Source organism: Heteronotia binoei, chromosome 7, assembly GCF_032191835.1.
Source record: "Heteronotia binoei isolate CCM8104 ecotype False Entrance Well chromosome 7, APGP_CSIRO_Hbin_v1, whole genome shotgun sequence".
Taxonomy (NCBI): Eukaryota; Metazoa; Chordata; class Lepidosauria; order Squamata; family Gekkonidae; genus Heteronotia; species Heteronotia binoei.
Window position 1 is genome coordinate 88,664,290 of NC_083229.1, and position 465,011 is coordinate 89,129,300.

Below are 465,011 nucleotides of genomic sequence, written 5' to 3' on the forward strand. Positions count from 1 at the left end.
AAGTGTAAGGCTGCCGTCTCAGGGAATTCAAGCTTGGACAGTACATAGGGAGGAAAATTTGGCTATTTACATTACCCATGTGCCTTTACAGCTCATTGAGCAGAGGGAACCTTTTAGGAGGGCTGAAAAGCACCAGCCTTTTGCCAGTTTAAAAGAATGCAGACACTGGAGTACTGATGCAGAACACTCAATTGCACATTCACAGAAGGAATTCCTGTCAACTTATCAATACCTCCCTAGAGGAAAGCATCTGTGTGGCAAAGAAGAGACATGGAGTCAAATCCCTCTGGGAGAAAATGTTGGCAAGAATGCAGAGCTCCTGTTTTTGTCCAGCAACAGACTAACCAGCAGCAAAACAAAAGAGAGAGACCCAAGTTGAATCCATATATCACATATTCAGAGTCAGTCCTTTAACTACATGGCCAACTGGGCAGACAGCTAATAGAGTAGGGCACTGGGGATCCTTCAAACACCCTGGCATCAAAACCACCCATGTAGCAGGGCTGGAGAAAGGGCACACTGGAAATGCATAGGTCTACCATAATGACAGTCCTCAATTCAAGCCCTTCATAGAAAGGAGTCTCAAAAACAGCTGAGACTTCGTGGTGATGGTAACGGAAAGTACTGTCAAGTCACAACCAATTTATCATAACCCATAGGGGTTTCAAGGCAAAAAATGTTCAGAGATGGTTTGTCATTGCCTGCCTTTTCATAGCAACCCTGGACTTCCTTGGTGGTCTCTATTCAAACACCAACCAGGGCCATCCCTGCTTAGTTTCCAGGGTCTTATGAGAGCAGGCTAGTCTGGATCATAATCACTTGGGATGACCTCATCATGCAGACTGGCTGCCCTACATGCCAATAATTCTGGTTAATACTGATGATGCATAACCCATTGCTACAGACCCCTTGGAAGTGTCACAAGGAATACATGGCCACAACATCTTCTGACTGAATAGTAAAAGCCTGGAAACGCCTTTCCCACTAATTTTTAAAGATCTAGTTCGGAGTCTAGTTTGTAGGATGACAGACTTACATGGCCCACTAATTTCCTGCAAGGTGAATTTCCATGAAATAAAACCATGGAATAGATCACAGCTCTGAGCTGATGCTTTTATGTTGTGTATAGGCAGTTTCACCTAAAAACAGCTCCAGAATAGCCACAGATAACTTGGGCAGGAACCATATGGTGACTGTGCCTGATTACTTTGGCTGCAAGATGTGGTATATAGTGGCAGAATTACAGTGGGGAGCAGATATATGTCTGTGACAGACAGAGACTACTGTGCTCTCTATAGGCAGCCATAATTATCCTTAAAATCACACTTTTTATATACCTGTGCCATGAGACAGGATATCTAATATAGGTCATCTCACTTTTAAAAGGATCAATAATAACTTTCCTAAGTTTTATAGACGTTGCAAAACCATAGGATGCATTCATACACACTAAATAACGCACTTTGCAATGGAATATTTACTAAGAATGGCAAAATCCACTTGAAAACAGTTGCTATGTGAAAGCACCCATAGATAGCTAGAAAGGAGGGTTTTTTAAAACCCATAACACATATTTAAGAATTGATATGGGATCCACTGTAGCTTACATTGTTCTCTTCTCCTTCATTTTCTCCTCACAACCCTGAGAGGTAAGTTAGGCTGAGAGTGTCATCAACTTAGCTGCTATGGCAGAGCAGGGATTCAGACCTGGGTCTCCCAGATTCTACTCTGACATTCTAACCACTACACCTTGCCTGCTGACATTCTTTTTTCACAACAACTCATAAATAATAACGCATTCTGATAATGAACTACTATATTCTTAAGAAATGTGTATGCTGCCACATTAAAAGCACAAAGAACATATTGTTAAAACCATCTGCTTAAGAGGAGCTACCCTGAGCAATGTAATATGTCATAACATGCTGTGTTTCCTAAGGGAACTATAATCAACAATTATGGGAGAAACTTCACATTGCCACATGTTGAGGAGTGTTAGGTAGAAGGCTGAGGCACAAAGAGAGTTGTGTGCTCGTAACACATACATTTGTAGTGAAATACCCCTTGCCAACTGTATTTGGGGTAGAAATGAACCCTATAGATAAATTGAAATTAAGACCACTTTCACAAGGAGGAAGGGTTTCGATTTGATAAGCACTGGAAGAACTTCTGGGACATACTGAACCTGTACAAAAGAGGTGGGCTTCACTTGAACCAAAAGGGAACCTGACTGCTGGTGATTAATATCAAAAAGGCAGCAGAGCTGCTTTTAAAATATATGTATATATTTATTTTACACACACACAATAACTGACACAGCAAAACAGAACAAACTATCTGATAACATCATATCAAATATTTTTAAAATGCCATTATATTATGGTTATGTTCCAACCAAAAGAGACACAAAAAATAAATCCAACAAGAGACAAAAATAGTTAAGAGGGGAAGAGGGAAGGGAGGGTGATGTGCTTTCATCAAGTTGGTTATAATTTTACGTAATTTTAAAATGATTCCATTTCTGAAAAATAGTATTGTCTGACATAACTATTAAATGACTAAGTCAAATTTCCAGGTAAGTCTCCATCCAATTAGAAACAATTTTCAAATTAGCTATATTTTGGAAATTGGTTTAAATGATTTATAACACTATTCCAAATTATCTTAAAATTTACTTTCTTTTTTGTTTCCTGGATTAATTTAATTGTATTGCTAGTTTTTCAAATGCTGCTATATTTCTTAATTTAATACACCACCTATCTAAGGAAATCCCTTTAGCAATTTTCCAACATTCTAACTGCAACTAAAATAAAATTGATAAGTGTTTTTGTTTACATTGAGAATTGTTTTTCAAAAATTTGCTACGACTGCACAAGACCACAGCATATGGATAAATGTCCCTAATTCCCCACAACCTCTCCAGCAATTTTTATATTTATTTTCATTAAGTGGGCTATCCTAACTGAAGACACTTTAATGCATATTCTTGTTAAACACTTGAAGATTCAAAAAGAAATCACTGAAATATTTAAGAACATAAGAACATAAGAGAAGCCATGTTGGATCAGGCCAACGGCCCATCAAGTCCAACACTCCGTGTCACACAGTGGCAAAAAATTTTATATACACACATACACTGTGGCTAATAGCCACTGATGGACCTGTGCTCCATATTTTTATCTAAACCCCTCTTGAAAATGGCAGCCACAAGTATAGCCACCTTCAAGAGGGGTTTAGATAAAAATATGGAGCACAGGTCCATCAGTGGCTATTAGCCACAGTGTATGTGTGTATATAAAAATTTTTGCCACTGTGTGACACAGAGTGTTGGACTTGATGGGCCGTTGGCCTGATCCAACATGGCTTCTCTTATGTTCTTATGTTCTTAAATATTTGTTTCCAGTTCTTATCATTAAATTTAGTGTTCAGTTCTATTTCCCAATTCTTTTTAATCATCTGCACCAGAGTTTGACCCTGATTTAATATTGTCCTATACATTTTAATGATTAATTTCCCCTCCTCCTTTCAAATTAACTCTTTGCATTCAGTTAATGACCTTTCTACTTGAACTTTAGTTTCCTTCTTTTGGAGAAAACTTAAAATTTGATGTTTCAACAGCTATTTTGTCCTTTCAGGAATCGTTCCTTCAGTCCAGAATTGACTACTATTATTTGAGAATGTCATTTTGCATCCATCAAGGTTATTATATAATTTATGAATGTAATTTAACTATATTTTAACTGTCTTTTATAGTAATGATTGTATTTTATTGTAATCATGGTATATACCATGTCCTGTGAGCCGCCCTGAGCCTGCCTTGGCGGGGGAGGGCGGGATATAAAAATAATTTTTATTATTATTATTATTATTATTATTATTATTATTTGATTGAGAAAAGAATCTCTACCTCTGGAATCATGCTTTTTTACGGAAACAAGTTTTGGATGATACAGAATGGGAATCAATGGAGAAATCCCTGGGTATAATACCTTTTTCCATTTCCTTGATACCAAAATAGGGTCATGGAGTGTTAATGAGTTCAGCTTTAATCGTAGATATAATAAAAGCTGAATGTGTTGGCTTGAGCCTCAGTTTTTATTGGAGGTTGTGGCTACCGCAGGAATGGCCTTGCACTCTGTCACCACTCCCCCCTTTTATTGGGTAGCCTTGCTGTGACCCACCTACTGCTGGCCCTATCAGGCCAAAATCCCATCAGAAGGCTGAAGATCTTTGAAGGAGGAAGTTCTCTGCTGAGAGGTTCTCCTGGAGCTTACTGATTACTACTGCCTCTCCTCAGGGCCTGTTGTAAGAAGTCTGGGACAGTCCATCTCCTCCCCCGCCCCCAACACACACACAAACAACACTGCTACAAAGCAAACAGTGAAGCAAACAGTACACTGTGAGAGACCTACTCAGGCCCAGGAATGTTAACAGTCTTACCTCAGAGACAGTCAACTCTTCTCTGTGTCCTCTCTGTTAGCCAGCCTTAGAAAAGGCTGCAGAGCTACTGTGGCCTCACAAAAGGCCTACCAGCACATGCAGACTCCAAATGCCACACAAGTAGCCAGAGAGGCAAGGCCCCGCTTATTTTCCCTCTGGGAAATGCTAGCCAGAAGCTGTTGCTAGGCAACGCAGGCTGCTTTTCTCAGTAAAGGGTGAAGCCTCAGGCAAATAGAATCGCATTCAGTCCACAGTTACTTTCTCCAGGATGGGGAGAGAAATCTGTTGTCTGGAATTCAGTTCTGATCCCAGGAGATCTTCAGGCTCCACCTGGAGATTGGCTACACTCTGATGACTTGATGCCACCTAGCTGGCATTATTTAATTAGGCCCAGCTGCTTGCTCCTGCTCAGCAGCAGTCCCTCTCTGATAGCCAATGTGAATTAGCAGTTGCCAACTCCAGGTTGGAAAATTCCTGGAGATTTGGTGGGTGAGGCCTGGAAATGGTGAGTTTGAGAAAAGATGGGACCTCAGACAGGTACCATGGCATAGAATCTACTCTCAAAATTAGCCATTTCTGCCTGGAGAACCATTGTTGCCAATCTCCAGGTAAGGAGTGTGTCATTATACCCTGCTGAGGTTGCTTGCTTCCTGATTTTGTCCCCATTATGGGGGAAGACTGTACTTTTACTAGGTAGGTGCTATAGGGAGGGGGGAGAAAATGGAAAACTGAAATCAGATAAAATCCCCTACAGAAAATACCTGCCTTGAGGTGCATACAGCCATGCCAGGCCAAAAAAACAAAATATGCTACAAGCTCACACTGATGCTAACCACCACAAGGCTGAATATGACAGGAAAAGGTGGCAACAATGCACTGCAAACAAAAAAATATGTGCTTCAGTGTCTATGTGACCATTGTCATGCCCCCCCCTGCACACACACCCACACCCATTATTCTTCCTTCTCCGCATTCTGGACCTGTTTCAGGGATTTTAGCCACCACAGACATGGGGACACACACACACATATGTGGAGGGGGGATGGAAAGCCAGTGTCTGTTTCAGCTGCAGGATGGGTGGGAAGACAGAAAGGGTGAGGAGGAGTGTTCCCTCTAAGCTGAGTTAGCATGAGGTAGCTCACATATTTTTAACCTCCAGCTCACACCTTTTTGTCTTAGCTCAGGAAAAATGGCCTCAGAGCACACTAATTTATGCAGTAGCTCACCACTTTAGTGCCAGTAGCTTACAAAGTAGATTTTTTGCTCACAAGACTGCAGCTTAGAGGGAACATTGGTGAGGAGGTAAGTGAAAGCCAATGTTGGGGGGAGGGCCTCACAGCGGGGTTTGCCAGACCCAGGTTTTTGCTGTGGAAGCTGACTGGGTAATTTTAGACCAGTCACAGACTTTCAGCCTAACCTAATTTACAAGGTTGTGCAGATCAAAGTGAGAAGAGGAGAATGATGTAGCTGCTTTGGTCTCTCCTCGCCCCCAACCAATGTGAAGAAAGATTCCTTTTCCTATGTAGAAGCTGCAGGGAGGAGAAAGGCCATGGAAAGCTGAAAGAGGGACAGATAAATATAAAGACAAACCATACTACATATTTTAAATTGTATGAACTGTTGAAATGTTTTAATGATTTTATTGTACTTGCATTTTAACACTCTTGTTATTTTAACTGTTGTTAGCTGCCCTGAGCCCATCAGGGGAGGGCAGGATATAAATGCAATAAAATAAAAGAGAAGGAGACGTTAGGAAATTCCTGGAGATTTAAGGGGTGGAGGCTGAGGACAGATGAGATACAATGCCATTTCCTCCTGAGGAATTACAGTTGTCAATCTCCAGGTGAAGGCTGGAGATCATTCAGAATTACAACTGTTCTCCAAATGACAGTCGTCAGTGCCCTTTCGGGTGTGGGAGGGAAGTGCATGCCTTCACTTGGGAGGTGGAAGACAGCAAGTGTGGGGGGCATTCACCCAGAGCCTTTTTCTACAGCCCGTTGTATTTTCTTCACAATGGGCCCTATTACTAGTCTTTTATAAACGGCATCATCTAGTAAGTGAAATCCCCCCATCTCTTTAAAATTAAATCTCTCTATCTCTAACCATCCTTAGAAAGGGACAAAGAGGGGAATAAATGACACAGTTAATATGCATCATAATAAAGATAAAGATGAATACTTCACCCTTCTCAAATAAAATGATACCTTAGAAGTGTTGTGGTTGAAGCAAGCTGGACATCTCTGGGGCCAGGGACCATCAGGAGGTGTTGACAACCTCTATATCTCACCAGGTCTTGAGAGTTGCTCAGGACCAAGTTCAAGTTCACTCTCCCTCTGATTGGCTCTGTGACCAACTGTTCCAGTGCACAGTCAGGGCACCAGCCCATCCTGGAACAACAATCATGATGGATTCCTCAAAGCAAGGCTGAGCTGGGCTACCACTGATATGATGGCTGCCAAGTGATCACCAAGCTGTCCAGACTTTGCAGTTGCCAAAAGCTATTGTTAGAAAATTGCTTCTTAAACATGGACCATTGTCAGGATACCCAATTTATGCATCCAATATCTTCTGGTATCAACGGAATAGTAAAGCAGTCCATGATAATTGCTAGAGTTAATAACATAAGAAGAGCCCTGCTGGATCAGACCAATGGTCCATCTAGAACAGCACCCTGTCTTACACAGTGGCCAACCAATTTTTCTGGATAGCCAACAACAGAGCATAAAGGTCGAGGCCTTCCCCTGATGTTGCTTCCTGGCTCTGTGATTCAGAGGCTTAGTGCCTCTGAACATGAAGTTTTCTAAGTCAGCATGGCCTATAGTCATTGAGAGACTTATCCTCCATTAATCTATTTAATCCCCTTTTAAAATGTTTATTCCTGTGGCTATCACTACATCCTCTGGCAGCAAACTCCACATTTTAATCACTCTCTGCATAAAGTAGTATTTCCTTTTGTCCATCCTGAATCTACTACCCATCAGTCTCATACAATACTCTCGAGTTCTAGTATTTTGGGAAAGGGAGAAGAATGTCTCTTTGTCAACTCTCTCCACCCCATGCATAATTTTATAAACCTCTATGATGTACCCCCGTAATCTCTTTTCTAAACTGAAAAATCCCAGACTCTTCAGCCTTTCATCATAGGTTAGGTGCTCCAGCCACCTAATCATCTTAGTTGCCCTCCTTTACACTTTTTCCAGCTCTGCAATGTGATAGGTTACATATATGGGTAGTAGATCAGTTATCTCATATTTGAGTTCCTTAAGAACTCTCAGATGTATGGCATCAGGACCTGAAGACTTATCAATTTTTAATTTCCTCCATCACCTTATAATTCTTGACATATATTAGGCATTTTTATTTGTTGCTGCTGTCATGGAGAATGGGGATACATGTTCCTAGCTGTGTGTGCCAGTGATGGGCATAGCTGACATGAGGGACAGAAGCACTAGAAATACAAATTAAGCCAATGGAGAACAGCTAGATATTGTCCTAGTTACACTGCCTATTTGATTCATTGACTGGACATGTCTTGAAGCTGATGGTGCTGTGCTGAGAAAGTAAGTAGTACCTGCTGCTCAGTCAACCAATATCAAGCATAGAATACCTTTAACAATCACACTTGATTGATTTTCCTGGCTCATGTATTTAAACAGAGAAGTCCTCTGTAATTTTGTCATGTGCATACCGGAACTATCTGCCTAGAGAAATTAAATTCTTATGGGTACGACTAATGGACTTTCAGACAATTTCCTGGCTGAAAAAATGGCTTTGTGTCTGACAGAATACTGCCTTCTAAAAAACATAACATTTTCTGAAACCGCTAAATTGATAGCCTGATTAATTATTCAAGCAGCAAACTAATTCTGGCTATAAATTAATGATAGCCCAACTGTCCCTTCACTGACTGCATTCAGCACCTCAGTAAAAAGGCATTTAAGGCTTGAATATTAACCAGGTAGCACACAGGTCATTGTTATTAACAGGTGGTAATCGAATGGCTGGCCAATTAAGAGTCTATAAAGAGGATACTTGTGATTTTAATTGCCTTGAGAATTAATTCCCTCAGACAATGAAGATGCAATCATGTGGATGGCTCATCTGTTCTTGCACACTTTGTTGGATTGTTATTATGTTATCGTGTACTGATGTTTGGCAATTTGTTCTGAATTCACACCCTATTTATTTTTATAAAACATTTCTGTATGCTTTCATTTAAAGGTCTCAGAAACCAACCTAAAAATCAAAGATCATAGGAAAAAAATAGGGATGGGCATAAACTGGGAAAATGCAGCTCATATTGGTTTGTGATATGTGCAGTCAGGACCGGATCGGGGGGGGGGGGGACAGAGGGGGCACTTGCCCTGGGTGCCGACTGAGGGGGGCGCCAAATTGGGTATGGAGTCTATTGTATTCTAAGGGACCATAAAATAGAATGACCCATAAGGGGGCATCATTTTTTTAATTTTGCCCCCCCTCAAAAACATGTAGATCCAGTCCTGTGTGCAGTTGAACCACTGACCTTCAGAAACTTTTTGAAACTAGATAAACCAGCTCATTTTGTTAGATTTGTGACATAGTGCTAAAGTCATCACACTCCAGCCGGCTCTCCTACCTGCCCTTCATGCTTGGTGAGGATGGGGTTTATGGGGTCTGAGTTATCCCCCCCAAAATAAGATGCCCCTAGAAAAGTGCTTTCTGATGCAGGTTCAGAAGAATCAGGAGTGTATAGAACAGATCCTGAGCAAACTAGAGGCACTAAACTTGCAGCAGATTTCCAGATGACTCTCCTCTACCTGCCCTCCAAGTTTACTGCTGATTGGATTTATGAAGCTTGAGTTATGCCCCAAAAAGAAGGTGCCTCATCCTCCATTGTTATCAACCTAATTAATAACATTGTCATCAACTGCTGATCCGTTGTTCTCAATCATTGTTATCAATGGAGGAAAAAAAACAGCAAAAAGAAAAGAAAGAAAAAAGGAAGGGCAGTAGAAGATCCGCAGAACATAATCAAAGTCTCTGAGAATATCTGCAGTAGAAACTGAAGGTGGTGAGAGGGACCCTTATTGCTAGTCCAGCAAAACCAGTGCCATTGTGGCAGTACAAACCCAACAGGACTGACATCAAGCCAGGAAAGTCCTTTTAGGGGAAATGTCGGGCACAGGCTCAAAAGTGTATAGAATGGACCACCTGCAAGCTACTAAACACACAGGGACCACCTGCAAGCTACCAAACACACAAGGACCGCCTGCAAGCTATCAAACACATAGGGTGTCTCACCCTGACACCCACTCCTCTACAGCCTTTCCAGGTTGGGAGTGGATTACAGACACACACACCCCCAAAGTCTCTTCAGTGCTTTCTCTGGAAAATATAGCTACAGTTACAGGAGTCTATAGAACAGCTCATAAACAAATTCACATGAAAACTTCACTGGGGCAGACCTCCCCCCCCCCCCAACAACCAGATACTGGAAGCAAGGGCAGATTCTGAAGGACAGAATTCTGAAGGACAGAAAGGCAGACATGACAAGACTTCCAACAAGGGCTCCCCACAACAGCTTGGCAGACATCCCAGTCCCACCTGTCAAGCAAGGGGAGTATGCCCTGTGCTCATAACAATCACAGTCTCTTTCAGGGCTGAAACAATCCATGGTGAATTCTTCTACTCTGCAGAGAAAAAGAAACACCTGTTGGGCTGGCTGGGTCACCTACAATTCTCCAAAGGCATATTTGGAAAGACAGAAAGGCAGACACAATAAGACTTCTGACAGAGGCTCCCCAAAGTAATCCCATGACAGATTGGTGGATTCCCCAGCCCCACAAACCAGGGGAAATCAGAAATTTCCATTTAAAGTGTTTAGTGATGCAAATGGTCTTGCATAATAAAGGAAGACCGATTACAGTTTCTTGCCAAACCAAGTGTTTGTGGACTGAAGTGCTGACATATGTTCATGCACTGAAATAATGCATGAGGACTATTTCAAATATGGTCCTAAGTAACAGTTGTGCCTCTAGGGTTGCTTCAATATTGGATGTTAAGAATGGTTCTAAAATCTCTCCAAGTTGGGGCAGATTACATTTCTGGGATCCCAGTTACAAACTCCCCCACCCCAAAGGTCGCTCATATTTATACCGTTCCACCCCTCAAAAGTGTGAACACTTCTGTGTGCTATGAGGGTGAAAATGAGTGTGAAGGGTACTCATCATGTGGATGGGGAGAAGTTCTCCACCCTTTGCATACCACAGACCCTCATCCCAGGGCACTAAACTGGAGCCTGGCCCTAGCAGGGCACCACCAGGGACCTCAAAACCTCCTTGGGCTCTCCAAAGAGGCAAAAGAATTGTTAGCATTGCCCAGAGACACCATCAGTTGCTCAACTGAACTCTTTACAAAACTTCAAAACAGTGTGGGGGGGGGGATTTTCCAGCCTTGGAAATACCAATAGGAGCTCTCCAAAGTTTAACAGGCACTATTAGTTGCCAATAACAGAATTTCATTCTGCTCAGTGGAATCAAAAAGCTATATATATGCTCTGCTCAGCTCCACATCCTCTCATCTGTTGATGAAGAGCGCATAATGTGAAAAGTACCCATGTTGTGGCCTAGGACTCTAACTCATCCCTATTAGATGAAAGGTCTGAAGACACGCAAGACATGGAGGCTTGGCTTCAAGCTATGAAGCAACCACTTCCTAGAAATTCCTCCAGAAAACTAGGAGGAGACTCACAGGACAAAGACATCCCCATTCTCTGCCCTTAGGGAGGTAGTCCTGCCTGTTGTTCTGACAAGTCTTCCTTAGCACCATCTGCAGGAAGCACTCCACAATCACTATGCCAAGTCTCACAGCCAGGGCCAGTGCGTGAGAGTAGGCCAAGTAGGCGGCTGCCTCGGGCGCCACATGGCCTGGGGGTGCCATAAGGCACCCACTCTCCCTGCGCCTGGCACCTTCCGGCACTCCCCGCACTCAAAGACCCTCCTTGCGGCCACTGTTGCCTTCCGCTGCCTTCTCAGCACCTGGAGAAGTTTCCTGCAGCTGCCGCCTCCTCGCTGCCCTGTGCCTCCCTCCCAGGACCTGAAGACGCTTTCCGTGGCCACCTCTGCTTTCCACTGCCTCCCCACGACCACTGCCCTGCACCTCCCTCCCAGCACACGAAGAAGATTCCTGCAACTGGCGCTGCCTTCCACTAACTTCCCGCCGCGACTCTCAGCCCGACCCTCCTCTGCTCCAAAGGGAGCCGGCAGACTGAGAGCTCACGTGTAGCATGGGCGCCCCCTCTGCTTTCTGCTTCCCCAGGAAGCTGAGAGCTCTGGGAGCGCATATTGGTGTCTCTGCTCTCCTCCTCGGACTGAGTCTGGCTTCTCTCGCAAGGAGACACACTTCCCCCCCCACCTGGCTGCTCTCACCCTTAAGGTGAAAGCAGCCAGTGGGTCGTCTGAGGCGCCGGGTGCCTGCAGCTCAATTGCAACAGAGGGCAAAGCACCACCCCGCTCTCCTCCCCGGCAGCTCACCAAGGCACTCTCATTGAGAAAAAGAAACAAAGCAGGAGTAAAATTGCACCTTTAATACCAAGTTTTATTTAGAACATAAGCTTTCATGTGCTTAAAAACACACTTCTTCAGACGAGGGGATCAGGTATAGAAAAAGAAAGCAAAGGAAGCTGAGGGAGAGAGGCAGAGCCTGCCCCTTCCTCCCCTGCCGCCCCCCTCTGCCTTGACAAAGGAGCAGGGATAAATCCAGTCGGGGCAGGGAAGGGGTCAGCACCAGCCCGAGCATGCTTGTTGCAATCCCCAATGCTTCTTTCTCAAAAGGGGAGGGCAGGGCTGGCTTGCCTTCCTTTCGCATCTCCTGAGTCACTCAGTCCTCAACCCCCTTCTCCTTTCCTCTTGCAAACCGATCACCTTCATTGTATCCCCCCCCCCACTCCTGCTAATATCCTTGATTTTTTCCTTTAAAAAAAAAAGTAGTCGCTCTCTACAGTCTCTTGTCCCCCAGGCAAAGCTGAGCCCCCCCCCCCAATGTTTTTATTTTCTTTATTTTTCTTTCCTCTCTCTTCGGTCTTGCAAGTGTTCCCTGCTTGCCATTGGTTGGACAGGTGGCATTAAAAAGTTGTCTGGCAGACACTTTTGATGCAAAACCCAGCCGAGGAGAGGGGGGAGAAAAAAATGCTCCATTGGGCACCATGGGAGGGCTGGGGTTTAGTTGTGTTAGTTCCGGTTGCCACAGCCACATATCCTCTCCTCCATCACCATGCCAAAGACTGTGTACAAGCAGGGGAGCACCCCACCTGACCCAGGAGAGGAGAGGGGAGAAGGTCCCCCTAACCCTGGATGGCATGGAAATGTGCACTTGTCAAAATTTGTAAAGCCAAGTGCCCAATTTCCAGGGTTGAAAAAAGAAAGACAGACAAACTTTTGGCCATGTATGCCAAACTTCACGTTTCACTACAAAGGCTGCAGTGTCTGTACTAGGGTTGCCAGGCCACCAGCAGGGGATGGGGAGATAAGTTTACTAGATCCAGAAGCTTCTGGAGATTAGGGCTTGAGCCTGGAGATGACATGGAGCTTTAGTGTGGTGCAATGCCATTGAGTCCACCTTCCAAAAGCATCCATTTTCTCCAGGGGAACTGATCTCTGTAGTCTGGAAATGAGTTGCAACTCCAGGGGTGTGGTCACACGCCACTTTAGTTCCGTCTCACCTTTGTTTCCCATTCGGATCTTTTGAACACGTCAAGACATTCACATCTGTCTTGCGCACGCAAAGCAGTAGCACCCTAACTTGTGCCACCTCGATCTCGCCGAAAATTGACCCCGGAGAAAGTCCGACCCTTTTTCCTAGAAGCGGGACATGTTTGACTTATTTCTCTCTGAATGGTTCAGGCACGAAAGCGTCATCGTTGATTCTGGACATGCGCAGTACGCATGCTGCCTTTTTTTTAAAAAAAGAAAGCGAAAGCCATGCGCATGACCAGAGCAATGTTTGCAGATATCTTCTCGTAGCCGTTTGGCATATTGCCGGAACTTTTTTTCCCCGCCTTTGACTCAGCATTTGAAATCACGTGTCCTAACAGTTGGGCACCAAAAGAAGATGTCGAACATGGCGGGAGTGTGCAAACTCTCATGGAGAAGAGAGGAGACACTCGACCTTCTGGCCTTGCGGGGGAAAAGCAGAGTCCAGTGTGCCCTTCACCAATCCCACAGGAACATAGACATCTACTATGAGATTGCTAAGGGCTTGGCAGCTCGAGGGCATCGCCGAACAGCCCAGGAATGCCGCACCAAGACTAAGGCTTTAAGAGCTGAGTACAAGAAAGTGGTGGTCTGGAATTCAAAATCTGGTAAAGATAGGAAGACATGCCCATTGTACGAGGAGTTGGATGCTATACTTCACGGGGATGTGGACATTCGCCCAGCAAGAGTGACACAGAGTACGAAAAGGAGGCCCAGTAATTCTGCAAATGAGCCAATATTCAAATCTCCGGAAAGCATTTTGCTATTTTCTGAGGAACAAGAACCCTCAATCGGGTCTCACACTCAGAATGGACAAATAGGTGAGAGAGTGAAAGCAACGGGCAAATGTCCACCCAGGGGACGTGTGTCACTTTCCTGGAGGGTGAATGCGATGCCAACACTTCTCTGGGCACTTGTTGTGATGTGGTTTTTCGAACCTGAAGACCACTTTATCATAATGGGGTTTCCCCCCCATTAGGACAATATAAACCTGCTCCCTTATGTCTTGTGTAAGATTACTCAAACAAATGACAAGGATTAATGCCAATCAATGCTAATTGTTCAAAAGGTGTGCGAGGGGACTCCCAGGGTGGCCCGGCTGAGGCAGATCTCCAGGACAGCGACCAAACCGAGGTGGGCCTTTTCTCGGTGTCAGGTAAGATGCTGTGTTGATGTCTCCTTTCTGCAATTTTTGCCCACAATGCCTGCATTCACCATATCAGCCATGCTGTGTTTCCATCAATTAGTTGAGGTAGTCCCTTTTGCAAGCACCATTCATTCTTGACTCCATGGTTAATGTTCCTTTCACAATGATTTGACAGCATACTTTTTACTGGGTGATTTATCATCACCTTCCCCATCCATCTGCACCTTCCCCCCAGCAAGCTGGGTACTCGATTAACCGACCTCAGAAGGATGGAAGGCTGAGTCAACCTCGAGCCAGCTACCTGAAAACCCAGCTTCCACCAGGGATCGAACTTGACTCATGAGCAGAGGACTCAGACTGCAGTGCTGCAGCTTAACCACTCTGCACCATGGGGCTCCTGTTTCCATCAATCACTTTACCATTGACTGAATGGGGGCATCACAAGGAAGTGCGGTTGGTAATCATGCACATGGCTATAATTCTGGGTGCTAACCCCACCAAATATTTTCCTTAACAGATATGACGATCACGCTGGAAATTGTGCAGTTGGAAGGTGGTGACGGCTCGGATACTGGTGAGACAGCACACACTTGTGAGTGTGATGCTATGTACCTGGTTGGGTTGGACCAGTGCTGAGAGGCCTCAAAACTCTTCGCGCTAGGAACATGCACTCTTGGCATTGGTTTTGTTTTGATTTTATAACAAATGACAACTGCCCATCTCTTGCTTGAAATTTTCAATATTTCTCCACTCAGGTGATGGAATGGAGACCCAATGGAGATGATGGTGCAGTGGAGGGATCAGTGATGCGTGAATGTGTGATGCTGCAATGTATTGTAGACTCCCATGTGTTCCCCTTCATCCAACCAGACCAGGTTTACTGTGGATGCAAGACGACCATGTCAGCGACATGGATGCATCATTGATTGACCACCGGGATTAACCACACCTCCTCTCATCTTTCTCCAGGGCTGGGCACGGGTGATGATGCTGAGCAGGTTTCTGAGGAGGATCAAGAAAGTGGGAACCAGAGAGATCCAGATAGTGAGTGCATTGTCATTTTGCAATTTTGGCTTTCTGTGGACAGTGTATGCTGCTTTGTTTACAGTGCTTTTGGGAGAAAATGTGAAAAAAACCATAGATTCATAGAGTTTGAAGGGGCCTCTAGGGTCATCTAGTCCAACCCCCTGCACAATGCAGGGAACCCACAAACACCTCCCCCTAAATTCACAGGATCCGCATTGCTGTCAGAAGGCCATCCAGCCTCTGTTTAAAAACCTCCAAGGAAGGAGAGCCCACCACCTCCCGAGGAAGCCTGTTCCACTGAGGAACTGCTGTTACAGTCAGGAAGTTCTTCCTAATGTTGAGCCGGAAACTCCTTTGATTTAATATCAACCCATTGGTTCTGGTCCGACCCTCTGGGGCTACAGAGGACAATGCCGCACCATCCTCTAAATGACAGCCTTTCAAGTACTTGAAGATGGTGATCATATCACCTCTCAGCCACTTCTTCTCCAGGCTGAACATGCCCAGCTCCTTCAAGCTTTCCTCATAGGACTTGGCCTCTAGACCCCTCACCATCTTCGTCGCCCCACTCTGGATCCGTTCCAGCTTGTCTATGTCCTTCTTAAAATGTGGTGCCCAAAAGTGAACACAATACTCCAGGTGCGGTCTTACCAGAGCAGAGTAGAGCTACACCATCATTTCACTTGATCTAGACACTATTCTTCTGTTGATACAGCCCCAAATTGCATTTGCCTTTTTAGGCACCGCATCACACTGCTGACTCATGTTCAGCGTATGATCTACTAAGACCCCTAGATCCTTTTCTCACATACTACCGCTAAGACAAGTCTCCCCCATCCTATAACCATGTATTGGATTTTTCCTACCTAAATGCAGAACTTTACATTTATCCCTGTTAAAATTCATTTTATTGGTTTTAGCCCATTTTCCACCCTGTCAAACATGTCTGTTTTTCATCCTGTCCAGCCTTGTCTGTTTAAAAAATCAAGGAGGGAGGGGGGAATTGAGGAAGGAGGGTAGGGAAGAAGGATGGAAGAGAGGGATGGGGGGAAGGGTTAGTTGGTTCAGATGGGGGGCAAGAGATGGGGAGAGAGCGAAGTCGCATTCCTTTAACAAGCCTCAGGGAGAACAGGCCATGCCAAGGTACTCATATATACCAATGCCTTGAAGAAACCAGACCATGGTTTCATTGGGGATTCCAAGGCCACGTTCAAGTAGGTGAAGGTCCAACATTGTCCTCATCACATCCATCCAAATTATACTTATAAGGGTAGGTTTGGACCCTCACATGAAACCCCACCCATTTCGATGTGGACCAATGCTTAATGTTTTTGCAGACAATTGGCGGGGACAATGTGGGCAGACAATCCCCCTCCATTGAGATTGCTACACTGGCCAGGAGTGGAGCATTCACTCTGCAGGTGAGCCACCCCCTGAATCAACTCATCTAGGAACTCTCGCTCTCCTTTCAGAAATTCCACCTGGAGCAATAATGGCAGAGCTGACGCCGAGATCACAGCTAGCACTCATCAAGGCATGGAAGAAACGTGTCTCTGCACTACAGAAGGTGGGCGAGCTTTTGGCCAAGCACGCCACAAGGGAAAACAAATCCATGATGGCCTCTGCGAGAGAAGAGCACCAAGAATTCATGGAAGAGTTAAGAGCTTCCAGGGAGGAAGGGTGGGCCTCAAGAGATGATATTCGCAGCTTCATGCAGGCTGCGGCGACAACCCTGGGAGATATTTCAAGGTGTCTGCTGTCATTGGTGGAGGTCATGGGCATTGCCGCCTAGATTTCACCAATGACAGCAGCTGTGATCGTGAGGGTGCAAGACATGATTCTTCCAGGCATGGCCCTTTAGGGAGGAGATCAGGGATGGTCTCCACAACGGATGCTGTGGTGGACTCGAGAAGGCAAAGATCTAAGTGTGCTCCAAAAGGGAAAACTCTACTCCACCAAGGATTAGGGAGGTGCGTTCCTGATGTCATGGCTGGCCACACATGCCGCTTTCTGGCACCCCCTGTTTAAGAAACTATGTTTTGGATTCCGTGTCCATCAAACCTGCATGGTCTGTTTAAGGCCAATTGAAGCTAAAATGATCCATCAAGGCATTACATTTTTCAGTGATCCCTGATGTTAAGCTTATGTTGGTGGTTTCTTTTGGTTCTGCATGTGGAGATCAACCTCTCTCTCAAGGTGCCAGCCCAAAGCTCCCAGTGAGAGTGTCAAAAGTTCTACCAACTAGCTGTTAAATTCTCAGTTTATACTATTTCTCTGTTTTTCTCCACCTGTTCTGACGGCGCAGTGTGGCTTGGGCATGCATGATGTCTACTGATGGCAAACGCCCCACCCTGTACCATTTCATTTTGCATATTGCTTGTCCCATTGCTAGATGCTTTTGTTCTAGCTTCCTGTCATTCCGATTGCATTCCACACAACAAATGCACAATCCCAATTTACAAATAAAACTTCTGGACAAGAAAATCTTATTGATTTTTATTTAGGAATAGCTTACAATTTTTGTGGTCCACTTTTGGAATGAGAGAAAGGTATTTATCCTGACATGCCAATCATTCCCCTCCACATTGCCACAGAACTTAAACATAAATATGTGAAAATCAAGGGCAATCATCCAAAAACATCACGAACACCTGCCCCTTTGGTCAAATTTCCAAAACAAGTAATTGTCAAAGCAATTCAAAACGAGACAAATAATGCATCTGGAGGAGTTGGGAACTCACATGGCTGGGTCCAGGTAGGCCACATGATGACCACCAATGCTCCCTGCAATTTCTGTGTCTGTCCCCATGGTTGTGGATGGCGTTTGCCCATCCCCCACCCCCATCTCCCCCACTTCAACAGCATCAGCATCCCTACCCCACCCTTCTCTCCCTCCTCCTCCCTCTCCTTCTCCTCCTCACCCCCATCCCTCTCCTTCTCTCCACTCTCCAAACTATCCTCCAGCCTCTGTAGTCTCAGGGTTTCATTCATCTGATGCTCGACGTCCCTCTGATGAAGTCGCTGCATGACTCTCTAAATAAATAAAATTGAGGTGGTAATCATGACGCCTAGCTGCAAAGTCAAGCAAACAGAAAGAGGGGGCGATCATAATTTGTGGTTGAGTTTTGGTACACTATACAGGGCCCAGTGTGAAAAATGTTACAAACATTGCAAAATTGATTTGCAGTCCCTCATGACAGCACACACTTTGAGCAGTGAAGCTCGATGGTGTTGAGGGTGCCTTAGCCGTGCTTCTGCCATGGGATCCTGGGAACGGCACACAGTAAGCTCCGGGTCTTTTGAATAACTACCCTGGGGAGCAGGAGGGAGGAATCCTCTCCTAATAAGGATGAAAGAGGCATTGCTCTGTGGCTCCTGTGTAAAAGATGAAACCTTGCAAAGTGACCCGCTTTGGAGAAGGAAGCAAGAGGGGGAAGGAAGCAGTCATCTGCTTCCTTCCCCCTCTTGCTTCCTTCTCCAAATGACAGTCGTCATTTCAATGGTGGGCCTCAAGATTCTGTAAGGGAGTTCAGGAACTGGTGCTCAGTATTGAATTTTTTTTTAAAGTTGGGTAAGAATTGACCAAGCTATCACCCCGAGGCAGTGCATGAAAGGCCTAGATGTCAACATCCAGCAGTTACTGACCACAGGTTTTATTGAGGAAATGCTTCGTGGTAACTAGGTTGGAGACAGTTAGCATATTACCAGTGCTGTCCATCTCAGCCCTCCAAAGCTCCAGTCTCTCCAGGCGCCCTATGATGTTGTCCAGCACTATCACCTCAACTGATGTCATTTTCTGATCAGGAGCCACTTCATGTCCTTAAAGGAGAGGGTTCACAGTAAGCTGGGCTACGGTTATTGCTTATGCATCAAAACGTTCTGAAGCTCAATGCAATGCCACTGAGCCTTTAGTCTCCCAAATGCTCATTCCACGATACATCTGGCCTTGTTATGGATAGCATTGAATCTTGCCTCTTCAGAACTCAGCTGCCCAGTGTATGGGGTAATAAGCCACCTGTGCATGGGGTATGCCGCATCGCCGAGTATGAGGAGCGGAACCTGGACACCTTGTATAGTTAGAGTTGGATTACCAGGCACCCATTCTCTTGCGTCCTTCAAGTCAATCAAGTTGGAACAACAGAGAATGTGGGCATCATGGCATTTTCCGCTATGACCTCTATGACGACATCTGTAAAGCGACCCGTGTGGTCAACTGTCCCCTGCAGTAGGATGGAGAAGTAGTGTTTTTGATTTATATATTCATCTGCTTGGCCCACCGGTGCACGTATAGCCACGTGACATTCGTCGACAACACCCACACACTGTGGAAATCCAAGGGCTGAAAAACCACACATGATCTACAGGATAAGAACAAGGAGAGTTAGTGCTGTATCAAAAAGTTCACGATCAGCAGTCCATTTTGCAGAACTTCCACATTATGCACCACACAGGATCCGCATTTTCTACCTCAGATTGGCATCATGAAAATACAGTATGAAGTTTTGATCTAGCTGGGTCTCAAATGGTTAATTTGCGGTCCTGGGGAGCATGATGTAGCAGTGGGACCTCAGGTTTTCTACTCTCTAAGTCATGATCATGTCCTATCTACCCTCTCATGTGGTCCTAGGAATACTGAGCATGGTAGGAGCTCCTGCTCCATGGCTAGGCACACTTCAACAACTATGCCAACGATGGTGGAGCGAGCCAGTCCAAATTGGTTGCCAAGTAGTCTGTAGCATATACCGTTTGCCATCCACCAAACAGCAAGAGCCACATGCTCCTCCACAGACACGGGTTCTCGCATGGTAATTGACTATCTCTCCAGACATGGCCTCAGAGTGGTGACCAGCCAGTTGAAGGTATCTCTGTCCGGAAAAAGAAAAATTCGATGAGAAATGAGAAAGAATTGTTTTAATGCATTGAATGGCTCAGGCATTTTCCGGAGCTGGAATTGAGATCCTAAATCCTAGACGGCACTGGAATGCACAGGAAGAGAGGTAAGTGGAAAGCTGGCCATCCACATACGATGATGGTGAATTCTTGTATACTTGACCAGGTCACAGCCAAGCAAATGTCCATCATGATGCCCACACAATCATCTTGCTATTTTAAGTAAAGATTATGTGCCATCACCAATTGGATCTCAAAGCCCTCTTTTCTAGAATGGAAGTTCTGGTGGAGTAAGGTATAATTTATACAGGTTGGGCATATGGCAGAAGAGTAACGGGTGGCGTTAAAGGCGGAGAAAGTGGTCTGGAGTCACCATTGCAGGCTGAGAGGGGTAAGATCTCCAGGGGGAGAGTGGGGTTACACTGGAGGCGATTTTGGAGTGCGGAGAACCCAAATGGTCATGCACACTTTGATCCTGGGGAGGGCTATCTCTCTCAAAGCCTCATCCATCATCCAGGTGCACTAAGCAGCACCCAGTCTGGTAATACCTTCCCATGATGTCACGCTTAGAAGGCAAGCAAAGCGAAAGGCTGTTCCTTATCTTAAGGTGGCTTGTTGGGTTGGGCCAGGCCATCTGTGTACCCATTTAAGATTAGGCAGCAGAGATATAAACTTTATAAAGGACGCAGACAAATACTCTTTAATATATGTATTAGAAAATTTAAAACATGCTTATAACGTTAGCACTCGGTCCTAAAGGTGCCTTCTTTGCACTTTTCCCATGGGATCCAGGGAACTTGGCAAAGGAAGCTTTGGTTTTTTCCTTCCTTCCCCAGGGGATTGAGGAAGGCCTCAGCCAATAGAAGGAAAAAAGCCTTGGCTCAGTAGATCCACTCTGTGATTGTTGCTTCACACACTGCATATGCACGAAACCATGAGAGAAACCCCACCTCGCATTGTAAACATCTCGAATGTTTGTGTGCTTATCCAAGGAACTGACTGTCAAATTCGAGAGAAATAAGTAATGTGCAATGAAATCAACTCAAAAACAATCGCTCACCTGGACATTCAAAAGTTCTCTATCCATTGCTCGTTCTTCCATATATGAGCCGCAAAAACCCTCCACCATTCCGTGGACCGAGGGTAACTCCACCATCTCCTGTGTTGCCCCTCTGCCGCCAGATGACCGATCCTCTCAGTGTTCAGGGCATTGTGCAATATGCGCAACCGGAGCCTCCTTCCACGGGCAGCCAGGCGTTGACAGTAAATCGCGTTCCTCCTCCTTCTGCCCTGCATCTCCAACTCATGGTATATGATCACTGCCATGCAAGTAGATAATAGGGCCACAACATCCCTAATTAGCCCATAAACTGCAGATGCTATTTCTACGTCCATGGTCTCCACTGCTCAGACAGATTACAAAAATGTGGGAATGGAGAAGCGGAATTGAAATGGCAATCTTGATGGATCAAGGACATCAAAGGCGAGGGAATACCAATCCGCAAACAGAAAGTGGGCTGACAAGTGCGCAAGACGGCTTGGTGAAGCAACACTACGCAGGATCTATCTGCGAGCAAATTCAGCCATTCGAGCTGTGCGCATGCTCCAAATGAAACCCCACATCAGAAGGCTCAGTCTGATGTGTCAGTTGCTGGTTCCAGGTGATACTGAGTTGGTTTAGCTTCTTCGCTTCTGTGCATGACCGATAAAAACTCTGCAATAGCACTCAAAGTCTGGTCACTCAATGATGATACAACACGGAGCAAAGTCACTTTCACGGAGGCTCGTGTGATCATGCCAGAGCCGAATCGGTATTCTTCGGGACAAATTTCAACGTGCTGAGGCCGCTTTAACTGTTACGTGTGACTGCGCCCCAGGGGTCCCGAGATCTCACCTGGAGGCTGACATCCCTAGCTCTGCTGTATCTGTGCAAGCCAACCAGCTGTTCTGTATTTTTGCTTCTTTGGCAGTCACTTCTGCAGTATTCTCTGTTGCCTAAGGTACCAGCCATTCTTCTTTTTTTGGCTGTCACTGAATTTAATTAACTCAGTAATGCACTTTTTACTGGATGTATTCTACTGTCACAGTTAGTGTTCTCTAACTGTGAAATCTAGTGGATGTGATGTATTACAATATTTATATATATAAATATTTGGTCTTTATTTGTATAATCCCAGTTTTTTGCACTGTTCATTGTACATATTATGCTGTCTTGGCTGATTGGATTTTATCATCAGCGCAAGGTTTAAAATGGAATCTTGAACATTTTAATGTGCTTTCTTTCATGTTAATATCAGAATGCTTAGTTTATATTTTCACCCTCATGAGCTTTGGAGACAAGATTTTTGTTTTCTTTCCGACTGTACTCTTTGCATTCTCCTTATGTGTGATGTGTTTTCATTATGTAGACCAGAGATTCTCAAACTTAGTTGCATTGATCTTAAAAAAAAAAGCTGTGTACCCAGATCTCTGTGCCTGTGTGTTTTGTTGGACTCTTCTGTTCCTAAGAGAGTATACTGGAAATGAGTTGAAAGGCAGTGTGGTCATACTGGTTACATTGCATTCTTGTTGGCACTGAGAGCAGGGCCCTCTCCCCCTATGCATTCGTACACACCACTGTTCCCTCTAAGCGGCCGAGCCTTGTGAGCAAAAACTCTACTCTGTGAGCAACTGGCATTAAAGCTGTGAGCTACTGCATAAATTAGTGTGCTCTAGGGTCATCCTTTCTGAGCTAAGACAAAAATGTGTGAGCTGGAGGCTAAAAATCTGTAAACGAGCTTACACTAACTCAGTTTAGAGGGAACACTTATTAGTACCTCCATGTACACTGTTCAAGTTAAACATCTGTATCCTGTTCTTCAAAGATCTTGAAGCCTGAGTGGAGTGAAAGAGCGGGCTGGTGGTGCCAAATGTTTGTAGATCTTGAGACTACTGGCCTGTTTTGGGGTCTGAAGGCAGCTCTGATTTTGTGTAAGGATTGAAACTTCATCATAAAATTGTTTTCTGTGATCAAATATTTATTTATTAAATAGAGCTCTGTGTGTGGTTTGTGACTGATTTATTTACTGTGGCAGCTGTCTTTTGGGGCTTGGATTTGCTGCAATCCATGTTTGTAGATCTGGAAATGAAAAGAAATAGAATGAAAAGTTTATCTCTGAGATAACACTCACAGAGGTCTGAGAGGAGCAGAGCAGCTCTGATAGCTGAGACAGCTGGAGAAGTTGCTGAGAATTTCTAAGTTTTGAAAGACTTAATTCCAAGGTTTGGGGGGCTGCCTAAAATTCTGAGTTGTGATAGCTGGGGAACTGCTTTTTGTTTGCTCTTTGTTTGGTTGAGTGGGCTAAAGGTGAAAGAGATTGAGAGTGATTGCTGCTAATTGCTTAGGAGTGCCTCTGCTCCACCCTCTTTGCATTTTAAGCTGCACCTTGCCAAAGGGCTCTTGGCCTGTGGCTCTTTGCCTAGGGGCTCCCTAAGGACCAGGAACCCAGATGCCTGATTTCCTTGTTCTCCCAATAAGGTAAGTTGACCCTCCAGAAGGGGAGCCACTTAAACAAACAACATTTAAAGAGGACTGTATGTATATATATATATATATATATATATATATATATATATATATATACACACACACACACACATATATATTGAAGATAGAATGCCAGCAGGAGGTTGGGGGCTTTCCAGTGTTTTGCACTGAGTGTCACATGTACGACTGTCTGCCCAAAGGACAGAAGTCTTGGGTGTGTGCTCAATGCAAGGAGCTCCTGGTCCTCAGGGAACGAGTTCATACCCTTGAGGCCGAGGTGACTGCCCTGGAGAAGCAGAGACGGTCAGTTTGGCATTTGGGGAAGACTCTCAGGGGCGTATTAGATGAGCCCCGCTCTGAACATAGCAGCCCCGTTGCTGCCAGAGAGCGTGAGGGTCGAGAGGGAACAGGGCACCGTGCTGAGGATAAGGGGAATGCGCCCTCAGAAGGGACCTCTTCTTCGGTTGGTGAGCGGGAATCCTTTCGCACCAAGGAACCATCCCTGGGCAGGGGAAGAGGGGGGGGTTTGGTAGTTGGTGATTCGATCCTTAGGCAAGTAGACAGCTGGGTGGTGAAACCGCGTACTGACCGTATGGTGACTTGCCTGCCTGGTGCGAAGGTAGTGGACATTACACGTGTAGTAGATAGGCTGATAGACAGTGCTGGGGAGGAGCCTGTGGTCGTGGTGCATGTTGGCACCAACGATGTGGGGAAATGCAGACGTGAGGTTCTGGAGAAAAAAATTTAGGCTGCTAGGCAGGAGACTTAAGGCCAGGACCTCCAAGGTAGCCTTCTCAGAAGTGCTACCTGTTCCACACGCAGGACAGGAGAGACAGGCGCAAACTAGAAGTCTCAATGTGTGGATGAGATGATGGTGTAAGGAGGAAGGATTTAAGTTTGTTAGGCACTGGGATGCTTTCTGGAACAAGTGGGAGCTGTACAAAAGAGACGGTCTCCACTTGTCCCCGGATGGAACCAGGCTGCTGGCGCTTAAAATCAAAAAGGTGGCAGAGCAGTTTTTAAACTAAATCTTGGGGGAAAGCCAACAGGAGATGAAATGTCTCTGGTTCAGGAGGACTCGTCTCAAAGTGATGAAGGGTTTGCTGCTATTTTTCTACCAGGTAACGGATCAGAGTTGTCCACTGTGATGGTGACAAACAGTATGGACTGTCTGCCAGAGTTTCAAGGCGGCAGGAGGAAGGTGGCGGGCCTAGCTTGCCTGGGAAATTATAGATGTTTGTATGCAAATGCTAGAAGTGTTCGAAGTAAAATTGGTGAATTGGAATGTTTAGTGTTGGGAAAAAACACAGACATTGTGGGAATTTCAGAAACTTGGTGGAATGAGGAGAATCAGTGGGACACGGTGATTCCTGGATATAAGTTATATCAAAAGGATAGGGAGGGAAGGGTTGGAGGTGGGGTGGCTCTGTATGTTAGAGAGGATATACGGTCCAGTAAGACTGAGGTCAGAGAATTAGATTCCCTTTTAGAAATGCTTTGGGTTGAAATAGAGGGCCCAAAAGGAAATTTAACTATGGGAGTTTGTTATCGCCCACCAAATCAAAAGAGAGAGGACGATTATAATATGATAGAAGGCTTAAAGATAGAGGCTAAACGTAAAAACTGTGTCGTAATAGGTGATTTTAACTACCCACAGATTGATTGGGTCAATATGTGTTTGAGAGAAAGAGATTGAGTTTCTTGATGCTCTCAATGACTGTGCTATGGAGCAGATGGTCTCAGAACCTACCAGGGGTGGGACGATCCTGGATTTGGTCCTAAGTAATGCCAAGACTTGGTGAGAGATGGACAGGATTTTTAGGAACAGATTTTGAGTCCAGTGGCACCTTTAGACCAACAAAAGTTTATTCAAGGGATGAGCTTTCCTGTGCATGTACTTATTCAGATTTTTTTCCCCTTCTCTCTTCTTTACAGACTTCTTAGTAGCAATTTACCCTCTTGTCAACCCTGGCCCCTCATTAATTGTTCCTTTGTCCCTTTTCTTTCTTTAGGCTGTTTCCACTTTTTAGTGCAAAGCCTTTCAGTGCTTAGCATTTAGAGGAACTTAGAGAGCTGGTCTTAGCTTACTTTAACAGGAAAGGAAGACAGGCTATTTTTCTTGCTATGTTACCATTTGCTGTTTCTCTTTATGGTTGTTTTCCATGGTCTGTGTCATATTTGTCTTTCTTCATGTATTATGCTTTGTCTATGTGTTTATTTGATTTGCTTAGTGATTATATTGTGCCTAATGTAAACCATTTTAATTTGCTTAAGTCAAGTTATTAAGTCGGTGTATGTTCTTCGCTGGCCAGTATTCTATTGCTGAGGATAAATTAGGACTCAGAATTTCAGGCAGAATAATTCCCTCCACTTCCACATGACATCATCATGTTGGGGATGCAGTGCGGGGCTGCTTGGGGGCAGGGTTTCCCCCACTTGCTAGCTAGCCGGCAGTAGGGAAAAGCCCCCCAAAGCAAGGGATCCCCTGCTTGTACCTAGGATCTGGCAACCCTACCATGTGGGTGAGGCTGTGGACAGGCTCTTTTCCATAAGTGTTATTGCAGCAGATGGCTTCCCACCTCCCTACCATGTGAAGGTATAAAAAGGACAGAAGAGTGGGGAGGTTTTATACCCAACTTTTCTCTACCTTAAGGAGTCTCAGAGCGGCTTACAATTACATTCCTTTTCCCTCCCCACAACAGGAACTTTATTAGATATGTGGGGCTGAGAGAGTTCTGAGAGAACTCTCAAGTTACCCAGGTTATCCAGTGGGCTTCAGGTGGAGGAATGGAGAATCAAACTTCTGGAGAACCACTCTTAACCACTTCACCATGCTGGATCCCTATGCTGTGGAAGGATATGTTCAACCAGTGATCTCCCCATGGCACTGGGGGTGGCATCCTTCCCTTAATCTCATCTGGAGATCAGTTGTCATCCTAGGAGATCTACAGACCTCACCTGGAAGTTGGCAACTGAAATAAAATGGGTTCAGCCAGCTCTGAATCAACCAAGAACACTTTAGAAGAAACGATCACAGAGCAACACAGGCAAAACTGCAACTATATATACTCTGGTGATGGTTAACCATGCCCCCCTTGCAGGCAACAGTTACTCCTTTTGGCTCACCCCAGAATCCTTCATTTGCATTTCTTTGTTACAAGTTGTTACATGTCTAGCATCCTGATTGGCCAGTTCTTCCAGGCTTCAGTATCCTGGTTTGCAAGAAGTGCTTGTCTCAAGTTCAGGCAACAAGAACCCGGTGAGATGCAATACATAACACCAACCCTACTTGGAGTTGGGTGTGTGTGGAATCATATAATACACAGAAGAATAACTTCAGTCCAATCATTTTCTGACTAAAAATATTTGTTCATTGATTAGCAATTGTAGGAGAAGTTGCCAGCAGCGAGACATCAGCAAGTTCTAATTTCACCCTTTAACCTGTAGTTTTATACACAGACGGACAAATAGATATACACTACACAGCTTGTTGGTCTTCTAATAAAAGTTTTGAAATCTAATTGGTTATATTAATTAAACATGATGGAATCATATGCACATATCATTGACATTTCAGTGAACAGCAAACATACTGATTACTGCTCAGTCACATTTAGTCTTACTTAAAACCAAAAGGAAATAATATTTCATATAGCAACCCACTAACAGAACAGAACATCTCCACCGTTAGCATCACTTTCTGCTTCACATCATATGTCCTCCCTTACCTGAAATCCTTCTCCAGTTTCCATTTGCACCGCAAAAGCCGCGGGACTTTGCGGCTCTTCCGGGTGCTCCGCAGCAATTGGTGCGAAATCCGCGCAGATCCTGCGCAGTGAAGAGGGACGTCGCTGCCAATTAAGGTCAGTGCGAAAACGCCCATAGAATTAAAAAGCTGGAAGGGGTCTAAAGATCATCGAGTTCAACCCCCAGCACCATACAGCATGGCCTAAAGCATCCCTGACAAATAATCATCTAACCAAGGAGGGAAAACCCACAACATCCGTGGGCAACTGATTCACCACTGAACTCCTGTTATTGTTTAAAGGTTTTTCCTAATAGTCCACCAATATCCCCCAGCCATAATTTAAATCAATTATTACAATTCCTGTCTTCCACTTCCAACTGAAATAGAGCCCTACTCTCCTAATTAACAGCCCTTCAAATACTCTATAAGAGTAATCATATCCTACCTCAACCTCCTCTTCTCCCAATTTGTGCAGCCTTTCTTCATAAGGCTTAGGCCGATTCTGCATTGATGTTTAAGCCAGAGTTTCTGTGGACTGAAGCCGGACTGAAGCTGGCTTATGTAGCTCTGGAGTAAATCTGTGCAATCCAGACAGGTGGGGGAGAAAATGAAAACCAAGGCTGCATTCTGCACTGTATCCACAAGGTGGCGCCATTGCTCTCATTGTAACATCTGATTTGCCTGCAAGTTGGCACCAAGAAAAAAAATGTTCTGGCCCATGTAGCCCTCCCTCCAGAGGTCAGAGAGCTGATGCACAACACACTACTGTGCACCGTGGGATCCCCTCACTCGTGAGCCTTCATCGCAAAAAGAGTCCTGAGCAAAGTGGGAATTTTCCTATGCAGCCCTTGACTGCATTACTGCATAAGGGAACCATATAGTGTGTGCAAGTAGACGAACCATGTTGCTGAGATGGACTGCTTTCCCAATTAGTCCTTGATCGTCGATTTGCTTTCTGGTCATGGCTAGGGTCGCTCGGGTACGGCTCTCTTGTGAAATTGGCTCCTACCCGCTGTCCCAGCCAGCTGCATTTTTTTTATCATTTGCGTTTTTACACTGCACATGCTCCAACATCAGGCATGGGAGCAGGGGATGATGAGAAATGGAGTTATTGTGCAGGCACAAGTCTTGCTTTCCTTTCAGTCTATCTTTTACCAAAACTGTTAGTGGGGGTGGGGCTACTAATGACCGCCGCCTGGCCAGGCATTACCCATCTCTCTCTCTCCCCCCATTCCCCCTTCACGAAGTGCTCTTATTTTAATTGAGGCAGGAGAAAGTTCCTCTCCCTTCCACCTTCACAAGAAGATTACCAAGGCGTGTTGAGGGACGAGCCGCAACACGTCTCGTAATATATTTCCAAGATATATTTCCACGTGTATTCCGACAAGAGACTAGGCGGGCACCTCCCCCTTCAGTCAAACAGAACAAGAGACAAGGGCCCCTCCACCTTCAGAGACTATAGAAAGGCCACTCCCCCTTCCAGCAAACAGAAAAGGAGGCTAGGGCCCATCCCCCTTCAAGCAAACAGAGGGCGTGTTGAGGGACGAGCCTTTTAGTGAGTGACAGGTCACGTTTATTATGGATTGCTCTATTTTTCACTGCATTAAGGGGGAGTCCCCCCCTCCCAGCCAGGGAGGGACTCCAGGTCGGCTTTTACCCAGACCCTTCAGGGACACTGCATGATGAACAAATATGTCAGTCACCTTCACATCGGTTGTGCTGAAGAAAGTAGCCTTTGGCCCAGTACTATTAGCTTAGCTGTTCAAACCTTAAATTAGGAGGTGCACCCAGGTTAATACTTGGCCCTTAAATAAAACATATATCTAGCCTACTGAGATCGACTGTGGGCTTTTGTGAGCAAGAGGGGGGATGATTAGCATTTCTTCCTGATGGAGGAGGAGCACGAGTGCTGAGCATTTGCAATACTTTAGCCAGCTCTATTTAGGCTAGTCTTTAGGCACTCCATACAAGCTCAGAGGCTATACCACTGTAAAATTCATAGAGCTGAGGCAATGAATATTTTCTGATTTTATAAGTGGCAGAGAAAGATGAGCTTGGGAGTTTCAAAGATTTACATTCAGCCAATTTGAAAGTTGAAATGGTCATTTCCTAACCATTTGCCCTGAATGTTTTGAATTAACAAAACCTTTTTCAACCTCTTTTTCTCAGGTTCTTGATTCTGCCATTTTAAAGGGTTAAAATAAAGATATTACATCAAACTCCCTTCACCCTGCAGAAAAAACTAAAGGCTGGAAACCTTGCTGGGATTCCAGGGGATCTCCAGCTCTTGGCTGGAGGACTGCCCTTGTCTAATGTTATTTCTCTTTTTCTGTATTTACTTGAGGGAAAAGATGCCTCTGTTACCTGTTAACCTTACAAAACAAGGTTTCTCTATTCTAGGAGACATTCAGGTTTTAAAGTTAGATTTCCCTTGGGGGGAGGGGAGGCTCACAGACAAAACCTGCTCATGTGGGAATGCCATTCTCTGAAGTTCCCCAGAATTATGGCTTTCAAGTTCCCCAAATGGGATGAGCTAAGGACAGAACATTTCTGGGGAAAAGGACTGGGGCTTCCTCATGTGGGAGTGCTTGAGCTAGTACTTGCTAAAAGGACTGCCTTATGCCATGAGTGTGGAACTCTGCATAGGCTCAGAGACCATTCTTCCTTCATGATTCTTGGGTAGCAGAACTGAGAAACGGATTGCCTTCTCAATTTCATTTCAAGCGCACAGACTGCCTAAATCTTTGTCCCTCGGATGGTGCCCCAAGGAAAAAAATGCATCTTCACCTGAAAGCCAAGTAGCTTTTCGCCTAGGTGTCAATTTGGCCATCCATTGATATGTTTAACAGCTCTCCCAGCAGGAGATTTCCTCTCTTTTAGCCTCCCCCTCCCCCTCGGCCCATTGTTGCCTGGTAGTCCGATCAGGATGTCACATAGGACCGACCAATGAGGATTGCTGGAGAAAACGCCACCTGGGGGACGGTCCAAGAACCCTCCTTCCCTGGGGAGGGAGCCGCACAATTTTAGTGCCATGGCTGAAAACCCTTGGCTGGGTGTGACACCGGTGGGAAAAGAAAAGACCCTTTTTTGCCAGAGACCCCCGAGGGAGAGCTGCTGCCAGGCCAGGGTTCCCTCTAAGCTGAGTTAGTATGAGCTAGCTCACAGTATTTTAGCTTCCGGCTCACACACTTTTGTCTTAGCTCAAGAAGGATGGACTTGAGCAAACTTTTATGCAGCGGCTCGCAAAACTCCACAGCTTAGAGGGAGCCTCGGGCCTGTCTGCATATCAAGCTACCTCTTATAAAAGGCATATTCATAGCTTTTTTATTAATTGAATGGAATGCTAATGTGCTTGAATAACCATGGTGATGAAAGCACACCTCACCTTCAACCACCCACAAGGAAGAATAACTATGCCATGTTTCAGAATTTCAAAGGAACAGGAAATCTTTATTCCAAGTAGAAAAAAAGGGATGACATTGTTGATGCTATAGGAAATCTATGATAATACGGAATTCTAAAGGAGGTTTGCCATTGACTTTATTCTTTGCAATGGAGCGTGGTGACTAGAACACTGAATTCACACAGATTCATCCTCTCCCTTGCCTGCACAAGAACGCCTTGGTTGATCTGCAGTTATCTCTTGCACAGAAACCTCGGGAATTCTGCCTATGGAGGGAGATTTCTCTTGAGAGGAAGGGGGGTGAGGGTAGGAAGGGGGTGGAGGAAGGAGAGGCATTCCCTTTTTGCTTCTTTTTTTTTTCTTCTTCTGCTCTCAGGATTCCTGTTCCTACGTAAATCACATCACTCAATTAACCTACCCAATGAGGGGGCAGAGTGTCACACCAATGGAAAATTGGGGTGTCATATGTGTAATATCCAATCAGAGACCATTCGCATCATAGATCCATCCCCCAACATAGGCATTTTAATGACACTGGCCAAATGACTTTATGGCCTTGTTTTCCCAAAACTGGTTCCTTTGAAGCTCCCCAAAAGTGATAGATTTCTCACTTAGTGTCAAGTGGTCAGGGGACCACAGGCTGACTTTGATGGCCTTAGCAGTTAATTGCTAATAATGAAGGCAGCTAAGAATAAATAATGAAGGCAGCTAAGAAGAGTATTCCCCCCCCCTCCACTGTAGGATTTTGAACATCCTGAGGCTGTCTTCCAGAGCACAGCCACCGTCTTCTGCATTCCCATCCTCAGAAACGATTTGCCTCCAGTCTTATCCGCTGTGAATTGTAAAGAGAGAAAGCACAATGACATATTTTTCTGCATTGATTTCTAAAGTTTTACAAATCATCAGAAATATCTATATATGCATATATTTAGGCATATGTGCATATATATCTAAGAAGAAACAGAATTTTTTTTAGGAGTCTTTTTTTTAAAAAAATGCCAATATCCAGGGCAAACCTGGAGATCTCCAGCCGAGACCTGGAGACATGCAAATGAAGTCTGGATTTTTTGTGTTTAATGATAGCAGCCAATGAAAGTATTCAAAACTCAAAAGAGAAAAACCAAAAAAACTCTGACCATTTCCTTTTTGCAAACGATTGGCTATAAGTGAAACTTTAGGATGCCAGCTCCAGCCTGGAGGTTTCAAATATTTGAAGACTGCATTGGAAAACCATAACACATGGTTTCTTATTTTTCTTTAAGCCCTTTTCCCCAAAGAGACATGGTATTTAAGGTCCAGGCATAAGATATAATTTTGGAAGTAATCTCCAGGTTCCAACTGGAGACTGGCAACCTTACAAGGGCAGCCATGTTTTTTTCCCCCCTTTTCAGAAATCCCACATGTTCTCCCCCCCCCTTTTTTTTCTCTACAGTCTCTCCCTGGCATGCCTAGCAGGAACTACAGGCAGCTGCCACATCTACCCACTAACAACTCTGCTCTGCACTTGCACGCCAGCCCTGCAAGGCAGACCAGGTACAAATAGCACGTTTGTGCAATGAGAACAGAGAAACAGTCCAAAAAAGCCTTAATGCCAACACAGGGGTGGCAAACAAACAAACAGCATTACTTTGAAAACCCCAGCCAGACTTTTTTTTTACAAAACTTCCCCCACAGAAAAACTTATTAAAACAAAGAACCAGTGACCACATGGTCAGCACAGAGATCCCTTAGACAAAAAGGCAAAGAACTACAAAGAGTTTTTTTCTTCCTCTCTCCCGTCAGTACAGAAAAAAACTAGGGGGGGAAGTCAGTGATTTTTGAATAGGAATCTAGTACTGTGGAAGGGAAGTCAGTGATTTTTGAATAGATTTTTGAATGGAAGTCAGAGATTTTTGAATAGATTTTTTGAATGGGAGTCAGTGATTTTTGAATAAGAATCTAATACTGTGGAGTGTAAGCCAGTGAGATTATTGAATAGATTTTTGAATGGATCCAATGAGTTTTGAACAGAATCTAGGATTTTTGAAAGGAAATTCTTTTTAACCCGTTTGAACAGAATTTTTTTAAATGCCTTCCCTTTTAAATTAAGATAATAAAAAACAGTTTTTTTCTCTGCAAACAGCCAAAAGTTATTTTTTATTCACCCTTGCTGGAAATTGGAAACTGCAAGCAGAATTTTTTTTAAGCCTCTCATATGCTGCTACAGATTGCACAGCCAGCCAGGCAATGGCTGATCCCAGCTTCCCTCTCCCCCCCCCTCCTTTGCATGACGAATATACTTACAAAAAAACCGCGTGTTTTGAAATTCTTATATGCCCGTGTCCTTTTTTTCTGCTCCATGCAGGGAAAGCAAATCCTTTGTTCAATAAGGAAATAAGGAAAAACAGACTGCTTTTTCTCTCTAGATCACAAAAAATCACAGAGAGAGAACTTTTTTCTCTCCCCCCCCAAAAAAAGTGCAGGAAAACCAGTAGTGTCTTTTCTCTCCCGTGCCGCGAGTACCAGCAGGTTGGAGAACTTTTGAAACAATGATGAGGAACTTTTCACAGCTCTCAGCAGAAGGAATGACGAAATGCGCGTCACATTGTAGCTGACCAATGATGATTGCTGCAGGAAGCGCCACCTGCTGGTGGTAATGAAGAAAAGCTACAGAAAGAATAAAAGCGGCTGAAAAACCTCTAAAATACAGGTCTTGAAAAGGAAGCATCAACACCGCGGTTAAAGCAGCTTCACTCCTTTTCCAGGATTTCAAGTGTGGATCGTACCGGAAACTCTGGAGCAAGACAGTCTTGAGGCCAGTTTTCAGTGTGGATTGAACCATCTGAGAGGGTGGTATTACTGGGTCTTTTGCCCAGTGCAGAATCGGCCTTAGTCTGCAAACCCCTGATCATCTTCATTCTCTTCTGTACCTACTCTAAAGTTCCTTTGTCCTTCCTATAAACCCCCCCCCCAGAACTGGAAGCAGTAGTCAAAATGGGGTCTGACCAGTGCAGAACAAGTAGTACAATGTTGCTATGTTCATGCTTCCCTCCCCCAGCTTCATGGGAGGGGACTGCAGACTGCACAGCATTGCTCTGTCAGAGTGCATGCAGCTTGCAGGCTGTATGTGGTTCATAAATGTGAATCAGTATATGGTTTCATTCCAGGCCACAGGAGACCAGTTGGACTCAGTGTTCATTTAGTAAGGTTCTGGAATTTGAACTTTGCTTTGCTTACTAATTACTAGTGACTGAATGGTATGTGTTTGATTGATTACTAGTGCATCTGAGTGGGACAGCAATTTTGGCAAACTCCAGAAGCCAAAACACTGTTGCCCCCCAAGCACCAAGAATACCTATTTGCTAAAAGTATTAGTGAGTGTATAGAAAGGATGAAAATATGCAGTACCAAGCATGCAATAATGATATTAATAATTCAGCTTAGCTACAAAATTCAAAATGTTAAATGTTAAATATAAATGTATACCAACAGAAGAAAGTTTTATAGTATTTTATAAACAATGACCCATAAATATTTCAATGTAATGAAGGGGGCATTGGGGAGAAATATGTTCTACTTTATATATTTTGTTATATATTATCACCTTTTGAGATATATATACATATACATATACATACATACATACATACATATATATACATATATACATACATATATATATAATGTAATCATTTTTCTTTTAATCTCATTTTATTTTGTTTCCAAAAAATATAAATATTTAAAAATAAATATAGGAGCCCCTACACTGACTGAGTGTAGATAACATCTAATTGTGCCTCTGTAGTAGGGTTGCCAGTGTTGGAAAATGTCTGGAGACTTTGGGGGTGAAGCGAGGAGAGGCTGGAGTTTGGGGAGGGGAGTGGCCTCAGCATGGTACAATGTTATAGAGTTCACCCTTCAAAGCAGCTGTTTTCTCCAAGGGATAATTAAAGCCAAAAATCACTGGCATAGCAATAACACTTTACACAGTGAGTGTATATCCAGACTACATTTATCAAAATACTTGTGTAGCAATAATCGTCATTAGTAACTTGTTAACCACTCATAGTACTTAGTTCAACAAATATACATAATACATGATTAAACCAACGGAGCTGGAAAAAAAGTTCCATTCACTCCCCCACACTGCCTGCTGTAAAAAGATTTTAAAAAATACAGTTCCTTAGAGGCAGATGCCTTCCTGCTGTCCCAACTTGTGCTCAAGCTTGTATTCAGCAACTTGGGTGGAGTTCAAATTTCCAGCTATTCTTTGAGAGAGTAAGGGACCGCCAGCCCAGGGTTCTTTATGGTTTCTGTCCTTCGTCAGCCTTTTATTCTCAATATTTTATCCTAGAGCTATTTGTTACATAAACAAATTATATCAGATTGATAAAAATTAACCATGCTTATAATATACACAATTTATGTGGCAATGCACACTCACCCTCAGTACCACATTTAACAACTTGGATCAACGCATGTTAATTGCTCTTTCTGTTTCTGGCTCTCGCCATTTCACTGCCCTTGTCTCACTGATAAGTGAAAGGCATTCTGATTCTTAAATCAGATTCTTTACCCTCTCAGTTTCTCACTATTTCCCCACCGTTCACAAAAATGCTGACAAATCCATATTCAAATTCATGCCCTTTGGTGCAAGTGTCTGGAGCCTATCTATCCAATAACATTCTTGTTGAAGAAGGACCTTATCTATGTCCTTACTGGTGAATGGTTTAGTTTGATATCTATATAGAACAAAAAAATCTCAGGTTTTTAGGTGGATATCCACTTTCCCTCATATGCTGGTACTTATCCAGGGGAGCTGATCTCTACCAGCTGGAGATCAGTTGTAAAAGTGGGAGATCTCCAGGCCCCACCTGGAGGCTGGCAACCCTACTCTGTAGTTTTGCTTTATCCTTGACAATGTGCTTCCAGTGTCCAGCTCTGCCTGTTCTTCTGTGATGGTTACTTTCTTAGGTAGCCTAACACCTTCCTTTGCTTGCCCTGAAAACTGGAATTGTAATTGGCTCTGTACCTTGCCTCACATTACTAAAGCTTGTCAAGGAATGATCCTTTGGGTGAGAGATATAATCCTTGAGAATTGCATCCCAGTTGAAAAGAGAACTTACATCTGGAAATGTATTTTGCATTTAATGACCTCTAAAACAGAGATGCTTTTGCCTACCTGCCTGAAATTTTGCAAGCAGGATTCTATGGGAAAGGGGTATCATCTGTACTAATGTCATTCCTATTGGAAAGAAAACAAAAATTTCCTTTTGAAACCCACAGCAATTTTAACAAAAGTTTTAAAAACGGATCCATAAAAACAGACCCAGGCAAGGGCTGCAATAAATAAAACAATCTGAATCAAAAAAAGCATTTTGCACACACCCCTATGTACAAATGCTATGTCATAGTGAAATAGCACCGCTGGTACAAACAACATGCTCAGATAATTTTTCTGCAACTGTTTTTGTAGATGAGACTTCCACCTGGGATGTAAACTTTGCCTGCAACATTTTTTTTGTACAAGTGCATGATGATGATGGTAAATGTTATCATCAAAACCATAAATGAATGAAAACTAATAGCTAATTGAATGGTAAAAAAAAGCATAAATGAAAATGAAATTTGTCATTCACTCTCACCAAAGTCAATTTAAACCCCTATTCTGAAACTTGCGAGAGACCCTTTTATTTCAGAAAATTAAAGCTAAGTTGCATGTATTGTACAGAGGAAAGCCAAAGTTGTTTAAGAAGTGCCAGCTACAACTGGTTCTTTTGGCTTCTATTTTTGTGCCTGAAGTCTGATTCTAACACACATGTACACTTTGTTACTGTTCACTTGGCATGTAGTGGTTGAATATCAATACTGAACTGACACTACTGAGAGGGACTATTTAAGAGAGATTGATGTGGTCATTCAGTCTGTGACAGCTGTGACACAAGCAAGTTATCAGTCATGGTGATAAGACTGCTGGTGTGAACCAGCCCATAGTGTGAGATACACAAACTTCATTCCAAACAAGTCAAGTCACAAACCAATTAAGATAGACTGCTTTGATTTAAAACTTGAGCTGATTTGTATCCTTAGTTTGTAAACCAAAACAACATTGCATGGAAAAACTGTGCCACTAATTCAAACCACTAATATGAAACTGCTTTCCTGAGCTGAAAAGTCCATTCACTGAAAAATGGGCAGATTGCCAAATAGACAACTCAGTAGCAAATGCTTTTTGGGGGGAGCTTCAGTTCTTACATATCATAAATAGTTTTTATTAGCTCTGGAAAAGGGTTATTTAGTTATAAAAGTTCAGGTTCAGTTCAAATGAATAAGGACTAGTAATATTTTTAGGGAAGGGCAAGGATTATGTAAACAACTGTGACTAAATTCCCAGGAATTGTAACAAGCAGAAAGAACAAATAGACAATTCTTTGTTAGTTACAGAAGCTATTTGAAAGCGAAACCTCTATTGCTTCACTAAGCAAACACTGTGTGTTTTAATAGTTCATAGAATAACGTCTGGAAAGGACATCAAAGCTTCTCAACAGTAATCTATGAAAATACATGGGGACAAAGGACCTTATTATTTTTTAAATGAAGGTGGGAAATATTTGAATGATGGATTATATGACCTCATTGGCGATGACTGCAAAACACTTTTCTTGCCATTTACTTTGGCTTTATTTCTCCTCATGTTCATCACTGATTTAGTGGGACAGCTTGTTTTGATGACCTTTTCTTCCTCAGTGTTGGGAGTACGTTGCTCATGAATCATGGCTTGGACCCAAAGCAGGGCCAGTGGAGTAAGGGTAGCAGAGAGGGTCTTCCCCACCTATCCTTCCGCAGGCCACTGAAATTCTGCCCAGGATCAAGGAACCCTCTACAACCACACAGGAGCAAAGTGGGTGACACCATGTTTCTGTCCACAAAGAACTTACCGTTGCATCAGCTTACAAATATGTGGGGCCTTTTAAAATCAAAAGGGTGATAAACAAAGTGACTGTGAAATTAGAACTGCCTAAAATGTTTAGTAAAATTCACCCTGTTTTCCATTCCAGTTTACTTTGCCGGGACCGTGGGGTAACAAAATGGCACCCCTGGCCAGAGGCACTGGAACCAATCCAAGTGGGGGATCAGAACCATTACGAAGTGGGAGAGATCCTGGATGCTAAGATGAAGCGGGGGGTGCTGTATTATTTGGTTAGATGGAAGTATTTCCCACCCTCACATGTTGCATGGATAGTTGAAACAGACGTAAAAGCTCCACTGTTAATCAAACAATTTTACAAACAATTTCCCCCAAAACCCCGAGGACCCGGCTGAGGGGAGCAGTATGTCAAGCTCTTGCATATATCTTTCCCTTAGAAGCTGAATTGTGGTATTTACTACTTAATAGCCAGGGCCATCTGGCTAGGGGATGTTTAGATTCTCAGGGAAAGCTGTTGTGTCTCACGAGTGTGAGAATGAATGCTCTAATAACTTCAAACGTCCTTATCTCTTTGATATGCAGTTCTTCCTCTTTTGTTGTTTATTGTAGTAACATTTGACCCTTAAGGTAGACGTGCCAGCCACGAACGGCTGTGAACCCCCGTTATATATCTCTGTATGTGCTTTGGTTCTTCAGTTTTTTCAGTTACCTGTCCTAGGTCTTAATAAATGAATCTATTTGAAATAAACAAAAGATGTCATTATTGGGACTATTGGAGCTAGCAACAATGATCTTCCTTTCTTTCACCTATGGAAGTGCCAGGCCACTGGTATCACTGCCATGGCACTGACGGAAGAACACCTTTGGATCCAAGCCTATGTAAACTTTTCTTTTTTTACAATTAATTCATACTGGTCTGTTTTACATTATTTTCCACATTTTTCTTGGTATAGTATGTGAAGAAATATGAAGAAGTTTGGGCTGGGGTCTCAAGTTGCATCTTAATCTCCCTTTTGGACCTGGCTTTCTGTACCACTACAGTTTTGTAATTGCACACATTCCAAATGAAGCGTCTAATTTGTAATTAGAGTGGCGAGTTCCAGAATGTTTTGTAATTTTGCAGAAGATGCTGAGGTTGCCAACCTCCAAGTAGGGGCTGGCAAACTCCCAAATGACAGGAGCCATTTCTCTTGAAGAAAATGGCTACCTTGAAAGGTGGACCATATGGCATTATATCCACTATATGGCATTATAGTATGTATGCACTCTCCAGAACCACCCTCAACTGGCTCCACCCCCAGATCTCCAGAAATTTTCCAACATGGGTTGGCAACCCTATCTGGAGCACATCCCTCAGATCTCATGGGAATCTGTTTGAAGCAAAATACCTTATAAGTCTGAGTCTTAGATTATTATTTCATATATATTGTGAATATAAAACACTGAATTTTATTGCAAAATACCTTGTTTAAAGGAAACAGGAAACAATACATTATGTTACTAACGCAACAGAAGCAGCCATGAACTCACTAGGGAATAAATCTCTCCAAATTCATTATACGTGTACTGTTAGACTTACTATCACATGGTACATTTTCCAGTAAGAATGTCCTGATTTAATTAAGAATGTTATAATAAAGAATAGAATGAATATGTAATTGTGAGGCCGAAATTCCATGCCAGCTGCAAATGAGCCCATCAAAGTCAAGGTTTGTTATCTATAGAAAGAGTTTCATTTTGCCCTTTCTAAGGCCAACAGTGCCACCTTTTGTTACCAAGAGCCGAGCACATTTTCAGCTTGCCTTTCAAAACACAGCACTGTAATTTAGCTTTATGAGCCACATCAGATAAAGTGCTTCCTTTTGCTTCAGAAAATTTTCTACTGCTTCCCTTTTCTAATTATGTTTTGTTTCTAGTTGTTCGCAACAATCTTTCTAAATACTTGGAAATGCCTTTTTAAAAATAAAAACAGAAAATTTACACAAGATGTATTATTTTTATTTTATTTATTTAAACAATTTATTCTTTCTTTCCATCCAATCTGAATCCACAAGGCAATAAACATAAAAAACATTCAAACAATTAAACAGTTAAATTATGTAAAACATGTAAATAAAGAATGCTAGATGAAGGGCCAATAACCATTGTTGAGAGTATGCCAGGTTTACTAAAACTGAGACACAGACAAATCTTCCTGGGGAGGGAGTTCCAAAGTTTTGGTGCCACAATTGAGAGGGTCCTATCTTGGGTTGTCATCTGTCTAACTTCAAATAGCAGGGACAATTGAGGCAGAATTTCCAAAAATGATCAGATTGAGTGAGTAGGTTCATCTGGTAGAAGGCAGTCCTAAAGATATGTTGGTTTGAGGCCATATAGGGCTTTAAAGGTCAATACCAGTCTCTTGCATTCAGCTCAAAAACAAATTGGAAGCCAAGACTGGACTGATATGGTTCCTATGACACACTCTAGTCAACATTCTGCTTACAGAATCCTGTACCAACTGTAGCTTCCAGACAGTCTTCAAGGGCAGCCCCATGTAGAGTGTATTGCAATAATCTAATCTAGGTGTTACCCAGGCATGTGACATAGCACCAAGATCTTTTCTGCCCAGGAAGGGCTGCAGTTGGTCACCAGCTGAAGCTGCTGAAAGGCACCCATCTTTGCCATCAGTTTATCCAACAGGAGACCCAGGCCCAGAAACACCCCCAAGTTATGAACTGCTCCTTTAGGTGAAATGCAACTCCATTCAGAGCAGGGGATAACCCATTTCCCAGATCAGACCTGCTCCCTACCAGTAGTATCTCCATCCTGTTTCAAGCAAGTGACTGATCTTCATTTCTGCAAAACAGTGACTGAGCACATGACTTCAATACACTTCCATGCATTCCTGGATATTGCAAAAAGTTTTAGCTAAGCCAGTCCAACTCCCAACGTGAGCATAAAGACCATTTTGGTAACCTTTGTGGACCATCATCATTACCCTTAATGCAGTTTCTAATTATTGCACTAGAACTCTTTTAAAGCACTTGACACAGTTGGCCATCTTGCACAGTTGGACTGTCTTCAAAATCTAACAGAGATATTTGAAGACTAAATGGCTTCTCATCTTCTGGGAAATGGTCTGTGCCTATCCCTCTGGATCCCAACTTAAGAGATGATTCATACAAATTGTTGTTGCATTATTCATTCTCCATGCTGCAGAAACAGTATTTATTACTGGGAAATACATGATTACTTCCCAATTCCAATTAGCCATGGGGAGGTATTGTGATTAAAATTTCCACTTGGAGAGCAAATTCAGGATGGTGTGAACTGACTTGAAATTTTGCCTTTTTTTCTGAGATCCTCAAGAGCTGGGAAGGATTTACTTTGAAGCAAAAAAAAATGGATCATGCAAGTGAGGTGAGCTCTACCTTACTTCGCTGATTCATTCCACATTTTTCTCCCAGCCAAGCTCCAATGCTGGAAGTTGACCAGTCTTGAGAAATATGCTGAAAACACCAAAGAAAATCTTCACCCACCATTGAAGTTTTGTTCCAGTTTCATATCTAAACGGAAATGTTATCATCTAAGCAGAACACTTTCCATATTTTCCACAACTTTGCTGTGATGTTTCTTAAACCTGTCTTCTGTTTTATTGTAACTTATTTTTGAGTTTTATTGCAAAATAAAGACAACTTATCAGACTTCTGAGGTTGGAACATGGTGAGCTGACCTGTTTCTCTCAGGAGGAGCAGACCGGAATCTTTGTTTTGGGCATAAAAGGCATTCTAACACCTGCTGCCTACATTTTCCAGTAAAGGAATCTGTCTAAGACATGCTTGATAATTTTGAGGGGACTTACTTTGGCTGACGAGAGATCCCAGGAGGGTTTTTTTTCAGCTTTGAAGAATCCCCGATGAAGAATTGCATTCCATCGGCTAAAAAGAATCTTCGGAGTCATTAAATTGACATAAACTCATCAAGATTCCAGCTTTCTATGGACTATAATAATATCTGAAGGCAAAGTGGACAGTATAAGCAAGAATAGACTTTGTTAAGGTAAAAGATTCTTATCTATCACTCTGGGACTAAAATAAGACTGTTAAAAGAAAAGATTTAAGATCTAGAACTATTTGTAAAAGTATAAAATCAAGGAGAAGTGGAAAGGGGTGAAAGTGGAATTTTTGGAGCTAAGAGTAAGCAGAAAAGTGCAGAAAAATATTTGCTGTTTTAAATTCCTGTGGCTTTGGGAAAAAAACCCAGCCATAACATAGCTGCAGACTCTTACCACAAAACAGGAAGTGACTTTTTTTCAACTATCATGGGATCTACAACCATCAAGAATGAGACTTCATGGCCAGGAAGTAAGTGCTGAGAGAAGAGAAATCTTCAAGTATCCGGGTCTTTTCTAGAGCCAGAAACCATAGAGAAATGTTGGTGGCCATTACAGAAAGGTCAAAGGTTTTACATAAAATAAACTGGAATTGGACTTTAAAAATATTCAAAACTAATACAAATCATCCCCAAAAGGTGAAACAGTTTGAACTATTTGCTTGAAAATAAATAATAAGCCCTAGTGGGAAAAGGAAAACTTTTTTTAAAAAAGAGGCTTGGAAATATCGTGGCTGCCATTTTGGAAAAAATTAGGAACTTTAAAAATTAATATCTGGACCTAGGAAGCTCAGAGGATGGCGATTTTGGGCTTGTTGAAAAGGGCATGCTTTAATCTATTGAATGCAACTATCAGATTGTGGTTTGGTGAGATCAACTTAAGAACCCATTATAGGCAATGGGAGGAGAGTGATGTCTGATTAGAAGCCGGGACCAAGAGTTACATGTCTAAGCGCAGCCTCGCTGGGAGAAGGAAAAATGGCTAAACAAGTTCAAGAACAACTGGATGCTATGGAGGCAAGATTGGTGAAGGTAATAAAGGATTTAATAACTGGAAATGAGAAGAAACTAACTAAAGAAATAAATTCCAGTGCTGAGGAAGTCAAGAGAGAGATTAAAAAAGAGATCGATGATCTCAGAAAAGAGTCTCAAGCAACAGCTAAAAAGACAGAGGAGATAGAAGTTAAAATTAAGGATCAAGATGCTACTATTAAGAAGATGCAGGACAAAGCAATACTACAAGACTATAAGCTGATGGAGAATATGATTCGTCTAAGGGGAGTGCCTGAAAAATACCAAGAGGATCTAAAAAAGTACATTGCTACAATTATGGCTGAATTTATGAGAGATGACCCTGAGGTGATGGGACGTTTGTGTGATTATGTATACAGGGTCAACTCAGAATTTGCTAGAAAGTGCAAGCTACCAAAGGATGTGGTAGTAAAATTTACTACAAGAGACATGGTGGGAAGGATCTTAAGTCAACAATTTGAAAACCCAATGAAAAATACCAAGAGGATCTAAAAAAGTACATTGCTACAATTATGCCTGAATTTATGAGAGATGACCCTGAGGTGATGGGACATTTGTGTGATTATGTATACAGGGTCAACTCAGAATTTGCTAGAAAGTGCAAGCTACCAAGGGATGTGGTAGTAAAATTTACTACAAGAGACATGGTGGGAAGGATCTTAAGTCAACAATTTGAAAACCCAATGGTTGTGGAGGAAAGCAGAGTACGGATAATGAAGGAGCTGCCAAGGAAGGTTATAAGTGACAGAAGACAATTCAAGAAATTGACAGACAAGTTAAGAGAGAAGGGAATAAGATACAGATGGATCTTACCTGAAGGTCTTAGCTTTGAGTATAAAAGAGTGAGAAAGACAATAGTAGATACTCAAGGCATGGAGGAATTTTTTGCGGACAATAAAGATTTTGGGGATACAGTATAATTGAAGAACCATTATGGATTACAAATTAATTTCTTGGAATGCAAATGGACTTAATTCACCACAAAAAAGGAAAGCAACTTTCCATTGGATAAAAAACAGAAATGTAATATAGTTTGTCTACAAGAAGTACATATTAAACAATTGGATTACAAATTTCTATGGAATAAATCTCTTGGGGAAGAATTTTTTTCATTAGCTAAAGAAAAAAGGAGTGGTTTTCTATATTAAAAAAGAATTGGAGACAAAATTGATTTTTAAAGACAATGAAGGTAGATATGTTGCAGTGGAGGTGTTTATGAATGAGAAAAAGACGTTGTTATTGGGATTATATGCCCCTAATGGGACGAAAAACGCTTTTTAAAAAGACATTATGCAACAACTAGACCAAGTGACTTATGGTCAAGTAATGTTAATGGGAGACTTCAATGGAACCATTAAAAACTCCTTGGACAGATCTGGAAACAAAAAGAACAAAGATGGCAAGCTGCTAAAGTTGTTTTTTGAATTAATAAAGCAAGAAAGTCTGGAAGATATATGGAGAAAGTTTAATCCTAATATGCGTGACTATACTTTTTTTTCAGCAAGGCATAACTCCTTCTCAAGAATTGATATCGTATGGTCCACGAAGGATTTGGGACATTGCTAACAAAATAGAGATTCTTCCAAAAATAGGTGCGAACCACAATCCATTAATGTGGTTAGCAAAAGAAAGGAAAAAGTTGAGAAGATGGAGGCTAAATGAAGATTTATTGCAAAAAGATGAAACAGTGAAATCTCTTGAAAAAGAAACTAAAGCTTTTTTCCAAATGAATGAAAATCAAGATGTTAAAATCCAGACCGTATGGGACAAGTACAAAGCTGTTATGAGAGGAATACTAATTACATTGAACAATAAAGATAAAAGAGCTAAAGAAAAACAATTGATGTACTTATAAAAAGAAATAGGTAAAAAGGAAAATGAACTGAAAAAAAAGTCCGGGGGGGGGGAAATAATGTGGGAGATTACAATTTTGCAGAACCAATTGAGACATTTATTGAACAAAGAGGTGGAGTGAAATTTTAAAAGACTACAGCAAAAATTATTTGAAGGCGCTAATAAGCCGGGGAAATATTTGGCTTGGCAATTGAAGAAAAAAAGGGAGAAAAAGTTCATAAATAGAATTTTTTCAGAGGGTAAAGAAATTGTAGACCAAGCCGGAATTAAAAGGGAGTTTTACAAATTCTACGCTAAATTATTTAAAGGTCAACAAGTAAATAAAGAGAAAATAGAAGCTTACCTGCATACAATAAAAGTGAAACCCCTAAAAGAAAACATGGAAAAAACTTTGAATGAACCAATTGAAAAAGCAGAAATAGAAGCAGCAATTTGTTCAATTAAATTAGGAAAAGCTCCGGGGCCTGATGGCTTTTCAGCAAAATTTTATAAAGTTCTGGCAGAAGTATTAGTGCCTAAACTTCAAAAATTGATGAACAGTATTAGGCAAGATGGGAAGATGCCAAATACATGGAAAGAAGCAGTTATTTCATTGATACCAAAAGAGGAAAGAGATGTCACAAATGTCAAAAATTATAGACCGATTTCACTACTGAATAATGACTATAAAATATTTGCTAGAATTCTACCGGAAAGGCTCAAAAAGCATTTGAACATTTCTATTCAAGAGGAACAAGCCGGTTTTCTCCCCAGAAGGCAAATAAGAGACAATATCAGAACAGTAATAGACAATGTAGAATATTATGAAAAACATTCAGAAAAGGAGATGGCTTTATTTTTTGCTGATGCAGAAAAAGCTTTTGATAATCTCATCTGGGACTTTATGTTTGCAATGATGGAAAAAATGAAACTAGGAGATGATTTTATAAGGATGATTAAGGCAATATATACAGAACAACAAGCCAAACTTTGTACGAATGCTGACTTGACTGAACAAATGATAATTAGCAAAGGCACAAGACAAGGTTGCCCTCTATCTCCGTTGCTATTTATAATTACCCTAGAGGTCTTGTTGACTCAAACTGATGAGGATAAAGAAATAGTGGGATTGAAGTTGAAAGGTTTTTCCTATAAATATAGGGCCTTTGCGGATGATATGATGTTTATTAATGAAAACCCATTACAAGTGACACCTTTCTTGTTAAAAAAAATTAAAGAGTATGGAGAATTGGCGGGTTTTTATATTAAAAAAGAAAAATCAAAAATCCTTAGTAAGAATCTGTCACTAAGCAAACAGAAAGAACTACAAAATGCTACTAGATGCAAAGTTACCTCAAAAGTAAAATATTTAGGTGTGGAGTTTACAATAAGAAATATTGATTTATATAAGAATAATTATGAAAAGCTTTGGCATAAAATTGAAGAGGATATGTTAAAGTGGAATGAATTGAATTTATCCATGCTGGGGAGGATATCTGCAATTAAAATGAATGTTCTACCAAGAATTATGTTTTTCTTTCAAACTATTCCAATAGTGAAAGATAAGAAACAATTTAATCTTTGGCAAGGAAAGATTTCAGAATTTGTATGGGCGGGCAAAAAACCAAGAATTAAAATGAAAATTCTGATGGATGTGAAAGAAAGAGGTGGCTTCCAATTACCTGACTTAAGGTTATACCATGATGCAGTTTGTTTGGTATGGATTAAGAACTGGATAACTTTGCTTAACAGGAAATTATTGGCATTAGAAGGCCATGCAAATATTTTTGGTTGGCATGCGTATATGTATTATGGGAAGGAGAAGATGGATGGATTTTTCTCACACCATTATATAAGGAGGAACTTGTTGAATACTTGGAAAAAATATAGTAAATATGGTGATGAGAGAAAACCACTTTGGATTGTGCCAACAGAAGTTATAAAGTTGTCTTCAAGTCCACAGGAAGGAAAATGTGTATCATATAAACAACTGCTAAAGATTCGTGGAGGCAAAGTAGAAATGAAATCGGCTGAAGAGTTGCAGGATAAGTTTAACTGGTTTCAATTGCAACAAATTAAAAGCTTGGTAGAGAAGGATATCAGGAGTACAGGTATAAGACATGAACAAACAGAAATGGAAAAAATGCTGTTGGGTGAAAATGAAAAACTGATTTCAAGTATTTATAAGCTGTTACTGAAATGATCTACAGAAGAGGAGGTGGTGAAACCTTAAATGATTAAATGGGCAATAAACTTTAATAAGGAAATACAAATGGAGACATGGGAACACCTATGGAAGAATATGAAAATATCGAAGAGAAAATATAAAAGAGAACTGTTTTAAAATGCTGTATAGGTGGTATATGACACCTAAAAAAATAGCAAAAATGAACAATCAAGCTTCAGACAGGTGCTGGAAATGTAAAAAACATGAAGGTTCCTTCTACCATATGTGGTGGACTTGTGAAAAGGCGAAACAATTTTGGCTTATGATTCAACAAGAGATTTTGAAAATCTTGGGATATAATATTAAGAGAACACCAGATGTTTTTTTAGTGGGATTACAAATGGAAAGCTTTCCGAAGCGAGATAGGACATTGTTGTGGTATTTGCTTTCAGCTGCAAGAACATTGTATGCACAAATGTGGAAGCAAGACAAAATACCTGAAAAATGGGACTGGGTCTTAAAAGTACTAAACTGGAGTGAAATGGATAAATTTACCAGAATCTTAAAAGATTGTAATTTGGAGAAATTCAAAGAAGATTGGGAGAAGTTTAAAAACTATGATACAATGGAAAGTGAAGAGACATTTAGTGGTTTTTGATAACATTAACTGAACTTTTAAAGAGAAAAGAATAGTGATTATTGATATTTGATTTAATATGTAAGTTAGATGAATAAGAATTAAGTAGAGGATAAAGCACAGTAACCATATTTGAGTTAAGATAATGGTAATTTTTAGTGAAGAGTCTATAATTGTGAATTTTACCTTTAGAATGTTTTTAATATGTTTTAAATACCGGTGGTGGTCATCAATTAGAGGTGGGGGGGGGAGGAAAATTTGTAATGTATTGGCTGATTATCTTTGGGTTTTAATAGAACTATATTTTTCAATACATTGCAAAAATAATAAAATTTGGTTTACAAAAAAAAAGACAATTTATCTGTCTTTTGGGACAGATAAGAGGCAAAACAGCATTGTACACTGTATAGATGGAAAGGTGTGCATTTTGCAGGTGCCACTTACACCATTTTCCTTGCCCCCTGAGGCTGCAGCCCCCCCCCCCCACACACACACACGCACAATACACACCTGTGGAAGACTTTTTGTGTATGGAAAATACCATCAAGTCACAGTTACCTTATGGTGACCCTGTAGGGTTTTTGAGGCAAGAGACTAACAGAGGTGTTTGCCATTGCTGTCTTCTGCATTCCTTTCTGGTCTCCTTGCCATCCAGGTTTTTTTAAAAAAAACAGAAATTGACATATCACTTCAGCAGTAAGCTACAGCAATATGTCAATTTCTGGTTTTAAACTATAATGATACACAAATTTCACATTCTTTTCAGGGCTGTGGCAAAGGAAGTGCATGGAAAACTACTATGTGGGTATGCCATTTCCTTTATAAAAGCCTTTGCAGTTGAAGTTGCAATGGAAGGAACACAGAACCATTGCCATGTGGATACAGCACAGGCCGGGGACTGGTACCGGTCAGTGGCCTGCTAGCAAGTGGGCCACAGAGTGAGGCAGAAGTGCTGCACTGCCCCTGCCTGCTCAGGACCCAGGCAGATGAAAGAGACAGCACAGCCTCGCTCCGAGGCAGGGAGGCAGCCTCCAAGCAAGGCCACACCACCTCTTTTGTCTGCCCGGTTCCAGGCTGGCAGAAGGGGCAGTGCTGCTGCGATCTTAGCCTACCTCTTATTTATAGACCCCTGCTGATCAGATGATCGGCAGGGGCCTTTAAATGGAAGGGGGAGGCAGATCGGCCTTCTGCCACCTGGCCACCTAGTGGGAAGGCTGCAGAAACAGCCCATCTCCCCCCATTTAAAGACCCTCATGGGGGGCAGGGACAGGGCACGGGCAGGGGGGCAGCCTGGGACAGCAAAACTCCCAGCACCACCCCCACCCCCCACACTGGTCCCTGGAAAAATTGTCTTTCACAAAACTGGTCCCTGGTGCCAAAAAGGTTGGGAGCCACTGGCCCAGGTTATAGCAAGGAGCAGGCCTCAGATTCCCTGAACCTTCCTGAGAGTTCCACCTCCTCTTTCTGAGAGTTCCACCTCCTTGTCCATTGAATAGTATGTGCAGCTGTATAACAATCCCTGGATGAGCTCCACCACCTGTTTTTCTACAAAATGACCCCTGGCAAGGAGAAAGGTTAAGTGCCCCTGACCCATATACTCTCCAGTTTTCTTTTAAAATAGACCTCCCAGCCTCTAGGTAAGCAGATGGTTTACCTGGCTACCATAGCCTGGTAGGAGGTAACTGTACTGGTGAAAAGACATCCCTGCTTTGTGTTTTGTCTCAACTGCAAATGTTGAGAGATCACAAATTTGTTTTCTCTGATATGCAGAGACTGATCCTTCCTCTCCACATTTTTTTTTTAATTCAGTCCTTCCTCCAAGCATTCAGGGCAGTTAATGGACAAGAACATGGCAAATTAAGATCCGTCAAAGTACAGATAATACTGACCTTGACAGACTGATGTTCTGACTCTGAATAAAGCAGCTTTATGTGTTCAGGATCATTGTGATTTTTTTGTGAGGGTTTTGTGTTCTCCACTTCTTGTGGCAGCCATTTTGTGTTTACCTCTGACTCCTGTAGCAGACATTCTATGTTGGCATTCACCACCTTCTGTCAAAATTTCAAAGGTGCCCACAGGCTCAAAAAGTTTGGAGACCCCTGCTCCAAATATATAGTTTACAGGCAGAATTAACTCTATCGTCTCCTCATGAGAATTTGTGCTGAATCATAGAATCAGATATGGAAGGTACCTCCAGGGTCATTTGGTCCAAGCTCCTGGACAATGCAGGAAATTGACAAAGACCTCTCCACCCCCTACTCCTACACACACATCCAGTTATCCCTGCTTCTTGCCCAGGAGATGGCAAAAAAATTGAAACCCTCCAGGATTCCTGGTCAAACTGTCCTGGAGAAAATTGCTTCTTGACCCCAAAGTGGTGATCAGCATTTCCTTGGGCATGTAAAAAAGGGCCACAAGAACTAAGCATTAATGTAACCCTTCCTGCTCTCCCTCTCATGAATTGCCTACGTTCACATAATCAGTATTGCTGTTAGCCATCTAGCCTCTTTCTGAAAACCTCAAAAGAAGGAGAGCCCACCACCTCCTGAGAAAGCTGTCCTACTGAATAAGAGGTAGGGTTTTTTTCAAAATGGTAACAACATTTAATAACAGTAGTTTGCTAAATTATGTAAGTTTATCATGAAGGCCTGATGGAGTAGACAGTAGAGGTCACTATAAACCTTCTTTTCTATGTACTGTGTAAACATTTCATTACATCATTCATTCAAATATATTTCTGAGTGAAAATTGTCCAGTGATGTGTGCTCTCCAGCTACAGATATTAAAGGCATTGTGTTCTGAGACCTTGAGTGAACTCATATTACATTGTTTGATTAAGGAGCTTTATGAATGATTAGAAGAGGTACTGCATTAACTAAATCAAGTCTTCTCTATAAGAGGACTAATATAATCCAAACACATTGCCAACGTTTTCTTAATTTCTGTCATGAACTCCAACATAACTGCTTGAGGGGAAGATTCTCCCCTCTCCCCATTTTCTCACTGGAATTTAGTCAATGAGACTGTCTGGGCATTACCTTTCATATTATATATTAAAAGTGACTGTAATTGTTGGTTCTTGTTTTGACTTGTCCTATCATTTTAGTTAAGTTTACTTCTGCGTTGCTCTGACTCAACCACGCTGGCAGATCAGTGAGGAGACCCTGTAGCCATTACAGGCACAAGGCATTTTAGATAACTAGGGAATGTATCCAGTTAGCTAGTAACTAACTTTGTGGCTAGTAACTGGACTTTGTGGATTTTGTATGAGTCCTTTTCACCCTCCAAGTTAGATCTGTCCTTATTCCAGGGACCACTCCAAGAACTGCCTGGTGGGTCTGGGGGAAGGAGCACTGTGATGGGAAATTGGAAAAATGTAAGTGACTTCTACAAGGGAAATCTTACTTTGAGTGTGTCTGTTCCAACACCAGTGATTTTTGATAGAATGGGCCTGCCTGATCCAATCATGCCCACAGGATGCCTTTCATTTTGCCCATCCTGCTTCATTCCATCCAACCACACACATCCTCATGTTTCTTTCACTAACTGCCACTGCTTGATATTTTTCATCAAAACTCCTCCCTATATTGGCAATTAGACTGTTTCATTTACAATTATAATGAGCTGAGGAATACAACAAACTATTTGGACCCCTACACTTGATGAACTCTAAGCAGCAGTGCATGGGCCAAAATTCTTGTAGAGACCTGTGCTAGTTGCATGAACGCCAGCAAAGTATCAAGGTGCTGCCTAGCTGCTCTTCCATTCTGCAGACCCCAGTTCGTTCAACATGGAATCAGTGTTTAAGGATTCTCTTGCTGGGCAAAATAATGATTATCTCCTCCAGCAACCCAAGCCTACTTTGTGGGTTTCCAATATGACAATACTCATCATCACAACTAGGAAACTTCAGTATCAAGCCTTCTCTGGTTTCTGTTGGTTCTGTTCTGTGCACCCTGCCTGTAGGATAGGTGGTATACACCAATCAAGGTGGCATCATGGTTTTGCCTGATGTATGATGTTCTGCCCACTGATGGTACCTGGCAGCAATCTTCTTCTTTCTCAAAGCATCTCTTTCCCTGATAACTAGTCTTGGCTTTCCTCTACCCCAGTATAACACGTTTCAGAAGAACCTTGGATGCATTAGGAATGACTGCCTCCATCATAGAAGGATGCTTGACTCACGACCCAATATTTTGCAATTAGCTAATGTATCCCAGGGCAGTCATTCTGTGGTTGGCTCTACACCCAAGGCAGCCATGTTTTTATGGTTCCCTCCAGGCCCGTAGCCACAAGGGGGTCCCGGGGGGGGACATAGCCCCTCCACCCAACCCCCCTTTCTCCTGTATGGCCCTTCCTTTCCCCGCAGCTCATTCCTCCATTTTCACTGCTGCTGCTCCTCCCAGGCTCTTCCCACCTCCAAGAGCATGAGAGCAGGCAAGCTGGGGCCGGGCAGCTGGCTGGAAAAAGGAGCCAAGCCTCCATGGTCCCCCCCCCACCCAAAATTTTATGCTCTGGGCCCCTCCACCCAAAAATTTCTGGCTACGGGGCTGGTCCCCTCCCCTCAAAATATTTTGAAATGCCCGCAGGATTAAGAAGATTGTGGACTCTGGCATATGTTTTCCTTGACTACACATTATATACCTCTTGTACTGTGTCATAACTGGGTGCAGAGTTAGCTGAAAGATTATTCGCCATAGCAGCTGTGGAAGACAAAGGGGAGCCAGTTAAATGGAAATAAGTACACCATTTTTTATATTTCATTGATTTTAATAGCATTCCAGCATTGCTTAATTTCCTCTGGAATGTGCACATCAATTGTTTTAGCACTCCAGTTGCTGTATAATCAATTAAATATCTGGTAATTCAAGTGCAGAGTAGTAAGCAGTCCAAGCTCTCTGCTTACAACCTGAGTTCAATCCCAGTGGAAGCTGGGTTCAGGTAGCCGGCCCATGGTTGACTCAGCCTTCCATCCTTCCGAGGTCGGTAAAATGAGTGCCCAGCTTGCTGGGGGTGAAATGTAAATGACTGAGGAAGGCAATGGCAAACCATCCCATAAACGGTCTGCCATGAAAACGTTGTGAAAGCAATGTCACTCCAGAGTTGAAAACAACTGGTGTTTCAAAGGGGATTTCCTTTACCTTTAATTCACTTACAAAATATTTAGTTGGAAGTAAGTACCATTCAAGCCAAAGGAACTCCTGATAAAGTGTGCTTTGGATGGCATTCCAAACCAGATAGAAGAATATAAATTACACTTATACATTAGTATCATTACATTTCTTTACTGGAAAAAACTCAGAAAAAATGTACGGGAAGAACTGGGCATTGGTTCCCAATAAAATAAGATATAATTAGCATGGGAAACATGTTGACTTTAGTGTTGTGTTTAGATGTAAATTTAGTCATGAGAAGAAATAATGAACAGAAAAAGACAAAGCAATATGTGAAGGCATATGTGATCCTCCAAGCAATGGCTATAAGCACCAAGGTGCCCACCAGTGTGCTTCCTGGAGCTCACTTACTTTTTCTCAAACCATTTCTTTCTCAGAGCAAAGAGTCATTCTTAGCTTTCTTCTGCATTATTTGAGCAGAAAATACTCCAAGACAGTATGCAAAATATCACCTCTTTGGAAACAGCTGCCTTCATCTCAATTGTTAAGAAGATGAAGATTTAATTTAATTTAATTTTTAGATTTATATCCCATCCTATCCCACAAGGGGGCTCAGGGCAGCTTACAACAATAAAACAACAGAGTTAAAATAATATCTTAAAAATAGACATTACGAAACAGGAGCAGCACAGTAAACAATCTTATAGACATAAGCAGCAAACAGCATGTGGCCGATGGCTAACAGGAGGATGCTTGGTTTGGAACCTCTTAATTTTGTGGAATCTTCCAATCTTTGGGGTTGGACTAGATCATGGCAGCCATTTTATGACTGGACCCAAACCCTCCCATAGAAGAGCCCAATGCCTACTGTCAAAATTCCAAAAGTTCCCTCAGGTTCCACAAGATCAGGGATCCCTGACATATATCGAAGTTTAAATCAATGCAATTTTCAATTTGTTGCTATTTGTGTTAACAGAATTTGATTAGAACAGGATTAGATATCCTGTTTCTGTTTAACTACAATCAGTGGCGTTGACATGGGTCATATTTTATTAAATGCTATGTTGTGACTTCTGAAAAGCTTGTACTGTTTGTTATGATTATTTGGACATTATTTTAAGCTTCCTCTTTCTTACATAATAAATAATTTTGTGCTTCTTATTGCATAAAGACCAATATTATGCCAATTATTATAGATTTCCGGCACTTTTGTTTTTCTGCCATTAGCTCTTTCCTTATTTAATTGCAGCTTTCGAACTCTTGACCTTCATATGGCCTAATATCATTACCACCTAGTACATTCCCATGAAACTATATCTGGGCAAATGCTCAATTTGCATGTGATATATTACTACCTTTCTGCCTTATCTATATAACTATAGTTTTTAGGCTGTGTGACTGAAAAATTTTGAAACAGTATCTTCAAGGGAATACATAATAGGATTTTTGAAACATTCTCAGGCATACCACTTCCAGAGAATGCTACATTGTTACTTTCAGTTTAGACCTTTGTTTGCATTGTAAACAATAACATGAAGAATAGCTTTAAATATTATAATTGAAACATACAGGTGGGAATGTTATTCTTTTAAGTGCTGTGCGGATTTGACATTTGCATGAAGTGTTCTACTAAATGTAAATATTTTGCTTAATAAAAATTCTGACAGGAATACTCATGAGGAAAATCCATCTCAAAGTGGTTTATTTGTAAACTAGAACCTCTTGGGAGTAAATCCAGACTAGAGAATCTGGGTTTCTACCAAACAGCAGCAGAGTGTGATTTGCAGAGTGGCTCCAAGTTCTAACTGACCCTGTCCATGGGCCTGTGCCCGCACCACTAAAGCATCTGTCCCTTGCCCCCTCTGACTGGATATTCTAGCTGCCATCACTGTTTATCAGAGGTATGGCAGTTGGATTCCCCACCACTGCTTCTTGCTGTCCTTTGCACATGTATTCATCCCTCTGCTCTCTGTTGGAAGAGGAGGGAGAATCATATGGGCTGAGGTTCAGTGGGGGATTGCTTAGCATGCAGAAGGTCCCAGGTTCAATTCCCTCAGCATTTCTAGTTAAAAGGATGTGAAAGACCACTACCAGAGACACAGGAGAGCCATCACCAGTCTGAATAAATAATATTGACCTTGTTGAACTTGTGGTCTGATTCAGTATAAGGCAGCTTCCTTTTTTTTTTCATGTGAAAAGCCACAAGAAAGGGAAAGACACAAAAAGCACACCCAAGAGTAGAGTGCACACAACCTCCAAAGAGACCATGGGGCAAGACACAGCAGGTTTGGGGCGGGGTCAATGACAGGCCCTCACAGAGGCTCAGCAGTTATCTTACTTATGATGCTGGCCTTGGAGATTTGCAGTTCAGGAAGTACAAGCAGAAGAAATTGCAATCCCCTCCCTCCAGCTGGATTTCCAATCATGTGTTCATTGTATAATTTGCTATACTTGCTATTAAACTGGTTGATTCTAGATATTTTCAGCACAAAAAGACTTATAATTTGGGAATGATTATATGGTGTGGCTATAAACAGGAAACTGGTTTGTTGGCCATGGACAGCAATGGAGTATAACATAGTTTAGACAAGGACATTTTGTGCCCTATTACCTATTAAAGGGGTCTTGAAGGAAGTGGCCCAGTGAACGAATGCTAGGTAAATTATAAAGGTTCTCTTCCAGTTAGAGCTGCGTGCAACTAGTCTAACACAACTACCAGCTGGAATTGCATTTCCTTGTCTGCATCAAAAGAGTTGTTTAAACAGTTCAGTGGGGGCAGGATGAGTATCAGTTATGGATGCCAGAAGCTTATTTCCAACCCAAGATCTCCCTTGGATTGGAGTGAAAGCCTAGAGGAATGGATTGTGTATCAGTGCTTCAGAAATAAAGGCCAAACATGGGAGAATGTGCAGCAAAGGAAAGGATGACCTTCAAACCATATGTCAGTCTTTCCTTCATGTTTCCATATAACAGAAAATTATAAAGAAGAGCAAAAGGGCCTGTTCCAGATTCTGTATTTGTACTTGAAACATACACAGGGTCACAACTGGCAACGAGCCTTGCAGAGGCAGAACAGTGAGCTACAAATACAAAGCACATGAAAGTAAGAGAAGTACCCCTGCAACAGCTACACCTCTGAACAACACACCATGACAACAAAGAGTGCCCTTGTCAGTTTTCAGGCTATGTCATGGCATACAGTGAGATGCAGTGTCAAAGGTGGCCCATAAAACAAATTGTAAATATCTGGCATGGCAGCTGCTGGTTCCTTAAGCTCCAGCTGTTAAGCATGATATGGTGCAAAGGCTTGTTTTGCCAGGTCTCCCCCCCCCCCCCCCTTATTCCCATGCAGGCTAGATTAGCCCTTGAGAGCATGGCATCCAAGGCCAAAAAGAAACCACTGACTGCAGCACAGCAGTTGGTTGGGATCGCAGGGGCGTGGGGGGAGGGGGGTTAGACACAAGAAAAAAATATCTACCAGGAAAGGCAAAGGAGCATTGTAAGAAAGATCATAGGTGGGGCAATACACGGGATAAGAAAACGTAAAGTAGTTCGCATGAGGACAGGCTTAAAAGGGCAAGACCTGCGTGCGAAAAGGGGGGAAAAGGCGGAAAAGACAGGCAAGTACCTGCGCGTGCCACCACCAGGCCGGGGGGTTAAAGAGGGGAGGCGGTGCGGGCGGGCGCGCGACACTCAACGTGGGCTAGCTAACCAGCTAGCTGCCTGCGAGGGGAATCCTCCTTGACTGAGCAAGGGGACCGGGACTGCGGCTGCGTGCGAGATCGTGTGTGGATGTGTATGCCCACACACACACACACAAGCACACGCTCTGGCCTCGCTTTCTCACAAGCCGCCTGCGAGCGCCCGAGCTGCGCGGAGGGCTCGCGCCGGGGTATTTACGGTAAGGTGGACCCGGCAGGGCTGTGTCAGGTGATCGAGGCGAGGAGCGGCTCTGGTCTGGTTGCTGCCGCCACCGCCTGTCCGGAGGAGAGGGAGGAAAATGCAAGATGGCCCAGCAGCAGCGGAGGTGGCAGCGGCAGCAGCAGCGGGGCGCTGAGGAGGGGCTGCCCGGCGCGCCCTCCGCGGCCCTGACGCGCGGCGGGGACCGCGGGGAGCGTTGAGTGCCTTCCTCCTCCTCCTCCTCCCGCTTCCCCTGCCCCTCTCCCCCGCCAGCCCAGTCGCGCGCCCGGCTCGCTCTCTCGCTGGCTCGTCCCCCGCAGGGCAGGCACTGGCAGCGGCAGCAGCGATGGGGCTCTGCTACAGCTTACGCCCGCGGCTCTTCGGCGACCCCGGCGCAGCGGCGGCGGCGGCAGCAGGAGGAGGCGGCGGCGGGGGCTCCATCTCCAGCACCACCGCCGCCACCACCACCTCGGAGACGGAGCAACAGCCTTCGCCCAGCACCGAGTCCCTGGCTCGGCCGCCACAGCCGGCAGCCCAGGCCGGAGGAGGAAGAGGAAGAAGCGCGGGCAGCAGAGGCAGCGGCGGCAGCGGGGAACCTGAAGGCACCGGCGGGAAGCCGCGCCTGGGGGAGGCGGACGGGCCGCTGCTGCTCCTGCAGAACGGCGGGGGGAACGGGGCGGCTCCCGCGGAGCAGCAGCACCAGGGGTCGCAGGTGCCCCCTCAGGCCAAGGCCGCCTCGGGCACGGCAGCCGCCAAGCCCCAGTCCCTGGCGCTGCAACGACACTGGGAGAAGCAGCGCCTGGAGGAGCGCGAGGCGGAGAAGGAGGCGCGCAAAGTCAGCAAGAGCATCGACCGGGCGCTCAAGCAGCAGAAGCGCGAATACAAGCAGACGCACCGCCTCCTGCTGCTGGGTACGTACCACACCGCCCTGCCGCGCCCGGCACACAGGTGGCGCTGCCTGCCTGCCTGCCTGCCTCGGTCTCGCCGGGCGGGACCACATGACAGGCCGGGGGTGGAGGGGGGAGGAGAGCTGACCGCTGGAGGCGGGGGGGGGGGGGGGATGGAGAAGCAGAGGGCCGCTCGGCTTCTTGGCCTCTCCCGCTGCATCTTTCTGACGCCTTTCCCTCCATCAAACTGCAGGGCCAGTTTTTCGCGGCCCTGTTTGCTTCTGCCTCTCCAGTTTCTTCCTTTGCCTTGCTTTAAAAAAAAAAAATTCTCTTCATGTCCCTAATTCCCTCTCTTTCAAATAATCTGGGCTCATCCAACCAGCAAAAAAGAATGTTTATTTCCCCTCCTCCGTTTCTGATCATGTTTTCTCTGTGTGAGTGTGCCTGCCTAGTGTAGTGTAGGACGGCATAGCTCTGTATAGCTGGCCAGAAATTGTACTTGTATTGGTATTTCAAGCATGTTAGAAGGAATGGTGGTTAATAAAGAGGAGATTTTTGTAGCTGCTATCTGTTGATAAAGATCTTTTGCTGCTGTTCCCAGCTGCTAATACCCTGGTGGGAAGAGGTGGCATGATTTGGTGACTCATAAGTGAACCAATGGGGATGCAAGACAATAATGGACTTGGTAATTACAGAAAGATTAAGAGTTGATGGACATCGCAAATAATTGTTAATCTTAACATTTATAGTAGTTTCTCATGGATATACTGATTTATATAATTGGGGGGGGGGACACTGGAAGGGATGCAGTCTTCAGTGTCTTCGTACCTTATTGTTCTTTTTCATATCCGGAGATTGCATTCAGAGCTGGATCATCCATGTTGTCATGTGTTAGAGCAGGAAAGATTGACAGATACCAGGGTGGACCATGTGTTTTGTAAAACTTACTCAGGTAACTTGAGTAAAACCTCCCAGGTCTGCATAATATAGACACTACAAATCTTCTGGGGCTACCCAAGTATGTGACCTGAACAAATATTTCTTCCTGAATCTACTGTATTGTAACTAAACCTTAAGTAGTGGACAAGGCCTGTCTTAAACCTGTACAAATAATTTCTTAGCTATTCCATTTCAAACCATGGTATCAGAGAAAGCTGTACAAAAGGTGAGCTGTTTTTTCCTTAAGGAGTCATGATTTGTTGATCCTTTTAAATTGATATTTATTAGTTCTCTCTGGGAGCTTAATTATAACTGCTGTGTTTACAGTATGAAAACTGTAGGGATTATTAACTAAGATATCTGATTTCCCTGAAGATATAACTTGCAATGTATATTGTTTGCTCTTTAAGTGATGAGCTGGATAGTTACATGTTACCAGGTATGGTGAGAAATATCTTCTTTATTATGTTGCTTAAGAATAGTTACTTTGAATGCCAAAATGGAGTCCAGACAGCCAGCTACTTTCTTTTATCCATTTTTACACACAAGCCTCATACATAACAAAAAGGAAATAGACGAGTTCAAAATATTTTGATTTGTTAAGGTGCCAAGCAGTGCCAGAACAGTATCAGTTCTAAAAATAAACCATATCTCAGTAATTTTCTAGAGTTTACAGTACACTATGTATTAGCTGGTAATTAGAAAAATCCTTCTTCAAATGGTAGTAGTTATTTAAAAATGATATTCTGTATCTAGTTGGATAGATGAAAGCTAGACAAATTAGAAATAGAGATGGCTTTCGTTGTTGCTTTGGAAAGCATTTGTGAGGGTGGTGTAGTTGAGTGTGCTGGCCTGGGGTGGGAAATGTTGGGATAGTTCACTGAGGCCTGATTTGAATGGGAATAACTGAAGGTGGGAAAGGGGCTGATATATTATGTGCCTTTTCACACTTACCGGTGGAAACCGGAAGGGAGTCAGTATTGTGCCGCCTTGCAGTAATCTGAGACAGGGATGGAAGTTTTCAGACACATGTTTTTTTCCCCGGTAGGGTTCCATGATTGAAGCAAGCCATTTCACACTGTTCCGCTTTTATCTCGCTTCCACCAGTGCCAGCCGTTTTCGCCTGCCAGCGCGCGATCTCCGGCTTGGGGGGGGGGGGAAACGTCAGGCAAAGATCGCTATAGTGCTATAGTGACATATCACAACAACATCACCATAGAGATGGCTAGGCTCCATTGAGATAAGTTACCAAGTTTCAGCGGTGGCGATCTCTGGCATCTTAATGGAACCCAGGCATCCCTATGGTGATGCTGTTGTGATACACTATAGCGATCTTAGCCCAACATTTCCCCCCCCCCCCCAAATAAAGCCGGAGATTGTGCACCGGCAGGCAAAAAAGGGCGCGAAAACTGCTCCCGGATTAGATACTGGACATTTCACTCAGCGCCCCATACCGATTTCAACCTGGAAGGAGGGGTTGAAAACTGGAAGAAGCTGCTCTTTGTTAGTAACGACTCAGGCATGCCTCACTACCGGGACAGCCGCGGGACTGTGTGAAAAGGTGACAGTATTCCGGTAGCAGCCAGTTACTAAGTCGAATCTGTCTGAAATGCCAGCAGAAACCCGTTAATGTTCAGTAACTGACCAGCTTCCATACTGGAATACTTAGGCTGTGTGAAAAAGTTCTATATGATGTTTCTCTTCTGACTCTTGTTCTTGCTAGCCCCTCCCTTCTGTGAATGAATATTCTTTTCTGTCAGTTGGAAGTAACTGCTGCCTTTTACCACGAAGAATGTGTTTCTCTCTCAGATTAATATCTCCTTCACTATAAATAGTTAATAAACAATGTTCATTGTTGTTAAAGCAAATACTTATGCCAAGTAAAATGATTTTATACTGGACTCATCTGTAAACTCTGCTACAGAAGAAGAGGTGGAATATCCTGCACCGGGTGAGTGAAGGGATATTGCCCCATAAGGAGTATTAGTTGGCACATTTAAAGATATATATATCCATAACAGAAAAGAGATGGCAAGAAAGATAGAGGAAGGAAAGAAGCAAATTTAGGATATTGCTAGAACACCAGTGTGGGGAAAACACTAGGGGGAGAGTTCAGGTAGTACACTGGTGTAGATGATCTAACTTGCAAGGTTTCTGTTTTCATGTTCACTGCCTGGTATGAAAATGATAAGCCTAAGCAAAAAGTGGACGACAGTATGGTAGCTCTTAAATTTCCTGTCAAACTGTGTCCTTGTACTCACTCTCTGTTATCATCTGGGCGTAATTAGATTAGAGACCTGCTTCCTAGGGCATTACAGTAATATGCAGCCTCCTAGTGCCTGATAACATGTGTGTTTGATATGGAAAATTGCTTGTGATAAGATGATGTGCTTAGTTGCACATTGTTATTTTGGCTGCTTAGCAGTGGCGGACTGGTCAGGGTGTCAGCTTGCCCGATGGCAAGTGGGCTCCTGATGAAGTGGGCCCCCTTAAACATTAGGCAATATGTTAAAAATGTTAATGTCCTTTTAGTAGCTTGAAAATATAATAGACATTCCAATATTATTACTGTAATGCAACTAAAATTTACAGTAGATAATATTTACATTTAATACCTACTGCATACTGCCAGTAAAATGTACAATATATGTACACTGTAATTACTAAAAACACATATTCATTTATTTTGCAAAGGTTTTAATTGTACCTTTTTCCACAGATTTTTTTTTTGAAAATGTTATTTATTTCTTATAAAAATCAAATGATACCCTTATAGTTGTGGGTGGGCCCCCTTTGTCTCCTGGCAACCAACATTTTTAGACCCAGTCCGCCACTGCTGCTTAGAATGATATTTGGGGGATGTTGCCTAGTGGTAGACTGGAATAGCTAGGATGCAGGGCCAGCCAGAGGATTTCTGGTGATGTGTGATCTGTGATTTTTGTGCCTCCCCCTTCAGCATGTTTCTGTGATATATAAAGGAATTATTTTAAATTATTTAATGGGAAAAAATTTCCTTATGTGATGTTGCAATTCAAAGGACTTTTTCTTGGGAATAAGGCCAGGCCCATAGCTACAGTGGGGGCCCTCAAGGTCTAGCCTCTGACTTCCTGCCATGACCCCTGAACTTCCCATCCAGCCCTGGCCCCCCACTTCCTATCACGGAGGAAGGAAGACCAGAGGGGTGGCGAAGGTGGAGTGAGGAAGCCTGCAGTGCTCAGTGGGTGGCTGGGCCAGCCCCCAAACTTGCCTTCACTTGTCAGCAGGTGGGAGGAGTCATTTGGCAGGGCCCCAGAATCAACAGAACCACCAGAGCTGCTGAGCAGGATTATAGTCTGGCACTTTTAACACTAGAGAAATCTGAGCAGCCTGTATGCAGGTTTGCAGCTGAGGGGAGGGGAAGGAGAGAGAGTCCAATGGCAGCTTCAAGACCAGGGCTTTTTTTGTATCAGGAACTCCTTTGCATATTAGGCCACACACCTCTGATGTAGCCAGTTCTCCTGGAGCTTACAGTAGGCCCTGTAATAAGAGCCCTGTAAGCTCTTGGAGGATTGGCTACATCAGCGGTGTATGACCTAGTATGCAAGGAGTTCCCGCTATAAAAAAACCCTGTTCAAGACCAACGTTTTACTCCAGGTATAAACTTTTGCATGCAAGCACACTTCTTTGGGGGGACAGAGGATCTGTGCATGACAAGCACAGTGTACACTGAGGAAATTATTTTTGGCTTATTCTGAAAAGTTGTTTTAAAAAAGTTTGGATTTCCCTGTTCCTATCTGGTTTTATTTTCTTTCAAAAATACCCTGATTAGGCATTAGAACACTTAGATTGGTCCCTGCAGAGTGGAGTGATTTCAGATGCCAAATAATAGGACACTCACAAAAGCCTATTTATTGGCATAAATCAGATTATAACCGATAACAGGACACATTGGTAATGGGACAGGAAAACTGGGTCTCAATTCAGTCCAGGATGATGCATTGTCGTGATCTTCATTTTCAATTGCAATTCAGCAGTCTCTCTTTCTAATCTCCCTTTGAAATTCTTTTGTAAGAGCATTGCTACTATTAGGTCAACAACTGTATGTTGTGGTTTCTAATGTCAGACTTAAGTCAGTTTATTCTTTGCATCCTCTTGGACCCTTTGAATCCTCCTGGATGGAATTGAAACCTAGGTTTCCTGTCTCATTACCAACACTAGTATCTCCATACCTGCTATCCCTCTGCATGTCACACCCACTCCAATCAAGCCTATTATTATCATTCACCTGCTATTGCCATCTGAAATCATATATATATATATATATATATATATATATATATATATATGATTTCAGATGGCAATAGCAGGTGAATACCATATATATATGGTACCTCGTATTACATTTTATGGCACGCCTGGCCCAGCAAAGTAATATTTATGTCAGATCAAACCCTCATAACAAATGAGTTTGACACCTCTGACTTAACTCCTTCTGTGCTGCCTGCCCAGAATTTGCTACCATTTGGGAAGCACAAAGGTAAGGGCAGCTACAGAGGCCAGGCTGTGCTGAGAAAGGCATGTTGTGTAAAACATTTAGAAGACTTTAGAATATATGATGGTCACGTTTTAAAATGTAGAATACAAACTGGTGGTCATATTTTTACAGTCCAAGTTTGTCATTATGATTGTAATTGTATAAGACTGGGTAAGCAGACCATGAAGTATTTATGTAGTTTACTGTTTACAGTTACTTACCTAATTCACTAATGACTTGCCCTTTAATATATAGCTGGTAATTAATTTATTGTTCTGAATTATATTGCATCCCTTCATTGGGTGCCTTTGTAAACACTTCTGCCAGAGCTGTATCTTGTAAAATTTTAATTAACCTTTTCCATGCAGGGAGCCACCTTCTAAAGGAAAACTGACAGTTCCCTTACAAAGATGCATTTCAATGTATTATAACTCATGGATAATAATATATTTTATCTCCTCAAATACTTTCGTTTTCATAAAACAATTTGGTTATAAAATGTTGATTAAAAAACTTTTCATGTATTTACTAAGTTTCACGTAACACACTATTGTTTATAAAAAGGCATGTGCAGATTTTAATTTCATTTCAACATTTATTACAATCAAATATAAGCCAAGCAGTTTACCAGCATGGTTTACGTACAAATGTAAAATTAATATACAAGGATTAAAATTCATAACCTTACAGGCATAACTGATTAGGAATAAAAAGTTATTAAAAGGTTTGGAATTTTTTATGGCCAAATTTGGCCATTTTAGAGGTGGTCTTGTTAGATCGGTCACCTAGAAGGAGATACATATAAAATTTATCAGATCTTCCTGAGAACTTGGATACAATAGGTGTGAGATGTCCTTGTTCAGTGTCCTTGTAAAATAGACAGTAAAGTAACATGTGTTCCAGTGTTTCGACTGTGTTCATCTGGCAGGAACACAGACATTTGGGAGTAGGGATTGTATAAATATCTCCCTTCAGTAGTGCTAAGGGAAGATGATTAAAGCAGGCCAAGGTGAAACTCTCTGGTGTTTGGGAAATTCTAGAGTGTAAAGATAGTTTGCTGGCTTGAAATTTTGGCTATGATTTCCTACCACTGGATAGAGGTGTGCCTGAGCTCTATCATCTCCAGGACCCAAGGTGGCATTGCTGAGGGGCGGAAGCTAAGAAGTTGCCATTTATTCTCAACCACATCCACCCAACCTGAGCGATAGCTGTCTGAAAGAATTAAGGGGATTAATCCAGACAGGTTAAGTTTTAGCTTGAGCGAGAAATATATTACTTTGTATGAACTGCAGGCTTCAAGTGACACCTGCCCTGATTCTATTCTAAGAATTGTATTCAGTGTGCAACAAAAAACACCAGACGTAATCCTATGGAATTTAGACTGGACTGCTTCGAAGAGATACATGTACAGATTTAAAAACTTTAAAATGCTAAGTTAAAATGAAGAAGATATATTCAAGTGATGTTGATACCATATGAATATCACTGTTTTTGAGGGATTTTTTTTTTTCAGCGGGGCTTCTGATTAAGAGTCAAGTACTTCGGTTACATTGACTCAAAGTCATAGCAGTATCATAAAATTGCAACACAAGCAGTTACATTGCCAGGGATTTCAGTTACAATTTTTAATGGATTCTCCTTTTTAAGAGAGACATTAGGAAAATTATTCTCACATATGGAATTGAAGAATTTGCTCAAATCTAGAGCTGAGCTGAAAGAATCAGTTCAGCTTAGTGACTAGTGTTCTGACCAAAAATAAAAATAATTAAGAGATAAAATGTTGAGAGTGCTATTAAAAACTCACAAGAAAACAAAATTGCTTTTCAACAGTAACAAAAGTGAAGACTGCACTTGGCTCTTCTTGAAGTAAGTTTTCTACATAATTACTTCGCATACTTAAACAATATACATCTATGCAACTAGATCAGATGATACATGTGCTCTAAAATGTTCTTTCCTTTATTAAACTATTCACAGCAACACATTCAAACATTGATCTTTTATCATGCTAAACTGATGATAAAGTGGAACATGTTAACATGTTCCATATTAAACTGACATAGCAATAAAAAATAGCGAACATCCAAGCCAGTGATGATGCCTTGCAAACACTAGCAGTGCTTTACAAATACAAAAATATCTGCTTTATAAGAGCTGTTCTCTCAAAAGCAGTTCTCAGAGCTGTTCTCTCAGCCCCACCTACTTCACAGGGTGTCTGTTGTTGGGAGGAGAAGGGAAAGGAGATTGCAAACTGCTCTGGGACTCTTGAGTGAATGGCAGGATATAAATCCAATCCAATCTCTTTCTTCTTCACTTGATCTCTTGGCTCTTCCACAGGTATCTGGCCTACTTAAATGGGAAGTTGGGCTGAAGCATGAGCCTCTGCTTAAACTGAAGGGTTCTTGCCTGTGGCTTGCAGCCTGGGGTGGCCAGACCGTCCCGGGCACCCGGGAATGTCCCGGTTCTGGCCCCCTATTCCCGCCTCCCAGGCTGGCTATACCGGGACCATTAGAGGTCCCGGTTTAGCCAGCCCCGGAGGCGGTGGGCGCGCACCGGCGGGGAAGGCGGCGAGTGAGGGAGGGAGCATCCCTGCGCGTGCGCAGGGCCGCTCCCTCCCTCACTCGCCGCCTTCCCCGCCCGCGCGCGGGGCCCGGCGGCGGCGGAGGCCGGGGAGGCAGCGGAGAGGCTGGTGCTGGTCGCTGGAGGCCCTCCAGAGACTCTGGAGGGCCTCCAGTGACCAGCGCCGACCAGCCGAGGCCGCGGAGAGGCCGGCGCTGGTCCCTGGAGGCCCTCCAGAGACTCTGGAGGGCCTCCAGCGACCAGCGCCTGTTGGAGCAAGAATCTACATAAACCCAGTCTGACAGCTACAGTATGACAGCTGGTGATCTAGCTGCCAGGCTAGGTCACAGTGACCTGATCAGCAGACCGGCTTGAGCCGGCAGAAGCCAAGTGATGCAATCTGCTGAGTCAGCACGGCCAGGATTGGCTGCTTGGACTATATATGATCTGTGTGTGCATCACACAGGTCTCTCCCTGTGAGATGGTGGTTAGGCGAAGCACTTTGTCCGTGGAGGTGATATTGTATAGACTGCACAAGAGAGCACTTGTCGTGTATATATGTTAATACACCTTTTGGCACTAGTTGCACGCGTCTGCCTGATTTTCTTTCCTGAAGCCCTGTGTCGGGCAAGTCATCTCCCTCACTCTGCTACTCCCGCTCCGACAGGGTTATGGGCCCAGGGCGGTTCCGCTGCGCGGAGGAGAGAGTTGAGAGTTGAGCTGACTGTGAGTTTGGAAAGAGCCGGAGGCGAGGAACGCCGGTGAAGGACACAGAAGCACCACCGTTCTCTGTTTGAGAGCCAGAGGGACGTCGGCAGCCAGCCGTGAGGAGGAGTCGGCACGATGGCTCAGCAACAGCTTGGAGTAGCCGTTGAGAAGCTCACCTCAGCCAACTACGCGGTGTGGAGCCTGAGAATGCAACACTACCTCAAGCGTGAAGGGCAATGGCTGTTCGTGAGTAACCCCCCTGCTGACTTATCTCCTGCCGAGACTGTGTTATCGGATAAGGCACTGGCCAACATAGTGCTATCTATAGGAGATGACCAGCTGGTTTATGTGCGAGGGAAGGACACTCCCAAGGCTGCCTGGGACGCGTTGAGTGCGGTGCATGTTAGCACCACTGCTGGTTCCCTCATGGCCTTGACAAGGAGGATGTTCCGCACCGTTATGCCGGCTGGAGGGTGTGTGAAAGATCACATCAAACGGCTAACGGACTGTTTCGTTGAGCTGGAGGCAAGAGGCAAGACTGTAGCTCCAGACGACAGAGTGTACATTTTGCTGTCGTCGTTGCCACCTGAGTACACTCCCCTGATAACTTCTCTGGAGACGGTGGACGTAGCGACCCTGACCATGGAATACGTCTGTGCCCACCTGCTTGACTTCCAAGAGAGAATTGCGGCCGTGAGCTGTCCGGGGGTGTCGGCCGGGCAGCGTGCTGTTATCGGTGTGTCCGGGAAGACAGCCAAGAATGAGCCAGCTTCTGCTGCTGGCAGGCGTCCGAAGGTGGAGGAAGTGGAGCCGACTGCGTTTGCAGTCCGTCGCTGCTATGGATGCGGGTCGTCGCAGCACCTGCTCCGAGCTTGCCCTGAGAGGGAGAAGAGGCGGGGGCGTGTGCGGCGAGAGCGGAGGACCGCCAGCCCGTGTGAGGAAGCAACCCGGCTGGTCACGTCTGCAGTAGAGAGCACAGGGTCTGCTTGGATTTTAGACTCCGGGGCAACGAGCCATCTCTGCTGCGAGAAGGAGTTGTTGAAAAACGTTGACAGTCCTGAGCATAAGTATGTGAGATTGGCTGATGGGACCACTGCCAATTCTGTTTGCTCAGGCAATGTGGAATTTCCTGCACTGAAATGTATGTTGCAAAATGTGTTGTATGTACCCTCACTGCAGTCTAACCTGTTGAGTGTTAGCACACTGTTTGACCAGGGATACCAGGTGAGATTTGAGAAAACCTGCTGCAAAATCCTGGGAGGTGGGGGAAAGTTGCTTGTGACAGGAAAGAGGGAAGGTAAACTGTATGTGGTCCAGAGTGATTGTGCCCAGGTGGCTCAGGTGTCGAATGAGCCTGTGCACAATAATTGTATACATTTGCTCCATAGGAGACTTGGGCACTGCGGATTTAGGGCGTTAAAGAAAACCCTGGAGCTCGTGCCTAGTTTGAAAGTAAATCCTTGCAAATGTTACTTGGATTGCCAGGTCTGCAAGAAGACCAAAAGCAAGGCGTGTGCTGTTGCTAAAGAAAGCTCAAGGGAAAGCACACGAGCCCTGGAACTAGTCCATTTAGACGTTATTGGCCCATTGCCAAAGAGTCTGTCGGGGAGGAGATACTGCTTGGTGGCCACCGACGACCACACGAGGTACGCGTGGGTTTTCACCATGGTGCATAAGTCTGAGGTGTATAAGACATTCACCAAGTGGGTCAAAGCAGTGGAGAGACAATTAGGGGTTAATCTCCTAGCTGTACAAACCGACAGAGGGGGGGAATTCTTATCTAACCAGATGAAACGTTGGCTGGAGAACAAGGGCATCGCCCACCGTCTGACGAACCCGGCAACGCCCCGAGAAAATGGGCATGGGGCTGTATTGCAGAATGTGATGTATTGCATGTTAGAGGATGCACAACTGCCAATGACCTATTGGGCAGAAACCATACATGCAGCTGTTTTTTTGCAAAATAGGGTTTGGTGTAATACTGTGAAAAATGTGCCTTACAGGTTACTGTTGAACAAGACCCCAGATTTGAGTTCTTTAAAAGTCTTTGGGTCACGGGCTCGGGTTGGCATCCACTCCACGAGTAGCGGGGAGGGGGATGTCCGGGCAGAGAGCCTAATTTTTCTGGGCTACAAGCCAAGGGCCAGGTGTTATCGTTTCTGCAATAGCAAAAGCAAGATAACACTTAGTAAGAGTGCCCAGTTCAATGAAGAAAGCAGCTGGCCAAGGTTGCACTCCTTGCAGAAACAATTTGTCCTGCTGCCAAGTAGCGATAACGATGTTGGAGCGCAGCCCAGAACTCCAGCCCAGGAGGTGGCACCCAGTGGGGCTGGAGAAGGTGAGCCGAATGCTGGCACAGAGCCTGACGAGCAGAGTCAGGAGGCAGAGCCTCAAATGCAGGAACTGGAGGTAAAGTGTGAGAGTCAGGAGGTTCAACACCCAATTACAGGGGCAGAGCAACCAGCCCAGGAGGTGGGAACAGAGCAACCCGAAGAAGACAAAGCTGGTCCAAGCACAGGGCCACGGGTGTCTGCCAGGTCCACCAAAGGCCAACGTCCCGCTAGGTACAAGTGTCCCTATGTCACTCTGACTGTCAATCCAGACCCACCCGGATTTGAGGAAATATTAAAAGAAAAGGCTAAGAAATGGAAAGCCTGGGTGGCAGAGTGCGAGGCAAGGGAGAAGGAGGCTGAAGCCAAGCGTCTGAAAGAGCTGGCTGAACAGGAACACGATGATGTGTTTTACAATCATGATGAGTTCCTGAACGAATTCCGGAAAGGGTTCCGAGCTACGTAAATATGAACTGTAATGTTGCTGGTGGACATGTATGTAAACTGTGTAAAGTGTTTTGGTGCACTGGGTTTAAATAGATTAGGAGGTGTGTTGGAGCAAGAATCTACATAAACCCAGTCTGACAGCTACAGTATGACAGCTGGTGATCTAGCTGCCAGGCTAGGTCACAGTGACCTGATCAGCAGACCGGCTTGAGCCGGCAGAAGCCAAGTGATGCAATCTGCTGAGTCAGCACGGCCAGGATTGGCTGCTTGGACTATATATGATCTGTGTGTGCATCACACAGGTCTCTCCCTGTGAGATGGTGGTTAGGCGAAGCACTTTGTCCGTGGAGGTGATATTGTATAGACTGCACAAGAGAGCACTTGTCGTGTATATATGTTAATACACCTTTTGGCACTAGTTGCACGCGTCTGCCTGATTTTCTTTCCTGAAGCCCTGTGTCGGGCAAGTCATCTCCCTCACTCTGCTACTCCCGCTCCGACAGCGCCGACCAGCCGAGGCCGCGGAGAGGCCGGCGCTGGTCCCTGGAGGCCCTCCAGAGACCAGCGGAGGCCCTCCCCAGCCTCTGCAGCCGCCGCCAGCCCCGCCAGCAGCACCAGCCGCCGAGGGAAGAGGCCACCACCCGCCCTGGATGAAGGTAAGCAGGGAGGGAGGGGGCCGAAAGCGGGGGGGTGGCTGGCGGGAGGGGGCGGCCTTCCTTCCTTCCTTCCTTCCCTCCCTCCTTCCCTCCCTCCCTCCTCCCTTCCTTCCCTCTCTCCCTCCCTCCCTCCTCCCTTCCTTCCCTCTCTCCCTCCCTCCCTCCTCCCTTCCTTTCTTCCTTCCCTCCCTCTTTCCCTCCTTCCTTCCTTCCCTCCTTCCTTCCCTCCCTCCCTCCTTCCTTTCTTCCTTCCCTCCTTCCCTCCCTCCTCCCTTCCTTCCCTCCTTCCCTCCCTCCTCCCTTCCTTCCCTCCCTCCCTCCTCCCTTCCTTCCCTCCCTCCCTCCTTCCTTCCTTCCTTCCCTCCCTCCCTCCTTTCTTCATTCCTTCCCTCCTTCCTTCCTTCCTCCTTCCTTCCTTCCCTCCCTCCCTCCTTCCCTCCCTCCCTCCCTCCCTCCTTCCCTCCCTCCTCCCTTCCTTCCTTCCCTCCTTCCCTCCCTCCTCCCTTCCTTCCCTCCCTCCCTCCTCCCTCCTTCCCTCCCTCCCTCCTCCCTCCTTCCCTACCTCCCTCCCTTCCCTCCCTCCCTCCTCCCTCCTTCCCTCCCTCCCTCCTCCCTCCTTCCCTACCTCCCTCCTCCCCTACCTCCCTCCTCCCTCCCTCCCTTCCTTCCCTCCCTCCCTCCCTCCCTTCCTTCCTTCCTTCCTTCCTTCCTTCCTTCCTTCCTTCCTTCCTTCCTTCCTTCCTTCCTTCCTTCCCTCCCTCCCTCCCTCCTTCCTTCCTTTCTTCCTTCCCTCCCTCCCTCCTTCCTTTCTTCCTTCCTTCCTTCCCTCCCTCCCTCCCTCCTTCCTTCCTTCCTTCCTTCCTTCCCTCCCTCCCTCCCTCCCTCCTTCCTTCCTTCCTTTCTTCCTTCCCTCCCTCCCTCCTTCCTTTCTTCCTTCCTTCCTTCCCTCCCTCCCTCCCTCCTTCCTTTCTTCCTTCCTTCCTTCCCTCCCTCCCTCCTTCCTTCCTTTCTTCCTTCCTTCCCTCCCTCCTTCCCTCCTTCCTTCCTTCCTTCCCTCCCTCCCTCCTTCCCTCCTTCCCTCCCTCCCTCCCTCCCTCCTCCCTTCCTTCCTTCCTTCCTTCCTTCCTTCCTTCCTTCCTTCCTTCCTTCCTTCCTTCCTTCCTTCCCTCCCTCCCTTCCCTCCCTCCCTCCTTCCCTCCCTCCTTCCTTCCTTCCTTCCTTCCTTCCTTCCTTCCTTCCGTGGCTCTCAAATATCCGATGTTCATGTCTTGCGGCTCTCAAACATCTGACCTTTATTCTGTGTTGCTCTTTTGTTAAGCAACTCTGGCCACCCCTGGAGTAGACAATACTGACTTGGGTGGACCCAAGCACTGATTCAGTGTAAGGGAGCTTTGTGTTTGTGTCTTCTGGTGCAATTTTGTTCTCAAATCCTGTATTTACTTCATCAGTATATGGGATAAGGCACTTTCTCAACTGTGCTGCATAATGCAGCCTATTTATTTTGTCCTGTTTGCTCTGTTGGCTCTATCTGCGCCACCTTCATCACTTTCGGGGTGTGGATCCCCCAGTGGGGTGGTCTCCCGACTCCCTCCGCCGGCTGTTTCTGATAGCCCTGCGCCCCCTCTTTCATTTGATATGTGTCCCGTGCGGGTGCCACCCTCCCACCGGGAGATGCCGCAAAATGAGCCCCCTTGAGGCTTATGGCGGCAGGGCTCGGGGGAAGCGAGCTAGACTGCTGTTCTTTTGAGGGGTTATAGAGTGTTTCGAGCCCGTCCCTCTGGCATCGATCCCATCATTGTGGGGCCCAGGGGGCCGGCGCAGTGGCACGCTGAAGCAGCCTGTCGGTCACTTCCGGGTTCCTGTCCTGCATCTCGACCTGTGTTATTAGTGACAGGCTGCTTCGGCGTGCCGCTGCGCCGGCCCCCTGGGTCCCACAACGATGGGAGCCAGCTGCAAACCTTCTTGGGCAGGAAAGATCTTGCCATTGGTGCATGGCCAAGTAACATCTCAATTAGATTATTACATTGTGCTCCATGTGGGGCTGCCCTTGAAAACTGCCTAGAAGCTACAGTTGATACAGAGTGCTGTGGCCAGTGCCCAGCAGACATCCCCTTCCTGCTTTCTGATAATTCTGAAGCAGGGGGAGGGCCTCCAAACTGAGAGATCCTCTGCCCCCACCTAGGGATTGGCAACCATATCTATTGATTAAATCAAGAACTGGTTTGTGGACTTTGCAACATTTTGGAGTAATATGGAATGCTCTGAATACAATTATTTTTGTGTGGTGCCATGTATGGTCTACTCTCACTATACTTGTGTTTCTTTATATTGTGGCTTGATTATGGTAGATTGTAGATTAATTTTTAAATGAATACTATTACTGGTTTATTTGTTTATTCTTAAGCAATCTAGGTAGAACAGGATAAAATAAAATATTCTTACAGGATCAGTAAGTAAATGTATACAACTTCAGTGAAAATATTTACTTATGTCTTTCTTTAAATTCAGTTCTTTTCAGAGCATAGCCATGTTGGTCTGCAGTAGAACAGAGCAGCATTTGAGAGTCAATGCTCCCTTCATCAGATCTGCTGTCTCAGGATCAGATAAAGTCCAACTATTGCCCTAAGCACAACCCCACCATGGCGCCCCTCTGTACTAAAACTTGCCTCATTTATATGAAAAATCAGTAAAATAATAACAAAATAAAAAGCTTAAGGCTCTGTTACACAAATCAGCTGATGAGTTAAATGCTAGCCAGACCCAGACAACTATGTTTACACTCAATGGAAGCAAAACACTCACACCATGAGATGGAAACAGATGTGATATCTGACAACACCTTCAAACCAAACTTTTAAACTTTAGTCACTCACCATGCCAAAGAAATTTAAAAAAAAATGCAGATTAAAGTGGAACATGGTGTCCCAGATTGCGTCTGCAACCTCTCACCCAGTACAATTGTTTAGTATAATTCGATCATTAACAATTTTACCGCAAAGTAAACCAAACATTAGAGAATTGGAAACTGGCTGTGAGGCTTTTGCGAGTTTTTTCGCAGATAAGGTCTCGTCGCTCCGACACGACCTCCCCGCCATAATTGATACAGTGAAAGAACTTGAGGCACTGAGTGTGTCTTCTGGTCCAATTCTAGATTCCTTCAATCCAGTCGATAGGATCCTTTTCGCTGTACACCCTACGATCTGTGCCAGTCCTGGCTTATAAAAGCTAGCCAGGCGTTGTTATGTGAGCCACTACAGGGTATTGTCAACAGATCCCTGGTAGAAGGGATCTTTCCCACACCTCTTAAAGAGGTGGTGGTCCGTCGCCTCTTGAAAAAACCATCTGCAGATCCAGCTGTATTGGTGAACTATCAGCTGGTATCAAACCTTCCCTCCCTTTTGGGGTAACGTTATAGAGCGGGTGGTGGTAACTCAGCTACAGGGATTCCTAGATGACACTTCTGCACTGGATCCATTCCAGTCCGGCTTTCGACCAGGTCACGAGATGGAGATGGTTCTGGTCGCCCTCATAGATGACCTCATGCAACATCTGGATTGGGGCGGCTCAGCGGTGCTGTTATTATTAGATCTGTCAGCCGCATTTGATATGGTTGACCATCAGCTACTGACGCCTTGCCTACGTGGGGATTCAGGGGTCTGCCTTACAGTGGTTGACCTCTTTTCTCCAAGATCGGGGACAAAGGGTGGTGATAGGGGAGGAATCATCCCGAAGGCACCCACTTAATGTGGTGTGCCACAGGGTGCGGTTCTGTCCCCGATATTATTTAACATCTATATGCGCCCCCTTGCCCAGATTGTCAGGAGGTATAGGCTGGGATGTCACCAATATGCAGACGACACCCAGCTCTATCTATGGATGGGTGGTCAGTCCGACTGTACCCTGGAAAATCTGGACTTGGCTCTTCAAGCCGTAGCATCTTGGCTCAGGCTGAGTCGGTTGAAGCTGAATCCGACAAAGACGGAGGATCTTTATCTGAACTGGGGTGGTCCAGGAAGGGAGATCTCTCTGCCAGCTCTTGACGGGGTATCACTAATACCGGCCCCTAAGGCTTAGGTGTGCTCCTGGAGCCCTCTCTTACAATGGAGACCCAAGTAGAAGCCACTACTAGATCTGCCTTTTTTCATCTTCGGTGGGTGCAGCAGTTGGCCCCTTTCCTGGAGCGCAACAACTTAGCAATGGTGAGCCATGCTACGGTCACCTCAAGAATAGATCACTATAATGCTCTCTACATGGGGCTACCCTTGGCGCTGACCCGGAAACTACAGCTAGTGCAAAACGCTGCGGCGCAGCTGTTAATGGGGCTCCCCCGGTGGGAGCACATTAGGCCAGTGCTGAGAGAGCTGCACTGGCTACTTATTGTGTTCCAAGTCCATTTCAAGGTGTTGGTATTGACCTTTAAAGCCCTCTATGGTCAGAGGCCTGTCTGTCTATGGGACCGCCTGTCTCCACACGTTCCCCGGAGAGCACTACGTTCAGGGACAAAAAATCTATTGTCCATCCCTGGACCAAAGGAGGCTAGGTTGCGGCTGACGCAAGCTAGGGCCTTCTCGGTAGCAGCACCAGAATTATGGAATGCTCTCCCGGAGGCCATAAGGGCCCTGCGGGATCTCTTTACTTTCCGCAGGGCCTGTAAGACCAAACTGTTTGGACAGGCCTTTGAGATCTAACAGGGAGAGCTGCCACCCTACATCATTATAGAGTACCATGATCACCACTTATATTATATTGTAGTGATACAGCACCATGAAATGAAATGTTTTTAAATAATTTTAAACTGTAGCTTTTTTATTGCTTAATTTGTAAAAATGAATGTTGTTAGCCGCCCTGAGTTCGCTTGCGGAGAGGGCAGGATAGAAATAAAGTAATAAATAAATAAATAAATAAATAAATAAGGATTACAGCAAATTCAGCTAAAGTTGAGACTGGCAGTGAAAGAGTTGCGGGCATGATATCTAGGGGGGGGGGACTCTGTGGTGCCCCCTTCCTTTGGTGTCATAAGCACTTGCTTATTTTGCTTAATGGTTAATCCAGGGTTGTACTGTCTGATAAAGGAAGCTTTGACTCTTGAAAGCTCACACCCTGTGAAATCTTGTTGGCCTATGAAGTACTTCTGGTCTCCTATCTCACTTTAAATTCTGTATATTGCTTATTCCTGCTATTTCAACTTTTTAACACCTCCAGCACTTCTTCATTCCTTTGATGTAACTAACATTCTAATTCATTCTTCTCCCCCCCGTTCATTTTGTTTCTCATTCACCTCCCCCCCCATGAGCTCTGTTGCTAATCTTCATTCCTGAGTTTCTGTTCTAATCTCTGCTGCTCATTTCCGCCTGCCATTTTCACCATCTTTCCTCCCATTCCTCATGCTTGTTTCCTCTTGTTTCTTCTGTTCACTGTAAAAGCTTCTCATCCTTTGTGGCATAAAGCTATTAATGATCTTCCTCTTCTTCACATCTTCTTTTTGCCTATTCTCCCAATTCTTTTCATATTGCTCATGTTACAAAGCCCTTCTATCTGTTCAGCTGCCCTTCTTTGCCCGTCATTAATTTTCTTGTAACATTGTATTCAGTAATTGTTTTGAGCACCCTACCATTTTTTAAGTAGCATGATGATGGTGGTACAAAAAATCTGCTTAAATGCACTGTATACGAAGTGTTTCAGTGAAGTCATCATTCTTACAGTGTGCATATTAAATCAAGTTTGCTTGTTTAGGGTTTGTGTTATTGGGTTCATCCTGATGGTGGCAGCAAATGTTAATAGAAGCAACTTCAGCTTCTCAGGATTACACCCGTACTCACCTCTTGGGAAATTTTATAACATAATCCTATGCACAATTATGCTGTGAAGTAAATTGTGTCAAGTTCAGTGGGGCCTGCTTCCTAGTAATTTCATTTAGGATTACAACTTTAAATGTTTTTAAATATATCCTTTAATTTCAAAGAGAGACAAGTGTTAAACAATCTTTTGAGATTCTAGGTTACTATCTGATACTTGGCTTTGTACTCTAGGTTATAGAAAAAGTACATAATCTTAGAATTTGAATCCTGGAAAAAAACTATATGTGCTTTGAGGTTGTATTCATGGGACTCTTGAGTGCCAGCGAAACATACATTTAACTACAGAAAACTGAACAAATTCAGATCTCAGGAATATATGTACTTTCAATATAAGAACAATGAGAACAAGCCTATTACAATACCAACTACATTTTTTTTTTAGACCTTGGCTCAACAGAAGTATGTTATACAGCCTAAGGGTCTGTTGCCTTTCACACTGGAAGTAGTGGGTGGAAATAGACAATCAGACCTTCTTGCGGATGTCCATTGTGAACTGGTTATATTTTAAAATACTCTAAATAACTCTTGCCTCTTAATTTTGTCTTGGAATTTGTGTGGATAGTATTTATATTGTTCTGACAAAGAATTCTAGCAGTGTTTTTAAAAAAGTGATATAACAAACAATCCTAAGGAGGTCTGCTGAAAGTCCTACTCAGGATATGGACCACTCACTGCAAATGAGCATGTTTTGAGGGAAGGGATTCTGCTGACCCGAACAATTACTGTGAGAGCTTATGAGAATTCTTTCCAGCTTTGCTAACTGACACACATTAATCAGTTTTGGCAACAACTCTTATTTCATGTTAGTAAACCATGTATCTGAAAGTCTCCATTATTTTGTGAATTCATTTCTCTAGGACATTTTAAACATTATGCATATCACACTAGAAAATATGTTAGTTCTGCTGTTTATTGTCAGAAAATGCATATCCTAATGTCATTTTAGTCCAAATAGGAGATTATATGGGCATGTGGGATAAAAATAATAAATCATGGCTAAGTAAGGCAATGGCAAACCACCCTGAAAAAAGTCTGCTGTGAAAACGTCGTGATGCGACGTCACCCCAGAGTCAGAAACGACTGGTGCTTGCACAGGGGACTAACTTTACTTTTTAAAGTATTTCAGTGTAAAATTAAAGGATTTCCTTTTCAATTCTGGTAGAAGATTGAGCAATTGAAGGGTAATTCCACAGATACTCATTTTTAAAATCTTTTTTTAGAAACTTAATTTGAAAATAGAAATGGATCAGAATTATGTGATTGCCATGGAAATTCTTTGTATCAATTTTGGTTCTGCACATAGACTTTTAATGTCATAGTTCTTCACTGTGGTTCTTATTATCTTCAAGCCGTTATAGGTCATTTTGTAGCTTTGATGGGAAACATGTACTTTACTAACTTTAAATAATTTGCAAGAATATGGAGAAAAAAGTATTTCTGCCTTTACCTATAATTAGTATAGCCTGCAACATCTTATGGGAACATCCTTTTCCTGTTTCCTTTACCACAGCCTGAGATTTAAAGAAAGGTGATGCAATACTTTCCATCCAATCCTGGTGTTTCAGTTTTATTTTAAGGGTCTTTTCCCAGAAATGTTGAGATGTTATAATAATCGCTTTTAAGCATATCTTACCTTTCCAGACCTGGGACCCATCTTTAATGCCCAGATGGCAGTAGGGTTGCCAAGTCCAATTCAAGAAATATCTGAGGACTTTTTTTGGGGGGGAGCCAGGAGACTTTGGGGGTGGAGCCAGGAGACATTGGGGGCAGAGCCAGGAACAAGGGTGTGACAAGCATAATTGAACTCCAAGGGAGTTCTGGCCATCACATTTAAAGGGACAGCACACCTTTTTAAATGTCTTCCTTCCATAGGAAATAATGAAGGATAGGGGCACCTTCTTTTGGGGCTCATAGATTGGACCAATCGTTTTTCAAGCCAGAAAATTGCATTTCAGCAGCATCTGCTCACTATGCAGATACAAAACTACTATAAGTGGTGTTTGTTTTGAATTGGAAGGCAATTAATTATCTATTGTGTTCAATTTGACACAAAAGCAGGCTTTGTAAGTTAGTTTGGGGTTTTTTTGGAAAAAAAATGTGTGATTGCTGCTAAAAAATTAACATTCTGGGCATACAGTGGCTTAACTTGAAGGGGTTTCATTTTTTATTTTGGTTTTCATGATATAGAAGATCAAAATCAGAGAATAAGGTATGCCATAAAGTTGAATGCTGTGGTCCTTAGAGAAAAACTTAGAGCATTCAAAGATGTAGATATGATGAGTGTCACAGGGAAAAAGAACTTTTTGAGGCCATCCAGAATGGATGTATTAGAACTGAGGATACATAATTGGTTAGCAAAAATGGAAGTCACTGATTAGAGAAGATGATATTTCCTGGGTTTTTCTTCAGGAGAAACGTTTTTTCCCTTCTATGTATGGGTTCGCTAGGAAGCTCATTAGAGTGCATCTGCATTTTGGAACAAGAAACGGTGTGTTTACTTCAGTCATTACAGTAATATCAGCAATATTGTTGAGCAAGGCATGTAGCCTTCTAACTTTACAGATTTGCCTGAGGCAGACTGCCATTCAGACTTTAAAGACCTTTTCAAGGATGCTGGAAAGGGATCTAATGGAGAGGAAACAGAAAGGGAAACTTATGCTGCCTCTGAAGCCCTGAAGCCTGAGGTAGCACTTTACTGAAGAGACTTTCAAAATATTCAGGAGGGAAATGGATTTCCTATATAAGACTATATGTACCTCAGATGGTTTTGCCTTAGTCCTCTTTGAGTAACTTGGACTCTGGATCAGATGCCTCCGAACAGGGAACTTATTTGGAAGGGAAAACCTCTTGAGACTCCTTCAGAGAGTCATAGAAAGGACCCTTATATGGTGATCTGTGTGACTGACTGTTCACTTGTATGGTCTTCTGAAACGTCCCTGGAGCATGTGCAATCATTGAAGGATGAGAACATGGAGGAGATGTGGTGTCTAATTATTTTTGTATTGGGACCTTGTCATGTGGAGTGAATGGTACTTCTAAGGTAACACTCTTACATTCCATCTTAAGATAAGCTCTTTCTGTGTTGTAAGGAAATGCCCCTAATTTCCAGAACATTGTAGTCACCTGTCTGGGTGCCAGAGTGCCTGGAGACAGAGCTCTCACACATCTGACAGAAGGACGTAGGTTTGCATACCAGAATGGAAAGGACTTGTGACTACTAACAGCCACACTGCTACAGCAGCGCTTCGTGTTCCGGGAAGAGTGCCAGCAACACCATCTCTATCTTGGAGCAGAAGAAAAGCACGCTGTTAGGAGCTATCCAGACCAAGTGGTTTTCAGCCTTAACCATAGAATCCACTTTGGGAGGCTAACACCAGCTATTTTCCAGCAGTACCAAGACTCCATTTCAGGACAGCGGGAGGCACACATACGCAACAGATGTGAGCCACCCATGGAACCATCAAGCTTATCCAGGCGTGGATCCTGCCAGACCACCCAAGCCTTTGTCCAGTGAAACCCAAGACAAAGACTGGTGCCAAGAAGACTAAAGAAGAGGAAGACCATCTTCTGCCAGAGCCAAGTTCTTTGTGTAAACCGGGTGTTACCTAGGCAATGATTTGGCTTTTTATTGATACCCTTTTAGATAAATGTAATAGTCTTAAGCATCTCCCCGCCCAGTAATCTCTCCTATTCTTCTCCCCAACTGTCATTTTGGAGCCTCACCCTGGTCCATTGCAACCTGAAAGTTCAACCAGGTATCCCTGGACCAAGCTTGTTCATTGATCAGCCATGGGCACCCAATTAGGGGCCACCAATTAACTTGCTATTGGCTACTGCAGAAGTCCAGCCCTTATGGTCACTGCAGAGCCTTCCCTTTCTCCTCCCTTGTACCTCCCAGCCCCTGAGGGTCCAAGGTAGTCTATTTAACCTCTGACCCAGCTCCCCACATGTGTGAATCTAGCAGTACCCTATCTCCTCTGTCTAGATCCATCCCCAATTCTTGGCCAGTTGAGGGTCCCATTTCCCCCGTCCTCTATCATTGCCATTGGAGCCTTCTTGAAGACTACGATCGGTAATTGTCACCCTGTTTGTCTACCCATGTGTTGTCTCTCTATATATCTCTATTTTTCTTAGGACTGTATGAATGATTTTATGAGTATTTTATCTTGTATGCAAGCCTATATTTTTATGGAATAAATTGTAATTGTTTTACTTAATTAGAGTCCCTAATATTTTTAAGCATTAATTTCTGGATGTGGAATCCTGTATACACAGGTAAAAGATCCTGATTAAGCCAGGTGCCCACCTGACAATTCCCCATCCTTGTTTTGAGGGCATTTTGGCTTACAGTGTCAGAAATCTGGATTTGCCCAACTGAAAGAGGACTCTGATCATGTAGCTTTTGAATCTGTTTTGCCTCAAAGCACTGAAATATAGAAGACTGCAGATGCCTTGTCAGGCTCAAATGAGAGTCCATGGGTTTAACCCCCCCCCCCTTGGGATCTTTCTCTTATGAGCCTCACTAATGAAACCCCCAAAAGATCTCACTTTCTTGAAGCTGCTGACACAGATGTATGGATTCTACAAAGAGGTGCAAATTTGCAGCTGCATTGTGGAGAGAAAAGATGGGGAAACTGCCATACTTAATTCTCATCCATCTTCCACCTTCCTGAGAAGAAGAATCTTAAGTGCAAAGCTGGAATGGAACTAGAAGAAGAAGAAGAAGATGATATTGGATTTATATCCCGCCCTCCACTCCGAAGAGTCTCAGAGCGGCTCACAATCTCCTTTACCTTCCTCCCCCACAACAGACACCCTGTGAGGTGGGTGGGGCTGGAGAGGGCTCTCACAGCAGCTGCCCTTTCAAGGACAACCTCTGCCAGAGCTATGGCTGACCCAAGGCCATGCCAGCAGGTGCAAGTGGAGGAGTGGGGAATCAAACCCGGTTCTCCCAGATAAGAGTCCGCACACTTAACCACTACACCAAACTGGCTCTCCATGGTCCTTACTATCAGACCTATGGTCCTTACTATCAGACCTCTGATTCACAGGAGCACAGCTTCTGAACCTTTCTGTGGGTTCCCCCTCCTCCTCCCCACCTTGTCCAGTGAATAGTAGGTGCAGCTGCATAACAATCCCAGGATGAGCTCCACCACCTATTTTTATACAAAGCAACCCCTGCTTATTATCATATGGCAGTTGCTGCTGCAAACTCCAGTCTATTCATTAACTAGGTATATGAGAAAGGAGGCACATAAAAACAGGGAAGAAATCAAGAACTCAGTAAATTATATGACTATCTAGACAGAAGACATGGATGTGTGCTCAATGCAACAAGCTCCTGGTTCTCAGGGAATGAGTTTGCACCCTTGAGACCAAGGTGGCTGACCTGGAGAAGCAGACACAGCCAGGCACACAGATAAAACTCTTGGGGACTTGTTAGATGTGTCCCATTCTGAGAATAACCACCCTGCTGCTGTTAAGGAGCATGAGGGTCAAGGGGAAACAGGGCACTGTGCTAATGAAAAAGGGAATGTTCCCTCAGAAGGGATTCCTTCTTCAGTTGATGAATAGGTATCCTTTCACACTAAGGAACCATCCCTGGATAGGTCTCTTGGTAGTTGGTGATTTGATCCTTAGGTGTGGATAGATGGGTTGCAAACCTGCTTACTGACAACATGGTAACTTGTTTGCCTGGTGCAAAGGTAGTGGACATTACATGTGGTCTAGATAGGCTGGTAGATAGTGTTGGGGAGGAGCCAGTGGTTGTGATACATATTGGCACCAATGACATGAGGAAATGTAGTTTTGTGGTCCTAGAGGAAAAATTTAGTCTGCTAGGCAGGAAACTCAAGGCCAGGACCTCTAGGATAGTCGTTTCAGAAGTGCTGCCTGTTCAATGCACAAGACCAGCTAAAAGAAAGGTAAAGATAGAGCACAAGTCATTTGCAACTCTGGGTTGACATTGCATCATGACGTTTTCATGGCAGACTTTTTATAAAGTGGTTCACCATTGCCTTCCCCAGTCATCTACACTTTCTCCCCAGCAAGCAACCTCGGAAGGATGGAAGGCTGAGTCAGCTACATGAACCCAGCTACCTGAGCCGGCTATCTGAACCCAGCTTCTGCTGGGGTTGAACTCAGGTTGTGAGCAGAGAGCTTGGAGTGCAGTACCGCAGTTTTACCAGTTTGTGCCATGGAGCTACTACAAGGCCAGCTAGGTAGCCATAAATTAGGAGTCTTAACACATGAGTGAGACAATGATGTAGGGAGGAAGGGTTTACCTTTGTTAAGCACTGGGATGCTTTTTGGGAGAAGCAGGACCTGCACCAAAGCGATGGCTTCCACTTGTCTTGAGAAGGATCCAGGGTGCTGGTGCTTAATTTCAAAAAGGTGGCAGAGCAGTTTTTAAACGAAATCTTGTGGGAAAGCCTCTAGTTCAGGATGGCTCATCTCTAAGCGATGAAGGAGTTACTGTTACTGTTCTAGAGGGAAATGGATTAGGACTGGCCACTGAGAAGGTGACAAACAATATTGACTTCCTGACAAGGTCTACTGGCCACGGGAGAAAGACTACAAGCCTAACATGTCTGGGAAATTATAGATGTTTAAATACAAATGTTAGAAGTGTCTAAGGTAAAATGGGGTGAGCTGGAATGCTTAGTGTCAGAGGAGGACATAGACATTTTGGGCATTTGAGAAACCTAGTGGGATGAGGATAATCAGTGGGATACAATGATTCCTGGATATAAAATATACTGGAAGGACAGGGAGGAAAGGGTTGGAGGTGGGGTGACTTTGTATATCAGAGAAGGTATGCAATCCAGTAAGATTGAGAATGTAAAATAAATAGATTAATTTACAGAAACTCCATGTATGGAAATAGTGTGCCAAAAAGGAAGCGTCAAATAGTCCTGGTCCAGTCCTGGGTCAAAACTCATTGTTTAAGAGTTGTAGAACACAAAATTACAAAAGCCTGTGATGATGTGACTACTCACACATCAGTCTGGTTGTCTGCCACCAGCCCTTTAGACTATCCCAACGATTAGAAGCCAAACGGCATGCTTCCAACTTTTCTGGAACTAAACAAGAAAGTTGATCCTGCAATGTAGGCTTGCAGAATGAGTTTATCACAAAAGCAAATTACTATAGTTGGTGTTCAGCCTGTCTAGGCTCTGGATTTAGACTGAGGTAAGTTGAAGGCAAATAACCACAAAAATAAATTAAAAGATATTTTAAGAAGGTGCAAGAATATTTCAGAAGTGACAAGAACTGTGAGTCTAAAACAATAAAGCTAGAAATTCAAGTGCTAACTAAATAATATGTTGGTTCTGAACTAGGGATGAGCATGAACCAGGAAAATGGTTGTTTGTGTTGGTTAATGGTTTGCTTGATTCCCTGAACCAGTGGTTCATGTTGGTTCGTGGTTCATTTGCTTTCCTGACCCAGTTCATGGTTCATTTTGTTGGGGAGGTGGTAGAACATGTGAGTTAGAGGTGCTAAATTCACAGGACGTCTTCAGCAGACTCTCCTCCACCAGCCTTCCAAGTTTGGTGACAATTGGATTGGGATCTGCAAGTTATAGCCCCTTGAAAGCAGGTGCCCCCAGGAATGCTCAGTTCTAGCTTCAGGTTTCTTTCCTGAAACTATGGGAACAAACACCTTCCCAGCTGGGAGAGCTGTTTAAAAAATTGTCCTGTCATGGGAGGGGAAAAGGAGTCTCTCAAAGCCTCCCCTAAATCAGCCACACAGCAAACACAACTGAACTAACTCTTCTCTCTTTGTACTGCAAAGTGAAAGCAGCTGAGCTGCCAACCAAACTATGGACAGCTGCTTTGGGTGTTTCGAGGCCTCTCCACAAGTCCACCTCCAGCATTGCCTAGGAATTGACTGAATCGGCACCAGGCTGTCTGGAGAACAAACTGCAAAATGAAGCACCATAGGGAAAATGCAGATTGTTTTTTGATTCAGGAATGATGCGACCAAACGAACTGGTTAAAAAAAACCATGAACTGCTCAGGTTCCTGCTCAAACTGTGGTTCATTTCTCAGTTTGTGCCCGTCTCTATTCCAAACATCAGATTTTCCACTTTCAGTAGAAGGTTATGATAATTCAAAGTGTCTCTCTCTCTCTCCAGAGTGAGCACAGCCAGGAGCTGTCTAGCTCTCACAAGCAACATTTAAAATGGCTACTGTGAGTGAAATTATAACTGCATTTCAAGATCTCTCTAGCTGGTTGTTATTCTGTTAAATATGTTGTTTTGATATGTTTGGGTCCCTGTTCCAGAGCCTGAGGAAGCAAGTAATGTGTGAAACAACTGATCCAGCTAGTGGCCCCATTGCCAAAGTGGTGTGGCCAAATTGCAAGGGACAACCAAGTCATTTGATCCACAGGAGTCTGTACAAAGTGAGAGTGTCTCTAAATGAACCTTTAATCTCCTGGTGGATATGTAGATTCTTCTGAGACTGTGTCTCTATTTGAAAGCTTTTTACCCTCTATGCAGGGGTCACCATTCAAGTCAAGCCTTGTTCGCACCATCAGTCATTGTGATGTTTAATGTTTGAAATGTTTTTAAACTTTTGTATTTACACTATTTTGATATAAAATACACACAGTAGGTTTGAAAATCTTTATTGAAGTAGTTTGCCTGTAATTTTTGACTACAGGCCATTTGGCGTTTGGCACAGTCCCATGATTTACAGCATAGCTTTTTGGATGGTCATTTCTCCTCCCTTTCCCATCAGTAGAAAAGCTGGTTCAGTCCAATCCCATGATGCTCTGGTTTGATTCAAGATGATGTTGCTCAGTGCCACTGGCTCCATTGGCCTTAGAAGTGCCTGGAGAGGAGATCAATTACGTATTGCCACATGGGGGGAGGGGGGCTGTGGAGGTAATAATGGAGACCTTCTCACTATAGGGGAAAGCAATACTGTTATGTGAAGTAAGCACCTCAGAGGTTTTGGGGTTTTTTCTACTTTAGATGGATTTTCTGAAATACTAGATAGTTCTTGCTTACTTACTCCTACAATGTTGTGTAAAGACTTTTAGTGTACTGCAGTTTGCTTGCATCATTTTACATATCATGATGGATGCAGTTCCTTTCATAGAATGAAGGGACTTCATTTAATCAAATCTTATTATGCTGCAGACTATAAATCTATTCTATTATCAATTGGCTGGGGAAATAATCTGTGAAAATACTGAATATCTATTGAATGTTGTTGCTGTGTTAACTCCCAAGCACAGAGCGGCTAAGGCAGCAAGGCATTAATTTTCATGTTGTTCCTTGCTTCCTCTATCTTCCCTCTGCTTCAACTGGAATGAAGTTCTTTCTCTGTTAAATTTTATCGTTAATGCAGGCAAAAATGATATACACTGGTGTATTATTTATCCTACTTGTATCTCCTATGAAAACTAGAAAGACTTGTGGTGATGGAATAACATCAGTCCATATAGGACTCAGCTGCTGTTGGTCAATAACAAAACCACAGAGGATTCAGCATTTCCTAGAGAGGGTTGCTTTCTCCATGAATGAAAAGTTTCATAGCCTCAAGGTGCTGCTGGATCATAGCCTGAAGTTGGAGGGTCCTACATGGCACATAACACTATTTGTCATCTTCAGAGCCAGTTTGGTGTGGTGGTTAAGTGTGCGGACTCTTATCTGGGAGAACCGGGTTTGATTCCCCACTCCTCCACTTGCAGCTGCTGGGATGGCCTTGGGTCAGCCATAGCTCTGGCAGAGGTTGTCCTTGAAAGTGCAGCTGTTGTGAGAGTCCTCTCAGCCCCACCCACTTCACAGGGTGTCTGTTGTGGGGGAGGAAGATAAAGGAGATTGTGAGTCGCTCTGAGATTCGGAGTGGAGGGTGGGATATAAACCCAATATCATCATCATCTGATACATCCACTGTGACTCTTCTTTGAAAAGCATGATTTGGCTGCCATGAAACACAGATTATAATAAATTAGTTTATAGCAGGGGTGGCCAAACTTGCTTAACATAAGAGCTACATAGAATAAATTTCAGATGTTTGAGAGCAGGCAGTCAGGAAGGAAGAATTGAACTAAAGTTGGAAAGAAAGCAAATAGATGAGGGGGAGGTGGAAAGAAAGCAACTTTAAGTTTAAATGTATTCTCCAAACTGCTGGCTGGCTTGGCAAGCCACACAATATGTGTGAAAGAGCCACATATGGCTCCCAAGCTGCAGTTGGCCACCCCTGGCTTATAGGAATGTATTTTATATAAGGCTAACTTTGAAAAGTAATCAGAAACTTCAGATGATCCAAATGCAGTGACCAGGTTATTGCTGAATTCTGTGTACAGAGATCATGTCACCTCTGTGCTGAAAGATGTGCATAGGCTGCCTGTCTGTTTCTTGGCACAGTTCAAACTGCTACTTTGGGGCTAGGACAATTGAAGGACTACCAAATTCCATACTGTCCAACATGCCAGGTATGATTCTCTCCCCAAGCCCCGTTGTCCATGACATTGTTTGCAAAGATGAGGCATATGGTGACCAGAGACAAGGCTTTTTCAGTTGTGGTGCCCACCTTTAGAATGCCCTCCCCCCAGTGATGTTTGCCTGGTGCCCACTTTTTGGCCCGAGTGCAAAGCACTTTCTATTTTCTAGCCGGTCTGGAATTCTATTGATGAATTCTTGTTAATTGTTTTCCTGGTGTGCTTCTGCTTTGAAAACTATTTTAGAATATTAGCTTAGGTTTCTACTGAATGCCCCCCCCCCCATTTTTATGCTCTTGGTATGTTTGTGTGACGTACTATAATTGATAGTTCTTATGCTGTCTAGTTTTTACTTTATGAACTATCTTGATCAATTCTCTGGAGGCATGGTGCATATGTTTTCTAAATAACTAATAAACAATTAGCACAGAGTATTTCTAAAAGCAAAGGAGTTGGCAGAGCAATATCAGTTGGTCTCCTCAGAATTCTGGAGCTCAGTTGCTTGTATAGGTCATGATAGGTATCACTGGAGCCAGCAAAGACTGATCTCCTTCCAGTGAGAAGAATACAGTGCTTTCAAAATATGGAAGTGTATATATAAGATCTGGAGGTGCCATATATAAGCACACAATCTGGATTTCTTTTTGAGATTGTAGCCATAAATAAAGATTGACACCCAAATATTTATCTCCAACACTATCTGTTTATTGGTGTAAAACATTTCTTTGCTATTTTCCCAGACTCAAGGCAGCCTACAGGGGAGGGACAGTGGCTCAGTGGTAGAGCATCTGCTTGGGAAGCAGAAGGTCCCAGGTTCAATCCCCGGCATCTCCAAAAAAGGCTCCAGGCAAATAGGTGTGAAAACCTCAGCTTGAGACCCTGGAGAGCCGCTGCCAGTCTGAGAAGACAAGACTGACTTTGATGGACCGAGGGTCTGATTCAGTTTAAGTCAGCTTCATATGTTCATATGTACAAAAATCTAATAATACAATGCCTAAAAATAAAATCAACAATTAAAGCAGTGTTAACAATAAATTACAGATCCTATAGCATTTGCAGCCAGCTCCTTTTCACACCAGCAGAGGGCAATCTTCCTCTTCTTTAGTTAATGTAGTGTTTCTTAATGGCAAAAAGGAACTATAGACAATGGAATTTAATTTCAAATTGAAGTCTGTGTTTTACTTCTGTTACCCTTATCTTTACAACACAACATCAGCAGGAGCCCAATACCTTTTCATAAGCTATGCAGTTGCCATACTGCATCCTAAGTTGGAGCATGCATGAAGTGTGCATGTGGTTGTTCTTTCCTCCCGGTATTTTGTCGTCCTTTCGCTTTTGTCTTCATCCTGCTCTGTGGCAATTGCAGCATCCTATTAATATCTTTCTTTTTCCTTCCCTGTCACTGGAATCTCACAGTTCCCTAATTATTTAGGCACCCACTTCAAGGAACCTTTATTATGCACAACAGTTGCATTTCAGCATGCCAGACATTTCTGGTACACAAATAAAATGATGCTGTTCTTCTATCCTTGTGTTTGCAAATCCAGCTCCAAGGGAAGGGACCGAGGTGGGCACCCAGGACAAAAGTACTACTACCCTACTAAATTGGATCTAGTCTAATTTACAGTTTCAGTTGAAATCACATACACACCATTTTTCAGAAAGAATGGAATAAAATTGGCCACACCTTTATTGATTACAGCTGTAGTAAGCCTTGGTGCAGCATGGAGTAAGGATGCTGCTCATCGATAGATCTGTCCACCAGTAGTTGATCCGCTAGTTACCTTTGGGTGGCAGGTTTTGAATCAACTAGGGCAGAAGTCCAGAGGTGTTCTCCTCTGCCACCTGAGCATGAGGGTAATCCCCAGACATGCCACTAGGCTGGGCATATCAGTTGCTCCTCATGCCTAGATCCCTTATGGAGATCCCCACATTCAGGAAATGGGCATGCAGGCCATTTCTCCTGAGAGTGGATCCAACCCCATGTTAATACTACCACAAGAGCCAGACCTCAGACTGCCAGTTCCCACCAAAGCTCCTACAGCTGTAGCCAAGTGTCTAGGCTATCCCTAATACCATGCAGCCAGATATCCATATCCCAGTCATATAAATGAACCCCATCAGGGTGAAACAGGGCTACTAGATGTGTTGCAACGTCAGGATGTTGAATCCAGTTGCTCCCCATAACATCAATGATCCTCCCCAGCCTCTTGGTCAACTTCCACCTTGCCAATTCTATCTTGTCCACAGAGAGAGCCCCATGCCAGCTTCATTGCTGCAGCCAGTCTGGCCAGTAAAAAACCACCACAGCCAGGAGTTCATCCCTTAATTCCTGAAAGTCTTCCATGTCCTGTGCTCCAGTCAATGCCAGAGTGGGTCCCCAAATTGTGCTCACCAAGTTGTATAACCAGGGCATTGGGTGGCCCATGGTTGACCAAATGAGACAGCATCATGGGGAGGAGGTCATTCCACTTTATCTCTTGCTCATCCAACCAAGTGACTTCCACCTTATCCTGTAGGCCAAGGTCCCTTCCCCAACTAGATGTGGTAACATAAACACTCACCCAATTCACAATGCTGTGTCCGCAGATCCAGGCTGACCAGTGCCATCCCCCTGAAACTGAAGGAGTCAATGGTAAAGAGCCAATGTTACACTGCCAGAGCAGGATGCAGCTTCACGTAAATCTTGTAAGCTTCTGAACACCACCTCCCAACCACGCAAATGCTCACAGGTCTCATGCTGAGGGAGCATGGAGGTAGCTTGGCACCCTAAATAGCCACTGGGTGCCCCTGCTTCTCCAAGCACTCCAGAACCAGCTAATGGGGCAATCTGTCACAAGTTTGTAGCTTAGTCATTGTGCTACATGGGTGGCAGCCTTCTCTGTTGCCCTTCCCCATTATCATTCTTCAGATAGCAAGACTGAATAGGCATGTTGTGTTTCCAGACATCCGATCTGAAGCATTCAAAGTATAATAAATGGGTAAAAATATTGCACATATTCTATTCAAGCTGAGCAAGGGCACAAAGAAAAGATGAAAACACTCTCCCCCCCCCCTTCTCCAGGTATTTCTAAAAGTTTAAATTGGGTCAGGCCTGTTTTAATTGGGTTTGTGCTTTTTAAAGCTCATAATTACCTTTGTTCTTATGATTCTGTGGTTGTGTCTTTTCTCCTTTGTTCCTACCATATGGACAAGATGGAATCTGCAACTAAAAGCTTAATGATTTGTGCTCATCTAAAGACAAAGAGTAAATTTAGCTTCTTCCTCATGTCCCAAGTTTAAATAACCTATGTCTTTCTCCCTCCCTTCTTTGGGATGATCTATTTATCCCATCCCAAAGAAAGAATTTTCCTTCTATAATTTTAGTATTTCCAGCTTTATGGCTCTAGGTGTGACTTACTAGCAGGGGGTGAGGTAGTAGGCCATTGTTGGTGGCTCACAACAATCCAAAGGGAAGTCACTCACAGACATGGTAGGAAGGTTAGACTACCTGTCATGTGTTCCACATAAGGCTGCATTGAAAAAGCAGTCTGGAGATGACATAATGAAGATGCTTCTGCTCCAAGAAGCTTGTACTGTTGAGAGCAGTTGAGAGTTAGTCTGGCAAAGAGGGGTGGGGAGAGACAGAAGGACAAGTGGAGATTGGCCTGCCCAAGTCCCTGACACCAGAAATGGGCTCACAGATGATCTGTAAATCCTGGCATCTCTTACCAGTTCTTGGTTTCTACACTGTTGCTATTTCCCCTGCACCTCACTAGAGATCCAGCTACAGTCCCAGCCTACTTCACAGCTTCCAAATGCCAACAAAGTCTCACTATGCTATTAGCTCACTTACAGAGTTGCCAACCGCCAGGGAGAAAAATGTCCTGTCCCTTTAGTAGAGAATGAATAGGCTATTTACCAGGTGATGTTATTTGCGTCCATTCCATGAAAAACTTTAAGCGCCCATTTAAAAAAGTAAAGGTAGTCACCTGTGCAAGCACTAGTCATTTCCGACTCTGGGGTGATGTTGCATCACGACGTTTTCACGGCAGACTTTTTAAGGGGTAGTTTGCCATTGCCTTTCCCACCAGCAAGCTGGATAGTCATTTTACCGACCTCGGAAGGATGGAAGGCTGCGTCAACTTTGAGCCAACTACCTGAACCAGCTTCTGCTGGGATCGAACTCAGGTCACGAATTCATTCTTTAAAGCCTCTATTAAAGGGACAGGGCATTTTTTCTCCTTGGCAGTTGGTATTGATTACTGGAAATATGAGGATGGAGAAGTTGAATTCAGAATTCTTCGGTTGTTCTCAGAACAGGAAACAGCTCCTAAGCCATGCTATTTATTTATTTTTATTTATTAAAACACACACACCCTTCTCACAGTTCAAGAAGCCTACTTGGATGCTAGTGAATAAAACTAGGGATAGGCATGAACCTCATCACAAACCTAATTCATCATGAAAATTGCCTAGTTTGTGGTTTGTGAGCCAAGGGTTGTACAATTGTGCCTGCAGTAAATCTCCCATGGTTTCTCCATGGTTCTTATAGAGGTTTGTTTAGTTCATGTCAGCAGTTCATGTGGCAGACACTGGTGACGATCAGTTAATTGTCAAAGCAATGGGGGTGGATTTCTGCAGTCCTTCTGATGCCCTGGAAACACCAATAGTGGCCCTCCAAACATCAAACAAAAGTGGCCATTGTGGGACCTGGTGGCCTGGAGGAAAGTGTGAAAGAGCCCAGGTCAGGGATGGAAGGAGATGAGAGAGAGGCAGAGGAGTCCATGCTGGTGCTGGCAGTGCAGAAGATAGAGAAGGTGGAGATCTGAGACCTGGGGAAGAAAGGGGAAGAAGATATTGGATTTATATCCTGCCCTGTATTGTGAATCTCAGTCTTAGAGCAGTCACAATCTCCTTTACCTCCCACGCCCCCCACAACGGAAACCCTGTGAGGTAGGTGGGGCTGAGAGAGCTCTTATAGCAGCTGCTCTTTCAAGGACAACTCCCACAAGAGCTATGGCAGACCTAAGGCCATTCCAGCAGCTGCAAGTGGAGGAGTGGGGAATCAAACCCGGTTCTCCTGGATAAGAGTCTGCGCACTTAATCACTACACCAGACTGGCTCTCCAAGGTGATCTCCCTTTCAAAAAAGTAGCAGGAGCTTCAGAAAACTGGCCCATGGGTCAATCAGAAAGAGGTCTGCAGATGAGGCCAGGCCAAAAAAGGGGACCCCAGGAGGACCAGAAGTCAAGGATTGCAGGGTTGGAAGTGGGGGGGGGGTATCTCTGTTTGGTAGAAGAAGAAAGTCTGCTGGAGACTTGCTGCAAGTTTGGCATCTCTAGCCCACAGTTCTACTGCATCACAAACCTCACAAAATGAACTGGTTCAGTAAACTGGAAAGTTCATGAAGGTTCATGATTCGTGAGACTCCACAAGCTGGGATGAACTTCTGTTTCCTAGTTCATGCCCATCCAAAATAAAACTCAGTCACATTAACTCTTTCCTCACAAAATAAATGAAGAAGAAAACCTATTACTCCAAGCCTACCAAATGCCTTCACAGACATCTCATTTCTGCTTCATGCCATGCAACAGGAGTGGCCAACAGTAGCTCTCCAGATGTTTTTTGCCTACAACTCTCATCAGCCCCAACCATTGGCCATGCTGGCTAGGGCTGATGAGAGTTGCAGGCAAAAAACATCTGTAGGGCTACCGTTGGCCACCCCTGACATACAAGTTACTTGGAGCAAACCTTTTCCCCTCCCCCACTCTCATGTTTAGTTAGGTTTCTGTCTTCCTGCATACACCACCCAGCATACCTTGAGTGTTCATGCACAAAGGTCTAAACTCCAACAAAGTGCCTGGAAGAGCCAGGACTGAACTGAGACATAGTTTTTCTCTCTCATTACCAGTGCTGATTTCTCTACACCAGTATCCCTCTGTATATCACACCTAACCCAATCACACCTGATATTGTCATTCACCTTCTAATATCATTCTGCATCTGAAATCACCCCACTTAGAGGATGGATGGATTCACATTCTAGCTGTATCTGAAGAAGTGAGCAGTGACTTAGAAAAGCTCATACTCTGCCACAAATTTTGTTAGTCTTTAAGGTGCTACTGGACTCTTGCTCTTTTCAGCTTGAAGAACCAGTTCATCCATCCTGTTTCTCTTCACTGAATTACCACAGAAATGAATTGTGTTTGATGAATTTTACAAGTAGAAAGAGCCTGTTTCAACTACTATTCTGTGAATGTGTATTTGCCATGACAGTTGGGATAAATGACATTAAAATATGTATCTTAGGAGCCAAGACACTGCTTCTGATTCTGGAACAGAACTAAATGTTAGCCTCTTTTTATAAAGAATTTGAGATTTATTGTTTTTAGAGCAATTTATTCTATGATTGCCACTGAAAAACACCCTCTACGAGGCCATAATAAGTCAGCCATCTGTGTGACCAGGCTGTGTGGGGAGCCTCTGAGTGATGACATGCTGTCCTTTTTTCCACAGCTTCAGCTTGTCACTTGGTGGGAGCTGACAGATGTTTGTCTGTCCTTTTAAAATTGCCCTATGAGAATTTCTTTAGAAGCGGTAACTTTTGAAAGAAGCCAGAGTAGGTGGGGTGGTTAGAGGGTCAGGATAGGATCTGTGAGACCTAGGTTCCAATTCGTACTTAGCCATGATTCAAATTCAGTAGTATTTTAGAGACCAACAACATTCTTGGGCTACTTTTGAGACTCAAAGCTCCCTTCACCAGTTATCTGCTGCTCTTATGCCTTCTGTCTGAAATGACAGAAGCTCGTTGGTGACCTTGGGCCAATCAACCTAGCCTACCTTTACAGGGTTGTTGCAAAGATAAAATGATGTAAACAGCTTTGGGTCCCTCCCTATTGAGAAGAAAGGCAGGATATAAATGAAGTAAAATCAATTTAAAAAATGTTCTCCATTTCCTTCCAAAGACCTGGTATAAATGACGGGACTGAGTTTTTCACCTTAAGAGTATGTTTGGAATCTACACAATTTAAATGCTGTTGTGGTGGATCAGAGCATAGGTGTAAACTACGGAGAGGCTCACAGGGCTCGAGCCCCTCTGGATTTTTTGGCTGGGGCTGGATCCCCTCTGGGCAACCAATAGAGGACTTGGGGGCTAGGGGGCTCAGGCCTCCCCCAGGCAACCAGTGCCAGGCATAGTGACAAACTCTTTTGAGAGTATGAAAATGTTTTCCAATCCCTTTTAGATTTTCAAGAAGGAAAGATAATGATCTTGAAAGGCAGAAAAAGTCTTCCCGGACCCCAGGCAAAATAGACACAAATCTGACATCAAGGTTTTTCTGTGTTGCCTTTTACTGTCAAATTTGTGACCATTAGATTATCCTATGCACATAATATGCATGTTTGCAGATCTTAACGTGACTATTCATTCTAAAAGTGAATTTCAAACAGGACACAGCAAGAGACTGCTGAGACACTACCAGAACCACTGGCCAACTCCCACCTTCTCCTGGGTTTTGCCTAGCCCAGGGGCATTGTTAGAGGGAATTCCTGCTAAATTTCTGGGAGGCTTCTTCCTAAATCCCCCATGGCCCCATCTCCATAGGTAGTGATAATGGAGGCCCCTCCCTGTGATGTAATTGGATCCCACTTCTTTTAGGGACCTATTTAGGGAGAGCCAGTTTGGTGTAGTGGTTAAGTGTGCGGACTCTTATCTGGCAGAACCGGGTTTGATTCCCCACTCTTCCACTTGCACCTGCTGAGATGGCCTTGGGTCAGCCATAGCTCTGGCAGAGGTTGTCCTTGAAAGGGCAGCTGCTGTGAGAGCCCTCTCCAGCCCCACCCACCTCACAGGGTGTCTGTTGTGGGGGAGGAAGGTAAAGGGGATTGTGAGCCGCTCTGAGACTCTTCGGAGTGGAGGGCGGGATATAAATCCAATATCTTCTTCTTCTTCTTCTGTTATAGCAATGCCTCTGGCTAAGTCCCAGCCCCCTCTGGGAAACTGGACGCCCCTGGATCAGAGTAGAAAACTAGGAACATGGTAATTGCTGGCAGCACTGACCTGATTTCACAGGCTAGCCTGATCTCATCAGATCTCAGAAGCTACACAATGTTAAGATTGTGACACAGAGGCAGGCAACGGCAAACCACTTTCCAATGTCTCTTGCCTTGAAAACCCCACGGAGTTGCTGCAGCTTAGCAGCAACATCAACAAATGCTGGCAGTGTGGACTGAGAGTCTGGTATCATTAATGGGTACAAGGTTCATTTGGTAATTGCAGTTGTACACATGGCTACACAGTCTGTACCTTTAAGTCAGTTTTCTGACACCCCCCCCCCCAATCTATTTGCTTAGACAGAATGCTTCAATTTACTGCCACAGGAGGTGGTGGTGGCTACAAGCATAGACAGCTTCAAGAGGGGATTGGATAAACATATGAAGCAGAGGTCCATCAGTGGCTATTAGCCACAGTGTATTGTTGGAACTCTCTGTCTGGGGCAGAGATGTTCTGTATTCTTGGTGCCTGAGGGCAACAGTGGGAGGACTTCTAGTGTCCTGGCCCCACTGATGGACCTCCTGATGGCACCTGGGTTTTTTTGCCCACTGTGTTGGACTGGATGGGCCACCTGCCTGATCCAACATGCCTTATGTTCTTGTGTTCTGTAGGTTTTACATATGATGAAATCATGTACCCTAAATTAGTAAGCACTATGTTAATTCTGAATTTGCATAGCTGATCATGTACAGTGGTCTTCCAGGATTCTATTAGTAAACATTTTATTATTATTTTTTGTCTTACTTTGTGCCAAGCATTTTTAAAAATTTTACAGCACTTGTAGCCAATGTGAAATAGATAAAATACTCCCTCCTCTCTTTAGAAGGTTTCTTTTTTTGTTCCAAATTAAGCAGTTTTTCATTGCGTAGGTTTTTATACTTATACCTCTAGTACTTCTAAAGGTGGGAGAACATGACTATGTGAAGCAGATGCCACTGCTGTTCAGTTGCCTGGTAACAGGTACTTGGTTACACAATGGCTGTCACAGATTCTCTCTTTCATATTTAAAGCATGTCACCTCTGGTATGTAAAATTTGCAAATATAGTTAACATTGTCCTAACACTGAATGCAGGTCTATAATTGTTTTCCTGCAAGGGCTTTGCTCTTTGGCTGCTTAGGTTGAATGGAATTGTAAATGGAAGTGGTTTAGGAATAGCTGATATCGTAGCAGCATTGAAATTAAGTGAGAGCGTGTACCTGATTAGTGAATAGATGGTACAACAGTGTGAATCCATGTAAGCCACTCTAAGCTTTCCAAGAAAAAGTGGAATGTGAGCATGCTTAATAAAATCAAGTATGTATGTCAAGTGCTGTTAAGTTGCGGCCAACTTATAGTGACCCCAGCAATGGGTTTTCAAGTGTCCTGGCCCCAAGTGAAAAGCAGAGGTGGTTTGTCATTGCCTTCTTCTGCAGAGTCTTCTTTAGTGGTTTTTCTTCCAAGTACCAACCCTGTGTAGCTTCTGAAAGCTGACAAGATTGGACTATACCATGCTGCCTTCCCTCCCAGTAAAATAAAGTACAAGCAACCACAATATTTATTGTTTCATATAGATAGTATGAGGAGACTAGCTATGTCAGTCTGCAGTAGACAAGATAGATTCAAGTCCCATAGCACCTTAGAGGCTCAACGAGATTTTTGAGGTATGAGGTTTGAAGATTCAATGCATTATGTTCTCCATCAGGTATCTGATGAAGGGAACTTCTACTCTTGAAAGCTTATATCCCAAAAATCTTGTTGGTCTCTAAGCAACATAATTCCATATGGGTTTTTTATTTATACAAGTCTATAAAGCTCACTTTTTACATTGTCCAAAGACAAATTTGACTGAGCCACTATATTTATTGATGTCTATAAAGGGTTTGATTAGGGTTATAAAACATTTAACATTTAAGCAATTTATAGATAAGGATTTGTTGTTGATTTTTATATTGCTGTGAACATTTAAGGCTTTGAAAACTGGTAAAGGGTTTCCTGTGCAATTCAGGGTTACCCGTGCCTGTGGAATGTGTGTTTTGTGTTGTTGCCTGGACTGTAAATAATCTGTGCACAATATTAACGCATTTGTTTTTATTAATTCTAATCAGTATCAGAGCTGATAATCTACAATAATAAAAGGATATGTGTGTTTGTTTATAGCAGATATAACATAAAGCTAGGCATTTCAAAATCAGCCACCAGCTTCTGAATGGTCATAGAAGTTGCAGGGACAAAATGAAGAGAATCCTAAAATCCAACTGGATTTTTATACCCTTTGAAAGTACAAGAATTAGCACAACATATATTGAAGTGAAAAATGGGTAAATCCATTGTATGTTTGCAAAATCTGAATCCACCAACACTATAGCATGGAGCTAGATAGTTGGAATGTTATCAAAATTACAACAGTCTATGTAGTCCATCAAGAGGTATTTATATAAAGAATTCCTGTAATTCCTACAGAATTTCTATTTCAGTTTCCTGCTCAATTGTATTTTGTAGTGAGTATCAATAAAGGTGAAGGATTGCTATTAAAAACAGTTAGCCTCAATGTGCAAAACTCTTGCCTTGCACATGGGCGGCTTTTGGTAGGATGCTTAACAATTACAGACAAAGAAAACCATTTAGTTTGGCTCCTAATGATGTGGCACTGTAGTATATGAGGAAGACATGACCATAAATTATTATTTTGTGCTTTTGTTTCAGTAACTAATTTGTTAATTTATATTTCTGATTTAGTTAGTTGTTATTAGTTCATATAATAATTTGTTATATATGCACAGATGTAAACCTGCTGAATATAATTATTACATAAATTAATATATTATTAATGAAACCAAAGTGATATATGAAATTATTTATACCAAGCTATAGAACATATGTTTACATTTCTTAATAAAGCTAGCTAAAATCCAAATGCTGTATGTTTTTAAATTCTGATGTTCTTTTTTTTAATACTCAAAATTTTTTATTTTCAAATACCACCATACACAAAGCAAAATACATTACAGTAACACATAAGTAATTACTTGTATGTAAACCATTTTGGGAGAAGAGAGAAAAAAGAAGGAAAAAACCGCTCACACACACACACTCACAATTCACTCAGCCCAATCTTGAAGCCTTTTTAATATAATATGAAATTCAGGTATTTTTTGGCATTTTGCTCTTCTTTGTCGAGTTGGCATTTACAAAGTCCAGAAACGGATACCATTTCTCAACAAATTTTTCCCCTATCTTGGGATTGTCACTAAAAAGAAGTTGGGAAGCAATCTTATCCTGTATTACAATGTCCCATATCTTTTGGAACCACAGGGTAGTTGATGGGATTTTTGCAACTTTCCAAAATCTTGCCAGAAGAATTTTTCCTGCCAAAAGCAGCAGGGAGATTAGTTCCGATTTTAATTTAGAGAAATTACTGTTCAGCCAATAATTGAGAAGAATAGATTCCGGGGTGCGAGGAATGGTTTCTTTGACAATGGTTTCGATTTTATTTATTAAGGTATTCTAAAATGCTTTGATTTTTTGGCAGGTCCGCCAACAATGAATAAAGGTACCTGTTTTACCACATCCTTTCCAGCAGAGGCAGTTAGAACTCTGCTGCGTGTGACTTAGAGAGAGTGGGGTTAGGTACCAACGAGAAGATAATCTGTATTGTTGTAATTTAAAATTAGTGCACTTAGACCTACAAAGTGGCGAAGTCCAAATTGTAATCCATTGTTCATCTGACATTTGTATAGAGCAATCTTTACCCCAAGCATTTTGTTGTGATGTAATTTGTGTCCAATTTTTCTGGTTTAATAAAGAATATAGTTTTGAAATTATCCCTCTCATGTTTGTGTTTTCCTTATGTATTAATTTTTCAAAAGCATTTAGTTGATTTGTGGTCGGCATAACTGGGATCACTTTTTTTAGTGCATCATGAAGTTGATAATAATCATACCAAGGGATATTAATTTTAAATTTAGATTCCAGTTAACTATGAGTATATAATTGCCCTTTTGAACTAACATCAGAAATCCTAATAATTGTTTGCTGTGACCAGATTCTAAAATTACTTGTAGGAATTCCTGTAGGGAACCAGGGCTGACCTAGAAATGTCATTACTGGAATAGAGGGCTGAACCACAAAGGATCTATACTTATCCCAAATTTCTAAAGTACAACGTAAAAATGGATTGGTTAGCAATACTTTTTTCCTATCTGTCCCATTGTTCCATAAGAATTCATTAAGACATACAGGAAAAATGCTTGCTGATTCGATTTGGATCCAGGGTAATTGATAATTCTTTCTGGCATATAACAAAATATTCCGAAGTTGGGCCGCCACATAATATTTCTCTAAAATTGGTGCACCCAATCCACCCCTAGCTATTGGCTTAGATAATACCTAATATGAATTCCTTGGTTTTTTATTCTGCCATAAAAATAATGACATACTTTTTTGCCGAGCCTTCATATCATTTCGCAGGATAGGTATAGAAAGATTTTAAAATAAAAAAAGAAATTTAGGTAAAACAAAAGTTTTCAACAAGTCAATTCTTTCCAACAAATTGAGCTGAAGTTTAGACCAAATGGTCAGATTAGTTTTTGTTTTTATGAATAGTTGTTTAAAATCTGTTTCAAATTGTTTAGATAGTGTTAAAGGGATGTGAATACCTAAGTTGTCACCATGTTTTAGTGACCCATTTGAATGGAAAGGAATGCAAGATCTGTTGGTAGACATCTGGAGGAACATTTATCGGAAAAATTTCCGATTTGGACATGTTTATTGTAAATCCTGAATATTTTCTAAACATAGAATTCATTAGTTTGGCTAGAGAATTTAGGGGATTACTTAAATAAAAAAACGGTGTCATCCGCAAATAGGCTGATCTTATGAGAACTACCATGCACCATTATTGCTTCAATTTCTGGGTCTGAACGTACTATATGTGCTAAAGGTTCTAGTGAAAGAGCAAATAAAATTGGGGATAGGGGACAACCTTGGCGAGTACCCCTTGACAAATATATCTCCTCTGATCTATAATTATTGTTTATTTGTGTTTTGGGGGTTTTGTAAATGGCTGCTATGGAATTCAAAAAGTTTGGGCCAAAACCCATATAATTCAAAACAGCTTTTAGATAATTAATTTCTAACATATCGAACGCTTTCTCAGCGTCTAAAGAAAAAATTAACGATGTTACTTGAGATGTTTTGCCATACTGAATTAAGTTAAGGGTTCTCCTAATGCTGTCAGACATAGTGTGACCAGGTATGAATCCTTCCTGATCTGTGTGTACATAAGAACTAATAATTTTATTTAATCTACGGGCCAAAACTGTTGAAAATGTTTTGAAATCGTGATTTAAAATTGAGATTGGTCTATATGATTTAGGGTTTTGTTTGTCCTTACCTTCCGTATATATTACAATCATTTTAGAGTCTTTCCATGAATCAGGAAAGACGCCTTTTTCCATTGCCAAATTACAAGTTTTTGTAAGAGGATTCAACAAACTAGAGCTAAAATTTTTATAGAATTCAATGGGAAATCCATCTTTCCCCGTTGCTTTGTTGTTTTTAATTGAAGCTATGCCTCTATGATTTCTGATTCCAAAATAAGCCTGTCCATAAACTCAGTGTCGTCTTTAGACAGTTTCCTGTCAAATGTAGCATTTCTTAGATACTCTTTAAAGTCCAAGTCACTTTCTATGGATGATTTATATAAAGAGGAGTAGTACTCCTGAAAGACTTTAATAATTTCCTGTGGTGTGATTTGTATAGTGCCTTGGGATGAGTGTATGGAGTGAATCAAAGAGTTTGCATAATTTTGTTAAAGTCTGAATTTTAAAAGCCTAAGCGATTTCGTAGTCCTAGAGACATGCTTCAGATATAATAACTTTTTTTGTATGTCTGAGGTTTCAATTAATTCTAACTTGTTTCTCCCTATTGAAAGCTTTTTTAAGGTTTTCCCCCCCATATTTCATGTCTTTTCTCTAATTCAGCAATTTTAGTTTTTTGTTCCATTACTGCTTTGCATCTATTTTTATGACATGCTGCAACTATTGAAATAAGGTTTCCTCTGAGTACTGCTTTAAATGCATCCCAGACCATATGCTGAGATACACCACAGTCGCTATTATGTAGGAAATAATCCTGTATCTGTTTTTTTATGTCCTCACAAATACTATCTTTGGATAAGAGTAACTTATTTAAAGACCAGGTTGGGCCTTTGTTGTCTGATTCTTGAATTGTCAGTTCTCCAGTTATCCATGAATGGTCAGAGATCGTTCTGGAGCCAATGTTGGCACTGTGAACATATTTTAAAAGAGCTGGGGAGGTTAAAATATAATCAGTTCTGGAGTAGAAATTATGAACATGTGAAAAATAAGTATAATCCCGTGCTCCCTGGTTTAACATCCTCCATATGTCTACCAAATTAAAGGATTGCAAAAGATTATTTAGACCTGTCTTTTTGGAGGTGTAGGATTTTACCTCTTTACGGTTTGACTTGTCAAAAACTGGATCAACTATGTAGTTGAGGTCTCCACCTATGATGCTCTCCCCTTGCCTGAATTCCATCAGATCAGAAAAGGTTTCATTCAGAAATTGTAATTGGCCACTGTTTGGGGTATAAATAGAAGCAATTGTTAGTGGATTGCCATTTAGGATGCCTTTAACAAAAACAAATCCTCTTCTAGGATCTGATTTTATGTCTTGAGAAATAAAAGATGTGGTTTTGGAAATCAGGATTGCCACACCTCTTGCCTTAGAGGAACCTGTGGCCTGAAAGACTTGATTGAACCATTTAGAACGTACAAAAGAAGACGTTCACTTCTTAACATGGGTCTCTTGAAGACAGACCACATGTGGACGTTCTTTTGCCAAAAAATTGGAAATTCGTGCACGTTTAATAGGGTTTTTGGAACCCTTGCAGTTCCAAGTAAGAATTTTTAAATTTTTAGACATTATAAAATCAGAGATTAAATTTTTGTAGACTTTAGAAAGAAATTTTTTGAGGGGTCAAGACTAGGCTGAGTCAAAATAAAAGTTACAAACTAATCAATCACCCAAACACTCAAAAATACAGACAATAAAATAATAAAAAACCCTATAAAAATAAACCTCGGATAAGCAAACTTGCTTACTACCCTAACTTGGGTATAGTTTCAGGGCTTCCTTTATACAAGGAGGCTAGGGAAAATACCCTTAGGCTTCCTTTTACAGAAACTTCTACACTCTTCTTGAGAGGGTGAATACTACAAACCAAACAAAACAAGTTCTTATCCCTCCTCCTTCCCCATTATAGCTGCTTATTAACAAACTCCATCTTATACTTAAAGCTTATTGATAATTAACACATTATAGAACAATTGCCCTTAACATTTCACAATACTTTCACAACTTAGTTCCAACGTTTAGTTTTGATGTCATATCCAAAAACTGTCAAAAATCTTTTAAGTCTATAGGTTATTATATCACAACTCTAAAACAACACTATATATTGTGTTAATAAGTACAACATAAACTTTTCTTAAAACTAAGTAATAACTGTCTCTCCACTAATTAGAACAAAAAGTTTAAGGAATGGCAGCTATCCTTTTCTGCTGTTCTCATGTATATACTTAAGACTCTCAGTTAGGGAATTTCAGTAATTTTTATCCATTCAAATATTGTTGATATCTCCTTGAGTGATAGCCTATGACAAATATACAATTAATAAATTTATGTTGCTGATTACAAAAGTCATCAGTGCATCTCAGTGTTAAATGTCAAAATCCTAAAGTTAATTTACTAATTAATAAAGATTTCACTAATATCAACTTATTTTTAGCCAAGGATTAGCGGTCACTACCTAGCAAATCACCAATATTTCATGAAGTTCAATAAATTTTGATTTGATATTAAACAATAAATAATATATTCTAAAATTTAAAATCAAGAGTGAAATTAATTGATGTATACATTAGTTTTGATTGCCTTATTATAAAATTCATTTATAGTCATAAGTCTATAAGTAATATATTTATCCTCCCTTCCAATAGAGTTCTATAGTAACAGGCTTGGTACCTGAGACTTAAAGGAAAGACAGGAGACTTAGAGTTCCAACCAAATATAAACTGTAGTTAACCTTCTATTCCCCCCCCCCTTTTAATATTAAAACCACCTAATAGATATTAAACAATGAATGTAACCCTTAGAAACTTTATGTTGTTAACATAGTAAATAGTCATGCTTCAGGTAACATTAGCGTATTTAAACTATTAAGTTTCTATGAGACTTCTTATTCAACAGGGGTTCGGTGGAAACAGCTTCCGCAGCTCCTCCTCTTTCGGCGCTAGCTTCAAAGCGAGAGCATCCACTAGAGCTATTCCTGTTTGCGCATCGTGGGCTTTGTACAGGACACCATTTTTATATAGCAAAATGTCAGAGGCCGGGCTCCATCTGAAGCGCACATAGCTTGCATGTAGCTTATTTGTTATAATCTTCAATTTTTTTTCTTTTTTCAAGCGTTTCAGGAGAAAGGTCAAGCAGAATTAAAATCCGTTTTCCCTTATATGTTAGATCATCTCCTTGCCTTGCTTTCTGAAGAATCAGATCTTTTATTCTCGAGTTGGAGAACTGAACTAAAATATCCTCGGGAAATTGCGATGTGCTGACGCTATGGGCCCATTCGTTGCACTCTAACCATGTTTGTCGCCATACTGCCTGGCAATGTAAGCTTTGTTTGAAGCTAATCTGCAATAAATAATAATAAGTCACCTCTGTCTTCCGCCCCCTCTTCAAAACCACGGAGCTTCAAATTTAATGCCCTCCATTTGTTTTCCAGGATTAGTAATCTGTCTTGCATTTTATTTTCAGTTTCTTTAATATTGATGATTTCCCCTTTAAGGGCCAGCCCCAACTCTGCCGATCTTTCTGCTATTTTAGCTGTGGTGGCAAGGTCTTCAAACAGTTCTTTAACCTGCTCTTTTACTGGCCTGATATGTTCTTCAATGGAGTCATTAAAAATATTTGTGGATGTCCAGGCATAAAAGATCTAAGAACATAATAAGAACATAAGAGAAGCCATGTTGGATCAGGCCAACAGCCCATCAAGTCCAACACTCTGTGTCACACAGTGGCAAAAACTTTTATATACACACATACACTGTGGCTAATAGCCACTGATGGACCTGTGCTCCATATTTTTATCTAAACCCTTCTTGAAGGTGGCTATACTTGTGGCCGCCACCACCTCCTGTGGCAGTGAATTCTAAGTCTTTGTGGCTAATTGGGCCATCCTTCTCTTGAGAGGGAGTAGCTGGAGTATTGGGTTGAGAAGTAACAGGGCTGGGCGCCATGTTGAAGGCAATCAGGGAGCACGAATTCGGGCCACCAACCTTTGTCAAACACTCTGGCAAGAAATAGGCTGGAACAGGAGCTTTTCTTTTTGGAATCTGCTTCTTTTTCTGTCGAGCAGATTTTCCCTTCGTCTTGGATGACATCGGAGTCTGTGGTCTATGTATGTGTATTAACTGGGGAAGGAGGCTATCAGAGCTTTCTTATTTTGCGTCCGCCATTTTCCCACGAATCTCCGCCCCCCCCCTCCATTCTGATGTTCTAGTGGATTTCTTTTAAGAATATTTTTTGTAAAACAAAATGGAAGTATTGAAGGAGAAAAATATGACCAAATACTGCTTTTAGAGTTAGCTTGTGCAGTGCATGGAACAGAGACCTTATTAAATAAATTGGAAGTACAGCAAGCTATGAGGTTGGTGAGCAAAGTGAGCAGAGGCTGGCCTCTAGTATGTAAGAATATGCATGTGTGCTAGATTGTGAGCTTATTAATGTTTCAACTATCAGAAGTTTTGATAGTTTAAACAGTGGCTTTATTAAATAAAGTACATGTTTCTGCTTTTAAAAATGCCCAGAGTTAGTCTTTAGATTTTTAAAAGACAAATACTTGATTATTGATAATATTGTAATAGACATGCAACATTTCAGACAATTATATTTCAGGGAGAATGGATAGTATCTTGATAACATTTCAGAAAATGGAATTTATTTTGTTAGGGAGATATCACACAGTGTACATATATTTAAATCAGTAATATTAGAATAATATGACAATGTGTCTACACTGATCTCATAAGTATCATTATTTTATTTACTTATTTTATTCACCACCTGCCTTTCTTGCTGAGACTTAAAAGCAAGTTACAAAATATAGAAAACAATTTGATCACACAGCATAAGACATCCAATAGATAATGTGACAGAATTATGATAACAGAATTGGGAAACAGTGCAGAAGAAAAATGGTCTGGGGCATGACATATGCTATAATGCAGAAGGTGTGTTACAAGCGAGAAGAGAATGCAGTACAAGCAAGGTGATAAATACAAATAAATATTACAATGGATGACAATACTTTTCTTATCAAAGCTGGGTCCTGAGCAATTCCATTATAGCATTCTTCCCCCGAAAATGCCTTCCTGAACATTTTGCACACTTGGCTAAATGTCAGAAGCATGAGGCCCTTCCTGACCTTCTGAGGCAGGCTGTTCCACAAGGAGGGGAGCAACCACTGAGCATGCATATGAACAGGCAGTTGCCTGTCTTTCCCATTTGCAGGATGGCACCTTCAAACATGGTCACAATAATATGTGGATCCAAGGCCATTAAGGAAGCCCAATGCCAAGAACGTGGCAAGCTTTCAGCATGCTCATCTGGAGCTATTCATTTTGAAAATGTAATGTGTTCAACTTTTAAGAATCAGTTTTGCTAAGGAATGGACATATTGGAATCTACAAGCATATGATGAATATTTCACATTACTTAACTGTATTTGCATCCTTAATTGTTATTTCAGTTACTTAAGGCTTTCAGTTTGGTGCCAGTTTTATGATATCCTTCTGCTACCTGGACATAGAATGTTGTTTTTCTAGCTCTGTGTTAGTCTGTTAATCATAGACTCATAGGAGTATAAAGGATCTGGTCAAGTGACTGACCCCTTATTAGCATAGAGAATTCAGGCCACAGTAAATTATAAACAAAAGAATAAGGATGAACCCATGAAATTATGTATCTTGTCACTTGCTATAAAAACATTGCTGTTTAAGAGAACATGGCAGCTGATATATTTCAACTTTCCCCTTTCTATTTCTCTGGAATTTTTATCTAGCTCAGATATAGGGTATATAAGACTTGTAGCAACTTACCTGATATCTCACTGTTGTGGAAAATAAGAGGGGTGCCACTTTTCTTGGAGAGGGGAAGCCCAAAACAGACCAAATAAAAAACTTAGGTTTTTATACCTCTTCTTTCTCTACCTAAGGAGTCTCAAAGTGGCGTACAATCACCTTCCTTTCCTTTCTACAAGCATCTTGTAAGGCTGGTAGGGTTGAGAAAGTTCTGAGAGAACTGTGATTGGCCAAAGGTCACCAGAAGGCTTCTTGTGGGAGGAGGAGATTGGATTTATATCATGCCTTTCACTCAAAATCTCAGAAAAGCTTACAATCTCTTTCCCTTCCTCTCCCCACAACAGACACCCTGTGAGTAGTGTTTCCTCTAAGCTGAGTTAGCATGAGCTAGCTCACAGATTTTTAGCCTCCAGCTCTCACATTTTTGTCTTAGCTCAGGAAAAATGGCGTCAGAGCACAATAATCTATGCAGTCGCTCATATCTTCAATGCCGGTAACTCACACCTTTAATACCAGTAGCTCACAAAGTAGAATTTTTGTTCACAAGACTATGCAGCTTAGAGGGAACATTGCCTGTGAGGTAGGTGGAGCTGAGAGAGCTCTTTTGAGAACTTCTCTGAAGAGAACAGCTCTTTCAAGAACTGTGACCGACCCAAGGTCATTCAGCAGGTGCATGAGGAAGAATGGAGAATCAAACCTAATTCTCCAAATTAGAACCTGACAGTCTTGACCATTGTACCGTACTGTCTGGATTCAGACTCACAACCAATTAAGCAGATATATGTTGGCATCAGACATGAATACGTTTGCTGTGCTGCTGCATTCCCCTCTCTCCTCCTCCTGCATAGATTTTGATTGAATACTTCACAGCTTGATCTGTTGTGATGACTGAATACAGATAGTTGAACAAATCAGAGTTCGTTTTCTACATAAGTTGTGTTACTATATATGCTCAGGAAGACAAAGGGCCTTAGACCTGTGTGCAAATGAATGAAGCCAAAATGGCCCATATTGATTATGGGAAAGCTTTGTACTGCCTTTTCCGACCCCTGTGATGAAGGAGCTGTTGACTTAGGTATTATACCAAACTTGAAGAGATCTCACATACACAACACCCTAACCAAGGGAATGCTGAACAAAGAAATGAGGCTGTAAAGCAAGTTCAGAACAAGGTCTGAGACCTGTGATATAGTGACATTTGTGAAAGCTTTATAGAGTGGAAGTCATAAGAACATTAGTCACACAGATATTAGCACCAAATACAAGAATGCCCACATTAAGATGCAAATATTCCATATGTATACACATCTTGTACCATGTGTGTCACTCACAAAGGAGGTGTAAGAGGCCAAAGGAGTAAAAGGAGAAAAAGAGACACTCAGTTTCCTATCCACACATTCTAAAAAAAATGATCAGAAATCCCAAACACCTGGAAAGCCAATAATCCAAAGGGAAAGATTGGAGGAGAAGGCAAAAGTCACACGGAATTAAGTTGGGTGTCTTAAGTAAGGGTGGCCAACCTCCAGATGGGGTCTGGAGACCTCCCACAACTGATCTCCAGATGACAGGGATCAGTTCTCCTGAAGAAAATGATGGCTTTGGAGCATGGTCTCTGGCAGTATACTGCTCCATAAACTCTGCCCTCCCTTGGCTCTACCCCCCAAATTCACAGGCATTTCTCAACCTCGATTTGGCAACCCTACACCTTTGAAAAAAAACAAAAAAACGCCCTGGATTTGCACTAGATCATGTGTACTTGGGGGCATATTCTGGCTATAGCTTTAGAACTAGAAACTGAATTATATCCAATAGATTCCTTTTCCCCAAGCATGGTGTAACGTAGGAGATGCATGTTGAAAGTGCCTGTCCTGGAAACATTCCCTAATATGGAAATGAGAGGGAAAATATTTGCTTGGCTACCTTATACAGATGTAGGATATGAAGTTCTCAGCTGTCAGAGTCATGTGTGGAGAACCCTCCCAGCTAGTGCTAAAGTGTGATTACGATTTGTTAAAACGTGTGAATGCAATAGGAGCATATTGTGTCAAGACTCCTTAATTAATTGTAACATCTTTTTTAATAGACTGAAAGTGTTTTTGTTTTTGAGACTTCCATTATTTTCTAGTGAAAGTAAATGGGAGTAGGGTGGGATTGTGTCAGATCCTGCCACTTCTCTGCTGACTTTGCTGAGGGCATGGCCTGAAACTCCTTTTTTAGGGCCTCAAATGACTGACAGAGAACGGTTGGTCTTGGAACCAAAATAGAGGAGAAAGAGACAGGCCAACAATAATAGGAGCTTGATGGCAACCATTGGAATTCTGAATCCCAGCATGTGTGGGAAACAAACAAGCTGCATTTCTGCCCAGTATTGAGAAGTAATTAGAGTTTGCATGACATGTGAATGCAACCATATTTGTGGTCCACCGCTTTAACTTAATTTAAAATGTAATTTAAATTATCATGAAAGAAAGTCAAATTAAGTACCATATTTTCCGGCGTATAAGACGACTGGGCGTATAAGACGACCCCCCCAACATTTCCACTCAAAATATAGAGTTTGTTATATACTTGCCGTATAAGACTACCCCCTCTTCCACACACCTTCCACACACCAAATAAAAGGTAAAAGAACATCCGCCCTGCCCCTGCATCTCCCTGTGACCAGCACTAGTGCGCAAGTGTGAGCTCTGCATAGACAAAGGGCGGGCCGGAGCGCCGCTGCTTCCCGCTGAGCAGAACGGGCCAGTCACACCGAAAAGGCTGGCACCCCTGTCTCGCTGCTGATGCTCGCCGCAGCCACGCTGATGACCCGCCGCGGCCGCGCTGGATACTACGCGATACTGGACGGTACGTAGAATGAGGTGGGTGGGCATCGGGAGGCCACTATGGGCACCAGGCAAGCATCGGAAGGCCACTATGGGCAGCTATGTCTATCCCAACTGAAGTGCACCCGGCGTATAAGACGACCCCCCCCCACACACACACACACACACTTGGAGGAATGTTTTTCAGGGCAAAAAAGTAGTCTTATACGCCAGCAAATACGGTAATTGGATTCAGGGTGGTTTTTTTTACACTAGTAGATACTTTCTAAATAAAAGCACACAAACGTATTACTATAACATTAAAACATATTGATTTAAAACTGAATAGTCTATACAGTTTTACAGGGTACACAATATGTTTCTTAAATATCTAACTTAATATATTTATATTTTTAATAAGTAAAAAATACATTGCTTACTGTTTGGTATCTTAGTGCTCATAAATCAGATAAAGTCTGTTCTAGTATATAACGGCCATCACAGATTTTCATAGACATATTAACTAGAATTGACTGTTGCAGATGCTACTTGTTTCCAGCATTCTTTTGTGCTTAGGTCTAGGGGTCATTTTGTAAAAAAAATAGGTGGTGGAGCTCATCCAGGAATTGTTATGCAGCTGCATCCACTATTCAATGGACAATGTGGGAAGGAGGAGGTGAAACTCCCAGGAAGGTTGAGGAGCTGCGCTCCTGTGAGCTCCCATTGAATCCGAGGCCTGCTTAGGTCCATTTAAGTCCTTGAGGTGCAATTACCCTGCACCATTCCATCTAAACCTAAAGCAAGAGCTGGTAGTGGTTACTGAGAACATCAGTGTTCTCCATGAGATGAGGCATGTTTTTCAGGGCAAAAAAGTAGTCTTATACGCCAGCAAATACGGTAATTGGATTCCACGTTCTTTGACTGATCTTTATAGTTGTACCAAGCCAAATACGAAGGTCAGGTTCAGGTAAGAGCCAGACATAAAATAGGTATTAAAGTAAATTACCCTGTAGGTCAGTGAACAGCTGTGGTGATTTGCTAGTCCCTGAATGATTGAAGATTGGCAAAGATATTTTCCCATAATTCTTTTTAGAAAGACAAACTATATTGTTATAGTATATTAATAGTACATGCTATTAATGATAACATTAAATCTTTTTTTTAAAGACAACCAAAAGCTACCTTCCCAACAGAATTGTATGCAAAGTATTGTGACTTATTGGTAGACCTGCTAATAAAAGACCATGGTTCATTCTTAACAAACAATTCCTAAAACTTGGAGGGAGGGAGGGGGAGAGAAAGAGCAGAATTTATATTACTGAGCAGGTGGGGGGGGTACTTAACTCTAGAAAGACTCAAACATGTTTCTCATTCTTTTTCTGGCAAATGTGTGAGGAACGGTGACAGCAGTAGACTCTCCTGAAGAAATCATTTCTGTTCAAGAATACCGTTCTGAATAAACAATATCTAGATATGCAGTAACAATGGAGACTTTTAGAATGTTGTTCAGCTACTTTGACACCCTAGCTATACTTAAATCTTGTAGGTATAAATTATTATTTTCAGTGTCTAAAACACAAATAAGTCTCTAAGAAGGAATCAGTTGCAGTCAGAAACAGCTTCTCATTAGAATCTAGGAAGTGATATTAGTAATAATTTTACATTTAATATTTAGCTTGGAAGGATGGTATTTATCTTTTTCAATCACTTTTCTAAAGATAACAAAATGATAAACTGGTACCATCATTCCATTTAATTTCAAATGTAAAGTTATCTTCAGATAGAGACTACAAAACTAGCCATTTTATTGGTGCATTTCATATGATGCTTTATGTAATGTAAAGATATTTGAAAAGATGTTGAAACCTCAGAATGTATAGTTCTTTGCTCTCCAGTCATTTCTTTATGTTCTCTACTTCTCTACTTCCATTCCAAAAGACTAGTCAATATGTAATTTTAATTCCTTACTTTGTTCTGGTTTTGTTTTGTTTCTCTATGTCACTTTTAAAATTCATCTTTCCTTTGCTGAGACATTATATGTTTATGATACTATCTGTTGGTTGTTGTTTTTTGCCATCGAGTCACAGCTGATTTAAGGCAAACCCCATGAGGTTTTCAAAGCTAGAGACAGTCAGAAGTGGTTTGCTATTGCCTGTCTCCACATCATGACCCTGGTATTCCTCAGTGGTCTTCCATCCACATACTAGCCAGGACCGGTCCTGAGGTCAGGCTGGCCTGAGCTATCCAAGTCAGGGGTAACTACTATGTAACTATGATATATTGGAGATCAGAATTCCTGTTTTTCTTTAAAGATGTGTTTAGAAACTTTGGTTCTTGTTCCTGGATGCATCAAGAAAAGTAAATATCCAAGTGTGACATTTCTACATGGAGATGCTCATATAATCACTTTTAAGATGTAATATTTTGCACTGTCTGTGAGTGCATAATATGTAATAACTGGCTGTTTGCTTCATTACCACTTAATGTTCTTATTATGCAGTACCTTTCTAAAACTTTAACCTATTGTGTTTTCATCACAATTGAATGCAAAAAGGTATTTATATTCTTCAGTGAACTGATTCACTCACATTCAGCTACAAAACACTGAAATGCCTTCTATATTGCTTACTTGGAATATTCCTAAATGTTTAATTAAGTAAGAGGGCTCTGCATTGGTTTTCTTAATCTTTTTCAAGAGAATTTATGTTTGTTTTCTTCAACTGAAGATTCTTATTAGAATAGCAATATCGTGTGGTGGGAAAGGAGTTTTGTATGCAGCACTAGGCTTTATTCTCAAGGATGAAGTCCTGGTACTACCCCCCTCCCCCATAAAGACTTGTCAAATTTCTCTCTCCTTTTCTTTTTTGCTATTCGGCATGTTGACTCAGAAAGAAAGTCCTCAGACAATTTGTTTGTTGTGCTTGGATCATCACGGGGTCTATTAGATCATCTAATTGAAAAGAAACTACTTTGTTATCCTGGAGCCTCTCCAGTAATTGTTTGTGCCAGAGCCAAAGGCCCTCCGTTCCTGTAATGCAGGTCTACCGCATGACTGTAGTTGTAAACTGGCTTTTCTGAATATATTCCTTATAGTCTGTATAATGTATATTGCTTGTAGGTGATTGTACTTCTCTTGGCTAGTCTTACATACTGAAACATTACACCACATCCCCATATTATAAAAAGAAAGAAAATGACTTTCTTTCACCCAGGGTGGGGGGATTTGTTTTGGAATCAAATATTGATGTCCCATACTAGGAAAATAATTTTAATAATGGTCATATTTTTATTCTACTTGTCTTTGGAAGGTTATTTTCTTCTATTAATTTGGTGTAGGAGTGTTCACCCTGATAAAAGATAGTTGCTTTCTTTGTTAATATTCTTATTCTTTTTCAAAAAATCCAGTTGAGTTTTATAATTGGACTGGTCTTAATTTCTTGATGAAACATACAGCTGTCCTGATATTCAGTGAGTTAAGCTGGAGTTGGCTAACTACAGTAGGATTCCTGTCTGACCCTTATATGTTAGTAGCTATTCCTGCCTCAGCTTCTTATTGTGAAATCTAGCATGTCCAGGTTGGATACTGCTACCTCAGGCAGCTCTAGCTGCCTCTAACAGGTCTCTGAAGAAGTGGCATAAATGTTTTAAATAAAGAAATACAATATTTGAGCACTTCCCATTGCATACTAAATATACAGTTTATAGCATACAGCCAAGCTTTAATTAGCCCTCTACTTAAATGGGAACCACTTCTATGTAAGCGTAAGGTTGTTGCCAGTCTTTGCCTATTATAACTACAGTTGGACCAGGGTACAGGACTTTGTCTTAGCCAACTTGGAAAGATCAGTCTGTATGACATATCTACTATCTAATCTTAGTGGGAGCCAGTTTGGTGTAATGGTTCAGTGCATGGACTCTTATCTGGGAGAACTCAGTTTGATTCCCCACTCCTCCACTTGCACTTGTTGGAATGGCCTTGGGTTAGCCATAGCTCTGGCAGAGGTTGTCCTTGATAGGGCAGCTGCTGTGAGAGCCCTCTCAGCCACACCCACCTCACAGGGTGTTGTGGGGGGAGAAGATACAGGAGATTGTAAACCACTCTGAGTCTCTGATTCTTAAATAGGAACACACACGGCCCGGCCCAACAAGGTCTCATTTATGTCAGATCTGGCCCTCATAAAAAATGACTTTGACATCCCTGGTGTATTGGTTAAGTGCACAGACTCTTATTTGGGAGAACTGGGTTTGATTCTCCACTCCTCCACATACAGCTGCTGGAATGGCCTTGGGTCAGCCATAGCTCTCGCAGAGTTTGTCCTTGATAGGGCAGCTTCTGTGAGAGTCCTCTCAGCCCAACCTACCTCACAGGGTGTTTGTTGTGGAGGAGAAAGATAAAGGAGATTGTGAGCCGCTCTAAGACTCTGAGATTCAGAGTGGAGGGTGGAATATAAATCCAATGCTGTCTTCTTCTTCTTTAAAAGAAATTAGTGTTGTTGTTTTTTTCTTTCAGAAGGGCATTTACCTTTAGACTTTACATCTCCCCCTCAATAGTTTTGGCTGGCTAGAACCACAGTTTCATATGAGGAATGTTTCTGTATCTTGGTTTTGCTTAAATATCTTACTTTATTTCCATGTATTAAGGAAGTTCTTTGTCAGAATTAGTAGTCTGATAGCCAACAGTTAAAACTTCTACAGGCAAATAAAACCTGAACCCTAGTGGCACTTTAAAAATCTGGGAGAAGTTGATGCAGGAGCAGATGGTTTCTTCATATAATTACTATTTTTCAGAACTAACTCTTTAAAATTTATGTAATATTTTAATAATTGTATTATATGTGCTGTCACGTTTGTCGTGACAATACAATTGGTGGGCTGTGATGAACCAAATTGTTAATGTATTATTTACCTTCTAGCCCCACCCTGTAAAACTAAAACTGTCTTTTTCAGTGGCGTATGTAAGTCATGCTTAATCAATGTGTTGGGCTTTAAAAGATGCTACAGAACTGTTAGTGTGTTGCAGTAGCACACTGCAGCCAGAAATCCACAAGTCTACTTTTCTTAATACTCCCTTATATTTATTGGTCCATTTAGTTCAACAGGAAATGTTCCAATGTAATGTTTTGTCTCAGTGTTCTGTTTTTCATGCAAGGAAAGAAAACACATGTTCATATTGTGCTGACTATAAATCATCAACTACAAAATTATTTAAAGGTTCTTGTTTCATTGCTTGTTTTTGTAATATTGATCAGATTTCATTCCTTTCACAATCAAGACATATTTTTAACAAAACCATGAACGCTTAAGAAAACTAACCACAGGGTTATTACTGCATTATTAACATTTGAAAACAATACTAAAGTAAGAGGGTAAGAAGTAGAATAAGTATCAAGGCTTAAGGATAGAAGGAACTGCCAGAATAAGGAGAGGGAGGGAGAGAGGGAGATTGGAGACAGGAGTAAATGCAATGTTGGAAAAACTACTCTGGAACAGAAAAGAGGGTGAAAAGAGTAGGAGAGTTTATATTAGGAAATAGAAAAATAGGAGTCTTAAGAGGAGCAGATGGGGGAAAATATGGGTTCAATTTATCACTTTTAGAATCCTGCACAACAACATTCATAGTTCAGACATTTTGCTTCTGTACATGTTGATCATTGGCTGGGTGCAGATGGGTGGCTTGGGGTGGCAGCCTCCCATCCTGGAAGTAAGCCAGCCAAGAGAAAGCGCCCCCCAGGCAGTCAGAAAGCACATGCCCTGCTGTTGAGAAAAGGTCAGGCCGCATGCACCTGGGAGGTGCAGTCAGACTGCTCAAGTGCATGACAGAGGCTTCCCAGATGCTCCTCAGCTGTTCAGATGGCTGGGAAAGGCAGCAGGGAAGCACTTGGGGGAATTGCTACCACTTAGAAAGTGGTAGATGTTAGAAGTGGCAGGAAAATGGGTAAGAATGAGGCAAGGGCGGGAGCATTACTTGATATGGGCGGGAGTAGGACAGGACCCAGATGTGCACATTTGAACATGCCTTTTTGGTGTGGATGTGGGGCGTTCCTGAGGCGGCTTAAACTGGCCATCTGGAGTCAGCCATTCATTCATCTCTTAGGTATAGAATCTGATCTGACTGTTGAGAGAGATCTTTAAAAAAAAATGATGTAATTAAAATGTAATAGACTAATCATACTTTTTCCCAAAGAAAAATTCAGACTGATTTCCAGAAACTTTCTAATTACACAAGAATTTTTAGGAAGATGCTACAATTTATTTTGGAATGTTGTTTACTTAAATATGGAGCATTTGCATGCTCATGCATTTTACAGTCATGTAGTGATGTTCTTTTCCTTTATGTAACAGTGTGATTTGATAAGAAAACAAATACAATGACTCTAAGAATTTTTCAATATTTTTTTTCTTGCCTATGTAGCTTACACAGGATGCAAAAAGTGCATGCAATTATTGCTTAATTGAGGAGAAACTAGAGCCTGGTATGTATGGTAGTGACTGCTTTAGCTGTGTTTTATTGTTACTTGTGTTCTCTTAGATTATGGGTCTCAGTCTTTGCCATACCAAGTATAACAAAGGAAGATTATTATTTGAATTTATAAATTACAAATAAAACCTTCTATAGTAAAAACCAGAGCTGTACAGCAGTGATATTAAGTGGCTTGGGAGCCACATGAGGCTCGACATGTCACCTGTGGATCTTCTGCACACTGTTCTCCAAAGCGGCACATAACCAGGGGGGCGGGTTGTAGAAGAAGCCCAGCAGACACTCATTTGCATATTAAGCCACACCTCCTGATGACACCATTGTTTCACACAAGGCTTTTTGTAGAAAAGGAACTCATTTGCATATTAGGCCACACCCTTGTCACCAAGCCATCCAGAACTGTGTTCCTGTGCATTCCTGCTCAAAATAAGGCCCTGCATGTAACCCATGTTTCAGGAGAGTGTGCAAAGCCTGCATAGCTTGTCTTTCCCATCCCAAACACTGCCACTGCAAGGACTATAGCAGGGGTGGCCAACAGTAGCTCTCCAGATGTTTTTGCCTACAACTTCCATCGGCCCCAGCCATTGGCCATGCTGGCTGCGGCTGATGGGAGTTGTAGGCAAAAAACATCTGGAGAGCTACTGTTGGCGACCTCTGGACTACAGGATGAGTTAGCTGCCAGATAGATACCAGTGATAGAAGGGTCCTCTCTATTAAATTTCATCCTTCTTTGTAGCTTTTGTACTGTCATCCCAGCACCTAGGTGGCTATTGAGAAGAGAGTATGCTGGTTGCAGCAAAGAGAGTAGAAACTACCACTACCACAACAGTTCCCAGTAAAAGAGCAAGTTGGCTACAGTGAAGTGCTTTTTCCATGACTCAGTGTCTTGCTTGAGCTGCTAGGTGTATATGGTGGAGTTGCAACCAGGACATTCTGTAGTAATGGGTATGTTTGGTTGATGGACAATTGCAAAATGATCATTTTATCAGAGAGATAAATTGTCATTAAGATCCACATATTTACAAACCAATATCTAATTATAGCTTGGAATCTAAATTCCCATTTCTTGACATCTCTGATTTTTTTAACTCTTATCTGGAAGGGGAAAAGCTAGTGCAAAACAAGCACTTCTTAATACACATGAATGAGGTATGGCTAAATTGACAGAAAAAGATTACTTGATTTTCAAAGCATTTGTAAGTCATAGTATTTATCTACATAAAACAGGAGTCTGTTAGTACTCTAGAGAACCACAAAATTTATCCAAATGTTAACTTTTCAGAAATTTAGAGCTCCTGGCCTCCAGAATCATCTAGTCCAACTCCTGCATAATACAGGAAATTCACAAATACCTCCTTCCATCCCCAGTGACCCCTGCTCCATGCCCAGAAGATGGCAGAACACCTCCAGGATCCCTGACCAAACTGGCCTGGAGAAAATTGCTTCCTGACCCCAAAGTGGCAATCAGCATTTCCCTGGGTGTGTAAGAAGGGGCCACAAGAACGAAGTACTGATACAGAGAAAGAAGCAGGAGAAAATTTCATCCCCCTGCACACAGCCAAATGCCTATCTAGCTGCTTTGCTTTTAACAGAAACCTAGCGCAACCACGTTTAAAATAGCCTTTGTCTTTCACTCATCCAAAACTTGATTCATGTCTATTTAAGAATTAATTTTCCATTTTTCACATATAAGCATCAACTGTGGGAGAATGGCTTGTTTATTTAGCCTCCCTCCCCATTTCTGGAAAAGAAGCAAAGCTATTTGCATAACTCATTTGCATATGTTACACACCCATGGCATCATTAGAAGGTGTACTAAATTATATCAGTTTGGCATCTACCTTAAAATGCTTCTTGAATTATAATTGTTATAATAAAACCTTACTCCCATCATACTTTTTAATTACTTTTTAATTACTGGAGAGCCAGTTTGGTGTAGTGGTTAAGTGTGCGGACTCTTATCTGGGAGAACCGGGTTTGATTCCCCGCTCCTCCACTTGCACCTGCTAGCATGACATTGGGTCAGTCATAGCTCTGGCAGAGGTTTTCCTTGAAAGGGCAGCTGCTGTGAGAGCCCTCTCTAGTCCCACCCACCTCACAGGATGTCTGTTGTGGGGGAGGAAGGTAAAGGAGATTGTGAGCCTCTCTGAGACTCTTCGGAGTGGAGGGCGGGATATAAATCCAATATCATCTTCTTCTTTATCCTATGTGGACACAGTGGCATGATGAAGATTTCCATCTGTCTGCTTTATATGTTTGGGTTATTTTTTCTCTCTTTTTTGTGAGGAAAACTATGAGAAAGTTTGTTGAATTTTAAGAGTTCAGCAAAATTCTCACGTTTGGGTTGGACCATGGAGCCCAGAAGCAAGGGGTAAGAAAGAAAGAACACAATAAAATGTAGAGATTCTGGAGCTCTGTTCCCATGAGCCCCTGCCCAAAATGAGACTTGGTTGAAGTGCTGCTTCCAGTAATAAATAATTTTCTTCTCTACCAGCCAGGACCGGCGCATGGGAGTTGGCCAAGTAGGTGGCGGCCTGGAGCGCCAGGAGGCTCCCCCTCTTTTCATGCACCACTTGAGCCTGCTGTATTCCCAACTTCGCTGAGGCTGCCCGAGCCTCAGTGAGCCGGGGGCGTGGCAGCGAGCGCACTCCAAGAACGCCCACTGTGTCCTGACCTTGCCGAGACTGCCTGAGCCCTGTGATGTTGGAGGGTTGTGGCAATGAGCATGATCAGAGCCTGGCTCTGAGCGTGCCTACTACCATGAAGGCGCAGCGCAACCTGCCCCATGCCTGGCCCTCTCCCGTTTCAGAGGGAGCCAGGAAGCGGTCTTTCCCGCTCCCTTTGAAGCAGGAAAGGGCCAGGCACAGGGCTTTGTGCCCCAATGATGTCACTTCTGGTGATGCCATCGGGCCACACACACTAATATACACCTTGGGGGGCAGGGGGTGGGGGCAGCCTGGGGCACTAGAAACCCTAACACTGGGCCTGCTACCAGCAGTGCCTCTCTATAGTTGTTACCACCTTCTCCAAAGTTGCAGCCTTCCCCACTCTTGCTCCCCAGCTGAGAGGTAGCTAGCCTCCTTCTTCCAGCTTGTTTCCACCTCCCAAAAAGAAATCTTGCAGTTTGCAAAGTGAAAGCATTTTAGACTCCTCCAAACTGCCTCCATGCTATTGCAACTTCACCAGCAAAGGTTTTACTTTCGCAGGGAGAATCAGCATTTTCTGGCTGTAGGCAGTGCAACCTCCAGGAAAAAAGCTTCCTATCTCTCTCACCAATCAACGACACATACTGAACCTCCCCCAAACCAGGAGCTCTCCAAATATTATTCCAATTGCACAGAATTCAGCAGGTACAAAGTGAACAGGGAAGTTGCACTGCCAAAGGGCAAGAAACATATTAAGAGGAATGCTCTCTCTCCTCCACTCCCCCCTGCCAGACACTGGAGAATTCTGATATTGTGTTAGAATGAATATTACTGAAATGCAATGTGTAGCTTGACCTGACTAACTCCATTTTGAGCATTTGCTACTAACCCTGAAACATAGACCTTGCATATCAAAGTAGAGACAGAAATGTTACTAACCCCTGCTGTGAATTCCTATTCATAGTACTAACAAAAGCAACGACTCTTTGAAGATAGCATGCCTCAAGGAGAGCCAGCAGGGCTCCTCCGGTTAGAAAAGGAACCACAAGAGACAAGGGGAAGGGAAGGTGTTACATGTATCCTAGAAGTGTGAGGATGTAGTATTGTTTAGAAATCTTTTGATGTTTACTGTTTAAAGCATTGCTTTTCCCACCAACTGGCATCAGTTCCAATGCTCCTTTGTCCAGAACCTTGAGATATCAAATAAACGTCTTAGCATTGCAACAAATGGAAGTCCATTTACTTTGAACCTCCATCGTCTGACAACCCCCTCTCTATTTGCATCAGTAAAGCCTCCTAAACACCACTGAAAACTTCCTAGTCCACTTGGTTGGAGCTCTCAACTCTTTTTTGCAAAATGCATCAGGAAGGGGGGGGGTTAAAATGGAAGCCTCTCTCAAAAAGCAGAATCAAACTTGATATCTTTGGTGGCCTTTTTAATAAAGAAACCCACCCATCAGAAGAAGGGAGAGAAGGAGGGAAGGAGAAAAAGTGTGCTTGCACACAAAAGCTTATACCTGGAATAAACATTGTTGATCTTGAAACTGTTTTTTCTCTCTTTCCTTCCCTCCAAGAAGAGTAGCTCCTGAGAAGGAAGCAGAAGCAGTTTGTGTATGTGTGTCTGTGAGCTGAGAGAGAAAGAGAGACAAAGGCTTGTCCCACATGCAGCAGGAAGCAGCCACAGAGCTGTGAGTGAGAGAGAGAAGGGAAGGAGAAGGGGGAGGGAGGCAAGAAGCTAGGAGCCAACGAGGGAGCTGAGCCGGGGGGGGGGGGGGGAGCCAGTTAGGTGCAGCTGCTGTGCCTGCCCTCAAAAAGAAGCAGGAAGACAGAGGTGCTAGGGGAGCTGGATTTAAGCCCTGTGCAGGCTGGATGCAGCCCATGGGCCACACATTTAACACCCCTGCACTAGAGAGTCACTAAGAATTTGTACGTATTTATGCTGAAATAAATGTTCTAAAGGGCTGCTGGATTCCTGTTTTATTTTGCTGTTGTAGACTAATGTGCCCACCCAGCTGTAATTATTTATGTTTTTAAACATAGATAAATAATTCTAAAATACTGCTGAAGATTTTCTGGAATTCCTTCCTGATAGACTCAACCCCCTCAGTAGGGAATCAACTTACCCTACCTTCCTACCAAATTTCTTTTGAAAATGTTTTCATCATCACAATTTCTGGTTACTTGTTTCGAGGCCTTGAATTTAGCAGGAGCTCACAGGAGCACAGCTCCTGAACCTCTAGACAGGTCTGCATGTAATGGGGAGTTCTCTCCCCACGGCACACAGATCTCAGGGCATATGCAAATGTGGTATGCTACTGAGCTCCTGCACCTTTTTTTCTACAAAATGACTCCTGCTTGTTTCTCCATACTTTTTGAGATGGCTCTTGCAACCAGAGCAAAAGTTATATTTTGTGATACAGAGAGGATTAGAATGTTTTCCCCATGTAGCAATATTTTTATTCCAACTCCTTCCCTAGTCAACATGGATACTTGGAAACAACCTTTATAAATTCTTGTTGGTTGTGAGAAGAATTATGCTAAGATTTTATTTTTCCTTTCCCTCTTGATGGAATAAAAATATAGTTTCTTCTACCATTGTCCTTACATTATAGGTTTCTCTAGATGACTTACAGAACTGCACACTGCCACAGTGCAACATTACATATACAGATTATCACGACATGGTTGACAATATGTATGAGTAATCTTTTTCAAGGAAAAAATCTACATACAGCAAGAATCAGTGTTATAATTTCTATTTATGTGGGTGAGTGGAGAGAGCAAAGGAGAAACTGCAGTGGCTGAGAATCACAGACAACTCCCCCCCCCTTGATATTTATAATGATTGCCATGAAGATCTTTTTAAAATGCAGTAGGTTTAATTGCCTTTTCATGAACTGACAAACATTTTAATTATGTTATTGTATATATGCACAAACTGTTAATATAACTTAGCTTAAATGTCAATATGTATTAATTCTTTTAAGGAAGTTTGAGAGAAGGATGAAAAAGTTGCATATGTGAGAAGGAAAAAATAGGAAATGTACCAGATGTAAAGTAGAAAAGGCCTGTATCTGATTTGACAGGGAAGTATAGCTCCGCTAATGAAAAATTGATTGGAATGCTAATGCAATTATGTTTCTGAGCACTGGATAGTGTATATTTCTATTCTATGAACCAGCAGTATTGCTGGATGAAATTGTTTTGTGGACAGAGGTTCATGATTATGCTTTAGAAATACAAAGATAATCTTTTTGGTGGATTGTATTCATTGAATGATATTTTAATTGAGCACTTAGAGTGTTTTAAAGCATTCTTAAAACGAAAATTTAAAAATGTCTTAGCAAGTGGTACAGTCTGGAATCTCTGATCAAACGTTTGTAATGTATGTTTCTTTTTTGTTTGTGTTTTGAATTTTTTTACTTTTATAGTGTTAGAAATATGCATATGTACTTGAACATTTCAAATAATAATTTTAAACTTGTTCTGTTGTGTTTTATAATCTTAACAAAGTAACCCTAATGCACTATAGCTTGTAAGAAAAGCTAACTCCCTGTTTTTGTCCTTTTTGGAAGCCATTATTCAAATTACATTAAGAGACTTATTAAGAAGTTGTATTGCTGGTTTCTGTTGGGGAGAAATAAGGTGAGCAGCGGAATGCAAAACAGAAAGGCTGGAAAACAAATAATCAACTAAAGGGACATTTTAAAAATCCTGGCAGGATAAAGGAAAGACTGAATCAAAGTAAGGCATAATCAACATAAAGAAAAATCACTCTTTGGTAATACTGATATCAGAAAGCAAGACTTAGCCAGTAATGAAATCTGAGAAAAAACATAGAGAGTGAGCAAAAATCATGTCAAGATCTTTAGCTTGAAGAAATAGTAACATTACTAAAATGGAAAGATCAAGAAAGGAAGAATGCTGAGCAAAAATATTAAATTCTGTATTTGAAAGGTTTTGCTTTCAGACATTAAGAAGATAGCAATGACGAAACTGGAGCCAGTTGAATAAAGATCTAGGTTTAACATTTGCAGGTACCTTTGGCGCAGAGTGTTAAAGCTGCAGTATTGCAGTTCTAAGCTCTGCTCACAACCTGAGTTTGATCCCCAGTGGAAGCTGGGTTTTCAGGTAGCTGGCTCGAGGTTGACTCAGCCTTCCATCCTTCTGAGGTCGGTAAAATGAGTACCCAGCTTGCTGGGGAGAAAGCACAGATGACTAGGGAAGGCAATGGCAAACGACCCCGTAAAAAGTCTGCTGTGAAAACAACGTCACCCCAGAGTTAGAAACGACTGGTGCTTGCACAGGGGACCTTTGCTTTCCTTTGCAGATATCTTAAAACTTGTGCTTGGTCAGAGGTATAAGTCTTAGGTCATATCCTCTTGGCTGTTAGCTCTCAGTCCATGCCTTGCAGCCATTGGTCTTGTGTGAGCTGTGTCTGTGGAACAAGCATTAGCTTGGGACACCATTAAGAGAGGAAGGTGGAAATTTTCCATTGTGTAGAATGTTGGATCATAAGAATGTGTGTTGTTATTCATTTGAAAAATTGAGTAAAAAGGGTTGGAGAAGAGCTTTTTATATTTTAAATACTTGTATTAGTACCTCTCAACAAAAGGTCATGGCCTGTAATAATCAAATAAAAACCTGTAATAATAAAATCCCATATCAAAACTACAGCTAGCTAAAAAGAAAAGAACAAAAATTAGATGAAAAATTAACAACTGAAAAGAGATTCTGAGGAAAAATGAACAGAAATATATGCTTGCTTAGCAGAAACAACAGAAGAAAAAGAAATGAGCACAAATTTATTGTGAAGAAAAAAACATAGTTGAGACTTCAGTGTCTTATGTTCAGCAGTCCAAATACAGAAACAAAAATAATGCAATGAAAAGTCTGGCCAGGATAATGATTAGGAAGCAGACAAGAAGGAACAAGTAAAGGAGGAAGGAAATCTTTTGTAGAAAGAATTGATGAACAGTGGTGCCATCTCAATAGGAAATGATGCAAAAGGAACAGAAGAAAGTACAGGGAATAATTTAGAGTAAAAGCAATCAAGAATACAAAAACTGATAAAAGGTTTAGACTGCAGTCTTAAGAACATGTTCCTGGGTTAAGCCCCATTCAATAAAATGATAGTTTTGAGTAGACATGCTCAGAATTGCTGTATAGAAAGACAAAAAGACAAAGTGGGATTCAGAAAAAAAGGGTAGAAAAGTAAGGAGACTGGAAAAGGGGAAACAATAAAATCAAGCACATGTTATTATCAGATTCCCAAACATGTCCTACAAAGTAGCAGAAGCATGAAAGAAGTCCAGCAAATTCAAGAAGAGCAAGTAAAAATATTGTTCCTCCAAGGAATCAGATTGGTCAGTGTTGCTATTTAAAATTATCTAGATTAAAAACCGGGAAAATACTAATTCAAGGAAAGCCAAAGTGCTAAATCAGATAATACAGTAGCCAAGGGATGGTATATCATCAAAGAAGTATATTAATAGGACAAAGTAAACACATAACACAATACTTGCAAAGTAACTGTAAAATGCCTTGATATCAATGAATCAAAAAGTGGGACAGCAATCTTGAAAATAAATAATACTCAAAAGCAAACAAAAGGAAAACAAAAAGATCACACACAGCCTAACCAGTCAAATGGGGCTAATTGAAAAATGATAGCTATAGTGAGTAGATACAAGAGTAACAGAACAAAATGTGGAAAACCAGGTCTCCATCAAAACGAAACAGGGGAGGGGGGGGGGAACAGTTGAAATTAACAAGTAATGAAGAATGATAGTTTTATTTACAGCTAAGCTGCAGTTCAAACGGTGTAAGAAAACAGAAATAGGTTTCTGGATACTAAAATTACATCGTATATGTACTGGGAACTGAATATACCAAAATTTCTATTCAGAGAAACATTACCTTCTGGTACAATGAAACTTTCTGGCTGAGGAGCCACATGTGACTCTTGAGGGTAGCCTTGGCCATCTCACTCTCACCTGTGTTGCAGGCCTCAAACAAAAGAGAAAACAAGAAGACACCAAAGGATACCCACAGGCTTCCCACTGCAGCAGGCTGCCATGAACCAGTCAGCTGTGCTAGCTGAGTCTGTCTACAAACTGCTCATCATGGCCCAGCTTGAGCAGTGAGAAACCTGAGTGCCTTTTACTCCCATCTCTGCATTCTTGCGGATAGAAGGGCCTGGCGTAATGTGGTCCATGGGGTCGCAAAGAGTCAGACTTGACTGTGTGACTGAACAACAACAAAGAAGCAGAGTCAGTTACAGCAGCTGGAAAGTGACGGCTGGAAGTTGGAGAGAATTACTTGTGGGATGGAGCGGGTTAGTTTAATAGGACAGAGGGATACAGACTAGAGTACAGGGGATTTTTTTTTTTAATTTAATCCCCTTGAACTGTCTAGGTAACTGAGCGTAAAGTACTACTGAATTACAGCAGATTTGGTTGTTTGTAGCAGTAGATCCAATATAATAAAGCTGCTTAAGTCCTCCAGGAGAATAAGGTTGCCAGCCTCCAGATGGAGCTTGGAGTTCTTCCAAAATAGCAATTGATGTCCAGAGACCCATTCCGCTGGATAAAATGGCAGCAGCGTTAAGGAGGAGACTCTAGTATATGTTATCATCCCTGCTAAGCTCCTTCTGCAAATTCTGTCCTTCCCAGGCTCCACCCTGAAATCTCCAGGAATTTCCCAAGCTGGAGTTGGCAACCCCACAGGAGGAGGTTTCTTGCATGTACAGTTTTTACAGCTTCAGTCCATTATCTCATGTTACCTGTTCCAGTTCAAGTTGGATCAAATAATAGTTTCTTTTGTTATCCTTTAAAGAAAATCCATCTTGTCTCTCTGAAGTTTGCCTCAAACCTGAGTTATCAGTGACACGCTTGGGTGAGTGTTGTGTCCAAGCCAGTTTTTATCCCAGAAAAACATTTACACTGGTATCCTAGGTGGAGAACAAGAAAAGGAAAAACCTGGGGTGGCCTGATGAGGTGAAGTTCTTAAAGCACTCCCACCAGGAACATCGCAGTGATTTACTCATAAAGTATGAATCATTAGGAAAATTTATGGGGAAAATGGGAGATGGTTTTTAGGTTATACTATTTTTGGGTTACCTTGAAATTGGATCTTGTCTAACGTACCTGTTTGCCAATATCATCTGATTTAAATAGCAGTGACATCTGACTCCCTGCACACTAGGTCAAAGCTGTGGCAGTGCACAAGATAATTGTTGGCACTGGACATTGCTGACTTGTTTAAGGCATTTTGGCTTTGTTCCATTATGAGACCCTTTTGGCATAACTGGCTGTGATATACCTGAAGTTATTTTGTTTGGTTATTGGAAAGATGAAGTAAATATCTCTGATTTTGTATTAGTGGTGGAATTGTTTACTGGTACTAAAATGTGTACTGCCTTTATTTGGGAAAAGGCCCTTTCTTCTTCAGTAGTGTAGATCAGAAAGAGTTAGGTTAATTGCATTTATATCCAAATATACTTTAGAAGATCAGAAGAAAATGAATCAGCTGATAAGAAGGATTGATTTTATTTATTGATTATTGTAATACTAGATGTCAGTAAAATATTAAACCTTTTGTTTTCTTTGATTTAATGAAGAATTGCAGGGGATTACAGAGAATGCAATAATTATTTCTGAAGACTAAAAGGCTGTGATATTGCTATCTTTCATTTATATTTTGCTTCTTTTTTATTTTTAGAATAAATATTTATTTACTTCATTTATTCCCTGCCTTTCCCCTTATGAGGACCCAAAGTGGCTTACATCATTCTCTTCTCTTCTCTGTTTCATCCATGCAACAACCATGTAAGGTAGTTTTAGGCTGAGAGTATGTGACTGGCCCAAGGTCACCCAGCAAACTTACATGGAAAAGTGGGGATCTGAACCTGACTCTTCCCGATCCTTACCCTAACTACTACCCGTATTGGCTCTTCAACAATAACAAAAAGCAGGGGACAAGATATGATAAAGTGTAATTAATATGAGGCATAGCATTGATAGTTTAATGTGGGTCCTTCCACTGCCAAATATATAGAATGCACCATCAGTCACAGCCAGGCCTAGCCATTGTATCATGTCACTGGTTTTTTGGCAGCTGGGGTCAGCCTGCATAACAGACAGACCAAATGATAATGATAGATTTCCAAATGAAACAGGAAACTAAGTGGTCTTACTCTACTACTATCTGTACGTACTTTCTCATACTCTGCATCCAAACCCCACCAGGAACTTTAAAGCCATCTCTGACTAGAGTTGCCAGCTTCCAGGTGGGACTTGGGGTCCCCAGGAATTATAGTTCATCTCCAAACTAGAGAGATCAGTTCCCTTGGAAAAAATGGATGCTATGGAGGGTGGACTATGGGAATGTACCCCACTGAGGTTGCTGTCCTCCGCATGCTCCATTCCCAAGTTTCTAGGAGTTTCCCAACCTGGATCTGGCAACTCTATCCTCCCATCCCCGACCTAATGAAGTTGTTAGGTGTGGCTGCTGGCATCTTCTTCCATGGGTGTAAATTTGGAATTTCCCAAAGGGGCAATGCCCCTGCAAGGCTATCAGCCAGGAAGCACAAGATGGACCCACTGGATTCTTCTTCCTGTCCTATCTGTGAGCACACCGGATAGGATCAGAACAGAGATGGCACTCTGTTTTTCTCTTTTGGCCTCTTCTGGCCATTTTCTCCCTTGATTTTTGTAGGCAGAATTGCCTTAGTGAACTAATTAATTGTGTATCTTTTATAGTGTAGCAACCTTCATAGTCCAGAGTGTTATAAAACAAATATCCCACATGCTTCTTCTCCTGGTCAAGGTATCAGGAATGAATCTACCAAGAAAAGGTTGTACAAACCTGTATCAAATCTATTGGCTGTAGGAGTAGTTTTACCAGGACCTGATTAACCATTAAGCCAGCAATGGCTGTTGTCCTATTGACTGCCATAGTGCCCATCAATTAATTTCCAGGTATCCATTTGTTTCTCTGACAGAGCATCTCTTCCTCAAAGCAAATAGTCAATCCTTACTTTCTCCTACTTAATTGGAGCAGGAGATTCTTCAGAAGAACCCAGGAAAAATAAACTTTGTGTCTGCAGGAAGCAGCCATTCAAAAATCATTTTCTCCACTATAGGAGGATTCTTGGTATGAAATCTACCCACATTCTGTGATTTGCCCTCGCACTCACATGACCTCTATTTTGTGGCTGCACCACTCAACATCCTCAAAATCCCCAAATTTACAAGCTTCATAAACTAAAGAAAATGTTTAGCAATAGTTCAAATCAATGTTGAAGATGCCATCAGGAAAGAGGAACTTATTTCCATACTTGGTGGACTTGTCACTGTTTGTATAAATAGGGAGTTGCCCAAAAAGACCACCACAACCACGTTTAACTTTAAAAGGGGTAAATTCTCTGAGATGAGGAGGCATGTGAGGAGGAAACTGAAAGGAAAGGTAAATACGGTCAAAACCTTGGGGAAGCTTGGAGACTATTTAAAACTATAATCCTAGAAGCTCAGATAAAATACATACCACAAGTTAGGAAAGGCACAAACAGGTATAAGAAGAGGCCAGCATGGTTAACAAACAAAGTAATGGAAGCTGTAAAAGGTAAGAAGGACTCCTTTAAGCGGTGGAAAAACAGTCCAAGTGAGATTAATAAAAGGGAACACAGGCTGTGGCAAATCAAATGCAAGACTGTGATCAGGCAGGCAAAAAGGGACTATGAGGAGCATATTGCAAAAAGCATAAAGACCAACAATAAAAATTTCTTCAAATATATTAGAAGTAGGAAACCAGCCGGGGAAGCAGTGGGGCCCTTGGATGACCATGGGGTAAAAGGATTACTGAAGGAGGATAGGGAAATGGCTAAGAAGCTGAATGCATTTTTTGCCTCCGTCTTCACCGTGGAAGATGAGAAGTGTTTGCCCGCCCCAGACCCGATAGATGTTGTTTACCTTGACTTCCAGAAAGCTTTTGATCAAGTTCCTCATCAAAGGCTCCTTAGAAAGCTTGAGAATCATGGAGTAAAAGGACAGGTCCTCTTGTGGATCAAAAACTGGCTGAGTAATAGGAAGCAGAGTGAGTATAAATGGGCAATCTTTGCAGTGGAGGACGGTAAGCATTGGGGTGCCGTAGGGCTCGGTACTGTGTCCCATGCTCTTTAACTTGTTCATAAATGATTTAGAGTTGGGAGTGAGCAGTGAAGTGGCCAAATTTGCAGATGACACTAAATTGTTCAGGGTGGTGAGAACCAGAGAGGATTGTGAGGAACTCCAGAGGGATCTGTTGAGGCTGGGTGAGTGGGCGTCAACGTGGCAGATGCGGTTCAATGTGGCCAAGTGCAAAGTAATGCACATTGGGGCCAAGACTCCCAACTACAAATACAAGTTGATGAGGTGTGAACTGACAGAGACTGACCAAGAGAGAGATCTTGGGGTCATGGTAGATAACTCACTGAAAATGTCAAGACAGTGTGCGTTTGCAATAAAAAAGGCCAACGCCATGCTGGGAATTATTAGGAAGGGAATTAAAAACAAATCAGCCAGTATCATAATGCCCCTGTATAAATCGATGGTGCGGTCTCATTTGGAGTACTGTGTGCAGTTCTGGTCACCGCACCTCAAAAAGGATATTATGGCATTGGAGAAAGTCCAGAAAAGGGCAACTTGAATGATTAAAGGGCTGGAACACTTTCCCTATGAAGAAAGGTTGAAACTCTTAGGGCTCTTTAGCTTGAAGAAACGTCGACTGCGGGGTGACATGATAGAGGTTTACAAGATAATGCATGGGATGGAGAAAGTAGAGAAAGAAGTACTTTTCTCCCTTTTTCACAATACAAGAACTTGTGGGCATTCGATGAAATTGCTGAGCAGACAGGTTAAAACGGATAAAAGGAAGTACTTCTTCACCCAAAGGGTGATTAACATGTGAAATTCACTGCCACAGGAGGTGGTGGCGGCCACAAGCATAGCCACCTTCAAGAGGGGGTTAGATAAAAATATGGAGCAGAGGTCCATCAGTGGCTATTAGCCACAATGTGTGTGTGTGTATATATATATATATATTTATTTATTTATTTGGCCGCTGTGTGACACAGAATGTTGGATTGGATGGGCCATTGGCCTGATCTAATGTGGCTTCTCTTATGTTCTTATGTCCCAATATAAAACAATTTTGATGCAAGATATTGAGCAAAATCTTAACTTGTGAGGTGAAATGTGCACTATTGTTAGTGTTATTAGACCAAATAAAGAAGCCATTAGAAAAGAAATATGGATATCTTATGAAGAAATTTAATTGTGGCTATAAAGATGTTAGTGACAGTTTATTGGAAATAGTCCAGTACTTCACTAATAGACACTTCCTGTGTTAGCTAAGCAAAGTTTGCGTCCTGTGGCACCTTTAAGACCAATGAAACTTTATTCAAGGTATAAGCTTATATATGCATGCACACTTCTTCAAATTAATGCTGGCTAATTATGGCAATTGATAAGTACCGATTCTGCAGTTGCTGTTGCTCTGCCCCTGGGCTTCTGCTTTCGTTAGATCAAGGGATTTCCCCACTACCAGATGCCCGGGGGGGGGGGGGGGGTGGAATCAGTTAAGGTTTGATTTTACAAACAAATGAGAGGGGGAAAGAAACATGAACAGTCACTCTTTTTGCAAAGATAGCTTTTATTCTTAAATTATTGAAATCAAGTTAAACCATAGGAGGTGATGAAACTTGCTGTCCTAAAATGAGGGGAGGAGGAGATGATTTTCATATACATTGGCATCAGGGCTTTTTTGTATTAAATGCCCAGCAGGAAGATATTTGCATATTAGGCCACACCCCTTGATGCCAAGCCAGCCGGAACTGCGTTCCTATACATTCCTGCTCAAAAAAAACTCTGATTGGCATTACTTAAGCTATGGATGTTTGCTTTTGGGGGGGGGGGGTTAATGGAAAGCTATTTTTTAATGGGAAGCTATTTGAGAGAGAGAGAGAGAGGTGTTGTATTCTAAAGGTTTACACTACAACAAGAAAAAACAAGGGGTAGGGACCTCTGAGTTAAGTCGTAGGGACCCTTTTTTATGCCCTTAGTTTCTCAGCACAGCCATTAAGCTCATTGGGTGGCCTTGCACAGTTAGCCATCTATTTTGCCCTATAACAGGGATGGCCAAACTTTCTTAACATAAGAGCCACATAGAATAAACATCAGATGTTTGAGAGCCTCAAGACAGGCAGGCAGGCAAATAAATGGGGGAAGGCGAGAGAGGTGGAAAGAAAGCAACTTTAACTTTAAACACATTCTCCAAGCTGCCAACTGGCTTGGCTTGGAGAAGTGATTTCAAGAGTCAGATTTCTTCTCCAATCCAGCCAACTGGGTGGTAGGGACTTCAAGAGCCACACAATATATGTGAAAGTGCCACATGTTACTCCCGAGTGCAGTTTGGTCACCTCTGCCATATAAAATGGCTGTGAGGATTATGGGAGAGACATATTCATGTGTCCCACTCTCAGCTTCTTGGAGGAATGCAATAAATAAAGTTATTTTCTTTTAATTGGATGGGGGAAACAGACTCTAAAAGGCATTTTGAAGTATAAGTTGTTAAAATGCTCTTTAGTAGTATATTTTTGAGGCCTAATACAACAGAGTGTGTATATCAAGCTTGGCTAGTTTAGACCTTATCAGTTCTTTTAGGACTCATTGGAGACAGAAATACACTCAGTTGAGAAAAATTGTAGCAATATATTCATGAACTGTGTTTCTTCCAGTTGATATTTTAGTTAACTGGCATAAATTTGTCTTTATTCGATAAAGATATTTTCAATTTTATTTAAAATTGGTCCAAGGCTTAGATGCACTGCTTCCTTAGGTTTGGTCCAGCCCTCCCTCTCTCCTCTGCCTTCTTCTGGGAACCTACAAAAAAGTGCAACAGAAGACATCCACCTCCCATCCCCTGTCACTGGGATCCAGTTAGCACAAATATATGTATCTGCATGAACAGAAATGACACCTGTTGCAATGGCTGTAGTAATTGGCAGTAGTATACCATGTGAAGTAACATACTGTTTTGTACATGATCAGAGAGTCTGTGGTTGTGTGTAGAGCTGAGCATCACAATTTCTGTACAAAGTGTGGTTTCTACTCTGTTCATAAATTGCTTGAAGTGAAGAGTGTGCTGCCTCACCAGCTCCAGCTCCGGTTGCCAGCTCTGAATTCCTGGGAATTTGAGGGCAGAGTTCATGGAGGGGATGGGAGGGGAAGGATCTCAGCAGGGATGTGATGCTTTCCTCTGAAGCTTCTGTTTTCTTTCAGGGGAACTGATCTTTGTAGTCTCCAGATCAGTTGAAATGCCAGGGGAACTCCAGACCGCATCTGATGCTGGATTCCTTAGTTCCAGCGGTGGATATATTTTTGATGATGTAAAATTGTTCTTGTTCAGGCAAGAGGTCTGAGTAGAGGTCAGAGGTGAGAGGAGAGCACAGGATGATGCACATTCAAAAGCAGTGAAGGTGCATGTTCCAGTCCTGGTTATGAGACTATCTAATGGTAAATTTGCTTGCTCTTTGACTATAAATGTCTTGGTTTAGAGCTAAACGCTGCTCAGAGATAAACACTACATTACAGGGAATTTTTGTGTAGCAGATTAATTATTCTTCAATAATCTGGGTCAGCCAGTTTGTGAAGTCTGTGGGTTCCTCGCCTCATGGACTTTATATCCTTTACTGACTTCCCTACCTTTTTTCCCTCAGTGGGGAACCAAAGAGGCATACATCGTTGGCCCTTCATCCCTTTTAACCTCACAGCAACCCTGTGAGGTAGGCTACGCTGTGTTGACTGGCTCATAATCACTCAGCCCGCTTCCATGGCGGACTGGGGATTTGAACCCAGTCTAGCACTCTAACCACTATACCATGCTGCCTTTCCAATGTGCTGAGAAGCTGGAAATGGTGGTTAATAATATGTGTCTTATTTGCCAATATTTGAAGTGTAATTTAGGATGCTTTGAAATCTGTTGGGATCCATATGCTGTTTTGGATTATTCTGGTCTTCCTCACTAACAGAGTATGGGTGGGAATGGTCTGTTTAAGGATGAGAGAGGATACAGTGAGCACCTATAGCACAATCCATTTTTCTGCAGGGACTTTTTAAAAAACAACCTATGGGGGCTAAAAAATGGGTGGTGAGTTGGATTTGGCTGGATTTGTTCTTTCTGCTCTGTGCATTAGACTTCAGATACCAAATTTATAATTTAGGAAGAACTATACCTGCAGTTCTTTGTATGTTAGAATTATTTTTAAAAATAAGTGGGCATATGTGCAGACTTAGTTCCCTCTTCTGTATTCCAGGGCTTCTAATTAGGAAATTTTTGTGTAAATTCGGGAATTAGGCGAGTCTACAGAATCCAAGTAAATCCAGTTCTCCCCCTCCCTCTGCAGCGTTTGTAGTTCGACTGTTTCCTGGTCTCGCAGAAAGAGGCAGTGCTGAGTTAGAAAGACAAAAATAGACCTTTACAGAGAAATATAGGGATTGTAAATGTGTGTGTGTGTGCGCGTGTGCGCGCGCGCGCGCGTGGTAGTGGCGAAGGGAAGGCAGCGTTCGACTGGTTTCCAGGAGGAGCCCTTCTCGCTTTTCACTGTGCGTTAGGGCATTTTGTACAGATTTTTGTTCTGTTTATACACTTACCTCTTCCGGAAGCTCTTTGCATCTCTACGGGAGAAAAAAACAACAACAATTGTGATCAGAAAACGACCAGAGACCATTTTATTTGATCGGGGAAGAAAGAGGAGCGATACAACACGGGGATATAAATATCAACTGTTTTGTGGTTGTTGTTTTTTGAGAGCGGGGATTGTACATAAACAGTGCACTCTGATATCTACTCTGAGTGACAGCAATGGGGTGTTTGGGCAACAGCAAAACGGAGGATCAGCGTATTGATGAGAAAGCACAGCGAGAAGCCAACAAAAAAATAGAGAAGCAGTTGCAGAAAGAGAGATTGGCTTATAAAGCCACACACCGTTTGCTTCTGCTGGGTAAGGAAGGAGGGCTTTTGGGGGGGGAGGATGAGAGTGCAGTGGTGCAATTCAGTTTCCCATGGCCGGCATATGATAGAGGAGCTGTTGGGTGCAATAGAATATGATATGGTAGGAATGCTGATCTCTTTTACTGAGCAGCGCCTGTATAATGCAGAGATTGTCCGGGAGATGTGTATGACTGTTTCTGTCCTCCCCGTTTTCCTGCTCCCCCAAATGTGTCCATCACACTTTTTTTCTCTTCTTTTTTTCAGGGGCTGGTGAGTCAGGGAAAAGCACTATTGTCAAGCAGATGAGGATCTTGCATGTAAATGGATTTAATTCAGAGTAAGAATTGTTGATGCTTCCAGTGTTTTTTAATTCGTACATTTAATTCACATTTACACAAACCGGAGATTTTATTTTAGCCTTTTTACATGTAGTTCATTTGTGATTTACTGCCACCATCATCACCACCTCCAGCTGTAAACAATTGGAATTAATAAATATCAAAGGAAATGTTCAATTTATATTCTCCCCTTCCTAAGCTGTTCCTTCTACTGTATTTTTACACTGTTGCTGCTGCAGTGCTTAATAGGCCCTTGTGTAGCTACAACATGGCGACTACTTCTTATAACAGCAAATAACTAAATGCTATCTATGTATGTAAAATTAAAGATACCTGTCAGTTCATGCACAAATTGGAAGCACTTGATTGGTGAAGAAGTACCAGGACAAAAATCCATTCTGTTCATAAACTGTATTATTTATCTTAGAATCAATTAAACAGTATGTTAATTCTTACAGCTGTTTGTGGATGGATATGCTGAAATATTTGGAATTAAATTCAGTTTGCAATATAAGTGGACAGATACCAGGTAGTCTTCCTTTCCCTACCAAACCTTTAAACATAAACTGGTGACATGTGTCATTTGAAAGAAATAAAAATAATTTATTTTAGTTAAACTTTTGTTCTATTGTGAAATGGAAGGATAAAAATGGTGGTAGTGTTTTGGGGTTTTAACAGTAGAAGAACACTCAAGGTTTTTTTTAATTGTTGTTTCAATGCAGAGAAAAGAAACAGAAAATTTTGGATATTCGGAAAAATGTTAAAGATGCAATTGTGGTAAGAACATATATATTTGTTGATCTTAAATTGTGTATGTTTAATGATTAGAATTGTTGCATGCAGAGAAGATCTTATTTTTTCTGATGACAGGGTCATTTTCAGTGATCCTGTGTTTAGCCATTTTAATAAATCGTGTCCTTGTATGTGTTTTCTTTTCCTAGACTATAGTTTCAGCAATGAGCACCTTAATACCTCCTGTTCCGTTGGCCAATCAAGAAAATCAATTCAGAGCAGATTACATTAAGAGTATAGCCCCACTTTCTGACTTTGACTACACCCAGGTAAGATTTCAAAGTCTTCTCTCCCCCTATTTCTCCTGTTCCATCACAACACAATTTAAAAAAGCATAGAGGTATATTATCATATTGAATTGTACTCTTCTTATAGAGCAGAATTTTTGTGTTTTGGAATATATTTACAGCATTATATAATGAAAGCTATCAAGAATCCTGTGGAATTTAGTTTTGTGGAATAACAAATCTGTTAAAATTAGTTGCTGTGGGATATTGATAAAAAACAGTGTGAATAAAAAATGTGATATATACAGTCTCAAGATTATTGGTCCATTTTCTTGAAGATTGCATTTTCATGGTTTAAGTGATGATCAGGTATAGCATTTTTTAACATCCTTTATATTTAGACATTTCATGGCTTCTACTCTTGTGCATATGCATTATTGTTTTATTTTGAGAATGGCTAGAAGAGAAAATAGTGTTACTCATTTGTGACTAAATTAAAGAAAAATGCATGATCAGGTGAATTTGGAGATCTGCATTGGATTACTATGATATTAAATGTTAACTTTTCTGTCTGTAAGCCAAAATAGAATTTTGGCATATCTTTTGTTATTGCAAAGTGACTATGTTAACTAGTTTGCAGTTGCTGACAAAACCTGACAGGTGTTCCCCCCCTCCTGTCAATCTGTTTTAAAGATTGACTGTGGAGCATCTTCTGCATTACACTGTTGGGGAAAAGTGTTGAAAAACAAACTTTTGTTTTTTTCATATCTAATACTTTGATAAATCTTCAAATGTGACTGTTCAAGGATACATTAGAAAAACAGCTTAAATAGCTGTTCAGAAAAATTGTATCTGAACTCTCTTTCTCTCTATGTGTACATAGTTTGAGTGGTTCCTCCATTGACAAAATGATGACCTGATCCTTAAAATGGAATACAATATGAACTATATCATTTTCAGTTATGTCAGTATTATTGTACAGACATGGAAGATGGTATCCATGGGTTTCTTTGGTTTTAGTTTTATCCCTCTGGAAACCAGAACTAAAATCCATTTTCACAATGTTGTTCTTGTGGGGCATTCACAACAATATTCTTGTATGGCAAAGAATTTGTGTGAAATTGTCCATATAAAACTCAAAACTGGGACTCGTCTGAAAGTAGCAGAACTGATACAAGCGTGGAAATCAGGGTTCATATTGCAAAATTAATTATTGTGGATTTGGCATCTCTTTTAAAAGAGTAAAGGTTTGGAATGGGTCATATTCCTTGGAATTACTTTACAATATAGTTCAATGCAGAGTTACTTTGTTATAAGGGCACAGAAACCAGTGGAGTTAAACTGGAGTTACTCTGTTCAGAGTTGCAATGTTGTTTGGGTATGTTTATGTGAAATAAGTTTGTAAAATATAGTTGTACATACAAAGTCATCCTTAATTAAAACAAAAGCCAGTCAGTATTTTGGCTGCAGTGTCCTGTGGTGTTAGGCATTGAAGGCAGCTTCATTTGGTTGTAGCTCTGCACACAACTGCAGTATTGGGTTTCCTTTGTGGAGCTAGTGCTTTCTTTAGTTACAGTATGTTACAGTGTTTTAGTTGCTCTTTAAAAGGTTTATCTTGAGCACCAAAGTTAACTTCAGTGGTCAGGATGCAAAAGCACATTGCAACCAGTTGCATTAACCAAAAGAAACTTGAAAATTCATTGCTAAATAGCAGTCCTTAACTCCACATAGGAAAACCATCTACTGTGCATGTGCAAATCTTTGGACATGTTGGAACTCTAAAGGTTTTGATTCTGGTAGGTTGGTAGAAAGATGGTGCTGGCCAGCTTTATAAGGAAGAGATTATTTTTACTGTCAGTGTCATTTGTGTTGGCTATTGACACAATGATTTTTTTTTAAAAAAAAAATACATTATGAGGTACATAAGATGTTCCGTTCCATGCTCAATTAAATTTCAGTAATTTACATGTGGTGAGCTAAGTGACATATAAGCCTTCTGAAATGAGCAGGTGGATCTTGAGATAATTACATTAGTGCAGGGGTGTCAAACTCCTTTATTATTTGGGATGAATCTGACATAAATGGGACCTTGTTGGGCCAGGCCATATGAATACCTATTTAAGATTAGGTAGCAGAGATATAAACTTTATAAAGGACACAAACACAATTAGCGATTTAAAAAAAATAAAAATAAAACATGCTTAAAAGATTAGCACTCATTGATCTTAAAGGTGCTTTCTTTGTATTTCTCCAATGGGATCCAGGGAACTGGACAAAGGAAGCTCTGGCTCTTTCCTTCCTTCCCCAGGGGACCAGGAAGACTGGAGCCTCAGCCAACATAAGGAAGAAAGGCTTGGCTCAGTAGCTCTGCTGTGGAATTGAGAGAACCTGGCAAAACAAGCTCTGCCTCCCCCCTTCCTCCCCAAGGGAGGAGCCTCAGCCATTGGAGAAAATAGAGCTTTTTCTCTGTAGCTGCTGTGCAGTTGAACAAGCCTTGTGAAGTAAGCTGTTATGCAGAAGGAAGCAAGAGAGAGGGAGAAGGAAACAGATGACAGCCAGTTGCTCGGGGACCTGATAGGAGTCCTCCAGGGACCTGATTCAGCCTCCGGGCTGCATATTTGATACCCCTGCATTAGTGTTCCCAAATTTCATTCTATTAACTCTAAGCAATGGTTGTCTGTTTCTGACTTGGAATGAAGTCAGTTGTGGTTCAAAGGGGATGAATGTTTCAAAAATTATACCAAGTCTAAATTGCAGTAGGTAGTGTTTACATGCTTTCAGTTTGTCATATTTTTGTAATTTATCAGTTTTCAGAATGATTTTAAATAAACTGTATTTATAGAGCATTGTGAATTGCAGGTACAGCATCCAGATGTGCAAGGTTATGATAAGAAACAATAAGGCCATCAGTTTCTTCCTCCCCATACATGGGGATGCATGCAGGCAGCTTGACAGCACATTGAGGGAAATGGGAGGTTTGTTTGTGCCTCCTATTCATTCATAACTCTGCATGCCTTTTCTTTAGTTAATAGGTTTAGAACTGGCTTAATTATTTAAAGCACATACACAACTATGACCAGAATTCTGTGAATTGAACTCAGATGTATTTATTTACACTTAATACTGCAACCATTGTCATGAATATGTTCCCTGGTTTTTGATATTGTTAAAGTAAACCTCATATCTTTTCCTATCCTAAAATTTCACAAAAGGAAATTTCATTATAGTAATTCTGGCATCAATAATTAAGTTATATTTATTATTGTTGGATATTAGAATATATAGTTAACCACTTCTTTTGTGTTCATGGCTTGGTACATTGTACTTAAGTTTTCACAAATGGTTCCAAGTATGTATTCCTAATTGAATATTTCATATTGTAATGTTGCCCTGACCTGTATGGCCCAGATTGCATCATCTCAGAGGCTAAGCAGGATCAGCCCTGGTTAGTACCTAGATAGATCACCAAGAAAAGTCCAGGGTTGCTGCACAGAGGCAGGCATCTGGCAGAAGGATCTGTTTGTCTGTTGCCTTGAAAACCCTACAGGGTCACCATGTCATCTGTATTGACATCACTTTCCACAACCAATGTTGCCTTCTTTTATATTTTACGAAAGTTTGTGAAGATATTATCTGAAATGTATGGTAATTTCAGTAGCTATATTTTTAAAAATCCTTGGAATTTACACAATTTGCAGAATTATTGTACCTCAGTTTTTCCTTTGTTAAAAGTCTGGAGATATATTTGCATATTAGTATTACATATTATATTTTAGACAGAATAGAAAACTCTGTAGGTTAGGTCTTAGTGTGTTTAAGGACAGCGTTTACAGAAAGACTGATAATAGAAGTAGGAACACTGCTGTTTAAATGGGACTTTGGGGACAGAGTGGTGATTGACATTTTTTAAGTTAAGAGGAATTGACTTGTGCCATTTTTAATCCTGTATTGATGGTTGTTTTGCCCTTTGTGAGCACAGTGAACATATTAAGGACATATTTTGCTAGTAGCTGTGGACAAACATAATGTCTCTTATATAAGTTTCTCCTTGTTAAAGATGGTAAATTGCCATGTTGTTTTGAGCTTCTTCTAGAAACATATTCTAAAAATTTAAAGATAACAAGTAGCCTGTAGATCCTTAACAGAATTATTTGCAATCTGTATATGTATGTACAGCAGCTATTAGGAATGTGAGCTATTTTTAAGAGTTCGTTACCTTTTAGTCAGTTGTTCAACAGGAAATTAAATGATCATCATATAAAATAGAAATGTTGATGGTATAAACTATAGCAAGTTAAATATCCTTAAATCACAATTTAGAGTTAACGTGGCATAGTGGTTAGAGTGGCAGACTTGGATCTGAGAGACCCAGATTCAACTCTCTATTTGCCATGGAAGTATGCTGGGTGATATTGGGCCAGTCATATGACTCTCAGCCTAATTTACATCATTCTCCTCTTCCCCTTTCATCTTCACAATAATTCTGTGATGTAAGCCACCTTGGGCGCACATTGGGAAGAAAGGTGTGATATATGTGAGGTAAAATGAATAAATCTGATTCCTATCTAGATTTGAGTGCAGCTAGGCATCTGGCATGAATGAAATTTGGCATGTTTAACTGTATAGTATAAGACTGTTAGCCTGAGTGCACATTATAATTTTACCATTTCTAGGGATGGCTCATTCCTGTTGATTTTCCAGAAAAAGAAAGATACCTGTGGGGGGGATTTCAATGGAGACTGGCTACAGGGCAGTGTGGACCAGAATCTAGGTAGAAAAGTATATCTTCTCCCATGCTACCAGGAATGGTTGGAGTGACATTAAATGTAGGAAAACATAACTTGTGAATGGTGGCAAAGCACATTAACTGAGATGGGGAAAAGATTCCCAGGTGGTATTTAAGGTAATTTGTGATGCACATGTGATTTCAGCCATAAAGATCAATCTAGTGAGAAGCAGTATACTCACAAAGACAGGTTTCTATGTATGGATTATACTTTCTGCAATCCCTACTGCATAGGAGAAAATTCTATTGCATGATTTCTATTCTGGTCTCGTGTTTAGTTTGAGAGCTGCTATGTACACTACTGCCCGTGGAAGTCTACCATGTTATCTTGTTAACTTCGGAGGGTGAAGGAAATTCAGTGACCATCTTTCTCCTCCACTGTTCATTTCTTTTGACAGTGAAAGAGGAAAGATATTAAAACATTAGGTCTGTAGATCTTGGATTAGGCTCCTGAGTTGGTTTTTTAAAAAAGTTTTTAACATACTGTTTGGGTAGGGTTTTTAAGTTATGAAAACGTACTAATTTTGGAGCATCAACCAAAAGAAAATTTTCCTTTTATTAGATGTTTCATGACTGGATGCAAAAATTGTTTCAAAATGCTTGTTCATTGTAGCAGCATTTTCTTCCCTCCCTCCGTTTAACATAGCATTTTCGGTGGTATTAATGCTTCTGTTGCATGATTGTGATGGGATGTCAAACCAGTTGTTTATTCACAGAGTTCTTTTTTTAAAGTAAAGATTTTTTGTTTATATGACAAATTAAGAGATCAATAAGGAGTAGGTCATCACAAACAGTATGCAATATATTGTAAAATAATATAAAATAACTAGAGTAGAATAAATATAAGAAACAAAAGATTAGTAGGAGAAAAAAAATACAGATCTTCTGCCCCCCTTTCCTGCAGCAATAATCACAGCACTCAAAGGAACCTTTTCCCTTCATGTATATTTGTAGACAAGCACCCTGTGTGCTCAGCAAGCTGATGGTCCATCTAATAAGTGGGAAGAAGAAAAAGAAGTTTCCATTTCCCTATCGCCCAGTCAGTACTCTGCTTGGGAATGCATTGATCATGCTCATGGTTCTTAGATATAATCTAATTAAACTGAGAACTAGTAAAGTGTAATGGCTAAGAGTTTTATGCAGGATCTTGTCAGCTGAAGCCTTTCGTCAGCCTTAAACCCATTTATATGGGTTTAGGAAAGCACTATCTCTAATCCTCAACTCATCCAATAGCAGTCTAGGTATAGGTAGTACCGTCCTGCTACTCGAGGCTGTTGTCAGGGTTACTGAATCAGAAATAACATACAAAGAACTTTGAATACTCAAAAAGTACTAATGAGCACAAGAGAAGACAGATGACTTTCTGCATATCAAATACTGCAGCCTAATAACAAATTGATCACAATCTTATATAGACCTATACTTTATGATTAGACTAAACAAATTCAGTTATATTAAAACCCATTCATGTACACAAAAGTTTTTATCTTGATATTTATAACTTTTCTCTGATGGTGGCTCATAGTGGATCATGACATTATTCTCGTCTCCATTTTATCCTCACAACAGCAGTCATTTGAGGTGGATTAGCCTGAAAGAAAGTGACTGGCCCAAGATTGACTATCAAGAGTCTTGGCATAGTAGGAATTTGAAAGTTCTTCTCCCAGGTCTTAGTCTGGGACTCTGACCACTGTACCATGCTGGCAGAAGGGGCCTGTTTAGGTTTATATGCCATACTTCTTATTCTCACACTTAAAATGAATTAAGGCAAGCTTCCAGAAAATAATAAATAATTGGTTTGTAATATGAATGTAAGCAGAATTAGGTCTGAGATGTGTGAATGGCCATTATGATTTCAGAACATTTTCCTGGTGTTAATCTCTGATTGACATTCTAAGGTCTGCAGGCACATACAATTAGAACTTTTCAGTCTGCTTCCTTCTACATGTTTTAATGAATACTTGAAAAATAACTTAAATTTCTATTTGGTATGCTCGACCCAGCATATATAATGGAACAGTCACCATACTGAATGACTGTAACATTACGTTATTATTTATCACTGTTATTTAAAATGTTTGTCACCTTACTACCTAATTTATGGTCACCAAGGTGGTAAATGTTGGTAAATAATCAAAACTACATTTTAAATGCACACATACACATATGTAACTTTTTAAAATAGATAAACGAGATAAACCCAGACAGAGAGGATAGCCAAAGAGAATTACAGAGGGAACACCAAACCAAAGAAAAAGTCATCCAAAAACTATTATGTTTGTAAAGACGTGTCTGTATAAAAGACAGTGCAACAGGAGATCAAAAGACCTGTATGCACAAATATCACTTGCAGATTTTGAACTTTGCAATTTTCTTTTATTTTTCCCAAAGATGAACAGAAAATTAAGGTGGAAGCTGAGTAAATATCTGAAAAAGTACAACTTCTGTCATTGCTTGCTTGACTCTGTCATTGCTTTCTTGACCAATAATATTGGCTTTGTGTTCCTCCAACAGTAGTTTAGTAACAAACTAGGATCCCTTAAATACTTAATTAAGGGATCTTAATAATCTTAATGGGTGTATTTAAATAGAACAGCTTAGAAGATCATAGCGTGAGAATGAAATTGGATTTCGGGAAGTACATTTATACTCATTGCCATTCAAAATACTTATATCTGCTGGTATTTTTATTTTCTTGTCACATTTATGGCATTCTAATTTGGCACAGTTAAAGAAACGTAATATGAATAAGACACATGTGTGTAAGGATTATTTCATTTATTTTTAAAATTAATATTAATAACTCCATGGTTTGAAGGTGAATATAACCATTTTCTCAGTGCTTTTTTGTAGAAAAAGCCTAGCAGGAGCTCATTTGCATATTAGGCGACACCACCTGGCCTGGGAGCCACCTCGTCAGGCCAGCCAGAGCCCTGGCCAGCTCAGGTGGAACTTCACTCCTATGCGATCTAGCAGAACACCTCCCCCCATATTTTCTGTAGTGTAAGTCCACCCATGACTATTTTACTTATATGTTTACAAAGAAGTTCTTTTAGAAAGAAATACTTCAAATTAGTGATTGACAGCATTTGGAAGATGCTGTGGCATAAAATGTAATTATAAATACGTTTTTCTTTCAAGATTTCAAAAATACATTGGCAGATTTCTGGGACATACTCATATAAAGCTGGATATAGGTATTTTAAATAAATATACATACATGACAACAGATTTTTAGAAAAGTGTCCAAGACAAGTAGCATTTGGAATGCCAACAAAAGAAATATGCAGGATGGAGGCCTCAGTGACTACAGTGGCAGCAGTAGATGCCTAATTGACAAGCTTAATTCAGTTTCAGTTGAAGTGGAACTGATATTCACCAGTGTAATGTGTTCACTTCATCAGTGCAGTTTTGTCGATACCTTTCTTCAAGAGGGTGAGGCACCTGGCAGCTTCATGTTGTGACTGTCCTTTCTCATAAAATCAGTGCTGATGCCAGTATTCTGATCAACGAATCCATCCTGGAATACATTTGAGGAACAGTTAGTTGTTTCACCACTTCAGGAGTAGCCAGATTGGACATGTATACAGCTAGGGGTCAACAACTTTCAAGTGTGGCCGAAAATGTTACCAGAATTACAACTGATCTTCAGACAACAGCAATCATTTTTACTGAAAGAACTGGCTTCTTGAGAAGACACAGTCTATGACATCAACCTTTTGCTGAACTAGGAGGGAAGGGGTTTAAAGTTTACTTGCCGTGTCAGCTCCTCTCAATTTGACAAGTGAAATTCTCCATTATATCTCATGGGGATGGTCTCCATAGGGTAAAATGGAGCTGAATATATTCAGGTTTCCCGAATACTAACCTAAATACCAGTACAATATCAATGCTGGTATTTGGGAGTCCTAAATATCTTTGGATCCCAAAGATCCAAATTTAAATAATACATTTTTTTTCTTGCACACCCCTAAGTGACACCATAGCGCTTCAATAGCCCTGAGTGTTCTTCTATTTCTGGATAATAATTCCAGGTTAGTCTCTTGCAGAAAATTGATGGAAGTCAGGTGGCACCTTAAAAGACTAACAAAATTTCTTACAATATAAGCTTTCGTCAAACAAACTCAGCTCATCAGCGACATATGATCAAGAGGGCTCTGATTCACAAAAGCTTTTGTTGGTGTACATTGTTAGTCTTTTAGGTGCCACTAGACTTCTGTAATTTTGGTGGAAGTAATAAGAATACCATGGAGAGTTAGTTAGTACATAGTTAATGCATATTTGTACACAGATTTTTCAGGAAGTGGATGAGATGGGAGCAGGGAGGCAAGATCAGGAGAGCTACATCTCTGTCTGTGCAGTCCCACACAAAGTTAGATTCTTCTGCATCATTTGACTGCAGTGGGTTTAGAAGGGTGAAACTCTGCTTAGAATTGCACTATACATCTCACCTATCTGCCTTTTTCTCATCTGTTGTGCTTGAAACATTTGCCTAAGGAAAGGAGGAGAAAATACACTCATGTGGTTGTTGCTAGGTAGCATGCTAGCACATTCTCATACTCATGTTCTGATCTTGGCATAGTCTCAGACCTCTTGACTGTGCCTTCTATAGGCTAAGTCTATTTGAGAGCCCCAAAATATGCTTTCTTGGTGGGTGCACTTCTGTGGAACCTGTTTTTAAACATAACAAAACCCCAGCCTGAATATCATTAGATGATGTCTGGGGACAAGCAACCGTGTAAGTTAATGTTTATTTCTGTAAATTGCCTTATTGCTGTTTCCTGTGCTGCATCTTCAAAACTAAAAGGCAAAATCTTACAGTTGTTGTGTGAATATATAAATATAAGAATAGAAATCAAAAATTTGAGAATTTGACAAATAGGGTCTCACAACAAATTTTTAAATGGCTAAATGATGATGATAATGGATTTATATGCCGCCCTCCACTCCGAAGAGTCTCAGAGCGGCTCACAATCTCCTTTACCTTCCTCCCCCACAATAGACACCCTGTGAGGTGGGTGGGGCTGAGAGGGCTCTCACAGCAGCTGCCCTTTCAAGGACAACCTCTGCCAGAGCTACGGCTGACCCAAGGCCATGCTAGCAGGTGCAAGTGGAGGAGTGGGGAATCAAACCCGGTTCTCCCAGATAAGAGTCTGCACTCTTAACCACTACACCAGACTATATATATTTTTTACAATGAGTTGTGCAACAGTGTGCTTTGGGAAGCATAACTGATAAAATATTTTGTCAGCAAAGGCAAATTTCATGTTGTGTGCAAAGATGTACAGCAGACCCTCAATGGCTGTCTGAGATGAGGCTGTCCTCTGCTAGAAATAATGTTGTTTTGTTAGTGGCACTTGTGCTATGAGACTCCCACCCCAGGGAAATGTACCAGGCCTGCACCACTGGGTTCTGTAGAAGGTCAGTGGTGCAATCCTGTGGACTTACTCCAGTCTAGGTCAATTTAAATTAATATATATTGGAGTAACTCTGCATAGGAATTACTCCAATCTGTTATTCTGTTGACCTTTTGAAATCTGAGGCTGCTTTAGTATATGAAACAATAGTGATGTTGTTTTGCGGTTTTATAATCTGTTTTTAAATAAATTGTTTTATATATTGGACATTTTTAATATTTGTGTTGTGAGCTAGTTTGAGGGCGTGATGGAAAAGCAGCATATACATTTAAATATAAATATTATAAGCAATGGGTAGGGGAAGGATTGTATACTCTGTGTCCATAATGCTTATCTGCTCTAAATTGGTTCCTTCTTGAAAGGGCTGCTGAGGTTTTGCATGTGTTTTCTTATAATACACTATTCTGTCTTGAAACTCAACCTGATATTATCAGTCTGTCCCTAGAGATGGGGATCTTTCCAGAGGGTTTAAAAGTGGCCATGGTCATTCCACTCTTGAAAAGAACAACTTTGAACCCTTCCAATTACTGCCCAGTTTTGAATTTATCATTTCTGGGCAAGGTAATTGAGAGGGTGGTTGCTGAGAAAGTCCAGTGTTTCCTTGGTGACACATTGGCACCGGATCCATTCCAGTCTGGCTTCCACTGTGGTCACAGGATGGAGATGGCTCTGGTCACCCTCACAGATAAGTTCTGTAGATAGCTGGATCAAGGTGGGTCAGCACTGCTGCTAATATTAGATCTTTCATCAGCATTTGATATAATTGATCATGATCTTTTGACCCATCGCCTTGCCAACATAGGAGTTTGTGGGGTTGTCCTGAAGTGGTTCTCCTCATTTCTCCATGATTGGGGACAGAAGGTGGCAGTGGGTGAAAGGATGTACTCTAGGCACCCCTTGGTTTGTGGTGTGACTCAGGGAGCCATCCTGTCCCTGATATTATTTAACATCTATAACATTTAACACCCTTGGTAAGTTGGTGTTGAGTTTTCAGGTTGGGTTGTCATCAGTATAGCTTTATCTGTTGCTGGGTGGCCAGCCAGACAACTGCTTAATCTGGCTAAGGGTCTGGAGGCCACAGTGGCTTTATATAATAAATAAATAATTGGACTTTATGTCTGTTAAGATAGTATGATCTCTGAAAACAATTCCTGTAATTAAAAGTAAGCTAATAGGTTCCTCTGGAGTGAGTGGCTACAAGTTTTTCCATACTAATATAGAAATGTGGGTCAATTCTGTTTAAAACTTGGGTTATTCCTGGGCTTCCAAGCAATAGGGCAATGTTTGGAATCCCCAAGATTTTCATTAATACTGTCTGGCTACAATCAGAGTAGTGCAGATTTTTTTTTAGAGTTATATCGTTACAAGATTTCTGTACCTTACAAAACTGATTTCAGTATTAAATTCCTAATGGAAGAACGAAGTAGGAGTCAAGTAGCACCTTTAAGACCAATAAAGTTTTATTCAGAATGTAAGCTTTCGTATGCGTGCATACTTCTTCAGATGAGGGAATGGGGTCATCTGAAGAAGTATGCATGCTTACAAAAGCTTACATTCTGAATAAAACTTCATTGGTGCTACTTGACTCCTACTTTATTCTACTGCTTCAGACCATCATGGCTGCCCACCTGGATCTATTCCTAAAGGAAAATCTCCTTGGTGAGCTATTCAGCTATTTCAGAAATTTGTGGATTTCAGAAATAAATGGATTAAAAATGGTTAAGTTATAGCATTTTAAATATTGTGACTGCAGGAGTTTAGGGTCTTGCCAGAATGGCTTGGATCCTGCCTAGAATTTCTGTAAGTGCAAAGGTACAATTCTTGCCTATTCCTCTCTCCCATGGGAAACTTCTGATTCTACCACCCAAGCTATTTCTGGGGGTTTCCCTATCTCCTAGGCAGTGATACTGGATGCTGGCAGTATCCAAGCCATTATTTTGGAAGTTTAAAATAATTTCAGATATGCCACTGGTATGTTTCTTTCACTGGTTTAGTGAAAGTCCACTCTCATCTACCATGAGTTCTGTATATGAAGAAAGGCAACTAAAAAATACCATTGCTCAGTAAATTGCAAAGTTGCCATTTTAGTAAATGATTAGAAAGATGTTGCTACTATATATACAACACAGGTAATTTGAATGGGGGCAGTGAGCTGGCAGCTACATGAGAGAACTTGCATGCAGCTTAAAATAGCAGAGTATTTCATTCTCCACCTGTATCATCAGAGCATGGTGTGCGTGTGCACATGCAGGGAATCAGGAAGAGATGGAGCAGCATCCAGATGGCAGCAGTTTATCTTGAGCCATTGTGGGCCTGGTAACTAGTGGCATTCATCTCCAGAGCATAGTGTCCCCCAACTAAGGAGGATTCCTTGAGTGAAACAGTCTGTGGAAATTCATTGTGCAAATAAGCCCTCTGAACTAGTTCCAAACTATCTGACCTAGCTGAAATTTTTCATCCCATTGAGATCCTCCTTGGGCAACTTCTACATTATTTTTTAAACCAGGAAAATACATATGTGTAGATGCACAAGCCAACTGGACACAAGTGCTTAAATTAGCAAGAATATCTGCTATTTACCCTGCCAAGGGAGGTAAATAAAATCTCTCATTGGTTGAATGGGGACCTGTTTGATTTGCTTCTGTTCTTGATTACCATGGATGTTTATTTCCCTGGGTATAATATCCTCTGCATCAGGTTTGAGTTCTCTTCAGTGCATTTATCAAGTCTTGGCTCCATGTAGAACCTGTCTTTAGGAATATGCATTTATTACCTAATAATGCAACAACAAAGTTAAAAACTCTCTGTTCCATTCATTTGAATAATGAAAACAAATGGAAATTAAAATAAATGAATGAATGGCCTTCATTGTTACTGGAGGTCATCAGATGACAGGCTCTCTTCCTTCTTTTCTTCTCTTTGATCCCCCACACTTGCTGTTATATGGCAGTTGTTGCTGTACTAGCTTGTGGTAGCAGGCAGACGGCTAATTAGAAAATGGGAAAGTAATTGCTCCATCCCCTCATTTGGAGCCTTGGGATTCCCTTGAGATAGGGAGCCTTATGATAAGGCAGCAGGCACCCTGTGGACTACATTTGCAAAAGCACACAACACACAACATTTGGAACACTGTTAAAGGAGATTGGAGGGGGAGATTATTTTCCCTGTCAGGATAAGCTGCCATGTGCCTCATTATAGTTGCCAACCTCCATGAGGGGCCTTGAGTTCTCCTGGGATTACAACTCCAAAGGACAGTTCCCATGGAGGAAATGGCTTTAGATTGTTTTAATCATTTTATAGGTTTAATATGCTCTTTTGAGTGATTGTTGTAGTATCTATATATATATATACTGGCTGTGTGCCTTTGATAAAATCTGATCTGAAGGAAATGGCAGCTGCCCCATATAAATCACCCACTGCATAGTAAATGTTGGAAAGGAGGAAGGAGGTGAAGATGCCATTTCTTTGGAAAACAATGAAAACCATCCTAATTCTGATTATGTATTGTTGCATATTAATTTTTTAAAATAAAAAGCTGTAATAAAAAGAATATAATAATGAAAATAACAAGAACTAATGAAAAAGTAGAATTTTTTTAAAAAAACAAACAAACCCAACCCCACTTTTACTAACATACTGTTTTCTCCAAAGCAAATGAGCGCAAGTAGGGGACAGGAAAGGACTCTGTGCTGAGCTGGATGACCTTATGGTATCCTCGGCTTCAGTGTTGCTCCAGCATTGCCTAATCTGTGCATGAAATGAACTGGGGCTGAAAAACCAAGAAGCACTCAATGTCCATGTTGACTACATGATACAGAAGTGTGTGTTTGTATGTGTTATCTGTCCTCAAGTCACTTCCAGCTTACAGTGACGTAAATTATTGACCTGTAAAATGTCCTATCATTAAATTAACAGCCTTGTTCAGGTCTTATGTTTTCTTTTTAATTGGTCATGCTGGGCCTTCCTCTTTTCCAACTGCCTTCAACTTTACATAGCATTATTGTCTTTTCCAGCGGGTCTTGTCTTCTCATCAGTTTTCAACTGTAATGCTTTTTATGCATGGAAAATTTTTAACAGCCTTATAGAAAGCTTTTTTAAAATTCAGTCAAGGTTATAGATTATAGAAAAGGGCTCATATTATGGCTGAGTCCTGCTTACTGCCAGTGTACTTTCACTGTGCTGTAGTGCATTCAGCAGCACCAAACTTGTTAGGAAATAGCTGTAGATCACTCCACATAACAACCTTAAATATAAACCACAAATTGGTTTGGAAAAGGTTTATTTTTTATAGATGGGGATAAATTATTTTTATGTTGTTTATGCTAGCAGTTTAAAATTTGTTTAACATAGGTTTAGTGGTATAATGCTCATTGTCAGCAGTGATTTGTGTTTTGTTTTTTTCTGTGTAGGAAAAATCTAGATTATTGTAAAACAGAAGTAATATGAGCTGGAGTTAGGAACAGGCTGTACCAGCTCTGCACCACAAATCTATGTTGTATAAATGAAAAAATAGGAATGAGGGTTATTTTTTTTCTTTGTGGTCTACAGAAACTTTTTAGGGAGTTTAAAGCATGAAACAACGTTGAGAGACTGTTGGTTACAGTCTATTTAGCATTCTGTTTATTGTTATCATGGAAATTATAGTAATATGCACAGTTGTACCTTGATCTCTTTTTTGATATTTTTGAAGTGTTGTCATGGAGACTTACCGCAACAAAAATGCATCTTTCGTGTTTAAGTAATAAGGAGCTTGTGTACTCTGGTGAGTACCTTCTGATGAGGGTTGGGTTTGCACCAGAATGCCATGGGTCAGAATTGAAACAAACACATTAGAAATAGTTTGGACACTACAGGATAATGCCGGCAGGTTTAACTTTTTACGTTTTCATGAAAAGCCTTCCTTTCCTCGGACTAACCACTTGAAAGTCCACATTTTTCCCCAGCCTGGAAGATATTTATTTCTTTATGTAGGTATCTATATTCTGCTTTTCTGTTTACTGTTTAAGCTGAACTTCCATCCTGAAAAATGAATTTGGTTTTATGTGTGTTTTGTGTTGCAACATACATCGTTTACTTCATTTATACTCTCCCTTCCTCCCTAGTAGAGACCCAAAGTAGCTTATATAATTCTCCTCTCTTCCCTTTTATCACAACAACTCTGTGAGGTAGTTATCTTTATAACAACACTGTGAGGTGAGGCTGAGTATGTGACTGACTCAAGGACATCCAGCATGTTTCCATGGCAGAGTGGGGACTTGACCTTGTCTCTCTCAGATTCTTTCAAGCTGGATAGCCCAGACTGACCTAGTCTTGTCAGATCTTGGAAGTTAAGCTGGGTCACCACAGGCTAGTATTTGGATGGAAGACCACTGAGGAATACCAGGGTCATGATGCAGAGGCAGGCAATGACAAACCACCTCTGAACATGTCTTGCCTTGAAAACCCAACAAGGTCACCATAAGTCACCTGTGACAATGGAACTTTCTACCACCCCCTTCAGATCCTAGTCCAGTGCTCTGGCCATTATATTACACTGGCAATGAAAGTCAATATTGGTATGTATGTAGTTCTCCTCACCAACCAACCATTCCTTCCAATAGGATTCCTAGCCCACAGGCCTAATTAATAAAAGAGTTTCTTTGAACTGGAGAAAGAAGAATTCTCTGAGCTTTTCTAACACTAAAGGAATCTTGTTTGTATTTTCTTAAAGTCACTACAGCTGTGATTTTCACTGCCCAAATCCGTAATTTTGATTAGTTAACTTTTAAAACTGTCTGAAATAATCTGCACAAACTATACAAGTCAAATAACTTTTTCACTGTTTAGCAAAGTGCAGTACATTTATGGAGAGATCCTCAACTGCCTTTCCCATCTTATTCAAATTATTACTTTTTATAACAGTTCCTCAGTAGACAGATACAGTAGAAGCTATTAAAAGGTAAAGGTAGTCCCCTGTGCAAGCACCAGTCGTTTTCAACTCTGGGGTGACATTTTCACGCTTTCACAACGTTTTCATGGCAGACTTTTTATGGGGTGGTTTGCCATTGCCTTCCCCAGTCATCTACACTTTCCCCCCAGCAAGCTGGGTACTCAGTTTACCGACCTCGGAAGGATGGAAGGCTGAGTCAACCTCGAGCCAGCTACCTGAACCAGCTTCTGCTGGAATCAAACTCAGGTCGTGAGCAGAGGGCTCCGACTGCAGTACTGCAGGAATCGAACTCAGGTCGTGAGCAGAGGGCTCCGACTGCAGTACTGCAGCTTTACCACTACGCCACGGGGCTCTTCTATAAGCTACTAGCTGCCATAATTATTTGCCAATTTAGTTAATAATAGTTTTATGAAAAGTATAAAGCCAGAAAGGTTTAAATATCTCTGTGTGTAAATTAAGCAACTATATTCAATAACCCCCTGGAAAAGATCTTTTACGATTCTGCAAGGCCTGTGAGGCAGAGATGTTCCAGCAGGCTTTTGATAAAGGCTGTTGATAGAGGACGGGGGCAGTTGGTATCTATCCTTTTTGTCCACCACCCTCCAGGAGTGCCCCCCCCCCGTATGTTCCAGCATGCTGATAATGACTATAATTAGCAAAATGCCATTGGGGGGTGAAATTTTTACTGCCATTGTTTTATTGTATTAAATTAAGTACTGTTTTATTTTTTCTATGTATTTTTATCTGAGGTACATAGCCCAGAGCCCAGCCTTGGCCAGGATGGGGCAATAAATTAAATCAAATAGATGATTATGATGATGATGATATAATTGCATACTATTTTTGGATCTATTTTTGTGTTTTAAAACATTGCTCAGTTTCCTTGATGCACAAAAGAGGGCCACATCAATATAAAAGAAATATTGACTCAGGGATCCAAACAGCCTTATTACGTGGGAACACTTTTAAGAGAAGGTTGCATTATGGATCCCCTGATGAAGCTGCTCAGAAAATGAGTAGGGATCCTTGAGTGAAGTAAAATTTCTTTTCCCACTGTACTTTTCTTCTCTTCCTTGATTCAGTTTCCTAAAGCCACTTCCTGAGCTAAAGAAAACTGTCCCAAATACCACATGTTTGTTTGTGCTCTTTTCACAAATAATCTATTTTCTCCCAGCTGGAGCAGGGTGTCCTGGAATGGTTAGCTGTTCTCATCCAGTTCTGGATGAGAACAACTAACCAGGGTCAACAACAACACAACAATATTCTCTAAACCCCTGGAAAAGAGGAGTAGCCTTCAGTCCTGGTCTTGCCTCAGCATTATACCAGGTCTGCTTGCATCTCCTTGCCAGGCTACTGGCCACCAGTGGCCTTTATATCACAGGGTGCCAGTTGTTAGCTCTAATATATTTTCTTCTCTTTTTTATCTTCTCCCTCTGCCCCAACTCCCTAGCCAAGGTTACGAGTGAGCACTCTTCCATCATGTATACTTGGCATATCTGGTGCCCAGAGGTGGCCAGCATTGATGGAGCACATATGGAATTCTGGCTCTGTTTTTGCAGTGCCTGGAAGGCTGGTGAGAAAGTTTCTGACTGGCACCAGGAGCCCATGCAGCACACATGGCTGTTCACCAACCTTCACCAGTGTGACAAGATTTTTCTCGTCTTTCTTAGGCAATAGGAAGTGGCTGCTAAATCCAAAGAAACCCAGGGCATGGCCATTGGTAATGTCCCTCCAGGCCCCACCCTTTCTCCAGTGGGCATGGAGGGAGATGGCAAAGGTCATCCCAAAGAGTGTGGGAGAAAAGGCCACACTGCTCCAGAAAGAGCAGTTATCCTCCTTTGGATCCAGCCATCCATTCTGCTCTAAGAGGCACAGACACAGAAGTAGACACCAAAGCATCAGGGAACCATTGCAGCAGGGGAAGTAAACCAGGGGAATGCCCCAGGGGAAGTAACCCAGAAAAACCCAGTCAAGACTATACTGGAGGGCCAGGATAACTCAGGCCCAGCTCAGGGCTCCTTTTGGGGACGTTTACTGTCCATTCTGCTAAACTCCACAGGAATCCTTGCTCCAGAGTAGTAGAAAAATAGAGTTGGAAGGGATCCCAAGGACTTGGGACTTGGTCTCTAAACCCCTTCACCAGCTTTGTTGCCCTTCTCTGGACACATTCCAGCTTATCACCATCCTTCTTAAACTGTGGTACCTGAAACTGAACAGAGTAATCCAAGTGAAGTCTAACAAGAGCAAAGCCAGTGTTCCCTCTAAGCTGAGTTAGTGTGACGTAGCTCATAGATTTTTAGTCTCCAACTCACATATTTTTGTCTTAGCTCAGGAAGGATGACCCCAGAGCACAATAATTTATGCAGTAGCTCACAACTTTAATGCCAGTAGCTCACAAAGTAGAATTTTTGCTCACAGGTCTCTGCAGCTTAGAGGAAACTTTGAAAGTGATATTATTACTTCACATGATCTGGATGCTGCATTTCTGTATGCAGCTCAAAATCACATTTGCCTTTTTAGCTACTGTATCACACTGATGACTCACTCATGTTCAGTGTATAGCCTACTAAGACCCCTAGATCATTTTCTCTACTACTACAAGTCTCTCCCATCCTATAATGATGCATTTGATTTTTCCAACCTAAATGCAGAACTTTATATTTATCTCTGTTGAAATTCATTTTGTTAGTTTTAGCACAGTTTTCAGGCCTGTCAAGATCATCCTGTATCTTGATTCTGTCTATTACATCACTATTGGCTCCTGGCTTCATCCAGTTATGACCAAGTTAGAAAAGTACACAATTGAACCATTTCACAAGTGAACTGTTACTATAGGAAAGTGTATCTGGCCATGGCTGCAAAGTATCAAGAATGAGACCTCAGATTAATATATTTTCCTTTGATCACAGAAAATAACTATTAAAATTGCCATCTTGGTCAATTTATAAGAAGTGATGGTTGTATTTTAATGCTAGATGTCAGTGCTAACCATAGTTTGTCAATTCAGTCATTAGAATATACTGTAGAAGGACAGAACAAAAACATGAGAGAAGAATAACAGTGAAGGCATGAAAATGCTGGCAGTTGCCAAACAGTGGCTTAGCAGTGTTGTTAGGACAATACTGAACCACTGACTAAATTCAAGCGCAGTTAATTAATCAAAGATGAATAAGCCTGGGATTTCCTTTGGTTCATGTACTATCTCTTCCACTTTCCTCCGGTCCTTACACATAGTCAGATCTTGAGGGGGTTTGTGAAAATTGATAGATTGCCATTAACATAAGAATTAGCAAGCTATTATTTGTGCTTGTCCTGTAAACCATATAGGCAAGTTATGATTTGTGCTTGTTCTATAAACCATGATTAACTTCCAGTGAGAAATCCTAGTTTGAAGGGAAGTGCAAACCAGAGTTTGCTAAGTTGCATTTTTTTGTGAAAGTGGAAATCTCTAATTGCATATTAAATAGGGGAGTGTGGACCAGATTCATTGAGACAGCAACAAAATATGGTTTGCCATTACAGATGAACTGAGCCACTGGTTTGGTAAAGACATAATGTATAAAAATAGCTTGTGAAACGAGAATTCAGCTTACAATCACTCAAATCTTAGTATGCCTCAACAAATTCTTGTGATGCCAAGATTAACAAGGATGTCTGCATCCAGACATAATTCAGAGCCACAGATAAGACTAACTTTGCTTAATTAACCAGAGCATGAGAGCATGGAGGCAGACTGTGCTATCCCTACTGCAGTCCTTTCTAACCAGGAGCCAGATGGAGGGCTGCTTAAGGGGTTGGCAATACAAGCAAGTCTGCACCAGAACTGCGACCTGGCCCTGCAGGACAGTTCTCAGATTGGAGTGAATGACAACTGTACACTGACTACCGAGCCCAGCTCAACTTTGATTCACTGGTCCCCCATATGGAAGCACAAGTTAAATCCCCATGTCGTGATGTTGGAACCTACCCATCCTCCCACAATACTGATTATACTTCACTATCCTCAATAGAGCTCCAAATCATCTCCAATTCTGATGATTTATTACATCTACCCGCAGAGGCTCCTCTCCCAATAACGATATTCAAAAACTCCACAAAAAATAGCAGTGTATTTCTTGACCAGAGGAGAGTTCTGGATAAGATATCGGAGTCCAACTGACTATTCAAAGGTTTCCAAGAACCAGCCCTAAAAATTTTATCCTGGAATATTGCAGGTTGGAAGAAAAAGGTGGCTAGCACAGATTTTCGGACTTTCCTCAAACAATTTGATATTATATTATGCCAGGAAACTTGTGCTCAGAGTGAAATACAATTTGAAGGTTATAAGTCCTATTCCACGCCAGCAATTAAGCTTAAGCAAATGAGCCGCTGTAGAGCAGGCCTGTATTGTTTAATTTCTTACCAGATTAAAGCAGAAACTACCTTTCTGCCCCTTTGCTCTTCACTGGCCCAGGCGCTTTTGCTTAAACTATCAGCCCTAACATTAATAATGGTTAATGTATATTTACCCCCTTGTCTAAACAGAAGAGACCTTTCAGCACAATGGAACAGTTTTAGCATGTATATTGAGAACCTGGAGCAGGAGTACCCCTCTGCCGAATTTATAATTATGGGTGATTTTAACGCTAGAATAGATAAAAGATAATTACGTGTTATGTAAATCCTTGGGTCTTGATCTGCACGACTCCCTCTCCGAATTCCTGATTTTTTCAAGGAACTCTGAAGACCCCCATGTTAATGCAGCGGGAGTATTCCTGGCAAATTTTTGTATCCCCTCTAAAAGATCTATATTAAATGGGTCTATGCAACATGACTTGCTGGGGGAGTACACATTTAGTTACAGTAGTGTTGTCGATTATGTTATTGTTTCTACCAAATGGAAAAAACTTATTGTGGACTTTTTAGTAGGTGATAGCTTGGACAGTGACTATTTTCCATTGATTACCTTACTAAAACTTGAGGCTGTTAGCCATTCATCTCTGGGTCCTGTCGATATGCCTGCCCCTCCAAGAGTCAGATGGACAGAGACAGTTCGAGAAAGCATTAACCTGTTGCTCCAAACAAATAAATTAATGGAATTAAATCAGAACTGGCTGAAGCTGCAGATCCTCCTGAGGCCCTTCAAATTTATAGCAATATAACTTCTGCTATAATTACCTTTTATAAACAGCAATTGACTGCTAAATCCAGTCCCCTTGTTCAGAAGACAGACCCATGGTATGATAAGGAATGCCAAAAACTGAAATGCCAACTGCGTGCAGTATATCGCACTTATCGTAACAGCCTCACTGCTAATATCCCCCTAATATCAGTACTTCGAACTGAAAAATAAGCTTAAGGATACAGTGGCTCATAAGAAAAGACAATTATCTATTAAGAACTGGGATTTACTTATTAGTGCCTCTATTGCCTCTAACAGTAAGCTTTTCCGGTCATTAGTTTCTGGTGCTTCTGATGCGAAGAGCCACTGTTCTAGACATTCCATTCCTGCCGAGGTCTGGATAGACCATTTCCATCATTTATTTTTTAACCCTCTGACCATTGTATCTGATAAGCAAGAACAAATCCCCCCTGATCTACCTGAATGGTCCTCTGTTAGGCCTAATGAGATTAATAATCTAATCAATCATTTGAAGGCAGGGAAGGGCCCAGGCCCAGATGGACTCCCACCAGAATTAATTACAAACAATTCTGACTGGTGGGCTTCCTCTCTGGCGACTCTCTTCACAGTGATCGATAAAACAGGGACCGTGCCTGAATCATGGACAAATTCCATAGTTGTTCCAATTTATAAGAAGGGTGACCCACAAGCACCAGAGAACTATCGCCCAATTACGTAGTCTGCTTGACATAGCAGGCAAATTATATGCAAGACACTTCTTGGGAAAACTCACTTCTGAGTTGAAAACTCACTTCTGAGACACCACTTGGGAAAACTCACTTCTGAGTTGAAAACTCACTTCTGAGACACCACTTGGGAAAACTGAATGAAAGAGCAAAATCTCCCAAGTAGGGAACAGATCGGATTTTGTCCCAGCAAGTCTACAATGGACCACTGTATAATTCTTAACCATCTGATAGAGAAATACAGCGGCAGAGGGGTAAGAAGGCTGTTTGCGGCCTTCCTTGATTTAAAAGGGGCATTTGACTCTATTCCAAGGGATCTTCTCTGGAACAAATTGGACATCATGGGTCTGGATAAACGGCTACTTTTTTTTATTCGTAAAATGTATTCCCTTAATAGCTGTCAAGTGCGATATAACGACCCAGGTGCATTAACTTCAAAGATAATTTCCAACTGGGGAGTCAAACAAGGCTGTATTCTAGCCCCCTATTTGTTTAATTTATTCCTGAATGATCTGGCCCCCTCTCTAAATGCTAGTGATGGTCACTCCTCTAAACTTGGGCCATCCGTTATCCCTTTATTGCTGTACACTGATGATGTAGTTGTGCTGTCACACTCGCAGAAGGGCCTCAAGGGCCTGTTACTCGCTTTTACTTCATACTGCGAGACAAATTTCCTGTCCATAAACTATATAAAAGCCAAAATTTTAGTATTTTCAAAGTCCTGGAAACCACAAAGCTGGTGCCTCAAGGGAAATAATATTGAACAGGTGAAATCTTTCAAATACTTGGGAGTCTTTTTCCAATATAATCATAACTGGACAGTACAGTGCAAGCAAGCAGTCATCTCAACAAGGTGTAGTTCGTCTGCAGTGGTTAGCTTTTTTTACAAGAACAGCAGCCAATTTGTCCCAGCTGCTATTTGTGCTTTTAATGCTAAAACAGTTTCTCAGTCGTTATATAGGATCCCCGTTTGGGTTTGCAAATTTCCAACTTGAGCAGATTCAGGCAGCATTTTTATGCCGTATTTTAGGAGTCCCCAACTGTGTCAGCTATGCTACAATGTGCCTAGAGACTGGAACGCATTTGATGGAGACCAGGGCATGGCTACTAACTATAAAGTTTTGGCTATGCCTACAGTTTAGGGCAGACCCTGCTAGTTATATCCATATGATGCTAGCAGATTCCTTCGTTTCCACTGAGTCAGATCCAGAGAAAATAATTTCCATAGGTGTACCTCTGGACAACCTCTGTATGCTAAGTGAAATGCAGACATTCAGAATCCTGAAACAGAGGATCTTAGATATTGAGAAACAGTCCCTTTGTTCTTCTGGACTTAAAACTTGTTCCCCTTTAGCATTTGGTATCTTCCCAGATCATGGGCTGCCCGCTGCCTACCTTTCCCAGATTACTTCACCCCATTTAGGTCACTCTTTTATGTTAGCAAGACTCAGTGTTCTACCCTCAGCGGTATTGTCTGGGAGGTTTGCCAACATCCCTTATCAGAATATAGTCTGTCCATGTAATGGAAGGCTCCTTGAAACTGTTGCCCGTGTCTTACTTCATTGTGATTTTTATGGGGAAGTGCAGGACTGTATAATCAAACCTATTCTGTCTAATTTTTATGGATTTCCTGATGCGAAGTTAGTTTTTTTTTCTATCTGACCAATGTTCCCATATCACAAGCCTGGTTGCAAAGTACCTTTTGGCTGCCATAACAATCAGAGAGCAAAAGACTAGCTCCCCTTCTTGATGTTTGACTGGTTTTTATAGCTGAAACTCCCATGTAAATTTGCTATGCTGTACTTTTTATTTCTATGCCAATAAAGGTATTTGGAATTGGAATTGGAATTAACCAGATTCTGGTTTCACAGGCCCTAGCTAACCATCACTAGTAGAGTAGTCTGCATTCATGCCATCATACTAAACCATTTGTTGTTCAGTCGCACAGTCAAGTCCGACTCTTTGCGACCCCATGGACAAAGTCACGCCAGGCCCTCCTGTCTTCCACCATCCTCCGAAGTCTGCTCAAATTCGTGTTTGTTGCATCAGTAACGCTGTCCAGCCATCTCGTCTTTTGCTGTCCCCTTCTTCTTTAGCCTTCTGTCTTTCCCAGCATCAGGGTCTTCTCCAGTGAGTGCTCCCTTCTCATTTGGTGGCCAAAGTATTCGAGCTTCAGCTTCAGCATCTGACCTTCCAGGGAACAGTCTGGGTTGATTTTCCTTAGGACTGACTGATTTGATCTTCTTGCAGTCCAAGGGACTCTCGAGATTCTTCTCCAGCACCACATCTCAAAAGCATCTATTCTTCTGCACCCGGCCTTCCTTATAGTCCAGTTCTCACAGCCATACATTACTACTGGAAATACCATTGCTTTGACTATACGGACTTTTGTTGGCAGGCTGATATCTCTACTTTTTATTATACTGCCCAGGTTCACCATAGCTGTCCTCCCAAGGAGCAAACGTCTTTTAATTTCATGGCTACAGTCACCATCTGCAGTGATCTTGGATCCCAGAAATGTGAAGTCTGTCACTGCTTCCATGTCTTCCCCTTCTCTTTGCCAAGGTGTGATGGGGCCAGATGCCATTATCTTAGTTTTTTTGATGTTGAGTTTCAAGCCTACTTTTGTGCTCTCCTCTTTCACCCTCAACAAGAGGTTCTTTAGGTCCTCATCACTTTCTGCCATTAGAGTAGTGTCATCTGCATATCTGAAGTTGTTGATATTTTCCCCGGCAATCTTAATTCCAGCTTCTGCTTCATCCAGGCCAGCATTCCGCATGATGTACTCTGCGTATAAATTAAATAAGCATGGTGACAATATACATCCTTGTCGAACTTTTTTTCCTATTCTAAACCAATCAGTTGTTCCATATCCCATTCTGACCGTTGCTTCTTGATCCTTATACAGGTTTCTCAGGAGACATGTGAGGTGGTCTGGTACTCCCATCTCTTTAAGGATTTGCCACAGTTTGTGATCCACACAATCAAAAGCTTTAGCATAGTCAATGGAACAGAAATAGACGATTTTCTGATACTCCCATGCTTTCTCCATAATCCAGCGAATGTTGGCAATTTGATCTCTAGTTCCTCTACTTCAGCACTATAGCTTGAACTTCTGGTAGTTCCCAATCTACATACTGCTGAAGCCTCGCTTGTAGGATCTTTAACATGACCTTGCTGGCGTTTGAAATGAGTGCAATGGTGCGATAGTTTGAACATTCCTTGGCATTACCCTTCTTTGAGATTGGAATATAAACTGACCTTTTCCAATCCTGTGGCAACTGTTGCGTTTTCCAAATTTGTTGACATAATGTGTGCATCACTTGAACAGCATCATCTTTTAGGACTAGCTCAACTGGGATATCGTCATCTCCGCTCTCTTTGTTGTTAGTAATGCTTTCTAAGGCCCATTTGACTTCATATTCCAGGATGTCTGGCTCAAGGTCGATTTTGATGTCATGGTTGTCAAGGACATTAAGATCCTTCTTGTATAATTCTTCTGTGTATTCTTGCCACCTCTTCCTGATCTTGTCTGCTTTTGTTAGGTCCCTACCGTTTTTGTCCTTTATCATGGCCATCTTTGCACAAAACATACTCTTGATTTCTCCAGTTTTCTTGAAAAGATCTCTTGTCCGTCCCATTCTGTTATTTTCCTCTATTGCTTTACATTGTTCCTTCAGGTAGGCCTCCTTATCTCTCCTTGCTGTTCTCTGAAAATCTGCATTCCGTTGGGTGAATTTTTCCTTTTCACCTTTGCCTTTGCCTTTTCTTCTTTTCGCAGCTATTTTTAAAGACTCATCAGACAGCCACTTTGCTTTCTTGCATTTCTTTTTTTTTTTTTTTGGAATGGTGCTGATTGCTGCCTTCTGTACAATGTCATGAACCTCTGTCCATAGTTCTTCCAGCATTCTGTCTATCAACTCCAGTTCCTTAAACCTATTCTTCACCTCCACTGTATAATCATAAGGATGTGGTCAAGGTCAAACCTGAATGGCCTAATGGCTTCCCCAGTTTTCTTCAGTTTAAGCCTGAATTTTGCAATGAGTACCTCATGATCTGAGCCGCAGTCAGCTCCAGGTCTTGTTTTTGCTGACTGTAAGAAGCTTCTCCATCTTTGACTGCAGAGTATATAATCAATCTGATTTCTGTGTTGCACATCAAGTGATGTCCATGTGTAGAGTCGCCTTTTAGGTTGTTGGAAGAGGGTGATTGCTATGACCAGTTTGTTCTCTTGACAAAATTCTCTTAGCCTTTGCCCAGCTTCATTTTGTTCTCCAAGGCCAAACTTGTCAGTTGTTCCAGTTACTTTTTGGCATTCCAGTCCCCTACTTTGGCATTCCAGTCCCCTATGATGAGGAGGACATCTTTTTTTGGTGTTGATTCTAGAAGGTGTTGTAGATCTTCATAGAACTGGTCCACTTCAGCCTCTTCTGCATCAGTGGTTGGGGCATAGGCTTGGATTACTGTGATATTGAATGGTTTGCCTTGGATACAGACCGAGATCATTCTATCATTTTTGAGATTGTATCCCATTCCTGCCTTCCTCACTCTCTTGTTAACTATAAAGGGCACACCTTTATAACTAAACCATAATTAATACCTAATCATAGTTAATACCCTGACATGGATAGCCCAGGCTAGCCTGATCTCATCAGATTTCAGAAGCTAAGCAGGGTTGACCCTGGATAGCAAATGGATGGGAGACCTCCAAGGAGTACCAGGGTCATTATGTGGAGGCAGCAATGGCAAACCACCTCTGAACGTCTCTTGCCCTGAAAACTCTCACCATGCCAACTGTGGCTTTCCACCACCACCAATCATAGTCAATAACTAAAGTATTATCTGAATTGAGAAACAGCATTCTTTCTGGAATTTCTTAATAGTTCTTGTACAGTTAGAATCTCAGTGTTGATCAGCCATTAAAATATTTAGTAGAAAAATAAGTAACAGAGGAAAAAATGGTATTGGTCTTAGCATAGGGCACTGAAAGCCTTCGTTTTTCTTGAAAAAGATATTAGTATCATCAACCCAGATATTAGTATTGTGCTGATTCAAAGCTAATTGATTAGGAATCTGATTATAAATGAAGAAACCAAATGAATTTTCTTGCATAAATGTTGAAACCAGTAGTAATATAACCAAAAATGTAATTGGCATGTGTGTGTGTGTGTGTTTGTGTTGTGATATTTTTAAGAGTGTAGATTTTAATTTGAGTTTTACTAGTCCTCCTGGTAAGCAACCAGATTTCAAAATTATAGTTTTTCTTTGAGCCAACAATGGCATTATGGAGCAGTAATAGTATTAATCAGTGTGCTGTTGCCCTCTGTAATCTGCTCTGGAATAGTTTTCATAATTTTTATTAGGTTTCCATATTTTTTTTCCATTTCTATGAACAGACTAAAATAGATTAAATCAGGTACAGGATCAAATCAAGAAAACAGAAGTCATGTTCCTGTACAAGCAATTGTAACTTTTTCAAGGAGATAATTTTAATAATATTGATTTTTCTTCCAAATAGTCAGGCCTCAGATTCGGTGGGAGCTCACAGGAGCACAGCTCCTGAACCTTTCTGAGAGTTCCTCCTCCTCCTTTTGAGAGTTCCACCTTCTTGTCCATTGAATAGTATTGCAGCTGCATAACAATCCCTGGATGAGCTCCACCATCTGTTTTTCTACAAAATGACCCCTGCAAATAGTTATCAGTTTCTATCTATGTAGATATAGTTCTATTAAAAGTCCTGGTTTGTTATGATTCTCTAAGATGCAGTGTGAAATTATGTGCTTTGTTACTAGCGTGCAAAGTTGCTGTGGAATAGTTTGCCCTTTTCTGTTGTAACTGTTTGTGTGTGATTGTACAGCTGTTTTGCAAAACTGTTACTGTATATGGTTGTTGCTCTATAGTTTGTTGTTGCAGAGCAACTGTTCTTGTCAACAACTTGTTCTAGGGATAACCCACCCAGGAGTATTGTGCTTGGCTTTCTTCCTCCTATGCCCTTGGCTCCGTGTCACAGTAACATAGCCAGGACCCTTCCACCTTAATCCCAGTGTAACAGCTGGAGAGTATCATTCTCTGGCAAATGGGTATTGCTGGGGAAACAGTACTAGCTGCTAATATATTTACATGGGCATCTCAGAGAACCCGGCTAAATTGACTTCCAGCCATCCTACACATGTTTCTGAATTGTAGCACCTTAATTAATAACTCATAATGGCTAACTGTTTTATCTAATTTTTAACTTAATTTATAAATGTAATTTAACTGTATTTTAATCTGTTTTATTGTACTGATTGTATTTTATTGAAATCATGGTTATACCATGTCCTGTGAGCCGCCCTGAGCCTGCCTTTGGCAGGAGAGGGCGGGATACAAAAATAAATTTATTATTATTATTAGAACAGCATGTCATTGTGCTGTTAAAGCTAAACAAGATTGAGCATACTGAAGGCCTGGATTGCAGACTGTGTATGCGGTTCTAAACTTCTGGAAGGAACAGCGATATATAAATGTAATAAATAATGAGTGTTTTAGTTGTATAAGAAGGTGATTCAAGGATAGATAAGCATGAGTACAGACCAGGAACTGTAGCCTTCATGACATTGAAGTGCCATTTTTATTGCCATGGTGGGATTTTGAAGCAACTAGAAACACTGGATCCAATAAGCTAATGATTCACATACACAGTTCATTGTTGGACCCAGTTTTAAAGGGAATGCAGAGGGATAACTCCTCTGTAATACAGCTGATTCACATTAAAACAGTTTTAAAGTTCATTTTAGTTTTGTCATTTATGAATATGCTGTTTTCTCAGATTTAAGATGCAGTCATTTGAGTGCACTGACCAGACTTACAGCTGAATATTGAGCTGGGGCATCGGTATTCTGAAAGCCATATTATGAAAGAGCAACCAAAAGCCAAGGGAAACTGGGGAACTGGTGAATATGCCGGTTTACACCTTTCTACAAGGTTCACTGGTTTAGGGCTCCTTTGAATGCCTCAGTGGGACACTGAAACTAAAAGTGTCTTATCAGCTTTGACTGATGCGCCAGCTGCATTTCTTCCTTGAATTTTGCCACTATTGTGCATCCTTTTTGCATCATTTTTATGCAATTGTCAGTTGGTTCATAATACCACAGCTGGTAGATTAAAATCTATTGTGTAATTAAATGGAGTTTATAACAAAATATTACAAGACACCCACTGGAGAGCTACTGTTTGACAGCTAAATTCAAGGAGCTAGTTTTTAGCCTTTGGTTCCCAGGTCTCTGATAAGCTAAAGAAGCACCTGCTCCTACATTAAACTACCCCCTATAGTAAGATCTTAGTCTAACCCAGATCACAAGGTAAAATGTTATGAAGGTAAAATGGAGGGGGGAAGAATGTTGTAAGTACATTTGTGTATCCATCGAGGAGAATAAATATTTGTACCAGGAAGAAAATAGTATGTTACTAACTCCTGCCTGGGCATTTACAAAGTGGTAAGGAATCACCAAGCTCAGTCTTGTGGTGGTGCACTTGTTACTGTAGCAGTTATGAAGAAACTATACAGAAGGGACTTCTATTGTACTGCCTCTCTCTCTCTCTCTCTCTCAAGCATGGATTGGTTTTAGCAATCTGCTTATTTTGGTATTCTGAGCGTTAGCATCTTTACTGATTGTCTGCTATGACTGAGATACTGAAAAGTATGCATGGCATGGAAGCAACAAACATACCAGTTTTTAAAACCACGTTGTATTCTGAGAAATCCCCCGTATTGTAAAAATGTGCACTAAAAATGACGTCTGATTTAATTTTTTTCACCAATTTAAAGATAGCATAAATGCATGAAGTCCTTCTCCTATTCTTGGACTATTTTCATATTTTGCATATAAAAGGTTACTGTCATATGCCTTTCTTTATTGTGCCTCATTTAACATTTCATTAGACAAGATAACAGATTTCCCCATAGAGAAGTTTGTTATTCAAAACAAGCTCTTCAGGGAAGGAAGTTCACATCGGTTAGTAACTGTTCCTGTGGATACCAAAGAACTTTGTACAGTACACAATACATTACATTACATCTCATTTAGAAACTTCTGCTGTAGCAAAGTTTATGAGACTTGGTCAGAACTGAATCAAAATATATCTTCTAAGTCTGAATGCTGGCAAAATTTAATTGCATTTTATGGGTTCCTGATATAGGTGGTTGTAGATTTGAGTTCATAGTGAGGAAGAAAAGAATAATGAGTAGGGGAGTCCTTGCATTTTTGTACAGCATTTGACTTTGGAAGAATCTTTGAGACCCTTTTTACGACATTTGAGTTCTACAACCCAGCTGTGACTGGATCCAGGAATCAAAAACCTTTTTCTGAATTCAGTAGTATGTAATCAAAGCCATGGATTATTTCCCCTAGTTCAGTCCTATAAATATATAGATTTTAACCAAGCACTCTACAGTGTCACCAGGGTTCAGCCAAGATATTCTTTCAAAATGCTGCTCTCACTACAAAAGGCTGCTGTTTTAGCAGAAAGAGGCTCTTTCCTCATGTCTGCTTTAGCATCAAAGCAGAAGTTTGTGGCAGGTGCGGGAGGGAACAAATGCCATCTACCATGAATTCTTGCATAAACTACAATCCTGAGACTGTGCTGCAAATGTTGATGTACTGTTTGGACTAAGAGAGATCAACACAATCCCATGTGACTAGAAGATATTAGGTATGCTGCAGCAGTGTATCTGACTTAGTAGTTTATATAAACTCAGTTTATATAAACATTTCTTTAGTGTGATAGTGGAGTGGACCCCTAACTTATGTGCAGACATGCACATTCTTCTGCCCCATTCTTCCTAGAGCTCAGAAGATGTAGAAAAAGTTTGAAGGAAGGAAAAACTGAAGACTTGGTGGTTTCATTTTGGAAAAATAGTTAAGTAGGGACATGATAGAGGTTTATGAAAGTATGTGTGCTATTGAGAAATGCACAGAGGTTTTTGGTTGTGGTGGAAAGTACAGTCAAGTCACAGCCAGTTTAAGGTGACCCTGTAGTTTTCAAGGCAAGAGACTTCTGAGGTGGTTTATTGTTACCTTCCTCTGCTTTGTGAGCCTGAACTTCCTTAGTAGTCTCCCTTTCAAATACTAACCAGGGCCAACCCTGCTTAGCTTCTGAGATCAGGCAAGCTTGGGCTATGCCCCTCTACCAAAATATGAGAACTATGGAGTTGCCCAGTGAAGAAGAAGATACTACTTCACATGATGCAAAATCTGGAAAGTACCTGTTGGCCTTTATTCTCTGGAAGGCAGATGCTTTATGCATTTGTCATTGAAGCCTATAATAAATTACCACTAATTACAATGCACCATCCTAAAAGTCAAAATAAAATTTCCCCTTGTATTGCTGGCTGCAAATGAGCAGTTACATTTGATGTGTGAGCATTTCAAATAAATAATAATGGTTTTAATAGAAAATGTTAGTTGTTTAGAAGAGATTGTCACACATTGAAACAAGACTTCTGTAGAATTAAAAAAAGTGATAGAAATGGTAATGAAAAGGGTAAATAGATGGGGTACCCTAGGTACCAGATATCAGCAATGATGAGTGACAGATTTAAGAAAATAGGGATCAAATAAGAAACTTCTGAATCAAACCAGAAGTATATAGGCAGTATGAAAGCCATACTTTCTCAATCATGATAGTAAATATAAGTATTACATAGTAGCATAGTAACTAGGATTAGAATTTTTTATTGTTTTTATCTGTATTGTTGAGCTGTTTTAATATATGTATTATTCCATTGATGTACATCACCCAGTGCCTGGCTTGGGCCAGGATTGGGCAGTTCAATAAGTTGTCATTGTCATCATCATCATCATCATCATATGCATTTAGGAAAGTGCTGCATACTTTTGGTGGTATTCATTCATGTACATCTTATGTTTATATTGTTTGATTATAAAGTTCTCAAAGCATCTTACAATTTTAGTATCCATATAGTCTGTCTGCTACAAAAGCTATTAAAAAGTGAAACATTTTCTACATTAGCTTAGAATTTTTCAGAAACAATCATATGCGTGACTGAAGGAGGATTTTTTTTTAATTTAAAATATATTTTTTTACTTTTCTGGACAGTTATCTCAAAATATTTTGCAATACTAATTGAGAAATATTGCAACCAAAATTTTAAAAGTCTATAAATCACCAGACTGCATACAGGAACTGTCGTAGGGACCTGAAGGACACTTCTGTTTCGTCACTAGTCTTAACAAATAGGGCTAGGAATCCAAATCAAGGTTTCAAAATTGCTTCTGAAAGAAAAATATTCCTTGGAAAATGTAAGCATAAATCCACCTTCTTGTTTCCACCCTCTTAAATCATTTGACACTCATCTTTCTTACTTAAGACACCATCAGAAATTGTTGCCTAGGTGATACCATTCTTTCTAAGAATAGGTCTCATAAAATAATACTGAAAATATGAAAAGAATAATTTTAAAATCATTGCCATTTCTGAAAGTTATGTTGTGCAGACAAAATGCAAGAACTTTTAAAATTAGTTTAACATTTTAATAAATACTAATTGTTTTATTCCTCACCCACAATTTGTATAACAACCAACAACAACCAAGGAATACAATTGGAATTTAAAGAAGTTTGAGTAAAGGTGTCACTGGACTCAAACTTTGTCCTGCTGCTTCAGACCAACATGACTGCACACTTGAATCGAACTAGAATTTAAAACAGAGATCTGTAAATGCCCCCCTTTGCCTCTGGAGGAGGTAACTTTGTTACGTTCACTGAAAAGGAGTAGGTGCAGGTGTAAGATTTTTTCCCCACTGAAATATATTCATTGAGGGTCAATCAACATGCTTAAGTGTGATGCATGGTGGAAAAGTGATAAGGCAACTCTTTATGTGAACAGACTGAAGCACAAAAAACTAATCAGGCGCTAGGGTTCCTGACCTCCGCATGGACATCTCCCAGAATTACAACTAATCTCCAGATGGCAGAGTTCAATTCCCCTGGAGAAAATAGCCACTTTGGAGGGTAAACTCAGTGACTTTATACCCCACTGAAGTCATTCCCTCCCCAAACTATGCCTTTCCTAGACTCCTTTCCCAAACCTCTCGGACTTTCCCAACCCAGAGTTGGCAGCTTTTATGTTCCTTTGTGTGATACTTTTCTTCATGTGTGGTATTGTACAATAGGTGTAAGGGAAAGGGTCTCCTCTTCCAACATTTAATTGGAGCTCCTTTCCAGTGAATGTATTATAATGTCCTTAAGATTTCCAGTAACTAGAATTCAAATATACTAGAGAATAAGAAAGATATTTCAGGTATATGAGCTTACTGAAGACTTGGCACCATTTTTCAACTTCTGTTTCATAGTATAGTCATATAATGGTACCTGTTTTTTCACTGAGCACAACTTCCAGACAATCTGCATTATCTCCCTATTAGTATTTCAAAAATCAAAGAACCTTTTTCTTCCAATCTGAGTACCTTGCGCTTGGTTTTGGTGCCATCATGGTGCTAGGAGAAGGAAATTTCAATTTGTTTTTAGCTGTACTCTTCTCCCTCAACATGTTGATGGCATTGTTTGAGCTCCTGTAGAACAGATTACCGTATTTGACAGTTCCATCTACATAGTCCCTCTCCAGCTTGCACTCCTCTTCTGCACCTTTCGATTCTAAGGGATATGTGCCAAAGGAAGTGGGAGTGAGGAGAATGGATATAATTCTTTGTTGAACATTAAAATGTGTTCTGTTGATGTTCTCGTTATACATATGAGAAAATGGTAATATAATGTAGTGCTCCCTTTTGTAATAAATTTAGTATCAAGAAAAAGAAAATACATATACACATATAAATGAATAACAGAATGTTTTTCCAGTGGTAGTTCTTTACAATATGTATTCCAATTAGTACATACGTTCAATTTGCTACTTCATCCTGAGGTTTATGTTCCTAGAGTGCAATCCTAAAGAGATTTACACCCTTCATAGCTTATAGTGACATAATGATTCCAACATTTAAAATTATTTATATTATATATCTTAATAAATTTTGTTGGAGTCAAATATGTCTATAGTGGGGGGGGGGGTTGTTACTATTGTTACCAACTTTCTGTACTGCTTAGATGTGGTAAAAATTCTCTTAATTTAGTGTCCCTAAAAAACTTTAATCCAGCCACTGTTTTGATTTTGTAATGCAATCCTGTGCTTGTTTATCGAAAAGCAAGTCCCACTGAGTTCTTTTGACTATAATAAGAAAATTAAGCACGTGCTTAACTCTCATCTATTGAAAACAATAAATAATACAGTGCATAACTTTGGCAAAGGTAGCCTTCTTCTTCTTCCCTTCCAGGTGGCTGGCACTAGAAACCAGATGGCACTAGAAACTAGATGGTTGTGACTCATGACATAATTGCACAAAATCTCTTTTAAAAAAAAGTTAAAAACTTTTTAAAATCTCCCTTGCCATTTGTTTGTTTTGTTTTCAGACTTCAGATTTTTCTGAGGATTGGGAGTGGGGGTGACCAAGTATAGAAAAACCCAGGGCTTTTTTGGTAGAAAAAGCCCAGCAGGAACTCATTTGCATTTTAGGCCACACCCACTGCTTGTCATCATTGTTTCACGTGGGACTTTTTGTGGGAAAAGCCCAGCAGGAATTCATTTACATATTAGGCTACACCCTTTGACCCTAAGCAAGCTGGAACTGCGTTCCTGCTCAAAAAAAGTCCTGGAAAAACCTGCTCTGGTTATAAATGGTCCACATTCTGAGGCTGTGTTCAGAATTAGGCTTTTTAAAAGATCAATTAAATTATTCCCTGTCATTGTGTCCCCAATTGAGTATAATGTGTGGTTGGGAAGCAGCACAGCTTCCCACAGTAAGAAGGTTGATTGCTGACATAGGTTCAAATTTTATTCCGTGGAATTGTGGCCTAGTGAGACCTACATTGATAAAAGGTGTTTGTTGGTGATGTATGGTCAAGGTTTGGAATTATGTGGTATTTCATATCAACTTCCCAGTTCTGTTTTCTTTTGTTTGAATACTGGATCAATTGTTAAAATTATATACAATAGACAAAGTAATAATAATTATTATTACATTTACGTCCCTTTCAGAAATGATACTCAAATCAATCCATTCTTTCTCAAGTAATATATTAACCCATTTATCTATATTTAATACTGTGTTAATATCTGCTGGTAGAAAACATTTGGAGAAAAAAACTCCCGCATAGAAGTGGAATTCCAAAAAAGAAACACTGGGAAATACTGCTTACTACTTAGCCTGCAAATTTATCACAAAAGGTTATAAAATGTCAAAAAAAATTACAGTTCATCACAAACATACACAATAAGGATTCATAAATCAGAATGTGCTTGCATTACATGTGAAGATGTAATGGTCCTTTAAGAACCTCTTCTGAGTAATAGGAAGCAGAGAGTGAGTATAAATGGGCAGTCTTCGCAGTGGAGGACGGTAAGCAGTGGGGTGTCGCAGGGCTCGGTACTGGGTCCCATGCTCTTTAACTTGTTCATAAATGATTTAGAGTTTGGAGTGAGCAGTGAAGTGGCCAAGTTTGCAGATGACACAAAATTGTTTATTTATTTATTTGATTTATATCCCACCCTACCCCACCGAAGCAGGCTCAGGGCGGCTTACAATACAGAGACTCTAACAATAGAATTCAAATTTTAAATATAATAGCAATTGACATAATTAAGAAATTTATTTTATTTTATTTGATTTGTTCAGGGTGGTGAGAACTAGAGAGGATTGTGAGGAACTCCAAAGGGATCTGTTGAGGCTGGGTGAGTGGGCGTCAACATGGCAGATGCGGTTCAATGTGGCCAAGTGCAAAGTAATGCACACTGGGGCCAAGAATCCCAGCTACAAATACAAGTTGATGGGGTGTGAACTGGCAGAGACTGACCAAGAGAAAGATCTTGGGGTCGTGGTAGATAACTCACTGAAAATGTCAAGACAGTGTGCGTTTGCAATAAAAAAGGCCAACGCCATGCTGGGAATTATTAGGAAAGGAATTGAAAACAAATCAGCCAGTATCATAATGCCCCTGTATAAATCAATGGTGCGGTCTCATTTGGAGTACTGTGTGCAGTTCTGGTCGCCGCACCTCAAAAAGGATATTATAGCATTGGAGAAAGTCCAGAAAAGGGCAACTAAAATGTTTAAAAGGCTGGAACACTTTCCCTATAAAGAAAGGTTGAAACGCTTGGGGCTCTTTAGCTTGGAGAAACATCGACTGCGGGGGTGACATGATAGAGCTTTACAAGATAATGCATGGGATGGAGAAAGTAGAGAAAGAGGTACTTTTCTCCCTTTCTCACAATACAAGAACTTGTGGACATTCGATGAAATTGCTGAGCAGACAGGTTAAAATGGATAAAAGGAAGTACTTCTTCACCCAAAGGGTGATTAACATGTGGAATTCACTGCCGCAAGTGGTGGTGGCGGCCACAAGCATAGCCACCTTCAAGAGGGGTTTAGATAAAAATGTGGAGCAGAGGTCCATCAGTGGCTATTAGCCACAGCATGTGTGTGTGTGTGTGTGTGTGTGTATATATATATATATATATATATATATATATATATATATATATATATATATATATATATAATTTTTTTTGCCACTGTGTGACACAGAGTGTTGGACTGGATGGGCCTGATCTAACATGGCTTCTCTTATGTTCTTATGTTTATACAAAGAATGAGCTTGTGCCTTGTATGGAATTGACCAGGAAGGATTGGTTCCACTTTAAGCCACAAGTCTTGAGAACGACAACAAAATGTATCACACCGGTTTTACATGGACTGGCTTTATATGAATGGACTTTTCTTTTCACACATCAATGCCACATTGGAGGACTGACTTGTGATATTTGCTTTAAGGATTCTGGAAAATTCTTTGTGGCACCATTAAGAAATGTTAGTGTGAGCAAGTTTTGTAAAAGTCATTCTGCGGACTCCCTTGTATGTTTTTTGTGCCTGCGAGCACATTCTGATTTATGAGTCCTTATTGTGGATGTTTGTGATGAACTGTTGACTTCTTTTATAACCTTTTGTGATAAATTTTCTGGCTAAGTAGTAAGCAGCATTTCCCAGCGTTTCTTTTTTGGTGGAAAACAATGCCTAGGTAAAATGTTGGCTATTGAACTGGTGGGGTGGGTGCTAATTTATTACCTGCAGATGTTTCCTGCATCTTTTCAAGTGAAATAGAAGTAAGCTTTAAATATCCATGTTGTGAGCTCTTCTTCATTCATGGTGCTTTGAATCCAGTCCTCTCTTTTGAGTTCTGCATTCAAGCTAAATTGTGAAATGCAGAGCTACAGGAAGTGGTGATGGCCACAGTCTTCAGTTTCTTGTAAGATGACAAATTAATGGAAGGCAGGTTTATCAATATACATTAGCCAGGGAATCTTCCTGTTCAGATGCAGTGAACCCCCAAATATTAGTGGCTGAAACCAGTAGGAATGCGCTGTTACCTCCATGTCCTGCTTGTAAGCTTCTCAGAAGCATTTGCCAAGCCACTGCTGGAAACAGTTCTGCATAGCTTTTTTTGGATTATTTTGAGCAAGTTCAAAGAGTCACAGAAGAGTGAATATGAGAGTCACAGTTCAAGCAGGTGCCTGTAGGATGGTGAGAATGGTATACAGTGTACCTGTATAGTATACCTGTGGATGGATCCGTACTTACATGAGGAGACGGGATCTTCACAGCACAGGGACTGTAGTGAGATGAGGGAACTGGCAGAAATCAACCTATAAACTCTTCTATGAGTTTATGGGAGTAGAATTCTTTCATTGCTATCATCTCTTTCTCCAGTTTCCTGAAAAATCTCCTTCACAATCTCTGCCCTGTTCTCTGATGTCTGGATTCAATTTATATCTAGGGTTTTCCTTGAAGTTTTATCACAGCAGTATTCTAAGGAGTAAACAAATGTGTCTAACTGAAACTGCTTCCTCTTTTTTGGCATTAAAAGCTGTTTTGCTGAAAATTCAAAGGAAGCTATTTCTGTATATGAAGTTGTTGTACTATACACAAGAAGTTTCTTTAAATTACAATCCTTGTGTTGCTTTATGAATGTATGAATTACAGTTCACTGTTTTGGTGGGGATGGGGATAGTGTTCAAAAGCACAAAAAGTTATGTACAAAAAGATTTGATTGATGAAATTCTGGGTGCCTTAATGAATGCCTGCCTCACCTTTTGTAGCCAATATATGCACACAACTATATATAGCAGCTTTGAACTAATGCCTAATTTTTGTATCATTTTCATTATCCTGTTAATTTACTACTATGTAAAATATTTTATGTTCTAATGGAATAGTTATAAATACCACTAGACAATAAATATTTATGTTCTTGGACTGAGTAATGGCATGTCAGTATTTATAGTCATTTTTTTTACTAATGTTCAGAAGCCAGAATAGTATGGAAGTAGTCATATTGTCCTAAAGTGCTGGTGAGTTTATGTGTTTGTGTGTATGATAACCTTCACATAATGTAACTATTCTAACAATGACTATTGATTTGGATAATAATTTGTTGTTCACAATAACGGGTATTTTTATGTCTAGGGTTGTCAATTTGCACCTGAGAAATTCCTGGGAATTTGGGCATGGATTTCACCTAGAATCTCTGGTACACCATAGAGTTTGCCCTCTGAAGCTGCCATTTTATCCAGAGAATCTCTGTGCTCTGAAAATCAGTTGTAATTCCAGAACTCCAGCTTCTACCTGGAGCTTGTCAAACCTAGTTCTATCACTACAGTGCCTGCATGCAAACCTTGCCACATACTGACATTATTTGTAAAAATTAAGGTAATAACTAGGCTTGCCAGCCTCCAAGTGGGGCCTGGAGATCTCCCGCTTTTACAGGTGATCTACAGCAGGCAGCAATCAGCTCCCCTGGAGAAAATTTATATAAACACACAAAAAAACCCGTGGAAAAATAATGAACAGTATTAAAGATAAATTAGAAATTTATTGTGAAATTTCTAATGTTTTGTACCTTGCTAAGTGACATGTTGTGAAAAGTGTTTTTGAGTAATTAATATTGATAAATTTATCTTTAATACTGTTCATTATTTTTCCACGGTTTTCTTGTTTGCTTATATAAATTGATCCGTACTGCGGTACTCTAGGTTTTGCCCCCCTGGAGAAAATGGCTGCTTTGAACAGTGACTCTGTGGCATTGTACCATGCTGAGGCCCCTTCCCTCCCCAAACTCGCCCTCTCCCAGATCCATCCCTTAAGTATTCTGGTATTTTCCAACACAGACCGGGCAACCCTAGTAATAACTGCAGTATAACTCACAGTTATGTGCACTTAATTCTGTCTATTCAGAATCTCAGTAATCAGAGCTGTATGTTTTGCAGCTGAACACGATGATTTAGAGCTTAATAAAAACACAAAAATGGCAAATGCATACTTTATATCAGGGACTGGGTAGTTTGCTTTTTTAAAAACAAATGTATATCGGGGGAAGCTTTGTCCCATTTTTTAAAATGGAAGTATTGCAACCTGTATAAATTATGCACATTTAAAAAAAAAAGATATGTGTATATAATTTTGCATAATGTCCACTGCTATATCTTATAACAACCAAGTAGGGGCCATGCAGGCTATAAAAGTGTTAGCCCCAACCACTGGGAATTCTGCTCAGTTTCTGTCCAGCTTCTGAATGTTTCTAGGCATTACGTGTAGAACATACTTTCAATTCAGCATTTATATAAATATGTTTAAATATAAAATAAAGATACTTCATGTGTGTAAATTTATTCACTCCATGGTTTATTTACCATGAAAAAACATGTGAACAAAGGGACCCAATAGATGTTGTTTACCTTGACAAAGAAAGCCTTTGGTAAAGTTCCTCATCAAAGGCTCCTGAGTAAGCTCAATAGTCACGGGGTGAAAAGACAAGTCCTTTTGTGGATCAAAAATTAGCTAATTAATAATAGGATACAGAGTGAGTATAAATGGACAGTTTTCACAGTGGAGAGTGGTAAGCAGTGAGTTGCCATGGAGCTCAGTACTGTCCAATGTTTTTAACTTATTCTTTAATGATTTGGAGTTGGGAGTAAGCAGTGAAGTGGGTAAGTTTGCAGATGACACTAAATTGTTCAGGGTGGTAAGAACCAGAGAGGATTGTGAGGCACTTCAGAGGGATCTGTTGAGGCTGTGAGAGCGCGGGCATCAACATGGCAAATGAGGTTCAACGTGGCCAAGTGCAAAGTAATGCACATTGGGGCTAAAAATCCTAACTATAAATACAAGTTGATGGAGTGTGAACTGGTGGAAACTGACCAAGAGAGAGATATTGGGGTCATGGTAGATAACTCACTGAAAATATTGAGACAGTGTGCAACTGCAATAAAAAAAGGCCAATGCAATGCTGGGGATTATTAGGAAGGGAATTGAAAACAAATCTGCCAATCATAATGCCCCTGTATAAATTGATGGTGTGGCCTCATTTGGAGTACAGTGTACAATCCTGGTCACCACACCTCAAAGAAGATAATATAGCATTGGGAAAAGTGCACAAAAGGGCAACTAGAATGACTAAAGCTGGGATGTCAAACATGTGGCCCAGGGGCTGAATCAGGTCCCCAGAGGGCTCCTATCAGGCCCCCAAGCAACTGGTTGTCATCTGCTTTCTTCTCCCTCTCTCTTGCTTCCTTCTGCATCACAGTTTGCTTTGCCAGGCTTGTTCCTTGGAGATGAAGGGGGAGAAATAGCTTGCTTCAAAGAAAGTTCTGGCTCTTTCCTTCCTTCCCCAGGGGACCAGGAGGGGGAAGAGCCTCAGCCAATAGAAGGAAGAGAGGCTTGGCTCCGTAGCTCTGCTGTACAATTGAGATAGCCTGGATTGCACATGAGAGGTGTTTTATTTTAAGGTTTTAAAAAATCTTTGTGTTTTTCTATGTCCTTTATAAAGTTCATATCTCTGCTATCTGGCATTACATTTTGTGACACACATGACCCGGCCCAGCAAGATTTATGTCAGATCTGGCCCTCATAAGAAATTAGTTCAACACCCCTGGATTAAAGGGTTAGAACACTTTCTCTATGAATAAAGGTTAAAACACTTGGGGCTCTTTAGCTTGGAGAAATGCTGACTGAGGGATGACATGGTAGAGGTTTATAAGATTATGCATGGGATAGAGAAGGAAGAGAAAAAAGTACTTTTCTCCCTTTCTCACAATACAAGAACTCATGGACATTCAATTAAATTGGTGAGCTATCGGGTTAGAACGGATAAAAAAAAGTACTTCTTCACCCAAAGGGTGATTAACACATGGAATTCACTGCCACAGGAGGTGGTGGCAGCTACAAGCATAGCTTCAAGAGGGAATTGGATAAACATATGGAGCAGAAGTTCGTGGCTATTAGCCACAGGGTATTGATGGGACTCTGTCTGGGGCAGTGATGCTCTGTATTCTTGGTGCTTTGGAGGGAGGCAACAGTGGGAGGGCTTTTAGTGTCTTGGCTTCGCTGATGGACCTTCTGATGGCACCTGGTTTTTTTGGCCACTATGTGACACAGAGTGTTGGACTGGGGCCATTGGCCTGATCCAACATAGCTTCTCTTATGTTCTTACTGCCACAATGGCTTCCTGTCACTGAGCCTGATATCAGAGGTCTGGTAAGTCTCCTGGTGGGGATTTGATTCCCCCCAGAATTGTTGAAGCTCTTTCCTGATTAGTGGTCTCCCATTTTTGCTAAGTTATTCACACAGGTAAATTCAACAGATGTTTTCACCTTGGGGTGGAAACTGATTATTGTATTTCCAGTGTTCAAAAGTGGGAGTAAAGCAGACTCTCAGATCTGTCATCCAATAAATTTGCTGGACATAGCTGCCAAACTGTATAGCAAATACTTTCTGCTACATAAGTTGGAGGATTGGGAAGCTTCCACCCATGTTATCCACCCAGAGCAAGCAGGTTTCAGAAAAGGGCAATGTACCATCAATCACTGTCAAACTCTTGTATCAACTGGCTTCTTTAAAGTGCAAAGGGCCTTATTGAATCCTTGTGTGTGGCCTTTGTAGATTTGGCAGCTGCCTTTGACTCAGTTGATAGAGAATATCTTTGGGTATGAAGTTGGCTGGCACAAATAAGTTCCTTCTACAGGAACTTCATATTAAGAACTCTGCAAAAATTAGGGTGGGTACCTCAGTTTCCTTAATAGAGGAAATTGCAGTGGCTGGGAGGAGCAGGATACATTGATGTGCACACGGCTGGTGATCTGAGACTCTGTGAAGACCATTGGTAAGAGATGTCGGGTCTGGGGATTCCAGTTCTCCTGGGGAGGGGAAAGTACAGCAATGAGAGCAGGCAAAGTTGGAATGGAAGAGACTGAGACACAAGAGGGCTCGCTCCCCTTCCAGCCTGTGTCCCATCCCAAGGATAGCAGGTAGAGGGGCCAAGTGGAAACACTCGCCTCCGTCCCTGGTATTGTGCAATGCCAGGTCCATAAATAATAAAACCTCAGTCCTGCAGGATTTTTTTTATCAGGCAGGACATGGACCTGGCTTGCGTGACGGAGACCTGGGTGCAGGACAGGGAGACAGCTGCTCTCTCCCAAGTAGCCCCGCCTGGGTTCTCCGTTCTTCACCAGGCTCAGACTAGCAAGCAGGGGGTGGCCTTTTTCATACGGGAGGATTGCTCCTTCAGGGCACTTCCACCGCCAAAGATCGTGGGCATAGAGTGTGCTGGCCCGATGTAGGATGTGGGGTAGAATTTGGCAATCTGGTTGGTGTACCGTCCGTCTAACGCACCGGCCAGCGCCCTACCGTCCCTGATGGAGGCTGTAGCAGGCTGGACATTGGAGCATCCTCAATTTACAGTCCTGGGTGACTTCAATGTTCATGCCGAGGACGCGGCTTCCACTTGGGCGACGGACCTAGTGCTTTCCATGGCAGCACTGGGACTCTTCCAATATATATTACAGCACCTATGCATCAGGCCGGACACACATTAGACCTGATCTTTGCGGCGGGAATTGTAGTGGATCAGATTTCTGCCAAGGCAGTGCCACGGTCTGACCACCATATTATTTATTTATTTATTTATTACTTTACATTTATATCCCGCCCTCTCCGCAAGCGGACTCAGGGCGGCTTACAACATCATAAAAACAATCAATTCCATAAAACATAAAAAACCATAATTCACTTATCAGTTTAAAACTATTTGCGCTGTCTCAGTCCAGTCTGGCGGTATTGGGTTCTGACTATGATCGCCAGCTTCTGTAGGATGTCCGGTGGCAGCCCATTTTCAGTCAACCAGAAAAGCCTGTTTAAACAGTTCGGTCTTACAGGCCCTGCGGAACGCCGACAAATCCCGCAGGGCCCTTATAGCTTCTGGGAGGGTGTTCCAAAGTTCTGGTGCTGCCACCGAGAAAGCCCTGGATCTTGTTGCGCATAGCTTGGCTTCTTTTGGGCCAGGGGCAGACAGCAGATTTTTTGTCCCTGATCGCAGTGCTCTCTGGGGGATATATGGGGAAAGGCGGTCCCGTAGATAGGCAGGTCCCTGACCATAAAGGGCTTTAAAGGTTAGTACCAACACCTTGAAGTGAACTCGGAACACAACAGGCAACCAGTGCAGCTCTCTCAGCACTGGCTGAATGTGCTCCCGTCGTGGTAGCCCCATTAACAGCCGTGCCGCAGCGTTCTGCACTAGTTGTAGTCTCCGGGTTAGCGTCAGGGGTAGCCCCATGTAGAGAGCATTACAGTGATCTATTCTTGAGGTGACCGTAGCATGGATTACCGTCGCTAGGTCGCTGCGCTCCAGGTAAGGGGCCAGCTGCCGTGCTTGCCGGAGATGGAAAAAGGCAGATCTAACGGTGGCTGCCACCTGAGCCTCCATGCCCTGAGGGCTCGTATGGATATCCCACCCCTACCCCGTTTAAGTGGTGAGCAAGTTTTAGCTCACCCACGAAGACAGATGGACCCTTTGTGGCTTCAAATGGCTTTGCGGGATCCCTGGCCCTCTGGTGACTCGCTGGATGAGCTGGTAGAGATCTGGAATAACCAGCTCTCTACAGCCATCAATGAGATCACCCGCCGACGTCCTCTTCATCCTTGTTCACAATCCACTCCATGGTATACCCTGGAGCTGCGATCAATGAAACGGCGATTAAGATCACTAGAGAGACAATGGCGACGCACTCGTAACGAAGCTACGAGAACATTGTATAGGTCATTTATGCGGACCTATGAGATGGCAGTCCGGGCCACAAAGAAGACTTACTTTTCATCCTGGATTGCGTCTGCAACTTCGCGCCCAGCAGTTGTTTAGTGTAATTCAGTTTCTAACAACTTTACCGCAAGGTAAACCAAACATTAGAGAATTGGAAATTGGCTGTGAGGCTTTTGCAAGTTTTTTCGCAGATAAGGTCTCATCGCTCTGACGTGACCTTCCTGCCATAATTGATACAGTGAAAGAACTTGGGGCACCAAGCGTGTCTTCTGATCCAATTCTAGATTCCTTCAATCCACTCAGCCTGGAGGAGGTCGACCGGATCCTTTTTGCTGTATGCCCTACGACCTGTGGGTTGGACCCGTGCCCGTCCTGGCTTATAAAAGCTAGCCAGGCATTGCTACGTGAGCCACTACAAGGTATTGTCAACAGATCGCTGGTAGAAGGGATCTTTCCCACACCTCTTAAAGAGGCTGTGGTCTGTCCCCTCTTGAAAAAACCATCTGCAGATCCGGCCATATTGGCGAACTATCGGCCGGTATCAAACCTGCCCTTTTTGGGTAAGGTTATAGAGTGGGAGATGGCAACTCAGCTACAGGGATTCCTGGATGACATTTCCGCACTGGATCCATTCCAGTCCGGCTTTTGACCAGGTCACAGGACGGAGACGGTTCTAGTTGCTCTCATAGATGTCCTCATGTGACATCTGGATCAGGGCGGCTCAGCAGTGCTGTTATTATTAGATCTGTCAGCCGCCTTTGATACGGTTGACCATCAGCTGTTGACTAGCCATCTTGCCGACATGAGGATTCAGGGGTTCACCTTACAGTGGCTGACCTCCTTTCTCCAAGATCAGGGACAAAGGGTGGAGGTAGGGGAGGAATCATCCCAAAGGCACCCACTTATATGTGGTGTGCCACAGGGAGCGGTTCTGTCCCTGATGTTATTTAACATCTATATGCGCCCCCTTGCCCAGATAGTCAGGAGGTATGGGCTGGGATGTCACCAATATGCAGACGACACCCAGCTCTATCTATTGATGGGTGGCCAGTCCGGCTGTACCCCGGAAAATCTAGACCTGGCTCTACAAGCCGTAGCATCTTGGCTTAGGCTGAGTTGGCTGAAGCTGAATCCGACGAAGACAGAGGTTCTCTACCTGAGCCGGGGTGGTCCAGGGGGGGAGATCCTTCTGCAGGCTCTTGATGGGGTGTCCCTAATACCGGCCTCGAAGGTCAAGAGCTTGGACGTGCTCCTTGAGTCCTCTCTTATAATGGAGGCCCAGATAGCAGCCACTATCAGATTCGCCTTTTTCATCTTCGGCAGGTGCGGCAGTTGGCCTCTTTCCTGGAGCATGACAACTTAACAATGGTGATCCATGCTACGGTCACCTCAAGAATAGATCACTGTAATGCTCTGTACATGGAGCTACCTTTGACGCTGACTTGGAAACTACAGCTAGTGCAGAACGCTGTGGCGCGGCTGTTAATGGGGCTCCCTCAATGGGAGCACATTTGGCCAGTTCTGAAAGAGCTGCACTGGCTACCTATTGTGTTCCAAGTCCGTTTCAAGGTGTTGGTATTGACCTTTAAAGCTCTTTATGGCCAGGGGCCTGTCTATCTGCGGGACCACCTGTCTCCACATATTCCCCAGAGAGCACTGCGTTCAGGGACAAAAAATCTATTGTCCATCCCTGGACCAAAGGAGGCTAGGTTGCATTCGACGCAAGCTAGGGCCTTCTCGGTGGCAGCACCAGAATTGTAGAATGCTCTCCTGGAGGCCATAAGGGCCCTGCGGGATCTCTCCACTTTCCTCAGGGCCTGTAAGACTGAATTGTTTCAACAGGCCTTTGATATCTAACCAGGCGAGAGCTGCTACCCGACATTATATAGAGTACTAGGTAATCACTGTCTGAAAAGAAGAATTCGCCTATATTGTATATGGTATATTGTAGCAATACAGCACCATTAAATGGTTTTTTTTAGAAAATTAAAAAATTGTAATTATATTTTATTGGTTTTTAACTTGTGGAAATGAATGTTGTTATCCACCCTCAGTCCGCTTGCGGAGAGGGTGGGATAGAAATTTAATGTAATAAATAAATAAATAAACAATTTTCAGAGGGATAGAATAAGGGTGTATATTGCCCCCCTTGTTCTGTAATTGCTATCCAGATGCTATCTTTGCTTTTTTCTCCATAGTTTGTGTCTCCTTCTCTATATCAGTATTCAAATGCTGATGACATGATTCTGATCTTCCTTACATGCATAGGTCTTAGAAGGTTGATGCACAAATTAAGTGATTTCTGTAAAGGAGAGGCCTTAAGCATCGGTTATGTCAAGACCAAAGTGATAGTCTTTAGGAAAAGGCATCGTAAGTTTAAGTGGACCATAAACAGAATCCCCATAGATCAATGCAGCACCTTCAGATATCTATGTGGGACCTTCAGTTAAACTTTATCCTGGAAAGTTCACTTGGCAGTTATAAAATCTACCATTTTAAGATCAATAGGTGATATTCTGAAATTTTATTACACACAAGGAGGTTTTCTAATAGATCCAGCATTGAAACCATATCAAAGCAAGGCTGTTCCCCCAACTCCTATATGGTGTAGAGGTTTGGGATTGGAAAGGTTGTCTGATCATTAAATTGGAAGCCATCCAAAATATTTTTAAGAAGAATTCTAGTTCTACCTAGGGGTACCCCTGCAGCTTTGATACAAACAGAACTCAGTTTGCCCTCAATTAGGGTCAGCATATGTGTAGCCCTAATAAGACTTCAAAGAAAGCAAATCAATAACACCACCAATTTACTTCGTGGGTAGTGTTATGAAATGATGTTGCAAAATGATGCTGCTTAGATAGCATGCTACAATAACATCCTCCATTGTTACCTCATATCAGATGACACTCAGAGTGTCCCCATAGCTGGTTCCAGTATTTGTGACTGGAGATTTAAATGTTGTATTGCAACAGATAGGCGGTCAGTTTACCAGTACAGATTCTCCCAGTGGTTCAAACTGATTAAAAGGGACCATGTTAGAGTCTCTTATCTGGTTAATACCTCCCCCCCCCATAAACTCAGAATAGCCTTTTCTTCAATTCATTTCAAACCACACCAATGGCTTTGCTAGCTGGATGTTACTCCCATAAACCACTAGCTTCATGTCTTTGCATTTCAGGAGCTTCAATTCCATAGGACCTATCACACTATATTTGATTCTGTCCTCTTTATATAGAGCCCAGAAGTTCTCACATCACTTTTAATGGGCTTAAATTTTCCTTCAGACTCAAAAGAAGCTGCTTTTTCTTCTTTCAAATGCTGATTCATTGTTTTGCTATATAGAGTGTTACTCTTTGCTTTAGCAGCCAAGAAAATACAGGCTAGAGCTGCATCCAATGAGGGCAATGCTTTTATTTGATTAGTTCTTTATGGTTAGATTGTTTCAGTGCTGATGTTTGTAATTATGTTATATGTGTCAGATTGTAACAGTCTTTGGCTGCAGATAATAAACTTTATTGTATCATGTAAAATGCTATCAAGTCACAGTCCACTTTTGGCCAACCCAGCATGGAGCTTTCAAGGCAAATGAGAAGCAGAGATGGTGCCATGGTTTTCCTCTCCAGAGTCTTCATTGGTGGTCTCCCTTCCAAGTAGCAACCCTGCATAGCTTCTTAGATCTGATGAAATCAGGTTATACCAAGGTACTTTCCCTCCCCAAGAGACTTTTAAAAAGTGAATAGATTGGAATATTTGTCAGAATATATACAGCCATTGCTATTCTTGTATGGGCTTGCCGGCTCCCAATATCAAGTGCCAGAAGTCAGGCTAAGCAAGGTTGTTCAGTCCAAGGTCAGGTATCTTAAGTGTTCTCTAGAGATCTTTCATTACCTTAACAATTTATGAAAGACAGCGCTAATAGTTTTAAAATTGATAAGTAAATTATGGTTTTATATGTTTATTGAATTGATTGTTTTTATGATGTTGTAAGCCGCCCTGAGTCCGCTTGCGGAGAGGGCGGGATATAAATGTAAAGTAATAAATAAAATAAAATAATAAATAAATAAATAAATAAATAAATAAATAAATAAATAGCTCTTTTGAGCCAGATGCATGGTCAAAAAATGGTTGCCTGCCCCCCAGCTCAGAGATCTGTTCAGCTCAGCATCCCAAGGAAAATAAGATATTGATAGATATTGGATTTATATCCCGTCCTATACTCTGAATCTCAGAGCGGTCACAATCTCCTTTACCCCCCCCCCCACTCACAACAGACACCCTGTAAGGTAGGTGGGGCTGGGGCTAAGAAAGCTCTTACAGCAGCTGCGCTTTCAAGGACAACAGCTATGAAGCTATGGCTGACCCAAGACCATTCCAGCAGGTGCAAGTGGTGGAGTGGGGAATCAAACCCAGTTCTCCCAGATAAGAATCCACGCACTTAACCACTACACCAAATTGACTTCCCCTTGCAAGGCAGTTTTAACAAATCTGTGTCTCCTCCCTCTTGACCTCAATCTACCCAAGCCAGGGTTTCTTTTCCTATTGTCTCCGAACAGTCACTTCTCTCTAGATTTTGACACCTCCAACTCTGTATTCCCTACCAGAAGATAGGGGGAGATGATTGACCATTCTAAATTTGTTCACATCTGTATGAAGGTGAGTTGATGTGCCAGAGATTCTCATCTGACTGTAGAGGGGGAAAGCTGAAATGCACAGGGCAGGCTTTGCTACATGCCAGTTCTCCTGGGACAATGCATTTCTCTACAAGAAGAAAATATACATGTATCAAAATGGTTTTCATTAAGAAATGACTGTATGCAGTGTTGCAGAAATACCAGATGAAACTCAGTTTGCTTTGCAGCACATACACATTGGAATTGCAGGCAGCTCATTTATAGTTATACAAAACACTTGCACCCTAGGAAACATTTTTAGAAATTATGCTGGAGGAAGCTGTAGTTACTATTTTGGTTATAATGGAAAACACATTAGCTTTGAAGCACAAAAAAGTTGATGAAATAATAATGGGTTGAATCTAAAGTTATCTTTCACTACTGGGGGAGAGCAGAGTCAGGGGAGAAAATTTTGCCAGTTATCTCTCCCCTTGTAGATCTTCACAGGTAATCCTGGAGAGTCCCCTGACTACCAGGAGCATTATTTATTTGTACAGTTTAGTGTTGGAAACATTATACCTGAGATAAGTGTTTGATACAGGGAGTTTCCATATTAAAACAGGATACAGTTTTGAGGCCACCTGACTACTTAAAAGTCCATCCTGACTTTGCTTTGGGATTGGCCTCCAAAGCAACTTTGGGTCAGAAAAAAAATAATGGAAAAGAAAATAAAACATTTCCACATATTTTTGCAAACTTCAGATTCTATTCATCTTAATAACTTTAAGGACTGGTTGATGCAGTTTTCTTTCTGCAGTGTGGTAGTAACAAAATACATTTGAATATGTGGGAACGAACATGGAAGACTTCATGTATGGACTATATATGCAGCAGTTGGGTTGCCACATAAAATTGCTTCTGTGCAGTTGGGCTTCCTCACAACAGCAGAAATGTTTTGCAAACATCCCACATGGGTTAGCTAAATTAGGTGTTAAGTTCATAGGAAGGACTCTGCTGGTCTAAGAAACCCACATAAAATGGCTTATAGTCTTGCCAACCCAAGTAAGTAGATTCAAACCAGTTCTATTGCCAAGAGTCCCACATGCAAAAGATAGTAGGGAACATGAAACTGTAGGAGTGTTTGGATCAGTCCTATGATGCTTTACTGATTCAGTACACGTGATGTTTATTTTTCCTGCAAGTACATTCTGAAAATAAATAAAAGTATCAAGAGTATTAAAAAGGTTTATATAGACTGTAATAAAATATTGTAGTTGCTTTTCTAAGAGCTCCCAGTGGCAGTTAATTTAAACTAAGCTATAATTTGCATGCTGATAGAATCTTAGAGGGCCCTCCCTGTGTCTAACACTACTGTGTATTTACACATGCACTCACACAGTTCTAGGAAACAAGTAGCACAGATTCTTGTGAGAATCAGTTTTTGTATTCAATTACTATCAAAAACAATATGTGCTTACTGTGTCCCAGTTATCCTTTTTCATTTAGTAATATTGCTCCTTTACTATTTAAAGGAGATCTATGCATCAATTAGTTACTGAAGTGTTGGATAAACAAGGGTGAAATCCAAGTTTAAATTCTCAGTGTTCTGTATGGTGAAATGGTCAGCAGCATTCTACTCTGCTACATCCTGTTTTGCCAAGGATAGTGGATACCCAGGCAGGACATTTCACTGGCACCTGCCTACCAATTCTTCCTTTCTTCTGTCACCACTCAGAGCTTTACTTTAAATAGCACCTCTGAATATGTAGTATCAGCTTTACTAAAGCATATAGTGAAGACCCAGTTTAGAAACAAATCATTCCTGCCATATTCTTAGTAAGTGGGTAATAGGTGTGAGGGCTTAACAAGATACTGTAAACCAACATCACTTTTTAAAAAGCATTGTAAATTACCCAAAATATATCACTATTATAAACTGTTTTAGCAACACAAGCAATACGATTAGTTCAAAGTTAACATACCATATCCCTCTTTGTCAGCTACCCAGTTGTTTAGATAGCAGCTAGAGGTCTGGGTTTTAAACTGGTAACTGTCACCTATTATGTCTTGTTCAGTCTTTAGCTGTAAAACTCTGCATCTTGCTAATTCCCTAGACTTCATCACTCTCTTATCTTCAATCTTATCTGATACACTCCTCAACTTCTGTTTCTCCTCCCTACATTTCTAAAAAGGGTCTTTCCAGGGCTACCAATTCCACAAGTCATATACAAGCTTTTTCTTAACCAACAAGGCTCTGAATTAGAACTACTATGAATGAGACTTAGTGCTTATCCTAAATATATCTAGGAAAATATATCTAGAAAAAAATCTAAAATATATCCAGTACCAAAGTCATTTCCTCACAACTTCTGAAGCATAGTGGCCCTTTATCTCTCAGGCTAGAATGGCTCACAGTGTAGTGAGCTCTGGAGAGTGACTGTGGCACTCTCAGATGTATTCTTGCTAACTGCTTGTCTGTAGAACAAAATAGGAGTCAAGTTGTACCTTTAAGACCAACTTAGTTTTATTTAGAATGTAAACTTTCGTGTGCTCTCTAAGCACACTTCATCAGATGAGAAATCTGGTACAGGATTTCTCATCTGATGAAGTGTGCTTAGAAAGCACACAAAAAGCTTACATTCTAAATAAAACTAAGTTGGCCTTAAAGGTGCAACTTGACTCCTATTTTGTTCTACTACTTCAGACCAACACGGCTGACTACTTGGATCTATCTGCTTTGTCTGTAGTTCAGTCACAGGGTCCTTCTTATGAAAGAGCAGCTAATGTTAACAATCCCACAATATATGTGTTTCTTGTTCATTGCTAGAATTGTTAAGAGTACAGGTTTTTACCTAAAATTTTATTTGAGGTTTATGGCCTGTGTGAATAAATATGCATTATCTGTTGTCCTTGTGCTTTTTCTTTTAGCCATGATAAAAGTAAGCATACAGCAAGTTAGGGGATTCTTGTCGAGTACTGCCACTAGTAATATTCTTAGATAACTGTGATTCCCATCTAGCTGAAGTGGAGTCATAATCACAGATATGTTGACATACATAGTGCCTTATAGTTTCTGCTAAGTGCCTCTTGAGCTAGGGTTGTCAGCCTCCAGGTGGGGGTCTGGAGATCTGCTCTGCAATCAAAGCCAGTTCTCCCAGATAAGAGTCCTCACACTTAACCACTACACCAAACAAGGCACTATATATGTCAGCATGTCTGTGATTATGACTGAATTGTTCAACCAGATGGGAATCACAGTTACCTTCTCCAGGGGTCCCTAACCTCGGGCCATGTTGCAATACCAGTCTGTGGCCTGTTAGCAACCAGGCCACACAGGCATGGTGCACTCTACTTCCAAGGTCACAGACTCAGGAAGCTGAGAGCAGCGGGACAGCACACTGGTGTGTGCTCTCCTCCAAGCCCAGCTTCCCAAGGAGAGGGAGGCAGATCAGCTGCTTCTCCCACCTCACAAGGAGGTGGCAGAAGCAGCCCCAATCTCCCCCCCCCTATTTAAAGACCCCCATGAGGGGCAGGGGTTGGCAAAAACCCCAACATCACCACCCCTCCCCAGTCTGTGGAAAAATTGTCTTCCATGAAACCAGTCCCTGGTGCCAAAAAGGTTGGAAACCACTGACCTTCACAATTGCTTTGCAGTTCGCTGGTATTGTCAACAGCAGTCTTTTGCCAGAAGGTTCAACCCATGATCAAGACAGCCAAATGCTATTCAATTAAGATACTTTGCATTTACTGTTTGCCATCGGTAATAAAGGCCTGCACCTGTCACTTAATAAATTGGCCATGTATTCACCTGTATGATAAGATTTAGAAATTACTCTCAGGGACTTTGGCTTAGGTGTTGCAACATATATTCTGTAGACAATTTCCATATATATCAGTCCATCCATCTGACATCAGAGTCATTGATTCTTTTTGATCAATTCTTAAAATAACCATTGTTTGAAGTCTGTTATATCCCCTATCTTAGAGATAATACAGTAAGCCATAATGTGAGTGTCACTTATATAATGGGTGAATTAATTTATAATTTATTCCCCAGTATTGATTTTCAGTTATGGATAGAAATATGCTATTTGCAAATACAGCTTTTGCTGGTGTCTTATCTCCTTTTTCTTGATCTTTTGCCATTTTGTTCTTAAAGCCTGTAAAAACCTTTGACTGCTTAGAACAACTATTTGTGGTAGACTGCATATCTGTGATACTGATCTGGAAAACAGAGATCCTGCTGCTGCTTCTTCCCGTATTTTTCTATTTGCTATTTCCCATGAGTTACCAAGTTCCTGCAATAAAGGAGGAAAAATAATTTTATTTTAGCTTGTTCGGTCCTTTCCGTGACTGAGAGAAGGAGAAAAAGCAGGGTGTTCGTGCCCCTCCTCCAAAAGAACCCTGCTGCTCAGCTGCTGCTGGTTCCCTGAACCTGCAGAGCCAAAGGAGAGCATTGTCTGACCTCTTGTCATCAGACTAGTTCTGCTGTGTTGAGATCATTCTCTATTGCATAATTAAAAAAAAATACATTGTTGTAAGCCACTTTGAGTGAATAGTGCAAGCAGAAAAAGAAATACAAATATTTCAAGTAAATCATAGTCCAAAGTTGACCTTAGCAACTTTTAAAATTATATTTAGTAGTCTTAAAATAATATAAATGCAAGTCCAGAGGCTGGTGATTAACATTTTTGCTTGTTTGCCTATATAGGATTCCTGAATTCGACATTTATCAGATGGTATGGGTCTGTCAGGTTGTTGTATGAATGTTATTGTACCACTATATATGGCACAGTATGATTTGTACTGTTTCAGAATTGTTTCTGCATGGTGTTAAATGTTCCTTTATTCTTGTTGCATTGTTGACACAATCTTTCTTGACTGCATTTTTTACATCTACCACTTTTCCCCCTTTCTTCAGTGACTTCACTGCAATGATGTCACCAATTGAATTTTCCCCCTGTAACTGTAGAGCAGTGAAATGCTAACATCTTGCAAACACTTCTAACTTTCGTAGTGCAAGAAAAGACAGAGACATTAGAGGAGAGTTAACTAAAAGTGAAACAAGATTTAATCACAGTTTTGGTTTGTTTTCACTCCTAGTCTGAGATAACAGTTTTAGCTTTGATTTTTATTTGTCCTGCAGAGCCAGTTAGGAGAATTCATAATTTCTTTGGAGGGTGGGAGTCCAATTTAGATTGTATTATATTTGTACTTTTTTGCTTCTCCCCTCCCCCCCTCAATAAAACATGCTTTTACTCAGTCAATTTCTAATCACCTGAAAAAAAATTACATCTTTGAAACTGCCAAGTTTATATACTATTGTACTGGCAATGTTATCTATTCACTGTAATTAATTTAAGGTAATGATTAGTCTTTAGAAATATGAACTTGTCCACGCCACATCTCTGCAGCAGCATAGTGGCTTAGTCACTAGCCTAAGCCATTCAGAAACAAGCTGTAGAATAGCGCTGCAAGGCATATACTTCAACATATTTTCTTCTTTTCATTATTACATTTTTATCCCACACCTTCTTGAGGAGCTCAGGGTGTAGTTTATGGCTGTGCATGGTAGTTAGGGTACACAATAGTTATGTATCTGCTGCCCCACAGTAACTCTCATTTATTATTATAAAATTTGGTTGCCAGCCATGAAATTACGCAAAAGAATTACATGAATTCATAGAGAGTAGATCTGACAGTGGCTATTAGAAATGGTTGAAAATTGTTCAGGGGCCATATACCCATTATTATGAAGTGCTGGGACAAATAGTAAGGTCTGGCTATGAACATCATGCACTGCTGGTGAACTTCTGGTATCTGGCCAGCTAATGGTAGAGACAGAATTCTTGATTAGACAGACCTTTGGTTGACACAACAAAGTAATCCTTGGCTGTGATCACACACACTAAATAATGCACTTTCAATCCGCTATCAGTGCACTTTCTGACTGGATTTTACTGTGTGAACTGTCAAAATCCAATTTGAAAATGCATTGAAAGTGGATTGAAAGTGCATTATTTAGTGTGTGTGATTGCAGCCCTTGTATGGTTATGGAAACAAACATAAATCAATGTGCCATCAGGAGGTCCACCAGTGGAGCCAGGACACTAGATGCCCTCCCACTGTTGCCTCCCCAAGCACAAAGCATACAGAGCCCCAGACAGAGAGTTCCATCTATTCCCTGTGGCTAATAGCCACTGATGGACTACATAAGAACATAACAGAAGCCATGTTAGATCAGGCCAATGGCCCATCCAGTCCAACACTCTGTGTCACACAGTGGCAAAATATATATATACATACACACACACACACACACACACTGTGGCTAATAGCCACTGATGGACCTCTGCTCCATATTTTTATCTAAACCCCTCTTGAAGGTGGCTATGCTTGTGGCCGCCACCACCTCCTGTGGCAGCGAATTCCACATGTTAATCACCCTTTGGGTGAAGAAGTACTTCCTTTTATCCGTTTTAACCTGTCTGCTCAGCAATTTCATCGAATGCCCACGAGTTCTTGTATTGTGAGAAAGGGAGAAAAGTACTTCTTTCTCTACTTTCTCCATCCCATACATTATCTTGTAAACCTCTATCATGTCACCCCGCAGTCGACGTTTCTCCAAGCTAAAGAGTCCCAAACGTTTCAACCTTTCTTCATAGGGAAAGTGTTCCAGCCCTTTAATCATCCAGTCCAACACTCTGTGTCAGCAATTTCATTGAATGTTCACAAGTTCTTGTATTGTGAGAAAGGGAGAAAAGTACTTCTTTCTCTAACCTTATCTATTCCATGCATAATCTTGTAAACCTCTACCATGTCACCCGTCAGTCAACGTTTCTCCAAGCTAAAGAGCCCCTAGCTATCACCTCCTACTCAATCCCTTTAACTGGAGATGCTGAGGACTGAACCTGGAATCGTCTGCAAGCAAAGTAGATGCTGTACCACAGCCCCTCACCAACAGGCAGCTGTTTACCCTGCCTGTTTACCCTGTCCATCAGTGGCTATTAACTACAGCATATTGTTAGAACTCTCTTCTGGGACAGTGATGCTCTGTATTCTTGGTGTTTGGGGGGGGGGGGGCAACAGTGAGAGGACTTCTAGTGTCCTGGCCCCACTGATGGACCTCCTGATGGCATCTGCTTTTCTTGACCACTATGTGACACAGAGTGTTGGACTGGATGGCCCATTGGCCTGATTCGCCATGGCTTCTCTAATGTTCTTAATCTTGCTCTTCTATTACACAGCAACACAACCACCCACCAGAAGCATGAATTACTTAAATTTCTGTCATTGTGTATTGTCTTATACAGTGCGGTTTGTTTTGTACAGTGCAAGAATATATAATAATGTTGTTTAGGTAATAAATTAATCCACTGAGATAAAGTGGGGGTGTTTTTAAAAGCTGGAAAAAAATCACAATACAATTTGCTAGCTGGAAGAAGGTCATATAAGAACATAAAGTGATTCTGTTTGCAGGCTTATTGAACCACAAGTAAGTTAAGTGTTGGTTTCTGAAGGTGTATCAGGTATAATTTGTTTCATCAGACACTTACAATAGCATGATATGGAGGTATTCTGCTAGGAGTTGATTACGTCATGCTGGTCTCTTGGACTTACATAAATATATCCTGGAGGGAATACTGTTTGCTAATTCTCCATGCTAATGGGTGATTGATTAAACTGGGTTCATAGTACAATACAAGCTATTTTTTAAAGAAAGAATGAGTTAGACACAAATCAACCAGAAGAGGAATATCGTTGGATATACCTTAGAAAAGGGCTGCTCCTGTCAGTGATGATAGCTTTCTCTAATTAGCAAGTTAATTGCATGATTATTGCACACTTAGAAATTATAGCAGAAAAAATGCCCTGCTGGGGCTGTAGGTGATCTTCTCCCCAAGAGTCTCTCTTAATTGTGTACACTAAAGCAGGTGTACAAGGAGACTCTGAGCATCATGTTAAGCAGGTCCCTTGGCTGCCAACTTGGCTATTCCTAAATGAATTTTAATGAGTGTTATGCTTTAGGTTGTGTGCTAATGAAGCTTTTGTTGTAAATTATATTGAAAAACTGAGAGAGAGAGATTGATACCCTGTCCTGGGCTGAGATTTATTTATATATTATAACCTTCTCTGTCTTTGTTGGTTGTTCAATAGATAGGACAGTAAGGTGCTCTGTACCTGTCACAAAATAAGCTGAACAAACCTGTTCACACAGCATTGAGAGCTGCCGATGTCAGAGCCATAAGGGACACTTCCTGACTCCTAAACAAAAGCCTGATTATCTTGGGACTAGGGTTGTTTGTTTGAAAAATAGGAGTGGATATTTGTCTTTAGTTATGTTTAACCTTGTAAAATATTTAGAAAGATCAAAACATGCAAGGCAGACATGACAAGGGATATGGCAAATGAAATCCAAACTTATGGTTTACTGCTGACATTAGGATATTTTAAATATTACCTGATAAGAATAGCTGTGGAGAGATATACCCTGTTCACATTTAAGGTCCATGTTCTATCAGTTAAATTTTGCGAGAGAACCTATAGGATCTCACAGGAGATGCCTGTTTTCTTGGGATATAAGTTCCATAATACAATTTGTCTTCCAGCACTTTGGCTCCATCTCCATTTATATTGCTTTCAGATTCACCCAATTAGCCTTTGATTCGTGTACACTAAACATGCCAAATGCTTTAGTTACTTTTTCATAGTTGATCAGTTTTTCAAGGCTCCTGAACAAATAGTGATATGAAGTAGATTTGCAGATATACATAGCTTTGTACCAGCGGGCCTCTTTTAATTATAGCTTCAGGTGGGGAACTGTGTTGGTCTGAAACAGCAGAACGTTTGAGTCCAGTGGCACCTTGAAGACCAACAAAGTTTTATTCAAGGTATAAGCTTTTTGTGTGCACACACACTTTCAGATAAATTGAAATGGAAGTTACCAGTCCATACATATAGGTGAGCAGCAAATTAACATACAACATAGGATGTTTATTAACAGATCCAACAACCAAACTGGAATAACAAGATTTGTTTACATGGTCAACATTTGGGTTTAATTCCAGGAGGAAACATAGCAAAGAAAATAAATATATCAAAATCAGAGATCGTTGGGTAAATGAGCCTTTCTTAAATGTGGAATGCTGAGAATAATTAGCTAATTATTCTCTGTTATCATGCTCCATCCATCTTGTCTCAATAGTGTAGGCTACAGTACAGCATCTCTTCTCTGTTCCCTGACCACTCTTTTGTCCCCAGACATTCCAATCTATCATTCCAAGTAATATTACATTCTGCTATTCATTACATTACAATCTACTATTCCAAATAAGAAATTAAAATAAAGAGGATGTATAGCCCTTCTGAGGGATTGGTGAGAACGCAGATGTAAGGACAGAATGACATTAGCATATGTAGTGAGATAATAAACCAATATCCCTGTTAAATTCTAGGAGTTCCATTGTTCTAAGTGTTGTAATAACTCGTAACTCAGCAGTTTCCCTTTCTAGTCCATTTCTGAAGTTCCTTTGTAGTACAAAAGCTACTGAGATCACCCACTGAATATCCTAGAAGGCTTATGTGTTTTCCTGCAGGTTTCTCAGTCTTGTGATTCTTGATGTCAGATTCTGTTAATTTATCCTTTGGCATAGGGTTTGACCTGTTTGCCCTATGTAGAGAACCAAAGGGCATTGTTGGCATTTAATGGCATCTGCAATATTAGAAGATGAGCAAGTGAATGAGCCTGAGATGGTGTAGTTGATGTTGTTAGGCAAGTAATTGCATTGTCTGAGTGTACGTGGCAGCAAAGTTGGCATCTAGGTTTATTGCAAGCTCTGGTACCAGTGTCCATGTTCAAATTGTATTAATTTAGGTGAGAAGTTGTTTAAGATTGGGGGCCCATCTGTGTTCAAGAAAGTACGGTACTTATGAAAGAGATCTGTCATTATTCAGTAGAGGTTGTAAGTCACTGATGATGCACTGAACTGTTTTGAGTTGAGAGCTGTATGAGACTACTAGTGGTTTTCTGTTATAGTCTCTTTGGGGCCTGTTTTGTAACAGGTTTTCTCTGGGTATTGTTCTGACTTTGTTAAACTGTTTCTTGCCGTCATCAGGTGGATATTTTAGCTTCAAAAAGGTTTGTTGTACATCTCACGGTTGAGAATATCTGTGTGTTGATTAGAAAAGATATGGTTGTAGCGTAGAGTCTATTGTAGACAATAGATTGGTTATGTTTAGGAAGAAGAGTTGGATACCCCTCCCTTCACTCAGCATCTCAGAGTGGCTTAAAATCTCCTTCCCTTCCTCTTCCCACAGCAAACACCCTGTGAAGTAGGTGGGACTGAGAGATCTCTGAGAGGACTGCTCTTGAAAGAACAGCTAGATGCATGTAGATATGTTTGTCAATCAGTAGATTTCCGATATAAGGTGGTGGCTGTGCATATGTCATGCATTTGTATAGTGGTGTCCAGAAAATGTATTTCTCACATAGTTTGGTTCATTGTCAAGTTGATGGTGGGGTGAAATTTGTTGAATGCCTATGAATTATAATTAGTTTAGTTTATTTGATTTATATCCCGCCCTCTCCGCCAAAGCAGGCTCAAGGCGGCTCCCAACATAATAGAATAAAAATGTAAAAACAGTTAGATTAAACATTAAAATAAACAATTTAAATCAGTTACTCTCTGCTACACAAATAGTGTACAAACATCCCTGTGCAATTCTTAGCATACATAATGCATATTTCCCAGTCTTAGGCAGGAATAAGAAAATGGTCCAAAAACAAAAGAATTGCCCAAGGTGAAAATAGACCATGGAAGGCTGCAAATTGACTAATTAAAAAGTCCAACACATTTTCAGCCCCATTGATAAAATGTTTGTGACTGAAGAGTCCAAAATTACCAAAACCCCTCAATTTTGACTGTTGACTCATGTTCAGCGTATGATCAACTAAGACCCCTAGATCCTTTTCGCACATACTACAGCTAAGACAAGTCTTCCCCATCCGATAACCATGCATTGGATTTTTCCTACCTAAATGCAGAACTTTACATTTATCCCTGTTAAAATTCATTTTATTGGTTTTAGCCCAGTTTTCCATCCTGTCAAGATCATCCTGTATCCTGTTTCTGCCTTCTTCTGTGTTTGCAACCCCTCCAAATTTAGTATCATCTGCAAATTTAATAAGCATTTCCTCTATTCCAAATCATTTATAAAGATGTTGAACAAAACAGGTCCCAGGACAGATCTCTGAGGCACTCCACCTGTCACTCCTCTCCAAAAGGATGAGGAACCATTCACAAGCACTCTTCTTTTTTTGTTAAAACAAGTTTATTTGGTAACATATGGTAACAAATTATATTTCTTGCATCATTAATAACTTCTTTTATCTATCCCATATATTACTTTCTACCCACCCCTCCCCCCATTACTTGACCCTCACCAGTGTTATTTACTTAAAGTACTAGTGTTTAAAGGTACCCTTAACTAATAAAAACAAAAATTAATATTTTTTCTAAGACTTAATCATTATCAAAAATTGTCCAATGTCCTTTTATTTTCCACTCTTCTTCTACATATCTTCTGAACTTTTTCCACTCCATCTTAAAAACTTCTAAATCATAGTCTCTTAAAATTCTTGTTAATTTGTCCATTTCACTCCATGTCATAACTTTTACAATCTAATCCCATTTCTCTGATATTTTTTCTTGCTTCCACAACTGCGCATATAATGTCCTAGCAGCTGAAAACAAGTATCAAATTATAGTTATATCTTCTTTTGGCAGTCTCTTCATCCTCAGGTACTCCTCTCAGACATATCTGGGTTTCCATCAGTTTGCAGTCATGAATTGCCACCTTTTCTTGCATTTTTAGCAAGGTGGAATCATGTACTTTCACTCTCTCTTCCACCTCTTGCACTTTCTTTGATATTACCACAGTAACATCATTTCTGAGATCTTCTGTATCTTTCCTTAGCTCTTCAATGTCTTTTCTAATTTCTTTTTTAGAAGCAGTTATCATGTCTCTCACCCCTTTCATCATCCTGGCTTCCATTGCTTCTAATTGCTCTTGCATTTTCTCCATTGAGGCAGTCCTTGCACGGGTTAACATGCTCTTGCATTTAAAAAAACACCAAAAATTTTGACCTCTCCAAAATAAATTTAAACTATCAGGTTTGATAGAGTAAGGCTTGCCCTTTTCAATAAGCCTAATTTTGCCGTCCTCAGAGCCTCCTGGGCTCAGATATTAATTTTTAAAGTTTTTATTTCTTCCAAAATGGCGGTCACGACTTTCTGCTTCCCTTTAAAAAAAATTCCCTTCAAAAGGCTTCTAAAATAATTATCAGCGATAATGTCCAATAGTATTTACCTTATAATTGTCACCTCTGTCAGCTTCACCAATTTTTAATGTCCCAAACACTTTAAAAACTTTGTTTAAATTTTGACCTAGCAATGGCCACCAATGTTTTTCTATGATATTATAGTCCTAGAGTAGGCTAGTTGCTTCAATGATTTCCCTTTTCCATCTGACACTTCCTGCTTTTCTTGCCACCAAATCCTGTTTTCACTGGTAAAAAGATCTCGCGATGTTTGACATATTTCCTGTGTTGACTGTGAGAGCTGCAAATCTGTGACAATGGGGCTTTTTCACCAAAACCGCAAGTTGACAAAACAATAAATTCCTTTCCACTTTTTAGCACTGTCCTTTAAATTTACAAAGTTCAAATTTCACTCCTTCTCCCCTTCTTCCAAGCTTTCTGAATCTTTGTTTCCCACCTTCTGATTTTAGTTTGTTTAACTTTAAATAGTCCCGGAATGAAGATAGTCATCAGTACCTTTTTCTGCAGTTATCCAAATCCAACACCGGTCTTGTATAGCTTTAGATGTTTAGCAGTCTCAAAGAAGGTTAGGATCCTGTCAAGCTTATGTCAAATAAATGACTCTGGAAACTTCTGCAGATGATGAATATGCAACTCGTCTCCAGAGACCCCTCAAAACCTCAAAGGAGGCCCCCCGTGGGACTCCCTTTTAGCCAAGGTAAATTTCCTCAGAGTTTCCTGTGCATAACTTGGACTGATCTCTGACTGAGAAAAGTAGGCAGTAGGCATTAAATTGCCCTCCACTACCCCAAACAGAAGCCCCAACCTGCTCCCCTTCTGAGAAGCAATTCAGCGCGACATTTTCCAACCCTGGAAGTCCCGTTCACAAGCACTCTTTGGGTGCGATCTGTCAACCAGTTACAGATCCACCTAACGGTAACAGATCCAAACCACATTTTACCAACTTGTCAACAAGGATAGTATGTGGAACCTTATCAAAAGCCTTACTAAAATCAAGATAAACGATGTCTACAGCATTCCCCTGATCCAGCAAGGTAGTCACTTTCTCAAAAAAGAGATCAGGTTGGTCTGACATGACTTGTTCTTGAGAAAACTATGCTGGCTCTTAGTAATCACATCCATTCTTTCTAAATGTTCCAAGACCAACTGTTTGATGATTTGTTCTAAAACTTTTCCAGGTATAGACGTCAAGCTGACGGGTCAGTAGTTACCCGTATCGTCTTTTTTCCCCTTCTTGAAGATGGGGACAACATTCGCCCGCCTCCGATGTTCTGGCACCTCTCCTGTTCTCAAAGAATTTTCAAAAATAATAGCCAGAGGCTCAGAAATTACAGCCACAAGCTCTTTTAGAACCCTTGGATGCAATTCATCTGGCCCTGAGGACTTAGTTTCGTTTAAAGAAACTAGGTGTTTATGTACTGCCCCTATGCTGATCCTGGGTTGGAACGTCATACCCTCCTTATATGTTCTGTTTTTGCCATGCTGAGCACCGTTCCCCTCAGAAGAGAAGACGAAGGAAAAATACGAATTGATCAGTTCCGCCCTCTCTTCATTACCTGTTATAATTTCACTTTCTTGCCCTCGCAATGGGCCTACCATGTTCTTGCTCTTTTTCTTACTCTGAACATAAGAAAAGAACCCTTATTTGTTGTTTTTAACATCTTTGGCCAGCCTAAGCTCATACTGAGCTTTATCTTTTTCTCTACAAGCACTGGTGATTTGTTTATATTCATCCTTGGTTATAAGACCCTCCTTCCAATTCCTAAAGGAGTCTTTTTTTATTTCTCAAGTCTTTAGAGAGCTGTTTATGGAGCCACCTCGGCTTCTTTAGGTTTTTTTCATTTTTTCTTCTCATAGGAATCATCTGTGATTGTGCTTTCAGTATTTGCTTTTAAGAAACTCCCACCCTTCCTGAACCCCCTTCTTTCTAAGAATTTCTGGCCATTTTACCCAGCATAGCTCTAAGTTTATCGAAGTTTGCCTTTCTGAAGTCCAGCCTATAAGTCTGACTACGTATAGCTTTTCCCTTCCCTAAGACTGTAAATTCCAAAATCATGTTGTCACTACTGCCCAGGGTGCCCACTATTTCCACTTCTTCAATCAGTTCTTCCTTGTTGGTGAGAATCATATCCAAGATAGCAGATCCCCTTGTTTCCTTCTTCACTTTCTGTAAAAGGAAGTTGTCAACAAGACAAGTCAGGAATCTATTTGACTTTTCGTTTTTAGCAGAGTTGGACTTCCAGCAGATGTCCGGGTAATTGAAATCTCCCATGATCACTGTATCCCTTCTCTTGGAGAACTTTGCAATCTGGAAAGTTGGATCCATTAACACTTGAGGCAGTCATAATCACTCTCTTGTTAACTGGAGACCAGAGATAAAATGTAGCCATTTTTTCACAATTGCTAAAGCTTTATAAAATAAGCCAAGAAGAACCTATAAAGCTGGTTTGAAGCCTTCAAGGAAGAGTCCTCTCAAGAAGTATCAAGACTATCATCAGTTATGGAATACCAAAGCAGACCGAGGAAATGATAGGGGACCATAGAGTTTAGAATCAGTAATGGACAGTCAGTTTAGACTTAAGGCACAGTTAGATTTTATGAGCATTTGGCACAGTAAATTCAGTGTGCTTAAGACCTACACATGCAGTAGACATGCTGCAAGTCTCTTGAACATAAATTAGGCAACCAGAGAATGGCTTTTTCATCAGTGACACTTTGCCAGTAGAATGAGCTTCCCCTTGAGGCTTGCCTTGGCACCCGCTGCTAAGTCCGAGGCTAAAATGTATCATTTTATTTAGGCTTTTTTTTTTTTGTTAAGGATCAGTATTTCAAATCATTTTGCAGTCTGCTCTAACATGTTTTTATGACGCTACAAATGAAGGACCTGCAAGAACCTATAGGTGTGAATTTCATTTTTCCCCTTTCCCAATATTCCTTCTTTCTCTTCCCTAAGAGATCCCATAGCCTCTTCTCCTTTTCCTACTTTGCAGGCTGGTTTTGTGTGTGAAACAAAATGCTGGACCATTCGTCTGATCAAACAGACTCTTTCTATGTTCCTATACTTCCATCCTTCCCACTCACTAGCTAGTCTGCTTCTGATCTTCATCTTTCCTTCCTTCCCTTGGCAGCCTCTGTTCAGCCAACTTGCAAGATACTGGCTACCAGTCCAGTTGTGGAGTGGTGAATCTACAGGACATGTGGGAAGCACCTCACTTCCCCTTTATTCCCCCTGTTTTATCTTTCCTCCTGCAATCTTCAGCATCTTCCCACTTCCTTCTCTCCTTTCTACCCAGCAACCTACCTTTTATGTGCCACCTCATCTTCAGCTATATTTATTATTTATGTACTTCATTTATACTATTTTTTCCACAATGGGGACCCAAGCAGCTTACATCATTCTCTCCTGCATTTTACCCTCGGTTCCTTTGGATAATTTAGACTTTGGACCTCCAAATAAAGCTGCCTCCTGTACAGAAGGCTGGCAATATGGTTCATTAGTTAAAAATGATTGTACCCTGTTTCTCCCAACCTGCAACAGTATCTCCCAAGCACCTTATGTGCAAATACATATGGATAATATATTTTAAAAATTGAGAACTTAATTTTTCTAACGATCTATTCCAGTTACTTTCCCAGTGCTGGCAACCTCTCTCAAGGTTTCTAAAGACTTCTAGGAAAGCTGTCTTCATTTTGTACATCTCTCAGACAGATGAAACCCTGAAGAATCTAAAATAAATGTGTTCCACTGCCAGCTACCTGGGAGTCTCAGATCAACATTTCCAGGCCTCAAAGCAATAATGGCAGACTACAGGTATTCTCTTGATCATCTCGCATCATAGAGAGTAACATTCTGATTGCTGGTCTTGCAAAATGATATCCCTCAGGGGTAAAAAGAAATCCTTCTCTGCGTCATCCAAAGACTCCCAGTGTGCCTTGAAGCAGGTGCTCTGATTCTCATCCAGGTGGAACCATTATACCTTTATTGTTGATGGCAGATTTACTAAAAGCCTGAATATTAATGAAGTGCTTATTTCTAATGGAGCTGTTTATCTCTAGGGAGGAATGGTCAAATGACAGCATTTTACTTTGTTTCTTACCTACTTGATTATCTTAACAAATCTGCAAACCTGCATTAGATTTACCAGCCTTGTATATTTAGTAGTATTATTTTATGTCATACATTGTCTGGTATGAAATCCCATGGGGAAGATAATTTCTTGCACAAAACTGCTAAAAAAATTTATTCCCATACACGTCTTCTCCTTTTATTTTTTATTCTTTCAAAACCACAGTTTCCCCCATCATTTTGTTTATAACTAGCTTTATTTATACCCACCTGTGGTGATCCAGAGCAGCTTATTGTTCTTCTCTCCTCCATTTCATCCTCACAACTCTGGGAGGCAGATGAGAGTGTGTGACTGGCCTGAAGATACCCATCAGGCTTCCATAGCAGAATTGGAATTTGAACCTGGATCTCCCAGATCCTAGTCTGACACTTTGACTTCCACATCACACAGACTCTGACAGAAGCATATTAATGTAATCATATATATATATATCAGTGCAGTAAAATTACAATTTAATTCATATTCAAATGATATGATTTAAACTTCCAAAATTGGAAATTGGAAGGAAATATTGCCATATCTGTTCTTCAGTGGAACTTGTTACTGTTTCCAAAGCTGATTATAAGCAGTTTTAAGCATCTGGAAGTCAATTATCTCAACTTGCTGTCATTTGAAATGTTCTTCCCTGTTGTCATTTTCTATATGAAGAGTCTAGAGGAAGAAGTTGCTTTGAGGGGCAAACCACCTTTTGTGCAGATTAAATTATTTTGAGGTCTTGTTTGACATTCCGATTGAGAGTTATTTTATAATTTCCTATTATCTGAGAAGATGTGCTTCCTGACCAGAGAGTAAGCTGAACTTGCCTTCTATGAGATCAGAGAGTAAACTGCCCATGCTTTCTTTGAAAACAAAACAAAGTCTTCATTAGTACTCCAGTGCTAAGCTGCTGTTCTCAAGATCTCCCAAATGGATTTTGTCTGTAATTTTTCTGATCCAAGTTGGCGTATTTCTAATGCTGCTCACAGCTTAAGGTATGTTAAGCTGTGCTTAAATGTTATGGTGTGCTTAAGAAGTGTTCAGAAGAGTTCTGTAGATCTTCATTTTAAGATACTTGTAAGACAGGCAGTGACTTTTGCTCTGAACGTATTAATTTTCAAGGATAAGGGCAACTTGATTAGAATACCCGTTTAGGTCCAGTGAGTGGTAAATGCTTCATTAAAGGAGGGGGTAGTACCATCTGCCTTGAAGGAGGCAGTCATGAACCCTGAAGAAGTCTTCTCTGGATAGATATAATTTGGAAGCAAGAGCTAGATTCAAGTCCAGTAGCACCTTAGAGGCCAGCAAGATTTTGGGGTATAAACTTTCAAAAATCAAAGCTCCCTTAATCATATACAAAAGAATATTTTTACTCTAAAAAGCTTCTACCCTGAAAATCTTGTTGGTCTCTAAGGTGCTATTGGATTTCAATCTAGCTCTTCTAACTGCAGACCAACACAGCTGACATTTTCTAGAAGCAAGTATCTTGTAGGGAAGGGGACAAGCGACTCAAGTGAGTTGTAGCTTTGCAGGTCTAACATTAGTTGATGTAATTAATCTGGACTCCTATCAGTCCAGCTTCTGGTTGGCTTTTGGAATTGAAACTACCACAGTATCACTGAGCAAGTGTGATTCTGTTGATTATCGTAGACCTTTTGATTGCTTTTGATCCTTCAGGCATGGTATTTTTCTTGATGGCATTTCTGATAGTGGGGATTGAGCCTGCACCCACACATTCAGTGTTGCACTTGATGAGGGCCTAGGCAGTGTACTTGATCATGGCTGAGGAGGGCACAATACCAAGTCCTGAAATTCCATGTATTCACTGTCCAGTTCACACATATGTCCATCAGTCTTGAGCTAAAGGGCAGGAGGATGGCAGTACTCATCCAAGAGTTGCTTTTCTTTTGGACACTCCTCACTCCAAAGGTCTCTGGTGTTGACTATGTTGGTCTGGTGTGAGACACTGAGGAGAGCTTGGCTGTCTGGCTGGTGTACCGATTGCTTAGTACACCATCAGACAGCCTACCAAACTCGCTAGAGGTGATGGCGGGCTGGGCCTTGTAGTTCCCAAGACTTAAAGTCCTTGGGGACTTCAATGTCCATAAGAACATAAGAGAAGCCATGTTGGATCAGGCCAATGGCCCATCCAGTCCAACACTCTGTGTCACACAGTGGCCAAAAAAATTATATAAAATGGATAAAAGGAAGTACTTCACCCAAAGGGTGATTAACATGTGGAATTCACTGCCACAGGAGGTGGTGGTGGCTACAAGCATAGACAGCTTCAAGAGGGGGTTAGATAAAAATATGGAGCAGAGGTCCATGTGGCTATTAGCCACAGTGTGTGTGTGTGTGTGTGTGTGTGTGTGAGATCTCACACACACACACACACACACACACACACTGTGGCTAATAGCCACATGGACCTCTGCTCCATATTTTTATCTAACCCCCTCTTGAAGCTGTCTATGCTTGTAGCCACCACCACCTCCTGTGGCAGTGAATTCCACATGTTAATCACCCTTTGGGTGAAGTACTTCCTTTTATCCATTTTAACCTGACTGCTCAGCAATTTCATCGAATGCCCACGAGTTCTTGTATTGTGAAAAAGGGAGAAAAGTACTTCTTTCTCTACTTTCTCCATCCCATGCATTATCTTGTAAACCTCTATCATGTCACCCCACAGTCGACGTTTCTCCAAGCTAAAGAGCCCCAAGCGTTTTAACCTTTCTTCATAGGGAAAGTGTTCCAGCCCTTTAATCATTCTAGTTGCCCTTTTCTGCACTTTTTCCAGTGCTATAATATCCTTTTTGAGGTGCGGTGACCAGAATTGCACACAGTATTCCAAATGAGACCGCACCATCGATTTATACAGGGGCATTATGATACTGGCTGATTTGTTTTCAATTCCCTTCCTAATCATTCCCAGCATGGCATTGGCCTTTTTTATTGCAATCGCACACTGTCTTGACATTTTCAGTGAGTTATCTACCACGACCCCAAGATCTCTCTCTTGGTCAGTCTCTGCCAGTTCACACCCCATCAACTTGTATTTGTAATTGGGATTCTTGGCCCCAATGTGCATTACTTTGCACTTGGCCACATTGAACCGCATCTGCCACATTGACGCCCACTCACCCAGCCTCAACAGATCCCTTTGGAGTTCCTCACAATCCTCTCTGGTTCTCACCACCCTGAACAATTTAGTGTCATCTGCAAACTTGGCCACTTCACTGCTCACTTCCAACCAAATCATTTATGAACAAATTAAAGAGCATGGGACCCAGTACTGAGCCCTGCGGCACTCCACTGCTTACCATCCTCCACTGCGAAGACTGCCCATTTATACTCACTCTCTGCTTCCTATTAATTAGCCAGTTTTTGATCCACAAGAGGACCTGTCCTTTTACTCCATGACTCTCAAGCTTTCTAAGGAGCCTTTGATGAGGAACTTTATCAAAAGCTTTCTGGAAGTCAAGGTAAACAACATCTATTGGGTCTCTTTTTTCCACATGTTTGTTCACCCCCTCAAAGAACTGTAACAGGTTAGTGAGGCAAGATCTTCCCTTACAGAACCCATGCTGAGTCTTCCTCAATAACTCGTGTTCATCAATGTGCCTACTCATTCAGTCCCTGATAATGGTTTTTACCAACTTTCCTGGTATTGAAGTCAGACTGACTGGCCTGTAATTTCCCAGATCTCCTCTGGAACCCTTTTTAAAGATGGGGTGACATTTGCTACCTTCCAGTCCTCAGGAACGGAGGCAGATTTCAATGAAAGATTACATATTTTTGTCAGGAGATCCACAAGTTTAACTTTGAGTTCTTTCAGAACTCTTGGATGTATGCTGTCACGACTCGAGCCTCGGGTAGGAGACGGCTGCTGGCGTCCCGGCAGTCAGCCAGAACTCTTGCAGCCGGCTGAGGTTTTCAGGGAGCAGCACAGGCGTTATCTTAAACAGTCCAATTAGTCAAAACCATAAATCAGTCCGAGCCAAGGGATGAGACAGAGAGCGTAAACACAGGAATGCCGAGGGTCGGGTAGCCAGAGAGAGCAAAGCCGAATGAAGTCAAATTACCAAAGCAAGTCCACAGAGCAAAGTCACAGTCCAGAGTTCCGAGGTCCAAGGTTCAAGCCGGGTCAGAAATATGCGGGTTCTCACAGGAGTCAAGAGGGTGCAGAGCGTGGTCACGTCCCAGGAGGATCGTTCGTTGCCAGCACAGTTTGCCAAAGGGCCGGGATTGCAGATATACTGTGCTGGCTTGTTAACCCATTAGTATGCCGGGCTTAGATCTCTTCTCCCCCGCATGCGTGCTTCACTCCTTCTGTTTCTAATCTCCTGCCGTCTCCTTTCACGGAGCCGGCTAACAGGTGGTGGAGATTCAGGAGGGGATGAGCTGGGGCCCGGCGTGGCCTGATCAGTTCCAGGTGGCTCCTGCTGCCGGCTTGCCTCCTCAGGACTTACGTCCAGGGCTGTTAGAGGCGCCTGCTCTGAGCTAGCAGGTGCTGGGTCAGGGGCAGGCATGACATATGCCATCTGGACCTGGTGACTTATTAGTTTTTAATTCGTCTATCAGTTGTAGGACCTCCTCTCTTTTCTCCTCAATCTGACTCAGGTCTTTCAACACCCCTTCCAAAATTAGTGGTTCTGGAGCGGGCAAACACTTCTCGTCTTCCACAGTGAAGACGGAGGCAAAAAATGCATTCAGCTTCTCAGCCATTTCCCTATCCTCCTTCAGTAATCCTTTTACCCCTTGGTCTTCCATGCTGATGCCATTGCCTCCAGACAGGCTACAGACCTTGTGTCCTCCATGGTAATGCTGGGACTCTCCCAGATTGTCAAGTCTCATACATTAAGCAGACCACACACTGGATTTGATCTTTGGCATGGAGATAAATATAGATCTGATTGCCATCAATAGGGTGCAATGGTCAGATCATTATACCCTGAAGGTCAGGCTGGGTGCTCCAATCCCTCCCTGTCTTAAGCAGTGAGCTGATTTATGCTCACCCATGGAGCATAAATATCTGTGGGATCCAATATCTCATTGACTCATTGGACATGCTGATAAGAGAACTGGAATACCCATCTCTCTGAAGCCATTGATAAAACACCCTCCAATGCCAGTTTGATGTAGTGGTTAAGTGTGCGGATTCTTATCTGAGAGAACCAGATTTGATTCCCCATTTCTTCACATGCACCTGCTAATGTGACCTTGGATCAGCCACATTCTGTCAGAATTGTTCTGCTCTTTCAGTCCCACCTACCTCACAGGGTGACTGTTGTGGGAAGGGGAAGAGAAAGTGGATTGTAAGCCACTCTAAGATTCCTTCAGGTAGTGAAGGGCAGGGTATAAATCTAATCTTTTCTCTTTGTTACCACCTCAGACTAGCCCTATAGTGTACCTTGGAGCTTAGGGGGATGAAACGGGAACTTAGACAGCTAGTGCAAACTTGACAGCGGTCTCATGATGAAGCCACAAGAACATCCCATTGCTTATGAAAACCTATGATATGACAGTGAAGGCTGCTAAGAGGAAATTCTTTGCAGCCTCCATCACATCCATTAGCTCTCCCTCAGCACAATTGTTTAGGACACTCGCCTTCATGGACAATCTCCACAGGCTTCTGGATTGAAATGGGTCAGTGCTGCTGTTACTGTTAGATCTGACAGCAGTGTTCAACATGATCAGTCATGAACTGTTGCCTCCCCACCTCACCAGCATAGGAGTTTGTGGAGTGGCCATGAAGTGGCTTACCTCATTTCTTTGACTTCTCTCACGGTCTTTGACTTCTCTCATGGAGAGAACCCAAAAATTATTTATTTATTTTCTTTCTTTCTTTCTTTCTTTCTTTCTTTCTTTCTTTCTTTCTTTCTTTCTTTCTTTCCTTATTTATTTACTTAATTACTTACTTTCAATTTATATCCCACCCATTCCAGATGGACTCAGGGTGGCTAGCAATCTGACCATTCACTGTGAGGCTTTTGTGAACTTTTTTGTGTATAAGATCTTGTCACTCCACCATGACCTACCCGCCAATATTGATACAATATGTGAACTGGAGGCTGTTTGGCCATTGTCACATTCTCAGGGTGTAGGCAGGCAGGAGTCCAAAGCCAGTCCAAGGTCAAAGTCCAGGAAGTCAAGCAGGAGCCAAGTCACCAATGCAGAATCACAAACCGGAATCAGAAGTCAATGTCCAAAAGCCAAAAGGTCAGGATGCCAAGGAAATCAAGCAAGTCAGGATCAGGAATCAGGAAGGAGTGTGGATGCAAGCCAGATAATAGACTTGTTGCTTCCACAAGGTTACCAGGTCCTAGGTGGGAGCTATATGGGAGTCTCAATCAGCTTGCTTCCTGGGTGTCAGTGACTCTGCTAGAACTCAGGGCTGAGAGATCTGAAGCATCAGCGTGCCTCATGTCTTCACTCTGAAAGTTCTTTCCACAGCCTGCTTTGAACTCTTGAGATGGGAGGAGGAGCTCTTGGAGGAGATTGATTGTCAACAGCTGACACTGGTGCCTGGAGAGTTATTGATGGGCTAGCTGCTGTTTGTTCAGCTGAAGAACTGGCTGGCAACTCTTCCAGATCTGTTAACTCTTCCAGCTCCTCCTCATCAGGGCTCATGACAGCCATCTTTGGATTCAATATTTGACAACTTCAGCCTACTCTCTCAGGCTGCCGTTGGCAGGATTCTGGATGCTGTAAAGCTGACCACCTGCCTCCTAGACTTGAGTCTCTCATGGCTGGTGAAACACAGTGGTGATGGATTACAGGGCCCCCTAGTGGGCATTATTAACCTGTCTTTTAGAACAGGGGTCTTTCCAGGGGGTGGATTAAAAGAGGCTGTGGTAATCTGCTTTTAAAGAAACCATCTTTGGATCCATTCAGATCCTGCCAATTACTGCCCAGTCACTAACCTTTCATTTCTGGGCAAGGTAATTGAGAGAGCATAGGAGGAACAGCTCCAGAATTTCCTGGAAGACATGTCAGTCCTGGATCCATTCCTGTCCAGTTTCTGCCCTGGCCATGGGACAGAGACAATGCTGGTTGCTCTCATGGATGATCTCCACAGGCAGCTGGATTGAGACCAGTCAGTGCTGCTGTTATGGTTAAATCTGACATCAGTGTTCAACATGGTCAATCATGATCTGTTGACCCACCACCCCAACAACATAGGAGTTCATGTGGAAGAGTCTGGAAGTGGTTTACCTCATTTCTCCAGGGTCAGAGGATGGTGCTAGAAGAGAGAGTGTCTCCTTAATACCCCTTAATGTGTGAGGTCCCTCAGGGGGCTGTCATCGCCTCAATGCTGTTTAACATCTATATGTGCACCCTCATCCTGCTGGAGCAGAGTTTCAGGCTGGGTTGTCATCAGTATGTAGATGACACCCAGCTGTATCTGTTGATGGATGGATGAACAGATGCCTCCCCATCTATTTTGGCTGAAGGGCTGGAGTCTGTGGTTGGATGGCTGAAGCAGAGCTGGCTGAAACTGAATCCATGAAAGATGGAGGTTATGTGGCTATGAGTAGGGGTTGGAGTTTCGGTTTACAGCTCTTGATGGTGTACCTTGAACACTGGTGCCAAGTACCAGGAGCCTGGGTGTGCTTCTGGATGTCTCCTTATCGATGGAGGCCCAGTTCACAAATATTACCAAACTGGTGTTTTTCCAGCTGTGCCAGATCAGTCAACTGGCCCCTACCTGTCTCACTTTGACCTAGCCACAGTAATCTATGCAACAGTCATCTCCAGACTAGACTACTGTAATTTGCTGTGTGCAGGACTTCCCTTGAGACTGACCCAGAAATCACAACAGCTGGTCCAGAACCAGTGGCCCAGGTCCTTGCTGTATCCCACTGACAGTGCACATTCAGCTGGTGTTTTGCCAACTGCACTGGCCCCAAATTGAGAGAAGAACCTCCTGGTGATCCCTAGCCCAAAAGATATCCGGCTGTCCTCAACTGCAGCCAGGACCTTTTGGGGTCTGCACTGGCCTGGTGGAACTCTCTGCCTAATGACATCCAGGCCCTGTGGGACTTAGTGCAATTCCAAAGGGGCTGTGAGACAGAAATAGTCCTCCAGGCCTACAACTGAGTACCATAATGGTTGCCATTGAGCCTGGCCTCATCTAGCTCTGCTCTCCTCTATGGGGAAAGTGTCCTTAAAACACCATTCTGAAATAGTTTTATTACTGTTCTCATTAGCGGTCTTAATTTGATTTATGGTTGATTCATAAATGTGTTTATTGATATTATGTACATTGCCCTGTGTGTCCTTTGCACAGCGGAGGGTTGTCTAAAAAGCAAATAAATAAAATAAATAAGATATCTGTCCTATTATATAGGGAAAATTTTCCTTTACTATTTCAGTATAACATAACACTAAATGCTATCAAATGTATGGCTGCACATTGCTTTCAGCACACACATACACTTTATTTGAGCCTTGCAAATTGGTTGCTAAAACCAGCAAGCATTTCTGATAGCCAGCCTTTCCACACAGGTCATCAGAACCTTAAATGAGAGGCGAGATTCTGTCAGTTGACAAAAACTTCCTGCCTCATTGCCTGGAGGTAATTTTTACTTGCCACAAGGGAATAGCTGCTTTATAAAGCATATTAATATAATCCCAGTAATTTCATTTTCATGTCTAAGACAAAAATCTTGGTTCATTATTAATTTTTCAGTCATTAAAAAAAGTTTGCCCTAACAATGAATAAATGTAATTTGAGTAGTGTAATCACCTTCTGGTACAAGATCTTGGAGTTTATAAATTGTAAAGTAAATACATGGTACTTGCCAACCGTCTGTGACTTTTTACAGAGCTTTGTTGTTTTGATTTATTTTCTGCTCAACATAATAAAACACATCCGATCATTAGTCCCTTAGTAAATGATCAGAAAACACACTGAAATATAACTACTGTGGAAAAACCTTTAAGTAAGCTTGTTTTTAAATGATTTAAGGATTGCAACCTCAGATACTTTTTTCCCAGCTTTATGAAGTAAAGAAGTCTTTCTTTTGACTTGAAGTATAGGATGAAATTTAGACTGATAAAGTAATTTTGTAAGATGGTTTTCTTTAGGCCAGTGCGCTGGCAACATTTTCTATACCTGAGATCTATGAAACTGTAAATAATCATGATCAAGCAGTTTATTTTCACGGAATCTCATTCGAAAGTAGGAATTCCTTCACAATGCATGGCTTAAGTCTGCAACAGAATTCTCTTTCAAGCTTCACTGCTGAGCAGCTTGCTTCAGAGTAGTCCTATTAATATTATTGAAATTATTCTACAGTGGGTTATTTGAAATTTTGACATAATTCCTTGTGTTGTGACTTTTATATATATATTCTTTAGAATATGGCTTCTGAATATCCAAACTTACTTTCTGTAGGCATTCCTGTAATGCTTTGCAAGATTCTTTGATGCTGCCATGGCAAAAAGCAGGAACTGTGTGGTACAGGAAGACATGTGGGCGTCTCTGGTTCTTGTGATTTGTTAAGTCTCACCTATTATGCTAGCAGCATCGGTCACCCCATCTGCAGCACAAATGGCTTGTGAGGGTAGGGGGTAATGTGCTAAAGATAGTGCTGCGCATTCCACAGCATCTAATGTAGCCCTAGACTCTTAAAAGCAGCTGGTAACTTTGTGCTTAAGAGTGGATTCTGATAAACTGCTGACATGAAGCTACCGAGAAATGACTACAACATGTGTTCACACAATATTGCCAAGATGTTCTGTTTGTGGTCCAATAAAAATCCAGTTTACCGAAGTATTTTGTTTTCATCTGGGGGGGGGGATTTATTTTACATGAGAGGGGAAAAGCTGACTTGCAGAAGTCAGGCATGCTCTAGCAAGTAAGACCAAATAAATGTCCTCCAAGAATTCTGCTGGCGTAAAATGTGATGTAGTGGTTAACTGTGTGGACTCTTAAATGAGAGAACTGGTTTGATTCCCCACTCCTCCACTTGCAGCTGCTGGAATGGCCTTGGGTTAGCCATAGCTCTGGCAGAGGTTCTCCTTGAAAGGGCAGCTGCTGTGAGAGCCCTCTCAGCCCAACCCACCTCACAGGGTGTCTGGGGGGGGAGAATATATAGGAGATTGTAAGCCGCTCTGAGTCTCTAATTCAGAGAGAAGGGTGGGGTATAAATCTGCAATTCTTCTTCTTCTCTTACTAATAAAAAGTATTCCAGCATTCTGAGCCATGTTCCAGTTACATTCTGCTCTTCTTTGGTTTATTTCATTTATTTTTAAAAAGTTTTTTATTGTTGGCTTTATATTTTTGTTTAGAATCTTTTGCTGTTGCTTTGATGAAAAGTTAGGTCTCATTCCTCCAAGCAGTTGATATTTAAACAAAAAAACCCTCAGCATTTATGCGCATAGTTTCTTATTTTCTTATACTATGAAACAGGCAGTCAACGTAATTTTAGAGCTGAAGGTAATGAAATTCTTGAGTCCTGATGTAATGAGTAATATGTGAAAAGAAAATTTTCTTAATAAAAAAACCTTCACTTTTTTTGCCAAGAACCTGTTAACGTTAAAGTTAACATCCCACCTTCTCCTAAGACCTGTGTATGACTCAGGCTGAAGTTACATTTTAAATGAGAACTGTGATAGACAGCACCTATAATTACAGCCATTTTTTATCTGGCTGTTTGAACTGTCAAGCTTCTTACTGAGTGCATAAAGTACCAGAACTTGTACAGGCAGTTTATACATACATTAAATTAATCTCTCACAGCTTCTTGGTTCTCTATTTAATGCTGAAATATGCAATTCAGAAACATTTCTAAAGAATTTTGGAAAGATGTGGGCCAGGAAGAGGAATTGATGTGTTCTTTTACATTTAGTTTGGCTTTATTTGTATGATCTTCATATTTATGATGTAATCTCCTGTGCTTGCTAGTTTGAATTTGTGAACTATCACATAGTACCATATATTAACTACCATGGGTAGGACCTTTTAATCATTTGAATTCAGTGCTCATCAACAGAAGTGAGCTTCTGGAGAGCCAGTTTGACGTAGTGCAGGGGTGGCCAATGGTAACTCTCCAGATGTGTTTTGCCTACAACTCCCATCAGCCCCAGCCATTGACCATGCTGGCTGGGGCTGATGGGAATTGTAGGCAAAAAAACATCTGGAGAGCTACCGTTGGCCAGCCCTGGCTAGTGGTTAAGTGTAGTTAAGTGTGCAGACTCTTATCTGGGAGAACCGCATTTGATTCCCCACTCCTCCACTTGCACCTGCTGGAATGGCCCTGGGTCAGTCATAGCTCTGGCAGAGGTAGTCCTTGAAAGGGCAGCTGCTGTGAGAGTCCTCTCAGCCCCACCCACCTCACAGGGTTTCTGTTGTGGGAGAGGAAGATAAAGGAGATTGTGAACCACTCTGAGATTTGGAGTGGAGGGCGGGATATAAATCCAATATCATCTTCTTCTTTCTTGATTCGTAGCATATCAACTGTTATATGAATTAGCTCTTTAGATATAGTTAAAATGTCACACTTGAGTTGTTACCTCCTAGAGGGTAATGCACATGCACTTCCCTGTTCCTGGTTTGAAGATCCTATACACAGGTGCATACTTCAGGCAATGTTTCAGAAATAGGAGAGTGTGTGTGAGAAAGAGAGAATTCTAATTTAACTAAAGGGAAGGTCACAGTTATACAAACCCAGAACTGCAATAAAAAGCAGTTGAATAATTTCTGCTTGAAGCAGTTACTTAAACTGGATGTGTCCATTCATGACTAATCCAGGTGAAACCAGCCTGTGAATGTGTGTGCGGTGTCCACCACAGAGAAAGGAAAGAGGGAGCAGTGGGGGAAAGGAGGTATCAGAGAGTAGAGGGGAACAGACTGACTGGACAGGCTAAAGAAGAAAGGATCAGGATTGGAGCAGAAGAAGGGGGGACAGATGGATATGTGGCATGAGAAATGGAATGGAGAAAATTCAGTTGTGGAGCCAGATGTGGCTACAAGAAAGAAGAAGGGATGATGATATCTGGGTTTGGTCAAAAGCAAATGGAAAATGGAAAGGAGGGTGCATGGCTTGTGGAGAGTGGGATCTCAGTAACAGGGCTCCAACTCAGAGCAAGTAGAAGAGCTGAGGAGGAAAAAGTGAAAGAACCAAGCTAAAGATATGGGGGGAGAGATAGCGAAAGGGAAGGAGATTCATATGTGTTGATTGATACTAAAGATGACTACTGTCATGAGTTGTGGTGATGGAGGATCAGACCTGGTGTGAAACTGAACAGAATTTTGGGCTCAAGAGGAGTCCCTTTATGCCCTTTTCTATCAATGGTGTCAGAAAGGTTTTCTTGTTACTTGAGTACCTGTAATAGGACAGGAGATGATATTATCATGCTGACTGAAGATTTGATTAATTTATCAGGCAATTTGTATTATTTCAGTGGTCCTTGAGTAGAGATGAATATCAGGTTATTGTCTCACAGGCACCAGTCATCTGGGTGTGAGGACAGACAATGAGATCATAAAACCAGCCCTTAATGAAGGGCTATGGTAGTTTCTCACGGAAGCCTGACTGTCCCAGATTGGGCCAGCTCAAAAAGAGCTGTCCCGAAGCCTCCACACGCTTCCCAGTGAAGTGCCTGCATCCCGTCTGCCAGGCGGTGGGGTGCCTCCAGATGCAGAGGCACTTCAGAAGACAGACCTCTCTTTCTTCCCACAACGTTAAGTGCTCAAGTGCTCCCAACAGTTTTTAAGAAATACAAGGTTTGCACAGTTTTTAAGGTGGAAAAAAGTCGGAAGCGGTTTGGGGCAGCTTGGCACTTTCACACAGTCAAGTCGCCTCGCATCCACCCTGCCACTTGCAGATGCCAACTGGGCGACTGGCTGTCAGCTCAGAAATTTGCTTCCACTTCGGAAGTGGTAGCTTTTTGAGCCAACCTGCGAGGACAGAAGATGGGATGGGAGGCAGATGTTTGTGTGTGGAAGGATTTTATGCATTGATTTCAGAGCCGTCTCTGAGAACGGCCCAAAGTGCCAATCTGTAATCACCCTTAGACTGATTTCACAATACGTTTGTTCTGGGTGGAGAGCCCTTTTGCTACCGGGGTTTCTCTCCGTTTTTGCACAAGTTGCCCTGGAGCTGTGAGCTGCCGTGCTGCTATTCCGCAGCAAATGGAAACAGCTTATCAGAGGATCTCGCTTGCTGCAGAATAGCAACGCGCAACTTGCAACCCTGGGGCAACTTGTGTGAAAATGAAGAGAAGCCCCAGTAGCAAAAGGGCACTCCACCCGGAACAAGCATAGTGCAAAATCAGTGTTAGTGTCTCTAATGATTCTCTTAATTCAAGATGGAGTCTGCCTACACCTTTGGCTTCACAGACTTCAGGAGTAAACAGGTTCTAATGGTAACAATGATTTCTCTATTGAAAAATCAAAGGGAATTTTAAGTGCCTTTAGATGAAAATTTCACCCTGCATAAAATCAAAACCCTTCAAGTCTTCACTTTGAAATGGCTTTGTCTTGGAGCACTTGATGAATTTACTCCAAACCATTTGAATTTGATATCCTGTTCTAAATTAAGAAATAAAAAGGTTTGCACATTCTCAGGTGCTGCTAAGACAAGCTAAATGGATAAAAAACATGTTTTGCAATAATTAAATATTGAAATAAGGTGAGTCTTAATTGAGACAAGTTAAAACGCTGTTGGACAAGTGTTTAATTGCTTTAGGCAGAAAGTATGCCAGGCTGCCTTCTATAATAATTTTCCATGGGTTTTTTGAAACTATTGAATTGTAGAGTCTGAGAAATATTGATAATCATGTTAGATTTCTTTTTTGATAGAATGCTGAAAGAATGTATGAGAGGAAAGTAAAATGTTTGTAAGCTCCCATGACTGTTTAAGATATAACTTTACTGGCACAGACACCCAAAATACTAGCTACCCCCCTTCAGTAAGTGTTTTATGGGGTCTGAGTAATCATCTAATATTTTATTCAAATTAATACATTATTAAATTAATACTTTATTAAATTTCCAATTTTCAGGAATTCTTTGAACATGCAAAAAAGCTCTGGGACGACGAAGGAGTAAAAGCGTGCTTCGAGAGGTCAAATGAATACCAGTTGATTGATTGTGCACAATAGTAAGTGCTGCTTCTGAATGATTAAACAGAATAATGTACTTTCAGAATGCTGAGGAACTCTGCATCATTTAACCATCTAAATTTGTCAATTGAGGTTAGTGGAAAATTGCAGAAGGATTTGGGAGTTTGGGTTGGGAAGGAGTAACATCTCTGTGGCTGTTTTCTTTTATCTACCACACACCATTTCTGCAGCTCCCACACATCACCTGACTGACAGTAACTCTGCCTGTTTCTTTCCCTTCTTCCCTTCCAGTTACTCCTCCCCCAGCCTGTGTCCTCATCCTCTGAGATATAAGTGCAGTTTTGCCACAGCAGCCCGCACCAGGCCTTTGACAGTGTTCTCCTCTGGTACTCACATCCTAATGGCTAAAGGGGACTTCTAAAGCATCTCAGTGGCCTGGGGTCTCCAAGAACCTAAGGAGAAAATAGCTAGACTAGAATTAGAGCTATGACAATAAAGTGACAGTTTGCATAAGCTCTTCAGTGGTTTCTTGCTCCTGAGTAGATTAGATAAATACTCCTGCTGATGCAACACATCTCAGAATTGCTCAAAGAACCTTTTACCTTTGCTATTGGAATGGTGAATACAGAGTCTGGAATTTTACTAGAGGGTAACAAAAATTAGTTGGGCAGAGCATATTGCATATATGTGGAATCTAGCTCCCCCCCCCCTTTTTACAGGAGGATTTTAAAACTACTTGAAAACTTTTGCAAAGTTTTGTGATGCTAGCTTCCAAAAGTATTACATTTAGTTGGCATTCAGTATAGTAAATCCAAAGACTGGATTTATTATACTGACTTAGCATCCAAAGACAGGATTTTTGTTTGTTTGTTTGCAGTTATGGATACCATATTCAAACATTTTCAAAATGATAGCTAAAAACATTTTTTACCTCAAAACTGTCACTTTCCATAATACTAAAGGTTCAACGCACTAGTTGGGCACATTCTTTACAAAACAGGTCAGAAGTCCAAAACTAACAACATTTATTTCAGCATGAGCATTCATGAGTCAGCTCACTTTTGTCTCATGAATGTTTGTGATGGAATAGATGTTGTTAGTCTTTAAGGTGCCAGTGGACTTCTGTTTCATTTTACCACAATGGGCTACAATGGCTACCCCTCTTGAGCATTTTTTAGAACCAGCTTTAAAGTATTTGGTTGACTCTAATTCTGCTCAAGAAAAGCATACTTGTTAATTTTTTAGTACATTTTATCCTGCGCTTCCTTCAAGGAGTTCAAGGTGGCTTTGTTTATATCCTGCCTTTTTTTCTAAATCCCCCCATCTCTTAAAATGCTGCTCTTGAGGAATGAGAATACTAAGAAACATTATAAGATACAATGAGGGTGGGATTTGCTGTGGAATGAGGAATCAGTAGAAATTGCATACATACATACTTAGCAACATAGCAAGGTCTCCTTCCTATACAACCCATTGAGGTATGTCCCTCACTTTTTCTGATGGTCATAACTTTCAGGAGCATCTTGTTGGGAAACTCAGGGAATTGCAGGAAGAAAGGGAAGGCAGCAAAAATCTCTTCTGTGAACTGGATCAAACCTGACTTTATTTAGCTTTAAAAACATGAAACAAGCATGCAGTCAAAGATAGCCACTTTTAAATCCCTATATTTAAATGGGTGAGGATCATACACATGCTTGAACTCCCTGACAGAAATCAGAGGGATTAAAATGTGCTTAATTTTGTTTGAGTTTGATCATGCCAGTGCTAAAACAAGCTTAATTTACATTATCCCCTCTGTGTAAATAATTGTCAGTTTTAATTAAAGGCAGTAGAATAAATGGCAAACAAGTGTGTATATGTAGTAAGTGGTGTCAAGTTGCTTGAAACTGATGGCACCTCTATGAATTAATGACCTCCAGAACGTCCTGCAGTTAACAGCCTTGCTCAGGTATTGCAGACCAGAATACATGGCTTCTTTGACTGAGTCAATCCATCTCATGTTGGATCTTCCTCTTTTCTTCCTGTCTTCAATTTTTCCTAGCATTATTGTCTTTTCTAATAAATCCTGTCTTCTTGCGATATGACCAGCGGTCATTTTGTAGAAAAATAGGTGGTGGAGCTCATCCAGGGATCGTTATGTAGCTGCACATACTATTAAATGGACAAGGAGGTGGAACTCTCAGAAGGAGAAGGTGGAACTCTCAGAAAGGTGCAGGAGCTGTGCTCCTGTGAGCTCCCACTGAATCTGAGGCCTGAATATGATCAAAGTATAGTCACTTCAGTTTCGTCATGTTTAGCTTCCAGGAGAATTCAAGCTGACCTGATCTAGAATCCATAGAATAAAGTTAGAGTCCACTTATCTGTCTTTTTGGCAATCCATGCTGTCTGTAAAATGCTCCTCCCAACACCACATTTCAAATGAATCCTTACAGTTAGGATCTTTTATAGGCCTTCATGGCTGCCATTTCCAGCATCCTTCTGATTTCTTGGTTGCAGTCTCCCTTTTGGTTGATGATGAAGCCAAAGGATAGAAAATCCTTAACAGTTTCCATTTCTTAAGTGTCAGACTTAAAGTTCTGAAATTCCCCAGCAGTTATTACTTTTGTCTTTTTGATGTTCAGCTGTAATCCTGCTTTGACACTTTCTGCTTTAACCTTCATCAGTAGTCATTACAAGTATTTACCATTTTCTGCCAGCAATGTAGTGTCATCTGCATATCTCACATGGTTAATGTTCTTCTAACAGCTTTTTCACTCCACCATCATCATAGTCTAATCCAATTTTCTTTATGATACGTTCTGCATATAAATTGAAGAGACAGTGACATAAAATACATCCCTTTTACCAACTGGGAACCATTCTGTTTCTCCATATTCTGTCTTAATAGTAGCCTCTTGTATTGATTGCACATCAGAACTATCAGATGTTGTGGTACACTCATTTCTTTTAACACCAACCATAAATTTTCTCATAAGATCCAGTAACTAATGTAAAATAGCAATATAATCTCTAGTGCCTCTTCATTTCTGAATTCAATTTTTCCTTTGACATGTCTTGTTTCTTATATTTGTCTGATGTCTTTGTCTGTTTCATATATGTTAATAGTCTTTGCTATAAGATTTTGATATCTCCAGCCACTTTTATGTTAATACTGTACAATGGTCTTTAAATGGCAGAAGTTAAACAATAACAAAGGTTTGCATGAGTATCAAGTTCAGGTTTTTTTTCCTTTTTGCTTTCAGATCAGAATTTTGTTGAAATAAGAGTCATGTTAGTATATAATAAAGGATTTATGATAAATGGAAAAAAATTGTGACCAGGCAGGATATTTCACTTTGTTATGTGTGCTCTAGTTAAATCTTTGGCAAAACATTGACACATTTTTCCTTGTAACTAAAACACTTATGCAGTTCGCTTATACTGAACATTGGAAAAAGAATTTCATGCCAAAAGAAAGTATTTTTATTTTTATACACACACTCACACATGAAGTAAAAAACAGTTCACAAACCATATTTGTCTGTATTTTACAGGAAAGGATTGGGGGTTTGTATACAGTGGGAATCTGTACTATATTTTAGGTATATGAGGGCAATGTATGTAATACATATATGCACAATTCCACAGGGATAGCTATGTTAATCTCTGTAGCCAAAACAACAAAGAGTCTTGTAGCTTTGAAGATTAATTAAGTCTTTAATTGTGGCTGAACTACTGTCAGCCAGAACTCCGTTGTTTGCATCTTTTGAAATGTTGCATTCAATTGCTGCATAAACACAAGCACACAGAAACAGAAGGAATGGAGAGAAAGAAGTTATCCTAGGACATCAGTATGTTACAGGACAGGACAGACCTCAGATAAAAATAAATGTGATACAAAAGAGCAGGTATACATGCATGTGTGCTTGTGTCAGAAAATAACAGCAAGAGCGAGAATAACAAAATGTATGAATGAATTGTTGATAAGGTTGGGTGATTTTGAATGACACACATACACTTGTAATGAGGGGCTGTTACTTTCTGTGAGCAGGATTATGTACACAAATTATCTCTTCTCATACGTGTTTACTCTACATCTTGTGCATTGTAATGTAATTCACCCATGTTACACTATGTTAATCTGGGCCGTCTGGTCTCTCTGAAATAACTTCCAGCTATTTATTGCCCTGCTTCTGTTTCTAGATGTGAGCATGTGTATCCATCAGCTAAACATAACCTTTCCTTTCCCTGTGACTTAATAGCTTACAAGCCATACGTCAAAGTATTTTAAAATATGCAGCTGCATAGATAAATATGGCTAAATCACTTGCGCACTTTTTTATCCTGTTTTATAGTAAAATCTTTAATTTCTATTGTTCAGAAATGATCTGTAGGCAGTCAATCCAGGGAGTAATATACTGATTGCTGTTTGGGTCTGGACTCGCACCCCACCCCCCCGTCTGCAACAAAGAAGCTGTGGCAGTGTTGAGCCCAACAAAAGCTGGAGCAATGCAACTTGACTTGGCTCTCAGCTGAGCACAGCCTGATGCGGCTGAGTCCAAGTCGCCACAGCCCTGCCAACCCTGCAACATCACCTCCTGGGGTCCCACAGAGACAGCCCTGAATCCAAGAATGGGGCTGGCAGCCAGGAGCCCCAAGGAAAGAGTCAGGCTTGTGAGGCAGGTCAGGCCCACTGCACGGTGGAGATACCTGGAAGGAAACGAGGAGGGGGAAGTCTGGCCTCTTAGCCCTTGCCTGCACAACCCTCTGGTATAGCTGCAGGCCAAAGACAGGAGTCCCCGATGCGTGGCCACTCCCCATCTACAGCTAAACTCTGTTGCACTTGCAGGAAGGTGGGATGGGGTGGACCAAGGCCATAAATGGCCCTTTCCCCTTGCCCAGTGGGATGCCTGGGAAACGAGAGAGATGGGGACAGGAACTACTGAGGGATCAGGGTGGAAGGAGGCAGGGAAGTATAAGAGGGATGAGTCATGCAGAAGCCCCAAAGGAAGCAAGACTAGAGACTGCTTGTAACCCAGGGAGAAAGAGAGAAAGGCAGCCCTGGCAGGAGGAACGAGCAGAGGTGAAGTAACCTTGCAGTAACCTTGAAGTAACCTTCATTCTGAGGCTTCAGTAGCCCCTTGGTTCTTCCTCAGTATAGCAGAGGATGGGAGGCTGTGGGAAGCAGTTCCAGAGTGAATCATAATGGGGGCAGCTAAAAAGGATACGGGCAGTTGAGTCAACTTGATCCTTACAGTAAATGCAAAACTATTTTTCATGGGGGATTCTACTAAAATGGCCCCTCATCTCAACAGGGAAGGCAACACCTTGCATATAAGTAGCATGAAAGAGTGATGATATTTTGAAACTGTTAAATTAAAAAAAATTAGACAGTTCAAACATTTTCTGATAACATAAGTAGAAGTAAATAGGGGAGCATTTCCAATCAGTTTTGAATTTTAGCATAGCCCAATCTTTTTTAAGTAAATATTTTTGTACAGTTAACACAGGGTGTTTTTTTTTTTAGTGAATCTCTAGGATTTAATATTGGAAGCTTTGAAATAATTGGGCTAAGCCAAGTTCCCAGCCAGGAATCAGCTGTTACTAGTTGCGGTAAGGTGTAGAATCATAGAATCATAGAGTTGAGCATTATATTAATTATAGAATCATAGGTTGAGCATTATATTAATTATAGAATCAAAGGTAGGGCATTATATTAATAGAGTGGTAGTCTGAGTGCTGATGATGCTGCACTCGTCTCCCACTCGGTATCAGCTCTGCAGCATATGACGTCCTGCTTTGCAGAGGCTGCCAAGCTATTCGGCCTAGAAGTTAGTCTGAAGAAGACAGAAGTTCTCCACCAGCCTGCACCCCAGGAAGATTATCACCCTCCCTGCATCACTGTGGGTGAATCAGTTCTGAAGACAGTCCAGCAGTTCAGCTACCTGGGGTGCATCATCTCCTCAGATGCCAAGATCGACAAGGAGATTGACAGCAGGCTGGCAAAGGCAAACCGTGCATTTGGCCGACTGCACAAAAGAGTGTGGAGCAACAAGCATCTGAAAAAAGGCACAAAGATCAATGTTTACAAAGCGGTTGTGATGACAACCCTCATCTACGGCTCCGAATCGTGGGTTTTATACTGTCATCACCTGCGACTCCTCGAGCGCTTTCATCAGCGCTGCCTTCGCACCATCCTCAACATCCACTGGAGTGACTTTGTGACCAACACTGAAGTCCTCAAGCGGGCGGAGGTTACCAGCATCGAGGCACTGCTGCTGAAGACGCAGCTGCGCTGGGCAGGGCATATTTCTAGGATGGAAAACCACCGCCTTCCCAAGATTGCCCTGTATGGCGAACTCTCCACCGGCCATCGAAATAGAGGGGCACCAAAGAAGAGGTACAAGGACTCCTTGAAGAAATCCCTTGGCACCTGTCGCATCAACCATCACCAGTGGTCTGACCTAGCCTCAGATCGCAAAGCATGGAGGCACACCATCCACCAGGCTGTCTCTTCCTTTGAGAACGCACGCATAGCTGGTCTTGAGGACAAAAGGAGATTGAGGAAGAATCGCACTGCTACAGCACCAACCCTAAATCAGACTTTTCCCTGCAGCCACTGTGGCCGGACCTGCCTGTCCCGCATTGGTCTTGTCAGCCACCAGCGAGCCTGCAGCAGACGTGGACTATTGCACCCTTCTTAAATCTTCGTTCGCGAAGCCAAGCCGAGAGTCTGAATTAATAGCTTGGTACCATGTTATTGTTGATATTTGAGGGAGTCCCAAGTTCTAGTCACTTTGCAGCCAAGGATACACTGGGAAGAAGAGAGAGGCTCTTAAGAAAGAAAAGTTTCTGGAGCTTATCAAGAGAATATGGTAGTCCATTGACCCAAATTGGTCAGTATAGAGCAATTTGGGAACAATTATGGCTTTGTATAACTTTGATAAAAGCAGAATAAATTGGCCACCTTTAGTATAGAAGAATTTCTTGAGAATGGCTAGTGTCTGGAGTGAAGAAAGGGCAAGAGAGGTCTTTCTACAAACCTGAAAATGGCCCCAGATATGCATAAAAATGTGAAATAAAAAAATTGGGCAGTTTTTAAAAAGTAAAAATGATAAAAAGAACACCTGTAGTTTTAAGCAACAGATTCTCTCAGTGGCTTTTACTATGCAACCTTAGCATTCCAAGGCTTCATTCTGTCAGTAAAGGGAAGGTGGAGAGGCACCTTGGGGCCAGGCTTAGCTAGGATTGCCAGCTCCAGGTTGGGAAATTCCTGGAGATTTTGTGGTGGAGTCTGAGGTGGGTAGAGTTTGGGGAGGGGAGAAGCCTCAGCTGAATATAACACCACAGAATCAGCTCTCCAAAGCAGTCATTTTCTGCAAGGAGCCCAAGCTCTGGCATCTGGAGTTCATTGTAGCTCTAGGAGATCTCCCGTTCCATCCTGGAGATCAGCAACTCTAGGCCTGGGAGGAAACTCTGAATTACTTGATACCACCTGACTTGCATGGCTTAAATAAGCCTGGCTTCTTGCTACTGCTCAACAGCAACCACATTATGAAAGCCACTGTGGTGTAGCAGAGTTTCAGGGACACAGGTTTGAATGCTCATTGTGTTATAGAAGCTGGTTGGGTGATTTTGGACACGATCATATATTTTCAGCTTAACCTACCACCATGTGCAGTCTGGGACCATCATATCTGCAGACTGTCTCTCCTGTTATCTTTCCCAAGGAGCTGTGTATTCTTCTGATCAACATCTACTGGAGATTCCCGTGGATTTTCAGCTCTGGCTCTAGCCTGATGGAATAGCCTTCCAACTGAGCTCAGGCCTCTGTAGGATTTACAACCATTCCACAGGGCCTGTAAAACAGAGCTGTTCTGCCAGGCCTTTGGTTGAGGCAGCGAACACTGCATTAGACCAGCCCTGCCCACCCATGCTATTCACCTGTGCTATGCACAGGCACCTTCGGTATACTGATTGGTGGGAAAGCTTTGCTACTTATTAAAAATCAGTAGATTTAGTGCATATACAAGGGCAAAACTTTTCTGAGAGCACTTTAATTGCATTGTTGCCATCTTGTGGTTTATGTATAAAAATGAATTTTAATCTTTCATCATATTATGTTTTAATTTTTAAATTATTATACTTACATGTCGTGAGCCTCCCTGAGCCTGTCTGCAGGGTAGAGTGGGATTAGGCTTCCCAACCCTCCCGCCCTGGCGGGGGACCCCAGGATTTCCAGCCTCTTCCCCCGCTCCCCAAAAAAACAGAAGTGGGGGGAGGGGGAAACTGCGCCAAGGAGCATGGCAAGCCACCCCATCTCGGAGCGGGCGACGCCGCTGCATGGCTGCCGCCTCTTCTCCGCTTCGCCATAGCTGCTCCTCCGAGATGGGCTTAGGCTGAGCCCATCTCGAAGGAGCAGCTAAAATGAAGCGGAGAAAAGGCGGCAGCAGCGCAGTGGCTACGGTGAAGCGGAGAAGAGCCCCCCCCCCCCGCATGCACTTGGCAGGCGCATCCACTCCCTCCCTGGGCTGCAGAAAGGCTGTTGTGCCAGACTTTGAATTCAGATTTTTAGAGAGCAGGGGATTAGGCTGCTAATCCAGGGGGGGGGTTGGGAAGCCTAGTCTGCATGAAAATTAATGCTAGTGATATAGATCTTCACTGCAAGAAATATTTTTGACATTTAACTTTTTCAAGCAGTGTTCTTTGTTCTAAGATGTAAATAGTTAGAAATTTCCTTGAAAATACGGTTTTCCAAATATTATAGTGTGACCATAGGGTGGGAGCTAAGTTTTGTGGGTTTTGTTTGGCAATCTAATATTATGACTCTACCTAGGGATGTGCATCTGGAGCCCACTTTTGTATACGTGTGTATAGGGTTATATGTAGATAAAGTGCAATGGACTATGGTTTGAACATTAGAGATACTGTTGATCAGAAAAGCTACAATAATAATAGTATTAAGGGAAGTCATTAATACTGTCTGAATTAGTGTAAGACAATTGGTAATGTTAGAATTAGCTGCCCTTCCCTAAATAACATGTACCTTTTTTAGAAGCAGTAATGTTTCTAGAATGTTAGTGGTGGTATTCTCATTCTTAAGAAGTTAGAATGCTTATAATGCTGTCATACAGTAGTTCACTGATAGTTCCCGATAATTCATTGCTCTTTGTAGACCATTCATTTCCTCCCTCCCCCCTTCCACAAGAGAACCATTTCATCTCTGTAATATGAGAGGTGTAGCTAAGGCAAGCTGTAGCTATTTTTAAACTTCATCAGTACTGTAGAAAAGAAAACCAGCCAATTGTTATATGTTGGGTAGTATCAAGGGAGTGTCCCTGCATTGTGGTGTAAACAAAGACAGTTGGCACTGGACATGAGGTTAAGTTATACAAAAAGTAAAAAGGAAATGGATCGTTTATAAAATGTATTTAATTTGACTGTTAATAATGCTTCCTGGAAATGAACAGAAGGTTTTTATTATTCTGCTGTTATAGCCAATCATACAGTGATGGAGTCACTTTATTTTTAAAGTGTTTTTTTTTTTTTGCTACAGTTCTACAGAACTGTACACTGAATATTCATTTCACAAACCATATAAGCAAAGGGAAATAATGCCTTACGGGAGGGTAGATGATTGGCCTTTGTGACTAAAATTACATTGTTTACATTTAAAGACAATAAAAAATACTGTTGAATTGTACCAGACTTTGTTTGTTAACATTCAGATTAACAGATAACAAGTGCTATAGTTATAGCATATATTTTGACAAGAAAGTAATGAAGTTTCAATTTGGGATATGTAGAATTAGCACCTGATGCTAGACGTTTACATTATTACTAATTTTAAGTCAATAAACAACTAACATTTATATTAAGACATTATCCTAAGCTTCTGTTCCAGGAGGTAGGTAAAATTTATTGTATGTGACGAAATATTATCATGGTATAACAAAAACAGCAGCCTAAGCAATGATAAATAAAACAACAATGAAGCAAAATAAAGCTGAGACAGATGTTAAAATTTCTAGAGCCAAAACACAAATTGCAGCACATTAAATGTTATGCAACAATTTAACACAGATTTTCATGATTGCCAATACATACAGAGACATCATATAGCTAACAGAAATTATAGAATTTAAGAATTGGTTATCACCTGATGGGCCTTCTAGGAAAAGGTTTCAGAGAATGTTATCCCAAAGTACTTGAAACTACTACACTGATCTATTGCGATATTTTCTTTCTGCCCCCTGAATTTATGAGACTTTTGTTCAGAAACCATCTTCTTAGTCATGGAGTAGTTGGCGCATAGTGTTGCTTCTTTACAGAAATTGCTAAACCTGTGCAACATCCTTATGTGGCAAGTAGGACACAGTAGAACTATGTCATCATCAGCATGCAGAAGAATAGTTACTTTTGGTTGATCACATGAGGGTGGAAAGAGCTCTGGACCTGATAATCTCACCACTGTATTTTGAGATTTAGCTTAAAAAGCAACATTCAGAAAACCCCCTGAGAATTGGAATTTCGTCAGTTAGGGATCCAGCCACTCTTATTTTAGCTGATAAATTGCTGTCGAATTCATGCATCAAGGAGAAGAATGGATTTATACCCCACACTTCACTCGGCGTCTCAGAGCAGTCCCCTCCCCACAACATACACCCTATGAAGTAGGTGGGGCTGAGAGAGTTCTCAGAGAACTTCTCTTGAGATAACAGCTGTGCTGAGAACTTGTGGCTGACTCAAGGTCACAGCAGCAGCTGCATGTGGAGGAGTGGGAAATCAAGCCCTGTTCTCCCAGGTAAGAGTCTGTGCACTTAACCACTACACCAAACTGGTTCTCAAAATAATAACCATATGTTTATAATGCCAGCTTTGACCAGAAGTAGTTCCTGTCCACTCAGTCATACACAGCTTTTAGGTCTCCAGATGTTAGTAGGGCCCCTTATACAATTTGAAGCAGCATGATCAAGTGTACTTATCTGAAGTCTACTTGCTCTGAGCAGATGACATGGTTGGAGGTTTTCCAGTCCTCCAGTTTACCAAGGAGATATTCACTGTACATTTTGGAAGCTGTGTCCAGCAGGCTAACCAGGCAACAGATATTGTGGACCTGCTTGTAACCATTTTAAACTATTGAGTTTCCACCCTATGGGGGGAAATGCTGCTGTGTTGATATGAGTAAACAGGTTGGCCAAGACTGGAGTCCACTAACCAGGGAATTATTAAATAGTTCTTGAGGAATCATGTCCTCCATAGCACCTTGCCAGAAGAAAGGGAGTTAAACAGACCTTTGATACCAGGAGCTGATTTCAGGGGGCCGCTGGAGCTGTGCTAATATATTGGCAAAGCCCGTATAACATAGCTTGCTGGTGTAACATTATACCTTATGGCATTATATTTGTATTAGTGCATCTTGCAGTGATGAGATGTTACCTGCCCTCTGAATTCACAGTTTGGGAAAGGAGATGGTTGATTTACATTCTGTTGATGCTCAAAGGTTAGCATAAAACACTTAAGGTGTTTTGCTGCAATTGCCATTACCACTCCTTTCTTCTCACTCCTTTCTCCTCTCCTCTAATGCCCCTGCCCAGCAACCAGGAGACATAAACCATACATGCTCTTTATAGGGTTCCTCACCTCACACAAATTACTTCATGTCATGAGATACTCATCACCATTTCTGTTTCCCTAGCTACAAATAGACAGAAATGGTGTCTGAACTTTTGCAGGAGTCTGGGAACTGCCATGCCTGGCTTGCCATGTTGCTTTTAAGAGATGTGGAGGAACAAGAACATTCTATAGCAGCTTGTGGTGGTGGCAAGCAGTGAAGCATTTGTATTTCTGTTGAGGTTGCAAAATAAGGTTAGAAAGCTCCTTTTTATTGTCTAGCAACTTGGGACTTTGGGCTAGCTGTGCTTCCCCCCAGTAGAAAAAGGGCTGTTCTTATAATATGTATTAAAGCCTTAGAACTGTGCAGACAATTATGTAAAGAAACATTAATTACAATGATACTTGTATTCTCCTGTCTGTATATCTATTTCTCAGGCCTGAGCAGATCTGTGGATATCTAATTCCTGTACATGGGGATGGTCAGGGCTTTTTTTGAGCCAGAACACACAGGAACGCAATTCCACCTGGCTTGGTGGCAGGGGGTGTGGCCTAATATGCAAATGAGTTCCTGCTGGGCTTTTTTTTAAAAAAAGCCTTGGGATGGTGTATATCAGCCAATAGCTATGTACCATGATTTTACTTTTACTTGATAAGATGTTGCTTTATCATGTAAAGACACATCTTGGATTGCTCCTCCATATAAAAATTACCTGTGGACAAATAACAAAATGCAAGGAAGAGGGCTAAGCTACAGCCTTTCTCCCTCAAATGCAGTTTCAATTTACAGAGAAATCTTGTGTGAAGAAGCATTCCATCCTGGGAGCTCCTGTGTATAACCTGGAATAGTACAGCCCAGACGTAGGTACTACCTCAAATGCCTTTTAGAACAAATACTTAGGTTTCTGAAATTGTTAAGATAGTTGCTACTGTAAGGTAGAACATTTTTGGCAGTGACTTAATATTTTAATAAATAAACCAGGCTGGTGCCTAGATAATATTTAGAGTTCTGATATCCAATAGTAGGCCCCATTCAAACAACCTTTTATAATATGTTTTTTCAGCCAGTTGCTAACGGATTTTTGTTTCATTTCAGACACAGCCATTTTAGTTCCCAGATGCTAACAAATTTTATTTACCTTTTCATATAGATCTGCTTGCATCCTGTTGGCAAAGTGGGGCTGAGCCATTTTTAATGAAAATTGCTTTCTTCAGTTTTCATATCTTCTTTGTGCTTTTAAATTATTGTCGTGTGCTGTTTAAAATGTCTCCAGTGCTCCTAAAAGTGTCAGTTTCCCCCCACCCCTTTGCACACCATGTTTTTCCTTGTACGCAATAGCATTAAACCAAAATAGCAGTTCAGTGTTGTAATGGGACCATTGAGATTATGCCTATTTGGGCGTAGCGCTACAGTACCCAACTTAGAATATTAAAGAATGCAAGAAAGAACACACCATGAAAAGGGATTGTGTGTGTGGTGGGGGGGGATTGGAAATGGCACTGTTTGAAATGGCCAGAATGCATCAGAGCACTTTAGAGATGGCTCATAAATGGATTGAAATATGTTGTATGAAACCTCTGTCCCCATATTGCTTTACTCAAAATCGGACCAACAATGGATAACATTCAGTTTAGAATTGTAATGTGAAAGGGGCCAGTATTTTTGTGTAATATCTTGAGGTGAAAAAAAAAATCCTGTTCTGCAGAAATTTTTTATTGGTCTTTTAATTAAAAAACAGGGTTTCAGTAATACTGTGTAATATTTAAAATGTATGATTGCTCTTAATGACTTAAGTTCTCTAGTTTTGAAGTTAAAACATTTCTTTTATCTCTTTATTTGTGCCTGCATCCTTCCCCCCCCCCCCTCAAGTTTTTCTTTAGGCAATTTCCTGATTCCTATGTGTGCTTCAGTGGAATAGTGGCAGTTATCAGAGCATGCCTTCTCTGTTTTCATTTATCGTACACCGTAAGAGGTTGAGGGCATACAATTCGTAGTCTCATTTAACATCTTATTAATTTTATTTACTTTGAAAATCATATGTCTGGTTCTCCTGGATTAGTTAGGAAATGTTTTTGTATTTTAAATCCTGGAAAAAATTTTGTGGCAGTTAAGAAGATAAGAGCTCTGCCTGATCAGACCAGTAATCCATCTAGTCCTGTGTCCTGTTTCACATAGTTGCCAACCAGTTGCCCTGAGGTCCGACAAACAGAGCAATTACATTCTTGCTGCTCCCAATATTAGCTGCTCTTTCTAGAATTTGTTTCTTTGCATTTTCAGGATTCATCTCTTGTTCATATGTGGTCTCTCTCACACACATAGGGTTGCCAATCCCCAGGTGGGGGCAGGGGATCCCCCAGTTTGGAGACCCTCCCCCTGCTTCAGGGTCATCAGAAAGTGGGGGGAGGGGAGGGAAATGTCTGCTGGGAACTCTGTCATTCCCTATGGAGATTTATTCCCATAGAAAATCATGGAGAATTGCTTTGCGGGTATCTGGGGCCCTGGGGGGGCTGTTATTTGGCGTAGAGGCGCCAAATTTTCAGTTTAGCATCTATTGCCTCTCCCCAAAATACCCCCCCAAGTTTCAAAAAGATTGAACCAGGGGGTCCAATTCTATGAGCCCCAAAAGAAGGTGCCCCTATCCTTCATTATTTCCTATGGAAGGAAGGAATTGAAAAGGTGTGTCGTCCCTTTAAATGTGATGGCCAGAACTCCCTTTGGAGTTCAATTATGCTTGTCACAGCCTTGATCTTGGCTCCACCCCTAATGTATCCTGGCTCCACCCCCAAAGTCTCCCGTCTTCTTGAATTGGACTTGGCAACCCTACACACACATGATTAAGCAAAGCAGAAATCTGATTAAGAAACTGTGTTGCTGGGTTTTTTTCCTCTGCTCTTTTTTCACACAACCTTGTCAAATCTGCAGATCTTCAGTGCAGACTTTCCCATCTGTAAAGTACCTGAAAAATTGCTGGTATGAAATTTTAACACATTAATATATATTACATTTTGCTATAAATGAATGTTGTATGGTCACTGAACAAAGTTTGTTATCTAAGTTTTGTCTTCGATAAATTGGCTGATACTATTGCTATTGTGGAAAAATCTAAAATGTATCCACTATGAGATAAATGGTTGCCTTTCTTGAATTATACATTGGGCAAAGAGTTTGTATCTGGTTGGAAAGTACACCTAGATAATAATGTGTTATCACTTCTGGCGTTTCATTAATTGTCATTTTTGGAATGCTAATTGTTCTGATTTAAATTTAATTTAAATGTGATAACCTTATAATTGTTTATTTAATTTTAATAAATTCTTCGAACTGGAAAAAAAAACAACTAAGGTTGTTAACTAAAGTACCATCAGTACTCATTCTGAAATGGAGTCCTCAACCTTTTCCAACAGAGAACAGAAATTTTTGTCTACATGATTAGATACCTAGCCAATAATGTAATGGCTAGAATATCATTAGGATCCAGGTGACCTGAGCTTAGGGTTGCCAGGCCTGACTCAGGAAATATTTGGGGATTTGGGAGTGGAGCCAGGAAAAAGGTTGTGACAAGCACAGCTGACTTCCAAAGGCCATCACAATTAAAGGGACCATGCGTCTTTTAATTCCATCCCTTCATTGGAAATAATGGAGGATAGGGGCACCTTTTGGTGCTCATAGAATTAGACCCCCTAGTCCAATCTTTTTAAAACTTAGTACGGGTTTTGAGAAGAGGCACCAGATTCTGTGCTGACAATTTGACGCCTCTACCTAAAAAAAACAGAGCCCCCAATACCCACAGATCAGTTTGTCATTATACCCTATGAGGACCAGTCTGCAAAGGGTATAATGGAGTGCCCAGCAGACATTCAACCTGTAGGCACAACTTTCTGATAACCCTGAAGTGGGGGGGAGGGCCTCCAAAGCAGGGGATCCCCTGCCCCCAACTAGGGGTTAGCAAACAATGAATGTCATATCCCATGGAACAGTAACAAACAATAGGTTACAAATATACCATCATGATTTATACAAAGTGAACAAGTAGGTATTCCACACAAGTCTCTATAAGCACCCACAATACTTATATCAGATACAGTTCCAATCTCTAATTCGAGTAGGATAAACTTTACATGATATCATTCTCACAGACCCAATTCCAGTGAAGTGATTTAAAGTGGCAAAATAGTTCCTTAATAAGTTGCAATGGTTCGGCAGCTAAGTAAGACAATATAACGTGCCAAAATTATTTTCAAATGAGTTGAGGTGTATAGAATAACCAAATTTTGAAGAAAAGTTCTTGTGCAAATAGCTTTATAGTCCATTCCAAAACTTGGTTGGACTCGGATGGAGCCCAGCTAATAGAATTGCACTGTTTCTAACATCCCTTTGTCAAAGAGGGGTTCAGGAAGTCTTGCAGCTTTTTGTAACTTGTTCAAAACTTACAAACACTATACAGAATGCAGATTCATTATTTAAAATATTAAGTGAGAAAAAACCAAACTCATCATATTCAACAACCATTTTAGCAACACAACATTCACAAGCACAGTACCGTAGAGCTTATTGCTTCAAATGGCGCATCACATCACTATTTAACAATTGCAGACTCATTTGATTAGTTACAGCCATTGAAAAACTTAAGGAGATACTGATAGGTCGAAAATTTTGGATAGTCATAAATAAGGTTTTCAAAAAGCAGGAATAGTCAATGGCATTTTTCCAATCCTGTGGCACCAGAGATTTTAAATAAATCTCTTCTCTAAGAAGAATTTTGCTGAATATCATGAATGCCATTCCGCTGTCCTGTATATTTGAAAAAACACCACAGATTTCATATCATCAATTGAATGATTGAAAATATAATGAGAGACAAGAGGTGCATCTGAAATTTTATGCTTAATGTGGGATCGGTTCTCCAAGACCCTGATCTTGACCAGTCTTCTTGTACTTCCAATATACAGTTTTGGACATGAACATAAAATTGCATAGGTTACATTATGGGATTTACAGTTGGTGATGGTCCGTAAAGGTACAGTGAAGTCTAAATCTGGTAGTTCAAATACTTTTGTTTCAATAGGCAAAGGGCATATAAGACAACCATCACAGTGATAGAGTCCTACAGTCTGCACAAGAGGACGCTGGACTCTTGCTGTGTCTGAATGTACTGATGCTGGGCTTTTATTATGTCTGAATGTAGGGGAAGAGAGATAGAAAGAGAGAACAGAGTCCCCTGGCAGTTTCAATAACATTTTATTTCCAGTATAAGTTTTTATGTGCAAGCACACTTCTTTGGAGGGAGGGAGGATTCTTCTGACAAGTATAATTTACATTGAGGAAATTATTTTGGCTTATTCCAAAAAGTATTGTCATTCACCTGCTACTGCCATTCATCATCTGAAATCACTTTTATAAAAGTTATAACTGTGGTATCTCATGCATGGCCTGGCTCTACAATGTGCCCTGCATGATCAGAAAAACTCCAGCCTTTACTAGTGTTATATTGTACTGTTTATATGTTTTGGGATGGTACACAGTAGTCAGTGACTCTTTGATTGAGGGGGGCCTACCATTTTGCATTCTAAACCATTGCCTACCAGCTATATGTAGTTCTGCTCATTATACCTGATTCTTCGTCTGAAGAAGTGAGCATGCACCTGAAAGCTTACATTCTGAATAAAACTTTGTTGGTCTTAAAGGTGCTACTTGACTCCTTCTTTGTACTCTTATTTTATCCCTTCTGTGAGATTGGACGGGAAGACAGTTGCCTTGTCCTGCTTTTTAAAATATGCACCTCACTTCTGAGAGCTGGAAGGCTAGAAGATTTCAGTGCTGAAGAGTGTCCTTGTTAATATTTTCTTTTGAGTGATGTGCTCACAGGATTAATTGTTGAGAAGCTTAATATGATTGAGAGGGAATAAATAAGTCACCAGCCTTCATCTGGAAAGTTGGGTAGCTCCCTCTTGTTATACTAGAAATGTAACCCTGTTTCTAGCCGAGAAGAGGTGCTATCTCTGATGTGACTGCTACCCCCTGCTATCAGTTAATAATAGTAATGTACAGATAAGCTAAATAAATAAATAGGCCCTTCATTATGTATTACACATTTAATATCTGTAAACATTTTTCAAATAAATTTTCCAAAGTCATCTGCCTGAATCTGTACAAACCCTCATTAAGATGATGGCATATGAAAATACTAAAATAATATTTCCATTCAGTGATATTATTTATCATCTATATTGGGCTTTTTTGATAGAAAAAGCACAGCAGAATCTTATTTGCATATTAGGCCACACCCCCTGGTACCAAGCCAGCTGGAATTGCATTCTTGTGTGATCCTGCTCAAAAAAAAACCCTGCATCTATATATTATTTGTAAGCTATCATGATTTTTTTCTAATCATTCCCCAAAAGTACACAAGAATTGTTTTCCTTTATGAAATACTGAGAAAAGTGAAGATATTCCTCACATTAATTTTATTCCTCCCCCCCCCCCATTTCTGTATTGGCTATGTTGCATAGATTTCCATATAATTTGGGCATTTTACTGATAAGGTGCCATAGTGCTATTTCTTCACTGCAGGCAATCTTACCAAAAGCAAATGAACCAGGAATATTACATCATTCTATCCCCTCTCCTTAAATTTGTTTTTGTAATTTACTCAGAAAGTCCTTAAGCATGTCTCTTTTCATGTGCATTTAATTATATTTTGGCAAGATTTTAATATCTGGTTTGGGATGTGTAATTTATTTGCTATGAACAGATAAACCTATTTTATATAAAATTACCCTTAACATCTGTGAATTCTTGGAAGAGTACAGGGCATAAATAAGTATTCCTGTTTAGTACCCAGAATTAAAGCATAGTGCATACTTTATTTATGGTTGCCAATTCCTTGTTGAGAAATTCCTGGAGATCTGGGGATACAGCCTGGGAAGGGGGAGGGAGCTCAGCAGGGATGTGATGTCATAGAGTCTACCCTCCAAAGCTGCCATTTTCTTCAGGGGAGCTGATATATATAGACTTGAGATCAATTGGAATTCTGAGTGAGTTCCATGACTCATCTGGAGGCCGGCAAACCTTTCATACAGACACACTTCTGTTTACTTACATTCACCTTAAGGCAACTAGTGTAGCAAACATAAAAGAACCATGCATTCATTTTGCACCTGCAAATACCCTTTTCAAATGTATGTTAAAAATTAAAGGAGAATGAATAGCTAATTCTAACATGTTGAAGGAATGGTGGGTGGCTTTGGTAATTCTCCAGTGGAAAGGAGGGAAGGGAGTTTTTACGCACACAAAATTAAGCAAGTGATTTATCTTAGTGGGGGTTTTTAACTCAATCATAAAATGGCAATCTAAAGTAATGAAATTTCACTGAGCTCTATGACTTTTCTTTGTTTTTCCAACACGATCACTTCAAAGATAAAAACAGATTTTGAAGAGTGGTTTTTAAAAGAAAAGAAAAATATGCCTGCAGATTTTAATAGTTCAGTTATGTTGATATTAAACAACAGTAGGCTAAATCTGTGGATTGAAGGTTGCTATGGAAACAAATGCTGTCAGTCGTGGGTCTGTTGAGGAAGAGTAAAAAAAGAGCACAAAGCCAGATAACCTGTTGCAGAAAAACAGATTATTAGTTACCAAGGTTCGTTGTTAACCAAATCATATAACTGCCTATAGATGACATTGGAAAATTGTTCGTTAACAACACTACAGACCTGTTTTATGGAAATAAATGTATATGAGTACTTTGAACAGTGAAAATGTTAGAACAAAGCAGTACACAAGTTGTACCTTTAAGACCAACTGAGGTTTATTCAGAGTGTATGCTTTCGTATGCTCTTAAGCAGACTTCATCAGACAAAACTGGAATGGCAAGCCATCTTTAAATAGAGATAAAGTGGGCATTGAGTTGGTATGTAGAGTCATGGGAATGTTTTTAGCAGATTAAAAGAATCACAAATTGGGGTCTGTGTTTGTATGTTCGGTATTGTTAACTGGGCTGTAACGGCAGTGGAGGTTCTTGTTCTTGTTGTATTTTGTTACCTTGTTTAGTAGATCTCAGGGCTTTTTTGTAGCAGGAACTCCTTTACATATTAGGCCACACCACCCTGATGTAGCCAATCCTCCTGGAGCTTACAGTAGGCCCTGTACTAAGAGCCCTGTAAGCTCTTAGAGGATTGGCTACATCAGAGGTGTGTGACCTAGTATGCAAAGGAGTTTCTGCTACAAAAAATGCCCTGGTAGACCTTTGTTTTTTAATTTAGCAACAAGTAATTCATCCTTTATGCTAAATCTGTTTCTTGCCACTATGTAAGGCTGAACTGAGATAAGTCAGAGATGGTACTGATGAGTAGTTAATAGGATCTCAACAAAAGCTGTTATTGGTAGAATATCTTTCCATCAGGTACCCAGCTTTGCTGCCTCACAAATAAGTCATAGGTTTGGCCAGAACTGCCTTCTACTAGTGGCATCCAGTTCTCAGAGTATAAACTTGAAAGATCAGAATTTGGTCACAATCCATGTTTTTATAGCTTTAAGATATGACTTTTGATGAAGTCTTCATGCAACTCTTCTAGGTTATATTCTGAAAGCTACCTACATTTGGTGCAGAATACTGCTTCCAGCATTCTAGATAGAGGACAATGGATACACATTCAAACTGTTTTGTAGCAGCTCCTCTGTTCTCCAAGTCAATTTCTGCACCTAGTTCATAGTTCCATTTTTGATTGTGAAAGTCCTTCAAGGTCTAGGACCTGAATACCCGAAAACATTATTTCTTCCTTTTTTGACACCAACCCTTAATATGAGCCTGTGGTGGAGCCCTTGTTCAGTCTTATCAGTAACAATGGGGCTAGACATTATGATGACAGGATCCTGGCCAGGTCCTGCCAGTTACCTATAAAGCAGAGGAGTGGTGTGAAACTTGGACAGGCAGGAAAAAGAAACTCCACCTTGGCCATGCTCATCCACTCCAAATGTTTTTACATCCATTTTTTATGCCAAGAGACTCAGTTTTTGGTTTATGGATTTACTTCTGATCATAAAACAAAGTAACTCTCTAGATGAAAAATGACTTTTTAAAAAATGTTTTGAGATAGAAAGCAAAGATTAAGTGAAGGCTTCTGCCCAAGCTATACTTTGGTCACTCGGTGACTTTATTCAGTGGCACACTGTATCTAGTTAGTTAGTTGATTTATATTCCCTCTCCCCGCCAAAGCAGACTCAGGGCAGCTCACAAACACAATGGAATAACAATAAAAACAGTTAAATTATACATTAAAATAAACAGTTTAAAACAGTTTAAATAATTTGGTTCTAATTCCATGTGATTTAGGATGGTATTCAGTGTTCTTAAGCATCCGATTGGATCTGATATCGTGGTGGTGGTCATCAGTCAGTTAAAGGCTAGTTGAAATAATACTGTCTTGCAAGCCTTGCAGAACTGGGCAAGGTCCCACAAGGCTCTGACCTCAGACAGTTGGTTCCACCAATGGAGGGCAGAGATGGAGAAGGCTCTTTCTCCAGTTGTTTTCAGTCTTGCCTCCCTTGCCCAGGGATCAATAATAGATGTTGTGTTCCTAAGTACTACCTGGGGAACAAGTGGGGAGAGACAGTCCCTAAGGTAGGCAGGTCCTTGGCCATATAGGGCTTTAAAGGTAATAAGCAGCACCTTGTAGCGAATCTGGTATACCACTGGCAGCCAGTGCAGCATCTGCAGTCCAGGCTGTATGTGCTCCCAAATGGAGAGCCCCAGTAGCAGCCTGGCTGCAGCATTCTGCACCAGCTGCAGTTTCCAGATTTGGAACAGGGGCAGCCCCATGTAGAGGGCATTACAGTAGTCCAATCTCGAGGTGACCATAGCATGGATCGCAGTTGCCAGGTTGCTGTGCTCGAGGAAGGGAACCAATTCTGTACCCGCCTAAGATGGTAAAAGGTGGATTTGGCATTGGCTGCTATCTGGGCCTCCATTGTCAGGGAAGGCTCCAGTAGCACCCCCAAGCTTCTGACCCTAGGCGCCATTATAAGTGGCGCTCTATCAAAAATTGTAAGTGGCGCTCTGTCAAAAGTTGGTAGGGGAATTTCCCTGCCAGGACCACTGCAACTCAGGCAAAGGAACTCTTTCTTCGTTGGGTTCAGCTTCAGATGACTCAGCCTGAGCCATCTTGCTGTGGCTTGTAATGCCAGGTCCAGATTTTCTGGGACACAGTCAGACTGGCTGTCCATCAGTAGATGGAGCTGGATCTAATTGGCTGTTAGGTAGGTTAGAATAGGTAGAGCTCTTTTTTTTTTTTGTAGCAGGAACTCCTTTGCATACTAGGTCACACACCCCTGATGTAGCCAATCCTCTTAAGAACTTACAGGACACAGTACAGGGCCTACTGTAAGCTCTAGGAGGATAAGAAAATGTCTTCTTCATTGTTGTCCCAAGGATCTGGGATATTCTGCCTGGAGAGGTGCAGTCTCTTCCTTCTTGTCTTTCTGAGAGCATTATAGGATCCACATGTTCTAACAGACTTTTGATAGAAGCTACAGATTTTGCTGACATTTTATAACCAATTAGTTGCTGCTTAGTTTGTTTGCTGCCCTATTATATTGTTATAAATTGTATTTTTGGAGTGGTTTCTTTATTATTTGATAGATCTGTTTTTATTCCAATTCCAAATAAGGAGTGGGAAGGATATAAATCATTTAGTAAGTAATTTATATAACTAAAGAAATACACATTTATTTATGCCTGAGCATGATGCTTTTGAATGATCCATATGTAGCTGGTATCTAGGAAACATTTTATGATGCTTTTGACAAACAAACAAAGATAAGAAACTGGTATATAAAAATCAGGATACAGTGATGTCATGGTTTGACTGTACTTATATTATTGCATTTTTCAGTATGTTTTATTTCTACTTATGGTGGCCATTTAACTGAAATAAACAACATTAAGAGGCACCACTTGTACACTTCCAGTACTAAAGAACAGTCTCTTATGAATAAGTTTTGAAATTATCTTATGTGAATTGCCTTATAGTTCTCATATACCAGTGGATTATGCTCTTGGAGAATATTAAACAGAATCATAAATATAAGGCAGTTGTCCTCCACCATCAACCCCTTTTTTCCCTGGCACATCTGACTTATTTTTTTATTATTGTGCATTATTAATTATTCTGGCCAAAACTGAGAGATGGAATTTGAACTCTGTTTAAAGCAAACTGAGGCCCGTAAATGCAAAGTTTAAGCCTAATCACATCACATAGAATGCTGGTGATCGCTGTTCGAAAATTCAAAGCCACCTATATTGTACTGATGCAGCACCACAGAATGATTTTTAAAAATTGAAATATGTAAATTATGGTTTTATATGTTTTATTGGTTTAAGGGCGGGATATAAGTCGAACGTAATAAAATAATAAATAAATGTTTTAGGGTTTGTAGAATCTTTCAGGATCAAGTGCCGTGTTCTACTGGAGAAAGTTTTCCTTCCAGACGTTTCGTTCTCAGCTGCGGAGAACATCCTCAGTGGCAATGCACAGCAGCCAAGAAGGTCTGAGCGCCTGCTCCGGCTGCAACGCCACTGAGGATGTTCTCCGCAGCTGAGAACAAAACGTCTGGAAGGAAAACTTTCTCCAGTAGAACACGGCACTTGATCCCAAAAGACTCTACAAACCCTAATGATGTTACCAGCCATGAAAACCTGAATTCTTAAATAAATGTTTATTTCAGAATTTTTTTCCTAGGAGTATGCCATTCTCCCTCTGAGGCAGAGGCCATCTCTGTGAGTTATTCCCATCCATCCTTCAGGGAGGCAGGAAATACTTTTTTCTACTTCCTGCTGGCGCCTTCAGAACGACCCGCCCTTCAGTTCTTTTCCTGCCTCTACAGGAAGAGCAGCTTAGATCAGACCTTGCCTTTATTTATCTCTTAAACTCTAGATTTTTCTTACATATTTTCCCTCAAAACTACCTTTATATACTTCCTTCACTGTTCTGCTTTATATTCTAACTCATTTTGGTGAAGACTAACAAATAAAATCTGCTGCATTCTCCCTCACAGGAGAATGTTCCTCCGTGTTCTGTGTTTCCTTTCTATATCTTACAACTTTTCTCTTCTGCCTCCTTCCCCCTCTCTCTTCAGAAGCCTACAGAGGATCGATACTTTTTTGCACTTTTGAAGTGCTCCTGCATAATATTTTTTCTCTCACCAAATGGTGGAGGCAGAACACTCAGAGCATTTTCTGACTGACAAGGAGTCAGAGGCATCTGCAGCTGTGATTGCTGCATAGCTTTTAGGCGGGGCCAACATGCCTTCGTGGCTTGTTCGTGCCATCCATCTCGACGGAACCCAGCAGTCAGCGACACTGGAGGCCAAATGACAGGCCAAGAAGTGCCATCTACTTTCAGGTGGGGCCAACATGCCTTCGTGGCTTGTTTGTGCTGTCCATCTCAACAGAGCCCAGCAGTCAGCGGCAGCAGCAGTCAAATGACAGGCCAAGAAGTGCTGCTTGCTGGTAGAGCATGCCAGTCCTTCAGGGCTGTCAGTAGCTGGTGGCGGCCATTTTGGAGGCTCAGAGTCTGCATCTACTCCATTCCCTCCACATCATCTGGCCCTGGCAATGGCTGACAGTGACAGAGGTGCCTGTTCAGCATACCAGACGGAGCAGGGTCCTCACAGAGCCACCTTCCTCAGTGGTAAAGTACCCAATTCTGGGAATTTCTTTATTCTACATTGGGGTGATGTGAACCTTCTGCAGAAACATGCAAGAGGGGGTGGCTTCTTTCTGCCCTGATGGCACTTATTTCACAGGGCTCTGATCAACCTCCTCAAACTCTCAGCCTCTCTGCCCTGGGCCACTAAGGCACTCTTGTAGGCTGTTACCCATACAAAGAGATGGAGAAGCCCTGGAGCAGAACCTAGGTTCTCTGACTCTGTGCCTGACAACTGGCAGGAGTGGAAATCCCTATCAAAGAGGAGGAGGAGGAAGAAATCCAGGTGGCATTCTTAACAAAGGCTATAGCAGCCCTTGCATTTCATGCTTACCTTCCACATGCATAGGAGCTTAAGGCTTCTTGTTAGAAAGATTATGGCCACGGGTACTAATGAGTTTTCCCTTTCATACTGTGGCTGAATATTTGAATGTCACCTCAGGGTGGAATGGGGCATACCTGACTCAAATGGGCAGTTTCCACATTTGTTTAAATGCTTTATGCTCTTTCTAATTATGCTGATGAGTTATTACAGGTCTCCTCAGTTGACGGCCCGTGGCAGCTTCCACTACAGCCTCCATCGCATCCAGAGCAACAATTGTCTGGGTCTGCAAGGTTACTCAGGTTTTGTCAGAGAACAACCACTGCCTCCTTGAAGGCACTAGCAGGAGGCTGAAGGCTGCCTTCTTTCTTGCTGATGCCACCTTAGACAGCTTAATGTTCATTTCTAAGGCCATGACTTCCACCGCTGTGGCTAGGAGGTTGAGTGCTTGGCTTGTAGGCATGCTTCCCAAATCTATGGTATCTGCCTGTCCATTCCAGAGTGATAGTCTCCTTGGTGACTGCCTTGGTAGATTTCTGGTGAAGACACATGACTAGAAACACACTGTGTCTCTACATCTGTCGTTTTGATAGATGAGGAAATCACTCCTTTTGTGCCTAGCATTCCTTGTTCAGGTTTTGGTCTGTGCCTTCTCCCCAAAAGGCAATGTGAGTCCAATCCCATGCAAGCATGGCTGCATGTCCCTTCCAATGGGAGTCAGGTTTTCGACCTTCCCTCTGGTCTGGAGGTATTCTCAAGAAGACTTGTGGACCCTAGATGTCATTGTTCATGACTACACCTTAAAATCCACAATCTCCCATTGGAACGACTCATTCAGTCTCTGGTGTCCAAGGTCTGCATCCAAAGAAAAATCACTGAATAGGCCATACAACATTTTGTCACGTTTGGGTTATGCAGCCCATTCCCCATCCAGAGTAGGATTGGGGAGTATATTCCATTTATTTATTCACAGTTTCTGAGAGGAATACCAATTGGAGGGCCAGTTTGGATCTCAAGTTTCTCAACAAGTTTGTCAAGCTTCGGGGCTTGCTCAGGGAATCTTTGAGGTCTGTAACAGAGGCCCTTCAACCCCAGGTATTTTTTTACTTCAGTAGTCCTGACTGATGTCTACTTACACATCCCCATTAATCCTGCTCACAGAATATTTCTCAGATTTGCAGTGAAGGGCCAATGTTCCCAATGCTGGACACTTCCTTTTGGACTTTCCAAGGCTCCCAGGGCATGTACCAAGATCCTGGTAAACCCTGTAGTCCACCTCAGGCACCAGGGGATTTATGTCCATCCATAATTGGACTCCCTTCTTATCAGGTCCAGCAGCCTCTCCAAATACATTTGGGGCACCTAGTCCACTCTCCGCTCACAGGAACATGGTTTTATTGTAAACCAGTCAAAGAGTTCCCTTTAACTGTCTCAACTGGAAACCATCATTGACACATCCTGCAGTTCCCTTTTCCTCCCACTGGAAAAGGCGCAAGATCCAGGCTGCTGTAATCCTGGTAATCCAGGACAATTTCTTCAATTTTTATAATTTTTATTGGTTTTAACTACAAAAAGATAAAGCAGTGCAAAAGATACATAAAAGAGGGACAGGGACATTTACAGAATGGGAAAAGCAGAAACAGAAAAAAGTATAAATATATCAATTATAATTCTATCTCCAAATAGACTACCCAGATCATTCTACCTGCAAGTTTAAAGATCTCCATATATTTTACCATCCTTTCTTTCACTACAGAAAATTTTTAATAAACTAATACTAGCAATATGAATATACACAATTCTTCTTGAACACAAATAAGTATATAAAGTTAAGAAAGAAAAATTTCAAAACCATCTCAGCACCAATTTTACCTGATTTAGGTTAACCCTATTATAAGCACAAATTAAATCATTGGTTTAACAAAATCCTTATTAAAATAATCACATAGAAATCATATCTTTAACAAATTACAAAAAAATACCACTTAATATTTTGTCTATCTCAGTCTGAACAGGTTCTTCAAAGAGGCATGTTAGAAACAAATCTACCAGATTACAAAGCAATTGTACTATCTACCTTTTCAGCAATTAATCCAAATCTTACATCAATATGAGCATTTTCACCAATTAAACATACTAAGAATAAACCTGCTATTAAAAAAAAGAAAAAATGTGTTGTCTCACTCTTTAGCATTAATCCAAATTAACTATATATATAATTAAAGTTTTAACAACTCCCTTCCTTCTTTAGGATCTCCCTGTTCTTTTAAAATCACATATCTATTCATAATTAATAACTGCACGTTTGTTTACCGCCAAAAAAGAAAGAAAAATCAGATTTCAGGAATCCTTCCAAAAATGTAAACACTTTTAGATTTAAATGTGACCCAAACATCACACTTTGCCTTTTAAAACCGCATGTCACTTCCTAGTGAAAGTTCCATATCCAGCCATCCACAAGAACGAGAAAAGTTCAAAATCCTTCTTCCTAAAAGCTTTCCACATCTTAATTTGCAGGTCAGGATGTACCTTTTCTCTTCCCAGTGTAGCCTGCCCCGTCGACAATAAGAGGAAGAATTCAACGCCATTTTTCCCTCTCCTCATAACTTCACTGAGTCTTAATTTCCGGTCTTGTTTTGCTGCTGCGACATAGGGATCCATCTTGGTTTTCTTTTGTTGGTTTCGGAGCATAACACTTTCTCTTTCGCTTTCCACAGACGTCGGCAGAATCTTTTTAGCACTCAACTCTTGTAGATTTTCAATTTTGCTAGCTTTCAGTATAAGAATACCCATTTGCTTTTTAATAAACTGCATTAATAAGCCAAGTTCCTGTCTCAGAGAAGTGATATTGTATAAAAAATCTTTTTTATAAGATGTTTCGCTAGGCAGTGCATTTTTTTTCTGACAGCAAACTCAGTCTCTTAATCTAAGTTGAAACATAGCTTCAGGGTCCTGTTAAATCCACATTCCACAACAGCTCCAGCTGAGATTTCAAATGTTATCATTTCAAATACAGACAGGCGACAGAGACAGATCTCTCTAAAATTATCTCCTTTATGTGCAGATCATATTGCAGCCTAATGATAGTGTCTTTTGCATATGTCCAATAATAATAATCCGGGTCGATTTTAGTATTTGTATTCAATCCAATTTAAATAGTTAACAATACTTAAGATTGCTCACAGACTTTTCGAGGCCTCACTTCTCTTCCTTTGAGCTAGCCTCTCATTGTTACGTAGAACGACCCATTAGCCAGCGGTATTGAAAAGTCACTTATTTGTCAAGTAGAATTGCCACATTAGGAGTAGAAAGACCTACATCAAAGGTGTACTGAGAAAAGCGGAAGAAAGAGAGCAGTCGGGCATTCACTTTTTCTGCTGGTATGCCTGCTTTCATGCCTGCGGAGCCTCGGGATATGCAGGAGGCACAAGGGCAGCCGCTGCTGAACCCCTAGCTCCCTGCAAAAGTCCCATGCTGAAGAAAAAAAACCCTCCAAGGCCTATCTATGGGGGCATCACTTCCATGACACCCCTCCAACAGCCAGAATCAGAGGCACAGCAGGAGAACGATCTGCGGATACCTCTGAAGGCAAGATGACGGAGCCTGGAAGTCAATCCAGGACAATTTCTTATCCCTATTGTTTCTGGACAAACTCATGTGTCTGCTGATCTCCTGCTTAGACACAGTCCGGTGGGCCAGGCTTCATTCCAGACCACTGCAGCATTCCCTTTGTTCCTACCAGTTGTCCATCATGGGAAAAACGATTTTTCATCTCTGGATTCCTGTATCCATCAGATCCAGTCTCCTCTGGCAGGTGAAGGTCAGCAGTCTTTGACAGGGCGAGGTATTCTACACTCAGGTCTATAGGGAGTTCTTCACAGCTGCAAACTCTCAACATTGGGGAGCTATCCTGAACAAGGTTCTGCTACAGGGTCAGTGGACTCTTGAAGCACAGTCTTCCCATCAACTTCTAGAACTCAGGGTTATCCAGCTGGCTCTGAATTACTTCAGATTGGATCCAGCCCATCAGCCTGTCTTTATCCGGATGGATACCATCGCTACCAAGGCATATCTGTACTAGCAAGGGGCTCTCAGTCATCTCAGCTCCACAGAGTGGATTTGAGGATCTGGGCCTGGGAAGAGAGGAATCTCCCATCAGAGTGGAGTACATCAGGGGGGTGGACAGCATGTGGCTGGACTGGCAGAGGGGAATGGTCCTTCCATCCCAAGATCTTCAACCTCATTCACCAACACCTAAACCAGTCTTTTCCTAAACCAGTTTGTGTCAAGCACAAATCATCAGCTTCCTCACTTCTTTCACTGCATGAAGGTGGAGGTGATCAACGTTCTCACGTCTTCCTGCCCCAGGACTCTTCTTTGCTTCCCTCTGCTTCTACTCATTCCTAAGACCATTTGCAGGATATGGGAACAGGCGGCCAAGGTCATACTGGTGGCCTGTCATAGGGCTCGACATCCTTGGCTCTTGGCGATTACAGAGATCTGCTCTCCTCTCTTTATTCCAGTCTCTCCAGACATGCTTAATCAGAGCCTGATCTGGTGCCCCCAGCAAGACTGGCTTTGTTTTCCCCCCGGAGATTGAGTGCAAAACACTCTTCTGGTTACTCTTCTGGAGTAACAGGCACTATTCAAGAGCCAATCACATTCACAACACTATCTGGACAGCTATTGTGAGATGGTGCAAACAAAACCAGGTTGAACTGTTGGCACCCTTCACTGTTTTTCTGTGTTAGTTTTTCTCCAGGATGGTCTGACATTAGGTCTAAAGTCCTCCACTATCCACAGTCAGATTGCTGCCCTTACCACAGTGCTTCCTGTTTATGGAGGATACAAGCTGCCAAAACATCCTGTCCTGTGTTTTCCTGCAAAATGCTGTGCTCTAGACACCTCCTCCAGTATACCGCTATCCTGTTTGGAGGTTACGGTATCATCTACCCTTGCAAAGTCTCCCTTTGAGCCTTTCAGGGAAGTTGGTCTGTAGTGGGTACTCAAGATGACTCTCTTTTTAATTGTTGTAACCTCAGCTCACAGAGTCTCAGAGATTAGTGCCTTATCTGTAAAATCAAGCCTTTCATCCTTCACACAGATAAGGTAGAGCTCAGGGCTGATCCAACATTTTTTTTTGCCAAAAGTTTATTTGAATTTTCATAGATCACAAGAGATCTATCTTCCCACATTTTGCCTACAGTCCAAGCATCCCAAAGAATTTGTGTGGCATACCACAGAGTACTTAATATTTACATTTCAAGGACAGACTCCATCAGGAAAACAGACAGCTGCTTCAGCAACATATCACCCTCCAGGACTGGAGGTTGAATGTCCAAGACTTCCATTAGCTTAGTTCTCAAGGCTTGTGATATGCAGCCTACAAGGCTTCTAGACTGGAGACACCTACCAGAATTATGGCATATTCCTTGTGTAGTTCATCCACCAACGCAGCCCTGCTTAATATATCATTTGCAGAAGAAGCTTGTAAAGCTACTGCATGTTTTTCCATTTCCACTTTTGTCATTACAAGCTGAATTATTTGAAAAAAGAGTTTTGCAGCACACCGCAATAACAGCCAATGATGATGACCCACCCATCTAAGGGACACTGCTCTGGGAGGTCCCACAGAGATGGCCTCCACCTAAGAGAGAGAATGACCATTGCTACTTACCATGAAGGGTCCTTCTCCTCTGAGATCAGGAGGCCATCTCGGCCCTCCCATCATCATGGACATTACTGTTTCTGTGTGCTGTTCTCTTCTTTTTGCCTCTCTACCCTGTATCTCACTGGGTACTTTTGTGTCGCCATTAATGCTCTTGTTTAGTACGTTTTCTTTAACAGAATTAGAGTATTACTTGAATTATGGTTACTGCTTTCGGAGTCCCAGAACTGAAGGGCGGGTCATTCCAAAGGCGCCAACAGGAAGTAGAAAAAAGTATTTCTGCCTCCCTGAAGGATGGATGGGAATAACTCACAGAGATGGCCTCCTGACCTTAGAGGAGAAGGACCCTTCATGGTAAGTACCAATGGTCATTTTTTGTATAACAAAAACTTAAATGTTATCAGATATCTAACAGCAACCTCCTCATCTTATTCTCCTCATTTATATCAGATTCTTTCCTGAACTGCACCAGTAAGCTTTTAATGGTCATCAGTTTGTAACTAGACGCTCTAGTGACTATAACAAAATCCGCACTATATTAACACGTAGTGTAATACAAATGAGTACAAGCATCTAGAAAGAGTCTGTGAAGGATAGCTTCTGTTGTTCCGTGGGTTACTGCCTCTTTAACACTTGTAAATGTCCAAACTTGTTCCCAACTTCTGAGGTATAGTCCTTCAAACTCATCTTGCTAGACAATGTATCATTCATAAGTTATGTATATTTCGGTGAGTCTTTTCTACTAATATTAACATTGATACACCAGAAGCTGTTGTTCCTGTAACTAGACACTAGCAGATACTCAGTTTTAATAAAACTTACTGTAAGAAAGAGTGGGAGGAGAAGAAGGGATGGATGAGGCAGCTGAGGAAAGAAATCAGGACAACAAAGGATAGCAATTGCAGGGAACACACTTTTCTATTGAAATTGTTGGGACTTGGAAGTGTTTTAACTTGACTATATCATTTCAAGAATTCTTTCCAACTTACTTCAGTTCTAGTTTCTCCCACTGAATTTGTAGATTGGCTGCCTTGTGGTTTTGGTCTAAGATAATTTGCAGTTGTGACATTGTTGTTCCATAACTGAAGGGTTTGGACAGCTCCCTTTAGTTTTCCAGATGCTCTTGTCTGCTCTTAGCAAGTAGAGTATTCCTTCATAAGAACATAAGAGAAGCCATGTTGGATCAGGCCAGTGGCCCATCAAATCCAACACTCTGTGTCACACGGTGGCCAAAAAATTGATATATATATATATATATATATATATATATATATATATATATATATACACACACACACACACACACACACACATATATACACACTGTGGCTAATAGCCACTGATGGACCTCTGCTCCATATTTTTATCTAACCCCCTCTTGAAGCTGTCTATGCTTGTAGCTGCCACCACCTCCTGTGGCAATGAATTCCACATGTTAATCACCCTTCGGGTGAAGAAGTACCTCCTTTTATCCGTTCTAACCCAACTGCTCAGCAATTTCATTGAATGCCCACGTGTTCTTGTATTGTGAGAAAGGGAGAAAAGTACTTCTTTTACTGCCTTCTCCATCCCATTCATAATCTTGTAAACCTCTATCATGTCACCCCACAGTCGACGTTTCTCCAAGCTAAAGAGCCCAAGCGTTTTAACCTTTCTTCATAGGGAAAGTGTTCCAAACCTTTAATCATTCTAGTTGCCCTTTTCTGCACTTTTTCCATTGCTATGGTATCCTTTTTGAGGTGCAGTGACCAGAATTGCACACAGTATTCCAAATGAGACCGCACCATCGATTTATACAGGGGCATTATGATACTGGCTGATTTGTTTTCAGTTCCCTTCCTAATAATTCCCAGCATGGCGTTGGCCTTTTTTATTGCAATCGCACACTGTCTTGACATTTTCAGTGAGTTATCTACCACTACCCCAAGATCTCTCTCTTGGTCAGTCTCTGCCAGTTCACACCCCATCAACTTGTATTTGTAACTGGGATTCTTGGCCCCAATGTGCATAACTTTGCACTTGGCCACATTGAACCTCATCTGCCCCGTTGACGCCCACTCACCCAGCCTCAACAGATCCCTTTGGAGTTCCTCACAATCCTCTCTGGTTCTCACCACCCTGAACAATTTAGTGTCATCTGCAAACAGCCACTTCACTGCTTACTCTCAACTCCAAATCATTTAAGAACAAGTTAAAGAGCATGGGACCCAGTACTGAGCCCTGCGGCACTCCACTGCTTACCGTCCTCCACTGCGAAGACTGCCCATTTATACTCACTCTCTGCTTCCTATTAATTAGCCAGTTTTTGATCCACAAGAGGACCTGTCCTTTTACTCCATGACTCTCAAGCTTACTAAGGAGCTTTTGAAGAGGAACTTTATCAAAAGCTTTCTGGAAGCTCATTCCTTTTTTGAATGTGTTCTTGTATCCAGCTGAAGAATTCTGAAACACACTAAAATTTACTAATCATATTGTACCTTCCACCAGACATAGTTTATACATAATGATATATAGCCACTGTAAATGTGCATAGTTTTACAGCAAAAGATGAAATAGAGGTCAGGGCGCTTGAAAGCTAGTTGAGAGAGAGCATGTGGAAGGAAAATACAATAAGACATTCATGGAAGAAAATGGCCACAGCTTTATTAGGCACAAACCAAGAAGTACTGGTGCAGCATGGGGATGGGTCCAGCATCAGACAACTCACCTGTTGCCCAATGAATCCATCCCCCCCAAGCCCACTTGCTGGGGCGAGGGTAAACCATGGGGTTGCAATTCCAGTGGAGGCTACATGGGTACTGGCTGCTGCATGATTCCCCTCGCCTCCTGGTAGTAAGAATCAGATGATAGCTCCCAGTTTGGGCATGCCACATGATGGATCCACCCCTAAGATCCTTTAAGGGAGTCCCCACCCAGAGGAAGTGGACACACAGGCCAAGCCTTGGCAAAATGGATCCATCCCAATGCCCAAACTGCAGGAGTTGTGACCAATTACAGAACACAGAATAATACAAACTATCCTGTAAAAGAAATGAGGGAAGGTGGGTGGAAGACCAAAGAGCAAGCAGATGAAGTACCTAACAGCAGCCATTTAAATAGCTGCGGGGAAAGCCCAACATGGCACACACATCACCACTTCTCCTCAGACTGTCCTAGCGCATAGGTTGGCTGATATTGACTCAGGTGGCTGGCCAGCAGAACACTGCAGGGCATGGACGAACCAACTCTTGCAACATCCATGTGGCTGCCACAGCCAGCAAACCTCCTTCCTTGGCTCATCTCCAGGCCAGGGCTACAAAATCAGCCTCTGGTTAGTCAGGTCTGTGTCTTCCCAGTGCTCTCTCATTCCCCAGCCTTATGCCAAGAAAAGTAAACAGGCTGCTATCTTAGCCACAGTTGAGCAGGTGGGGGAGGGAGCCTGGCTTTTCCTCCAGTCACGGAGGTCACCAGGAACAGGGAGCAGGTTTAGATTCCAAATACACATTTCTACTTTCCCCCATAGAACTGAACATAGCTGCCCAGAAATAAAGTGCTGCGCTTGGGGACATCACTGTGGGGGGCTTGCCACCAGCTCTGAATGAATTAACTCCTAGGCACAAGGTTTGGAATATTGTGGAGTTGTAACATTAAAAAAACTATTAGGGATTGGGGGAAGGGCGTTCATGAAGAGACCTGGGAACTGGGCATTAATCACATTCAAGTTCTGACTCTCACAGCGTGTCTTCATTTGCCATTTTTCCATCATGAAATTCACAGGAGTGTACATTGAGTTCTCGATACAGTCCAGTCCCAAATAAATATTTGCTGACAGGCAGCTCCAGGTGACTTAAGAAGTGAGCTTGAGCCATTTTGCCAAGGAAGACTCCCGAATTCACGAGCAAACCCAACCTTTCCAGGGTTTCCAGGATTTTCCGGGTATTTGTCTGAAGGACCATCACATAACAACTTTGCTGAAGCTATGCAGGTCTGACTTTGCTCATTGCCTAAATGAGATATTTCCTGAGAACTGTGGGAGGTACAAGTGTATAGTTATTTCTCTTAACATGGCAAAAAGTCTTTGGGTCCCTTCCAACTGAATGTTTTTCTGATTATTTATATTTAAATTATAGAAAGAGATTTTACAGGAGAGGGCTTGTTTGTTTGTTTTGTAAATATAGAAAGCATTGCTTGAATGTGATAGCCATTAATAAACTGCTAAGCATAAGTTACTGTTCATGGGCTTGTATATAGCTTAGATTATTTTAAAAATAATGTACTAAATTTTTAGTTAAACATCATTATTTATATTTAAGCAATCATTGTGGAAGTCTGTTTTCTGAAGACTAGCTACACAAATAAATTCTCTGGGACAGTGTTGAAAGTGAATTATCTACCATCCAGTTAAAGTTTGTTGGATTATAAGATCAAGCATTCAAATCTTTAAGTATAGCTGCCTAATTATCGGGACAATAAATACTACAAGCAAATAAGACAGGCAAGGAATTCTATTCAGAATACATCCACTCCCACCTACCCCACTCCAAATATGTTCCCACTCCCACAGGTGATCAGTATTTCACCTTTGACAATACACTTCACAATTCTGGCAACATCAGCATAATCATATCAGTAAGTATGTAGCTTTCTGCTGCACCTGCAATTTCTTGTATTTTGGTCTTCAAAAGTAAATAGCATTGATTAGAAGATAGAATAAATTACTCTCTCCAAAGATGAGATGGAGGGGATAAACTGATGGTTGGGACCAGCTACAAAAGCATATGACCCAGATACTACACAATTACAATGGTCAGGGCCAGCTACTGGGAGCATGTAACCGTGATACTACCGCAATTACACTGACTACTGAGCTACTCCGAAGCCTAATTCAAGATGTTGGTTTTGTTCTTTAAAGCCCCACATGGCTTAGGACTGTGGTATCTGAAGGACTGTCTTCTCCCAAGTGTTCTTGCTCCTGAATTAAGATCACAGGGAGAGGACCTCTTGACTGTCCCTCCAATCAAAGACGTTTATCTGGTGGGCACACAAGACAGGGCCTTTTCAGAAGCAGCCCCATAATTATGGAACAAACTCCCCCGGGAGTTGTGTGCCTGGTCCTGTCACTTTCAATATTTGGAGGCATTTTGTTAAGTCTACTAGCAGTCCTGAGTTGTGATTTTAAATTTATTTTTATGTTTTAAATTTATTTTATTTTCCATTAATGAAAATTTTCATTGATGGAATTTGCCTTTCTCCTCCCACTGAGATTTCCCGAATGATCCTTTGTCCTTCAAGAGTAGCATTTTGGGGGAGCTCAGTGTCCTGTGGGGGGAGGCAGAAATGTTCCATTCTGATGATGAAAGTCCCTTCAATTAACATAAATTTTTCTCTGGATTCAACCCCAAAGCAATTTTATTTTATACAAATCTGTGCTCCCTTTATGTTAAAGAAATAATTATAGATTTACTTGTATTTTATATACAATGTTTTGAATGATTTATAAAATGTTGACTCATGTACAGTGGAGACACCATTAAATAGTTCCTTGTTTTGTGCTTTGATCCACTAACATTGCACAGCTACCACAAAATATTCTTCTCTTACTCTGTAGTACAAAATGGCCTTTTTTCTTCGTCTCTCCCTTCCTTTTTTGTATTTAGAAACGATGTGTGCTGACATCAGAAAACAGAATTCCATGTGAACAGTGCTACTGCAGATTCAGATTTTAACCTCAATACCGTGGGAATCTCTCTGTATAAATGACAGATCTCCCAATATAAATCTTAACCAGTTGTTTGTATTAAGACTGGGATTAATGATTTGACTCACAAACCAAAAATATTTGTTTGACTAAAATGTACTTCGTATACTAAATATAGCCAGAAAACAGACTCTCCCCCCCCCCCAAAAAAGCCACACCACTGTTGACATTAAAGAAAAAAAACATTCAGTAAAGAACAGCAAGTAGTTTTGAAAATTATTATATTAAAAGAGGGCAGAGTTTACAAAAACTGCCTGGATTATTTCTTGCATATATTCATTAACTTTTAAAGTGCATTCTTATGTTATTTCTTGCATATATTCATTAACTTTTAAAGTGCATTCTTATGTTACAGTTTACATGAACAAAGTCCCAGGTTCAGATCTTGAATAAAACATAGTTGGTCTTCAAGGTGCCATTGGATTCAAACATTGTTTGACACTTTCCTATGTTAGTCATTTTAGTATTAGAGAACAGTGTAGGTTCCAAAAACCGAAAGGATGTAAATGCAAAAATAATACAACATGTAGTGCTGCACTAAGCAGGTCTACTCAGAATCCTCTTCAGGCCTTTTCAGTCAGACTTACTGCAAAGAAACTGTTCATAAGATTGCACTGATAGTGGGCAAGTTCAAATTTTGGTTGCTTTGAATAAAAGATATTACCCAGGGTTTTTTCTCCCTGCTACGTCTTTTAGATTGAAGCTGTTCTTCATAGATATATTGTATATGCTTTGAATGTGCTTATCTAACAGCTAGTGAAATGCTTGCTAGGTAGTAGATGTTTGCAGGGCTTTTTTTGTAGCAGGAACTCCTTTACATATTAGGCTACAAACCCCTGATGTAGCCTGTCCTCCAGGAGCTTACAGAGCTCTTATTACATGGACTACTGTAAACTCCAGGAGAATTGGTTAAATCAAGGTTGTGTGGCCTAATATGCAAAGGAGTTCCTGCTACATAAAAATCCTGGATGTTTGTATGGAGTAGCTGTGCTTGCTTGGGGAGGGACGGTGGCTCAGTGGTAGAGCATCTGCTTGGGAAGCAGAAGGTCCCAGGTTCAATCCCTGGCATCTCCAAAAAAGGGTCCAGGCAAATAGGGTCCAGGTGTGAAAAACCTCAGCTTGAGACCCTGGAGAGCCGCTGCCAGTCTGAGAAGACAATACTGACTTTGATGGACCCAGGGTCTGATTCAGCAGAAGGCAGCTTCATATGTTCATATGTTTGTAATCCATATATCCAATTTAATTCTAGACCTTGCTTCCAGGTCTGTTGAGCATGGCAGTTTTAATCAGTTAGGGTGACTTATGCTGGCTGGTATACATGTAAGACCTGAGGATGGTCTTTGGTATAACAGCCATTGATGTCTGTGATGAACAGAGCCAACTCTGCCCATTTTTATATATCTGCCAATCCCCTTTGTTCCCTGTTGGCCTGGAGAGAAAGTTAGAAATGACTTCAGAACCTTCAGAGAAGGGAAGAGATAAGTTTGCCAATCCTCAGGTCGCAGCGGGGGTTCTTCCGCTTTCCCAGGCTCCTTCCCAGCCCCGCCCCCACAGCCACCATGTGACTTTCCACCTCCAGAGGCTTCAGTACCCGATTGGAAAGGCTTCCTCTTGGGATGGTGCGTCTGTGTTACTTTGAAGAAGTTGGCAGCAACTCGTGAGTAGAGATGCCAATCCCTCACTTCAGAGTCGCCAGAAACGGTGGGGGGGGGAGGAAATGTGGAGATCGATTCTCATAGGGCAGGGGTGGCCAGTGGTAGCTCTCCAGATGTTTTTTGCCTACAACTCCCATCAGCCCCAGCCAGCATGGCCAATGGCTGGGGCTGATGGGAGTTGTAGGCAAAAAACCTGTCATAGGGTATGATGGGGAATTGATCTGGAGGTGCCCCTATCCTTCTTTATTTTCTATGGAAGGAAGACATTTTAAAAGGTGTGCTGTCCCTTTAAATGTGATGGCCAGAACTCCCTTGGAGTTCAATTATGCTTGTCACACCTTTGCTCCTGGCTTCGCCCCCAATGTCTCCTGGCTCCACCCCCAAAGTCTCCTGGCTACACCCGCAAAGTCCCCAGCTATTTCTTCAGTTGGATTTGGCAACCCTAGGAAGAGGGAAATGGAGCTATTTAGTTAATGTTTGAGTCACAGGATAGAAATCTTGCTATTTCCAGACACTTCAGGTGGACATGAGCTGTTTAGAGTGGTGGCCTGATGTGGCCAGCACTGCTATGGATCTCATACATGGTTTTTCTGGGTAACTAGAAAGCTATGAAGCAAGCTGAGTTCTGTGGTTTTAAGAGACTCTAGTGGTCATTTGAATGGTTAAAAAAACCTCAGGGGAATTTGGCAGTTACTGGAGTTCACTCTTTCTGATAATGTTGGCGTGTATATATTCTATTAAGGCTAAATTTATATAAAGTTTGTCCTTGACATCCCCAGTTTATTTTCCTCTCACCATACAGCACATATTTGTGTTCAATCTCTGTTCTCCTTGGTAAGAGGAAATGGTTTTAAACCAAATTTTACCAAGGCAGGGGAGAGGGTACATCAGGAACACCAATGCAATGTTCCTCAGGAATGGCTATTTATAAATAGTGCCAAGTACTGGCAGGCCAGTAACAAAATATTTCGTTGGCCTTTTTCACAGCTGTGCTTGGTGGTGTGAAGGGGAAATGTGGTGTGGGAAGTAGTCCTCTGGCGTTCTTCAAGTACATCATGCCATTTTGAGGACAGTGGTACTGGAATGACAGGGAGTTGGTTTTCCTGCCAAAAATATTTTGTTACTTTCCTGCCACCCCAATTTACCACAACCCCAAAGGAATTTATGGCTCCTTGAAACAATGGAAGGTCTAGTTATTGTCCTCTGCTGTTCCTGGAAGGACAGGACATTTGGAAAACGGTGTTTTCTGCTGCCTTATCCTCCAGATTGCCAGTGGCATATCTCATGCCCAAGGATTTCAGGAACAGACAGAGACAGACATTTTCACTGGAGATATATTTGACTGAATAGCATTTCTAAACCAGATGTTGGTGAAGAAGAAGAAAAAGATATTGGATTTATATCCTGCCCTCCACTCCAAAGAGTCTCAGAGCGGCTCACAATCTCCTTTACCTTCCTCCCCCACAACAGACACCCTGTGAGGTGGGTGGGGCTGGACAACCTCTGCCAGAGCTATGACTTACCCAGGGCCGTTCCAGCATCTGCAAGTGGAAGAGTGGGAAATCAAACCTGGTTCTCCCAGATAAGAGTCCACACACTTAACCACTACACCCAACTGGCTCTCCAAACTGGTGGCGGCGTTTGATCAAAAATATTTTCCTGTTTTAAGCTGACTGTTGTTATGCCCTGCCATCAGAATGCCTCAACGTGATCACCTGATGCTATCTCAGCACATATATGACACACACTTTGTTCAGGCAGCAAAGAGAAACACACAGGAGCTAAAACTGGCTCTTCTTGAGGCAAGAATCATTCTTTCTTCAGCTTTGCCTCATTAACAACTGCAGCTAGAATGTCAAAACAGACTCTGAAAACTTATTGCCAAAGGAAATATGTATAAAGAGATCCTGTCGTAATGAAGAATTCCCAATTTGTGACCTCAGCATAGCCCATATTTAAACACAATAAAAATCAGTCTATTAGATCTATTGTAAAGGGAAAATATTAGGTGTTTTCCACTTGGGGACAGGCTTATGTAGCTTCCCTGTGGAAGCTGCAGATGCCAACACAGAAAAGCAGCAATGGGTCTACTACCACATGACAGGTTTCCATGCTCCAGTTTCCTGGCAATGGCCACCCTGTTTCCCACACACCAGGGCTTTTTCAGGTGCTTTTTTAACATCAGAAATTGAATAGTCCAATATCAATATAACTTTAAAACAATCTGTTCTGTATCAAGTGGTCTGCTTTTATGTCGTTGTTGTTTTAAAAATAGTATCTAGCCACTTTTCTTGTGGAGATATACTTTCTACTTCTGCTTTTTTTATGTGGGGGAAACTTGTATATATGCTCATAATTAGTTTTAATCAAAAGGTTCCATAAGATTTGTAGAGCAAGTCTGTAGAATCCTTAGAAGAATAACAATAATCCAAGCAAAACATTGGGAGATGTTTTTATTGTTAAGATTAAAAGTAGAAGTTACAGTGTTTTAGAGCAAGATATCTTAGCAAATCTATTAACTGACAGTCTGGAAGTCATTTTGAACTTAACAGATTTATGATTATACAAAATAAAATTGGGAATATTGTTCCTGTTGGAAGCTTTCATGCCACAATATATTTATAGTAGTGATACATTTGAGGTGTTTGAAGTTTGTGCCCTGTAAGTGTAACATGAGCTACTAATCTTAACATTAATATAGTTAGGTTATAGAAGTGTGTTAACCTTACCAGGCAGAAAAATTGAAGTGTAACGAGTGTAGTTGGCTTTGTGTCAGTTACCCACTGGTGTTGTAGGTTAGCTCACTTCATTTAGTTGATGCTGCCCTCTGCAGGCTGCTTTATTGATTTATATTGGAAAGGCATTTGTTACTTGTAAAACCAGAACAAAGTTTGAGCCCAGTGGTATCTTTAAGACCTACAAAGTTTTACTTAAAGTAGAAGCGATGCACAAAGTATGTTCAAGTACACTTCTTCAGATACAAACAATGGAATAGAATCTCCTGAAGTTCTACTTACAGGAAAAGAGAGTGTGGGGACAGCCATTAGGGAAGGCCAAGATGAATAAGTTGAGCTGAAATAGGATCAGGCAGCCAGTAAGATCAATGAATAACAGCAAATTAGTACATAAATACAAGAGCTAACAAAGAGATGTAAGAACAAAGCTAGAGTCCAGCAGCACCCTCAAGCCAAACCAAGCTCAACCCTGGGTGCATGTAAGAGCAAAGATTCAGCATATGCATACTTCTTCACATACATTGAAACAGATTTCCTCAAATATTACATACAGGTAGGGGGGTTAGTTGTCAGGAAGAGCTAATTAGAGTCAAAATGCATAAGCAACTAAGCCATTAATACAGCTGAGATTGGAATAACAATATGGTAGGACATGTAAATAGCAGCAAATTGCCATGCAGATAATGAGTTAACAGATGTGAGAACTAAGTTTGAGTCCAGTGGTACTTCTAAGACCAACAAAGTTTAATTTCTGGGTATAAGTAAGAACTGAGTGACTTAGCATGAGATAAGAAGCTGGTATCTCTGTTGAGACCTGAGGGTTCCATTGTCCTAAGTGTTGTAATAACTTGTAACACAGGAGTCTCCTGTTCCAGTCTGTGTTTGAAATTCCTTTGCCATAAAACAGCTACGTTGAGCCTGGTCTTCCATTTAGTGCCCTGGGAGATTGAAATGTTTTCCTAAATGTTTCTCAGGTTTTTTTATTTTTGATGTCAGATTTGTGTCCATTTATCCTTTGGTGTAGGGTTTGACCAGTTTGCCCTATGCAGAAAACTAAAGGGCATTGTTGGCATTTAATGGCATATACAATATTAGAAGATGAGCAGGTAAATGAGCCTAAGATCTTGTTAGGTCCAGTGATTATGTTTTCTGGGTATATATGACAGCAAAGTTAGCATCTGGGTTTATTGCAAGCTCTGGTGCCAGTGTCCATATTCAAATTAGATGTTGTATTATTGTGGGTGAAGAGTTGCTTGAGATTGGGGGCGCTTTCTGTTCATAAGAAAAGGTTTGCCCTCCAGTACTTGTGAAAGAGAACTCATCCTGTAGAGGTTGTAAGTTACTGATGGTGCATTGAACTGTTTTAAGTTGAGAGTTGTATGTGACCACTAGATACACATGACCACTAAAACCAGATACATTTTAAATGCACAAGCTGCTGATGACTGAATGCTTCAAGGATGTAACCAAAAGATTTGTTAGACTCCTGAATCTCTTGTGTTTATATTCTCTCTAGACCAGGGGTGTCAAACATGCAGCCCAGGGGCCTAATCTAGTCCCCAGAGGGCTCCTATCAGGCCCCTGAGCAACTGGCTCTTGTCTGCTTCCTTCTCCTTCTCTCTTCCTTCAGTATTGCTGCTTGCTTTACCAGGCTTGCTCAATCGCACAGGAACTACAGAGCAATCTCTATTTTCTCCATTGGCTGAGGCTCCTCCCCTTCTGGTCTCCTGGAGAAGGAGGAAAGAGTCAGAGCTTCCTTTGCCCAGTTCCCTGGATCCCATGGGAGAAATACAAAGAAAGCACCTTTAAGACCAACAAATGCTAATGTTTTAAGCATGTTTTATTTTAAGTTTTTTAAAAAATCTTTGTGTTTGTCTGTGTTTTTTATATAGTTTATGTCACTGCAACCTAATATTAAATAGGTACATACATGGCCTGGCCCAACACGGCCCAGCCTGACAAGGTCTCATTTATGTCAGATTCAGTACTCATAACAAATGAGTTTGACACCCTTGCTCTAGACATCTATTAATAGTCATACAGTGTCCATATTCAAATATTCAAATACAGTATGGTATTTAAAAGAGAAACTCTTTTAAATACCATACTGAGTGCAATTGCAAAAGGGAAAATAGTGCCTGAAATTACTGATTAGAAAAGGGCAAAAAGGCAGAGGATGAAAGATTTTTAAAAGGTTGAGAACAACTGCCAGAGAAGTATTGAAGCAAGGGATGTCTGCAAACTGCAGAGCAGCAATTGGAGGATTTACTATAATCAGCTGGGAACAAACCTAAAATATTCTTAAGAATACACTGTGAAGTAAGAAAAACTTGTATCTCCAATAATTTCTAAAACTATTGTTTTGTTAAGTGTTTAAGTAAGATTTCTTTGATGGGGGAAAAACCCCTTGGCTGATTACAGACCGGCACTTTGGGTCATCTCAGAGATGCCTCTGAAGTCGACCCAAAAAAACTGTCCAGATGGCAACATCTGCCGCCCGCCCCTGTCCTGCACTTACCCCATCCTCGAGGACGCTCCAACCGTCTCAAAAAGCCACCACTTGGAAAGTGGTCCCTTTTCGCTGGGGCAGCTCCAAGGAAGTGCCTGGCCGTCTGGAAGGCTGGAGGGCGCCTTATGAGCACCCGGGGAGCTGCAAGCGAGATGCATGAGCATTCCAGACACTCCCCAGCTGCCCAAGGCCTGCGCCTTCTTCTAGCACAGTCCAGAAGCTCTGGGGCGCTCGTCTTCCAGCCAGCTTTCTTTGGGGCGGCTGCAAGCCATCCCAAACCAGCCGTCTGGTTTCAGCCTCTGAAATGTAAACTGAAAGCAGGATCCAACACAGCTTTTGAATTCACATCAAATCGTGAATGTGTGTCTCAGAATTTCCAGGACTGGAGGATTTCACATAATTGGCGATTCTTCTGGGGTTTTTTTAATTAAGCTGATTCTTCACCCATAATGAAGAAATTTCCCATATTATTTATGAGACCTTAGTGCAATCTTATTTTTTGAGCTCTCTTCCTACATAAGACAAAATTTAGAGATCGCTTGTCAAAGAAAGTGTCAGCTGAGTTTCCTAGGCAACTTGCTAAAGATACCTATATATCTAAAGATAGACATAATAGGTATAATAATGTCAGTATCTGAAGAATATTTTCCATCTTAAGTCTTTATTTTTATAACCAATATGAGATATTTAGGATAGATTCAGAAAATGCATGTATCTATTGCACTTTTTTGTTATTTGTGGCAATTTCTTGCAATTTGTTCATACAGAACAAAACGGTCAGTGAAAAATATGATGAAGGAAATGAGTTCTCTGCAAATGGGCAAGATTTTTAATACACTCCTATGCATAATTATGCCAGTCTAAGGCCTTGTCTTTCCAACAAAATGAGGTAGTAGAAATCTGGGGTAGTAGTGAGTGAGGAAAGTTACATGTTAATACTTTTCCATGAAGAACTTCTATAAATAAATAAATTAGAACAGGTTACTAGGCTAGCCTTCTAAGTGTTGTGTTGGTTTACTGGGAGGCGGGATTGTTGAAAAATATAATTCCTCAGCAGCAATCTGAAGTGGTACTGTCAATTCAGTTATTGTAGCACTCTGCCACCTGATTCTGCTGCATGAATAGTCCAGACCTAAGCCTGCTGGCTTCAGTTGGCAGACTTGAGTAACTCTGCTTATCATCGCACTGCCAGAGTTTTCATCCATTCTACAGTTCTCAGCTATTTGGTTTTTAAAATCCTATTGTTGACTGTTGTATTCTAGACAAATCAAATTTGTTATCTTCTGGAAAATAAGTTTGTTAGGAATTCCATTAATCAGTTTGGTGTCATATGCTTTCTTTTATGATTGTCAGTGTTAATAATACTGTTTTGATTTTATGCCTAAGTAAATGAAAGCAGAAAGAAGAGTGTCTCATATGCAAAGTACAAATCTGCAACTCTGATTGCAAGCAAAAGTATATCATAGGTGAATCCTAAATTCCCAGAGTATATATTTAGAAGAGATTTGTAGCTGGTCACTTAGCCTTTAGAAATTTACCAGATGTTTGGAGTATTGGAGCTCTGAGCCAGTGTATTAGACATGATAGTCAATGACCACTTAGGGCCAAACAAGATGAGACTGAGAGTTCTGTATATTAGAGCTTTCTGTATATTAGAGCTTTCAGACATTGTGTTGCTGCTGTTGTTAAAATAACAGGCACATGGGACCTCATTTCATATTGGGTAATGGGGAGAGAAACTTTTAGACTGATTTCTCACTAGTGTTGCTCCTTTCCCAGGCTTCTGTTTTTCCTGGGCACAAGCGATCAATTTCCCACGAGTTGCTCTGCAGGTGCATTTTGATGCCCAGCTCCCTCCAGTTCCCCTCATGGCTTTGTGATGCTGTCTTTTAAGGATTAAGAACCAGCAAGGGGAACTGGAGGGAGCCCTATATCAAAATGCGCCCGCTGAGCAACTGGTGGGAAATCAATTGCTTGCGCCCAGAGGAAAAGACGCCTGGAGAGTGGAGCAATTCTAATGAGAAATCGGTATAAGCCTCCTCTTTCACCATTTTCCTGATCTGCAGCAGAATGGACTTTTTGTGCTGCTGAAGAATTCCTTTTCTACACTCAGCTGCAAGCAGAACTGAAATAAGGTGTTCTACATAGCACTTAATATAACACTATATTCCCATTAAAACTTGGGCAACACTTGCCCCCAAAGTTAGGGTCCTGCTTCTCCAGGTAACTATCTCTTTAAGCTTGCTTTCCAGCTATTTATGCTGCTCTTTGCTTAATTAATTATGTCCTGTTCACATGTGGTGCCACTGCCCTGGCTTTCCTAAATGGGTTTTCAAAATATTCTCTTTTCTCCAGGGAGAAACTTTAATTATTGCATTTCTTCTCTCTGTAGCAAATGTGATTGTTCATTACATTATGTCATGAATATTATCATGCAATTATGAAATTACAAATCATGAAAAAAATTAATCCAAGATAAATATACTCATTAAAACCTTCCTTCACTCCCATCTTTCCAGGAATACCTTCAGGTGTGCTGCTGGATTACACAGAGTGAACAGTAAATGATTAAACAGCACAGAGAACTGGAAGCAGCTTCAAAACAAGCACTGAGAATTTAAAGGAATGCTGTGGGGAGGGGAGGAGGCTTTAATTACTGCTTTTTTTCTTGACTGCAAAATATACTCATTAATATTTGTTTTGTTTCCATCAACCTTTTGTGTGATTATGATGGCTGTGTATGTGTTAAGTGCAGACAAGTTGCTTCTGACTTATGGTCACCCTATGAATTAATGTCTTCCAGAATGTCCATTGTTAACAGCCTTGCTCAAGTCTTGCACACTGAAGGCCATGGCCTGCTTTATACAGTCAATCCTTCTCATGCTGAGTCTTCCTCTTTCCCTGCTTCCTTCAACTTTTCTTAGTGTTATTGTCTTTTCCAGTGACTTGAGTGACTCTGTTAGGACTCAGAGTTTAGCCTCTTGACAGAGTCTAGATCCTTCATTGTATAGCTCTCAGCTTCTCTGACACACACAAACGCCCTCATCACATTAAGGTGTGGGTCCAAGAGGAGGTTATGATGAATTTTAAATGAATAATCAAGTTTGCTACAGAGGTAACAAAAGCAAGTAAATCCCCCTTCAAGAAAGAATCCAAGAGACGAAGTAAGTAAAGAATGGAGAGATTTTAAAAAAGAGGTAGTAACACAGAATTAAAGAGACAGTAGATCTTGGACACCTCTGTAAGGTTGTCATGCCACAAACAGATGGATAAGGCTGCAATTATACATGACATGGGGAAAAAATCAGGTTTGGAAAATATGGGAAAATAACATGGGGATCCCATTCTAAAAGCAACTAGAAGAAATCATGGCAATTCCAGAGTAAACAGTTGTATGGAACCAGCCCACATCTTGTTTTAAAGGCATGTATGGTGAGGAATAGATTTTCTTGTTGTCAATAATGTCACATGCATTATCCCCTTGGTTTCCATTACATTCACACCATGATGTCCAATGAGAGCACAATAGTTCCACTAGCATGGGAAAGATGTACATTTTACCAGTAACAGTATTGTACACAAACAGAAATACCTCTTTGAGAGGATGACTTTAAATCTCGCAGCTCAGCAACAACTGCCCATGTTATACTGTAAACTAATGCTCCAGAAAGGCCCAGGCATTCCTTCCTACTTGCTGCCTATTAGTTTTTAAAAACATTGTAGACTTCACCCAACATCTTTCTTCCTGGGAGCCAATCTGTCTAGTTGCAATGACACCAGGTTTTGTTCATCCAGGTAGTCTGAATCAGGGCTAATCCTGCCAGATTTACAATTTCCCTAGAAAAACACTCAGGATTCGGCTTCTTTACTTTACACTTGTACTGTAATCTGTCCTTTGCCTGTAGCTATCTTCTGAAAATTAAACTATTGGTGGATTTGTGGGATTCCTAAATGTAGAACTAAAGCATGGAAGGATGCCTTGCCCCAGGTGTGTAATCCCAACATTGTGAATGAATTGACTTTTACATGGAAGTTTTTGCTTGTCTGAAAGTGATGGCCCTTGTAGTGCAGCAAGAACTGGATAAATGGTGCTCTCTGGACAGAAAATACCATTAGAACAGAGGGATATAAGAGAAGCCAAGTTGGATCAGGCCAATGCCCCATCCAGTCCAACGCTCTGTGTTTTGTCCATTTGTCCATTTTGACTGATAATTTGAAGCTGCTTCTAAGATGATAGATGGTTAATGTGGGAAGTTCAGGACTTGATGAAAGTCTACCGTTAGATCTTCCATGTCTAACAGTTATGTTTTCTTTCAGTTTTCTAGAAAGAATAGACAGTGTCAGCTTGCCAGATTATACACCCACAGATCAGGTGAGTAAAAGAGGGAATGGTTTGGAATGAACTATAAGTCAATTTTAACAATATTTCAAATGCCATTTAAATTTATTTATTTATTTAGAAAATATATAAGCCCATCTTTTGTCTGACCAAGTCAGGACCCAAGGTGGATAAATAAAAAAATAAAACAGATTTTAAAACATTTAAAACCAAGCTTGCAAAACACTCTGTGTTAACCTGTTTCCAGTAGGAAAATGTGCCAGACAAGTAAGGTATTAGTTCATAATACAGGGATTGCAAATACTGCATGGTGGTAGCTACAAGGCAGCTAGTGTATCCTCAGGCAGAGTCAAACTTCTTCTCAAAATGAAGTTGTATGTTTTCTCTAATCATGTGACTGAGCTGTCATCCCAGCTGCAAATTTCAGACCTGTACAGAAGATGGGCAACAACTTTACTTTGAAAGAGTTTCCAGGCAGGTTCTGTCACAGCAAACAGCAATAGGGGGGGAAACCCAACCTGAGAATTAAGTCAGGAATCTATAAGGTTGAGCAGCTAAAACACAGAACAAAATAATCTATTTATTGCAATGAGCATAGTAACTACAATTTAAACACAATGTTCATATTGTAGATAAAAACAAAGAGGTAATAGATGTCACATCACATATATTAAGGCATTACATACAACAACAAATATGTCACAAAAGATTGGTTATGCATGCAATAACTGTAGACCACTAATGTTTCAGTCCTGAGGGCCGCCTACAGTGGTCTAAATAATAATATCACACTAAAAGTATAACATTTCTGTTCCAGGCAAGGCAAGCTGCTTATCCCAAGAATAAAAAATACACATGTAAGGATATTATCAAAACGTAGTATACAAACTGACCAAAAGGAAGATTTTTTTTACAGAAAAAATTAATAAAAAACAGCTGATACTCACAATGAAATAGTGCAGCTCCAAATAATAGTTACATTTATTGAGGAGCTCACACTCATCAGAGATGATAACTTTGTACAACCATTTTGTGAAAGAGATAGATGGCATCACATCAATGTGTAATTAAGCTGTAGTATTATAGCTTAATTATATAGTATTATAGCTTAAAGCCAGAAGTAATCTTTTAAAAAAATCCACCAAAATTTGCACAGACTTACTCTTGTCTGTTACTCTGTTCATAGTTTGTGCCCATGTGTCACCCAAAAGTGAAGTGAATCAAAGGGACATCCTAGGAGACCTAATATAGATGATGGGGGGGGAGGTTTAAAAATAATACAACCTCACTGATGAATTTGAAAACCATCTGAAAATTTTAGAAGGGAGGGGTAAAAGAGGAGGGGGGAAAGAGAAAAAAAAATGCAAAACATTGTCATCAATGAAACATACAGGGCGTATCATGGATCAATAGATATACAACCAGTCAATATCTTCATTCAATCCATGCAGTGATAAAGTTTCCAAAGTGAAAATCCGGAAAGTCTCTTTTTTCTTCAGCTGTTCATGAAGCTGGTGTGAAGGAACCAAGACTTGTTCTGCTTCCCAGAAATACCTAGTGGTTAGAGTTTCAGACTAGGATCTGGGAGATCTAGGTTCAGATCCCCACTCTATCATGGAATCTTGCTGGATGACCTTGGGCCAGTCGCACACTCTTGACCTAACCTTCCTCACAGGATTTTTGTGAAAATAAAATGGAAGAGAATGGTGTAAGCTGCTTTGGATTCCCACTGTGGAGAAATACAGGGTATAAATGCAGAAAATAAATAATAATTATAGTTCCAAATGGGAGGACAGATAAAATGTAGGGTGGTTGGTTGGAACGAGAGATGGAAGCCAGGAAAAGTGAGGAGTTGGGGGTTGCCAGGAAGAGGGAAATAAGGGGGAATGAGATGCCCTTCATAAGTCCTTGTGGGTTTCCCACAATGCAGCTGGGCCCAGCCCATTCGCCAGCACTGTGCAACCTGGCCAGGCTTTTCCCAGGGAGAGGCTGCCATGGTTAGAGAAGAAAAAAATACTAAATACATGGGCTCAGTTAAAGGTAGGTTGGCTGGTGGTTGTGAAGGAGAGAAACAAGCAGGAAACAGGTTAACAAAGGTTTTCAGGGAAGGGAAAGAAGAAATACTGGAGAAGGAGAAAATAAGAGGCCCTTGCAGGTCCCCCCACTTGTCTGATTCTGTTTCTTGTTCTCAGGACCTCTTGAGATGCAGGGTTCTGACATCAGGGATTTTTGAAACAAGATTTCAAGTAGATAAAGTAAACTTTCAGTAAGTACACCATTAATTATGTATCATTTTTCAATTGCTAGTAATGCGAAGACAACAAAATAATTATTTACGTCTAAATTAATGCTTATTGTTTGATAAATAGTTCTGCCAAATGGTCCTTGATCTTTCCATAATTTCATATGAAGAAAACTTAGAAGAAAAACTGTTTCATAACACCTAATTCAAATGGCACACTGAAATTCAGGTTTTGCAATTTTAGATTCTCTTCCCACTAAACTAATAGTTACTACAAATGGAATTTTAATCCGCATGTAGGGTATTTAATTGGCTTTGTAGGGTATTGTTATTGCTAAATATTACTAATCTGGCTGCAGTAAATTTGTCCCTAATAAACTATTTTAAAACTTCTATCCTTTTGATGTGGTGGGTTAGGAACATTCTACCCACAAACTTAAGAATCAACTATACATTAAAGTAATTGTATTTGAACTGTATTTACAGAGCTGTGAATAATTTCTTAACTGTGTGTAACGATCCCTCTGTTCTGTGAACTGCTATAGAGGTGGAGTCCTGGGTTTTCTCTCAGTGGGTTTACCTGGCCCACTTTAACTTGTACAGCTAATCCAGCTGGTATACATATGTGTAAATTTGCACACACTCCCAGCCAGAAATTGTTCTTTTTGGTAATTGAGCTCTTTTCTCCCTTTCCCACTTGTCCAACTGCCTATTAATATCTCAGGAACGTAGCCCCAAAGAACTGAACTTTTCTATATTTTGCAGCCAGTGTAGGAATGTGGAAATTCTTGCAGAGAGCCCTAAGGGAATGTCTCTTTTCCTTTCTTGCAATTTTTACTTCCATTTCCTTTGGAACTGCAAAAGAAGTACAACATAGCATGAAAAGTGTGACTTTCCTTACACATGCTAAAAGATACCCTCTGGCTTTTCAACAGCATGTTTGATGTCGGTGGTCAGAGGGATGAAAGAAGAAAATGGATCCAATGTTTTAATGGTGAGTACTATTTTCACATTTCATGTTCATTCTGAGACTGGGTTTCTTTTTCAAATGCTTACCTGGCTGATGTTTTACACTGAGCTGAGTAAGCTACAGAATACCTTTTATTAAGACCAAACAAAATAATATAGTGCAGGTTTTTTACATCTACAGAAGTCTTCATCAGGCTGCATGTTAAACAAAAAGGGAGGGGGAAGAAGACCTCTTGTCTCCATCCTGAATAGAATGCTCAACTACCTTCACCATGGCTAGTATCATGTTGCAATATTGGCCTTCTCAGAAGAAAAAGCACATAATGGATACCATTAAGAAAACAAAAAACTAGTTGTCGATCAACCATCTAATGCCACACAGGTCCCTTAAAAAAGCTTAGAACAGAGGGAAAATGTAGTATTTACAATTAACAATACTGTCCAGCAGGGGTGGAATTCTAGCAGGAGCTCCTTTGCATATTAGGCTACACACCCCTGATGTAGCCAATCCTCCGAGAGCTTAGAAAAAAGAGCCTTGTAAGCTCTTGGAGGATGGGCTACATCATGGGAGTATGGCCTAATATGCAAAGGAGCTCCTGCTAGAATTCCACCCCTACTGGACAGTAATTTTAGTTGGGCACCCCAATACAAAGTCAATAGAAGCCAAATTTGAGGCAATATTACCTAGTTAGTGTTCTCAAGTTCCTTTTCCTCCATTTGGCTGAATTCAGGTATTTTCAAAGTAGACAAAGGACATAGGAAGCCACATTGACCTATAGTAACAAAAACAAAAGCCAATTAATACCCACGTTTATTAAGCTTAAGGAATTTTTACCATTTTCTTTATATAGTCTAGACAGTGTTTGTAATTACCTATATAAAACCTGTTTGGTTATCCATCATCATTCTTACTTGTGCAAAAAAAAAAAAAAAAGAAAGAAATCTTTCCTGAATTAATTTTTTCCCTTTATTCTGCCTGTTGCACTTTCTCCCTCAGATGTTACAGCTATTATCTTTGTCGTGGCCTGTAGCAGCTACAACATGGTCATAAGGGAAGACAATAACACAAACAGACTACGGGAGTCTTTGGACCTTTTCAAAAGTATTTGGAACAACAGGTAAAATGTTGGTGCAGATAGCAGATCTGTATTCATAGGATCACCCTGGTATAGTACTTAGAGTGGCCAACTAGGATTTGGGAGACCATGTTCTAATCCCTACTCTGCCAATGAAAGCCTGCTGGGTGACTGTCTGAGGCTGCCACCCCACCCTTCACTCAACAAGCCAGGCGGCCCCAGACTTGGCAACAGTCCCAGGACTGGCTCCTGCCTGACAGCCTCACCAGGGCTCTGGGGAAAGAGCGAGGGGCAGCCAAGGGATCTGGGAAGGCTGAGCAGCCCCAATCTGAGCCAGCTGCCATGGCAAGGCACTTCCGGGAGCAGATGGGTACTGGCAGGCAAGAGGCAGAGACAGCAGCAACCAACAGGGAATCTGGCAAGGCCAGGCAGGCCTGATGAAAGCTTACCACCAATACTCCCTCTAAGCTGTGGAGTCTCGTGAGCAAAAATTCTACTTTGTTAACTACTGGCATTAAAGTTGTGAGTTACTGCATAAATTAGCTTGCTTTGGGACCATTTTTTCTTGAGCTAAGACAAAAATGTGTGATCCAGAGGATAAAAAACGGTGAGCTATCTCACACAAACTCAGCTTATAGGGAACACTGCTTGCCACCATGGCAAAGTGCTGCTAGGAGTGGTATAGGGAACAGGCAAACAGAAACTTCTCAGAAACAAGAGGCTCGCCCACTGTGGCCTCTCGGGCTCCATTTCCACTGGACCAGAAGCATGAGAGCAGGGAATGCAGAGGAGGCTGAGCCTGTCCTGTAATGAGGAAGCACAGGGAGGAGCCAGCTGGACCCAGGTGTAGCATGGTAGAGAGCTGACAGGTGGTTGGAGAAGGGGCAAGGTTTATGAGGGAGGCTGGGAGCTTAAAAGAGGGTTCTGAGGAACAGGCTGGGAGAAATTGGGCTGGAGGCTTGAGCAGACAGGGAGGCTTCCAAATCAGGAGCAGGAGAGGTTGGATGACTTGGAACACCTTCCTGCCTCATTTCTGAGGTCTGTGAAGTGTTCCAACAACAGGCTACGTGACAAAGCAGTAGACAAGGGCACCTTTAAGACCAACTAAGTTTTATTCAGAATGTAAACTTTCATATGTGCTTAAGCAGACTTCATCATGCTTAAGAGCGTACAAAAGTTTACATTCTGAATAAAACTTAGTTGGTCTTAAAGGTGCACTTGTCTACTGCTTTGTTCTATTGCTTCAGACCAACACGGCTGCCTACTGGGATCTGGCTATGTGACAGTGGAAGGAAGCATCTTTGGAGGGGCAACCTCGCAACGTTACAGTGACCTTCGGCTAGCCACACACTCTAAGCCTAACCTACTTCATATGATTGTTGTAAGGATGAAATGCAGGAAGAAAGTACAATTCAAGCTGCTTGGGGTCATCCACTGGGGACAAATGTGGGATATAAATGAATAAACAAATAAATAAAACATCTATTCACATGGTGAGAACAATAATAGGCTTTAGCACTTTGTGGGGGGGCGGAGTTATGGAAAGCCTTTAGTAAATCACATTCAATTGCACTTAGAGATTATCCAACATATATGGATAATGTGTTTTTGGTATTGAATCCTATAAAAGGGCTTATGTGGATTATTGATAGATTCATAGAAGATAACTGTATTAACAGCCATAAACCCAAATAGCTTTAGAGCCAGTATCAGTATCTAATTCTAATCATGGTTTACCTATGGATACTTAAATTCAGAGATTGGGACCATGCACAGACAATATTGATCTTTCTACAAACCTGAGAAATGCCCCAGGTTTGCAGAAAAATCTGAAATGCTAAAAAAAAAAAAAAATCATAAGGACCCCCTTCCCAGCACTTATGGCTTTAAGAAACAGCTGTCCTCAGTGGCTTTTGCTAAGTAACCATGACAGTATTTAAGCTTTGGTTTCTGTCAATAAAAGGCAAAGGAACAAAGAGGGATTTTTTCCAGGGCTGTTTGGGCTTTTGACAGAGGATGCTTGGGGCCATGCTCAACAGCAGCCAGCAGGAAATTTGCTACCATCCAATTTACATGACTCACCGAGGCCCAGCTGCTTGTTATTGTTCAACAGCAGCCACCCCACAAAAGCCAGTGTTATGTGGTGGTTAGAGTTTTACACTACAATCTGGGAGATCCAGGTTTGAATCTCACTCTGCTGTGAAAGCTTATCAGGTACAATTGGTCAGTCATATATTCTCAGCCTAACCTACCTCACAGGATTGCTGTGAGGATAAAATGGAGGAGAGGAGAGTAATGTAAACTGCTTTGGAACCCCATTTGTAGAAAAGCAGGATACAAATTAAGTATATAAATAATGAATATATCTGACGATGGGGGGCAGATAAAAGTTTGTTGGTTAGTAGGGGGAAAATATATATAAGGAAATAACAAAGGAAGCAGTGAAGAATGAGGCTATGTGATGGGGGAAAGTGTGGGGATGGGTACAGGGGGAAGTGAGGTGCTCCCCACAAATCCTTTCAGGTTCCTCACTTAACAATTGGGCCAGAGCTTTCCTGGGGAGTCACAACCAGTGGGAGTGAAAGAGGGAAAGCTGAAAACAGGAGGGCAAATACAGGAGGTTAGTTGATGGGACAGGAGAGAAAGAAATAGGAAAATGAGAGATGCTATAGAGACTGTCAAGGAAAGGAAAGAGGAAATACCGGTGGAGGGGAAAATGAGATGCTCCCTGCAAGTCTTTGTGGATGTCCCACTTGTAGCTTTGGTTACACAATACCAAAAAAATGGTGTGATTCCGTAAGTCAGTTCTTTCATTTGTGTGAAATGGTACTGAAATTTTGTTTGGTTTTTGCAGGTGGTTACGGACAATATCTATCATTTTGTTTCTGAACAAACAAGATATGCTGGCTGAAAAGGTCTTGGCAGGGAAATCTAAAATTGAAGATTATTTTCCAGAATTTACACGTTACACTGTACCTGAAGATGGTGAGATTTTTAACCATAGCATGATTCAAATAGCTATCATTCTTGCTGCTCTTTATTGCCTCTATACTGTATGCAGATTTCTAAAATACATTTTAAACTTCATCACATGCAAATGAAAGCAAAGAGCACATGTATCAGCTCAAAACAGAAATTCATTTTTGAAAGATCTATTCATATACTCGGTTGTGAAAACTTGCAGCCAAAAAGTAACTGGTTAGTTCAACTCAATTTTCATTCCTTACCATGAGTTGATTCTCGGCCATCATTGTGTCATTAGGAGCTGCCAGCTCAGCTTGGAAATTTGCTCTTTCAGTGGGTTCCTCCTTTCTACTCTGCCTTTTATTTAAAGGAAATATAGCAAAAATGATTCACCAGTTTTATCTTATACCACAGAGGTTATCTAAAATGTATGGTTCTTCATCAAACATCTGTGGATATTGCAAAACTCCTAACATAGGTTTTATACACTTATGGTAGAAATGTGTCTATGCAAAAAATATTTTGGGAAATGATAGTAGATGAACTATGGCAAGGCTTAGGCTCTGATGTTCTATTTAGCCACTGAATTATGTTACCTAAGCTATATCAAGTGGTAGTTTAAATTTATTAACAACAGCTAGAATTAGTTTTCCCAGATTTTGGGGGGAAAGGAACTTTCCCAATATACTGATCTGGGTTTTACAAAATTAATAAGCTTCCTTAAATGTTTAAGGTCACTACTTTACAACATAAGAAAGAAAGGTTGATTCACTTCTGGAAACCTTCATTAAACAAATGGAAGAACAAAGTTAACTAGTGTTTGCCATTGCCTTCCCCAGTCATCTACACTTTTCCCCCCAGCAAGCTGGGTACTCATTTTACTGAACTCGGAAGGATGGAAGGCTGAGTCAACCTGGAGCCAGTTACCTGAACCCAGCTTCCACCGGGATTGAACTCAGGTCGTGAGCAGGGAGCTCAGACTGCAGTACTGCAGCTTTACCACTCTGCACCACGGGGCTCTTGTCCTCAGTTAGATAGATGGTTTATTCTCCAACAATGTTGATAAATGTGCATTTCTCTTATGTGTGATATGTAAGATCTCTATATCTGCATACTTTTTCTAAATTAAGCAGAAGGAATGCCAGCTCATAATGCTGAAGTGACAATGAAAACTATACCTAACCAACTTTCCCTCTCAGTGTCTAGTTCTAGCAACCTGATGACACTGGCTCCTTCACTGACAATCCACATTTTTCAACCCTCCTACCATGAACTCTCCTGTCTGTAGCACAAGTCCTTCTTGGGTCTTTCTTTAGTTTTCTGAATTGGAAGGAAAGGTGCCTCCATTCCCTTCTGTTGTGCAGAGGAAATCTGCAATATCTACAGCTTTCTCACTATGCCCTGTGCAACTCATACTGTTTCCAAAGGTTCCCCAACCCTTAGAGACAGCTTTTTGGGTGATAACAGGGGGGGTGCAGAAGTCAAGAAGAGGAGGGAAAGATCAGTTCCATGAGCAAAGCTTTCAGTTCTTTGGATGAAATCCTATGTCTCCTCGAGTTTCTACTTTTCAGACTACTTGTCTGTCTCTTTAAAGAACTTCAGTTACTTGACCAGGGTTCTTCCAATTACCTTGCCAACAGGGAACTGTCCCTCTTCCTCTGGGCAACAACCCTCCAGCAAAAGCCGTGCATGGAGTACTAACACCTGGAGAATTCTTTGACCCCTTTCAGCTCTTCTCTGCCCAAATGGAACTTAATACAGCCAGACTAGAAAAGGGAAGGCTGTATCAGCATCAGGCAGTAATGGGTGGATCTTCATTGTGGTCATCTGTGCAGTCCCACACATGGGTCTTGCCTTCGGCAGCGGATCCATACCTCAGAGACTCAAATAGCTCACTCGGAGTGTCTTTTTTGGTGCAACTTCCATTTTGCTCTGGGGAACAGGCATCAGCTACACATGCCTGGAACGACTGGAAGACACCCCTCCCACTCAGTTTCTTCCTAACCGCTGCCTGGACAACACCTACCTTGCTGCGTTCCCTCTCCTTGGCTTGTGTTCCTTCTCCTTTGTTCATTCTGGTATAGTATTTTCCTTGTTTTTGTCCCTCTACAGTGTGTCTTTTCTTCATCTTTCTTCGTCCCCTAGAAGGAAAAAAAAAAAGAAGTCCTGTTACTGTGCTTTCTTCCCCCCCCCTCTTTTCCCCCCTCCCTTGTCCGGAGCATATGGAAGGGAAAACAACTTTTAAAAAGTGCCAGAGGTGCAGGACTAAAATCCCCACGATTGACGGACATTCCCACTGCCTGTTTTATTTGAGTGAAGCCCATCGAGTCGAATCCTGCCTTCACTGTGCCAGCTTCGGGAAATAGGTGCGAAAAAACCAAGCAGCACTGCTACAGATTTCTCCTCGAGAAATCCCTCTGGGCAATATCTGCATCGACCTCTCCACCGCCTCCCCCAGAAAGAGCAGGAGATTCGGCTGTGTCGGCCGCTATTCAGTCTCTGAGAAAGCATAAGCCCGACAAGGGAGCTTCCCACCACTCTGAGGCCGTACATAAGTCCTCTAAAAAATCTGGACACCACTCCGAGTCGTCAGCTTCAGACCCAAAAAAGCACGGGAATCATCCACTTCGACAGTCCAACCAACTCCAGCCTCCAAACCATCAGCAACCATCTCAACTCTGTCATCCAAATTGGCTCCGACAACATCTACAACGAAGGACTCCTACAATGACCATCTCGAAGATTACTCTGATGGCGACTGTTACCCTATTGCCTTTGACCTCAACTTCGACCCTGTCTTCGAACCCGTCTCAAATATCGGCTTTGACTCTTTCAACACAGCTATTCCTTCCACCTGAGCTCTCGGCTCCGACCAACGTCATCACCGACATGCCACATATCCTATCCACTGCCCCAATGGATATCATTCCTGTACCCTTCAGATCACCCTCGGTTCACAGCACTGTTCCTATGGACATTCTAGAACCCAAACCACAGGTCCGACAAGGGAGCTTCCCACCACTCTGAGGCCGTACATAAGTCCTCTAAAAAATCTGGACACCACTCCGAGTCGTCAGCTTCAGCTCCCAAAAAAGCACGGGAATCGTCCACTTCGACAGTCCAACCAACTCCAGCCTCCAAACCTTCAGCAACCATCTCAACTCTGTCATCCAAATTGGCTCCGACAACATCTACAACGAAGTCGACTCCTACAACGACCGTCTCGAAGATGACTCTGATGGCGACTGTTACCCTATTGCCTTTGACCTCAACTTCGACCCTGTCTTCGAACCCGTCTCAAATATCGGCTTCGACTCTTTCAACACAGCTATTCCTTCCACCTGAGCTCTCGGCTCCGACCGACGTCATCACCGACATGCCACATATCCCATCCACTGCCCTGATGGATATCATTCCTATACCCTTCAGATCACCCTCGGTTCACAGCACTGTTCCTATGGACATTCTAGAACCCAAACCACAGGTCCGACCTCGTAACCTTAATCGTTCTGAGGCTTTCACAGACATCGGAGTTTCTCCCCTGTACAGAGAGTTTACTACACAGGTCTCCTCTCAACACTGCAGACTTGAACATGATGTGCCCCACTCCCGCTCACCGTATGATAGAGAATAGTATAGAGACCGTAGAGAGTACCATCACCACGGCCGATGGGGCGATTATTCCTCAGCATCTCGATCACCATCCCTCTGATCCCATAGGACCCGCACATGGTATTTGTGATCGCCCTCAGACAATGGATACAGACGACCTCAATATCGTGAGCTTTACGGTCAGATCTGTGACTTCGATTCAATGTATTACCGAACCTGAGATTTCGAACCCGTCCTCCACTGAACCCGAAACGTCAAAACTGTACCTCCTCAAATCCAAGAACAACAGTCTTTCCCACAGGATCTCTATCCACCGCAGCGTCAGCCCATAGGTCCTACCACTACATCCACGGTTTCCACTGCAGCCGCATTGCTGTCCAGACCCCCTCGTCAGGCCTCACTGCCACAAACTCACCCAACACCAGAGGCACACCCTTCCAGTCGTCATACGCCCCCTCGGAATCCAGATGTCTCAGACTCGGATGAGGCTCAGTCTTCATGCTCCGACTTGGATCAACCTCTCTCACCGGGCTCACACACCACTAAACCAAGCCATCTGTCTCCTTCAGATGGCTATCTCAACTTGGTCACAACCATGGAGGAGGCCCTGAATGTCACGCTCCCATCCAACTCTCCGAAGATATTGGATGTGGTACATGACCTGGTACAGTCCGACTTCCCAGCAGGGTCACTTCTCCCCATGCTGCCTGTGCACCTTGAAGGTCTGAGAGAAGCTTGGGATAAGCCTGCCTCTGTGCCACCAACTTCAAAACGTTTCAACTCCCTATACAGGGTTCATGCTCCAGAGTCAAAGTTCATTACGTCCCACCCAGTTCAATAATCATCCGCTCAGCCTCAAAGGCTAAACCTTCCAGACATCCTATCCCTCCCGATCGCAAGGGCAGAAAACTAGACACTGTGGCACGCAAGATCTACTCCCTGGCTGCCACCAACTCCAGGATAAACAACTACCTTGCCTATTTCTTGGCATACACCTACAACCTAGTCAACCAGTTCACACCATTGATCCAGGCCCTTCCTGATGCCTCCCAGCAAGTGGCCTCAAACCTTGTGGCTGAGCTTTCAAGAGTCAGCAAGCAGCAGATAAGCTCCATCCGGCAAGCAGCATCCTACTCTTTAGAGTAATGGCCTCCTCTGTCGCCCTGAGACGCCACGCTTGGCTCCAGTCAATGAACTTGCAGCCTGACATTAAGCAGAAAATTGAGGGCCTCCCCTTTGATGGCCAGGGCTTGTTCCACGCACCTACTGATGAGGTGCTCACTTCTGTGGATGATGGTCGGAAGCGGGCTAAGCGTTTAGGTGTCACCCAACCAGTCACACAAGCCAGCTGACCCACAACCTGGAGACCCTCCTACCCGAAGTGGCAGCGTTCTCCAAAACAACAGGAGTACTGGAAGAGAAGGGCCCCCCCAGTCCAAGCAGCCTTTTCATCCAAAGTCTCAAACCCAACCATCAAACAATCCGACACCTCCTTCCAAGCATTCTCTTTGACTCGCCCCCCCATCCTACCGAATATATATCCCAATCTACAGGACTGCACCCCTTTCTAAGAATGTGGCAAAACATCACCAAGGACTCCTGGGTGCTTACTATAATGCGAATCAGCTACGCCATAGAGTTCACTTTGCTTCCCCGCCACCACCACTTCGTCACCACCTCTGCATCTCCTCAGCTACATCAGGAGATTCAAGAACTTCTCCTCAAGGGTGTGATCGAGCCTGTCCCACCTCACCATCAAGGGACGGGTTTCTACTCACGGTACTTCCTAGTCCCGAAACGGGATGGAGGCAAGCGCCCTATTTTGGACCTGAGAAGATTAAACAAATGAATAACCTACAAAAAATTCAGAATGATCTCCATCCAGTCGATCCTCCCCCTAATTCCCAAGGGCACGTGGATGGCTTCCCTGGATCTTCAGGATGCCTACTTCCACCTAACCATCAGGCCTCAGCATCGATGTTTCCTGCACTTCACCATAAGTCACCAGCATTTCCAATATCGAGCCCTTCCTTTCGGCTTATCAACAGCTCCACGAGTATTCTCAAAATGCATGGCAGTGGTGGCAGCGGCTCTTCACCTCACAACATCTCCGTTTTCCCATACGTAGACAATTGGCTCATAATCACCGCATCCCCTCACCAACTAGAGAAAAATCTGCACACCACTCATGCCCTGCTGGACGCTCTAGGGCTCTGCGTGAACCTCGCCAAGTCCCACCTTACTTCTATGCAGGACATTCAATTTATAGGCACTCGCCTGTGTATGAGCCCCCACCTGGTTTTCCTCCTGCAGGATCGCGCTCTGACAATCCAGTCCCTTGCGACATCACTCTTACACAATCCAACTCAGCCTACATCCATATTTCAGCACCTTCTAGGCCTCATGGCCACAACCACCTCTGTACTTCGCTTCGTGAGGCTTCGAATGCGACCACTTCAACTCTGATTTGTACGCGCTTTTCATCCTCACGTACAATCACAATCCACCATGCTGACTGCACTCCAAGGAGTCCTCCAATCCCTCCTGTGGTGGACCAATCTGCTACAAGGGACACCCTTCGTACTACCGTCTCCCTCAGCAGTGGTGACGACGGACGCCTCAATCCTCCACTCCTGCAACTCACAGCATGGAGGATCCACCCTTAAACCTGCCACCCGAGGTTGAGCTTGTTATCTTAAACTCAAGAAAACCCTCAACTAGACATTCTTATTCCTTCAAATGGAAGCGGTACTGTACCTATGCAAAGTCCCTCCAGCTTGGCCCTAAGACTGCACCACTTTCAATGGTCCTACAGTACCTGTTATCCTTGCAGGCCTCTGGCCTCAGCTACTCTTCCCTAAAGGTCCATATGTCGGCTATATCTGCCTTCCATGTGCCCATCGAGGGCCAAACTGTCTTCTCACACCATCTATCGAAATCCTTTCTTAAGGGGATGCTTCATCTGCACCCCCCAGTGAAACCTCTTATACCAACATGGAGTCTATCGTTGGTTCTCTCCCAACTGATGAGGCCACCTTTCGAGCCTTTAGCATCTGCAGCCTTGCATCTTGTCTCGTGGAAGACCGCTCTCCTCATTGCACTCACATCGGGCAAACGAGCCAGCGATCTCAACGCCTTCCGCTCCGATCTGCCTTACACGGTTTTCCACAACAACAAGGTGGTCCTTCGGGTAGACCCAACGTTCCTACCCAAAGTAGTGTCCACCTTCCATCTCTCAGGCTCTACCTCATTACTAACATTTTTTCCTGACCCCAAGGACTCAGGCCAAAGGGCACTGCACACGCTGGACGTTAAGCGAGCCCTAGTGTTCCACCTCTTTCGCACGTAGTCTTTCCACAAGGACCTTAACCTATTCATGGCCTACAGCAACCCACATAAGAGGTCTAGAATATCTACTCAGAGACTATCCAATGCCATTTGCCTGTGTTACGAGACTGCGAAACAACCCTTACCTGAAGATCTTGGAGCTCACTCTACTAGAGCCATCTCGACTTCGTCAGCATTCCTTGAGGGCGTCCCCCTGGAGGACATCTGCGATACTGCATCCTGGTCCTCCCTGTCTACGTTTGTCTCCCACTAAGCCTTGGACGTTCGTGCTAGGTGAAACGCCTCCTTTGGCCAAGCTGCCCTCAAATCCATCTTCCTCAGGTGAGTGCCTGCTGAAACTGTGAGTATGCAAATGTGCCAGCACCCACCACCTTTCTTTTCAGCTTACTAATCTCCCATGTGTGGGACTGCACAGAGACCACGATGAAGATAAACAGGTTGATGATCTTCGAGTGGTCATCTGTGCAGTCACACACACACACCCAGCCTTCCCCTCTGCTGGCTCCTTCCGGTCACATGCTTTTTACTTTGCCAGTAGCGACAGGAAGAAACTGAGTGGGAGGGGCGTCTTCCGGTCGTTCCAAGCATTCATATCCGATGCCTGCTCCCCAGAGCAAAACGGAAATCACACCAAAAAAGATGCTCTGAGCAAGCTATTGCAGTCTCTGAGGTGTGGATCCATTGCCAAAGGCAAGACCCATGTGTGGGACTGCACAGATGACCACTCGAAGATTATCACTTACAGGTAAACAACCTGTTTTTCACGTATCTGGCTCCAGCATAATGTCCAGAGCCAAGAGACAGTAAACCTTCTGTTAGGGGAAAGAAGCAAAAGCCACCAACATCTGAGGGGTCCTCAGTTTTGAAACTGATGGGGTTGGCGATGTTAGCGATACCTGCCACTTCAGCAACAGTAGACCCAGTGAGAAGAACTCCCCAGTATCCTCTCCATTTGCAGCATTCGGTGTGCCAGTAGCTTCTTCAGTCTACTTCAGTAATAAGCTCCTTCTTTCTCCCAAATTTTGAACGCAGAAGAGGGGTGAGCTATACTCATGGCCAGCCTCTGATTTAGTCCTCTTTTACCTTAACACCTTCCTTCAAGTTTCTCTTTCTCAGTCTAATACCTACTCCATCAGCCTCTTGACTTTTGGGCTCCTGGTCCCTTAGCTTTGCTAATTCTCATTATCTTTTCCCAGCCCTCCATCATCTGTGTAAAATTTTGATCCTAATCCATTTTGATAAATTTCCTTTCCCCTACAGAAGCTGGACTGCAAGCTGTTTTCTCCTCTGGAGCAAGTGAACATTCCATGCAGCTCCACCAGCTAACCTGAGAGCAAATTCTGTGTCTCTCCTTAAATATTGAAGTGTTGCAGCAATAAGTGTTGCCACGTGAAATAGCCGCCACATGGCAAAATAACCATTGGAACATTGTGATACATGCATATTTCAAAAACAGCACTGTAAAACTGTAGAAACTGATATGCCTGAAGACCCCGTTGTAAAGTATATTGTTGTTCTGGAAGCTCCAACTAAAAACATGCAAATGCAGTTAGCTAGTATAGGCCTTGCAGTCCAGGAATATCAGCCATGAGTTTTCCATAGATGGAAGTTAATAAATGGTCTTTGGTCTGTCCTCTACTCCCTTTTGGTCTAGTCATGCTCTCTTTTTCTTAGTAATAGTCTGATCTTATTTATTTCACGTTCATAACAGCAACACCAGATGCAGGAGAAGATCCCAAAGTTACTAGAGCAAAGTTTTTCATCCGGGATGAATTTTTAGTAAGTAACTTTTTTAACATTTTGAGAAACCGTTATTATTCTCTTTAAGGTTGGTTGATGATAACATTAAACATTACAAAGCAGCAGCAGCATGAAAAAAGTAGCCTCTTCAGCCTACCTCAGCCTAACTGAAAAATAATTAGCTATTTTTGTCCCTAAATTGTAAAATTCAGCAAAAAGCCTACCAAATCACCGGCCAATCTAAATCACAAAGTCTCCTGTTTGGTGCTTCTTTCCATTTTAAGTGAGACTGTCTTGACTTTAGCATCTGACCCATCTATGTGGCAACTGGCTGATGGGTAATAAGTATTACATTGTTGTTTACAAAACATGAACCTTGCCTTTCTGTCCTTATCAGGGCCACCAAGGCAGCTAAGCAGATGCAAGAGGCATTCCACTATGTTTAGTTCTCCGTTTCTTCCTTTCATCTCTGAGAGTTGGTCTGCTATTTTGCAAAGTTGTGCTCTCGTTTTTGTAACTGGCCCCTAGAACTTGCAGTAGTTGTTCTTAAATATTCATGAGTTTATGTGTGTGTATTTTTGCTTTACAGAGAATAAGCACTGCAACTGGAGATGGAAAGCATTACTGCTACCCACATTTTACATGTGCAGTGGACACAGAAAACATCCGCAGAGTGTTCAACGACTGTAGAGACATCATTCAGAGAATGCATCTTCGCCAGTATGAACTGTTGTAACTGAGGATACCATAGAGCCTGTGGTTTTAAGCAGCTTCTTTCTTTCTAAACTTCCTAACAAAAAGTTGAGGAAGTTGCAGTCTAGATATGTCTGCAGCCTCAGTTTGTTTACTTCGGTTAGCCTTTTGGCTAGTTTGCCACATCCCCCCACACACACCTTGTTTATACCCTTCCAGACAATATAATGTGCTTAATTTTGATATGCCACTACTTTGTCATTCCACTATGCCAGTTGGCTACCTCTGTTTCATTAAGGTTTGGTTGCATTTGGGGTGGGGGTTTCTTTAATTGGACACAACCTGCTTATTTTTTCCCTAGCAGGTTTGCTAGTTCAAGCTGGTATCTGCTAGTTGATTGATACCATGACATACCTATAGTGTGCGCAGGTCCCTTTTTCAACATGACACTTGAAGAGTACTTGATGGATATAGGGGGAGGGGGTGGAATAATTTGCACTTTTTATCAGGATTATGGAGGATGTATACATGCATGATGTAGCAGCACCACAATATTTATAACAGTCAGTTTTTAACACAACTGAGCTGCAGGTCCACTGACCTCTTCTAAGCCATTATTGGCACAGGAGATAGAATAGAAAATGAGACACAGGAAAGATAAGTTGGGGAAGGTTTGGAGTAAGAGTCTCTACGCACCTCAGGCATTTGAATTTAGAGCTACTTTTTCAGCCTATTGCATCTAGGCAGAAAATCCACCACCTTCATTTATGTTGTTTGTTCTGTCCAAAAATGATCCAACTAGTTTAGATCATTTTTGGACAACAGTCTTCTCCCTATATATAATATATATACATATATATATACATATTATTTTTGTTTTACTGCTGGTTTATTATATTGTACAGACTGTAAAGTGTAATATTATTTTGTACAATTTTATTGAAGAAAAATACTTGTAGAAGATCTTTGTGCCTTGATTATGGCTGTACCTGTAAATTGAGCTAAGATGTAAGTATGTTTTTGATTGCGCTGTACAGCTTGATGTCAACTTTACCTGCAGCAGTGGCTGGAGGTAAGAAACTACTCTGTAGAGTTTAGGGGGGTTTTCTGGTTTATATAAAATGCTCTTTAGTATAAAAAATTATAAATTATGCAAATTTTAGTCATTACCTTTCCAAGTAAGTTATCGCCACCAGATGTTGCAGCAACATGCCTTTCTCTCAGTCTCAGCTTTAAAACACTGAAATTGATTCAAGTGTCCAAATTGCAACCTGGTGTTCTCATGGGAACCAAGGGTTTTGTTTTTACTTTTAGAAAAGTATGTTGGGTAATTCTTTGGTCATTCAGAGATGTTTCACAATTGCAGAGGCAGATTGTGAATGTATAAAAGCACCATTAGATAAAGGCTCTTATATCTTTGTTGCAACAGCTGCTTTCATTCTGCTAGCAAATTGCAAGAAAGAAGAGAAGCTGTAACCCTTGTGTCTGGCCTAAGAGAATTACAAGATGACGTTTTTATTTCTCTTAATAAAGAGACCTTAGAAAATGGTTTATTTTAAATATTGTAGAATCACAATGTGTGAATATTTCTCAAACTTGAATAATTTATGCAAATGACATTCACATAAGTTGTGGTACAGTACAATATAAAAGCAAGAATTGCTGTAGCAATAAGGCATGTCCTCCTCTAAATATAACATTGCTTTATATTTTATACATAGGTGTTATGTCAGAGTACATACTTTCCTGTGTCCAAGATAACCTGTACAAAAGTTTAAAATTTATGGTTGCAATAACAAATTTAGAAGCGTTAGCCTACTTAACTTTGTAGATGATTTAATCATTTAGATTATATTCATCCTTTAACTTTAAAGGCAAATTATTATTGGAAATATTTTCAACCACACAACCTGAACAAATGTTTATAAGAATAGCATGTGTTATTTACATAAGCCAAGTCCTTCCCCTCTACCACCCTGAAAATTGGACAGACAAGTTGTGGTTGTAAATCTGAAGAGGAATTTGTAATCTTTCTAGGTACTGTATTTTCTAAAACCCTTCAGCGTTTTCGTCTCACTCTGAAAAACTGCTAGTTGGATATATTCAGTGATGTTTCATTAGGATAACTGTGCATGCTCCCAGAACATTTGAAAGAAATTCTTATTTTGAAGGGTCAGAGATACCACTGTTACAGAAATGAACGTGTTTCTGTATTTCCTACTGAAGACAAAGAAAAAATGTGAACTATTGCCTGCTAAAAGTGGGAGAATGTAATTCAAAACAGTCATGAGGGGGAGCTCTGCTTACAATGCCACTTCCTCCCTTCCTAAATTCCAAAACATGGACTACATCCAAAGGACCATGAATTCAGGATGTAACTGTCAGCAGTGGTTGTACAATGTCGCGCTGATGCACCCATACCGTAAGCACTTGGAACTCATGCAAAACTCAGCTTCAAGATTGAGTTGAGCACTAAATGTTGCTGCTAAAGTTTGTCCTCTTAACATCTTGTGCCTAAGTGCACTATTTGGAAATGCCATTGATCTCTGTGGGACTTCCTTTTGCTTCAGAATGTTTAGAATCAGGGCAGATGTGCTTAGGATCTCCCCATGACCAATTGTTTAGAATCCTACCTGAAGTACATAATGTATAAATTCTATATGAACCATGCTGGGTTAGAAACACGCCTACTAACATCCTGTCATGAGGAAGACTTCTAGACAAACCTTTGACATAAGTCAATGGGATGTGCACAGACTACATATAGCTACTGAGATAGCTCAAAAGGCTTATCCTCACTTTTCTGCCTGGTTTGCTGTTAAGTCTGCAAGCCAACTAGTCAGGGGTTTTGAATTGTAAAGTAGACAACACTCAAATGCCATCTAAAACTACATCAAATATAAGCAAGGTGACACATCTGAGGCCAGTAAGTTACTCCTCCCAAACAAGAGACTTTTGTTTGTAACATCTTACTGTAAAATAACTCTACATCTTGTATTGCTGACATCAAGGAAAAGAAGTACCACAGTAGATGGTCATGCAGCAATAACACTTTAGAATTGTTTCCAGTTAGAAAGGCTAAGCCTCTAGCAGTATAGGATGCTCTAGTACAGACACAAAAGGAGGCTTGTAGACTTATAGTGTACAGTTACAAACTTTTAATATACATGTTTGATACAAAAAAAAACTTTAGCAAGGAAAAACGACTCATTTGATTGTAGAATACAATATTTTTGTACAGCATGAAGCATTCAGTTAATTTAATCCTGTAGAAAAAAAAGTCATATCAACTGTATAGGACTTCCTGTGTGTAAAGGCAACCCTGCCTCTGGGCTAGCAATTCAAGTACGCATTTGCTGGCATGAATGTAGTCTGATGGACTGTTCTTTAGCTTTGGTGTGCCAGTGACCGATTACAAATGTCCAGCTCTTCATACTGCTTTATGCTTAGTGATTAAACGCTGAATAAATGGGAAAGGAAAGACGTAGAGAGTCTGAAAGTGAGCTAGTATGAGGAGCACAAGCACAGCTCCTGCTGCACAGTAGATAGCAACAACTGTGTTCTCAAATGGAAGGAAGCACTTGGAGAGGGAGAAGTCTGTTGATGTCATGCTGCCCTGAGAAAGAAAACAACCACCATTTATAGGTTGGCAAGCTGGATTTTTTTTTTCCTTAATGGCAGGATAGGTCAGTTCCTTGCTTAGCGCCAGGGCTTTCAACTGTCTATCAGATAAAATTCTAATTCATTTTTAAATTGCTTATGTTAAGTTATTCTACTGTTAAGCACTGAACTGCTCTGGGCCAATTTTGTGCCATCTGAAAGCACTTGAGTCCTCACTATGAACACAGTAGAAGCAGCTATTTGGCTGGGCAGGCTCTACAAAATAATGTGGACTACCCCAAGCCACATAATGGCTACTGGCCACAATTTAATATACACTTCAATTACCATTGAAATCAATGGACTTAGTATACTATGTTATGTAGGGAAGACCCAGTGTTTGAGAGCAGGACAGGAGACTTCATGTAGCACTGCAAGGGCAGGGAGATAAGCTTTACAGGTAATATAAGCCAGTAGTCAAATATTATCCATACTTCAGAGTGCAGGAAGTAGAACATTCTGAAGTAAGTGGGATGCTTTGGTAAGCAGCCACTCTGAACAGAAGGAAAAGATTCCATGTTTTACAAGCGGAACTGTTTAGTATCATGTTAACTTGCTTAGGTGTGAAAGAACTGTATGTAGGAACTAAGAAACAGATATCTGTAACTGCTTTGCCTTTTTCCATGCACAGAAGGCTGAAAAAGTAAATGTAGTTTAGGACTTGGTTTTTGAAAATAGAAGTAAAAGTGTTTTACAACTGGGGAATGGTTTGTGCTCCAGGTTAATCTACTGAAAGCTGTAATCTAGTATACCCAAAGTTTAAAAAAAACAACTTGTATCACAATTATTAATTAGGTTCATCTGAACAGAATTTTGCTGCCCTATGAGATAGTTTGCACTTTTGAATGATGAAAGAGCCATGCAGAAAGATGGTAGTATTGTGAATAAATCAGCCAAGCAAAAACAAGTCTTAATACTGTTTGTTGCAGACTACTGATGATTGTTGCAGTCAAATTGTTTACACAGCACCCTCTTTATAGAAACGTACTAAATATTGCTTGTATTTATAAATGGTTGTAAAACGTAGGGAAAAAATACTTTGCACTATACAAGCTGGATAGCTCCCCAGGTATGTGCTTCATAAAGTGGGTGCTTTGTATTCTGAGTTAAGTGTACTTCTGGAGGGAATGGGGAGGAGGCTGTTTTGTTTTGCTTTTCTACAGGTAGCATCAGTCTGAGAAAATAGCTGATTGCTATGTTGATTTATATTATGAAAAATTATCTGACAAAATAAAAGCAATTTAAATTTACCATTATGAAACTAGGATTGTTTCTGTTCCTCCAGCTGAATGACGGAACACTGATTTCTGGAATTTTTCCATTATGCAACACTTCACAGGCACTGTGGGTGTGTCCACTCAGAATCAGCCGGGGCTGAAACCACCATAATAACTGCATTAAGGAAGAGATAATGGGACTTCCTTGAATTATCTGATTTTTAAAAAAACAGACAAGCATTACCACATGGCTTGATATTTTTATGTGAATTTTGGAGCCAAATATTTTAATGTGTCCTCTGTTCATTGAGGGGATAACCCAGCATTTCTGCATAGGGTAGGGAACCATAGCCATTCCTAAGCATAAGTTACTTTTTATAAACAGTAGACTCATAAATATCCTAAATAACCACCATAGCCCATATACCTTACCACAAGTATGACAACTCTCTCCAGGACATATAAGACAAGGACCCTGTATTTGGATGGCACACAAATTCATGAAGTGTTCCTTTTTTTCTGACAGCCAGTTTGATCTGGTGGTTAAGAGCAGCAGACTTTAATCTGGAGAACTGAGTTTGATTCCCCACTCCTCTACATGCAGCCAGCTGGGTGACCTTCAGTCAGTCACAGTTCTCTCAGAGTTCTCTCAGCCCCATCTACCTCACAGGGGGAAAGGTGTAGGGAAAGGAAGGGAAGGTGATTATAAGCTACTCCAAGACTCCTTTAGGTATTGAAGAACCAGCTCTTCTAGATAGGCCAGTGCCCAGTACCTACCATGGACCCAGCAGTTAGCATGTACCTACATGTTCCACAAAGTTATTGTAGTCCATGTACTCAACCCCCTTCCCTGCTCCTCCTCAGTCCCTGGAGCACACATCACAGTTGGGGATGAGTCATGCTTTGAGATTCCTCCCCCCCCTCCAGCTCCTGCACACCTTATCTAGACACAACAGCATCATTCCACTTGTATCCCCTACATAACCTGAACAGGAACACCCTGAGAATTATTATTTACTTCATCTGTATTCTGCCTTTCTTCCAATGAGGACCCAAGTGGTATACATCATTTCCCTGCCTCCATTTTATTCTCACAACCACCATGAGGTAAATATAGCTGAAAGTGTGACTGGCCCAAGGTCACCCAGCAAGCTTTCACCGCAGTTGAGATTCGAATCTGGGCCCCCTAGATCCTATTCTGATACTCTAGCCACTACACCAGACTTGTTAAATGTAGAGAGTGGTTAATGGTGGAAATACCATACTAGATGGAATGATCTAAAAGGCATGCGTGTATTATACCTGCAGGCTGAATAAGATAAAACTCAAATATGTGCATCTACTCTCTCTGATCCTCAGTGTGCTTGGCTACATGCAAAGCGTCTATGTGCCCTCTGCTTAAAAGGAATATAACTCTAGCCTTATTCATAACATATAAGAATGATATTAACTATAGAACTAAAAGCAGTGTATTTAAGTGTTCCTGCTGTCAATGCTTCACTACATTACTTGTTGCCTTTTAAGAGAATTTAAATAGTTTTCCCAGTATGTGAATGCATAGGGTTAAAAAATCAAACTAGTAATCCTGCCCACACCACCATCCAGATGAAATCAAAATGTCAGGAGATGCGATCAAAGATCCTGACTTGCCTTGTATAAAATGCTATTGAAGTTGTACTCATCTACAGGATCAAAATAATGAGAGCCTACTAGTGTTTCATTTGTCAAGGATCATTTGTACATCTCTTCCTATAAACTAAAAATATGGATAGCAAGAATGGACGTAAAGTTCCATTAAAAACAAAACTGATGAAGTTAACATACCTTTTGAGCAGCTTCCATAGAAAGCACATCATACTTCTCTGTAAAAGGGTCATTCCTTTTATCCAGAGGAGCAGCATCATCGCCTGTACATTGAGAGTCACTTATTCTATAAAGAGGATAATGCTGAAAGGGATTCAGAGCAAAAACCAAGGCATTAATCCACTAACAAAGCATTCAGTGAGTCTTATAAAGCTGAAACACATTATGATCTCAAACACACCTGTAATAGTATTGGGGATGAAGATGGAAGTTTGTCCACATTGCTGCACTTCTTTTGGTACTGACTTTGTTCCTGTCAACAACAAAATCAAGTGAGATTTTGTACATACCTTAAATTGCTTTATAGTGGAGGAAATGGAAGAGATTTCATTATTGTTTTTCAATCAGAAAATTAGATTATAACATTGCCCAGATATCTAGGGAATTATAAGAGGACAGAAGCTCCCTCTGTGAGGATGCATCTACCAAACACAAGGAACTTAGGTTTGTGGCAAACCATGCATCGATTCAGAGACACGGAGGGAATGGCTGATGGAGCTATAAGGGATGAAATGATAACACATACCCAAAAGTGCAAGAAAACGGGACAGATACAAAGTGAGCAAAAATAAAAGCAATTTACAAGCACGATTTTTCACACATTCACCACAAAGGCTTGCACATTCATTTTAACAAAGAAAGCAGCTTCCCACATTAAAAGAGCTGCTTGATTCCACTAATGTGAAGGGGGATACTTCAGAGACAGGAACTTTGGCTGCACACTGAAGCGATTCAGCTTCAGAGTTACAAAAACAATGTTAGCAGGAAAAGGTACAAACTTGTCCCATAGTTAAGAGATGCTTTACATTGTCAGGGCTTCTTAATGAGGAGTGTCTCTTACCTGCAACGAGGAGTGTCTCTTACCTGCAACGAGCAGTTCAGTCTGTGAGAGAGCTCTGCAAGCTTTGCCTCTGCCGTCCTGCAGATTTTGCAGCCATCTCCTTCCATTGCAACACTGTTCACCAGGACAAAGCTGAGAGTAATTGGGGGGGGGGGATCACAGATTACATTTTACACCCAATATATTTGTCATACGGGCACAGGGCTTTTATCAGATTCAAAACAAGGCAAAAGTGCTGGGTCCAGTCCAGGCTCTTTGATGCTAAAGAAAACCAAATTCATTCCCCTTTTGAAAAGCAGCTTCCCCATGGAGTTTCTCCATATAGGCAACACTCAAATAATGATTGTTATATGGTGTGTGAAAGTACTTGTCTATTCTTTAATAAGGTTTAGTCAATAAAATTGAAATGGTAGCCCTCTCAATAAAATATCATTGTTTACCTCATGCACACGACACAACATAGTATATACCAAGGGTGTGAAACATGCAGCCCACAGGCCAGAACAAGCCCCCGCAGGGCTTTTATGCGGCCCGTGAGTAAGTGGCTATCTCTTGCTTTCTCTGGAGCTGTGTTACTGTGCTGCAAGCTTTGCCAAGCTGCCTGTATAAAATGCAGCAGAAATAGCAAGCCAAGCCCAGCTTCCCTCTGTCAGCTGAGGCTCCTCCCCACTGAGGAAGAAGGGAGGTGGTGGGAGGGAAAGAGTGTCAGAGCTTCCTTAGGCTGTCTGAATTGCAGGGGGGGGGGGTGGAACAGCAAGCCCAGCTCAGCTTCTGTTGGAAAGTGCCCCAGAGCTTGCTTTGCCAGGCTACCTGAATTGCAGGGGAGAACTAGCAAGCCCAGCCCAGCTTCAATGGGGAAAAGCCCAGAGCTTGCTTTGAAAGGCTGCCTGAATTGCAAGCCCAGCTTCACTGGGAAAGAGCCCCAGAACTTCCTTTGCAAGACTGCATAAAGCATCTGGGAGAAATAAGCCACGCTCAGCTTCCGTGGATGGCTGAAGCTCCTCCCTGCTAAGGAGGAAAGGAGATGGAGGGAGGTGAAGTACCCCAGAGCTTCCTTTGCCAGACTGTCTGAATTGCAGGGGAGAAACAGCAAGCCCAGCCCAGCTTCCCTTGAAAACAGCCCCAGAGCTTGCTTTGCAAGGCTGCTTGAATCATGCGGGAGAAATAGCAAGCCCTGCCCAGCTTCCCAAAGCTTCCTTTGGAAGGCTACCTATTTGCACTGGAGAAATAGCAAGCCCAGCCCAGCCTCCCTCGTTGGCTGAAGCTCCTCTCCCCTGAGGAAGAAAGAAGGTGGAAGGAGGGAAAGAGCCTCAAAGCTGCTTTTCCCAGACTGCCTGAATCACACTGGAGAGATAGAAAGCACCTTTAAAACCAACCAAGTTTTATTCAAGGTATGAGCATTTGCTTGCTTTGCTATTCTGTGTGTGTGCACTTTTTTGTTGTTGTTGCACTTGTTATGAGACAGCTCTCCTGGGTGCAACTGGGTTCACCTCTGTCCAATCTCCTCTTTTTCACTGTATTGAATTCAGTGTATTCATGGCCTCATGATCCAGCGTTTTTCAGTAGGAAAGCAACATGAACTAGATGAGGAATAGCAACAAGCCAGTGAGTGTGTGTCCAGACCAAGTTCACCCAGTACATTTCCTTTGTAGACTTCTGTCTGCATTTCCTTGTAAATTCTGAACCTAGACTTCCCAGATAGTAGGCTGATACTGAGCACTATACATTGCTGTCACTCTAATCTTGCACTGCTTCGTAGGAGTTACAGTTATTTTTCTGGGCAGACTATAGTAGACCAACACATAGCCCTCAGTCTGTGCCAGGATACCTTCACGTGTTCTTGACCAGCACACAAAGCAACTTATGTTAGGGTCAGGGCACTGACTAAAAGATTTCTGCAATGACTAGCAATAAACCAAAAGTAGGTTTACAGCTTACAGAAACACACCTAAACATCATACTCAAGATTGCTACAGCACAGACATTTTGATGCAGCAATTCAGAGCAAGAGGTGTCAGTTAAATAAAAAAGTGCTAATGTTTTAAGTATGTTAGGGTTAGTATGTTTTAAAAGTATGTTAGGGTTAAGTATGTTTTAAAAAATAATACCTTTGTGTTTGTGTCCTTTATAAAGTTTATATCTCTGCTACATTTTATGACACATGCGGCCCGGCCTCATGTATGTCAGAGTCGGCCCTCATAACAAATGAGTTCAACACCCCTGGTATATACAGTATTATATTATAGTGTTTTCATTTATATAAATTTGCATGGCTTAAAACACTGTGGAGCTTTAAAATGCAGTTTATCTATTCAACAAGGAACAGAACTAGAGAACATCATACAGGGCATACAGCACCTCTAGTAGAAGCCATACAAAGAATCCTCGGGATCATAACCACTGTCTACATGTTTATAAATACAAGTGGGTAGGAAACAAGTAAAGTGCAACTATCTGAAGAGCTTAAGCACCGCAGAATACAGAGAACATTCTTCTACCTAGTTCATCCTGATAACCCTTAAACACAAAGAGGCATACTGACAATTTTAACAGGCTATTTGTTGGGGTTCCTCAGAGCATATCCAAAACTCAGAGTTCAGAATACAAAAGGCTGCATGTTTGCAGTTTCAAATGGGAAAAATGACATAGGAGGAAACAGTTAAATCCTACCTAAATTCTGCAGACCTAAAATTAGGGACCCTACTGGGCTGCTATTTATAAAGAAATAATCCTTGAGAACTCTGAACATTGAACTCCCGACATCCTTCCACGTTTTATTCTTCATCCCACTGTATTTAGTAGAACTTATTCCCACATACATGAGTACACACATATAACCCAAGCCTGACTATTTATTTATTTAATTCAATTTGTATCCTGCCCTCCCCGCTGAGGCAGGCTCAGGGCAGCTCACACGGTCATGCATATGCATGAATATAAATATACAATAAAACATTAAAACAGTAGAAACAATTTAAACATAAAAATTGACATACTTATACTTTATTTGATTTATATCCCGCCCTCCCTGCCGAGGCAGGCTCAGGGCGGCTCACAGCATAAAACCACAACAATTAAAATCCATACAGTATTATAAAATTTCACATTCAATAATTAAAACAGTCCAAAAATGATTTGGTACTAGCCTCTTTGATGTTGTATAATTTCAATGGCAACAGTATTTCTTCAATTTCCCTACAGTACAGGCTCAGTGTCAGTTAAAAGCCAACCAAAAGAAAGTGGTCTTGCAGGTCCTGCAAAACTGGGCAAGGTCCCGCACGGCCCTCACCTCCTCTGGCAGTTGGTTCCACCAGTAGGGGGCTGCTATCAAGAAGGCTCTCTCTCTAGTGGTCGTTAGTTTGGCCTCCCTCGGCCCAGGGATTGCTAATAGATTTTGAAATCCAGATCTAAGTACCCTCTGGGGAACATGTGAGGAGAAACGGTCCCTAAGGTAAGCAGGTTCTAGGCCATATAGGGCTTTAAGGGTGATAACCAGCACCTTGTAGCAAATCCCGTCTACTATTGGCAGCCAGTGCAGTTCCCACAGTCCCGGCTGTATGTGCTCCCACCTGGGAAGCCCCAATAGCAGCCTGGCCGCTGCATTCTGCACTAGCTGTAGTTTCCAGATTCCAGATGGGGCAACCCCAAGTAGAGGGCATTACAGTAGTCCAATCTCAAGGTGACCGTTGCATGGATCACTGTTGCCAGGTTGTTGAGCTCAAGGAAGGGGACCAACTGCCTCACCCACCTAAGATGGAAAAATGTGGATTTAGCAGTGGCTGCTATCTGGGCCTCCATTATCAAGGCAGGCTCCAGCAGCACCCCCAAGCTTCTGACCTTGTGCGCCATTGTCAGTGGTGCACCGTCAAATGCTGGTAAGGGGATTTCCCTGCCCAGACGACCGCAACTCAGGCAAAGGACTTTTGTCTTTGTTGGATTCAGCTTCAATCGACTCAGTCTAAGCCATCCAGCCATGGCTTGCAATGCCAGGTCCAGATTTTCTGGGACAGAGCTAGGCCAGCCGTCCATCAGCAGATAGAGCTGGGTGTCATCAGCGTTCTGATGGCAGCCCAACCCGTACCTCCAGGCAATCTGAGCAATGGGGCACATGTAGATGTTGAACAACATCAGGGAGAGCACTGCCCCCTGAGGCACCCCACAATTAAGCGTGTGCCTCCAGGATGAATCTTCCCCAATCGCCACCCTTTGTCCCCAACCATCTAGGAAAGAGGAAAACCATTGCAAGACCAACCCCTGAATCCCTGCATTGGTGAGGCGGTGGGTCAGCAACTGATAGTCGACCATATTTAATGCAGCCAATAGGTCTAACAGCAGCAGTACCGCCAAGCCGCCTCGGTCCAGATGCCGCTGGAAGTCATCCACCAGGGTGACCAGTACTGTCTGTTCCATGGCCCGGGTGGAAGCCAGACTGGTGAGGGTCAAAGATGGAAGCGTCATCCAGAAAACTCTGTAGCTGTAGCGCTACTGTCCTCTCAATAATTTTACCCAAAAAGGGTAAATTCGAGACCAGCTGGTAGTGTGCCAATTTGGTCGAGTCTAATGTAGGTTTTTTCAAGAGAGGGTTGACCACAGCCTCTTTAAGAAGCATTGGAAAAAGCCCTTCAGAGAGGGATCTATTTATGTTATCCCATATACGATATCTAAGCTCCCTCTGGCAAGCTTTAATTAGCAAGGAGGGGCAAGGGTCCAGATCACAGGTTGTTGGGCGCACAGTGGAGAGAACTCTGTCAACTTCCTCCAGGCTGAGTATTTTAAAGCGATCTAAAGCTGGTCCAGAAGACAGGCACGGGGCCTCAAGTTCACATACTGTTTCCAATGTAACGGGGAGGTCATGGCAGAGCAATAAGATCTTATCTGCAAAAAAGTTTGCAAAAGCCTCACAGCCAATCTCCAATTCCCTAAGATTTGGCCTGCCTTGTTGCAGTGTTGTAAACAATTGAGCCAGGCACAAAGTTGCAGATGCAATCTTGGCCGCAAAGTAAGTTTTCTTTGTGGTTTTGACTACCATCTCATAGGACCTTATAAACTCTCTATGTTCTAGTCGCTTTGTCTCAAGTACGCTGCCATTGCCTCTCTAACCGTCTGAGCCCTCGTTTCATCTGCCGCAGTTCCGGGGTGTACCACGGTGCTAGCTTAGAGTGAGGGCGCAGAGGACGCCGAGGTGCAATCTCATCGATGGCTCTGGAGAGCCGGCCGTGCCAAGATCCAACCAGGTCATCCAGAGAGTCGCCATGGGGCCAGGGATCCCTTAAAGCCATTTGAAACCACTCAGGGTCCATCAGGCTGAGCGAGCGAGCCAAAATATGCTCACCACCTAAACAGGCTTCAGGGCATAGTGGTCTGACCATGGCACTGCTTTGGCAGTAATACGGTCCACTAAGACTCCTGGCGCAAAAATCAAATCTAGCATGTGCCCCTCCTGGTGAGTGGGCATTGTAACAAATTGGGAAAGTTCCAGTGTCGCCATGGATGACACTAGGTCCGTCGCCTGACTGGAGGTTGCATCATCGGCATGGACATTGAAGTCGCCCAGAATCAAAAGCCTTGGGTACTCCAATGCCCATCCTGTTACAGCCTCCATCAGGGATGGTAAGGTGCCAACTGGTGCGTTAGGCAGATGGTACACCAGCCATAACGCCACCCCCCCCAACAACATTCCACACCAAATCGACACATTTAGTGCCGTTGATCTCTGGAGCCAGGAGAGCCCGGAAGGAATAAGCCTCTCGTATGAATAGAGCCACACACCCCCACCCCGCTTGTCCATGATTGGTGAAAGACTGAGTATCCTGGGGGAGCCGTTTGGGAGAGAGCTACAGTCTCCCTGCCTCGCACCCAGGTCTCAGTCACACAAGCCAAGTCCACTTCCTACTCAAGCAGGAAATCCTAAAGGACTGAGGTCTTATTATTTATGGACCTGGCATTGCATAACACCAATGACGGAGGCAAGAAATTCAACCTGGCCACCATTGGGATGGGACACAGACTGGAAGGGGGCCGAGCACCTCCATGTCTCGGCCTCCTTCCCTTATATCTATGTCTGTTCCAACCATCATATCTTTCCCTCCCCAGTACTGGAATCCCCAGGCCTGTCATTCCCTACTGGTCTCCACCACAGCCTCAGACCAGTTGTAAAAAACACAGCTCACCCCACCCCCCCCCCCCCCCGCAGCTGACTAACTCACTAACCCTCTCCACCCTTGCTAAACCAAAAATTGCCCTTCTACTCCTATCTATCCCTGCCAATTAATCTAATCTAATAGTTAATTAATATTAAAACCCACAATATGATTTTATTTCAGGTGCTATGATCTTAAGTGCGTTGTCTTGCTATTCCAGCTAGGTGTTCTCTGTAAAGCAGATCTCAATGGTCCAGATGTTCTATATGGAGCAGATTGCAAGAGGTGGTCCAGATATTTTTCGGAGACTGTAGTAGCCAATGATCTAACTTGCAAATGCCTGGTGGAAGAGTGTCGTCTTATAGGCCCTGCAGAACTGTACGAGCTCTCGCAGGGCCCTGACCTCCTCCGGGAGTTCATTCCACCAGTGTGGGGCTGCTACAGAAAAGGCCCTAGCTCTAGTTGTCATGAGTCTGGCCTCTTTAGGGCCAGGAATTGATAGCAGGTTTTTTGACCCAGACCGAAGTGCTCTCTGGGGAACATGTGGGGAAAGGCAGTCCCTAAGGTATGCAGGTCCCTGGCCATGACTAGCACGGCATGACAGCTTACAGAAGTGTTACAATGAAACATGCTAATGTTGATCATTGTTCTCTCCTTATTTTAAAGTTCACAACAAATTACCACAAGTATTAACCAATATTAAAAGCAGTTCTTATCTTGGTAAAAGACTCGTCTTAAACAAAAAAACTCACAAGGGAAGGGCACAATATGCTTAAAGAAATCTGTTGATTATTAATTGTTTTAGTTTATCATGACTCCTTGGCAATATCAGGATACAAAGTATAAATAAACAAAAGTTTTTTAAAAATCATACTCACTTTATCCCTTTCCGAGTTACCAACTTTTCTGAAGTGAAATTGAAAACTTGTGAAAAGCGTTTTAACTTGAATTCAGTCATTCTGTGTATAAAAATAAACATACTCCATTTGACTCAAAATTCATTTTAAGCATCTCTATTTAAATACTGGCTGTTAAAAAAATGGCTAGCAAATGGCAGATTATTTCACTGGCAGTTTAGTGTACTATTTTCCCCAGTAACTGTAGTGAAACATTTCACTGTCATAGGTCAGATGTGATCAATGAAGCACATAGGCTTTTGTGCTTCATTGATCACATTTTGTGTCATTCAAATGCAAGTGGTCTTAGAAACTGTGGTTAGTTGATTTATACCTTGGATCCTATCAGTCATTTGTCTTCTGAATTCAGAAATCCCAGTTTGTTCAGTATCCCCACCTCTCTCAACTACCCTGAGATAGTAGTACAACATGGCAGAAAGACATAATACAGACTTCTCATAATTAAGATGCCTCTGACTTTGATTCTACAAACAGTCAGCTACCCCCAGATGAGATGCTGGAATTTTAAGGGGCAACATCTGCAAATACTTTAGCAGATAGGCATACGAGTCTAAACAGGAGAGTAGTTTCACAGTTGAAGCAGTGAAACCATCTCAGTACAGCATGACAAATCAAGAAGCTTCCACCCAGATGCACTCTTGGATGCACTTCAAGAGTTGGATCCAGGCATCACTGCTATGAATACAATAGAGCTCTATTTCCCCACACTAATGTCACTACTTAATCAAACCTGACTTACTACATAGCTCTATGTCATCAACACATTCCCTATGTAATACAGATAACAGCGATCTTATGAGATCTTATGGGGAGGAAAAAAGATGTTTTGAAATAAATTATTTTGATTAACAGTATGTAGGGAAATTTTCCCTAGGCCTTCAATGTTCCATAAAAAGAGCAAGGAAAGCACAAAATGCACAGCTGGTATAATGTTGATTTTCAGAGCCAGCTTCTTCCATACAGAGACTTCACATCATACTGAAAGTTCTATCTTATAATAAAGGTAAGCTTGAGTTGTTACAGAAGGCAGTTATTATTCTCATTCTGAGAAGTCCCACCATGGTTCTATATTCTGTTTTACCAAATACTCACTCATAGTGAAAGCCAATGTCATGGTTGCCAACGATTACAATTAGCTCAGTGTGGGCTGGATGCCTAAACATCCTTTGAAAGCGTCGTACATCGTCTGACCAAGCCTGCAGGAAAAAAATGCAAAGCTTCAGTTCCTGAATACTGCTGTTTAAAAAGCTATTCACACTTTTTCGTCATTGCCAGATATTGCTGCTCATCCCAGATTTCTGCTAACTACTACCAATACTCCAATGCCATAACCTGGTTTAAAACCAACTACCTATATGATATTAACATTTCAACCAAGATTATGGACAGGTTTCAGAACGCAGGCACTCTGACCAGCTTCCTGTGAGAGATGCCCACAATAATACATTTTAAGCTAAGCACATACAAAGACTAATGCAAAAACATTAATGCTTCCCAAAATATATTCTTCAAAAGCCAGTATCTTATTTTTCAAAATATAGTGTAGCACTATATTTTTTAAAAATTATCAAGCAGCAATGTCCTACTTGGACCATTAACTGATCTAACAGTGACAAAGGATTGTGTAAGCAAAGGATCACTGCTTAACTTCTAAGTCAACATGAATGAATTGTTTTCTTTGTGCTACTGGATATTGTATGACTGGTTCAGCCAGTGCCCAGCCTGTGCATATCCTAGTTCAACCCATTTTCTCTTGAGCATCAATCTAGATTTAAACACACGAAATGATTCCCACAAACTACTGAAGTTGCTAAGATACATGATAAGTACAGTGCAATGATTTCAAACTCGTTTTCTTCAACTAGGTTATGGATTAAGCCACTGATTTAGTAAACATGGCAACAAAATGAAGACCATATCAAAGAAATATATTCATTCCCTGAACCTGTGTTTCTGTGTACAACTAAGTCAATAAAACCCTATTTTTCTTCAAGAATACTTTAACATTGCACACAATACTGACCTGAGAAGAGCTCCATTTCCCTTCATCAAAGATATCACCTAAAATAAAAACAACTTCTGGCTGCAGCAGCCATAGAGCAGTTTGGAAGGCTCTTTCCATTTGCCATTCTCTATGAGAAGAAAAAGAGTTACCAATCCAAGACCTTCCAATTAATTTAACAAAGAACTTGCCCAGGCCTGTGTTTAAAGGAAAGAGATATGCAGATATCCAAAGAACCAGCTTTACTCCTTGATAAAGATAGGGAACAGTTTTTGTGTGCGCCTCTCTTCACCAAATGTTACAGGGTACAATCCAACCTCCCTCCCCAAAAAGGCCATCAGTACTAAGCACACAACAGCACAACTACCAGCTCTGCAGAAATTCCCAGTTGTCACCCTTCAATTTTTTCAGCTAGTTTGGCTCTGGAGCTCTATACTAGACAAAAGTTACTCAAGCAGCAGAGATGAGGCAACAAAGCAAATGAGTTATGCAAATAAATTGTGCTAATGGTGGGGGTGGCATTTCTAAATGTACACCCATTAAAAGTTTCCTGTATGTAGGGGGGAAAGCATATTAAAACTAACGTTTCTAGCCAGGCTCAGTTCTGGTTCCTCTAGTTCCTATATACAGGGGCTTTGTTTTTATATTAAGGCAGGATTTGAAAGGTGATCCCCCTACCTGTAGTCTTTACAGGTATACACTCCATTCTACCACCTCGTTCCCACATCATCCTGCTACACATGTAAATCTGGAATAAACAAACCTGTAGCTGAATCTGACACTCTAAAAACTGTGTCCATGTCCATCTTTTAGAAAAGATGCCTATATTAAGATTTTGGTTATATGTCTTTTGTAAAATAATGGGGCTGGAACCAATCAACTCTTTAATGGGTTCACAATTCTAACTTTTGGGGCAGGTGACCAATAGCATGTGCCCACTGAACCGAAAGTATCTATCAATCATTAGGGTTTGTAGAATCTTTCGGGATCAAGTGCCGTGTTCTACTGGAGAAAGTTTTCATTCCAGACGTTTCGTTCTCAGCTGCGGAGAACATCCTCAGTGGCGTTGCAGCCGGAGCAGGCGCTCAGACCTTCTTGGCTGCTGTGCATTGAGTGTCGGAGCGGGAGTAGCAGAGTGAGGGAGATGACTTGCCCGACACAGGGCTTCAGGAAAGAAAATCAGGCAGACACGTGCAACTAGTGCCAAAAGGTGTATTAACATATATACACGACAAGTGCTCTCTTGTGCAGTCTATACAATATCACCTCCACGGACAAAGTGCTTCGCCTAACCACCATCTCACAGGGAGAGACCTGTGTGATGCACACACAGATCATATATAGTCCAAGCAGCCAATCCTGGCCGTGCTGACTCAGCAGATTGCATCACTTGGCTTCTGCCGGCTCAAGCCGGTCTGCTGATCAGGTCACTGTGACCTAGCCTGGCAGCTAGATCACCAGCTGTCATACTGTAGCTGTCAGACTGGGTTTATGTAGATTCTTGCTCCAACACACCTCCTAATCTATTTAAACCCAGTGCACCAAAACACTTTACACAGTTTACATACATGTCCACCAGCAACATTACAGTTCATATTTACGTAGCTCGGAACCCTTTCCGGAATTCGTTCAGGAACTCATCATGATTGTAAAACACATCATCGTGTTCCTGTTCAGCCAGCTCTTTCAGACGCTTGGCTTCAGCCTCCTTCTCCCTTGCCTCGCACTCTGCCACCCAGGCTTTCCATTTCTTAGCCTTTTCTTTTAACATTTCCTCTAATCCGGGTGGGTCTGGATTGACAGTCAGAGTGACATAGGGACACTTGTACCTAGCGGGACGTTGGCCTTTGGTGGACCTGGCAGACACCCGTGGCCCTGTGCTTGGACCAGCTTTGTCTTCTTCGGGTTGCTCTGTTCCCACCTCCTGGGCTGGTTGCTCTGCCCCTGTAATTGGGTGTTGAACCTCCTGACTCTCACACTTTACCTCCAGTTCCTGCATTTGAGGCTCTGCCTCCTGACTCTGCTCGTCAGGCTCTGTGCCAGCATTCGGCTCACCTTCTCCAGCCCCACTGGGTGCCACCTCCTGGGCTGGAGTTCTGGGCTGCGCTCCAACATCGTTATCGCTACTTGGCAGCAGGACAAATTGTTTCTGCAAGGAGTGCAACCTTGGCCAGCTGCTTTCTTCATTGAACTGGGCACTCTTACTAAGTGTTATCTTGCTTTTGCTATTGCAGAAACGATAACACCTGGCCCTTGGCTTGTAGCCCAGAAAAATTAGGCTCTCTGCCCGGACATCCCCCTCCCCGCTACTCGTGGAGTGGATGCCAACCCGAGCCCGTGACCCAAAGACTTTTAAAGAACTCAAATCTGGGGTCTTGTTCAACAGTAACCTGTAAGGCACATTTTTCACAGTATTACACCAAACCCTATTTTGCAAAAAAACAGCTGCATGTATGGTTTCTGCCCAATAGGTCATTGGCAGTTGTGCATCCTCTAACATGCAATACATCACATTCTGCAATACAGCCCCATGCCCATTTTCTCGGGGCGTTGCCGGGTTCGTCAGACGGTGGGCAATGCCCTTGTTCTCCAGCCAACGTTTCATCTGGTTAGATAAGAATTCCCCCCCTCTGTCGGTTTGTACAGCTAGGAGATTAACCCCTAATTGTCTCTCCACTGCTTTGACCCACTTGGTGAATGTCTTATACACCTCAGACTTATGCACCATGGTGAAAACCCACGCGTACCTCGTGTGGTCGTCGGTGGCCACCAAGCAGTATCTCCTCCCCGACAGACTCTTTGGCAATGGGCCAATAACGTCTAAATGGACTAGTTCCAGGGCTCGTGTGCTTTCCCTTGAGCTTTCTTTAGCAACAGCACACGCCTTGCTTTTGGTCTTCTTGCAGACCTGGCAATCCAAGTAACATTTGCAAGGATTTACTTTCAAACTAGGCACAAGCTCCAGGGTTTTCTTTAACGCCCTAAATCCGCAGTGCCCAAGTCTCCTATGGAGCAAATGTATACAATTATTGTGCACAGGCTCATTCGACACCTGAGCCACCTGGGCACAATCACTCTGGACCACATACAGTTTACCTTCCCTCTTTCCTGTCACAAGCAACTTTCCCCCACCTCCCAGGATTTTGCAGCAGGTTTTCTCAAATCTCACCTGGTATCCCTGGTCAAACAGTGTGCTAACACTCAACAGGTTAGACTGCAGTGAGGGTACATACAACACATTTTGCAACATACATTTCAGTGCAGGAAATTCCACATTGCCTGAGCAAACAGAATTGGCAGTGGTCCCATCAGCCAATCTCACATACTTATGCTCAGGACTGTCAATGTTTTTCAACAACTCCTTCTCGCAGCAGAGATGGCTCGTTGCCCCGGAGTCTAAAATCCAAGCAGACCCTGTGCTCTCTACTGCAGACGTGACCAGCCGGGTTGCTTCCTCACACGGGCTGGCGGTCCTCCGCTCTCGCCGCACACGCCCCCGCCTCTTCTCCCTCTCAGGGCAAGCTCGGAGCAGGTGCTGCGACGACCCGCATCCATAGCAGCGACGGACTGCAAACGCAGTCGGCTCCACTTCCTCCACCTTCGGACGCCTGCCAGCAGCAAAAGCTGGCTCATTCTTGGCTGTCTTCCCGGACACACCGATAACAGCACGCTGCCTGGCCGACACCCCCGGACAGCTCACGGCCGCAATTCTCTCTTGGAAGTCAAGCAGGTGGGCACAGACGTATTCCATGGTCAGGGTCGCTACGTCCACCGTCTCCAGAGAAGTTATCAGGGGAGTGTACTCAGGTGGCAACGACGACAGCAAAATGTACACTCTGTCGTCTGGAGCTACAGTCTTGCCTCTTGCCTCCAGCTCAACGAAACAGTCCGTTAGCCGTTTGATGTGATCTTTCACACACCCTCCAGCCGGCATAACGGTGCGGAACATCCTCCTTGTCAAGGCCATGAGGGAACCAGCAGTGGTGCTAACATGCACCGCACTCAACGCGTCCCAGGCAGCCTTGGGAGTGTCCTTCCCTCGCACATAAACCAGCTGGTCATCTCCTATAGACAGCACTATGTTGGCCAGTGCCTTATCCGATAACACAGTCTCGGCAGGAGATAAGTCAGCAGGGGGGTTACTCACGAACAGCCATTGCCCTTCACGCTTGAGGTAGTGTTGCATTCTCAGGCTCCACACCGCGTAGTTGGCTGAGGTGAGCTTCTCAACGGCTACTCCAAGCTGTTGCTGAGCCATCGTGCCGACTCCTCCTCACAGCTGGCTGCCGACGTCCCTCTGGCTCTCAAACAGAGAACGGTGGTGCTTCTGTGTCCTTCGCCGGCGTTCCTCGCCTCCGGCTCTTTCCAAACTCACAGTCAGCTCAACTCTCAACTCTCTCCTCCGCGCAGCGGAAGCGCCCTGGGCCCATAACCCTGTCGGAGCGGGAGTAGCAGAGTGAGGGAGATGACTTGCCCGACACAGGGCTTCAGGAAAGAAAATCAGGCAGACACGTGCAACTAGTGCCAAAAGGTGTATTAACATATATACACGACAAGTGCTCTCTTGTGCAGTCTATACAATATCACCTCCACGGACAAAGTGCTTCGCCTAACCACCATCTCACAGGGAGAGACCTGTGTGATGCACACACAGATCATATATAGTCCAAGCAGCCAATCCTGGCCGTGCTGACTCAGCAGATTGCATCACTTGGCTTCTGCCGGCTCAAGCCGGTCTGCTGATCAGGTCACTGTGACCTAGCCTGGCAGCTAGATCACCAGCTGTCATACTGTAGCTGTCAGACTGGGTTTATGTAGATTCTTGCTCCAACACTCCGCAGCTGAGAACGAAACGTCTGGAATGAAAACTTTCTCCAGTAGGACACGGCACTTGATCCCGAAAGATTCTACAAACCCTAATGATGTTACCAGCCGTGAAAACCTGAAATCTTTGATATCTATCAATCCTTTGCAAAATGTTATTTATATTTAGTTCTTACCTCCTTAGCTTATCCAACCAATGTCCTTGGATTGCACCAAGCAAATGGGTATCTGCTAAAAACACAGCTTTCAAGACAGACTCTGAGGTCTGTTCTCTGCCCTCTGGAGTCTTTTTCACTTGAGGCCAGTGACACTGAATTATAACTACATAATAAATTAAAAATTCACAGAAAACAATCACAGGAAGAGTAAGACATAATAGTTTCAGAGCAAGTGAGCCTCTTTTCCTCAAAATACTGAAGCGCAAAAATGCCATATCAGATATGACCCTTTCTCCCTGCAGATGGCACTACAATTCATTGATTCCGGCTGTTAAGTCAAATGCATGTCTCTCCATGTCAACTGGAAACCCTGCAAGAGACAGAAAAACTGTACAGCACCTGTGCTAAATATTTGTTTATATAGTGAGATACCACATCCCATCCAGAAATAATAAAATTGCTTTGAAACCCCTATAGTAATATAAGGAAACAAACAAAAAGCTAGAGGATTTATTTACCAGGGAAACTGAGTTCATTAAAAAGAACAATATATCCAAGCTGTATTTAAAGATACAAAAATACAATGTATTAATGCAAAAAACAGCTTTAAATGTAGAGCATCTTTATTTTTTATGCTAAATGTCTGGTCACTCAAAATTATCTTTGCCTTGATAAGAGAACTGCTAAGGGGTATTAGCTCTGTTTGTTATAGCAGATAAAGCAAAAGTCCTGTGACCCCCCCCCCCCTAAAAGCTAACATTTATTTCAAGATGAGCTTTCATGAGTTACAGCTCACTTCCACAGATATGTAAGCTCTGAAAGCTCACCTAATTAAAAATGTTATTAGTTTTAAAGGGCAATTTAAAGGGCAGTGAATCTCATCACAATGAGATGTATCAAGGTGGTCAGTGTCACACCACCCTTCTCTGAAAGGAAAATCATGCAAATTGACTGTAATGCAAAAAGTGATTGGCGCTCTAGGAAGTTCTCACTTTAAAAGGCTTATTAACTAAGCAGGGGGGCTTAGGCAAGCAGGGGGGGTTAGGCAAACCATCTTGTCTCAGCTACTATACAAATTCCAGTGCTGTATCTCTGTTTATCTGTTGTAAAGCAAAGGTCCCACAGTACTTTAACAACAAACTTTTGTGTCATCTTTAAGCCGCTTCATCAGATGCAGTTCAGAAAATCCTGTCTGCTTTTCCTTTAATACGCAGAAAGAAACGGGAAAAAAATGTCCTGGATTTCGCAGGCCTGTTGTGAAGATCATCCAGGAAATGCACATAAAGCGCTTCCACTCTGGCTGGAGGAGCAAAAGGCACAGCCGCAACCAGGAGAGAGCCTGAGGAACTCCCTCAAGGACCCGCCAAAGCACAGCTGACCCCCCTCGAGCGGGCCCGGGAAGGGGGCGGAGCAACACGCGGCCTGCCGGAAGCGCAGAGAGATGCGTTTGCTCCCCTTGGCCGGCAGCCTACGGGAAAGGAAGGCCCGGCTTCTCGGCAGCCGAAGACAAAAGTCAAGCCCCCAGCCGGCCAACCGAAACACCACCCCCCGCCCAGCCTCCTCCCGGTGTTCCTCACCCAGAAAGAGAAGGAGCGCAGGCAGCCCGGGCCCGCGCCGGCTGTGCAGAAGGGCGGCTGCGAGCGAGCTCTCGCGAGCCGCACAAGTGCCTTCCCACAACGAGAAACGCCTCTTTGTCTTACACGTGCCCTGCACGTTTGCAGCGCTCCCCTTCAGAGTCGGCGCAGCAGCTGGACCCGGGCTCCTCGGCATCGCTGCTGAGGTGAGGACGACCGCCGGCTGCCCCGGGATCTCAGGCATCTTCTGCTTGGTGCTCCTCTCATTAGCCCGGCCGGAGAAGCTGCTCTTTGGTTGGCGGCTGCTTTTCTCTCTTCCCCCGCCCCGTCTTTCTCGGAGCACCTTGGCTTCGAGAGGGATGCTACTATCGTCGACTTCTGCGGGGCACGAATGGAGAGCTGGAGGTGATGCTGCAACAGTATCCACTGCACGTTCTTTCACGTGGGAGGGAGGAGTATTTAGCTTAAGGAAACACTCCGAATTGCAAATAGTAATGGTACTACGGCAAGCAACCCGGAAGACTGACTGATGCAGACTTTGAGAAAACAGTCATCTACCAACAGGAGCGGGTGCTTTGGTGATATTTTATTAACCTAGCATATGTAATAATAGTAACAAGGGGGGGCTCAAAGTAGCTGTTTATTGCAAATAACAAGCTTAGCTTATATGGTCATAATTACTCTCAGCATTCCACAATTAAGAAGGGCACATCTGGCCATTTATTTATTTATTCCGGGATTTATATCCCGCCCTTCCCACGAGTGGCTCAGGGCGGCTTACAACAGACATCAATATCTGATTTATTCATTATTCATTTCCATTCATTTCCTTCACTGCCCCACCCCTGAAAATTAAACCTAAACAAATGGAGGACCATATGAACTAAGCTTGTTATTCCAGTTTGGACCGTGCATGTTAAAAAATTTTATTATGCTGTATGCCAGGCCCATAGCTAACCAGAGGCCCATGGGGCCTGGCCCCCTGACAATTTGGGGGGCCCTCACCCCCAGGCTGCCCCTCTCTTCTGTGCAATTTAAATTGGGTGGGAGGGCACCCAGGAGCAGCCGCTGCCACTCCCATGTCATTAAAGGGACCACAAATCAGCTGATTGGTGGGGTCCAAATAGCACAGGATGGTGGCAGGAGCAGTCACCAGCCTCCTTAATTATTTAAATGCCCCCCTACCCCTGCGGCCCCCCATGGCGCCCTTCCCTCATTGCTGCTCACTCTCTACCCATATGTATGAACTGGTAACTTCTGTTTCAATGTATCTGAAGAACCGTGTATACACATTAAAGCGTATACCTGGAATAAAACGTTGATGGTCTTAAAGGTGCCACTAGACTTGAACTTTGTTTCACATACACAGTTATCCAATGGGAAAATAACCAAAAAATGAGTCTACCTCCTCCCCCCCAAAAAAAATTAACCTGTACACTTATGACTAATATGCAATAACTGATTATGTTTGTATTCTCCAGTGCTAATAAGTCTGCAAACAACCTGAATCAAATTTTTGATTCAGAATCCATTCAGAGTGAACCAAAAATCCATGACAAGCTGATTCCCCTTAACCCAGGATGCAGAGATACTTAGGCTGAAATGCACCAGACCTGTATAATTTTGGACTTTTTTTTCTTTAAGCAGTTCTTCATAGTTTCAAAACAGTTTCACATGCTGTCTGGGGGTTGCTGTTTTGAGTAAAACTAGGCTCAACCACTCAAGGGCTCACCAAACTAGTGTCACAATTCTTTGGATGTTGGTCAGTATGAATATCATCAGGTGTTTGTCAGATAAATGGGAGGCATTTCAAAAACTGGTTGCAGTTAAATATAATGTCTTAATAATGTGAGGTACGAGGCACAGTTTCTTCAGATGCAAACCCTCTATTTGGAAAGTCTTATCGACTTGGTCGGATGGAAAACTCAACTTGCTTTAAAGCCCAGCTAAATTTCAATATTTCCAGTTCCTCAGCTGTAAAATGGAAAATACAAATATACAATGCAAAATGGAAAATACAAATGCTTTTGCTGCAAGAACTTTTGTGATAGCTAAAAGCCCATTAACATTGTAATGCAGTTTTCACAGAATTAGAAATAGTTGCATACCCCTTGTAACTTCAGAGTACTTTCTAAATCCTGTTGTTATATGAGAATCTTAGAAAGTTCTCATAGGAAACTACAGTCTTAAACCCTTTGACTAAAAAGTAAATGTCACTAAAATAAACATTCTCAGAGATTATAGAGGTTTACTTGCAATTTAATCCCACAGTTCTCCCAGGTAAGCATGCCAAGGAATAAAGTATTAATTTGGGCTGACGGTCAATAAAGAGTACTATGGGTGTTTTTTTTAAGTTCTTCTGCAAGTATTCAACTGAAACAGCCACTGGAATATAAGTTACAGGGTACAATTAAAAATAGAGATGGTAGGGAGAGAGAAGTACTACACAAATTATGCAAACCAACAAAAATTGGTTAAATCATGATTTTATTACAAAAAGTCCTTTAATGTGAAAAATATATTTTATGAATTGTACTAGATATTAAACACTTTATCAGTAATCTTATATGGCTGTTTCATTTCTGTAAGCCTCTGTGGTGATGACCACCTGGCAAAACTGATGCAAAAGTAATTCCATATGTTGAACTCAGTTGTTTGAAGCACTTCTCATACTGATTGTTCAGTTTTAATGATTCTTGAAGAGCATATTTTAAATCTTCTATTTCATCAAAAAAATCCTGGAAAAAGGCCGTTGCATATCTTTTAATTAAATAGTACATCCCAATAAAAACATCTAAGATCTTGTAAGTTACCCCTCAATATGATGCATTTATACCTCTAGCACCAATTCTGACATATTAATTTGCCTCACTGTTTCCCCTTGGAATTAAGCCTAAACAATGAGGACTTTATAAACTTAGCTTGTTATTCCTGTTTGCATCTATTAAAATGTTTCATTACATTGTATGCTAATTTGCTGTTCAACCTCTACCTTATATGTATGGAATGGTAAGTTTCATTTTACTGTGTCTGAAGAAGTGTGCATACACAGGACAGTTCACACCTTGAATAAAACTTTGTTGGTCTTAAAGGTGCCACTGGACTAATACTTTACCACTCAGTGTTATTTTTATTATTGGGGGAGGGGGTCAGTCTAAAAACGAAAAGATTTGCTATTGAAAACAGTATAATGCTTCATTTGACTCCTATATTGCTGTATTTAACTTCTAACTAGTTTAGGTTACAGTCCTGATACTTTTCTTAATGATGTAAGTTCTCATCTACTGCATATCTGAAAGAGCAGAAAAGCATCACTACCAATCCTACTTTGTAGACTTTGTAAAACTGAAAAAACTTCTCTTCCTGCCGAGTGTACTTCTGTGGCAATGAAGATTTAATTACAGGAAATATGTTGTTTCTACCTATTTCAGCTAAATATACACAAAGAAAGATCTGTCAAAGAAACATTTGCTGTGTCTCCAAATTAAAAAATAAAGTAAGAGCCCAGTAGCACCTTTAAGACCAACAAAGTTTTATTCAAGATATAAGTTTTGTTGGTTTTAAAGGTGCTACTGGACTCTTACTTTATTCTGTTGCTTCAGACCAACATGGCTACCCACTTGGATCTATCTCCAAATTAAATTCTTTAAATATGGGAAATTGTCTCATACTTTTCTAACTATAAAGGTATTCATAAGAGGGAGGAGAGACACTGAGTTGGATCTAGCCAGGTTGTTCATTCATTCTCATCTAATTCCTATCCTTACTACACACCCTGTCCTACATGCCTTTTGTCCCATGATCCATTCCCTGGCATAGCCTTTTTGATGGTAAAAGGGGATAAGAGCCAACCCATTGCCTAAAACATGAACATTTCAAGCAAGGAGCCCTTAATAGAGAGTTCCATAAAGAGGTCACAGGTAATCTATTGTGAACACAATAGAAAGGTATACATGGCATGCATGGAACCCTCCCCAGCAGATGGCCAGAACACCCAGTTCCAAGTGAAGAGTTCTAAGCACCTTTTGAAGAGGAGGCGCATAACTAAATAATCTCCCCACCACCAACAATGATGAACTATGTTAAATCTCCACAGGTACTTGGAGAGTACATGCACAAACCAAGGGTCTGGGTTCAAGAGAATCTAACTCTTATAGCATAATTATTCATATGCAACTGGCATACTTAAGTCATAGCCTTAACTTGCAAACAAGTTACCTTGTCTAATGCAACAAGTTCATTTCTCAGCATTCTTCTCTCTCTAGATAGCTTTTCATTTTCCTTCTTCAGCTGTTGAATCTCCAAAAGCAACTGGTCTACAATTTAAACATTAAGAGCTCACTAAAAAGCATAATCATTATACAACCTCATAATTTTCACATTATATTTGAAGGCAAAACTGAAGTTACTCTTTTCTTATAAATCTTTCTCTTGAAACTTTCACCTTGACCCAGTGATATTCTCTCAGCCTAACCTACCTCACAGAATAAAATGGAGAGGAGAATGGTGTAAGCCACTTTGGTCCCCACTGAAAAGAAAGGCAAGGTACAACTGAAGTTAATTAATTAATGTATCCTGGTTCCAGATGTGAAGGCCCTAAAAATGGAAAATTACAACACCATTGCCCTAGGGCTTTTAAAAATATTTCCATAATAAAAAATGGAAATGTTGGGAAGCTCTGAAAAAGCACCTCAAAATACCAATCTTTAGAATTAATGCAATGCTTTCTGAGACACTTTACTCATTCAGAATGTATAGCATGAAGATTTTTATGTAGCACAAACCTAACAACATTCGTTAATTATTTTTCCTGTGTATACAATAGACATATGCCCACAGATTTGTTATTTGTTTAAATGTGGCTAACTTTATCCATAATTAACTTGTTATGATGATAATACTGTATTAAACAGTAAAGTGTCTTTAGTGTTAGACTTGATATCCCAATATGCTGCTAGTTCTATTGTGACTGTATAAGTTTCTCAAATAACAAACTCTCTTTTGTTTACTGCAAAAGTTGTATTTTGTTTTCAACTTCTGTTTTGTCCTTGGTAAAAGCCAAGACACGTATGCAAGTTTACACAGGCTACAGCAGTATGCAGCAGTCTCTCTCTTTTGTATGGGATATATTCACAAGTACAAAGCAAAGGCATTTGTACTTCTAAATACCATAAATATACTAAATAGTACAATTTTGTATTCTAGTTACAAATTTTATGCTGTTAAATTCATAAACTGAGTGTAGGCTGGATAACAAAGTATTTCACATTTCAAAACCTATGACTTCATCATTTCTGGAATTTTTATGTCTCCTCTTGGACAAGGGAAAAGACTGGTACAAATTGGATGTTTGGAACTAGCCATATTTATCATGCAGCTGCAAAATATCTATAAAATACCTTAATGTATGGCTTGTAGGCTGTTAAGTTACAGGGAAAGGAAAGGAAATTTTTTATAGAATCCAAAGTAAAACATACTAAGCAAGAACAAGAGTGGAAGAGAGTATGCATGCAGTGTGGTAGAAAGCACTCCTTTGTATAGGCAGGGGGGATGGTTTGGGAGAGATGCAGTGCTTCTTCTACGTGACTCCTGTATATTGTAGAGCTATAAATGTATGCACAGGATTGCTATAACAGACTTTTCTTGTTGGATTTTGGATGCTCCAATAAAAAGGTATTAAATTGCATGGGGGGTTATTTCTCCCCTATGAATCAACATAAAGGAAAATTCACAAAATCTAATTATGATGCCCTTTAAGAACAGCTCTTGGACTTAAATATAATAAAACACATAGTGTGTTCCAGAAGAGAAGCATACAAGATACTTGAGGACATTTGGTTGGATTTTTAGCAACTATACAGTTTGGTTGATTTTTGTTTTGTTTTGCAACTGCTCTATTTGTTTGGAATTTGCCACATGATCTGGCTTACTAATTTTTAAAATGATTTTTAAAAGAAGAAGAACAGCTCCCACTTCTTCACCCAGGATGGGTCTTAACATCTATATCATCTTAATTTCAGAGACTTTTTAGTTCTATGTTTGGTACCTCAAGCTGATGTAAGAATCACAGATTCAGGGTGCAGTCTCTTTCAAATAACAAAGGCCCTATAAGCAAAATTCCATTCCATTTTGGAACTCAGAGCAATTCCCTATGCCCAGAATTATGGTGCTTTTCAAGTCCATTGACAGACAGACAATGCATCTATAACAATCCAGTCATATTCTTACCTAAATATCTGCAGGAACATCCCCCTTTCTTTTTGCATACACATTTGTGAGATGGTGACTTTCTCTGTGCTGAAGTACCTGGGACAGTTTTGCCCTTTTGCATAACCTTTTTGCTTTCCAACTCCTTTATCTTTTGCTTTGCCAACTGAAGTTGTTGTTCCAGCTCATTAATTTTAACCTATGGTGAAACAACAGAATATATTTAATACATGAGAAAAAGTATACCTCCTCAAGCATACACAGAAATACACTTAGTGAGTTAATTCAGGGTGACTTCTGTATTTGTATTAGTAGTAGGCAACAAAAACAAGAGAAAAACACAGAATCCCCTCTAGACAAAAATATGTAAAGCAGGGATGGAGAAAAGGATTTTGTAAAAAGAAAAAAACCTTAACCTTTCTACAACATGTCAAGTATTTCATGGTACCCAGCTTGTATCTTTCTCAGAAACCAATCCCATGACCTACTGCAAAAGTAAATATACTCCAGATCCGGAGTAATGCACTTTGGGGACAGGCTGGGTTTACATTGCAAAGCTGGCAACAGACAGAGCAATACCAGTAAACTGTTCAGCTGGAACACATTCAGCCTCAATCCAGCAATAAGGCTGCATACACAGCCACAGATGCAGAATCTTTTTGCCATGTAGGATCTTAAGATCCAAAAGAGGATCTTGCTTGTAGAAGTCTGCTTCTGTAAGCAGCTGCTTTTGCTACTGTTCAGTTTCTACCCAACCCTTCCCAAGGACTAATAGAAGTCAACTATCATCTCCCTTGGAAGACTGACTTGATCCTCAGGTTTAACTTTGCTACTCCCTAGCTCTCTGTATTGAGACTTTTGAAACAAGCCTACTAAACCTGTGGAGCTTGTCAGGAGCCACCAATGAGCAGGAGAGGTATTGAGGATGAGGAGGGCCTGCCTAAAAGGACAACTATATATGGTGGGCAAGACGCATACCACAAAGTGTGCCAGTATCATACATATGGAATATACCTGGAATACACAGAGCCTAGGAAGTTATCTCATTCTTTACTAATTCTGTTAAATGCTAATTAAAAGTTATAGAGCCTATCAATGCAAGATACAAGATGGATTCTGACTAATTTGTAGGAAAAGGAAACAAGTGTAAGACAGATACTCTTTATTCATGTACTATTTATGCATTCATTTATAGCCCACCTTTCTCAACAATGGGAAATGTACGTGTATAGGATCTGAGTGAAGAAAAGCAGGCTAGAATGGTTTTAAATAAAATAGGAATATTCTCAGTAGATATTAGTACTGGTGATCATGCAAAGAAATGTGCCATGTAATGTGTCACGTTACCAGTTATAACACAATTGCAACAGACAGGCAAGACAGGAGGAAAGCTCATCCACCTTGTGTGAAGTATTGCTATGCCAACACAAGCAACTACATGCTAAGCATCAAACTTGATGGTCCCGTTTCTGTCAGGAGGGCAGAATGAGATAGATACATGTTGTTGTAAATGCAGGAGTACGGCTGAAACATGCTGGGGGGTGGGGCGGTTGCTTGTAAAATAAAAAGAAAGAAACTAGCTCAAGGACTACCTCCAGCAGTCACAGAAAGTTGACAACACATGGTGAGGCGGGAAAAAGAAAGGGAAAGAGGGCCCTGGCCTGCTTGAGTCCCTAACCTTTGAGGGGAGATTAAGGTATACACAATGAGGCAAGCATCTCCTAATCCCTGCCTCCTGAGTCCAGGATGCTGTAAACTTTTCAAATGAGTTAGAACCCAATAAGAGTCGGGGGAAGAAGAGTTACCAAGACCAGAGGAAAAAGGCTTCTTTGGAACCTGAACAACTGACCTTCAAGAGGACTCCTTCCATCTACGAAGGGTGTAGAGCTCCCTAACATTGTTTACGTACCCTCAAAAGCAGGTGCATGAAATCAGTTTGAGGTGCATGTTCTTCAACCCCAACTGTGCACACTCCAAACTTTCCATGCTGCATAGAGATGAAGGGAAACAAAAGAAAAAACAAAGAGAGAAACAAGGAAAGGACAGGCAATCCCGTCCATACACTATATTGCTCAAGTTCATGGCTAGATGAGCACCTTCCTTTTCAATAAGCCCTGAACTTAAGCAACCAGCTTTATAATGCAATTGTGCTATAGCACTAGAATCTAGTACCTAGGTAAAACCAGATAAACAGGAAATGACTCCATCCATTTCAAAACCATTTTTCTTCCCTCAGTTGCTCACAGCTTCCACTTTCATCGGCACACCACCAAATGTCTTTTTTAATGGTTAAAAAGTGCCTTTTAAAAGTTCTTCTAGTACAGGGGAAATGGCAGCTGACAGATGAAAGTACGCAGAAAACTCCTGTGTGGATGCTCCATGGCTCCACTTGCCTCCACATTCACAGCAGCAATAAATGCAAAGCAAAGAATCCTCACTGTGTGAATACAGCTTTACTTAGCATTTACTTCAAAGGGATATAAATCTTACAGAAAGCACTGCAATTGTTTCATTTTGTTCTTGATTTGTTTTCATTTCTTTATTATGCCTTTTCTGCAGATTATTATTCATCTGACGCAATCTGGAAAACAAAATATGCAAAAATAAGAGGAAATCACAGACATTTCAAACCCAGCTATAAAACAAAACTGCCTATGCAAACCCCACTGAAAGCATAAATGAAGTGCTTGGGTGCAGGGGTAGGGTTGCCAAGTCCAATTCAAGAAATATCTGGGGACTTTGGGGGTGGAGCCAGGAGACTTTGGGGGTGGAGCCAGGAGACATTGGGGCAGAGCCAGGAACAAGAGTGTGACAAGCATAATTGAACTCCAAGAGAGTTCTGGCCATCACATTTAAAGGGACAGCACACCTTTTTAAATGTCTTCCTTCCATAGGAAATAATGAAGGATAAGGGCACCTTCTTTTGGGGCTCATAGAATTGGACCCCCTGGTCCAATCGTTTTGAAATTTGGGGGATACTTTGGGGAGAGGCACTAGATACTATATTGAAAATTTGGTGCCTCTACTCAAAAAACAGCTCCCCCAGAGCCCCCGAAACCTCCAGATCAATTCCCCATTATACCCTATGAGAAGACGTTTCCCTCTCCACCCCCCTCCCCCTCCCCCCCGCCCCCCCCCCCCCGTTTCTGGCAAATCTGATGCAGGGGACTCTGTACTCACGAGTTGCTGCCAGCTTCTCACAGCAACACAGGCACACCAGCTGGGCACTTTATGGCATGGAATAGGAAGCCGGCAGAACTCACCTCCGGAGGTGCAAAGGCACATGGTCCTTTGGGGGCGTGGCTGGGCTCCCCTCCCTTCACCGGCCAGCTGACTGGGGACGGGAAGCAGCCTGAGAAATCGGAAGAGCTCTGGCTGCTGCGATCGGGGCTGGGTGGGAAGGGCTGTCGTTTTCCCCCTCCCCTCCCCCCGCTTTCCCTTTTATGGCCAGCGGGGGGAGGAGGCTCCAAATCGGGAGTCTCCAGGCCTAGCGGGGGATTTGGGAACCCTATGCAGGGGTGGAATTCTGTTCTCTACCTTTTAAAGTTGCTGTTTGGGTTCTTTTTTAATAAAGAAAAAACAAAATAGATGAGGATGTGTATGGTGAGACTTAGCCAGGGACAGAGGAAGTTCCATTAGCACAGCTTACTCAATACAGATTGACTTTCAAATAAGTAACTAACATAGTGTCCTTGAAAAAGCTTACCTGGCATTTTCTTTTGCGACTTCATGTTGCCTGGCATGAACTCCATCACCTTTATGCCATAAATGGATTTCTGTTTGAACTTGCACACTATATCAAATAAACACAGTGACTTAATAATGTAATTATTTCAACAAAAGCTATACATTTGTTTACTGAACCTTTTAATCTTAACATTCACAACTGGAATTACACTAACAAAGGTTTATCAAAAATAAATTTCCATTCACTACTTTATCACAAATGACAAGATTGTCCATAGGAAACAATAGGAGAGGCTGGATTGTCCTGCACCAAGTTGACAGTAGGTGCGGTAGGTGCGGAGCTCTGGTGCTAGGCTCCTGCCGATTAAAACTTTATTACCTGCCACGTCCTGTAATTCCAGTATTGGAAAATGGATTAAAGAATGTGCCATTGTGTAACAAGCCTCCCAGCCTTCTCTAGGACCTAAAATCATAAAGAAGTACCAGCGGCCATTAAAAGAAGGTCAAAATCTTAAAAACTAATTAAAAGAAAACGGGACGTTGAAAAATAGTGGAGCCGGCAGATATTGTCATTAAAAGGTAAAATCTATTGGATTATATGCTTAGAATTAACTTTGGTACAGTTTTGGAGAAAAAGGAAAAAACTTTTTAAAAAGACAGAAAAGCCTCGGTGGCCATTTTGGAGAATTTTTTTTTTTTAATTAATATCTGGACCTAGGAGCATCAGAGAACAGCAATTTTGGGCTTATATAAAACGGCATGGTCTAATCTATAGGACTGTGTACTTGAAATCTGAATCTGAGAGGTCAACTTTTGAGCTATTTAAGCAATAGGCAAGCAGTGCATAGACCAGCAGCAAAGCAGATCCGAACAAGGGCTGGGTCACTTGAAGAAAAAATGGCTAAATGGCAAGATGCAATGGATGCTATGGATGCAAGATTGGTAAAGATAATTAGAGAAACAAAAATAGAAATAAAAAAGAACTAAAAAAAGATATTGAGTCCAGCACAGAAGAAATTAAAAAAGACATTGAAGATCTCAGAAAAGATACTCAAGCAGCGTTACAGAAAGTTCAAGAGGTGGAGGAAAAGGTGAAAAACCAAGGTACAAGAATGGACAAAGTGGATTCCACTATTCAAAAAATGCAGGAGAAAGCATTATTATTAGACTGTAAACTAATGAAGAACCAGGTACAAATGGAAACATTTCAAAAGCAAGATAGAACGATAATTTGGTATATGCTTTCTGCTGCACGGACATTATATGCGCAAATGTGGAAACAAGACAAAATACCAGAAATGTGGGAATGGACTTTAAAAGTTATGCATTGGAGTGAAATGGACAAACTTACAAGAATCTTAAAAGAACAAGAACTAGAGAAATTTAAAAATGAGTGGAGAAAGTTCCAAAAGTATATCGAAAAACAATGGAACGTTAACGGACATTTGGTGATCTTTGATAATGGTTAACTTTTTAAAAAACTATATATGGATTACAGTTTAAAAAATGGAATTATTGGATTATAACTTTTTCATTTCTTTGTGAATAACTAAGGACTGTTATGAAGATGGACTACAACTATAGCCTTTGGAATATTTATGAAGAAAGATTCTTTAATAGATAGAGTTTATTACCTTATAACAAATTAAATAAAATAGTAATAGGGAGTTGTTTGTTAAGGGGTTGGCACTCCCGGGGGTCATCAAAAAGGGGGTGGAGAAAATGTTATATATGTGTATTAACTTTCAATAACAAATGATAATATGCTATTACAATATATTACATTATAATAAATTGTTTTAACCACAAAAAAAAAAGAAAAAAGAATGTGCCATTGTGGTCGACTGCAGGACAGAAGTTGGGACTGTGTATGGACTTCTATCATTGAGAAAACCCATAAAAGGAGACGCCTGCAGCCTTGCCAAGTCGGCCTAACGACGCTGAGGCAGACCTCGGGGTGGAGTGAGTGGCTATACAGACAGCAAGGGAAGTGGCGGCAACTCAAGCAGGGCAGACGAATAGGGAGGGGTAGAGCATTGAGAAGCGGAGCCGGCAGCGTTGGCCGCTGCGGTGGAGCACTCACACGGATGGGTAAAGCTGTCGACCCCCCTCCCCAGTTGACGAGGAAAATTGCTAATCTCAGCCACCCCTCGCCCGTCCACTCGGTCGAAGAAACCATGCCACAACCACCACCCCCCACTGGCCGTAGGTCCTGCGGCGAGTACAACGCAGCGGCAGTTTTCACCTACGCATTGGGCCGACGCTACCTGGAGGCTGGCAGCTTCCTGGATCGGCGGCTGTGGTTCCCGGACGAGGATTGCATCTGGCAGCGTTGCGGTCCCTGGGCCGCTCCCACTGTCGGCAGTGCTGTTGTTGCTGGGTCGGCTGGGGCCCTGGCGGGGCGGCCGCTTGGGTCGTACTTGGCTTGACGGTGCTGTGTCTGGCTCCTGCCTGGAGAGCTTCAGCTTTGGGGGGCACAGAGAGGATCTCTGTCCCCTCTGTGCCTGCTGGGCAGCTGACTGGCAGGGCTGGACTTAGCCCCAGGATAGAAGGGGTGCCTGCATATAGACCGCACTGTAAATACTATCTTTAACATCAAAGCACTTTAACTATTAACACTTTATTCCTAATTCCTAATTACTTTACTTCAGTGGTATTTTAGTGAAGCCATCTAACCTAACTGCCGTATTGCTAACAATGAGCTCTGGTTTATGTTTTAGCTGCTAAATTTAATTGAACCTATCGTATTAGTGGTTAATTTGGGGTGAATAATTTGGGGGGAAATTATATTTGGGCTCAGATTGTTATCGAATTAATTAGCTATTAAGATCATTGATTATTATTGGCTGATTAAAACAGGAGTGTAAATTAGGGGGTGGGGGGATTTAGAACTTAATTGGCTATAAGGGATAATTTGATTAGCTAACTAATGAGATTGGAATTAGGGGGTTTAGAATTAATTAACCATTTAGGGGAGGTTAATTGGCATGGGCTGATAGATTGGGGAGAGTTTTAGTTAGCAGGGGCAGCAACAGTTGAGACTAGAACTGGAATACAGGATTATAACAGGGCATCCTATACCGGTCTGAGGTGACTGTGGAGACCAGTGGAGAGGGATGACCGGCCTGGGGATTCCAGTACTCCTGACGAGGGGGAAGATATGACGGTGGGAACAGACATAAATGTAATGGAAGGCGGCTGAGACGTGTGGGTGCTCGGTCCCCTTCCAGTCTGTGTCCCATCACAATGGTGACAGGGGGTGGGGCCAGGCTGAATTGCTCGCCTCCGTCACTGGTGTTATGCAATGCCAGGTCTATAAACAATACGTCCTTGATCCTTCAGGACTTCCTGAGTGAACAGGATATGGACCTGGCATGCGTGACTGAGACCTGAGTACGCAATGAAGAGACGGTGGCCCTCTCCCAAGTGGCCCCCCCATGGTACTCAGTCTTTCACCAGTCACAGACTAGTGGGCGGGGGAGAGGAGTGGAAGTATTCATACAGGAGACTTACTCCTTCCGGGCTCTCCCAACTCCAGAGATCGACGGCATTGAATGTGCGGGTCTGAAGTGGGATGTTGGAGAGGGTTTGGCGATCTGGCTGGTGTACTGATCGCCTAACGCACCAGCCAGCGCCTTATCGTCCCTGATGGAGGCCGCAACAGGCTGGGCATTGGAACACCCAAGGCTTTTAATCCTGGGCGATTTCAACATCCATGCCGATGACGCGAACTCTAATCAGACGACAGACCTAGTGTCATCCATGGCTATGCTAGGACTCTCTCAATTTGTAACAACACCCACACATCAGGCCGGGCACATGTTGGATTTGATCTTTGCGTCGGGGGTTACAGTGACCCGAATTACTGCTGATACAGTGTCATGGTCGGACCACTATGTCCTGAAGGTCCGTGTGGATGTGCCACCCCAATCCCGTTTAGGCGATGAGCATATTTTAGCTCGCCCGCGGAACCTAATGGACCCAATACGGTTCCAGAGGGAACTGCAGGATCCCTGGCCCCCTGGCGACTCACTCGATGACATGGTCGAATCATGGCAAAATCAGCTCACCATGGCCATTGGTGAGATCGCTCCCCAGCGCCCTCTGCGCCCCCGTTCAAAGATGGCACCATGGTACAACACGGATTTGCAGCTGATGAAACGGAGGCTCAGACGACTAGAGAGGCAGTGGACTCATGATGAAGCGACCAGAACATCTTATAGAGAGTATATGAGATCCTATGAGATGGCAGTCAAAGCCACAAAGAAAGTTTACTTTGCGGCCAAGATTGCATCTTTGAATTCGCGCCCGGCTCAATTATTTAGCATTATTCAGACTCTTACAACTCTGCCACAGGGCAGACCAAACTATAGGGAACTGGCTATTGGCTATGAGGCTTTTGCAACTTTCTTCACAGATAAAGTCTCGTCGCTTCTCCTCGACCTCCCCGCCACAATTGAAACAGTATGTGAGCTCGAGGCTCCGTGCCTGTTTTCCGGGTCAGCTCTAGACAGTTTTACAACACTCAGCTTGGAGGAAGTTGACAGAATCCTCTCAGCAACATGTGATTTGGACCCTTGCCCATCCTGGCTGATTAAAAGCGTGCCAAATGGAGCTTCAATATCCTGTGCGGAATACTGTAAATGGATCCCTCTCTGAGGGGCTTTTCCCAAGGCCCCTCAAAGAGGCGATAGTCCATCCCCTCTTGAAAAAACCAGCCGAATTGGCACACTATCAGCCGGTCTTAAATTTACCCTTTTTGGGTAAAATCATTGAGGGCAGTAGCGCTGCAGTTACAGAGCTTTCTGGAGGACGCTTCCGTCCTAGACCCACACCAGTCCAGCTTTTGTCCAGGCCATGGGACGGAGACAGTGCTGGTCGCCTTAGTGGATGATCTTCAGCGACAACTGGATCGAGGCGGGTCAGCAGTGCTGTTGTTGTTGGACCTTTCGGCGGCGTTCGACACAGTCGACTATCAGTTACTGGTTCACTGCCTCACCGACGCAGGGATACAGGGGTTGGCCTTGCAATGGCTCTCCTCTTTCCTCCTTGGTTAGGGACAAAGGGTGGCGATCGGGGGACAATCCTTCCAGAGACATCCACTTAATTGTGGGGTGCCTCAGGGAGCGGTGCTCTCCCCAATGTTGTTTAATATCTATATGCGCCCCCTTGCTCAGATTGTCCATAGATTTGGACTGGGTTGCCATCAGTATGCTGATGACACCCAGCTCTATCTGCTGATGGATGGCCGGCCTGCCTCTGCCCCAGAAAATCTAGTCCTGGCGCTGCAAGCCGTGGCAGGGTGGCTCAGGTTGAGTCGTCTGAAGCAGAATCCGATGTTTGGGGTCCTTTGTTTGAGCTGTGGTGGCCTGGGAAGGGAAATCCCTCTACCAGCTTTTAATGGGGCACCATTGATATCGGCGCCCAAAGTCAGAAGCTTGGGGGTGCTACTGGAGCCCACATTGGCTAAGGAGGCCAAGATAGCAGCCACTACGAGATCCGCCTTCTTCCACCTGAGGCGGGCATGACAGTTGGTCCCCTTCCTAGAGCACAGTGACTTAGCAACAGTGATCCATGCAATGGTCACCTCGAGACTAGACTACTGCAATGCGCTCTACATGGGGCTGCCCTTGTCCCAGATCCGGAAACTGCAGCTGGTGCAGAAGGCTTTTACTGGGTTTCTCTATACGGGAGCACATACAGCCAGGGCTGCGGAGACTGTACTGGCTGCTAATAGTATTCCGGATTCACTACAAGGTGCTGGTTATTACCTTTAAAGCCCTATATGGCCGAGGACCTGTCTACCTTAGGGACCGTCTCTCCCCACATGTTCCCCAGAGGGTACTTAGATCTGGATCACAGAATCTATTGTCAATCCCCGGGCCGAGGGAGGTGAGACTTAAGGCTACCAGAGAAAGAGCCTTCTCAACTGCGGCCCCCCACTGGTGGAACCAACTCCCAGAAGATGTAAGGGCCTTGCGGGACCTTGTCCAGTTCCACAAGGCCTGCAAAACAGCTTTATTTCGACTGGCCTTTAGTTAAACTAGATAGATGCCCAACATCACTGAATGTATTGTACCAACCTTAGCACCAAAAATTGTTCTTAAAATTGTTTTAATAATTTTAAACTGTTTTAAATTGTTTTAACTGCTTAACCGACAACTGATTATTATTGTAATTGCTTGTCTACTGTTTTATTGTTTGATGTTAAAATGTTGTTAGCCGCCCTGAGCCTGCCTCGGCGGGGAGGGCGGGATATAAGTATGAAAAATAAATAAATAAATAAATAAAATCATCTAAGTCTGGTGTTTTTATAGTTCTGTTCTGAAGTTTCTTTGTCTCCAAAGAAAAGCTGAGAGAAACCTTAATTAGAACAGCAGTATTGCTGCTACCCCCACCAGTCTCTTGCTGAGCTCCACAGTTAAACAAGGCCCATAACATCCTGTACTCCTGTTTTTCTTGCCTGGGCAGCCCTATGATTAGCGATAAAGATTCATTTACAGAAAATGACTTTAAGATAATACTGCCTACTTCACAGCCGATTATGACATGCTAAATATAAATCTCACAAAAACTATAACTTGTTCAGATTACAAATTGCCATACATTCTGATTCCATACACTCTTCTAAATCCTCCAAGACATGGAGTTAACAATCTGTACAAGTGTTAAACATTCACCAGACTGTTAATATATCAACACTCAGCGAAACAATCAATTTGTTTCTTTTTTTTTTAAGTGCAAATTTGCTCTCAGTTTAAGCTGAAGTACACCATGTTGTCAGTAATGCTAGATCAGCCTGGATTCAATGCTGCTTAGCTGAGATGCTAACAAGGCAGTTAACATGGCACTCAGAATGACAGCCAGAGTGAGAGTGGAAATTCGGACAGCCAAGACATGTGCATCTCCATTTCTTACTTTCTTTTTGTGACACAAACAGGCATGAACTTATTTTGTGCTTGCAGTTGCTCTTGTGTCTGTACCAAGTCATATTCCAACTGCTTGTTTTTTAGGCGTATGTGCCTCAGCTTCTTATGCAGCAGTTCATTTTCCTGATTGAGCTGAAAAAGTGTGAAAAGGGAAAAACATATTAGGGTTATCTGACACAAACTGAAAACTCTCCCCACATCTGTTTCCATTCTTGAAAGAAGTTCTTGCTCTAATTAAAAGCCTTTTACAAACCCCAACCTGCACACACCAATTTCATATAACTTTTCACGTCTTATACTGCACAAAACAAGAATACATTTACACATGAGTCTCCCGTTTTGACATATTTATTTGCTTCACTGTGTTCCCCTCTCCTGTAATTAAATCCAAACAAATGGTGACCATATAAATCTAGCTTGTTATTCCTGTTTGGTCTTTGCATTTGTTAAAACATATTCATTATGTTGTATGCTAATTTGCTGCTCATCCTCTGCCTATACATATGGACTGGTAACTTCCATTTCAATGTATCTGAGATAGTGTTTGTGCACACAAAAGCTCATACCTTATATAAAACTTTGTTGGTCTTAAAGGTACAACTGGACTCAAATTTTGTTCTATGTCTCCTACAGTATCTTATTTTTCTAAAACACCAATGGTATCCAGGGGAGATTAATCTGCACACCCAATCACCCCACTTCAAAGAAGAAAATAATGTAAAGTCGCCCCCATGCTTGAAAAGAGATGGATGGCAGGGTCTGAATTAATTACTCTCAGCATTCTACTATTAAGGATACATCATTCCCCTATTTTGACATATTTATTTCTTTCACTGTTTTTGTCCCAGAATTGAACCCAAGCAAATGGTTGCCATATAAACTAAGCTTATTATTCTTGTTTGATCCTTGAATCTGTTAAACATCTTCATTATGCTATATTATAATTTACTGTTCACCGTCTACTTCTATGTATGGAATTTACAATTTTGTTTCTGTCTCTATCTTGACTCTAACTGGCTCTTCCTGACAACTAACATTCCACCCTCCCTTTTCTCTTTCTATATATAATGGTTGAGGGAATTCTGTTTGACTGTATCTGAAGAAGTGTGCTTGCATGCTTGCACATGAAAGCTGACACCTTGAATAAAACTTTGTTGGTCTTAAAGATGCCACTGGGCTCAAACTGTTCTCAACTGCCTCTAACAGCCATACATTATAGAATCATGCTAGAAGTGCCTATCTGCCAAACTGCAGCATGCTTCAGGTAATTCCATGCATACCATTAAGAAAGGAAAGGAAAGGTCCCCTGTGCAAGCGCCAGTCATTTCCGACTCTGGGGTGACATTGCTTTCACAACATTTTCACGGCAGACTTTTTACGGGGTGGTTTGCCATTGCCTTCCCCAGTCTTTTACACTTTTCCCCCAGCAGCTGGGTACTCATTTTACCGACCTTGGAAGGATGGAAGGCTGAGTCAACCTTGGGCCGGCTACCTGAATCCAGCTTCTGCCAGAATCGAACTCAGGTCATGAGCAGAGAGTTCAGACCTCAGTACTGCTACTTTACCACTCTGCGCCACGGGGCCGCTATCATTAAGAAAAGTCCCTCTTAATTCCTCCGTTTGATTTCTGCACAACCATCAGCTCCCTTTGTCATTTGCCTTTCATCAGCTGACACTCATTCTTCCTCTTCAAGGACTTTCTTGAAACCTTTTTTTTTTCATTCAAGAAATCACCTAAGTCACAGAAGTCACCTTTATGTTCACTTTCAAAGCGACTTGAAATCCGCCTGGCCACTCCATCCACTCATTTCTCATCTAATGCTGATTGTAAACACTATAGGTAAGGTGCATTTCATTTATATACTTCTAACACTACTGTGTCGAATCAGCACTTCTCAGCCTTTAAGAAAACAAGCATCCCCTTCAAACTCGCTAGACTATACTGTTAAAACTGCTATTCTTTGTGTTAATTTTTTCCCTCTGGCTTCTCCATGAACCTAGTAGCACTTCTTCCCTGATCCCTACAGACACTCATCCTAGAACATTTCCAGTCCATCAGGGTGACTGGACCTTTACCAATCAGGAACTTGTGATCACCACACCTGCTTTTCAGAAATCACAAGGGAATCATGACACGTTTTGGGAGACCTTCCCAATAAGGGACACAAAATTATTTCCAGCCACATACATACACAAGAGTTTTCTAGTCCCCAGTTGTAGAAACACTGCTTTAACAAAATATTAAATAAATACACCCCTGTATTGCCAGGGGAATTTTGTCTTTACTTGAAGAAAAATGTCCTATTCACCATATTCACATAAAGATTACAACAGTATTGTGGGACAGCCATTATGCAGCTGATAACACATTTATTTTGAAATAGTCTATGGAAGACTGGGGTTTAAACATTGTCCCCACAATAGCCAGTCACTGTCACCTATCTTATAACACCAGGATTGTTGTAGGACTAACAGTCCATTGAAGTCAGTCACCTTAGAAAGATGCAACCCTGCTTCCTCAGAAGAGCAAGTTCTCAGAAATAAGTTCTTTATTCAGTGTAGCTTACTTTCAAATAAGTATGCACAAAACTGCTCTGTAACAGATAGCATTAAACAACTCTGCATATTGTTGCATAGAAAGTGTGTGTGGTGTTGGACCTGAGAGACCCCGGCTTGAATCCCCACTCTCCCACAGAAGTTCACTAGGTGACCTTGGGCCAGTCCTGTAATCTCAGCCAAACCTTCCTTAGGGCTGTTGGGAGGATAAAATGGAGAGAATAATGTAAACTGCTTTGGGTCTTCATGGGGTGAAAGGCAGGGTACAAGTGAAGTAAGTGAGCAAACTGGGTTGCCCTGCAAATGAGACCATTTTTACATGCTTCGTTTACTAGCAAGTGCATAGAAAGCACTATATGGATCTTACTTTAGTTCATCCTCTAGTAGCAATTGGTAGATTTAAATATGCATATGTAACTGAATACACAAGTGGACAATGATACAATATGCTCTTTCCTTAGGCACAACAATACTTATGTTTCCTTATGGTGCATATGTATTTTTAACACCTATGCATGACATTCAGCACAGAGCCCACTTTTCCCATAAAAAATGAAGCTGCTTATATTGAATCCTTCAAGGTCAGTATTATCAATTTAGTCAGACAGTGGCTTTCCAAGATGACAGCAGAGATTTTTCACACCACTTATTACTAGATCCTTTTAAATGAAGAGGCCAGGAGCCTGTGTCAAGCACCCTCTGCACGGAGATGCTCTACCACTGAGCCATGGCCCCATCAGCACGGTCGTCGTGAGGGGCTGTGTGCATTCAGCCAGTGAAAGGAGCATAAGCTCTCAGGTGATCCAAGTCCCCCGCTGTGTTTCTGAAATGTATGTGGCAATCGTGGACATTCTGGAGGGGGAGGGAGGGAGCCGTTTCTAAGAGTCCTGGCGGCGCCGCGCTAGCCAAGCACAGCAAAGGATGCCCTCGTTTGCCACCGACTTGAATCAAGCCCAAATGCACCTGGGAGGACCGGGGGGGGCACTTGGGGCTCCCCTTCCACCCTCCCGTGAGCCACCTCCAGCCACTCACTTGAATGCACCTGTGAATGGAAGGCAGACTCATCCGCCCGCCACCTCTCGCTTCCCACATGGAGCAGAAACCGACCTCGGGAGGACGGGCCGAAGCCCGCCCCCTGACCGCTACAGCCAATAAAACCGCAGGAGAGGCGGAGCGCGCGCGCGAACAGAGCCGAGCTCCGTCCTCCGCCTCAGAGGGCCTGTCTTCAATAGTCGGGAGTGCAGGCGACAAGGGTGTTGGAAAAGCCCTCAGATACGGAGGGTAGGCCTTTACAGCGCCTGCGTGGTCTAGTCCGATGTATTTGTCATACGGGGGATAGGAAGGCTTGAGGATCATCAGCGACGGAGACACTACTCGGGGGGGGAAGGACAGTGTTCTGTCTAAGGAAGACTTTTAAAGAGGAAGGGGAGGGAGTTCACCTTTGCACAGGCAGTCAGCGCGCATGACTAAAGCGGAAGCGATTGGAGGAACGTTCTTCCTTCTATGTCGCTTGAACGAATTGAGCGAGATCATCACTGTGCGGCGACTGTTTCAGGTCCCCCACCCCCCAGGCTTTGTGCTGAAGGGTTCCCATGGGAACAGGGTACTGGATTGACTATGTCCCCCGTCCCCCCGCCCTGTGCATGAGACGTAATAAAAGCAGATCCCGACTCGGTGTTAGAGATATGACACATTTCCACTGCTACTGTCATAAGAAAAAGTCAGTTGAGATTTAAAGGCACTGCAGCTTCGTACATTAGTTGTACATTAGATCTAATGTATTCAGCCCTGATCTGAATGGCCTAGGGCAGCCTGGTCTCATCTGATCTCAGAAGCGAAGAACCATCAACCCTAGAGAGTGCTTGGATGGAAAACAGGGTTCTGGGTTGAGAAATACCTGGAAATTTTGGGAGTGGAGCCTGGTGAGGGTGGGGTTGGGGAGAGGAAGGACCTCAGCAGGGTATGATGTCATAGAGTCCTCCCTCCAAAGCAGCCATTTTCTCCACGGGAAGTGAGAACTGATCTTGATTGTCCAGAGAACAATTGTCATAGTGGGAGATCTCCAGGTGCTACCTGGACGTTGGTTACTAATGGAAGACCACAAAGGAAGTCCACGGTCGGTCGCTATGCAGAAGTGCCTTGAAAATCTCATGTGGTTGCCGTAAGCTGACCACAGTTTGCACCATCAAATATGTATTACTGGCTTCAAGCTTAATAGATTCAAATATAAGCTTTCATTGTGAAATTCTAAAAGGGTAGCTGCATTAGTCTGCTGTAGCCAAAAGAACAAGAATCCCATGCTATCTTAAAAGCTAGCACATTTTTGAATAGAATTGTACAAGTCACATCAGATGCCTTAAGTATTTCAATTGGCAGAGGGACTGATAACCAGAGCAACAAGCAGCAAAAGGGCAGGGCAGGGTGTTACTACAAAGACAGGCACCAAAAGGCTCAGTTGCCTGCTCAGGACAATGTGTCAAGAAATTTCAGAGGACAGGTAAAAACATGATCCAGCTAAAAGGATAAATATGATTCACTGTGACTGGGTGTGGACCTCTACCAACTGTTGATGAATGGGGGGGGGGAATGAATAGTGTTCATAAACTTGTATGGAGAAGCAATTACATTTGGTGAGCTAACCATCCTAATCCCTATTAATTTTTAATTTTATTTCCTTAAATTCTTTTTATTTCTTTAATTTATATGCCTTTTTCCCTAATGGGGACTCAAAATGGCTTACATCATTCTCCTGCCCTCCATTTTAACCATACTAAATCCAAATCTTATGTTATTAAGCCTGCATATGGATTTCAACTGAGGAACTTCTTGCTAGAGTCTCCCCATAAAATGTTTCTGCTGAAGTACAACCATCAGTTAGATCAGTAAATGCCTAGAAAGGCTGAAATGCTCCCCCCAGTGGTTTCTGGGTGTTCCATTTTTTAATGTTTGATTTGAATCTATTTGTTTACTTGCACAGAGACTGTCCAATTTTGCCAATGTAAATGGCAGAAGGACATTGCTGGTACATGATAGCATATATCATGTTAAAGGATAAGTTAATGAACACTTGATATTAATATCAAGTGCTGTAATAATATCAGTTGGGTGGATATGAGGACTACAGGGTTGGCACGGGGGTTTGTTACAGGCACTAGTACCTGTGTTTGTATTTCCATTAGGTGTTCAATTCTTGTTGAGCAGTTGCTTCAGGCTGGGGGACTGTCTATGAGCATTACCCCATTATCTCATTAGAGGGAAGAATACTATTTAGGAGAGGTTAGATCCATGATAGAGAAGTTTTAGTTGTAGATAGCAACCCGTGGTGTTCTGTTGTTTTCTCTGCTGGGGCTACCCTGTAGCAAGAAACTCCTGCCTAGCCCTGTCAGTCTGGCTCTTTACTTTTCCAAGTGAATACTGTCATTTTAGGAATGCTTGGTGTAAATCCTGCATCTGTTTCTTCTTTTCTGGACCAGTGCATATTTGATCATATCTTAGGGTTTATTGCAGACAATGGATCATGTAGTATGTTGTGGATAGTAGCTATAAGCATTAGGTAAGTATAGTACACTCAATATATTTCAGGTATAGGGTGGTATTTATATATCTGAGACATGGATGCTATTACATTGTGCAATGCTGGGATTATGAAGCAAGCAATGTTGCTTGTTCACAATTTCAGTCTGAGCATGACGACAAAAGCGCTCAGTATAAAATACAGCTGGGGGTTCATCAGTCAGGGGGATCCATGATGAGTCTTTCTTTCTTTCTAAAAGTACACACAGGATGGTTGCTGGATGTTGGTGTATTGTTTAGTGATGGGCTGCAATTATTCCTTCCATTGGAGAGGGCAGAAATAAGCTTCCAGGTCTCTGCAGAACTATGTCATTTGTTAGGATCTGGATGGGGCAGAAGGAGAATCCGCAAGATGTGGCTCTTCTACCAGGTTCAGATGGTGGCTGAATAGATTGAGAACATTGCTGGCACCTATGCCGTGGCTTTGTAGCATGCAGGAGTTTTGAAAGCTTGTGTTTATCTTCTTCTGCAGAGAGTCAAAGTGTTTGATGTAGGTGACTTGCCATGTATGGTAGGCCATTTCATTGTCTAAGAATCTTGTTAATCCTTTCCTTTTTGCAGTACAGGATGTTGATCAGATGGCCACATTATTTCGTGGAAAGCATATGATGCAATCTTTTCCGTAGTCTGTGCGGTGTGTATTTTGCAATGGATGCTTCACCTTGAGACCATTTGGTATAATGCCCAGCTATTTGTACAGTGATCAAAAGATCACGCCATCTGTATCTGAGCAAGTGTCTTCATGAGGTTGAGGGACAGTATTTAAAATGTAGTCTTAATCAAGAAATAATTTATTACAGTCATAGACCAGCAGAATAAAACATACATAGCTGAATAGTTGTAAGAATGTATACATAAACTTACACTGAGATGTATACAAATAGCAAATATAAAGCATTAAATCAGTCCTGGACCTCAGTAGACTCTGGCAGCAGCATTTAGCAACTTTTTCCAAACGTCCAGATTTAAGGTCTGCTAGAAGAAAGGAGGAGAAGGGGTAGTGCAGCAGCATATGTCCAAACATTTCAACTTCCCCAGGAGAGGATGTGTAACATGTACCTAGTCATCATAGAAGCAGAAGGGGCAGTGCACCAGCATATGTCCAAACATTTCAACTTCCACAGTGGCACAACAGCATAAACACTCTTTAAGTGGCACACTATGGGAGCTCCCTTCTAATAAATCAAATGGCAAAACTTTGAGACAGGTGAGAATGAAAGCTATCCTGTGCTTGGGAATCAATAAATTAGCTAAATAGCTTGTCAGCACCCATGTTTTATTCCTAAAGTGATGGCGTTTTGCAGCAAGATTCTGCTAAACCTCAGTTGCTGGAATGCTCAAGTCTTTAAAGTAGTGTCCTGCAACAAGTTTTACATGAGCGATGTGATTCTTAGGGTTAGCAAAGTCAGACATGGAAATCATCTGCAAAGGTTGTGAAGAGAGTAAATGGAAATGATTTCACAAATTCACTTGTCTTCTTGGGCAATTTACTGAAAATGACATTGCTTAGAAAACCACACCAAAAAATGAAGCTGAGCAAGAGCCAGGCTAGATCAGCCTTAAAATCATATTTATATACACTTGGGTCCCAAATATTAATGGAATACTGAAAGGGGCAGCTTGGCACTATTTTTCCCCCCATTTCATCTTCTGAGTCCATGTTTCAAGAAAAGTTACTAAAACCTCTAGAAGTCTTCTCAAGGTCTGTAACTCTTCTTAGGTGGTCAAAATCTGCCTACCCAACAATCTGTCAATTAACATACTGTCAGAATTTCCTGATATTTGAACCAGGAGCCTTCTGGTTTATGTGCTACTACTGCTTTTTGGTGATTCTTCCACATGGAGGTTTTCTTAAGAACATAAGAGAAGCCATGTTGGATCAGGCCAATGGCCCATCCATTCCAACACTCTTTATCACACAGTGGCCAAAAATTTATATACACAATGTGGCTAATCCCCACACACCTTTTTTTGCATGCCACCATTGTGCATTCCATCCATGCTCTGGATTTCCCCCTGGATTTCCTGTCTCACACTGTAAGGCAGTCCACAACTCTATTAAGTTCAGTTGTGATAGTAACAACACATCTATTAATTTTCTTGACACGTCTGTGTATGTTAAGAGTAACACAACATTGGGAGTAAAGGTTTTTCAGAAGCCCACAGACTATAATGCATTACTACATTTCAGATCATTTCACCCACAACATATTAAACAGAATTTGCCTTACAGTAAGTTCTTACGTTTAAAATGAAACTCCACCTCTCAGCAGGACTACCAAGTAAGTAGTAATAGAATTACATGCACCTTTAAAAACCATGGTTATCCTTCTGAGGTGGTGCGGATATCTAAACTCAGGGCTGATTCTGTTTTGATTTATTCCAACATAAAATGAGAAAACAGGATAATATGATTTGTACCTTGACTTAATACACCGCAGGCTAGACAACTTGTTCAAATTCTTCGCAAGAATTGGTATTTATTTATTTTATTTATTTATGTGTAATTTATATCCCGCCCTTCCCACTAGGTGGCTCAGGGCGGCTTACAACATATTAAAACTAACATAAAATATAAAATTAAGCATAAAAAGTTAACATTTCATAATTTATATAGTTAAAATCTACACATTTGTTATATACGTAAACATTAAAATCATACAGCGGTCTTACAGCTACACTCAGTTCAAATTCAGTGCCGGTTAGTTGTGGGCCAGCCGGAAGAGAGCTGTCTTGCAGGCCTTGCGGAATTGGGCAAGGTCCCGCAGGGCCCTTACCTCTTCCGGCAGCTGGTTCCACCAGGATGGAGCCATTACGGAGAAGGCCCTGTCCCTTGTAGCTTTCAAACGGGCTTCCTTTGGCCCGGGGACAACCAGGAGGTTTTGAGTTCCCGATCTCAGTGCTCTCTGGGGAACGTGTGGGAAGAGACGGTCCCTCAGGTAGGCAGGTCCTAGGCCATATAGGGCTTTAAAGGTAATAACCAGCACCTTGTACCGAACTCGGTAAAGTATTGGCAGCCAGTGCAGGGCCCGAAGTCCCGGCTGAATGTGCTCCCATCTTGGGAGCCCCAATAACAACCAGGCGGCAGCGTTCTGCACCAGCTGCAATTTCCGGGTTCGGCACAGGGGCAGCCCCATGTAGAGGGCATTGCAGTAGTCCAACCTCGAGGTGACCGTTGCATGGATCACCGTTGCTAGATCGTCGTGCTCCAGGAAGGGAGCAAGCTGCCTTGCCCACCTAAGATGGAAAAATGCGGACTTGGCAGTGGCTGCTATCTGAGCCTCCATTGTTAAGGAGGGCTCCAGAAGTACCCCAAGGCTCTTGACTCTATGCGTCGCAATCAGCGGCGCACCGTCAAAAACCGGGAGGGGTATTTCCCTTCCCGGACCCCGACGGCCCAAGCAAAGGACCTCTATCTTCGCCGGATTTAGCCTCAGCCCGCTCTGCCTGAGCCACCCAGCCACAGCCTGTAACGCCCGGTCCAGATTTTGTGAGGCGCAGACCGGCCGGTCGTCCATAAGCAGATAGAGCTGGGTGTCATTAGCATACTGGTGACAACCCAGCCCGTACCTTCAGGCAATCTGGGCGAGGGGACGCATATAGATGTTAAATAACATCGGGGAAAGAACCGCACCGAGGCACACCACAATCAAGCGTATGCCTACGGGACAGCTCATCCCCAATAGCGACCCTCTGTCCCCGACCTTCAAGGAAAGAGGAAAGCCATTGCAAGGCCAACCCCTGAATCCCCGCGTCGGCGAGGCGGCGGGCCAGTAGCCAATGGTCGACCGTATCGAACGCTGCCGATAGGTCCAACAGAATCAGCACCGCCAAGCCGCCCTGATCCAGATGCCGTTGCAGGTCATCTACTAGGGCGACCAGCACCGTCTCCGTCCCATGGCCCGGACGAAAGCCGGACTGAAGGGGATCAAGGACGGAAGCGTCATCCAGGAAAGTCTGTAGCTGCATCGCCACTGCCCTCTCGATAAGTTTGCCCCAAAAGGGCAAATTTGAGACCAGCCGGTAATGTGCCAATTGGGCCGGGTCTAATGATATTTTTTTCAAGAGGGGACGGACCACTGCCTCTTTAAGCGGTGTTGGAAATTGCCCTTCCGTCAGGGATCTATTTATGATATCCCGTACAGGATATCTAAGTTCCCTCTGGCAGGATTTAATAAGCCAGGAGGGGCACGGGTCCAATTTACAAGTTGTTGGGCGTGCAGATAAGAGGATCCTGTCAACTTCCTCCAGGCTGAGAGGGCTGAAACCATCCAGAACATAATCCGAAGACAGGCACGGAGCCTCGGTTTCGCTAACTGCCTCCAATGTGGCAGGGAGGTTGAGGCGGAGCGACGCGATCTTGTCCGCAAAGAAATTCGCAAAAGCCTCACAGCCAATCCCCAATTCATTACAATTTGGTCTGCCCTGAGGCAGTGTTGTTAAACTCTGAATTATATTAAATAGTTGTGCCGGGCGCGATGTTGCGGACGCAATCTCAGCCGCAAAGTATGTTCTCTTTGCGGTTTTGATTGCCACCTCATAGGACTTCATAATTTCTCTATAAGATGTTCGAGTCGCTTCGTCTCGAGTACGCCGCCATTGCCTCTCTCCGCCTAAACAGGTTTGGGGTGGCACATCCACCCGAGCCTTAAGGGCATAGTGATCCGACCATGGCACTGCTCTAGCAGTAATATCATTCACTAAAACTCCTGCCACGAAGACCAGGTCTAACATGTGCCCCGCCTGATGAGTGGGCGTTGTGACAACTTGGGAGAGTCCCAGTGTCGCCATGGATGACACCAGGTCCATCGCCTGATTGGAGGCCGCGTCATCGGTGTGAACATTGAAGTCACTCAAGACCAATAGCCTTGGGTACTCCAACGCCCAGCCCGCCACGGCCTCCACCAGGGATGATAAGGCGCCGGACGGTGCGTTAGGCGGACGGTACACCAGCCAGATCGCCAACCCCTCCCCAACGTCCCACATCAGGCCGACACATTCAATACCCCTGATCTCCGGGGCCGGGAGAGCCCTAAAGGAGTAAACCTCTCGTATGAGAAGTGCCACTCCTCCCCCCCGCCCACTAGTCCGGGACTGGTGAAAGACCGAGTATCCCGGGGGGGCCATTTGAGAGAGGGCTACGGGCTCCCCATCGCGCACCCAGGTCTCGATCACGCATGCCAGGTCCGCCTCCTGTTCCCATAAGAAATCCCGGAGGACAGCGGTCTTGTTATTAATGGACCTGGCATTACATAACACCAGTGCCGGAGGTGGGTAAGATCGCCTGGCCCCACTACCTGTCACCACCGGGATGGGACGCAGGCAGGAAAGTGGTCGAGCACTGCTATGTCTCGGCCTCCTTCCCCTATAGGTCTGCCTGCTCCCACCGTCATACCTTCTCCTCCCCAGGAGCACTGGAATCCCCGGGCCAGCCATCTCCTGCTGGTGGGAACCAGCTCATCAACCAGCAGTGTATAAACCTATTCCTATTCTCCTTCCACCCTATTGTTGCCATTTCACCTTCCACTAGCCAACTACCAATGTCCCCTAGTTATTTAATTTAAATCCCTCTCCCTAGACCACCTATAATTCCTAGGTAACAATAAATTAATTAAATGTCTATTGGCTCCTTAATTAAAAACCTTGCCCACTATCTATCTCCAATTAATTTGCCATAAATAAATCCACTTAGCTAATCAATAAATACGAATTAAATAACTAATAAATTAATTAATTACAAATTGGTAGTTAACTAATAAATAATCAATCACAAAGTTGGCAGTTAAAATCATCAAGGTTGAAGAGTAAGGTAGGGTGGCCATAATATCTGCAGGCCAGCCAGGGAAGGAATGTGTGTGCGAGCGCGCAGCGCGCCCGCGCCACTGGAAACAGGAAGCGACGTCACTTCCGGTGACATCATGCCACCGCCGGAAACAGGAAGTGAAATCACTTCCTGTGACATCATTTCCCCCGCGCCACCTGCCGGAAGCAGGAAGTGACATCACTTCCTGAGACATCATTTCCCCCAAATGACATCATTTCCCCCAAATGCCACTGCCGGAAACAAGAAGTGACTTCACAGCACTTCCTGTGACATCCCCAAAAATCCCCCAAATATCACCGCCGGAAACACCAAGATTATTTATAGAGAGGGAAAGGGGGAAATAAAGTTAAATAAAACTCTTTTTTTACTTTTTTCAAAGTGAGAAGACTAGAGAGAACGGGTTCCACGCTGAGAAGCCAGTCAGATTCCAGTGAGACTGTGCTGCATAATGCAGCCTATTTATTTTGTCCTGTTTGCTCTGTTGGCTCTATCTGCGCCACCTTCATCACTTTCGGGGTGTGGATCCCCCAGTGGGGTGGTCTCCCGACTCCCTCCGCCAGCTGTTTCTGATAGCCCTGCGCCCCCTCTTTCATTTGATATGTGTCCCGTGCGGGTGTCACCCTCCCGCCGGGAGATGCCGCAAAATGAGCCCCCTTGAGGCTTATGGTGGCAGGGCTCGGGGGAAGCGAGCTAGACTGCTGTTCTTTTGAGGGGTTATAGAGTGTTTCGAGCCCGTCCCTGTGGCATCGGTCCCATCGTTGTGGGACCCAGGGGGCCGGCGCAGCGGCCCGCCGAAGCAGCCTGTCACTAATAACACAGGTCGAGATGCAGGACAGGAACCCAGAAGTGACCGACAGGCTCCCCGCTGGCTAAACCGGGACCTCTAATGGTCCCGGTATAGCCAGCCCGGGAGGCGGGAATTGGGGGCCAGAATCGGGACTTTCCCGGGTGACTTTCCCAGCCACCCTAGAGTAAGGTGCTGTAGTTGAGAAAGTGACAAGCGACAATAATCATAAAGTGCAAGCATGTTGTTCAGTCTCTCTTAGGTGGCCTGGAATTCCCTATAGTGGGTTGGAAACGGGGATGGAATTTACAGGATCTCCTCGTTCATTGATTTGGCGCCTAGGAAAGATTCTGTAACACGCCTTCCGGTAGGGCATTTTAAATGCGGTAAAAATTGTGCCATTTGTAATCATACCATTCAGACCAATGAGGTATGCATAAATAATTTTACATGGTACTTGAGACATTTTTCTGATTGTGAGTCATCTAGACTTATCTTTGATGCGGTTGTTCGCTGTTTTACAGAGGATCATATGTGCGACCTTTTAAGGTCCGCTTTTTGGAACATCTTTTGCAGGTGAAGCTGAAGTTATCAGAAGCTCCTGTTGTGAGCTATATGATGGAATGTGGCCATGATCCTAAGGAACTTAGGGGTGGCATCATAGATAAGTTACAATCTAACAACCCTGATGATGTTAAAGACCTGCAGAGAAGTTTAATACAGTAATGCCATATGGTCTTAATTCGTCTCTAGACTTGACTTCTTTATAAGTATGGTTCTGTGCATCTTATATTGTAATTTTTTCTGGAATGTCCCCTTTAAGAATGCTTTTTGTAACAGCTGATGTTATTTAAGGACTTGGCGTCTTTTGTCAGAGAACCATCAATGCTATTGAGAGAAACTGACTAATTGCGTACATATTGTCTTTGAGCATAGGGTAAGTTGTTCACTATAATTTTGTAATGGTTTCGATGCTGAAACACATTGTTTTTACCTAGGAAACGTGTTATCATCAAATCATCGTTACTTTGTTTAGTGCACATCATTACTCCAACAAAGAGGTCTACGCACCTGCAAGAGTACTTCCCTCACTGAAATTTTCCATCCGTGGTGAACTCTCTGTCTCATACTCTATCAGTGTTTCACTGTATCCTTGCCTTGGTTGTATGAGTGTCTATATGAATCTGTATAATATATGCTTGGTGTTTTAAATTGTATGATATTGGGAGATTTGATTAGCAAGGAAATTGTTTTTCTCTGCATCAAGCTTTTGCAATTTTTGAAGTATTCATGAAAATTCTATACTATTATTACGTGTTTTATAGAACACAGGTCCCTCCAGGCTTCCCATCTGAGGATTGGCAACCCTAGTAGAGGACTGCAGCCTTATTAATACATTTAAAGGAGAACAACTGAATTCTGTAATTAATTCAAAATGAAGTCTGAGGACTTAACTAGATGTTACATTTTCCACGTGTACATTAACATATATGTAAACATAATGTCCATCTGGCTAGACACACTGCTACCACTGAAGCTGAACATCAGCAGCAGCTGAGAGGGTGAAGTACCAGTATTTCCTTCCTCAGCTCATTGTCTTTTCTACACCAGGCTTCACTCTGCTGGGTAAGAATACAGAGCTGGGGGCAGGAGGAACAGGTTGGAGCAGGAAAAGAAAGAAGGATCAGCACTCCTCAAAGGAGGGTGATGGAATAGCAGTGGTGGCAGCTATGAGAGGATGTATTTGCTAAGTAGGTTCCCCCAATTTTGGGGCCTCCAACCCACTAGCACAGGATTGGCCAGCAGGGGAGCCCCATCCCCAAAGAGCTCCATCAGCGTTCACGTGCCCAGCATGATGACATCACCCAGAAGTGATGTGATGACACCAGGCACATTGTGTGAGGACACTAACATTTTGGTAAAAAAACTCTATGGCCACTGGCAGCCGGGTAAGACCTGGCACCCTTATTGCTAAGAGGGTGAAGCACCACCTTCCCTATGTGTGTCCTCCACCTCTACTGCCACAGTTGTCCTCCTGAAACAATATCAGTGGGGGCAGGAAAAGGAAGAGAATGAGCCTGGCAAAGGGAACAGCCAGCTGTGTTCACTTTCTCAGCAGCTAATCGATGGTATTCAACTTGTTGTGGCAACAGCACTAGGTTTAACCAAATTTGTATGATGATTGATGCTTACAATAACTTGTTAGTGGACATAGGGAAAATGTATAGTTAAGCCTTAAGTTCAATGTATTTTACTCTCAGAAGTCTACAGTCTCAGTCCTCCTATCTAGATAGACATAAAGGCCTTTATTAGGACCAACTATAATGTCACACAGTAGTGAGCAAGCTGAACTGGAGCATATTAATATAACCAATAAGCACACATAAGACCATCTACAGGAAGTAAATAGAGCTAAATCTTATAGCAATGCAGAATTAACTGTCATAGTTTGATTGTTAGAACTAGAAGGTTGTTTTAAAATAAACCTTTAGTAATTCCTGAAACCATTTATTTTCCCATTAAATTATGCACTCACTGTTTAAATAAACACAGATTGCTGGTAACAGACAGTAACATTGGCAAATTTTGTATAATGTACAGTTTCTGTGAGAGAATCAGTCACTGGCCTAGCATCAATTTCAGTTTACTGATGCTTTGACTTTATATGACCTTCGGATTTTCCCCTCATTATTGTTGTTCTTGGAGGGCTGAGTCAAATGTCAGGTAGTCCAGATGGCACACAAAACTGACATTGTTTCTTTGCACACAGCACGCTATCACAGCACAGGAAGCCAGCATCAATGTAATGTCTGTTTAAATGAGATGTATGTCAATTACGGTGTTATTTATTTGGAAGAAGAGAAGCTGAACTGTTAAATTAGAATATAAAAACATTATTAATTCTACAAAAGTTAGAGTCGGCAGTGATCCTGGATGAAGTGTGAATTTTAAAAGAAGCACTTAAAAAGAACATACCTGATCAATTTCACTTTAATCAGACTGAAGCTATTTTTAGTTAACTTCTTTAAATAGGAAGCGTGCACTGAACGATTATGAAGAGTTGATGTAACAATTAGAAAACTGGAATGCAACACATCTAAAATACTCAACAGCTGTAATGAAGATTCACATTGCAGTTTGCTTTTCCAGGACTACTTCTGCACAGCAGCAGTTTCCTGTTCTACTCAGTAAAAAGGCATTCACAGTGGCAAGAGTTTCTGCACAGGGGTTTCACCAAACTTTCTCCTCATCTTTTCCTCTCTTGCCTCTGACAGGATTTTTTGCAGAGTTTTTAAAAATCTGTAGTACAAATATTACTATAGTGTTAAGGTGCTAGAACAGGGGTGGCCAAACTTGCTTAATGTAAGAGCCACATAGAATAAATGTCAGATGTTTGAGAGCCACAAGAAATTAATGTCAGATGTTTGAGAGCTGCAAGACAGGAAGGAAAGAAAGAAAGCAACTTTAAATGCATTCTCCAAGCCACTGGCTGACTTGGCTTGGAGAAGTGGTTTAAAGAGACAAATGCCTTCTTCGAGCTGGCTGATGGGGTGGTGGGGGCTTTAAGAGCCACACAATATGTGTAAAAATATAAACTGACACATAAATATCTGCACTTCGTTCAAGCTTCTCTGAACCCACAAGCAGTGAAAAAGCATGTTCAGGCTTCTGCATGATGAAAACTTCATGCAAAAACCACTCAGATGGTGGAAAACCTGGAATACAAAGCCTTGCAATATTACTACTGTAACATTGGTCATGATATTCTTCCCAGAATATCTTTGAGATTATTAAATTAATATTTACAGGAACTTCTTAAAATAACTTGGGTTTCATTATATACTTACAGCATGTGGATTTGAGATCTACACAACTATGACAAAATATTATCTTGATGTAATAGACCCCAAAATTTGAAGGGTTGTCCCAATAAAGTTTACAAATGCTTTGAAAAGGGAGTTATCTGAAAAACTTGTAGAATTTGCAACCTCTTCACATATAGCTTTTAGTCCACATCAGCCTTAAACTATCTGGTATGGGCTTGAGGGAAGGGTCATTCTCTTATGCCAGTAGAAAAATTCTCTTATGCCAGTAGGATCCAACCCCTGGGCATAATAACCCTCTTCTCCTATATTAAAAGTTACTATCATTCTGAAGGGCATTCTGGGGTGCGGTCACACTCACCATTAAATCCATCTTCAACGCACCTCTATTATAATCCACACAACCAATTTTCCGATCAGACAACAGCCAGGCTCCCATTCTATCCCATGTGGGTCCCGTCGCTGGTCGATCAGAGTGCTCCACCGGACCTCGTTTCATGAGACGTCAATCTGCATTAGCGCAGGCACAGTGATGCTCGCTATCTGCACTATTGAGCAGATCCAGCGTCTCCTCCCTTCTCCACGAGAGACCTCGCACACCCACCATGACCTCGTTCTCGAGGGCGGGGATGCGCGTCACTTTTAAATGGGTCGGATCACTAACAGTTTTGCTAATCCGTTGGCACTACTTTTCCAGCACGAGCACTACGCGTGCAGAAAAAAACCCAGGAATTCAAATCAGTTCACATCTAGTTTCAAAAGTGAGTTTTGTTTCCGGACATAGGGGCGGGTAAACGATTTATCAAGCCAACATTCGCTCGCTCATTCACTGGCGCAGTGATATCACTTGCAGAGGGCTTTGGGAGGGAAGCGGTGGTGCGCTTCCGACGAGTCGCCAATGATGGAGTGTTCAAAAGAGAAATTCCACTCAGGAACCGTCAGAAGAATTTTGTTCCGGATTTAAAGCAGTATCAAATTAGTCCGCGCCTCAGTCATCTCAACGCAGGACTCGAACGAGTTAACCACCATTCGCAGATGCTGATGTTTGGACAACCGCTTAAAATCCGACATGCTTCCGGACTCCACTCAGGCCCGCAGCAGGATTTTCTGAACGTCTGACCTCACCCCTGGGGTAGCTGAAGGGGGAAAGAACCTAGGAAGACACATAAGGGCTGCTTCCATGACAGCAGCAGCCAGCAATAAAAGGACAGGGCATGTGGGTGCTATTCCCACCTCACCTCCCCCAGGCTACTTGCTGCCGCTATTGTGCTGGAGAATGCACTTTCACATCCCATGTGGATGCAAACTAAGTAATACTGCACCATTCTGGCTTCCACTGACTCTTAATGCCACAACAAAATTTGTTTACATAAGGACTAACATGTTCCCCTCTGTTCCCAGCCTTCTAAAGGACCCCTATGTTCCATCCAGAGATATTTGATCAATTACTGGTTTTTGTCTTCATTTGGATGGCCTCCACCTTCTGCAGCTCAAAAGGCCAGAGGTACAATGTGATTCCAGCCACATGACACCTACTGAACTTGGCAGTGCACTGTACTCAGGATGCAGACAAAGCTATACAACCACAGCATGAAAGAAATCTCCTCCTTATATACTTGTCATGGGTCAATCAGGAGAGGAGGACTCCTCAGGAGAAGATGAATTCTGCTCTGAATCAGCAGAAGTCAGCAAGCAGGAAGATGAACTGCAGACTTGTCAGAGTTCACAGCCCATAGCTGATGCAAAACCACAAGCACCTTCCAGCCCATTCCAACGGAGGAAACCCAGGGGTCCTTACCAGCCCTTTAGTTTCACACCCACCCTTTGGGTGCCAGAGATGAAGGCTTAGAATGGAGCTCTGAGAGAGCTTGCTGATGATGAGTAGCTGTGAGGTTACTCCCAAGCAGTTGGCTGCAAGAAAGACCTTCCAGGAGATGCCTATAAAAGCCAGACAAGGGAAACTGCTAGATTGGAAGCAACCAGTTACCACCTGGTGAGTTCTACAGCTGCAGCTCTTGATTCTGCTTTGCCCTAGTCACCTTCAGACTGGTTTTGGATCTTGAACCTGCTTGCTCTTGTGGACGAGTTGTCCTTCCTGAAGGTCAACCTCCCCCTGTTGGGCCACCTCCTCTAGAACTGGCGGACTAAGATCCGAGCCCCCTCATTGTTCCCCCGTGTATTCCCTCCCTCCCCTAGGTGATCTGGCATGCAGCATGCAGGTTGTGCTCTGTGCACGTGGGTGGGAGGATAGCTGGTAGGGGTGGGACGTCTCCTCACAGAACCCAAACAACATCTACATCATTAAAAAAAACCTACCTCAAACCTGGACCAACATCTACCTCATAGCACAACACCTGCCTATGGATGGAATAGCCACCTCAGCAAACATCTACCTCAATTACCATCATCCTGCTCATGCAAGCCCGCCTGACAACAAATTTCCATTGCCCTTCTCTACCTTTCAGTCTGTCCTTTGGATGCTCGCCGCAAGCCACAACTGGGGGGGGGGGAGATTGTGCATTTGGGGGTACCCCATTTGTTTAAAGGTTCAAGAACCAGTCTCAATCACTCACCCAACTGATGATTGCAAATCTCAGTGGCCATGCCAAGTCTTTCTGTTCTTCTTGTATCTGCTGCATGCCACAGCCTTGGCGGGGGGCACAACCTATTGCATTTGGGAGTATGGGGGGGCTTTCCTTTGGTCCATGGCTCCAGAGCCATCCCCTTTAACTTGCACCACTGGCAAGGTGATTGCTCTGCATGGCCAACCCTTCCTGAGAACAGGACATTGGCAGCAGGTTTGAGCCACCCCTTCTGATTGTGATCTGCTCTCTCCCCATTGCTGGGTTTGGGTGTTTGTGGTGTTGGACTTCGAGGCAGCCACTCACTCACTCAACTGCCAAGATTATCACTCTGTGTCGCCAGCCCTCCTCAGAAATGGGATGTTGGCAGCAGGTTCGAGCCACCCCTTCCAATTTTGGTTTGCTTTTTTCCATTTGGGGACTGGGTGTTGGATGGACTCAGGGCTTCAAACCAGCCTCTCATTTGCCCCACTGCCAAGATAAGATTGCCAGCTCTAGAGTGGAAAATACCTGGAGATTTTGGAGGTGGAACCTGGCAAGGATGGGGTGGGAGCTCAGCAGGGTACAATGCCATAGAGTTCACACTCCAAAGCAGCATTTTCTCCAGGTGAACTGATCTCTATTACCTGGAGATCAACTGTAACAGCAGGAGATCTCCAGGTGCCACCTGGTGGTTGGCAGCCCTAAGCAAAGATGATCACTGCATATGGCCAAGCCTTCCCAGCAATAGGACATTGACATCAGGTTTGAGCCACCTCTTCCGATTTTGACCTGCTCTTTTCTGTTGAGATTAGGTGTTAGATAGGCCAGGGCTTTGAGCCACTGTCACAATGATTGCTGCACACAGCCAGCCCTTTTCACTGTCATGAGCCACATCAACAGTCGTTGTGGAATGCTGCGGGGTTGGGCTTGTTTGTGATGGTCTCCAGGCCACCTGGGGCACAGTTGGTAGCTTCTGCATTTGGGTCTCCTCTTTCAGTGTTTCAACTGTCCAGTCTGGTCTCCATCTTGGGGCCGGAAGCCACCTCCACATTTTCCTTCACTTTTCAACGCTGTCGTGACTTTGTCTTTTTTGTTTCAGCACCCAGGAGGGGGATTGGCCATACCCAGCAATCTCCTTGACCACAGACAGTGAACGGGGCCCAGGGACGCGGCCACCCGGGCCTGGGGAAGAAGGGTCAGCCATCACTAGAGCTAGCAGTTGTTCCAAAGCCCAACTTGCACATCTGAGGTTATGTTTGGGGATGCTTTGCAGAAAGCGCGATGCAGCCAGAAGTACAACTTCTTAAGGGGAGAGGCATTCACAAGTCTTCGGGGCGGGGGAGGGGTTGTATAAAAAAAGAAAGCCAGCAACTTCCCGGCCCCCCTCCTCCCCTTTCGGTGTCACACATACACCCTTGAATTCTGCTCAAAGGCCCAGCCAGGCAGCCTACGACTTCCTAAAATTAGCAGTCGTCGAGCGCGCTTTGAGTTGCTGGGCGGCTTCCCGCCTTGGATGGGTGGAAAAGGCCGTCATTCTGGCCAAGGAGGCGGAGCTTAGGCGGGGTCTGGGAGTTACTCACTTGCTCAAGGCCGTGCAGAAGCGTGAGGGAGCCGCGCAAGGAAGAGGTTGCTGGAGGAGTTTCTGCAGCGGCTGGGGAGAAACGCCTCGTGAGGGTGAAGCAGGCGGCGGTCTGCCTCTAGCCTATTCAAAGGAGCAGCAAAGAGCGTCCCTCTTGTTGAGCAGGCCTGCTGTCCTTGAGCAGCTGGAGCAGAGCGGTGGTCCTGCAAGCGGCCGGCGGGCGAGTCAAAAGGGAGGCGAAGAGAGTGCGGGAGGAGGCTGCCATGAAGCCCAGCGGGGAGGAGGGGGCGGCGGTGGTCCCGGCCGCGGCAGAGGACCCCTGGAAGGAGTGCGTGGAGGTGGCGGTGCAATTGGCGCTGAGGGCGGGACAGGTGAGTCGGAGCAACGGGCTTCGTATGCCTTGGCGTCCTCTACCCTAGACCTCCTGTCGGGTGGGTTCTTGGCGTGAAACTCAGGACTCCCAGCCGGGGCCCTTCTTTGCCTTCCAACGCCAGCTTTTTGCTGTTTTCTGGGCTTTGCCTTTTGTTGTTTTTTTTTAAGGCTATGCGGGCGATGGAGTCAAATTGTATGCCGGTACCCAAGGAAGGACATGGAGCTCTGCGTCAGCTGTTGGAGTGCTGGCAACTAAGAGCCGAAAGTTTTGGGTTGAGTCCAGTTCTCAGGTCAAAACTTTTGGAAGTGTGCCATTCTTAAGTCGATGCATGTTTACTCGGAAGCAGGGGTCATTTTGTAGAAAAATAGGTGGTGGAGCTCATCCAGGAATTGTTATGCAGCTGCACCTATTCAATGGACAGGGAGGTGGAACTCTCAGAAAGGTTCAGGAGCTGTGCTCCTGTGATCTCCCACTGAATCCGAGGCCTGTTCAGAAGCAAGCTGCATGCCGTTGAATGGATCTTGCTGGCATGCATTGGGGGACAACTCAGTTGTGTGTTCCTTTTGAAGGGAAGAGGTCAAGAAGAAAGGGGTTTGAAATACCGTTTAGAGATGAAGTTGGCCAGGGTGACGGCTTGGGCTGAAATAGAGGGGGAAGCGATTCAACCGAGTCAAGTTAAATGAAGCAGGAAACACAAATGCCTTGTATTTCTGGAGATCTCAAAAATAACCTACTCAGTACTTTTAAAAGCAGGCCACAGGGAAAATGTTATAAAACATCACAAAAGAATTTCAAGACAAGTTATGAAATATTGTCCGTTATTTTGTTAGTGTAGTCTGCTATTTTTGCCTGGACATTATATGATGTGGCAAAGGAAATGCTGCATTTCATTGTGTTAAATGTCAAGATTATATTTTTATTCAGTTCACTGGCAGCTTAAGTTCTGTACCTTTTCCTCCCCCTCTCTGCCAGCTTTGAATATCCCAGGAAACTGACTTTGTGAAACTGTATGCAAAATAATGTATTATTTGGAAGCTGGGCAAGCTGCAAGTTTCAATTTAAAAACCCCAATTATAGAGTTAGAATAACATAACTTCTCTATCAAGTATGTAATAGATTCTCTTCTTATGTAGAGCTGGCCCCATCATTTATTTTAAACATGAAGGGTCTGTCTTAAAATGTAAGAATAGCAAAGAGAATATTCTAAAGAATATAGAAAGTGATTTTTCCCAATTCATTGACCGTTGCAAGTTCTTGTGTATCTACAATTACTCCATGTATTCTCAGGGGCACTTTGTTCTCCATTACTCTCATTTGGCAATATTCATGAGACATTCTGGGGTTAGCCCTGTCTCAAAAGACAAGCTTACATTCTGAATAAAACTTTGTTGGTCTTAAAGGTGCTACTAAGACAACTTCTACTAAGTTATCAGGTATTTACTGGATATTTATATATTCCAAATCTATTATAATCATGCAAGTTTTCTGCTTCAGTTTTTCTTAAATTATCTAGTACTATAGGGTCAAAAAGGAAAATAAAAATTAATCTAAATGTATCACAGTTGAGTAGTATGTTCCAAATCTGTATTTCTGTGAAATTGCCATATAATTCGATATGGCATTTCCCTTTGTGTAAATATGATTCTTTATTATTAGAGGTTCAAAATCAAAATATTGTTGTCTGGCAAGATAAATAGAAGGAAAAGTGAAATGCAATATGCTAGATACAAATTAAGTTGATTGGTTGGGGCAGTCTAATTCAGAGATGAGAGGCCACCTAACGTCCATTGTTAGTTTCACTTGCTATCATTAAAGTACTCTGCAGCTGCTGAAAAACCTCCAGTAGTTTCAGAAAGGGTGGGGAGCGGGAGGCACTTCTTGGGTGTTTCTGGCACTTTCTTCCTCCTCCTGAATGAGAGACTTGGTTGGGATTAAATGGGTTGTTTTTAGCACTAGAGTAAATATGTGGTGTGTGGCAGCTGGTGGGTTGCCCATGAGTTGGATTTGACTTGTATATCTCCAGTTGTTTGCTGGTGTGCTTGGGTAATATGGAGCACAATTTTATGTGTGTTCATTTAGAAGTACATTCCATTGAGTTCAGAAGTCTTGTGACCAAGAAGGGCTGTAGTAGTCCTATGCAGAGTTGTTTGGGAGCAAGACCCACTGAACTGTTTTCCAGTAACCATGCAAAGGATGGGGCTGTACGTTGTAGCAGAGATGCTATGGAGCTGGTGCATTTATTTTAGGAAGTGTTGATCCTGTGACATAAGGGACACTTTTCCTTCCTTGTTAATGCACTCATTCCTGTGTTGTTCATTTAAAGATTTTTCTGTCTCTGTCCTTATGGACACTACCTGGGTACACTAAATTTTTTTTGTCTGCATCTCTCTCTCTCTGTGTCTCTCTCTCTTTATGATCTGAATGAAAAAGCTTAGAAGAAAACTATTTTAGTTGTGTGGGGGTGGGTGGAAAACTAAAAATCATCTGAGGGATGCTTGGCTATTTTTGTTTCACTGGCACCTGCCTTTGTTTGTTGATTTAACAATTGTTTTTGTATTAAACTGAAACTTGTGATTCGGGTTTATATTTATTATCCATACATACAAAGCCAAATGTTACCTCTGAAGAAGCTTCTCCTTCATTATATTTATATAGCAATACCACTTTTTGCCTTACAGAAGGAATTATCTGTGTGCATACTAAAATGAATAAAGAAAAAGATCAATAACCTATAACTCTTTAGATGTGAGTTGTCTGTAGAAGTAAAACATGCTGCTTACTAATTTGGTTATAAACTCATACTGTATAAATTAGAACCTCATGAAACAATATAGTTACTTTGACATAGTATCATAGTGATAAATTCAGTAATTAGAAATTAAGTATAACAGGAAGTCAAAATCTTTGCTTAGACTGAGAAGGTACCCTGGCCTCCATATCTGCACAGAATTATCTGCTTTCACCGTCACTGTCATTTCCTGTCTACACTTGCAAAGTGTCACTTCAGAACTTTTGTACAGGCATAGATTAGAGATCCTAGCCTAGGAACTAAACTTCTGTTTTGGTAGTATCGTATATTGTTTGCTGGTGATTTAAGTCAGTTTGAGTATTTTGTGTTGATGTGATTTTTGAATGTTTGTGGGAAGCACTTTCAAAATAATGTGTTTGTGGGGTTTTTTCCCCTTACGTAGATTATTAGAAAAGCTTTCACTGAAGAAAAACAAGTATCCACCAAGACTTCTGCAGCAGATCTTGTGACAGAAACAGATCACTTTGTGGAAAACTTAATTGTTTCTGCTCTGAAAGAAAAGTTTCCCTCTCACAGGTATGTCTGTATGTGGTGCTATCTGGTGCATGGCAAGTTGGAACTGAAATCCAGAGCATTATTGTGAGATTGAATGTTCAGGGAATATCAGTAGAGACAGATCTGTTTATACTGGGCTAGCATCACCATAACTCAGAAGTGGCCGGGGCAACTGCCAAGGCCCAGATCTTCTTGGAGCCCACTACTGTTTCCCTGCCATTTGCTCACCTCCTCTGCTGTCCATCTCCTTGCTGTGAGCCAACCCACGACCCACATGCTAAGCACAGTCAGGGAAGGGTGTGTGAGCTCTGGGAGGACTGGAAAATGAGCAGAGGAGTTGGTGGGGGATGGATGGTTAAGCAGTGGTAGTAACTGAAAGAAAATACTGCCAAAATAAGGCAGAGAGGGTGGGGAGAGTTGGAAACAGAAAGGCTATGGAGAAAGAGTCACTGTACTCTTTAAAGAGCACAGTTAATGACCACCTGTCTACTATTCAGTCAAGGCTGAAAACTGGGAGTCTTGGGGGAGAAGCCCCTCCCACTAGGAGTCATCAAAAGGCTTCTTCCCATTGGTTGTGACTGCCCCACTTTGGACCAGAGAACTAAGCTCCTGATTTAATACTCCAGTTCAAGTCTCAGGTACATTAAAACCAACAAAGAAACACATATGACTTGCATATCTTCTATGCCTTATGCAAGTGCCATTAAAAGTAGGGAACTGCTGTTTCTCCTATTAGGAGATGAACTTGCTGTTGCTGCATTGGAAGCACATCCATCTTCCCATGGGTAAGATGTTTTCCTGTGCAGAGTACATTGAAATATGTGTAGAGGACCCACAAGTCATTAGAGAGCCTGCTATGTTTGCTTCTCAATAGCTTTCATAGGTTCCTATGAGCTGTCTCTGTCCAGATCTTGTAATGGCTTTTGTGTAATGTTCATTTAAGGCCAAATAAAGTAGGAATAATAACGTGTGAATACCTGAAGTTTTCTCTTAACAAATTCAAACACACCTACCTCCAACAAGTAACATGAATTTTCTCCTACATGTTACAGGTTTATTGCAGAAGAAGCTACTGCTGCTGGTTCAAAGTGTATATTGACTGCTAGCCCTACCTGGATTATTGATCCAATTGATGGCACCTGTAATTTTGTACACAGGTAAATACATGGATAATGCAGTGAAATTTAAAGCTACCACTGACTTCCTGCTTGTTGAAAGATTCTTTTCTACGTTCAGCCTGTTTAAATGAAGCATGTGAGCAGTTTCATGGTCACAATTTCTTTTTGAGTCCAAATTTCTGTATTTATGCTGTTTGACTAAGTCCTTAATTATTATACTACATGAACAGACAAAGGTAAGACTATTAATAAAGGAACAAATGCTGTATATTTTGAATAATTGTGCCTGTCACTTAATGTGCTCCCAACAGGAATGGCAGCCCCAAGCTGCAAGTGAGAAGGAAAATTCCTGGAGGTGGGGGGAGGGACTGATTAGCCCAAGAGTGTGAAGCCATTGCTGTCCTGGATGCAGTGAGCATGGAGATTGGCATAGTCTCCATGAGAATGGCAGTGTTGGGGAAATTACAAAATAATTTGTTTGTTTAAAGCAAGGTCTAAGCAAGGGTGTGTATGATAGGAGATCTTGGAGGTCATTAATTCATACCATCACCAATGTTAGAAGCACCTTTATGGCACAGAATGCATACATAGCCTTCTAAAGACACACTCCCATATGGGCAGACATTTAACTAGACTGACCCTTGTGCTGGAGCAGCAGTTGCCTTTTTCTCACAGTGTGTTTGTCACTGAAGGTCCACTGGCTGATAGGTACAGCTGGTATAAGAATGGCTCCCAGTTCTTTTCACAGTAAATTCCTGAGACTCCAGGCAGTGTTGCCTATCTCTGCCATCTGATGTGGGAACTTTGTTGCTTTTCTGCTTTGTAAGATTGTGAAAAATATGTTGCTCAGTTCCTTCTTAAGACTGTGAAACCATCATTTTTAAAAAATGTTTTGTTATGAGTAGTTTAAAGATCAAAATTGACAGTGCCAACTTTGCTGAGGTACACAAATAATGAAGACCCTATAACATTTTAAACTGAAAACCAGGAACAAGCTTGCTAGTAACTGAAGAGGCCAAAAGTTTGTATATAGAAAAAGTATTAACAAATATACCTTATTTTTATTTGCACAGGTTTCCAACTGTGGCTGTTAGCATTGGATTTGCTGTTAATCAAGAGGTATAAGATAATGTTCTGTAAGTTGGTAAGATAGGCTTTAGCTGCAACAGCTAGGGATAAATGTAAAATTTTAACAAATACTCAGTGATTCTGATGGTGTCTAAATGCAAGTTTAACAAATATAGACTTAATGTTTTTATGCCATTAAAGGTTTTGAGTCTGACTTAATGTTGATAACACCATTTACGTTAGTGCATCAGGTTAGTGATGATTTACAGAAAGCAAAGTTCACGTGCTGTGTGTTAACACCCTTCACTGTTTTGTACAAAAGTGTTTTGTAGAAAAAGCCCAGCAGGAACTCATTTGCATGTTAGGCCACACACTCTTACATCACCATTGTTTCACACCCCCTGACATGAAGCCAGCCAGAATTGCATTCCTATACATTCCTGCTCAAAAAAAGCCCCGTTGGAGATTAACCAAACATACTCATAAACATACTCTTTAAAAATTAGAGTTCATTGGAATCAGTGAAGCTACAAGTAGATGCATTTAGAAGTTGAGTCCCACCACAACCTTAACAGAGTATGTGTTTATTTACTTGAGGTGGCTTGCAGTTGCCCTGCTGCAATGAATTGAGTGGCAAGATTACCTGTCTTTTTCATTGTCACATGCTTGCACATTGAAGCAGAATCTGTAGTTTAAAGGGAAAATGCTTAAGGGAAGACATTTTAACTGGGTAAACATGTGGGTGATTTGAGGCGAAAACAATCTGCTTGTTGCTATTCCTTCCCCTACTTCAGTCATCTTTCACTTGGGGACCAGATACAGGAGCAAAAGTAGGGAAGAACCTAAGCCCACCTAAGAGAACTGTGGCTTGAGGGAGAAGCTGTGCTTTGCAAGGGGTGGTTCAGCGACCCTGTTCCGCTTGCTGCTTTTCTACTTGAAATTATTTCCATTGTGCCTGATAGGCATCAAGCAGTCTTTGAAGACTCAGGTCTGCCACTGATGCAAGTAGTTCTGCTCTTTAAATGGGATTGCAAATGATGAAACAGCCAAATGCAGTGCAGGACTGTATGTTTAGGCAGGTTAGTTCTGTGTCACGATTAGTACAAGTTACCATTTCAATAATGGATTATGAGTATCCCAACAATAAGCAGCTACTGGCCATAACAGCTGCCATTCAGAAGCTTGTAAGCCCTTCATGTCCTAACTGCTCATCCTGTGAAGAATTCCTTTGTCTCCACTCTACATTCTTGGCAAAGGCTTGGAAGCTCCATGAAATGGTGGAACATAGTGAATTGCTCTTGCTTGTTATGAAAGGCACTGTACAACTTGTCAAGTAGCTTCCCAGTGATCGCTGTACTGTAAGAATAATCTCTAAGGTTTAAAAGACGCAATAACTCATTACTTATTAAGTTTTGTATGCTATATAAAGATGAAATTTTAGAGCAATTAAAGTCAGTTTTCTCATCTGTAGCATAAACTATCATTATATGCATGTGACTGTAATCTTTAAGTCATTTATACTGCTTAATATTATGCAAGTTGCATTCATGTGTTTTTTTTCCCCTTTCTCAAAATTTTAAAGCTTGAATTTGGTGTAATTTATCATTGCACTGAAGAGCGATTATACACTGGTAGAAGAGGTCAAGGAGCATATTGTAATGACAAAAGGCTTCAGGTATCAAAAGTGACAGGTTGGTTTAGATTTTGTTAGCATTCTACAATTATACTATTTATTTTTAGAGGGCAGTCACTAGTTCTAGATAGACTTCTCATGCAACTTTCATTGTCATAATGCAAACAATAGTCTTCGTTTTCTCTATGTCTTAACAATTCAGCTTAAATATTGTAAATAAATCATGGTAAACTTATGGAACCAATGATCCATGTTTAATTGTACATCACTGAAGTTATTCAGTGGCAGGAGAGTAAATGCTGGCATAAGAAGTATCCATAAAGTTGCCATGCTATATTAAATCAGGGGTCTTTAATAGGAAGTTCAGGAGCTACCAGTAGCTCACTAGCTGCTCATGCATCCCCTAGGTGACCCAGAAAAAACCCCACAAAAATATCTGTTCTAGCCTTTTTAGAAAGCCTTTATTGCTTAGGATTTTTCTCTGTGCTGCTTAGCTGAGAGAAGAGCACCAGAAATGAAGCTTAGTCCTTGTTTGTTTTTAGGAAAGAACAAAACTTGATAACATACTTGAAGAAGAGTTTTACTATGGAACTTTCAAAATAGGTTAAATATATAAATTGAAAAATACTACTTGGGAAAACAAGTCTACTATTCTTTTACAGACATTTCAAAGGCCCTGATCTTAACAGAGATTGGTCCAAAACGAGACCCCGAGACACTGAAACTATTTCTTAGTAACATGGAGAGGTTACTCAGGGCCCAAGCTCATGGGTAAGGATTTTCCTACAACATTCATAGACCTTCATTAAAAAATCAAAACAGACAGTTTTATTAACATTTCAGTTAATCATTCATTTAAATCTGATGAACCCAATCTAAAGCTTTGCAGGTATGCTAGCACCAAAAGTAACACAATTCCCAATGAACCTACTCTTCCCTGTTCAGGGCTTGTTATGCCAAGCAGTTCCTTGGAACTGTCTCTCTGACTCTTAACACTGGGGTCAACACAAAAGCTTTGCTTTGTGAATAAGATCTACAGATAATTCCATGCCACAGTATCAGTATGGATACATAAACAATACAGTAACACATACATGTACATACATAATAAATTGTAAAGAAGAGGCAAATGCTGGGACAGATGTGTTATATCAATATCTTAAAAAATAGTGTCCTGAAACTTTTTTCTGTGTATACCAGTTTTGCATGTATAATAGCACTGTTCAAAACTGATCACATTTTCTAAAATGTTTTCATAGACAGGTTTTGCATCTAATTTTTAACAAGAGTTTTGTTTTCACAAAAGTGTTCTATCTCTGCTGCCCATTTTCCCCTTCCCACTTGTCTACTGCAGGATTCGTGTAATTGGAAGTGCTACTTTAGCACTCTGCCACTTAGCATCCGGTGCTGCAGATGCCTATTATCAGTTTGGCTTGCATTGCTGGGACTTGGCTGCAGCTACTGTTATTATCAGAGAGGCGGGTGGTGTTGTCATAGATACTTCAGGTAAGCAAAATACACTGTAAGGCAGAAGCAATATAGACTTAATGTTTTAGAAAGCACATACTATTGCTTTATTTATAGACTGACTTTCTCACTGAGTCTCAGAGTGGATTACACAGTGTAAATCAATGCAGTCAGTTGGACGAGACATCTGATAACCAGTGTAATAGGATAAGGGATTGCAGAAATCTGAACAAAGCAAAAATATTAAACATGATGTTGTATAAGATATAGAATATCATTTACACTTTGTAGAAATACAGTACACTAAGAACAAAATACTATACATAACAACATATACCATACAGAGTAGTAAAATCCACAGATCCATTCCCATCTCTGAAACATCTGGACCATTTTGTTATAATATAGCCTTATCACCTTTATAAAAATGCCCTCAACAGTTTTCAAGCTGCCAGAAGCTTGGGAGCCTCCCAAATTTTGTCAGGCAGAGCATTCCACAAGGTCGGAGGTAGTGCAGAGAATGCACATCTACAGGTAGTTGTTGATTTTGCCGATTTGTTGGTCTGCAGAAGGCCATTCTCAGAAGATGTGGTGGAGCATAGGAAAGACAGAGTCTTGTAGGACAGTACCTTGAACTGAACCTGGTGGCTGATGGGTAGATAATGGAGCTGCCTATCTATTTCCATAAAGGAAATTCATCTCTGTTGGTAGTCAGAGATATTTATAGCTCCATTCTCAGAAAGAGTGTTTTCTCTGAGAATAGGGCCTGTTAATTAAGGGATCCTACATCTCTTCATCACAACAGCAGCAATGAGGCAAGGTCTTTGTTTACATTCAGATGGAGATGATAAACTAAAACCAGCATCACTATCTCTTTCCCATAGTCTTGCCTGAAACCAAACTGAAAAGAGTCCAGGAAACATAGTTATCCATGAAGGCCAGGAGTTGGTCATCTTGCCCCCAAAATGCAGATCAAAAACAGGGCCGTATCACTTTTCTATAGAGAAGGTTTTTAAGTTGTGGACAGTTAACTGGCTATTTTAGGTGCCACGAAAAGGGGCCAAGTCAGTGACTGATCTATGATGGACATTAGTGACTTGTTAATATGGACTCCTCACATGATTTCAGCAGCCATCTGCAAGAATCTTTGCAAAAGCCATCGCAATTTCCTGTTCATGAGACAATAAAAGCCCAGATTTGGGAGTCAGTAGATGCCAAGATACTTTGAATAACTGGGACAGTCATGACCTGGCTGTTATGAAGGCAGAGATGTAACACTTTGTCATTGCTATTGCTGCTTCATAGGTCCAGTGAAGTCTATAGAATGCCCTGTCAGATTCAATACTGTTTTTCTGCCAGCATTGCTCTAGAGATCTCTCAGCCCTCTTCATGTGTCACTTAGCTCTGTGGTAAACCATAGGGCCAGGTTCCACCCCAAGAACAGGAGAGGTGAATGGGGAACAACCTTGTCCACAGCTTCTAAGAGTTTCATATTCCAACCTCCACCACAGCCTCAAAAGAGTATATATTTGGCATCCTAAAATCCCCCAGATAATTTTGGGATTCAGTAAGATTCTTGAGCCTCTGTGGGTGAACCATTTTAAGTAGGCCCCTCTCCAGCAGGGTATTGGAGCCTTTGCCTTGATTAGACAGTGGTCATACCATGACTCGAGCAACTCTCCAACCCTCAAATGAAACCTTCCTTCAAAAGCTCAGTTGAAATAATTAAGCCCATGTGTTGGGCTTGCCATGATTTGAGAGAGGCCTTTGTCAACCATATAAATTCTGGGCTGACCCTGGTGAAGAACCCACGATGTAAGTATTGAAATCCTCAGTTCAGGGTTCTCTAGCACCCAAGAGAACCTCCATCAATTCAGTCAGATGCTCACTGGGAAAATAGGTAGTTGGTAGATAAGCAAAATGCCTAATTTATCCTTAATCTTCAATTTAAGGAACATAAAATCAGTGTTAGTGGAAGATTGTACCAGGAGTCTTTGAAAATTAAAGGACTCACAGAGGATAGCTACAACCTCTTCCCTGGCAACTGACGTGGGGTTGATGGGTGGCATAACTAGGGGAGTTAGTTGGAATAGACACTCAACATCGTTTTCTTCCAACCCATGTCTCTGTTACACAAACCAGGTCAACTTTCTCTTCCTATAATAGCCTGGACAGAATGCAGTGCAATTTTGTGCCTTTCTGATCTGGTAGTATACATTATTATTGAAGAAATAGAATAAATAGGGGCCTTTGTGTTAGTATCACTTGTGAGCTTCGAAAATTCCTCCCTCCATATCTGCCTGCTTCCATCTGCACTGAAATAACACTTTCATTAAACATCCTCCCCCAAGCATCAGTTGCCATCTTTCTAGCCCATAGCAGAGATAAGTGATGATGGTACTAATGATAGTGTCAGGCTCCTTCCACCTGTTTAATGGATCCTGATTATTATCCAATATGACAGAAATAATACCTCTTTTTTCCTGAGCAGATACCATACAGACTTGAGGAGGAAGAAATATGTTTTAAAGCCCAGTGAATAATATTTAAAAGTGTTTGTTTCTGTGTGATTCCTGTAACTTTGCAGCTTTAGCAGCTGCTTGTCTTTTTGTACATAAGTGAATTGCACTCACAATCTGCCTAAATATTGCTCCTTTGTGTACCCCCAATGAAATGCAAGAAGTGCTAAGGTTATATCCCTGTGAGAAATGGTTTGAACCTTCATTGTGCTCTGAGTGAAGGGGTAGCTTTGCCCAGCACTAATAAATCTAAGTGACATTTTTTTGTGTGATCCAATTCCTCTCCTTTATAGGTGGCCCCCTAGACCTAATGTCATGCCGGGTGATTGCTGCAGGTACCCAAGAAATGGCTACGTTCATAGCTCAGCAAATACAGACTATTCATTATAGAAGAGATGATGAGAGTTGACAGGACTTAAAATGTTTTTGAAAATATTGAGGAACCTGCCCTTTGAACTACTTCATTTTCTTCAAGAAGGCTTGCTTAAAGGGTAAATGGGTAAAGGTGTGCTTTCTTGTGCTGTCAGAATTTCAAAAATGTTAGGAAGAACTTTTGCTTTCATTATAGGATGGTGAAGGGAAATTTTTAAATTTTGTAAGCTTCTTGGCTGCTTTTATAATAAAAGTTTGTTTCACCTGCACTTTCTTAAATACGTCACAGGCATCCACAATTGAGTTAGTTTCTTGCTTCTTTGAAGATGAAAGAGGCTTTTTGTAACAATGCAATTTAAAAAATGCTACTTTTTGCAGATCTCAGGTCAACTATTTTTTGTTCTGCAGCAGAGAGCAAGTAGTTTACATGGTGTGCCTAAAACATCCTCATCCAATCAATACTTGAGAAGACAGTTACAGCTCTATTATAAAATTAAAAGTATATGCATTGGATTAGATACTTTATGGTTATTTCTGTGCTACACAAGAGTGCTTACAGGACATATCTTTTGAACTGTATGTTGCCTTTATGTAATTAATATAGTTAGTAGTAATATGGATTAGATGATGAAAAGCTTTTTTTCTTACAACATTGTCTGGTGACTCAAATACAATATATAGCAAAAAAATTAAATGACATAAATTCTAGGATCTGACAAGTATTTGCCTTGTAAGGATATTACAATTTTAGCTTAATTATTAGCACTGAGCACAAAGTTGACTGAGAGGCAATGTTATATAGTGGTTAGTGTTTCAGTACTCCTCTATGAAAGCTGCTGGGTGACCTGGTAGCAGTCACACTTTCAGCATAACGTGTCTCATGGAGGTTTTCAAGTACAATGGAGGAGCTGATCTAAGTTCTTGGAGGAAGGAAGGGCAGCATGAAAATCTAGGTAGGTAGTTACTTGGTATTGCTATACCTAAACTGCAGCCACTAAATTGATGTATCCAAAAAAAATTATATTAGGTATATCAAACATCAGCAAAAGGAAGGCTTGGAGTTCTGAGTGCTGGTATTTGCAAACAGCTTTTTTGGCTCCCATTGCAGGAGATGTGATTGAAAGACTTAAGGTGATAGAATTCCACGTGGTATTTTTGAGAACCAAATGGGAAAAAGGATGCCCCTTAATTCTAGTTTTTACTAAGGTGTGTCATATCTTTTTCTGGAATGTACTAATTTGGACTGTAGACAGGTACTCACATAGTAATGTTCCTGCTACCAAAAAAAAAAAATCTGTGCTTAGAAAACCAGAATTTGGAGAGAGGTGTTCTGAATTAGCTTCTTCTTTGGAGGCAGTAGCCTTTAAAAACATGCAAATGTCCCTATTACTACAAGAATGGAATGCTGCTGGTTATTTCCAGTATCTTCAAGTACATTAGATGGATTGCATTAGGGCTCTTGCTTGGATCTCAGTCCTGAAAATAGTATTTGCCACTAAATGATATTCAAACTGAGGACTTTTTCTCCAGAGAAATGGAAAGGGGGGTGTTTTCCTAGGTAGAAAGATTATTTTCTGAGAGGCTCAGGGAGTACATTCTTATTCAGCAAGAAGTGTCTATGATGTAGGAATGGGAGTGCTTTGAACACCCCTCTGTTTAAAAAATAAAGGCTTGAAATATGATAAGGCATTGGAGGCTAGCTTTGCCGCTTTCTTATTTTTTCTCAAAAAACAACCAAAAGTGTGGCTGTGGAAGATCACCAGCGCTGATGCCAGGTGGAAAGGAAGGCCTCATTAGAAATCATACTTTGAAATGCATTCTAAAAATATTTGGTAGATACTTGTGAGTCTTGTTTGGTCAGTCACACTTCATAGGTGAAATATCCCCTTCCCCAAGTACAAAATATTGCAATTTGAGTGCTTGGAAAATGTGATCTCTTCAACAGCAGCAAAAACATCAAGGAATGTGTGTAATACATCATCACTTTATTATGTTACTAAACTAATGAATGCAGAAAGGCCTTACAAATACAGGTGCTAAAGACTAGGACCGATTTCATGTTTAACCTTTTTTCTTTCAGGTTGGTCCATTTTTGAGTCCTTTATTATGTATGCCTGTGTATGTAAAAGTGAAGTTAATACCTAATTCTTGTGCCAATACAAAATCCATGCCATATTTGAATGATTTTCCAGTAATTTAATACAGCCAAGTTCTTTGCAGAAAGTCACTTTTTTGCCTGTCCCACTTACATGGTGGTGAAAAAGCAACACTGTAGCTTCTATAGCCAATGCATCCCTGAGAATGGAAAATTTGTATGTGCCCAGTTTGCAGTTTATAGTGGGCACTTAGGAACTTATTGGCAGCCTTGTTTTTGAAAAGCTCATCACCTGCTAGGAAATACATGATTAGGATACAGTGTGCCATTGCTGCATTATAAACAATAATCTTATGTGACCTTTGCAGTCTGAGACTGCACAGAATGTAATACTGAGACTTCAAGTATTCTGTCATAGTATTTAATTTTAATATGTGCCTAAGTTTAGAAGTTGCATTGAAAAATAAAAATGTCCATTCACTGAGTGGTTTATTCCCAGAACATGTGCTTCTAAGCACTATTATGATGTACTATTAAACACTTCAGAGTGTTCAACGCACTTCGCATACATTACTTTGTATCCTTTATAACCACCTTGTAAAGCATGTCAGTATTTTTCCATTATCGCTGATGAGAAGATTGAGAAATTGTGGCTAGTATGTAGCTGCCTAGTGAACTCCTTGCAGAGGTGAGATTGAAAGCAAGGATTTTTATTTTAACCAGCAGTGCCATTCTGAGCATAGCTACCCCCTTCTAAACCTAATGACTTGTGGGACTTAGAAGTAGACATGGGCATGAACTGATAAAACGATGGTTCATATTTGTTTGTGGTTCATTTGATTGCATGGACCAAACCACCATTTTCCCAAACCAGTTTCTGGTTTGTTTGGCTCGGGAGTTGAACAGCCCCCTTATGTGTTAGAAATGCTAAACTCACCAGGAGTCTTCAGCAAACTCTCCTCCATCTGTCCTCCACATTTGGTGAAGATTGGATTGGAATTTCCAAGTTATAGCCAAAGCGGGTGCCCCCAGGAAAGCTCAGCTTTAGCTCTCATCATGGCAACTAACTCTTCTCTCTTCATGCTGCAAAGTGAAAGCAGCTGAGTCAGGGTGTCTGCTCCTATGGAGCAGAATGGAAGCTGTGTGATTGACTCCCAGAGCTGCCAACCAAGCTATGGACAACTACTATGAGTGCTTCTTGGTTTCCCAGGAGTCCAGCCCCAGCATTTCCTAAGAAGTGGTTGAATCAGCACCAGGCTATCTGGTGAATGAACCACAAAAATGAACCACCATTTGGGCATGGTGCAGCCAAATGAACCATTAACTGGCCCAGTTAGTGCTCAAACCATGGTTTGTTTTTGGATCGTGTCCATGTCTACTTAGATAGATAGATAAATTTATTGTCATTGTTCTCAACAAAAAGAGAGCAACGAAATGAGGTGCTCTTCCACAAAACATACCAACACATCAAACACATATTCATATTCATACCATTTAAATACATCTAAAACCATTTAAACCATTAAAACCATTTAAATATATCTAAAACAGATAAACATTCATAAAACCATTTAAATATATCTAAAACAGATAATCCTTCATAACCCTGTAGAAGGGTGTAGCTGTACTTGTGCTGTAAACATTTTGGCTGTTAGGCCACATTAGGTCCTTGATTTGAAGGTTAAGATTGCAATCCCTTGGGGAGGGATGGCAGCTCAGTGGTAGAGCATCTGTTTGGTAAGCAGAAGGTCCCAGGCTCAATCCCTGGCATCTCCAACTAAAAAGGGTCCAGGCAAGTAGGTATGAAAACCTCAGCGTGAGGCCCTGGAGTGCTGCTGCCAGTCTGAGTAGACAATACTGACTTCGATGGACCGAGGGTCTGAGTCAGTATAAGGCAGCTTCATATATATGTTCTCAGCCTTGTGTACAAACTATCACATGTTATAATCACTGCTCAGTGCATTTAACAGCTGTGAGCAATCCATTTGTTAATGGTGCTATTGATTCGAGTCACGTGAAGATCTAAAGGAACATAGGAGCTTGGCTCTTGTAAGTGAACTTCCTGTATTTTTTTAAAAAATCACCCAACCCCCCTCCCCTCGAGATGTCTTTTGTCAACAATAATACTTAGTCTCTTAACACTGATGATGTTTTGCTACACACATTATAGGGAATTTTATTTCACTAGGAAGTTAGGCAGTATGGAATGTCCATATTCCCAAAAGTATATTATTTCCTTTAATGGCATCTTAATACGGAAATATGCAAAGAACTTGAGAACACTGCAATATATCATGACTACTGAATTTCAGTTTGTCCACCATTATCTGCTGTTAAATCTTACTGTGGAATCTGGAAGTCTTTGCTTCATACAAGGCTATGAACAAATCCTACTGCTTGCCAAGAATAGTAAAATACAGCCTGTCTTTAGTAAAGTACATATATTCTCAAATGAACAGGTTGGTAATAACACTGAAGCACTGCATAATTATAGGAGTCACTTCCTCAAGACGTAGCGGTGTCCCATGGCTTCAATGGTTTGAAGAGAGAATTGAACAAATTAATGGAGGATAAAGCTATTAGTGATTGCTAGCCATAATATCCTTTATTCAGGGTCCTGTTCCTTTTCCCTTCAGAACTTTTGACTATTCATTGCACCCTGTTGGTTTTCCAGAAAGAATGTACCTGTGCTTACCGAGTACGAGTACAAACAAGAAGGAATGGCTGTTGTCATTATGCTCTTCTGATCTTTACAGGAGTGTTTGGTTTACTATTGTTTGGTGGCAGAGGGTTGGTCTTGATGGACAATAGATCATCTTTAGCTGCCAGAAGTTTTCACTTGTTTTGGCCATCAGTTGTATTGGTAAAACAGTTACAATATATTGCAATATAATGTGGTTGAGTACTAAATATCCAACTATGTATGCAGCAAAATATGGCACCCAACAGCAAAGGTAGCCAGAGTGCAGGCAGTTCAACTTTTAAGTGGAAATTAGAGTACAGTATTTAACATTTATCAGTGTTCCTGTTCTTTAAAGGTGGTGCATTCATGATTGGTAGTTTTTAAAAAGTAGTGTAGGAGACCTACTAATACCTCCTATTTGTGAATGTCGTGTTTCAAATTGAATGGAAGGCACCATTATTTCCCCTTTCAGTGCACATGATACAATGTGCTGGAATCTTAAAAGTAATGGCTTTCCTTAATAATTTTAAAAGGTGGATCTGTTCAATAAAGTTATAGTCTGTGCAGCTATGTCTTTTACTAGTAATATTATACAGTGTTTTCATTTACTTTAAATTCTATGAATTAGATTATTTCTAATTAACTATTGCAGACTATCCAGCTGGTAGTTGTCAAGCACGTACTAAATTTGATGAGTCTTCAAAGCATTACATGATCATATTTTTGGAACTATAACTTCACGTACACCTATTCCAGCAAGTGTACATGGAAATTCAGTACTTGCTCCCCATATCAGCTAGAGTAAGTGTAGCTGCTCCATTTAAATTAATGCCATCATATCACACCACATGCTTAGTTATGACTGTTATGATTTAAGGGTTACTGAAACTATGAAATTCATGTGCTGAGCAGGTACACCAGGAAATTATTTATTGTATTTTTACTTGAAATGCGTTTGTTCTTAAATGTGTAACACAACCAAGAGCTTAAGAGTACAGTCCTGAACATTGGTGTGGTTATTGATGTTCTGCAGGCTTCAGTGGAACACTTTTGTCTGAATCTTGCTGCTACTCAGACCTCCTGATCTGCGCTTATTGTACAGAATTGCAGGTTTTGAGCACAATCCAAAGCTTTTAAAATGTAGTGGCTGTTCTTCTTTGTAAAGGGAAATATACTATGCAGATGCTCCCTGCACATGTGAGAAGCTCCCTCCCAAGGAAAATAAAAGCCTTGACATACTGGGAGTAGGAGGATGACAGCCATAGAGTGCATGCAAGCAGATATAATGTTAAGTGGTGAGCCTGCTGTGGACATACACTCAAGTTTTATTTGGAGATACGACTTTTCTATCCTCCTCCTGAAATTTGGTAAAAGGAATTTCCCATCAGCTTCCTCTGACTTTTTTTTTTAAAAACCATACCATTGCCAGTAGTTAGGAAACTCTTGCAGACAGAAAGCAATGTACATTAGTGTGCTACAGAGAGCAGGTGAGATTATTCTTCCTCTGTCTTCCATCAGCAGATGATCTCTAGCATACAGCACAGTCCTTAGGTTTTGAGACTGATTTTATTAAAGGAGAGGCAAATGTGCCTTTAATTGACAAATACATGTGCTTTTAAACTTTCTTTTTTAAAAATCTGTCTTGGGGGGGGGCATGAAAGACAACTGTCCAAATTAGCATTGGATTTGTTGGCCTGTATATCTGTCAAATATGTTGTAAGGGCACATGGCAACTTGGTGAGAGCCAAATCTGGTCTGCATGTATGTAGAAATATCTTCAATGTTTAAGTAAAGCTAAATTAAAAAAATATATAGATACAAGGAGTAACTCCTTTTTTAAAATGTAAGGGCAACACTTATTTCTCAAGTGTCTGAATTCATTGTGTACTACTGTGCATTTGAAACAATTGTTAAAAGATCAGTTACTGTTTGTCAAATTCTTGTAAACTTGCTATCCTTTATATGAGCTGTGTAATACAATGTAAAAATTGAATAAGCTGGCACTTTATTCTAAAGTGAAGGTGAAAATTATCATGTTTTACTGTCTACACATTTGTAGTGCACCAGCATCATGTTATTGGTTCAGAGATGGCACAACTCCGTTCAGTATATAAGATTTAGTTTAAACCAACTTTTCTTCCAGTGCATTAAACTGTCTTCAGCAAACCTCTGTAACTACTACTGGTCAATTTTAAGCTCAAATGGCTGAGTTTAAGGGAATGTAGACTGACTAAAGTCCTTCTGCTCACAAGTGCTTGTATGTTGTTTTCTCATGTAATTTCTATTAAACATCTTGTCCAGCACTCTGTCTTGATTTAAACAAAATTTATGTTATAGAAAATAACGGGGGAGATGATTAAATGTGGATACATGGTGATAAATCTATTCTAGCCACTGCCATTGGCACTACATGAGTTTATGCTTTGCTTGCCTTCTATGTTTTAACCAGTTACTTGGTGTTCTTTTGGAAGAAAACAGAGCTGGATCTGTATCTTTTCTACCTGGGACAGAAAAGCTGCTTGAGGAGTGGGTTTGAAGGGGAAATGGTTGCTGAGGAAAAAACTCTTCCTTTCTTCTCCTCAGCCTTAAATTCACAAGCCGCCTTGACTGCTTCTGTTTTGGTTTTTTAAGACCCTAGGAATGGTAAGCACAATAGATACAATGTGTGCTCCAAGACATCCAGTGAGGTGTACACAATTAAGTTTAATATCAGATGATAAAATGCAGCTTGACTCATCACAAAAAATTAGATATTAAATAAGCAGATTTTAAAAAGCAAGTTTGCTGTACTCTGAATCTAAAGCCAATCCTACGTAAAACATACTTTATTATAGGTACCTTACCAAAAGACACAGGTAACCTATTCATCTCCTTAAGCGAATGAGAAATTCTTCATATAAAATGAGCTATACATCCATCATCGTTAAAAGAGTTGCTGCTTCCTAAGAGCCAGAACCAGGGTTCGTATAGGAAGCCCTAAGCAGAGTGTTGTGAAAGCAACATCACCCCAGAGTCAGAAACGACTGGTGCTTGCACAGGGGACCTTTCCTTTCCAAGCATTGTATACAGAGCTTGCCATACTGTTAAAAAGGTGTTTGGGGAATGGTGAAGGGCAGGACCATTGGATTCTTTGCTTCTTGGGGGGATGGGGGCATGCAGCGATGGTGTCTGCTGCCACCCTAATCTGCATCCTCACAATGGAGTCTATCATGGGTGCCATTACATTTTTAGTAATGGACAAATTAAAACAAGTTAGCTGGGGATCAGTACTAATCAGACCAGATGAGATAGAATGTTGGGAAATTTTGGGATATTGGGGCTTAGAGCATGCGGTGGATGGTGTTTGGGGTGGGAGCCAATGCTATTTAGTAACTGTGATGCAACCAGGTGGTGCTTTATAAAAAAATGAGAAACCAGTCTTAAGAACAGCACAATGTTGCACCATTTTTATGTACTTTAAACAGTGTCCTAGCAAGAATTTAAAGAAATGTGTTCACTTTCCACAGGTTCACATATAATAAAATTCAATATCAGTAAAACATAACAAATTGCTAACAGAAAGAGAGGGCAGATCTCATCTGGTGCTTAAGTTAAACTGGTAACCCTGCTAGGGAGGTTTTGGATGTAGGAGGTGGGGTGCGGCACCGCCACAGAGGAGGGTGGTGGGTGGCAGTTGGGGCATTTGCCCAGGGCATCAGGAGAGAGGAGGGTCCAATTTGGTGCCCCCCCCCCAAACCCGGCATCCTAGGCCTAATTTGCCTAGTGGCAGGGCTGCCTTTGCTCTGCTGCTGTGTATTTTTTAAGGTTGCATCCACAAATTCATACCCTCAGTCCTGATTAATCCAGAATAATTTCCATTTCTTGGCCCTAGAACTCTTTCCTGTATTTATGGCAATGCTTCCTCAGACTAAACGATCTGCAACTAGTCCAGGGCATTGTACATAACTACTGACAACGCATCATGGCCATTGATGAATTCTAAAGTCAAGGAATTTCCAAACAACAATGGTGCTGAGTTTATTTTTGCATTGGGTTACCTTTCCTGACCCATCTTGGCTAGACTGAAGAGGACAGAAGATTCTTAGATTAGGGTTAGGAAACAGTGTGTGAAGAGAAGCTCTGGGCTGAAACACTGTGAACTGAGAGATGTCATGATAGGATAAAAATGGCACAGTAGGAATAGGAAATATTTCTAACATGAAGAAATTCTCCTTTTCCACTTTCGACCATTTAATCAAATTACTGGATTTCAAAATAAAAAGTATGGCAACTAATCTGCATTAAGTATTATTTAAACTGTTTCCTTTTTGCAATTAGTGATATCATCTACGTCCTATTAATATCAATAGCAGATCTCATGTTAGTTCTACTTACTGAAACAGACGTTTCTCTCTTAATAAGCCTCCCCTGCAGCCTTCCTGGAAGCCATACGCCCTGCCCCAAAGCCTCAGGCCTGCAATGTTTTTGTACTCCACTTAACCTCAGAATGTGTGATCTAATGAATCACATGAATCTCCATCATGGACTAACCACATCCCCATACATGTTGCCCCGTACAGCTGGGTAACAAGACTACTGTTTTGTTTTTCCGGCAGAGTTCCAGTCTCAGTTTACAGCTGCATGCCTTGAATTAATTCCATGTGGGCGGCTTTCCTGTTATGGATGCATCTACTGAACTTCTGCCTGTCATGTCACATGACTCGTGCAGTTATTAAAGGCACAACAGCTGGGGGGCTTCAGTCCCAGCTTTCAGGGCCCCACCTCTTTAAGCAGCTGAAAGAAAACGGACTCATTTAGTCACTCAAACATTCTGACCTACGCATTCTTCACGTATTTGACCGTACGTCACGCTAATAAGTTTAGGACAGAGGTGCACACAAACTTTCAGTATTGTTTTAGCAAAACCAGAAAGTCATCTTCTCGTACTTTAAAAGGCCATCGATTTATGGCTGCCTTCGTCACACGAGAGATTAGGCGCCATTAAATCTGTTCGTTTCCAAACTGCCTTTCTAGGTGCGCGCAATCCACAAAACTGTTTCTGAAGCTCAACAGAAGCATCGCCAGTTCCAGTTCCTTGCCTTCAAAACAGACTGAAAACTCTGCAGCCCGCGGCTACCGCGCTCTCCTTGCGAGAGGAGCCCCTCGGCCTACTGGGCAAGCACGCCCCCTCTGGGCGCACGGCCACCCTGCTGCTCCGCCGCCAGATTCCCCGGAAGGGCGGGCGGAGGGGGGCTTCCTCGTATAAAAAGGCGGCGCCGAGAGCTTGGGGCTGCTGTTGCTTGGGCGAGAGTAAGCGGGGACAGGAGGCGGTGTGCGGAGAGGCAGGATGGCTGTGGAGAGCGCCCGCGACTGCGCTGTGGCTTTGGTCAGGTGAGGTTAGGGAAGGGCAAGTCGTCCCGTTGAGTTTCAATTGGGTTTGGGCTGGCTCCCAAATGGGTGTGTCTGGCACGGTCGGTGGTCTCTGCGACGTCTGTTTTGGGGGGGCGGGTGGCTGGGGTTGGAAGCTCTTTTTTGCTAAGGAGAACAGGCTCTTTTCGCTGACATCTGAAGTTCTCAGACCAGGCAGTACGTTTGGCTTCTTTGCCTTAAGGTTTCGAGAGAGACACGCTGTTTCCCGATTCTTGCCTGGCGTCAACTCTTCATACAGTTAACTAACTGCTTTTATACAAGGCACTTCTGAATTTAGGGTAGATGCAAGGCGCTTCTGAATTCAGGGTAAGTGATCCATGAAGAGCCGTTATAAGAAAGTCCATCTGCCTGATTGAACATCTTAGTAGTACTGGTGCCTGGCATGTTGATTAACAGTCCTTGCATTTTCTGCATTCCCAACAACTTCGTGAGTTTTTAATGAGGATGTGGCTCATCTGAGATCTCTCGATGGCTTCAATCACACACACTATGTCATGCACCTTCAATCCACTTTCTAACTGGATTTCACTGTGTGAATTATCAGGAACCCCACAAAGTGTTGAAAGGTAACTTTTGTTTTATCCTGAATCCTTTCCCCCATACTGTGCCCTCTTTTGCTTCTCCTAACTGCCCTCTCATTTTCCTCTCCTCGGTTCTTGAGTTGCTGTCTCCTTCCCATTCATCAGTCAACCTTTCTTTTATGTACTGTCTTTAATGATTATTTATTTACTTCATTTATACAATGTCTTTCTCCACAATGGGAAACCCAAAACAGCTTATATGATTCTCGGGTTGTCCATTTATCCTCACAAGAAATATATGAAATGCACTAGTGAGAGAAAGAGTAAAGTGGTTCAGGGTCACCCAGCAAGTTTCTATGGCAAAGCAGGGATTTGGTAGGGTCTCCTGGATCCTAGTCTGATTCTGCAACCATAACACCACTTAGGCTTTCCATTTTCCTCTCCCTGAGAAAAGCTTGTCCACGTTGGAAAAGTCATCCAGTAGCAAGTCACTCTGGTGCGTTGTGTGGTGGTCATTGCTGGGCCCAGTTATTTTGCACAAGCTTTGTAGAGGCTGCTGCTGGACCCAGGCAAGTTGTGTGGCATCAGATCATAGCCACTGTTGCACCTGGATGAAATGTGCAAACTGAATGGTAGCAAGTTTCCTGGTTACTTTTGTTGGGCAGAGCCCTGATGAGTCTTCCCTCCAGTATGTTGCCTCTTAGTGATAGAAGACAAGGCTTGACGGCTGGCAATACCGTTGTAGTTGTCTGGCAACTTGCACAATGACCACTGATGTCTCCTTTCTTAAAGGTACAGGTACTACTATTTTGGGAGATTTTAATCTCTCATGCCAGAAAGATATTCTTAGATTTCAGATTTCTCTGCAAGTCTGGGGCTTTTCTCTGGTTTGTAGAAAGTTCTTGTCTTGGCTGTCCTTATGGATATTGTTGACAATTAGATATATTGATGTGCACAGGAACACTGCTTGATTGTTTGAGTAGACATGCATCAGTCTGTACAGTTTGCACTTGTTTTACTGGCAACTAATCATCCCTGCCATATTCCATTTCCATAATGCATGTCTATGGAGCCATTTAGTCCCTCATGAATCTTTACCTGCCATTTCTTTTACATCTTGCTTATTCTAGCATCCCACTTAAAAGACTTTCTTTTTTAGAGAGCCATGTTTTGCTCTGGAGCTCTAGGTTGTAGACCCCTACTATAAGGACAGGGATTACCACTATGGGATCTGTTACTACCCATTCATGATGATGCTATGATACTTAGCCCAATCAATATTAATTGAGTAACATCTCTTTTATTAGGACCAATCTCAATATAACAAAAGTACAAACACAAAACTCCCCAAAACTCTTCATTAGTCCTTCAGTACTAGAACAAAAGAAGGAATCTGGTGAGCCCTGTTCTTTGCTCTGTGACTTTAAGTAGCACTTTTGCTTGTGTCCTCTGCTTTAAAATTAGCAATTGGCTAAAATGTGAATGTGTGCAGCTTCTAAAGGGGGGAGGTCCTATGCATGCTACCCCAAGCTCTAAATACCCTGTACTATATCTGGAGCAGCAGATGCTGTCTCCCCTAAGGAATGGGGTAAGAGACACATTATTCAGTAACATCTGTCTTCTAAGCTTGTTTAGTAATCCTAGGATGGGCTTGCAGTAGCCTTACTACAAACTTCACTATCTTTTCTTGGTATGACATTACTTGCATAAATGTGGATTTGTTGCATGCAAATACTTTACTTAGAGTATGGCTGCAAAATGACATTCTTTTAAAACTATTCCTGTAGTTAGCTGGGAACTCTTTGAAATGTGGTTGTAAGGAGCTTTAATATAACCAGTTTAACTTGCAACTCTCTAAAGTGTGTTTCAGCTCCTCTTGGCAGCTCTGTTACTTGTCAATCAAAATATAAAGCTGTGTAACAGAGCTACTAGCTCTTGTGCTACTTAATGTAGACTTTAATGCTTTGGGCAAAGTAAGAAGCTGGGCATGCTGAAGTTCTTGTTGTGCCAAAATGCCACTGGACTAAAGTTCTACTGTTGGTTACACAAATCCTCTTGAGATCAGTAGGGCTTATTTCCAAGCAAACATGCTTAACAGTGAAGCCTTTTTATTCTTTGAAAAGGTTGCAATGCTGACTAGATCTTGTTCAGTCACAGGTTGTGAAGGCATACCATATGGTATCCAATCTGGTGTTGACATCTGTCTAGCTTTCCACCACAGGATAGCTCTTGCCCCAGTTAATCTTCCAACCCTCTAATGGGTGTTATGAAAGTAGGCTTTTATTAAGGCTGTGAAGTAATGGAACTCTGCTGGAGATAAATATGATCTGTAGACATTAAATGAACTGGTTCCAGGGCTAATTGCAATACAGATACACTGTTGTGAATCTGTATATAATATCTACTTGGTGCAAACTGAAGTGCATGCAAACATCAGATCTGTAAATCTTAAAATGCATAAATAGAAATACTTCATTCCTCAGTAGAGTTTTTTTTAAGTTGGCTGACATCTCTAACACAAAGTTCATCTGCTATAGTTGTAAGGGGGGAAATCGCAAACAAAATGTTTGGCTATTTGGCTGTTTCAGATAAACATTGTTGATTTACTTTAGCAAAACAGCTGCTCTGTTAAGGTTTTTCACTGCAAACCCAGCTACATGTGGGGGTTGTTTACAGTAAATTTGGTGGGACTGATGCCTGCAGGAACATGCAGCGGGACTGGACTGATCACTGAAAGTGGAACCAATGTTGTCTAGGAGGACTTCAGGCTTCTTATCCAAAAAAAGTAACTCAACAGTTAAGCTGGTATGTTGCATCACTGTTTGTCTACAAGCTTGACAAGCCTGGGGCAAGTGTAATTCTCAGACTGTTTTAAGCCAGTGCCCCCAAACAGTGCTGACTCAGAATTTTAAGTGAAGGTCATGGTTCATGCAGGAATATTATGTTATGTGCTTGCATCATACTGCCTAACAAAATACATGTGGATATGTGTCCACAGGAAGGTTAAGAAATCTCAATGGGCTATCAAAGTGGAAAGCTGGACAACTAAGTGAATGTGAAAAAGGACTTGTGCAGTGCTGCTTAGGCAGATGCTAGAAAGCCTTATTGTTTCTTCTACAAACTGTGTTTGTCAAGTGAGGAACTGGGAAGCTTTCTATTTATGGGGGTAGTAGATGTGTGTGTGTGTGTGCCCTATGCTGATGTGCTAGGTCCTTCCGGTTGTAACTTCAGTGCTGAACATTTTTTATGTTTCTTAGCCATCTTCATGCAAGCACAGTTCACTTCTTCAACATGGTCTAAAGTGTGCCCAGACATTCCTAGTAGAAAACTGTCACTACCCTCTGTAGTATGTCTGGCTCATCCACCATCCCCTTGTCCTCTTCATCTTACTTTAAAACCTAATAGATTACATCTTTAAAACCTGGTAGATTAAATCTTGCTTGGTTTGAAAGATGAGTTTAGGCGTCTGATAAGGCTATTTGCTTTTACAACAGATGGCTTTTAGCAAAGCCTTAATTGACTAGAGAGCATACTAAAGAGGCCAAAAATGTGGATGCCTGACTGATTCAGAGGCAATGTTCCCTCTAAGCTGCAGAGTCTTGTGAGCAAAAATTATACTTTGTAAGCTACCGGTATTAAAGTTGTGAGCTACTGCATAAATTATTGTGCCCTGGGGTCATCCTTACTGAGCTAAGACAAAAATGTGTGAGCTGGAGGCTAAAAATCTGAGCTAGCTCACGCTAACTCAGTTTAGAGAGAACACTGTTCACATGCATGGTGTAAACAGATTCTACAACATGGTTATCAAAGATGAATTTTCTGCAAACAGTAAATGATACATAGTAGAGTTTTGAAGACATGGGAAACAGCCATTCCCTCCCCCACCCCTGGAGAAAAACAAATGTGGAAGAGAAACAAAGTATATGTAGTGTTTCCTTGTCAGACATAAATCTTACTGCTGTAACTTGATATATAAAATTGTGCTTCTCATATTGAGGAAATGCATTGGTTTTCAGTGCATTTCTATAACCTGTGAAGCTGCAGTCTCCTGTACTCAGTGCTAACGGCACATGTTTTTACTGTCTGAGAGGTATAAAGCTCAAAACAAATCTTGTTGCAAATGCATTTTTGGACAGAACCTGTATTGGACTATCACAACAGGGCTTGTAGTGTATTTGAATGTTAAGTTAAACTTTATAACATTGAACTTTTCAATAGTGTATCATGCACATTACAGCAGTTGACAGTCACGGGGAAAATAAACATCTATTGAAAATATGCTATATATTTCTATAGTATGCAAATAAATTACACAATACAACCCACAACATTAGATTTAAGTTTCCATATGACACATTTTGAGTGAGTGAAACCTTGTCTCAAAGCATTTCTTTCATTCCAAAGGAGAAAATGTTTCACAAAAGGTTTGTGGTTCTCATTAAAAATTTCCAGCGTTTTCTGAAAGAAAAAATTGAAGTCCTCCGGAGTTTTTCTGGGCCTTACCATCTCTAATATGTAGTTAATATGAAAGTATTTCTTTATTCGTTTGCATTTTTATCCTGTCCTCCTGAAGAATTCAGCTGGTATAAAAGGTTTCCTTTCACAGTTTTGCAGTTGATTTGATTTATTAGATTTGTATCCCAATCTCCCCGTATCCAGGTTCAGAGTAACATAATGATAAAAAACATTTCTAATAGATAAATATAGTGAAATATCTAAAGTATATAATAAAGCATATTATAAACAATATAATTAAAGATGGCATAAAACTTGAGGTGGGGGGAGTGGTGCATAATCATTCTGGTCTGCAAGGGGGAGAGAGGGAAAGGAGAAACTGGAGAAAGGAGACAGCCAATCAAAGATGGAACCTGTGAGGTGTCTGAGAGATGGTGGTTGGTGTTGGGGTCATCCCCTGAGTTTTGTAGCAGATTAGGATTTGAACTAGGGTTGTCTAGTCCCAGTAACACTCAAATTTCTCTATTAGCAAAGGTGTCTCCTTCAGTCTTGCTATTCATCCCCCAACCTCAGTCCCCCATCTCACATGCCAAAGGAGGGCTGGAAACAAATTTGACTAGATAGTTCACAAATCTTGACTTGGTGCTTGCTGAAGGCTGCCAGACACTTTCAGGTCAGCCTTTTCCATACACAAGTTGGGGTTTGGTGCAGAGTAATCCTATTAACTTTTACAGGTTGTAACAAATATTAGATCAAAATAGTTGGAATTCTGATATCAGTGACTGATTTGGCCAGAATGGGATCAATACACCATTTCTTGCTATTTTTTAAAAAAGAATTATCTGTTTGTACATGCTAGAGAAGGGCTGTGGTTGTGTTAAAGAAATCCATTGTGCTGCTCCTTCAGAAAATAACTTTATAGGGTACTGAATGTGGTCTTTTTTAACTTAAGCCCCCACCACTGTAGCCACCATGTAGTAGATCTATCAAAGTAAACACCCTGTTTGTGTTCTAGGTCTTTGGTATCCGTGGGAGCATCTTTAGGATCTGTTACAAGACAAACCCTATCTGCTGCCCTTCCGCCTGCAGCTCGGCCCTTCCGGGTCTGTAACCATAACAGAAGCAGCCGCAGAGGAGTTGTTGCGAGCAATCTGCAGGAGCTTGTTAGTAAGGTAGGCTTCTCATCAAAAACCATATAATTGGATGCCTAAACTGCCTAGCACTGCATTGTGCCAAAGGGGAAACTGCTGTATCTTGTTTGAGCAAATGACAAAGTTCCCTGTTCAAGTTCTAAAGCCCAACTTTATTACACAGTCTTTAATGTTTGTTGGATTCAAGGTGTACAGTCTGGTGCTGTATCAGTGGGGCAGATGGTAAAGATGCATCATTAGTTCTGCAACTCTAAAGGTCTATTCCACATTCAGTCCCCTTGTGTTCTGCAGGCAAAGTTATAGGCTGGTTCACAGCTTTGTGATTAAGCCAGTTTGTGAAGTGGGAAGGAGGTGATAAGCGTTGGATTAAATTGGCATCACTTGCACTCATGCATCACCATTGGGATACTGCTTCTGTGGGGATCACCTGAGCTCTACAATTGAAATGCTGCAGATTAAAGGGCAGCTCTCTTTATACAAGGGCTGAATGTGAGAAAATCTAGACTTCTTCTTCCCAACATCACTAATTGGCTGCTAGTTGGCACTAGTAAAAACAATTATCTTTCAAAGGGAGTTGGAGGAACTTGGCAATTTAACGTGCTCTACAGAGTTGTGATTTGGTTCATTTGCTCTGTTCAAACGTAGTCCGGTTAATAGTGGTTTTATACGGCAGCTTGGTGGCTGACATGCACAGGCAACTTGAATTGTATATATGCTGAACTAGGAACTATATTTGGGGAAAGGAGGAGATAATCAAGAGCTGTTTTCACAAAGGCATTGGTTCCAAAAACTAACTTTGCTGCCTTCTCTCTAGACGTTGGATGCCTTAATGATCACTGCTGGACTTGTAACACTGGTTTTGGAAGAGGATGGCACGGTGGTAGATACAGAAGACTTCTTCCAGTCTCTGGGAGATAACACACACTTCATGCTTCTGGAGAGAGGACAGAAATGGAAGCCTGTAAGTGTTGCTTGTGCTCAGGTGGGATATAATAATAATATTTTATTTATATCCCGCCCTCCGCTGAAGCAGGCTCAGGGCAGCTAACAACATTTCATACAATACATTATACAATAGTTATTAAAACAACATTAATCTTAAAAACATTCTAATTATAAACTAAAATCGACATTTCTGGTGCTATTCTATCAGCGAATATGATGGCAAGTCACTTTGAGCAACTCCTTTGATCATTCAATCGGCAAAGGCCATCTTAAAAAGGATGGTCTTGCAGGCCTTGCGGAACTGTTCAAGGCTCTGCAGGGCCCGCACTTCTTCCGGGAGCTGGTTCCAGAGGTGTGGTGCCGCAATAGAGAAGGCCCATGTGCGAGTGTTTTGGAGTCTTGCCTCCTTTGGCTGGTTCTTCCCTGCTGACCTCAGTGCTCTCTGGGGTTCATATGGGGAGAGACGGTCCCTTAGGTAGACAGGTCCTCAGCCATATAGGGCTTTAAAGGTAATAACCAGCACTTTGTAACAGACCCGATATATAACTGGCAGCAGTGCAGTCCAAGCAGGCCCGGCCATATGTGCTCCCACTTCGGGAGCCCTAATAACCTAGCCGCCGCGTTCTGCACCAGCTGCAGCTTCTGGGTTCGGCACAGAGGCAGCCCCATATAGAGGGCATTACAGTAATCCAGTCTTGAGGTGACCATTGCATGAATCACTGTTGCTAGGTCACGACGCTCTAGGAAGGGGGCCAACTGCCGTGCCCGCTTCAGATGGAAAAACGCCAACTTGGCGGTGGCTGCTATCTGGGCCTCCATTGATAATGAAGGCTCCAGTAGAACCCCCAAGCTCTTGACTCAGTGCGCCGCTTTCAGCGCTACACCGTCAAAAACCGGGAGAGGGATTTCCCTCCCCAGAGCGCTGCGACCCACGCAAAGGACCTCTGTCTTCGTCGGGTTCAGCTTCAGTCCACTCAGCCTAAGCCAATTTGCCACAGCCTGCAAAGCCAAGTCCAGGAAGGAACTAGCTTGGCATGCATTTGAGATTATTGAGCTTAAGACATGCTGTTTATACCTAAATGTTATTGTTTGAAACTACTAGGCCAATCTAACCCCAAGAGGAGGCAGCTGCCTCAAATGTAATTTCTTGGGGATCAGCAACTATTGCTTGGTCCTGCCCACTGCTTTCTGTACTTATCAAAGCCAGCAAAGTCTTCCTTTCTGAACCTCTACAGAGCAACGAGTCCTTCTGTCTGTACCCCTTTGCATTAAGCAGTGCTCTGGCTAGTCTAGCCAGATGAAACTGGCTTAAGCATTTATATTCTGCTTTCCCCCCTAACGGGGACCAAAAGCCACATACAACATTGTTCTCTGCATCTCCATTTTATCCTCACATCAACCCAGTGAGGTAGGATAGGTTGAGTGTGGCTAGGCCAAAGTAACTGAATGGGTTTTCATGGCAGAGTGAGGGGTTTGAATCTGGGCCTCCCAGTAGGGTTGCCTACTCTGGGTTAGGAAGTATGTGGAGATTTGGGGGATAGAGCCTGAGGAGAGCAGGGTTTGGGGAGAGCAGAGACCTCAGCAGGGTTCAATGCCATACAGTCCACCTTCCAAGGCAGTCACTTTCTCCAGGTGAACTGATCTGTCACCTGGAGATCAGTTATAATCCCAGGAGATCTCCAGCCACCACCTAGAGGTTGGCAACCCTATATCCCAAAAACTAGTCTGACACACTAACATCTGTAGTGTGCTGACTTTCTACTCTTTTTATGGCAGTGTTCAACAAACACCACTAGGTTTGGTTGAATCTCTCCAAAAGCAGTTACATATGTGGACTCAAGAGAAGACTTTGGATGTGCCTGCAAGGCTCATTGGAGCCATATGGACTGAGCTTGGGGACTTGGGAACAAAGGGCTGCACGATCCAAATCACTGCAGCCCTAGACCAATCACAAGCCCCACGGGTTTGAATGACCCAATGATATGCTAGCGTGGGAATCCAGAGATGTATATAAGTTGGGCCGGTAGGCCCCCATCCCCAGTCTTGTAATGTAGCCTTATCCTATATCATGTCTATTAAAGAGCTTGTTATCACTCAGCTGGCTACTCCTCCATGCATAGAACCCACTATATTATAGCAGCATATTACTAAATGTTTTACTTTTAGTGCTCTTCTGCGTTAAGGGCACTAGGTGGCAGATACACATAGTAAAGCAAGGCAGAGAAACATGCAGTAAAGACACCTGTTCCTGTTTTAAACCTTCTTATAAGCTGTCACCATAGCTGTTAATTCTGCGGCTGAGTTTCTCCAGCGGAGGAAATGACAACTCCCACAGGCCATTTCAAGTCAAGGTGGTAATGCAGGGGAAGGCTTATGGTCCTGGTGCAAATTGAGCCAGCATGTTCTGAGGAATGGAACTCTCAGAGCAGGACTGGGGTGAACATGCAGAGTCTGTAATATGTGGTTTAGCTCTCAGAAGGCCTGCCTGATCAGCTGCTTAGCACAATTTAGACATCTTGATAGTGCTGTATGCTTGAAGTAGGTGTGTATACTAGGCAACAGTTGGCTACTGTAGTAATACTGGGCACTTGTGTAACACTCGAGTGTTCTGAGAGTTTTACATACACTGTATAAGATTGCCTTTATAGGGTGGCTGTAAGAACTGCCTGTAGATAGGCAAGATTCTTTCTCACAGATCCGGCAAGCAAGCTTGTGAATGCATGATGGGGACAAGTTTTGAGCCGAGGGGTGACTTATCTCTAGCCCAGTCTCTTGGCTACTGTGCTGCACTGGCTTTCAATATTTTATTGTGCCAGTTCAGCCTCCCTTCTTTGGATTGGTGTCTATTGTAGGGGATATATTGTATAGGGAAGTGAGTCATCTTGTTCATTGGAGGGCTTTCCTAACAGTCCTTCTAATCTTCTCACAGAGGAAGATGCGTCTATCAGACTGTTAACTGGAATACCTTTCTGTTCAGTGGCTGTCTGAATAGCAATTGCTGGCTGTGAATGAGAAGGTTGTTGCCTTAAAAGTGTGTGTGTGTCCTTCCGAAGACTGTCTGCTTCTTGTGATTGAAAATTAAATCCTAGCTACACTAACAGGAGCCTTTAGTCCAATCCAAGTAGGACTCAGGTAATATATATTATGTAGGCACGGGCAGACATTTTGTGCTTTGTTTCGGGCAGCAAAATGTCCTGAGTTGGCACTGCCAATTGCCTCTAAGAAGGTGGGTCTGGCCGAGGCCGGGATTGCCATTTGTGCTTGCCTTTTGCAGCTTTAAATTTTAAGGCTATACTCCTGTTCTGTAAGGGAAGAAAGCAAAAGCCTTGTGTCATGGTATCCATCACTGCTGGTCTCTGGGCTCATTCACTTCCTGCTACCATGCAAGCTTTTCCTGTTACTCCTCTTGCATATTTAGCTCTGCTTGGTTTCTTCCAGTCAGCTCTCTCAGCCACTGAATCTGAACCATGTGAGCTTAGCTCTGTTTCTGCCTACAGACAATATGTGATTCTCATCTTTCAAAGCAACTGGCCAGTTGGCCTCTTCTTAAATGACTAGCACTTGGTATGCAAGCCTATAGACTTTGGGACACAGTGAAAACTCTTTCCCAGACAAATAGATCTGTTTCATCAGAGAAGCTGGACTGACCACAATTTCTTAAACCATTGGAAAGTGTAAATATTCTAGGATGGCCTATCTGTTTTCTGCCTTAGACTTTGCCATCATAGTTCCTTGGTGAATGGCTATTGTAAATGCAAAGCCATCCTTAGTATGAAAAACAATTTTTTGGTCTTCTGTCAAGGTGACTGAATTTGAGACAAAACCAAATGTATTACTATACCCTCAAGGAGAATGGAATGTGTGATTCCATACTCTGGTTTTTAATAAAGTCAGGACCCTTTGCATCAAAACTGGATGTGACAGTGGGTAGCCACAAACAGCTCTTGCAGCTAGATACAAGTCCAATAGCACGTTAGAGACCAACAAGGGCATGAGCTCTCAAGAGTCAGATTTCCAAAGATTTCAGGTTTTCACGGCTGGTAACATCATTAGGGTTTGTAGAGTCTTTCGGGATCAAGTGCCGTGTTCTACTGGAGAAAGTTTTCCTTCCAGACGTTTTGTTCTCAGCTGCGGAGAACATCCTCAGTGGCGTTGCAGCCGGAGCAGGCGCTCAGACCTTCTTGGCTGCTGTGCATTGAGTGATGGAAGGAAAACTTTCTCCAGTAGAACATGGCACTTGATCCCAAAAGACTCTACAAACCCTAAGTCAGATTTCCCTTTGTCAGATCTCCTGCAGTTTTTTTCAGACTTAATAAGATGCCCTAGATATGCATAATCAACATAGACTGCTATCTCAAAATAAGATAGCATGCTACCTGCAGTATTTCAGTGTTGCAGGTAATTTATCCTTTTCGTAGCCCTGAAGACAAGGGTACCTAGCTTATGCCTTAGTAGGAACAAAGTTAATGGTGGCCAAAGCATAGCTTTGAGCTGCATGCATTTCTTTAATTGGTAAAATGCAGATTCAGGGCCAGCACACCTTAGCTCATACAACACTTGAGTGTCTTCTGCCCACTCTTTCTGTAGCTAGCTGCTACCCACAATTGGCTAGGGAGTTGCAGAGATTCACACCATCACACCTCTGGTCACAAGCCTGTAGAGAAGAGAGGCAGGCAGATATAAGTTGAGAAACCAGATTAACAGATGTGCCAGCTTTGCTTACCTATCCCTGCCCTCCTGTAGCCTTGCTAGTGAATATGGATTTGAACCTGTGTCTTGGTATTCACAGTGTAGTCATCACAGCATGCTGCATAACATGCTAACTCTAGAACTACAGTAGCTTTCAAGTCAGGGTTGTTGGTTGTTCAAAACCATAAAGAACTCGTTATCCTCTCACGTTCTGAAGGAAGCTACGTCTGGATCATCAGAAGGAAACTGAGGCAAATAGAATGGCTTGTCCTCATGCTGCTGTATAAACTGAATGTCAGTAATTTTTACAAGCTGCAGTATGTGGTATTCTATGTGTTTATGGAAGAAGTACGCTATCTGCAGTAATGAGCTAAGAACAACGTAGAAAATAGCAATCAGTAGTTATCAAATCTACTAAAAAGCATGGTTTGAATGGATTTAATAGAAAAAGTGCTATAACCAGCTTTGTTTAAATGAGGAAGGCCTTAAGTTGATCTTGTGTATCACAATTTTCAGCATAGCAGTGCAAAGTACAGTTTAGAGCTGTTGAATTAAAATTGTTCTCTGGGCCATATACAAATGCAAGAGTTTGTTTGTTCTATCTAGGGACCAATCTATGACATCACAACTATACAGAAGCCCAAGAAAATGGGAGTAGCAAACATTACCTTGGATTTGTACAAGCTGAATCCAAAGGATTTCATTGGATGTCTAAATATTAAAGCTACTTTCTATGAAATTTACTCTGTGTCCTACGACATCAAATGCATGGGAGCAAAGAGTATACTGCGGTAAGTGTATGCTTCTAGGAACAAAAAGGGTTTCACTTCTTGTTAAATAAGCTGTAGCAGTGAAATGAATTGTTAAATACGTCTTACACTACTTTGACTCACACAGGTGGAAGTTCAAGGAAGTAAGTTATGCAACAGGCTCTAATGGAAGACATATAGGTTCCATTTTTTGCCGTCAGGTCTCAACCAACCTAATGTTGACCCCTCGGGTTTTCAAGGCAAGAGACTAACTATCAGGTGGTTTGCCATTGCCTGCCTCTATGTAGTGACCCTGGACTTCTTGGTGGTTTCCTATCCAAATACTAACCAGGACTAGCCTTGTTTAGCTTCCAAGATCTGGCAAGATCAGGCTCTCCTGGGCTATCTAAGTCAGGGCTGTAGGTGCCTCTAGCTTACCAGTATTTTACAGTATAGTCTTCAAGTGGGATTTTGACTTGCTTTGCCAACACTATGTGAACGCTCAGTGTACAATGTCATTTTAAAAAGTTGTCATCAAAAGTGGTAGCTAGAATTTTTTAAAATAGCATGTTTTCTAAGGCAGATAGCTTCTGAGGCTTTTCTCTTAACTAGAAATCTAATGTCAGTAACTTATCCGTTAAACATATTGAGGTGTGTTGCAAGGGAAGCAAGTTTGGGTAAGATAGGCAGAAAAGGACTTGAAGCTTCTTTCTCTGCAGTGTCATCTGAGGCCATCTGGAGACACTAGGTGGTAGTAGTGCTTGCAGCTTCTAAAAAGGGAACAGAATAAGAAAGTCCTCAAATACGTTCTAGTAAAATTTCTTGCTGGAAACAGGAATATATTAGCCACACTAACAACTACCTTCTGGATTCCCCAGCTTTAGCAAAAAAAAAAAGTTGGGACTCAAATGATCGACCTGCCCTTTAAAGGCAAGACTTTATTCTGGTGTAATATCTTGTAGACTAGAGCCTACTTCATCAAGTGCATGTAGTGGATCTTCTGTAGGCAGGTGTTTTAAACTGAGATTATGACAAATAGTAGGGTCAAGGTGCCATGAAATTTAAATGTCATCAAGTACACAAGACAATGCATAATAGCTGAAATTTATTAAAGGGCCAATTCCTGAATGTTCAGTTAGATTGAATGTGCTTGATTCTGCTTTAATTCTTGCCCTAATTTACGATAGTAATCAGAAAAGGGATACATGAGCATGCTTGACTTCAAAGGAACTTTATTTCAAAATAAAAATGCTAAGTTCTTCAATAACAACTGATCCAGTCAAATAGGAGACTGCAGCTCCGTCTGTTTGAAGTAAAGCCCCTTCATTTATCTGTTCAATTCTGAAGATTTGATTTAATGTCAGAAGATCACAACTATGTGTGAAACTCCATTTTTACCTTGAACATCCCATTTATTCTGGAACTGTGTATTCCAGAACTGAATAGCAGGAGCAAACTGAGGCAGGTAATGGCCGTACATAAATATACAGCAGTCTATTACCTATGAGTTACAGCATTGGTTTTCTAATGTGAAGCTGGTGCTGTTTAAAGATGGCATCTTCTAAAACTTCTAAGATGGCCAAAGGTTTATGTAGTTGCTCTATACATGGCTTCCTGCAAGTCATAAATCAAACCTTATTGGTAGGCAACAGTACTTTTACACATACTGAATAATGCACTTCCAATCCATTTTCAGTGGACTTTGCAATTGGATTTTATTGTATCAGATGCCAAAATCCACTTGTAAATTATTGTTAAAAATGCTTTGGGAGCGCATTATTCAGTGTGTTTGACTGCACTCTTTGCCAGTTCCAGGGGAATGTGTGTTGCCTTTTGCTGTCCACTTAAATAGCCCAAAACAGTAGCTATTAGGAGTACAAGTATACCCTCTGTCACATCTTTGCATGAGATGAGATACTATGCAAAAATGTGGCAGTCTCCTAATAGTTACTGTTTTAGGTTATTTGATGGGTTCTTTTTACCTATTTGAGGATGAAATTTGTAAATTTATTCTGGGTTAGCCTTCTTCCCACTTGAGGATATTGGTATGTAGTCTAGATGGTGATCCATAGGAAGCGGATCTAGGAAGATGTTGTGGCATCACCACAATATCCTTGTTGGCAAAGCAAAATTAGACCTCATGATAGTAGCCAGAAGAAATGCATATAAGAGGGAATACTTTCCCTTTCTTGTATATGCAAGTATAAGTGTATTGCCCAAAAGGCTGGGTTTTTTTTTAAAGTCAAGTATGTTTTTCTTCCTAGGAAGATTCTCCGACTTCTGTCTCACACTGCACAAGTAACAGGACAGCTTCTTCTCTGCACAGGAACATATGTGCTGCAGTTAATGGGTGACTGTGAGGATGATCTGATTAAAAATATGAAGCACTAAAAATGAGCACAAGAGCCTTAATAGTAGTTTTCCAGCTGACACACTTCAAGCATTCTTCTTGGAACATTTTTAAAAAAATTATTTATCTAGTGTTTAATTATCTCAAATTAAGCTTCACACTTGACTGATCAAAATATAACTGAACAGCCTTCCTCTCTAACTTTTAGCTTTTTATTGTAAGATAATGATGTGAGAACTGTAAATATGATCGGAGTCTTTTTAATGCAGTGAAAGGTAGAGGAGCTTTTGTGCCACACCTCCAAAACGAAGCGATCTAGTAGTGGCATGGGGACACTCACTGATGTTTGTCAAGTGACATGACTCCACTAACCGCCATGTAAACAATACTGTCTGGCAGCCATGTCATGCATTCTGAAAGGGCTTTCTGTGGCTTGTGTGGAAGCTCAGCATTAAGCTACCACTTAAAAAGTGTTTATCTCTCTCACTAAACTGTAAATTAAAAAAAAATCGGTATTGATTTGTGTCCAGTGCTTTAACTTAATAGGAGATAATCATAAATTCCTCACAGAACCAGCCCATACACAGGTACTAACCTACTCAACCTTGTCTTCTTAGATCAGTCACACCACTTATAATGTCAAAGATAACTGGTTTTCAAGGGGAGTGTTTTAATATAGAAGGATGTTGCATACACATCTACTTGCTTTAGCAAAGCAGATCAGAAGAGGTGGGTCTGAAAACAGGACGGAGAGAAAGTAAAAGGTTGTGCAACAAGCAGCTTCCATAAAACTCAAGGGAGATAGGCAGCAGTATTTGCCAACTCATCTCAGATCTGTATACATACCTGGCAATGGAAGCACACTAAGGAAAAGTACAAAGACTACCCATATTTTACAGGCTTGGAAGGTGTATTCAGAATAAATTTGGATGTATAACAGTGAGGAACAATCAACACAGCTGTAAGCTGATGACTGCAGGTTGGTGCAATCCATCATCTGCAAAGCCAGTGTGGTGTAGCAGTCAGTGTTGGTCTAGAATACTTAATTTCAAATCCCCCCTCAGACATGGGTAACTGTAGTCCACTCACAGATCAAAGTTGGAGTCCAGTTGCACCTTTTAAGACCAATAAAGTTTTATTCAGCATGTAAGTTTTCATGTGCATGCACACTGTCAAACAATGAAATGGGGTACAGTGAGCAGTGCTATACATAGCTGGTGGGCAGTGGTTCCTAATTTTGTACTATTTTGCAGGCTTAATCACTTCTAAGGCTTTGAAAGTCCTCATTTCTTTGATAATACGTTTGCTTTTTAAAGCTTTATTTAATTTTATTAAAGTCAAAAACCTACAAAGTCCACCATCAAATAGTGGTAATACAGAAAATAATAAGCAAAAGGCCAGATAATACATTTACTTTTCAACTAAAATTCTTTTCCTAGCATATTTTACCCTCTGCTCACTTTGGTCGTATTAAACCTAGAAAATGCTGGTGGTTCTTATAGAAGGGTAGATGTCATCAGTGGCCTGATGAATACTTGGAACAACAAAGTTTTTAATCCTAGGCTGAGTCAAGGGAGATCGATGGGTGATAAGGGGCAGCAGTTTAGACTGAAAATAACTCTGCACAACCTTCATACCTAATTCCTCCCTTTTGAAGATGCTTATGTGCTTTTAAACTATCTGCTGATCTCTTAGAGGCTAACTGAGGGTCAATAAAAATGGACCCTCTGTGCCTTCATTACAGATAAAAGACTCATAACAATGGAAAGAGGAAAGCACACCTATGGTAAACCAATGGACTGAGGATCTCAGTATTTGAAGACATGGCATATTAGACAGCAATTGCATCTGTACTTATTTTTAAATATTTGGAAATGTGTGGATCCACCACCACATTTATATTTTTTATGTATACATACATATATATACTTTTAAATTTTCATTTTAATTTTGTAACTTTTAATTTTAAATTTCTTAACTTAAAAAAATTAATTTTAAAAATTTTTCTTTAACCATATGTTTTGGTAACAAGTACAGCAGAATATATACTAATGTATGAATGCACTTGCATGCATATTCTTTTCCTTTATTGAGATGATATCCATGTAGGAAAACATGTGAATCATCCCCTTAATCAAATTATGATTCATTCAAATAAGTAAGCTGGGAAAATCTCTTGGCTGAGGCCCAGTTACACATTGTGGGCCCTCAGCCTTCCCTGGAGAAGTTCAGTGTGAGAGGAAAGCATTTGTCTACTGAATTTTGCTTAGTAATCTAACAGGTAAAACTAGCTTCAGGCTTTTTACCTCCTGTGCAGAGAGACAAAAGAAAAGAGACACAGACAGGAGAAGATTGTCAGAGCAAGGAAGTATCTGAAGCAACATACCAAATCCTAACTGGCTTTTCTGACTCACACTCAGGGCTGCACAGGAACACAGTTCAGGCTGGCTTGGCATCAGGGGGTGTGGCCTGATATGCAAATGAGTTCCCGCTTGGTTTTTTCCACAAAAAGCCCTGTGTGAAACAATTGTGCCATCAGGGGGTGTGGCCTAATATGCAAACGAGTTCATGCTGGGCTTTTTCTACCAAAAAAGCCCTGCTCACTCTTATCCATTTGGGGAAAAGAGGTGGTTAAATGGTAATACATTACATTGCTTACTGTTGTTTCCTTGCATGGCACTTTTTGTCTGGCTACGTTACTAGCTGGCAAACAGTTTAAAATGTATTGCTGTTTCCCTTCCAAAAAAGGAATTCTGACTGAAGTCCTCAGTCTGGTTGACTCAGCCACTGCTGATATTCTGTAGACAAAGTAATTCTACTTCCTGTTTGGATTTTTCCTTTGAATTTTCCCTTTTACAACCCCCTCCATAAAGAATTTAAATTGTACAACCCAAGTATAAGGGGTTTTTTATCCCTTTTTTCATGCTGCCTTAAGTATTTCTTAAGGAGGTAACCTTTCAAATATAACAATTTAGTTTAATGAAATAATCATGAGACCAGATCAGGATTATTTCTCAAATCGGAAGGCTAGTGTCACAACCTCCTCAAAAACTTGCACTAAATTCTGAAATCTAGCCAGCAAGTAGGAAGTGCTTGCAGACTTTTGTCTTGTATGTGACTGCAGCCAAGGACAGTTTTAAATCTCAACTCCACCCTCTCCTTAGGAACTGTACAATTGATTTCCTGCAGTAAATGTTTAACGTTGTCCTATCGGATTTTACTGATCAAAACCAGCATTGTGCCAACCAACCCCCTCTTTGTAATAACAATTAGCCTCAGAAGGGAACAAAATACAGGAAAACAGAAAATGCCTGTACTTGTTCCTCTCAGGAATGACAACTCAAAGTGTTGGTGGTTTAAATTAGTGAAACCACAGAACAGTTAAACTTGTATCCCTCTACCACTCTACCTCTACCACTGTCCCCATTCAAATTGAGACCTCTGAGACTGCAAGTTACTTACAAATTATCCAAATATTTGTTCGCATATCTCTTTAAATTCATCTGGTTTGACTCTCAATTTATATCTAGACTGTCCTATTTCAGATTAAGTGTGGGATTTTTTCAAATAGAAAATTATCCTTCAAACAGAAAATTAGCTGTCAGGGAGAAATCAAGCTCTTTCCCCTAATTTGCTAGATTTTCTACATGGGAATAATTTCTGGGGGTAAGTCACAGCATTTAATTACATGGCCTCCACCCTGCAATGTGACAAGGTACAACCCAGACAAATATGTGCCAGCTCAGTGAGAACTAGGCTTCTAGCTAATTTTTTTAGTTTCTGCTTAAAAATCACAGTAGCTGATAGGCTTGCCAGTCCCCAGGTCTTGGCAGAGAATCCCCAGTTTTGTAAGCTCTTTCCCGCTGCCAGCCATCTCAGCTGGCCAGTGGGGAGAAGCCTCACCTCAAGAGTCACAATGTGCCTTTAGATCTCAGGCAGTGTTAGAAGCTTGCAAACAGCTTCTGTCTTGGAAAGGGGGGGGGTGCCTTTAAATCTCAGACTGACGCTGCAGTGGTATGGGGCAAGGAGGCAGACATGTGTGTGTGTGTGTGAAAGAGGGAGGAAGAGAGCCGAGTCCCTCTGTTCATTTTGTATTCCTTTCAGAAGCTGTTTGGGATAGTAAAGAGATAGTTAAAACAGAAAACAGAAAAGAGTTATAGAACCTGATTATGGAATAGAGGAAAACTCTACCCCTTAGACCTTTTTCTCTTTAAGTTGGTTGAAATACAGCAGATTGTCGCATTCAGTAACTCTGGTGAATAAATAGATCCAAGTAGGCAGCTGTGTTGGTCTGAAGTAGTAGAACAAAATAGGAGTCAATTGCACCTTTAAAACCAACTTAGTTTTATTCAGAATGTAAGCATTTGTGTGCTCTCTAAGCACACTTCATCAGAATCTGGCACAGTGAGCAGAGCCATACATAGCTGGTAGGCAGTGGCCCAGAATGCAAAATGGTACAGATTTAAGAACCAATGGCAGTGAAGTAAAATTATCTGGTAGGCAGTGATTTAGAAGGTAAAATGGTACAAATATAAGATTCAATGACAGAACAGTAAAATAACAAACTGAGCAAACCTTTGATCTGAATAGAATGAGCATGCGAAAGCAACAAAATAGTATTATGTCAAAATGTGAGAGTGTCTGTCTATTGCTATGAACCTGGGCCAAAAGGAAGGAATTATCCTTTTGGCCCAGGTTCATAGCAATACAGTCATTGACAGACACACTCACATTTTGACATAATAAAAGCTTTGTGAAACTGCAAGCTTATAAGCTTCCCAACTCCAGCAAGTTTGATCCAGTGACTTCAGATGCTTTGAGCTTCTTGTATGCTTTACTGGCATTCACTTAGCTTTATATGATTAAAAAACATGTGCAGCATCTTGCAGTATTATGGTTGTTTCCAAATAGCTTTCTTTTCTTCCCCATTGTACACCAAGCATGTTTGCAAGGAAAAATTACACCTGGCACAAAACTAATTACAGGACTCATCCACAGATTGTTGTGCCAAACAAATAGAAAACATGTAGAAATAGGTCGTACAGACTGCCCTTGACGGTTATTTAGAGTTGCATTTATTGTCTTTGATTTTTGTATTACATTATGTTACATTTTACAGGGTATAAAAGGAAGGTGTCATATCTACTCAAACTATAACTTAGCTGATGTTTTAGGATGGAAGTGCTATTATTTCTGCCTAGAGAAATATCAAACTATTGATATATATATTCTGCAGGTTACTACAGCCATATGCTTTGCTGGGATAAGCCCACTTCTGGCTGAAAATCCCATTCCATTTTGCACAATTCCAATCCTAAATTATTATCTCATTCAATTAATAGCAATGCCACTTCTATGATGTATGAATAATGGGTATATGGTTAGATGTTTCTTGCAGGACATTCAAGAGAGCTAATTTTTTGCTTATTTTTTTCCATTACTCTCCTCTCAAGGTAAATTCAGAACTTCAGTCTACAAACACCATTCATTAGGGATGTGCCATCAGAACATTACTTGTCAAGGTTTAACCCAAATCATGTCTGTTCATAAAATATCATACTGCTCTAAAATAGAACAGAATTATTTTCAACACTGAGGAATTGTCAGAAAACCTTTCCACCTGACATTCTGACACGTCACCATCCGGCTTCACTCTCGGGGCAACAGGGGGAGAGTGTAATTCAAGAGATACATTTCCAGCACATGGTCATCATCAATATGCTGATGATACCCCTTATAATTACATTAAATAAGCTTCCATAAGCAATTGGCACCATGTTATGACTGTGGAAATTGTGATAGAGGGAAGAACATGCTGTGATTGACTGCACTTTCAAAAGCTTAGTGCTATGTAAACAGATAAAGGATTGTGAAGGGTTAATTCAGAGAGCCTTGATTAATAGGCTGTTCCAAGGGGTCTGATTCGTTAACTTCAGCTGGGCAGAAAAAGTCTGGAGAGAACTGAATGCTGAGGAGAGATTTAGTCAAATTTCTACCTTGACTGCTCTCAGTCAGGGCTGTATTCTGAAACTGTCAATACTTGACTCTTCTCAGCTAGGACTGAAATCAGGCTGTCAGTATTCAACTCAGTCAGAAACTGAAGAGTGCAGAGATCCCTGGTCTGGTGTGGCTAGAAACTGCCTGTAGAAAACCTTAAGAGTCAGTTAAAACTTTAAGACAAGTACGGTGTACTAGCCTTCTGGAAACCAAAAGAGTCAGAGAATACAGAAGAAAGTGTACTGGAGTATTTGGTGAAACACTGGAACAAAAGCCTCTCAACATAAAGATTTAAGTAACTGTGAATAGATTAAGAAACTCTCACTAGCCTGAAACATAACAACTAAATTCTGTGCCTGTTCTGGTTTACCTCAGAATTATCTATATTGAGTTACCTCATAAATTTCAACCAATCATTTCACCTGACCTTTCATCTCTGTGTTAAATAAAATATGTTGTCAATTTTGAATTTAAAAATGTCTCAATTTCCCTTCTCAGTGGTTTAAATTAAAGTGCAATCCTGGTCCTTCCTTCAGGTTCCTGGGCTGAGCCAGCAGTGAAATATACTGGTAGGACAGCCAGAGTTCTTCGGGAAAGAAGAAAAGAGACCAGCTGCTCAGTTTGAAAGGGAAATAAAAACAGTGGAAAAATATTGCCTCTGCAGTTGGGAAGTGGATGGGGTGGTCATACATGCTGAGGCAGAATCCTGAAAAGACAGAGATGATACCATTTGGGAAAGCTGAGATTCTGAAGGGAGTTATTGGTACTCACATGTATCTGATGAAGGGAACTTTGACTCTTGAAAGCTTGTATCTTTAAAATCTTGTTAGTCTTTAAGGTGCTACTGGACAGAACTTAAATATAGCTGCTTCACAGTGGATGGCTTTATCATTAGCAGACTAAATTAAGAGCTTGGGAGATCTGCTTAGCCCACCCGTTATGCTAAAAAGGATAAACTAATGACAAAAAAAATTACTTTTTTTCCACTGAAAGTGCTGGAATACAGTGTGATCAGGTCAATGTCTGTCAGTCTATGTGTCAAGATTTTGTACCCTCTTCTGCATACTCTGTTTTATTTGTTTGTTGTAAAACAGTCTTATATATCACATTGCTTGAACATTCTTGGAATAGAGAAGAAAATAACATACACACCAGTGTTATCACCCATCTTTGTGTTCAGTCTACAAGAGAGAATTTTAATGGCCTGTAAAACTGAGGTGCTTTCTCCAAACTATCTGCAATGCGGAAGGGAGGATCCCTGGAGTACTACTTCAACAAAGGTAATCCCAATTGTGAACAGGGACATAAACTTTCAATTGTGCTTCCCACTGAAACCAGTGGAAATTAATATAATATATCTAATTCCAAAAGATACAATAGATTATATAATCATTAGATCTGCAAACCAGAACTAAGGACATAGTGGGGATTTTCAACAGACCTGAAGAAGTTCAAAGTACATTGGGGGATTAAAATTCCTGAATATTAGAAACAATATTTGTAGCATTAAGAAAAGTATGCTCCCTAAGCTCAGCAGCCATTTTAGAGGTTGCTAGGCAACTACAATACTCCTAAGCCTTCCCAGCCTTGTTCCTGTAAAAGCAAAGCTGTTGTGGGGTGGGGGGACCAGGGGTATATTTGGAGGCCAAAACAGGTCCCTTACCCTTCTGTGTCGTGTCTGCTGATGGAGAAGGAGTTTCTGGGGACAGGCCCAGAAGCAATCATGGCAGATTAATTACTCACACAATGTCAAGTCTGGTGACAAATGGCCACACCACAACCAATGTTTCCTCTAAACCGCAGAGTCTTGTGAGCAAAAATTCTACTTTGTGAGCAACTGGCATTAAAGTTGTGAGCTATTGCATAAATTATTGTGCTCTGGGGCCATCCTTCCTGAGCTAAGACAAAGCCTGAAACACCAGCAGCAGCCACTCGTGGTCCTGGAATCCAAGTGATATCTAACTGTTGTACGTTATAATGCAAACAGACTTTGAGGTATTTATTTGCCTTTTGATTATCATCACAGGTTTTTTTCCTTACCTTCCAAACTATTCTGCTTATAATGTAATAGATTAGTGTCACATAAGTGGCAGGAGACAAAAAAAAATCATTGTGCAGGAGACAAAAGGAAAATTAATTGAATCTTTTAACATTAAAACCCATGTAAAACTGGTATGAGCAGTGGTTTTTGTAAAACAAGGTACATCTTGTTACATTTTGCAAGCACAGTGATTACAAAAGTGCACTTGCCCTCCTTTCTCAATACAATGCAATTCTGTTGAGCAAATGATGTGTAATGTAAGCCCCATATTCTGGTCACACTGTTTAACAAATGGACCTTTCAATGCAGGCAAGCTGTGGAATGGGTTCAGATAAACAGAGGCTACAGTGTCCTCTTTAAATTCTTGGCATTCATATGACTTTAAGTCACTAGCATGGTAACATTGCTTGCAGTATTTATCTGCATGTAACAACTGGTTTCAGCTCTGCAGAAAAAGTTTCCAAAATAAATGACATGCAAGACTGTGACAACTCCTCAGTATGTGAACTTTTACCATATTATTTCAGTGCTCTTCTGAAAAGACCCTGCTTTCATTGCCTATTTTGCTGCAGTCAACATAGAAACATGTTCTGTATTGACCTCAGGAGGAGAGGGGGGCATGGTCAGGGAATTAGCACCATAATTTTACAAGTTCTTTTAGAAATAGGATTGGTGCTGAACAGCTGCTTTGGTGCCATTTTTATCCTTATTTTAGTGGAGATTGTCCAGTTATCCTATTCCATCTGTAAATGTAATCTGAATTAATAATTTGTTAAATGGCCTCGGGGTGAAATTCTGAGATGGGCTGTCTAAGCCTGATGCGACCAATGGCAAAGTGCTGTGTAGCTGAAGAAAGGCATCTTGAGAAACTCACAAACTAACAAATGTTCTCCATTTGAGGCCACATTAATATGAAAAATTTAAAGCAACAATTGAACCTTCCACTTCTGGTTGCAGCATAATGTAAATAGCTCACATCAAGATTACTCATTTTATTCTGCAAACTGCCTGGATGTTATCATTTAATTGTAAAAATTTTCCAGATGTTTCTTCATTCAAATTTGTTCGTATGTAGAAAACAGACTGACAAACCACATATAATAAATCCAATGTAGAAACAGTTGCATGGGCTTTGTGTGCCTGCCCAGCAGGTTCAGAGTAAGTCAATTCAATAGTTATAATCACATATTTTCATAAAGTTTCTTTCTTTTCTCTCTCAGGAATCTAAATATTACCAAGATGTCCTTCATCCTTCTGTTTTGTATGTTGTGCCACATATTGATACTTTTTTATTTGCTTTATCACAATTATCCTCTGGGAGCAAAATTATAATGTAGCAAAAGGAGGAACATTTCCCCCCCTCCTCCCCCATTTTGGTTTGTCACCTCATATCTGATTGAAAGAATCCTAAAGCATGTTCTGATGCTTGACCAGTCCTTATAGCTACAGCAGCCAAAATTAGTCACACTGGAGAGATTATGAAAAGTTAAATGAAGTCTGGAACCTGACCTATTCAAGCTTGAGCTTGTTCCTGACCAGTTAGTATGGGAGGAAGCTATGGCAGCAAATTATAGATGTTGAAGGCCCTGAGGGGCAAAATGAAGCAATTTCTGTTCTGCCTTAAGAACATAAGAGCCATGCTGGATCAGAAGAAAGGTGCATCAAGTCCAGCACTGTGTTCATATGGTGGCCAGCCAGCTGCCCCTAGAAAGCCCACAAACAGAATGACTGCAATATCAACTTCTCACCCATGTTCCCCATCAACTGATATAGAGAAGCATACTGCTTTGGTTCTGCAGGGGGGAGATATCCATCATGGCCAGCAACCATTGTGATTCATAGCTATTGATATTCCCATCCTACATGAATTTGTCCACTTCACTTGTCATTGAGGTAATTTTCTCTGTCCACTAGGCAACAGAATAGATTAGTCGCAGTACTGTAGATTAAAAATAAACCGTTTAAAACAATACTGCATACCTTCCCCCAAGTTAAAGTTATCATAATATTAATTTTTAAGAGTTAAATTACATGCAAAATAGCTCCATATAGGCTGGCAACCAGTAGGAAACTCATCGAAGCAGGCATTACTAGCAATCTAATAACGTTTCCAGTGATGCTCTAGCATTTGGCCAAAACTCTATGTCCTGTGATTGGCCTTCCATAGTAATTGGTTGGCCACTGTTTGAGACAGGGTGCTAGACTAGATGGATGACCAGTCTGATTCAGCAGGACTCTTCTTATGTTTTTAATTCTTAGAAGTACCAGCTATTACATGACAGTAGAGTCCCACTGTACACTGCATTGGCCAGGCTGTACTGGGAGTATTGTGAGCATTCTAGAGGCTTCAGTTCAAGGAGGATGTGGACAGAATGTAGCGAGTCCAGAGGAGTGATGAGGATGATCAGGGGCCTGGAGACCAAGCCCTATGAGGGACTTGGAAATGTTCTGTCTGGAGAAGATGAGGCTAAGAGGGGATATGATTGCTCCCTTGAAGTATTTGAAGGGCTATCATTTAAAAGAAGGCAGGGAGCTGTTCCTGTTGGCAGTAGAGGAGAGCACTAACAATAATGGGTTTAAATTAAGGGTCGGAAGGTACCGTCAGGATATTAGGAAAAACTTATTTGCAGTAAGAATGGCTTAACAGTGGAATCAGCTACTGAAGGAGGCAGTGAGCTCCCCCACATCTGCAGTCTTTAAGCAGCAGCTGGACAAACATCAACAACCTCAGATATGCAGATGACACTACTCTAATGGCAGAAAGTGAGGAGGACCTAAAGAACCTCTTGTTGAGGGTGAAAAAGGAGAGCACAAAAGTAGGCTTGAAACTCAACATCAAAAAAACTAAGATCATGGCATCTGGCCCCATCACACCTTGGCAAATAGAAGGGGAAGACATGGAAGTAGTGACATACTTCACATTTCTGGGATCCAAGGTTACTGCAGATGGTGACTGTAGCCATGAAATTAAAAGACATTTGCTCCTTGAGAAGACAGCTATGGCGAACCTGGGCAGTATAATAAAAAGTAGGGACATCACCCTGCCAACAAAAGTCCATATAGTCAAAGCGATGGTATTCCCAGTAGTAATGTATGGCTATGAGAACTGGACAATAAGGAAGGCCAAGCACAGAATAATAGATGCTTTTGAGATATGGTGCTGGAGAAGACTCTTGAGAATCCCTTGGACTGCAAGAAGATCAAATCAGTTAGTCCGAAGGGAAATCAACCCAGACTGTTCCCTGGAAGGTCAGATGCTGAAGCTCAAATACTTTGGCCACCAAATGAGAAGGGAGCACCCCCTGGAGAGATCCTGATGCTAGGAAAAACAGAAGGCAAAACAAGAAGGGGACGGCAAAAGATGAGATGGCTGGACAGCGTTACTGACACGAATTTGAGCAGACTTTGGAGGATGGTGGAAGACAGGAGGGCGTGGTGTGACTTTGTCCATGGGGTCACAAAGAGTCGGACTCGACTGTGCGACTGAACAACAACAAAAGTGTTAGACTATTTGTTTTCTCACAATGTGGTTCCTAAAAAATTGGTTCATATGAACCTGTTTAATATCTGACATTTAAAAGGTTGTATGAAATGTTCCAAAAGCAAAATTGTTTGGAAGTTGATTGTTTTCAAGATGTTGCTATTGGCCCACTTTTTAATGCAACATAATTTATTCCATTTAAACTTTAATTTTTCTTTACATACATAAACAACCATAAATGAAATTAAATTTTATCATGTAATGTTGTAACATACATCAAAATATTAACACATAATACAATTAAAATAAATCAACTTCTCATACAAAGAATTTTTTATATGCAATCATTTCGTAACGAATAATTGATGACTGGAAGTTCTTACAACTTTCTTTTTATATTGTAGAGAACTTTAATGCAACATAATTGAGACGTATTTTTGTATGACATTCTATGCATCTTATATGTTCAGTATCTTATCACAAAGTTGTGCAATACAGCTATGTTCTTGTTTTGTGTGTATGTGCACATACACATGCTCACACACACACAGTAATAAACCCATATATATATAAAACCTCCTTCAAATAAGCAGATGACTCCAGCAATTGTGGGGGATGTCTAGGTGCCTGCCCTGCTGCCACCTTCAGCACTTCCTGTGTTTTGTAATTACCATAGATTTGTGATAAGATGAACTGCAATGGGCAAAATTCTTCTCTGCAATTTTAAAGGTACAAGAGTTCCCTTCGGCTCTGGAACTTGTATCTATAATGATCTGATAGTACTTCCACAATACTGGTGGAGGTTTGTTGAGAAAATTCTTGCTCTGTCTCTTCTGAAGTTTGAAAGAGAGAGATGACCAGACTGGAGAAGAGCATGCCTACTTATGTCTTCTTTGGAACAACCAGACTGAGAGGGTTTATCTGTACTCCATTCTGCTTTAATGACTGTGAGGAAATGTATGATACCCCCTAATTTTTTTATAATATAGTGGGTTCCATGCAATGATGAGGAGAGGTGGTAGTGATCATGGCTCTTAGATACAGCATAGTATAGCGCTGCACTCAAAAAATTGAAGACTGGGCCAACGGGGCCAACTATATATACACTCAGAGTTCCTGTGCTGACCTGCTATTGGACCATTCAAACCAGCAGGTGGCTCGTGATTGGAGCAGGGCAGCAGGGATTTGGATCCTGTTGCCTATTGTTCCTGAGTCTCCAAGCTCAGTCCTACAGGCTCCAATGAGCCAGGCAAGAACTCCATATAATAGTCACATTTTAGATCACATATACAACATCTTTCTTTTTCAACGATAGGGGAAAGGAAAAACAGTAGCACAATAATCTCTGCTGAAATGGCAGTGGATACATTACAGAAATGAGTGCAGCTTTAAAAGTTAAACAGATGATCTTACTACAGAGTCAAAACTCTGGAAACGCAGTCTGGGTAACCTTGAATCTGTCATTCTCTCTCAGCCTAACCTAACCTACCTGACAAAGTTGTCGTGTGAGGATAAAATGGAGGAGGAGAAAATGAGGTAAGCTGCACCAAAATAAATAAATAATACAAATTGCAATTCTTAGTTCAGCCCTTTAGTGTTAGTAAGGGGCAGCAAGTCTACAAGTGCTGTTGATAGCTTTTCTTCACCAGCCTTTAAAAATTCTACCAGGAAACCGGATTGCTCTATGGAGCAATACCACACTGAGAATAAACCAATTTCCTGAAACACAGGAAAGGCCTTAACACAGCAAATCTCATGAGCAATTACATCTGGAAGACCTGCTGTTTTGTTTTTCCACCCAGTAGTTAAATAATGTTTTCCATGGGATTCTCCCCCCTACCCCCACCAATGCACTGACTGCTTGAAATGGCTGAGTATTTCTTTGGTACTATACTAGTACACTCCTTAACCTTTGTGTAACATTGATTTAGCTCCTTGTCCTGATTCTGTATGCCTAATTATTTTATATTTAAAATATATATTACAAAGCTCTTTATGATTATACACACAAAGGATCGTGTCTTCTGATGTGAAGCTATATACCAAATTCTCTCCTTCTAACAGGGTCTCATAGCCATCCTCTCACTCTCAAGGATATAAACTTTGACAGGCCAGACAGACTCTGGCCTTGTTGTGACTTATTTCTTGGTGCTTATTTTTTTTTATTTATATCATACTTTTTGCCCTGACTGGGGATTCAAAGCAATTTTTCACATAATTTTCTCTACTTAATCCTGCAGCAGCCTTGTGACGGTAGGTTAGTAGGGTTGCCAGGTCTGACTCAGGAAATATCTGGGGACTTTGGGGGTGAGCCAGGAACAAGGTTGTGACAAACATGACTGAACTCTGAAGCCATCACATTTTAAAAAACCATGCTCCTCTTAAATGCCTTCCCTTTGTTGGAAATAATGGAGGATGGGGTTACCTTCTTTCAGGGCTCATAGAATGGGTCCTTCTGGAAGGAATGAGGCAGGCACCCATTTCTGAGGCCATCTGGTGAGACTGTGAAAAAGAATAACTATTTAAAAGACATTATTGGATAGCTTTAATAGGCTCTGGCTTCACTGTTTGAATTGTATATTTAATTACCTGTTTTAATTAATTTAATATTGTTTTAGTTCATCCATATAATTTGTAATTTGTATATATGTTCATCCATATCTTTACACTATTTTAATCTATTATCACATGCCCTAGGTCCTCCTGACTACATAAGGGAAAAGGCTGGGTATGCTTGTGCTCTAAATAAATACATTAATTTCTCATGTATGCTTTTTGGGCTTGGGACTATTTTATTTTATTACATTTGCTTGTAGGCCAGCATACGCGGTACATCCCGATCTTGTCCTTTGAAGAATCCTTTGAAATAACCCTGTAACATAATATGTAATATGTAACATTAGTAGAAAGAAGCTATCTATTTTGATTGATTCATTTTAACTTTAAAATGCTGAATATAAATCATGATATGTGTTCTATGACTTCCAGTCACTGCTTTTAGTTATACTTGTATTGGATTGACGTACTTTTCATATATGTATATGTGGCAGAACTGTAATAGTGTACGCTTTTCTTTCTTTTATCCTTTTACCCCTTTCCCTATTTTTGTTAAAAATAAAATATTTAAAACAAACAATCCTTTGAGGTGGGCTAGGCTGGCTTTGACTTGGATGGTCCAGGCAAGCCTGATCTCATCTAGGGTTGCCAGCCTCCACATGGGGCCTGGAGAGCTCCCACTTTTACAACTGATCTCCAGATGGCAGAGATCAGCTCTCTTGGAGAAAATGGCTGCATTAAGGGTGGACCATGCAGGGCCGGGCCCTGTCACTAGGCAAACTTAGGCGCCCCCATGTGACTTCGTGATGTTATCAGTGGGGGGAGGTGGTGGCAGACGTTAGTCTTGCCTAGGGTGTCAGACAGTCTAGGGCCAGCCCTGACTCTATGGCATCGTACCATGCTGAGGCCCCTCCTCTCTCCAAACCCTGCCCTCTCCCAGATCCACCCAAAAAGTCTCCAGGTATTTTCCAACACAGACTTGGCAACCCTAATCTCATCAGATCTTGGATGTTACACAGGGTCAGCTGCAACTTGATGGTACTTTCCACTACCACCAGGTTAGGGAGAAAACCCATAAGTGGCCCAAAGAGCCAAGGAAATTACCATGTAAAGGCTGTCTTTAACCCACAGTGTGGGAAACACAGGTTTAAATCCTTGGAGACATACAGACTTTTTGTCTCTAGGGGTTTAAACCTTTGTTTCCCACGATACCGGCCTAGAACAGCCTTTACATGGTAATTTCCTTGGGAATTAAAGCACTTTACATATATTGGCTCAATCCAACCAAAGTGGAAAATTGCAGCCAATTTATGGCAACCCTGTAGGGTTTTCAAGGCAGGAGACTAACAGAGGTGGTTTGCCATTGCCTGCCTTTGCATAGCAACTCTGGAATTCCTTGGTGGTCTCCAATTCAACTACAAACCAGTGCTGACCCTGCTTTGCTTGCAAGATCTGGCAAGATCAAGGTAGCCTGGACCAACCAGGTCAGGGCCCAATCAAAATTAAGCAATTTTAAACATTATTTTAAATTTATTTCCAAAGGGGAATTAAGCACATTATTAAACTGTCCCATTTACAATGTGTGTGTGTGCATAAAGCACAGTCAAGTCACAGTCAACTTATGGCAACCACAGCAAGGGGCTTTCAAGGCAAGTGAGAAGCAGAAGTGGTTTGCTATTGCTTTCCTCTGCAGCCTTCCTCAGTGGTTTCCCTTCCATGTACCGATACTGCTTAGCTTCTGAGATCTGACGAAATCAGGCTCTGCCATGCTGCCTCCCCCTCCCCACCCCATTTAAAGTAGTGAAATCTAAAAATGGCTTGTGCTCTTGGAGTTTTTGAAATTATCTCTTTATTCCGTGGCACAAAGAGGTAAAGCTGCAGTACTGCAGTTGGAGCCCTCTGCTCTCACGACCTGAGTTCAATCCTGGCGGAAACTGGGTTCAGGTAGCCGGTTCAAGGTTGACTCAGCCTTCCATCCTTCTGAGGTCGGTAAAATGAGTACCCAGTTTGCTGGGGGGAAAGTGTAGATGACTGGGGAAGGCAATGGCAAACTACCCCATAAAAAGTCTACTGTGAAAACGTTGTGAAAGCAACGTCACCACAGAGTTGGAAATGACTGGTGCTTGCACAGGGCACTACCTTTACCTTTATACATGTATACAGTTGAAACATTTCAGGAGCACACACGCACAGGTAGGCAGTTCAAGCCCCAAAGCAATGGGAGTTCTGTCTGTTCCTTCCAAATGTAAACAAACTTGCTGTCATCCCAGTACAAACTGTTGCTTTCGGTTCTTCTCCTCACCCTCTTCCAGGCAAGGCTGTTCCAGCCCCCACCTACCCTAGCAGGTGGGCATGACTCAGATTCCAGCCCCTTGGAGCAGTCAGCTGCCCATTAGGGTCCACTCAGCTGCCACCATTTTAAAACCTCAAGGGTTTCAAGCAATGTACATAGCAATGTGACTCATGACAATTTTATGAAACAACACTGTCTATTCTAAAAGGAACAATCTGGAGATACTAAAAAAGTTATTTGCATGATAATTTACTCAAGACTGGTATAAACTAAATACACCACTACTTGTTAATTTAACTTTTTATTCATATCAGACATTACAACAGGGCTATGTAGAATATTTACACTAGAATAAAATAGTCCAAGCAATTCATTATGGACTTAAACAACCGTCGAATGACCAGAGAAATTGTTGAGTTGCAAGATGTTGCAGCACTCGGAATATGCCCCACCCCCCAAACTTAGCAGGAAAGTTGGCTTCTAGTCTTATTGCATATGCTAAATTAATTTAGTCCTTACATCTATATTCTCACCAAGATGGCCTATACATCCCCTTTATTTTAATTTGGAAGAATAGTGATTGTAATGCAATTAATATTAGAATATAATGTCATTTAGAATGGAAGAATTGAATGTATTTCTCTGGTCTGGTGACAGAGGAGACATAACACAAAACAACCAATCAAATCATATTTCTCTGGTCTGGGGACAGGGGAGATAAATCTACACACACAGCCAATCATCTCACTTCAAATAATAAGATGCTGTAAGGTTGCCTCCATGCTTGAGAGGAGACAGATGGAACATAATGTCAGAACTGGAGACTGATGTATCCTTAATTGCACTCAGGGGTAGAATTCTAGCAGGAGCTCCTTTGCATATTAGGTAGGGTTGCCAAGTCCAATTCAAGAAATATCTAGGGACTTTGGGGTGGAGTCAGGAGACATTAGGGGTGGAACCAAGATCAAGGCTGTGACAAGCATAATTGAACTCCAAAGGGAGTTCTGGCCATCACATCTAAAGGGACGGCACACCTTTTCAATTCCTTTCTTCCATAGGAAATAATGAAGGATAGGGGCACCTTCTTTTGGGGCTCATAGAATCGGACCTCCTAGTCCAATCGTTTTGAAACTTGGTGGGTATTTTGGGGAGAGGCCCTAGATGCTATACTAAAAATTTGGTGCCTCTACCCCAAAAAACAGCCCTCCCCAGAGCCCCAGATACCCGCGGATCAATTCTCCATGATTTTCTATGGGAATAAATCTCCATAGGGAATAACAGAGTTTCCAGCAGACATTTCCCTCCCCTCCCCCCGCTTTCTGATGACCCTAAAACGGGGGGAGGGCCTCCAAACCGGGGGATCCCCTGCCCCCACCTAGGGATTGGCAACCCTAATATTAGGCCACACACCCCTGATGTAGCCAATCCCCCAAGAGCTTACAAAAAAGAGCCTTGAAAGCAATTTGAACATATGAAGCTGCCTTATACTGAATCAGACCCTTGGTCCATCAAAATCAGTATTGTCTTCTCAGACTGGCAGCGGCTCTCCAGGGTCTCAAGCTGAGGTTTTCCACACCAATTTGCCTGGACCCTTTTCTGGAGATGCCAGGGATTGAACCTGGGACCTTCTGCTTCCCAAGCAGATGCTCTACCACTGAGCCACCGTCCCTCCCCATTGAGGACTGGCTACATCAGATTCATTCATGTCCCTCATAAATCAATCCTGACTGAGGTACTGCCCTATAAACAAATGAGATCAACAACTGCCCATTCATGTGTACTCTGTTGTTGCCACCACCTTGTAGAATGCTCTGCTTGAGAAGGTCAGGAAGGCCCCAACATTTCTGGCATTCCCAAAACTGTCTAAAATAGAATTCTTCATGCTGCTATACTTAAAAAGGCAACAGGACTTTGATTATACAATGGTGCAAGAAGATGATTTAATAAAGGAGACTGGACTGTGGAATATACTAATTTGTATAACATATATTATCTTTTTTTGCCATCTTGCTCTCACTATGTTGTGATCTGCCTGGGCAATTCCATTTTCAGTATTGTTAACATATTATGCCTATTACTTATACTTTGTTTTCAGATGTCTGTAATTCTAGTTCTATTACTTAATTAACTAACTAATTAATTAATTCCATTTTTAGCCCGCTCTCTCCCAAAACTGGCTCAGAGAAGGTAACAACAATTCAAACTATATAACAAAACCTTCTAAAATACAACATAAGTTAATAAATAGCAATTAAATCTTTAAAACAAAAGTAATTTACAATTTAAGATGGCATACTCAAATGGAGAGACAGTATCAAACATCTGGATAAAGGAAGAAAGGAGGAGAAGCCGGGGGTGGGTGGGGGGGCAAAACTTGCTGCACCTATCAGCTAGGTGCCTGATATGGCCCTCAACCATAGGTTTGAGGGCAGACAATAGTATTCTATTTATTTATCAGAAATATTATTCTGTTGATTGCATTGACCTTCATTGTGTGCAATCCACCCTGAGTATCAATGAGAAAGAGGGACTACAAATAACATAAATATTAAAAAATAACACAATAAAATACATCTTATAAATGGGAACTGAAAGTGCCTAACTTTTGACTGGTTTATTTTATATCCCTGAATTATCACATTGAAGAAAAACAAGCATTCATCACTTATTCCTGAAAACAATTATTGAATGTTTAAAATGAAGCAGCATTGTTAACTAGTCAATTTCTCCTAATGTACTTAGTCACAGCTCTTTTCCAATACAAATTGTTTTTATTAAAATTTTACTGATTGAATTTTAAAGACTTACACCAGAGATCTAGTGCTGATTTTGTATACATTCTGCTGACACTGAGGCATCATTATTGGTCTTGGTTCTCTATTCTTGCTGAGTCTGAACATATGCTGTATTATGCCCCTTGATGAACTGCAGCAGAGTTAACACGATTCTGCCTTTTCTATATACAGAGAAAGCTCTTACAGGCAGAAGAGCTTTGTGTCTGCCTAAGAACTAATGCACTGGTCTCACAGGAACATAAAGCTATGGCTGCACTACCACACATCTGCAGGTCATCTCAGATGTGCACTGATGTTAGATTGCCAGATTCCCCCTTGCCAATGGCAGGGGGTGGGGTACGATCACCAGCTCCAGTTGGGAAACTCCTGGAGATTTGGGGGGAAATCTAGAGAGAACAAGGACTTCAATGGGGTACAATGTCATAGAGTCCACCCTTCAGACTATCAATTTTCTCCAGAGGAACTGATCTCTGTAGCCTGGAGATGAGCTGTAATTCCAAGGGATCCCCAGATCTCACCTGGAGGCTGGCATCTCTAAATGTGTTGCGATTTATGTCTGAGTAAGCATACAGGGGATTGGATTGAACCCTGTTTCAACCCTTCATCCCCCTTCCTCTTCCATTAAATCTTCAAAGTGTACCACTGAATTGTACTACCTGGCTATGATACCAACTACCCAACTTGTTAACTGCATTTTATAAAACTGCTAGCACACAATTTAGAAAAATATTAGTGTTCAGGAACAAACACTTGCTGCTGTTCAGAGAAGAGACTGTATCTGGCAACTATAATAACACAGAAACTAGTGCTCTCCAAATGTTAAAAAGGGGTTTTGAGTCAATGAGTTGGAATGCCATTCACACAAGAGGCAGGGCCCCAGGAAGGCTGGGCAGAGCCAGCTGCTGCTCTCCCCCACCCTTGTTCTTGTCATTCTTCTGCGAAGTTGCAGAGTGAGCAGAGCAGGGAGAGTGAATCACAGCTCAGGAGCCAATAAAACGTTCATTGAAGCACAGACGCGGCACACTGCTGAACTCTACAAAGAGGCAGGAAGAGAGACAGACTTGGGCTTGTGCAAGTACCAGTAGCACCATGAGGGAAATAGTTCACATCCAGGCTGGTCAATGTGGAAACCAAATTGGAACAAAGGTAAGGGGAAATCCTCTTCAGCCACTATTATTACTGTTGTTGTTACTACTACTTCTACCTAAGGCAGTTCCAGCTGTAAAGCCTGGTAATTTAGTACAAGTGTAGGATGCTGCCTTTGATGTTAAGTGTACCCAGCATTCTCTCAAGTATCTGTGTGAAAGAAAAATGGGAAAACGCGAATGTCTTTGGAGAGGCATCTCTAACGGATGAAGTGGGCATGCACACGAAAATTTATACCCAGAGTTAAACTTTGTTAGTCTGAAAGGCTTTCCACTGGACTCAAACTTCGTCCTGCTGCTTCAGACCAACACGACTACCCACCTGAATCCTTAGTACAGTAATTCAATAAAAGTTATACAAAGAGTCCGTATAAAAAGGGCGAAAAGTGTTCTTTTGGGGGGAGGTTGGGTGGATACCAAAGTCTGATTCTTCCAATGCTTGTGTATTCTCAAGCTACGGAACTGGGAAAGCACCAAACTGGAACGAAACGGTCCGTCTCTTTCACGTTGACCATAAAAGGCTTTGGAAAAACTGAAACGGGACCGAGGGGAGGATGATAGTGGGAGAAACTACTGTAGCAGCAACCGGGGCAAAAAGAATCCAAAATAGAATGGCAGTTGACGCTCTCCACCGTTTTCTTTTCTATTTGAAATCCCTGATGTATTTAAACTTTTTGGACTCCTTTCCCAGTAACCCTGCCCCACCCTTCCCTTCTTCTTCTCTGTGCCAACCGGGGCCTGGGAGGGGCTGCGAGGAGCAGCCAGCAGCTCCCAAGAACGCCAAGAATCCGGCAGCTGTTGCTGGGACGCCTGCCTGCAAAGCCTCGCTCTGCCCGGCGGGGTGGGGTGGGGTGTGGGGTGACCTGTCAATTAGGACAGTGAGCGGGACAGGAGAGCGGGGGAGACACTGCTGGAGTGGAGGTGGGGGGGGGCTCCAGTGGGAAGAAGGCGCCATCTGGCTGAGCGTCTCTCGCTTTGTCTTTCCCTTTCGCGCCTCCAAGTTTTGGGAGGTGATCAGCGACGAGCACGGCATTGATCCCTCGGGCGGCTACGTCGGGGACTCGCCGCTGCAGCTGGAGAGGATCAACGTCTACTACAATGAATCATCCTGTAAGTTGTGGCTACCGGGGGGTGGAGGTGGGGAAGCACGATACAGGAAAGCCAAGCGCTTGCTCCCAGCCTCCTGCATAAACTTGATTCGACGTGCGTTTGTTTCATTTCGGATTCAGCCAGCCGGCCGCTGCAGTCACAGGCTTCCAGTTCAATAACACTAGAGTCGTCCACTTCAAAAGGCTAAACAGCGTTTCTCAGAGCACAAGGTTTCTAGAACTGGGGTTCGCTTCCGGTGACGCGAACTCTGACTCAGGAAAGCTTCTGCAGCCGCAAAACTTTTAAAAGGTGCCCCCGCCGGACTCCTGCTCGATGTTGCTGCTGCTGCAGCAGACTCACTTGTGGAATGCTGCTGGTTAACTTTCAGGGAAATAATAGGGAGGCGGCTTAAAAACGAGGGCAGGGTGTGAGCTATATGCAAGTTTATCCCAAATGATCTCTTTTAGCATATCAAGCAACAGCAACAAAAAAAAAGAGAGCCTTTCTACTTGTTTCGTCCTGGGCAGCTTGTCTGCTATGTTAATAACCTCACCTGGCAATAATTTCAGCATGAACTGTGTGGCTCTAGAGCACAGCTGTGTGTGTTCTGTAGCTACAATCCCGACCATCGAAACTGGTGTTTAATGGTAATTCTTGCCGTTGTACACTGCTTTAGGCATATCGTCTTGCAGTCCTTCCAATAATCCTGTAAAATAGGTATTATTAAAATCATCTGCCTATTGCCCATGAGGCTGAGAGAGAGAGGCTTGCCTAAGGCCGTCTCTCGAATTAATAGCAGAGCTGAGGACCTACCAGAGCGCAACTCATTCTGCTGTGGTCTAGCAACTATCTGGAGTTAATTCAGAGTCTTTAATGCCTCCCTTTTGTTTTGCTTAAGGCTGCGAGTTGGTTTAAGCACAAACTATGTGACATCTTGGAAGGGAAGAGCTGAGCTGCTCTCTGCATGGAAGTTTAATAAAATATGCAAAATATATTTCATGCAAAACTTGTGTGAAATATACTTGCAGCAGAATTCAGCTTTTCTTGGCTTTTTAAAAGACAAGCTGTTAGAACAGTTTTGTCTGGTTTTCAAAGTATAGGTGGCAAGCCTTTCTGAGTAAGAACAGTTTCTAGAGCTTCTTGCTTGAAAGGAAATAATAAGAACATAAGAGCAGCCATGCTGGATCAGACCAAAGGCCCATCAAGTCCAGCATTCTGTTCATGCAGTGGTCAACCAGCTGCCTCTAGGAAACCCACAAACAGAAAGACTGCATCATCTCACCTCCCCCCCAAAAAACCTGATTTTAAAAGGCACACTACCTGTGGTACTGAAGGGAGTAGATATCCATCATGATCAGTAGCCATGGATAGCCCAGTCCTCCATGAATTTGTCCACTTCACTTTTAAAGCCTTCCAAGTTGGCAGCATGACCACATCCTGTGGCAGTGAGTTGCACAAATTAACTTTGTGCCCCAGTGATAACTATGCTGCCTCCTTAGGAAGCAATGCCCCCTCAATTACAGAAGTATGGCATTGGCAGATGAATGTTGTTATTAGTATGGTAACTTCAGGGTGCTCTGTACCTGCTGATTTGTGTGGCTTTAATTTCTACATTGAAAAGCAATTTCAGATCTGAGCCTTGGCCTGCCTGGAGTAAGTAAGCCTTGTGAGCTAATGAACCTATCTCAGTTGAGCAGATTTCTGAGCTATTTCTCTTCTTGATGATCATATATCTCCTTTGGACAAAGCTCTAAAGTCTATTGGAAGTGGCCAACAGTGATTCACTATTAGCAGTTCCCAGAATACTGTGAACCATTGTTCCAACTCATCAGTATGAAATCCTTCCATTCTTTACAAATCTGAGAGGGTGCTAAGCTTTTGTCTTGGATGAATTCCAAATGAGGCAGTTAATGCTTTTTAGCCTTCAGGCTCCCAGCATTTTCTGGTGGGTGTTTCCATTCCTAGTTCTCAGTTGGATCTGCTGCAGTCAAAACAACAAAGAGTTCAAATTAAGGACTGACAGACTTCTCATGCCTTGCATGAATCAGAACCACGGTCAGGTGTGAATTGATTGTTCACTGCTATGTGCATCCCAAAAGAACATGGGGTTTGGACATCTCTCATTGCTGTGCTCTCTGTAAGAAGGTCCTTATTCTAGAATTCTGTGGCAGCCAGGAAGGCAGCAAAAGGCTCCCTCTTTTATTGCAGGGAGATAACAGTGGGAGTGTAAACAATTTACCTCTAACCTTAGGGTAACCCCTGCTGGGTCTTTCTCTTCCTTTCTCTTACAAACCCATCTGAATGCCAAATAGATCCACTGCTTTGGGATTGCTTGTACAAAAATAAAAATAAAAATCTGGTTACAATGTGTTCCCAAAGAAAAGAAAGATTGGGGGGGGGGGGGTCCAAGTAGTGCTGGGAAAGAAGGCAATATTCTTCTACAATTTGTATGTCGTATGAAGACTAGCTAGTACCAACATTTTTTAAAAAGTAATTGACAGGCAAAGATGAATGACTTGCATGAACAAGCAAACACATTTTACTTGAATAAGCAAATATGGATACCTACTGCAGGGTTTCAAGTTGGATGACAGACTATGGGAACTATCCTGAGAAGGTCTGCTGAGAAGGCAATCCCATTTAATTCTTAGTAAAAGTAGTTTTTATACTGTCTCCTGGATAGAGCAAATTTATGTTGAAACTTGTAATCTTTTTGTCAATGTCCTTTATTATGCTGATTTTCTTTTTTCTGTGTTCTCAGCACATTTTGTTTCCTGTGCATGTATGGTTCTTCTTTAGATTGTGAGTCTAGGAATTTTTGATTTTGCTTTAAAAATAGCATTTTGTGTGAATGGTTCTCACGCATGGCTTTAATGCACACAGCTAATTGCACAATAAGACATTTGTTATGGTATGCAAGGGAGGAATTTTGCGAAATATGGTATTGTCATATAGCTGGAAATAATTCTTTCACTATGATACTTAGCAGTCTATAATGAAATTGTGAATATAAACTACAGTTTTTATTAAGTCTTAGCTAATAAAGAAGAAGGGGGTAGGCCAGTGGCGAAGACAAGTTACACTTACTTATCCAAATGAATGATGGGTAGATTAGTTGCTCTTTGCCAGTGCCATCTAGGAATGAGCTAATATACACATATATTAAGCTACTTGAAACTGATAAAGTTATGAATATACTTGCATGTGATAGAAGTGCAGTAATCTGTCTTTATGGACTAAATCCCAAATAAAGGTGCATTTGATTTTTTCCTCTAGCTCAAAAGTATGTCCCCAGAGCAATCTTGGTGGATTTGGAACCAGGAACCATGGATAGTGTACGATCGGGCCCTTTTGGACAACTCTTTAGGCCTGACAATTTCATCTTTGGTATGTTGATAATTTTCTGTTACCATGACTTAAGTTTTCAAAGAAGATGTAATGAAAAGCATACCAGAAACAAAGCATGTGTACTCATGCTTACTGCTCATTTTGATGACTATATGTCTCTCTATACTATAGCTAAGTATGTTGCCCAAAGTTGCATTCTATAGTCTTTGGAAACCCATTTTTCCCCCCACAGGGAAATGACTATCACATTGTTGCATTGGTAAATTTGTACCAGAATCTCAGAAACAAGACAGAAAGAAGTATAAAGATATTCAAAGTAATGTGGTTCAGAGGTCACTTCAGTACTCATTGTGAGAGCTTTTCTTTCTTTTTATTGTTAAATTTAAAATTCAATTAGGAGTTATATAGGAAAATCCACACAATCTGGTTCCTGACCCTTAGCCCAGAAATATATGATTGACCTTAAATAACATGTATCTGAAGTTCTAAAAGTCTTATGTGATGACTTCAGTGCCTCGCACTGGTGAAGGAACAGTTCCTGTGGAACTTTCCCTCATGAAAAAATCACTGAAACTATCATACTGGACAAACTATGTTTTCAAGCCTTCTACAAAGGTATATATCTTTGTGGGATTGTGAAGGAGATGGGATGTATAGGCCAAAAAACAATCTTTTGATAATCTTTTGTCTAATTTAGTGGTATAGTGGTTAGTGTTGGATTGGGGAGACCCAGGTTTGAACCCCCACTTTGCTATGGCAACTTACTGTATGACTTTGTACCAAGCACACAGTCTCAACCCACCCTACCTCAGACGGCCATTGTGAGCATAAAATGGAGGCTTGGAGGTTCTCCCCATTGGGGAGAAAGGATATAAATGAAGGCTGCGTATATACAACTGGGGTGGTGAAGTCATCATATGTGGATATTAGTCTTAGAGATGTATGCATTATTTATTTATTATTAGGTTTTATTTTATCATTCCTCAAGGAGCTCACTTGAAGTGGTATATATGGTGCCCCTCCTACATCTAATTCTCATGACAACACTGTGAGGGAAGTTAGACACAGAGAGAGAGAGTGGCTGGCCAAAATGTTAGCAATTTAAAAGTGACATAGGCGCTAATATTTGAAAACTGTAAGTAAATCTATTAATGCCTCTCCTTTTTGTTATCTTAGGGCAAACTGGTGCTGGAAATAACTGGGCCAAAGGACACTATACAGAAGGAGCAGAGCTAGTAGATTCAGTTCTTGATATAGTAAGGAAAGAATGTGAACACTGTGATTGCTTGCAAGGATTTCAGCTCACTCATTCTCTTGGAGGAGGAACAGGTTCTGGGATGGGGACTCTGCTGATCAGCAAAATCCGAGAGGAATATCCTGATAGGATAATGAATACCTTTAGTGTCATGCCGTCTCCTAAAGTCTCTGACACTGTGGTGGAACCATATAATGCCACACTTTCAGTCCATCAACTAGTTGAAAACACAGATGAAACTTACTGTATTGATAACGAGGCACTGTATGATATTTGCTTCCGCACCCTGAAGCTTACAACCCCAACATACGGAGATTTGAACCACCTGGTGTCTGCCACAATGAGTGGGGTAACTACATCACTACGCTTTCCAGGCCAGCTAAATGCAGATCTTCGTAAGCTAGCGGTAAATATGGTTCCTTTCCCACGTCTACACTTTTTTATGCCAGGATTTGCCCCTTTGACAGCTAGAGGAAGCCAGCAATACCGAGCCCTCACTGTTCCAGAGCTCACACAACAGATGTTTGATGCCAAAAACATGATGGCAGCTTGTGATCCAAGACATGGACGATATCTGACAGTTGCTACAGTCTTCCGAGGCCCTATGTCCATGAAAGAGGTTGATGAGCAGATGTTGGCCATACAAAACAAGAATAGCAGCTACTTTGTGGAATGGATCCCAAATAATGTAAAAGTGGCAGTTTGTGATATAGCACCCCGTGGCCTCAAGATGGCTTCTACCTTCATTGGTAACAGCACAGCTATTCAAGAGCTCTTCAAAAGAATCTCTGAGCAATTCTCTGCCATGTTCCGGAGAAAAGCTTTTCTTCACTGGTTTACAGGAGAAGGAATGGATGAGATGGAATTTACAGAAGCAGAAAGCAACATGAATGACCTGGTGTCAGAATACCAGCAGTACCAAGAAGCTACTGCAAATGACGGGGAAGAAACATTTGAAGATGATGAAGAAGAAATTAATGAATAGTCTTTCATCCAATCCCAACATTCCCAAGTCCAGTTCTGCCTTTTTCCATGACAGTAAATATATAGAGCTTATCTTATCTTTCAAAGCTTTAATACCTTTTCGGCCTCTATTTATTGACTTTGGGATGGATGTGACTGTTCCTTACTAGATGGTAACCTAAGATTCTGCTCTGGTTGATCCAGTAATTTATTCTCTTGGGGAGAGAACTTTGGCTTATTGTCAATGCAGATATCACTAGATGTGTTCAAACAAATAATTTCACCTGTGTCCGAGGACTGAATGGACAGCAAAAATGAATTAGAAATAGGGCTATTGTGGCTTTTCCTCAAACTGTGAACCAGAACCAGAAAAAAAAATTAATTGAGGCTGTGATCTTATGGACAGTTATTGGAAGGTCAGTGTTACTGAGATTAGTGGGACTTTCTAGTAACTATAGTGAGAATTGCTGTGTTGAGTCTTTTGTGTGCTATTCTGTATTGACTATACAGTGGTGAGTTGCTGGTAACAATCTCTGTTAATAAAAACAATGGAAAAAAGTCTCATATTTTGTATATTAGATGTTTGTGAATCAGTGCTTGACATGTTGGTGAAAGGTAGTAAGTAATCTTTGTTATGACTTTTGCTGGTAGCTAAGAAGATTGAGCATGCCCAAATAATTGTCCTTCATTTTAAAATGTTCACTTCTGGCTCACCCCATTCTGCATTAAATATATCAGGACTTTTGCACTGGAGTTAGTTCAGGGCATTGCACACTACTTTTCTGGAATGATCTTTGGCTTATTCAGAACTCATCAGTAAGGTCACATGGCCTGATGCACAAGATAGAGCCAAATTCTTTCTCTGCCGTAATTTTGAATAGAACGGGTTTATGTAGTTCACTTCCACGCTTCTTGGAGGCAAATTCTTCTCATATACTCTACTGAGGTTCAATCAAGATTGCATTCTAACTGAAAATAACAAAATTTCAACATTGTAAGTCAATTCTGATCCTTAGTCTTTAATAAGCATGTTTTTTACCCTGCAGGAATTTAGGGAGTTCTTCCCACACCATTATTTATAACTGTAACAAAGCTGGGCCTTTAACATAGCTTTTAAAATATAGACTTATATTAGCTGCAGCTTCCTTAACTTCTAAAATACATTACATTTTAACTTTTTTTTTCAGGACTTAATATTCTTTTTGCTATTTAGGGACTCTAAGAGATTGGATTTATGACATTTCCAGTTATAGCTGAGGCCTAAAATATTCTCAAAGACTCAAATATGTTGCTTTAAATTAACATGTAGCCCTTTAAACTTTTAGTCTTCAATTAATAGCAGGAATGGTGTGCTTCAGGCTCACTACCCTAATTTCTGCCCATACAGCCCTTTTAGCTGTAATCTGACTTTACTCAACAGAGCCCTAAACTGACTGCTTCTCCTATGAACAAGCAACAGCTTGCCAACGATCTTATGAAACACTGGAGAAATTACAAGCTCTGGCAAGTTAAATAGATTTATTTGGTTAGCTTGCTACACCTAGGGCAGCAAAAAGAAGTGACCATACACTGAAAACTGGAGTGTAAACTCTGGGAAATGCATAAGATGCGAAACCATTCTTGGGCACACCTAAGAGATACGTTCTCAAGTTTCAGGAGTGAGTATCTCCAACAGTTTCTAAAGTGAGTGTTAACTTTATCTCCAACAGCTTCTAAAACAGTAGCAATGTTCTTAACATAGCATTGTAAAGCATATTTTAATAGCCACCTATTTTGGAACAGGATTTTCTCTGTGTACTGTGTGTTGATAAAAGCTGTCACAATGAAGATGGCTCAGTGAATTGTCAGCTTTGATGAAACAATTTCCCATTCCATAGCCTGGTGGCATGCCTTTTGCTCTTGTGAATAGTGTGTACAGTGAGCCATATGAATCTATCATCAATAGTATAATACCTTCTATTTCACAATGCTTATGCAGGTTTAAAAAAAATGTGCTCTGATTAGCTATGAGGGCCCCAGAAGACAAAGATAGGACTGGAGTCAGGAGAATAATCTTCCTTTGGAGGGAAAGAGTTCAGGCCCATTCTTCCATTTGGAATATCACACCGCTGTCATTTGACTGATCTCTTTGCTCCTGTCAAAAGGAAAGTAAGAGACTCACTCATCACTTACAGAGTGTTAATGAAGGCAAGGATGTGTGTATTGAGAAAGTGAAATGCATTTGACTAATGGGTTTTGTTTCATAGCCTACCTTGCACATCTTCAATTTTATTCAGTTTTCCTTACCTTTAGGCCTCAGCACTGCAGTGGGCCAGCAGCTGACAAAGTAGTAATTGTGCTAGAACTTCTATTTGAAATTATTTGTACTTTTACAACACAGAATGGATATAAAAGTATTATCTGCAATGCCTCCTGCTTTTCAGCACAATCTTATGCAGGTTTAATCAAAATTAAAGCCCACTAAGCACAACATAACATTTCTAGATGGAACAAGAAAAGTAATTCTAAGGCTGCAGTCTTGAAGAAAGTCTGTTTTTCTCATTTACTGTGTTATATAATTACAGCTAACCAGGCGGCTATTGCTTTTATATGAAACGTTTCCTGTTCTTCTGAATTTTAAAGAATTTATATGAAAACTGGCCTGGATCCAAAGGTGCCATTCCATTGATCTAATAGCACTAGGGTTGCCAAGTCCAATTCAAGAAATATCTGGGGACTTTGGGGGTGGAGCCAGGAGACTTTGGGGGTGGAGCCAGGAGACTTTGGGGCGGAGCCAGGAACAAGAGTGTGACAAGCATAATTGAACTCCAAGAGAGTTCTGGCCATCACATTTAAAGGGACAGCACACCTTTTTAAATGTCTTCCTTCCATAGGAAATAATGAAGGATAAGGGCACCTTCTTTTGGGGCTCATAGAATTGGACCCCCTGGTCCAATCGTTTTGAAATTTGGGGGATACTTTGGGGAGAGGCACTAGATACTATATTGAAAATTTGGTGCCTCTACCTCAAAAAACAGCTCCCCCAGAGCCCCCGAAACCTCCAGATCAATTCCCCATTATACCCTATGAGAAGACGTTTCCCTCTCCACCCCCCTCCCCCCCGCCCCCCCCTTTCTGGGAAATCTGATGCAGGAGACAGAACACACTCACCTCCGGAGGTGCAAAGGCACATGGTCCTTTGGGGGCGTGGCTGGGCTCCCCTCCCTTCACCGGCCAGCTGACTGGGGGCGGGAAGCAGCCTGAGAAAACGGAAGAGCTCTGGCTGCTGCGATCGGGGCTGGGTGCGAAGGGCTGCCGTTCTCCTCCTCCCCTCCCCCCCCCGCTTTCCCTTTTATGGCCAGCGGGGGGAGGAGGCTCCAAATCGGGAGTCTCCAGGCCTACCGGGGGATTTGGGACCCCTAAATAGCACACTAGCAGAACAGCACTTTTTATTGGCAGAGGAGGGTGGGTGTGGTTTTTATCAAATCCCATCTTTTACTACATCCACCATGCTGTTGCTGAGAGTCCTTGCCCCTCAAAATTAGCAGGAAGGGAGAGGTGGGAAAGCCCTATCCTGCAGGCATTGTATCATTCACAGGACAGAGACAATAAACTGAAAATAATCTGACTTAGTTTTCCACAGAATAACACTTTTGTATAAATAAACATTCCTAACAGCAGGTTCTCTTATTTCAAAGTTAAAGGTTTAAATTATGCGCTGATGCTTTCCAAAAAATTTCTGACTCAGTTAAACCCAATTCAAGCATCTAGCTTATTCAGTATGATCATTTACCATTAGCAGTTGCTGGGATGATAGTTCCTACATCTTTAACGTAAGACTACTGTCATTTCCTGATTCTGCTTTTGTCACTTCAGGTACTCCTCAAATTCTGATTTTTCAGCATATGGACATAGCAGAAGAGTGATACCAAGCCTCAGAACCCTTTTGAAGGAATATGTAGATAACCTGTATGCGAAAATAAAAGCTTATCCCTAACACTAGCAACTTGTTGTCAGAGGTACACTAACCATTCCTTAAAAGTGTATGCAAATACATGAAATAGCTACAGTAAGATTTACTCGTAACTCCTTTAGACAGATATTTCAAGATACATGAGAATGCGTCTGTTCAAAGACTAATGTTCAGATTTTATTGTTTCCAGATTGTATTTACAAAAACTCAGTATATTCATGTCTTCTATATCTTACAGGTCCCTGTAGAAAACATCTTTATTAAAACTGCAATAATATAATTTAGGTTTTACACTTTATTGTAGCCACAAATCAATAAATGACAGAAAAGCTCTTGCAGGTTTCCAGTTTCATGCCAATATACATTACATTTATTGGCTTAAACTTTACAAAGAGCAAGGTGAATGGATAAAATTCAATAGCTAGTGAATGAGAACTGGATGTTTCTGTAGAACAGAAAGTGCTTTCATAAATTACCTGGACCTCCTGATGAAGGCGTCAAATGATGCACACTTTGTATGGTAACTTGTATTTGACTGAGAGGCTTAACTCTTGTGGACTTTTCCAAGTTCTTTGATTGACTTTTACTCCATGTCAGCTTAAATATCCCCATTGATGGGCAAGTATCATACAATGTGGATATGAAACTGGATGTTCATCTGGAAGGGGGTTCATAGCATACATCCATTAGCTGCAAGGTCTCCTCTTTCTGTGAATAACTTCCAGGACATGGCTTCCAATGAAACTGGGATATTCCTTAGCTTTTTTAAAGAAAAGGTTCCTTCTTCATTCTACCACTGCTAGTTAGCTGATTTCCATAAGAAGGAGGTCTGTCTCTGGGAAGTGTGTCCTGTTATGTTTCAGTGTGCATCCAAAATACTATACCAGTTCATACAATGTCATATTTCAGCATTAAAATGGCATGTCTCCTGTGATCTGTCTGGCTATCTGTTCATCTGTTGTCTCTTCTTTCTCTTTCTCACGATCTTTGTTCCAGTCTTTAAGGCCTTCTGGAAGTGAAGTGTCTTCATCTAAGCTTCCTGTGCCTTCAACAAATTCTTCATAAGTTGATTTTTCAGCAAATGGTCTGGGGCCAAGAAGTTCAATCATATCACTCTTATCCAAAACTTCCTTCTCTAAGAGTCGTAAAGCAACCTAAAACAAGTCATATCACACACAGTTATGTCCCTAATTATTTGGATTTCTTGTGTAACAGACAGGTCATCTAGCCTTTGACATTTCACCAGTGTGTGGTTGGAGAACAGAATCAAAAGTAACAGACTACCAGCAGCTACTATCACAAGATAAGTTCTAAATACCAACTAGTGTGAAACCGATTACTATGGAGATTATATGGGATGTGCATTATACCCAGTGATCTTGTTTGCAATCTCCAGATTCAAAATGTATTACTGTGTTGAAAGAAGCTCCACACATTCATCTCCACTACATGTATGCTTTCCCCGCTAAAGCAGGTGGAAAACATTTGCTTTTCCCAAGACAAATAGGACATCAGAGCTATGCTTGAATTATGACTAGGGATGGGCATGAACCAGGCCCAGTGTGAGTTGGCAAACTATGGTTCATGCCATCCTGATCCCACAAACCTCCCTGGTGGCTTTGGGAGATTTGTCAGCAGATGCACTGGTGCCAGGGCTTAAAGAAAGCTTTAAAGAGACCACAGTCTCTAAAAATGCCTTCTCCAAGCTGCTCCATGGCAACACTGATGCAGCTTGCAAAAACTAAAGGGATCCCTTTAAATGTTTTTTGCAAGCCACGTTGTTGCAGCCCAACTCACGTGAACTCCGAACTCATTTAAATGCCTTCTGAGTTCACTCACTGAGTTGCACTGCAGCAGTGTGGCATGCAAAAGGCATTTTAAGTGATCCCTTTAAATAGCCTTTGCAAGCTGCACTGTGGTGGTGATGCAATTCGCAAGTGAATTCAGTAGGCATTTACTTGCAAGTTGTATCAGATTGCAAAAACCATTTAAAGGGCTCCCTTTTGCAAGCTGTGTCACACACGAACCATGATCCTTCAGGAACCTCCATTTTCCCAGTTGATGCCCATTCCTGATTATGACCATTACATCTGCACACATAGGATAACAAAAGTCTTGTTAAATATCTGTCAGCCATTATAAAAAAGCAACAATATTAACAATTTATATAAGCAAAATGTTTGCACATACCTTTTCTACCTCTGCCTTCTTTTCAGTCAGAAGGGACAGTGTCCGCTCATAAGCTGTGTTAATAAGCGTTCGCACTTCTTCATCTATTAATCTTGCTGTTGCCTCACTGTATGGTTTCTCTAACACCATGTCTCCTTGCCGAGGAAGGTCAAACGAGATCTGGCCAACTTTTTCATTCATGCCAAACTGAACAATCTGAGGGTTCAACAGTATAGTAGATACACTGGTGAAATTATGTAAAAAGAAAAAAGCCCAAGCTATGTGTGACATCCTGCAGAGCTTATTCCAGATGTAATTACTTATTTACAGCAGTCACTACTGACCATATTGCACATTTACAGGGCTTTTTTAAAAAACAGGAATGCAGTTCCGATGGGCTTGGTGTCAGGGGGTGTGGTCTGATATGCAAATGACTTCCCGCTGGGCTTTTTCTACAAAAAAATCCCTGTGTGAAACAACGGTAATGTCAAGGAGCGTGGTCTAATATGCAAATGAGTTCCTGCTGGGCTTTCCTCACAAAAAAATGCCCTGTACATTTACATGTTTAATGTGAACTAGCAAGAAGCTCCTAAGAATCATTAGGATTATTTCTCTATGTACCTCTTCAAGTCAAGGTTCATGTTTACTCTGTAATAGATGTGCATTATTCATCATGCTTCATTGAGTTATACTCTGTTCTTTCGACAATCTGTGAATTCTGCATACTATTTTAGCAACATTCCAAGAAAGCAAACCCCAACTTTTCCATTTATATTTTAAACTAATTTGTTAGTCAACTTATAACTGATTTAAGAAGGTGTACACTAAGGTCCAAAAAAATGTATGAATGCCTCAAGCATACAATTTATGGACATAAACTTACAGCAACGGAAAGCAAAGAGGAGGCTCAGAATAAACACAAACCTGAGCATATGCACTCTGGGTAACTTTCCTTAGGTCATCTTGAGCTCCTGTTGTGATTCTGCTAAAGAAGATTTGTTCTGACACACGCCCTCCCAAAGTCATGCACATTCTGTCAAGCAGCTGTTCCTTGGTGTACAGATACTGCTCTTTAGGCAAGTACTGAGCATATCCCAATCCTTTGCCACGTGGAATAATAGATACCTTGTGGATACCAGAGAAGAAACAAAAAAAACATCTTAAAGTAACATAGATCTGAAGTTCATACTGTGATTATTCCTGCAGAAACATTCCTGCAGGAAAAACAGTTCTCGTTAATGTTTACTATCAGGATATATACCTGCTAAAGTATATCAAGAGTACTTTGAATAAAAGCAAGAGATCTTCATAAGGGTCAATATTTTAGTTCACCGAGTTTTGAAAAGAAGCAGTTCATGGTATAAGGAGAGGGAGGGCAACTAAAGCAAAATGTCTCTGCTGGGAAATGAGATTAATAATACAATCTCATTTTCTCCAGATACATGAAAAAAAGTCACAAGGTTCTTTCCTCAAGTCCAAAATGACTACAACTTGCACAGAAATTCTATCACCAACGCCATCTTCTCCTCCCTCAGCTGCTACTCTGAGAAAATGTAACTCAGGGCAGAGCAGTGAAATGGGGGAAGACATTGTGGTGTTCTTCTCAAATGATATGCTATTCTGGTTAGCATAGTGAGTGTAGAATTGCTGGATTGCTTTGAGTCCAGGGAATCTCCTGACAGAGGCTCCCAGTGACACACCAGCAGTGGTTAAGGTAATCATAAATTCCATATATTCTTGACACTCAAATTCCAAGTTAGAATACAGATGTGTGCACACCTTTGTGGGAATGCTGACTCACACTACTATGAGCATATGCTAGACCACACACTTTCCCAGTAAACTCTTCACATCACTAACCCCAAGCAAGAAAACCCACCAATGGAATGCCACTAACACACCACCTGATGTAACAGTCAAAAGATCTACTGAATGTTTCTGCCTATCCACACACCATGTCTGATAGGCTGCTATTTTGATTTGTAAATGAAAATTTATTTTAGTTACCAACAGACTAATGGTGACCCACTAACACCCTTTCACTGAGTTGTTATTTAGCAGTAGTTGACTTAGCTAAAGGGACTAGTTTGGTTGTATCGTATACTCTGTGCAGCTAACCATGAAATGTTCAACTGGCATGAGAGGCTCCTGAAAATGATTCCTTCACGAGGCAACCTACCTTCAGAAGTGGATCTGCATGTTCCAGAAACCATCCAGCAACTGCATGTCCAGCTTCATGATATGCTACTGTCTTTTTCTCCTCTGGCTGCAGTACTTGAGTTTTCTTTTCCAAGCCTTTGATTTTAAAAAAGAGTTATATTACACACAAACCACTTACTTAACTACCTCTGTGCACATTATATAGCTCCCAACTCAATGAGACAGACATTTTTGTTTCCTGTTCCCTTTGGGATTCTAATCCTCATGCATTATACTGTCCAAAAGGGGGGGGAACCCCCAATATCAATGAGATAGTGCCGCTTCTATTCTTTTCTACTTTCTGCTATCCCTTGATCAATGGACTGAAAGTCAAGGCAGAAGAAAACTTTTCAAATTCTCAGCTGAGTACAGAACAAAATTATTTAGAAACAAGGAACTTTAAAGTATTTATTGTCAACACTGAACACATATAAAGGCACCTTACACTGAATCAGTCCATTGGTCCATCATGGTCAGAATTGTCTACTCAGACTAGAAGTGGCTCTTCAGGGTCTCAAGCAGAGGTCTTTCACATCACCTGCTGCCTGGTCCTTTTAGCTGCAGATGCCAGGGACTGGGACCTTCTGCATGCTGAACAGATGCTCTACCACTGAGCCACAGTCCCTCCCCTGGGGTAATACAGTCTTTAGGAAGTTACTCTCTCACCTCCTATCACTCGCTCAATTGCTTGCTCGAAGTGTTTTTGGCTAATGGCATCTGAAAGATGTCTTGCAGCAATCAATGCAGCTTCATTGCATACATTAGCAATATCAGCACCTATAAAAACAACCAAGAGAAGACCATCAGAACTACTTGCAATTACAGTATTTATCACTTGCCGCAACAGGAATAATTTTAGATTTCTGCCCCCTAAGAAAATAGGTAACATTCCAGTGAAGAAAATACTACCAGTGATACAAATTTTTCTTTGTGCCAGCAACTCTAAATTTTCTGTTAAACCCATGACTCTCATTTATGTATTATGCCAAAACAACTCATTCTGTATAATAATCCAGCATTTATAATCCAGCATAATTCAGAGTTTGCCAGTTTAAGGGAAATTTGTTGTCTGGGATTCGGAAAGTTTCTTTAGGTCCATCCTGTGAAATTTATTTTTCCTTTAACAGCAGATTCCCATTCCACTTCACTAACACCTTATGATGCCATATCATAAAGAGCTTCAGTTCAAAATGTTTCTCATGCAGCATGGAGGGTTTTCTGCTTGAGAAAGCAAAGTCAGAACCCCTCTGGGTGAACTAGAACAGACCTTTGGATCTAACCAATGTCTTTTAAAAGAGAAATCTTATGATGGAGGTTAAATAGCCCATGTCCAGATCAGGTCAAGTTCTCTTTGTGTCCCTTTAAGAACAGCACAATTTATTTCCTTGGCAGCGGCAAGTAGAATTTGTCACACATGAGTGACAACCACTCCTCTAAGATATTAGTTATCTCCGTAAGGTGGAAAGACCAACAGTGGCTCCTTTCTGGGAAAAGAGACATGACAATAACACACTCTTTCTGCTCTTGAGGGAGATGCAATGGATCACCAGGACAGCCTGAAACCATAACTTCCAACCAGGAGAAAGTGCAGCAACAGCACCCTACCCTTCCTGCTATCCTGGAAATAAAGCACTATAGTGCTCTTTTAGGTGTCAACTAAGAACTTAAATGTTCGAAAGAGCAAACAGCAGTGATGCCCAGCATGGGTTGATTAAAGGCCAGAAGAATGAGGGACGAAGAAAGAGGTCATGCAGAGAAGGGTCAGATTCATTTACAAGGTAAGTCTGAAACCTCCCACTGGGACAGGCACAGAGGTGGAGAAAGAATAAGTGAAACATCAGAAGGTGAAAAACACTTTGCTGCCATGAGGCAGTCATCTAATTTGTGGAAATCAAGTCTGACTATGTGGACAGCAAGCAGAATGGGATGCCAACAAGTAACATAGTATATCGATTCCAAAATAATTATTGTTTTATAGAAGTACTGACCTGAAAATCCAGGAGTCAGAGATGCAAGTCTTCGTGCTAAATTATCTTTTTCCAAGCTGCTATCCAACTTCAGGGGCCTAAGGTGAACTTTAAAAATAGATGCTCTTCCCTTTATATCTGGTGGCCCTTCAAGAGTTTAAAAGAACAATATTTATTTTTTAATCTACTATCTAAGCATTTACACTATCTGCATCGAAGACACTTCCCATGAAGCTCACTGCATGACTTTGGCACTCTCCATCTCATCTGCCTCAGAGGGGCTGAAATGGAAAGCCCTCATGTATGCCACCCTGACCCTCTCACAGGAATGGTGGAATATAAAGGTGAAACAGAAATAATACTCTCTCACCAAAATGGGGGTAGCTTACCAATAAAGATCTGCCTATCAAACCGTCCTGGCCTCATAAGCGCAGGGTCTAGGATATCCGGTCTGTTGGTCCCTGCTAGAATAACTACATTTGTTGTAGTATTAAACCCTATGAAGAGAATAAAAACCAAACACGTAACTATGTAAAGGTACAACTGCTATGAACACGTGCAACATTTCTGTCAGAACAGTAAGTACACTTCTATAAGTTCACCAAGGAAAAAAATTCCATGAGCTTGGATCCAAACCTGTACTTCCACTCATTGGGGAGGGGGGGGGGCGGATTTCTATTCTTCCCTTGTCAGCCTCTCATGCCACATCTTGTCCTGCTCCCTCAGGAGGGGGGCTGTAGGCAGGAAGGCAGCAGTGGGAAATTCTGTTCTTAACTTTTAACGAAAGTTACTCAATGAGCTAAAAATGGAACTTAGCAATTTCAACACTGCTTTTAGAATATTTTATTTCCAACGTATAGATAATCCTGAAAGATCTTTGATACAGTGAGGAAGCATCAGAAGTATCAATCTGGAGAGGGCTGACTTGATAGTACTGATCACAGCATCTGGCAAAGTTTCTTTTTTTCAAATAAAGAAGGGGAAAGGGAAAGTGGATATAGAAAAGTAATAGTATATCTATTCAGAAAAATAGAATACTGTATTTTTCGCACCATAAGGTGCTCCGGAGGATAGGACGCACCTTCCTCCTGGGGGGCGATCCGCTGCCTCTTCCTCCGATCCGGTGCTTTCCCCGCGCCTGCTTGCCTGGCTCCATCTTCTTCAGGCAAGCACTGGGATCGCTCCACGTGGCCCCAGCGCTTCGCCTGCCTTCAGCTGTGATGTTTAAAGCAAGCGCTGGGATCGGAGGGGGGAGGGAGCCATCCCAGCGCTTGCTTTAAACATCACAGCTGAAGGCAGGGACACAGGGAAGTAGGAAGCACGCTGCCCTCTCCACAGCCGGCGCTCGCAAAGCGCTGCGTTTGCGGAGGGGGCGGGGGCTTCCTACTTGCCTGTGTTCCTGCCTTCAGCTGTGATGTTTAAAGCAAGTGCTGGGATCGGAGGGGGAAGGGAGCGATCCCAGCACTTGCTTTAAACATCACAGCTGAAGGCAGGGACACAGGCAAGTAGGAAGCTAGCTGCCCCCTCCGCAGCCGGCGCTTGCAAAGCGCTGGGGCCACGTGGAGCGATCCCAGCGCTTGCCTGAAGAAGATGGAGCCAGGCAGGCAGGCGCGGGGAAGCACCGGATCGGAGGAAGAGGCAGCAGATCGCCCCCCCCCCGAAGGTACGTACCTTCGGACTATAAGACGCACACACTTTCCCCCCCACTTTTTTGGGGGGGGAAAGCGCGTCTTATAGTCCGAAAAAATACGGTACATTCTGCATATTGCTATAACATCAGATACAAGAAAGTTCCATCATATTATTGTTATTACACATTTAGCCTCTTATCACATTAGTCATATAAAGTTACGTTGTAAGTTCCCATTTGAATTATCAATTTAATTTATATTCTAATCAAAGAATTTGAAGAATATTCACCACCATTCACCATTAAAGCAGTTTAAGTATCTAACCATACATAAAACTTCTCCCAGTATTTTCTTGCTTGTTCGTTGGATTTCCCAGCAAGCATTAAAGATAAATAGTCCACCTCTGCTGCTTCCAGTACTTTCCCAATCAACTCCTGCTTCATAGGTAACTCTTAAAGCTTCTTTATTTGTCTATAGAATACTTAGCAATCTCTTCATGTCATAGGTCTTCATTATACCGTTAACTGTGACCCTCCAAGCAACTTACTTCATAGCTCTCATGTAAGAGCTATTTCCATAGCACTCATGTAAGTGCTTCCTGCATTGTGCAGGGGGTTGGACTAGATGATCCTTGGGGTCCCTTCCAACTCTATGATTCCAGGTGGTTTGTTTACAGCTGAAGGGTTGCTCTAATATACAAGTGGTGGGGTCCACCAGAAGGTTTATGAAATTAAATAGTTACCATCCATTTCAACTAGTAATTGGTTAAGTGTATTTTCTTGTTCACTTTGCCCTCCAAAGTTACCCCGTCCTCTCTTCCTTCCCACTGCATCTATTTCATCAATGAAGAGAATGCAAGGGGCATTTTTACGAGCCAGAGCAAATAAATCACGAACCTTTAGAAGAAAAAGAAGGTATTTTCAATCACGTAATACCATCCACTTCATTTCCCTAGACCACAGAATACACCACAAAGCTATATTCATGTTCTTCTAATATGTATATAAACAGGACAATTTGCATGACTATTAGAAAAATTATATTCTAGCCAACACGCTGTTTTATGAAATAAACTAAATATCAACATTTTAACAGCTCTAGAAATCCTGGGAAGTATCAGGATGTTTTTATACCCACTTAACAGCTTGAAATAAATGTTTTATGGTGAAGTCCAAAGTAAAGAGTTAGATGCAGACCTAGGAGACTTTGATTCAAGTCCTGTTTCTGCTGCAAACCTAATGCAAAATGAAAGATATCTTACACATCTGCAGGGTAATGTGCACAAATGTGATACACATTATCATACATGAAGATTACACAAATGTCCAGTTTGCTTGGCAGTGTGTCCACAGCTTTTTTCTACATGGAAAGGGCTTATCCATGTTATGCTTGCAGTGTTCTTCAACAAGCTACTGTAGGCCATTCTATGAAAGGTGAATTAACTGTCCTGTGAGATAGATCACTATTATGACAATACAGATGCACATATCACACTTATCATTAGTACATGAAATTAACTCTACTATAAAGCCCAATGAAGTTTAATTCTGGGCATAAGCTTTCGTGTGCATGCACACTTCTTCAGATCCATTGAAACAGTTTTCCCCAAGCCTCGGAGGAGAGGGGGTGGGGGGTTAGTTGCCAGAAAGGGCTAGTTATAGTAAAGATGCATAAGTAACTGATTTAGCCCTGATTACACTTATCACCCAGTTACTTATGCATCTTTACGCTAATTAGCCGTTCCTGGCAACTAATCTCCCCCCTCTCTACCTATATGTAAGGCTCAAGGAAAACTGTTTCAATGTATTTAAAGAAGTGTGCATACACATGAGAGCTTATACCCAGAATTAAACTTTGTTGGTCTTAAACTTTGTTCTGGACTCAAACTTTGTTCTCTTGCTTCAGACCAACATGGCTATCCACCTGAATCTATAAATCCCTATGTGATGGTATGCTGTATTTGTAAGAATGAAATACTATGTTCCTGATAAGCTTCATACAAAGCATAATAGAAAACAAAAATTCACTGTCATGTGTAACCTGTTCTTAAACTCTCTTATCAACTCCTGCTCTTCAGACTATTTATAAAGGCTATTTATGGCCTATGCACAATCCATAACCTTATAACAAAATATGATCTAGTGAGTGGATTTCTGGTAAGAACTAAGGCACATGGAATGAAGTTATTCCATACTTCAAACAGATCAAAGGATATATTTACTGAATCTCTTTTAATTTATCATTTTCTAGGGCATGATTATTATTGGCAACATGTCAAATTATGACAAATGTTGGCAAGTAAGGCTAGCTGCCATATATTTATTATAAAGATGGCAACCATTTACTGTATGCTAGAACAGGAATAAGTTAAACAAAACAGCACTGACACAATTACTGATGTACTGAAACTTTTTTTTGTATTTTTTAATGTGCGTGTGTCTGCACTTAGAAGTCATGTTGACCTCTGGTGACAGACCCCTACTGGGGGCCTGTAGGTGGCTGAATAAAGCCTGCCCCTGTCCTTTCAACTTGGTATTTCAAGGAAGTCTCCCACCCAAGTACTAGCCAGAGTCAACCCTCCTTAGCTGCCAAGATCTGACAAGATTGGGCTTGCCTGGGCTACCCAGGTCAGGGCTAGAAGCAATTACTGATGTATGCCCTAATTGATATATAAATAATATACAGCAGAAAATATACAGCTGTATATAAATAATATACAGCAGAAAACATGATTTCTATGATATTTCTATCTTTTTTGGCTTTTGCATAATTGTTTTCATATATACTTTAAAAACTTCAACACAAACTTTAATCACCACTCACCCCACTACTAGCTGTACCCTTTTACAGCCCAGAGGAAAAGTAACTGAATGACTCATGTTACTAAATCTTAGATAACACTGCAGCCATAAGGACATAATGCTATGACAAATGTGTGTTGCAGTTCAGCACAACGACATCGTTCCACAGGTATATATCAGTGGAACTTAGACATCAGAGTTCTATCAGTCAAAAGGAACTGATAAAAAAACCCTGATACTATTCAACCAAAGTGGGAATAATATCCCAACACATTCTCACCATTTCATTTTACTGGGGCTGTAAACTGTGCGAGCTGTTCATGGAACACTTTATGGAAAGTCTGTGCTATGTTCCTGCTAAATACCTAAACTTGGATGCTTACTAATGTCACACTTTGTTGAGACAATAAATAGCTCTTCTTAATAACAGCATTTTGCAGTTTTTGATTAGCTCACTGTTGTTTCTGGTTTCGGTCCTGTAAGTGCTGCTAAAATGCAGTTGATGAATAAATTCAGTCTTACTACAAATTCGGTAGCTAAGTTTAGATTCCACTTCAACACTCCTGCCATGATCATATATTAGTATGAACCAAAAAATGACAGACCACAATATACCTTTGAAGCAATAAGCTTTTCTAGCAACTGAGTTTTCTATAATGAATGGTTCTTAATTAAAACAGCTTACAGGCATAATTAAGATGAACAGATGCAAGTTGCGCAATTAATGCAGTTTATTGTATAATCATATTTTGGTCCTTGCCAACCTTGACAGTGTCCTTTAACAACCAACACTGCATTAACTGAGCAAACCCACAGACTTACTCTAGCTGGACCAACGCCGACAAACATTTCTAAGAATTCAGATCCATTGACGGTAATAAAAGGAACATTGGCTTCTCCAGCAGTAGCTTTAGCTAGAAGTGTTTTCCCAGTGCCTGGAGGTCCTGTCAAAATGGCTCCCTGAAAGAGGGAAAAATTAACAACCTTAGATTTATTCTGAAGTATACCAATCCCATGTTTCTGTTAAATGAAAAACTATGAACACATTGCTTAAAAAAACGAAGGCACACAATGTTTAAATCTCCATCTTACTACATATGTTTGTTGTACATGCAGGTCCCTCAGAACCCTTCCTTTTCTTCGGCAGCAGAAAAACTGATTGGATTCAACTCCTTGAATTGTCTTACCTTTGGGATCTTTGCTCCAAGATCTTGATACTGCTTTGGGTTTTTCAGGAAGTTAACAAACTCCATTATCTCTAGTTTAGCCTCCTCACAGCCAGCTACATCTTTGAACTTTACATCTATTTCATCCTTTAGGACTTTGGCTGTTGTTTCCCCAACGCTGAAGAGTCCACCCATTCCCCGTCCTGTTCGGCCCATTCCAGCAGGTCCTCTTCTTAACGTGTAGAGCAAGAAGCCAACTATCAGAACTGTTGGCAGCATACTTAGAAGAAATGAGCTAAAACAGGGGTAAATGCCAGTAGTTAGGAACAGGTTGTTTCATAATTAACATTGGTGGTGGGGAGAAATAAGAAAAAGCTTGGGCACAAAGGTATTTTATTAAAGAAGATGGAAGATATTGGATTTATATCCCGCCCTCCACTCCGAAGAGTCTCAGAGCGGCTCACAATCTCCTTTACCTTCCTCCCCCACAACAGACACCCTGTGAGGTGGGTGGGGCTGGAGAGGGCTCTCACAGCAGCTGCCCTTTCAAGGACAACCTCTGCCAGAGCTATGGCTGACCCAAGGCCATGCTAACAGGTGCAAGTGGAGGAGTGGGGAATCAAACCCGGTACTCCCAGATAAGAGTCCATACACTTAACCACTACACCAAACTGGCTCTCCAATTTATGAGCAATTGCCCCAAGGAAGTACGACTACACACAGCACAGGAGTGTAGGAGTGGGCCAGGTATGTAGCCGCCTAGGGAGCCACCTGGCCTACAGGGGTGCCAGGCCATCCCTCCCTCTGCGCTGCTGTGCTGCTGCTGCCTTCCCGGGTCTGTGCAAACCCAGGAACGCAAGAACAGCATGTGTGCTAGAGCACAGATGCTGCCCCACCACTTCTGCCTATAGGAAGGTGAAGGAGGCAGGGCTGGGCAGCACCTACACACTTTGGAGGCTGCCTTCCCTTGCAAGTGCCTCCAAAGCCTGCACCGCCACTTTTGTCTTCCCGAAGGGGAAAGTGGCAGGGCTGGGCAGTGCCTGCTCTTTTGAAGCTGCCTTCTCTTGCAAGGGAGGCTGCCTCCGAAGCGCGCCACTTTCACTCTCCTGATTTTGGCTTGGGTTAAGCCTAGGATGCCAGAACCCAGGTGCCAGCCCTGACTACACAAGCAGCATCAAGGGGTACCTTATAATCATCAAGCCGCATACCAAAGTGACAGCTGCCACGCCCACACAAAATGAATACCAGATGTTTCCTATGAGGACCAAGGCAACTGCCCTGATGGGGGCAACTGACCTCGTGATCCACCCATCCAATGAATGCCAGATGTTTCTTATGGGGAAAAAGGGGACTGTCAATGCTTTTGGGGTAGCCCTGCTTCATATTGTTTGGGGAAAGCCTGCTTTGCAACACAGACGTTATTTAGAGAATTGTGGAGAAGCAACTATTCTAAGCAGACATAGTTTGGAGAGGAGACATTCCCAATGGATAAAATGATGGATTTAAACTGAACAGAGCTCACACAGCTAACCCTATACCAGTAATATGTCCCTTTAACATCAGGTTGCATGTTGATACAACTCTCTGGATCTCTGTAAAACCACAGAGTTTTGCCTGAATCCTAGATCCATGGTTTGCCATCCCCCAGTTATTTGTTGAGAGATTATGACCTCTACATGAGTCATACCTGTTTCCAAGCGAATCCTGGAGTTTGATACACACCAGGGTACACGGATTAATATTCTGAGAAATCTGCCAGCACTCTATATGCCAGTCTATATGTGGTCAAATTTATTTATTTTTTGTCCTTCACAGATGGAAGGTCCACTATTTTGCCCACCCTACTGAGGAAAAAGACTAGTTCTTCCAGTGAGGCACAATATGAATCACCTAACAGCATTTCAGATGTGCAGAGATGTGTTTGTTTGTTTAATTTTTTTAAAATAACTAGTTTCCCCTCACATTTCATTGCAAAGAACATTTTTAAAAATTTTCATTTTTTTTGGCTGTCAAAACCCTAAACCACCTTTCCTCCTTGCAAAAAGAGTTCTCACAGACCCATGTCTGGGAAACTGATTTCTTCCAATGCCTTTCCCACACATAGCATTTTAAAAAAACAAACAAGGTAGTAGAAACATCACATCTTCTGAATTATTGCTGTGAAACAAATACTATTTTGACTTTCAAACTGATCTAAAAGGTCAGGTCCCTGAGGTCAATGGACAGATTAGACTAGGTTTTATTAAAAAAAACAGGGTTAACTGAATCGGCAGGCAAATGTAATAGCAGTTCCTGCAGAATACATGTGCCTCTGCTTAGACCTGATAAGGTCAGTTAAGATAAATAAACAGAAAGAATCTCTGACTTGGGGTTGGTTAGAAAGAGGGCATGTATTTTACCAGTTACTTTTAAGCTGACAGTAGAAATAGTTTAGTAAAGCTTGGAATCACAGCCATAGCTCCCCTCCTGTTATTTGTTGAGAGATGTGGCTGGAAGTGTCGGTAAAAAATAAAAAAATGGTTGCCATTGTGGGGTTTTTACAAGGCTGTTGTGTGATTTGCAATGGGAGAGTTTTTCAAAAACAGATGTGTTGTAATTCTAGGAGATCTCCACCTGGAGGTTGGCATCCCTAATGCACAGCATTTGTGCATGTGCAAAAGCAGTGTCTGTTTGTTTCATGTTTTTAAGTAATTAGTTTCCCTCACATTTCAATGCAAAGAACATTTTTAAAAATACTCAGTTCTTTGGGCTGCCACAGTTATTGGGGGGAGGCAGGAAATGCACTGATTGGGGACTGACATTTTTTCCCAATTACATCTGTTAATTGCTTTATGTCAGAAGACAGTTTGGCAACTTTTCTCTATACTATAGCTAAGTAAGATATGTTGCCCAAAGTTGCATGCTACAGTCTTTGGAAACCCATTTTTTCCCCACAGGAAAATGACTATCAAATCGTTGCATTGGTCATTTTTTTTAACTTGTCACAGAGCACAAACATCCACCATCTGAAACAAAAGAACAATCCTAACAATTTGTGAGAAACAGGAGAGATTATGAGTGGCAACGATTTGATTTTCCTGTGGGGAAAAAATGGGTTTCCAAAGACTGTAGCATGCAACTTTGGGCAACATATCTTACTTAGCTATAGTATAGAGAAAAGTTGCCAAACTGTCTTCCGACATAAAGCAATTAACAGATGTAATTGGGAAAAAATGTCAGTCCCCAATCAGTGCATTTCCCGCCCCCCCCCCCCCAATAACTGTGGCAGCCCAAAGAACTGAGCATTTTGTTGGTGGGATTGCCCTAAGATAAAAGTATTTTGGAAATCTGTGCTAAAGATTGTTACGAAAATAATAGGTTGTGTTATCCCTCTAGAGCCTGAGTTGATTCTGCTGAATATATGGAATAAGAAACCGTGTTCTAAATTGAAATTAGAACTACTTTCTATTTTATTAATGGCGGCTAAGATCAAGGTGGCACAATGTTGGAAATCTGATAAAGCTCCTAATATTCGTCAATGGTTTGATAAAGTCTGGGATCTCTTGATTTGTGATAAGTTGGCATCCTGCATACTGAAATTTGAAAATCCATTATTAGCAGATACCTTTGCTGAAAAATGGTTTGGGCTCCTTGCATACATAAATGAAAATCCGTCTTCCAGCTCATCTATTCCAACTAAATATCTGGACTACATTCTGTACTAATTTGTTCTTTAAATATGTTGCTAGTATGTAACATGTGTCAAGGTTTTGTATACGTATAATTTATTTATATTTAAGTTTTTGCACTGTTTCTGTATGTCTTATCTCGGTAAGGGATGTTTTATTTTTTGTTTTTTATTCTAAGTTAAAATAATAAAAATGTGAGTTAAAAAAATGTTCTTTGCATTGAAATGTGAGGGAAACTAATTACTTAAAAACATGAAACAAACAGACACATCTCTGCACTGCTTTTGCACATGCACAAATGCTGTGCATTAGGGATGCCAACCTCCAGGTAGAGATCTCCTAGAATTACAACACATCTGTTTTTGAAAAACTCTCCCATTGCAAATCAAAAAACAGCCTTGTAAAAACCCCACAATGGCAACCATTTTTTTAATTTTTTACCCACACTTCCAGCCACATCTCTCAACAAATAACAGGAGCGGGGCTATGGCTGTGATTCCAAGCTTTACTGAACCATTTCTACTGCCAGCTTAAAAGTTGCCTCAGTCCTCATAGGAAACATCTGGTATTCATTGTGTGTGTGTGTGCGCGTGGCAGCTGTCACTTTGGTATGTGGCTTGATGATTATAAGATACCCCTTGATGCTGCTTACACACTGAAAATATACTGTGCTATCACATACAAAATCATGCTGGGGACTTGAGAGGGGCGAAATGCAGGGGGAAACACAAACAGGCAATTGCTATCAAGGCAAGCCAATATTGCAGAATCCCTGTACAAAACGTTTCGTAACTCTCCCTTTTTGTCATTACAAAAGATTGGGCAGTTTTAGGAAGACAGTGGCCCAGCATCCCAGGAATCACAAAAATATAGCTGAGTGTCAGAAGGTTTTAATCAGTTTTTTCTTGAATTACAGCTCACTTCCAAATGGAAGACTGAAGAGCAGCTAGAGATATAACATTTGGTTCAAAGGAAAAAAGCCAAAAGATGTGTGTTAATAAGTTCTTTGGATCTCTGCCACTATTTAACAATGGATTTAAAAACAACATTTAAAGCACCACCAAAAAGGAATTGCCTGCTTCATATCTAATGGCTCTAGCAAAATCTCAGAGATGATCACCAGGAAACAGCAGCAGCCATTTACCTTTCCTGTCAAGTTATGATGGTCAAATGACAGCCACTCTACACTCTGAAGTGTACCTGCTTGAGAAGTGGTGAAATTATTTATGATTCAATCTAGAAGACTGAGCTTTTAAAAGACAGCAAAATTGCCAAATAACATGGACAAAGTAATACACAATAAATTACATCACACTCCCCATTGTTTCCAGGTCTTACCCATCACTCTCTGCAGAATACACTACAGGCAATCTGTTCTCCCCTTCTATCCCCAGCTCAAGCTGTGCAGTTTCCAAGTTACGTTCAAAAGTGTCCACACTTCCAATATTAAACCAGACATATTGCTGTACAAAGGGGAAAAAATCCACAGTTTATAGTGCTTCCATGTTAGTTTTTTAAACTAAACCTTGCAGGACAGCGAAATAAAAGTTTTCATTAATATCCCAGTTCACCACAAAATGAACATACACAGCTAGCCCACCACATGACTTCAGGCCTTGATCTGATCAGTTATTTACACTGGTGACTTCTATATTAGATTACTGCAGAATGCTCTATCTTGGAAGACAATATGAAATTTGGTTCAATTCAAAGCACTGGTTTTTACCCTATGGTCTAGGACCACATCTCAAGGACTCATCTGTACCTCCCAACCTGTTAAAATCTTCTCCAGAGAGCAGGCTACACATGCCCCTGCCTTCAAACAGGAGGTGGAGGTGGGTCGTCAATAGCAACAGGGCCTTTTTCATAGGGCCTTTCACATGGGGAAAAATTTAATTTCCCTTGGGAACATTTTAATCTGGCATGTTTCAACTGATTAAATGCTTGCATTTTTGGCTGTTTCTGGTTCTTGCCTTCACCAACCAGTTCACCAATTTTGCTGTTAATTAACCTATACTGTAATGATTTTTTCCTAAAGCTAGTCTCCCTTATTATGGTCACCCTAAAATGTATTTTATTGTTTCTTTAAGCTGTTGAAAATTGCCAAAGAAATTTAAATAGAGGAATACAATTCTATGCTTGGAGAGGCGGTACATAAATTTCCTAAACAAGTTTGTTTCCTAATCTTTTTCTAAATATTAATTTTGCATACCAAACATATGAGGATGTGCACCACATCAAATAAGGCATTGAATTCAGTGGTGATTTCTGAAGATAAAGAAATTCCTGTTTGGTGAACAGGACTTTCGTACCCTCTTCCTGCTAAGGCCCAAATGTCCCCTGACATGCTGTTCCGAGGGGACAGAAAATAAGCAATGGCATGGAGAAGATCACTAAAACCCTCCTTTCTGTGAGTGCAAATTTACCACTAAATCCAACCCACTGTGGCCAAAATTCCAAAAGCTGCTACAGGGATTTGTTTCTCACATGCCCCCGTCCCAGCAACAACAAATCAATTTGTTCTACTTATGTAGCTATGGATTTCAGGGGGGTTTTGTAGGAGTTCTCAGATTCTTGTTGTTCAAGTTCTGACTAAAAAGAAAATCATATTAAAAACTTTTTTTAAAAGTCTTGACATATGTCTTAGAAGCATGCAGCATTGTGTTATGCCCAGAGATAAAGCAAGCCATACCACTGTATTTAGTTGAAAAGAACAGATTTTTTTTTTTACTTTTGCAATAAAAGTGTGTGTCTTCCATTTGGATATATTCTGGGAGGGGGCATTCCCCTCTCTTACCTCTCAGCATTCTCCAGAAGCCACAGAGAAGAGAGTGCCCCCCCCCCTCACTGGCTTGCTGGGCTGCTTGAAGTCTAGTGAGCTAATGGGGTGGAGCTCCTTTCTGTGCTCCTGCACATCCTGGTTCAAAAGATACTGGGGTGGACAATCTTAAATTCAGGGTTATTCTTTCTTCCCCTTTGCCATCTTACATTCAGAGTCCTCCTTTTGAGTAAATATAGCACTATGCTAATAGGGATGGGCATGAACCTAAAAAAGGTGGTTCATTTCATTTTGGGGTTTCAGATGGCCCCTGAACAGAACCCACACCAAATGGGCTCCACCTGAATTGAATCAGTCAGGAAAGTTTAGTTCCCCGTTGTTCCAGGCTGCGGCGAGAAAAGGGGTGGAGATTGCCCCTTCTCCTGGCATGGCTTGCTGCAGCCAGGAGAAACAGGGTGAGAATGCTGTGGAAGGAACTTCCCTTCCACTTTTCTCCCATTCACAGCTTGCCCTGGCCAAGAAAATGGGAGAAGGGATTGCCTAGAAAAATGCTTCCCGTTTCCCTCTCTCCTGGCCACGCAGCACCCTGGAGGGTGGAATTGCCTGGGGTGGAATCATCGTCCTTTTCTCCCAACTGGCACAGCCTGCTTAAAAGGGCTATGCTAGGAAGCCAGAGGCAGCTGCCAACTCCCTGGCATAGCCCCTTTAAATATGCTGTGTGAGTGAACCTGAGACTGTTGGGCCAATCCGGAGAAGGCTCTCTGTGTCAGCTCAACTGCCTCTGGCTCCTAAGTTAGGGAGGCTGCAGGGTGAGTCCAAGACTGCTGAACTGATGGGAGAGCAGCACAGCCAGGAGAGAGGGAGATTGGAAGCACCTTTCCCGGAGATCCCGTCTGCCTTTCTCCTTGCTGTGCAGCCAGGAGAGGGAGATGGGACAACTCTTCCCTAATGATCCCATGTGTTTTCCTTGGCCAATTTAAAGGGGTTATGCCAGGGAAACAGAGGCAGTTGCTGGCTCCTTGATGTTGCCCCTTTATATGGGCTGCATGAGCAAGCTGAGACAGCTGGGCAGGTGGAGAAGGTGTATGCACCTGCTCAGGTGCCTCTGGCTCCACGGTGTAGCTTCTTTAAATGGGCTGCATGAGACAGCCCTCAGCTGTGATGGTGGAGAGAGTTTGCCCTGCTAGCTCTGATGTCTTGGGCTCCCTTTAAACCAGGCTGCACAAGGGAGCCCACAGCTGAGATGCCAGGGAGAGTTTTCCCTACCTGTCAACTGTTGGTTTAAAAGGCTCAGAGCGGGGAGCTCCAAGTCCTCAGCTGTTTCTCGTGGTTTCTTGATCTTCACAAAGGGCCAACTGTCCCCCCCTCCAAGTCTGGAGGACTTCCTTGTGGTTCATCAGTTCATGAACTTCGGTTTTATTTTTTTAATGTAGAAGAAGACTGCAGATTTATACCCCACCCTTTTCTCTGAATCAGAGACTAAGAGCGGCTTACAACCTCCTATTTCTTCTCCCCCTACAACAGGCACCCTGTGAGGTGGGTGGGGCTGAGAGGATTCACACAGAAACCGCTCTTTCAAGAACAACTCCTGCGATAGCTATGGCTAACCTAAGGCCATTCCAGCAGTTGTAAGTAGAGGAGTGGGGAATCAAACCCAGTTCTCCCAGATAACAGTCTGCACATTTAACCACTACACCAAACTGGCTCTTTAGTATTTAGTAGGCTTATATTTTGCCCTTTCCCGTAATGGGCTCAGGGCAGATCACAACACAAACTGAACAACAATAAAAACCTACAATTTAAATTTAAAAACAATACAATAAAATTAGCAAACCAAGAACAATAGAACAAAATAAGGGGCATCACAGGCAGGAAGGGCACATTTTACATAATAAAATAATTTTTCAGCCCAAGAAGAAATGATGGTAGTAATAAATAAGATAGCACCATAGTGAAACAAGTCTGTAAAGCATGTCACAAGGGAGGCCAACTGATGCAACAGTAGCTGGAATAGGATGCCCACTGTCTCAACCAAAAGTCTGGTGGAATAGTTTCATCTTACAGGCCCTATGAAATGGTAGTAACTCCGATAGGTTTGCAAACTCTAAACCAAAATGAAAATAAACTTTACCCCATCAATAGGAGACTTTCCAGGAGTAAAGACCACTCTGACAAAGCGCTTGTTAACTACTTCTAGTTTGTCCACCTGTGAAGACACAGAAGAAATTATGAATAACTGTCAATGTGTGTGTATTTCAGCCAGGGTTATATTACAGCAGCAACATATTCATTTTAGTACTATCCTTTCAAAAGTAAATAGTGAGGATTTCAATCACATTTGTTAACGGCATTAATCACCAGTCCAACTGCACTACAAAGGGTTTTGAAAACCAGAAGGTTGAATGGTCCTTACGGAGGCCAACTTGTGTCTATATATAGGCATCTGTCTTAGAGGTACATGGGCTGAGGAGGGTACATGTCTGTGAGATTTAAAGCACAAGCAGACACTTCCCCATAGGCCTGTTCCCTCCTACAGAGCCTCTCCAATGTCAATCTTTTTCTGACTCATTACTCAGAAAGTGAGCCTGTGTAAGGAAAAGAGCTATAGGAAGAAACACAGGTGTGGAACAGTTCAGCATCCATACACACCCCATGCCCTCTCAAGTCCAGTGCTGCCATGAATAGTTTGGCCCTGATTGCTAAAAGCTGCCCTCCATGCCAGACCATGAACCCCTGTGGATCAGGCACATCTGCAAGTCAAAAGCATAATCATCAGGACTTTTGGTTTTGGAGCTTAGGCTACAGTATGTATCTTTTCAGGTCTGTGCCCTCCCCCCACTTGCCCCATCATGGCAGGGTGACTCGGGCAGGGAAGGGGAGGCATTTAAACACATTCCCTTACCTGCCTGAGTCCCTCCATCACGGCAGGGGGGACTTGTACAGGGAAGGGAGGGGAAAGCACTTAAATGCGTTCCCTTCCTGAGTCCCCCTGCCACAGTGGGGTGACTTGGGCAGGGAAGGGAGGGGGAGGCATAGACCAAACCGGACCATGAAGTGGTCCGTTAAGTGAAAAGGTCCATGGAAATTTGTGGTCAGTGAAACCCACAGACCACGAACCTATATGGACCTCCATTTTTCTGGTCTGTGCCCATCCCTTGTTTCTAGCCAGGCCCAATATTGCCATAAGGGGCCAAGAACCATTTCACTATATCTCCACTCTGTTGCTTTGTTACTGATGCTGATTTGAAGATTCTGCAATCTGTCTGTCTTCATGTACATATGTGTACGCAGGAAGCTAGACTTTGTTATTTTCATGTCATTTACTTACTTTTGCTTATGCCCAAACCTCTTCCTTAATTTCTTTCAATAAAACTTATTGCTTTGATTGGTGTGCTCTACTGCGTATGCAAGAGTCCAAAGCCAGTCTTAGTCATACTATCAGAAGGAGGCGCATTCCAGGGTCCCAGGTGTATGGACAGGGGAATCATATCATCTTTGAGAAGACAAGAGGGGTTGGCAACCCCATGGTCTTCTGACATCCTGTGTGCCAACTACAGTCTTCAGGCAGCCATCTGTTGGCTATCCCACCTCTTAGAATGGTCCAACTGGCACTGACCAGAACCTGTGTCTTTTCCACTATGGCTCCAGCTCTGTGGAACAGGCAACCTGAAGAAGCAAGGGCAGTCCCCTTCTTAGAGATCTTCAGGAGGCACTGCAAGGCCTGCCTGTTTGTGAGGGCTCTTGGTGACATTTGAATTCACAGACATGCTTTAAGGGAGGGGGTGATGGATAAGATATTTGGGGCTTGTTATTTATTTTTACTTTTATGCTGAAAATGTTTTAATTATCATTACAAGCTGCCATAAGGACAGGTGGGGGGTATATTTTAATAAAACAAAAATACAGTTTTGACTGGCAAATATAAATTCTATATAAAATAAAAATATAAAAAGAAGGGGGGGAAAGGTCTTCATTTAGAAGATGGCCCAAGATGGACTTCCGGTTTTGAGTCATGGAGGACTGAGGTGCTTCTCAGTAGAGGAGCATACCAGAGCCTCTGTTCTGGGCAGAGAAGGTGATCCTGGTGCCTTCTGCCTTCTTCTCCCAAGCAGCATTAAAGAAAGTGCAGGAGGTTGAAGAAAAGGTGAAAGACCAAGACTCAAGAATTGACACAGTGGATTCCACTATAAAAAAAATGCAGGAGAAAGCAGTGCTACAAGACTGTAAACTAATGGAAAACCAGATATGTTTGAAAGGGGTGCCTGAATCTATTGAGACTGATTTAAGGACATACATAATAAGAATCATTGCTGAGTTTTTGGGAGATGACCCTGATGAAGATAGAATGATAATCTGGTACTTGCTTTCAGCTGCATGGACATTATATGCGCAGATGTGGAAGCAAGATAAAATACCAGAAAAGTGGGACTGGACATTAAAAGTTATGCATTGGAGTGAAATGGACAAGCTTACAAGAATCTTAAAAGAATATGATCTAGAGAAGTTTAAAAATGAGTGGGGAAAATTTCAAAAATATGTTGAAAAACAATAGAAGGTTAAAGGATATCTGGCGATTTTTGACAATGGTTGAACTTTAGAGACTATGTGAACATTTTTTTTCCAACTTTTTTTTATAAGGACTAAAGGATTATAATGAAGATGGATTATAATTATAACATGGTTTTTTCTTTCCTTTTTTCTTCTTGTTTTAAGAATTTTTTAAATGAAGATTCTTGAACTGATAAAATTACCTTTTATTTTTAGCATGAAAAGGAGGGAGGGAGGAGAAAAATGTAATGTATTTGTATTAGTTTTTTCTAAGTATTATTACAATATATTGCAGTATAATAAAATTGGTTTAAACAAAAATAGAAGATGGCCCAAGACATTTCAAGCTCCACAGCTGGTTTATGGGGCAGTCTTCTTTTGCTGCTCTTTTCAGAGAGGGGGTGGGTTCATTTTCCTCACTAACGTGTGAATGGACAGAAAATCTGCTCCTCGCTGTGAGGCTATTTTCTTTTTACAACAAACTGGGACTAGCTCTCACCAATACTTCTGCATCTTGTTCTCTTGCTTTTGTCATTGATGGCTGCACCAATCTGAAGAGAAAAAAACTTTTATTTTCTCTTGTAATATGGTGGCCCCCAACTGACAGGTTAAGCTCTTATGTGGGTCATGAAGTCCCACTTATTGGCTCACTATTTACTGTTCCTTTTTGGAAGGACCTATTACTAGTGCACATGTATAGAAAGCAAGCATATCACACCTTCCACTTCTCTTTCCATACAACCTGAGAGGAGCAAGCAGGATGGCAAGGTAAAGCCATCCAGTGGTGGAGAGGACTCCTCCTTGTCTTCATTCCTCAATTACAATTTATTTCTCACAACAGAACAGTTCCTGTGCACAGCTTGTGTTTCCTATCTCTGTCTGTCTCGCTTTGTTTCCCCTAGCTATAATATCAGTGAGATAACTTTGGCTCCTCCTCTTCCTGCTACATGACTGCAGTATTACACAACTTCCTGCCTTGTGGTCACAGCTCAGTGGATCTGAGCGGGGGGCGGGGGGGGGGGCAGCCAGAGGGCCCAAGCAGCAATTCCTGGTTTCATGTAAACTGATTTGTATTTTCCAGATTCCCCAAGATTATAGTTCTTGCCAGCCTGTACCCATTCCCAAAAATCTTTGCTGATGAAGTCTCTTGAAGTACTTACCACTCCTTTTGAAAGATAGTTGTTGACAAAGTCTTTCCATGTGATTTCTCTCCCAACATTCCTAAAGAAAAAGTAGTAAGTAACAGCAGCCCAGAATATAGTGCTGCCCATAAAATAAAAACGAAATTCTTTGTCATCCCAGGGAAAGTCACCCTACAAGAAAAAGAAAGAAATTATGAATTACGGTGAAATGTTCTTACATAGGCTGTATTTTAAATGTTACAAATCAAAGAAGAAAAGGGATACCTTTTAAAATGACCTAGCCACAAGCCTTTCCCTTGTCACTTAAATTAAGAGGGCAATTTGTCAGGTACAAAACCGTACCTGTGGCCTGTTTAGCTTCTACCCAAGGGTTAATCAGACTCTTGGACTGGAAGCAGGGCTTGTGGGTCCCATATCATCAGCAGATGGAAGGAGAGTCCTGGGCAAGAATACTTTTGATTAACTGACAACTATATTGAAACCACATATGCATCCTAGTAGTCTCATCCACACTCACCCTAGGCTGGCCAGGCCTTGATGCATGCAAGGTAGAACTCTGCCCTGGCCTGTCTTCATCCCTTCCTTCATAGGGTTGATGGCATCATGATACTGTGGGCCCTTTTCTTGACTTTTCTTCACCTCTATCTGCCCTTCCCCCTCAGTCTCCAAGTGCAGGCGTGCCCAGTTCCACGGTGATAGCCTTATTGGTTCATGAGTCTTATTGAGCTTCAACCATTTCTGCTGCTTCAGAGTCACTTCCTCTTATCTTGCAGTGTTGCCTAGGGGGAGGGAGAGGCTTGACTCCATGGAGAGGTTACCTAGCACATCACATGGGTCATATTGGAATTCAACAATCTGTTCTGGGCCCAGGGTGCTGTAACCTCAGTCTTCAGCCTGCATTTTTGCTTTACTCACACTCTCTTTCTCTTTCTTTCTCTCTCTCTCTCACACACACTCACACACACACACTCCCCCCTCCAAATATACCTAGCAATACTACAATTACTGAATACACAGTAAGAATCAGGAAGAGTTGCAAGTGAGCTGTTTTTCTTTTGTTTTGGAATCTTTGGCCTTGAAACTCACACTCATGCAAAACATCCACCCTTCTTAATTCTAGCTTGTTAAGACAGTGAAAGACCGAAAGTGTACAGTTAAGTAAAAGCAATTAATGCAATTGCTTATGTAAAGCAAGCTGGTTAAAATATGAATACATTATCAAAAGCACCTTTAGCGACAGAATTCAATGCTGAGATTCATATGGAGCATCAGAAGATGAGAGGAGGAATAGGTGGAACTACTACAACGGATACATGCGCTGTGCTACACCCTATATTGAAATGACTAGGGATGCTTGCACTGTTAAGACTACATACAGAACTGTAAGTGTAACACACTGCTAAACATCATACTTTATGTAGCCTGCTTTACAGTAATTGAACAGCATCATTTAAGTATCATTTCCAATTTGAATCTTACCTGAGTATCATTAACAGAAACTATCATAGGTTTTTAAAGGCAAACTTCTCACCAGGCAATAACCAATATTTACAATCCAAGAATTTAATGCTCACTTGGGCTATTGGCACAATTTAGCTTTAAAGAAAGCCATAATTAGCACATTACAGAATGCCAATAGCTGACCACCACCAACCCGGTAACCCTCACCCCTCCCCACTCTGACCTTCTGTAATCGGGACCACCAGCCAGTATCTTCCTTCTTGCCACCTTTTTTCCCTCCACCACCACCACTGCTCCCTCCGCTGCTAGTTTTGGCAGGCCGCTGGGAATTATTTGGCTTTGTGTCTACAAAAGGAAAGGTAAGATTCTTTAGCCCCTTGTAACATTAATTCTGAGAACAAAGAGTTATAAAGATAAGAACTAAATCTAATATTGCAGTAAATAAGGAGCTGCCTATAAAATTTGCTGCTCAACATCTAATTTCTTTCCCTCTCAGCATCTTGTAAAAGTCAAATTGTTACATGAACTTCTGCATTTTTATATGCTCTCACATCACAGGCTGCTCACAACACAGACTGGGGAAACAGAATATTATGATATCACTCACAACATGAATTCAGAAACTATATATAGAGGGCAGAAACTAAATATGAGGCAGTCATAAAATTTCATTTGACAATAACAGTCTGATTCTAAAAGAGCTGATCACCAACACAAGCTATAAACTAGAAACTCCTCTGTACAAATCATGACTCAGATAAAATATCCAAGGAAACAAGCATTTTTTAAAGATCTGACCTCTACCTATAATGTGGATAAAAACATTTACTAGCATAACTTTTTAAATGTGCTTTTCTTAAATGCTCAAAGGGCTTCCTATATACTATCTCAGTCCTTATAACATATGTTATGCTAGTAAAGTTATGCTATTGTGCCAGTTTTTAAGAGCTTAGAACATAATATCTTATGCTTTTGTACACAAACCACTTCAGCTCTCACATCACAAGATACTCTAAGACACTCTGCTGTAAAATGCTTATGGCTAAGGTTCTAAGAAAATCAAACACAGCCATATCTATTCAGATATGGACTTTTGCTTAGATTGCAATCAGTTTTCCATGGACAAATTTTCCCCTCAGATTTTCAGCTCATGCCTATCATCTAACTTATTTATCTAGTAATAAAGTACATTATTAAGATATGAGTAATGGTCTTTATGGCAGAAGCAAGAATAGCATGATTTCAGGAAGAAGCAAACCCTGTGTATCCTCCTCATTGTTACCCTCTCGACTGTCATCACTCATACAGATGATTTAATTATTTGCTTCAGAGCACAACTAACCAAGATTGTTATTGATAACCAACTTTATAAGCTACACAAGACTGGGAATATAAAGGAGGCAGTCACTTACAATCTTTCACCAAGCCGTTCTAGGTATATAAACAAACATTTGACAAAGAACTCAAAAGTCGAATTTAATTATTTGACACACACTAGATCCACTGTTAGTGACAGGACCTGGGGGTGGTAGCATGTGTGCATGTAAAAACAGGGGTCTAAGTAACAGCTTGCATCCATTAACAGTCAAGATTGTACAGCAACAGTATTTATTCTACACAGAAGTCTCAGTTGAAAGCTTCTTTGTACCTTTTGCCTCTCCATCTGATACTTTTGTTTCATTAGCTTTTCTCCCATTAGGAAAATATTTTTCAAATCCTGTTAAGATGGAAGAAAAAACGAATAGTAAAAGTCATCTATATGGTATGATTCTTGGAACAATAAAGACCCGCCAAGGGGAAAGCAAGTAGGGTAGAAAAGAGAGGGAAAGAGAGATGGAAGACACTCAATGTCCTCTCAGTGGAAAGCTAAAGATAGTGCACTGACAGAAGAGAAACACGTTTACGTCCATTGTTTTAAAATTTGTCTATCTCAGCTTAGCTGCTTGCCTCCTGTTCACGAAGAGCTGTGACCATAGCGCCTGGCCTTCCAGCAAAGAAAAACCAAGCAGCAAGAAAAACAGAGCAGGTACTGATCATGCTGGTCCTTCCTCAAAAATCTGGATTGCACACATGTGGGGCTGAATAGCAGATTTTTCCAGTCTTCCATCAGCGCTCCCTGAGAATGCTGAAAAGGTGAGGCAGGGGTGGGGGATCTGTCTGGACAAAACCCCCACTGCAACATGGGAGGCTGCAGTGAGGAAGAGAGATAGAATTACACTTCTTGACAGACATGGTTCTGCTGGTGCCTCTGGTGCCCTTCTGATATTCACAGGGAGCTGCTGAGGGAGGGGAAAGATCCCAGCAGGCCCTTCCACAGATGGTATATAGCAGGGGTGGCCAACGGTAGCTGTCCATTTTTTTTTTGCCTACAACTCCCATCAGCCCCAGTTAGCATGGCCAATGGCTGGGGCTGATGGGAGTTGCAGGCAAAAAAAAAATGGACAGCTACTGTTGGCCACCCCTGGAATATAGTATCCAATGAGATGCCTCAATTTTGGGGAAGGAAGGACCAGGTGCAGTCTTTTTTCTCATCAGGGAATGGTGGGACCATATTATCTAGGTCCAACAACCTATGGTTTTGAAAAGGGATTACTCGTGGAAGGCCCTGCACAAACAAAGCCCTGGCAGGGCACCATTTTCTATGTGGCTTTGACCAGTTCTGCACATACAAGACAGCGGGGGAACCAAAGGGATTCTGTGGCTCAAAGAAAAGAAAGTGGAACTGAATAAAAATATTCTGTATGTCTTATCAACTGTTAAGGAATTAGGGCTGGACTGAGTCTCAGTCATCTACCTATGCTAACCCAGTGCTATTTTAATTTCTATATTAAATAGACTCTATATTTGGAAATAGACTCTATAGTTGGTTCTCTTTCCGAAGAGATTTTAGGATACTTTAGGTGATGTGACCTTCTGAGTACAGATAATGCTATGCCTTACATGACTTTTGCATTCTGGAATGTGTGTATAATATCAAATTTTAAGTAGATACGAGTATAACTGCCTAGCTTCCTGATACCGTTTTAGCTAACCTTGACTCAACCTAGCTTAGCACAGCCTTCCCTGATTCACATGACTCTGAAAAATAAAAAAGGGTTGAGGTCTGGTGAGTACGTCACTGTATGTCAGACATTCAACACACCTTACAATATTAAATCCATATGAAACAGTAAAGGACCTTGCAAGCACATTGGCAGCCAACACAGTTGTACTTGCAACTGCCAACCCCTGTAAAGACTGCCTGCTTTTAACCAGCTGAGCAGGCTTCAAAAACAGCTCCATGTTGAGACTTTAATAGTTAAGCCTCACCCTAAGAATATCATATGGGAAGATCCATTAATTCCAGCTACTTAAGTTTCCCAGTCTGCTCCACTGTTCTATGGTATTAGTCATCTTTGACAAATACAATGCATATTTCATGAAGTTACAGCAGTGCAAGCAAAACACACTCAAAATGTTACTGATTTTGTTTAAAAAGCAGCATGATCTGCAGATAATTGTCCATAACCTATCCAGAGTTAATTAACATTATAATTCTTGTCATCAAGAGCCACAGCTATACAACAGGAGGGTCCAAAATTCTATTAGCATATTTACAATGTTATTAGACAGCAATAATTACCTTTTGGAGGTTGGGAGAAGAGCCTTCTGTAAGCAGTAATTATGTTTACAAGAACATTATTTCTGTTTGTAGGAACCTGGGTGGCAACTTGGTTATGAAGCTGAAAAATTAAGAACAATCTTCTTAAGACTAATTAACTTGCCTGGTACCCTTAGAGATGTACTATCCTAAGGTTCTACAATAGCATTAGTGTTGTAGTCACATGTCATAAACATAAACAATTTCACCTATGTACGGACTGGTGATGTATCTGAAGAAGTGTGCATCCACAAAAGCTCATACTTTGAATAAAACTTCATTGGTCTTTAAGATGCCACTGGTCTCAAACTTGCTTTAATTTCACCTATAGTTTGGGAAAACTTAGGGTATATATAGAAGCCTGATTACGAAACACCTCATGGGACAGAAGGGACAAAGAACCTGAATTTCATTATTGCTTATTATTCACAAGATGTTTTTGGACCAGTCGAAGACTCTGTGGGGAAGCAGCTACCAAAACATAGAGCTCAAGATTGCACTATGGGAATATGGCACAAGGCAATATAATTGCAAGGCCCATTCTTGCACGGTGAAAGACTGGCTCTTCAATGAAATTCATCTGACTATAGCCCTGCCCTCACACCAACATGATGCAAGAACTTATATCATAGCACCTGCTGTATTTATTTAATTAGCAAATTCATATATCACTCTTCCACAAAGGAGCTCAGGGCAGCATACTGAGTCCTTCTGCATTTTTTTCATTACAACAATCCTATGAGATACGTTAGGCTGAAAGCGAGAGTGTCTGGCCCAAGATCATCCAATGAGCTTCAGGAAACCTTCATCTCCCACCACTTTGTACCATCTGTTTAGGCGGAGAGCGTATTTTAGCTCACCCGCGGAGCCAGATGGACCCGGAACGGTTCCTAACGGCTCTTCGGGACACCTGGCCTGCTGGCGACTCCCTGGATGATCTGGTAGAGTCCTGGAACGATGGGCTCTCCAGGGCCATCGAGGAGGTCGCACCCAAGCGCCCTCTGCGTTCCCGCCCGAAGCCATCGCCCTGGTTCAACCAGGGGCTGCGGCAACAAAAGCGGGGACTCAGACGGCTAGAGAGGCAATGGCGGCGTACTCGAGACGAAGCGACCCGAACATCTTATAGAGAGAATTTGAAGGCCTATGAGATGGCAATCAAAGCCGCAAAGAAAGCGTTCTTTGCGGCTAAGATTGCGTCCGCAACTTCGCGCCCGGCCCAATTGTTCGACATAATTAGAGGACTTACAACACTGCCGCAAGGCAGACCAAATTCTATTGAATTGGAAATAGGCTGTGAGGCTTTTGCGAAATTTTTTGTGGATAAAATCGCGTCACTCCACCCCGACTCCTCTGCCAATTTTGAGACAGTTAGTGAACCCGAGGCTCCGAGCCTGTCTTCGGATTATACGCTGGATGACTTCAACCCCCTCAGCCTGGAGGAAGTTGACAGGATACTCTCAGCTGCTCGCCCAACTACCTGTAAATTGGACCCATGCCCTTCCTGGCTTATTAAATCTTGCCAGGGTGACCTTAGATATCCTATACGGGATATCATAAATAGATCCCTGAGGGAAGGGCACTTTCCAACGCCACTCAAAGAGGCCGTGGTCCGTCCCCTCTTAAAGAAACCATCTTTAGACCCGGCCCAATTGGCACACTATCGGCCGGTCTCAAATTTGCCCTTTTTGGGCAAACTTATTGAGAGGGCAGTGGCGATGCAGCTGCAGACCTTCCTGGAGGATGCTTCCATCCTTGACCCATTTCAGTCCGGCTTTCGCCCGGGACATGGGACAGAGACGGTGCTGGTCGCCCTAATGGATGACCTTCAACGGCATCTGGATCGGGGCGGCTCGGCGGTGCTGATGTTGCTGGACCTGTCGGCGGCGTTCGACACGGTCGACCATCGGCTACTGAAGGGTCGCCTCGCCGACGCAGGGATTCAGGGGTTGGCCTTACAGTGGCTTTCCTCTTTCCTTGAAGGTCGGGGACAAAGGGTCGCAGTTGGGGGGGAGCTGTCCCGGAGGTGCACGCTTGACTGTGGTGTGCCCCAAGGGGCGGTTCTCTCCCCGATGTTATTTAACATCTATATGCGACCTCTTGCCCAGATTGCCCGAAGGTACGGGCTAGGGTGTCATCAGTATGCTGATGACACCCAGCTCTATCTATTGATGGACGGCCAGCCGACCTGCGTCCCGGAAAATCTAGACCGGGCATTATATGCCGTGGCTGAATGGCTCAGACTGAGCGGGCTGAAGCTTAATCCTGCGAAGACAGAGGTCCTTTGCTTGGGTCGCCGTGGTCCGGAAGGGGGAATCCCCCTACCAGCCTTTGACGGTGCGCCGCTGATAGCGGCGGACAGGGTCAGGAGCTTGGGGGTGCTGTTGGAGCCTTCCCTAAAGATGGAGGCTCAGATAGCAGCCGCTGCCAAGTCCGCGTTTTTTCATCTTAGGCGGGCAAGGCAGTTGGCCCCCTTTTTGGAGCGCGACGACCTAGCAACAGTGATCCATGCCACGGTCACCTCGAGGTTAGACTACTGTAATGCCCTCTACATGGGGCTGCCCCTGTCCCGAACTCGGAAATTGCAGCTGGTGCAGAATGCCGCGGCCCGGCTGTTATTAGGTCTCCCAAAGCGGGAACACATTCAGCCGGGTCTTCGGACCCTGCACTGGCTTCCAGTAATATACCGAGTCCGGTACAAGGTGCTGGTTATCACCTTTAAAGCCCTATATGGCTTGGGACCTGCCTACCTGAAGGACCGTCTTTCCCCGCACGTTCCCCAGAGAGTACTGAGGTCGGGAACACAAAATCTCCTTACCATCCCTGGGCCGAAGGAAGCCCGCTTGAAGTCCACCAGAGAAAGGGCTTTCTCTGTTATGGCCCCTACATGGTGGAATCAGCTGCCGGAAGAGGTGAGGGCCCTGCGGGACCTTGTTCAGTTCCGCAGGGCCTGTAAGACGACCCTCTTCCGGCTAGCCTATAACTAGCTTGAGAATTTTAATGTAACTTGCTGGATTTCTTTTATATACAGTTGTAATATTTATTAATGTGTATTAATAACTAAGGTTTTATCTGTTTTATCTGTTTTATCTGTTTTATCTGTTTTAAATACGGATCCCTTTATATGTTTAACTATTGTAATTTTGTTGGATCTACTATTGGAAGCCGCCCTGAGCCACTTGTGGGAAGGGCGGGATACAAATCTTAAATAAATAAAAATAAATAAAAAAAATAAATCTTTCAACCTACTGAGAAATGAGCAATGATCTTCTTGCCACAATATAATAACAAGAAACCACAACATGTACATAATTATCAAAACAGAAACCGCTGTGTTAAAGCATTGCAAACACTCATTCTATATCAATATATCCAGATTTATCAACACACATTCATTATTTAGATACAATTCAGCTTCTTGTTACATTTAAATTCCAAAATTCATAAACATAAATGAATATCCACTCCGGATGCTTGAAAATAAACAATGAGGTACCAGTCCCTGCTGTGCTCTGTATATTTTTTCTCTCAGATGTAGGTGATCCCATGAAGTAACGTTTTTTCTTCTTATAGGCAGAAATCCTTAAATCCAACCGGTGCAGCAACATGAAACCAGCTGTAGTCATGTTTCCTTCAGACTTCCACTGGCTGCATCATTAAACTGGGAACCAGTGTTAAGGCAACTGATCTCATTCACATTAGCTTGTCTATTTTAATTAGCACAAAGAGGTTCTCTCACTTCACTTTAGTTTAATGATCTAAATGACTAAAGATCACTGTGTTGTGATCTTAAGTATACACGTTTGCTGAAGAACATGTGGTGTCTTGCAAAGGCATATCAAGGCATATAAATATGCAGATCAAGGCATATAAAATTCAGCATCCTTCACAAGAATCTAATCTAACCAGACATCTACTGGTGGGCCCTGCATAGTTGGTTTGGGATTACAGTCTGCTGTTTCAAAAAAGATGCAGATAAATACGACTAGCAAAGAAAGAGAGGCTGTTTTCCTCTCCTCAGTCTGATAAATAGCAACTTGGTATCAGTTAACCGGTCATAACAAGCCCTTCAGTTTCCCGTTTGTTTACACATCAGAGGAGCCAATCGGGAACTGAAAAAGAATCAACACGGCAAGTCGCAAGCAGAAAGACCTGGAAGAAATGTCACCTCTCCCTTCAGTTTACCTGGTGGCCTCAGCCCAGCACCCCCTCTCAACCTCACCACCTGTAAAATGGAAACAGTAGCATGCCTTCACCTCACCGGGGTGTGTGTGTGTGTGTGCAAATATTTCAGCACGACAGCGTGTTGCTGGAAAGCAGACAGCAAGCATTTATTACCGTCCTCTTTCTGAGATTTGCGATTTCAACCTTCGGCAGGGAAATCACACAAAAGTCTTCAACGCCGTGTTCTCAAGCGAACGGCTTGCTGGACACTCGAGCGGACCGTTAAGCCCTTCCTACGCCCGGGGCGGGAGCTGGGAAGCCCCCGGCCTGCCTTTGCCTGGATATGTCACTCACCAGCCTTGGGCAGAGAGAAGGCGCCGTCAGGCTCCGGCTCCAAAGTAACTGTGGTTGCTGCTGAGCTCCGGGAAGTCCGCCGGGGGAGCGGCGGCAACACCCCCGCGACAGCCACAGGTAGCGATGAGCCATGGCCGACCCAGCCGGATCCCCTGCCCCTCACTCACACACACATGCAACCACGCCAGACCCCGCCTCTAGCCGCGCGCCGGACGTAATGACGTTGCCCCGTAACCCCACGCCGGCCGCGTGCTCCCGCCTTCCTTTGTCCCGGTTTGCTGTAACTAGGCAAACGGCGCTTCTTCTCTTTCACTTAAAAATGAGACTCGCTCAATTTAACGTTCTTCAACAATGCAGCAACAACATGAAGTTAAAATTAAAACATGAAAAATAAAACTATTTGCCCTAAGGAGGATATAGCTACAGCCTTGTGCACGAGTTGTAAACCCCAAGGGACTTTAATGCCCGCAACTGGAGGGGGTTCATACCCAAGGAGGCAATGCTTGGCTGAGGTAGCTCAGGATTATTATTCCTGAAGACTAGTCGTGTTAGTGCAATCCTAAAGACACTTTTCTGGGAGTAAGCCCCATTGAATAGACTGTAGTAGAATTCCGAATACACCGTTTTAGGATAGCTCGGCTGTGATCACGCGCTCTTAAGTAATGCACTTTCAATGCACCTCCCAACTGGATTTTGCTAGTTCAGACTGTAAAATCCAGTTGGAAAGTGCACTGAAGGTGAATTGAGAATGCATTATTTAGTGTGTGTGATCGCAGTCTTGGTCTGCTACCTCAAGATTGGAAAGAACTCCAGGGGCACCCTGAAAGCAAGATATGCCCAGAGCTCAGTTCATCACCTTCACTAGATCTATCCTAAAGGAATTGAAACATCTGTCCATTCCCACCCTCCTAGTGATTGTGTCCTCATGCATCTGATCATTTCGGTGAGCTCTGACTCAGGAAAACTTTCACTGCAAATATTTTCTGTTGGTCTTTCAAGTGCCTCTGGACTCCTGTTCCCGCATAGGATTACACGGCTACTTTCTTGTCCAGAGCATGAGCTAGGTTAAAAGGACCTGTGGTATGATTTAGGAAGGCTCTTTCTATGTTCAGGTCTGCAGTATGCCACCAAGTCCAACGGAGGACCTTCCTCTGAAATAATACTTTATTTAACAATAATACAGGATAGGAGAGAATACAAACCCTCGCCCTGCTAAAAAGAAATTTCTCGTTGAAGCCACGCTCATTGGCACCCTGTGGTGCGCTTCCTCCCGCCCTCTCTCCTTTCAGCTGAGTCACGTTGACACAGCTGGGGAAGGTGACGAAGTCCTGGGCTTTCTGACAACCACCGAAGGCGTCCGTAGGTCGCTGTACAGCAGGAAAGGAGTGGTCCGTCGCGCTCCTTGGCAAGATGAGCTGGAAAGAACCAAGTGGCTCTTGCAAAGACTGGCTCCGAAAAAGTGGGATAAAGTTCACTACTCGTCCCAAGCTCACGTGCTGCTGCCTTCCGATTGCGTTTTCGTTAGCCCCACAGATGTCATTGAGAGTATTCAGTAAGGAGACCGCCGCTTGCCTCAACCCGATTCGGAGAACGCTGGAATGTCGCACTACTCTCGGCAAGGCTCCTTAACAAGAGCCAATCACGCAGAGCGCCCGCATCGCATTCTGATACTGTGACAATCCAGGTCTTGGCAAAGTCAGGGAAACTTTCCCAACAGCCAGGTGTAACGCTTTGATCCTTGCATTTAAACAATTGTTCTAGGTAGCTAAGAGGGATGCAGGGACATAGTCGAGGGGCACCTGATAAACTCTTGTTGGTCCCTCAGGGGCTCCTGGGCTCGAACCCAAAGCGAGCCCATTTCATTTTAAACCTTGAGGAACATTTTCCTCACATTTCTCCACCTGAACCTGTCACGTTTCATGAAACATCCGGACTGTTTTTATAACTGGTTCCACATGCTTTTTATTTATTTATTTTATTCAATTTGTATTCCGCCCTCCCCACAAGCAGGCTCAGGGCGGGTTTCATCATAAAAATTAACAATATTAAAATCAGATCCATAAGTTAAAATACATCTAAAATAACCAGACCATTTTAAATAACCCTTGGAAGTGGCTTTGATAACATTCTTTCACCGCACTAGTGTGAAAGCGGCTTCACACTGCCGGGTTTCATTCTGCAAGGAAAGCGCTACTATAGATTCAAGGCGGCCTCGCCTCCCCTTCCCTTCCGCAAGCCTGCTCCCTGCGAGCGGTGGAAAGGGATACAGGCGCGTCATTCCAAGGACGACCTTACAAACACAGGTCACTCGAACCGCAACCAAGGCAACGCCCCCTCATTGGGGGAGTCTCGAGAGCTAGGAACCCTGGGAAGGGATCACGTGCTGCCTCCTGCGGTGCAAGGTCGGCGCGTCTTAGGACGCCCGATGACGCAAGCACGCTTAGTTCCACCGGCCTCCCCAGGGCACCTTTCTTCAAGAGTGGGATGCGTCTCGTGTCCATGCGGAGACCTTTAGCGCGCTCCCGCCTTCAGCCTATTGAGCGTCTTCCATAACAGCGGGGAAGCAGCAATGGGGGTGGGGCCACGTCTCTGACGCAAGGGGGCGGCTTGTCCAGGTGTCGTCAGCGAGAGCGGTGTCGTCATCGCTATTCCTTTGCCGGGGAGGAAGCGCTGCCTTTTTTCTCAGCGGGCGAAGAAGCCGGTTCCTTCCGCTCAGCCGCCATCGCCGCATTCCGAAGCCCCGCAGGATGAAGATCTGGAGTTCGGAACACGTGTTCGGGTAAGGGGGGGCGAGGTGGTCTCTTCTCTTTGGAATGCGGGTGGGGGGAGGGAAGAAGTAAGTGGCGGGGTCGGGGAACCCGGAGCAGGTCCCTCCACTGGCTTCTCTCTTTCCTCCTGCGGTTGTGCTTTGAAAACGTCCATCCTGGTTTCATGCAGCCTACCTGGCTTGTTCAGCCTTTCGCCGTCGTAGTGCCTCGTTTCCTCAACTGACCCCGGCCCGGGGAGCGGCGTAAGGAGCTTGACGTGTTGCAATACGCCGGTTTCCCAGTGTTAACTACGTTGTGTGGGATGTCTTGGCCGCCCGCCTTAGTTGCCCGAGTGCTTAGAAACGGGGAGGGGGTGATCGGGATTTCCTTGCGACACCCCTCCAGCCTTCCCCTTCCAGAGCCCTCAGCCCGCCTTGAAGAAGCGCTGTTGCCAAAGAGCCGCGCTGTGAGAACCGGCAGCGGGGGCAGGAGTCCCTGCTTTGGTCCATCATGGTTTAAGTACGGTTTCCAGTCCCCCCCCCCCCCCCGGAAAGCTGAAAACGTTTCTCCATTCATTCACAGAACTGTCCTCATTTCCCTTCGTACAGAAGTTTATTTGGGATAAAAGGGGGAGTGCCTTATCCTTCAGAGGTCATGGCAGTGAATTCTCCCTGCAGAAGTGTGGGCTGCTAGATAGGATTGGTTTCTAAAAATACTCCCGTACGTGTAAACCTGTCGTATTAGTCCTACCATGCCAGTGGCAAGGAGTGGGTAGTCCTTCGTAATGTCTGATAAGAGACCTGGAGGCTCTACCTGGGGAGATGTCACTCTCATGACTCTCGTTCTTAGGACTTTGCACTGTATAGTCTGGAGTGTAGGCTAGGGAGTTTTAATAAACTGGGTGTTTTCTTTTCCTTTATAAATAAGATATAGATATTGCAATAATCACTGAGTAATAAATAAGCTTGGCTGCTGAGAGGCCTGTGTGCCGTGTTGAAATTGTTCAGTCTGGCAATTGAGCAGAAATTTTGCACTTGGGGGAGGGAGAGTGAAATTAAAAGGGATTGTTGCCACTTCTTTGCTTTGTTTCTACCAATTTAATTCATAACTGTCATCCTGGAATTTTGCAATTAAGCAAACTGGGCCACTGCTTGTAAAAGGTTGGTCTCTTATCTAAATGTATGGACAGTTTGTTTTCGGAAGGGTAGTTAGCTTATTATGCACCAGAATGGTCTTGGCAAGAATGGCTGTCATACCTTCTGAGGAATACAGGGCAGGAGCCTGGGGCATAAGCATACCAAACGAATTTAATTAATACCTTGGACTGGCTCATGATATGTATGTAGCACACCTTGTGACTATATAGCAGCTAAGTATAATAACTTGGCTCTTGCCAAAAATATCTACTGGTGGAAGGGTTTTCCATCTGTGGAGGTTACTTTGTTAATCTTTCCCCCTTCACAATAGTTTGAAATGCCATTTGAAATTCTACAGGAACAGGTGACCCCAAGGAACTGAATGAAGGGGGAATGGGATGTGTGTTGCAGGGATGAGGATTCAAAGGAAATCTTTTGCAGGATTCACCTTAATACCTGATCTTCTAATTGAATGAAAATTGACAGTTCTGTAACAAGGAATATTCTCAACGAACATAAATTATTTCTATTATTCTCTTATTTTTGTGCTGCAGTTGTGCACAATTACAGTAAACAGGAACAGGGTTAGGCTATTACATGTATACTGCAATATTAAAAGCTTGTTTTGAATAGAGGAATTAATGTTAATTAGCAGGAGGAAGCAGTAGTGCAGGCCTTTGTGACTCAAGAAGTACTCTTTAATCCAGATTTAGTCCTGTAATTTGAAGTTTACTAATTCAGTTGTGATATGGACTGTGTGGTACTCTAGGGCTTTTAGACACTGAAACACTTATATTGGGACTGCTGGTGTTTGCTTTGCTTCTGTTTATGGCTGGGAGCAGGGGACAGGTTTCTTTAGTTCTACCTGAAAGAACAGCTAAAGAGTAAACTGTATTGTGTATGTATTTATCTTTAAGTTCCTTTCGGCTGCTCTTAACATGTTCATTTCAACACCAAAGTACACCTCAAGGTCCTGGCAACACTAGACAAGACTGTGAGGGATATCAGTTCTATTAAGTTTTTGCTACATTACTTGTTTGTTTAACAGCCCTGCTAAAGGTCTGCAGGCTTCTTATTTGAACTTCCTGGTGTGTGTCAATGTCTAATAGAGCACCCTTCTAAGAGGGTGGATTCCTGAATTTGTATTATCCCCAGTATGGGTTTGCTGCTCCACCTTGCTGGCAGTGCATGGAATACAGAGGGAGACTGTTGGAGCTTTTGAACTTCAAGGCTTACTGAGGGGCTGTAGGTCAGGGGTATCAAATGTCCAGCCCAGGGGTCAAAACTGGCCTGCCCAAGTCTTTAATCAGGCCTGTGGGGTTCTTTTTTCTATGCTCCCTCATGTCCTCACCCTTTGAAGCTCTGAGGCTGCTGAAGTTCCCAGCTCCTCCTTCCTTGTCTTTGGAGGCTGAAGCAGGAAGCAATTCTGGGTTTGCAAAGCAAATGCAGAATATACTTTCCATTAAGGTCTCTGGGGCCCAGATCCATTCCACATTTTCCTTGCAACATTTTCTGTGCGGCAGCATTCCTAAGACCAGCTGAAGCTGTTGCTTCATGAAATTGTGTCCTTGCAAATAAAGGGTTGATGCTTTGAACAGTTTGTTTCTTCTCAGTGGATGTGAGAACTACTGCCTAGTGATACTCTAACCTGGGTGATATTACACTGGAGAACCATAGTCAACCTGTGTAAACCTCAGGGTTTTTTTAAAAAAAATTGGTATTGGTAATAGATTGCTGCTGAATCAGAATGGCTGTATTTGAAACCAGGGAAAAAGGAAAGGTCCCCTGTGCAAGCACCAGTCGTTTCCGACTCTGGGGTGATGTTGCTTTCACAAGAGACTTTTTACGGGGTGGTTTGCCATTGCCTTCCTCAGTCATCTACAGTTTCCCCCCAGCAAGCTGGGTACTCATTTTACCGACCTCGGAAGAATGGAAGGCTGAGTCAACCTCGAGCCCGCTACCTGAAAACCCAGCTTCCACTGGGGATCGAACTCAGGTCATGAGCAGAGCTTAGGACTGCAGTACTGCATCTTTAACACTCTGCGCCACAGGGCTTTTCATTTGAAACCAGACTGTTCCATAAATTACATTTTCCGTGGTACTGAGCCTGGAGATGCTCAAGACCTAGCATGTGCACAAAAGACTATGGCTCTGTGGTCTGGTCCTCAAGAGAGAAAGTGGCTTTCAGAATTTGCCTTTTGTCCAGTTTATCTTCACAACAACCCATTGAGGTAGGTTAGGCTGAATGTGCCTGGACAAGGTCTCACCAAGTATGCTTTCATGCCGGAGTGGGGAGTTGACCTGGGTCTCCTAGATTTCCTAGTCCAGTACTCTAACCACTACACCTTGGTGGTTTTAAAAATACTTCATTCTATATGTCAAGCATGCGTACAGCTTACTCTGTCTTCTGCCCCTAAGTTTAAAATTGTGCGTTTAATATGCAAATTCTCATTTGCTGATCAGTAGTTTAAAAATCACTGCTGCTGTGTCATTTGTATGTGTATTTTACATTTCCCAAAATGTAATTCAGGACCAGTATTGCATGTATTGAATCCTTAAACATGTATCAGTTAATTCTCTCCTGTTTCATTTTCCTAGACATCCATGGGACACTGTGATAAAAGCTGCTATGCGAAAGTACCCCAATCCCATGAACCCATCTGTAGTAGGAGTTGATGTTCTGGACCGAAGCCTTGATAGTCAAGGACGGTTGCACAGCCACCGACTTCTGAGCACTGAATGGGGCCTGCCAAGTATTGTTAAAGCTGTAAGTTTTTAAATAAGTGGAATAGCTTTAGAGTGATAGTAATATTGGCCAATTGCAGAAAATATAAGCAGGAGTCTAGCAGCACCTTGTTCAGTTCAGTCTTTAAGTGCTGCTAGACTCCTGCTTATAGACTGAATAATTGTGGGCAGTGATACTGTGAGGGCAGTGAGTGGAATTTTCATTGGAAGTAGATGACATTCAGAATTATATGAGCTTTCTGTACTTTTTCAGTGTATATATTGTGACAGCATTGCCTACAACTGCTGTAGCATTAAATGCTCACATTGAGGGTTTGTTCAGAGTGAATATGTGCATGTAGAGGAACAAGCACAAGGGGACTGTTTGTTCTGATTGGGCTTACCATAGTGTGCTTTACAGGAACACATTTACCAATAACCTTCGATATGTTCATCAGTCTCAATTTGGATTCATATATTTGTCCTTACTTTAGATTCTGGGAACAAGTAGAACTGTTACATATATTAAAGAACATTCTGTGGTAGATCCAATGGAAAAGAAAATGGTGCTGTGCTCCACGAATGTAAGTAATGACACAAAATAATGTATTTTGCACCTGCTGGTAGGACGGGTGAATTCCTGATAGCTGTTTAATGCATTGCCCGTTAAGGCTTTCCTAAGGCAGAAGAATGCCATTGTAAGGCTGAAACTGGAAGCACAATAAGAGTTTTTTTTGTTCAAACCAAATATTTGTTAAGAAAATGTAATTTTTTAAAGTCCCATCTTTCTGGGACAGACCAACTACTACAGAAAGTAAAACGAGCACTAAAATCTCATTTAGAGCAGGATTAAAATCCTATGGGTAGAAAATGGAATTTCTGATAAACAGCAATGATCATAGTCATAGACAACTTTGGAAGTATTTGTCTTACAGAAATAATCCGAAAAGATTCAAGGCGAGATGGCATGTAGAAATGCTTTTGTCTTGGATTCCTGTGCATTAGATCTGTGGTTCTGCGCTTCTAGGGTAGTTGTGCACCTATAGGGTAGTCCCCCCTCCAAACTCATGACAGGACACTGGGTTCCAGGGAGGAAGCTCCCAAGGTGAGTAGGACTGTTGGCATGAAAGTATTTTCGTACTGATGCTTAGAGGAGCTGTGGTTCTACTATGCTACCTGCTGTCTAACTATTTTAAAAAGCATGCATGTGTGGAAACACACACGCATATGAAAGGAAGTTGCCTTTTGTGTAGAGAAGCCCAGAATCTAGTTTGGAATTTGACTGTTATCAACTATAACTTCTAAATTGTAGACATTAAGACTAAAGATAGAACAGTAGTGAGAAAAATGAATTTTCCTTTTTCTCTTAAGATTACACTTACAAATCTTGTATCAGTTGATGAACGATTAGTCTATACACCTCACCCTGAAAATCCTGAAAAGTAAGTTGGAATGTTCTTTTTCATTGCCTTTTAGTCCAAAATATTTGATTGGTAGTGTGTTGTTTCTGTATTGATACCGTTTTTCCTCCCTTTTCAGAACTGTGCTAACCCAAGAAGCAATTATTACAGTGAAAGGTGTTAGCCTCAGCAGTTACTTAGAAAGTTTAATGGCAAATTCAATATCCTCCAATGCAAGAAAGGTAGGTATATAAAGTATGCGTATTGATTGTGGATAATTTATAGTTTAAATCAAGAATCTTTTCAGTGCTGATGGTGTAGCATTATTCTGGTATATAGTGATTCATTTGCTTTTGGCAGTGTCCAAAGGGTTCTTTATGTCCATTCCACTAAAAAGCAGTCTACAAATTTCAATACTATTAAACAATAATGTATTTGGAGCTAAGAACTGCTACCTGCAGTCTAACTTTATCTGAACTAGTTATCTTTAGTCTGAGAAATAACTTTGTGGCATTAAATATGCAAACTTGTCTACTTAGTATAAGTCAGCATTCACAAAATTCAATGCTGTGCACAGACACAAGTCATGGTACTTGCTTTTTGCAGGTGAGAACAATTTGCCATGCAGTGTGGTTGATGGTCCATTAGTATGTAGATCAGGGGTCCCCAACATAGCTTTACTGGTGCCTGCCAAGTGCTTTTAGAAAGTTGGCAGAGTTCCTGCTCAGGAGGGGGCCTGATCTGATTAGCTGCACAAATTAAAATGTTATTTCAGTAGCAACTAGCACCACAGTTTTGGGTTTTATTCTCTTACTCCTCTTTTATAAAGTAATGCCCTTTACACTTGGCTTTCCTTTGTGGTTGGCTTAGGCTTCTGTGGTGACCATTTTGTGGTTGCACCCACCACCTTGTGTCAGAATTCCAAAGGTGCTCATCAACTCAGAAAGATTGGGGATCTCTGAGAAGACAGTTAAAATGGTGATATCTAGGCCCTAGTGGGCCAACAGAAATTTATAACTGAAAGGGGAAAACAGGAGTGTTGAAGGCTAGCCATGTGATCTAAATAGTGTGCTCACCAATAGGAAATGCAGCTATCTGCCCAGTTAAGACAGAGGTGTGAGTATAGGTTGGCTATAGGCTTCCACAGTGGTGGCTTCTTGCTCTCTTGGCATCCAAAACAAGAGAAATGAGAACTACATATATGTTAGATGTCCAGATAACAGAGAAAACTGTTACATACAGAAGTCTACTGTTTCCTTCTGTGTTAAGAACTGTGAATAATAGTTCACATTCTAGTTGCCCTGTGTGTGGAGTATCATGAAGGAAATCTAAAGTACTTCTTGTATAAAACTGCCAGAACATGTTCCTTTTTCAAAAGTGAATTTTTGAAGTAAGAAGTTGGTGAGAAGTGACTTCCCATAATGCAACACTTAAAAGAAGGTGCATGCAAGTATCCCCATGTATTTGGTGCAGAGGGATGAAAGACTTACAAGAATAGACTATCACTAGATCTATTTGTGTATATGGAAAAGTTGAATGAAGTTCAAATTAGTTGGTTTTAAGGAGGCCAGCTAGCTGGATTGTCATGTAGATTGTCAGCTTTAGTGGCACAGGCTCACTGTTTGCCCTTGCGATCTTTGTAAACCTGATCTCTGCTAGCTGCCAGCAGTCCCATTTTACTTCTCTATGGCTGCAGTGCTAAATATACTTACTAAGGAGTAAATCCATGGAACTTCTGAACATACTTGGGTAGAATGGACCATAGAGCCACAGCTGAGTAGCTTAGTTCTAAAAAGAATATTATTGCGTAGGGGCTGTGTGTTTTGAACCCTAAACAAATCAATCAGAATTTGCGCCCAGATTAATGTGCCATTGAGGTGTGACTCAAGCTAAACATGACTGATTCCCTGTTGGCAGTTCTCCTTTGTAAGATTTGTGTGTGTGCATGTACCCTTCAGAAAGCAATAAACTGCTGGTTTTGTCGAGCTGTTTTGCTGTAGTTCTATTTCATCTTTCCTTTTAAGTGTTTTAAAATACCCGCCATATCATATTGCCTAGTTATTTTTTTAATGCTTTAAAACATTTATTGATCAATACACAACATACATCAAATTGACATCTATACCTAACATACAACATAAGTCTCTAACTAACCACCATCCTCTTACATTCGCACCACCACCCTTCCACCCATCCATACCAGGAGCTTGAAGGACTTATACAATTTCTATTTTCTCATAACAATTCCCATACTTCTAGCCCATACATATATTGGTTCCCATGTCTGTCTACATTCTTGCAAATTTCTATCTCGTAACCTTGTAGTCAATGTATCCATTTCAGCGGCTTCAAATAATTTTAATAGAAATTCTTCTCTATCAGGTATTTTGGCAACTTTCCAATATTTTGCATATAGAATTCTAGCAATTGTGACTATATGGAGTAATAATTTCTTCACAGTTTTGGAGATGCTTTCTTTACTGACACTTAATAGATACAATTCCGGCGAATGATGGAACCTTATTTTTAAAAAATTTTGGGTTCAGATATTAATCTGGGACCAATATTTTTTGGCATGCCCACATTGCCACCATATGTGATATAGAGTCCCCTTGTTTTTCTTACATTTCCAACATTTATTTGAGTAGTTTGGATATATTTTAGCTAGTCTTTCTGGGGTAAGATACCAGCGATACATCATTTTATATAAATCATATTGCCTAGTTATATTGCTTTAAAAAGGAATGTGAGCTCTTCTCTTGCTGTCTTTACTTATGAATTCCAAGGCAATTTCATGTAGTGGTATTACCAGATCTCCACAAGGAAGTATGACATGGGCAGAAACATGTGTGTTCATTTGAACTGTGCTTATCTCTGCCACTTTAAAGGGTGCTCTGACACCCCTTCCCCCCCCCCCCCCAAAAAAAATCCTTTGAGGCTATTGCTTGAAATTTACTGTGATACTTGGAAATGTTTTATATGTGGGCACTTGAGGTTGCAGGATTATATTTGGAATGATGTTGGAAGAACTTTATGACATAAGTTGTAAATCTTTTCTGTATTACTCCAGGGGTGGGATGCTATTGAGTGGACAATTCAACATTCTGAAAGTGCTCTAAGCTAGCAGTCTCTTTCTACAGCTGCATTTTGTACTAACTAGTGGTAATACCAGCATTTGTTATCTTGGTACAGCATTTCAATTTCTAGAAAATCTGTGCATGTGTTTGTGATGTTACTTGCATGCCTCATATATATACACACACACACGCATACATTGCATATCCAGGAACTGCACCCTTATTCTTTGTAACATGAGAATTGGGGAGCATTGGTTACTTTTAAAGGTTTTGTCACAAGACAATTGAGATATTCAAAAAAAAATTAATAATGCCAACCCTTCTGTTCTAGGATGTCTTCTATTTGTTGGTTAGAAAAAAATAAAAAGCTAGGCTCGATGAAAACATTTTGAGAGTATGTGAAGGTATGTTGATCTAAGACTTGTACTACCTTTGGGTATTACATTTGAGGTTGTTAGTGGTTCCAGTAATTTCTGGACTTGGCCTATGATATAGCAGTTTTCACATGTTGTCACCAATGTAGGAACCTAACATCATCATTGCTTGAGCAGAACGTTTGTTCTTTAGTATGCAGTTTTGTAGCTCACAATCTAAAGACTTAAACACGGTGTCAGATTATTTCGTTAAGATGGCCTCAAGGCTAGATGAGATGGGAGGTCCATGGGTGTCACTTAAAACAGCAGCAATCTGAGGGCAGGTAAAGTGTTGGTATGACTATCTCCCATCAGATGTCTTGTGTTACTAGACATTATCATGAGGAAGAGAGACTGAAGTGGAGTAAACTCAGGGTTGCTGTTTTTAGGAGCAGTTATGCATTATGTCTAGTTCTGGCCTTGCAGAGTACCGTTACCACAGTAGTGTCTACTCTGTCCTCACTGGCTCTGGCTTTCTGTGTGGTTTAAAACTTACGCAAGCTATAGAAGTTTATTTTAATGTCAGTATTCGTGTTGTGATAATAGAATAAGTTTTGTCTTTGTATTCTTACACTGCTACAACTAATGCAAATGTCGAGTTTTGAGAGGCATGTTTAGCACCCGCTTCAATAGTTTTACCTCTTTTGTTTGACCCTCAGGTCCTTGTAGATGATGGATAGGAGAGCTGTACAGCTTTAGTGGGGGAGGGGAATTAGATTGGGACTGTAGTGCTGTTGTGGAGCTAAAGCTACCCTCTCCCCTCTGTTTTCCCAATCTGATTGTCTTTTATAAAAGCTGCCTCTTTCCTTATGGGGAAAACCTACAAATGTCTTGTCTTCTTCCATTAAGCAAAAGCAACTTCTGATGAGATATGTGTGTGATGAGATAAACTGAGAAAAGTGGCATGGGAGGAATACTGCCTTCCGTAGTGCCCTGTCCTTATCTGATTCTATTCCTTCCACCACTGCCCCACCGGCTCTTATCTTGAATATTCTCTTTGACTGTTCCTGTTTGAGTTTCTTACCAATTTTGAAGTAGATAGTCCTATGCATGGACTCCTGACTATCTACTTGAGTCCAAACATTTACCAATATGTCACTGTGTCGTGTCATACTTATATACATTTGAATTTGGAGTGTGTGTATATATTCTAAATATCTGGCAGTTGCTTTGTATGTGTTCAGTTTTACTGTTTAGCCTGTGAGACTCTTTAGGCAAATTTCAGTCTTTAAGAGAGTACACAAGTGTCTCAGATACTAACCACTAAAAATAGTATACCTCATTTTTAACTTGCATTTTGTATGCTTGCTGTAGTGTTACCATATGCATTAACATTTTAGGTGCATGTTTTAATTGTTTAATGTGCTTACTTGAAGTCATGATATCATGTTTTAAGGTACATGAGAAATTCTGTAAACCAATCCTCTGTCAGAATGTAATTTGCTCATATTGTGCATACTTGTGTTAAGCAGTCCTTTAGGGTAGAATGAAATTAAATCACCCTTTAGGATCAAACAGAATGGAGTATGGGATTATCCATGAATAGCTCTTTGAAACATTTGTTTTTGATAAATAGTTTCCTCAGGGAAAGGGAGGCACTTGAATCCTCCCCCACTATGGCCAGTTTCTTGACCTCAAATGCCTCAGCACCAAGGTGTGGTTTAGCCATTGGGCTGTGATTCTGATCCAAATTGGGATTGGCATGGCTGGTATTAGAGGTCCATTCCTGGTTCTTCCAGTAGTTCTTGTGATCTGTCCTTCAATGACTTTGGGAAAGGATGAGTAGCCAATACTTGCAAGAAGTACTGCAGAGACTCTGGAACCCACAAAACATTGTTTTAAAAAAAGCTGCAGTGTCTTCATGTTGATTGGCTTCTTCAGATTCTTTAAATTGTTTTGTCTAAGTGACTTTGTGCTCAGATCCAGCTTTGCTTTGCTTCAGCCGCAGGAAACTTCAGTTAACAGCATTGAGGCTAATTTACTGTAATGATCTGATCTGAATTGAAGTTTACAATGAGTAGAAATTCTGTTTGGCAGTGTGTTGAAATGTGCAGCTCATCATTTATGATTAGAAACACTTGGTACTATCAGAGTGACAGCTCTTGCTCTCCATTCGGCAATGATCTTGTGAATTCTGCTCTTGGCGGGTTATAATAGAGCAGGGTAACAGTATTAATGGGTTTCCTAGTCTCATATTATATTACTTTGATTCCAGAGCCAGATTGTGCCATTGGGTTCAAGGATGGAGCCGAAAAGTAAATTAAAATTTAATGATGTATCATGTAGGCCTTTCTGAAAGAAGTGAAGCTTTTGCTTTGTTTTTAGAGGCCTATCTAAGTGACAGATTTATGTATTTTCTGCGGACACTTGAGCTTTGTAGTTGTGAGGCAGAAGCATCAGGAATTCATAATAACCAACTCTTCAGCATTTTCAGTTACAGTTGCCAGGATCTGAAATGGTGGGGTATACATGTTGTGTGTATTATCCTGCTGTTAATGCATTGTTTTCTGTTTTGACTTTACATGATGTATCATGTCTGATACTTTTGTGTACTGTCTCTGTTTTTGTAATCTTAGTCCTATGATGTTACATTAAATTTTGATTGCATGTAATCCATTTGAGTCTCAGTGAAAATGATGGGCTATAAAGTAACATCAGTATGTGCTCTCTTCCCCACTTAATCTGGGGGTTCAGGCTGGGTTGTCACCAGTATGCTGATGACGCCCAGCTGTATCTGTTGATGGATTGATGGCTAGACTCCATCCCAGACATCTTGGCTAGGGCATTAGGGTTGTGGCTGACTGGTTACAACAGAGCCTACTGAAATTTAATCCAGTTGAGATGGAGGTCCTATTCCTGACTCAAGGGGGAATTGGTGCAGGAATCCCACTCCCAGCTCTTGGTGGGGCACCATTACCCAGCACCAATGGTAAGGGGTCAGGGTTGTGATCCTGGATGCTTCCCTTTCTTTGGAAGTCCCAGGTTACCAGCATTGCCAGATCAGTTTTTTACTATCTTTGCCTGGCCAGGCAGGCGGTTCTCTACTTTTCCTCCCATGACCTATCATCAGTGATCTATGCAATGGTGACTTCTTGGCTTGATTACTGCAACTCACTCTATGCAGGCTTGAACCTGAAGCTTCAGCTGGTAGAAAATACAATGGCCTGCCTCCTGACTGGAACATCAGTGTGGGTGCACATTCAGCCAGTTCTGCACCAGCTGTATTGGTTGCCGGTTGAGCAGAGTCAGGTTTAAGGTTATGGTATTAAGGCCCTATGTGACCAGGAATCAGCATACCTGCAGGACCATCTCTTCCCATATGTTCTCCAAAGAATTTTATGCTCTTCAGACTGGCACTGTTTAGTAGTCCCTGGCTCAAAAGATATCTGCTTCAGCCAGGACCTTCTCAGCTCTGGTCCTGGCCTGGTGGGACACGTTCCCAGTTGAGATCAGGCCCCTGTAGGATTAGTTAGTTCTTCAGGGCCTGTAAGCAGTGGCAGACTAGGTCTAAAAATATTGGTTGCCAGGAGACATAGGGGGCCCACCCACAACTATAAGGCTATCATTGTATAATAAATAAATAAAAATTTCAAAAATATGTAAGGAGAAAAGGTACAATTAAAACTTTTGCAAAATAATTGTATGTATGTATATCGGGGTGGCCAAACTGTGACTCGGGAGCCACATGTGGCTCTTTCGCACATATTGTGTGGCTCTTGAAGCCCCCACCACCCTGTTGGTCAGCTTGGAGAAGGCATATTTCTTTGAATCACTTTTCCAAGCCAGCCAGCGGCTTGGAAAATACATTTAAAGTTAAAGTTGCTTTATTTCCCCCTCCCCCATCTATTTGTTTTCCTTCCTTCCTTCCTTCCTTCCTTCCTTCCTTCCTTCCTTCCTTCCTTCCTTCCTTCCTTCCTTCCTTCCTTCCTTCCTTCCTTCCTTCCTTCCTTCCCTCCTTCCTTCCCTCCTTCCCTCCTTCCCTCCCTCCCTCCCTCCCTCCCTCCCTCCTTCCCTCCCTCCTTCCCTCCCTCCTTCCCTCCCTCCTTCCCTCCCTCCTTCCCTCCCTCCTTCCCTCCCTCCTTCCCTCCCTCCTTCCCTCCCTCCTTCCCTCCCTCCTTCCTTCCTTCCCTCCTTCCTTCCTTCCTTCCTTCCTTCCTTCCTTCCTTCCTTCCTTCCTTCCTTCCTTCCTTCCTTCCTTCCTTCCTTCCTTCCTTCCTTCCTTCCCTCCCTCCCTCCCTCCCTCCCTCCCTCCCTCCCCTGTGGCTCTCAAACATCTGACGTTCATGTCTTGAAGCTCTTACGTTAAGCAAGTTTGGCCACTGCTCATACACACACACACATATATTTATACACATATTTGTGTGTATGTAATTATAGTGTACATATAGTGTACATATAATGTACTTATTATTGGAAGTATACAGTAGATACTAAATGTAAATACAGATAGCATTTTCTCTAGGGGAGTTGGTCTCTGTCAACTGGAAATCAGTTGTAAGCAGGAGATTCCCAGACCCCACCTGGAGGCTGCCAACCTAAATACAACATAAATTTTAGTTGCATTACGGTAATAATATTGGAACGCCTATTATATTTCCAAGCTACTAAAAGGTCATTAACATTTTTAACATATTGTCTAAAGCTTAAGGGGGGCCACTTCATCAGGGGCCCACTTGCCATTGGGCAAGCTGACACCCTGGTCAGTCTGCCACTGCCTGTAAAATGGAGATCTACCACCAGGCCTTTGGGTGAGGTGGACATCTAATAACATTGGCCTCCCCTGCTTCAAGCATCCCATGGCACCACTCACATTATGAGGACCAGATGCAGTGTTTTAATTCCGAGTGATCTGCTGCCCCTCCTGTCTTGAGCTTGGTGTGAACTGGATTGGAACTAATCACCAAACTGCTGTTAGTTATAGGTACATTCTAAAGTACTCAGAAGTTTTTAATCTTGCTACAGTTAATGTTTTGATGTGTTATAGTTTTATGGAATTCTCTGTGGTTTTATGACATTCTATAAAGTGCTCTGAACCCACTTGCAGGGTAGGAAAGGATAACCCCAATAAATTAATAAATAGGCAGTGGTTAGTCCAAGACTGCTATGTAGATATGTCCTAAAATTGTAGTTCTTGAATTTACTGCTACCCCCTAAGCATGTATGGTTATCAGCTGACTCTGTTCAGAATCACTTTATCTAACATTTTCTTTAGTCAAATTTGCCAGTTTGCTGTTCCTTTATCTTTTCCCCTCAGATGAAAGTGCAACAAGGCAACTAGCCGGTTTTATTTTTCATTTTAGAAATGGCATATATATAACGTTTAATCAGAAAGTGTTTCTGTTTAATTGGGAAGTGCAGCATGAAGGGGCTGAGACACTTTTAAGAGCTTCGAATGAACACATGCATTCCCTGTGAGACTGTCTTCAGTGCTAATAAAAACTGACAGGTGTCTTGTAGGACATTGTCTGGTAAGACTGATCTAACCACAGATCCTGTGTTTTTGTAATTTTATTGGCAGCAGTGTATTGACTGGTATGTTTCTGATGTGCTTGCTGTTACTTCAGCTCCAGAATTGTCCTCCTACATCACCACAGTAGTGGTAGAAATTCAGCAGAGCAAGGCCTTAAGGAAGCTATCCATAAACCCAAAGGGGACAAAGCAATTTGGTTTTGAAGTCCTCTTCTAGCATCTGACAGAGGAGAGATTTAGAAGCATATCCTGTAGTACTGTGTCTGTTAAATCCATTAAGTTCTTGTGCTTTCCTTAACAGGGTCGAGAAGCCTTGGAATGGGTGATTGGCAAACTGAACACAGAGTTTGAAGAACTGACTTCATCCACACGAGGGAATGTGAAGGCAGCAATGGCAGCAGCTTCAATGGAGAATTGATGGACTGTAACAGAGAACTTTATTTTTCCATTAGTTTTTTTTTTTGCCAAGATGGATACTCCATAGTTTTTTATATATTTGTTTATATTATGAGAATTTTACAGAATAGAAGCTACATTTTCCCCTAAAATGATTGGTCTCCTTAGGCATCTATGTGTTCACAGTGCAGATGAATGCAACAGTTTTTTAGTTAAAAATTTCCATGACTTGTAGCTACAATAGCCTGGCGTCTCCAAATTACAGTGACCTCAAGTCCCACTAAAGTGAATAGATGCTGCTTATAAAATATATTATTACCAAACTGTGCCTTGATCAGATAGCTAGAGAACAGAGTTTCCAATGTATATCACATTTTATTGTGCTTGATACTTAATATTTATTTATTTTTTTAAAGTGCAGCTGCAATTGTTCTGTAAAGAACACCTAGGTACAAAAGCACTGGAAATTTTGTCAGTCTCCAAAGATAAGTTCAGAGAAGGAGCAAGGACCGCACAGAGATGGTTGACAGGGAAAGCTTACTCTGAGACACTTTACCCAGTTTTTCTGGGTAAAGGCCTCTTTGCTTTTTGAGGCTCATGAGCAAGCCATGCTGAAATGAAGGTTAATGAAGCAGCATGGTTGTCTGGGTGGGTTGTGTCCTCAGTTGAAGGCCGCTGGTCTCTCTGCATGAAGCTTGGTCTTCTGGGCACTAACTTTTCTTGGACTGTTGATCTGTAGTGTCTGAACTAAATATGCAATACTTGACCTCTAGTATTTATAATCAAACCACTGATAAGGCAAAGTTCCAACTCTTACGCTGGAGTAAAACATCTTGAAACTTTTAAAAAAATCCATAGATGTGTTCATCAGAGTATATTCACTCTGGTTGCCTATGTGAAAGCACTGATAACTTCAGTGGGAAGGGCTGGATGTGTTTCTTTCTATTTACAGTTTCTTCCATCCAGCATTTGGAGTCCGAGTTGCTTAGCTCCTTTCTTAATTTACACAACAGGTTATGAAATGGTGACAGACCTATTCCATGTCAAGTCCACTTCATTCCCTGTTTCTGGCTTTCAGGTTCTCTGAAGGAGCCTGCTTTGTGGTTGAAGGGAGTATGACATGAAGAACAGCTCAGCTGGGCCTTTGTGAACCCAGTACTTTTGACTAAGCCCATTCCAACTTCATGGATCTTTCTTCTAAGTAATGCATTTCAGTAAGGTCAAATGGAATACATGTCAAACTCAGTTGTGGTGACTATAGGCATACATAGTTTATGCAGAATACTACTTAAAAGGAAAAATAAAAAAGAAAGTAAAACTTTATGGTATTTAAATTTTTCTTGAAGTTTTCTAGATTTATTGTGTTCATAAGCGGTATTTTACCAGAATATAATTCTGTTAATACCTCACCATTAAGTCTGGGAATAGGTGTACAATAGAAAAGGTGGTAGTTTAATGAACTTCCAAGCATTCAAAAATTAGAAGAAAGAAAGGTGATCCACAGAGATAAAAATGTCAAGAATGAGACTGAATTGTCTGGTTATAGCCAGCAGCATGAAAACAATTTATTAATCCCTTGAACTATGTTCCTCTTCAGATTTAGAAAGGGGAAAAATGGGTGTTGAATACTAGCAAGAAATGAAAGCACTGCAATTGTTTTTGCTTGTTCAGCCTTTGAAAAGCCTAGAACAAGGCCCAAGTGTAATACCAAAATTCTATCTCAAGCAAAACTCACTGCAAGCACAGCAATGAGCTAACGTAATAAAGGGATGGAAACCAAACTATATGACCCGTCTGAGTTAAGTTATATTGATGAATTTTTTATCCCAGCTTCCACACTCAGTATGACTGATTTCAAAGATTTGATATGGTGTCTATTTTATCAAAAGAAAGCGGGCACCTAGAATGAGACCAAAGCACGCTTTGTGCCAAGATGTTTCCGTAAAGGAAAGTTGTGTAGTGTTGGGTTAGAATGGGTGTAACATTGGGAACCAAAGCCTAGCATTGCATCCCATGAATGGGCTAGTTTTTTTTAAACACCTAACTGGTTTTCATCAGTGTATCATTTTAACTCTTTTTCCTTCACTGTCACCTGTTTTGTAATTTCCTCTTTTGTGTTCTAGTGTGGTCATGCTTTCTCCATAAACTGCTTGGTGTGGCATTTTGCATATGAACTCCCTTGTGACTCCAACTCCATAGTTCGTTGGGCAGCCTCTTGTTACCCTGCACTCTAAAAATATTATTCTTTGGCTACCTTGGGAATCTGCTGCCACCTCTTAACACTGAACAAGCAAACTATGTATGAGAAACATTAGGGGAAATCTTGTTCCTTGTTGACTATTTTTTGAAAGCTTTTGTGGTACTTACCCACTCAAAACTGAACATTGTAATCTTGCAATAGGGTTTTGTCTATGCTACCTCTAGCATAGTTGTTCCTGCTTTTGTCTCTCTCCCTGCCTTCGCACTAATGCACTTCTTATAAAAGCTCCTTTAATGCAAAGGCACGTCACCCCAGAGTCGGAAATGACTGGTGCTTGCACAGGGGACCTTTCCTTTCCTATAAAAGCTCCTCGTGTTCCTTTATTGGGAGTTACATTGACATTGTCTGCTTTAAGTGAAAGCACATTGAATATTGCTTGGAAATCCACTTTCCAACCACTTATCTAAATCACTGGCTCAGGGATTCCTTGTGTAAAGATACCCGCTTTTCTATGTCACTTGCCATCCCAGCATCAGACATAGCCATAATTACGCATTTGATATTTCTTCCACACTTCTCATTTGCTTCTTAGTTTTATAATATCTGTAATGGATATGAAAACACCATAATCAGAAATTGGAATATGAATTACATGGATGCTGCCTTACGCAAGCGTTTTCTTTACTGACAGATGAAACCATGAGGCCTTTTTTGTTGTGATGGTTTAATAATACATTATGCACTTGGTCATGGTTTTGTTTTTTTATCGTAAAGCAGTTGCCACACCTCTAACCTAAACAGCATGACATTTAATTCTGCTAGATAAAAAGGTTATATTGAGAACTGTGTCTTACTGAATGTTCCAAAGAACTACTTTGGAAGTTTGGTGAAGCTAGAATTTCTGAAACTGTGGGAAGACTTACCTCACCTGCTGTAATCACGGTTCAAAAGTAAGGGAAATGGTTTGAGTGGCACCCCTACAAAGAGAAGGGAAGTAGTGCAACCGCTATAGGTTACTATCTCACAAAGGGGCTCATTTGGTAGAAAGGAACTGTATTTTCTCAACCAGCTGTTTGCTTGCATTCTCAGGATTAGTCTGGATTAACTCATGAAAAGGTACTTCTCATTCCAAATGAGCCTGTGGAAAAAATTGTGTTTTTTAATTGGAGTTTCCATGTCTACATTTCATAGTTAAGCGGCAAGAAGAAAGTCTGTATGCCTGAGAACAGTTTATAGTATAGGAGAGTTAGATTCTTAGATTTATTCCTATGGTTTAGCTGTTTAAAGGCAACAGGGAAACCTTTCCCCACACAAAGACTGAAACCCCTAAGGTTTTATTAGTCTCCCAGATCATCAATGAAAGCTTTAAAATAGAGAAAAATTGGGGTTCTTTACCAAGTGGTCTGCCTTTCATTTTACACCTTATGTCCAATGTTTATTCATGAGCATGAGGAAGTTGGCTGGTACACCTCGTTAGGAGTTTCTCTAGGGATTTTAGCACAATGTCCTCTTGCACTGTTTGTAGCACCCCATTAACCCCTTTCCCTCACTTGGCTTGTTTCTGCTGCACTTCTGCAGCCTCTGTGTGAATGGAGGCAAAGCACCTTTTTGTTAAAGGTATATAAATGGTGTTTGTCATAATTTGGCTACCCTACCTGACAAAAAAATCTGGGTTTCAGTGCTGGCCAGTTGTGGTTTCCTGCCTGTTCTTTTGATGTGAAGGGATGATGTGCATGAGGGATATAATAGAACATAACAAGAAAATGCATGCAGTGAGTGTCTTCCTGTACTTATTCCTTCCATTACCTCTGTTTAGATTGTAAGCTCTTCAGAGAAAAGAATCTTTTGTCTGAAATATTAAACTACAGATAACCTTGGGCTACTAATACAATGACTTGCTACAAAGCACTGTCTTGTTTTTCTTTATGGTGAAACCGATGAGCTACATTTACTTTAATAATTTTAATGAGAAAATTTGGCAATACAGGACTGAATCATAAATACTAAAAATAGCATTGAAGAATCTAGCAGTGGGCAGCCTGGAACCAGCTCACTCACATGAGAGGCTTTACAAGAGCATCTGTATACTCATTAATTGTAGCTGAACAGTTGATACAGTTTCCTGATGTCGGAGGGAGGGGGAATTGAAAGAGACTTAAGTCATCTCCTCTTCAGGAAGCTCAACTCTGATGCAAAGAGTGTTTACAATATGTTCAGCATGTTGGAGCCTGCGTGCTCTCTCTCACCTCTCCCCCCCCCCCACCAGCTGGCTTGGAAAAAGACTCAAAGCTTTCACTGGGTTGTTTCCAGGAAAGCATATTCAGGATTGCTCTGTATGCATGTATTTACTGCACAAGTATGCAGACAACCCTCATGACAAAATAATTGTAGGAAGAATGCAATGAATCCATAAATGCAGCTTTTAGAGGAATTTATTAGTAATGCATAAACAAACTCCATGTCAAGTCAGTATCACATAATGTGAAAAGCAGAAAAATTCTATTGCCTTTTTTCATTTTTATAAAGGGCTATCCTGGTGCATCAGAAGCCATACAAAAACATGCAAAGTGACATCACATAGGAGGAAAGGGTTTTAAAAAATGGTGCTTCATTTTTTAAAAATATTGGTAAGCTGCTTTTGAACCATGGGAACACACTTTACATACAAAGGAAAACCTTGCTAGATCTACATCTCACCAAGACATTCCCTTTGTTTTATACAATTTAGAAAGTTACACTTCCAGTATGAGAGACTATGCAGAGATGATGATACCAGCTGGCTTACAGCTACATGAAAATGAGATGCACAAGTTCTCTTCTACTTTTCAGTAATTTAAGGATTTCTTAACAATATATTAGCTCATGGCTATAGAATTTGTTAAAAATTATTTTAATTTGGAAAGTATATCATGGGCCACTTTGGTTAGTATTTAATGAATGTAAGCTGATTTTTGAAAGAGAAGGAAGCAAAAGAGCTGTAATGTTAGATTTCTTCACTGTCCCCATGGCATACAAAGTTGCTACTTAGTTTGGTTTTACCACTGACTTACCACATTTTGTAACCTGCCATTCCTCTATGGAGCTCTGGCTGGTATTTGCAATCCTTGTTTTATTCTGACAGTCTCAAGATGTTAAGCAGTATATAATCTTATCTAAGGCAAATACAATAGCTACATCATATTTGTAAGTAAACATCTGTTCCCCTGAAAAGGGTGGACAGGTAGTGTTGACTGAAAGGCCATAGTGCATGAGACTTGCTGAATTTTTAACCCCTTTTCTTACTGAAAGTTCACAGAAACTTAGACCCAAAAGTAGTGATCTATGGTTGTCTTTCACAGCCAGCTTATGCCTCAGAAGATGGCAAAAAATCAGAGCTGGGCATGGAAACAGATGGAGAACTATTTCCCTGTCTTCACTGTGGGTGTTCTGTCATCAAGTAGAGAACTTGGGTAAACCTACGATTCCTTACTATTGTATTCCCCTGTACCATGTCAATAACATCAGAGTGGGTTAAAAAAAAGCCACTGTGACATCTATTTGTTGTGGTAATTATGATTAACCTTACTTGCAACACTTGTCTGTGTGGATGCTGAAAGAATAAATCACAGTCCAACCCCCCCTCCTGAAGTAATTTAGTGAAGTGATAATAGCTTTATTTAAATAAAGGGTCTATTTACTTTGTATTTGACAAGGCAACTTTTTAGCCTAGAATTCTCTTGTCCCCTCAATCCTCTTTTCTAATTTTTCTCCATCATTCCCCCCCCAAGCTACAGCTTTTGATGTAGGCAGAGGTCCTCCAGGCAGTGTATAGCCATATTCTGTAAAACAACAGTTGAAAATCTCTAATATAAAAACACTGAAATAGCAGCCAAGCACAGTAAGCAAAAAAGAACATTATAATGGGATGTGCTTAGCCATAGCAAAGGCCTTCCGAAAGAAAAAGTTCTTCACCACCCTGGAGGTTAAGGGACTACAGAGATGGAGAGCGGAGGGAGGGATTGCTATAATGAGAATGCTCTCATATCCTTAGAATATCACTTGAATAATTGACTCCATGACCCCAAACATTTCATCACATTGCATTCACTGCTCCTAGAGTTAACATTTTGCAAGCCAGAAATCATAATACTATCTATAATATAGAAACAAGAATATTGCAAGTACGTTTACTATCAGATACATTTCTCTTTGGCACTGTCATTAGACTGGGGTCAACTTTTATCACTAGCTACTTCAATTCTATGTTACCTAATAATTTTTGTTCAGTTCCAAGTTTGCAGGATCACATAACACTGTAGAGGTAACACAGAAAATTACTGCATTTCATTCACTGGTACCTTTACAAATTAATGGTGGTGTGAAGGTAAACTCCTGCCCAAATTCTCCTGCGCTGTGTTCTATGTATATATTTTCCATACTGATAGGATGAGTTGCAACACATTCCTAGGAAAAAAAACTTGGTTCTGTTGGACAATATTTGGATCAAAGATTTCAGGTTTTCACGGCTGGTAACATCATTAGGGTTTGTAGAATCTTTCGGGATCAAGTGCTGTGTTCTATTGGAGAAAGTTTTCCTTCCAGGCGTTTCGTTCTCAGCTGCGGAGAACATCCTCCGTGGCGTTGCAGCTGGAGCAGCCAAGGTCAGAGCGCCTGCTCCGGCTGCAACGCCACTGAGGATGTTCTCTGCAGCTGAGAACGAAACGTCTGGAAGGAAAACTTTCTCCAGTAGAACACAGCACTTGAGCCCGAAAGATTCTACAAACCCTAATAATATTTGGATCCATAAATCAACTTAGACTCATGTGTCTACATGACAAAAATGTATCCTCAAACTATGTCTAGGAGAGCTAAACACTTAACCTGGGGTTATATGTACCTCTTTCATGGGAACTGGCAGAGCAGTGCAATATGTAGATGCTTCAGTAACATGGATGATTCTCCTTTGTTGGAAGGGGGCAACTGTGTTGGTAGGAATCCAAAGAGGATGGCACCACCAAGCGTTTGGGCTTAAGTCAGCAGGAGTTTTGATTTAAAAAAAATCTTTGAAAACCAAATCCCAATACACCATAAAATCACTTTTGAAAATCACTTCATTTGACATAAGGCCATGATACTGCTGTTTAAAAGCCCTTGGATGTATTAAACTAGTTGTAAGACTCTTTGGCTCCAGGTCCATCAGAAGCACAAAGTAATATGGTAAGCTTTACTGCTGCACCCAAAGGGATTCCACTGACAAAGCCATTTCAATTATCCTCCTGGATATGGAACTTGACACAATGAGAAAAACTTACTGAAAACCCTCCACAGTGTAAGCATTAAACAATTTGCATGCGTACAGTTCTGTGTCAATATATATCTGGCCAAGTTTAGGTTTAGTTTTTCAAATTTGGAACATTCACAATACTGAAAAGTAGTGTTGGAACAAAAGCTGATTCAAATAATTTCTTTAGATGTAATCTTCAGAACAGAAATTAGATGCAAAAGCATCCCCTATTCATTGCCATGAATGAAACAGCATATTTCATTCCTGGCAATGAATAGGGGATACTTTTGCACCTCTGTCTCAAAGAAAGTTCAAACCACAAATGCCTTTTTATAGCTACTCTAAGATTAAAGGCTTTTCTTTATTACGTTAAATATGTGCTTATCAGGGATTGATAACAGTCGAAGCAGCATGGTTTGTCTAGTCTGAAAAATTTTAGATTTCACCTCTTAATAACACCTGTAAATTTCCATGACAGAGAAAACAATTTGCAGTTTCTTATCAAAACAGATAAACCTGTAGCAAACATAGCTGAAGGCAGTAGGGAGAGGGGAATGTACGACAAATCCTACTATTTGTGCTACTAGAATTCAAACATTTGTGCTAACTATTTTTTTGCCTAACCTCTGTATGATGTCACTATTTCACACACAGGATTTCAATCACAAATGAAGATTGCCTGGTAATGTTAGGCATTGTGAATAGCAATCAAATGAGGTTTAATTTGAGCTGGTGTAGATTATACAGCATGTAGCCAATCAATAACCAGAAGAAGCAACTTTTTATGATGGGGGAGGCAAAAATGGGAAGTTGGAAGTTTTTGGGTAGTGTTAAATTTTGCATTTTTATGTTTTGCAACCTTTTCTACTGTAAAAGGAGCCTTCTGAAATGATCTCCATGCAGGGTCCTCTAGAGTCTAATAAATGTAGATGGAGAAAGGTTATTGCAGATAATAACTCCACACACTTGAAGGGCAATAAAATTATGCATTTTCGGTTTGACATATGGAACATTGTTGGTAAACATTTTGTTCTTCAGATCAGTTGTTTTGCCTACATGCTGTCAATGCTTACGTTTGAACAAACCATAGAAAGCTGCTTTATTGCTGTTTTACAAATACGCTGATGGGTTTTGGTCCTTTCATGCGTTAAACTCTAAAATATTTGTTCATTCACTTTCATTAGCAAACCAAAATGAATAATGAACCTTTAACCTTACTGAAATTCAGCTTATTTTTAAGTCTTTTTTTTACAACAGTTTAACAGATTCTTAACACAGACAGAGTTTATGACAGAATGACAATTTGATTTCTCCCCAGGAATCCCTGTTTAAATACAAGATTTCAGTGAAAAAGAACAAAGCAACATGATCACCACGATTGCATGTTTAGGTTTTCTACACCTCCAGCTATAGCAGAAGGCGTCTTGCTGCCTTCTACAAAGCAGGACTGGCTGGGAATTTCCCACACATTTTCATGCATTGCAGTGGGTGAATATCTTCTACAATGCTTTGGACACATCCTAGATTAAGAGTGAGAAAAAT

General features: G+C 41.8%; 8 protein-coding genes across 14 annotated transcripts; 5 read left to right on the plus strand and 3 right to left on the minus strand.

The window, feature by feature from the left end:
- Window positions 1-56,703: 56,703 nt before the first annotated feature.
- Window positions 56,704-277,979, plus strand: GNAL (G protein subunit alpha L). Of its 3 annotated transcripts, none has more exons than XM_060244022.1 (12): window positions 56,704-57,283; window positions 132,123-132,195; window positions 132,919-132,973; window positions 133,138-133,257; window positions 212,457-212,554; window positions 259,754-259,808; window positions 261,968-262,041; window positions 262,953-263,011; window positions 263,984-264,104; window positions 266,917-267,047; window positions 275,698-275,765; window positions 276,316-277,979. In XM_060244022.1, exons 1-12 carry the CDS (start codon window positions 56,719-56,721, stop codon window positions 276,460-276,462), a joined length of 1,566 nt encoding a protein of 521 aa, XP_060100005.1. In that variant the 5' UTR covers window positions 56,704-56,718; the 3' UTR covers window positions 276,463-277,979. The 3 variants fall into 3 exon arrangements, with proteins under 3 accessions (XP_060100005.1, XP_060100006.1, XP_060100008.1); XM_060244023.1 differs by lacking the exon at window positions 56,704-57,283 and adding an exon at window positions 131,386-131,868; XM_060244025.1 differs by lacking the exon at window positions 56,704-57,283 and adding an exon at window positions 131,402-131,470.
- A 1,583-nt stretch (window positions 277,980-279,562) lies between these two features.
- Window positions 279,563-300,027, minus strand: MPPE1 (metallophosphoesterase 1). Of its 2 annotated transcripts, none has more exons than XM_060244026.1 (10): window positions 299,619-300,027; window positions 298,060-298,411; window positions 293,081-293,189; window positions 292,150-292,253; window positions 291,019-291,099; window positions 284,024-284,132; window positions 283,341-283,412; window positions 283,121-283,243; window positions 281,331-281,471; window positions 279,563-280,035 (listed from the first exon to the last, which is right to left on the minus strand). In XM_060244026.1, exons 2-10 carry the CDS (start codon window positions 298,314-298,316, stop codon window positions 279,850-279,852), a joined length of 1,182 nt encoding a protein of 393 aa, XP_060100009.1. In that variant the 5' UTR covers window positions 298,317-298,411; window positions 299,619-300,027; the 3' UTR covers window positions 279,563-279,849. The 2 variants fall into 2 exon arrangements, with proteins under 2 accessions (XP_060100009.1, XP_060100010.1); XM_060244027.1 differs by lacking the exon at window positions 299,619-300,027 and adding an exon at window positions 299,170-299,413.
- A 2,058-nt stretch (window positions 300,028-302,085) lies between these two features.
- LOC132575336 (centrosomal protein of 290 kDa-like) lies at window positions 302,086-320,386 on the minus strand. Its single transcript, XM_060244048.1, has 7 exons — window positions 320,027-320,386; window positions 316,428-316,570; window positions 309,529-309,615; window positions 308,313-308,403; window positions 305,844-306,021; window positions 303,834-303,931; window positions 302,086-302,353 (listed from the first exon to the last, which is right to left on the minus strand). Exons 1-7 carry the CDS (start codon window positions 320,348-320,350, stop codon window positions 302,192-302,194), a joined length of 1,083 nt encoding a protein of 360 aa, XP_060100031.1. The 5' UTR covers window positions 320,351-320,386; the 3' UTR covers window positions 302,086-302,191.
- Window positions 320,387-337,139: 16,753 nt separating this feature from the next.
- IMPA2 (inositol monophosphatase 2) lies at window positions 337,140-349,265 on the plus strand. Its single transcript, XM_060244049.1, has 8 exons — window positions 337,140-337,513; window positions 340,707-340,840; window positions 341,872-341,976; window positions 343,011-343,056; window positions 344,588-344,696; window positions 345,301-345,409; window positions 345,993-346,144; window positions 348,918-349,265. The coding sequence occupies exons 1-8, from the start codon at window positions 337,406-337,408 to the stop codon at window positions 349,031-349,033; spliced, it is 879 nt and encodes a 292-aa protein (XP_060100032.1). The 5' UTR covers window positions 337,140-337,405; the 3' UTR covers window positions 349,034-349,265.
- Window positions 349,266-358,976: 9,711 nt separating this feature from the next.
- CIDEA (cell death inducing DFFA like effector a) lies at window positions 358,977-374,562 on the plus strand. 2 transcript variants are annotated; one of them, XM_060244029.1, is made up of 5 exons: window positions 358,977-359,144; window positions 365,175-365,331; window positions 366,125-366,271; window positions 371,551-371,735; window positions 373,958-374,562. In XM_060244029.1, the coding sequence occupies exons 1-5, from the start codon at window positions 359,101-359,103 to the stop codon at window positions 374,082-374,084; spliced, it is 660 nt and encodes a 219-aa protein (XP_060100012.1). In that variant the 5' UTR covers window positions 358,977-359,100; the 3' UTR covers window positions 374,085-374,562. The 2 variants fall into 2 exon arrangements, with proteins under 2 accessions (XP_060100012.1, XP_060100011.1); XM_060244028.1 differs by having other exon boundaries at window positions 359,034-359,144; window positions 366,125-366,292.
- Window positions 374,563-394,151: 19,589 nt separating this feature from the next.
- TUBB6 (tubulin beta 6 class V) lies at window positions 394,152-401,371 on the plus strand. Of its 2 annotated transcripts, XM_060244030.1 has the most exons (4): window positions 394,152-394,352; window positions 395,353-395,461; window positions 398,717-398,827; window positions 399,965-401,371. In XM_060244030.1, the coding sequence occupies exons 1-4, from the start codon at window positions 394,296-394,298 to the stop codon at window positions 401,026-401,028; spliced, it is 1,341 nt and encodes a 446-aa protein (XP_060100013.1). In that variant the 5' UTR covers window positions 394,152-394,295; the 3' UTR covers window positions 401,029-401,371. The 2 variants fall into 2 exon arrangements, with proteins under 2 accessions (XP_060100013.1, XP_060100014.1); XM_060244031.1 differs by lacking the exon at window positions 398,717-398,827 and having other exon boundaries at window positions 394,181-394,352.
- Window positions 401,372-405,113: 3,742 nt separating this feature from the next.
- AFG3L2 (AFG3 like matrix AAA peptidase subunit 2) lies at window positions 405,114-438,922 on the minus strand. The gene is made up of 17 exons (XM_060244032.1): window positions 438,645-438,922; window positions 434,112-434,211; window positions 432,138-432,206; window positions 430,713-430,834; window positions 429,047-429,199; window positions 425,470-425,544; window positions 421,898-422,022; window positions 416,913-417,186; window positions 416,548-416,685; window positions 413,667-413,820; window positions 411,683-411,790; window positions 411,315-411,440; window positions 409,993-410,103; window positions 409,307-409,422; window positions 408,052-408,252; window positions 407,149-407,343; window positions 405,114-406,112 (listed from the first exon to the last, which is right to left on the minus strand). Exons 1-17 carry the CDS (start codon window positions 438,774-438,776, stop codon window positions 405,870-405,872), a joined length of 2,442 nt encoding a protein of 813 aa, XP_060100015.1. The 5' UTR covers window positions 438,777-438,922; the 3' UTR covers window positions 405,114-405,869.
- Window positions 438,923-441,023: 2,101 nt separating this feature from the next.
- Window positions 441,024-457,329, plus strand: PRELID3A (PRELI domain containing 3A). 2 transcript variants are annotated; one of them, XM_060244034.1, is made up of 6 exons: window positions 441,024-441,423; window positions 445,126-445,294; window positions 445,746-445,835; window positions 446,623-446,693; window positions 446,791-446,893; window positions 455,912-457,329. In XM_060244034.1, exons 1-6 carry the CDS (start codon window positions 441,392-441,394, stop codon window positions 456,026-456,028), a joined length of 582 nt encoding a protein of 193 aa, XP_060100017.1. In that variant the 5' UTR covers window positions 441,024-441,391; the 3' UTR covers window positions 456,029-457,329. The 2 variants fall into 2 exon arrangements, with proteins under 2 accessions (XP_060100017.1, XP_060100018.1); XM_060244035.1 differs by lacking the exon at window positions 455,912-457,329 and adding an exon at window positions 449,722-449,841 and having other exon boundaries at window positions 441,077-441,423.
- The last annotated feature ends 7,682 nt before the right edge of the window (window positions 457,330-465,011 follow it).

Bases quoted from the DNA above. Each gene is read 5' to 3' on its own strand.
- PRELID3A (XM_060244034.1), top strand. From the start codon at position 441,392: ATGAAGATCTGGAGTTCGGAACACGTGTTCGG. The intron at 441,424-445,125 runs GTAAGGGGGGGC...TCATTTTCCTAG, and splicing joins AGTTCGGAACACGTGTTCGG to ACATCCATGGGACACTGTGA. The intron at 445,836-446,622 runs GTAAGTAATGAC...TTTTCTCTTAAG, and splicing joins TGGTGCTGTGCTCCACGAAT to ATTACACTTACAAATCTTGT.
- CIDEA (XM_060244028.1), top strand. From the start codon at position 359,101: ATGGCTGTGGAGAGCGCCCGCGACTGCGCTGTGGCTTTGGTCAG. The intron at 365,332-366,124 runs GTAGGCTTCTCA...CCTTCTCTCTAG, and splicing joins TGCAGGAGCTTGTTAGTAAG to ACGTTGGATGCCTTAATGAT. The intron at 371,736-373,957 runs GTAAGTGTATGC...TTTTCTTCCTAG, and splicing joins GGAGCAAAGAGTATACTGCG to GAAGATTCTCCGACTTCTGT.
- GNAL (XM_060244022.1), top strand. From the start codon at position 56,719: ATGGGGCTCTGCTACAGCTTACGCCCGCGGCTCTTCGGCGACCCCGGC. The intron at 132,196-132,918 runs GTAAGAATTGTT...GTTTCAATGCAG, and splicing joins GTAAATGGATTTAATTCAGA to AGAAAAGAAACAGAAAATTT. The intron at 267,048-275,697 runs GTGAGATTTTTA...CGTTCATAACAG, and splicing joins TTACACTGTACCTGAAGATG to CAACACCAGATGCAGGAGAA.
- TUBB6 (XM_060244030.1), top strand. From the start codon at position 394,296: ATGAGGGAAATAGTTCACATCCAGGCTGGTCAATGTGGAAACCAAATT. The intron at 394,353-395,352 runs GTAAGGGGAAAT...CGCGCCTCCAAG, and splicing joins GAAACCAAATTGGAACAAAG to TTTTGGGAGGTGATCAGCGA. The intron at 398,828-399,964 runs GTATGTTGATAA...TTGTTATCTTAG, and splicing joins GCCTGACAATTTCATCTTTG to GGCAAACTGGTGCTGGAAAT.
- LOC132575336 (XM_060244048.1), bottom strand. From the start codon at position 320,350: ATGATCCTCAAGCCTTCCTATCCCCCGTATGACAAATACATCGGACTA. The intron at 316,571-320,026 runs GTGAGTGGCTGG...ACACTTTTTCAG, and splicing joins CCATTCACAGGTGCATTCAA to CTCAATCAGGAAAATGAACT. The intron at 303,932-305,843 runs GTAAGAATATGA...TTTAAATTGTAG, and splicing joins ATGTTCCTGCAGATATTTAG to ACCAGTTGCTTTTGGAGATT.
- MPPE1 (XM_060244026.1), bottom strand. From the start codon at position 298,316: ATGGCATTTTTGCGCTTCAGTATTTTGAGGAAAAGAGGCTCACTTGCT. The intron at 293,190-298,059 runs GTAAGAACTAAA...TTCTTCTCATAG, and splicing joins TGGTTGGATAAGCTAAGGAG to AGAATGGCAAATGGAAAGAG. The intron at 283,244-283,340 runs GTGTGTTTGAGA...AATCCCTTTCAG, and splicing joins CATCCCCAATACTATTACAG to CATTATCCTCTTTATAGAAT.
- AFG3L2 (XM_060244032.1), bottom strand. From the start codon at position 438,776: ATGGCTCATCGCTACCTGTGGCTGTCGCGGGGGTGTTGCCGCCGCTCC. The intron at 429,200-430,712 runs GTCAGAGTGGGG...TTTTTCTTGTAG, and splicing joins GGTGGTCCCGATTACAGAAG to GGTGACTTTCCCTGGGATGA. The intron at 410,104-411,314 runs GTCAGTACTTCT...TTGTTTTTATAG, and splicing joins TCTGACTCCTGGATTTTCAG to GTGCTGATATTGCTAATGTA.
- IMPA2 (XM_060244049.1), top strand. From the start codon at position 337,406: ATGAAGCCCAGCGGGGAGGAGGGGGCGGCGGTGGTCCCGGCCGCGGCA. The intron at 343,057-344,587 runs GTATAAGATAAT...AAAATTTTAAAG, and splicing joins GATTTGCTGTTAATCAAGAG to CTTGAATTTGGTGTAATTTA. The intron at 346,145-348,917 runs GTAAGCAAAATA...TCTCCTTTATAG, and splicing joins TGTTGTCATAGATACTTCAG to GTGGCCCCCTAGACCTAATG.